The sequence below is a fragment of the Harpia harpyja genome, chromosome 1 (assembly GCF_026419915.1).
Source record: "Harpia harpyja isolate bHarHar1 chromosome 1, bHarHar1 primary haplotype, whole genome shotgun sequence".
Lineage (NCBI taxonomy): Eukaryota > Metazoa > Chordata > Aves > Accipitriformes > Accipitridae > Harpia > Harpia harpyja.
The window spans coordinates 66,979,597-67,556,312 of NC_068940.1; the positions used below are offsets into that span (position 1 = coordinate 66,979,597).

The 576,716-nt window shown below is 38.1% G+C and overlaps 1 protein-coding gene across 4 annotated transcripts; it reads left to right on the forward strand.

The window, feature by feature from the left end:
* The first annotated feature begins 20,429 nt into the window (after positions 1 to 20,429).
* On the forward strand, positions 20,430 to 477,132 carry ZNF385D (zinc finger protein 385D). Of its 4 annotated transcripts, none has more exons than XM_052798287.1 (9): positions 20,430 to 20,683; positions 109,514 to 109,792; positions 328,488 to 328,630; positions 368,594 to 368,704; positions 401,926 to 402,088; positions 465,853 to 466,086; positions 468,036 to 468,214; positions 469,570 to 469,671; positions 473,820 to 477,132. In XM_052798287.1, the coding sequence occupies exons 1-9, from the start codon at positions 20,512 to 20,514 to the stop codon at positions 474,051 to 474,053; spliced, it is 1,617 nt and encodes a 538-aa protein (XP_052654247.1). In that variant the 5' UTR covers positions 20,430 to 20,511; the 3' UTR covers positions 474,054 to 477,132. The 4 variants fall into 4 exon arrangements, with proteins under 4 accessions (XP_052654247.1, XP_052654258.1, XP_052654280.1 ...); XM_052798298.1 differs by lacking the exon at positions 20,430 to 20,683 and adding an exon at positions 20,988 to 21,132; XM_052798320.1 differs by lacking the exons at positions 20,430 to 20,683; positions 109,514 to 109,792 and adding an exon at positions 204,044 to 204,325.
* The last annotated feature ends 99,584 nt before the right edge of the window (positions 477,133 to 576,716 follow it).

A 576,716-nucleotide genomic window follows, 5' to 3' on the forward strand; every position in this document is an offset into this window, starting at 1 on the left:
GGGGTTTAGTATGTCAGGCCGCTGCTATGGATTAACTTCAGATTATAGATGTCTTGATTCAGTCTCCTAAATATAGACATCTGGTGCTGTCCTGGTTTCAGCTGGGATAGAGTTAATTGTCTTCCTAGTAGCTGGTACAGTGCTATGTTTTGAGTTCAGTATGCAAAGAATGTTGATAACACACTGATGTTTTCAGTTGTTGCTAAGTAGTGTTTAGACTAAAGTCAAGGATTTTTCAGTTTCTCAAGCCCAGCCAGTGAGAAAGCTGGAGGGGCACAAGAAGTTGGCACAGGACACAGCCAGGGCACCTGACCCAAACTGGCCGAAGGGGTATTCCATACCATGTGATGTCACATCTAGTTTATAAACTGGGGGGAGTGGGGGCGGGGGATCACCACTCAGGGACTAAATGGACATCAATCAGCGGGTGCTGAGCAATTGCACTGTGCATCATTTGTACATTCCAATCCTTTTATTATTACTGTTGTTATTTTATTAGTGTTATCATTATCATTATTAGTTTCTTCTTTTCTGTTCTATTAAACCGTTCTTATTTCAACCCGCGAGTTTTACGTCTTTTCCCGATTTTTTTCCCCATCCCACTGGGTGGGGGGGGTAGTGAGTGAGCAGCTGCGTGGTGCTTAGTTGCTGGCTGGGGTTAAACCATGACAGGTGCCATTTGATATGCTTTGCAGTGTCCCTGGTCCTCCAGCTTGTCCTGGGAGTGTGGCCTCCCATTGGCCTTGATTCATCTTTGCCATCACTGTGCAGATGTCTTTGATAACAGAGGTCTCAAATGGAGCTAGCTTGTGTAGGCAACTGAACTGATGCAAAAATCTCTTCAATCTTAGAAATACAGCCATGCTGGCCATCTAATAAATTTATCATCACTGGAACGTTACAGACTTTTGATGTTTCTGTTACCCTCTGGTTTCTCGGTGCATGTATGTCTACCTGGCAGTAAATTCTGGATTTTTAAATAGCCTTCTTTATATTCTTGATGATCAATCCGGGAGGATACTTTCTTCTTCTTCTGCTTTTCATCCAAATTAGTTTTGAGCATGATAAAGACATAGGACTCTTGGAGGTGGATGCGGATTTACTGGAAGGTGAAGAGGCTACAGCCTTCCCTCTCTTGGGGTGCCACTTGATACAACACACCTTAGCCTTTATGTGAGGGCTTCTTTGCAGCTCCCAAATCCAAACTGCAGTTGAATCCTCAACTTTACTTATGTTTAACTACCTGACACCTTCTGATCCCCAAAGTGCTGTCAGACACCTAGAGCTTGCTATTTATTTATTTTATTTATTTATTTATTTTGGTTTACAGTAATTGCACAAGCAAATATAGTTCTCATGTAAGGGCTTTTGCTAATTACAAATCCTGCTTACTCACACAAAGGTAATTTACTGCCTGCAGGGCAGGACTCAAGTATACCGGTGCTTCCTGGGTAGCTAAATGGATCATTCCATTCCAGTGCTCATTCACTTGCTGGCCTCTCTCAGACTGCTTGCAAAAGCACTTACCCTGCAAATGCTTACTCATGTAAGTAATAATACTCTAATTAGAAAGTAAGTGGGGTTTGGAGACATTAGGGGTTTTTTTAAGTGAGTAAGCACTTGCAGGGCAAAACCCAAGGGCACCAGAAATGATGATAATTTTCTGCATAGTACATTGTCTATTTTTATCTTGAAGTCTGGATCTTTACATAACTTTCTATTAAACTGTTTGAGATCTTCCCTTCCTAGACCAGTCTGGAAACCCAATGGGCAGACATTCTTATGCTTCAAAGCATTTTCTAATGACTCCCTTTTAAAATGAAATGAAACATTAGCCTGAATTATAGCTGTGATCTGCTTCTAAGTTCCTTTTTAAGCACTAAATTATATCCTTCCAGTGACTGTGTCCTTTCTTCTGTCCCTCTGAATCTCACTTCGAGCTTATCAAATAACTGCTTTAACAGAAGTTGGCGTTCAGGTTCATTACTTGTCCTTTTAAAATGAGATTGTTTACAAATGTCTCCCAACACCTAACAACTTACATGAGAGTGTGCTTTTTCATCTGCAAAGGTGAAGAAGACAATGAAGATGTCTCCATGCAGGGGCAGCTTTGCCACAAAGACTGAAAGATAGTCGTCAAAGCAAAAAATTCACTAATTCGGTGAGTGGAGGACTGTGAGCTACACAAGCAGACATCAACTGGTATGTATATGCTTGACTTGCTGCTGCTTCTGTTACCACTCTTTTCAATAGTACTCTGAGTGCCTTTAAAAACAAGTCCCTTGTAAGAATGCTTTCATATCTCAAACAGTTCTTGTGATTTTACTCTTCAGCTATTTTCTTCTTTCAACAGTTTATAAAGACTGTTTGACTCAAACTCCAGAAACATTAAAGCAACGGGTGATGTTTTGCCAAGCCATATGTTCTTAAATGGCGTATTTTATGCAGTTGATAATAAATACTTTAAGGCATAGTAGCTAAAAAAAAATTCCAACCTAATGTAAGCAGGCATGCTTCCAGTGATTTCAGCACTTACATTACTTACAGGGATGAATTTAACTGTCTGTTTTCACTCAGGACTGGGCATAGTGTTCAAACTGTGTAGGTTTCATTGACATTAGGTGTTTGGCTGGGATCTAGAATAAAATTGCTTTTTTCTAGTCTACTCAAGTTAAGAATTACTTCACTCTATTTCCAGCTTTATTGCTTTGCAGAAGTATTAAAACACTGATATAAAATGTTCACTAGGTGTAAATAACTTGCCTACTATTTCATCATTTTCCTACCTCAACAGCTTTTTAAAGACATCATTCACCTGCAAACATTTTAATCCTCTTTTACATGAATAAAAAACTTAAACCTCTAATACATGCACTATTCTACATAAAAATACCAACTGTAGGCCATAAAATGTCTGTTCAATTGAATCATAAATTGCAATGCGAGAGTTAATCTCCAAGCAAACAAAGCTTTTAGTCCTGCTTTCTTGGTATGCCAGGGAAACATAGATTACCTTACACAGTTAAAGTAGCACTGTTTCCTTTATACTTGTAGACGTACACTGCACAGGTGTTGCTTATCTAAGGTTTGGTGAGAAGAGAACAGACATCTTGGAGTGCCAGGCTGACAGTTGGGCTCAATGTGTTGACACTCACTTTTTCTCCATCTAGAAAGGCTTTTCTGGGGGCTTCTTCTGCCTTCTCTTTTCTTAGATGTGAAACAAGAAGGGTTTTAATATTGGTGGATCCTAAGTTCAAAATTTTCTTTTGTTCTTATTCCTTCATTGTACATCTCTAATTCCTCTCTCTCCTGCCTAGATTATATTCTGTCCTGTGCTCTGCTGCTTTAAATAGATATCCAAAGTGTGAGGTGATGACATGGGGGTAAAGCACACCCTTACAGCTTAAATAGTCTTTTCACATTATTTGAAAATTGTTAAATTGGAATTACAATAAAAATCTCCTTATGCCAGGAAACTATAATCTCATCATAGTAGTCAGAATTGAGAGGGTATCATGGCATCTTTCTAACTTTGTTTTTGGTCTTCCGATAACCAGAAGTTCCTATGTGAATTGTAAACTTTAAGAAAAGGTTTTAAAATCCTTGTAAAACTTAAAATTTTAATTTCTATTCTTCCTAAAGAATGTCAACATGAAACAATGAAAATGTAAGGAAATGGCTATTACGGGTATTTTGCTCTTTAAAAGAATGCTGTATTAAATGGAGTAATGTGTTAAAATGCCATAAGCAGACAAACCTAACTCATTGATCAAAGGATGCATATTAATGAGTGGAGAAGAATTTACAGCATACCTGTCATTTTAACAGCATAAAGAAAGTTTCAGGAACATGAAATCCTTAAGTGATTTCTCTTAAAAAAAGAAAAACAGACAAAAAAACCCCCAAACCTAATTTTTTCCCCCAGATTCTTAAAAAAGAGACAGATTCTAAACATGCCACGCACTTACTAATGAATCATCAAATGTTAAACTTTGATCATCCTCCCATGACTATATAATGCTTTGGTTTCTTGTCCCATTACTGAATGTACTTCCATGTGTTAGTCTATGCCAAGTCATTTCATGATACTATGGATTTTAATAGTGGAATTACGTTAGGTTTTTGGGAAGCAGAGATTGGCCTCAATATTACAACTGTATCTTTATTTTTCTCTAACACCTATTGAGGGATCCTTAGAAAATAGTTTTGGTCTAATTTTATCACTGGTGTAGAAATGAACAAGATATTAAGGAAATAGCCTACTGATATCTATGGACAGAAAGTACCTACAGAGGAGCTAAGAATTATAAATATTGCTTATCACAGTAGCTAACTACTACTTCCTTAAATAATCAAAAGCATTAGTGAATTCTCACATCATTTTGACTTATTTAAATAATGTCCTAATTTCATTTTGTCCTCTGAACAGTGAAATACAGAGAGTTTTTCTCAAAGTCATTCAGTTCTTAAATCCCCTGAACTATAAGCCTATCCATGTTCCCTGTGTGACTCCAAAATCACACTGCTAGGAGTGAGAGGGGTTGAGAAAAGAAGCTGTGTTATAAAAGAGACCAGAAAAGGTTTAGAGGGAAAAATAAATACAGAAAAATTACATTAAAATGAATTGTAGTAACACTCGCCGATAGCAAAATTTTTAAGAGTAAGAAAAGAATTCTGAAAAATGTCAGTTGCAATCAGTGCCAGCAATATCCATCCATCCAGGAAGAAAAAGAGACAGTAATTACTTGGCTTTAGTTTTGCTGATGTAAGAAATGCAATCTTGGTCCTCACTTGGTGAGTGGCAAAAGTCCTGTTGACACTGATAAGGCTGACATTTTGCTCAATGTCTTTGATGCAAGCCTGATATAAAACCCAACCAACTCACACTGCACCCAGTAGGAGTTTTGCCACTGACTTCACTGGCAACAGTGCTGGACCTTTTGCCTTTGGGCCGTGAGGCTGAAATCAATGAGATTTCTGCTTTAAATTAGGTCATGGATTCCAAACCCAGTCCTGCAGCGGATTTTCTGTTTCATAGCCTTTTTGTTTTGTTTTGTTTTGTTATGACTACATCAGGGTCAGATCCATAATCTGGCACAGAAGTGGAACAATCAGTTTTCAGTGTACACATTAAGGTGTGCATAGATGTTGTGTTGTGTTACAGATTCAATCAATCTGAGCTCAATTCAGCTGTGGTGTAATTTCCATTGGTCTCAGTGAAACAGAAGTAGAAATAAATGTGGCCCATTTTTTCTATATCAGAGCAAAAAAAGGATTTTGTAAATTAAAAGATAAAAAAGAATGTTTGCTTGATGCCACTTTTCAAATTTGCTTTGAAATAGTTTAACTAATGCAGATTAGTAATCTGTAGCCAAAACTGTTAAAGTTGAACATCTTGTTTGCTGCTTAAATATTGAAATAAAAATGCTAGAAGCTAGTGACCATCTTGTAATAATGTGTAATTTATATGAGCGTATCAGTTTTGTTTAGAAGTGAAAACTTTGATGTAATAGAACTTCTTTTCAAAGGAAAATATAGCCTAAAGCGTATGCATCATACTTCATTTCAAAAGCCCTAGGAGAACTTCTCACTGAGATTCGTACAAATTATGCTAATTTTTTTGAATGCATCTATGGAAATGTACTAAGAAGTTGGAATGTAAGAAAAATGTCAGCATTTCTAATTGTTATTCTTCCGTGCCTGTGTATGTGTACACAGACTCTGTGATGTCCCATAGCATATTTTTGCATAATGGAAATTCTATATATATTCATTTGTGCAGTTGCTAGTTGAGCATTCTTTATAGAAATAGGTAGCATTTTTTTATTACTGCTTTACTTTCAGCACAATAATTGTCATTGCCATGTTATTTGAAGATACATAGTATACATTATCAAGTACTTAAGTGGTGTAATTTGGCATTGTACGTTAAGAGGATAATATTTAGTCCAATTGGATAATGATGGGGAAAAAAAAAAACAAACAGTGAACAGTAAACATCTAACTTGCAAGCAAAGACCCACTGGGAAAAGGTAGACTAGATGTGGATTTTCACACAAAACTTTAAAAAAATTGCTTATTACATTTATTTAGTTTGATTAGTTTATTTATTGTGATTAAACAGAGAGTGCTTGTAGATTGTTCTCCATTAGCAGGTGTAATTTTCATTTTTCTCTCTCTGCTCAACCCATTTTGCTCTAGTCCTATGTTTTGAACTGCATGTATATGACCGCTTTCACTTTATTTTACAAGAGATTAAATTATCTCTATGTTCTGTAAGGGTATGTCAACTCTGAGCACTGGAGCCTTGTGCAGATCTCCTTGAGTCAGTGTGGATTTGAATAGATAAAGACGTACAGTGCAGCATTTTACCAGCATACTTACTGGCACAAAAGCCGTTTGCACAGCACTGCTGTACCACTTCCAGCCTTGATCCAGCTTGCTGTGCTGCTGGGCTGGGTCTCACATTCCTTACTGCAGCTGGCTAGTGTATGTGAAGCCAGCTCAGCTCAGCTGTAGCTCATCTACCTACACAGAATATATGTAAAAAGTAGGAAGCTACCAAAACTATATAAATCTTGTTTCTGTTGAACGAAACTATCTCCAACATACATATTCTATATTCTACAGCAAAATTATCTTTGCAGAACACCCGTACTAACTTCACTGTGCAGCTAGGGACATATAGGCCTTACATAAGCCTATGAACACGTTTAACCAGAGAGATTCCTCTAAATCTATTCATAAAAAGATTCTCTGTCTCCACCAGTGTATCATAGAGGAGGCTTCTCTTTGCTGAAAAACATGGTTTGGCTTGAAGAGAATGGCAAAGAGTGAAGCTAGCTGAGTCAAGGCTCACTAGTATTACCCATTTTAAGAATATTCCAAAAGAGCTGGGTAAGTTGTTGTTCGGATGGATGTGTCTGTACTTGCTGCTCAGCTACACAACATGGTACCCACTGAGGATTTTGGATGGAAATTTCACATCCTACAGGTGAGGGTTTCTTGAATGCCTGATAAGGAAAAGACCTTCCCTGGGATCTTGGACAAAACACACTCCCAGGTGACTCAGTATTAAGTCAATGCAAAAAATGACTGATATTTGTGAAGTAAGGGAAGTGACCCAGGCCATGCTTAGATTGTGGAAAGCGAAGAGTAGTCTGATGCAAAAGGGAATCCCAATTACTTGGCAAAAGGCATGCAGAGCTCCAGTCTGGGTCACAGAACAGTGCATTAAGCTATATACACTGTGGAAAACTGTACAAGGTAAGATAAAAGCTAGCATAAGGGAAAGGAAAAAGGTATTGCAATGGATAATATCACTGTGCAGGAATTTTAAAGATTTGCTTGATACACATCATCAACCAAGAGGATGGCAAAATCCCTAGCTCTGGGGCATAATCCCCAGAAATAATGGGGCTAATGTTGAAATTTCTGTTTGGACTAACCACCTGAAGGCAAAAGGTGCACAAGTCAGCTTTGCAACCAAAAAGTTATGTGAGAGGCACCGTGTGAAAGTAGCCTCAGTTCCACTTTGCAATGAATGTGTGCGCTTCAGTGGAATAAAACAGTACAGGATTTCTGAAAATGCGCAACAGTAGAGAGGAATTCATAAATTATTAATTTTATCTAGATTCTTTCACCAGCTCTCTGAGGATGCTGCCACAGGAATCCCAAGTGACACTGCATGCAAATTAGAGAAAGACTTTGGGAATTGAAAGGGCTAGTAAAAGTCTGCAGTTATGAAGTACTGTGACAATGCAGAAAATGTGCACTGCTGGGTGTCTTTTGCATATTCCACATAAACGTATATATTGCAAGGACACTACTCTTATATAGGTCTTGACTGTGCATGGACATGACAAATGAAGAAGCAGAATATATTTGTACCATACAGCTGATAAGATGAAGCATTCATTTATTCAGCTAAGGAGGGAGTTTGTTCCCTCCATAGGGATGTCAAAGGATAATGTTTTTTGCAACCACATATCAATGGACACGAGAGGATGAGGGAAAACTTGTTTTCTTACAGGAAGCTGTAGGAATTGCTATTTCCCTGGCTGGAAAGTGCACAGTTAATGACAGGTTGGGTCTAAGACAACAAGTGCAGTAAAAAAGCCTTATGTGCCCAAGGGAAATTTATGGGGAAATGTGTTAATGTAGTAATGAGATTCATCTGTAGTTGACATATCAAAGATAAATGTCAACTTATCTATTTGTTAATGGATCTATTAAAAGCTTTGTTTATACTTTCTGTCTATTTTTTTTTTCTCAAGCACTTACACACAGATGGATTGTGCAAACAAATACTTCATTAAATGTAGGACTCGGAGCCAAGTGAACACTTTTGAGTCCAGAATCATGTCAATTAACCCAATTTAGTTGCTTTCTTGATCCACCCTCCCTTTTTAAACATTCCTTTTTAGGTTTTTTGGATAAGACAAGAGGGGCACTGACTAATTCTATATTACTGAATGACTCTATACTTCCTATTTCATTAATAAAAATACAATCTGTGCTCTCAAAATGGCACAGTACCATGGAACAGAAAACCAACACAGACACCAAAATCCAAAAAGCTTAGTTAGAATGAGTCACTGAAGCAAAATTGGCAGGAACAGCCTAAGATTCCCAAGCTCAAGTGAGCTGGTGAGGGGAGGCAAATCCTATTTAAATGTAACAACCATTTTGTTTAAAATGAGTTCTAAGATGTATTTTTCCTACTGCTAAACAGCTACTTTGTCAGTATCAATAGTTCAAAGAAATCTGGCTTTAAGTTGCACTAATGATTTGTCATATGTCTAGTTGCAACATATACACCTAGGTTGGTCACTTGGACACATAAAATGTTTTGATTGGTGAGAGTTCTAGAGCATATAATAAGAAATGGAGTTTTATCTGCAGCTGGCTGTATAACACAGAAGGGACTATTTTGTAATTAAATGTAACGTGCAGTACAAATGAACAGCTTTGGTTTTTGGGGAAAACAAAAATTTACTTCCTTTGACCAGGAACCAATCTTCTGAAAACTGACAGCAACTGGCTCTTTTGTTATTTCTTAATGACTAAGAATAACAATATGAATTTTCAATTTGCTCTTGGATGGTCTTTTCAATAAATGAAAGACCAGGTGGGTTAAAGAGATGCATTTCATCCTAGATTTTTGAAAGCTCTATCATTAGCATATGGTCAAATGTAGGACTTCTGAGTGAAATTCTGTACAATAATTCCAAAAATTACAAGCTGGTACAATGTATAAATTTATATACATATATGTATATGTAGTATTTTCTCTTCTATTATACCTTTTCACTGGTATACATCTCATTACCTTTGGCAGGCATACGTGATATTTCTAAGTAATTAGATGAAGGACTTTTGCTACACACGGGTTTTTGGGATGCGGTAGAGGATTGATCATGTGATGCCATATTCCTTTGCAAATGGATAACTGATATTTTTTTTTTCCTAATGTAAAAAAAAAAGCAGCCAAACTTTAAATAATAGTTACTGAATATCAGTTACTGAATCTATGAAAATTTTATGACAACAAACATTTTTAACCATCCTTTCGGTTGTTCAAATTCTCCCAAATAACAAAGAGGATTTTTAATACTAAAAAATGAAATGTGAAGTTGTTCATATGTCAACACATAGCTTTTTCAAATTTCAACTTTCTCAGACCCTCCACAGCTTCCTATAAATCCATGTCACTTGAGCAATTCTAATATCTGTGAAAATACAGAATTTGCAATTAAGCAAACAGAATCCTCTGCTGAAAAAACCCATGTGATTGAGCACAATATCTTCAATGTATCTCTCCAAAGAAACATTTGATTGTTCAGTCCTTCTGAACAATGTTAAAATAATAACTTAAACTCTTATTTGGTTTTCTCATTATGCTCACTGAAGTTAATGGGACTATATGCATGCTTAAGCATATACTCTAGAGATTTCTTTATAGGTTGTAGGTCAGAACGGTAGGGGGATAATATTTAATCAAGGAAGAAAGTTTTAGTTCAAACTTCCACCGCACTGTTATGTCTAATAGTGAAGGAAATAATTTAAAAACTGCTGGCACTAAGTCTGTATTCAGCATGATTTCAAAACCACAGAATGGTCTATTAAATTTTTCTGGCAAGTGAAACTTGGAACCTGAAATGTTAAGGGACTGTTCCCACAAATCCCTTGCTTGCAAGAATAAGTACTTACAGGGCTGAGCTGAAAATCCTGAAGTTCTTTCTGAGTTTTCACTGGAAGCTAGGCAAAATCAGGGACTTAGAGTGCAGGCACCCAGCTTGGCACCTGGCTCATATCTAAGCTCAGTCAGGAGCTGGATCCAGTCAGTATGTCTGCTTAAAAAACCCTGAGAAAAACAATTTAGTGGGAACTCTTCGGAGCATGCCTAATGAGTAACAGAGGTGGCTGCCCCACAAATGTAGCTTGGGCCACTATTTTAAATTTAATTTCAAATTAAAATATGGCCGAAAAAGGAAATCTCCTTTTTAGTCAATAGCCTAGTAGCTGAAAAACTTATTTAGAAAGTGACAAATTATAGTTCAAATCCCTTTTCTGCCATTTCAGAATTAAATCTACATCTCTTTTAGGAGTGGACATTAGCCATTGGCCCTAAAGACTCTACCAAGGAAGGAGCATGTTTTCAGTGTTTCAGCTGATTGTGGCTCATAATTATTATAAGATACATAAATTCTTATATGATAAATAATTGACATACGTCATAGAAGGAACAAGAGTCCGCATCACTTTGTTAGGAAGACTTGTGGGAATTTTTTCTTCTGCTCCCTGAAGTATTTCTGTATTTTACTTTCAGCAGTCTCTAAATAGTTTTGTGAACTGCCAGTTTTACAATTCTCTATAGAGTTCCCTTTGAATCCACCTCTGAGGCAGGTCTTCCCATAGACACATAGCACAACATTACTGATTTTCTTTTGGGAGTGAAATATTTATAATTTAGACAGTGTATTCCCTACTTTTAGGTGACTGTGCTATGTGTTAGATATGTGCTATGTAGTAGATTGCATCCTTTGTCTTTACTGAGGCAAATTTCCCATTGACAGACCCAGGAATAGAAATTAAATAAGGTAAGCTGAGCTTTGACTGAAACTGAGTTTCTCTTCCTTTGATACTTTAATATAGAAAATATTAACCTGTTCCAAAGCATGGGAACACTACCTAATATTTCATGTGCCTTGGGTTTATCAGATTTTACTAGGCTTTTTACGTTTATTGTACCTATAATTTCAACCACATGTGATTTAGAAAAGATAATTATAGTATACATTGTAGGAAAGTTCTGTTCTCTGAAACATCATTGACTTTTATTCCAGTGTTTGTAGATCAATTTGATGAAATTCCATCTTATCAGAATAAATAGTACTTCTAACTATGTATTATTCAATATCTGTATATGCTTGATCCTGCAGTTCACACAGGAAGATTTACTAAAATTAGTAACATTATTTAGGATGAAATTTTTACAGAATCAGACCAGTATTTTTTGAGACTTTCATCTAACGCTGACCTAACCTCATGTCGTGGTTTAACTCTAGCCAGCAACTAAGCACCATGCAGCTGCTTGCTCACTTCCCCCCCACCCAGTGAGATGGGGGAGAAATTGGAAGGAAAAAGGTAAAACTCGTGGGTTGAGACAAAGACATCTTAACAGGTTAAGCAAAAGCCGCACGCGCAAGCAAAGCAAAACAAGGAATTCGTTCACCACTTCCCATCGGCAGGCAGGTGTTCAGCCATCTCCAGGAAAGCAGGGCTCCATCACGCCTAATGGTTACTTGGGAAGACAAACGCCATCACTCCGAACATCCCCCCCTTCCTTCTTCTTCCACCCAGTTGTATATGCTGAGCATGACGTCACATGGTATGGAATACCCCTCTGGCCAGTTTGGGTCAGGTGCCCTGGCTGTGTCCTGTGCCAGCTTCTTGTGCCCCTCCAGCCTTCTTGCTGGCTGGGCATGAGAAGCTGAAAAATCCTTGACTTAGTATAAACACTACTTAGCAAAAACTAAAAACTTCAATGTGTTATCAACATTCTTCTTGTACTAAATCCAAAACATAACACTATACCAGCTATGAGGAAAAAAATTAACTCTATCCCAGCTGAAACCAGGGCACCTCAGTATTATGTTGTCCAAAATATTTTTGAAAATTCTGGGTAAAGTCCCAAGCCCTTTGAAGTCAATCGACTTTATCAGGTATAGAGGTTCACGTATCTTCTTTTCTCTGTTGCAAATTAGGTAATTGTAGAGTAAATTATGATACCTTTTAGAAAATGTTTCCTTCTGTGTAAATGAATACTTAATATTGCTGCTTAAGTGTGAGTGGAAGGACTGACTGTAGTGCCAGATGCACCTAAGTCTAAGAGGGTGTTGCATTGTTCTGTTGAACTGCTGTGGCTTTTAATATTCAGGCTTTTTGTCTCTGGTCTCTTAGAGCAGTGCTGTGCAGAGTGCTTCTAGAAGTGAAGAGGGACTCTAGGTATGTAGACTTGAATTATCAGTATTTCCTTTTTTGTGTGCAGCTGTGCTGAAATTTGTATTGAGTTTGAGTTCTGAAAACAAATGTTATAGCCTTGTATTCAGAAATAAAGCCTAGCGTATGTGCTTTACATCTTTGGTTTTGGTAAACCTAGCTTTTTATTCCTGTGTTGTGTTTTGAAGACTGGAGTGACCTAGAATGATCTTTTGTGCCATTAAACCAAACTCATGCCACAGTTGTCCCATGGGATAGACATACCACATTAAGAACAACTGTCTTAGGAGTTTTAACTTTCTGATTACTGATAGGAATCATTGCTTGTTTTATACTAGTATAAGCCAATGAATGACTGAAATGGAGATGAACTACTAACTATTTAAGAAACAAGTAAGTTACACATAACGTATATAACTGTTTCTATGTAGAGAATGCCTCTGAGAGGTATAGGGTTATGAAATCCTGAAAGATCCAATGTATTCATGTTGAAAAATATGAGATGGAAATAGATATAGCAGAGGCAGATTTGAAGCAGTTTTATGTGTGTAATGCTTTTTAGTTTTACTGTAGCCAGACAGAAAAAATAAAGACACGCATCATTATTAACAACATTATTTGTGGTTTGTCAGTTTTTAAAAGTCAGGTGGTTCCGTGGTGTGTATCTGGTATATGTCATGTATTTCCATATCCCTTATGTCTTGCGGCTCTTAAAGCTCAACTTGAAAAAATGTATTGGAAACTCAAGAAGTGTCACTTATTAAATTGCATTTTTATCTCTAGTCCATAGGAAAGGCAGAGTCTGGTTGTGGCAGGCGGAAGCAACCCTGGAGAGGAATGCTGCTTTCCTGTGGTCAGCAATACAGCACAGGCTTCTGGGAGCTGTGTGTTATACAGCTCAGCTGTGCACTGGGTAAAATAGAAGCTGCTTCTTTTCTCCCATCCCCATTTCCTACATAGGACACAAATGCTGTTTTCTTTTTCTCTATTCACGCAGTACTGTGGAAATGTTTATTTTGACCAAGACTGAAAGATCACATAGGTAAGGCCAAAATGCATCTGTCAGAACTGTGCCTGGTGGTAGAGCCCCTGCTGCTGCAGATGCAGCGGTGAAGAAGTGCTGACAACAACGCCCATCTCACATTTCACACAGTTCTGGTCTCTGCCAGCTGTGAGATGTGCCAACCAACTAGAGAGCACATGACCTGACGTGCGTCATAATTGTGAGCATTACCAGCATCTGCTTCTCACTCCAGGATGAGGTTATTTTTCTGCTATGTGTATGAAGAGCAAAGTTTTCACCGGGAAAAAGGACACATTGGTTAGGCTCCTCCTGATGGTCTAAATGTCACCCTTCCACTTCTGAACCCTTTCCTCCGCAGGCCAAAAGAGGAAAATTGCAAAAATTCTATTATTCAGGGCAAATAGGTTTCAAAGAGGTTAAGTAGTGTGTGCCATTGCATTGTGATAGTTCTCTTCATAGCACATCAAAGAAAGAGGAAGCGGTGAGACAGAGGTGTCACGCAGAAATACTGCAATAACCTTGGAACCTGTCAGCATGTTCTGCTGGACGGTCAGGTCATCAGTGTCAATGCCCTGGAATTCAGCTGCTAAATGTGACAGATCTGTGGCCGTACCCTCGACTCTGAATGATCCCTTAACACTGCATAGGTTCAAAATTAAAAGGAATAGAGAATAAACCCTGAACAGAAATGGTTCCATTAGGGGCCAGTGAAAGCACCAAAAAAAGTTGAGGAAGGATGAAGGCAATTGGGAATTTACAGAAATGTTGTTATACGGTGACTAGTGGGGAACCAGCCAAAGGAAAAAGAACTAATGCTAGTAATCATGGATCTCCTGTACACCTAATTCCAAGGGAATTCCCTTATTTTGATTCCATATTCTTCATTGATGTTACATAGAAACACACAGAATTCTTTCTTAATGTTATATCGGAAAGGTTGTTAGACATCTATTTATACTTACTTTAAATATTAATGTAGTAGTTCTTTCAATAATTAGGTGGTTATTGAAGTAGGGGGAAACACAGACCAAATTATGTAATTTTGAGATACGTGTTTAAAAGTTGCAAATCTGTCTTACTCCATGTGGCTTCACACTAGTGCATTCTCTTTACCAAAAACACCTAAAGTAACAGTTTTTGACTAAAAGCCAGGGAAAAGCCATATAATGTAGTTGTAGTGGTTTTTAATGGGTGATTAGACCTCCATAACTGTATGAGTTTAGTTACATTAACATGCTACTCAGTAAGGATGTAGCCTAGTCTGTTTGATGTGCTTTTAGCCACTGCAGTGAGGGTCCAACCCCAGATGCTATATTCAAGCATAACTCCGGTGAAATACAGAGTGAAACCCTGAATTATAGTCACAGAAACAAAGAACAAACAAACCATTCACAGTCGCTTGTACCATAAAACCTGCGTGAGGTTTTCTGCAAGCTCCTGCAACCTACTGTATGCCGGAGGGATGCTACAGATGTTGTGGCTGTTGGCGGGGAGACGCACAGCCAGGAGAGGTAATGTTTCATTCAGTACGTTCCTCTCGCAGCCCCTGGCAATAGGTTTTCTGCAGTTTCCTACAGAGCTGCAAATAGAAACTAAGGCTGTGTCTGACTCACTGAACCTTTAAGAAGGTGACAGGTGAAAAAGAGCCAGCCCTTTTTTTTTTTTTTTTGCAGGATGAGTTTCTACTGCAGGGCACTGGCTTTATTCTAGTTAGAGTATGAAATGTACATTTCTGCTCACATCTGTAAGGACTAAATTCTTAGTCCAGATTCTATTGTTAGTTATATTATGTTAAACCGAATTAAATTTATATTACTACTACTTTTTTAAAGTAAAGCATAGCAAATATGTTTCTGACACAGTGACAGGGAAACACATATATAACAGAGACCAAGTTGAACGCTGAGAAAGACTGATAACCAACATAGGAAATAACGTAGGAGTTGCAGATCACACAAAATGTGTGTCAAAAAGGAAGAAATGGCAATTTTCTCTCAAACTGCTAAATTTGTTTGCTAAGGAATTCAGAAAATTCTGGGAAAATTTATTTTCTTTTGGAAAGAAGTAGAAAGGAAGATCTCTTTAAACTTTCTTACCACAGCTATTTCTTAAATTCTGTGACTGGGGTAACTATAAGCTGAATTTATCCTTTTATGACTGACCTCCTAATTCTTCTCTCAAAGATCCCTGGGTGTACTTTTGCTCTATATTTATCTAAAATCCCATTCCTCAGGGTATCCAGAGCAGAAGCGCTAGTAAATACCTGAGAGCAGTGTGCCCTCTTGGGATCCTGTCTCTTGCACATCCTAAAGGTTATCTGTCTTCTGATCCAGCTCTTGAGTAGCATTTCCATTTCATTAGCTAATATGAGGGACCAAGAGGCACCCCTGCAATAATTCCATAGCTTTGAAAACAGAAATTTCTTTTACGTGAGTTTTGTTTTTCAGTCACCAAAACTTGACTGACCTGAAAGAGCAGTAAACATTCAGTTTTTCTTTATACTTGCTTTTACAACTATTATTTCATTCAGAAACCTCCGCGTTTATTTGTGAGCTTGGAAATACATACTTATATCTCCCTAAATGTTTGCTCATGGGTTATTGATGTACATGCAGTTTCCTCAGCCTCCTCCAAGTTACATGGTGAAGTATTGGAATATCTTCCACATCAATACTAGGATAAATGAACCTGAGCTTACAAATCTTGTAGTTCTTCAGTATGTTGGATGAAAAGACAAAAATGTGCAGACAGCTGTGTCCCACAACAATATCTGAGAGGCAGGATTGTGACTCAAGTAGCTCCCTCTGGTCAGATTTGAGTAAAAGTTTGAGTAAAATGGACTTTTGGCAGGACATTCAACATGTAATAGCATCATTTAAAATTTGTGCTTCTAGAATAGTAACTGAAGTGCTCTAAGGTCAAAGCTGTACCCTGTGGGCTTTCTAAATTTCCGTATTTATCACCTCTGGTGCATCCGCCCAGCATTGCCGACTCTTTGGGCAGACCCTCAATTGCTTTTTACAGTCAACTGGATCAAACTCTGTGTGGCACGAAAAGGGCAGGCGCAGTTTATGAATTGTGTCTTCTGTCCTACCCATTGGAAATGCATCGCTTCACTTCCACTAGCTGGAAAACAAGTTTTCTGCTGTTAGGCTAATAACCGAGGGAACAGAGGTGCATTGAAAGAAACACAGGCAAGGGCATAGAGAACAGAAATGTTGCTTTCCAGCGTGATATTGTTTCACAGTTACCTACTCTTTACCCTAGTTTCTAGGAGTAGGAGAGACAATATTACGCTTAAAAGAAAGATTTTGGGAAGTCAAGTATACCTTGAATTTTGCGAATTCGTAACCTGAAAATTAAACTTTGTAGATAAAAAGATTAAGTCACTATATTTGTTTTATTCAACATAAAATTATAGCGGCTGTCTTTTTTGTCAGACTTTCAGTACTGAGATCTGACTCCATTGCACATTCCTTTTTATGATGAATATCTAGTCCTCTAAACCTACCCCAAGGTCTGTGAAACAATTAAGAGCACAGGAAGCAAAGAAAATGACTTGTTTAAGGCTGGCCTTGAAGTTTTCCTCAAACAGCCTCGGCCAGCAATTGCTCTCATGATTTTGAGCTGGTGGGGATCCCCACTGCCCACCACGCAGGTGCAGCATCTTTGCTGGATATGGTGCCAGGGTGTGCATAGCTGCTCCTAGCACATGAAAGAAAGAAGACTCAGAAAGATTATCCTGAGGATTATAAGGTTGTGGTGGGGGTGGATGCTGCTATTGCCAAGGTAAGAGCCACCACAGCCTAATTCCTGCCCTGTGCCTTTTCTTGTACCAAAGCCACCCTGTTGTTTTTCCGATTCCTCCAGCACAGGGAAGCATAAGAGGAGCATAGACAGGCTGGCCCAAAGCAGTGCATGAAGGTTGCTGTGAAAGGGCAAGCTGGGGTTCCAGGTAGGTGCTAGTTTAGCTGCTTTGTCACAGCTTTGCACCTGCACAAAGCAGAGGAGGGCAGCTGCAGACAGGTAAGTTAGCCCAGAAAAAAGATGCTTGTGGTTATTCTGCTTTTGTCTGCTTTGTACAAAATCGCTTGCGCATTTACATAATGCATTATAACCTGGAGGCACCTTCTGAAGGGGCACAGATTCCCGTGTGGAACATGAAGCGGTGCTCTGCAAGCAATCAGTGTCATTTTGTGAACTGCTTTTCCACGCTGTCTAGGTTTCCTCTGTTTGGCCAGGTTAGGAGAAGGTGGGTATCTTCAGTACCAAAAGACACTAAGAGAAAATTCTTGTCGGTGGTAAATTACAAGGATGTCGCCAGCAAGTTTTGGACTAGAAGGTGAGAAGGGGCAGAACTGCCTTGGGGCTTCTAGATTAGAGCTGGATTGCTACCATGGACTGAGCTGAAGCCTTACAAATTTGAGGTCGTGTCCTCAAATGGACTGACAAGGCAGAAGATACTGTGTATTCCCTTTTCTAAAGGAAGCAAGTATAATTTCAGCACTGAGAAATGGTACTATTGGAAATTCTTCCATATTATTCTTAGGTAAAACAACAGATGCCTAAGCAAAAAACAAGTATGGCAATGTTCCTATTTGTGAAGGTCTGAATAAGTCAGTTCAGTATAAGCAAAATTTAGAACACGTATTCAAATCACCAGTCTGTTTAATGTGTCTATGCAAAGAACATGTTAAACAGAGAGATATGACATCCAAATAGTCCTTCGGCAGTGGAAAACCAGCCCCAAGTTAATACACGAAAACAGTTGTACATCTTCAACATTAAATGAGCAGGAAACATAAACAAGAAGAAACAAAAATTAGCCTGCAACTTATGATGGTACAGTAAGGGAATGACAGTATGATATATAGAGGTATCGTATAACAATTCAGTATTATCTTTTTATGATATTTGTACCTTTTCAACAGAGGCTGCTGATATTCTCCATTACACCTTTTGTCGGCATCTGATGAATAAGTGAGATGGTCCTTTAAATCACAGGTACTACACTGTACAATAATATTTAAGAAGACCCTTGTGTCTTTCACTCCTCTAAAAAAAAAAAAAAAGGAAAGTTATTAAATGTTGATCATGGAAAAATCAATCTTTCAAGAAGGAGTTGCAAATATATTTTTTCAGCTGTGGAAGTTTCTGCAAAAATACCTTTTTGCACAAAGAAAAATTTAAGTATGTAAGGTTGGTATAGGTCTTTTTTGCCTTTTCTTATTTATTAAACCTCTTCTGGAATATTAATTCTACATACAACTATGGCAGACTTTTCCTTCTCCTCACTAATTCCTTGTTTTATGTGCTATATATTTTTTATATAATTTAAAAATGTTGCTCTCTACAAAAGTTTTTTATACCCTGTTCTTAATTTGCACTCCAGCTAATTGTTGTAGGAGTTTCATATTCTTTGCAAAAAGAGGTATATCTCCAGTTGTATTTTCTTTTGTTTTTCTTTCTTCCTCCTCCCCTGTGTAAATACTACTATAGAAGTGCATTTAATAAAAGACTATTCACTATAAAAAACATCCTCATGTAGAACAGCAGTGACATGATACACCACACACCCACTTGTGTAGTCTTTATCAATAACAACAGAAATGGGATCAAGTGACAGAAATATATGTGATTTAAATCAGTCATTTTGGGAGTGTATTTATTCAAGATCCTTCAAGCGGAGATGAATAGCAGGTTTCTAAAAGTGATATTATGAGGGTAAGCAAATGAGTCATTATTTGTATTATAGCGCAATAGAGTTGGGCAAGAACACCACTACAAGAGGGAATAAGCAGTCATATCTAACTGTTTATTCTATTACATTCATCACCACGGGGTGTATCTGCACATGTCGGGTCAAGGTCAGTGATCCTTGTTCACATGAATCATTCTCCGTGCTAATGAAAACCACCCCTGATGGAGCATGTTCAAGTACCAACAGCTTCGGCAGACGACAATGTCGGACTGACTCACTTCTGCGAGCCAGAATTCACAGGTGAGGCAGAACGGCTGGCGGGAATTCAGGGTTTAGGATGGATAACGGATTAGCAGAGGCTGTTGGAAGAGATCAGCGTTGAAAAAAAGGTGGATAATTCTTAACTCCAGGACAAAACAGTGCTGTTGCATTGTAGGCTACGGCTCCTTTACACCTTGGCTGTTTGAGTTTCAAAGCCAAACAGTCTCTCTAAAACAAAAATTAATTAAAAGAATGCAACTTGGTTCTGAGTTGGTTTCCAAACAATAAGCTTTATGATAACAATGAATCCTAATTATCTTTGTCCACAAGCTGCTTGAAGTCAAGGAAACAGAGATAGAATATAGTGGCACAGGAAGGAGGTTTCATCTCCCCCCCCCCCCCCCGATCAGTGCAAATTCTGCATACATTTTCTCTGTATTTCAAAGTGTCCAGATAGAAAGAAGGATACGCCTGGTGGGAATGCTGATGACATATAGATATATATGTGTATGAAAAATGAAAAATCAACTGTGGAATACCTTTTCAGGGCTGTTGCAGTGATTGCTATAATTTGACACGCAGGTGGATTTATTATCAAGATTACAAATGAAAGTTATGCGCATTGTTTGTGCCTAGGAAACATACTGCTCTGTCAAATCCTCAGGACTACAACTGCATTTCAAACTATTTTTTTTTGCCTGAAAACTGCTGCTATTCCCTCTCTCTGTGCCTGTAACTTTTTAATCCCTGAGTCTGATTTTAAGAAGACAACAAATTTCAGAGAATATCACGTTTCTTTCACTGCAATGATCTTTTTACAGAGATTTTGGCGGCCCCATGCCAAAGCAAGGGGAGGAACGCGGCGGCGGGGGGGAGTCCCCGGGACTCTGGCAAGGAAGAGGGTGCTCCGCGGAGGTGAGGGAGGGAGGGAGGCAGCTGTCTCACCACACATGGGCTTGTGGGAAGTGGGAATCTCAGGTTGAGTTACTCATCGTTATGGAGTCAGGAGTGTGCAGAGCCAATGATTTTGATGGCAGGAGGTAACGTACACATGTTTTTCAGTGGAGGTGCCGTAGGAGGACTTGCCGGCGGGCAGGAGGAGGTTTATGCTGAGGACTGTCATTTCCCAAGTGTGGAAGCCTTCTGGTCCCGGGAGCCCACCACCGCCGCCTCTGACGTTCTCCCTCCCCACGGTACGAAGAGGGGGCTGCCGCCGCTCTGCCCCCCCCGCCCCGCAGACGGCGGCGGCGGCGCACGGACCCGAGCGGGCAGGGCGGGGGGCAAGCGCCGTCCCCCGGCGCTCCGCACGCCGCCCCGGCTGAGCCGGGCGGGGGGGGGGGCGCGGGGCGGCGCTGCCCGGGGCTCCGCGCTGATTGACACCGGGCCGGGCGGGGGCGGGCCCGCCGGGACCGCGCTGCTCCCGCCCGCCGCCGCCGCCGCTGCCGCCGCCGGGCAGCGGGAGCCGCGCTCCATCGGCGCCCCCGCGCTCTGTCCGCGGGGCTCGGCGCGGCGGTGCGCGGGGCCGCCCCCGCCCGCGGCATGGCCGGCTCGCTGGGCAGGGGGGCGGCGTGCTGGCGGATGCGGAGCGCGGCGGGCGGCAGGAAGGAGAAGCCGCCGGGCGGCAAGCCCCAGCCGCGGCACGGTAAGGGGGCGGCCGCGGCGGGGTGGGACGGGGAGCCCCGAGGTCCGTGCGGGGAAACCCCCGAGGCCAACTTGCCTGTGACTTGTTTTACCCGCTGGGCTCCTTAGGGGCGGGGGGAGCCTCTTCTCCTTTTCCCTTCAGCGGGTGCGAAGGGAGGGAGGGGAGCTCCCCGAGCCCGAACTCCGCCGAGCCGCGCCTCGCCTCATCTCATGCCTTTTATTTACGGCGTACCGAAGCTAGGGGAGAGGAATACAGGGTCCGCGTGCGTTTTGGCATCTGGCTTTGACAGCGGCTTCTCTGATTGTTGCAGGAAGCGTTTGCAACCTGGCAAACGCCAGTGAATCTGGGAAGAGTCCTCGAAATCTTTTTTGGCTTGCATCTGTCTGGTCTTAATGCCCGGGAAGCACTGTTAAAAATACTTGCCCTGTGCTCTGTCCCCACCTGACTTAGTTCGGGGAGATCTAGCTGCTCTCTTCCAAGGCTAAGCAGCACGCAAACAGTTCTTCCAAAATCAGATCCCGACTTTGAAAACACAGAAGGGAATGGTGTTGCACGAACTATTGAAAACAAGCGTTCAGGTTCCTGACCCGGGGTGTGCTGAACGGTGAGTGCGGTTACCCAGAGCCAAATCGGTCATGTATGGTTTCCTTACTGTACCACTTGGCTGTCGCCGTTGTCTGCTTTGATGAACAAACCCAAGTGCTTGTGGATACGGTCGCAGTGTCTGGAGATCTCACTAGAATTTGTTCTAGCTATGCATTCCTCGTAGGTTTTAAACCCGCTGTTTGGGCAAGTGGGTTTGCAGAAGCCTCTGACCTAACCCCTGAACGATAAAGTAACAGTTTAAGTTGCGTTTGAGCTCTGCTTTAATTTGTGCTTGTTTGTTGGTCGATAGGTTAGTCCCCAAGTAACTTTGTGCCTTTTCCACAGAAAATAAAGTGGCTGAAGGAGTAGTTTGTACTCTGCACAAGTATACAGAGCGCTGTAGCGCGCACACAGTAATTTTGATGACGGAGATGTTGGGATGGTGGGGAGCCTGGCGTCTTAGGCGATGGCATTCTGAAGAAGGTGCTTGCTATCAAAGTAATACCGCCAAGTAGAGGTCTGAAATGAGAGGAAAGTAGAAGTTGCTTCCCCCACCGACTGTCACCTGGGTATTTCTGAGCTAGAGTGCTTTTGCAGCCACCCCTCCTTTTCTCTTTTGCTTGTTTGTGCCTCTTTCACAAGGCAAAGAGGAAACAGACTAAAAGTCTGAGTGAAGGTCTTGTCAGTGGATATCAAAAACCCTCTAAAGTAAATGACTGTGCAGAAAAGGAAGTGTTATCCAGTTAGAGACTAAGTGTCTGTTTAAAAATAGTTGTAAATATTTATCCTATTAATTCTGAGTGTAATGCTGGTAGTGGGGAATAACTCACATGAAAAAGAGAGTTGGTGGCATCCCTTTAAGTTATATACCTGTTATTCATGGGTGTTATACAGTAGCTAGGCACGTAGACCAAAATCCTAGACGCAGTGAAGTCAGTGGGAATTTTGCCACTGACCTGAGAAGCACCAGAATTGAACCCACAGACTGGTGTAAAGTGTTGGGCCAAACTGAAAACCTTTGACTGATACAGCTATGCAATCATGACAAGGTTTATAATACTGCAGTATGCTGCTGTGATTAAAATATTATCAGAATAGCTCTACCGTAAATTAGTTAATTTAGGGAGATATTTTATAACTTGGTTCTAATTTAGCTTAACAAAGAAGGTGTGGTGTGCTTCAGTCTATCAGAGTTGCTTCTTATAAATGTTTTGTAAAGTATCGTATGATGCTAAATTCTCATTTAAGCAATTGCTGTAACAACACGGAACACTAAATTATGCTGCAGCACATATGGTTTGCATCCCAATTAGTTTGCAACTGTACTTTAAGGATAATCACTCTTTCTGCTGTACTGTCTTTGCAAGATGCACTGGACTTATTTACCAGGTCATTTACTATCCTTTAACAGCTCCAAATGTAAGGTAAAAACAAAATTAGACCTGATTTGTATGTCCCTAATACTGATTGTGTGCTACAGAGAGATTTTTTGGGGGAGGAAAAAAAGCGTAGTATTACTTTAGTATTCTTCTTCAATTTTCAAAGTTATAGAAACACTCTGTTTTCAAAGAATGGACTCTTAAGTAAATTTTTTCTTTTGTAGACAGTATTGACCACTTCATGCCGGAATGGAAAATCTACTTAAAATGTTCAAGCTAAAGCATTAGAGGGGTTATAAGATAGACCTAAAAGTAAAACTGTGGTATGTGAGCTGTCAGCAATTTTTTGACTGGCAAACAGACTTACAGGTTTGACTTATTCATACATGCAGTTATCAAAGTGAAGTGAGAACTGCTCACAAGAGAACTAGGAATTATTGAAAGTATGGAATACTTTCAGTTTTGGTTAGTAATGTTGTTCTTTCCTATTCTCTTTTTGCTGCAAAACCATTTCAAAGGGCCACCAGCCTGTGTTGGTAAACAGTGTCATAGCTCTGTGGATCTCAGTGGCACTGTTATGATTGATACCAGCTGAAGACCAAGCACAATATTTCCGTGTGTGTTTGGATTAAGATACGTTTCTTCGGGCATCACTTAAGGGTCTAAACTGTCAGGGTGCTTATTGAGTTGTGAACACCTGAGCAAACCTGCCATTTAACTGAGTCAAGTTACAAGTATTTGCCAGCTTTCACATTCTTCTCACCTTTTATATGAGCAATTATGGAGACTTTTCTATACTTTTCAAATATTTTAAAACACAAATATGAAATTTTCCCTATGATGTCATGTGCAAAAGTTCTTGTTTTACACTTTTTGCAGTTTCATACCATGTAAAGCAATGTAAAGTAGAACTAGCATTTCCACCCATTGTGGTCTAGACAGTAAACGAAGTCTTTGTCAAGACTCCAGCAAAAAGCTTGAGATCTGTTAAGATGATGAATATTAATGGTCTTGTAAAAAGCCTATTTTTAAATGATTTGATGTTGGGTTAGCATTGGCACCTTACCTGTAAAATCTTCCAAGAGCTTGAAAACCTAGAAGGATGGCTACAGCCAGAATTCTATTACAGATACTCTCTAAGCAGAAGATGTTAAGGAGTAGCATAATGGAAACCACAGTGTAAATCAAATAGTATTTTACTGTATTGCTTAAGAAACCTTTGAAATACTTGTATGAAAAAATCTCCTCCCTTGAGGAATAGATATGGAAAGTTTGTGACTAGATGTTGTGAAACAGAAAGATGTTTTAAGTTACTTGACACCACCAAAAATAACTTATGGAGAGAAAGCAATATTTTATATCCCTTTTTAAAGCTATGTGAAAGTTTTGTAGTGAAAAAGTTGTTCTGCATCCTTAGTATAAAAACAATTACCAGGGGAAAATAGCACAAGTGAATAGTGCTGGATGTACGTGTAAGAGTGTGTGTGTATACATAGGTGATATTTTAGACAGAAAATTATTACTTCTTAATTTATTTTATTTATTTTTTTTTTTTAACTGCTCACAAAATGTGCCAAATGTAGGCTCGGGAGTGGAAGTCCTCTGTGCTTCAGCCAGCACAATGAAATCAGTTGGTATTGTGCCAATATGTTGGATCATGCCCAGGTAGGCTGGATAAATAAATGTGAGCTGTAGCAACACAGACCTCTTTTTCACCTGGACCTGCTGACTAATTTTAGACTTCACCTGTCTAGAGCTGTCACACAACAAGACAAAAACTGTTGTCTCCATTTCTGTTTGGTGTTTATTCCATCTGAGTGTAACGGAAAGGTTGTAGCGTGGTAAGAATAGGAGTCAGCATGTTATTGCTCCACAGAAATGGACTCCTCTAACTGTGGTAAACTGATGGAATAATGGGGAGAGAGGGGAAAAAAAAACTACAAACCTGTCCATTTTTTTCCTCTTGTATAAGTTTAGATGCATGCACATATATATGCTAACGACTTCTGGTTGCTACTGGACTGGACTAATTCTACAGTTGATGGTAGGGAAATGAAGTTGTGCTTGAGCTTTCCAGTTTCAGATGTTCTCATCTTTGCACATTTCTTCTTGAAATATTCAAGAATGTGCTTCAGTATTTTCTGTCAGCTTGTTCATTTTTTCCCTCTCTGTCTCCTGGGAAATAATGTTCTTGGTCATATTGAGGTAGTCATAACCAAATCTTCTGTTTTGCTGGAGGCATAGTTCTCTACACCTCACTTTTTACGTGTGGCTTACTGTAGTATTTGTAAAGGTAAATGTCTGAAATTCATGTAGGTGTTTTTATATATATTTTTATATATATAAATCTGCTTAATATAACAGAATAGAAGTTCTCTTCTTGAAGCAAGTAAACCTGTTTTCTGTGATCTGCTGGAATAATCCGCAGGTAGACTTCAAATCTCAAAATATTTTTCTAGCCTACACATTCAGAAAGTGTGAACGTCGATGTTATTTCTACTTAGGTCTACTAACACTTTGATGCCTCAGCAACTTTTTCGGTCTCACTAGTCAGTGAATGTGTGTTTGCTGTGTGTAATGCAGACCTTGCCGTGAAGGCATGGCTTTCAAAACAAATGGATGGGTAAAGGGTTTGACCTGGAGAGCAAGAAGGGTTGGTTTGCCAAACAGATTTTAACTTGCTTAGCCTTTTCCTTGATGTAAGCGCCAGCTAATACCTCTTTACTTAGCTTACTCAGACTATATACATAATCGGTACAACTTCTTTAAGAACTTGTGTGATTTAGGAGTTAAGTTCCATTCTGTGTATGTTTTGTGGTTTTTTGGTTTTTTTTTTGTGTTTGGTTTTTTGTTTGTTTGTTTGTTTTGTTTTTCAAATTAGTTCACGATGATGTTACTTCAAAAAAGGTAACAACCCTTCATGGCCAGAAATGTGCACGATAAAACCAGTAGATACCTGTCACATGGCTGTACCTATGCCTTTTCCCCCCTAGTTCACGGAAGGGGTTATTTACGATACTGAAAAAACCTAGCATTACAACTTGCAACATTAGAAGTAAGTAATCAGAGCTACAAATCCATGGATTATTCTAAATCAGAATTTACAATAGAATGACAAACCCACCATCTACATCTTAGAACCAGACTCCAAATACAGTTTTATGATATTCATTTAAATCTAATTTTGGCACAGAAATGTAGTTAAGAAACCAAAGACTTCCCCTCCATTCCATAACCAGATTTATTTTTCTGACCTTTTTTTTTACAGAAGATTTGGAGACTTTTAATCAGATAGAGGTCACAAATCACTTTGCTGGGAAATGGAAGGTGTCCTTTAAACGGGAAAAAAAAAAATCACTTTCCTAATCATTTGGCTCTTGCTGTTTAAAATTGTGAAGCTAGGTGAAATGATTACTCTGACAGAACTATAGAAACTATCTCATTTTCGTACATTCTGAAGTACTTTATATTTTGAGTAACCCTGGCTCAGGGGCATTTTATACTCACATCTGGAAGTTTCCAGTCTTAGTATTCAGTTTAGTGTCTCTGCCTTTGTCTTTCCATTTAGCCTTGCCATGTTATAACAATGAATCATCTTGTCCATTAACTAAGGTTGGAATGTCTGTTTATGCACTGAATTTCTTTCATCACGTCGCCATAATAATTGATTGGAACCGTGGCAACTCTGACTGCTTTCCCATATGTATTTGGGCTGGACTTTACCCAGTGCTGTTCTGAGCAGCAGAAGGAGAAGCCATCCCAAAACCTGGAATGTCTTTATCCTCTTAAGATTCAACCTCTCTTCCTCATGAAACTGCAGGGTAGCATTTTGCTATTCTGTCTCCATGTATATGAAACAGGGTAGAGGCTGTAGTATTTCCAATCATACGACATCATAGTGGAGTTGCAATACACATGTATGTGTAACAGTTAAACAAGGAATGTTGTTATTGTGGGTTCACTTTGATATGTTCTGTTTTGTTGATGGATTTTAAATTAGTGCTGATTAAAATATTGAACCATTAAATAAAAAGTGAAACAAAACTATAGTGGCATTCTTTGATTAATTTAATAATGTTAATAGAGCAGACAAGTGACATGGTGCAAATGAACAGGCCACGTGGCAGGGAGGCTCTGCCAGCAAATGCAAATTGACATCTCTTGCTATGTGAGTGGGCTTGCAGATAGCACTCTGGTTGCTATTTAAGCAGAGTGTTTTGCAAATAAATGTCCTTTTGTTAAAAAGGTATTACACTGGCTGTACCTCGATTCATTTAATAGCATTTAGCCTTAACTTACTTTGTGGTAGTATCATTGAAATAATTTCCTTTATTTCCACAAAAAAAAACCAACTTTGTTGCATTTGGAAGGTAAATACTGAAGGATCTGCTGAACAAATAAAACTGAAATGTTGTGTAAAACACATATGTAGTTTTTTTTAAGATGGCTTTGTGATCTTGTCTTGTGCACTGTGAAGTCTAAGAATATTTTTGTGTGCTCTCTATGACCAATTTTCATTAAGAGTTGTTGATGCCACATTCCTGTGGAAATACCGAAAAGTAGAAATGAGGAGTAGGAATTAGTGGGTAGAACCTTCTCCTGAAGGCAGATTAAAGTAGAACTGTTCATTTGTGATAACAAACCCAAGAGCCTGTGGAAAGAAGTGAGAAAAAAAGACTTGTTATTGTCAATGACTGCATTGAGCTTTGCTGGATGAACCATTCCAGTATTTTGTTCAATACTTACCACTCTAAATCTCTGAAACTACAGAGCTGTCTAAATTGCTGGCATTTGTAGTGAGGGGGAGGAATGGGAAGTTGAGAAGAGATACTCTTTCTCCGGAAGTTGGATTGAGTAAATATGTGTAGTATAACCAGGTGTTCTCACCAGTTTGATCTTTCTGGCTGATAGTCACTGTGGTTTCATGTGGGAGGTCATGGTTGCTGCTAGACAAGAAGTAGGTGTGAGTAAAAATTTTCAGGAGGTAAGTGAGAGGAGGTTCTGTAATGAGAAGCTGTATGCAGAAAGATCAAGGGACCCTTGCAATGCATTCATATGAGCCAGGATCACAAAACAGGTGAGATGCTGTATTCTGTGCTGGGCAGAATGTCTCTGGGCTTCTGCATCATTTTTAAATATAAGACATCCTGATAATCAAGTCTTGACATCATTAATATATGGCTTATAATGTTCAAGCTTGAATTAGAGGGATTGGGAACGCAATCTTCAATTTTTATTTAAGCTAGAGGTGTGAATTTTTGGCTGTGTAGCTATTTGGAATTCCAAGAGATATTCAGGTCTGCAAATCCCTTTAAAAACTGGAGGAAAGTGGTCTTTAGAACACAAAAAATGCTTTTAGGGAAACACGGTCTTTTCCAGCCTGGATGATGTTGGACTTCTGTAGATTCTCTATGGCAGGCTGTTCCCAGTCCAGGTATTGATTTCAGTTAACATTGAAGTAGCCTGAGGGATGGTCAGTTGTTTGTGTTAATGGTACAGCTGGGTGCAGCCTAAATTGCTTCAAGCCTTTGGCCTACCAAGGCAAGTTCTAATGAAGCAAAAAAGAACTTATCACTGGTTTTATTCATTGTGCAACAGGAGGACATCTTGTTATTTTTCACTGAGAAGTGGTAATGGTCTGATCAGAATAGGAGCATATTTTGGATTTTTTTTGTGTGTGTAGTGTTTGTTTTCTTAACGTCCAGGCTGAGAAGCTAGTCCCAGCTCGATTACTTTAATTTTTGAGAGAGGGCTATATTACAAATATAAAGGTGGGAAAAGGATCGCCTTGCAGAAACAGCAGTGACCGGAGTGAGATTCTGATCTTGTAATGACTTGATCTTGTGGGACGTAGCCGCTTGCTGTATGCACCATATCAGTCGGTGAGCTTGTTTTCTAGGCTTTGTGAATTCTTCTGTTTTACCACTTGTTCCAGGGATTGAAGCAGACAAATGATCTCACAGAAGTGATGACTAAGTGACATTCTGAGAGTTTTTCAGAGTTCTTAATAGCTTTGAGCAGTTGCTCCATTGCAGGGAGGGTAAATCTGAAGATGCATCCTGGATCATGGCTAGCTTTTTTGCTGTATCTTATTCCTGTAGCACCGTGATGCCAATTTGATGGTAGAAGGATATTTTTAGCAATGGCTTTTGTATTCTGCAAACTGAAACTCTATTTTACTACTTTCTTAGTGTAAAAAGAGGAAAGTCGCAAAATTCTTTATTGCAACAATAAAGACAATGGTATATGACTTTTTTTTTAAATCAAGTTAAAATATTTAGATCCATTAAGTTCTGATCATATTCAGCATATCTAGTGGAAACCTAGGAATGCATAGGATAATTCAGGTTGGAAGGGTCCTAAGGAAGTTCTCTAGTCCAGTCTCCTGCTCTGTGTCAGCTGTGAGAGCAGATCAGGTTGCTCAGGGCTTTCTTCAGTCCAGTGTTGAAAACATCCAAGGAAGGAGAATGCACAAAATCTGGCAACTGGTTACTTTTTCACAAGTCAAAATTAAAAATCAAGCCTGAAAACTTTGGAGAAGTGGGAGTCCTAGATAATGGCCCCATCTTCCTAGAAATCAGACCAAGAGTAAGTGGTGCTAAAATGGTACCAATGATGATCTGAAGCATCACTTGCAAAACATAGTACAAACTGCCTAATTTTAGGATGTTCTAGAACAGATACCGTGGAAAGCTAATCATTTGCTTATATGCACGGCTCTCTGAATAAAAAGAATGATAACTATTCCTAGGCTTGCAATCCCTTATCAGAGTGCACCTAGAAACATAGTAACTTTTTGAGAAATACAGAAGAATGTGCCAGGTATCTGGCCCTGCAACTATCCGTTGCATAAATCAAAAGTACAGGTGAGATTTTGTGACAAGAAGGGTCTTGGCAACTTGAGTAATTGAAATGTTGCGGTGTAATTATAGCACAGAGGTGTCTGGTCATTATGGAAAGAGTCTAAAAGATAATGCTTTGCTGTTTGTTTTATTTATTTGTTTTTTACAGGGCTGAGGGCTTCAGTCTTCAGACCACTCTGTTTTGCTTTGCCTGTTCCTTAAATAATGCTGAACTTGCATCCTGTATGCATCGGACTTGACTTACAAGTCCAGACTCAATATGCGTTTCTACCTTTTACTCTCTTCTAGAGTAAGACCACCAGTCTCTGGTGTACCTCTCTTCAACAGTGTTGAAGGAAGAGAACTAGTGTTGGATCTAGTTAAGTGTTGTCTGCCTGGATTCCTGCACTGTGCTCTGTAGCAGAGGCCATTTCACTAGGTTCCGTTAGTAGAAAGCTTGTGTGCCTCTTGGCCCTGGACTTGCTGGGTGGTTGCCCACATATCTGTAGAATTAAATACAAGCTCAGTCTATTCCTATGTGAGTCATCCATTCCTCCAGTCCAAATCAAATTTAAAAAAAAAAAAAAGAAAAAAAAAGAAAAAAAATTAAAATTGTCAATGAACCAAAGATTCTTCATTTCAGTGAACTCTAACTGCACTTCTTGAACTCTGCAGCCCAGAGCAAGGAAGCCATAACCAAACTGCAGCCGTGTAGCTACAGGCCTGATGTTCACTGAACACATTTGTGAACATCAGGAGCCTTTCACAAACTTTCTGGGGTCTGTCTCTGGCTTCTTTGGCAAGGAGTCTGGAACCTTCATGATCCTGTTGGATCTGGGCTCCCAGCACTCTTTGGGTCCCAGCTTTGGGGTAGTAGCATGGCTGCCTGCTCTGAGGCTCCACATGCCACCTTGTCAGCAGGGTGGGTGGGTTTCACTGGCTGTCCCCTGTGTCTGGCTTGAGGAATCTGCTGCAGAAGCTGCAGCTCCATTTCATCTTTATGTCCTGCTATCTTCCTGTGTACAAGCCTATTGGTGAATTTCACTGTTTTCCAATGATGTTCCTGTGTAAGAAATTGTCACGCAACACAGCCTGCATGCAGTAGTAGATCCTTGCTGGTAATGTATTTTCCTGGTATAGAAGAGTACCGTTTTTCTTTCCAAGTAAGCACTTTAGAATTTTTGGTATTAACAGCCATTGTCTCGCATATCCTAATAAATTCAGGTATTTAGTATAATTGATTTGTTAATGCTTCTGCAACCATGTAATAGGATACATTGGGCCGTGGGCACTCTCAAGGCACTCGTTAAAAGATTGTTTAGAAAATCACTTTCTTTGCTTAGTAATCTTTTACTAAGATCTTTCATTGAGTTCTGTGGCCATTAAAGTCTCAGCTTTGAAGTTTTTCTCTTGCTTGTGTTGTCCCCAACTGTTGTGTTTTTGTTTTGTTTTTTTTTTTAAATCTGATATCTGATTTTATCGTTGTCCCACTGCTCTTTGCAGGTTTTGCTTTTAACTACTAGATGGGTAAGCATTTCTGTCAGTACAGGTCTGATTGAGAAATCTTTGTTCAATGGTTTTCCTTGGGCCTTATGCTCCTAGTAATACTGCAGGTGTCAAAATTAGGGGCAACAGATGATTTAGAAACTAATTCAGTTAATTTAAGTCATTAAAGTCCCTAATGTAGGGAAAAATTAAGGACTGTCTCTGCTACCAAAGTTGTGAAACTTTGGCAGTGGCTGACTTTGTGATGCAAAGAGGCAAGACAGATTTCTCCTGTTCATAATCTTTAACATGTTTCTTGAGAATTAGCACCCGAACTTCAACAGTTGTATTTTTAAATGTGTCTATGTGTGAGAATGTGTACATGGAACCAATCCGTGCATCAGAAGGAATTATAACGAACTAATAGCTTTTTCAGGAATCTGCGTTCTCTGGTTGTAACTTACTAAGTCTTGAATCTGGTGTAAGGAAATGTGCTGTATGAAGGGTGACAATGAAGTACTTTCATTGTCAGAGCAGCACTGTGTAGCGCGTGTCTGTGTTACCATGTTTTGTTTGTATGTTTTTGCTACAGCAGAAGATAGCAATCACAGCAGGCCCTACTGAGAAGCGTGGCTAGGAACGCTACTGCCATCTGTGTAAGCGCTGTCTGTTCATGTTGTGTGCTTGTTTCCATATGTATAGTTTAGCACTTAGTCTCTACAGCCATTGGAGTAACGTATCTGAAAACAGTTGTGATAATAAAAGTTGATAGCAAACAGTCATTTAAGAAGTTAATTTACCTGTTTTCAATATATGTGCTCTGTTTTTTTTTTTTCCTTTTTTTTTTTTTTATTCTTCTACTACTTTAGACAGATTTCATGAGATACAGCTGCTCATTCCAAATTTGAACTCATCACTTTTGGCTTTGTACATCGTAATAACCTCCACAGCAACCACTGTGATGCCATAAACAGAGGGTTTGACTTCAGGTGAAGAATGTAGGCAGTAAAAGCTGAAAAACCCATAAAGGAAAATGTGGGAGGATGGAGAGGACAGGGAAAGTGATTATTCTGGCTTTCTGTATAGCAATTATTTTTTTTTTCCCCAAACTTTTTTTTTATCTTTACTGATAGCTGAAGGAAAATAAATTCTTTTAAAATGTCAGAGTGGAACTTCCATTTTAGACAGTATAACTGAAAGAATGTATAAGCAGTGGGGTTTTATTCTGCATAGGATTTCTTTTTCTCTCGTTCCATTCATTTTTAAAAAAAATCACTTTAGTAAATCCACCGTGGGAGGATAGTTTTGCTGCTGTACTTTTCCCAGGATGCAGCAAGACAAATTGCATTTGCAGTTCACAGAGAATGGAACTAAACTTCCTCTGTCCTGATGATCCACTACTCCTACACCCAGTACATTTCTGGGAGAGACTCTTGCATGCTATAGGAGGCAGTGCCCTGAACGTGCTTGCACCTGCTCTTGTGCATGAAGGAACAGGCATGGATTTGGGCCCCCATAGCTCTCAAATTAGAATTAGGTACTGTGTGGAGTGCCTCCGTGTGTGTCTGCCTCCTCTCTGAGGTGTCGCTCTTGGAAGGGGAGACTTCAAATGTGTCAGTTTGCTTATAGAGGTTGAGACTACTTGCTGTTCTGTAATATATTTATACATGCTCAGAAAGATCATGGTTTTAGAGAGCATCAGGCAATTGAAGGATACCCATTTTCAACTTGCATTGTCTCATGTTCAAAACATAGTTGGGTGCTAAACTGTAAAATCAGTAAAAAGTAATTGGCAAATGCAAATCACATAGTGGCAACTGAAGGAGCAGACTGTCATTTATTTGTTTAGTTGGGTGGCAGTGGGAAAGGCAACTTACTCCCCTGCCCCCGTCCTTTTTCTTCTGGAGCAGTAAAATCTTGCTCTTTAATCCATCAACCATCCATCCAATAGAGATTATGTACATAAACTTCTATTTCTAGGCTTTCGTACTGCTCTTACAGGTGGTCCGTTCTTTCTTTTGGGCTGTGGCTTCTCTAAAGCAGCTTCAGGTAGATAAATGCTAAAATGACCTTAGTGCTCATGTAGCACCTTAAGTACGTGCTTAACAGATCACACAGCAATAAGTACTTCCTTTTCTTACAGAATAGAAATTGAATGCATATAAAGCCTATGGAGAAAAAATTCTCCAATAAGAACAGAGAAAGCCCAAGGATCAGCAAGGATCTCCATTTAATGTAACGCTGATCCTGTGCTCCACAAAGCTTGTTAACGTGAGGAGACTCCCACGATATATCTAAAAAAAGTTAGCACTTTGTTTGACAATTCCAGCAGTTTTCATTTACATTTTAAAGTCAGAGAGAGACTGTGAGCACTCATACCTGTAATTCCAATAGTCCCTCTGTCTGGATGACTTTTTCTTTAGAACTGACACAGTATGGGCAGTTTTCATCAATTTCATTTGTTCCATCTTCTCAGATGAGCCTTTGATCTCCTCCTTGCTGATCCCTGGTTTATAATCAGATTTGACAGAGATAGGAAGGTAGTAAATATCTTGAAGTGAAGGTCTATAACAAGATAGAATGGTTGTTTCCTCACTTTTCTGGTGAAGTAAAATTTTATTTGTGAAGTGTGAATAACTTTGAAGCTTAAAGCTGCCTGGTTTCAGGCCATTTTCAGGTGCACCTATTTACAAGGAAACCTCCCCCCTCCCCCCGCTCTGGAAAAGGCAAGAAAAAGGCTTATTTGTTGACTTGCTTCTGAATGTTTTGGAAAGCAATTTCATGTCAACTTGATTAATTATTCTGTTTTCCCAGAGGTTGATAACATGCTGATTTCAAGTAAGACCTGAAATAATAGATATTTGACATATGCATAATCATTTTGATTCCTGAATAAAGCCATTCCTGAATGGCTTTAATGCTGTCAATAAAAACCTTACAGTTAAGTGAATGAAAATATGTTTAATAGCTATTTTGTATACATGTTAGGCGTACAACTTCTGCATTGATTTTTGCTTCCCATCAAAATGGGAATTGCTTTTTAAGCCATCCTCTGCATAATCTTAAAGCTCAAGTTTTGCCATAAATTGATATAGTAAGAATATTCAAAGTATAGAAGGTTAGGGACATACACAAAGTTAAACATATACCCGGGTTATGTTAAGTGTAACCTGTGCCTATGGTATAAAACAGTTTTGTCCAAACTGTAAGATGTTATCAGTCCTTTTCCATTTTAATAAAGTTTTTTTTTCTTGAATATTTTTACCTGTTTGTGTCTCCCCTTTACTTTTTATATTCTTATTTATAATTCTGGCATTACCCCATTGTAGCCTGTCTGCCATGAATCTTTCTGTTACCAGTCTTGGGAGGAAAAAGGCTCTAAATACACTACCATATTTTCTTTCTCTCACTCTTCTTTTCATGATACACTAATTTCCATGTCTTTGCTGTTCCAGAAATTCCTCTCTGCTTTATTTAGTCCCTATAACCTCAGTTAAATCCGAGCTTCACCGTCAAAGGCAAGAATTTAAATGTGGTTCCCCTCCTGCTTAACCTCTTGCCTTTCATTTTTATGATTTGGTGTTCCTGCCACCTGCCTATTCGAATTTCCATCTGGCACACTACAGACTCTTCTATTAGATAAATATAAATTATCTGCTGCTAAGATACAGCACTTAATTTGATTTTCCTTAACAAAATTTGTGAGGTTTTTCATGTGTGTGAAATTTTTCAGGTTTTTTTCTTCACAGTTTTAACGAGAGTCAAAATTGTCAGCCCAGTGAGCCCTGAGTTCCATAGCTCCACATGCTTACCTATGTTATAGCACTGTAATTTTCATTTATGTTTTCTCTGCTTCCTGTTTGTTTTATGCCAATAACTCCAGGAAGATCAAACCTAGTAAACTTTCTAGGTATAACTTTACAGATAGAACAGAATTCTTCTGAGTAAAACATGCTCCTAACTATGCTTATCAAAACCAAACTCAAATCACGAGATGTACAGACAAGTGCTAGTGATGATTGTCCTCTTTGGAAGCTGCTGTTTTCGCTGATGTGGCTGTGGGAAAATGTCTGTTGGTTGTTTTGAGTACATGTGACTTACAGGACTCTGTGGAAATTGCTGATAGAAAGGGAGGATCTGATTTGGGAGGTGCCTGTAGACTGTGCAGGGGGAGTGAAGGATTGCATTACTGTTTGTTACTGGCAAATAGTAAAAATCCTTTTTTGTTGGGTCAGTGTTTCTGACTGTTTCATCCACCTGCCATTTGGGTTCTCAGTGGATATGCTATTACAGGACTTTGAGAAAGATACTGAAAAGTTGTATGTAGTGAATGAGCATTACAATTTCCGTATTAATGCTACTCTTCCTTTTGGCAAGCTTTTCAACTTCAGAGAGTGTATTTCATCTCCTGCACTTAGAATTAATTTTGTATGCCTTGACAGCCAAGTTATTTGAAGTAGGTGCAAAACACTGCATATGGCAGTCATTGCTTGTGAATACTTGGACTGAGCTGGTCCTACCAGCATACGATAGTGTCCAACTGACCAGGAGCCAGGAGAGAACCTTCTGGTAGGAGGGAATTGCAATGTGTGTGGACAAAGACAAAGTTGATGTGGAGTTCAACAAATGGGAATGAATTGCAAATAATTCAACATTCAGGCAAAAGTGATAACCATCATTGTTTGTGCCAGTGTGTGAGTTGGCCTTTAATTAGCTCACAATTATAAAGTTTGTAACTTTAGGTGAAAGATGGTAAAGATTGTGTCAACTGAAAGTGAATTGCCTGAGATTTTTTGAGGGATTATTACTGAAAACTATACCATTCCTATCAAAACATGAATTCTATATAATATATAATTTATTTATATTTAACATATGTTATATCAATGTATAAATTATATATTGATATGTAACAATAGAATGCCTGTTGTGGAAAAGAATATGCAAAACTCCACATGAGAGGACACATCTTTGCCTGACTCTTTAAACCGGTTATAGGTGGCTTCCTGGCCGTGAGTGAGGAGCTGTATTTAATGACTTGAACATATAGGGGCGTATAGGCAATGTCTGCACAGTGGCTATTTGCATTTGGGAAATGGGAACAGGTATCCAAGAAATTTACTAAGGCAATTTAGTAGGTTTTTGAGTGTGGAGAAAGATGCATGTACTGGGGAAAGCTAGCATCTGGCCAAATCTGCATGCACAGAGCTTGAATGTTGTTGGCACTTTGCAAAATTGCTCATCAATAGCTTCTTGAGTAAACAATTTAATTTTACACAATTTAATTTTACAAGTGTGGAATATTTTTGCATGATGAAATATGAAATATTATAGCAGTGATAAGGAGGACAAAGAGCAAAGAGTATGATTAAGAAGGACACAAAACAGTTGAAGTAAGACGGCAAAGCCTCACACAGAAGGTTTTATTTCCAGATAAAGGGCATTCTACAGCTGAGCTTGCATGAAGGTGAGTATGGTGGATTTAAAGGGAGATGTGGAGAAGATGAAGTATTTAACTGGTTAAAGAAAGCAAAGAGGAGTATGATATATGGTGGTCAGCAATAAAGTTCAACAGTTGAAAAGCGTATTTGACAAATGTCCTAATCACAAACAGAATAAAACAGTAGAGATGCTGTTTTAATTTTCTCTTAACTGAAGCCAGGAAGCAAACGAGAATCCTGAACTGAAAGTCTTCTGGTATCTATGCTCTGCCTATGGAAACCTACAGTTGTCCAAGTAGAAATACAACGATTTGTGAGGTATGTAATTCATACAGTGAAACTGTTGCAGGTTTGTATGTCTGTGGAACTTACCTGATTTCTATTTATCTGGAGGAAAACAGTGAAGGCAGCTCTCCCACATAAAGATCAAATCACTAGATGATGTATTAGAATAACTAGATGAGCTACTTGTTTTAGTAATGTCTATAAGAGGACAGAAAATCTTGGAAGACCTGCATCTTTCAATAAACCAGTTAACACAGAGCTAGTAATGAATAATAGTGACTCCCAGTTCTCATCAAAGACCAAGGATATAGCAACTGACCAGTCCAGGCTGAAAGGGCTGTGTGGGGGGGTGTTGGTTTTTTTTTTTTTTCCTTTTCTTTTCTCTTTTTCCCCTGTGAGTCCAGAAATGTGATTCCAGCACACAGATAGTTGGGCTGCACCTAGAACTTTTTGTTATCAGTCAGAAGATACCACTAAATATGAATGTGTTTTGGAGTTAGCCTGGCATTTGGGATGTTTCAGAGGAAATAGAAACAGGCACTTGGGGAACTCTTAGATGTTGAAATTGTTGCCGGTAATGTTCTTGTTGCAAGGAAAGGAAAAGTCAGGGAAGAGGCAGTAGAATACTGTGATACTGGATTGTAGCAACTCTTTGGGGCATGCCAGGCAGTGCTTGTGCCTAAATTAAAGGATGAAAGGGAAGGTAGCATTTGTGGGAAGCCAAAGGAAGACTGAAGGAAATCCTAAGGGTGTCAGTGATTCTAAAACTTTGTGGAAACAGAGCAATGTCAACTACACTCTGATACTTCTGGAAATTCCCCAAAACAGGTGCTGGTGTAAACACTGCACACCATGGTGTTTGCTGGCAGAGTCTTTAGAGACACAGGAAGCTACAGCACAGTAAAATTGGTAGCAGAGCTACCTAAGAGACCGATGGTCAAGGTTAAAATGGCAGATCCCTAGCTGACAGTGTGTGACTACCCGTATTACTTGAAAGCTAGATAGTAGTACAGTAGAGGGACTGGCAGTGGGTTAGAGGAACTGGATCCTTTATTGACTGCAGTAGCCTTTTGCAGTCCATGCCACTACAATACAACTGGCAACACACGGAAGTAATTCATTCCAATCATTTATGCCTATGTCTCAGCCTCTTAGTTCTGCTTTTACTGATTCCTAGTTCCAATTTCCTTCTCCAGACAGTCCCAGGCTCCTTAACACTCTCAGTTGCCCCCTGTATTTTCTTAGCCCTCTCTCTGTCTTCTAAGCCATTCACATCCAGTGATCTTTTCCAGATTTATGGGCAAAGAATGTGTTTCCCTAGCCTAATTTTCCCAAAAAGTCTTTAGCCATGTTCCCCCCCAAATTCCATCTGGGACAGACATGGAACAATAAAAAGAACTCCTTGCAATTAAAGTTTGGCAAAGTTCTAAGCAACTGAAAAATGAAGTCTTCCTGATAGCAAATGATGGCAGTGTTAATGTGCAGTGCTATTGGTTCTCCCTGTAATTACAAATTTTCACATATATATTTCCAAAAAAGAATTGTCAAAAGTTTCAAGGAACAAATTATGCCTAGCACTCACACCTCAGATTAATAGGAGGCATTTGAAAGAAAGGGACTCATGAAGATAGATGGAAATTAAAAATACAATTCTGTCTGACACTGTTGCCTAATGTTCTTAGATGTAGCAGTGAAGGGTACTATGACTAAAGGAGCAAATGGATTATTTTTTGTCTTTGATGTATTGTGTGTTTGACAGTGCTTTGTGGGATTTGTGTAGATCTTGTGCAGTACTAATTTTTAAAAATTAAATTACCACATTGTGTAATTTGACAAAAGAATGCAGATACAACACATGTACATGCATTGAATTTCTTTTTTGACCTTGAGTAAATTTAATTGCAGAGAAATTCAGCAGTGAATTGAAGAAGCTGTATTTTAGGGTTCTATTTGGACCTCTCTCTTTAACTGAATGAACTAGATTTTCTTAAGACCTTCTTTAAAAAACAGCATTTTCTCTGAATAACTTTTCCTTTTAGTGTATAAGGTATTTCAATTCCATACACAATTGGACTTGAAATACATATATATATATTTATTACATTTGCCTTTTTATTTCAAACTAATCCAGCCTGGGAGTAGAATAGCTATCTTCTAGAAATAGTTCCTATTATCAGTGGAAAATTTGTATCCACAAAAACTCTCCTACTTCAGGCAGTCTTGCTCTTCTCCCAGACTGAGATAGGTTTACACCTGAATTGGTTTGTGTGCATGCCCTTTATTTCTCCTGATGTCATTTGCCATGTCAGTGCTGGTACACAGCCAGTTTTGCACCCTTGCTGTTATAATTCATATGAAGTTAATGCAGCTGAAATCACATAGTTTTTAAATCGCCATGCTTTGTTAGTTCTGTGTTACCCAGGTTTACATTTACAGTAGCCCAGGGGTTCTAGACTCTTTAGAGTGAGGAGATATGTTGCAGCAATGTGAATGCTGAAATGCAAAATTCCTGGCATATCTGGAAGCATGAATGGAGAAATGCAGAAAAGGACCAGGGCTTCTTCAAAACAAGCAAGGGAGCAAGCAAAGAAAGTGTCTTGGGAGGACTATAGAAATACAAGCTGCCTCAGTGCCTATGCTGTTTGATGAAGCGTAGGGCTGAAAGCAGGCCGATGTGATGAATGTGCCATGCACCCACATTGCCCTGAAACATCTGTGTGTCAGATGCAGCACGTCCATTGTGTTCTAAAGGCAGATTTAGGTCAAGCATCTCTTCCCATTGCCTGGTGCTAGATGTGCCCCTGGAAGGAGCTCAAACTTGCCAGTTATGCGTAGTCTCTGGCACTGTTGTAAGGCATTCCCATAAAGATGGTGGGGTGAGTGGGTGTCCCTAGTCCCCAGGTGTGGAGGAGAGCAAGCTTGTTCCCTGTTATTTTGTTCCCTGCACTTGCATTAAAAAGTGGAGTGAAGTTTTCCAGGGATGACTGAAACAATAGCCTGGGCTGGGATAATTTACAAAGTTTGGAGCAAGTGGGAACAAAACTGAAAACGGGCACCAAGATGAGCTTGGCCAGTACTGTGACCACCCTGGCACTGGAGAACTTTCACAAAGGCTGAGTGGAGAATAGCTGAAATTGCAGATGAAGATGCTCTCATTGGAAGTAAGGTGTCCTGTTTTTCCGCTGGTCTGGCAGGATGAAATGGTTCATGCCATGGTCACATGTGTGTCGCAGAGGGAATGGGAGTGCATGGTTGAGAAGAAAATGCAGGACTGGCATCCAGCAGTTCAACTTACTTGGGCTGCTTCAAGTGTACAACATTAGGTGACAAATCACTCTTCTGTAGCTGCAAACAGGGCAACAGCACTAGGCAGTGTTTATGCCATGTTTTCCTTCCCCCGTCACCATATCACTTTTTTTACTCCATTGCAATTTTAGCCTCTTGAAGGCATGCCTCAGGGCAACATGCTGATAGTCTGTGGAGTTGTATGTTGTATTACTGACTCTGTTGCTCACTCTTCTAATCCAGAACGAGTCAGTACAAGGTCTCTGTATGAAAAAGGCTTTATGATCACCTAAGTGCTAGTAAGATAAGACAGGAATGTTGTTCTGGTACCAAAAGGGAGGAAGAATACCTGCAGAATTTATTGATGTTGTTATGGAGACTTGTACTGAAACAGTAGTTTTGTGTAGAGTGTCTTTAACAGAGTTCGGGATAGCATAGCCATTATGGAGAAAAGTCTTAAATAGCTGCTGAGGATCCGAGACATCTCTGTAAGGAGTGAAAGAGGGCAGAGATGATGTGATTTTGATCTCTAGAGTAAATGGAGAGAGGAGAAGGCCAAGAAAGCAGATTAGCTGAGGGAAGCACCTGGAAAAGGCAAGGTCATGCAGGGAGGGCATCTGGACAAACACAGAAACAAACAGCTCTTCAGGAGACTGTACTGTTGGTAATGAACATCCCTAGAAAACCAAGCACTGTGCGCTATGATGAGGACAGAAGGCCAGTTAGAGACCACTGAACTATCACGTCTGTCCTGCAGCATTTTACCACTTAGGAAGGGCAGAATTTACCTTCATGATTTATAACCTATTGACACTAATATATGAACAGTCAGAACTTCAGGCACGTTCTGCTACAGCTCTGTTGTGGTTTTACATTTTGTTGTTTATATTCAATTAATAAACAATTTTTATTGTGAAAAACATGGTAAAACCAACTCTCTGAAATGCAGCTTCCTCCTAATAACATAAATTCCTAATAACTTTTTTATGCAAAGACAGAGAATTCATTTTCTTTCTTACACTACGGAATCATTTTTCCTGCCTTCTACCCTCTAGATTTCAACTGGGAGCATATCATGCAGCTCTGACCGAGATTCACCTGCCATCTGGGCTACCTTTTAGAAACACCCTTTTTCATTGTATCATCCATAAAAGCTCTTTACCTTTGCCCCCCAATCCATTAGGGAGATGTCAGATATAACTGCACAGATGATGAGCAAAACACAGCAGACATGTATGACAGAAACAGCTATTGCTCACAAGCATCCAGGCTTGTCACCTCTAGTTTACTTTCAGTCTTACACATTACTAGTTACTTCAGTCTTACAAGTAACTAGTTCTCTTCCATTGGACTAAGCAGAGCTGAGTTTCCAAAGAGTCTGGCCTAAATGAGCTCACTGCTCTCTTCTTCCATGTTAATACATGGTATTTAGCCAGGCTGTGAAGTGCCCTGGGGAAGACCAAGAGCTCATTTCTCTTGTTGGCCTCAGAAGTTCATGGAGCAGACTGATGAATGCTGTTAGTGTTCAAGCAAAACTGGAAATCTCAAGCAGGTGGCTGTTGCCTCTGTGAGATTGGCTATGTGAATTCACCTACCAGAACAAAACTAGTTAGCTGCATATTAATAGGAATTGAAGTGGTGAATTTCCAGATGGCAACGACCAAACTTAGCACAAAGTTAAGAAACAGCTCTCATGTTGATAGAGTAGCACTGAAAATCATTTCAGATGAAGACATTTTTCCCAGGAGGTTTTGTTTTAAGTTATTTTACCATGGACAGTCACAGCTTTAGAATGTTAATTTGACCAACAAACCCTTTCTAGCTGATCAAGCCTCAAAGTATTGATGGCTGATGAAGCTGGTCTAGGAAAACTTTTGGAAAATACACTTTTTGATTCTTACCTCTCATGGAGTTCCTTCTTGTTCTGATAACCATTTCCTAGTTCATAAAACACAATGCAACTGCATAACAGTGAAGAACAGGAACTGATTTACTGCCTTAATGATGGTCAACATTGGGAGGTACGTTGGAATGGTATTGCTTTGCAAAACATTGAGATTATTAGTTGAGTACCATGCTAAAATCTTCAGTTTCATCCCAAGTGTCAGAACTTCAGTTGAGCACCATGCTGCTGAGTGGAAAAGGCTTTCATTTGGTATAGGCTATCTTGAAAGTTGGTGTATAGTAATCTGCTGATTTTGAAGAAATCTGTGTGGTAAGAAGAAACTAAGTCTTTTACAGACATCTGATGTATAACCTGTGTCACTGAATGTCTTAACACAAATTACTTATCTTATGCTCCTTTTGTATTTTGTATTTTGCCATGCACCTGAAATATGTATGTATGTAACTTTTAAAGTAAAATTATTCCTCTAAATTTTAAATGAACATGTGGTAACTGTCTGCTTGCTTTTTAGAAAAACTAGTGCATAGGTTTACTGTCATGAATTGTCAGAAAATTAGCACCTTTGAGTAAAAATTAGATAAAATTGAGAGGAAAATAATTTGAAATTGTAACCTTGCATATTTGCGCATTACAGCTGACTTTGCTAGTTGTAATCCTTTAGTTATGTGTCTGATTAAGACCAGCATGGCTGGAATTATGAATTCAAGAACAAGTATTTTCCTTACAGAGTCCATAATGCAAGAATTTTTTTGGACTTTTTGTTGGTTTTGTTTGTCTGTTTGTTTTCAAAACTTCAAAATAAAAAAGCCTAATGAATGTAGTAATGTCCTTGTGGCAAAACTTGAAAATAGAAAAAAGCTAAATGACTAAACTCTTTCAGATTGTTTGACCTATTTAGGAAACTAAGAACTGCAGCCTTTTGGACTTAATTCTATCAGTATTTGGTATCTACGAAGGAGTGTGCTCATTATTACCAATAAATATGAAACATCTACGAACTAGAATGCTATTGAACAGAAACCAAAGACTTACGGATTCAGTTCACTGTCAGTTGAAACATGATTTGAACCTTAAAGTAAATCTCCCACTATTGGCCATTGCCAGGGCTTTTCAGGATCATGAGGTAGAAATCACTGTTTGCTTTCCTGTTGTAAATGACACGATTCACACATTCATGACACAATCTAACTGAGAGGAAAACAAAGTTAACATCTGAGACTGTGAAATGAAATAATGTTGTGATTTGTGCCAGATGGGTGCCTGAAGCAATTACAATGTCAGTGCTTCCTAAGTAGGGTAACAATAGGGACCTAATTCTGGTCAGTCCGGAGAAATCTATTTTGATGAACTTTCTTTCAACTCTATTTAGCTCAGACATATGTCGAAAGATAACCTAACGGGATGTTACTGCAATCTGTTTGTATTTCCCTGAGCTATTGAATACACTACTGCCATAATTATACCAATGATGGTCTGTACAAGTACTGAGACAAAAAGGCTAAAGCCTACTATTTTTCTACTTAGTGTGAAGCGTAAGGAAATAATCTCTGTGAGCTTGGTATTGTGGTTTGTGATGAGCAAAGCGGTCTTGACTTGGGAATCTTTGTTGAATTTAATTTTTTACCCGTTAACAGAAACTTCTGATCATGGATTTGGGTATTGAGGGGGGAACAAAAAGGAAAGAACATAAACAATTAAACAAGTCAACTCCTTTCCTTCCCCTTCCCCAGGCTCAGCTTAATCTAAACGCCTATCCTAACCCCTTCCTAGTCTCAGCTTCCCTTATTTTCACTACAGGTTAGGTTCAGTGTGCCCCAGCTCCTTCAGTGAGGTGAAGTGCAGGAGATGGGTTCGTGTGCCATAATGGCATATTTGTGCCCTTTCTTTTAGTGTTTTTCCTGCCATTCTCTTTCTTAACGTCCCTGCTCTAGAGTGACATCCACAGGTGAAAGTCCCCTTGGGGGTGTCCCTTCCCTGGTGTGGGTTCCCCACAGTGGCAGTCCCTTGGGCGTGTTGCTGCCCCAGCATGGGCCACCCGTGGCCGCAGTCTCTCAGGGGTGACCCTGCTCCTGGCTGGGTCACCCATGGCCGCAGTCCTTCAGGATGCCTCCATTTGGCATGGAGCACCTCCTGCCAGGAGCGTGTCTTCAGCTGCGTTTCCAGTGCTGTGCCTCCCACCTCTCGCGGCTGCCAGTGGCTCTCTTAAACCTGCCTGAGGTTTTGGGGAGCAATGGGCTGTTTTTGCTGGTTTCAGAGCTGGCTGGAACCGGCTATGACCGGCTCAGGGCTGCCTCCCACGTAGGGCACTGCTGCAGCCCCCTGCTACCGAAACCCTGCCGCTCATGCCCCGTATGCAGCTGTAGTGGAGATTTTTCCAATCTTGTTTTAAAATTTTATGCTGCAAAAAAGGGTGCACAGACAGACTTGAATCTGCAGTGCTGAATTTTGTAAGGATTTGGAGGAAATGGTTAACTTCAGGGAAGGGCTGTTTGATGAATAGCAGATAAAGAAACAAGACTTTGTAAACAATTGTTTCTAAATCTTGGTTGTGTGTCTTAGTTCTTGTGTTTCATTGATATCGGACTCATCTTTCACCTTAAATAACAAGAGACAGCTGTATTTCCTCATGGACTCCGTCAAGATTACTTCTAAGAGGTAAACAGCATGCTCATTTACTTTAAGCTGCAGCATGCTTCATGCCCTTATTCTTCCTTTGCTGCGTTTTAATATATTATTCGCCATATTGCTGAAACAGTCATTTAGCTCACTGGGATGAAATAATTTTTCAGTGAGCAGAGGCAACAGAAAGCCTGAGCGCCTGGGAGCGGGTGCTCTCTTGCGTGTGCGCTCACACCCCCAGCAGCTGACGGTCATGTCAGCTGTAGTCTGGGATTTCAGCAAGGGTACGTGTCCAGTTTGCTGACTCTGGATACACAGCTCTTCCTTTGTTTCCCACCTAAATCTTGACAGACGTATCACAGCCGTGTCATTTAAAGTGCTCAGGACTCAACTAGCTGATGCTGGGTTTTTTAGTGTATCTTTGTGAGCTCAGTAGTGTTGATTCAAGTTGCTATCTGAAGGCCGAGAAGTGGAATGCCCTCTTGGTTAACACTTCACACAGGTTTGAAAAGCTTTTTGAGTTTGTTTGCTAAGCGGTCGTATTCTAAAACTTATCTTCACTTTTGTTTTGGGTTTGTGTGGTGGGGTTTTGGTGGCAGGGGAGAGGCTGCAGGGGTGGCTCCTGTGAGAAGCTGCTGGAAGCTTCCCTGGCTCCAAGTCGGACCCACCTCTGGCCAAGGCCGAGCCCATCAGCGATGGTGGTAGCACCTCTGGGAGAACAGATTTAAGAAGGGAAACCTGCAGCGGGGGAGGAGATTGGAATGTGAGAGAAACCCCTGTGCAGATACCGAGGCCAGTGAAGAAGGAGGGGAGGAGGAGCGGGGGAGGAGGGGATGGCCCTGGAGCCCATGGTGAGATGGCAGGCTGTCCCCCCCCCCAGCCCATGGAGGGGAGCGGGGGAGCAGAGGCCCACCTGCAGCCCGGGGAGGACCCCACGCTGGAGCAGGGGGATGCCCCCAAAGATGGCCGTGACTCCGTGGGAAAGCCTGTGCTGGAGCAGTCTGTTCCTGAAGGACTGCAGCCCTTGGGAAGGACCCATGCTGGAGAAGTTCATGAAGGACTGCAACCCTGTGGGAGGGACCCCACACTGCAGCAGAGGAAGAGTGAGGAGTCCTCCCCCTGAGGAGGTGGGAGCGGCAGAGACAACGTGTGATGAACTGACCCCAACCCCCATTCCCCATCCCCCTGTGCCGCTGGGGGGAGCAGGTAGAGAAAATCGGGAGTGGAGTTGAGCTGGGAAGGAAGGGGGTTGGGGGGGAAGGTGTTTTAAGATTTGGTTTTACTTCTCATTACCCTTGTTTTGATTTGATTGGTAATAAATTAAATTGATTTTGTTTTTTCCCCAAGCTGAGTCTGTCTTCTTTTCGTGACCATAAGTGGTGAGTGATCCCTCCCTGTCCTTGTCTTGCCCTATGAGTGTTTCTTTATATTTTCTCCTCCTCATCCCACAGGGGCTGGTGGGGAGAGGAGTGAATGAGTGGCTTCATGGGGCTTTGTTGCTGGCTGGGCTTAAACCACGACAACTTTAAAGAGGAAAACTGGGATTTGCTGGGATTTGAATGTCTGTTTGGATCCCACATACTGAGTCGAATGCTTCTAGACTGCAGGTCTTCTGACGGACATATCCTATTCATCTGAACAGAGCAGCCTATTATATAAATTGTCCAAGGCCTATTTTATTCAAAATGAGCTATCATTCTGGCTTTACATAAGCTGAAGAAAATATCTTTTTGCAAAGCTGACTGAAAGTCAGTAGACCAAATTGTGTAAAAAGAGTTTGGTATTTCAATTTAAAATTATATTGAGGATGGAGGAGAAAAGGAGAGACCTTTTTGTGCTGAAAGTTATGATTAGCACAAAAATAATTCTAGCACAGTGGTCTCCCTTTGGAAAATGGTGTTTCATTAAAATCAGCCTTCAGCTGAGTCTATCAGAGCTGTCAGTCACAAGAAGAGGCCATTAGGCATGAAACTCTACAGAAAGATTGTAGGTGCACAGCCTGTCTGAGTATATCTTCCATGCAATAAATACCACCACACTTTTTGATTTGAGAAATACGAGAATAGTTTATTTAGTTGGAAATGCTGAAGCAATGAATTTCAGAGTTAAGATTCTTGCGGGGTGGGAAGTGTGCTACTTTATTCTGAATCCTGTGAAGAGCTTAGATATTATAATTTTTCTACCCTGTGACTTATCTGTAGTGTTGAGTTTGGTTTTGGATGTGACGTATACGTGTGACATTGGACATTGTATAGTATTTATGTGTTTTGGAGAATCTATGACTTGGCAAGACATTTGCTCTGATGAGGTGAGGAGGTTAGCTGCATGTTCTACTCCAAGAGTTTCTCAGCAATGGAACAGTGGGGTCATCTTCATGAAAATAATTACAAAGAACTGCCAAAACACTAGTATCTATTATTGGAGTAGTATATATCCCAAGGTGATACTTTAAAAAGAGAAATATCTTTCATATTTGTAATATTTTTGACATTAATTGAAGGACTTTATAGCACTAATTGAAAATGCCAGAAATCTAAATGATGCTATTAATGTACAATAATTATTTTTGGTGTTTTACTACTATTTCTAAATTGCTGGCTATTGTAATCATACCTTTCTGAATGAAATGTTACTGAAATTGCAATTCCTATATAGAGGCAGAAAAAAAATACTAGCTCAGAATATTTTTGTTGTCTGTGATGTATGCTCGACATCCAACATTTTTTGGTATATACAAATAGATGGCAATTGCCACTTACCTATCTGATTTTACGTGATGTGCTATCAAACTTGTTCTGGCTGCATTTAGCATAACTTCCACAGAATGTGATGATACCTTTTGGATTTATCTTTGAGGGCTTTTGTCTCAGTTGCATTTTCTGATTTATTATAGTACACATATTCAAGCCATGAGAAAGCTAAGGCTCTCAAACTTATCTATATGTGATCTGAAGAGACATAACTCACCAGTCTAAGGATGGCCTTCAGCAAACAAAGGCTCTTTCTTCAAAAGAGTGATGTGACCAGTATATGTACTCTGGTTACAAGAAAGAAGCAATCCAGTATGAGCAGTTGTTCTCTGTCGGTTTTTGTTTGTTTTTTTCTTTTCCCAGACATTGTTATATGCTGTATTGCACACAAAATATATCCTAGGCTACTTGGTCTTCTACTAAGATTGTTTCTTAAAAGAAGTTTCCCAACTTCCTTTCCTCGCTTTCCCTCACTTTTATTTCCATCAGTCTTCAGTCAGCTTCCTGTTCCCTAACATCTGCAAACTCATCCTAAGATGAAAACTTTTTTTGGACTAACAGCCATAAGACATCTCTGCATCTGCAGTCTTGCATGGAATTCTTGGTTTTTGACAATTATATATGCGCAAATTTCAGCATATGGTATGCTTTATCCAGTGCATTGAGTGCTGTTGGAGTGGGCAAAATCAAATAGTACTATATAAACCAGAATAAACTTACACAGGCAATGAGTAATGGACAAAATAACTGAGAAAAGGAACACTTTCTTACAAAAAAAAAAAACAACAAACCTCCCTGATTTCATAGTCTTGATCTTCAAGAGAAACTGCAAAAAAACTTTAGAAATGAATGTCAGTGCTAAGAGTAAAATCTCATTAGATACTAAGTGCAATGGAGACATTGGTTTTATGGCAGATTATCATTTTTCCTGAGTAGCACCTCCTAACTCCCAGCTGTTCTCTAGGTGCTAAGTATTTATTCCTCATGCTCGGGAAACATGAGTTACTGCTTCTAGCCCTGCCAAAAGTTTTTTCTGCGCTCTAGCTCCCCTTTTCTAAAGATTGTCTAATTGTTCTGGAACAAAGATATAAACCAAGTGTTTTCAAATTTTCACTTAGCTTGATGTTTGCTCTATTTTTCAAGTCTGATAAAGGCTTTGAGTGTCAAAAAGCTTTAGTTTCCTTCAATATCTCTTTATCTGCTGATGTAAGAAAAAGATAGTATCTGCAAATGCTACTTCAGCTGTTCCTAACACACTCTTATTGCTTGTCCTTGTCTCACCTGGTCAGTAGTTGGAGGTTGTAAAGGTTTTTGAAGGTTGTAAAGACAGATGAGTTAGGGAGAGATTAATTTCATCCACCCTTGACACAGTTAAAACTTCAGCATGTGGGTCAAACTAGCCAGCTAGGCTTCTTCTGCAGTAGAGGAAAATAGACAAGAGCAAAAAGATAATTATGTTCTTTCATTACTTAGCCTCTTGTAGGAAAAGAGGAACAAAATGGGGGAAGAAAAACAAAGCTTTAACCCTGTCAAAATCCATCTAGTTCCCATTCCCACTTTTCCCTTCAAAAATGACTGATTTTGGAGCAGTGTTTATGCCCAGATCTCCCTGTTACAGTCAGGACCTGATGGCTTAACAAAACCAAAATGGAGGGAAGGCCCACTGATTTCTATGATAATGTTCAGGTGAGTAAATTTAAGTATTGGAAAGAGGTGACTAGAGAACTAATTACTCTCAGGGATTTAGGATTAGGATGCTGATATTTGATAATCTGTACGCAGAACAAAATGCCATTAAAATAGCAATTTTACTGTCTGAATTAGTTGCACGTTGTATCTGACTCTTTAATACTCTATTACAGTGGACTTCATATACCAATATTGTTTGCTTTATGTGGCTGGCATATAATTTTGAGTGAAAAATGGTGCACTTAACCTCCCATTGTTAATCTTTTGAGACTTTTGTATGCTTTCCAAAACTGAATTACATTTGAATTTCTGTAGTGGAGTGTTTTAACTAACCTCTTCTTGGCCTGACATTTAAATGTGGCAGTTCTCTTTTTCCCTCTCTTTTTAAAAAAGACCACAACTTTTGATACTAACATAAAAATGAAGCTCAAAGAACTTTTACACAACTTGTAATGTATTTTGTATTATTGTGATAGACAGATTTTTTCAAATGCAGTACTCCAGGGTATCTCCAGTTTCTAAACTTGATTAAATGAACTAAAGCTCTGTTTTAATAGTTTTCAAAGAGAGACCTGTTCAATCCTCCCTGCATATGATGTTTTTACCTGGAGCTTCAAGATGACACTTGTGGAGATTAAAATTTGGATAAATTAATTTTCAAAGGGAAAGAAAGAATATACTAAAATACATGTGTTAAGATTTACTAATGGTTGCTGAACTTTATATACTGTGTATTAACATCCGTTTGCAAATGCTGTGCATTTAAGCTGTGCATTGTTGTGGAAAAAAATGTGCCTGTTTTCCTGGTTATTGTTGGAATGTACTTTCTTGTAATAACAAAGCAAAAACTAAAGATGTGGTAGGTAAGTGCCATCACAGAAGGAGAGAAAGACGGGCAAGCACTAAATTGAACTAAATATTATGTACTTTTGGAAATGTTGCAGAGATTTGAGATATTTTAGTTATAAATTATTCCATTTTTAGGCTTGCTTTCCTAATAATGCAAGTTCATCCACAGAGCAGTAGAAAGAGGCAGTAGCAAGAAGCAGTAGCAATTATAAGTATTTTTAGCGAATAAGTATTAGAAGCTCTAAGAGTGCCATAAAACTGTTATACCTTTTCTAAACATTATATCTGAGCTACATACAATTATTAAATTGTTTTTAATACCTTTAAGTTCATATACTTTTCAAGTATAGAAATTAAATGTTTTGGCCTCCAAACTCACATCCCATTTGTGTATGCACTGTGCAATTTGTACATAGTATGGACCTGATTAATGCTATAAGTTGATGTGCAAATTTAGTCCCAAACAGAAATCTCTGTAATTTAGAGAGAAAGTTGCAAATTTTCTTGTATCCTTGGTAAGAGGTAGAAAAGATTTAACTGATAAATTTGTGTATATGCTGTTAACTTTTTGGAAACTTCGGAGGTTTAATCTGCCAGAGCTATTGTATTTGGAAGTTGACGGAATGCAAGATCAAAAATTCTATTTCCTGTGACTCTACGATTTAATATAGGGTTATTAACGCTGTCTGGGTTCAGCATATTTTTTTTCTCTGATTTACAGTAATGTATTATTTTGTACTTGCATATTTGTCTTGGAAAACTGTTGGTTTTCATTTTATATCTGATTTGGGAGATAGGAACATCTTGTCACAAAAATGCTTGTTTATCTACTTCTCTTATATGCCAGTGTAATAGGTGTTACAGTTTGAATTACTGCTATTTTATAGAAATTCTTGGGAGGGAAGGATTTAGATCTTATGGTCTCATATTCACTTTTTCACTGAAATAAAAAGTAAATGGTTTAGAAAAGTAAATGGTTTAGATGGTCTATTACTAGTCATAATATTTAGATTAAATGAACTAGAAAATAATGATGCTTGAGAGGCAGTGTCCATAGACAGCATAGTGTGTCATTCCTTGAAACTGTCCTTCCATTTATGTTTGTCATTTATTCACCTCCTCCAGGAAGGTCAAGCAAGATGAACTATCTTTGAGTTGGTAAACACACTGAGAAGGTAAACGCACAGTGCCTCTCTGTTCAACATAGCTGAGTTTAATTTTATTAAAATTCCACACCCTGCATAAAAGCATTTCATGGTTGGCCATGGATTTGTTTTGAAATTCAGTTAGTTCTGCATTGACTAAGGATGCACTCAAAGATCCACAGGTAAGATTTTGCATGTGTGTTCCTTGGCAGTTGGTTAGCAAAGTGAAGATAACCTAGTCCATCAGGACAACTTAAAGGCCCATGAAACTTATGGTTAAAGGCCAAGCCATTTTTTGGGCTGCACAAGTTGTTGCTTTCATTACCTCTTTGTGAGCAGGGGTTTTGTTCATTATATTTGTAAATTATTATTGTCTCCCTCCGTTCTGTGAAAATAATAATTGCAAATAGCTGTATAATGATAGGATGTTAATAAATGATTAGAGAAATGATTTTCTGATTGATTGATTGATTGCAGAAAATTAATTAAAGATGACTTGTTGGCACTGAAGTCAAGAAAAGTCAAATGATCTCTGTAGTCTTTTGATTGTGTGTGACTGAGCAGTGAAAAGTAACCAGATATAAAGATCACTGAAGTCAAAAGAAAAGTTCCCTTTGTATAATGGGCTTTGGATGAGCGCTAAATAGAGAAACCTGGAAGTAATACAGTACTTGCTCACCTCTCTTGAAATGTTTTCCAAGTCACTTAGCAGGGCAACTTGTGCTGCCCCCAATTCCAGTGTCGTGTGATGTTCTGTTGTACTCTATTTTCTATTTGCATTTTGTTAGCATTCGTGGGAAGCACAAAAATGGAAACATTTAGATAAGCACTCAAATCCATTTCACAGTTTAGATTAATTACACTCACTTACGTAATGTGGCCTTGAATTAATAAGCCAGGCTTTATTTGGGCTATTAAATCAGAGGCTTTCTTATAAAACACTTGCAAGTTTTAAAAGTTTTTTTCAAATGACGTGCAAGCTGGATGAATAATTAAGGTTGCTAATGTCCCTGTGGCAATACGATGGGCCGCAGAAGAGGAGAGAGAGATTTTCATTTCATGTTCATGCACAGAGAAAATTGCATACCTGCCACATTTCTACTGTAGGTGGTTGTGGACCAAATGTTTACGTACAGGCTCACACACACACATACAGAGTGTTGCCTCTCTGTGGCACATGGCCCACCACGAGTGTGTGACATGAACATCTCACGCTGCTTATTTTCTGTTGGCATAGCACTACTCTGGTCTCACCACGTTCCGTGTTATTTCAAAGGGATAAAGAGGTTTGCCTGGTGCCGTTTCATTTTTCATAACTAGTAATTTAATCTCTTCATTTTCTCTTTGAACAGTGAATGTTTTTCCCAATTTTATTTTAATATACAAAGATTTCAGAGCGTGTTCTCCTTTCTCTTCTGTATTTTGTTCTCATTCTGTCTCTCATCTCAGACCGGTTTAACCGGCAGCCTGCTGCAGTATAGTGATGCTGCACCATGGGTTTCCAGCTGATGCTAGCTGAGATCTTTGGAAAGTTCCAGCTCTCTGAGGCTGTCACATAGCTCTTTGTGCTACTGTGGCCTGTAGGCTTTTGCTTCTGGATGAGCTCCCAGTGTGTGGTGATGCCAGTGCGCACACGGACATCCTCTGCTACTTGGTGTCTGTTAGTGTGTGAAAGCGTACTCTACCAGAAGGTTTTGGCAGTACCATCACTCGTCAGATTGCATGAATGTATCGATGCCATTTGGGCATGACAGTTACTTTGGGAAGAAGAAAATAATAACATCTTTCCTTCTCAGATGCTTTTTTAAAATTAATAACAACTTAATAAACTTTATTTTATTCATTAGCTTGAAAACAACCAAACAAATTTCAGTAAACTTGTAGTGAAGCAGATAAACAACAAAATCTAACCATTCTCTTGGGTAATGCAAGGTGAGACCTTCACTCTCCAATTAAAACTTTAAGCTCTGTGAACAAGGCTACACTTGCAATCATGCCCAGGTGATATGCAAATCTTTCATTTACCCAAGACTTGCAGATTTCAGTGATCTTTAGAAAACATGATGAAAAATAGATTTTTAAGTAAATATTAAATATTGCAGAACTTGTGGTGGAGTCAGAATTTTCATAATTCACAGCAGTTCCATTTCCCTTGAATGGACAGACTGATGTCTACTGTATCTTTATTTTAGAGTGTGGGGGGTTTTTTTTGTTTTTGTTTTGTAGTTTTGGTGTTTGTTTGTGGTGGTTTTTTTTTTGTTTGTGGGGTTTTTTTTTAGTTTGAGTTAATTGAATACAATAAAAAGGAATGGGGATTCTTTATGACTTATTTTTAGTCAGATACAGTTAATTTTATTTTGTGTCCAATTTGACGTTTTCCTTTTCTCTTGGCATTGTTGAAGCTCATTGATAAATGGTCAGATTCAAACCTGAAATAAAGCTGGTAGATGAACAAGGGGTAGCTGCAGTTTATTCTCCCTCTGCAGTCATTTGAGCCTTTCCTCTTCCTTACTGTCTTTTCTCTCAGCCCACTGGGCTTTGGGATGAATTATTACATTCACTGTGTGCCAGTCTGGGGCTAATCACACGAAGAGACTACTTGAGCTTTCTCAGTCATGAACATTGTAGTTTCAAGCTGAGTGACACTTAAGACACAATTTGAAGTTTTTTCAGTGCCAGAAAATGGTAGGTAGGTATATTTACAATTATGCTGGTGATAAACAGGGATATATGGACATAGAGAAGTACTACTATAACTTCTGTTGGGAGGCTTAGGAGATAAATCCTTAGGCAGATTTTGTAGTATGAGAAAATACTAATAAAACCTTAATTAGGTGTGGAGTCCGCTGTTACTCCTGTAAACACACAAATAAAGCCATATTTCTGTTCCGTAGTGTATCTGTGATAATAACATATGGCCTCCAAGCTTTCAAGATTTTTTTTCTGGAAACATTTATGCATCATTAATACTCAGCCCTTCTGGTAGGGAATAAAACAGCATTTAGGAGCATTCCTTTACCCATTGCCTTTTCTCTCTGTCTCAGCATGTAGGCATGTTGTTGGTCGAGGTGGGATGAAAAGCGAGCCAGAGCTATTTAGAACACCCGTTTCAAATGCTGGGCATCCACCCTATTATGCATTTTTCCTAAGATAAAATGTCACTTGTAATTCAGAGGGTTTTATGATATTGTGATACACAGTAAATGTATGAGTTTGCAAGTTACCCCAGTGCAGTGATCTTGATGTATCAATATGATTCTTTGGTATTGAACAGGGTCTGCATTTTGGAATCCTGATGCATCTAAACACATGTGTATCTGTACCTAGAGGAAAAGATACATTGTTTGAATGTGTGTAATTTTATATCTTGCACTTGCAAAAGTAGTATGCTTTAGAAGAAATATTTTTCCTTAGAAACGCTTTGCTTGCACAGATAATTAAGGGAAAAAAAGCACAACTATTTTCTGTATCTTATTTTTTTGTCTAAAAAAGGGCTTCTTTAATCTCTGATTTTATGGCTGCAGAAACTGTGGAATAATTTATATTTGTTCTCAGACATTCTTTTGTATTTGAGAGTCTCATTTGCTAGGCTTAACTTCACCCTGGGGAAGGGGTGTGGGTGGGTGAGGGTCTTGAGGGCAATTACTGCCTATGCAGGTGCATTTGGGGTTCTGGCAGTCACACCAGTAAGAGCAGAGAATAGTTGACATCAGTCTGCAACATTTCATTCAGTGGAAACTCCAATTAGATCTCTCTCTTCTATCCAGGTATTAATTTTCTTGTTAAATTATACTAAAAATAAACATTTGTTTTGGTAATTCAGTTCATGTGGTGTAGCTGAAATTTTATGAAGGGGAGCAATCTGGATCTAAGGTACATGGCAAAATTTGGTTGTGCAGCATATTGTTTGGCAGAGTGAAAATTCTGTTGCGGCAGCTTTATTTATTTATTTTTAATTGTAGGCTTTTAATTAAAGAAGCAAAATGAGAATAAAGCCAGACATTAATGCTGTTACCTATTTTGATATAGAGTCCTATTTTGTGTTCCCCATTCGTTTTGAGGCTTTGAGGTGTTGAAGGTTTTTCTGTTGACAATACCTGAGTGCATCCTAGATACTAACAGGAGTAAACTGGAAGCTTTTGGAAGAAAACAGTAGGGGTTTCTGCAACATAGGAAGTTTTGGAAACAGTTTGGGAGTATTAGAATAAGCCTATTAGCTGGATGTTTCTGCAGAAATAATAGGCAGTTAAAGTTAACAGTGCTGACATTTACATTGTTATCTTTAGATGTTAGACTTTATAAGATACTGAAATGGCTGAAGCAATTTATGCCACGTTGCAGGCTGTCCCAATGTTCTGAAGACTGTGTTGCCCTGTGTTGCAGTGGTTTTGCTTCCAAGCATGGGGGTTAGAAACCTAGCTCTGTTTTTCTAGGAAATAAATAAATGAATGAATAAAAAGGCAGCAGAGCAGTGAGGACTGGGTAGCAAAGCAAAATCCAGCTCTGAAGGAGTGACGAGAATGATTATGGGAATGACACCTGCTTGTGTTTCTCTGAATGAAGTGAATTTCAGAGGGCAGGTTGTGCAAAGAGTTAATGCTGTTTTAATCAACTTTGTTTTTTTTTTTTCTTTGTGTCACCTGCACCTCTTCATTAAATATTTAGGAAGATGATTTGAGGTTGTGTGGCCCATCAGAAATGTACCCTGGGGCTTGTAGGGGTGTGTCCTGTAAGCTCCAGGAGGTATCCAGACTGGCTGTTCGAACTGTTGTTAAGTTTAACAACTTTTGTTTATTAGAGGAGAAAAATGAGGCCACATCTTCTCCCCACAGGTGTGTTGCTCTCTCCATTGGCAAGGAGAAAGTGGGGGAAAACAATGGTATCTTACTTAAAAAACGTGGTGTTCAAGATTACCAGGCTGAAGCTCTACAAAGTTCAAATTGCTATCAAGAGGCATGTTGATTGTCTTCTATTCTCCTATTGAAATGTTCTTATGGTAGCATAGAATAACATAAACCAAGGCTCCTGAAAGACTTTAAAATGTGTAGTAGTAATTGTTTAAACTCTGAAAAAACAGGGGGAGAGTACAGCAAAACCTTGCTTTTTATAACACAGTTGGATACCAAGGCTTTACTTTTAGAAGCCTGCTCTTGTCTTTCAACTTATTCATAGAGTTAAGGTACTTGCACAGCTGTGAAATAATTTTGAGGTGTATTTATTTAAAATCTTCTCTAAGGAGTAGCCTCCTGAGGTGGGAAACTTGTTTTCTTGAGAGCCCCAATGGGATACCAGCCATCCAGTGTTCCTTGAGCATCCTTCATCTCAACACAGTGCAGGCTGTATAATACACTGAAGTCTGTTCAACAGCAAAAAAAGACACAGTTTTAAATGGGAACCACATTTGGGCTACTTTACACAGCAGGGGCAGCTGGTTTAAGGATGCTGAAGTTCACAGTTTTTAACAGGACATCTGGGAGGCACTGCATCAAAGCCAGGCCAAGTACATTGGGGAAGTATCAGTAAGTGTCTAACCTGCTGTGGACCCTCTTAGAGAGTGCAACATGTTTTCTGCTCTGCGGCACTAAGTGGAGATGTCCTTGTGTTTTAGGAGTTCAGATACTGAAATTCTATTTGACTGTTGTATAATAGCACAAGATGGAGAAATCTTGCATTTGCTGCTTCCTGTGAACTTTTTTAATGCCTCCAGTCAATTTGAGTTGCAATATCTCACCAACTGTTCCACTTTGCTTCAGAATTGTTATGTGCAGCACTCCCACAGCATTTTGCTTTAGGAGTGAAACAGATGCAGGGAAATTTTGGAAGCCAAAATGCAAAAGCTGCTACAGCCTGGTTATATACCATAGCAATATTTCTGATAATAACCATATTTGAAGAGTTCCAGATTTGTATCCCTGTGTAACAGTGTATTTTCTATGACACATACATTAATTACACATACGCATTCTTGTTCTTCACTAGTGGGTGATGAGCTATTTATTCTGTCCTAGTAGTAAAGACTTCTGTATTTTGGTACTGAAAACTGGATTTTTTTCCTTGAGTCACTGCTCAGGCTATGTATAGCTAGCTATAGATTTTGATATCACATATGTAACATTCAAAAACTGATAGACACCATTTGGATGGCACTGTGCCCTTTTTTCTCCCCCCCCCGCAGGCTTCCAAACTTCTGTTTCTCTTTCGAAAGCAAAATGTAATAATTTGGTGTCTAGAGAAACACCCAAAGACTATATAGAGGTTTGCTTTTCTGATAATTTGACAGTGATCTTGACTGAGATGTTTCATTTTCTTCATGTGTAAAATTGTGCATGAAACATAATTCCCAACCTTGTATATTATAGCATTTGCAAGTGTCCTGGTTTCAGCTGGGATAGAGTTAATTTCCTTCCTAGTAGCTGGTATAGTGTTATGTTTTGGGTTCAGTAGAGAAGAATGTTGATAACACACTGATGTTTTCAGTTGTTGCTAAGTAGTGTTTATACTAAGTCAAGGATTTTTCAGCTTCTCATGCCCAGCCAGCAAGAAGGCTGGAGGGGCACAAGAAGTTGGGAGGGGACACAGCCAGGACAGCTGACCCAAACTGGCCAAAGGGATATTCCATACCATGTGACATCATGCCCAGTATATAAACTGGGGGGAGTTGGCCTGGTGGGGGGGCTCAGGAAGTAACTGGGCATCAGTTGGTGAGTGGTGAGGAATTGCATTGTGCACCACTTGTTTTGTATATTCCAATTCTTTTATTATTATTATTATTGTAATTTAATTATTGTTATTATCACCATTATTAGTTTCTTCCTTTCTGTTCTATTAAACTGCTCTTATCTCAACCCATGAGTTTTACCTTTTTCCTTCCGATTCTTTCCCCCATCCCACTGGGTGGGGGAGAAGTGAGTGAGTGGCTGTGTGGTGCTTAGTTGCTGGCTGGGGTTAAACCACGACAGCAAGTCAACAGATTTGTGTTCAGTTATTGATGTTATTGTCACAGTTGAATACAAATATGGTGATTTTTTTTCTGGTATTAGCTGAACACTTCCTAGTGGGGTGTTTTTTTTTTTTTTTTTGGCCATTCAAGATGGAAGGGATTGTACCACCCCGTGTAATATAGTCTAGTCAAGATACATTTTATAAAAATTTTCATGGTAATGCTTTGAGCCATTCAGAAACAAATGCACTTAACAACAGTATGGGAAAATTCATGAGTGATCCCATTTTAATGGTTGTGGGTTTTCCTAGCATAAAGAGAGAAGAAAGAATAGAGAGAAATTGGAAAAGAAAAGGGTGTAATGGCACAGATTTTAATATTGATGGTAACTGAAGGACAAGTTGGAGGACTAACATTTGTTTTCTTGGATAGCTCAGCTCTTTAAGTGGGACCTAAATGGATTCGTTTGGATCTCTGGCAGGAGAGATACAGCAGTTGGGCAATGGCTAATGTATTTTATCCAATACCTGATGCAGGGAATGATAAAGCTGGTTGAAATATATTTGCAGGCTGTAGGCAGAGAAGAATTAATTAAGATTTTTAATTCTCATCTGAATGAGAATTTATACCTTGAAATTTATAGCATGGTTAAAGTTAACTATAATTTTCTTTGAAAAATCATGTGACAAGCAGGAAACCATTAGAGTATGCTTACTTGGAAGCATTTAAGAAACAAAACCCCAAAGTCTTTGTTTATAGTTTTCAGAACATTGATAGAATAAAAATACTGAAGAAATACAGAGGTTTAAGGTAGACAGATACTTCTCAAGTTTAAGTTAAAAAAACCCTCAAAAACAACTAGGCATACACAGTCTAGCCCTGCATTGGGATCACTCTGGATAGAATTTATTTTAAGTTTGGTATTGATAAATCTAACTTGTAAACCAGCTTGAAGTAATTCCCGGTGACTGTGATGACTCTTTAATTATGAGGGCACAGCTAATCAACTGAAAGCTGTCCTCTTGCTGAGTTCTGCCAAGAAATTGTCTTGACACTAGCAGATGCTTTTTTTCCCCTTTTAATTTTTTTAAATATATATTTTAAGCCACTGAAAACCTTATGAACCATCTTCTGTGGAACACACTTGGTGTTGGTACGACAGCGTGAGTGACTTGTTTACACCAATACCAGTAAAGCAGTCGGCAGCTGTTGGAATGGAATTTTGTAGTAGTAGGTCATCTTACAAAAGAGGGTATTAGCTAGCTGGAGGAGCAGTGAGAGAACAGTCTTTATTGAGCACAAATGTATCAGGCCTGCTTTGTTAAATACAGCATGTATTTTCAAAGATTTATTGTATAATTACCTTGATTAGATGAGAAAAAAGTGCCTGGAACTAATCAAAGAGCTACAATTCATTGGTTTTACTAATCGTTATTTTTCCCCTTGTGAAATGCAGGTGCTTCGTTTGAGTGTGAGCATGGTGGTGCTTATCTTCCACAAGCTTTGATTAATATCTAATTCTTTGCATGATGGAAGGAGCTAATCAGATGTTCAGTTTGCTAATCAGCTTCTCAATTTGATTAGTAATATACTAATCACTTAAGAAAATCAAATGTGACATATGTTTAAGGTTTTTGACTTAAAGTTACAACCATTTTTGAGGGTGGGGAGGTAGAATGATCTGCTTACTGCTACTAGTTTGATGCAGTGTTAAGTCTGAGGCAGCTGCAGCCTCTCCAAGAGTGCCAGGGAGGAGAAAAAGCTCAGAAGCAGGTGCTGCAGCACTTGCTGTTACAGGCTGCACTTGAACTTGTGTCCCTGGTGCCTGCTGCTTTTCCTAGTCAAGAGTGAAAGTGAGAAAGCAATGTCCCCACTGGTCAGCTGATTACTTCTGTTCTCACTCTTGGGATTTCAGTGGAATTTCTCTTTTGTAGTTTTGTTTTTTTTTTTTTTTATTTTAAACATATCCTGACTATGGAAAATCTTATTTTTAGTATTCAGTTTTGCTTCATGATGGGTGTCACTGAGAAGGTGGCAATATGTGAAATATAGTCACCGGTGGTGCAGGGCTTTTTCTTTGCATTGTTTACAGGCACTGCTACTTGAAACAATGGGACTGTTTCTCTTGTCTTCACAGGAGAAGCCTTTACTGGCTATCTTGCATTTCCTTTTTCTGTTGATTGTAAAATGCTCTCTCCTAATGAAGTTGTCAAAACTTGCTTCCTTTGTTGTTTTTTCTCTTCTGGTTTGTCTTTTTCCTGATGAGAAGTGGACAGTGCTTTGCCACTGCTTTTGTTGTACATAAGTTGTTTCGTTTATGTTTGCTCATTTGCTAATGCTTGAGGTGCTTTACTGAGCCTGGACTCTATTAAAATGGATGGCAAGAGGAGATGTACTTGGGCCCTTGTAAACATATTAAAAATTAGAGTTACGTCTTATATGTAGCTTTATTCATTAGTAAGGCTTTCTGTGTGTTACAAATCTGTAGGGATATCTCTGCTAGGCCATGATGCTCTGTGTTTAAATCCAGAAAGGGAAATAAACTAGGGAGTAAGCTATGCTGTCTATATGCTTCCCAGTTATAATGTATACATTAATGAAACCAAAGTCAGGTGAGATGTCTGCTGAGGACATGAGAGCTGCATGCATTTGTCAGAGAACTTGTTAAAATAGGGAATTTAATGGACTTCATTATATTAATTGATTTTTGGTTCAACTTTAAAAACTTAAAATAGCATTTTAATTATTATTTAAGCAATGTTTAATTTCCACTTAAATAATTTTGTGCCTTCAGCTCTTAGATGGCTCCATCTCTTCACTTGTCCATTGCCTGGCAATATTTGCAGTGGTGACTGGCTGAATATTGTTCCAAATAAGAATAAGGCATTCGTAGTGGGAGGCTGGAGGCATAATTGGGATGGCAACAATATCCAGGCCTGTGAATGTGTTCCCTTTGTATATCTTTATATAATGAGTAAGAGAATGGACGTATCCCCATCTGCTTCAAGTAGATTTATTATCAGTAGCAGCAAAAAATGTGCTTTTAATCTGTATTTGACTAAAACTCAACACATGCTGACCACGTATTTATCAAAATAGTAAAAGCCTGGGAGCTGAATGATTGTGATTATTGGTCTTTGTATGCCACCTTCTAAAAGCCAGTATGAGTTTAGCCTGTGGATGATGGAAAAATGTCATTTTAAAGTGGAGGAACATCAGTTCTGAAGTAGTGGTAGTCTTCAGCTGCCTCTACCTAAAGTAGTTCAAGTTAGATATTACAGTTTGCAGACCTTATCTAAGGAATGGGCATGCAGAATACAAGGGTACACTTTAATATTTGGCGATCACTGAACAGCCCTCAGTTTTTTCCTACCTTTTGATAGTATGTGTCTAGAAGGGTGAGTCTAAATCTTACCCTGAACTGAGATGCAAGAAGTCTGGGAGAATTTGTATTTCATTCTCTGTTTTAGTGTCAGGTGACCCTCCTAAGTTGAATAGGGCAGAGGTAGAAAGGCATGACAGAGCTATTAATGAAATTTCCAGAAGGAACCTGATCTTGTTCTGCTCTGCAACTGAGGAAGACTTTGCTAAGATGGTGTTCAGATTCGTGAACTTTGATTATTTTTTGCCTCATTGTCCATAAAGGATTACATTCTTACATTAGAGCAAAGTTTGGATGCTTTGGTTTTATGACAGTTAGGCCAAAGGGTTTTTGGGATCAGTCTGTGTCAAGACAAACCTATGGAAAGAGGGGAGGGAGACTCTGGCTAAGCCAAGGCTGCATCAAGGGCTGGCTGAGTGGTGTTTTGCTTGTGGAAAAAGTATATTGCCAAGCACTGAAAGCAAACACCCCTTTGCTATGAATCTATGAGAGGATATTCTTCTGGGAGTATTTGTTTGACTTCATGAATATTTAGTCTGCAATGCGTTTTGAATGCATTGTTACAGTATTTCCATCTTATATACCGCCATTAACAAAGAAAAAAACAGAGGATGGCATCAGTTAAGACAGAGACAGGGGAGTGTGTGTCTTTATATATGCTCAGTTAGCCTTAGAAACTGCTAATTTATGGCCACATTGTGGCACTAATACTCACAAAAGGAGTAGGATATTGTGGAAAGATTCTGCCCAAATGTCTGAGGCTGCAGGCGTTTTCTCCTTGGAAGGAAAGATGTGGAGAGGATATTCCTGGTGTGATTTGGTAGTGCCTGCAGTGTGGCAAGTCCTGTACCTTTTAACTGCAGTATTGTTAACCATGAAAAACAAACAATCCTGTGGTTCAGTCCTGATACTTCTTCAGCCTATTCTGCCTGTCAGTAGGAGTGTAGGGTGCTGATGCTTCTGGTATCTTTCCAAAGAGCATAACAGCTGGGATTCAGACTTGTGCAGTCTCTTGTTACTCTTTCATTGGTGTTTCTGGGGGGAAAAAAAAAAAAAAAAGAATTAAAAAAAACGACAACCCTTAACACCAGATCTGGGCATGTGTCACTTGGCTCTCTGGCAAGCGCTCAAAAGAGTATTCTGCTTTGTGGCATTTCCCTCACAGTAAATATGCACAGTTGCCTACTGGTGCTCAAATAGTATGTGATAATGAATTTTCCCATAGAAATAGGAATGTCGTAGCAACCTTCTTAATAAAGGGATAGCTTCTAATAATACTAATATACTCCTGGTTATCTAGAATAAGAAAGATATTTCCTATGGTGTCATGCTCAAAGAAATGTGACACTTTCACTAGGTTGTAAATAAATCTGCCTGCTCCTTCTAAAGAGCCAGAGACTGTGATAATGGCATTCAAAATGATGCTGACATCAGCCCAGTGGTTCTTGCCACCACTGAAAGAGCAAATAGTTGCCGTTTAATTCTAATGCAGCGAGATAGCCTGGAGCTAAATAATACATTTTTGTTAGTAATTATTTAGCACAATCCCAAACTGCAAAATAAATTTACATATGACTTGTCCCTTGTTGAGTATCTTACTTAGAGGGTATATGGGAACACAGGAAGGAAAATGACTCCAAGAGTATGGTCTGTTTGCATTATTTCAACTGTTAATGTTATCAGAAGCCTTTAAATAAAAATGAAATCTAAATAAGTTACCGGTTTTAAACATTAAGGACTCCTGCATGCAATATTTAACAATATTCCATCAAAGATATTACCTTTTTATGTGAAAAGGAATGTATGAATACGAAAACACTTTCCTGGGTCCTTTGGTATGGAACTCCTGTGGTTGTTTTTATTAATGCTCAAATAATTGAACATATATGGTGAAGGCTGTGTGAAATTCCTCCTCTTCTCATTCAGTAAATTGAAAAAAATCAATTAATTACTTATAAATCTTCGTGGATCGATTTTTACATAGCTTTAAAATGCAGCGTTCGTTGTGTTGAACTGAAGGTAAGATACGGCGAAGTTTTGTTTGTAGGCGGTGACGTGAGCCCTGCTCTTTGTGCTTAGCTGTGATCTTTGAACCTGTGTGCTTCTGAATGAGCTGGACATGACTGGCAGGGCTCCTAGGGGCTATGAGAAACCTGGCCTTATTGGGACACCCTCCTTCCTCACCTGTCCCTTTCTGGGCTGTTGAGAGCACTCCAGCCACCTTATCATCCAGTGGAAACATGCTGGAGAGCTGTTATGCAGTGTGGCTCCAGCAAATCCTGAAAATTACTGTACTGATGAGTAAAGGATAACGTTTATCTTTAACAAACTCCCTCAGTGGAAAGCGCTGGTCCTAATTTACACCGTATTGCTCTCTTTTATTTTGTTTTTACATCTCTGTGGTTTGGTTCCTCTGAGCTGGTACTGGTCGCACCGGAATCACAGAGCTTCTTCTGTTGTCCCAGTATCACAGTCCTGCATTGTCAAACATTGATGCCACAGTATGTATTAAACAGGATAGTACAAGGTCACTTTTTCTGGGCACCCTTCTTGGACACAGGGTGTTTTACTGGCTGACAAGCATCTGTCCTATGAGGGAAGTCTGGGAGCTGGGACCGTTCTGCTTGGAGAAGAGAAGGCTCGAGGAGGATCTTACCAATGCATAAAGATACCTAAAGGGTGTAAAGAAGATGGAGCCAGGCTCTTTTCAGTGGTACCCAGTGACAGGACAAGAGGCAAAAGGCACACATTGAAACACAGGAGGTTCCCTTTGAACATCAGGAAACACTTTTTTGCTGTGAGGGTGACCAAGCACTGGCACAGGTTGCACAGGGTGGTTGTGGAGTCTCCATCCTTGCAGGTATTCAAAAGCCATCTGGACATGGTCCTGGGCAGCTGGTTGTAGGTGGCCCTGCTTGAGCAGGGGGATTGGACCAGATGACCTCCAGAGGCCCCTGCCAACCTCAACTATTCTGTGATTCTGTGAAATCCTCGATCTCGTGTGTTACGGCTTTTGCTTTATAGTCATTTTTCATTTGTGTTTGACTTCCAGGCAAAAAAGAGAAGAAAAAAAAAAAAAAAGCAGCATTAAAACAAACTTAGCAGGCCTTGTATAAACAGATGGCTTGAAAAAGAAGGGAAACACAGTCCTTAGATCTACAGCTGCAGCTAACCCATAGTCCTCCGAGGGCAGGGAAGAAGTTAAAGCCAGGGCTCCCAAATCAGCTCATGGCCTAGTTTGTCTGGTCTAGGCATACCCAGCAGTCACTGGGTGGTACTGGGGAGGCTGCACAGGGACCTCGGAGTGGGAATACGCCCTGCCTGATTGGGACCGAGAACTGCTGAAGCTGCTGCCCTTCCTGGGCATGTAGACTGACTATAGATAAACCGGGGGACTAATTATGTTTTTGTAGAGAGGAGGAACAGAACAAAAAAAAAGGCTAAGATGGTTCATCAGTGAAGAAAGATATATGTGGAAAAATCTGCTAAAAATGCCCCTCTCTTTCTGATACTTCAGGTTTCAGTGATTACTGGTGTTTGCAGGGTGGGATAGAAGCAGCAGGATGCTGCATACTCATATAAGTCCTCTCAGACTAATAGATAGGTAGCGGGGGCTCTTATTGATTTGTAAAGTGCATCTTCGACAGAGCTGCTTGAACGTCTGGGAGTTTATTACCCAGCCCAGTCTAAAGCTGCAGCAGTTTGTGCCTGAAGCAGCTGCCAGGGATAATTTCTCTCCGGATCAAGTCCCTTCTATTTAAACAGGAATCAGACTGATAGTGGCTTTTCTGAGATGAATTAACATGATCTTTATGGTAGTGTTACATAGGCTACACCGTGTCCACTCAGAGTGTAGGCCCCACCACCTCCTTCCTCACCTGCAGCCCGGCTGTCTGTTGTGGCTGAGTGGATAACTTGAATTTGAAGCAAGGTCTATGTGAATGTTTTGTACGCTGCTTAGTTCTAGTGCAAATGAGCTTTTTTTAAAGAGACCTTTTTTGTTCTTGGGTGCCTTAATATGCAGCATTGGTTGCTCCATTTTCCTTTGGGAGAGGTGATGAGGATGCTTTTATCTTTCCGAGGCAATCCAATGTAAAACAGATGAGAAGAATGACAGCAGTTATAAATGCTTCCTTTGATAACTATTATTTTTATTGTTGATGCTTAAAATTTACACACGCAATAATGTTGCTGTGATTTTGTGTTAAGACTTTCAAAGTTGAGTTTCGTTCATAGGAGAATGGGGAGAAGAGCTTTTAATGTGCATTTGCTAATTTTTAACAAACTGAACTGCAGCATTAAAATATTCTCTTTACAGTGACAAGTGAGTGCAAATCAGGTTGTAAAGGTTGCCAAGCTGAATGTTTTGGTTTTAAATATTAATTTGGAGTGGCTCATTCTGAGGCAAGTGCATATGAGGGAGATGGTAGATTCAACCACAATTTGAATCTAGCCCTGAACTGTGATTCACAGTAATCAGATTATTAACATTTCCTATTAAAATATGTACAACTGTATTCAGCTGTGTTCATCCTTAAGATGGCCCATTAGCAAGCAGGCAGACCTCAGAAGGCTCCTGGGGGTTTCTGAAAAGAGATGGCATTTTATTGTAATGCAGAGGAAAGGGGAAGCACAGCACGGTTCAGGCACCTGTATCATCATGGCAATTGAAGCTTTCTTTTAATTGGCTAGCCTGGGATTGACTTGCTTTTCAAGAGAGTCACATTTGGGGAATAAGGGAGCTAGATCATCCTCAGATTGTGACCCTCAGCATAGAGCGAAGACCTGGAGCTGTTCTCCACTTCATGGGGACAAGGCAGCCATGTAGGGAAAAACTGGGAGAGGGTGAGGTCTGTCTCACTGTTGCTTCACCAGTCAGCCACAGTACTTGCTAGGTGTGGGGCAAGGGAATTACTTTTTTTTTTTTTTCCCCACTAAAAACCCTAGACAACTTAATCTTCCTACAGCATAAAGATGAGAAACAATTCACTCTGGTTTGGTCCCCTGTAGTGAGGCTGCATGTTATCGCTGACTTGGAAGTGTGGACTTGCTGATGGTGTGCAATCACAGGATTGAAATATTTTGGCCTCATCAGTCTGATCTTTAGCAAAAGCCAGGAACATCTGAAAATGGTTGTTCTTTGTCATGGCTAAATTATACACTGATAAACATTTCCTTGCACAGAATACCTAGAATTTATTGCTTTAGATATTTCAACTTCCTGAGTTGTAACCATTTAACACCCTGAATCTGTGTTTTTTCTGAGGTAGGCTTTAATTCACGGACTAATAAACTTTTCTTTTTTAAATGGCATGTTACTGGGTTACCATCTAAGGTGTGCTTCTCAAGTCCATTATTTATGGAGAAATATGTTGTTTCTAATCGATTACATGCCTTTCTGCATGCTAGTAATGACTTCATAATTAGAGCAAATAAAGCGCATTACATTTCAACATGTAGTGAATAGTGCTATAGCATTAATGTTGACTTACACCAAAGGTGTTAAACCCCTCAAAGGAAGTGGAATAAGGAGCTAAATTACTGAGATCTTGAGTGGCATCTAGTAACCTGAGAAACCAAATTCTGAAAATAGACCTAAGTGACAAATAGAAATATGAATTTTATCCCTGATACTCTGCTAAAAGCCAAGGAGCTATCAAAAAAATTGACTTCTGTATAGTGGCCTTCTTTCAAGCTTTTCCTTTCAGTAGCTTTGGTGAGCTTTCTGTGCCTAGGCTGAAGCGGAAACTAACTATATGGAAGCCCTCAGCAGCTCACACTCACCTCTAAAGGTACAGAAAGACGGCATCATTTATCACAGGCTGTACCATGGGTAATGGCTATATTGTATGAAGTGGTGACCAGTTGCCTTCTCTGGCTGGAGAGTATCATCTCTTAAATGTATCTGCGTGGCATACCGCACGGAGCTAGGATCATCAAATTATATGCAGGTAGATTGATTTTTTCAGTTACTTGACTACTAGGAAAAAACTGAAACACTGGAGTTGAGATAAATGACAGAAAGGAGATGTTACTACAAATATTAAAAGTAACCTTGCTTTTTTATACATACTGCCAAATAGTAGAAGCATGTAGAAATAGACATGTGTTTATGCCTCTTGTAAACTTCTGCTGTTCTGCATTTCTGTGCTGTCATCATTTGAAGGCTGGTGCTAAAAGATGAGGGGAATAAAATTATTTCTTGGGCTAATTTTTCTTGAACTTTTCCCCCTCTCCCAAATCTACATCAAGTTTTAGCTATTGGTGTTTTGAGATAGCGCAACTGGAACCACGTCAAGACAGCATTCTTAACGTGCATGTCAAAACTCTCAACCTACCACAAGATGGAATCCTTCAAACTTCTAGGTCCAGGTTTCAGGTGATGTCAGAGTAATTAGGGATATTTATATGGATTTGTATCACTGATAAATGCAGTGGATATATTTGCAATGTATTTGCAAGTAATTGCATTGGAAAATTCTGGCACTTCCAGGTATTTGTCTGGAAGCTCTCTTTTCTTGCCTGTGCCTATGTGAAAATATGATCATGGTTACATGGTAGATTTACTGTTGTTTATTTAGTTCTAACTGGAAAAAATAAATGCATAGGCCTGCTACAGGGCTTTCTCCCTGTGGGATGGTGTTTTCTGGCTGTGCAGCTTGCTCATGCCAAGGGATCCAGAGATGTCCAGGGCAGCACACAAGATGATTTTGCCAATGCAGTGTCATTCTTATCTTAGCTGTGTCAGACTGGGTGAGATAAGAGCTTGGAAATACAGCAACAGACCTGTCCAGTTATGTCCATGTGGGGGGACTGAACGGCTTTTATCTCTTGCCGGGCACTGCAGTGTCCCCTTTGGAGACCCATATCAACCTGGGGAGAGGCTGAGGGAGGTGGGTGATGCTGAAGGTTTGCAATGAGCTGCTGCCCACTTTCATGGCCATTCAGCTATCATGTACCCTCTCATATGCGCCTTCAGCCTATTGCCTACTGTGTTCCACTGCGGTAGGTTGTTGCAGGAGGTACATTTTAAGAAGTCAGATGAAAACTGGAGACTGAAGATGAGAAGTGACAGATGACGTCTTCCAGAGTACCTTCTCTAGTTGTTGCTTGGGAATGGGAGAGTATTGCTCAAATAATGTGTTTCCTCTTGGCTGTTCAAGGGCACCCTAAAAAGGGAAGGCTGTGAGTGTTCTTGAACTATGGCTTGAAGCAGAATTATTGTGGTAAAGATTTACTCTCTTTCAATATTTCAGCTGTTTCCTGCTCCAACACCGTCTCTGGGCAGCTGAGATTTCAGTCATTTTTAAGTACATTTCACCAAGATGCCTTTGGGATTCCTGAGATTTCCTGGTAATTTCATTAAATAACTCTGCTGTTAGTTATCCCTAAATTTCATTTTGATTGACTTTATTAAATGGGCTTTGACTTTCTTGATATTTGAGTAGAAGCAGCTTCTTCTGGCATTTGCAAATGTTCAGGTTTTTTTTTTTTTTAAGTTTGTAATTAAGTTTTATGACAAGACTTGCAGTTGTTTCTCTGCTATTTGAGTACATCTGCCTAGAACTGCTGTCAGTGTTTTCCTTTTTAGCCCCATTATGTTTGTTTCCATACTTAAAATTCTCTGAAAGTTTTCTCAGACATCTTGAATGCAGCTGTTTTAAGAGACTCTTTGGTTCATTTGGTAAAACTGAATTATTTTTAAAGTGCATGTATGGATTTGGATAATCAGCTCTCTGGAAGGTGTCTAATCTTTAGTGTTGTTCCTGAACAGCACCTCATACAATTTTGCCTTCAATTCTGATTTGGGGCTTTTAGGCAAATAATTTAAATATCGGATTTACAATTATAAATTGTAAAAGTTAAGAAAATGTAAATTTTATGTGCCTGACAACAAACATGACATTTTTGAACTCCATGTTCTCAGCAAATCCCAAATTTAGTGAGCAGCTGTGGTGAAAGTGACAAGCCATTACTAATTAAATTAAGAAAAAAATTAGCATGCTTCAGGCAAACTGATTATGTGGGCTATTTTAATGGCTATTTGATAGTAGTTATGTATTTTATTTTCCTGGCAAAATGTTGCGTGTTATAATGGAGCCTGAAGTGTCTTTGAGTTTTACCCCCCAAAAATTGACTTATGTAGGAAAAATAAAATTAAGGTAGGTAAATATAAAGATACATAAATTTAAGAAGTCTATACCTAGACAACAAGGTAGAATTTTAATTACTTTTGACGGCATATCAAATAGTAGAGAAATGTTTTTGAAATGAATCGGTTGGTTACTAGTCAGACCTTTTAATCTGGAGACATTAATTTTGTTTGGGCAGCAAGCAAAATAATATATGTATGTTTTCCCCCTCTTCTCTTAGGTATTACAATATGACCTGCTTTCCCCAGGACTGTTCCTATTCAATAAATTTTTTGTTATCTTTTTCAGTGCTACAGTCAGGAAAAATACTAGGTATTAAATTAGATAAAAGGTGAGACAGTATTTTTGTCTTTGTATTTATTTATTAAATATAAATATCTTAATTCCATGAATAAAAGCTAGAATTGAGAATGACGCCAGAAATTTGGAGAAGGATAGCAGTGATGAGAACAGCAGTCTAGAAATAAAATTTGTTTTAGGAAGTAGGTTTGACTGTCCATAACATAGAGCTGAGCCTATATTGATTATAGGAACTTGGCACTTTTGGGTTCCTACATGGCACGGTACCACCTTGGAGTCCCTTTGTTGTCTACCCATTGTTTTGAAGTGCTGTTGTGTTAAAACCTTGCTCTGCTGTCATCCTTACCCCATTTTTCTGTTCTTCACCCTTCTGCTGAAACATTCCTCTGTGTAGTACTAATTTAACTGTTGAGAATACAGATACAGTAAGCAACAGTGCAATATTTTTAGTATTTCAGTACTATATTATTTATATATCGCTGACACAAGTAGCGCATGGAACTCCCTTATTGACAGCTATGCAGCAGCATCCCTTCAGTCTTTTTACATGCATGCTTCTGGGATATTGCATGTTTAGGTAGTGTTATTGGGATGTGAATCAGAGAGATTTTATGTTGCAATGCATTGTCCCTATGTATTTAAACTGCATGTATTTTTTGAGTCTCTGTCTGCATATGCCCTTCCCCCCCCTTTAATTCTTACAGGAAAATGTCTTCATTATCTGTCAAATCATTAACCATTACACTTTTCAAGAAAGCATCTTTGGGGTATTCTTGTATTATCTTTATACAAAACACCTCCTATAATCTGTTCATTAGTGGTATTTACTGCATTATTCCATGAAACTCTGCCAATAAAAAGAAATTCTGCATGTCTTGATTGCAAATATCATCATAAAATTAACCAAGATTATTCATATGAATAAGAAAATGGAATATTTGACCTGTGTTACTCCATAAGAAAGTGACAAACAATCAGCTGTCAAATTTTAGTATCTTTCTCCAGAACCATGAAGGTACATTCCTGTGGTGTTCTCTAGAGCTGCAAAGTATCGTGTCCTTTTGGAGCTGAATGGCCAGTATTGTTTTTTTAAAAAAGCCGATGCAATGTTAGGCATTATTAAGAAGTAGAAGAAAACGGAACGGAACATCGTTATGACACTGAGTGATTTCATGGTGTGCCTGTGTGTTCAGTATTCAGGCCAATTCTGGTCTCCATCTCTCAAAAAACATGTAGTAGAAATGGGGTAGATTCTAAAAAGGGCAGCAAGTATGATCAATGGTATGCAATGACTTCTGTGCAAGGAGGGACTAAATTGGCTAGGACTCTTTATCCTGAAAAAAGGGAGCTTATTTTAGAACGCTATAAAATTGTAAGTGGCATGGAGAAAATGAATAAGGAAGAAATGTTCACTGTCTCATCTAAGAAAAGAACAAGAGGAAATAAATGAAACCAGCAAGATCTAGCTTAAAGCAAACAAAAAGAACTACAGTTCAGTGCATGAACTCCTTGGTGCAGGAAGCTGTAGATAATAAAAGTTGATATGGGCTTAAGGTATGATTGGAGAGTTTCAAAGAAACAAAATCCATGAAGCACTCTTTTAAAACAAAAACAAAGCCCCTACAAAACCCCCAAACAATGAAGCAAACAACCCCCTCCAAACCACCCTCCAGCACATCAGTGTTGGAAATCCACATACTGTTAGAGACAGGTTATTCTAGGTGTACATGATAGATAATTGTGCTGTTTTGAAACTCTTCCATACCTCCAATTAACTTTTGTAGTTGTAGATGTGCTAGATGGACTTGTGTTATCTCTTATATTCCTGTGGTCTACGAGCAAATTAACAGATAGAAGAAAGTTATTTTTCCATATGTTTTATTTTAAAATAATACTTTGTGAAGTGTTTGTGTACATACATATCTAAAGATACCTAAAAATATGTCCATCACAACCAAGTGTTATTCAGTGCAGTTCAGTTTAAAGTAGTATGCCAGGATAGGAAGCTGGTTTCCCAAATTCTGCACTTGCAGCAGTGATAAAATTCTTGCTACTCATATGAAAATATGCAGAAATCTCTTTGGGGCTTTATGGCATTTGTTTTAAGGCTTTATGGTTTAATTTTGTGTATATATATTTTGGAGTAAAAACTATAATTTTTATGGTACATAGCAAACACATTTCAAAGAGGGTTTTTTTTTTTTTTGAGAACACAAGTTGTTCCACCTATTCCATTTGTATAACCCCTGCTTTTAAGTAACACTTGGTGGAAGAGTTTAATAGTGTCATTTTTTTTCTTTTTCTGGCATGCTCTGTCACTTTATATACTAAAGAAATCTCTTTAGTAACATTTATATTGTTAGTGGGAAAAAGAAAGCCTTGTCTTTCAGTTTCTCCCAGCAAAGTCATACAGGCACGTAGCAAGGAAGCCCTAAAGATCTCATGGATGTTTTCTTAAGGGAGATGCTTAGAAAACCATTTTGGCAGTGCTGCAAATGTGCGGGTATGAGCAACACAGCTCATGGTGTTGTTGAAACTGGCCTCTTTGCAGAGCTTCAGTGCAAGGACTATTTATCTGGTAGGCAGCCCAGCAGATTGTGCAAAAGACACAATCTCCCAGTCACCTTCTAGTGATAATAAAAGGACATGAAGGCATTGTGTACTTTACCTGTGAAAAGCATTAGGATACTGGATATTTACTGAAACAGTTTATCTAAATCATCACTGCAAATTTTAAAAAAAGAACAGATTTTCGATTTATTTTGAGATGAAAACTTGTCAGTGGGTCCTGCTTTTCTGTTTTAGTTATTTATAGATTCCGACTGAGTGTCTTGAGCTATGCACATAGAAATCATCTTTGCTGTAAAAAGGACCAACAAATTCCTTCCCAAGAGGCTTTTGCATGGTACAAAGCAAAAAAAAAAAAAAAAAAAAAAAAAGTTTTCACTTATAGTGCACATCTGTGATATTGTGTAACTTAAATTTCTCCTGCTGCTTGACATTTACTTACCCAGAATGTATCTCAGAGAATGGTTTGTCATTGTGGTGACTTTTTTTTTTCCCCCAATAAACATTAGTGTTAAATGCAAATAACTACGTTAATGTGACATTATTGCTGAAATTTACACACGTAAAGTCAGGAGATTCAGCATAATGATTCCCACAACTATCATGACTTGTCCCTTTTATTATGGAAGGTGTGCTATCTTCTGTTACCCTCCGTAAGCACTTGTGTCTTGTTAAACACTGAATGTTGTTTCTCTGGTTGGACCACTGCCTTTCTCATATACAGCTTTGGATTTTGCTAAGGTTGTAATTGTGTCATAATTTCCTCAGCAGTAGCTTAATGTCAGTGAACTAAATATGGTGAGAAACGAATACCCTTCAGTCTGAAATCTCTCTTTCCTCAAAGATTATTTTAATCTGAATGGGGACAGTGTCAGGGACTGAAATTGTGCAGGACTGCTGGCTAAGGGAGGGCCAGTCGTCAGACCTTCAGTGCAAACCAAGCAGAATGAAGCAATTGTGTTTGTTTTTCTTACCCTCAGGGCATGTTTTGACTTGACATAGTTCACCTTTATATAATTATAAAATGTTTCTGCTATAGGTATTCTGTGGCTCCACAGTGTTAGGCTGTTGCAGCATATTCCAGTAATGGGTTTTCAGTTGGCACAGTGACATTATTTTCTTAGGTGAGATCAATTAACACAACATGCAAATGCTCTAGAGTTAATTTAGCTGAATCTAAATGAACATTTACGCCAGATTATCTATGTTGGCAAGAGGGTATGAATCTTTTCCTGAGAAAAGCTGTATCAGAAATCTTTTCAGCCAGCATTACTACAAAATCTTGGAAATAACAGTTTGAGTCTATACTTAGCTTGCTTGAGAGAGAACTGCAGGTTTGGGAAGATAGGTATCAGCATATCCAAAACTTTGTTCTAAGAAAATGTGCACTCTTTGGAAATAGGATCTAATCAGCACAAAGTGAGTGAGTGCAGGAACAGCATCTTCTTTTGTTTAAGTGTAATATTTGTTTTTACTTACTTGGCTGAAGTAAAACCAAAAATGCATTAAATGCAAGAAACGCGGTGTATTTGGACTCTTGGAGCTTTGTTTGCTTTATTTAATAAATAAACATCCTTCTAATTGGAAAAGGACACAGTGTGGCTCCGTAATAAGAATGTCGTTTTAAGGGCAGGCCCTACAAGACAAAAAATCCTTTAGTGCTATTATTAGCAAGTCTTTTAGCCAGTAGCAGAGGGCAGGATTGTCAGGCAGTCAGCAGATGTCTGCAGGTGAATTGTTACAGTGGATACTCACAAACCTGGCATCAATTGTATAGTTTAGCCCTACACCCTGCAGTATTTAGGCTGGTGTTCCCCTTCAAGGTGGCATCTCCACGGGCTTCTCTGCAGGTCAGCTGGCGAAGAAATGTTTTGGTTTCCTATTTGAAACTAGGCATTCCTCATTGTTCTGCTTTTTGCCCCCCCCCCCCCCCCTTTTTTTTTTTAAATATCTATAGATACTGTAGGTTTACGTGTATGCGCTTGAAGACAAAGTTTGCTCAATTAATCAAATGTTTTGCAAATAGGCCTGGTATTCAGTTTGGCTGAGAGCTAGCCAAAACCATTATAAAGCTTCTTGTTTCACCGTGTGTTTTTGGAGTTATCTGTGTACATAGCTTTGTAAAAAATAATCTAGTGCATGGCGAATAATGCTCTATAATGCATTTCAGATATGTCAGAAACAAACAAAAGGAGCTTTATCAAGTGTTCTCCAAGTAAATTCAGTCTTGAGCTAAGACATTTTATACTAAGAGTGATTTTCTTTTAATAATTTACTGAAGTGACTCATTTGAAAGTTCTTTCACCTTAATGACTTCTGTTGGTGGCACAAAGCTCCAGTGTCATCAGCATTCTGCGCCTAAACCTGCCATCTGCTGAGGAGCTGCCAGGTACATTAACTCTTGTCAACTTAACAGAGATTTGTTGTAAGAGAAGCTGCCTTCTTCATAAGAAGTTCAGACTCAGCCTTGACACTTAATCTGAATACTGAAGCTACAGGGATTTTCCTGGAGGTAATTTTGAGTGATTATTAGTTGATTAAAGTAGTTCTCTGTGTCAGTTTCAATCATGAATTGGCCTTATATGTGTCGGAGTCAGAGTTTATCATGCTGATGGATATTGGTGTGCAACTGAATGTTTTTCACGTAAATTGGAAAGAACAGTTTGGTAATCCCCTTTTACAAGCTGTAACAAAATCCCTCAGAGTAGCTCTGCAAACATGTCCATCTAATGCAGTTGCACTAAGCAGCTAAAAGTTAAATACCCTTTTCACCTTCTGTTTTTATAAGGTAGACTGTCATGTGTGTCAAATCTGTTGTGTGCGACACAAGCTCATTTAAATATAAATAGGCATTCTCAGATAATGAAATTTTAAATGTGTCAAAAATGTAATATGACTGAGTATAATATTCATCCTGTTGACTATAAACAGAAGAGTTGCTTGTAGCAAATACTAAGTTATTTTGAATTTACTGTACTGTTATCAGAAGTGTATTTCATTTTTAAACCTGTAATCACAGCAATAATGAGGTCCTGTGCCATGCTCCAAGTACATTGTGCTTGGATTCGTAGCAAAAGACGGGTCTGGCTATTGCTGTCTGCCAGCTTTGCCTCTTCTTGCTGTAAGCTCTTCCACTAGATCATCTGTATGGTTTACCCTGAAAGATCAGGCTTCAACCTTTCACCAAATTTGAGTGTCCTTTCTGAAAAGATAATCTATTTAACTGGGATCAAAATAGATATTTCACTATTTTAATACAGAACTAGAAAGAGGGTTTACTAGTTTGATATGAGTGCAGGAAGGTGTATTCAGTTCAGAAGTAAATAAAAATTAGTTTTTTGTCCTCACTGTACTTTTGTAAAATTAGTAACATTATGATGAATAATTAATTTAAATAAAAGAAGAATCTCATTTGCAAATCATGTATGAAAATTGGTTTTAAGTTTCAGGACTTAGCATAGAGTAGGAATTCTAATTTCCAGGTGTTTCTCTTCAGGTTTCTTTTGTGAGCCATTGCCCTTAATTTAAAATCTGGAAAAGTGACCATGTAGTAATCACCCTTCCATTTGCATTAACTTTATCAACATGCTTAACTGCCAGTTCTTGTTCAGTTAGATTTATTGAGAGTTTCATATAGTTTGGTGTGGTTTAGCTAACACATAATTTGGATAATTCACGAGTTTGCCTCCTTTTAATCTTGGCTGGTAATTGGAAGGGCATGTCAGAGAAGATTTCTTTAGTATATAACTGCATGGATCTGCAACTCACAAAAACATTAAGTGAGGAGACTGCTGGGGCTGTGTGACATCACTAGGAGATCTGGCATAGGAGGGTGTCTTGTCCATCAATCCCTGCATGAGGAAGGAGAGCCAGCAGGGCTTCCTGAGGCCAACCATCTGGCATGTTGTCCTGGTTTCAGCTGGAATAGAGTTAATTGTCTTCCTAGTAGCTGGTACAGTGCTATGTTTTGGATTCAGTATGAGAAGAACGTCGATAACACACTGATGTTTTCAGTTGTTGCCAAGTAGTGTTTAGACTATGTCAAGGATTTTTCAGCTTCTCATGCCCAGCCAGCAAGAAGGCTGGAGGGGCACAAGAAGTTGGGAGGGGACACAGCCGGGGCAGCTGACCCAAACTGGCCAAAGGGATATTCCATACCATGTGATGTCACGCCCAGTATATAAACTGGGGGGAGTTGGCCTGCGGGGGGGATGGCTGCTTGGGAACTAACTGGGCGTCAGTTGGCGGGTGGTGAGCAATTGCATTCTGCATCACTTGGTTTGTATATTCCAATTCTTTTATTATTATTATTATTATTGTCATTTTATTATTGTTATCATTATCACTATTAGTTTCTTCCTTTCTGTTCTGTTAGACTGTTCTTATCTCAACCCATGAGTTTTACCTTTTTCATTCTGATTCTCTCCCCCATCCCACTGGGTGGGGGGGAAGTGAGTGAGTGAGTGGCTGCGTGGTGCTTAGTTGCTGGCTGGGGTTAAACCACGACATGTGTTGACCTGGGCCTCCAGGAAAACCATTGCTGGCTATTGCCTCCTGGAATTTCCCATTTTTTGGCTCTTTTGGGGTTGCAGTGTATGTTCTGTATTATCAGAGTTGTGTGCAAGGTCTGATGTGTAGCATATAGAATCAGGAAAGGTAGGCATCCATCCTATGCATAGTGGCCTTCATCAGGGAAGTGTTGATTTCTTTTTTCTTTTTTTTTTTTTTCTATTTAATACATCAACATTAATGCAGCTTTTCTATGCCCCTGTTTTTCTGTAAATTCCAGGTAACTGCAATGGTAACTCCAGACATACCTGATCAAGATTCTGCTTATCATATAAGAATAGAAAATAAAACCATTGAGTTCTTCCACTGTTCTTGTTGAGTAATGCAGAATTCTTTATTTTTGTAGTGTGTTAAATGTTGCATTAATTCTGTCTTTACTTCTTATTTTTTCTGTTTCTCTCCTCTGTACATTTTGTCATTTGTATTGTCTGTAGCTCTTATGATTTTTTTACCCTGAATTTCTGTAGGAGTCACTAGCAGGAAGGTGATTCAGGTTTTTACGCTAGTGTCAGCTGAATATTGGATATTCAGTAAATTTTGATTTTCCATTTTCATACTTTCCATTTTATTTGTTTATACATAAATGATTTTGCCAATTTTGATAGAAGGAAAGGAAAGGTTGGAACTCTTCTGCTCAAAGTTTCAGAACTAACACTCCTGGTTTTAGATTTAAAGCTCTTCCCGTGTTTCCGAGCTATTATCAAGAAGCACTAGATAGGAAGTTGATGGGGGGAGGGAGAATCTTAAGAAGGTATAAAGCCTTTTATCAGGCATTTATAACTTTTGATAGATTTTGGTACATTGCTTAGTAAAAACTGGCAAACCAGAGTCATGGTGTTCATGAAGGTTCTCTGTATTTCTGTGCTGTTTGTCCTCCAGCTTGTATTGTAGACCTGAATCTTCTACTGACTAAAATTTTTAATAGTTGTAACTTGTTCAGTGAATATTGGGGAAAATTGAGATTTCTGGATGCATTGATTTATAGATATCCACACAGTGAATTTCCAAAGATTAATTTCCTTTAAAGGAGAGTTAAATATTCTGTCCTTTCTGAAATTAAGGTATTGCAACACTAGCTACCTTAGAAAATCATCATCTTCTGTATATAATAGACAATACATGGTTTAGACAAAGGAAGGAGATGTGGGGCTCAGAGACAGGTTTACTAGTTAAAATGCATAGTCGTTAAAACTGAAATATTCATGTATATACACTCACACTCTTGTTTTCTGCTTCTTCCCCTCCTCTCCCCTGCGCAATCCCTGTGCTGTGAGTTTGAATACAGTGCTGTAGAGCAATACTGTTGTGTGGTTTTGGTTTCTTTTTTTTTTTTCTTTTTTTTTAAAATGAATGGTGTTTATATATAAGAAAGCAAGTATTCCTTTGCAAGTATTGGCCTTCTTTATTGTCAAATAAAGCAAGTGATGGAGACATGTATATAGCCGTATTTTAGGGGAGACTGATCTAAGGAGGTGCCTTTGAAGCAGCTGTACTTTACATCTGTGCCTGTTCAGCTTCGTGCCAGCTTTGGGGTCACTGACCACTGAAGGATGCCATAGTCATTCTGAATCTTCGAACTCATGATTATTTGAAATAGGATTAGGAAGAGAAGGGTCAAATGGAAAACTGCATCAATTTCTGTAGCTTGGTTCTTAAAATAAGATAAATGAAGCATGAGAAGCATGAGATTATGTTGTGTGCAGGAGTGATATTTATCTCTTTCTGCTCTTCTGTTCTGGTGTGTTTTCCTCTCAGAGTGGTAATTTGCAGCCATTGCATGACCACACTTGGTGGTTTCTTGTGGAGAAGAGAACTGGATACAGCCCTCTGCTCAGGCATAAAGGGGATTTCAAAATTGCCTTGAAAATTCAACCAAATTGAATAAGTGATTGTATTGCTTAGATAATAGTGAAGCTGCTTTAATAAACTGGCTCTTTTTTATCTTCTCCCCGCCCCGCCCCGATATCTTTTAGGATAAAGAGAGTAAGTGCCATTCAGTTTGTCTGGAACGGTTACAGTTGTGAGATAATATAGTTGGCTCTACAGTTTGATTGCTAAGTAAGGGAGTATTGCACTTGGAGATGTGCTTTACCTACCTGTATCCATCAAGTGGTGTGTGAATGAAGAGGGAGGTAATTGATTTAGCAAGGATGCACTTTCAAATACAGCTATATATTTTTCATTAACAATAAATAAATGGAAAAGGAAATTACTTTTATTTTGTATTGTATCATTCTCTTTAGCATTATAAGCTTAGTTTCAGGTGTTCTTTATTTCTGAGTGTGCAGATTTTTGCAGCAAAACAATCTATTGGGAAGTTACTCAATTCAGATGTAACTCTAGGAAACAGGTGTTTGAGACTATTTTAAAATAAAACTTTAATGATTTTTCACCAAGATGTTAAAAGATTTGATGTGATTCAGTTTTATTTACTAGACTTATGTTTAGATGTTCTTCTCATTGTTTGCATTCTGAAACTATAGTAGTTTATCACAAAAATCTGTCTTGGTGTTCTCAACACAAGGTAATCTTCCCAGTTGATCTCCTGACTTGCCAATATATGTGCAGTTTGAAAATATTTCCGTTCAGAATATCTGCTGCTATTGATATTTTGTAAGACAGAAAGTTTGAGTTGTTCACCAGAGAAAGAGTAAATGCCTAACACATACTATTCTTGCAAGATTTTGCTGTGACCACCTTTCTGTACTTCCCCCCTTCCCACCCCGCAAGCCCTGAAGAAATGTGCAGAAATAATTACAAAGATTAACCCTTCAAAGACTGGGCCCAATTCTTGATATACTAATGCACCTTGTTAGAATTTAATTGGTTTATTTTTGTGTGAACATAATATTAGAACAGTGTACCCTGAACATGGACAAATCTCTTGTAGAGATTATGACATTTGTCTACCAAACTGATGGGATTTGCTTATTCTTTTTTTTTTTTTTGAAAAGGAAAAAAACCCTAACCCCCCAAACCAACCAAACTCCAAATACATTGATTTTTCTTATCTCTTTATGTATACTACTTAGACTTGTAGATCTCGGGGAATTCATAAATAATTTGGCCTTTTTACTTTACTCATTGTTTCAACTTAAGATGTGTAAAACAGGATGATACCATGCATACTAATTTGGTTTTTAGCATAAATCTGTGAAGACAGAGTAACTATTTCTTCTTAGCTCTTCTGCTATTCTAATTGTGGAGATCTTTTCCAAAACCAATAGTTTATCATTCTCACTGTAGAACATCTGTCTGCCTTAAATCTGCTGAACTTGCCTGTGAAAATGTCCTTGCAAATGGATTCTTGTTAATGGCTAGGGTACCTGTAATTGCTGAATCTAGCTTTAATATAAATGCTTTATGTATTTCATGTGTCTTGTGCAAAGTAGTGTGATTTATTAAAATATACCAGTGTCTAAAAGCAGGTATAAAAGTACATTTTACTCTAGTTCAAAAAATATCCTATTTCCTAGTTGTCTTTAGAGTCATTTCTCTGTGGTAAGTCCTTCATAAAAACACAGTGGGAGCAGAATCAAATAGTTTTGAAACACTGCATGGGTTTCAGTTATATTGATTTAAATCCTGATAATCGAATATACTACTATTTACCTGCAAACTGTTCTGCAGTTCACAGAATCACAGAATGCCTGAGGCTGGAAGGCTCCCCCCACTCCACTTGGGTATTTATACAAATTGATGAGATCCCCCCTGAGCCTTCTAAGTTTACTTTGTGTTCCCCTATTTGTTCATTTGTGGCCACTTTTCTTACAGTTACATTTTGGTACTTTACAGTGGTATGTGGAGATCTCAAGGGATGTTTTTGGAAACTTTCTTATGGGTTATATCATGTAAATCTAAATCCTGAATTGACAGGTAACAACATGTTCAGTTTCCTTTAAGCATAGGTTGATGAATAGTGACAACATGGGTAAAAATGCTGAAATTGTTCTAACTGAAAAAAAAAAATTTGAAGGAGCTGTCTAGCTGTCAGAGGTTGAGCTTTAATCCTGTAAGTCACTTCAAGAACACTAACTGTGTTTCTGGTGTATTTATATGAATGATGCTGAATGAGCCATATGATGGGGTCCCTTTAAATTACCAGATCAATGGTAGCCCTGTCCATTTCCCATTGAGGTCCATTAAATCAATAAGTGAATTAAAAAAGGTTGAAGCGAAAAAATATGATCAATGCCTAAGAGAAAGATTTCTTACTAGTTATTTTTGAGATGATCAAATGCAATTCAGGTTTGTACTACCTCTTCATCAGAAGCCCATTCTCCCAAACTTAGGACTCATCCATGCAGAAAGCAAAAGCAATAATAAAATGGGCATTTATTTCTTGCATGCAAAGGATGCGTATCTGCCTCCATTGCCAAGAGCACCAGGAGTAGTTTCAAGGACCCGTCTTTGAAAATACTGGCAAATGTTGGAGAGTGAGGGAGGAAAAAGGAAAGGCATGGTACATGATGTTGTTAAAAAAGGAGTAGCAAAAGCTAATGAGTAGGAGCTCTGTAGTGCCAGAGTTGTTATTTTTGCTTCTGTTTCAGTTTCATTGGAGCTTGGTTGGAAGAGACTTCAACCTTCACCCAGTGTGCTCAAGCATGATGAGTCCTCAGCTTTTTTGCAGGCATTGTAGTTAGTCCTGCAGAAATGTATGAATAGAGTTCTTGCCTTAGAGAATCTGTCAGCAACCAAAATTGTAATTGTAACTGCATACTATAGCAAGTACATTATGAATGTCTAGGTAAAGCAAAATACATAATAACTCATATTTTAAGTTCATGCACTGCTTTAGTACTGCTTCCTTACAGAAATTGATAAGACATATATACCTGCCAAGTATAATAATTTTTTCCAATGGTCTGTATTTTTTTTTTTTCCAAATAAATTTTCTCTCCATCAGTTGACCATTTGTCGAGGGATGCTTGTACATCACATAGCTGATCAGAGTTGTTGCTGTGTAGAGAAACTCAACATGAAATACCTGTAAGAGCTGGCTTTACATGTCATCTAAGTTGAGTCCTGCTCATTGGATTCACTGCCCTGATGAGGAGTAGGTGATTTATTCATGTGCTGTCAGATTTCCTCTGCACTCACTGTTCTGCTGTGCAACATGTGCAAGTCCAATGCAATGTCAGTTCATAGAATTTACAGCATAGGTGCTGCAGGGTTGATGCATTAAAGCGTCTATATAATCTAGCAGGCATGTGTATTGTACGCCAGACTCTTACTAATTAATTCCTGTGAAATGCGTTTCATTTATTTTTGTATAGCTTTCCTTCTCAGATTCAGAATGTGAAATAATATTTTGAAATCTCATTTTTTTTTAATGGGTTGGAAATTCCATTAGAAATCTGGTCTTGGGTAAACCAAAACCCAAACTACCTTTAGTTTCCAAATTTTCTATCTTTCATGTTAACTGTATTTACAGCATTAAACCTTCTGGGCAAGTATACACATGGATATGGCCCAGAAAATCTACAAGTATGTAAAAAAAAAAAAGTGTTAAATTTTAAAACAATAAACCAATAACTTAGCTGTCAATTTAAATTTAACCATAATCACCAGTTCTTACTTTCATGTCCTTTTGTATAGTTCAAACATGGTGCTTCTTGCACAGAGTACTGTAAAGCAGAGTGGAGAAAAGGGAGTTCTCCATGGCTGATGTGCACCAGCCCACAGTACCTGTCACTCTCACATTTTGCAATGATTTTTTTCATTCATTCTTTTCTCCTCTGTTTTTCATCCCATCCTGCTGCTGGAGTTGTCATGCTGAGACTTTATGCTTTCCAATACCTTTGTCACTGCTGAATGCCTGTGTATAATTTTTGTACCCAGCTGTGGTGAAAGCATGTGCTCTTAAGATACAGAAGAAAGGTGAGGCTTCCTTGCTGGGACAAACCCTTGAAAAAACAGAAACATTATACAAAAAGAAATACCTTTTTGTAGTCATTAACAACATTTAAGTGGGTGGGGAGTTTTGTAGGTTTTTTTTTTGTTTGTTTGTTTTGGTTTGGTTTTTTGACCTTTACTGTCAAATTTATCTTCCTACAGGAACCTGTTTCAGTGTCACAGTCCTAAGTTGGATGTAAGTGTTGGGAGAGATTTTAGTTCCATACACTCTGTGAATGAGTTCTTGTTTTCAAAATTCTGTCTGTTTTCAGTGCAATGCTAAGCTCATTTTTCACAGAAACGGAACAAGGAAATACAAAGGATTTTCAGATAGACGATGTATATTTGTTGAGTGACTGTATGCCAAGATAAAAGGGAGGTAAATCTGTTACGCAAATCTCAAGAATGAATGCACTGTTCTAACAGTATGGCAGGAAGCATTTATAAAACCATATGTATTCAAGATACAGCCCATAATACAGCCTAGTTCTAGTGATCTCTCACAGAAGGATAGTGAAAGGACAGTTAAGTGATCCTGAGCTGGAGCAGAAATAGAAGAAAAAGCTTTTAACAGTGTGATGTGAGGAATTCCTACAAATATACTCTCTGTCTCCAGAGAAGGGCAAAAAATACTTTCTTTGCAGATAAAAAAAAAAAAAAAAAAAGGTTTTTTACTTGGCTATGGTTTAGCCTTTCATCTTAGAACGATAGTTTTTCAGAGAATACCAGTCATTTGGCGTGCTCATTACGTGTTCGGCTTGTGCTCTATTCTAACGTTAATATTCTCTACTCTAAAACTTCAGCCTAACCAGTTTTTCCCCGTCTTGTATTTGTGTGGGTGATGATTTCCATTCCTGTCTTACAGGATCTTCTTAACAGGGCTTTTCTCCACCTTGTCAATTCAATTTTGAGTTTAATCTTTGCCTCTGATGTGCTTTCCATCCCTTCATGCTTGATGTGATCTGCCAGTTTAATAAGTATATACTGCATTCTATCATCCAGTTGTTAATGAAACTAATGAATAATATTGGACAGAGAACACATCCTGGCAGAGCCTGTTAATAAATTTATTTCTCATTTGGAGAAATCATTGACAGTTACAACTTGGTTACTGTATTCTCATAACTTTAGCCTTAATCTCATAGAACTTGCATTTAGAGTATTTTTTTCAAAATTTACCAGGGAAAAATAATGGAAAATGGCATCAAATTACTTTAAGTCAAGAGTTAGTGTCTGCTTTTCCTCACTTTGTAAAGCCTTTTACACTGCCAGAAGAGGAGTTCAGGTGTTTTTACATGATTGTTTTTGACACTTTCATGTTACTCAGGTTCTTGATACTTCTTACTTAAAAAGTTTGATAATTTGGTTTTTTTCTGCACATTGAAATTAAACTAGATTGTCTGTAACTACTTAGTTTGCCATCTTTTCCTCCCTCCTAGCTTTTATAGACAGACTCTGTATTTGCCTTTTTTAGGTTTCGGACACTTTGTCTGTCCTCTTTGAATACTCAAAGAAAACTAACAACTCTTTTTTGTTGTTGTTTGTTTGTTTTAACTGTTCCAGAGCTTCCTTGTCAGCAGACAATAGTCTCACAGCATTTCTACCGTAATAGTGTTGTATATTGGTTGAATTTAGCATGACTCCCGATATTTTTTTCCCCACTGTTATTGATGGACATAATAGTGAAGAATTGAAATGAAACTGCAGACATTTATTTCCTTGTAACTGTTAAAGGAACTAGCAGTGGCAATAGAGTTAATTGAATATAGGTAAGTTTGTTTATTGGAAGAGCTCAGCCTCTGACAATTCTTTCCTAGCTGTTCAGTGAGCGAAGGAGCATTTTGTTGTGCTTTTGCTAACAGGGAGTTCTCAAATCAAGGAACAGACACTAGATTGTTGTAGTGTTATGAACGTTACTAATTATATTTTCACTGTATAAATATTCTCTCCATCCAGACTGAGGCTGATTAAAGCTTATGTGAGCCTCCTATGTGATGGCAATGCAAATCACTATGGAGAACTCCCCACAGGCCTATTTATTTCCTTTCAAGCCTGCCTTGGTTGTTGGTGCAAGGATGTGCTGAAGATCCTCCAGGGCAAAGTGGTGGCTTGGCTCAGCTCCACAATCCTTTCTGAGCATTGAGGGCTCAGAGCAAGTGACACGAGTGTTATGAACAGGCTAGTATCAGCATGTAAACTGATCTGAGCACCTCTGCACTGCATACCTGTAAGTTTTTACTGTGCTTGGACTGGCTTTCTTAGCTGGAAATGAGTCCTTGCTTCAGACAAGAACCTGTTTCACAAAGCCCTGTGCCATAATAGGCTTCCTAGTCGGCTGACTGTATGCCCTGGAAACAAGCTCTACTGTTTCCAAAGTCCTTGTTAGAATGTCCCACCGTAGAAAGTCCCACGTGAAATTCAGGTTGCAAAGCGTGTTAGGTTATTCCTTTCTTTCCAGTTGTTAATTTTTTTATGTGAATTAGGTCAATTATTAAAGCAAATGAGCAGAGTGCTTTTTTAACTGGAGAGATTTGTTCAGTGTCTAGTACCATAACTCCTTGCTTCCTTTCTTGCTGTTTCTCTTTTTCAATACTGTTTTTATTAGTTTCTGCAAAAGACAGTATATGTTTATGCTTGGTATTTAAATTTTTCCTTGCCAAGCAAGTTCACAAGAGGCAGTTCAGTTTCTTGTGAGATATTAAGGTGATTCAAAACTCCATGATTGGTGCAATTTGTTAGGTAAACTGCACAAATTGCATGAGTGCAGGAACGCACCATTGGGTAAGGCTATGGAGAAGTGTGGGCCACAGCAGCAAGCATGTGAGCGTTCTCTACTCCAAATATTAGCTGAATTTATGAATAGTCTGCTGAAACAGGTGCACTACATTGCTACCTGTACATAGTGACAGGTTGCATGTTGTTTATGCTGTTGAAAGTCTCCTTTGAACACCTCGCTTGTCTAAAAAATACATGTATGAATGCAGTAGATCTGTAGATTACTGAAAACTCCTTTTTAATGATCAAAAAGAAACAGAATACATTAAAATCTGCCTTGTTAGAAGTTTTGTCCAAAATTATGCATTTATATGTAGTTCCTTCAAAGAAAATGGTAGACATTGAAATCACCATTATGTATCCTAAATATCCACTTTCTTCTATTGGATATAATCTTTGTGATCCATTTCTTAGTAACACAAAATAACAAACCCCAGTAATGACAAAACCTTTATTATGATCATGCCTTTCATTTCCTTGTTGACAAGTGGCATGTGTGAGATTGTGTATATGATGATAACTGTTTTGTGTAAAGATGTGGACGTAACTTTTCTTTTTCTTCCTATCTTAAACCATTTATGCTGCAAAGATTAAAAAAGGATCGAGATACTGCATGAAATCTGATGTGTAAGCTGATTAGATTATAATATATTATGAAGTGTAGAAAGCTACTCCCAGACACCTGCCTGTATTTTAATACAGGCAACCACATTTTGCCTATGTAACTTCCTCTTGCAGCTTTGTTTAGAGACCGTCCACTTTCTTATTTGCATGCGGAAGTTCTTGACTTTCCTTTCTATATCTCAATGGATGTGAAAATTTCTCACTGAGCTGCTTTCATTGGAATGATGACAGGGCTGCACGCTGCATGTTGAGAAATCCTTCTCCACAAATTGAAATGAAGGAAACTATGAAATTGTGGTAAATTATAATCACTTTACAATTAAGAACAGGGCTGAAAAAGAAGCTTCTTTTGCTGTTGCAGGATCAACTAACTACCCCTTAGAGACATGAAGTTATTAACGTGCTAATGTGTTTGTTTTTGTTTTTGGTTTTTTTTTATTCTGACCAAGTTGTAGCCAGCACGAAAATTGCCAGCAGTTGACATTCAAAAGTGTTTTTGAATTACTAAGTGGAAAATTGAAGAGAAATTGTTGTTTTACGGTAGAGTGGATCTTTGAATGTTACATGCAATCACTGGTTTTACCAAAAAGGTATGGAGTGTAACACACTTCAGAAGGTATTGTGCTAGTACAAACTTCATACGCCTCATGTGAATGTGTTTTTGGGAACATGGCTAATATTGTACTCTCTGGGTCACTGCTGCCACTTTAATATCTCTTCAGATTCTCTCAAAAAGATGAAGAGCAATAAATAGTTGCCAGAAGGAGGAACAATGCAACCCAGACCTATGTCTCAAGTGACTGCATTATTTTCGGTAGAATAAGAAGGAATTTGAGGAATGAAACAACCAACCAAATTCTTGGATGCAGGAGAACTTATATCACATCTGTATCTGCAGGATTATACTGCAATGTACTGTTAAATATACCTAAAGCTTAGTAATTTTCTCTTATTTTTATAGCTTTCTTTTGTCACAGATCTAATATGGTCATCTGAATTTATGATCTGGGGGAAGAACACTTCTTAGTTTTTTGATCGGTTGGTAAATAATTAGTGGAAATGATTTCTGAAAAGGCAGAAAAGGGCCTCTTGCTCTTTGGGATGTTTTAATCTATAATGCCAAGGCAGAGGATGAAATGCCTGTCCTTGAAACTTCCTGCTAGAATACTCTGTGTGTTCAGTCAGATGCATAAACCAAATGTGATGATTGCTGTTAAGTGCTGACATTGGAAAAACTGATGTTTACTGGGATATATTCAATGTCTCTAAAATTTGAATAATATTACTTAAATTTCTCTTGATCCTTTTTGTCAGCCTCTAGTGTGGATTTAATGTATTTTAAATCAAATTGCTGCATTCAGAGCAAGCTCTTTAAAGATTTTTATAATGAAATGCTAGAGCAGTTGAGCTGTGTTTCAATATGAAACAAGCCAAGCCCAAGTTCACCAAGGTTTGTGAACCTGGACTGAATTTAATATACTCTCCCTTTATTCTTTTTTATGTTTTTGATTTGGAAAGAATTCCTAAATCAAATAAAAATTCTGAAGACATGAAACCACAGAAATTAAAGCTAAGTGTATGCTGAAGCCCAAACTCCTGAGTTTCAGTTTCTGAAGAGGGTTGGTGTTCACCAGTTCTGGGGTTTTCCCCACTGATTTGGAGACTTCCACATATTCAGTAAAATTTTATTACTGAATTCTAGGTGAAGAACCAAATAAACTTTTGGAGAGAGCGAGCTGTTAGAATAGTGCTCTTCCACCTCAGTCCTTGTCTCTGACCTGTATTTCTGGTACAAAAAAGCAGGAGTTAGGAAGCTGGCGTGTCAGATTATTTATAGAATCATAGAATCATTTTGGTTGGAAAAGACCTTCAAGATCATCGAGTCCAACCATTAACCATGCCCCCTAAACCATGCCCTGGAGTACCCTGTCCACTCGCTTTTTGAGTATCTCCAGGGATGGTGACTCAACCACTTCCCTGGGCAGCCCACTCCAATGTTTGACAACCCTCTCAGTAAAAAAATTTTTCCTAACATCTAACCTAAATCTCCCTTGCCTCAACTTGAGGCCATTTCCTCTTGTCCTATCTCCAGCCACCTGACAGAAGAGACCAGCACCCACCTCACTACAACCCCCTTTCAGGTACTTGTAGAGAGCGATAAGGTCTCCCCTCAGCCTCCTCTTTTCTAGACTGAACAACCCCAGATCCCTCAGCTGCTCCTCATAAGACTTGTGCTCAAGGCCCCTCACCAACTTGGTTGCTCTCCTCTGGACATGCTCCAGCAGCTCAGTGTCTTTCCTGTAGTGAGGGGCCCAAAACTGAACACAGTACTCGAGGTGCAGCCTCACCAGTGCCGAGTACAGGGGAACAATCACCTCCCTGTTCCTGCTGGCCACACTGTTCCTGATACAGGCCAGGATGCGATTGGCCTTCTTGGCCACCTGGGCACACTGCTGGCTCATATTCAGCCGGCTGTCAACCAGCACGCCCAGGTCTTTCTCTGCCGGGCAGCTTTCCAGGCACTCTTCCCCAAGCCTGTAGCGCTGCATGGGGTTGCTGTGACCCAAGTGCAGGACCCGGCACTTGGCCTTGTTGAACTTCATACGATTGGCCTCAGCCCATCGATCCAGCCTGTCCAGGCCTCTCTATAGAGCCTCCCTACCCTCAAGCAGATCGACCCTGCCTCCCAACTTGGTGTTGTCTGCAAACTTGCTGAGGGTGCACTCAATCCCCTCATCCAAATCATCAATAAAGATATTAAACAGAACAGGGCCCAACCGAGCCCTGGGGAACACCACTTGTGACCCGCCGCCAACTGGATTTAACTCCATTCACCACTACCCTCTGGGCTCGTCCATCCAGCCAGTTTTTCACCCAGTGACTAGTGCACTTATCCAGGCCATGAGACGCCAGCTTCTCAAGGAGTATGCCATGAGAGACAGTGTCAAAGGCCTTGCTGAAGTCTAGGAAAATAACATCGACAGCCTTTCCCTCATCCACTAGGCGGGTCACCTGGTCATAGAAGGAGATCAGGTTGGTCAAGCAGGACCTGCCTTTCGTAAACCCATGCTGACTGGGCCTGATCCCCCTCTTATCCTGGAGTTGCCAGGATTTGCTCCTGATGTCACTCCATGTTTCTCTCTTCTCACCCTTCCCCAGGAGATTTGGACTTTATGTCTGTGTTGGGAAACCTGCACATCACCCTCTTTGTCAAGTAACCATATTTGAAACAGTCTTTCTAGAAGCAAGCAGAGTTGCTATTTTGTAGAAGACGATGCTAAGCGCAATGGTGGTATTGATTTATGCAGAGTTCAGACAACACACACTGGAAATACTGCACACGGATGCAATTAAGATGTGCCTAATTCAAATTCTTCACTAGAGTAGAAACAATAAACAATCATTTATAAAAATAACTTTATTTCTATTGAAGGCCTAATGTAATTCAGACTGGGGGAACTCCCGATTGTGGTGTTACTAGGAGGAGGGTTGTTTGCTCTATGTATGTGTGGGGGTGTGTGTTGGTCTTTGGTAGATGATATTGACAACATTGTGAGTGGAGTTTAGCATACGATGGAAATGACTAAGAGGAGGTCAGGGAATGATTCATCTGCCAACCCATCCGCTCTTAGCTGCCCGCCCTGGGGCAGCGTGGTGCATGGCGGGTAAGGAGTGAAATGCGTGAGCACCGTAGATTGCGAGTCCTTTGGTGCGGCTAGTCACCTCTTTGTTCCAGCAGCAGTCCGTGCGTGTGTTGGTTTCAGTTTTCAAATGTTCTCTTCATAGGACTGCCTGAGCCTACAAAATCCTGATCTTAACTCTGGTCCATGTAAAGGCCACTTGGGTTTTCTACATTTTCTGTGCTTGCACAAGAAGGGTATAGTCGTCCCTCAGTTGGGTTGAAGCATGTTGTAAGAATTCAAAATAGGGTCAAGTCCATTCAAAACAGCTGATACGATATTTTTCTGAATTTAACCAGTGAAACAAAATCCAATGAAACAGTGTAGAAGAAACAAATAGATTAGCTTTCTAAGTTTTCAGATTTTGGCCAATAATTCTCATGGAAAAATATTTCCTGTCAAGTACCTATACTCTCTCTACTCACCTACAACTAACTTCTCAGTCATTGGATAATCCTTAAATGTCTGAAAAGACGCATCTGCCTGTGGTCTACAAAAGTCTGCCCCACACTGTTTTGGTAACAGCACTCAGCTCTGCTGGCGAACGTTACATGTTCAAAGCACTCAACAAATATTAGCTAATTAATTGATTAAATCAAAGAACAAAGTATTCTTCCAGCAATGCAGAAGAATGTGCTAAGCACACATTACAGTACCAATAAATGGATTCCAAATCTCTTTAGCAGATTTAGGAGACACACTGTACTGTTGACTGGTGAATACATTTGGATAAGTGTCTTAATCCGATAATGTCACGTTTATAGTGACTCAAAACTTTATGCCACAAAATGGCCAAATACAACATAATTTTTTTTTTAAATCTATGTGACTACAAAGAAGTATTTGCATGTTTCCCTCATGTAATGAAGTTTTTATGATTAAATAGTTTTTTAATTATTATACAGTGATTGCTTTTTAAGAAATTGGAGAAATACCCATATAAATGTCGTGGTTTAACCCCAGCCAGCAACTAAGCACCACGCAGCTGCTCACTCACTCCCCCCACACACCCAGTGGGATGGGGGAGAAAATTGGGAAAAGAAGTAAAACTCGTGGGTTGAGATAAGAATGGTTTAATAGAACAGAAAAGAAGAAACTAATAACAATAATGTTAACACTAATAAAATAACAGCAGTAATAATAAAAGGATTGGAATATACAAATGATGCACAGTGCAATTGCTCACCACCCGCTGATCGATGTCCAGTTAGTCCCCGAGCAGCGATTCCCCCCACTCCCCTTCCCCCCAGTTTCTATACTAGATGTGACATCACATGGTATGGAATACCCCTTCGGCCAGTTTGGGTCAGGTGCCCTGGCTGTGTCCTGTGCCAACTTCTTGTGCCCCTCCAGCTTTCTCGCTGGTTGGGGATGAGAAGCTGAAAAATCCTTGACTTTAGACTAAACACTACTTAGCAACAACTGAAAACATCAGTGTGTTATCAACATTCTTTGCATACTGAACTCAAAACATAGCACTGTACCAGCTAGTAGGAAGATAATTAACTCTATCCCAGCTGAAACCAGGACAATAAGTTAGACTAAAACAATCAACAGAGCATACTAATTGCAGGCTTTTTCATTTGTTTCAGTTTTAGGCTCAGTTTGGGTGTCATTTTGAAAATCTTATCCCTTAAGAAGAGATAGTACAAAAAAATACAACTATCCTGTCAAAGCTTTATTAATGGTCTAAAAAATTTCATTTCAGCAAATATGGATGCTGCACTGAATAATACTAGTCATAGCAATTATTCAGCAGTTTCTTGGGGAAGACCACTGAAATTGAGGAATAAATAATCTTTTCAGGTAGAAGAGTTTCCTCCCGTGGCGTACATTCAGTTTCTAAAATATGATATCCAAAATTCAAACATTAACCTTTATCTAAACATAATGCCTTTGTGTTTGGTGCATTCCTAGGATTTGTTGTTCTTCCTAGATAGAAAGCACTAGACTACAGTGATCATGAACTTACCTGCCATTTATCTGGGATATTTGTGGTATTTTTTCCTACTGAATTCCCAAGTGCCAGAAAATTAAATAGCCTTCTAATGTATTCTCTCTTTAAATAGCAAACAACAGGGAACAGGAGGCTATGAAACACACTGCTGAACTTCCCTCCGTGCTAGGCATAGTATTGTGCTAACAAAAAATACTCTGACATTCAAATGAAGTTATTTGTCAGTTTTCCTTAAAAGCACAGTAATCTCTGAAAAATAAAGTTGGGTAAAAAAGGAAGAGAAGCAGAGCAGAGAAGGGGGTTGGAAGGAAAGAAAAGAAATTGTCAGTTAGCGTTAGAAACTGCACTAAGTTAGGAGCTTAGAAAGCATGAATTCAAGTTTCACCTCCTACTGCACTTGGCAATTGCATGATTGACTGAAGTGTTTTCGTCTGGATGCAGACAGGAATTGTACAAGATTTACAGATATGGTAAAAGGCTTTCAACAAGGTCACTGCTGGCAGCACTGTGTTGTTCTGTAAGGTATTTTCTTCAAGCTCCTCCAGGTAATGAAGAAAATAGAATAGTGCATGTATCTAATCTTCCCAACTTTGCTACTATCTCCAGGGCTAAAATATTATAGTACTTCATAACATTATCTGCATCTTGGTCTTATATTCCAATTACGCATTTAATTTAAAGACACTTCTGCTATATTTGTGAGTTCAGAAAGGTTTTCTCTTTGTTGTGTCTCTATAGGCACTCTCTCCAACCCATTTTCTTTTTTTAAATGGCGCATGTTTCCTTCATTATACTTTAAGAAAATAATACCTTTTGCAATGGCTATGACCGTTCTTCAGGCTTCACAATAATGCAATTCTAGATTGCGTGTTCTTTTTTCTGCTTCTAAACTGTGCCTTTCATGCTGATACTAGATTTAAAAAGTTATGAATAAGGTCCGCCTTATGGTGCTCTCCTTTCTGTGTGTTCCTTGGCATAATCCTGAAGTGCAGGTCTAAGATCTGACTGTCCCACAATTTACAGAGTTACTGTAATTAAAATGGACACCAAACCTTACCAAGGTGATATCTACAATAGCAAAGTGAATTTTCTCTAGTTGCATTTCTTTATATATATACACACACACACACATACATACATCCACCTCCCCCTTTTTTTTTCTTTGCCTTCACTGATGAACTGTTAGTAGAGTGGGTTCTTGTTCCATATGGTGAACACAGAAAGTCCTTGCATGCAGGCTCAGAAATGTGACTGGTTATGGAGGTAGGTAACATTATCACGTAGCCTCTGCTTCTTTCCTTACTCCTGCAAATTGGTGGAGCCCCAAAGTTCAGATCTGAAGGATGAACTCTGCAAAGTCAGTGTGAGAGGAAAGGTCATGGATGGAATAGCTTGGTTTCTTTATGTTGTTTTATGCCAGAATTTACCATGTTTGACTGTACATTTTGTCAAGGTTGCTGGTTTTTATCTTTAGGGTGAGCGGAAGACTTCTGCAGGCAGAAGTAAAAGGATCTTGGGTCATAATTTGTCAGTGCTAATCCCTTTGTTCACAAAGTGCTCTCTCAGGAGTAGAAAATCCTGTGCTATGTTCACAGGAGTGACAAAATACTGTGCCACTGTGAAACTTACTCATATCTAGGCTGTTGGCTGCTTTCTTTCATTTCGTACTTTGCCACTGGGGCACTCGTGCTTCTGGTAGGCTTGCTCTCAGAGAAAATACACTCACCTTCCGATACCACTTTTAATGCTTGAGATGGTGACAGCAGGAAGAGTGGTAGCTGCTTCATCTCCTGCCTTAAACCCGTAACAGTGTTGAACACCTGCTAGTAGGTGACTGTGGTACTGGCTGTACTAATTAGCTGTAATATGAGTACATTCTTGTACAGAACAAAATTTGAAACATAGTGACTTAGTGTTGCTAGGGCTAGAGGACCCAGAAGCTTTTGCTCCTTTCTCATTAAAATTTAAGTTTGGGCAAGGAAAGTTGAAAAAACATTGTCACCTTGTTTGTGTGAAAAATGTTGGTTTTGGCTAAGTTCCTTGAAAGAAAATCTCCAGTGGTTTTGACCCCAAATGATTTTCTCAAATGACCCTTTTGAGACCTCTTTCAAAAGCGTCAGAGATGTATATCTGATATATATGCATTATTTATATATACGTAAGTACATGGTAATAAATGAAACTTTCCTGTCCTTCTTGAAGTTATTTATCCCATACAAAGGTTGAAGTTAGTTGGCAGGACAGAAAGAAGTGTGCTTTGTGGCAGAGGAAGTTTCAAAAAAAGTCCTTGTAACCTCCCACGTGGTTGGTGGCCATTCAGAACAATTGCCTTCCTAAAGCCATGTGGCTAGTTACTTGTGTGTTATAGATCTTTGAATTCTTCAATACCTAAGAAATGAGTCTCTTATAAAATAGTAAAGATATAAATCATAGTGCGCTAGAAGGGGAAAAGCAGCCCCTCTTGCAGCTTACTTCTAGGTAGAGACTTTGCAACTGTAATGAACAAATTATTCTTTTCTTAAATAAATGCAGATAGCTGCAAAAAGTCTTGATATAGTAAGAAGTATCCAGGGTGAAGGATCACTGCCTTGGTTTGTGTGTGAATTCTCCTTGCAATAGAAGTTTTGGAATTTGCTGAAGCAGCAGGAGAGCAGCAATGTGGAATGAGGTTCAGTCAGTGAAGAGCAGTAAGTGTAGTGATCAATAATCAAGTGATTTGTGAAAAGCAGTTGATGACTGTGTGTGTTGGTTCCAGATGTGTATGTGCTGTAGGAGCAAGGCATGCTGAAGTGGATTACACTGCTATACTGCAAGGTAAGCCATTCCCATTTGCTTCCTGGCAGTGAGTGTTGATTGCAAATGACATTATTGGACCGGATTTAAATAATGCTAAGTAAAAGAATGATGATTTTGTCTAAAATAGGGAAACGAGAGGTAGGATGAAGTAGTCTCTTGTGTGCAGTGGCTTAGGGGAAGGTCACTTGTTCAGTTGTTTGGTTTTAGGCTGTGTTTTTGATGGCTTTGCTTGCATGCAGTGTTTACTCTTCATATGCCTCTATGACAAACAAAATGAAAATGTGACAAAGATTTCAAATGGATTGCCATCAAAATGAAACAAAAGCAAATGAATGTGTATTGAGAGGTGTATTTTTTATCTCGGTTGCCCATAGTTCAACAATTTTTCTTCTATTAAAGAAGAAATTTTTCAGGGAAGAAACAAACCTGACAATATTAAGGTTTAAAGTAGAAGTAGTAATTTGACATCGTTTGGATTTTTATTACCTTACAGATCTTCTCAGGAAACTAAAACCAGCTGATTGGTCAGATATTCATTAAATTAATAGTGAATGTATTGCAGCCTTGTGAGTCCTACAGTCAACAGTGAAGTTTTAGCTATAGTAATCTTTATACTTTTTCATTATTAAAGGTTTCCCTTTTTTGATTAGAAAAGCTTTGCAGTCCTTCAAAGCTTTTGTCATATAAGTTCTTACTCATGCAGGTAATCCCATTAAAATTCCCTGAGACTGCTAGTGTGAATAGTCTGGTAGTCTGGGTCTAAATTAATAAAGGAGTCTCATTTCTATTCTTCTAGAGCAGAGGTATATCAAACACTGAAAGTGCTTTAAGTGTTCTTTAACCCAAGCTGTAAAAGATACCATAAATTTAAAAAGTGACAGTTTCTATAATGCATAGCAGGAACAGCAGAAATTATGGTGGCTGCTGAGATGCTGAAATCACCAGTGACTGCTGAGATGCTGAAATCACTGTATGAATTTCTAGGTAGAAGGAAAATGGGGATCTGATTCTGCTTTTCTTGCACCATTTTAATGCCAGTGTAATGCCGCTGCCTTCAGTGGCTGTCATCCTGACTTGCACCTGGATAGGAATATGTTTATCTTGCCATTTCAGGAAAATGGATTCAGACAGATGTCTATTTTTTAGTGGAAGGAGCACCATATTGCAAAGGTCTGTCAGTAGCTGAGGTTCATTACTACCCTTGTATTTAACACTTCTCTAACTCCTCCGAAAAAGTTCATTTAGATTTAAGTCTTGTACATGTCCAGCGAGGTGCAATGTTTTAGATGATGAGGTTAATTAGAGAAGGTAATTCTGAGATAAAAAGCCTTGAAATATTGGGCCATTTAATATTTTGTGAAGTCTTCTAAGCTTTTGTCATAAAATCATGTTTCAAAATGAGTTAATTCTGAAAACTTCTTATATATTTTATTCAGTAGTCTTACATGACCGTCAGTGCTAACGAATATTTTAATGCAAAGTTGAGCTGTATTCTGAAAAATTAAGTAGCTGGACAAGTCCCAGGGATTTTATAAACTTGTCCTGCGTTTAATAGAGTTTATAAGCTGCTTCATCTGAATCAGCATGGCTGAAGAAAGAAACTTCATAGGTCTTACAGAGCTTTAAATTCTACCGTGCATGACTTCTCAGAGGTTTTCAACAGCTTCAGCCTACCCCGACAGGTCGAGAGAGATTGCACATGGCTGGCAGAAATATTTTACAGACTCAGCAGCAGTAGTTTTGCAGATCACAGTGGCGGAGCAAAGTGCTCAGGCTTCCCAAGAGCAGCAGTTCTGGGTCTGCACTATAAGCATTTGCCACGAAGTGCAGTAGGAGAAGTACTGCTGTGAAGGTCTCCCAGAGAAGGCTGGAAAGCATCAGCTATTCTGCTTTCTCTGTGTGTGTGGTGTTATTCCCACACTTTACATGACTCTTTTTCAGAAATACATTTTTTTTTAGGACAAAAAATTACTTCCAATCTGCGAGGGTGTTTCAGAAATAAGCACTGCTGCCTTTTAATTATTAGCAACCCATGCTATATAAAGCCTAACAAAAAAATAAAATGGTGGTGGAATCCTGAAGGTGGTGGTCCAAGACAACTTTGCACAGAAAAAATATATAAATGTATATATATTTCTGCAAAACTGAGAAACCTTTCCTATATTAGAAGTCTATTTTGTATCTTAACAATAGTAAGGCACTGTCATTGATTAATGTGTCCAGTAAGCTCCTGGGCCTCTCTGGTAATTTTCTAGATTCTGGAATATATTACTTTAATATCTTGTAAAATCAGCAATTTCAAACAGGGGCTGATTTTTACAACCAAAGTGAAGCAACAGTCCTTGTGCTGGAGGGGAGGTATGGGCTTAAAGTCTCTAGTTTGTCCATGTTTTCCTGTATTTCCATATTTTTATTATTGAGCTGTATATGTCCAAATTGTAAATAGGTAACATATTTCAGAGATCTTGGAGCAATAAAAACTTACAGAAATAATTTCAAACCCTCCCCTTGTACTTACCCTAAAACCTATTTTCATGTGTGTAACTTATAAAAAAAATAAGCAAATTCTCCCCAATGTCCCCTACCCTCATTTTCCACACATGATTCAACAGAGGAGTGAATTACACTTGTGGAAAAGTAATGCAAGGAAAAAGTTACTGCAATAAATATCTCATTGCCCAGTAGGTCCTCTTAGGTCCTGATATTCTGTGATACATTTTCCTGGATGTACACTGGGACATACACTGACCCTATGGGATTATAGCAATCATACCTTGAAAATACATTTGCATTCACTAACAGTGAATCACCTGCATTTAGCCCAAATAAAAAATAAATCATTCCAGTTTCTCTTTTCAGTAATTAGATTCCTTTTGCACATTTTTATTTTTGATGCATAAGCATTTCTATAAATGCATTACATCTGGGTACTGTGATGAAAAGGTTGTTATAAATGTGACACAGACACATAGGCTTTGTGTTAAAATAATTCCACAGCTGCATAAGCGAAGCCCTATTTTGGCCTTGTGTGACTGTAACAAAAGACTTTAGCTGCTGCTGTAGGACACTGTGTCATCCTGGGGAAACATGAAAAGGTCCAGATCTCCCAATTTGTCTTTCAGATTTTTTACCAATACATGTCAAGGATAGCCTGGTTTGCTAGACATTTATCTCTAAATCCCTAATATTGATGAAGAGATTGAGGTAAATGTGTAGTTGTCATGAAAGAACATTATATCAGCCTTAGCTACAATAACAAAGACATTGGCTGTCAAGACATGACAGAGAATATACTTTTTAAGTTATATACAATGTGTTTATACTTCTCAACTAAAACTGCACAGTCTACCCCCAAAAACATATGCTGTAAACTAGCAGAAATTATGTTCCTATTGCCATGAATGAAGTACTAAATGCATCCTCTTTGTTAAAAAGAATGCAATCCAAAGGTGCAAAAATAAGATAAATGACAATAACTTGCACATGCCCTTGCAAAAACATCTGCTAACCTTTCCAAACACAACAGACTTTTACCTTGATATGTTTGCATTGCTTGGAAAATGATCTGCTCTCCATTAAATTCAACATTAAATGGCCCAGTGGGTGTAATGAAGCAATAAAATAATAATAATAATAATAATGATGATGATGATGATGATGATGATGATACCCTACACTTGTAAATGCTGCCAGAGCTACCTTAATATTTTATAATGAGTAGATAATCTGAAAAAATGATTACTTCTGTGAAAGTACAAATGGTAATATTCAAATATAAGCCCTAATTCCTCAAGCTTTTTTTTAACACTGGTGTTTGTAAAAGTGCATTTACAAGGAGACAAAATGTACAATATTTCGTTTTATCTGCAGATCGCTTCCAAAGGGTAACTGATTGAAGCACTAAAATTGCTCTTTTGCTCTTCTATGGTTCTTATTGTTTTAAAGTCCTTTTGTTTAAAAAATATCCACATAGCAACTCCCTAAAACAAAAGAGGGGGGAGATTGACTTCTAACTTTTTGATGTTTCTAGATATGGTAAACATTGCTGTTTCTTAGGGCCTGAGAGGGTGTGAGAATTCAAATCATAGAACTTCGGCAATCTTGAGAAATTATGTTGCAAACTACAAGAAAAGAATAATTTCCGAAATTGCTTATATGAGAAAAAAGAAGTACAAAGCACAAAATTCTGACATTCCTCCTGAATTGAAAGGAAAAAAATAATTCTGAATTTTAGTAATCCCTTGCTTGTGACCTTTAATTTCCTCTTTTCTACCATGACTACATTTGTTGCTGGTTTATTTTATTCAGTGTCTGATGTCTGCATTTTATATGCATAACAAATATTGTAGGGGATGAACTATCTGTCTCAAAATTACTATTCTTTATTCAGCAGTGTTTTTGGGAGGGGGTGGGTGGGTGGGTGGGTGGGTTTTTTTTTTAAGCAGAATTCCCACAGAGCTCATTCATGTGACTTGTCTTTTAATTATTTTTCTGTTTCATTTTGTAGATGTATTTTCATCAGCATATTACCGAAATACTTAACCACAAAAGGAAGAAAAAAAAAAAAAAGTGTTTCTAAAGAGATAACCTGTCAACAAACACTAACTGAAACTTAATTTTAAAAATTACCTACTTGGATACAGTGGTAGATAGTGGTTGTATTGGAGTGTTAAGAACAGAACTTACTCGTCTGCAAAAATTAGTTGCTCGTTATGCCCAAATGATTGTTCATGCTCTCATTTTCTGCTAAATATAGATTTGTCTGGATATTTAGGTACTAGGAAAACTAAAGATCTTTAAGGTGTAATACGGCACTTACAGGATATCTGCATGACACGTTGTAGGCTGTTTTCACATCAGGGGGTTGATTCAGAGAGGCTGAAAGAGGTGATTTTTATCTATGAAGTGAAAATATATAATATTCTTGTATCAGAAATAGTGTGGCCAGCAGGACTAGGGAAGTGATCATCCCCCTGTACTCGGCGCTGGTGAGGCCACACCTCGAATACCGTGTTCAGTTTTGGGCTCCTCACTATAGGAAAGACATTGAGGTGCTGGAGTGTCTCCAAAGAAGAGCAACGAAGCCGATGAAGGATCTAGAGAACAAGTCTTATGAGAAGCAGCTGAGGGAACTGGGGTTGTTCAGCCTGGGGAAAAGGAAGGTCAGGGGAGACCTTATCGCTCTCAACCACTACCTGAAAGGGGGTTGTAGTGAGGTGGGTGCTGGTCTCTTCTGTCAGGTGGCTGGTGATAGGGCAAGAGGAAATGGCCTCAAGTTGCAGCAGGGGAGGTTTAGATTGGATATTAGGAAAAATTTCTTCACCAAAAGCGTTATCAAGCATTGGAGTGGGCTGCCCAGGGAATTGGTTGAATCACCATCCCTGGAGGTATTTAAAAGACATGTAGGATGTGTAGATGTGGTGCTTAGGGACACGGTTTAGTGGTGGACTTGGTAGTGTTAGGTTAATCGTTGGACTTGATGATTTTAAAGGTCTTTTCCAACGTGAATGATTCTATGATTCTAATTCCAATACCTACAAAATTTCAGTAGTTCTGTAGAAAAAGGTCAATTGTCATCTTTGCCCTTCACAGATTCTTTTTTCTTTACACCTGTCTCTGGACCCTGCTAAATGGTCTAATTTATATGTCGCTCAGAGTTAATAACTTGAAAAATCTGCAGTTTTTTTCCTGACCTTTAAAACCTGTACTGACTGCTTACCTTCTTAGAAATAATGCTGAAACCAAGGTTTTGTCCAGTAGAGGCAATCTGAATTGTGATCAGACACTTCTGTCCCTTCTTTTTGAGCTCAGCCAACTTGGAGTGCTGCTGACACGAGTTTCGAGGCTGTGAGTGGAATTCCCAAATGTGGAAATCAAGAATATGGGAAAAATTATACACTTCAGGGAGCATGGCAACAACAAATTTTCTTGGTAGGCAGAGCCTTCATAGCTTTGCAGCTTTGCTAGCCATTCCTTTTGCCATTTTAACTATTGCCTTCTGTACAAGGTCTGTACCACAAAATACTGGTGGTGGAGAGGGAGGTGAGGCAATGCAAACAGCTTGCTTTACCTGCATGGGGAGAGCATCCCTCAGGGCCTGGGTACCAGACACATAGCTGATCCTGTGTCTTTATTTGGCCATGGTACAGGCAGAAATCTTTGTCTTCACAAGGACCATCTCTGAAAATGGATTGAATAAAAAGCAAGTGAGGGAGTTTTCATGGCTTGGCTCTGGCTGTAAGTCACCACAGTAGTGCTTCTCAGATTTTAGAAGCTGATGTTTGCAAATTAATTACTTGGCCTTTAAATAGTTCCAAACCACCCAAAGTGCTCCATTATGTTAGCACAGGCTTGAGAAATAGATATGTATTACTAGCTAATTGAATAACATATGGTGTTGATTAGTGCTTAGCTCTTTTTATAGAACTCAATTAAAAAAATGACTGCAGTATATTTTGAGACTATGAGATGTCTGTTGGTTGCTTCTGGCACGAGGGAACTGCTGAAGCAAGAAATGATGAACTTTTTCTGTGTAGTTCATCTCTAAGTTCCTTTAGGAACTTGTGGTGCATGTGGCTGTGGCGGGAGATAGGCTGGAGTCTGTTCATTTGCTGCAGTATTGAAATGCAGCCTTTTCCTGAAAGATTTAAGTGCTCTCCTGGCAAAACAAAACAAAAACCCAGGCTTTTATTTTCTGTGCTATTGCTCAAGGTATACGACTATACAATGAACCTATTTCAAAGGGATAAAAATCTACTCTTACAGGGTCCAGTTTGCAGAGATGCATTTCTTGGGAGGAGTCCCAGTACATAGACATTAAGTTATAAATCCCTCCAACCCCAGATAACCTCGGTCTCCTTCCGCCTCATGCCTGCCCCCACCCCAAGCAATAAACAAGTGGGGAAAACCTGCCGTTATTTCTTTCACTTGATGCAATTTTTGCTCAAGAGATTATTTGCCTCTTAAACTTCACAAAAATCACCTGAGATGATGATGATTATGATTTTCTTATTATTCACATGGATGATTGAAGTTGTGTAACAGCTAGCAGCAGTGATCAGACTGGGAGGAGCTGGAAGGATTCGGAGAAACAATAAACAGGAAAAAAAGATGTTTTTCTACCTGAGTTATCTTTTTTTTTTTTTTTCTCCTAAGCTGCCTCTTCTACTGTATTTTGTGTGGATTTTTTGAAGAGAAAATTTGGTAAATAGCGGCTTCAAATGTGATGTGATGTGCGCTGTATGAGACAGACAGCAACAAGAAATACTGACTTCTATCTGCAGTTTTATCACTGACTAGTAATTTAGCTCTTGGGTGTATGACCTGACAAACTCTTCTTGCTTTTTAGAAGTAAGTGATGGTTATTCTTGCAGTCCTAAAACTCTTAGCAGAAAAGCCTACCAACAGTGTAAAATTACTTAATGCATGTATTTTCCAGATTTTCACATCAGCTTTTATTGTATTATATACTATTTGGTATTTAATTTTCATCTGAAAGACAGCAAAATCTGAAAGACTCAGAACAAAGGAGGTCCTGAAAAATCAATTATTTTAAAAGAAGCCTTTCCAATCCCAGTAGGTTCCCATTCCCCAGTAGCTCTTCCACTGAAATGATGTTCATTCATCCATCCAGAGAAAACAGATGAGTCCTGCAGCGTATCCTGAAGGTTACTCAGGTCATTTGGGAGGGAGCTGCATTTCAGAGATGCAGTGCTTTCACCATGAGTGCCCTTTCACCGTTTTCCCATTGTTCATCCTTCTCATTGTATGTTTGTAACTGCCACAGCAGGAATGTGTAAAATAGACCATTCATGACCTAAATCGCTCTGGGCTCAAAATCAGGAGCAGGTGCAACCCTGATCAAAACTGGAAGGCTACAGTGTTGGGACCGCATCATCCAGTGATAAGGGGGGTGGAAGGAGCAAAAGCTATTTTATTTTTGTATTCCTAATTCTTCCCCCAGGCTGTCCTGCCCCCTCCATCCATGTATAAAATAGATGGCAGTATGTTCATTTTCAGCTTCTCCCAGGAACAAATTTCTAGAGCCAACATTTTATTCAGTGAGGCCAGTCTAGAAGTTGCAAAGGCAAGTTAGCTGTCACTGGCTTCTTGGTAAAGGCATCACAAGTACCTGATGCAGCAGGGATTTTTGAGTAAAATAATAGGTAAATAGGAAGACCTTAGCATACAGATACCAGTTTTGGAAAGGGTCCTGTCACATATATTGGCTCACAGTGTGGAAGAGATTCTTAAAAGGCTGACACAAAGGTCACACTGCTACCATGATGGTCATCAACCAGTAATGTCCTATCACCTGAAACATATAGCATCAAATTTATGATGTTTGAAAAGATTTGAAGGTTCCAGTTTTTACCAGAGGGTTTTTTGTGTAGCATGCTGGTAACATTCCCCTAAGATGTGAAAACTGACAAGGTGATAATTAAAAATAGGATCTTGATAAGTGGTCGATCTTTCTTAACAGTTTCTTTGAAAGCAGCTGGTATCTGTTGATATCCGTGGTTATCTGTTGATATCTGAAACCTGGGTTTTATTATTACCTGCAAAAGTTCAGTCTTTTTAACATTGGAAGAGGCTATTATGGCAGGCAGAGCGAGATTCATCCCATCCCATCTAGCAAAGACATCTGTAAAAGAAGAGGAATACATGTTTCTAAGAAAAAAAACACCTGAGTTTATAATTTTAGCCTATTTCACAGTAAGATGACTCTTTCCATAGGCCCTGTTGGTGAGATTTACAGTGACTGCAGAGTCTAGGGGTGACTGAGATGCAAGCACCTGCATCTTTGATGATTGCCACTTAAATGTCTTTCACAGTTTTGTTAGAAATGTTAGAAATCCCTGAATATTGTTATTAGTGGACTTTTGTCCTTAATGCCCTGTCTGTATTTTCTATCCTTCGGCTATTACAGGAAGGTATTTGTTGTAGCGACCTGTTGGGAAGAAGACAGGGAGATATTCTTTAAGATATATTGTGTCATTCATCAGGGGCAAGTAGTCTGTATTGAATAGAACTGATTTACCTGCATAGCGGTCTCTTACTCTGGGATTCGTATACTCTGTTGACATCTTAAATGTACGTGGCATACTTGACTATTATGTACACAGGGTCAAAGTCACAGTGACTGGGATAGTTCTATGCTGACAAGACAGTCTGGAAATAAAACAATTAGTTGTAATACAAATGAGCATAGTTTCCTTTTAATATCCTTGAATAGAAAGCATGCTATTGTCTTGCAGTTAAGAAGGTAAGGATTGTTTCACAGGAAAGATGTAATTTCTAATCCCTTACATTGAAGCACATTTCAGAATAGAAATCCCCAGGCAGTAGCTATGTTAGCTAAGCCAGCAAACACCACAAATTGTAGTTGTGCTGGTTTTCCACATGGGACAGTTTTCTACTTCACAAAGCTGTAATGTCATGCAAAGTTCATTTTACTGGTAAGCATCATTGAGCCAAAATTGAGTTCAGAGCTCCAGGGAAAATAAATGTAAGCATTTATCCACAGTGCTATTTAAATTGGCTTGAAATTTTGAGTTCCTGGTTGCCTTGCTCATTCATTTCTTGTTCACTGCAGTCTTCATTAGGGCTCCTAAAGGTTGAGAAGCTAGCTTTCTTTTAGCGGGGGGAAAAGTTATCTGCAAAACTGATGACTTTATAAGATATGTAACCAGTACAGTCAAGAAGAACCCTATAATATGATGGCAGGGAAAGAGGGTTTTCATTTAATGCCCATCCATTTCCACATAGGATCAGCAGTTCAAACCAATAAGACACTGACAGCAATTAAAAATTGCTTTTAAAATTAAGATTATGTTTTCTTCTAACCATATTCTGTGTAATTTCCCAATAGAATAAACTAAGCATTCTTATCCTTTCCCCCACCAATCAAAATTGCTGCCTAAACATTTCACTCTAGAAAGTAGAAGTATGCAATGATGCAGGCATGAACTGAAAGTCTGCTGCTTTGCAAGAATTAGTCTGATCTGTGTTAGTTTAAACATTGGTGGACCGTTATAAGATTTCAAAAACTTGATTTTTTTTTTTCTTTTCTTTTAAAATACTAGTTGGAGTAGTAAATTGTATTTTAAAAGTATCTCAGCAAGTTATACTCAGTTGGATATCTCCTCCTTCTTTATCCTTTGCTATCTTTATTTCCTTGTCCTTTAAGGAATATTGAGCAAGGACTCAGAATGTTTTAATCCTAAAATGCTTATGTTTTTCAAAAATTTCTTGTCTTCATGTTTGGGATTTTTTTTTCTCAAACCATTTGTGTCCAATCAACAGTACTGCTGTGTAATGCTGGCTTACAGCATCAGCTCAAGTGGTTTGCACAGGTGTGTAATATTTCACCTTAGTCCTTCAGTAGTGCCATTACATATTCAGAAGTCACTGTGTATCTGTAAATGAAATGGTGGCAGACTGTAGTGTAATATGTATTCCTGAAACTTCTGGTTTCCTAATTGTCTTAAATTATCCCCTTCTTCCTCCAGATTTAAGAGAGATGTGGCAGTAGGCAAAAATGTACTGCAGCTCTAATGCCATCACAGCTTTCTAATGAAAGCACAAATCAAATGGTAGATGCTTGAATCATTTATTTCCAAGGTGGAATTTCCCTTATTATTTTACTGTGCCTTTATCTGGTGTGCATTTTAGAATTTCTTTTTCTGGAATGAGATTAGACTGCAAGACAGAAGTATTCTATATGCCAAAAATAAGACTCTCATAGATTAGGCTGTGTTGACTGGAATGTTAGAGGGATGTAATAACATGCTAATATACTTATTAGTGTAAATGTTTGAAAAGGAATTAGACGTGTACACATAGTGCACAATGTTTGTTTAATTTACTAGATTATATTTGCTTACAAAGTTTTACATCTTGGTTAGAAGATCTGTTTTATTATAGTAATCTCATGCCTATATGACTAACACTATAGGTCTAGAGATATATTGTAATTTTAAATTGATACTGCTCTCTAGTGGGGAATGCTTTCAATGCAAAAGATTATATATATTAATGCACAGCATCTATATAAACTGGGATTTCTGAAAAGTTACTGTCATCTAGAGCAATTCAGTGAAACTAGTGCTATCATGTTAGCATTGTAATCCTTGTAACGCTTTGATTAAAGACTGACTTTCTTAATTTAAAAATATTTTAGATAAATATAACTCTCTTTGGAGTGAACAATAATTCCAGCAAAGTCCAGAAGGCTGAGAGGTTGATGGATTGCTGCTGCTTCCTCAGGAGAAACTTCTTCCTTCCATTAAGAGAAATATGCTATACATCTGCTGTAGAAAAACCTCAGGTTTTCTCCTAAGCTTCCACAGTGTCATAATGTCTTATGGGATGGTTGTGATTTGTCTATAAAAAGTTCCTATCATCACTGTTGGTATAATAGGATTGATTTTAATAAATAACTAGTTTTATGCTGCTTCTTTTTCTCTTTAATTTTGCGTTGGAATGAATTGTTTAGCCTGCTTTCTCATCTTTTGCTTTAGACAGCTAAAATCGTAGATAAGAGCTGACTATACACAAAAGCAGAAATAATAATACTGACTGAACTGGTTGAGTGAGGTTTTAATCTGCAGCAAGTGAAGAGATCCTCTCAGAACTCGGTCTGTACTTTCTTAAATGAAATAGGGTTTACTTAGCATAAAAGAACACAATACTAATTAGACAGCAAGCAAATCTGAAAACTGAGACTGAAACTTTTGAATATTGATAGGTTTTAGATTTGCATTTTTAGATAAATTTGTCTTTATGATTTGATTGGAAAGCAGTAAATATGTTTAAATCCTTGGGAGGGGTGGCAAAATGTTTAGCTGATGAAATTTACAATATTTGAAGCTTTCTCAAGAATGATTTGCAGTATTTTGGTGTAATCAGACCCAAATCTGAAGGCTTGTTTAGATTTATTTTTAGATACTGAACCTTGCCTGGATCTAGGATTAAAAGCATCTGTAGCCTATTTTCTTGTGTTCCTGCAATCATCTTTTTTGTCTCTAGGTTGACTGATTTGTCATGTCAGTTAGAGATCAAATAGTACCATTGTATTTAAGGCTGCTGTAATTTTGTCACTCGAAGTACAGATTAGATTCTTTGGCTAGACCTTCATTTATTCACTAAGTCTGGGAGAACAAGCAGTTTAAAGATTTGTATGCTATATAAAGGTCTCATCAAGATGCTAAGTTGGTATAACATTTTGCACTCCGTGAACAGTAAATTAGGTTTGCAGCGCACAGAGCACTTCTTCACTTGTGCCATTTCTGCTCACCTTTAATCACAGAAGCTCATGTTTACATTGGTTTCACTTGAAGTGCTGCAGATGGGATTAACTTCTCATTTCTGTAGTTGTTACATGTTAGTATTAGCTGAATCTAAGTTAACTATCCTTGAATTATAATCCTTGGAGGTTAAGATAAGAAACTAATAGAACGTGTTTATTATTTGTCTTTGAACTATTTTGAAGCAGACAAGTTATGAAATGATTAGACTTGGGCTTGAAAGCATTCACAGGAAGTGGAAAGGGGATGACTAGGGGTTGCTAAATACCCAATTAATGAACTCAGGAGTGAGGTCTATGCATTTAAGCTTGCCTGACTAAAATATAGGGTGTTTCTTTTTTCTTCTATTAATTGCAACACATCAAAATATATAAATATGGGCAACAGAGACTAACTCTCTCCCCGTCTTTTTTTTTTCCCTACTTGAAAAATGCATCTTGCATTTCTAAGTGCTAAAACAGCTACATATTTGTAGCGATTAGTCAAGTGCGGTATTTGAAAGTAGGAATGTATGTAATGGAACATAACAATAGGTTGTCGTCCACGTAGGGTTTAACTGACCTATTTATTCTACAGTTTATATGAAAAAATCAAAATGTGATACTTATCATAGAGAGGATTATAAAATATTTCTGCTGTAATAACTATTTGTATTTCTGTGGTGGATTGGCCTTGGCTGGCTGCCAGACCCCTACCCAGCCGCTCTCTCACTCCCTTTCCACACCAGGGCAGGGAGGAGGAAACAAGATGGAAAAGCTCAGGGGTTGAGGTAAAGTCAGGGAGAGCACTTACCCATTACCGTCATGGGCAAAAGAGATTCGACTTGGGGAAAATTAATTTAATTTATTGCCAATTAAAGTAGAGTTGAATGGTGAGAAACAAAGACAAAACACTAAACCATTTTGCCCCTCTGCCCCCATCTTCTTCCTGGGCTTAACTTCACTCCTGACTCTTCTACACTACTCCCCCACCCTCGAATGGTGCAGAGGGACGGGGATTCAGGGTTGTGGTCAGTCTGTATCACTTCATCTCTGCTATACCTTCCTCCTCACATTGTTCCCCTGCTCCAGTGTGGGGTCCCTCCCACGGGAGACAGTCCTTCAGGAACTGCTCCAGTGGGGGTCCTTCCCATGGGCTGCAATGCTTGAAAAACCGGTCCAGCATGGGTCGTTTCTATGGGGTACTGTCCTTCAGGAAAGGACTGCTTCAGCGAGGGTCCCCCACGGGGTCACAGGTCTTGCCAGAAAACTTGCTCCTGTGTGGGCTCCTCTCCATGGACTGCAGACCCTGCTGGAAGCCTGTTCCTACATGGGCTCTCCATGGGCTGCAGCTTCCATCAGGGCATGTCCACTTGCTCTGGCGTGGGGTCCTCCAGGGGCTGCATGTGGATATCTGCTCCACCATGGACCTCCATGGGCTGCAGGGGGACAGCCTGCCTCACCACGGTCTTTTCCCCACGGGCTGCAGGGGAATCTCTGCTCCGGCGCCTGGAGCACCTCCTCCCCCTTCTTTTCCACTGTCTACATGGCTGTTTCTCTCACATTTTTTCAGCTGCTGCACAGTGTTTTTACCCTTTCTTAAATATGTTATCACAGAGGTGCCACACCTGTGGCTGATGGGCTCAGCTTTGGGCACTGGTGGGTCAGTTTTGCAGCTGCCTGGAACTGGCTGTCCCCAGCATGGGACAGTCCCTGGCCTCCTCTCAGAGAGGCCATCCTCCAGCCCCCACTGCCAACACTTGCACCCAATACAGTTTCCCACTGAAGATGACATTTAAGGTGTCTTCGCTGAGATTTCCAACTTGGCATTTGTAAGGTTGCTTTGCATAGGATAATTCTTAAATATTTAAACTAACCAAGGGATAAGATAGAAATAATTTAAAAATAAAATAGAAAAAATCCCTGTGACAGGTTGGCTCCAGTGATAGATCTAATTGTACCCCTGAACATTTAAAGATGTTCACCTGAGTGGCTGTGAAGTTACTCGAGTTACACAGCAGAACTAAAAAACATGAACAGAAAGCAAAATACATGAGCGGAAATGTAGTGTTAAAATATGAAAATGCAAACAATGATTTTCTGCCTTTTACTGGTTTGCAGATATAGAAACCTTGTGTACGTTATTTTGTATTACTCATCAAGTTTCCTGCTTATGTTTTTTTCCCCCTCCCCCAGAAAATATGAAGAAGCCCTGGAGCCCTGATTTGCCAGTTGATAACCACTCATACAGTTCAGATTTCGCATCCGTCCCGGACAGGGAAGGTGAGAAAGAATTAGCACCTGATGGCACTGAAGAAAAGAAGGAGAGAGAAAAGAAACACACCAATTTCACTTTGTGTAATGTTTGTAACATTCAGCTGAACTCTGCTGCTCAGGCACAAATCCACTACAATGGTAAATCCCATCAGAAGAGATTAAAACAGCTCAGCAATGGAAATCTCAAAAGTGATAATGGTAAGCATTAAAATATGTATACCTTTTGCCTTTGACGTGAGAATTGCAGCAATGTCCAGTAATGTCAATATACATGAGTCTAAGCATTTTTTTTTTATTCAGCCAACAAATTCTTTGAAGTTAAGGCAAAGGCTCTTGGTGACTTCAGAATGCTTGGGGTCATCCCTAGCATGAACATCTGGCAAATAGCTAAAGGTATACCATCTGTGTTGTTACAAGTGTTTTCATTTTACATTTTGTTTACATGATGATGCTGATTAAGATTCTTTCTCATTCCATTTGCATTTTGACGGTTTTCAGCATAATTGGTGATATTCCATATTTCACAGTCTACTAGAGAGGTTACACTTGTTAGGGGTATGTTTGCTTTTAATGTATGTAAGGCAGTTGCAAAATAAATTGAAACGAATACGTTACACACAAGAAATACATTCCCAAACTCATTTCACTTTAGTTTGCTTATTCAGGATTCAACCCATAGCTAGCAGAAGTCTGTTTAAAGATCATGACCGAGGTCAAACAGAGATGGAAAAAAGATTATTTTGATTTTAATTTATTTCATTGACAGCTTTGGGAAAGGCATTTTGTAATAGGTGGCATGTTTTCCTATCATCAGAATGAATTGTATGCCTCAAAGAAAAACACGTTTGTGGCTTTATGTACAAAAGTAGATAGATAATAGAGGCAAACGATGGTCCCCTGACAAGAAAAAACAGATTACTATGTTATAATTTTCTCAATTTCGTAACAGGTAGTACTCAACTTCGCTGTACTATGGGTAGAGTTGTACTGCATCGTTCTATCTGCTTCTATGCACCATGTTGCAGAAGTGATGGTCTTAATATGATCTACTTAGGACTTTCAGACTTTCTTCAGACCACACACATCGCTTAATATTTTGTGCCATGAGCTGCTTCCTGCCCTGCCTGCAGAAGGGTATGCAGAACACTAATCCTTAGATAGGACTAAAGAGGTATTTTAATAATCTGTGCTTTGTCCTGTCTTTAAGAGTTGGGAATAATATGGATATGTTGCTGAAGTATGTTGGATGTGAGTGCTTTGCTATGTATGAGGTGTTGCTCATTTCCTTAAAACAAAGCAAAACAGTAATACAAACAAAAAGACCCCATACACTGAACAACACAAATCATTTTGTCTTTAAGTGGCAGGACTACAGCATTTGGCACTGTTCAAAGTTCAGGCTTGGGAAGAATACCACTACCATTAGTCGGAGCTGTGAAAATGCATAAAGAAAGATTGATTTCCTAATTGACTAAGGGTCCAATATGGTTATCCACAAATGTATTCTTTCTAAAACCAAATAAACACAGTCTAATGTTATTGCTATCTTCAGTTAAGGTAAAATTGTGTTCTAGTTATTATTAGCACAACAATTTTGCTAATGATAGAAAGTGTTTTTCTGCAGTTCATTTTTCTGCTTTAATCCACGGTAATGAAAGAATTAGTAATTAAGCAATGCTGAAATTAGTGTCAAAGGGTCTCAGTCATGCTTCAACATTTATATTCTAGAGAGGATCAAAGTAGTAGTACAATGGCATGTTTCTTATTTCTTCCTTAAAAGTATCCCTATGTCATGTGTAGTTGCATCCATTTGTAGTCAGAAAATAGTCAATCAGCTATCTAGCTCTTTGTTTCAAAGTGCAGTTATTTTGGGGAGGGGGTGTGTGTGCCTGAAATTTCAGGCTTTTCAAATCTTGCAGATCTTTGAGTATCATCAAAAGTGGCACTCCACTGAGAGAATAACATAGGGAAGAACATAAGGAAGTGATTTTCCCATGTCACCAAACTTTGAGATGGCAGGTTTTTTAAACTGAAGATTATGAATCAAATAAAGACCAATATTAAATGTTTTTTGCTATAAGTTAGAACTGAATTAGAACTGAATGTTTGAGTAACCATCCTCCCTGTGCTTTGAACAGAGACCCTGTCTGAGATCCCTTTTCTAAGTCAAGTAGAAATAGGAACCTGACAGACCTTCCACAATAATAGGTTTTCTCAAAACTAGTATATCTGAAATATGGGCAATGTTTTTTGGACGAATAATTGTTTTGTTGATGAGATCCCAGCAAGCTCAAGTGACATATGACCATGACTAAAAAAATTATGACTTGACCCTTTCAGTTTATCATGTGCACACAAATGACGCTTTTTGAAGGTCACTGATGTAACTGAAGTAACAGTTAAACATGCACACTACTATTTATTTCATGTATGTCAGTAGTTTGCTTTATTTATGAGAATGGTATTTCTTGTGTAGAAGTCTTATTGTCACAGAAGACAGCGGTTATGCTCAATGTCCAGGTTAATGGTCTAATCGTTCTTGAGACTAAATTCTGCTGTAAATTAAAAGTAGGTAAAGGCTCTGCTTTGTGAGATTGTCTTCTAAGGCTTCGTCATCAGTAGTTATTCATTGTATCTCATGTTGAATGAGTGAAGTGCTTGCACTATGCACAAGAAAACCCCATTTCCAAATACAGCGATTCATGGACTGTACTATGGGTTATATATGCCTTTGTAAAGCTGTGTGCTCACTTGGAACTAACGTATGTGGAAAGGTTGGGAAAAATAATGGAATTATGACTTCTCCTTGTTTTGTTTCATCTCTGAATTATTCCCATGTAGCAGGACAGGTTTGTGTGTTTTATGTCACGAGAGGTAATAGAAATGGAGGATTGATTTATATGAAGCAGCAGCCCATGTCTTGTTCCCAAATAATTTGCAATGGACAGCTGAACAAAGGTAGGGTTCAGCTGTATTAGCGTTTGACTGTCTAATTAAAGCTGTCACGCTATAGTCATCATCTTCAAACTGTGTGAAGTATTACTTATGTCCAGCAGATAAAAGCTAAAGCATGTTACTATACTTGAATATCTCTGTGTAATTTCGTAAGGTAAGTTGCTTAAAAGCAGCATTTCTTTGCTGCTGTATTGGTATCTGTACTGAATTTGGACACCTCATCAGATTTATTCTAAAAAGTTTTGCTAGTTGCTTATCTGTCAGCTTGGCAGCTTTACTGTGTGATACCCACTTGGTTCCTTCCTGGGGCAGAGCAGCCTCTGAACAGCACACTGTGCAGAGTCACAAAAATGATGTGAACCCATTGTTTCTTGTGTCATTACTTGGTACAGTGATTTGTGATGACTTAACAGGACATAGTCAGACATCAGCACTTCTGCTGCTGAACTGTATGTGCTTGGGAGTAACACAATTTTCTGTGTTCCTTCCTCCTAATAATTGCCTTTTATGTCACTTAAAAAGACTTCTCACACTTTCCTCATTACACCCTATAATATATTCTTCTTGCTGGTGATTTTTTTTGCCTTTCTGCTCTCATACATGCAGTAGCAAGGTGACAAACAAGCCAGTGGAGATTTTGAGTAAGTTTTGGGATTAAAAGAGGGCAAAATGCATTTCCTATCTTGTCAGCCAACATCGCACCACTTCTCACAAAACCAGCCTGGATGCTGTGGGAAGAGGTGACCTCTTGTGGGAAATAGCTTATTCTGACTAGCAGTAGTAAGACTCACGTTTCTACTGACAGAATGGAAAAATAACCGTGGATGCAAATGTATAGCAGTACCAGTGAGAAAGCTGATATTTCTAGGATTTTATGTAAACCAGAATTTCCCCTGTGCTTCCTTTTGTGTAAATTGCTGAATCATCATAAGTGAATGAGGCATGGTTAGGACAAAAACTAAAACTGCTTTCCTCTGCAATACTTTCTACAATACATTAGATTACAAGTGGAAAAATAATGAAGGAGATGAGAAATGCCACAAAACTCATAGAACTCCTTTAGCTTTAAAAATTGATTTCTGAAACATTATTCTGTTGAAACACAGGAGCCAGTGAGGCATTTGGCAGTAGTTTCTTTATCTAGCTCTCTGAATTCATAACCCAGACAAAAGCCTATTCAGTTTAGCAAGTTTCATTTACTTTTGTTTAAACTAAAGCTGCCTACAACTTTTTTTCCAGTGAAATTCCATGTTAGTAAAATTTTATTGTACTCTGAACAAGGACAGTGAGTGCATGGAAGAAAGAAAGGGAGACGATCAGAATTAAATATCCTTTTTTTTTTTAATCCCTTGCTAATTGCAAAAAGCAAATTTCTTAATTCAGCACTAGATATTACTTAAGAATGAATAACAGTTTGATTGTTACAGTTATACTGAAATATACAGTAAAATATGAGCAAATTTTTTCACACATTTTTTTTCAACGATGTTTTGTGATTGAATGTAGTTTCCCACAACTCCTGAGATGACAATTCCATATCTATGCAGTAAACTTTTGCACACTGATCAGAGAAAATATTTAATATTTTACAACTTTTTTTTTTTTTAATCTAAATCCTGACACTTTTCAATCCTGCAAGTAGGAAATCCAGAAGCTTCACCTAAACCACTTGCAGAGTCTCCTTCCTTGCACTTTTCTGTGGTCAGGTCTTTTCTAGTTCTATGCCGCTGCTACACTTTGCACCTCTGCTGTCATGTTTTTTGATCATGAAAACTGGCAGCTTTGGGGCAGACAGAATGTTACTTTAAGGTGGCAAACTACCAAGCTACAGCTTTCAGGGAAATGGTGTCACCTGCTCTTTTCATTGCATTAGTCCTCCTTTCAGAGAAAGAGGTTTGGATAGGGCATTGAGGAATGGAAGAAATCTTCAGACGAAGTATATTCCCCTTCAGAGGAGGGATTTTCCATTAGTTTCCTGGGAAACAACTGTTGTCAGATCAGCTTGAGATGTCTCTGGAAGTCAAGTCTCTTGCAAATGTTTTCTTTTTTTAATGTCATGTTCTGATGCAGAGCCTCACGGCCAGTTAACAGTAAATCCAGTATGAATTATCCTCTGGTTTTAAGCCTCTAGTTTGTGGGTCATACATGCCAGTATTTTGTAAAGAAGCACAGCAGGTTCCTTCTGGGTATTCTGTAATACCTCCCAAATGTCAAAGCTGGAGATCTCTGGACAAGTAGGACTGGCTGAGGGCAGTGTGTTGTCACTGTCACTGCTCTCAGATGTAAATCTTTCTTATTCCAAAGTGCTTGTCTGTTTTCATCATGTTCCTATTCCAGTTAGTGAACTATTAACATAGTTTGTGCTTTTAAGAGGACTTTTGCAAGCAAGATATGCTTTTAAAGCACTACTTGTGTTTGCAGATTTTTTTTTTAATTATATTTGGAAATGTAATATCCACCATATATGACATCATAGTTCAGCACGAAGTTTTATCGGAAGGTAACATGTATCACTGAGTGAATTGAGCTTAAGAAAGTGAGCTCACACCAGCCACATGCATGATATTTGTATTTCCCCTAATAAGCATAGTAGGATCCACTTGGCTTTGTGAGTATACAAAAAATGATGGATGGATGTTAATTGTGAACAAACCCTTTACATGTGTGCAAATATCCATTGTAGACTTGCTATAGTTAGCTAACTGCTACCTATTGCAAATAAATACAAAGGGACATTGCTAAATTTTAATACAGACCAATCACAGGTAAACCCCAGCATTGTAACAAGTTGTGGGGAGGCTGGGGCAAAAGTTTAATGAGTGCACCTGGAATAACTTAAAAAATGCCAAGCAGTCACAAAGGTGACATATTTTAGCAATCCTCAAAATATCCTTTTGGATTTGGGGGGGGGGAGAAATTCATAGTAGTTAAACAATTTTTCATGTAGTATATCTGGTAATTGGTCCACCGAATAGCATGACAATGAAAAAAAAAATCATAGGAGCCGAGAAAACTGTTTATTAATTATGATTAATTCTTCAGAAGCTGGGGGATAAGTAGAAATTTATGGCTAAATATGCTTAAAGTATTTTTTGAAGTTCCTTATTGCTCATCAAGTGTACTTAAGAACGTGCTTATGTCCTTTGTTGAAGTATGGTCTTGCTCTCAACTGGCAAATTCCTTTCTTTTCTACCATCTTAGGTGACAATGGAATAAAACCTGCTGTGGCAGTTTATTATGAATCAAACCGTTTAAGGTATATGAAGAGTCTCAACCATCAAGAATATCTGCCCAGGGTCTAAACAAGCCTCTAACTGCAGGTTGAAAAAGTTACAAAGGATTTGGTTTGTTCTAGTTTTCTGCCTGAATATAAGACTGCACAGGTTCTCTTTTAATATCCCCAGCTATACAGAGTACCCTCCTTCTGGGTACCATCTCCAAAGTGAGGCGCCTGAATATAGGACTGCACAGGATCTCTTCTAATACCCCCAGCTGTACAGAGTGCCCTCCTTCTGGGTACCATCTCCAAAGCAAGATGCTTAGCGAGTTGTCTTCGTCCAAAGCACATAGATGTTTGTCCATGAGAAATTCTACAACAGTGTTGGACAGCTGAAACAAGTTCAGAAATGGGTCCTTACTTTGCTGCCTTCTAGCAAACCTGGATAGGGTTTCTGACTGGTATGCAAAGGTAGTGGGGGCTGAGGTACTTAAAGGTGTCTTCAACAGCACACAAAGGCTGCTGTCATATGCAGGTTAGAGGGTGAAAATCTTCACCCATCGTGTGCCTGCTTGCTACGTTTAATCCTCTTCCATGCTCACAGTTCCAAACATTCTCACAGTTCACTTGTCCTTTTTAGACATTTATGGCGTCATGTCTTCAGGACTTTATGTTGCTTCTAGGTGTTCAACACTTTTTCTTCTATGTTGAAAAATAACCGCCCTTTTAGTCCTTAATCTGGGCTTAAAATATGCTTGTGAAAAGCGGGAAAACTAACTGTCATCCTGCTCTCTTTGCACCTCTGCTTAACATCAACATAGCCTCTTTTTAATCACACGCCCCCCCCCCCCCCCCCCCCCCCCCCCCCCCCCCCCCCCGCCCCCCCCGCCCCCGGTATGGCTTCAGGCTAGAGCCTGCCGTACACCCTGTTTATCTGAACTGGTTTGTCTTTACATTTTAAAGTTAATACTGTTTTAGGTAAGTGTGGTCTTAATGTTTTATGCTGTAGCAGGAATATCAATAATCAATACTAAATTAGCTGTATAAGGTTCAGTTACTCTGGGAGCAATCTGTGTCCATCTGTGTTGTTTCTGAACTGTGCTGAGATAGATGTTGGTCTGCCATTGTTTGCTTCTCCCTGAGTGTGGCACCAGTCTCATTTCTGAGAACGCTGGCATTTGATCTCTACTTGCATGTACAGCTAACAAACTGTTGAAACCTGTTTTGCAGGATCTCCATTTAGTTCTGCTTATATCACTAGGTCCAATATAGATTATGACGACCATGGCTTCTTTCCAGACCTTCTCAGTAACTTGTCTTCTTTTAATATGATGGGGTTTTTTTTGTCTGCACCGGCATCTGGTAGGCAACAAATCTTCTATGAGTCATGACAACATACTAAGTTTATCAACATTTCCCGGTATTAATTTCCCGAGAGCTAGCTTTTCCCATATTCAGTTATTTTTCTTACTTCAAATATAGGTCTATATTCCTCAATGAGGCTGCAAAAGGATAATTTTTTACTCTCATGTGGCATTAATTCTTTTAATTTTTAGGATATCACAGATTTTAAGCAAAATTTTTGAGCTATATCTGAGTAGAAGAAAATAAAGCAGATATCATCAAATGTGACACACGTCAGTAATGCTGACTTTTTCTTGTTTATGGCTTTTTGTTCCTCTGTTCAAAATATACTGTCTTCCTGATAGTCATGTCACTGAAATCCTACTAATTTTTTTATCTTCTGACATGTTTCACAGCAGGGGGAAATAGATCTCAAGATCAGAGTTTTAAGACCATCTCCAATGAAATTAATTACAAACTCCTGTTGATTTCAAGAGAAGGAGGCAAGTTCCTTACTTTATTGAGGAACTTAATGTTAGCACACATTTATGCCAGTTCAGTTTACATCATCGAGGAAGCACCAATTCTAATCTACAGCTCACGCTGCTACTGTGGGACTGAGTTTATCTGTATGATGTCTTCCCTTTGTTTCTCACATTAATGCTTACAGGTTAGCCTGGCTGGAGTCCCCATGCAGACAGCGTTGTAGATATATAGACATAATCAAGATTCCCCCCTAGTTTTTTCCATATATATGAAATTAGACACCTGGAAAGAGACACTAATTGTAAGCAAAGCAGCTCACTTACTAAACTAATTCTTTGTTCTGTAATCAAAATTAAGATTCTTAAAATTCTTCTCTAGACACTTTACATCAGGGTAATATGTCTTTAAATGCAAGCCTCCCTAGTGGGGATGGTATATAATTTATTATATGGAATATAACATCTGTATGACTTTCTGACTATGAAAGTAATATTGCATGTTTCTTTTTACAGGCTTTAGCAGCATAATGACTATTAGACTAGAACCAAAACCAAGACATAGTCTCCTTCTGTGCTGGATCCTACAATGTTATAGAAGAAAAAAGAAAGTTAATGAAGAATAATTTTGTGATCAAACATTTTGCAAGCTTTAAGCAATTTCATTCATAGCTAGGCACAGTGAAAGTAAAACTGGAAATGCCAAAATTACTCACTTTGGTATTTATGAGTGCAGTTTGTTAGCAATTTTGTCAAGGATTATTCAGAAATGGAGTATTATTAATTTTCTTCTTTTGAACCTGTTCCATTTGTAATTATTCTTGGAACACTTAACAACTCTTCTGTCCCTTTTTTGCCAGGAGAGCCCCATCTCTACCTTTGAGTAATTCTCATTCCATCCCAATAGAAATAGCAATATTATTAAACAGTGTATAAAAACTTCCTCCTTTCACTTCCATTCCTGTCCTCAAATTCAATAGAGGTTTGAACCTTGACAGCTTGCATTGTGAATAGATAATTTTTCCACTGGGGAGACACAGTAGGATTTTGTCTTTTTCTTGGTCCTCACTTTAACTATTCTGATAATATGTCCTAGTTTTTCCTAGGGTGTTGTTTGGGTGTTTGTTTGTTTGTTTTTTTTACTATGTTTTTTTATTTGATCATCAAACTGAAGAAAACCAATGATTACATGGCCATAGTTCTGGCTGCACTTAGCTCCATTTTCCTCACTTTTGATTCAGTCATGTTACTAGTCATAACACTTTTGTATAGTAAAACAGAGATGGATGCATACGCATAGCTGGTCGTTCTCAGTAAACTTCCAATTTCAATGCTGCCTTTTTCTCCTTTTGCTGTTGAAAAAATATTATCTTTAGTGTTTCTTTTTTTCCTAGAAGAGGTAGAAGAACTCTACTGATAAAGTGACAGCATTCTTCTTACCAAAGGTAGTTGAGACAAGGACCGTAGACAAATGTAGTCGAGTTCAAACTGAAATACTACCAGGGATGTCCCTCAGCTCAGTAGTGATATCTGATACTCTGAAGTGTCTTTGCTATGTGATGTGTTAAAAATTAGAAGTCTTTAAAAGAAGCAGTTTACCTTTTTGGAGTAGTCTCTGACCTCGCTCCCATAGGGCATTAGGGTCAAGCCTGTAGGAGTTTTTCTTGTGGAATTGTATACTGGAAAAGTCTTCAGTGGCAAGCAGGATAGTATATTTTAAAGGGATCTATGTGGGAGGAATATAAAACAGTGATGCCTGGACAGAGGTAAATGTTACTCCCATCTTCAGAAAAGGCAAGAACTAGAAGCCAGGCAGTCAATTATCAGTGGCCAGGAAGTTTATGGAGCAAGTCTTTATGAAAGCCATTTGCAGGCACATGAAGTAGAGGAAGGTGATTGGGAACAGCCAGCACAGATTTACGTGCAGACTTTGTAAGACCAACCTGATTACCTTCTGTGGTGAAATGACTGGCTCTGTGAACATGGGGATATAATCTTCTGGCTTAAGAAAGGCTTTCATCATGGTCTCCCGTAGGATTGTTGTAGCCAAATTGGTGAGGGAAGGGACTGGATGAGTGGAGTACAAGGTAGATTAGAAGCTGCCCAAACTATCAGGTTCGAAGTGTAATGATCAACCTTTCACAGTCTAACAGGCAGGTGACTGGTTATGGCACTCCCCAAGTATTGATAGTGAGGCCAATGCTGTTTAACATCTTCATTAGTGACCCTGGTGATGGGATGGAGTACACACTTACCAAATCTGCAGATGATGCTAAACACAGTGAAATCATTAGTGTGATGGAGTACAAAGCTACCATTCATAGGAACCTCAACAAGCTGCAGGAGTGCCCCAGCAGTAACCTCATGAAGTTCAACAGATGCAGAAACATGAAGTCCTGCACCTGGAACATACACAAGTACAGGCTGGGGACTGACTGGCTGGAGAGCAGCTTTGTGAAAAAGGACCTGGGTGTCCCTGTGTGCAACAAGTTGAACATGATTCATCACCTTTTGTAGAGGTGAAGGCTTAACTGCACTCTGGGCTGCCTTTGCAAAGGGATTAGTAGTAGTTTGAGGGAAGTGATTACTATCCACTCTGTGCTTTTGAGATCATATGTGGAGTGATGTGCCCAGTTTTGGGCCTCCAGTACAAGAGAGACATCAACAAAAGGGAGTGAATCTGGAGGAGCATCACTAAGATGGTCAGATTGCTAGAGCACATGACTCATTAAGAGAAGTTGACAAAGATGGTTTCGTTTACTGTGAAGAAAGGCTAATGGGGGATCCTGTTGCAGTCTTCAACTTCCTAGAGGGATTTCAGAGAGAAGATGGATGTGTACAGTGAAAGGGCAAGAGGGGATAGTCACAAGTTGCAGCAGGGGAAAGTTTGATTAGGTGTATGGAAAAAAGCATTCAGAACTTCATTATAAAAACAGGTAAGCACTGGAAGAAGTTGCCCAGAGAGGCTGTGGGAATTATTCTCTGGAGATTTTAAGAACTTAACCTGATGTAACCTCAAAGTTAATTCTGCTTTCAGTAGGAGGTTGGGTAAAGTGAATTCCAGAGATCCTTTTCCACCTGAATTATTCTAAGTTTCTGTAGAAAATACACTGGGAAAACTTCAGTTTCAAAGATTCGGGGGCCTACTTGCTTAATTTACATCAGGAGCAAGATATATACAGCCAAAGGCTTGGATTTTTCTTCATAGCTGTGTGTTTAAAAAGAAAAAAAACACTAAGAAAACTCCACTCTGAATGTCAAGTTGCTGATGTTATTTGACAGAAGCAAACCAAATACCGTAAAATCTGTATTCTTAGAATGAGAGATGTAAAACAAAGTGTCGAAGCCTTTTTTTTAGTATTTTTATTTTTTTATCAAATTGCCTGTAGCATATAGTCAGAACTGCTGTTGATGCATGTTACTGTCTATCTAGTTAAAGATTGTCAAAATAAAATTCTTGTCCTCTAAAAGTGGAAATCTAGGAACAAAGTTACTAGTATACATGGATCTTGTTTTTAGACCTTTCTTCTGTCGTTAGTGGTGGTAGAAGAAGAGATGGTGCAGGATGCAGTAGGTAATGACAGAACCATGTAGTTCAATCATGTATTAAGACAGACTTGGTCTTCATGGCAGGCAAATATTAATAGCCATTCAAACTTATTTTTCTTAAAATACGTTAACTTTTAATGTAAACCATTGAAGATGTCAACAGTAGACTCTGCCATATAAACACTGGAGTGATCAAAGAGCTAATTTAAAAAAATATCCAATAATTGATATTGAATTTGTTCAGTTTTTGTTTTGTGTGTGTGGTGTTTTTTACTCACAGATCACATCTCATCATGAAATTAACATGAAATTAAATTATGATTAATTAAAAAGTAATTTTTGCATGTTGAGGAAAACATGTATCTCTAGATTTGTCACTGCAATCTGGTATCAAAAGTACCACACATCAGTAACAGAGTGTTCCCAATGTTTTAAAATCTTGAAATGTTTAAGAAAAAAACATTGGCAATAATAACTCACTGTATTTTATTTGATTTTGTCACTGACTCTTTTGATGTCAGTGACCCTTGTCACAAATAGATGAAATATGCTTGAGAAAGCCAAAGAAAAGATCCTGGAACTTCCAAGCTTTGAAAAATATATATTACTCAGAATTGCAGCATTGGCATTTAAAGACTTACTACTGTGAAATAAATTGTTTCAAGAACAGTGGCAAGCCCTCTGGTCGTACAAACACTCCAAATTAAAAGACTGTGGAAACAAACAATGCTATAGCTAAAGAAAGAACAATTAAATAAGTTTATACCTGGCATAGAAGTCTCAGTACTATTCAACAAGGAAACATTTTAATTTTACCAACACCTTGTTTTTTGCGAGCCAGAAGAATTTATTTCAACAGATTGACTCTTAATTTTATCTCTGTGAGATTGGATGTATGTGTAAATAGTTAAAAATTACTTTATGTCTTTTGATACAGGCTGAAAATTTGGACTGTAGGTTAGTTTAATCTGTTATATACCTGTAAATCTGCTGTAGGGAAAATAATTTGATGCTTTTGTGATTCCTTTGATACCACACACAGCCCATCCTTCAAAATCCATTGACCACATTAATAGAGTACTGGAGGGTCAGGTTAAATTTGAATATGTGTGCTTCTGAGTACAGCGATTACATATTCATACACACTTGTACGCACACACACAAAAATCATGGCACAGTTTATTTTAAGTCTGCAGAGAGATATGTTATCTCTAGGGCTAGCTTGGAAGAAAATTCCAGTGCCGTGCTTTATAGGGAGCGTGCTTGTGCACCATGTCCCTATTTACTCAGTCAGTCGTGTATGCTAGTCAGCAGCTAGTTAGTGTTTAATCTTTGAAAATTGTGGTGGATGTTTTTTTCCTGAAGAGCTGCAATAATTTCTTTTAGAAGGGAATTTTCCAAACAGTATGTGTTTATTTTGTCAAATCAGAAGTCATATTGATGATGTTTTCAAATGAACATCAGTAGGAATAAAGCTTCCCAATCCTTAATGGCTCTGGAAAGCTGAGTTGCGTTTCTTCTAATTCAGTTTTATTCACTGATGCTGCAAATTTTATAGTCCAAAGAACCAGCTCTTACACAGTATTATATAGGGGTTTTTTCCTTTCTTAAATCTTTATATTTTTTCTATTCAGTACACTTAAGAAAGCCTCTCCTCTTGCACTTCAGTATTCATATTCCGTTATGACTGATGTAAACCAATACTTAACAAGAATAGGTGTTAATTACTTTTGACAGATCTCTGGGAGTATGTTACTTCTTGGTAGGATTACTGAAGCATCATATCTTTATGCAAGAATTTCTTTTTCCACTGGGAATATGAAGTGATATAGTTTCTGTTCAGTGCTATCAAGATATTCCTGGTATATTTTGGTAAAAACATGCATCCCTTCCTATATCCATTCTTTCTTAATTTCTTTGGAGAATGATCTTCATAATGTTAGTTTCTTCTTTTGCCAACTAACTGTGGATATTTTATTAAGTGTCCTCATAGAAAGCTTGAGTAATCAAGCTTAGCTGATCCCCAAAGTTACCCAGAAAGAGAGTTGTCATCATGACTTACTGTTTGTGGATACTCAAAGGATTTCTGGTTAATATGTTCGGACAGACCTTTCCATGCTCTGCGGTTCACCTGCTATAGATGTGATGCTATTAAAATGTAGTGGCTGAGGCAGCATGTGCAAACACAAAATGGCAGGACTGGTGAGTTTGTAGTGCAGTTTCTGAAGACACAGCGGGGAAAAAAATCAAATGATATCTGCTTCATCCTTTATATTCCTTTGATAATAAAGCATTGCACAACATTCCTGAGTGCAAAGCAGACAGGAATATGTACACAAAGCACAGCATGGATTTTGAAATGTGCTCAACTTGTTTATTTTGTGTGCAAAGTGAGGTGCCTAAGGCTCCTTTTCTCTTGACATTGTGTAAGGTCGAAAACCACCCACTGTGACCCAAAGAAGCCCTACGGGAAAGGCAGGATATTACCCATACTGACGGCAGTAATCAGGCCAACAGCAGCTTCTTACTGGACCATTTTACTGTGACAATATGTGAGGTTAGACTCATACTGTTTAATCTCATGGAAAACTTTAGAAGGCCTTGGTTCCCATGGAGAAGTGCTCTCTCTGGTAGTAAAATGCCCTTTGCAACCCCCTGTGAACAGTGGCATGAACCCCTGAACAAACTTACTTTTATGCAGGATAAAAGGGGATCAATGCTGCGGCATGAGGAGACTGACTAATGAGGGGATAGTCAGATTCAGATGGGGCTAGGTCAGTGCTTTTTCATGATTTGGTGGGAAAATCAGGTATAAAAATTCATTTTTTTAGGATGGGATTAACTTAGAGGTAAATACATGTAGAAATGTAGAAATTCATTAGAATGAATAAATGAATGACTGTGGGGAAGACTACGGGATAGGGGAGGGAACTGTTTGTCTTGTATGTCAAAATAATTGAAAACCTGACAGAACATAAAATATTTTTTGCTTCCTGACCATCTTGAAGTCATTAAGAAAATTACCATAAATTTTCAGAGAATTTATATTTCACATTCACTTGAATGCCTGGTGCATATATTTCCTACTCAGATGGTAGGCTGCTTCTGCCAGGCACCAGCAGGTTGGTGTAAATTACCGAGCAGAAGTTAGAATGTTCTTTCATTGCAAGCTGACAAAGTGAAAGACGTATGCAAAAAACCAATACTCTCCCCAGCCCTGCCACCTTGTCATTTCTTCCTCCTCTCTTCTTCAAGGAACCCTAGGAAAGGAATTCATAGTCTTTATCTGAGGAAAACTTAAGTGAAATTCTTGTCTGAGAACTGCTTGATTTTGAGCAGGGAAAAGACTTCAAAGTTAAACTGTGGCATTTCTCAATTTTTTGAATCTACATGATACTTTGATTTTCTGCTTTGTTTTTAATCTAGACTTTAAAAATAATGTTTCCATGCTACACAACTTAAAAACAAAAATAAAGTTCTTAGTAATTGGAATTATGTTTCAAGAAAATCCAGTTCTGCATTGTATTTTTTACAATAAATATAATATAAATACTAGCAAGAAGATACAATGCAAAAAACCCTTTCTGTCTGGCTCAGCAGAAGAAGGATTTATTCCAATTTAGGTAACATATTATTTGAACACTGAGGTACTGAGCAATGAATCACACATTTCCTCTGAGGAATCCAGGTTTCCTTGCACGTAAAGTTGCGTGAGCCTTGGAACTTTTCTCATAGAATTATAAAACATACCTAACTCTGTACTCTTCTAAAAGAAAACTCTTTTAGAGTATGAAAAGACCCGTAGCATATTTATCATGTTGCAGTGTCATCAGTTGTTCTTCTATCACTAGTTTAATTAGATCATGATACCTGTGGAATTATTTAATACCAGATGGTAATATTATATCTGCTATGTTGGCGGACTTCAGGATGGGGATTCTGTTACCCTTATCACTATGTAAGGCAGAAAGAATGTGAAGACTCTAGAGTAATACTATGAATAGCTCAAAATATTGGTGGCATTAAAATGAAGGTTTGCTGGGGTTTTTTTGGCCTAAATTCACTTTGGCAGTGTGGAAAGGTGTTGTCTGGAGAAGAAAAAAATAAAAAGGACTGAGGAAAAGAATTATTAATTTCATTTTGTGGAAGTTAATTTAGTGCTTCATGGGAATGGCCTTGGCTTTCTCTCCCTCCTTTTCTGAAGACTGTTATGTGGAGTTCCCTATGCTCTGGCTGTCTTTACCACGGAAGTGTCTGGGTTTTAGCAATACTGCTGAGTATGCAGTATGGTAGTGTTAAGGCTTTATTTAGGGGAATCTTTCTGTGGCATTAGTAAAAAAACAGGCAGGTTCTTGGTGGTTTTTTTATTCTTCCAAAAGCAGTAATTGAACTGTGAAGTGCTCATATATCTTTTGGGGATTTTAACCCATGTCTCTAAAACATCTTACTGTTTTAAACCCAAATATTAAATAGTTGCCCTGGAATGAAGAAGTGTATCAAACTTTCCTTTTTGCCTGTACAGAGGGCATGCTGCAAGTGAAAGTACACTTATATTCCGACTCTGTTCTTCCATAAACAAATAGCAATATTGTTAACTTCACTGTGTACAAAAACAATATTATGAAGGAATAAAAAATACTTATTACTTGTAGTATGCAGCCATTTTTCCTCCTTGCTTTTCTTTATTGGTGGTACTTTCCATCCAGACGTTATTTTCTAAAAAATTAAATTGCGAGAAATAGTTTCCTCAGAAGCTCCCTTTTAGCTTCATTCCTAACTACACCTATTAATGCTGAAAGTGTTGGCAGCCACATTTTCATGATATTTACAGAATTGCTCAGAAGTTTACAGCTTCTTTTTGGTTTTGTTTTTTTTTTTTTTCTTCTTTGTGAAGATCCTAACACCCTTGGCTTTTTACAATTGGGGGGAAAAAAAAAAAACCCTTGGTGGATATTTAATTTATCTGGCAATTTCTTGGTGTCTGAAGCCACAACTGCCAGACTCTGGAAGAGTTTGTACTGAATAAATGTTCAGGGACTTTATCTGTCAGTTTTTTTAAATGCCTTTGGGAGGTGAGATCAGATGTGTAAGAACGTGATTGTGTTTATTTTTTACATGAATCTCACTGGTAGAATCCTTAGGGATTTGCTGTATCAAAGATATTTATGAGAGTATTGCCCTCGGCTACAGTTTGAAAGGGAGCAGCGTAGGCCAGGGACAGATGAAGGGTAGGCAAACTGGTGACTCTGGTCAGAGAATGGTGAGAGTCTCCTAGATCTGGATACCCTTTCTGATACATAGCACTCAAGCAAATTAGGTGAATGTGCAAAAATCTGCAGTCATGTTTCCACTTCAAAGGTTTGCTTGTGTATTACAGTTCCTGAATGTTCATAATTTCAGAAACAACAAAGCATGAGCAGGATTAATCACGCAACGGATGAACTCAGTATATGCTGTTGTCCGTACGTGGCGTGGGCTTATTTGGAGAGCGAGATCTTCAGGCATGTGACTACTGTATTTGGCCTTTGGTGTGAAACAGATGTTTGCTGTTTGTACATGTGAATACTTATGTGTTCTTGCAATCTTCCTGCTTTAAAGGGAAGAATTGGGCAAGACGACGGTAAGTAAAATCTGGCAGGTTTGTCATAGCAGTTCCTCAGCATGTCTAGGTTTACATTTCCCATGAGTAATAGGTAGTAAAAACGATGAAGCAAGCAGAAAAAGAGGAGAGTTACCAAATCAAGTTGTATATGAAGTTTCTTTTACTGAGGCTGTATTGTTTTAGTAAGAAGGAGCTATTTGCCCTCAGTTCAGTAAGAGATCTCAAGCAATACAGAGAACTGTTGGACTTGATCTTAAAGGTCTTTTCCAACCTAAATGATTCTATGATTCTATGAACTAGCTGAAGTGCCATTTAAAAAAATTAAGACATCTAACATTTATATTAATTTTGCTGACCAGAATAGTTGCATAATCTATTAGTAATATACATCATCTGATTTACAAAAATAAGTATATGTATGCACATGTGCATAGACAGAGAGGGCTTTTAATTAATAAGATAATGTATAAATCTCTGCCCCTTTAAATTTGCCAATTGAAAAATGAAGAATTCCTGCCCTTTAAATGTTCAGCTTTCACAGACGTTACAGTAAATCTCTTAATCTCCCAAGCACTTATTCTCCTCTGGGTTTTTCACAGGCATTTATCCACAGGACATTCATTTCCAATCTGTATTTAAATCCAGCAATAACTATGTGGGCTTTGAGCTATCTGCTTTCATGCACTCCTAATGGGCTCTACCACAGGAACTCTGGATGAGCTGAAAAAAAACATAGATTCAAGCCCAGACATATTTGGCTTCCATTTCAGCTTAAACTGCATCTCTATTTATTCTTGGTGAAGAAAGCATTAAAGAAAGCAATTATTTGGGGGTGAGAGGGAAGGACAGGAAGGATCCACAATAAAGGATTTATTCTGGCTTTATAGAGAACACCAGCGTATCAGATTTTCAGGCTTATAATGGGACATAGTTGAACATATCTGCAGAATGGGTGTGAGAATTTGAAACATATTCTGGATTTTTGTCAAATGCTTTCAGCACTTTTTTTAATTGTTCCTTACAGAAACTGTGGACCAGATTCTTAGATGTACATGGTCATAACTTCACATTGTCCCGTAAATACACAGTAACTCACAGCTTTCTCATTATTTAGTAGATGCTTTGCAATTAATATCCTAAATGGCCTGTTTTTGTAAGAGAAACTTAGTATTAACTTAATATTATGGTGTGAAAGAAAATGCAGAAATACAGTGTCCTTTTATGTAATTACAGTGAAGCTGCATCTTGACCTTCTGGCATTTTATGTCATGTGCATCAAAGAATTCATTTCAGTTTCATTAAGAGTGTACTTAGGGAAGGTAAGTGAAGGAGATTGAAAGAAACTGTACTGAGGAGACTTTTAGGTCTGTATTTCCAGCTGTAGTGGTTTAACCCCAGCCAGCAACTAAGCACCATGCAGCCGCTTGCTTACTCCCCCCCACCCAGTGGGATGGGGGAGAGAATCGGGGAAAAAAAAACAGTAAAACTCCTGGGCTGAGATAAAAACAGTTTAATAGGACAGAAAGGAAGACAATAATAATGATAATGATAATAATAATAATAATAATAGTAAAAGAATTGGAATATACAAAACAAGTGATGTACAATGCAATTGCTCACCACTTGCTGACCGATGCCCAGTTAGTTTCCGAGCAGTGATCTGCCCCCACTGTCCAACTCTCCCCCAGTTTATATACTGGACGTGACATCACGTGGTATGGAATACTCCTTTGGCCAGTTTGGGTCAGCTGTCCTGGCTGTGTCCCCTCCCAACTTGTGCCCCTCCAGCCTTCTTGCTGAAAAATCCTTGACTTAGTCTAAACACTACTTAGCAACAACTGCAAACATCAGTGTGTTATCAATATTATTCTCATACTAAATTGAAACCATAACACTATACCAGCTACTAGAAAGAAAATCAACCCATCCCAGCCAAAACCAGGACACCAGGCTATGTAAAATAACCTGGATTTGAAAACAATCTTAAATTGTATCCAGAAAAATGTGTGTTATTACCAATGAACATAAATCCTTTAAACAATATATTTTTTCATTATTTTCTGTTGTTTTCTTCCCATCTTATTTTCCTCTCTGGCATCATTCTCTTCATTATTATTGCTCTTCTCTGTCTCCGTTCTGTGAGCCTCTCCCCAGAGTACAAATTCTTCCACTTTCTGTGCACTGTATTTTCTGACTGTTTAGTTTGCTAATTCAGCTTTGCTTTGCTGTTTTGGTCTTATAATGGTAGTACTTTATCAAAGCCAACTAAATAGCCTTCTGTCAATAATAGCAAGATGCACTACTTCTTTCCTACTTATAATATTAGATATACTATAAATACTAGTAGTATAAAGATTTGGAACAAAGTTCATTATTTTCTGGGAAATGTGCTTAACGTGAGATTTTACGTTTGAAAATATTCTTATAAGGGAGCATACAGAGTGAGGATGAATTTGTTCAGTAGAAGATAGATTTTTGTGTTTCTTTCTAAATTGCATGTCTTGATCTCATGTGGAGCTATAAGTAAAAATAAATGGGCTAATTAAACTGTGATGCTTATTAAACTCTTGGCAAATTGGTTAGACCCTCTTTCCTGGTGCTGGAAAAGTCTAACTCAGATCATTATTCATAGCATGAGTAAACTTCTGAATAGATGGAAATTAGGAAGAAAATTCAGGTCAAATCTTGTGAGATGCTGCTTGCTTCTTTCAGTTTAGATTAAAGAGCTCAGGCCAAGGAGTACCTTGAGGGGAAGTGATGGACTTACACCAGTGTCTTGGCCTCTCACGGTAGCAGAAAAAAGGGAATTGGAAAGGAGTTGCTGACTTGTACCAGCTTGAGGTTTGACTTCTTAATTTACTGATAAGCATAACCTAAAGAACAGATCATAATATGATCTAATTATGTGTTATCCAGCTATTTAGTAAATGTTTGGCTGAGCAAATTTACTTAAAACCCTCTGGTGCTAGGAAGAGAATAGCAATGAGCCTGAAACTTGCTTTTTATTTATGTATTTATTCTTCCTTCTTAAGGGATCAAAGCTCTGGTCAACAGTTCTAAATGTGTCTCTGACTCAGTAAATTTATACGTCGTGGGTTGTCTAACTCTGTTTTCTTACCAAGTTAAGCAAAGACTTATAAGAGAATGCACAATCTTTCTGTAACCAGGAAAGTATTACTTAAGATCAGTACACTTATTAGATTAGTTAAACAAGAAGCCGTTATATTGGCCTGTGTGCAACAACTTATCCTTGCACTGCAGATTCCTAGCTAAAATTAAAAAATACAAACGTTCAAGGTGAAATAAAGAGGAAGCCTGAAAAACTAATTTAAAAATTGGATAAGTTTGAAGTGGGAGTTTTCTAAATCTGGAAGTCTGTTCTTTAATAAATTAGTGTTCAATGACTTCTTTTCAAAAACAATGAGTTGTTTGGTCACCCAAAGTTCTTGTTTGCTATGGATTGCTTCACATTGCTGATGAATATGCATGCTTCTTAGCAGTAACATTTCCTAGCAGAGTTGACCATAGCAATAAAGAGAAATTGTCTGTGAAAGAAACTTATTTGAAATAGCATTTAATTTGCAAGTCATAGAGGTTTATGCTGACTGATGGCACCTTTAATGATCATGATCACGTGGACCAGAGTCCAGAGAATTCTCCTCAACTTACTGAATTTTTCTTAGTTTCTTAGGACCCTGGATGTTACAGCCTTTCCTTTATTTTTTTATTTTTGCAAAGTAAATTTAAGCAAGTGAAGTATAGCCATGCTCTTCAGGATTTGAAACCTTCTAAAAAACTGAATTCTGTCTCTCTTGTTGAAAAGCTTATAGATTGAAACACAAGTTTGTCACTTAGAGATTTAAATTTTAATATTTGGCATTTGAGCTTAATTAATTTTCCCAACGTTTAATAACTGCATTTAAATGAGGCCTGTCTTGGTGGTTAATTACTGGGAATTTATGGCTGTCTTGACATTTCTAATACACTGATGATTACAGTGAAATAATTTACAAACTTACAGACATTTTAAGTTGTTTGCTTATGAACTGTTTATTCATCCCCTTTCATGGGAAAGCACTATAGCAGGAGGGACTGCAGGTACTCAGTGTGCTGCTGTATGAATTAGTTTACATCAGCTTCTCATCTGGCAAATTATCTGATAGTCCAGCAGACATTTTCACCTACTTGTAATAACGATAGGGAAATTCAGTAGCTAAATAACATTTCTCAGCCAGCCCAGATGCAGGTGTGGAATATGAGACATGGATGTTTCCTGACTTGCTCAAACTCTTGCAGTGAGTTTCTGGCAGCCAGAACTAGAATGAAGGACATCTGATTCATGTTCCAGTTTTCATGGCTTGCCTTTCTTCTGACATTTACAGTCCAAATCTGACAGGTAATTCACTTACCAGTCTTTGTATTTCCATCAAAAACTGTGGTACATATCTTTCTTTATCTACAGCTTCCTGACCAGAATCAAATACATATTTAATTTCATCTTTTTAAAAGCAAAATTGCAAAACTTATTTTGGTTCAAGGATTTTTATCCTTTAATAAGTTCCCTCTGATAATAGTTTCTGATTCTTTGGCTTGTAATACATTGTAAACTTTGCCTTCTTTGCAGACCTGCTGTCATCAAATTCTGAAGAGAGCTATGCTTATATTGATATATTTCTAGGAGTGCAAATGGAATATTCAGCTATGTTTCTTTCCCCAAACCTTGACATAGGAATGGTTTGTGAGAATACCTGCATGTCTGCTGGAGCTTATTTTTCTGTGAATTTTAGTCTGAGAATTTTCTTATCCATTTGTAATATCTACCCCCCCCCCCCCCCAAAAAAAAACCCCTCACCAAAAAAATCCAAACACAAAAAACCCAAACAAACCCCAAACTAAACTTCAGGACATTTGTTAGCTGGGAAAAATGAATCATTTCAATCCTCTTAGGACATCAGAATAACTTATGGCATAAATGTTAGTTTATGCTATGTACATTGTGTTAAGCATAATAACATAAAATAACAAGTAGCTCCACAGAGAACAAGAATGGAAATTTGCAACTACACCATTTCTCATAATGCGTAATTTATAAGATGTAAAGATGTGGTTAGGAACTGGAAGTTACACAAGTTTTCAATACCAGCCAAATTCATAAATTATTTTATTCCTCTGAAATATAGTTGAACTCATCAGACACTGAGGCGTACATGCCAAGAAAATATGGTCAAATACTCAGGCTCATGCCTGTGAGCTGCAGTTCCATTTGCTTCCATCAGCCACACGGAGCTTTTCTCTCTGAGGATCTTCTGATGTTGCACATAGGCTTCTGTGACTGTCAGTATCTTTTTGTTTGCTCATATCGTCACTTTTTCATAGCCCATTTAACTGTAATGGATGGATGGATTTAAAAACCATCTGCAGCTACTATTAATATCATTCTTCAATGTGTGTATTTCCACAAGCATTTGGTAACAGCTGTTTGAGCAAAACACTTTTTGATTTACTTCCTTTGTATCTAATTTTACAGTGCCGTTTCATTTTTTGTTTGTTTTAGGTAATATTTGTTGATCAGAAAATGTCAGTGACAAAATTTTAAGAAAGTCATTTCCAAATGCCCGTGAGGTATTTGGACTTAAAAAGAAAGTATTAGTATACATTCCTTGTCAGTAATTTAAAATCAACACAGTTTATTTTAGTGGTATTTCTGGGAATAGCTTGTCAGGAGTTTGAGTGTTACTATACACTTGTTTTACTTTAATTATTTGTAAGTGTGTTCTTCTGGCAAATCAATGAAATTATTTACTGTGAAAGTTGTACTCAGCCTATATTTATTGAAAGATTTAAAAATACTGTTGTATTTTAATGACTTCCTTCAATGGTCATATAGTGTGCTTACTCCTTGGTTACTGCTTGATGTGCAATATTTATATCTAGGTAGTAGAAAAGCTTTCTAATTAAATAAAAGATTATACAAGCTTAAAACATCTATAGCTTTTAATGATTAGAGATTATTGCTGCAGATTATACATCCATAGAGAAGAAGAGGAAATATTTTGCCTGACATGAATTCCTTTTCTGTTTTGCAGGAAATACCTTAAGTTAATGTTGTTAGAACTTGGGATGTGGAGGAAAAATCAGTGACCTCTTTAAAAACAGTGGACTGAAAATAATGGTGCTACTTGATGCTTCTTACGTTTCAAGCAGTAAAACATATTTGCCCTTTTACATTCTAGAATGATGACTGGTAATTTTCTTTGAAATTACTGATTTTCCAGACATTTGTGGTACAGTGGTGTCAATGAGCTTTTAACCAGAGGTAGGAGTCCACAAGAGAAAAAATAGGTTTCATTGTAGTCTTCAGAACCATAGGACACAAGGAAAGGAAACGACTCTGGAAGTTAAAATCTTTCCAGCAGCTATTTTGGTTCCACAAGCATCATTCGTGGTGTTTGACTGAAACAGGATTCCCATGCTCTAGTAGATATAAAAGTGCTTGGTTACCATTATGAGCAAGTGACAAAGATGTTTTATATTCTCTTTTACCAGTTTATATTTTTAGATCGTTTAATCAATGCATTTTCTACTTATACTGTAGTAAGGAATAATACAAAAGTTTCACTTAAAAACCTTTCATCATTTGGTGATGATTACGCAACGTAAATTAGTCCTTGGTGTTACAAAGCAAACTGATGGTGAGCGAAGCATTTAGTAATAGGAAATAAAGTGAATCCTGTCTTTTTCTCGGCTCTGTAAGGAGGTTTGGCAGGTCTGCCAATAGGGTTATTGATCCTTCTTCCTTTGTGTCTCACCACTTGGTCAGGCTATTATTTACAGATTGTCTGACGTTCATAGTATTTTTCTTTTGGCATGCAGGAATTTATAAATAGTCCACTGCTTTGAAAAGTCTTCCTCTGGAAAGGCAAGAAATGTGGCAAGATCACTTTCTGAATAGGCTTTACAAGCATGTCTTTAGTGTAGGACTGTGCATCTTCTAGCCTGCGATCTAAGGTAAACCACGTATTTTGGGGTAAACCCTCTTTTAAGTATATGATACTTTTAATGGAGGTTCTGTTTTGAGAGCAGAATATAACACTGAGTGTGTGTTCTTTAAAAATGTATGTGATGATGGCATTGCGGGGATCATTTCCCATTATAGGCTTCTATATTATCTTGGCAGCTGGATTTTTCTTCTGCTACCTTCAGCGTGCTCACTGTGTAAGATTAATTCTATATCAATCTTAGTGATTTAGGTGTACAAATCCAAAAAACCCTCCAAACAAATAGGACATTTCTGTGACAAGTCAGGTCAGTTATTTCCAAAATTAATACTCTGGGCTGTACATTCTGGCAAGTAACTGGTTTAAATGGCAGCACTACAAACAGAGTTTGTGGAGGAAGAGAACGCTGTGTTTTACAGCCAATTTTTGCAGGATACAGCCATGAGACTGATAGGCATTGTACTGCTTCAGCTGAGGAAACTGCCCCTGCTGCTTTTTCCATTGCCATTGGTAATAAAGCTGTTGGATTTAGTACTTAATTTTTTTTTTTTTTTAATACTAGTCAAAAGACAAAAGAATGCAAGTCCTTCCTCTGAAGCCATATTGTCTGTTTTCACTGTGGGAGAGCTTGTTATGTCCCTGAAAACCAAACTGCTATTGTGGTAGGATACCTTGTTGAATGTGCTATCAGATGTTGCCACCTTTCTTGCCATAATAATCATAGCTACAGCTACTGAACACCACCACTGAAGCAAGAGTTGATTGTTTTACTAACTGTGACTTTATAGCATTGCTTGTATTAGAAGCTAACTTGTAGTGCTGCTTCTAGCCTGACCTGAATTTCTTGGGGATTTACAGAGGCATTATATTAAGGTACCAGCCAGACTACATTAAAATGAAGTACAAGTCTAGCTTTTTTCTGACAGGTGAAGTGCTTAACAGTTCTATTTTCTAGTCCTATCATTTGAAAGGATCAAAAGAAGCTTGATAGTCTGAAATTTAGCACTATGTTGCTTTGAGGATAAAAAGTCATCTGTTTTCATGTCACCTAAAACCAACTAATCTATGACAAAACAAGAGAGAATAAGTCCTTTTTTTTTTATGTAGAATGTACAGAAAGGAAGAAGGATTGTCAAAATGTTATTTGAATTGAAATGTGCTTAAGTAATTGATAGCTGTTTATCAATATATATTAAACAAACAAAAAGAGAATGTATTTGCTCTAATACTTGTAGCAACAGTCTAATTGTAGAAGAGGAGATGCATTTCTGGAGTAAAAGATAACAGCTTGAAAATGCTGTCTTGGCTAGCTTTGACTTTAGGTAGCTAAAATGCTAAGCCTCTCCAATGACAACCTTTGATGACCCATATGCTAATACTTTCTGGCCAGCATTACTCCTGATTACAAAGGAATCTAATAACCTTCCTTAGCAGAGATTGCCATCTTCTCATGTCACCAGTGATCTCTACCAGCAGTTCTGAGCGGGTGGGTTCATGGAAGTCCCATGCATTTTTGCAGTGTTCCGCAAAGATCTGCCCTGCGTGGTTTCATTCGGAGTGTGTTTTTGTGAATATGACATTGTTACTTGCCTCACCAAGTTTCAAGGATGACATAAGACTAAATATTGCAGTTGAAGTGTTTTATTTTGTTCACTAGCAGTGACTTTTGTGTGACAACTGCTCTAAGCGTTGTGGAAATGGCTGCATAGACACATATGAGAATTTCTCTTTCTGTAGTCATACTTTAATCTTCTGGCAGGATTCATTCACAGTTTATAGTTTGTTGTTCCTGCTATACGCCTATAACCTCTTGTTAACATTTGTGTGTCATTGCTGTTTTAAGAAAAGGCTTTTCTGAAATGCAGGCTACATTTATGTTTTTGCTTTGCAGTGATATCCCCACTAATACATTTGGGATCTACCTTCTCAAAAGTATGCATTCAAGAACTACTTTTTTTGTGTGTAGCTAACAGAATTGTGAATGTCAATATTCCCACAGGCAGCACTTAGTTTAAAAAACAAAACCAAAAAAACCACCCCCTGAAACCAACAAAAGCTCCTTATTTGGGGAATTTAAACTAGTTATCTGCAAACATTTCCAGAATATTTCTTCATCTACCACAGCAATCCATTCAAGACACATTACAGAAAAAGGAGCAGGCTAAAGAGTTGAACTCGGAGTTTGATTTTGAAAGGTAAGAGGAACTCCCTGCTGAACTGGCTTGCCTGGTTTGTTTTTCAGAGCATTTTCAGTATAAAGAACATGTGAAGGCTAGGTCATGGTTTAGGAGAAGTCACTCGATACTTTCTTTCCATGGAACACTTGAAAGGTTTTGCCAGAGTATCGCTCGCTCTGTGTACTTGAAGGTGTTTTCAAAGTTAGTCTTTATGCCACAGCATAACATTTACCTTGAGTGCTTCCAGTAGGTGACGAAGATGTTAATTTGGGGGGAATATGATTTTCTATGAAATTCAGTTTTGAAGGAACATCAAGGAGACATTAAGGAAATCTGTATTAAATCTGGAAAGTTGTACAAATTGTTTGCAGTCTCCTGATGAGACTACTAGATATAATTTTTTGTGACCTAGAATCAAAGTCCATTTCTGTTTCTTAACTACGTTTCACACTTAATAAGTGCAGATTGACCAGCATTTGACATAAATGTTACCATTCTCTTTAGCTTCATCTCCAAATTTAATTAAATGCAGGTGCAAGACTGAGCAATAACTTTAGCACTCTGTTCCCACGCAACGAACCCACATGTCACTCATAAGACATTTGATGTCTGATGATGCGGTTTCCTGTCTGTTTGTGGGAAATGTTTTCCTTACGAATTAGCATCTTAGGGAGAACCAGCTGAGCTCCAATATCTGCTGTAGGTTACAATCTGTTATCCAGCGCTAGAAATCTGATCTCTCTGTAAGTGCCACTTCTGGGTAAATACTTTAAGTGGCAGATTCTTAAAGAGCAGAATTCATACCTACTCGGGCTATAATACATTCTTTACTCTTTCCCTTTCATAATTTTCTAGCTGTTCCCCCATAATCTGCGATCTTTCAAATCTGATAGGGTTCCTCTTGCAATTCATTGGGACTTCCTGGAATTATTTTTGAAGAGCAAATTAAAGATCCTCAGATCAAATGAATGAAAGCTCAGATAGGTACTGAGTTTTTATGTATGTGGAAATTAATTTAACCTACAGTGCTTTACATAATTTCATATGAACATTTGCTATTTTTGGTATACGAATGGGAAATCTTTGCCTAGTGTGTTTTGTCTTGGATGCATGTGTATGGCAGAGAATTGTCTTAATATTAGAAATGTGTCTACTAAACCTGGCTACCCTTAGCATACTTTTCACTAGACTAAAAAGATTTATTTGTCCTATGTGAACTTTTGCCACATTCTCTGAAGCTGTTTCCAAGAATGGTTCATTTTCATGCAAGCTAGAAAGAGAGCTTGTAATTGCAGTTGACGAGTCTGGTTTTGGCTCCTGAATATAGAATTAAATGAAAGTCTCATTTTAACTTCTTCCCTACCTTTTACTTATTTTATATTTAACTGCCTGCTGTACATTTTTTGCATCTGAATGTAGAAAACAGAAACAGCGCATAGAAATATTTCAAAAAATAGTCACGCCTGAGCATTAGTTGTACTTTCCCCACCTTCACTTTGAGACAAGAAATTCTTTACTAACATTAAAATTATTTTCTTTAGTATAGTAATACTTCAGATTGTTGCACAGCACACTTTTTAATATGAACTCTTTACTAGAAAGTCATAGTTCTATTTCCCTCTCTCTGATGAACTTGCAGACTGTATCTTGAAAGGAAACATAACATCAAGAGCTTCTTGTCTGTGAGAAAACAGGTTTAGAGGTGAGATTTACCTCCATGTTATTAACTGATTCTAGGAATGAAGACAATTGACCTTTTGGTCCAAACTGTGAATGTTGTATTCCTGGTTTTGACAAATTTTGCTAAATGTTGCAATATTTCACACTTTATATGCATGTACACACACACGTATATATGCATACATATATGTATAAACAGAATACATTTGTATATATGTGTTGCTATAACTGTATAATATGCCAGAACAGAACATGGAACTTAGCACATTGAATAACTGTACCTGAATTTACATGTTTGCATGTGCAGTAGTCTAAGTTGTGATCAAAATATCCTGTACCTTTGCAGCTGTTTGTCATTTCACAGCCTGCTCAAATGGCTTAAAATTAAGTCACTCCAATCCCAGATGTTCTGTCTTTAACCAGTGGAGTAATTAGATCTATTTCTGTTATCATGTCAGAAACTTTTAATTTCCAAAAAAACCCAAAACAGTTTAAAAAATATTTCCCATTCTGTGTATATGAGAGTTGCTTTAAATATTTTGCATTGCAAATATGATCCAAATAATTGACTTGTAATTGAACAGCATTCCCTTTGTTTTGCTAAATGCTTCAGTACTTTTAAGCTTTTTGTAACTAAATTTAGTTTTTTGTAGAGAGTGAGTACTTCCAAACTCCTGTGCTCCTATTCCAAACTCTTAACAAAACTGTTATTGCATCATAGCCAAAACTGCAATTAAACACTTTTAGTTGATGTTTATAAAAGGTGACCCCATTCTGTCGATATCCTGGTGGTTTGTGACAGGTACAATGTATGCAGTCTAAGGAAGGGGCCAAACCAGGGTATGTCTGCTACTTCAAGTTTACAAGCTTTTATAGAAGTACAGCTTTGTTGTGTTCTAGACCTACTATTAAACCTTAAATTTTATTTAAAGGCATTAGCCTTTTACATGAATGTTTTGTCTGTGTTTCGTCATTTGTAGATTATTGCTTATTTTTCTCAAACACAGATCTAAAAAATTCTACTTAATAGATTTTCCTCTCTGGATAAAATAGTATTTATGCAGCTGGATCTGTTGCTTGTCCATTGTAATTGTTTGCACAGTTTTGATAAATATAATCTGTTTTCTTACTGTTATTCCTTTTAATACTTTGAGAAGCTGAATTTTAAAAAGAGAAACTTGTTTATTTCTCCAAAGTAATTGTAGCTATATAACTTGTTGCTGGAAGAGTTACTGTAGTGTCTCCCAGCAAAGAACACGGCCTGGATGTGCTGTGTTGTGTTACGCTACCTTTGAGTATGAAATGAAGGAGACTGTGGAATAGCTGGGACTTGATTTGAAGACACTCCTGGAAGAGGGTAGAATAGCTTGAGAAAGCTGTGCTGATGAATTTGATACTGAAATATCGGAGGGGAAGAGCTGGTTTTGGATCTCTGCCCCAGAACGGTTTTCAAACCTTTACCTAAAGTCCTGTGGGTTCAGTAATGACTGTGGATGCAAAATTGAACACTCATGGTAATGAATGATCTCAGTTAGCAGTCAGCTGCTTTTATGAAATCTTCCCGTGTCGTGGCTTTTTAACTAACCTGTTAGGTCTTGGATGAAATGATGTGATCGCACAGGTTTGGTAGTCACTCTTTCTCCTGTTAGGTGTTCAGTATCCATGAGAGGGCACTGTAGCATGCATTACAGATGTGGAGAAGAGAGGCGGGGAGAGGCTAAGAGAAGCAGCACGTCTTTAAAGACAAAGGTGAAGATAAATCTGCTAAGTATCTTATGCTATTAAATTCCCAAACCAAGGCAAACTACTTTTATTTCTTTAGAAATATGAACAAATGTAAGTATGCAGAGACTTCACAGTAATTTAATATTAATACACACTGCACAACAATTAATAAAAGAAGATAATACAGGTTTGTAATATTGCCTGTGTTGTATTGCTGGACACTGAAATTATTTAGGCACATATATTTAGTTTATCTTAACATGTCAAGATAAGGAGTGGTTTACATTTATTGGGATGAAAGTGAAATGAATGCATCAAATCCCCCCCCCCCCTTTTTTTTTTGCTTAGCTCACTGACAGGCAGAACAAAATAGTGATTTTCACTTTCCCTTGTTCTTTATGAATCCAGGCAAACAGTGTTAAAATGTAAAAGTTAAAAGTCTGAGACTGTAAGTTTAAATTATAGCAGCAGCTGCAGAACTAGTTTTTCTACATAGGCAAATTAAACCTAATAACATGCCCCCAACCCCTGAGGGGCTGCCATAGCAGCACCAGGCACAAGCAGTTTCCATACTGTGGAGCTTGAAAGAGTTCTGCTGAGGTGCAATTGAAGCCAGTACCAGGATTTTTTCCTGGTGATTTCCTATATCAGCTATCCAGAGAGTATGTTAAAGTGCTGAAGCTTAAAGGCATCCATGTTTTCGAGAGTTGGGAGGCTGTCTAACATCAGAGTGTTACTTGTGCACCAACTCAACTGTTTCAATTACCAATTTATCGCTGGGGAGCAGTAATGGATTTTTAAAGTTTGAAGATAGATCTGAGCTCTTACTGTCTAAAAGAAAATTCATGATTCCATTAGGAAGATAGTGTAGATGCTGAATGGTTGCAGGATTTAACCCTACTGTTTTGTGTAGCATTTATTACTGTGCTTTTATAAATCCTATTAGAGCTGCAATATTACCCATCCTGCTCTACACTGCAGTATGAAACTGAAATCTGTGTAAGAATACTGGAAATTGTGTTATTACTCCAATTAGTTTAATATAATAAAATTACCTTATCCCTACCCTCAGACTCACAGTCCTTTGGCAGACTTAGTAAGCTGTCATGAAAGCCCAAGAATCACATTATCGTCTCTCAAGAGGTGAAACACAGTATCTGCATTTGCAGTGCACAGTGCCCCTCTTGCCCTGTTCCACAATGCGCCTAGACAGCCAGTGAATTTTCTGCATGTGCTTATATTAATTTGGGAAGAGCAGGAAGTATTTAAGGTAATTGTCTGAAAAATCTGAAATATTATGTTACTGCATATCAGTGTAATGGGATATTATTTTGGTATTTCTTTTGGTAAAATAGCTAATTTGTATTAACTGCAATTAGGAAATGTATTCTTCTAGAGCTGTTTTTCTGACCCCGAGAACTACAAGCTCACAGCCTCTTTCGGAGGCATCTATAATATGCCAGTCAGAGGAGTTTCATGCATTGTTTCAAAACTGGAATTTTATAATCCCATATGGAGTGATCAGGGCCAGATAGTTGTGTTTACACCTGGCACAGCGCGCATCTCACAGCTGGGACCACCCCCCCCTCCACCCCTCACCCCAGGCTGGGGGGGGGTGCCCAGAAGGGTGTGAGGCAGCTTCCAGGTTTCCCCTGCATGGGTGACTGGGGACCACGGCGGGAGCGGTTGGAGGAGCACAGCATAGGTAACGCCTGCCTTTCAGCGTAGGCACGCTCAGGGGTTTGTTCAGTCACCTTCTGGTAGGTTTGAACTTCTTTTTGTTTCTTCTTTCTTAATTCTAGGTGTAGTTTAGTGAGGGTTGGAGAGGTGGGTTTTCATTTATTTTGTGGGGTTTTGTTTTTGTTTTTGTTTCCTGCAAATAGAGTCCCCATGTCAGTTTTCCTTTTGATTTCTGTGGACTGTTATTACATTGGGAATACGGAGGAACAGCTGACCGTGACTGGCTTGCTGTAAGAGCTGGATTTCTGTATAGCCTGCCATATAACTCTGCTGAGGAGGGATACCCAAGAGGTGTTTTGTTAGTGCTGCTGCAGGGCTTTTTAAATTATACGGCAGTGTTCTCAGGAATGCTGATGAATTTCAGTGACAACTTCAGTAAATCAGACAAGACATTTTCAGCTGTTCTTTTAAGGTTGATGCTGTATTCTTTGTGGGGTTTGGCCATGCAAAGGACTCTTTTAAAGGGAAAGATGTGACTGCAGTTCCACAATTCACAACATTAAAAAAAAATTTTGAAGGCTTTGTATCGCTGCTTAATACATTTTAAGAAAGTACATTAGAATGGTTTATGAAGCTATTAATTCCAGCATGTCAGTAATTAAGGGAAGGGAAGTAGGATGAAATCTTCCATACGTCTCTAGTACTCATCATGGATCACTTTGTCTAGCGTGCCATCCAGAACTTCAGCTTCAGAACGGCCTGTTGACAGCAGTTCATGTGTAGAGACGTGTGGCTTAGCAGTACTTGCCAGAGAGGGGGGAAAAAAAAAAGGTGAAGGATATTTTGTGTTTGTTTATTTTCATTTTAAGCATGAAGGGATTTAATGTCATAACTGCTTTATTCTGGTTAAAAGAAAATGGAGTGAGTGCCCCTAATGGGACATTGGGAATTTATGGCATGGTGTTGAAACCAAGATCGTGACAGGCAGCACTTCACACCATGTCTGTGGAAGCAGTTATGTTTTCAAAAAGGATGTTATGCGGAAGGTCACATCTTTGCCTCCCATCAAGATTCTTGTACAATGCAGAGTGTCATTTGTATTTTTAAAATTTGTATAAACTGTTGACTGTCCTTAGAGTGTGATGGCTGCTTTAAAAATTATTACTTCAGTTCCTATTTTAGAAACAATTTTGTCCATAGTTGCAGACTCCCTGAATCATACCGCACAGATATCAAATAGTTTATGTGTATACTTCCAGCTGGTTGAGCTGGAAATATTTCATAATACTATACAACAGGTTTATTTCACACAAATAATCTTGTTTACCTGTCGTGGTCTGCTGTGTTTGTCCTCGTTGCAGCTGACGGTTAGGAGATATTGGTAAAATAATTTCCTGGATTCAGTATCATATCCAGTCAGTTATGCTATATAATGAAATCACTCATTTCCCCCACTTAAAGGGCTTCATAAAAATTTTGATGAAAATGAAAACAAAAAAACCCTGGGGATGAAATCATGTCTCCATTAACCAAAATTTCACTCTTGTTATTCAAGTTTGATTTCCTACACCCATGTCTAGACTGGATAAGTAATTTATTTTTACAGAGGCCAGATAAACCCCTTTGTTCTCATTGGTTTTGAGGGAGACATATAAATTCTTTGCATCTTCAAACAATAGTCCAGTTTGATTTCTATTTGTGTGAGTGTGTGGCAGAAAGGCTTTGATTCAGTGGATAAGTTTCTTGCTGTCAGAAGGCTATGGAGAGCTTTCGCTTCCTGAGTCTGAATTCAGGAGACACTTTCCAACTATGACGTAATTTAGACCTACTCACTTATACCACTGATATGGGTTATGTAATGGACTCTGTATTACTGGAAAATTAAATGTAGCGTGGGATAGTTCTGTCCACCTTATTCACCCTTTCCTGTCCTATATGATCCTCATAATTTCTACTTTAATGTACTGCAATATATTTATGTGTGGTAACAGTTCTGTTTCTATGTTAGATATGTAGATTCTATATTTAGAGAAGTCTTTCAGGGTGCCTACAGCACATCTGCAGTTTACGTGTAGTAAACCAGCTTTTCTGAGATAACCATTTAATTAAGCTTAGGAATTTCTTAGTACAACTGAGAAATATATGCACCTTTCCCTGCCTTTGTATTCTAGCAAATGATTGAGAAAATTTTCCCACAAAAATGCTATAGAATAATTTGGTACAGGTTTCCCCATCTTTCCCTTGTCAAATTTCGTGATTTCTTAAATGTGAGGAATAATTACATGCTTATGCTAAGTATCAAAAGCCCTTTTTATTCAAGTGAAAAAAATTTCCTTTTCACTTCTGCTAGAAAGTGGAAGGTAGTTAAGTTGACAGTGGTCACCATGCACTCTGACTTTATGTGTAGTTCTGTATTATGATTTGAGATTAACGTGTTGATTCAGTGTGATTATAGAGTGGTGTAGGTATTTCTTGAATTTGGCTATTCCTCTATATGCCAAGACAGTTTCATTTTTTGTTTGATCCAGTTATAGGCTATTGGATATCGTAAGATCTCTGGTTCGGTATTCTGCTAGTTGTAACTATGGTCTGCTTTTTGCTTTGCCACCTGATTTTATTCTGCATCCATTGCCGTGGTACTGTTGTGCTTCTGTTGTTCTGTGATATATGATGTGCTGGGGTGCTTATCTGAGATCACTGTTATCCCTTAGGTTTAGCACAACACCATTATTTTCTTTAAAAAAAAAAAAAAAAGAGAAAGGAAAGAAAACAACCTCAGCAACTGAAGATGAGGTGAAATGGATTTTCAACAGAAATACTCCATGTCTATCAACATATTTGAGGGCATTTTTCCTAGGTGTTCCTAGGCTCTGCATTAGTGCAGACGGTCCTACAGGGCCCTGGGATTTAGCAGCAACAGCAAGTTGAAACTGCTGTGTATGGGCTAGCAGAAGTGAAGCCATGAGACTGCCAGTGAAGTGCGATGTGCTGTGAGTTCACAGGTCCTGCCATCGCCCAGTGGTGAGTCCAACAGCTGAAGTGATACAGAGGACAAAAGCATTACATCTCCTTGCTGTGAGAGGGTAGCTGAATTGACTTGGGTATGTTCCCAGCAGTTAACTCTTTAAAGAAAACTCCAGAGAGTGAACATAACAACCCCAAAACCTCAAGCAAACCTTGATACAGGAGAAGACTCTGTTTACTGGCTTTTTTTTTTTTTAAGAGAATAAAACCAAAATATTCCTTAACTGATTTTCAAGGATATAATCGCTGGTGTATTTATTTATTTATTTATTTAATACTTGGTTCTTTCTGAGTTATTTGAATCTGTTTCATGGTCTTTGCATTAACATTTGCCAAGTAGAATACAGCTGGGACGGACTGTTGAAACCAAATATCTGAGAAATAAGAATCATTTAGAGTGGAACCAAACCCTGAATTCTTATCTGTAGGCAGAAAATATTCATTCCCTTTTAATCTGGCGATAAGGGAATCTACTCTTGAGTGGGAAGGATAATACCCTGAAAAAGGGTATCTCAGTGTTTGCTTCTCTTATTGGCTTGAATGGATGAATATGAAGGATCTGTATTTTTTTTCCAGTTTGTTTGTTATATGTAAGTTTCTTACTTTGAAGCCTGCTTTTATTGCTTATAATGACATGTCAGAGTGTAACTAGCTCTCCACTTAACTGTAATACCAGAAATAATGATCAGCTTAAGTCAGACATAAATTCTGTGAGAGAAGTCTAATTTTACATTTGGTTCTAGTGTTTCTTTTTAACTCAATGTATGTCCGCCCATAAACACTAATTTCAGCTTACTAATGATGTAAAAACTTATGGAGTCAATCAATAAACACGGGGAGTTAATCGATATAAAACCATGGCAGTTGATTTGTTCTAAAAATATCTCTACAGTTATCGCTTATACCTGAATTTGTGTGGGGTTTTTTTTGTTTGTTTGGTTGGTTTTTTCCTAGGCTAGCAGTAAAGCAGAGAAAAGGGTAGCTTATAACCAGTGCTGCAACAGTAGTAATAGCTCACTTGTACAATGAGTCTCTGTGTAGAAAAGGTACATAGATTTGGTCAAAAGAACCAAATGTGAGCGTATGCAAGATGGATAGGAAAGCCACAGGCATTCTCCAGAGTGGCTCATGCTGTTGTAGCAAGAAGTACTTGGCACTCTTTAAAGCTCTGTTTCTAGGGCTTTGACGTGCTGTAAGAGAATAGATTTGTAACATGTATGAGCTCCTAGGTCAGCCTTAGAAGTTCATAAAAGCCAGCTGCTGACAACTTGTACCTTGTGCTTGTGCCTCATTGTCATGTGTTGTATGACACTAACTCTTAATTTCATGAGCCAGTGTTTTGTTTTGTTCTGTTTTTCTACAGGACCTTTGCCTTGTTCAGTGTGTTAGGATAAACAGTGCTCAGACTTAAAAAGGAACTAAAAACTCTTACTATTTTTTGCCCTTTTTACATGAAAGTATTTTAAAATTAACATGCTTAGCAGTGTAGATCAGACATTTTTAAAGTCCAAACTTAATGACAATATCAAGATCAAAACACATCTGGTTTTTACCTTTAGCTGGTTTCAACATGTACCATAATATATTTTGTTGCATCTGGGAGTTTACAGTAGAAATGAAGAAATTATGAATTATGGGCTCTGATCATTGCATTGGCTTCTGAAAGATAAATTGCATTTCACTGTGGTCAATTTGCAGTGTAAAAACATTAAATGGATCTTCGATGCAATGATTTTTTAGCTCTTAGCACAACAAAACTATTTTAGGGTTAACTCAGACCCAGATCTAGCTTAGAAATTAAAGATGTCATGAGGAGGGCATAATGGGCTTGACTGGGTACCGGATACCCGTCTGTTGGTTTCTGTAAGCTTTGTTGCAATTTCTGCTTGCAGTTGATAAGGCAAGAGGTGATTTATGGCTGATTTTTCTTGAGGAGCAGATGGAAGGTACCAGCCATAATCAGAACGGTTTGAGCAGAGAACATTTACACTCTCACAGTACCTCATACTGCATTTCTGTGTGGCTGTAGAGGTGGTCATAAGACCTAGAGGCTTTGACAGCTTATTCCTTCCCACATGTTTACAGCGAAGAAACCACAAGAAGCTGCTGAGAGCTGCTGCTCTTCCATGGAGAGCTGAGGACAGCTGAGGAGGTTCCAGGCATGTTTGTGTCCATTACTTGTCTCTACTGACCTCCTAGTTTGGATGCTACTTTGGTCTACCCTCCTGCATTGATTGGCTTCAATTTCCCATGCTATTAATAGGAAACGGCCCTCTATTAGTAAACTGCAATAATCTTAAAGAAGAGGTGGCATCTTAGGGGGCATAAAGTACATTGTATTTTGGAGTTGTTAACCTCTCCTTTGTTTCTGTTCCCTGCTGTCCTCCTCTGTCTTGTATCCCCACGTTTTCCTTAAAGCATGACCCTTCTGCTTTGTGATGCAGAAATAAGAGAAACAGACAGAAAAGAGATCAAAAATGTTAAAATCCACTGCAATATAGTTGAGGGGTTTTAAAAAATAAATCTGAAGAATTTGCAAAGAAATTAATGCTTATGTTAATTCCCATAGCTTACGTTTTCCACTTGTAAAGGAACGTGAAAAATAAATGTAATCTGTAGAATTAGACTGGCAGTAGTATAGTATAATAGACTGCACTTTAGGCCTGATTGTTCATGTGTCCGTAAGGTTGTTCTCATTTGGAGCTTAAGGGTTAAAATTGTAGTTTCATAACCAGCTATCTGATAACAGCTTAGCATGTGAACAACAGGAGCCAAAAATCTGGATGATTGATTTAGTACCTGATCACATTACATTTGTTACAACTTTCCTAAAAAATAAATTCCATGCTGGCAAGAGGTGCCAGATAGACAGCTCTGGAATGTTATTTATCTACCAAAAGAGAACATTTCTGACAGCAGGAGTTTGAAATCTCTCTTACTGCCCCAAAACTCAGCCTAGTAGGATTCAGTGCAGAATATAAGGATGCAATTTTGTCCTCAAACCATTTAAGACTGGTTTCTCTGCAGAGGTTAGCGAGCTCTTGCACCACACAGGGAAGGCACAGCTCCATGAAAGGTGTTGAAGTCGTGTGACAGAAGAGCCCCAGATTATTATTGTGCACGTGGCCGCTGACTGCGGAGCAGAGTAAGAGACCGTCCAGGAGCCGTGCCTGCATCCCGACCCATGCTGCCTTCCCCAGTCCATGCAGAAATGGACCGTTCGGCTTCTCGTTTGCAGAGGATTCCCCAGGCGGTATTGTCGGGCTTTGGGGAGGGTGGGGGAGGACAGGCGGGGAACAGAATAAAGGAGATGAGTCGCCTAGCCTTTTCCTGTGCTCTCTGACACTCTTGTGCTTTTATTAGTCTAGAGAAGAGGGCCAAATCCTCCTGTAGATGGCTCACTGCAACCTTTCCTGGGCTTGCCTTGGTTTTACAAATAAGCATTTGTATTCTTCTGTGTAGGCGTGAGAGAGCGTGTGTAACCTCTTTCTTAAGCTGGTGTATTTTTAGCTTCATAGTTTCTTTAATGACGGAAAAGCGTTAGCAATTTTGGCCTAGAATCTTTGGCTTCGTTTTATGTCTTCTAGTGGCTTACTTCAGCGTTATGGTTTTTACTCAGACTCTTGAACTTCAGTTTTGTGTGGTACGCTGTAAATATGAATTGTGGCAGTGCAGTCTTTGATATAGGTAGCTTCTGATCCATCAGCATTATTGTAGATGAAGATTGTTTTCAAAGAGTGCTAAGAGATTGTCTTGACTTGATGGGTGTCCGTGGAGCACCCAGGAGTCGTGCTTTGAGCAGCCTGTGCCTCTGCATAGTCTGCTGCTGTACTTTTGGAGCTGAGGAGTGGCTTTGAGTTTTATATCCCATGCAAGCAGGATAATACAGAAAAGTGAAGAAAGGAAATAACCTTTCCACCGGTGATTTTCTCTGAGCAGCTAAAGTTTGAAAGAAGTTCAGAAGAGCCTTTAAGATTATACTTCTAACAGTGAATGACTGAGATGTGCAGATAATGTGGACTTCAGATAAAGCTCAGATGGACTGAAATGTATTTAGTTCTGTGATAGTGCTAGAGGAAATTGGTGGAAAATACTGTTTAGAACAGGATTAGATAAAACTCTGGAAAATATATTAAAGCATTAATCTTGAATTGGCAGAATGGAATAGATGGCTACTGGTGATAAGTTATTACTTATTGGATCTACATATCTAATATGTTAAGAAAGTTTTATAAAATTTAGTTTTGCATTTTCTCAGTTGGATTTTAAATGAATGCTAGTTTCTACTGGAACAGAGTCTCATCAAGCACATCCCAGCATCCTTGGCATTTCAACCTAAGCTTTAATAGCATTGCAGCAGTGCCCAAGGTTGTCTGTATTAATAACTTGGTGTTTGAGTGAATGGATAAGAACCAGCAGATTTAAATCAGAAATTAGTTTTGTAATTTGGCTCCAATCAAGAAAAAATAATCCTTTTTTTTTGTTTTTCTGAAATGCTGGCTTTTCTATAAAGACCGTCTGTTTCTCCCAGAGCTATAGCAACTTCAAAGGGTTTGTCAGCATTAGCACAACTTGGGTAGAAACAGCCAACAGGATGTGGAATATTTGTGCAGCCTTTCTAATTCCACAAAGGACTAAACACATTTGCTGTTTTATATGCAAATACAAGAGATGATGATATAAAATGAAAAGAAAGGATAACACAAATTACATTCTTCATGTGCTTTGCACTGAATATGTCAAAGCATTGCTAGTCATAATTGAATGTAAGTGCAAGACTGAATACAAGATTATTAGTTAAATTCAAAATTGAATGGAAGCCAATCAGACTGTGTTTTCAACTGTTTTTTGTAGTTATTTTTAGTTTTACGTCATAATGCAGTATGCTGTGCTGTCATAATGTAATACAGAAATTGTTAAAGATTAGTATTGCTTATATTGTATTAGAATTCTGTATACATAAATTTCAGGTTGAAATTTGTCTTGTTCACTGTCTTCCTGAGGAAGAATTTCTGAGCAATTCTGGGAACAAACCAGCAGAGAAAAATAACTGTTGAGATTTTAATGGCTCTATGGTAGCAGCATTGGGGAGTGCAAAAGTAAATTTTTCAGAGAAAGTGTCCTTGCTAAGGAGAAGCAATCTGAAGTGGTTCAATGTAGTTTTTTCATCACATTCCACTGTTAAATTGGAACAATTCTCCTTCACTGTTAACACGGTGCAACTCTCAGCACAGCACTAGCTCTTGCAGTTTCACTTTGCTATACGGAACTTTGCTTTTCCGTGAATTCTGCAAATACTTGGGAAATTCTATGAGGAAAAAAAATGGTGCAAGCATAGTGGCAGTGGAGAGTACCTCGAACTACCAGCATAATCTTTAGAAAGCAAAGAAATGGCAGTTACTTTGGGGTGGTACTGGTTTGCCTAAACACTTTTCTACCCTTGTGCCAAGGGTTTATCTGCTAGTTTCAATGCATTTAAAGAGGAACTCACTGCTCCAGGTTAAAACCATGAGCATCTCTAGATACTCACGCAGTTTACATTGGAAAAGGCTGTTGCACTGGAGAAGCCTGGACATTAACATTTTGCTTAGAGAAGGAAATCTGAGCTCCACATGAAACTGGAACAGTAATAAGCAAAATGGAGTTCAGAAAACTCTGTAATTTTTCTCTCCCTCTTTCAGAAATAGTGGAGGAAAATTTAGTTTGTATAGCATGAGGTCAAGAGTAAGATCATTCAGTGTCTGAACAAAAAACCCCAGTGTAGTCTTAACAGTTTCTTAAATAGTTTTTTGAAAGGGGGAATACCATAGCAAGAGTTTGTATATATTTTTTTACTGAATTCTGCTAAAGCTCATTATAACTGGTATCCTTCTCAAATTTATGAACAGGGAAAAAAAATGAATCACTTTTCCAAAGCAAAAAAGGGAAAGTGATTACCTTCTCCCCCCCCCCCCCCCCCGCCATTTTAAAGGGGATACCTTCACTGTGCAAAAATCTGTTGTTCGTACCAAGTAAATGTTTGAGCACTGAGTTGTTTCATTTTGGGCCAGCATTGTTAAATATTGTTTGGCTATGCTTAGGAGTGGTTTGTGTGATTTCTCCCTAAATAATGTTTTCTCTATTTGTTGAGTGTGTGAAAGGAGAGAGATCTGGTTCAGCACATTAACTACTTTGTTGGGATTATCTGATGTAGTGCATCTGAGCTCCTTGCAGTCCATAAATATTCAAACTTGCAGCATGCGAGTGAGGTAGGAAAGTGGTATCTCCTCCTTTTTACAGGTAGGGGAGTGAGGCACACAGAAATCGAGAGCTAGCTCCTCAAAGGGATCCCATTACCCAGATCCCACTGATTTCACAGGGAGATAAGTACTTAAATCTTTCTGAAACTGGCCATCTGGCTTACGGAGGAACTCACAAGAGGTCCCTGGTAGACTACTGTTACAAACTTCAGTCTTCTGATTCTTGACCTATTTCCCTGATTGCTGCCTTGCCTTTCTTCTAGGGAAGTTTTAATGTTTTTCTTTTGTCTCATCTTTCTCAGAGACAAAGATAAAAGGAAGGCTTTAGTGGTGTGTCTAGCACAAGTAGTTTAAGGGGGGATATGGGGGAAGCAGGGGGAAAGAAGCTCTTTCATATTCCCCATTTAAGTTTATTTTAATTCTGACACAGTAATCAGACTGATAGTTTTCTGCTAAAGTGTATGCCTGAATACTGCAGACCCATCTTTGATAGAGTTCATTTGACTTAAGCAACAGGGCAGTGCTTTGCCAGTGGTTAATATACTTAGTATTTCTGTGACCATGAAGCAACCTTCTATAAATATGTTACAGCAGTTGTACATGGCTGTCTGAAGAAGTCTGTCTCTAAAGATTTATTTGCAAATGTCCTTTTACACTTTTTTTAACAAGCAGCTTTCAAAGGCTGTTTATATTTTTGGCAGAGCTGTGAGCTTTCTCTCAGGGCTACTCACATTTCGAAGAACAGGTGACTTGCATACTTTTTGTTTATAAATTACAAGCCAACTACATTGTCAGTCCAATGTATATTTAGAGCAACCATAGTTGAACATATTGCTAATAATTTCCAATTCTTTTTAATGTGCTTTGAATTTCTGGTTGCTGTTTGTGGTTTTGTTTGTTTGTTTGGGGGTTTTTTGTTTGTTTTGTTTTTTGGGGATGTTGTTCTTCTCCCCACCCCTCACCCCCCCATTTGAAGACCTCAAGAGTAACCTTGGTATGTTTAAAATGTTGTTTTCAAACAAAGCTTCTCTCTTTTTGCACTCGGTTGTATTTCATATGTATTCCCTGAAGGGGATAATTCTCCTATATTCACTTAAAATAATGATTGCTAATTATTCCCCATTAGTAAAGGAAAACACTCAAAGATTTCTAACAAACAATACATGCAGGAACACACAGGAAATCACAAAGCATCTTAGCAGTCTGAGAAAATGAACTCCTCATCTCTCAACTGATTGAACACTGAAGAACTGATTATTTTTTGTTTTAAATTCTGAATTAGTTGGATAGAAACTTTTGGGAACCAGCGTAATGATCTGTACTGTTTTGTGGCTCAGTGACAGAAAGAACTTGCCTTGTGGTGCCCATGGCTTAATTCCTTGTTGGAATCATCTGCTTGACTTTGTTGAAATTATGCCAGTGGATTGGCCCCAGGTATTCCAGGAAACAGAAAAATGGATGCTGAAACCTGCTAATATCACTGGACTGTAACCAAATATCCCTTACTATGGGGGTGGGGGACAACAACATTTTTTTAGGGATTAATGTGTCTAGCTCCAAGGTCAGCCAAACTGTGTCTTTTTATATTTGTGTACCAGTCAAAACTTATTTCATGAAAGAATTAAGGTTATTTGAGCACTGTGTCATTTCTATAACAGCAAGTATTAGAAATCAGAAAGCTGAACAACACAATTAAATAGAAATAAAAGAGAAGGTGCTAACACTAGAACAAACTTGAAAAATGACACCTCATACAGTCACCTGAGAATTCAGATGCTTGCTGCAGTGTCCTCCAGCTCCAGAACTCTTGCTTTCCCCTTTTGTTGTCCAGCCGTACATTGGTTTTCTTCCTTGCTCAGCCACTGACCTCTCAGATGGTATTGGATCCTTTCCATACTGTGATTAACTGCACTGCTTTTGATCTGATTACACACAAGTCACGTTCTACCCAGGAAATGTGGCAACATCTGTGGGGAAAATGCTGTCTCTGTGCATGGCATGGGCGTCTAGGAGAAAGCCCTCTATAATCCCTTCCTCTTTCCAGTTATTGGGAACCCCAGGCCTGGCACGGTGGGATTCCTCATCTCCCTTACCCTTTATTGTGACAGTAACAAGAGAAGCCAAAATAGGCAGGAGCAGTCCAGGAGCCTTGGCAGTTTCTTCTCTGGATGGCAGTGATCCTTCTCAGCAGATGCCTCTGCCCGAGAGGTTTCAGTCAACTCTCAAGCCTGTTTTATAGCTCTTCCCCCTTTCTATGGTTTCAGAGGATGAGAAGCAGTGAGAACACAAACTGTGTCTGAGAGTGTCACAAGGGCATAGGGTGCTCAGGCCATATAGCAGCATTCAGAAATATAATCTTAAAGCAGAAACACAGATTGGTTCTGTGTACGCTAATACTAGCTGTGTTACAGTCTTGAGAGATCAGTATCGCAGAGATCCCTGGACTCTCAGTTTGTTCAGAATTGCTTTTGTTTCCTGTTCAGAGCTAGACTGCCTTATACCATGAAGATAAAAATTGTTATCCTGCTATTTACACCATAGCTGAGATACCAATGCCTAATGGAAAACAGCATGCTGGCAGCAATAGATTTTAAGATGACTGTAAAGGAAGTTATCGATGCCTTCAGAAACATGGTAGGGAAAAACCACAATTCATTCTATTAAGAAAACTTTTCATTTGTAGACTATCAAAATACCCCAAATAGCGTCAGCATTTTCAGTATTCAAGTTTAGACTACGCGTAGCAAACATATTGACGAGTGTTAGTAATACATAAAGAGTCCCTAAGTAGCCACTGACACTGTACATCATAATGGTTTGGGTGTTTTATAATTGCATTTCTCAATAGCACACAAATGCGTATGGTAGAAAGGAATTGCCCTCAAGGGCTTTATACAGAGAAGAATGTGTTCTTAAAAGTGTGCAAATAGTGTATGGCCTGAAAATATAAACCACAGCGATGGAAAAAGTAATTTTCAAATAACTCTGGGCACAGTCTGCTCACAATAAATAAATAAATGCATCAAACTGGTTAATAGGTAACAAATCCCAGTGCTGGTAGACAAATCCAGGTGTCACCAAATTCTGTTTAGAACTTAGTTTTCACATGAGCGGGTCAGAGAGTTACTCATAGATACCTGCATGAACAGATTTAGAGCAAATCAGTCAGGCTCATGTTTTGTTCTATCCCCCAAGCACATATGCACCTGGTTCCTTCTGTGCATTAACCTTGGAATATGCTGTCCAAGTCCCTTTGCAAGTGCTTTGCCTTTGTCTCATTGAGATTACATCCAATACTTGATTGGTGAGCAAGTGCAAAACAAGGTGTGACATCCCTTCCTGACATCATAAGCAAATCTTGCATTTCTTACATCCATGTACCCTCATAGGATTATGGGGCTCCTCACATTATCTTGAGTCTGTAACTTATCTCCTATTTTTTCTTGCTGTCTGTCACATCTTTACAGATGTTAGATGTTGTCTGTTAGGTCAGTCATTTAGACTGTCAGTTCCTTGAAGCATACTCCACCATATTTTGTTGCGTGTGTATGTATTTTTAGTGCAAAGGCACCTTGATCCAGCTGTGATCTGTAGTCTAGGTAGCTATTATGCAAATTTTAGCCTTCAATATCCTTGAAGAATTGCTTTTCAGTAATATTGATTGGCAGTAGTAATTTGTGATATAGCAGGTTTGCATCCTGAGAAAAGGAGGAGAGTAACACTTGAGACAAATCCTTGAAAGCGACCTTTTGATTTGTGGAATACATACAAACAGCAATCCAGCATATTGCTGAAATGCAGCAACAAACATATGCAACTTCTTTGGATGGCTTGCCATGCCTGCCCTGCTGTTTGCTTGGCCAGGGCTGGAGTTCTGAAGTGCCCTGAAGTTTGTGTGGTTATTGTAATAGGCCTTATTTTAGCCTGTAGTGTATTTATATCTTAAATGGAAGTAAAATAATGTTAAAGTTTTGGCGAAGAGATCTCAAAATCTAGAAGGAAGGATCTAAGTTTAACTGGAAACTAAATATCTCTTGATTTACACAGTGCACTTCAAATCCTATAAAAGTATGTTTTCCCCTTGTACTTACTAGAGTCATCTTGCCCTGGCTGGTGCTGAGCTCTGTTACGCCACTGTGCAGCTTTATATTTCAATTCTTTTTTCAAGGCTTACGTGCTGTATGACTGAGCTGTTGAAAAGAACAGAAGTGTTCTGAAACTGTTCAGGAGGTGAATCCAGACTGTGCCACTTCCCAGTGACTGCTTAGTTCAGCACAGTGTTTAACTTAGCGTCCAAGAGTTCCCCTGAGCCTCAAATCAGCATCAAACTGAAAAGCAGCATGGTCAGGATAGCACACTGTTTCCCACAGCTTCAGAACACTTATTTTCTTTTCAACTTATCCTCCACGCAATTGAGTCTCTAAATTGGCATCACACTAGGTGACATGCTTTGGAGGGTACATCACTAATAGCACTAAATTGCTGATTTCTCTTAAAAGAAATACAAAATAAAAAGGAACTAGACAAAAATACAAAAGTTTTCTGATGTTAATGGAGCCTACAGATGAGAATTGTGGAAATAACTGCTTGTACCATCATTATAAGCTTTGGCTTTCTTTCAACTATCACACTTCTTTGGAAGCAGTTAAAGCTTGCGGCTTCTTGACAAATTATTTATATTTTGTGGAAGCAAAAGGATAGAAATGGTCAGGTTGAGAGCCATTTAATGTGGTACTCCTGAACAATGCTATGAGATTCGGTTTCAGCCCCTCTCATGGCTGTAGTTTCTCATAGACACCTCAGTCCAGCAGCAGAGGTGGACACAAGATCTTCTTTCAGAACTGTTACACGCAGAGACTGCCCTGGTCCAGATCCCAGGGACCCTATTTCATTTTCTTTTATAGAAGTGTCCAGTAGTTTAAGATTAGGATGTCATACTTTATTTTGGTGTATCCTCTAATCTCTCTGTTTACCTCCATTTCACCCACAGGGTCTTATTTCCCAGTTCTCTTTGCCGTTCTTGTCTTCCTGTAGGAAACAGCTTGAGGATTGGTCTCAGCTGCACTTTGGGTGTGACAAGGATAATCTAGCATTGAAAGCTGAAATGAGGAACTTTCTTCTTCTTAGAGGGTTTTTGCAAAGTGGTGGAAGAGGAATTTTAACTCACTGGAGATGGATTAAACTTGCTTGAGATAGTGTTCTTTGAAAAGAAAATTTGTCTGAAAGATAGAATACAAGAAAATTTGTTTAAATAACTTAGAAACAATGGTGACTTAATAGTGATTAAAAAATATTTCTGAAACAACTTTTTTTTCCCCATTAGTTTTAGTGGGCTTTAGAACAGCATCCAGATGAATTAGGACCTCAGAAATTTTGGGTTCTTCTACACATTTGTTCCTCATACATGTGAATCTCAACTTTTAAGAATACTCCTACTAAAACAGATATAAAATATATTTACATGTGGTCATTGTGTACTTCTGTATTATTTTTGTCAATTTTTTGTGTACTTGCCAATATCTTCTTGAGAATTACAGAACTACAAGTCTATCTGTTCAGCCTCCCGTTGTGTTCCTCTATTAGATGTACACATTTTTCAGTACAGTAAAATCTTTCTGACTTTTATTTTGCTATTTTACAAATGTGATAATTTCCGCTAGTTGCAGCAGTTTTTGTTGAAGTCCCTTGAGTTTCAAAATGCAAGTAGCATTCATGGGAAAGTAGCAAAATACAAGTAGCAGTTTCACGGGGAAGGCCCCACAAAAAGACTAATATAATCCCAGCTGACCTTTGCAACCTGAAAATCTATTACTTTTATGCTAATGTATATGTATCTGAATCATCATTAAAATCAAACTAAAGCTGTCAAAATGAGTCATCCAAATTATGTTTTAGTATCCTTTCCTTGATTTCAGGGTTGGTTTTGTTGTGGTTTTTTTCAGTGATATCTTTCATGGTTTTGGAAAATAGTTGTACAAAGGGTTTTGTATTGGTATGGGTTGATAGGATTCTGCAGCATTTTCCTGATATTCCTCTTTTTTTTTTTTTTTTCTAATGCTCCTCTTTTTATCAGTTACTTTGCTTATTTGTGTGCTGTCACAGTAAAGGTACTCCTTGTATTTTGAGACACAACAGAAGATGCCCTGTGTGCAGACAGCTGCTTGTACTTTTGTAAACTCGATTGCAAGCATTTCACACTGTTTTTTCCTGCTGTGTCCATTGCTGGCAATGAATTCAGTGCTGAGATAATCTAACTTCAATTGCCAAAGTGCTTAATTTTTTCTGGTATCCTAATTTTCAGTGTGTTTATTGCAGCCATGCCAAGAAATGGATGTGACAGCGCTTGGATTTGTCCAAATAATAAAAAGAGTCCATAAACATTTTTATTTAGCATATAGAAATAGAACTTTAAAAGAGAAGATGAATTGTGCTGAGCAAAAAAGATTCTTAATGTATGTTAGGTATTTTGTTAATGACTTTGTACAGGAATATAGGAGTTGCTTTGGTACATGGGACTGAAGTATTCTTTGTCTGAATGAAAACAAATGCATAGGAAAACGTAGCAAGCGTATGTACTCTTCCATCCTCTAACACTTTGCAACTCAGGGACTGTTGGAGCCAGAGGTGGTTTCTGGGTGTTTAGCACCTTTCAGAGGATTATTTTTTTCCTGTTCGTCTGTTCAGTTTCCCTTTGAACCCATGTAATCCTTAAGCATCCACAACACTTCTAGGCCAGGAATTTCAACAGCTTAACTGCACGTTGTATATGGAACCATTTTCTTTCATTCAGTCTTGCTGCTTGCTTCCTTTGAAATGTCCTAGTACTTGTTTTGGAAGAAGCAGTGAACAGTCAGACTTCTAGCACACTATTTTAGGAAGGACAAGCTTTCCTCAAACTGTATCATATGTTGCACCTTGGATACTTGGGATGGCAAAAGAGCTAAATATCCTAATCCTTTATAATTATAGATGTCCTTGCAATATCTCTATGAATTAGGATGCTGTTAAGTAGAAGCACAGAGAGACTGTGTCTCAGCTTTTAAGATGCCTAGAGATACAGATAATAATGCAATAGGACTTCCAAAAGCACACGATTGTCTAATTCTATCATCTTCTCATTTTGGTATTCTAAATACCGTCTGTCTTAATTAGCCATAAAGTATCTTGCTGCAAGTTGAACAGGTATTTTGTACTGCAGCAGAAAGTGAATACCCACCTCTAGGATGTAGGAGTAGCACCCACAATAGTGGATCATCCTCTGTCCTGGATATAGAAACAGATTTTTGTTGAATTCTGTAGGAACAACACGGATCCAATTCCAGCTGGACACAGAGTCCTGCATTTGTAGCCCTCAGGACTGCTTTCTCAGGGTACCTCCGGCATACCTGAAGCAACATCTGTACCCTGCAATAGATAAGGAGCACTCAGACACAATACTTTATTGCACTTCTCTCTGCTCTTCCTCATTTGAACCATGACTTGCTCTGCACTCCCACGCAAGATGTCCTGCTGGCCACTGTGAGCATGAAATAGCAAGAGGAGGAGCTGGAGATGCCCAGGCGCTCTTGGCAAGGGAGGGAGGAACATGCAGTGCGTGTTCTGGGGAAAGTACCTTGGCATTACTGCAGGGCCAGGGCATCACCTGACGTCTGGGGCAACAGACTGCCTATTCCTTGCTAGTTGTTCAGTGCAATGCCATTAGGCAGGGAGCAGTAACAGTTGGGGAACAGCAACTGGGCCACATGCTCCTGAGACAGTTATCCTTTTCAAACTTCAAATCCCCACAAATGCACAGTGGGGAGTGGGTGTGCATATGTCATTTTCCTTCTGTCCCTGATAGGTGAGGAAGCTGCTGTTGCTGTAGTTTGATGCATCCAATTACTATAAGAATCTGTAATAAAAGGGCTATTTCCTGGTATAAGCCTGTGGCATCAAATAAAATAACACCAGGGTGAGTCAGATCTAAGCTATTGTAATCAAAAAACTTCTGTACTTAAGTTTAAATAAGATTCAATCTGGTATATGTTTTGCAGTCCCTGTGAGTTTGTTTTAAAATGACAGGTCTGTCAGTCCTTTGAAGAGTTTCATTAAGAACCTGCCCAATTCTTATAGTGGTGATAACATTTTATTGCTTTAAATGAAACCAGAAAAATCTAACCCTGCGTATTACAGTGAGGCTAAAGATACCCTCTTTCTAATAGATAAAATGCTAATATATAATTGATATTCTTTTAATCTGAACCATATTCTGTGTTTAGCTCATCTTTTCCACTACTTCCATAGGGACATCTCATTTTTTAAAATACTTTTAAAATGTCCAGGTATCTGTCCTATTTCTTAGGTAATCTGATCACTAAACGTAATTATATGCTTGTAGACCTTTTTTCCTAAGTTCACAAGGACTTAGACTCCTAAGTTACTTATGAGGCATAGAAGATACAATCATTATACATTCAGGTCTCTTTATTCAAAATCGTGTTTAAGCAGAAGCAACAGTAACTGCTGTAGTTAACATTGAATGATAGTTTTAGTTGTTTTACAGCTGCTTTTAGCTGTCTACTCCCCTTGCAGTCTGAATAGTTCTGAGTTTTGTTTCTGAAGAAAGTATTTTAAATGTTAAGTGGCTCAACTGCTTTCTATTTTGAGCAGAAAAGCAATAGGCTGTTTTAAAAATTCTTTCACTTTTATGGGAGTTCTAGCAGAAGCCACTGTATTTTTGACATATTAAGTTTTTATGAGGTCAAAATAGCACTTACTGAAGATACTGTCTTTGAGTGGTCTTGCCTGAATACTGGCTGTTGTATAAATGTTTTGAAAATCATGTTGTACTAAAGAAGTTTCACACGTAAGAGGCATAAAAAACTTGTTTGCGATTGCATAGGTAAATGGCTACTCGAGGTAGAATGAATCCAGGCTTAACTTGCTCGTGCATGCAAGAACACCCTTGTCATAGAAAGGAAGAGGTACACTAAGAATTCACAAGGAAGGAATAATTAGGAAATGATCTACCGGGGTGGTGGGTCATATACGGAGCCTAAATTTCCTAGATTCTTAATTTTGGTACCTTAGTAAAATGCTAAATTATGTCTTCAACTTGGGTGTTTTGGTTAGGTGCTAGCTGCAAATGGATTGATTCAGACCATCCTATCCAATAGAGCAGTAACTAAGAGAAAGATTTCATGGGCTAGAATGGAGAAAAGTGTTTACAAAGCACACAGAGTTCCTTAGTAGTACAGTCTGGGGAAGCACACTGAAATTGTACCAAATATGCAGAAAGGACCTTTCTTCTTATGCTCTATTCTTCTTTCTGCAGAAGCTGTCAAATGGAAAAATGAGGGTTATGCTGGGTTAAAAGAGCAGTTCCAAGAGGGGAGGCTGGAAGACAGTGCAATGTGAGACTTAAAGAAGGAATAGTATTTGGGGCTGTTACAATTGTTAGGTAGAGTAGGCTCATCTAGAAGTTTCATTAAGATGAACTTATAGTTTTCTTTTTAAAACTGCCTACCATTATATTATCAGTAACATTTTTAAATGGTACTGAATTTTCAGAAGTCTGTTCTATGTTTCTGCATCACTGCTGGTCACCGACTCCTTAAAAGAAAAACTGCAAATACATTTCCATTTCAGTCCATTGTGAAAGGACAGGCAGTACAATACACACTGCAGTATACTTGAAGCCGAGCTCTGAAAGTAAAGGAATTTCAGTATTTATCTCCCCAAAGCTTACACTACAGTTTTAAGGATTGGTGAAGGGTTTTGGTATGAATTTTCTAAGATTAGAAGAGACGTCTCTAACTGAGAGATTAGAGGAAGAATATAGTAACCGGCCCTGCAGCTACAATCCACAGCAATTTAAATTTGTAGAACAAGCACTTCCTCATGCATGCAAGGATACTCATGACATAGAAATGAAAATGTTCATGAAGAATTCCAGAGAGGGGAATAATTAGGAAATAGTCAGAGTTAATTCTTCTTAGTATATATTTTTGTGAAGAGAACAGTCACCATTTCTAATAAATGCTAAACCATTGAGAGGGACACTATTTAGCTCGATTTGAACTGTTTTAATTCTCTGTGTGTGGGGGTAGCATTAGATATTTGATCGTGTCCTTGGTCTTGGGCAGTCTAAAGCCATAAAAATCAGGAGATAGTTTTCTCTGACAACTATACCATGAACACTTTTCTTCTCTCCCTCCAAGGCATTTCAGCCTCGGTGACTGGTCTTTCAAACTCAGTTTCTGTAATTTGTTGGAGTACGCTGCTGAAAGAAAACGTCAAGCACATTCTCTGTTGAGGTTCATGACTGTCATATAATATTAATTTTTCAACGGGACACTACGCTTAAATTTTAGGGATGATCATTTCAATATAACATCTTTCTGCTGTAGCCAACAAATCTTAACATGTAGAAGGTCTTTTTTTCTTTCATGGGAACAAGAAATGACAACGGCTTTCTCTGGTGAACTACCACATTAAATGCAGTAGAGGTGTGGGGCAGTATATTGTGTTCTAAAAGCAACTTTTGCTTTTCATAGAATCATAGAATCATTTAGGTTGGAAAAGACCTTTAAGATCATCAAGTCCAACCGTAAACCTAACACTGCCAAGTCCACTGCTAAACCATATTCCTAAGTGTCACATTGTATTGGGTTTGTATGGCAAGGTTTTGGTAGCAGGGGGGATACAGGGGTGGCTTCTGTGAGAAGCTGCTAGAAGGTTCCCCTGTGTGTCCAACAGTGCCAATGCCAGCCAGCTCCAAGACGGACCCGCTGCTGGCCAAGGCTGAGCTGGTAGTGCCTCTGTGATAACATATTTAAGACAGGGGAAAAAAAAATGATGCTCAACAGCAGCCGGAGGGAGAGGAGTGAGAATATGTGACACATTACTTTGAGTTTAGATGGTTCAGCCCAAACCTTTGTTCATTCCTTGAACAAAACATGAATGAGAGCTTTCAGCAGGTTTGCTAAAGTTCTGTTCATTTGAAGTTTTTTCGTTTTTAAGATTCAGCAGCTTTCCAGACAGGACTACAGAACATAACACAATGTTGGCTCCTCAGGGCAAATCTTTCAACTGAAGCCTGTAACACAGTGCTTCCACTTTCAAATCCCCTAGTAAACACCTGATTAGACCTAAATCATGATTAACCTTCTCTATGGAAGGCACAAGAAAGGGTCAGGCAACTTGTGACATCCACTGAACAGCTCTTCAGCCAATCAAAACTAGTTTTGAAGGATATCTTACCTTGCCCATGTAATACACTGCACTATGTGCTGTGTACTCTATCAAATCAGGGTGATTCTCAGTTGTACAGAGATGCTTTTGCTGGCAAGCATGTTAAGTACCCATCATTTCACTGTCTTTGCTAGTGTGCTTTCTGGGTGTTGGATATACACGATTCAGACAAGGTTAATTGGAGATACTTGAGCCCCGTGCTTTTTCTCATGTTCCTATGCATAGCACTAGCACACAATGTTATACTGGCAGTCTTTAAAGTCCTTTGAAAAGCTGAAATACATATTAATGGTGAAGCCTGTTTTTTAATTTAAAACCAATTTACTAAACTTATAAGGCTTGTTTGAGCTTCATATATGCATATAAGGAGAAGAAAAAGACAGTTTGGTCTTGTAAAGTCTTAGAAGAAGATATGAAAACCAACTTTGATAGTGTTACAAATTCTAAAACTGTGACTAAGGAGATAGAGAATGGTATTAGCTGTCCCATACCATTGCTCAGATGAGCTAAAATAAACTGTCGTATTACGTGACCTATAAGTGGTATTAGGCATTTTATTACCTTCTTGCTATCCACTTGAGCTCTAGACCTTTATTAAAGATTGTTCACAGAAGTTATTGAATGCCACTGGTTTTATTTTTAAAGCACTGACAGGATGGCATTAATGTCCCTAAACATAAAAGGAAGGAATGAGATAAATTTTAAGATCATGATCTAAGTGCAAGAGGATGTAAGATAAATATAAACCAAACTTGTACATTCTTCCTTGCCAGGAGGCTCTTTATATGCCAACACATCTGCCATTACTTTAACAGCTTCTATCAGAGTAAACTGGAAAGGAAAAACATTAAAAGAGTAATTCACTGCACAAAAATGCTTCTTTAGAGTCACATTAGGCACAGCCTCTGAATATGATCTTTGCTTTCATAATGTATTTACTGCTTTGATGGATGTTAAGGTTATAAGGACGCTAAACAGGGATGGAACATTTTTGATTATGGGCATCATCAATCTCGATGAAACACTGTACGTATGACTTGGGTTTAGTGATGCAGCCCATGTTTTTGATTTCCTTGTATTGATAGCTCCTTTGTCTTCAGGGCTTCTGATTTGTCCCCTGCTCTGCTGTTAATATGAATGTGGTGACTTCCCATGAGCTACTTCACTCCCCTAAAACCTTTTTCATTACAGATTTTGAAAGGTATGTGTAAATGAGAAACAATCTTAGTAAGCAGGAAAGGTCAGAAGCACAGAAATCTCTTTCATTTTTTTAATGGTCATTAAGAATTCATGCAGCTTGAAAGAAATACTTGGATCCATGGCCCGTGTGTAACTTTGAAACCAACAATCTCTGTTTTCATCAGACAAATTGAAATTAAGGTGTATATCCTGGCTACTGGCTATTTGTGACCTGAATGAATTTGAGATTACCCATTTAACAATGTCTAGCGTTAGGTTGGTCAATTTGTAACACCATTCCTCATTGGTGAATAAAAGTAAATACTGATTTTGGTACACTTTTTGATAGGGGAGATGGGTTTGAAAGTTGTTCTTACCCATTTCAAAACGGTCCAGCTAAAAACCACATGGGATTAACAAGTGGTCCATACTCTGTCTCACCTCAAATAAATTATTGACTATACCTAGAGTGATACAAGAATAGTTTTTTAATTATAAATTCTCCTAAGATTACTGTTAACAACAGATTTTAGTCTGTTGCTAAACTGATAGGTTTTTGTTTTGTTTTGTTTCATAACAGCTTCAGATAATGTGCTTCCTTGAAATTTAGTTTACTACTAGGTCATTGATTTCCTCCAAACTCCTGCAAATTAGGATATTTTTGTGTGACTTGAAGACTCTTTTAGTCCGCCTGTTGTACAGCTGCTATGAAAATACTTGCTTAATCAAAAGATTTCTGTGCCCTTGGGTACAATATGTCATGAGTTGTGTTTCATTACTAATGTATGCAGTTTCTGCTGCTGGAACATCTGCTGCTTGTTTGGAAAGGTGTAGAAAAATTCACTATACAGTAATTGGGTAATAAAGCTATTGAGCTTGAGATAATTGCTTGTGCTAAACTCTAAATTTCTTTTGCTGCAGGCCAAATCCTCATTCAGATCCTTGACCCATCTTTCTGATGAATTAAATCAATTTGATTTTTACCAGCACTGTTGGATGTAGTAACTGTTGCTATTTGTTGATAATTTTCTGATAGCTGATGGTTTGTGTTGGCCCTATTTGTTGCTATTGTTTGCTACTAAAATATAAATCTAACTATACTTAAGTTTGTTACAAATAGCCAGTACTTACACACTTTCAGTGCATAAAGTAGTTCTGTTTGGTCTTCAGCAGTTTTCCTTCATGAATTTTGCACAGATAGATGCTAATTCTATTTATTGTTCATTAAAAATTCAGTAAATTTTCAGGACAAAGAATGTGAAATTAGGTTTTATTAGTAAGCTGTTTACTTTCCCTCTACATGTAAGTAAAAAATCATTTTATTGGTCTTCTGCCAACTGAAACACTTTTGGAATAAAAAATAAAATTATTTAGAATCGGTGATAAAATTCGTAGTTATTAATGCTTTGGACTTCCTGGATATTTTCAGGAATACCAAGCAACATTATGACTGATTGTGACTGAAGAATATCGTAAACCCCTGTAGAGCAAATTCAGTTCAACAGATTGATTTTGGAGGAGGGTTTGTTAATTTTTCACTAAATGGTCTGCACTGACAATGAATATTGTAGTAATAGAAAGTTTGCAAGATCAGAGTTTGTTTTAAAAAGACCTCAGTGTTGATTCCTGCAGGGCTTCTGAGAAGAGGAGAAAGCGAGAGCAGAGCAATCCTGTGGGGAAGAAAAAATGTTCATTATAAAAAAGTAAGCTTTGTTAGAAAAGGACTCCTTGTAGCCCACAGCAATATTACCCATGACTTTGTTCACTGGAATATTGAATTGTTATGAGTATTTTTGTCTGTTTCTTCCCCAGGGTATCTAACTGACTTTTGTGTTTTCATCAGGATTGTCCATCCCTATACGCTGCAACAGTTTCACTGATGGTGACTCACTGACCCTGCTACAGATTTCCCTGCTTTATCTGCCAAGGCTGATAATTATTTTAGTAACAAGTGCTAGCTCAATAATGTTTAGTCACTCAAGCCTCCTTCCTCATTATTTTTCTTCCCTGGGGGCAACTGATCTGAAAACTATCTCTGTTCTCACCTGGGGTTTAAAGATATGAAAATTCATTCAGATCACAGTTATCTTTCCTGCTATCTTCCTTGATTAACAGTATGGTGAGCTGAACTGAAGTTTGCAAGAGCAGTTGGTATAAATGGCTTGCCCGCTCACAGCCTACTTTGAATCCAGCTTGTTATCCCAGTTGCATGAGGCAAACAGAAAAATTGAGCAGGAGTTTTAATTTCATGTACACTTCAATATCATTTTCTAACTATTGCTAGTAGCTTCATTGCTTACCTTATTCTAAGGAACGTGCTGCCAGAACTGCTCACTTCTGTCTTTTCTCAGCTCTCAGCAGGAGGCTTTCAAGCTGAGCCCAGGAGCCCTGGCGTGTAGAGGATATTCCCAGTTAGTGTTTATTACTGTCGTAGCCATATGGGACCATAGCTATGGACTACATTAGCCTTTGCCCCAAGAAACTTATGGAAAAGTGGTGAAGTTCCCTTAGAGAAGCTCATTATTAACTAAAAGCTCAAATAGGGAAAAGACCAGACTTCTCAAGATCTGCACTGTCACTCCTTGGGTAAACTAAATGGGCTGTTGTTCAACCATCATTCAGGGTAAAGCAGTCTGATCAGTTAGACATCGCAGAGACCCACAGTACATAACATAGCTGATTTCAGTGGCTTATGAGGGGGACATTTTCTAATATAATTTTATAAATTAGTATTGTTATGTTTGAATGGAAAAACAGAATTTGAACAGCACTTCAACACCCCATTCTCTGGTGTGTAGCAGATCTCTCTTGAAGTATTAGCGTCGGCAGCAGCAATATTGATACTGGATTTAGATAACTATTGTAATGAAGTGTAGTAGATCCCACAAATAATGCATTGGACAGGAGGGAAGAATCTGTTCTGTCTGTCTCTGAAATGACAAATCCCCAGGGATAGTTTTGGTAGTACTAGCTCATGGCAGGGGGGTTGGACTCGATTACCTTTAAAGGCCCCTTCCAAACCAAATTATTCTATGATTCTAAGAAGAAAGTGTCAGAAGATGAATGGGAGTGCTATTGGTGTCAATCTGTAGTTTAACAAAGTATGCAGGTCTGAGACTGCCTATTTTTTCTATAGTCATCTTAATATTTTGATAGCATTTCCTAGGAGTCCTTTAGGGTGAGAAAAATGGGTGCCTTTGAAAAAATATCTAAAAGTCTACTTCAGTGCACACCATTTAAACCTATACCTACTAAGGAATGACTCACTGCTGGAAACTGTTGTGTCAGGTATATGTGATGAGATTGTCCTGGCTAGATATACAGTGAAGAAATCTGTCCTTGAGCTCCATTCTCCTTTTGAAGGTGGAGCCCTGATCAGTACAGTCAGTAGAGACAAAGGTGTAATTCACCTCTTTCAAGAGACAGTGTCTAAAATGAATCATATTAATGAGCTATGTAGATCATCCATTGGTTATGGAAGGGACCCATGGTGACAGTCATATATATACCTTTCAGATGTCTAAAGTTAATGAAACCTGTGTGTCCTGGGTTCAGCTGGGATAGAGTTAATTTTTTCAGGAACCTGGGAGGTGGGGGGGGGGCATAGCCAGGGCAGCCGACCTGAACTAGCCAAGGAGCTATTCCATACCATGTGACATCATGCTCAGTATATAAATGGGGAGCGGGCCGGGGGGAGGGCTCTCGACTTTCGGTGGCGGAGCGTCGGGTTCCGGGTGGTGAGCAGTTGCACTGTGCATCACTCTTTTTTTTTGTATATTCTTTCATTAGTACCGTTGTTGTTGTTGTAACCTTTTTTTTGTGTTGTCCCAGTAAACTGCCCTTATCTCAACCCTCGAGGTTCCAGTTTTTTTCTTTTCTCTCCTCCGTCTCCTCCCTATCCCACCGGAGAGGGGCGGGAGGAGTGAGCGAGCGGCTGCGTGGTCCTTTGTTACCGGCTGGGCTGAAACCACGACAGTCCTTTTTGGTGCCCAACGTGGGGCAGGAAGGGTTGAGATAATGACAGATCTGGCCAGAACGTGTTGAAACAAATTTGTCATACGCATTTCTTATATTAGATAAATAGATGTTAGTCACAATGTTGATTCATTTGTTTACATGGTGGCGTTTTGTAAGTTCTTATGTGCTCTATGTATTGCCTGTAGTCACGTTTCTCACCTCTGGGAGAGTGATTGGGATTATCATTTTGCTGTACTGGGCAATGTCGACTTGTGAAATGATTACATCACTGGTCATGAGGTTAAGCTGGTATCTGTATGAGGCAGTGATATCATTTCCATACTTCGGGCACCTTCTATCGGATTTTATTGGTAATTACACTCACTCCATGGGGAAGTTGGGGGGGGATACTTCCCCCCGTCCGTTCGCCTCCCTTCTCTCCTTCCGACTAATTACAACAGCTTTTGAGAATTTTGAATATCCTTGGGATGCGCAAGCCAGTGTGCTGTTAGTGCTATGCCTCCTGAATATGTTTAGGGCTACAAAAAGGCTCTTTAAGAGTACCACCTAGAGATCTGCCCCAAAGCTGGATATTCATGGGTGGCACGGCATGTGGGAGGATATGGGCAGGTATCTAGAGAACTTCTCACCTCCAGTGGCTTGGAAGTTCACTCCTGAACAACTACAGAACCTTCATGAAGTGGGAGAATATTTGAAAGAAAAATGCTGTGGCTATTCCAAAGACGTACAACTCGCTGCGCTGTGCTGGGCCCTGGCCAGTATCTACCAAACACTGCTTGATATTAGGCGGCACCCTCAGGGGGAAAAGGGGGAAAAGATGAAAAACAGGACAACAGGCACCGTGGCTACCCCTACCCCGTCAACAGGCAGTGTGGCTACCCCAACCCCGGAGACAGATACTGCAGCTAAACCAGAGAACCAACCTATGCCAGTATCAGTCGCCCCTGTACAGAAAAAGAAACACACAAAGAAATCAGTTCGCTTAGTGAGAGATGAAGATGAACCAGGGTCATCGCGAGAACAGGAGGAAGAGGCAGAACCTGAAATAATTACCCGATCTCTATCCCTGAGTGAGTTGCGTGACATGTGAAAAGATTTTAGCCGCCACCCAGGTGAGCACATTGTTAGCTGGCTGCTCCGATGCTGGGATAATGGGGCTAGTAGTGTGGAATTAGAGGGTAAGGAAGCCAAGCAGTTGGGATCTCTGTCTAGGGAAGGGGGCATCGACAAGGCGATTGGGAGAAAAACACAAGTCCTCAGCCTCTGGAGGCAACTTCTGTTAGGTGTAAAGGAAAGATACCCCTTCAAGGATGAAGTTACATGTCACCAAGGCAAGCGGACCACCATGGAGAGAGGTATCCAGTACCTGAGGGAATTAGCTGTGCTGGAGGTGATTTATAATGATCCAGAAAATGCGCAGTCACCCACAGATCCAGATGAAGTCCAATGCACACAACCGATGTGGCGGAAGTTTCTACGAAGTACACCACCAACCTATGCCAACTCATTGGCAGTAATGTCCTGGAAAGAAGGCTATGGACAAACGGTGGATGAATTGGCTGTCCAACTCCGGCAATACGAAGGAAGTCTCTCTTCCTCCCTACGGGCCTGTGTCTCAGCTGTAGAGGAATTGTCCCGAGAGTTCCAGCAATTCAAAGTGGATATGTCCTCCTCCCCACCTGTACAGGCCCGCATCGCAGCTATTGGGAGTAAGCACTCCTCTGCCCAAGAGAGAGGAGAGAGAAAGTACACACGACGGGCTAACCTGTGGTTTTACCTGCGTGACCATGGAGAGGACATGAGGAAGTGGGATGGAAAACCTACCTCAGTCCTGGATGCACAGGTACAGAAGTTGCGAGAAAAAGCAACCAGAAAAGAGGATTCTTCTTGGAAAGCTGCTGCTCCAGTTTCCCGTGAGCAGTCCCCCAGATGCAGTAGATGGGCTGATGCCATTTCTGATCCTCTTGAAGGGACTTCTGATTCATGTGTGCAAAAAGTGAGTAACGGACATTCTAACCAGGATTAGAGGGGCCCTGCCTCCAGCCAGGTGGAGGAGAGGGACAACCGAGTCTACTGGACAGTGTGGATTCGATGGCCTGGCACGTCCGACCCACAGGAATATAAGGCTCTAGTAGACACTGGTGCACAGTGCACCCTAATGCCATCAAGTTATAAAGGGGCAGAACCCATCTGTATCTCTGGTGTGACAGGGGGATCTCAAGAGCTAACCGTATTGGAAGCTGAAATGAGTCTAACCGGGAATGAGTGGCATAAACACCCCATTGCAACTGGCCCAGAGGCCCCGTGCATCCTTGGTATAGATTATCTCAGGAGGGGGTATTTCAAGGACCCAAAAGGGTACTGTTGGGCCTTTGGTATAGCTGCATTGGAGACGGAGGAGATTGAACAGCTGTCTACCCTGCCTGGTCTCTCTCAAGACCCTTTGGTTGTGGGGTTGCTGAAGGTTGAAGAACAACACGTGCCAATTGCTACCACGACGGTGCACCGGCGGCAATATCGCACCAACCGAGACTCCCTGATCCCCATTCATAAGCTGATTTGCCAATTGGAGAGCCAAGGAGTGATCAGCAAGACTCACTCACCTTTTAATAGTCCCATATGGCCCGTGCGGAAATCTAGTGGGGAATGGAGACTAACAGTAGATTATCGTGGGCTGAATGAAGTCACGCCACCGCTGAGCGCTGCTGTGCCAGATATGTTAGAGCTTCAATATGAACTGGAATCAAAGGCAGCTAAGTGGTATGCCACAATTGACATTGCTAATGCATTTTTCTCCATTCCTTTGGCAGCGGAGTGCAGGCCACAATTTGCTTTCACTTGGAGGGGCGTCTAGTACACCTGGAATCGACTGCCCCAGGGGTGGAAACACAGCCCCACTATTTGCCATGGACTGATCCAGGCTGCACTGGAAAAAGGTGAAGCTCCAGAACACCTGCAATACATTGATGACATCATTGTATGGGGCAACATGGCAGAAGAAGTTTTTGAGAAAGGGAAGAAAATAATCCAAATCCTTTTGAAGGCGGGTTTTGCCATAAAAGAAAGTAAGGTCAAGGGACCTGCACAGGAGATCCAGTTCTTAGGAGTAAAGTGGCAAGACGGGCGTTGTCACATTCCTATGGATGTGATCAACAAAATAGCAGCTATGTCCCCACCGACTAATAAAAAGGAAACACAGGCTTTCTTAGGTGTTGTGGGTTTTTGGAGAATGCATATTCCAAATTACAGTCAAATTGTAAGTCCTCTCTACCAAGTTACCCGGAAGAAGAATGATTTTAAATGGGGGCCTGAGCAACGACAAGCCTTTGAACAAATTAAGCGGGAGATTGTTCATGCAGTAGCTCTTGGACCAGTCCGGGCAGGACAAGATGTTAAAAATGTGCTCTATAGTGCAGCTGGGGAAAATGGCCCTACCTGGAGCCTCTGGCAGAAAGCACCTGGGGAGACCCGAGGCCAACCCCTGGGGTTTTGGAGTCGGGGATACAGAGGATCCGAGGCTCGCTATACTCCAACTGAAAAAGAGATATTGGCAGCATATGAAGGAGTTTGAGCCGCCTCAGAAGTGGTTGGTACTGAAGCACAGCTCCTCTTAGCACCCCGACTGCCAGTGCTGGGCTGGATGTTCAAAGGGAAAGTCTCCTCTACACATCATGCAACTGATGCCACGTGGAGTAAGCGGGCCGCACTGATCACACAACGAGCTCGCACAGGAAACCCCAGTCGCCCAGGAATTGTGGAAGTGATCACGGACTGGCCAGAAGGCAAAGATTTTGGAATGTCGCCAGAGGAGGAGGTGACACGGGCTGAAGAGGCCCCGCTGTATAATAAACTGCCAGAAAATGAGAGGCAATATGCCCTGTTCACTGATGGGTCCTGTCGCATTGTGGGAAAGCATCGGAGGTGGAAGGCTGCTGTATGGAGTCCTACACGACTAGTCGCAGAAACTGCTGAAGGAGAAGGTGAATCGAGTCAGTTTGCAGAAGTGAAAGCCATCCAGCTAGCGTTAGACATTGCTGAAAGAGAGAAGTGGCCAGTGCTCTATCTCTATCCTGACTCATGGATGGTGGCAAATGCCCTGTGGGGGTGGCTACAGCAATGGAAGAAGAGCAACTGGCAGCGCAGAGGTAAACCCATCTGGGCGGCCGCACTGTGGCAAGATATTGCTGTTCGGATAGAGAAGCTAGTGGTAAAAGTACGTCACGTAGATGCTCATGTACCCAAGAGTCGGGCCAGTGAAGAACATCAAAACAACCAGCAGGCAGATCAGGCCGCCAAGATTGAAGTGTCTCAGGTGGACCTGGACTGGCAACATAGGGGTGAGCTATTTATGGCTCAGTGGGCCCATGATACCTCGGGCCATCAGGGAAGAGATGCAACATATAGATGGGCTCGTGATAGAGGGGTGGACTTGACCATGGACACTATTGCGCAGGTTATCCATGAATGTGAAACATGTGCTGCAATTAAGCAAGCTAAGCGGTTAAAACCCCTGTCGTGTGGAGGGCGATGGCTGAAATATAAACAGTGGGAGGCCTGGCAGATTGACTATATCACACTCCCGCGAACCCGCCAAGGCAAGTGCCATGTGCTTACAATGGTGGAAGCAACCACTGGATGGCTGGAAACATATCCTGTGTCCCACGCCACTGGCCAGAACACTATCCTGGGCCTTGAAGAGAAAGTTTTATGGCAACACGGCACCCCAGAAAGAATCGAGTCGGACAATGGGACTCACTTCCGAAACAACCTCATAGACGCCTGGGCCAAAGAGCATGGCATTGAGTGGGTATATCACATCCCTTATCACGCACCAGCCTCCGGAAAAATCGAACGATACAATGGACTGCTGAAAACTACGTTGAGAGCAATGGGGGGTGGAACTTTCAAACATTGGGATACACATTTAACAAAAGCCACCTGGTTAGTTAATACTAGAGGATCTGCCAATCGGGCTGGCCCTGCCCAATCAAGACTTCCACATACTGTAGAAGGGGATAAAGTCGCTGTAGTGCGCATGAGAAGTATGTTAGGAAAGACAGTCTGGGTTAGTCCCCCCTCAAGCAGAGACAAACCCATCCAAGGGGTTGTTTTTGCTCAGGGATCTGGGTACACCTGGTGGGTGATGCAGAAGGATGGGGAAGTTCGATGTGTACCTCAGGGAGATTTAATTTTGGGAGAGAATAGCCAGTGAATTAGGCTGTATGATATTTAACTGCTAAATAACCTGCCAATGTATGTCATTGTATCTATAGTGTCTATATGCTATATCAAGGGTATTACTGTAAGAATTACCCAAATGACTGAAGGATGGACTTCGAAACTGAGCCAAGTACAACAGTGATAGAACTTGAACTGGTGCCCAGCAATTTCCTTGAGATCAGCCTCTTCGACCTGCAGGCCAAGGGTGTGGGTTGCACCAAATGTACCAGCCACAAGTTCCAGAGGCAGCGTACAACAACCTAACACCTCACACCATCTCTCTTATCCTGAAGAACTGTTACAACAGATGGAGCCCCAAAGTCATGGACTAAATAAAATTGATGGACACATTGGAGAGATAGCCCATCGACTAAGGGAATACTATTTGTGTGTGTGTGTGTGGGGGGGGGTGTCTATATACATATATATATATAAGACAAGGAAAGTGGTAGTAGTTGATTGGAAAATGTAAGATCTGGGCATGATGTAGATGGTATAGAATAAGGGGTGGATAATGTCCTGGGTTCAGCTGGGATAGAGTTAATTTTTTCAGGAACCTGGGAGGTGGGGGGGGGGGGGCATAGCCAGGGCAGCCGACCTGAACTAGCCAAGGAGCTATTCCATACCATGTGACATCATGCTCAGTATATAAATGGGGAGCGGGCCGGGGGGAGGGCTCTCGACTTTTGGTGGCGGAGCGTCGGGTTCCGAGTGGTGAGCAGTTGCACTGTGCATCACTCTTTTTTTTGTATATTCTTTCATTAGTACCGTTGTTGTTGTAACCTTTTTTTTGTGTTGTCCCAGTAAACTGCCCTTATCTCAACCCTCGAGGTTCCAGTTTTTTTTTCTTTTCCTCTCCTCCGTCTCCTCCCTATCCCACCGGAGGGGGGCGGGAGGAGTGAGCGAGCGGCTGCGTGGTCCTTTGTTACCGGCTGGGCTGAAACCACGACACTGTGCAAAATTAATAGTGAAAGAAAATTGTTTTCTATCCTGCTGTTTAGTAAGACAACCTTAAATCAGGGAAGAAGTAGGAAGTTAAGTAGGAAACTACAGAAATCAAACTTGCCTATTTTGCCTCAGACATCTTTTTTTTTTTTTTTTTTTATGTCGTATCATTAGCATAAACTCTTTTACTTAGCATTTGGAAGATAAAAAGGTTTCTGTTGTCAAAGGAAATGAGTGGCAGAAATATTGCTTGTCAGACCCCAGTTGGCTATGGCAGTTGAGTCATACTTGGTTTTAGCTGACCTGGGCTTCCCTATAAATAAAGATATGAGACTTCAGTGGGTTTGAAAAGAACAAAACTGTTTCCTTTATATAAGCATATTGACATGAAGTTTTTGTGGGCGCCTGTTCTGTATGAAACACTGCTCCCTAGGTTTGGCAAAGATTTTGTAAGAGGTGCCAAAAGTTTCCCAGGAAATGTTGGGTTTGGGTTTTTTTGTTTGGTTTTTTTTTGCGGGGGGGGGTGGTGGTGGTGGTGTTAGTGCTTACTGTTATAGTATTGAAGACTGTGAACTTGAGGCTGCTTGGATATCTCTTCATAATATTGTATTAAAAATGCTTTCTTTGTGAGCGAAAGTAAACTTGTGTCTGTATGCTTTTGCCATTGCAGAGAACTTTCATATTCCTGATTTTCTTTTGCTGCTGTTCTCAGTCTTGCTGTAATCTACCTCTACCTTATTGTTATAATGTCTTTCTCAGGTTGAGCTCTCTCACTCAGAATTCACCTCTTTATGTGTAGTTTTATCAGCATCTCTGATTCTTTTCAGAGGTCCCTAAATGTACGGCTGCACCCTTCTAATGTCTTTTCCTAGTCGAAGTGTCTTTAGACCTTAAATATCTTTAGGCCTTAAACTCGTACAACCTCAGAAAAGTCTCTTGGGTTATTTTTGGCCCCAAAGTGACCATGAAAAAAATATTTTCTTCCTGTTAGAGTAGAATATATAATAATGCAAGGTTTATTTTTCTAGCCGTGCAAGCCAGAAACCACAGATTGCAATTTTCTAAAAAAAATGATGCATCAGCCTTCTCCCCAAAGGTGTGTGTCTTGGTAGGTGGTGAAAAATGTCCAACTTTTATTATTTGGTCAGTCTTTCTACACCTCTACAGAAGTGAAAGGTTCTATATTTTCCCACTGTCACTGTACCTCACATATGTTGCTGTTGTTTTATGAAATCTAGAGAAATGAACATAACTTCCTGTTCTTCTCTAGTTTCGTATATGGTAGGACTTGGGGCTGTCAGCTCTGTTCTGAACTAGGGACTTAATTTTGGACAAAATTGAGGCAGCACTTGTTGTGGGTTGAAAGCTGTAGAAGGAGACAGGACTCTAATTAAGACAGAAAACCCAGGTATTATAAGATTATCTCTGGGTTCTTCCTCAGAGGTTTTGCTCCTTCTCTCTGATATGATATGATTTCATATGCTTTGCCTAAAAAAGGGAGACTTGCTCTCTCTGACAAGTTATGTCTTTATATTTGGTTATTTATCCACATACTTGGTTCACCTATGCCTTTATTGGGGAAAAATTTCAATTTGCCCTTTACTACCTAAAACTTTCCTTTTTTAATATTGCTGTTTACAGCATTACATTGATTCAGATATCTATGACCAAAATAAATATGAGTGCTCATTTGCTTCTAGGTTGATACCTGTCATCACAGTATTTTTCATTGTTCCTATGAAGAATTTGTTTGAGCATATGGTGGTGGTGTCATCGTTTGTCCATAGTTTCTTAGCAGTGGATATAGTTAATTTGAGTTTTTATCTCTTTTTCAAAATGTTAGGAATTGTTTTGGCTGGTCTAATTTTCCACAGCATGAGCAACTTCACTGAGTACCTGTCCTGTGGATCACAACTTTTAAGTTCGAGGTGACCTTTTTGCCCATCTTCCCTTTCAAGAAGTATTTTGGCCTTTCTATCTGTCCTTCTCACTTCCGTATCACAGCACGGTCTACTTTCTGGTACTGGATGTTTAGTGTGGGCTATTTGACCTTCTTTGATGAGCTCTAATGACTACTTCTGGGTCTTTCGGTGATCTTTTTCTGATGTTCTATCCTTGGTATCAGTCACCATTTAGTCTATAATTAGGAACTCAGGTATGAAAAATTGCAGAATTGGATTTTCCATCATAGGTCAGGCAAAGACTAGTCTGTTTCACCTTCTTTTTTTGATTTTCACTTCAAACATGTCATTTTAACACTTTTTTCATTTTTATGTGATTTTAGTGCTTCTGCATTCAAAGTACATTCTTATATTTGAGTTCACACTTAGGTTCCTATGTCTGAGTTAGTGAAAAACTATTTAAAACATCATTTCAAAACTAGCTGTTTGAAAACAAGACTACCTCTGGCTGGCTCCCACTGTTTGCCAGTGTAGAGTAAATTTTGTTTCAAGTTTCTTTACTTGTCCTCCACTTCTTTGGAGCTGAGGCAATGATGGAAATTATAACAGTTTTATACATATATATGCTCTCAACTGTGTGTATGTGTATATATATATTTAACGAAGAAAATATTCAATGTTAATTTTGAATCTTGTGTAGTACACCAGAGCATTCTGATCAAAAACATTGGACAAAAAGCAGCTGTTTTCAGCCTTCAAGTTCTGACTACCTCCACGGCCAGAGTAAGAAGGGGTCTCAGTGCACCACAGCTGGGCCCAGGGAACTCCCCCAGGACCCTCTTAACAGCATGCTACTCTACAAGCTGAGGAACAAAGGGAACATCACTAGAAAATGACACAGAATCCTCCTCATAAGATAAATTTAAGGATCAGTTTGTGGCTCAGCAGGCGAGCATCCTGCCTATGATCAAGTCATTTCCAATTTTAGGTATTAAAACAGAGTTCAAGTAGGAATTTGAAAGGTGAGCATATTAGGTCTGACAAAGGTGCAGGTTTCTAGTTTAAAGCAGTAGATGAAGGAAACAGGCATCACTTGGTGATGAGGAACAGGTGTTTACCTTCCAGCATTAAATGGGAAATGGACACATATGAAGAGCCATGAAGGTAAAGAAAGAAAAAGAAGTTAGCTTTTAATGTGATAGAAGAAAGGGACAAAAGAAAGGTAGATAGTGGGTCTCTGATGATCAAAAACCAGACTAAGAACTGATCTTTATGATTGTAAGAGGTAACAGCAAGGCTGCTGGAGGAAACATTGCTGCACTAATCAAGACTAGGGCTGACTACTTCATTTTTTAAACAAATAGTTTAGTTACCAAAAGATACTGTTTCAGGTTAACTAAGTATGTTTATGAATTTGCGTGGAATTTGGCATATACCTCTAGCTGAAAAACAGTGAACGGTTCTGTTTTGTGATTTTAAATAGTGTTATTGAAGCTGTAAGAGAGGACTATTTAATCAGGAAAAGAAAGCTTCCCCCCATCCCCTAAATTTAGTTACCTGAATGGAAGAGAAAAAAAAAGTTAGAATGTTTTGGTTTTGAATTGGATGAGGCATTTAATACAACCTGAAACAATTTTATGTCAACTCTTAATTTCATCCAAAAAATTGCCTATTGTACACTAACTCAGAGCAAACGTTTTTTTCCTCCTGATTTTTCAGTTCAGTCTTTTGCCAACTTAACAGTAATAGATAGGTGACTTTGAAAAGCAGATTTTGCTGTAAGGCTTTAAAGGATGTCTTACAGAGAAAATCTTCAATATTTAGACATTGCTTGTTTGGGAGGGGTGTGATGGATCTTAATGTTCAAGCTGGTGGCTAATTTTCAGCCCTGAATTATAGAAATAATCCCAACATTGGCCAGAAACTCACGAGAGCAAAAAAAAAATTATTCCCGTCTCTCTGAAAAGATGTTTATTACCTTCCTGGATCTGGACCTTGAATTCTTATTCTTTCCCTGCGATAATGGTACAACGCATTTGAGTTTGATCCATCCCATGTCCCAGCAAAGCAGTTCTAGACCTGTGTTTGGTTTTTTTGCGTAAATGAATACATATGCTTTTTCTTCTGTCTGCCACATAATGAGCATGTTACTTTGTAAGTCTTTTATAATGACTTGACTTACACTATTTTTGTTACTAACAGATTGCTGCTATGTTGAAACAGGATCCACAATAAATTAAAACTACTAATCTTATTTAACTTCTGTTTGAGGTCTCAAGCATAAATTTCAGAAGTGTTTATGTTTATTAAAAATCAGGACCCAACAGTAGAAAAATGAATTGTTGGATATCAGCCAGTTAAAATGCACAAAGTCATAAATCAGGTATCTCCACCTAACTCCAGAGGCTGCGCAGCCTTGTTCTGCACAGATTTCTGTCTTTCAGGAGTTGAGTAGTTTTGTGGAATGGAGTGCTGAGTTCTTGTGCATTGGGTATGGGCAGACAAGCCAGATTTTTTATGGCCTGAGCAGTTTTCAATTGAGTTCTAACCAGGAACATGCTTATTTTACTCAGATTTAGGTTGAACTTGACAGACATTACAAAGAATGAAAACAAATGCTCTTAACTTCTGTATAGGGGAAGAAGGGTCTTTACATGTGAAAATGACTGGCCAGGATGTAAGCATTAGAATCCAAATTGAATTGATAGCTGCACTATTTTCATATATTGAAAGATGAATATATGAATTCATTTTCATATATTTAATACATTAATTCATAATCCTATAAATGAATATATGAATTCATATTCATATGCACGTATGAATATATAAGTTTCTCAGGGTTCAATTCTAGAGCCAGTTCTGTTCAATATATTTATCAACAACCTAGATGCAGGAGTTGAATGTTCCATTAGCAAGTTTTCTGATGATACCAAACTGGAAGGTGCTGTTGACTCTCTTGAGGGACAAGATGCCTTGCAGAGGAATCTAGATAGACTGTAGCACTGGGCAATGATTAATGGGCTGAAATTTAACAAGTCAAAATGCCAGATTCTGCACGTGGGACAGAGTAACAGCCGGCGCAAGTACAGATTGGGAGAGGAGTGTCTGGGGAGGAGCCCTGCAGAAAGGGATCTGGGGGTGCTGGTCGACAGCAGGCTCAATGTGAGTCAGCAGTGCGCCCTGGCAGCCCAGAGGGCAAACCACGTCCTGGGGGGCATCAAGCACAGCGTCAAAACAGGTGATTATCCCGCTGTACACAGCGTTGGTGCAGCCTCACCTGGAGTACTGTGTGCAGTTCTGGGCCCCACAGTTTAAGAAGGATGTGGAGGTCCCTGAGCGTGTCCAGAGGAGGGCAACAAAGCTGGTGAAGGGGCTGGAAGGCATGTCCTGTGAGGAGCGGCTGAGGACACCGGGTTTGTCTAGTTTGGAGAGAAGGAGGCTGAGGGGCGACCTCATTGCTCTCTACAGCTTCCTGAGGAGGGGAAGCGGAGAAGGAGGTGCTGATCTCTTCTCCCTGGGAGATGGGAGATTCACTCATGGGAATGGTTTAAAGCTGTGCCAGGGGAGGTTTAGACTGGAAATTAGGAAGCATTTCTTTACTGAGAGTGTGGTCAAACACTGGAACAGGCTTCCTGGAGAGGTGGTTGATGGCCCAAGCCTGTCCTTTGTTTTCTTTGTTTTCTTCGTTTCCTTTCCTTATATATGCTGGCTGTCATGTCTTTTTATTTAATTTTTAAATGCAATAATAAGCTCAGAAGCACAGTGTTATATAGCAGGTACCTCTACAAGTAAAGACCTTCAGGTTTGAAACAAATGGTTGTCAGGATTTTGGTTTCTTGGCTGAATGATGTGTTAGATGTCAAGTCATAAGTTGTTTTATTGACTTTCCCAGCAGGGAAATAAATCAGCAAGGTTTTTATAGCATTTGCAATGATTGAACTTGAGTGGCTTTCAGCAGAAGAAAATAGCAAGCAGATTGTAGAAGGATTAAGATAACCTGAAATGTTTTGATTGGACTGTTTGTAATACAGTACCACTGGGATCTCAGCAATCTACTTTACAATGCAGAAAACTTGTTGGATTTACTTTGGACGTAGTTGGATCAGACACAAGCAACTAAGTAAATGTTTTCTTAGTATAAAAATAATTTGTATACTGTACTATGTATATTGTGTAATTACACACACAAAAACATTTGTTTCACTGTGGATTTTATATAAGACTATATAAAAGATACATATAACACAATGAGAACATGCTTGTCCAAGTCCAGAGCCCTGAGGAGGACACCTGCTCCGAGGTACCCTGCTTCATTGTGGTATTCAAAGATTTTTGTGATTATGACAATGCATTGGTTTATTTTATAAATCATTTGAAGCTTCATGTATTTGAAAAGATGAATCATGCCAGCAGTGTGAATAAATAAATTTTCATTTTGTCAGATCTCTGGAAATACGGTTGCTATAGTGCATTGATTTTATTTCAGTCCTTCTTGACTATTGAATATAACGTCTTTGGAAGTGTAATCTATGCGTTGCTTTTGCATTACGGCTTGTGCCATCTTTGGCATGCAATGTATCAGTGACTTGATAGAGAAATGATTGAAAATTGAGTCATAGACATGCATGTACATAATTATTTGCAATTCTATTTCTTAACAAGTTTTTGTTAATCTTTTTACTTAAAAAGGAACTGGAATAAAAGTTGCCTATTGTCATTCTCTTCAAGCTAGCAGCCAATGAAAAATACTGGCAAAAGGCTATACAAAGCAGTTTTCAAAGTATCTGACACAAATCCTATGACCCACTTAAAACAGGTAGGTTTTTGTTGTGGCATGAGAAAAAGCTACCTAAAATAAAAGTGTGTGATCCTTTCATAGCTCTCCATTGAGGAATGGTAAAATGTGATATACAGCGGTGGTCTATTTTTCTTCTGTTGCTCCAGAGACCACACTTCCAATTGAGGCAGAACAGCTTTAACTGGAGAAATTGAGAGCAACCTGCCTTATATCTTTTCGCAGAGGAGGAGGAGATGGTTTGTCTTTCTTCTAGCAGTAATGTGAATTTACTCCTCTATTTCCTTTGCTCTTAATACAGGTGTCCAGTATGAAATGTTACATTCCAGGTCAAATAAGTAATCTGATGTGAAACACTTTTTTTCTTGCCAAAATGAAAGTAGGAAGGACTTGTGTTTTAGTTTGACATAAACTGAAGCTTTCTTATTTTTGCCAGATAACTTAAAACCCCCATGCATTCTTGTCAACTCGTTATATAACAACAAACGCAATTAAGGGTGCTTTTTTCCCTCATTTAGGTTAATTATTGGACTGTAATAGCACAGTGTTATCATGGTGCTGAATAAATGTATAGCAGTGCACTTGATTCTAGCTGGCCAGTGCTTACTCTGTTGTTCTGGTATGTTCTCTGTCCTGGATCACCCTATCCATTTGGAGGGTTAATGAATGAATCTTCTCCTGGGTCCTCCACTTGTTGATTTTTTTTATCTTGTTATTAGTGTTGTGCTTGATTTAGTCCTTTTGTTATGCCACAGGTTTCTATCATAAAATAGAAAGAAAACCAAAAAGGCTTTGATAGCAGAAATCACTCGGCTATTCAGCAATGGTATTCCTCAGTCTGAGTTCAGATGTATTGTTGTAAGATTATAATGAATGTTTCTGAAATGTTTGCTCCAAATCAGTTCTTCCAAATAAAAGGGATATGATGAATCTCACTCCCCCACCTCCCCCCCAAGCAAAGACTTATTTGTTTCTAAAGTAGAAATACTGGTGTATTCTAGATAACTTTTCTGTGTAGGACTTTTGAAGATACTCCTTGTAAAATTCCTGCTAATAGGTCACTTACTCTAAGTTCTTGGGAAAGGACAGGAGAAAGCTGACACCACGGGAAATCTTGTGTGTCTATTTGCATAATTTCTTGTTGAAAATGTGCTGTATGACAGTGCTTCAGAGGTGGTTTTATTTTCAGTGTCATAAAGTATAGCTGAACTGAAATTGTGATTAAAATCCTAAAAGCAAAGTTAAAAATCATCAATGAAAAATTCTTGCTTATAATAAAACAGATTATGATAATTTAAATACATGCCAATGAATTTGAAAGACACAAGTAGGTGTGTGAGTCTATGTCTTTCCCCTGACAACATTGTCAATGATCATCTGGTACAGTATCAAAAGAAAATAAATTCTAAAAAGTACAATGGAACAGGTGGAAATATAAAGTGCAACTTGTCATCTATATACGCTTTTGAAAAATACTTCTTTAGATTTTTTATGTTTTATTTATAATCAGAAGCAACATCTTTGTTTGACAAGGTACTTTCTAATGACAAAAAAAAGGCATCGGGAAGGAATGGCATATTCCATACAGCCTAACTGTTTGCTTGTGGTGGGATCTCTAATCCCAGTCTTCAACATCACTAACTGATTGTACAGTGCTTGTTATAGTCTGTCAGGTTCTCTGGCAATGTATGTGTCAAGATGAACAGTTGAATATTAAAACCCTTTTCCTTTCTGTTCTTTTATATATGAAACATTTTAAAATATTATTTCTTTTTCAGTAAGAGAGGTACTCTGTGTGTATACAAAGTACATATCTATATTTAATGTGTGTGTGTATACGTACTTATATATGTACAAATGAGAGCCATCCCTTATTTACAGGAGCTAGGAAAATCTTACCCATTTTTTTATGTGTTTTTCCAAATATGAACCCCATACAATGAATTTGCTGTTCTCGTGATGTTTTTCTCTTACGCAGATGGAGATAGTTTTTATGACTCTTTTCTGCAGACTGTCAGAAAAGCTGGTTTTAAAAACCAGTCTCTCTTTCCTGAATGCCTGTTTTCCACACCAATTAGCCAAGTGAATGTTATTGTCAGAAAACGTTTTTTAATTTCTTCCAGTGAAGTTGAGGAAAGAGGCAAAAGCATTGCTATCTCCTTATCTGAATTGGAGCTGACATCTATACCTGTATATCAGGTGGAGGTTCTGATCTAGCCTTTATCCTCTTGAAAATCAAAGACCATTTCTTTGCTTTAAAGTTTAAAAAAAGTGAACTTGTAGGACTGCTTTCCTTGTAGGGCTTCATCTGTGAGCCATCACTGATCCACAGGATACAATGAAAAAACAGTGCTCAGACCACTGAAGACAGAGTAGGTTATCTCCCTCTGGCCTAGTGAAATCTGAGTAATTTTACAGGAGTGAAGGCAGAAAGAGGCTAAATCAATTCCAAAATGTTTCAAACTTTAAATCATGGACTTGTATCCCAGATGATTTTCCTTTTCTGACTGTCCTATTTCTCTCATCTGTCTTTCTTCTGAGATCATTGTTCCATAATGATGCAGGACACAAAGAAATGCCAAGGTTTGAACATAACCTTTCTTGATTTCTTGCTTTCTGGATGGCCGATACTCAGGAAAGAAGGTGTGGAAAAATGTCTTTCATCCATTAAAATTTCTTTTCCTACACTGGAGGAAGGTTTCTGTGCAGGGGACTGTCCCCTTCTTCCCCACCCCCTTGGCACTGGAACAGTAGCCAGCTGCTTTGAGCAGCTTAGGGTTGGACATTGGGCTAACTGCAGTTTTGGATGAGGAGCTTTTGCCTTCATTGACAGATCAGCTTGTGCACTTGGATTTGTTCCTCACCTTTTCTCTGCAGCCCAGGGACCTGGTGGAGAGGTTACATCCCCTGCTGTTTTTCTTCCATGTTTTGGTGCTGCTTTCAAGGCCTTGTTCAGTTGGTTGTTCAATACCCTAGTAAGACAGAACTGAAAGTGAACTGGCAGATGGCATTTCCTGGAGGATGTTGGAAAGAGTCTTGTATAGTAAGTAGATAACTATCCTATCCTTTGGCCATTAGCCAGGGAAAGCACTGTGCTTTTAAAGGTGTGGAACAGGCATTTGCCTAAACTCTGTGTTGATTATTAGCATTGTGTTAGCAGGTGGAATAGAGAGAGGTGGATGTAGATGGCAACCTGTGCCGTAGTGATCATGGCACTGTCAAGTAGTACAGATTACAAAAGAAGGGTGAGCTGCGCAGGGTGAATTGCTGTCAGACAGCTTCTGTTTCAGTCATGTGTGAAGGTGTGCTTTCACATGTGCAAGTCACATGAAGATATGACACATGATGTTGAGGTAGAGACTTAATGCATTCATGCATTGGCAGAATAAAGACGATTAATCTATATGGGGCATGAGAATGATTATACTCCTTTCATCTGAAGTTTTGTCTTGCTTTCTGTATTTCCTATCTCCCTATCCATCTGCCTGATTTAAGGAAAATACTTTAAATGGAGATGTTATTTAAGATTATTCTAGTTTTCCTTTGGTAACTACTGCATTAAGGACCTCTTGTCCCACCCCATGTTGACTGACAAACTCAGTGTGTATGTGCCTTCTGCTGTGAATTGGTATTTACTCCCTTATTTGCAGCTAGTGGTTTGACTGTATTTCCCAATAAATTTTAATGTATTTCAAGATTGGTTCTAAACCAGACCATGAAATTCCTCTTTTCTAAGTCTTCCTAAAGTCATTTTATACACACATATATTATAATATTCAGGAAAAGAACATTGGGGAAATACAATTGCATGTAATTTATTGAATAGATCATAGTGAAATTCTTAATTCAGACTATTACCCAGGGTGATATTGAGACTCTATAGGATACCGACCTGTAGGATACCTGACAAACTGTGATGAAAATATGTAATTTTAATAGACATCATTCAGGAATGTATGAGTTTGCCATCTGTTAGGATATTTACAGTATTTTTGTAGTAATTCAGGGCGTTAAACTAATAAAATGCAGATTTAAGAAGCAGCAGACTGTCTTCTTTTATTTTAGAAACTAAAATCTGTGCAACATTCTTTTGTTGAGAGACATTGACTCAAATTGTTTCCTCACTAGGCTGCTCAGTGTCAAAGCTGAGCATCACTACTGTCAAGTGATTTCTCTGAGCTTCCTTATTGTTACAAACATTCAGCATCAAAGCAGTCTTATTCATAGCCAAATTAAAATCTACGCAAAAAAAAGTTTTAATTAGGTCAGCTGAAGGAACAGAAGTATAGGAGCCTAGACAAAGATGAACAATAGTTGTCTTTTAGAACTGAAGGATCACAGCTGTCACAAACCCTGGCTTTTCTCATTTGACTTTTGTCAGAAATGAAAAATTGAATTATCTGGGTAGTGCAGAGCTACAATAGCTCAACGAGGAACCTCCTCTTTTAAAGCTGGAGAGAGCTCAACCCTGTAACTTGCAATTCCTCTGCAATGCTCACTTCAGGCTTCATTGTTTTAAAAGATTCAGTGAATCATCTACATGAAAGCAGGCAAATCTTAAAAGTGATGGGTCCTGAAAGGATGGTATTTCTGCTGTAGTCTTTCTTGCACTGCCGTTACTATTTTCTTGCTTATCTTTTACCATTGTAAACCAATTGTCAGAATTTCAGTGTTCCCACATCTGCTGCTTTTGGAGATTTCCACTACCATAAATACCAATCACTGTATTTGTAGGTATGTTAGAAAAATCGATCACAAACCCTTCTCACCAAAATAATTTTTCAGTTGTTGTAATTATCCAGCTGTATTGGTTATTATGGTAACATTATTTTTATGCCACTTATTAATGTCATTTGCTGCAGCACAGCAGGATTAAAGTAGGGAGCACCTTGTCATGATAAAACCATATCTCTCATTCCCAGGATATAGCAGTGTGTTTTGATAATTGGTTCAAGAGAGTAAGATATTTGGGGTCTGCAAGCTCCCAGAGGATAACCAGAACAGGACACAGCTCTTTTTACTGATGCCTTGTTTGAAGCAATTCGGGCTTTCAAGTTGAAGAACATTTCCACTAGCTGGTGTCACTATGACAGTAAGACAAAAATGGAGTTGAATAGTAACTGTAATACTTACATATCTGTTTTTCTTCTTGTAATATTGTTTCATCCATACCTTCACAAAGTTTAGCCATTATAAAATAACTGCCTCTTCCAAATAGTTTTCCCACTGTGATGCTCTGTCTGGTTAGACGTTTTCTGCTTACATGTGCTTGTTTTATAAGCATGGATAGACAAAATGGAATCTATCATAAATTATAGCAGTTACCAGTGAGAATAAATCAAATCTTGAAAAATAATTCAGTGTGCTCCTGGGAACAATTTGGATGTGATTCACTGCTGAAACCTGTGGAAAACAAAGTATCATGACTGCACTGTTGATTAAATCTTTCTTAGTATGAGTTGGGACCAGAAATATTCTATTTAACATGTTTCTGCGTCTTTTTATCTTTTATAGAGAGTTCCCCTCACCCCCCACAGATGAGTGTTTTCCTCTTTAAAAAAAAAAAAAAAAGGCCTGATTCATTGGAAATAGATGCCATATGTTAAAAACCAAGTTATTCATCTGTGGATGTCTACCTTGTTTGTATTGCATCCAGGGAACAAGTTTTTAACTTGCCCCTCCTGTGCTTGGCTGTTAATCCCACTGGGACTAGAAAGTCTTAAAGTCTTAATGCAGTTTCTAACCCCCAAAGACAAAAGGTCAGATCTGGGCTGGTACATATCAATCTACCTCTCTTGGAATCAGGGGAATTAAGACAATTTGCAACTGTGCGGGATTTGGCATAAAGGATACGACACGCTCATATCTATAATGAAAGAGCAGTATTGAGGTTGTGAAATGAAGCACTCAAAAGACTAGGAAATGACTGAATTAAATGGCTTTGATGCTACTGGAACGATGTTTGAATTCTTGCTTTAAGCTAAGGGATGTGTTTAAGTATGTTCCTGAATAGAAAACCTTTTATCCAATTGTGAGCTTTGTATTCCTCTTCTAGAGCTAGACACTAGGAAAACGTCATTAGCTGCAATTCAGAATGGTACATATGCATGTTCTTAGTGCTAAGCAGCCAGTAGTACTGGAGCAGGCATTCTCAGGAAACAAAGAAAACAAGCTAGAATATAGAGTTATGCCACTGAGGGTACTTCTCATGGGTAAAAAACATGATAGGAAAGAGATGGAAGATATTTTTCCTCCACGCTATTAATTAATGTTCATACTGGTACTTTGGGATTCATATTTTTACCATTATGCCTACATTAGTCAGGGCTTGTACTGAAGTATCCATAGATATTAGTTTATTTCAGCTTTGTTTTTAATAAAGTTCCTGTGATTTTTCTACAAAAGTCTAAAGCAAAACGCAAACAAGTATTCCTGGGTTAAAAATTTTACTACTTTAGAACAATTACTATATTCTAGAAGTTTACTTTCCTGTTTTGCTGATACTACCTCATAGAGGCTTTCACAGTGGTGCAGAGATAGTTGTAGATGCCCAATATAGATACACAAAGCGTCAAAAGAGTAACTCTTTCTATAGGGCACTCTGTGTTTCTCTGGATCATATTGCTACATACATTTTAGATGTCTAACAACTAAATATATACATATAGTAACTACTAAATATCTACTTATAGTAACTACTATATGTAAATGTGTTGTGTTTGCTATAATCTTTTAATGTACTGGTGGCCCATAATAAGTGTGGTATAAATGTGGATGTCAGTACTTTATTTAAAATCTATATAATAAGATGTATGTAACATACCATATTTCTTTGCATATGCATGTGTCTTTATGTTTACATGCATGTACACATCCCATGTTTTATGTACATATTTTGTAATGAAAAACTTGAAACTTTGTTCCTGTAACATGTAATAAGGACTATTGCGATTATATTTCCAAGTTTAAAAAAAAACCACAAGCACCTATGTGCACTGGTTACTATGACAACCTCTTAAAAATACCTTTACTGTTTTAAAAAAGGACAAAGCAGTCTCCAAAAAATGAAATTATAGTATATGATTGATGTTTTAATAAAAATGTGTTGTTTTAAATAAGGAATTGTTTGCATTATAATGACATGTCAAAATTATATGTATTTGACATGCAGGAAGCATGAGAGCCCTTGATAAGCATAACATGGAGTTTTACTTGTGAGCAGTCAGGCAGGCTCATGAGAAAAAGCTCAGTGAGGTATTTGGTGAAGTTGAATGTGCACCACAGCAGCATGATGCTGTGGGATACAGTGCAGTCTGTGGGAGAAGGGAGGCAAAAAATACAACTGGTCCTGTGCCAGACATCTTCCTACTCTTTAACTGAGCTTAGTTTTCTGTCCAGATCTTGTAAATAATCAAGGATTGTCAGTAAATAAATGTGAAAACTATCAATGAGCCATGAAAGGTAGCAAGGTATTTGGTCTGAAAGCCGCGAGTGATCCATGTTTAAGCAAAGCCCGAGTCTTGCTCTGGAAGTCAGTGTATTTTTGCACTGAGTTGACAGTTGGACACTTTTGGAAGGTTTTTCATAACTTTTCACAGATGTGAAACACTAGGGCTGTTTCCAAAAGACATGGAGCAGTGGGTGGAGTTGAATGAATGATTCAAAGACTCAGGATAACTCGCATTAATCAAACTGATTTGCTGTTTGTCAAAATTGGTGTTGCTTAATAACATGATCACAAATCGTGGGAAAATAATTTGCTCTGTGGCTGCTGAGGTCACTGTTAGGCTTTTTTATAAGTCATATTCTACCTATAAACATGATTCAGAAAAGGTTAAGAAGACATTTTCAGGAGAAATCAATAAATTGGTATTTGAAGGTACACCTATTGGAGCACATTAGGAAGTGATAAAAAATAAGCTCTCGCAGAAGGTAAAGACTGTAGTTTTATCCATGATGAGAAAAGATCTGAACATCCATGTTAACACGTTGCAGAAATTTTGGCCATAGCTTTACTTCGGTTTTTCAGGTGTGTGCAATAGCATACCTTCTGATAGCTGAGCTGGGTGAGCCACAAAAGCCGTACCGAGGAGCTGGATGGAGTTCTGCTTGTGGCTAGTGAATGACTTTTAAGATGAAATGATTTTATAGGAATAACTGGGTGCTTTGTTTGCCAAAATTATTTTCTAAACTGGCTGAAATTCAGGAGTAATACTTTTTCACAGTAATTTAGAGATCATTTGTTTTCTTCCTTATACAATTTAAAATGCATAAAATAAGATTACTGTCATTATAATTCACACCAACTAAAGGATCTTTTCTTATCATCAAATTACCACACAATTACTGTATCTCTGTACTGATTAGGAAGTGGAATACATGCCATTTGCTTTTTAAGGTGCATAACTTAAAAAAACCCCAAACCCCAGCTATGTGATGGAAGGGGAGAAATGAGTTGAGACAGTGAAGTAAATGCATTATTTATTTTTAGAAACAGTCTGAAAGAGATCCTAATTTGTCATCATGGTGTGATAAAACTCTGAAAAATGTTCAACATTTCTTTAAGCTGGTGTGCTTTTCACCTGCTTTAAGGAGAATATCACATGCTATTTTTTTGCTCTGCCTCTTTGTTCAAGAGGTTGTGGTCTAATCTCATTAAAATTTACAGCCCGGGTTTAGAAAATAAGGGGAAAATGTAGAAGGAAAATAGAACAAGAAGAAAACTAGAGATGAGAAATCCTTGGGAATTTCTTGTTCAGAGAGGGCTTTAGACATGAGAGAATGATTATCTGGCAAGGCTGAGACAGTTTTGTTTAGCTCTGAAAAGTTACAACCTACCAAATATACAAAAGTTAAAGTAAGGCTTTCTTGTAATCATTTCCACTTTAATATACTCAGAATTGCAAATTATTTTGCATGCAATTCTTTTGAGAGGAAAATTAGTAATACAAATACATTTTTAGTAAACAAGACAGATCAGGAGTCACAATCAGCATAGTTAGGAGAATATTCCAAGAGAAAAAAGCCTCACAGAGATATGGGAAATCTACAGATTAGATTGCATCAAACAAAAGAAGTTTAAAACCACTCAGTGACATGGGCTAATGTTGTTTCACTCATGAATGCTGACAGTTTCAGATCTTATGGCAGTATAGTATTACGATGGTCATGATGACAATTACATTGTAAAGGCAAACCTAAGTATTTCCACTAAAATTATTACAGCCGTTTTTACTGTCATTTTGTGGTGGGTGAAAAATAATATTTATTGTAACTAGAATGACAGATTTAATCATCTACAAAAATCAATAGTTAATATATGCAGCAGTTTACGTCTTTCAAAGAGTGGGAAATAATTTCTTAGAAAAATAGGGTTGATATATAATGTTCTTTGAAATATTTTTAAAAATTATATTGATGTTGAAGCCTTGTACAACCTCAAATCATACAGTCCATTTGAGTAATGGAAGGCAAAGGAGGTCCCCTTATGCGATCATAAAAAGAAATGCATGGTGTTGTTCCTTAAAAAAAAAAAAAAAAAATTAGGTACAAAGCAGCTGATAATTTAAAACCTTAAGAAGCCCATACTCAGAAATGAAATAAAATATCTGTCAGTAGGGAAAAAAAGGGGGATTTTTTTTTTGTCAGATAAACTGCATGTTAATGCAAAAAGAAAGTAAAATTATATGACGCAGTATTTCCTCAGAAGAACTTCACTATTTTTTCCTGTTTAAACTGCCTGCCTTCTTTAGTGCCTCTGGTGTAACTTACTTGAATTTTCCCCTTTCTGTTTCATATTATACTAGACATATTTTCCTGATCTCTTTTATTTTTACACTTTGTGCAGAGTAACAAATTTTGGTACTATCAAAAGTGGAAGATGCTTTGTTTTGCTATTGTAAAGAAATGAATCAGTCTTATCAAATGTGCCATATAAGTGGATCTAAATTTGGGGCATTTTAATTTTTCTTCCAATGACAATTTATTATAATTTAAGTATTACCTAAACCAAGATATTTCAGCTGCAGAACGAAGTGTTCCATGATTTTCTGTTTGTTCTGCTGTCCACCAACTACCTTGAATGAATGAGGAGGCAGTGCAAAATAGCCCATTAGTATGATACTATTTATAGCACAGTAATTGGGAATCTATGTATAAACACTCTTTCGCAAATAATTGAGTCATCCTTACAGCTGCAAGTAAGTACAAGTTTGCCAAAAAACCCCACTGAAATTCAAGAACGGCTTTTTGAAAATTTAGCCTCCTCTTTAAATAGTTTGTGCAAAGGCTGATAATTCAAACTGTAAAGGAAGCAGCTGAAATTTATGTACTGATACATGTTTTTAAAATAGTCACAGGCTAGAGACATTAATATCTTCATCCAACATAAATGACACTTGAGGATTTAATTGTAACCACAATGGTAAAAATTAAGGATGGTTAAGTCTGACTTGTGCAATGAACCACATGGAACAATTTACAGTTGTATTTAATGTCCTTTTTATATAATTATATTTATTTGCCATAGTCTTTGCCAAAACTCAGCGCTGTCACTTACAGAAGGCTGGAATCCTACATCCTACAATGTTTAATGATTTTCTTACAACTACATGAGCTCTAATAAACAGTGCACTCTCTCTCTCTAAACTTTTATTTGCCAAATAAACTTATATGGAAAAGTCCATATCTACCCTGGACACATGTGCATAAAGCACTGAAGGAGAAGACAGTGAATCTTAGTATACTAACTTATAATATAGCATGTGCTTACGTTTTCATAATTACTCAGGCTTCTTTTGCACTGAACATTTTATATTTTTAATTGAAAATTGTAATAATATAGCACTAGTGGTGTTTTAATAATTTTTGTCTGTCTCATAACTCTTGACCGTCAAATCTTTTACTGTCTACCTGCTGGCCTAGACTGAGTAATTAATATACTAAACTCAGTCCACCAAATGAAACTATTTGTTAGATGGTTTCATGTTATTGGGTATGACATACTGCTTTGAAAGGGAGGCTCAGGATTTATCTTGTATTTCTTTAAGTAAGTGGACTATTTTTCCATGGTGAAAGTTGATAAATCTCAGCTTCCTTTCTAAGCTGAGGTCACAAATATTTTAAAAATATAAACATGCACCACCCAGGAGGAGACAGATCTAAATTAATATTAAAAACAAATAGTGTTGCAGTGAGATAGAGATACTAATTGGCCTAAAAGTTACGAAGTTCTTGTTGAAAGCAAAACTTATGATAGTCAGATTAGATGCTTGGAATTTTATTATTTGCGTATGATAGTGTCCACAGTGGTCTAGCACTGCATGGTGTGAAAAAGTATTCACCTTATTACAAAAACATTGCACATCCAAAAGGGGATATAGAAGATAAAGACTCTAAATCTGGTGCCCTATAAGCCCTCTGGTCCAGGGCTTTTATTGTCTCCTGAGACATTGCAGTAATGATTCATCAAGTCGGATCAGCAGAAAGGGAGCTTGGAGAGAGCTGGGAGACAAGCTCCTTTGCAGTAAGTATCCTGGGAGAAATTAGAGTCCTATGCCAAAGGCGTTGCATCCTAGGGTTGCTTAAATAAAGATAACACTGGTACGTTTCAGGCACAAGTTAAATATGAAATTATGACATAATTCATAAATTCATTAAAGATACATTGAATTTTTGTCCTTTTATGCTCCTTTACACTAACTTGAGCCTAAATCGTCTCTCCAATTGAACTGCACAGTGAGAACCTACACGCTGCTTGGAAGCCTCTTTTTTCCCCCCAGTCATTCACTATACTACTTGCCTGTTTACCATGTATTCTTTGAGACTATTCATCTATATGGTTTCTGACTCTATAAAGATTCTAACTCCTGGCCTTTATTTCTGTCCCTACACGTGTTCCTTATTATATTCTGATTTAGTATTGTAACCCTTTCATCGCCAGTTACAAATATTAATGCCCCTCCCTTCAACTGATGCATGTCTTCCTCTATTTTAATCATGAAACTGCTTTCCTGTTCTCATTCCTGTTCAAGCTTTTCAACTTCATTATGGAGTTTTTTAATAATTAGATATGGTTATTCTGTATCTGCTCTTGTCTGTTATTTGCCTATTAATTTGCATAAGTTCTATTTGCCTTGCATGCCTCTATCCATTTTAGACTTACATCTGTATGTTATTACATGAAGTGCTTCAGCTTGAAGTGTCATCTCAGAGTTACAACATTTACTCTGTCCTCCTCCATCTCTCTCCTCAACGCCTTCTGGTGTTCTGAAAGAAGTCAACTACCAAGGCGAGGTCTAAATTGAACAGCCTATTGGAGATAGGCAGGCTTGTTTATAAGAAGTTTTTTTAAAAAAGAACAGTTGAACATTCAAACAGTTGTAAGCCATCAAAATGCACATCTGTCTGTCACTATGCCATCTGAACAGAGTTAGTTTGGTTCTTACCGCTCCCATGCTATCATACAGGTCCCCCTCCCTGTCTTGTTGATGCTGTGTGTCAAATTATAGCATATGTTATTCAGGACAGTGACCGTCTTTATTTACACTCACTCCCAAGAGACCCACAGCCTTGATTAAAGACATTGGATGGTACAACAATATAGATAATAATTGCAGTTAAAGCGAAGGTCCTAAAACAGCTTCTTAGAGGAAAGAATCTACTGTACAGCCAAGTCTTTTGTACTTTTCCTTTCTGCCACATTACAGATTCAATCCTGCAAGGGTATGAGCTTTCTGCAGCCTATTGGACTCCCGACTGCACCTTGCAGAACTCTTCACTGCAACAGAGGAGAGAGGAGACTTGTTTTTATTTTCCTTTTCAGATAAACTTGCAAGTTTGAAAATCATATTCTAATAGACTTGCCATGTTGAAATAGGAGTGATTTTTGCATAAGAGGTGTTAGAATCTTTGTAGCACTGATGGAGGGGAGAATAATGCTTACCTTTAAAAAAAAAAAATACTCTGAGAGTAATTTTTAGATGGCATATGTGCAGAGAGAGTTACAGCACCGTGCAGAGCGGTAGATTACAGTGCATCTTGTTAACGTTTCAGTATTTAACCTCTAGGAATCATTTTAAATTAGAACTGAAAATGAAAAGGTAAAATTCTGCAGATACTTTCATCAGGTACCTGAAAGGTCATTTGTGATGTTCTAATTAAACCATCAAACACTTTTCCTGGTATCGGTGGCAGCAAAAGGAAAAACACCTTCCTGCTTAATGGTTTGACAGATCTCATCACAAGAAGTGACAAGAGCTGAGCCAGAAAAGGGAGAAGCACTCGTTATTTAAGCAATAACAGTGAAGGCAATGTAGCATAGCTAAAACAAGGAAAGCACTTTAATTTACAATAAATTTCCAACACTAACTTCATGTCATGTTTTTGCCATGTTGGCAGAGAACATTAGACTCTCTTTTTGAAGGAAAAAATCCTCAATACTTTTGTTTCTTAAATGTTCTGTGGGATAGAATAGTTTTAAAATCTAGTAAGGCTTTGTGTTCTGACACAGCCACAGGATTTTCGTTTTGTCTAAATAGGATTTGCATAATCATAGCAACATAAAAACATAGAAAATATGAAATTACACCTTTTATAAATAAGCACATCTGGTGGAGGAGATAAAAATACAAGATGGCTTAATATTTCTATTAGCTTATCAAGTGCCAGAATGCAGCTAGTGTTACTGACAAAATTCATAGTTTGTTTAAAATCCAAGTCCTAGAGAGTACCTGTTCTCCAGAATACGTACACTTTTCCATTTACGTTAAAAACACAAAAGTAATTTTACATGCTGTGAACTCAAGTTCACATTGAATCTGGCTGGAGGGTGCAATGAGATGAATTAGATAGACTGCCGTTAACCTTATGGACCAGATGAGGTTATGAAACAGTGCAGATGACCACAGATAATATAATGGAAAGGACCTCTGATGTAATTCTATGTATTGTCATTGCCAGAACAGGAGGTCACCTCCTCTGCCTTGTTCCTCGTGCTTTAAAAGGAACAAAATTGACTTCAACCATTTACTGGGGAAAAGATGAATTTTCCATACCCTACTTAGTTTTATTTGCCTTTGGCCTAAATGTTACTTGTATTCTTGTATTATGTGCTATCATATATTCTGCCTTGTAAATCGGAAACTTGCCCACCTGCAGTGATTGAAAGGAAAACCCTTCTATGCACTTAGATACAGAAATAAAGGTATCACTCACCACTGGCAAAGTTGTCATGTACCATATAGCTAGGGCATGCATTACAAAGAGTTTTACTTTTGTTTGTAAGCACCACAGAATGTAGTTTTTCATGAGTATCAGAAAAGGCCACATAAAAGTAATTGACCAGTCTAAATTTTTTTTGCTTTATGCACAGTGTATGCACTGCAGTGTGATTCATATGCTGGTGCTGCCTTATTTTCTCTCCTTCTGTGTAGTTACAACAGCAAGTCGTAAGATTTTGCCCAGAAAGATTTCAAAACTGTGAAACTTTCTCACTTCTTCCTTCTTTAAAGTGTTAATATCATCTTTACAAACAGATTTTGTCTTGTTTAAGGGTTTTAAAATGTACTAGTGTGGCTCTTTAATATTTGAAACTATTTTAACTGTGATATTACTCAGTCTCTGACCCTATATGCCAAATGGAAGTCTAACCAAACATATAAATCCTTCTTTTTCTAAGTAGTAAAGCTCAAAATTATTACTGAGAGATTATTCCTTATGTAATATGATATGTGTAGGATATCTAGTGAAAACTGGTTTGAGAGATTGGAAACATTTTCTTCTGTTTCTGCTGAACGTCAGGCAGTGTTTGCTAAATCATATTTTCATGAGAAAACTGGATGAAGCTTAAGACATAAAGTCACCACCAGCAGGTTTCTTTATACTTGGAACTTAATATGGGTTGTTGCCTTGCTGAAATTTGCTACAATTAGAACCCTGGAGCAATTATGCTACTAATATAGGTAACTTATGCCATTTCAGAGGTGCCTTAGTTAGCTGAGATATCATCGCAGAGCTACCAGATGTGGCACAGGACCTACAGGAGACCTGTGTCCCTGTGATGCAGCAAATGGTACACTGGTGCAAAAAAATTATTCTACATGCCTATGTGTTCATTTAAAATAATTCCTTGTCGTTGCAGGGAGAGACTTGAAAGTGTGACATGCCTGTATTCTACAATCCCTAAAATAAAAAATTATGAAGGTTACTCCAAAAGAGTTGACAGTTCATATTTTCAATTTGGAAACTTTTCTAGAAAGTTTGTAACAGAAGTATTTGGGCAGAATGTTATAGTTAAATGTAGTAGATAACTCAGGCTTGGACAACATTTTTTTATTCGAGTCCCATCTCACATTTTTTCTCCATATATTTGTAAAAAGTTTTCCCTTGCTTTTTGGTTGGTTTTTTTTTCTGTTTTTTTGTTTGGTTTTTTTTGCCATTTGTAGTCTGTATAACTTCTATCTGCATAAACAGAAGATCTTTGTGTCTGAAATGATTTCATTTTCAGGTAGAGGGTGTTTATACCAGGACACTGGTGGTACAAGCAAAATGACACTTACTGTGCCCAAGTGTGTAAAGGCTGTGTTGTATCTTGTAGAAACTCTGCAAAAGTGGTGTTTTAAGCATAAATAACCAGCATGGTAAATAGTTCCTTTTTTAAGAATGAGTTTGTTAGAGAAACTTAAATTATAACTGCAGCTGGTGTATAGTGAAGATGCTAAATAGATTTCCTGTAAAAAAAAAAAAAATTATAAAAATAACTTTTTTTTTCATTTTTAACCTCAGTAAGTACTTGATTATTTCAGCAAGTTAAAAATGTGAGTACTTAAATGACATGACTGCCAGTTTAACTTGACTTTCAGACTCATCACTCTTCTGTAACGAACAGCGTTATTCTGGACAATCCCCAAGACAAGCAGAACCATGCGAGAGCTGGATGAAGAACACAAATGCTGTTTCATAAAAAAAATTAGAATGTAAAGTTTTTGCTTCAAATTAGAATGAAATTAGAGTCCAAAATACATTCCATAGAAAATCAATGAGCATTACGACTCCCCTGTCATCATGAGCTTTATTAATGCTTCAGCTGGAGAAGAGATACTCACCTGTGAAATGAACGCAAATAACTTTTGAATGTTCTAGCATTTCTTTTGATGGTTCTACTCTGCACATAGGTCAGAACCTTCTGCCTTCCATTTCAGTGGATGGTAGGGTATGGGGTGGTTATTAAATGCTATTAATGACCTCCTTTCAAACCTGCTAAAGCTTCTTCCAAATGAAAACATCTGTAAAGTGTTGCTTTGGAATAATCAACCTATCTACATACTGATCTATCATAACGTGCTGCTGGGCCTATCTCCCTCTTCTCCCGAGACAACATGTATTTTGGTTGAGATGTAATTTCTAGCTCTGCATTCATAATCAGAAAACTTTGAATTTAAGCTTAGCCCTTTCCTCCTCAACTTAGACAAGGCTGAGGGTTCTTGTTGGTATTTAACCTGGACTTAATGCTCACCATGAGTGTAAGCGGACATACTTTTTGCTGCTAGGATAGAAGTACCTGTGTATTGTGACATTAAGCTCAAAACCTCTTGCCACTTGTCAGTGTTCATGGCTCTGGGGAATAATAGATTGTGCTTGTTCTTAGTTCTGAAAGCAGAGTATCTCATAAAACTGGGAATATGCTTTTCATTAGTTTTGTCTTAAGAGTAGTATTTTTTATATCACTCTTCAGTTTGGAAGTTCTCCCTGTGAAATAACATGGTTACCATGTGTTTGGAAACAATTACTACAGTACTCTAGCTTGCCACACAGTTTCAACTGTTAATGTTGTGTTCGTCACTGTATATACTAGGAACTAGTTGTAAAACTCCCAGGAGGTCTGGAGTTGTTAATCCGGATGTCTTATCAGCTTATTCTCTGTCTACATCAGCACTGGTATTAATATTCAGGGTTGCCCATCTATTTCTTCCATCATTATCTCAAACAACCTGTCTAATAGTTTAAATGTATGTTTAGGATAATGCCAAATTAAACACACTATATAAATATGTGATGTTATTTATGCTTCAATAAATTATTTGCACTCAAGATAATTTGAGATTTTTGTCACATTCATATAGTCACCCAATACCAAAATAACATTGCTTTTAACTTCCAGTCGGTATCCACGTTCATGACAATAACTGGCAGCGACTGACTGAACAGCATTAGAGATATTCTTTCTACTAGATAAAAATAACAAGTAAATCGGTACCACACAGTCTTATATATTCTGCTAAACAAGTATAGTAAGTCAACATAATTCGATGGTTGCTTTGGGCCAGTTAGGTAGCTGATTTGCAGAGAGTAAAGGAAGTGAAAGAAAAGACATAATCCTCTTTCTGTTAAAGTCATTGGCAAAGCCTACACACTTTTTGGACCTGAAGGGTACCTCAGATGTTTTAAAAGTATGTTTGTCTATGAACAGAGATTTTAGAATGGCATTTTCTTATTCATTAGATATGCTCCATTTGAATGTTAAGGACTATCTTTTGGTAACAGACATGATTTAATTAATTTTTTGTTGTTGCTGTTAAGAGAGTCAGCATTAGGAAGGGTTAAGCTATGTTCTGTTCACTCATGCACTAGTGGCTGTTGTGCAGGCATCATGGTTGTTATCCTTTGTAACCTGGAGCCTGATCTTGTCCATAGATTTGTCTAATATTTTAGCCTGGAAACCCTCTTTTTATAAGTTGTTTGGGTTTTTTTTTTCCTGTTTATTTTCCCATTTTTCTTCTTCTAGACTTTTTACATTTTTGAGGAATAAGAAAGTTTGGATGCCGCCATGGGTAACAACTTTAAAATTCTGAGCAACAGGTCCAATCAGAGCCTTAGGAATATGTTTGTGAAATTTGCATAGTGGAGGAAAATTACATATTCACAGAGTAGTTACTGAAAAGTACCACAGAGTCATTATGCAGATCCTTGCTCTTTGATTGGCTGATGATAGGTTTCAGGCAATCACAGTAAAGGGAATGGCACATTATGCAGTTATTTCAAAATTAACTTGTGCAAATCAGACATCTATAGTCAATCAGAATGCAAGGAAGTAGATAAATTTTAAGGAAAGAAATAGTAGAATTATTTCAGCAAAGTAACAACCCTTGTGATCAGAAGTGATTGATGTGTCTTTTCTGAAACTTTAAAAAAAATCATCTTCCAAGAATGAGAAATCATGGAGAATATCAGTGTAAAGGTTAGGCCAAACTATACAAAGGAGTTTTGGGGATTTAGAAAAAGATACGCCATATTTGCAAGTTCTACCTACATGGCCATTTAAACAAGAACAGGTTTTAGTTTTGCTGTTAATTCGGAGTATAAGATATACACTTAAAGGCTTGGAGATTGCATTTTGTGGTGGGATGTTCTCATGATGAAGAAACCATTTCCCTTTGTCTCTCTGTTTCTTTGCCTGGACACCCTTTGAATTTATTTTTCCTGAAATTGTAACAACTGGGACAAAAAGTCCAACTAGCAACTTGAGCAGCTAGGCAATATGCAAATATTTTAAAGGTTAATTTGATATTGCTACTTTTGTTCATTGGCCTTGTGTGGATAAGATCAAGGAAATTGTGTGCCCTAACAGCTGCTTTAGAATAGTTTCAGGTTGCTAAAAACTGTGAGGACTTCATTATCTAGTTTATTGCTAGAAGGCTGTTTTTCTCAAAATCTTATAGATGAAAAAAGTTCGATTAGGAAATGGATTCCAAGAAACATATAGCAAATTTATGTAATTTGAAGGTTAATACCCAGAAAGGAATTAAGTAGAAACTGTTTTTATTCATATTGTGTTTGTCACATAGAAGGTGATTTAAAATTGCAAAAGGATGTAATTTGTTACTTCCTTGAAAATCTTCACTGGAGAACCAAGGTTGGATTTATCCCCAGACCTTTCTCTCTCATTTTCTTGTTAAAACTCTTCCTTAATTTTCTTAAATAAATACTGAAAATGAAAATACTGACTGTTCTATGCATACAAGTGCATTTGTTTAATTCATCCCCTATAAGGTTGATCTTGGAAAACAGTCTTCCAGCTCTACTTGCTAGTAAATTATTTGTATTTTTTAAGCAGGAGAGGTCTGCTTTTAAAGTCCCATCAATTCCTATTTAGTGGTGCTGGCTATGAAGGGATTTTTGTGTTACTTTGGATAAATGGGCTCAAAAAAGAGAATAGCAGCTTTGCTGATTCGATACTCTCCACCTATTTGAATCAATTGAACATCTGGCCCTGTTTGGCTTTCCATTTGATGATTTTGTTTAACTTTTTGTTTTTGAGATATAGGTCTACCAGAAAATTCAGCCCAAATCTGAATATATATGTAATGGGTGAATAATGGAGACCTGCTGGTATGTAGAACAAAGACATTGTTTCTCACCATGTTATTAAATGCATTATTCCAAGTATGGTTTTGTCCTGGTTTAAGCCCAGCTGGCAACAAAGCACCATGAGGCCGCTCACTCACTCCTGCCCCCTGGTGGGATGATGAAGAGAAAATAAAGAAATGCTTGTGGGGTGAGACAGGGACAGGGAGGGATCACTCACCACTTATGCTCATGGGCAAAAACCAGACTTGACTTGGGGAAAAAACAAAATAAATTCAATTTGTCACCAGTCAAATCAAAACAGGATAATGAGAAGTAAAACCAAGCCTTAAAACACCTCCCCCCCCCCCCCCCCCCCCGCCTCCTTCCTGGCTCAACTCCTCTCCCAGTTTCTCTACTCCCTCCCACCAGCAGCACAGGAGGACAGGGAATGGGCGTTCGGGTCAGTTCATCACACATTGTCTCTGCTGCTCCTTCCTCCTCAGGGGGAGGACTCCTCACTCTTCACCTGCTCCACCATGGGGTCCCTCCCACGGGAGACAGTCCTCGACAAACTTCTCTAATGTGAGTCCTTCCCATGGGCTGGAGTCCCTCATGAACTTCCCCAGCATGGGTCCTTTCTGCGGGCTGCAGTCTTTCAGGCACAGACTGCTCCAGCGCGGGCATTCCCATGGAGTCACAGCCATCTTGGGGGGCACCCCTCTGCTCCGGCGTGGGGTACTCCCTGGGCTGCAGGTGGGCATCTGCTCCCCTCCTCCCCTCCACGGGCTGGGGGGGGACAGTCTGCCGTCTCACCACGGGCTGCAGGGGCATCCCCTCCTCCCCCTCCTTCCTCACTGACCTTGCTGTCTGCACAAGGGTTTCTCTCGCATCCCACTCCCCTTTCTGCTGCAGGTTTCCCTTCTTAAATCTGTTCTCCCAGAAGCACTACCACCGTTGCTGATGGGCTCGGCCTGGGCCAGAGGCGGGTCTGACTTGGAGCTGGGGAAGCTTCGAGCAGCTTCTCACAGGAGCCACCCCTGCAGCCCTTCCCCTGCTACCAAAACCCTGCCACACAAACCCAAAACAGGTTTGTACTGTGCCAAATGTAGCTGCTGACCTGATATCCTTCCAGAGTCTTGTGTAGGACAAGACTGCTTCAATGTTTAGGCTCCAGAAACATGATTCCAATTTTAAATGTAATGCTTAAGTAAGTTGTGTTCCTCGTTAGTGTTACAGAGAGTCTATGCACTAATTATATAACTAGTCTGAAAGTTCAAAGATCTGAAAAGTAAATCTAAACATGTGGTATCATCCTTTGGCTAGAAGAATGTATTTTCCATATATGGATTTAAGGGAAATAAGTTCTGCATGTTTATACTAAAATAATGTTCATAGATGTGCAAATAAAAATTACAGGTAATGGCTAATTACCTGTAAGCCATTACCTTCACTATACTACAGACATCTTGCAAAATGTCGTGGTTTAACCCCAGCCGGCAACTAAGCACCATGCAGCCATTCACTCACTCCCCCCTCAGTGGGATGGGGGAGAGAATCAGAAGGGTAAAAGTGAGAACATTACATGGGCTGAGATAAAGACAGTTTAATAGGTAAAGCAAAAGCTGCGCACGCAAGCGAAGCAAAACAAGGAATTCCTTCACCACTTCCCATGGGCAGGCAGGTGTTCAGCCATCTCCTGGAAAGCAGGGCTCCATCACGCCTAACGGTTACTTGGGAAGACAAAGGCCATCCCTCCGAACGTCCCCCCCCTTCCTTCTTCTTCCCCCAGCTTTATATGCTGAGCATGATGTTGTATGGTCCGGAATATCCCTGTGGTCAGTTGGGGTCAGCTGTCCCAGCTGTGTTCTCTCCCAACTTCTTGTGCCCCCCCAGCCTCCTCGGTGGTGGGGTGGGGTGAGGAGCAGAAAAGGCCTTGGCTCTGTGTAAGCCCTGCTCAGCAACAATGAAAACATCCCTGTGTTATCAACACTGTTTTCAGCACAAATCTAAAACATAGCCCCATACTAGCTACTGTGAAGAAAATTAACTCTATCCCAGCCAAAACCAGCACAGAAAATAAGGATTCTAGATATATTGAGAATTCAGCACTGAATTTGTTGGCACAATATTTGGCACTCCAACAGAATCAGCACACATCAAGTACAGAAGACTAGTGTCTTTTCAATACTGCTTTTCACTATCTCATCATTTTGTTGTGAGTCTCACAAAGTGTACTATGTTTGTTAAGCTCCAGCTGCTGAACTCTGGGAATGTAACCTTTGAACGACAGCTAAAATAGTTCTAGAAAAGTGAATTATAGGTCTCCAGTGTGCGAAGAAAAAGTTTAAAAGATTAATACAATTTGCCAAGAAGACAAATGGAGAACACTAACTGTTTTCTACTATTTCTTGTTCTTGTATTTTTTTCCTTTTTTTTTTTTTTCTTCCCCCCAGGGTCCCCATGGGTCCTTTCCCAAACAGCAGAACTGTTGGAGTTTAGCACTGACGTTAACAGAAGGTTCTAAAACTTCCTGTTGCAACAAAAAAAAAAGTAGCATGAGTGCTAGGCACACGGAGCTCTAGATTTGGAAGAATCTTTATTGGAGTGTCACTGTACTACTTTTGGGAAGTGAGCAGCCAGAATGAATTAGCTACAGGATGACTGCACAGAAAAGCTGTATGAATTAGTTTATCCTTTCATCAGGCTGTCTTCAGGACTGTGTTAGGAAACCTGTAATTCATAGCGCTTTTTTTTTTTTTTTTAAGTCCTAGTAAAAACATCCTCATTTTTCTTTCAAGCCCTGTTCCATCAGGTGGAATATTCTCAGAAGGACTCCACCGATATGTCTCATACAGCTGTTGGTTGCACTAAAAGGAAAGATTAAGATCTGAAACTTCCTTCATTTCCAAACCCAAACTGCATCCAGATTAAGTCCAGTTCAGTGGCATAAATTGGTGGCAGAACTTGTATTTTTAAATATTCTTTCTCTATATTTTAGATTGATGTTTTATTCACTTATAAACATTTGGAGTGCAATATGTTGTAGATTTAATTACATTTAGAATATCAGGCTAGCATGATTGACTTCTTCTCTATGTTCCCTTCAACGTTTTTATTAGCGCATGTCTCCAGTGAATACACGTTCTGTAGATTGTTCACTACGAGAAGAAATGTAGAAAGTAACACAAAGGGCAAATTGTGTTATTGCTGAGCCACAGAAATGACTTGCTTTGAAGGGCTTAAGTGACTGAGAGAGATAGCTTAGAGTAAATTGCTGTTTTAAGAGTGCAAAGGTGCTGAAATCTGCTCCCTAATATGTGATGCTGTAGTACAGCATAGTTCAACTTCCTTTGCAATGAGCTCTGCCACTCATTCTCTGCTATGAAGACAGTAAACAATGACTGAAACTTAATTACTGTTTGACTAGCATTCAAATGGCTGTGGTTTATGATGGAAGGTTTTCCTATTTGTAGTCCATCAGTTGTCATCATAAAATATTCTTGCACTACTTGGTATTTTGACCAATATTTGGGTAAGTATTACTGCTATTACTTGCCACAGAATTCCTGTGGGTCAGACTGGTAGTCCCCTTTTTCACCTTGGCTGGCAATTAGGTAATGCCATTGCCCTTGTGTGCTGTAGAAACTCATTCCTCTCTATTTCTGAGTTTTGTCATATGTAACATAATTTACTAAAAATGAATAATTCAGGAATGACATCAAAATTTTGCAAGATGATACTTATTGTAAAGAACCCTACAGAGAGATCAGTGCTAAATTAGAAAAAAGTCCTCGCATGACCCAATTTCTGCTCCTGCTCCTTCTCTAAATATTAACCATGGTAAGACAGTGTGGCAGGTAAAGGCACAGGCCTGTTTTGTAGAAATGGCAAAGAACGAACAGAAATGGAAATTGTGAATAGTGCCATGAATATTTGCACAGACGAATTCAATTAGTATCAACAGAAAGGAATGTCAGTGTTACGGGAATAGCTGAGAGTCATGCACAGCAGGAGAAGGGAGCATGGGTAGGAAGAGTGCGAGTCTAACACTAGGAGACTTTTTCGGTGTATTTTATGGTAAGTTGAGGGGGAAAAAATGGACTATTGTTGTCAGTATCATCTATGGTTCAGATCACATCATGTTAGGAAAATTTCTGTATGCTCTGCTTACCCTGCCAGTACAAAATTGTTTGGACTAGAAAGGTTACAAATCTTTGTTGGTAAAGGATGGGTTCAGAAGTTGGAATACAATCAAAATAGAAGTACTTTTGGAAAAAAAAAGAGAGTGAGTGAGTAGAATGGGATTTATTTTTAACAAGTTGAGACTTGTTAATAATACAGAGGCTGTACATTATTTCATTTTCATAGTTATTCATGCTTACTTTGTTTTTTGAGTACACAGAGCCTTTATTTCAATGAATAGTAAGTAAAGTCCTGTTATTCATAAAGGAAGTCCTCATGTATTGCGGCTAATATTTAAGCTTTTAAAAGAAGTTGTCATTGTGTAGTTCAAGAGAACATAAAATGCTCAATATTTCTAGGCAGTAAAATGCCAAAGATAAATGTCAATTCCACATATCAGGTTATTTTTCATCAGCTATCTACAGTGAATACAAGATTATGGAAAAAAATAATAAAAGAAATACAGATTTTTACCACCATTTTTCTTGCTTATCTCCTAAAGTAGCCATTAAAATTGAATGTTGCCTAGTTATTGTCAGGTTCTCCTCCTACTGTTTGTGATAGCTTTAGAAGAAAATCCTCTATGTTTTATCATTTAAAGTTCCTTTATATGTAAGTTTACCTACAACAAAGGCAGGAGAGTAATTTTAATCAAATGTGGAATATTAGATGCCAATTGCAGCTCATAATAAAGCTTGAGAAAAAAACCCACCATTTACCACATGGTTTTCTAGATGCTAAACGTGCATTTTAATGAGAAAGAGAAGAGCGCTTTCCTGTTCTTCAGTGACACTAAACCCAGGGGCTCTAGTATGCCGCAGCCGAACGCCTCATAGAACGCAACGTGAAAAGCTGCAGATTAACTGTATTTATATGCACTGGTTTGATATAACATCAGCTTGCTTGAATTAATGTCCTGTGACAAGCCCTCCCTTGCAAACGTTTAGAAGCAAACTGTTTCTTTGTCTACAGTTTTAAGCTTGGCTACAGCCTCTGGTAGATTCTGCATTGTTTCTCACATACTGTTTTTTGGACAAAGTCGAATCATCATCTATGAAGGACTAACTACCCAAAGGGTATAAACCCAATTGCTAGTGGTTTATTCAGCTTTGACACTTCTCAGTGTGATCCTTACTGCCTTTTGTAAAATAAGCAGGCAAAGGAAAGGCTCCAGAGACTTTCTTCTATTCATTTCTGTAATAGTTTTCTTGCCACGGGAGGCTTAAGAAGATTTGTACTGCCTGCTTTCTTTTCATTAGCAGTGAGTGCAATGCTGTTGGGTAAGTTAATGTGTGAGACTATAAAAAGCAAAGCACAGGAATTTGAAGAAAAGGTGTATTTTCTCATTAATCCATTTTTAATGTTATTTTTCTTGATTTATTCTGTATAGGATGCAGAGAAAAATAAAGTAACATGTAACAGTTGAGATATTTTCAGTTGTTCTCAGCCAGACGGAGAATTAGAATCTAGCTGTAGTCTGTTTCTTGAATGCAATACTATGCTTCACTGTTTTTTTGGCAGCAGCATGTTAAAATTCTTCTTATTAGACTGACAAAGAAACCTGATAGAATTTTCAACACAATCATACTTCCTGTCATGAAATGTAATAATATTTAATGATTTATTTGTATTTCTGTATGCAACAAAATCTTTGACCACTGTATTGCACTAACCTTCTATGCTTAAATTACCATTAAATGATTTACTCTGTATTTCATTCTGAAGGTTTACTTTAATGAAAACTGAGCATGCTTGTTGAGTAAACCCCAAAGTTTGGCAAATGGATTTATACTTTCCTTAGTACAGTAGCTATTTGCATCAGATTAAAATTTGACTCTGTACGGAAGCACTTCAACAGTCAGTTTTGTGTGTTGTGACAGTTAATGTGTAAATCTATGCTATGTATACACAGGATAACATTTTTTAAAAATTAATACCATACCATCATCATTGTTATAATTTTCCCAAAATAATCATAAAATTTTCTCATAAAATTTGCTATGAACAATGCAGAATGGGTAATGAATATAAATTAACCTTAGAGAATAATCCTTTTAGAGGGCAAGTAATGCAGTTTAGAATTGTATCTGATGGACTGATGGATGATAACTCATGCAGGATATGTATGTGTTAAGAAGAATGAACCTGATGATAAATGTTAATAGTCATTAAAGGATTACTGGATGCTACATCTCTGAACTTTTTAATCATGCTGCTCATCAGCAACAAATGTAATCTCCTTTAATATTTTTGTTGTCTGGTGTATTATGCATGCTTGTTGTCTTTTCCTTTGTCCCTCAGCACACACTTAAACTTCTCTTCTGGGATATAAGGAATACAGTAATGACTTAGGAAAAATGCTGGTAACTCAGCTGCAACAATTCTGTAGGATTTATCTTCCTTTTTTTTTTTTTTTTTTTTTATTTTTTTTAAGAGGGTAAGAACAACAACTGTTCTCTGCCTGGTAGACTAGTAGTTCAAGATCTATAAAGCAATTCTTAGTGAAATGTATACAGATAGTGTGGTTTTTTTAAATGCCAAGTTTAATTGTTTTTTTTCCAGACAGTTACTAGTATAGTCTTTGACATTTTGAAATATTCAAGCAGAGGTAACTGTTGATAGATATAACTCAGCACTATTTCATATTTATAGAAATCACATTACCTCTAGCCATACTTGTCAGCAGCTCTGCTCTTTTGATTCCCAGTTGCCCAAGAACTGTAGCTTGAAGCATTGTCAGTATGTGATATCATTAATCAAGAAACCAGTTATACTCTCTTTTATTTTTATTTGCATGCACATGACTACAAATTACCAGTCACAGTTATTCAGCCCTCAGAAGACTGTAGACACTACCTGATGGTTTACCTGTATTCTATTTGTGTTGTTTTAATAAGACAGAGACATGATTGACTGGAAGCTAGCATAGATCATAGCCTAAAAATGGCCCTTATTCATAAGAAGTAGTATAGGGAAGTAAAGCTCATTTCTTAGAGAAGCATTTGGCTCTCAGATGGAATTTATTATAATTTTGTAAGATGCAGTTCTTTATTTTTTTGTCCAGAAAGTATGCCTTTTCCCATAGTTGACCTTACTCGTATTTTTGTTACCTATAATAGGTCAGTAATGATTTGGAAAAGAGAGCTTCTTGACAAATGTGAAAGTCTGCTCAGTCGTGGTGCAGGAGCAGTTACAGTTTGCTGACCAAATTCTGTCAGATAACTCCAAGATCTTGTTCCCTGGCATAATAATCAGAACATCTCTGGATAGCATGTGTGAGCAAACATACATAGAAGCAACACGTGAACACATTTTTTGAAATTTAATATGATTAATCTGTTGCCTTCCTTATGAAATGTGCATTAGGGCTGTCACAGCTATTGACTTTTTTTAATATTATTATTTCCTTCCATTCCGTGCATTGATTTATCTTCATTAAAAGTTTTATCCCATGGTAAGCATGGAATAAAATTATTGCATCACTGAAGTCAATATCAACATTTAGCACCTGAATAGAGTCAGTTTATCACCATATTATCTTTATGCAGTACTCCAACTGCAGTGTGGAAGGCAGAGGAAGAAGGGAGAATTGCTACAGTGATCCAAGCTTGAAGTTTTGGAGCCATACCCTATAGAAGTGGGCAGTGACATAGAGGTGCTTATACTCAAAAAGAATTCAGCATAATTCTGATTCACTCCATCTTCCTCTACCTTTCAAATATTTTGGAAAGCATTTAACTTAAAAAATGCAATGTAGTACCTTGAGAATGCCATTTGTAAACTAATAAATATGATAGGTGTATTTCTGCTGCTGCAAGCAATTATGTGGGCTTTTCTTTTTTCCTTTTAAAGGTCCTTGCTACATGCAGTTTTTTATAAGACATTTTATAATTATAGAAAAAAATCTTTTGCATAGCCTTTCAGCAGAATATAACCTGTAATAATTTTTTATAGGGACTATTTTTAACAGTCTCCAAGGACTCTGATCAGCATTCTTTATTCACTCAAACTCCCATTGAGTTCAATAGGCGTTTTCATGATTAAAAGAACCAGTAAGGAATGGTGAATAGAGTTAGCTTATTCAAATGCAAGAAAATCTTTTAGGCTATATTTTCATAGGGGAATTAACAATCTAGTTATTACACACAGAAGAAGCCTAAGCTCTCATGTGGTATTTGGGTGCCAAAAAGATGGCATCTACTTTTTTAGAGCTATTTGTTATTTTGACAGTGTGGCTCCAGGCTACATTGCACTGGATAAACCCTTAATTTTACATAACAAATAATGAAATATTGCTGCTTCGCTGCCTCTCTTCACATGATTAAAAGAGATTAACTTTGCTTAACATCACTTTATATTAATTCCTGATGCTATACCTGCTTTTGAATCCTACTGTCGATTTTTGAAATATGTGTATGGGATTTTTCTTCTTCCTATAACACGGTCCTTGTTATAGCACAACGAACTAAGAGCTAGTCATTTTGTCATGTGGTATGACACATTTTAAGGGAAAGAATGATCAAGAAATTGTCAAGTAGCTTGGGGAAGAGTTCCTAATGTTCCTTGTGTTAATCAGGTGACTCCCATGGGGACAGGGGGTCCGGAGAGGACAGTTAGAGGGCCACAGAAACTCCCAGAAAGGGAATGAGGAAACCTGCATTTACCACAGTATGTCTTAAGAGAGAAGGCTGAACAATTTTGAACAATGACAGAGCAGTATGGGAGACTGAAGGATACTTTGTGGGCTGGGAAGCTTGCCTGAATCCTGGCAGACATTGAAGATGGGTTGTGGAGTCCATTAATAAAAAGGAAAAGCATGTAAGATTATAGCCCAAAGGAGGAGATGACATATGAGAAAAGCTTTCTAGAGATATGAAATGGGTCTCCCAGAGGTAAAAGGTGGCTCAAAAGGAGCTGGAGTGGAGCTAGGAATCCAAATACATTGGAGGAGAAAGAGTTTGGGTCCACTTTATAAAATCCCCAAGAAGATGTTTTGTACTGTGATTTGAAAATTCCTTGGTAAACCATAGCATCAGCTGAAGGCACAGAAGGCATCTGTGGGACCATCTGTGCCATTAGAGAATATTGCAGGGTACAAGGATGCAGATGGATTCCAGTTCTTTCTGCTCTCTAGGCTAACCAGAAGTGAGTTATCTTTAGTCTGAAAGTGGTGTGCCTATGTTTGTGTGTGCTGTCACCAACTAACTTTTTTGTGTCATGCCATGACAAATTGGCTACACAGGTTCTGGACTGGAGCTCTTTTGATACCAGCCAGGTTGGAGAAAAAGCAGCGGGGTAGTCCTTCCTTATATTATCCAGGACATCCCCAGAGCACGCCCCTGTGCAGTGTGATGTTTCTTTGAAACAACTGCAGACAAAACTGTCTAGATTGCTGAAGTATGCAAGAGAAGCAGTCTATTAGTGCTTTCAAAGGAGGTTCAATAAGCTTTTTTTACATAAGTGTTTAGATAAATTCTGTTTATGTAGAGAAGATATTATCAAATGAAAGTGGGATTTTCAATTTCATATCAACACTTATCTATTGTAGGAGGAAATCGTATTTGTCTTCTATTAAAGTAAGTGGTTCACAATTAAAACAGGGACTTTAAATTTTCAACTACAACATGAGCATGCTTAGATTTCAAATCTACTTCTATCAAGAGCTGTCTATCCATCTATTGGATACTCTTGCAAGAGCTGCCTTTCTTGACTTGCATGATTTAATTAGGGAATTGTCTTGTAAGGAAGAGAAGATGATAAATAGTGATCAGATGATTGCTCTGTTATAAGGAGACAATATGGGTTGCTGAAAGGTATGTAGATAGGATGCTGAGGAGGAATGCTAGTTAAGGGTACAATTTATTTGCATTGTTCAAAAACAAAATTTGCTAGGTTAAGAAAACTTGAAAAACAGAGTTTTTAATGAATGTGATAAGATTTGTTTTTCATTGCCTTTGGAGGTGTCAAATATATGAATGGAATTTTCTATATAAAGAGAAATTTCATCGAGGAATAAATTTTCCACACCATATGAGAGAGATACAGTGGAAGCCTCTATAATTAAAGGTATTACATCTGTGATGCTTGTTGAGTTGTACAGTATCAGTATTGAAAAGAGTTCTTTCAGATGTATTAATTTACTTTGAGGCCTTTTGCCCTGTTGTGATGAGAAGAGAATTCTGCAAAAAGTTAAATTACTCCAGCTTATTATTGGGATACTAACTTCATCTTTGAGAATAAGAAAGTTCTTTGTACAACTCCTTTTTATGTAACTTCAGCTCTTCCCAATAATGGCATAATCAGCTCTTGATTTTCACTGAGACTTCTGTTTCAGAGCTCCTCCTGGCCTCCTCCTAACAGTAGTTTAAGACAAAGAATGTTTATTGCTTTTATGAACAAGCCAATGCTTTCCAGGATTTATTTTGAAGTCCAGCTGGAGACTACTCTTTCTACGTATATTCTGCTTATCTCTTTCTGTTTCTCTATCCTTCTTTCTTGATGCTTCCTCAAACATTTATTCTCCAGCCAGTTGCTCCTGTCATCTTCTGCTTCCTCTAGAGCTGCATGTAAGAGCAGTTGCTGTTGCACATTCTCCTCCTGTACTGCCATGTGCTGTGGATAGCATAAATAACTTACATAGTTTATAGACTTAACATTTGAGATCAACCTCTTCTTATATTTGCTCTGCACATGACAGAAACAGTGCAAATAAAAATGGGAATGAAAAGGATTAATATGTGGTTCAGAAAAAGGAAATGCTAACCAGCACCAAAATCAAAGCTGAAATGCATCTGTCTCATGAACCTGAGTCCTTTACATGCGATGAAAAGATGATATATATGTGTGTGTGTGTATATCTCATGTAAAGTATATATATATCTCATAAGTTTTAGGTACGTACAAAACAGGAACAATTCCTGGCTAAGAGTAACTGTTCTCACATGGATAAAGTTCCATAGAGAACTTTTCTTTGTAGAAAACCAATACAGGTAGGTCTGACAGGTCCTGATAATTGGTTTCATGGGAACTGTTGAGAACTTTAATTCAAAGCAATATTATGTTGAGCTGCATTACAGCTCTAGCTGCATTCCCAGATCGACACTTCTCTCACAGGCTTACTTGAAAGATTTTAGCAAGGTGTTTATCTGTGATAAGTCTTTATTGCTCCTGATACAGGAGGCCCTTGGTGACCAGCCAGAGAATCTTTATCTAAGTCATTTGTCCTATTCAAGCGTCTTTCACAACTGCTCTGTTGAACTCAGCAGATTTATATTGTTCAGGCTTGATAAGTCGTTCATTGATAAGTTTTCTTTCTATGAAGAGAGAATGCAGTAGAATAGTATAATCTATGCTGCTTTTACTTATGCTGACTGAGCGTAATGCAACGTAATGCACCTATTTTTTTGTGATGTTTCCACAGGCTAGCCCTGAAGGGGTACATTTTACGGTCCATTTGGCATGCTTTGTATATCTGTTCATACTAGAACTGATATCCTTTTTATCAAAGTCCATCTTTCAAGTCATTATGTAGAGTTTTATTTTATGGTTTTTGTAAAGCAGAGAACTGGAATGGTATCCATTAACACAAAAGTCACTTCAGTCTCCCTGTCATTAGACTGACTTGGTTCAGCACCTCTTCGATGAAACAGCTGTATAAATCTTTAACCTCTGTAGAAGTACCCTTTAAATCAATAAGAACAAATGAAGAAGGATTAATGTGCTGGAATCACTTGAGAATGCTTCTGTTTGTGAGGTTGGCAAGTGTCTGTGACCAGTCAAGCAGTTAACAAACATCTGTGGCAATTCACGTCTTTAATATACATTTACTTGGTTTTAACTAGTCTCTCTTCATTGACTTTTCAACACAAAAAGAATAAATGTTTCACCTGCTCCATGAGGTAGCACAAATTTGTTGTATTATGGTAGGTTGGTCTTTTAAAAGCCAGGTAGCTGTACCTGATCTGAAAAAGTCTATAAGGTATGGGAGATGATCGAAATTACTAGCATTCTTATGGCTTACTTAGTTATTGCTGAGCTTTAGTAAATGGTGGTGCGCATGTTCTTGCTTAAACTGTACACTAAAATTTAGCATCTTAAATAGCATTTGTAAATTTGGACAAGGGTGAAAGGGGATTTTTTTGTATCTGCCACCTTAAGCACCTATCTTCCCATACAGCAGGATCTGGATTCCAGGTCAGCGTCAAGTACCTGAATCCTCTTACAGTTTACTTCTTGGCTTTAAACAGTGGCCTGTGCTAGGAAAGAATCACTTGGTTTCTGTCAAACAATTTCACTGTGTAAGATCCTTGGGGCTACAGAGGATAAGGCTGGTAAGTTGTAGGGAAGGCTGTTACCTTCTCACAGTTCTGGAATAGATAAAGCTCAAAAATATCATGCAGCTGTAACAAAGGAGACCAGAAGAATTTCTTTGGATGTTCTGATATTTCTTTTAAGTTTTTCTTTGAAGAATAAAACAGTCCCCTGAAAAACTTCTATGAGAACTTTCTTGGCTGGGAGAAGAGAAGGATGACCTTTTTATATGAGCAAGTGGTGGGCTCACTGGGGGTGGGAATGGCAGCTGGAGAATCTGCTCTGAAGAAAACTAAGACAGCAGCTAGCTTGCCATCAGGACAGGTTTCTGGCACTGTTACCACTCTTGAATGAATCTGGTTTTATTAGCTATTAGGTATATTAATTAACATTCATATATTCTTTGATCAAGCCATTTTCTTCTTGATATATCAGAAGTATTTTTACTACATAGACATCTTGTTATAGTCTCCTAGCAACAGAAACTCTTCTTGAGCTGACATTTGCTGTCTCAAGAGTTCTGTGTCCAAATTACTTTGAATAGCCTTAATTGTCCACAGAGTTTCTAAAATTTAATCAATCTCATCTTTTGTTAGTTTGCTTTTCTAACAAAAGCATCTAATTAAGTTATTTCCTGAGCCTTGGTTACAGCATCATCCCAAATGTGTGTATTTCAGGTCATGGCAGAAAAAAAAAATATTTCAACCCATTCTGCCTATATCTTGAATGGGATATGTTACTAAGATATATTGTTTCTCAAGCATCCTCAGAATCAGTGATCTTGAAGAAAACTTCTTCAGTTATTCTTTTAACTGATACAGAGGCTCTGCAGTCACTGTTAGTCAAAGCCATTGATCATCGTTAACAAAGTTTGTACCAGATGGTCTCACTGCCTGACATTTGGAAGTGGCAATGGAAGGAAAGTTGAAATGTCTGTTTGCACACCTCTGAAAACTCTCTGTGGTCGTAAGGGTGCTCTGCTTCACATCTAAAGAGATGGAAATAGAGGGAAAATGTGGGAGCAGAAAAGAAAAGTCACAAAGTGTTTATGCAAACCCAATGCATATCAGTGGAGAATGGCAACAGTTACTCATCCAGATCATAAATGGGGAGACCTCTGGGTATATTGCATCAAGTGGTCCGCTAAATACTCTGCAGACATATTGCCAGCTTTATTGCTCTGAGACTTGCTCCCACATACCTGCCTGGGATTACCTGAAAGTGTTGGCATCATCATTAATGTGTATGCAGCAAGTACACTGTAGGAGTCGGTCAGAAAATCAGCATTGTCTCAACACTGTCATCAGGAGCATGAACAGTATGTTTCCTGACAACGGCCTGTTTGGAGCGCAGTGGCCGATCCCAAGAACGGAACGCGCGGTACAAGGCTCCTGGAAGGTACCTGGCTAGAGCCATTAGACTGTCAAAAAGGATGGATTGCAACTGTTGCCATAACATCGATGAAGAAATCATGAACTTCAGATGAACTTTCTTTCATTATAATACCAAAACACACCTCCTGGTCGAAGGCTACCTGCCTCCAAGACTTACCACGCCTCGGACACTGACCCTGCGCCTGCGTGATAGCCTCACTCGAGAAGGGCGGAGACTCCTGAGGCAGAGGTGGAGCAAGGTGTGTTACTAAGCATAAAAGATGACTTCTGAACAACGGAAGTTTGAAGCTTCCCCACCAAGGACCACGACGATCGACGACGCAGCATTAGCTGGACCCGGGACCGTTAGGACGTCTTGAGATCAGTGGTGGTAGCTATAACTTCTCTTTCTCCTCTCTCTAAACTTAACTTTACTCTTTTCTCCTTTCTTTCACCCATCTCTAACTATCGCGTGCCTCTTCACAGGCAATACAATAAAGTTTTACTGTGTGATTATTGCTATCCCCTTTGGTGTTGGTCACCTTAATTTTGCACTTTCAAGATAATAGCAAACGAACCATCACGAGTCCACCGAGTGGACCATGACATACACATACAGTATATACAACAGAGTTGTCCTGCACCCTAAGGTCCTAGTCATGTGTGCTGTGATCATGTCCAAGACTGTCATGCAGTAGCCAGATTGCAGCATCAGTTTTTCAAGGATACCTGATGTTTGGAAATTATGGACAAATGTGTATTTTCAAAGTATTCTAGGGTCAGTATTTCAGGAAGAAAAGAGCTTGAGTATAGGAAAATGTAGATGCATGCTGGCCATTGGACAGAACATCCTCATGCTGATCTCTGAGTTCACCTCAATTCATTGTGATCAGTGCAGCCATTGAATGGCTGAACTTGTACTTACGTTGCTTGTTTCTGTCTGGCCTCTAACGGTCTTTTTGCAGTTGTAAACCTTCAATTATTTCTACAAGATTTCTGGTGTGCTTACCTCTGGAACTGCCTGTGTGTTACCGAGGAGTATGTACTCCCAAAGTGCAGACTCATTAGTTCCTGTCTATCACTTTATACACATATATAAACAAGAATTTAATGTAGTACTGGATACGAAGGGGTTGTACATCTGTAAATAGGTCCATAGGTTTTCATACATTTTGTTTACCATGGTGTAGACAGGACGGATATTTTCCCCATCCCTTGTTAAATTTCTAACTCCTCAATAAACAACAAATCATTCAATTCCTGGCTCTTGAAAATTTTATCAGGAAGCAGTTGCTGGCAGTAAATTATGTATTTCCTCCTCATGGATTTGTACAAACGGTACAGGTATTTTCAGGAAGGTGTGTGCATGTAATGCATGGATTAATATGACAGTATTGGTTTTTTTCTAGACATTCTACCTGCTTGATGTCTGGTTTGTCCTTATTTTTAATCCAAGTGCCATATGGTCTACTGCTTCCCTGGGATTCTGACACCACTTTGGGACTGCCTAGTCCTGGTTATAATCCATGCAGCTCAGTTTATTTTATTTTAAGACATACTGCAATCACAGTAACAGTCTCTTAGTTATATATGTTGCATAAATACCATTTCTTTATGTATGAAAATGCATGATGTTCTGCATGTAATAGGGTTGTGGTAATGTTTTGTGGCTTTCTGAATCAAAGTGTTTTGAAGTAAATTAGGAGCCAGCTATCTGTGCAGATGGGAACTTGGGAGCAACCTGGTTCTGGGAGACTCTACAGTTACTAGCTTGGGGACACTCCTCACAAGCCTTGCACTGGGTCACTACGGAAGCATGCAAAGGAGTAAGTAATTCTATAAGAAGCCAGATGGATATCCAGTACTAATATTGTAGATGATTTTGACGCTTTTTTTTGTGGAACAATTTCATTTTAACAAATTGGAATTTACTGATCATAAGAGATTTCTATTTTAGCATCCCTTGACTTTGCCGGTCATTCTCCTGAGACTACATCAACATGACGTTTTAATTTTTGGTTTTGGCTTTATGTGCTTTAAATCATTTAACATTTATTTCTGCCTTTGTAAGGGCTGATACTTTTTGCTGGTATCTCTTTGGGATAGAGTTAGAATCACATAGGGTTTAAGTGCAGTTACTGACATGTGGGAAAGCCTGCACAATTTATGTGTTCTTCTTAAGTCCTGCATTTTATAACCTTCTTGGAAGAAAAGGAGTAGAAATGGGCTGTTGCAGACCTTATTTCTCCATGGGAGAAAGTGTCAGGAAGGAAAGGAAATGAGTGAAGTTCGCACTCCTGTAGAGATCAGAAGCTCCAAGTTCTTGGCACGTTCTTCTGTAGTTCAGAAGGTGTAGTTCTGTGATGCTGAAACCAGAAAGCCCTGCTTAATAAATAAGTGTTTAATAAGAAGGTGGCTACTACAGATGAAAATGAAGTATTACAGCAGTTTGATCCATGAACCAACTCCCTCAGGCTTGCTCCTCACTCACAGCCTTTCATTTGTCATGGTTGCCTGCAGCACCTCATCTCTCAAAAGCTTCTTTCTCTCTGACCAAATGACTAATACACTGCTAATTCCTTTTGAGAGAATAGCCTTAGGTTCCATCCCCATACTTACCTAGGTCCTCTTAGGACAAACTGGATCCCTGACAACTGTTTCAAATGTGTACAGGAGACTTACAGGTCATGCCTGTAGTACATAAGAGAGTAGTCCATGCTTCTGAAGCCAAATTCCTTGCCTTTCCTGACTGTGGTGCCTTTATATTGTTAAATCATGGGGCTATGACCACAATATCCTCAAGACATGCCCAGTCATCATCAGACCTCCACTTGACGTATACCTCTTCAAAAATTCCTTGGCATAAGCAGGATGCTCAGTACTCATATACATGATTGCCCTGCAAAAATGCTAGACTCGCCTTGGAAAGGGCAACATTTGCTGCCACAGCAAGATCCAGAGTCTTCCCTGTTCCGAGGGTGATGAACAGAGAGCTGCACCACTGGATGAACTAATACATTATAGTACTTGTAGTCTTGTTGTGGATGTTCAATTTTCAGAGGCCCCATGATATAGCCTCTGGAACTCTTCCTCTGGCTTTACTGGCCAAAACCACACCTGCCTAGCTGAGATTAACATTTTCCAGTCTCTGTGTCTTATCTTTACCTGCACTACACATCTACATAAGCCCAACTGCATTTTGCCTCTTGGTAGGTGTAAAAAAAAATATATTATGCTTGCCTCTCCCGCTAGCCAGTACAGGCAGACTTAGTGACTTGTCTTTTTTGAGAAGGCATGAGTTTAGCCCAAAGCCAGTTGTCATGAATGTCCAAGCTTCTCAGCAGAAGAAAACCAAAGTGTCCTTACGATGGCTGGAAACCTTCCTGGTTTTCTGGATAGAGACACCGCTGTTAAAGCTGATTGGGTCAGGTCTCAGGAATGATCTAACAGACTAGTGGGGACTGTATGCATTGAGAATCTCTTCAAATCTGATCCTCTCCACCTCAGAGACAGAGCTCTTCAGGTTAGAAGAATTTTTTCCCCTGAAAGTCCTGGGTTTTTTTTCTGAAGATAATGTTATGTATGCTCTCCAACAGTGTGAAAACATATTTCAATCTTTGTTTAAGGGGGGACAAACAAGCAAACACATCCTTAGCATAAACAGTTTAGGTAGCTTTCATCCTATTCTGCTTTCAGGTAAAATAGACTTCCATTCATTTCAAAATTGAAGGTTTTTCTACGTCCTCAGACATCATTTGTGTGACTATTTTGTGCCAGCATAAGTCTTGATTAAAAAAAAATCAAAAGAGGATGAAAAATAATACAAATATCACTTTATACTGAGAGATCTGCCATCATTTATGGTGCTTTATGCTGTCAATGACTTCGGTGATCTTTCACCTAATGGATTAGATCTGGGAATGACAGTGTCTACTCAAGTTTAAAAAAATCAGAAAAACACCTCAAGCTTGTAACACAAACAAGTCTTTAGTATTATGTCAAATAGATTCATAGGTCAACTCAATTGCAGTGGCACAATGGAACAAGTAAATACCTGTAGTATCTTTTTGTATTGGCTTTGTGTGGCAAGGTTTTGGTAGCGGGGGGGGGCAGTTACAGCGGTGGCTTTTGTAAGAAGCTGCTGGAAGCTTCCCCTGTGTTCGAGAGAGCCCATACCAGCCGGCTCTAAGACAGACCCGCCGCCGGCCAAGGCCGAGCCAATCAGCGACAGTGGTAACACCTCTGTGATAACATTTTTAAGAATGAAAAAAAGTTGCAGGACACATAGAAAACGGCAGCCGGAGAGAGGAGTGAGAACATGTAAGAGAAACAACCCTGCGGACACCAAGGTCAGTGAAGAAGGAGGGGGAGGAGATGCTCCAGGCGCCAGAGCAGAGATTCCCCTGCAGCCCGTGGTGAAGACCATGGTGAGGCAGGCTGTCCCCCTGCAGTCCATGGAGGTCCACGGTGGAGCAGATATCCACCTGCAGCCCGTGGAGGACCCCATGCCGGAGCAGGTGGGTTCCCGAAGGAGGCTGTGACCCAGTGGGAACCCCGCGCTGGAGCAGGCTCCTGGCAGGACCTGCGGATCTGTGGAGAGAGGAGCCCACGCTGGAGCAAGTTTTCTGGCAGGACTTGTGACCCCGTGGGGGGCCCACGCTGGAGCAGTCTGTGCCTGAAGGACTGCACACCGTGGAAAGGACCCATGCTGGAGCAGTTCATGAAGAACTGCAGCCCGTGGGAAGGACCCACGTTGGAGAAGTTCGTGGAGGACTGTGTCCCATGGGTGGGACCCCACGCTGGAGCAGGGGAAGTGTGTGATGAGTCCTCCCCCTGAGGAGGATGAAGCGGCAGAAAATAACATGTGATGAACTGACCATAAACCCCATCCCCGTCCCCCTGTGCCGCTGGGGGTTGGTAGAGAATCCGGGAGTGAAGTTGTGCCCGGGAAGAAGGGAGGGGTGGAGGGAAGGTGTTCTGAGATTTGGTTTTATTTCTCATTACCCTACTCTGGTTGATTTGTAATAAATTGAGTTAATTTTCCCCAAACTGAGTCTGTTTTGCCCGTGACGGTAATTGGTGAGTGATCTCTCCTGTCCTTATCTCGACCCACAAGCTCTTTGTTATATTTTCTCTCCCCTGTCCAGCTGAGAAGGAGGGGGAGTGATAGAACAGCTTTGGTGGGCACATGGCGTCCAGCCAGGGTTAACCCATCACACTTTTGAATATCAAACAGCACCAAAATGGAGAATATTAAGAACCGGTGACAGGAGACTGTAATTGAAGATGTTCTACATCATAGATACTTGATGCATCTTGATTTTTCTAAAGTCTTTAACTCCAATTTTTGTCATCATTAATATACATACTACATTGTATTTTGAGGACTAGTTTTTCAATGTAAAGTCATGTGAAACATACCAAAGCCAATAGTCTAGTGTATCAGGGCAGGTGAAAAATATTTGAGGTCTCACAAAACATTTTTAGTTACATTACTTGCAAGATACATGAATGTCCTTAGCTTCTGCTATGCACAGGGGTCAACATGTGGCTTCCCTCAGTAATTCTCCAGATGCTCCTAACATTTAGAATTTATTAAATCTTCATCTCTGGGGTTGATAGGTTTCTTTTTTTGTATTAATTACAGAGAATCCAGCAATACTAATTTGACCATTTTTCATATGGAAAAATGATCTTTATATTATAAAACTTTAAGGTCCGTGCCTGTAGAAGTATGAGAAAAGACACAAATGGTGCTTCTATAAATTCAGGAAAAAACAGTTACCGAAGTATTGACTTGTATTTAGATACTTATTTTTCCATTTTGCTGTAGAAAATAAATTAGATTGGGTTCTGATCCAGATGTGTGTTTTCTTTCTGTCTTTCTTTCTGAAGGTACACTGTATATCTTGAGTTATCCTAAGACTAGGAATTCACAAAGGGCTCTTATCATCTATGTGAGGAATAATAATGTAGTCTGAGGAGAACTCTCGTTATACCCTTGCAAAGATTAGTAATTAATTTATTGAAAGATAATCTTTCTCTTGGAAATGAAGCCGTGACAAACTTATCTGATGAAATCACCCATAAGTTCCTGAAATATATGGTTATCTCTTTGTGCGTGACTTCTGTTTTTGCCATGATACCTTATTTACTTTTGAAGCCACAGAAAGAAAGAAAAAAAACCAAATTTATTTGACTTTTTTTCGAGAAGCCTAGTCTTTTTTATTATGGATACAGCTTTAAAATATGTTTTTCTGTCTCTTTTTTTCCATGCATAGTGATAATACATCTTAGCAGTTTAAGTGTTGTTTTGGCCACAAGTATCTTCCTGTTGTTCAGTTCCAAACAGAACACTTGGCTTTATATACCTGATCTGTTATTTACACCAGAAACTAGCTGTGAGATGGTGCTGTCAATCTGAACCTGCCTTTAGAAGTCATGGGATTCAGTCAAATCCATGATTAGTAACTGACTCTCTTTTTAAGTACTCACCCTAATTACTATTTGCAGTTGATATAGATTACAGATAACAATGAACTCTTAGATCATTATTTAATTATTGTTGATCTTTCTAATGATAATGGACCATACAATAAAGTGATTTAAGGCATGGCAGTTTAATACTACTGATAATAACTAGAATCATCATTTCAGGTAATTTAAAACAGGCTTGACAATTGCAAATAGTATTTGTGATGTTGCTTTTTATATTAAAGTTGATTATAATTAATTTTCTGTGATGTGTTTAGAAGCACTGCTTTAAGCTAGAGTTTTAAGAACTCTAGCTTAAAGATACAAATCAGAACTCCCCCTCATCCAATATTTAAAAATTAAGGTTCTAATCCAGCAAAGATATAAAATGAGCAGTAACTATTACTTTTGTGAGTAATCCCACTTGTTTCAACAGGATGTTTCTTATAAATAAGCATATGTGTTTAAAATAAGCCCATATATAAGGCATGTATCCCTATATAGCATGTGGGGTAAAGTAATATTTGAATCACTCTCAGTGATAAACTCTCCTAATGTTAATTGTGAGACATTATTTGGAATTCTTGAAAGCATGGACAGAATTGTGACTGTACACAAAGCATTTTAAAAAATAGTGTCACTGTTTGGTTTCTGAGTGATGCAGGAGCTCACATGCCTTAAATCTTAATTTTGATAAATTGTTTTACTTAGGCTGTTAGAAGATTTTTTACTTTGGTTGGGGGGGAAGTTAATCTGTTCAGTGTGGCAGAATGTGGTATTGGTTTAAACTCTTCATAGTGTGCTTAAAAGGCATATTTTTATTCCTGAAGTAAATTCTCACGCAAACACCAAAGAGTGTGACTGGTTTTGATTGATTCAGGCTTGGCACAGTCAGGGAAGCAGTAAAATGTCTTATGAAATATACCTTCTTCACAGAGTTGTTGACTGCATTCTGTGGTGCAAATTATAAAACTGTGGAAAGCAGTGACATACTTTGTTCATTTAGGACATGACATTATCAGATGCTGTTGATGAAAAGTAGCAGCCCTGATATCCTTCTTTTCACAATACTGTAATTGATTATCAACTTGCCAAAACATGGGTAAGGCTGCTCTGAATAAGTAAAATATCACTATCTTCTGAATAAAATATTTAAAAATTGAAATCCCCTTTTTGTAGCTACAGTAAGGACACTCAGACCTGGAACAGCTGTGATTTTTTTTCTTTGAAAGTGAATCACTGATTCTTATATCACTTTTTGAGTTGATCTGCTTATGTGGCCCTTTATATTAAGATCATGGCTTTCAGCTTGTAGATATTATCCTATTACTCTATTTGAGAAAAAAGGTAAAAACCTGTAAATCTTAAAAATGCCAAGGACCAGTCATAATTAAAGTTACAGAAGCTTAGGAAAATCCTCCCAAGAAACAGACGGGTGGTGTTTTTTTGTTTTGGTTTGGTTTTTGTTTCAAATCTGTAGTTTCTTCTCTTGACTAGAAGAGCTCTGTTCAAACTTACTATGAAGAATGCCATGCCATCAAATCTTCGGTTTCTCTGGAACATGACATGAAGTGTGGACATTTCCCTGTATCTTTTCATGAATGCATGTCGAGTCAATCACTTTGTTATTTCCTCTACTATAAAAGTATCATTGTAATTCATAATGAAGATTATACTGGTGGAACTGTTTGTACAGTTCTTGTACCTCTGAATTTCACATCTTTAAAAAAATTAATTCACGTAAAACTTCATGTCAACTTTATGAAACTGATCAACATTTGTGGAAGAAAAAATATTTCTAGTTCAGAGGAGGTTTTGTTAAAAAAAAAAATAGATTCTCAAAATCAAACTTCTTTACTGTGTTTTGTAAAATAGGATTTTATTGGTGCCTTAGCACTCCTAGTATTTATATCTGTAGAAACATTCTTCATGAGAGTATCACCAAAAAAGGTCAGTTTATGTACTAGAAAATTGTCTGTCTTTTAATGGAAAAAAATGCATTGTGCTTCCATATTTTTATTTCATATTTGACATATGTGGTTAATATTTCTGTTGTTATTAATGGTAGGTATATATTTTGCCAATGAAATAAAAGTGTTCCTTTTACTCTTGTGATAACATAAAAAACTTAAATAACTTTTCAAATTTGAAAGCATATGATTTGCTTTAATTTGGTTCCCTGAATTTTGTGTTCTGCTGGTTAAGCAACAGACCTACAATTATCTGACAGAGGCTGCCTTCTTGACATTTTCCAGCTTATTTTTTATCCTCAAGTAGGGCTGTGTATTTTGCATAAGCTTTAGATAATCATGTAAACTAGTTGCATCACTGAAGTATTTTTATTTCAAATTCAAATACATTGAGGATTGCATACATGAGCTTAAAATAGTTTTTGCACATCTTCTCATCTAATGTCTATCTTCATCTGATTTAAATTGTTCTTGAATCTCTTTCCCTCATCTTCCCTATCAAGGCAAAATCTATTTAAATTTAAATATACAAAATTATGTGAGCCACTTAGAATACATCTGCAGGAATTTAAGTATTGATATAGTGTATGATATTTAACCATACTTTCTTTTCTTACCTTTACCATACATACTGCATCCTCACTCCCATGTTACGTTCAGCATTAGGTGGAAATATTGTGAACAGTTCTGCTAGGGCAAAGCAATGGGGCTCTTCCAAACAGTTACTTATTTAACTGTTTAAGTGTTTAATAACACTTATTATTGTAATGTTGAGAGGTTTGATGTCCTTGGTGATTAGAGCTTCTGGTACAGTTTTGTCTGAAAATGACAAGTGCACTCTAAAATGACTTACAATCCTTCCTAAGGGTTAATGTTAACCACTAGTGAATAACCCTTTTTCTTAAGATCCTGGTGAACAGCAAAACTGCTCTCAGTTTTCTTATAGGACCGAAATACAGATTTACTGAACTGTCAGGTACAATAAATGCTAGCTGTAGATCATACTTAATTCATCTCAGGCCAAAGCATTTGACGTATAATATAGTGCCATAGGTTGTGCATGCACAGAACATTTTACAGACGAGTATTTGTCTCTCTCCTTCAGCTGTCAGCCCAGATACATCATCATATATCATTATCACTTCTAGCAATGGCACTGGAATGTCTTGAGAAGCAGTATACTTACTGTGAACATATAAATATAATACATGGTAGTTACCTCCCTATGGAGTGTTCCAAAGGCATAGCCACCTCATTTAAGGATTAAAATAGCTTACTTCCTTCTTAAATCATAAATAATCCAAGTTTGTATTGGTGCTTAGCTTGTTCAACCCATGTACTTTCCCTGTTGTGAGAGTACAAAGATGTCCTTACACTGCATTGAGAGCTTAAGGTATCCTTTGCACGTAAATATCCTTTAGAAAAGGCAATGCTAAATTAGCAATAGGGGAAACGTACCCAGGGAATTTAAATTCTCAGATTAGGTCAATTTCATATCTTGCAAGCTGAGGAAAAGAAAAAAAAAAAAAACAGTATTTTCTGGTTTTCTAAATTGCACACTTCTTAATTTTCTGTAAGAGTACCAGGCACTGAAACCCAGGTTTTGGAAGGTATTTGGATTCCCAAAGATCCAAACAGCTACCTTTAGGTTACAAAGGACACCTAGCTGCTTTAACAGGTACAGAAGAACGAGTTGCCTTTCAGTTTCTGTTAGGCATCTAATTTAGCTCCTTTTGTTAATTACGCAAATCATTTGTCTGCATTTTGGAGCACCTATTAAAATTAAAATGCATTTTTTAAATTTTGCTTTCAGCACCTATTAAAATTAAAATGCATTTTTAAAATTTTGCTTTCAATCTCCCAATATGAAACCCCTGTCTGACCTGCTAATATGTCCGAAAATCTGGTCCCTGTTACAGTCATTGAACTGTCAGGAAAATTGTATTCCATTTGCTGCAGACTCTTAAGTGTACTCCAGCATACTCGGAGTGTGGTGTTCTCTGCATTTGAGCTGTCTTTGTGCATATGGAGGTTTGAATGAATTTTATGATTTTGAAACGATCAGTGCTAATTGTTGATACTGCAGGAGAAAGATTTTTGTAGAGCAGATAAAGCTGTCACTAGAGGTGTGAACTATTCCGTACTCATCTCTTAATTGTTCCCAGTTACTGCTAGCTACAGGGGGTTGTGTGATTTGGTTTAGAGATAATGTGGTTGCTTGTCCAATGGATACCTAAATAAAAACCATCAAATTAATTTCCTATGAAATACTGAGCAGTGGTTAAATAGCAAAACTTTGTAATGCTAATAGTCTGTCCAACAGACTACTGTAATAGTAATTGTCATTAGTAACAAAATTACATGTAAAAATTTAGTCATATGAAATTCATGTATGTTATTTGTAGCTATTCAAATATTGATAAACGGCTGTAATCTTAATTCCTAGGTTTTTTCCATGACTGAATAAAACTTAAGTTGACAATCTGTGAACATTTTAGAAACCAGAAATTTTATAATTTCTAGTAAAAGATATGCTTATTTTTCCATAATATCCTTTATTATCCATATAAAAGTTCCTAAGGACTACGAGATCAGCTGAACAGGAGAGAATGAAGAGAGAAGTGCACCTTATTGGTGTGAAAATGTAGTTCCTTAGGTCTTTGTCTGTGTTTGTTCAGTGAAAGAATAAAGAATAGAACCAGTAAATTAGCTTTGCAAGTGTAGTTGGAAATAAAAGAAGAAAGAAGGTAAAGAAGAAATATTTGGCTTTTAAGATAGCATAGACATTACATATATTTTATATGCTTATATATAAGCATAGTAACTCTTAAAATATAATTTATTAGAAATCTAATTTCTCAGGGATTTTGTAAAAACTTTAATTGACCTTCTGAAAACTCAGAAGGATGAAATCTTTTCCCTGCTATGATGGTGGATTTTCACACCTGCATTAAATAATGCAAAGTAATTGTGCAGGCTCAGGAAAAAAATGAGTCAATTCTTTCAATTGTTCTCCTAAAATTATTTTTCTGATGTTGTAGTGCTCAGACTGACAAACTGATATAAATCCTGTTCTTCATCTGTTGATATTCCTGGGGGAAGTATGCCACATCTTTGCAAACAAAAGGGGGGAATAAACCTTTATAGAACTAAATGAAGTGAAAAGCACCAGAACGCATGTTACGCATAATAAACTGAAGATTTAGATATTTTATTTGTTTTGACCATTGAAAATTCATCTAATTGCCTTAAAGACTGAGTAAAGCTTGAGAATTTAGGGAAAAACAGTTTATTTGATGGAGCCTTGAAACAGAATCAGTAAAAATGAAGATCAAAGAAAATGCTGAGGCAATGTTTTAACAATAACATCTGTTTGTTAGGTTCTCTTCCCATAGATCTATTTCAGATCCAAGGAAGACGGGAAAGGAAAATAAATACAAGTTTTGGAAAAGGAAGCTGAACAACTCCATCTTTTCATTGAAATAATTTGAAACCCCAGCTCTGCAAAGACAAAGATAAGATAGGACTGTTAACCAGGTGTTAGCTCAAGCAGGCATCAGCAACTGTTGCACTTGCAAAGTGAAAGCAGTTAATCAGCTGTTATATGGAGATCTCTGCCCTCAGTTAGCTATTGAGTTACAAATCTGATTGATTGAAATAATTTTATTATAAATAAGTAATTTTAATTATAAATCCAAATCTGAATCAGCTAACCTTTTCGTGGAAGATAGTATCCTTGGGAGAAGGATATGTTTTCTGTACTATTTAACAGATATAAAGGTCAGAGATTAAAGCTCAGCTGAATGACATCTATGTGTCCATTTTTGAAAATAAAATTCAACTTTTTGCTTTGAAATCCCTGGCGCTCTCCTAATTCAAGTTTTTAAGCAGTATAAAAGGGAGACTAAAACTAAGATTAAATGTTTTAAGTGGTTGAAATAATACTCATGTTGGCCTACTTCGAAAGGCATTTTGGTGGCTTTACTTCATTTGGTCTTTGCCTGAATAAATGCAGCAGAGTAAACTGGTAAATAACAATCTAGTACAAACAATATCCAGCTGATCTCAGAACGCTAAGTAATGCTGCAAGGCAGCTGTACTGCAGATTGCAAGGAAATTAATCAAGAATAGGATGGAGAGCTTTATTTACTTTTCTGTGTGAGTTCTTGCTTATGGTGTGTATACCTGGCCTTACTGTTATTTTGCCATGGCCACCTTGTATTTCACTGAATCCTAATGTTTAGAGACAGAAAGTGTACTCATTTTAAGCTGTGAGAATTTCAGGACGGATGGATGAATAGAGAACATCACTGCCTTGCATTCTTTGAATACATCTGGTTAGCAAATACTAGCAGGATAGAAGGAACATGTGTTGCTTAGCTGGCCCTGTCTCTTGCCAGGAAACACATTAGACTGGCGTGGTCCGAGGATACATACATCCAGTGTTGCAGGAACGGTGAAGATCTCCATAGGTGTGAGATTCTCACTGATCGTGAAGGCAGCTATAGGAAGATTTAAAAGTCCTGCTGAAATCCTAAGCAGTTGTTGATCTCTGAAGCTGATGTATGTGGGACATGCAGAGTATGACTTCTGAATTCATCTTGCCAACACTGAGTGCATCCAGACTCTTATTTAACTAACTTAAGGTCAATTATTTTTCTGGATTTGAAGTAGGAAGAAGGCTCTGTCTGGATTGGTAGAAGAAAAAACATGGGTTAGATGGTGTAAGGCAAACTTTGTTCTAGGCTACTGCTGCCCTCCGCATCAGGGAGTCTCATTCCCTGACAAATTGCAAATGAAAATAAACAGAGAAACATGTCCCTGCAGGGAGTGAAGGATGAAGCCGGTGCTCCTACTGCCCAGTTCATTCCCTGCGTTTCCCCATCCTCTTAAACCTTTTTCCAAGGGTCAAATCAGCGCAGACGCAGTGCAGCCCCCATGCATCTGGGTGCCAGCGGCTGCCCAGCCTCATGCCGCAACACAGGCACGACCCACTGACCTACACTGATAGCACAAAGGTGGTGAAATTGCCCTCTCTACCCACTGACCTGTAAATTCATGCCCAAAGGTGAACAAGTCTTAGCAAGGGTGTACACAGAGGGTTAGCGAGAGACTAATGCCAACCTTCACTAGGCACATTAGATTACAAAGGAAAGATGTGTCAGGTCAGCTCAAGCCAGCTATTTCATAAGAGTGTGATTTGATTAAGGCTGGGCTATGGCTTAGCTAGATGGGGCAAAAGATGGTCTGGACAGTTTTGCCATTAATTTAAGCGGGAGCACAATCTTCTGCCAGCCTGTAATCTTTATCATTTATAGTTTGTGATTTCATTATTAAAGTGAGCTGCTTGCTGAAGCTCAGAGGCAGAAATTCTATCGATTATTATATAGCTAGTACTTTATCTTGGCTCCTTGTTTAAATATAAGCTTGTTTATTAGCTGTTAAGCAGCCATGCACTCAAGTATATAAATAGCATTAGGAAAAAATGCAATTTAACTTTTAAAAATCTAAATTCACTTCCTATGTGAAAATAAATTTGCTTTGAAGGTTGTTAGTATTCAGCAGATTAAGCTGTTTCATTTTTGTCAGGCTTTCACTTTACTACCTTTTTAACAGCAAGATAAAATATCCATTGAAAGTACAATCATAATGAAATGGCACAATATAAATAGATGACTTTCATCATAATGCACTGTTTTTAGAAATGTTCATAATTTAAACAATTATGTTCCTTTACTTCTTGCCAATTAAGCTTAGTCATCTAGGGACTGTGAATTTTAATGAGAAAGCTGAATGGTCTTTTGCAGATATGATCTGTTGGCAGGAACACAATCAAACAAGGAAAGGTTTAATGTCTTCTTTTCCCCTTATTTCTTTAAGTATCATAAAAAAGATAAGAGAAAACATTTAAGTGGCAGAAGAGACAAAACTGCCGTACAGAAAATGCTTTATAGCTTTATGTAGATTGAATATATTAAAAAATCTTTGCTTACTACTCCTTGAAATCAGTGTGATAGGCTTAAAAGATACAAGAGATGTTAAACATACCCATGAGAAAATTAAAATTAGAAGCAAACTGTAGCTGTTACACTCTGATTATTCAGACAGTTCTAATGAACATTTTCACAAAAAATTTGGATCTGGAATAATAAAAAAGAAAAAAAAACGAAATAGGAGTGACATAAGATACTTCAGATGGTAAACTGTGGTCCGTGCATCTACCTTTCAATGGACAAACCAGAACCCCCCTGGGGATTAGAATTAGATTAGCTAAATGCCTAACAGCTGTCTCACAGGCATGAGACTAGATAAAGCAACCAAGCTGTAAATCTGTGCAAACTGCATGAAAGGCTACATAATGCAAATTGATTAGTTTAGGACTTGCATTAATGTGGTTGTGAATAAAAATAACTCACCAACAAATCCTCTCCTAATTTTAACAGCTACTGAAGAGAAAAAACTTAACAGATGGATCTTATAAGGTGTGAGTCTACAATGAATTTACATTGTGATCAAAGAAAAAACCTGAATTACTAATTCCCGTGAAGTAAGAGTTCTAATCTCTGTACAGAAAGGCAAATATTTGAGGTTTTAACTTGGAATGATAGGCAGCTTTCATGGAATACCAATGCCCTTTGCATTTTATAAAATGAAAAATATGAACACCTATTGATTTACATTCAAGATGGAATATGTGATGTGGGACACCTAAGTAGATAGATCATAAACTATTGAAATGTAACCTATGGTAACTATTAGGACTGATCAGTTTTCTGCAGTTTCAAGATTATAACGTTTGAAATTAAGAATGGTAGAAGCATTTACTTAATTATTTGAATTTCTTAAATGTACAGAAGCTGATGTTAAATCTGTTTCATAATATTTCTCATCTACTCAAAATTGCATGTCTTTTACGCAGTTGAATTTTATCACAGAAAAATAAACACCATTTAATGAGTGCTCAATTTGTAAGACATTTGTGAGCTGTAAAATTTTATGTCATAACTAGTCAAGAGATAATATGACATGATAAAAACACAGTAAGATCAGTGACCCATATTCTTTCTTTAAACGCTATCCCTTCATATCGTCTTACTCTTTATTTATGGACTGCTACATTAATATTCATGTGGATTCGTTCTGTGCCATATACTGAAAGAAAGTAGTTTCATCACATTGTCAGGCTGTTGGCTGCAGTGAGACTAAAAGCAACTTCCTTGTATGAAGCGCTGAGTTCTCAAAGCTTTGGGCACCGAGTAGTATGCCTCTGTGATGTTTTTGAACGCAGAGAGAAAAAATTGTTCTGCCTGTTTTCAGAGTCAGCTGGAAGTCACATTGCCATAGTTTGCATAAAAGTAAAGCCCAAGGTAATAAGCGAGGTGTACTGAATCAGGTGCTAATGCGGCCACATATCTTCTGGCTGGGTAGAACACAAGCAGAATAAATTAATGTACACGGTTTTTCTACACTGTTCCCTAAGTGCCCACAGCCACAGAGCACGTAGATACTTATCTCACCTACATGCACTGAGAATTCACCGTCTAAGAGTTTCTCTGCTTTTACCCCTGCGGGGCCTGGTATGATGTTTTATCTCTTTTTGGTACAGGGCACTATTGTAATAGAGCGCCTGTAATCCCAGTTCTAAAGCCAATCCACCATGTATATGATACTTAAATGCTCATTTGCCTCGAATCAGATTTCCCTCAGTGATAACAGTAATCACTGGTCTATAGAGAGCCCTGGTCTCTCTGATCCAGCAGGTACTGTATTAATACAATATTTCAGTTGTTTTAATGTGAAGAAGTACAAAATTGTATTTCAACTTTCAAAATTTTACTTGCACAACCAAAAATCAATATAGTTTGCAATACTTTGGATTTCTTTCAGTGCTTCTGTGACATAGGAATAAGTTGTTAATTTTGTATTGTAGCTCATGAATGAAAAAATTTACAACCTCAGTAATCCTTACTGAAGATGACAGTTAACATTACTGTACACCGAACCTTATTCTAACCTGTTGGTTTGAGTATTTGTGTACTGTACTCCTGTTGAGGAGAAAATATAGTCTTCTGCTTCTTAGAGGAGTGCTTAAACCATCAGTATGCTAGGTAACAGCTGGATATCTGAGTTCTTGTTCACTGTATTTTGGGGAGTAACTGAAGCAATTCAAGAATTCAATACAAATTAATGAACATACTTCATACAGATAAAACTGAATTTTGGCACAGGTTGGCATTCATTGCAAAAAAACCCCCAAACTCAAAGAAGAAAAAACCAAAATAATACAGGATTTGTGCAAATGAAATAATGTATTTTGTTCTGAAGCATAGATTGTGCATTTATTACGTTATTTCAGCACATACAGCAAATAATGTTAGAAGCCATAAAGTGCTGTAGCATTTAAAATTTTACATTACTCGACTCACTGGTTTTCTGTAGCAGTGAATTACACAGGTAGATATAAACTATTTTTTCCCCCACCTTTCCTAAGTCAGTGATTTTTTTTTTTTTTTTTTTTTTCAGCTCACAGGAACTCACCGTTTGCTACAGCTGTATATCATCACTGTTTTCTTCCTGGTTAAGCTTTCTGATCAAGCTACAGGAAAGTAATAGAAAATTACAGGAAACATAATCCCATTGCAGCACTCCCATGTCCTGAACCCATAAAGCACTAAGCATTCAGGCCATGTTACAAAGAAATTGAAAGTGGACTTACAGAAAGTTATTTCCTAAATACAACTCCCCTTTACACCAGTCCTTCTTTCAAGGCCATGTTAATGGAGTCCCAGCAACAGACTGAGATTTAAAGTGATGGGTGATATCTCACCCCTAGCAAAGGAAGCTAAGGAAACGGGGAAAACTCTAATGTTATCACCAAGTATTTCAGAGCTGAATTAATGCATTTGTGCTCTTATTAAATCTTTTATTGCACTGAAGTTTAGTGTGATTTGGTATTGGGAAATCAATCAATGTATCGTGTGGGAAGGCTGGAGCAAAATACAGACATGCGTATGCACTGCTTTTTAAATTTCTTATTTACATAACTCAATATTATAGCAAAAAGAGTCCTTTAATGATGACCATAGAGCTGCAGTGACAAAGTGTGGTAAATGGCAAATGAAAAAGTAGAATATGTCCTCTGCAGAAGGTGAGGGAGGACATGCACAGATAAATCAAGCATGGTGTTTTTACTGGAGGAGATAAGGTGGGAGCCATTCCTTCCTTTCTGTTCTGCTTTGTTCTTATTCTTGTACAGTCTGTGACAGTCTTATACCTTCTTGTTACTTTCACAGTGTGCGGGATATTTTACATATGTCATATACAAATTCTTTGTTCTTTCAGTGATCCATAGCGGACCATTTGTGATTTGTAGCCTAGGGGCCTCTGGTATCATCCTGTGCCTTTATTCTCCAGGCTTCTGCCACTGTCTTGTGCTTGGTCTCTTGAGGGCCCTTCCTACACTTTAATCTCCCGTGCCTTGTCCATGATATGCAGGGAGAACATAACTGTGTATCTTCTGTTCCTAGTATCAGATTTTTTCTCCCAAGGCTTGCAGAAGCTTCCACCTGCTTGTTGTTCTAAGGAAAGGTGGAAAACAACCTAAGCTCCTGATAGCTTATCTCAGTCAAACTCTCAAAGTTTCTGAGGACCTTCATCATTCTACTTGATTGTGCATCACGCAGCTGGTAACTTGGAGCATTCTGTTAAAACCATTTTGAACTCTGACTTTGTATGGGAAGGGATTATTCAGCCATTATATTTGCCACTGTTGGTGTCTGGGGTCAGCTCTGCCTTTGTGACAAAGTTTGAGAGGATGGTCCAATAAACGCCAGCTCTCGTATCTGTCTCCTTTCTTGTTAAAGTCAGTGATATTCTAGCATTGACTTCAAAGGGTGATGAGCTAGTTACTGGACATACCCTGCTGGGCAAAGGCCAAGAAGAAATCCTAATGAAAGAGGGGGGCATAAAAGGGTTTCCTGCTGGTTGCTTGCTACATTCATTCAATACATGTGGGTAGCTTAAAACAGCTGTTTCTGTGCCTCATGCCTGTTAGCAAACTGCTAACACTCCCAAGTCACACATACCAATTTAAGGTCAATGAAACAGTGGTTACAGGGCCTTTGAGATCCCTCCCATCCATGCATGGTTTTGTGTTCTCTGTTAGGATGACCATTAATTCGTCTCTATGACTCATCTTCTATATCTGAGTATTAAAGTAGAGAAACTTTTTGGGAGTGACACTGAAGGTATGAAAAGTATGGTCTTGTGAAAGTAACTGATAGGAATTGGGGGTTGTGAATAAATGAGCAGTTCTGTTCGACGTCAAAACATGCATCATATGCTGATAGATCAGAGAAATTGATGTTTTAGGTTGTTTTGAAATATGACAGAATTTACATTGTTTCCTTGTGCGTACCTATTTATAAAATTGGGGCAACTGCACAGATGAAATGCACAATGCTTGAATTTATGATTCCTTAGATTTCAGCCAGATTAGCTCTACTTGTATCTTGCTTTACTTGCCTGTATTTAGTTTATTCTCTTCTTACTAATCTCTTCTACAGATATTGCATGATGGCAATATGCCCATGATTATTTTTTTTCCCCAAGCTGGTGGTTTGATGGGGAGAGGAGAAATTGCCTTTTATTTATTTATTAATTTTTTGCAGAACAGAAGTTAAAAAAAAATGTTACTGATTGTTTTTACAGGTAAAAAAAACAAACCAAAACTGTGATTAAATATAATTGCTTCTTCCACTGGGTCATTTCAGGTCTTTTTATCTTCAATGCTGATACCTGAATCAGCATTTTGCTTCATAGTAGGCATAGTATAGACTATAAACTTAAAGATAAGTTGTGTGTTCAAGCTTCCCATTTCCTTGTGTAAAAAGTAAAACCTCCACATGAGGTTCTCTTGAAGGAGAGAACTACCTGGAGAGCCAACGTAATTGTGACAGGCTAACATTACTTTTTAATGTCTTAATGATTTCACTTACATTGGAGTCTTACCATGAGTTTCAATGACTATCTGTTCCAGTCCTTTATTTTTATAATCATGGAATCATAGAATAGTCTGGGTAGGAAGGGACCTTTAAAGGTTATCTAGTCCAACCCCTGATAATGAGGATGAAAATCTAGTATTTCTTTTGCGCAGAGGTTATCTTCAAGCAAAAAAAGTAGTTCCACAAAAGCACACTAAATGATGTGTTTAAAATTAAGTATACATATAAGTGATTTGCTAGTTTGTGGCTTAACTGCTTTGTGGTTCTAAGCAGTCAGACGTCCACCAAGATGGCTTATCTCAGTCACTCTCTTTGCTAGGTGTGCAACATGGTGTAGTATAGAGAGAACAGTAAGCAGTGTAGAATAAAATGGAAAGCAAAATGTAGGCGTGCTGCAGCGAAGCTTGTAAGCAGAAGTATTTCATAGTGAGCAAATCAGGAGGTAAAAGCAGCCATAATAAAATTAGCAGCTTTCTTGTAAGCTGCATTGTCTCTGGAATTAGACAAAGCCAAGAACACTCATGTAAATTAATCACAGTATCTTGAATTGATACGGCTCTAAGAATGAAAGCATATCTTGCTTTCTGGGGTGGGCAGGAACAGAGCAAATCTGTGCCAAAATTGGAAGATATGTCTTCCTTTTCCCTAAATAATTAATTTTATGAATTTGTAATGCACCCTCCTGAGGTGCTAATCACACTCTGTAGGCTTTGACACTATGTAGGATTTTTTTAAAAAAATGTAACTGCTGAAATATAGGGTGCATATGTTTCCCAAATAATGTGTTTTCTTCTTACAAAGATCTAGCTTGACTTAAAAAAATAAGGTCTTTGGAGGGAATAGTTTGTTTTGAAACTTAAAATGTTTAAATGTTTCATTTGGAACCTGTAGGTTTTGTGTGGCCTTTAATAAAGTGATTAAAGATGCTGTCTATCTCTGATATAATTGGAAAGAAAAAAAAAGTATAAATAAAAATCCCATCCCCAAAAGGATTTGAACTCCCAGCCTTCAGTGTGTGTGGCTGTTATTTTGTTTATTAGGCTATACAATTAAGCACATAAGCATGTGTGATGATTTTTTAATGTTAATTTTACCACTGGAGGGAGCCCATATTCCATAAATGCTGTAGAAAAAAAGGATTATAATTTTAAAAGGGGAAAAAAGTGCACTTTTAAGATATAATACATTTTTCCTGGTGCTGACTTCGCCAGTATGCAGAATTTCTGATATACTTACTGTACTGTTCATTTTTATTCCTTCCACATAATGTGGAAGTTAAAGATCAGAAGTCAGAAAAGGAGAGTTGCCTGCTTGGGATATAGCTTTTTCCAAAAATAGATACTTTGTAAAAAAATAATTATTACCTTAGTTTTAACGTTGGAGTAAATAGGTATACCACTAGACAGCTAGATGAGTGTAGTTCCAGAGTTTGCAGTCTTCAACTTACTTGTTTTTTAAGTCTTTGACTATCATTAAGTTTCATTTTTCATAACAGTAATAATCTTCTAATCTGGGCGGAATTCCTAGTATGATTTTTCATCTTTTGAGACCTCTGACTTTTTAAATATGATCTCGAGTTAATCTGTTCTAAAGCACAGTTCAAATGTCTAGAAAAGTTACCAGCGTAATGGTGTTTGTCATCATCTTATAATAACCAGTCGACAGGCAAGAAGCTATTAAAGCTTTCTTCTCCCTTGTGGGTTATTTGATTTGTCATCCTCCATTTTTTGCAGCTTGTGTACTCAAACCAATTTGTGATAACACAACCAGAAAGCTAAATTCAGTAAAGAGTTCATGCTGACATTGTTATTCCACACAAGAGGCCCAGCAGGGAGAGAGAATGCTATAATTCAGATAGCATGATGAAATGAGATCTTCTATCACAAAGACTTTGGTGGATGAAGAAACATAAACATCTCCTCTTTTTATATAAATTAGAAGATGTGGGGTCATACTGAAGTTGCATGTGCTATTTTTATTTAACTTTTTTACATACAATTCAGCTGAACTGAGGCTTAGGGAGATGGTTGAATTACAAGATGTCCACTCAACACATACTTTAAGAATTTAGATTTCCTTTGGCAGGTAGTTTTTAGTTTGAATATTTGAAGCAGGTCAGAAGAAAAACGTGCAATGAGCTGTATTTATCACAGCAGATACTTTAAAAATAAATTGCATAAGCCTGAAACAGTTTTAAGTTACCATAATTAAATTAAAATATTCACCAAATCAATATCAAAGAATCATTTTTTGAGAACATGGGGCAGCCCAGAATATCCTTGCTTTTAGCAGTGAGACCACAGACAGTAACAGTAGTTTATAGTGGAAAAGCTCATTTCCTACCTATTTTTTCAGCATTTTAGTTCAAACATTTTGCATTTTCAATTAATTACATGCCATTTCTCATCTTGATATTTGAAATGGAATATTCCCACTCAGTTTGTTCTTATGCTTATGTAAATGCAACGTAACCTTGCTAGAATTAGGGTTTGTGGTTTTGCATGTGTGTATTGCACACTGGTAACTGAATTTAGCTTGCATGTTGCATTTTTCTGAATGTGCTTTAAGAAAACCTGTATTTACATGAAAGATAATGTAGCAAAGCAAATTCAATGAAAATGAAGGTAGAATTTAGTGTATTGAAGAGATTAAAGAGGAATTATTATCTTGTAAAGCCATATTGAACTGAGGTCAGAGAGGTATGTGTTTTAGAAATTATCATTCTGAACTGTCAAATCTGAGGATTTTTTTCTTGAAAAGTTTATTCTGACAAGTCATAGGAAAAATAATTTCATTCATTCTTGCTAGTTTGCTCTGAAAAACATGTAATGAGATCAATACCTGCAAATTTTGATGAAGAAAATTGGCAAAACAGCAGATAAAGAAAAATAAACTGTACCTTAACTAAAACCAAATTAACTTAGTATTGACATGGAGAGTTTCTGAATGTTCCGTTTGTTTCGAGATAAACAATGGTTTCAGAGTGTTTATTTTTTGTTTGCACAGTTAGAAGCTTTGCTGCCTGCAATGTGGTATTAAACATGAAGGAATTCCATTTTCAAACAGTTTTCCAACCTGTTCTTACTATCAGGTACATTTATCCTCAGAACAGCTCTTCAATGAAATTTAAAGTGAAGTAAATAGAGTATCTGGCTTCTGTAGAGTTCTTTTGATGTAGACATTTCAAATAGTTCAACCAAAGAGTTTCTTTTCATTTGGACCAGGTAGAGAAACTAAGCTGTAAAGCTGAAGAAAGGCCAAATCAAAAGTAGTATTTCCAGAATACTGGTCCAGCTTAATTCATTAGCCTGCATAGCTTGGTCACCATCTCTGCATCCTCACATAGTGTGGAAAATCACAGGTTAAACCTGCTTAATGCTGCTAGTGCTTTATATCTCTAAAAACTGATTTCTTTTATTAAAGCAAATCTGTGTTACTCCTCCATCTCAATTATGTTGTTGGTCTTCCTTCCTTAGTGGATGTATAGCAAATCAGTATTGGCAGTGTTTTCAATATTGTTTATATCTTTGCTTTACAAGTATTTTATCAAAAAATCTGTTTCAAATAAAAAAAATGGATAAGATCTGAAAAAGGAGACAGTGTACCAGAAACTGTCATTTTTCAGGCAGGAGATACAGGAGAGGGCTCTGTGACCTTGACCCTAAACTAGGTGTTCCAGGGGGTTTTCCTGATTGAGCTAATGATGGTCTCCAGAAATTTGATACAAAAATTTTTCTGTTTTCTAGAACAACTTTTGGGACGGAGGAAGGAAAAGAATTGCCCATGACATTTTAAAAGAAAGCTCATACCAAAAGTCTATTTCTAATGCATGGGGTATTAAAAAAACAAAACAAACCCAACCAAAAAAACCCCAAACCCCAAATCAAAATCCTTGCTCAACTCTTCATGTGATGCAAAAATGAGCTTTCATTGTCTGAGCAGAAGGAGGAGAAAAGCTAAAAAAAAAAAAAAAAAAGGAGGAAAATCGGATTGAATTGAAGAAACTTTCCCTAGCAGGGGAATGGGAAAGCTGTATGGGGGGACTGTATAACCCAATACCATGAAATCACAGTAGATACCTGCTAATTAATTAAGTCACTTGAACAGACTCTATCCAAATTTCTGTCCTATCCCAAAGGAACAAATTCACTTCCATATTTGTCTTTACAGTTGATACATCCTTGAGAAATTGTGATCTCTTACATATTGCAAAGGACCAAAGAGTTTTCTTCAACGGGTTTTTATCTATCAACTATTAGTGCTTTGTTCTAGGCCCAGACATTTTTTGAAGATAAAGGTCTAAACCAGAAAGATATCCTTCCCCTGTGCTCAAGATAGTTCTGTGTTTCATTTTTGTTTCTGTTGTCTCTAGTTTGCAAGGATACTTAGAGCATTCAAAAAACCAAAGTGCTGGACACTTATAATTAGAAACATGGGAAACTTATTTGTAGCCACAGATGTTGTTAAATAGATTAGATTAAAAAAATTACAAAGCCACCCAGATTCTCGTATTAAAACTAAGAATTTATGCATGTATCATAACAATCCATTCATTTGCACTTGGGTACAGATTAAGCAAAGTTGAGTTTGGCTGCACAAGGGAAGAGCTAAGAATGCTTTATTCAAGATTCACCCACTATTTGTGTTGCAGTGACTTTATGAACCCTAGTCATCTGCAAGGTCTAACGGTCTCCATTGCTGAGATGCAAGATGCTTCTTTTTTTTCTCATAAGATGTTGTGCCTGACACAAGATTAACAGTATACATGAACGCTTTTGGTTCATTGTGAATTGCAACACTTTTTATGTGACATAAAATTCAGACTTAAAGCCAGTATGTTTTGGGGAGTTTTTAAATATTTAGAAGAGCTAGTTACAGAAAAAGTATAAATTAATTGTCCTAACTTGAACATAATGTGTATTTTAAAAAATTTGTTTAGGTCCTATACTAAGTGATGTGCTATGGCAAGCAGATCTCAAAGGGAAATTTGAAAAAGAAGAGAATGCAGCGGTTTGTTTGGGGGGACATCTGAGTGGCCTGAGATTGTTAAGTAGACCATGTAAGTGGCAGAAAATTTTCTTGAAATCATGATGAAAAGATTCTTTAGGTTTGTTGCTGGCTGTATCAGTGAGTCATAAACGGGCAAGTCATGGCCTCTTTGTGTCTGAGTTTTGTAAAATTATTATAAATATCTATCTAATTCACAGATTGAGCTAAATTAGTATTTGGAAATGTACTGAAGTATTTTAACTGAGCTGTTTCCAAAAATATAAACCATTAAATTATGTGAAAATGTAGCTGTTTAAAATAGTGTTGAGAATGCGTTGATTTGTTTTTTAAATTGCAAGAGGGGAAAAAAGTAAACAAATTAAAGGTTATGTAACAAAAGAACAAAATGGAAACCCAAATTATGCAGCCATCTGCAGAACATATTTTAATGACTATCACTGAACTATTTTTATGGATTTTGAATCCTTTAGAAAGCCAACTGTTATTTACAAGCTGGCCTTATTAAGTGGCAAGGAATGGCTGGGGCTTTGGTATCTAGATGATTAAACAAAACAAAACAAAGTTGATGTTGATTAGAGATTTAGGAAGTTATATGAGCTATCCTTCGTGACAATGAAGTAAGTATTGTATAAAGGAAATGAGTACAGCTTTCTATTTTAAAGAAAGCAAGCAAATTAAAGAGTGAAATTAAGGTGTTAGATATCTAACTTAATGGAAATAAGCCTACTTCAAAATAGCAATAAGATAATAGAACCTTTTAAGCACATGGGTCTTTAAAAGGACTGTGGTTTCAATGACAGCTGTAAGGCTTGCTTATTAGCAGACTAACAGAGTCTTTCCCTTCCTTCACAAATTATCTGTTTATTCATATCTTTGACACTGTAACTCAGATTCTTTTAAATAAAAAAAAAATTCTGTTTCCTGAGGTCTTTGTAAAAAGCACCAAAGACCACTAAAGAAACACTGAAGCCAAAGAGGGGTTTTAGTTGTCACTGAATAGCCCTGTCTCTTAGTGGTTGGGGGCACCATCTCATCCTTTCACCCACACGGGGCAGTTCTGCAGCTTGCTGTAACCTGTGCCCTACAGAAGTGATACAGAAGGATAGGGGCAGAAGTCAGTCCCAGACTTTTGTCCACAGACTCCCTCAAAATATAATTTTCATCTTAATAGCGCTTAGCTAGGTTTTAGGAATATTTCATTAGAGAGTAGAAATATGTTTGTGGCTAGAAAGTGGTGATATTGCTAATTTAGGGTGCGTGATTTAATTATGTGGCTACTATAAAGCATTTATCGTATCATACAAGGATACCAAGGATTTGGTTTTATGACATTTTTAGAATGTCTACTCAGTTTGGAAACTTCATTTATATCACTGCATTTGCTGATCTGGGTCCCACTAGACTGTGTCCATTACACAGAGTGTGGCAAATAGTATAAGAAATAATTCTGCTATGGACAGAAATGGTCCCACCTTCCTTTTGCTTATTTATTCCCAGTAGCTGTTGTATACTAACATAAAGTTTTGTGTAGTCCTGTGGTAAGCTGAATTAGGGAACTGATTTGGTAGAAAATGAACAGATTTTTTTAAAATTTCCAGTTTTATAAATTCACTAATCCATCTTGGTGATAGATGTGATGAATGCGAGCACCAGAGCAAGGGAGGCAGTAGGAGGTTAGTACTGAGCGGGGAGGTTAAGAAATGGGGAAGTGAGAATGCCTCATTTTACAGAAATGCGGGGTTTTGTTGGATTAAAGTGGCTGCTTTGCCTAGAACCAGAGCAGAGAGGGTAAGTATAGAAAGTTAAAGAAAGCATGCAGAGTTTCTATGTGGAAAAACTGTTTGTTTGTTGTTTTTTTCTGAGCATTTATTTAAAAGAACTAAAGCAGTTGGTGGTAAAGTGGGTTTACTTTCACTGCAATAATGGTCCATTTTTAGCAAAATTGAAAAAAGTTTCACCAAAACTGAAACAACATTAAAACACACACATTTGAGCTTTTTTCAGTGTGAACAGTTCAAAGTGCCTTGCTTCTAAGAGTCACGTGATTTATTCTGCTGGAAGGAGCAACATTGTTTTCGGTAGTTTCTCTGTATTTTTGGAGTGTCCACATGGTTAAACTTTGGTGGCTTTCCTCAGAGTAAGGGTTCTTTCTTGAAATGTCCATTACTCCTTCAAACCTTCACTATTAAAAATAAATGATGGAAAGTTGGAGTGTTTTCAGCCAGCAGTATAGTAGCTCTGAGGTCCTTTGCCACCTGCTATAGGCAGGAGTTCATAGTTCCTATGCTCCTATGTGGGGTGGTGTTGGTACTGGAGTAGTTGAACCAACAGCAGCAACAATAAGAAATCTTTGAGAAAAGTCCTACTGTGTCATAGCCAGTGATTCTTGAGATATCAAGAGAATGCGTTTGCTGACACATTTGGTCTCGTAGCAACACAATGAAGAAATATTACAAATGTGAGAAGAAAGAATGAAACCACAAAATATGTCATTTTTTAAAATGAAAAAAAATCTGTCTGTATTAAGAAGCATCAGAGGATTTAAAGGTAATTTAATATCTTTTCCCATAGCCCAGTCTTTGCAGTGTCATGTTGTTAAGCAATAAATAATGGAATTTTTGCAGGAAAGCCATCTTATACTTTCAAATCAGTGACATAAATCTAACCATATGGATTAGGAAGTCATCCTTATCTACTTACAGTCTAATCTGCTGAAGATGCATAGTGTGTTCTGTTGTCATTTCTTTAATATGGTAGGAGATGAAGAACCCATCAGTCATTTTCAGATTACCTTCAATAAGGTTTTCAGAATGCTCTTTTAATGATGATAATTTTTAATAGAAAATTGTGTACAACTGCCTGACACAAATGACGAAAGTCCAATGAAGAAAAAAACCAAAGGCAACTATTGTAACAAGAGCCTACTTGCTATCTATGACTCCAGTCTTATTCCTCACGTCTAGTCCTTAGTCTTCACATGCCAGAAAAATCCATGTCTGGAATTTCTGCAGATCAATGGAAGCACACACATCTGAACAATAAAGAGTTATTGACAGTGGATTCAAATCTCAAATATAGGCAAATGTTCATAATAATGTATTTGAAAAATATGACTGCTTAAATGGCTTACAAGTATGACTTGTTGGCAATAAAAGCTGATAATTTGTGAATAACTTTTGGCCTTGTACAATTTCCTTTTTTATATTTTAAAGTACTTAATGCATCACATGTTGTGTGATGCCCCTTGATGTTCCTGCAGCAGTTGATTTTACACTGGTTTTTACATCTTGAACATTTTCATTGCACCACTGCCATACAGTACTTTTTTAACAGAGTGAGTCAATAGTACAATATATTTGGGGAATCACTCCTTTATTACAGCTCTGAATATTATGAAAACAGACTAGAGAGATGATCCGAAGAGGAAGAGGTTGTGTTCCTTTCAGTAATTCTTTTCATTCGTCACCTTTGCAGGTAAAGAATATTGAGCTTGTGAAATCCTGTTTTACCTGAGGAGTTGCATGAAGTAACAGTCTCTTATCAGGATTAAACACTGATCATGTCAAGGAATGGTTTATTAGGTTTGGTACTTTTTAGCAGTTGGTGTGGTTGTCACGAAGTTACTTATATAAAACAAAACTTGACAAAATAGATAAGGTTTTCTTATATAAAGATGGCCTTTTAAAATTAAAGCAGTGCTGCATTACAGTCATAGCTACTGAAGTATTTTTCAACTTAAAAGGTAAAATCTGGGAGTTTTTTATATAGCCAATAAATCCTATATAATGACTACATAACATTAACTCATTTATGTAATAGTGTTGTGACTAACTAGTCAAGATTCTTGAGTATTAAATAAGAATAAAAAGCAGCCCCCTCCTTTTCAACTTCGTACTATGTTGCTACATGGTTTTCAATGCAAAACAGCTATATTAACTGTGAAGACAGCAGCAGCTGCAAAGGTAGCAGAAAGCTAGCAATATAATCACATAGCAATAAATTGATCCCTTGTGTTTTCTCATGAGTATACATTCTGTCACTTAGATAACTCTACATTCAGTCAGGTATAATTTATGAAAATAAACTATTCAGTGTCAAGAGGACTGTATCCATTGAAGTGATAGGGCTTGGCAGACAGCAAAATGGGTTTTTTTTAATATCTCTGTGATGCTTTTTTTTTTAATCTGGTAAGGAGCAAATTATCTCATCAGATGATTGATTTGTTAGTGTCACTTTTGATGAGCCAAATGTGAAGGTTTTGACATGTTTTAAAACTCTGATATATTTGTATGTAAAAGGAAAGAAAGCGGGGGGGGGGGGGGGAAGAAGCATCTCCCAGACAGAATGAAAAACTGGCACCCCAAATTTCAGAGTATATTGATGGCATATCTAAATGCAATTGGGAGTGATACTAGAAATGACTGCGCAGAGGCTAACTATTTTCTTCACTTTTTATATTTAAAGGGAGACAGACAAAAGCTAGCATTTTTTGACATTGTGAGATTGGGTTTTGTGCTGTGTTTTGAAGAGTATGATGGTTACCTTGTTATACACAGTATAACATGGTTTACTGTGTATTATAATATTTCCTTTTTTTCCTAAAAAAATTAAATATAAAAATGTAGTAGGTGATTGGAAATATCCGGATCTACACATCATTGAATAGTTCTCTCTTATTTTTTATGTTGCTTTGGAAAGACAGAAAGATGCTCACACATAGTTATATCAATAAAATCTGCATCCTAGGCATATCACTTCTTTCGTTTGTGTCTATTCATCTTCTGTATGTTTACATTCATAAAAATAAATAAGTATTGGCAAAATATAAAAAGTTTGCTAAGAGTTAGTTTCATTATTCATAATGAGCACATCTATGAATAGTGTTAGCCAGCTATAGAACCTGTATGGTCTTACTGGAAACTACTTTCTAGTGTATGTGTGTCTGATGCAATAAAAGAACCTCAGGAATTTAGCTAACCTCAAGCATGTGTCAGAAGTCTGTTTTCCAGGCTGGCCTGCAGTACTGAGAGTCCAGATTTGGAATTGACATGGGGATCATTTAGCTTAACCCCTTGCACTCAGGCTGAAGGAAGTATAATGAGACCATCTGTCTCCGGAGCTCACTGCACTGTTCTTAAGAACCTACGGTTGAGTAGATTCCTGTAGTTTGCCATCTTCCAGTGTTTGATTACCATAACTTTTTGCCACAGACTAAAATGATGTTTCTTCTCCTGCTTCCATAGACTGACATGGGGAAACAGCTCTGACATGGGGAAAGAGCTGATGACATTTCTCTTAAGATTTTATGAGAAGGAGAAAAATGGCCATGTCTTTCCAAAATAATTTGTTTGTTTGCAGACTATAAAAATCTTAATTCCTTGAACTTTTCCTAGGAGATCTAGTTGTAGATCCTTTTTTGGATGAAGAAGCCCATCAGTAGCAAGCAATGTTGACAGATTTCATTCCAGTTGTCATGAATTGCACACCTGTTAATAAATCTAAGAATAAGGTTTGCCTTTTTTGGAGCAGCATTGCATTAATGATTTGGATGCAGATATTGCTCACAGCAAAACTGCAGTGACTAGTGAGTTTTTCCCACTTGGTACTTGTGCATTTTTCTTCTCCAGAATCATTGCTCTCCTCAGCCAAACTTTTTCTAAATGCTTTCTTGATTTCAGGACATGTCTTCAACTTGCCAAAATCATTTGGAATTTTGACCTTATTCTCCAGATACCTATCCTGCAGGAGAGGTTGCAGTTTCTCCTGATTTGAAGCTGTCAACATTGTGAATGTACCTATTTCCTTATTCCCTTGGTGAAGTTTCCCAGTGGGAGCTGTTTTGAGACACCTTTTGTATATGACTGTCGGACACTGGTAATTAGCCTTTTGGTGCAATTTCATTTTTCAGCTTTTGCCCTTATCTCATATAAGTAGCCTGTGAACTTAATTTCCTTAGTTTGAGTATGCTTATGGTGGAGGATACTGAAGACTCACTGAAGTTTCTGATCAAATGCCACAGTACACATTCAGCTGTTAGCTATTAGAGGCAGAGAAGGTGGTTTTCCCAAACTAATGCTGATCAAAGCCATTCAGTACCACTGTCTCTACCTCCCTTGTACATATCATATGTAATCTTTAGCACATCTTGCTGATGCAGTTGTCAGGCATTCTGCTGTCATGGCAGTGCTAAATGGTATTTTCACTGAATTAACATCTCACAGATCAAAGCTTTAATATTAGCAGAGGTTCTCCATAATGGGCTGCAATCACTTTATACCATCAGTAAGACATCTTGAGCTCTCTCAGGGTTTGCCTTGCACCTTTGGGTTATGAATCACATCTCACTTTCAGATGGAGTTTTTTCTTTGGTGGTCAGAGTGATGGCTAGCATGCTCGTGTCCTGCAATTTGCTTTTGGCATTGGTACGATAATTTATTGCATAAGAACTCTTTTAAGGATTCATTATAAACCTGGAGAACTAATTTTAATAGGGATCTACATGCAACTTTTATTATTTTTGTTGTCTGAGGAAGGAGCAATGACATTTAGTTAACAGTTTAAGGAAAGTTGTTGACTTGAACCATAGCAGTAGTTTTCATCGTGTTAGTGCCCTGAAAACATTTACTGAATTGTTGAAGTGGAACTAATGTTCCTTTTGATAGCACAATAAAGGGACCAGATTTATACATAGTTTGATATATTGGGGGTCAAGACTCAAAAGGCAGAAAAAATAATGCTGACATTTGCCAAGTTGCATTCATTGGGAAGTTTTTTTAATTAAAGTAGTAGAAAGACAAAAAGTTTGAACACCATCTTGGAAGACATGTCAGAATGTTGTTGGTAATCATAAGTGAATGAGATTAGGATTTACTTACTTTATTCTCTGCAGGTTTCTTTGAGCAAGGGACCGCAATGAAAGATGTGTTCACTCAATATTGAAAGAGAGATATTTATTAGTTTTGCTCAAGTATTGTATATTAAGTTCTAGAATTTTTACAGTATTGAGGTATCCACAACATAGGGCAAATATTGAATCTGGATTTTTTGTTTGTTTTGCTTTTTCTTTGCTTCTCCTTTTGGCATGTAAACATTTTTTCCCCAATATTTACTGGTTGAGGGAAAAGCTACACTGCAGTACTTTTTCATTGAAATTGCAGGAAAATGGTTTCAGCAGCTCTCTCCCTGATCCCCTGCCAGCTGGAGGCAGGCAGCTGCCAGTTCCCCACCCCTCCAGCTGCCTGTAGAGCTGCGCTGGATTTAGGAGAGGTGTGGTGCCGTGGTTGAGAGAGGCCTTGAGGATGGTTTTGCAAACGCCTTCTGCGGTTTTGGAAAGCTGCACAAGAACAGTCCTTTCCAACACTAGCTTTTACACCTGGAAATATTCTGACTAAAAGAGAATGTTCAGCTATTATATGTTCTTTGTTATATTTATTCCTATGTTATGAATCTCATTACAAAGCTGTGTATGATATTCAGGATGCAGGAGGGAGTGTAATATTAATTAAGAGTAGAGATGGCTCTGCTGCAAACAAACCTGGAGCTTTCTAAATGAGCATTTTCTGTACATAAACAACTATAAAAGGCAATCAGATCTGCAGTTGGAAGGATTGTTGGCCTTGAGGGATTACGTATTCTTTAGCAGAGAACACATATTTGGTTCTTGAGCATTTTTCTTTTCAATGGAGGTAATGACAAGCTCTATTAAAAAGGATTGCATGCCTTGTACCTTGACTGGGACTAGAAATGAGGATGTGGGATCAGCTCAAAGGTACTTGTGTGAAAGTGGTTCAGAAAATGGGAAGGTGGAAACTAAGGGTAGTTATTCGGATGTGATTTTGGTGGGGGTGGCTCTCATTTTGAAACTGGGAGTTAGCTGAGGAGCCACAGAGTTTGCTAAATGTGTCGGTGGAAGTGTTAGGCGAAGGAGAGTAAGGAAGTCAAGACTGGCATGGATTTTGCTGTTTAAGTTTGGATAATGCCTTTTTTTTTTTCTGTAGGCTGTTCTTTGTAGTTTTATTATTATAATGTCACTGTCCCTCCAATGTATCTTCTTCCTTCTGCTGCCTTCCTGGCTGTGATACAGCAGCTGCACTCCATTCCTGCATTGCTTAGGTTGCCATACTGCTATTGAATAGATCTGTTCTGTGATTTTTCCAAATCTCCCTTTACCAGCAGAAAGCTCATTGTCTGGAAAAATCCAGTCTACTGTAGCTACCTGTGCTTCTCCCACATGCCTCTTCCTTCATCACCATCTTCCATTCACAGTCCCTCATTCACCTCATCTTTCCAACATCTCCTGATACAACATTAAATGTGGAAATAAGCAAAGTCTGTAATGGATAGAAAAGCTCTAATTAGGAAGAAAAAACTGGCAGCAGGAGATGGGTGAGAAGAAGCAGTGATTGCAGGGAATCTTCCCACAGCTCTGCTCCTTAGCAGCTTTCACCCCAGCATCTTTTTAATATTCCTTTGCTGGTTCATCTGGAGAAGCACTGCTGAGATCTGGGTAAGCAGAGGACAAAAAAGCATCTAAGGTCAAAAACCACTGGCATAAGAGGTTTGAAGTTAAGAAGGCAGCATCAAATGATGGAAATAATTGGGTAGTTTCTTCAGCTTCTCTTTAGAAGATGAAGCCTTTCTCTGTGTTTAAAATTTCCAAGAGCCCTCTGCCTGAAAATATTTGTCTGGCTGTCTGGAATTTGTAGACTGTGGTTCATTAACTATTGAGACAGATAAACACTGACATTTTAGTGAAAATGTTTTAAAAGGTATATTTGATTTTAATGCATTTCCTAAGCATGAAAGGAAACACCTTAATAAGCAAATATTATAGAAGATCAATCTGCGTTCTGAATGTATCGTGTTAAATATTAAAACAAAATTCAGTCTTCAGAGTTTGAAAAAGAAATATATAGGCCTGAACGTGACCTTAAATATGACACTGCCATCAGTGCCTTTATGATAAACTGCCAAAAGCAATAATCTGTATCTGTAATCAGATATGGCCACAGTATCTGTGGAGTCAGATTTCTGCTTATGCAGAGGGCTCCATTCAGTTAATCAAAAAAGTGGATTTAAAAGCAGAATGCAATCTGTTAAGACGCAAGACCTGGCAAGTTTTGTGTTTCTTCAGTAGTATAAAATCTGAACTGCTTTAGTTGATAGAATTAAACTTTTCCCTAGATTTCTGTGATATTACTGACTTTTTCAAGAGGCACCGAAAGCTGGCAAATGGATAAAAGAGGAAAATGTTTTTAAATACTTTGCTTTAAAGTACAAAGGGGGAGTGTGTGTGTGTGTTTGTGTTTGTGTGTGTTAAATGGATGCCTGCATATTGTTAGCTACTGGAATTGGCAAGCACTCATCTCTGTAAGTTTCATGTTTTTAACCAGGTTTTTAAGCTTATGAATTAGTTATGGAAGGAAAGAACGAGAATCTGCAGATGAAGCTTCAGAGCTGTCTCTGTCTCAGTCTGGAGAGAAACCTGGGAGACATGGTTGCACCCAAGAATATTTTTGTTTGTCTAAGGAAGAAGCTGAGACAAACAGCCTGCTAAATAAATAAATACATAGTCATTGGGATGGTAAGGAGAGCAGATTTGCTATATGAATCTGGTAGAGAGTGGGATGGTTGTAAAGGTGAGTCAGGCAGGGCTGGTGAGATTTCTGGAGGTCACCCCGGCAGATCTGTTATGTGGGACCAGACAAACAAGAAGAAGGGTCAGCTCGAAATCTAAAAATATACATGTTTTTAATCATATGTTTCAATTTCCACTGAAGTTGGTAAAGAGACTAATTTTCTCCTGATGTCCTTGACTGAGACAACAACTTTGCATCAGCTCCCTTAAAATGCATTAGGTCTCTCCTATACCAGATCTCTGATCTGCTTTTCTTTTACTTACTTTTTAAGAAGAAGTCATACTTATTGCTGCTTTGATTTGTAACAGGAACCTAATAATGGTTTGATTTTGAAGGTTTTGAACAAGTTTGTCTCAGATCACACAACACTTCAGAATCTGGATTTAGTTTTTCTTAATTGCGTGTTGTACAGAAAAAATATCTTTTAAAATCTTTTCAAAAAAAGGAGTGCTCTTTTCTGTTCAGCCTAATACTTAATATTATTAATTAATTTATGAAGTACAGACTGGCACAAATCCTTATTTTTCTTTAGTTTTAACAGTACCCATGATGGATAATAAAATAAACCTGTATGGCTGTTGAGCATTTTAAATGCTTCATTAAAAAAGTAGTTATCTTCCTGTTTTGAAATGGCACCATGTTTATTTTAACAATATTGATTAATTAGGTTTCAGTTGAATGATACATATGCAAGGTGGAGGATATCTAGCTGTGTACAGTACAAAGCACTCATCAAAGTCAGGCTCGAGTTGAGTGCAGCAGATCCCTGCCTATACAGCTTGAACGTGTATTTAAATCCCTGCAAGTTCAGAGCCTCATAGACAAAACACAGGTGGGATATGGGAAATTTTTGGTGTTTTGCATGTGGAGAAATGAGAGAAAGATGGCTTTTTTAGAGGCAGGAATCATTATTTAAAAAACCAGCACCACCAAAACCCAAAGCCGACAGAAATGAGTTAGGGTAGGTGTGTGAGATTGCTTTGAGCTTCTTGTAACTAATTCTGTCTAATTCAAGAATTACTTCACGTTTTCTAAAGAAATTTGGCAAACTGTCTGAATTGGCTATCATGAACTGTAAATGATCTGCTTCTTGGGAACGTGTGCCTACCTATTATACATATGTTAAAGCAATTTAGGATTTCATGGTGTGTGAAAGCATTTGTAGGAGGACCTTGCAGATAAGAAACCATGATATTCAAAAGCTATTTTGTGGTTGATATGTTTTAAATTGTTGGAACTTGTTTTAGAACAGGGCTGATGAAGGCTATCTGAAGATATCTGTGTGCATTACTATTTTTTGGACTGACCCTAGTCCCTGTAGAAATAGACTTACCCACAAACAGTGGTAGGTCTTTAAATTAAATGGGATAATCTCTTTCTGTTGCCTTAATCTTGGCCTTATGAGTTTGTATAAATTTGCTTCCTTCATTGTTATGCATCACACAAAAGGTACTAAAAATAACTGTTTAATTTTTTTTAGTGCATACTGAAACAGAGATAAAAAGATAAAGTACATTTTGTTTTTATGTAACTCCTGCTGGGCTGATATTACTCCTTTTTAATGTCATTTTGTGTCAACATACCCAGTGAAAGCTGTAGGACCTTAAATACCACCCACACAAATAGTCTCTGATTCCTGTAAGAAGTCATTTTCCGTAAGTATCTATCCAACAGATGGATCACATTTTCCTTCTATGGCAGAAACAGTTAAAGTAGGATGGAGCCACAGGAACATCATATTACAATGTAGTTTCAATTCATTTTACTTGCTATCTCCCTGTTACTTGCAATAGCATCTTGAGACATTAATGATCTTCCCTTTTTAGTAGCCGTAAAAATTTTCATACTGTGTGGTGTTTTCCTTTGTTTTAAAACTCTTGCCTGGCTTGGAAATTTAATATGAAGGATTTTGGTCTGACCAGCCATTCTTAAGTTCAGATAAGAATGGGAAAGAGTTCTGTTGCTGGGCTGAATCATTCTTTTGGCAAAAAGTTCATGGAAAAACAGTCATACAAGCTTCAGCTTTTAAATACATGCAAGATGCTATGATAATATTTCATGGAAAAATGGAGAAGAGAGTTACTGCTCTGTAACTTTGCTAGGTACATGCCTGAATAGTTATTATGACATTTTTACAGAACTTTGTTGAATAAAATTATGTTGTTTTTTTTCCCTGTCAGGATACCATATATGCAGGCTGCCTGGACTTGCTGCATTCACTTCTCTTTTTAGCCGGCAGAACTGCAAAGACCTGATGTTGAGAATGGGTAGTGTGGTCTTAAAGACTAGATTGTGAAATAGTCTTTTCATGGGAGGTGGGAACAAAGCTGAGGTGACAAGGATTGCATAGTAAATGAAAAGGAAGTCTTGCTTTTTAACCTGTCTCATGGCTCTGTAACTCCTCTGTTTTCTTGCCAAAATTAATTTTCTACTACTTTAACTCTTCAAAGATCTTTGCAAGCTTTGGATTTTAATTTTTTTTTCTTTTTGACAAGCAAATTCCCCCCAACTTTTTGATTGCGATTACTGCCTTTGATGGATTGACAGTGTACATTCCTGCAGCTGCTTTGGGTATTTTTAATACATTTCGAGATTAGCAGCATGGAAGCAGTATACTTTAGTTTCTAATCCTGCACCATGTGTTAACTCTGTACTGTTGAAACTGGTATTAGTTAAACATAAATTAGTCTACAGCCTGCCACTGTGGGTCTTGTAAGCTAACATTTAATATACATGCTAGTTAAATAGACAGCGATTTTCCCAAGACAGAAAGACTCTTTGTGACTAAGTAATTGCCAGGACCTGATGCTTACATTATAGAATGATAGAATCATAGAACGGTTTGGGTTGGAAGGGAGCTTAAAGATCACCTAGTTCCAACTCCCCCTGCCATGGGCAGGGTCACCTTCCACTAGACCAGGTTGCTCAAAGCCCCATCCAGCCTGGCCTTGAACACTTCCAGGGATGGGGCATCCATAACTTCTCTGAGCAACCTATTCCAGTGCCTCATCATCCTCACAGTAAAGAACTTCTTCCTTACATTTAATCTAAATCTACCATCATTCAGTTTAAAGCCATCACCCCTTGCCCTATCGCTACACACCCTTGTAAAAAATCCCTCTCCAGCTTTCCTGTAGGTCCCCTTTAGGTACTGGAAGGCTGCTATAGGGTCTCCCTGGAACCTTCTCTTCTCCAGGCTGAACAACCCCAACTCTCTCAGCCTGTTTTCACAGGGGAAATGCTCCAGCGCCCTGATCATCTTTGTGGCTCTCCTCTAGACCCGCTCAAGCAGGTCCATGTCCTTCTTACGTTGGGGACCCCAGAGCTGAACCCAGTACTCCAGGTGGGGTCTCACCAGAGTGGAGTAGAGGGGGAGAATCACATCCCTCAACCTGCTGGTCATGCTTCTTCTGATGCAGCCCAGGATACAGTTGGCTTTCTAGGTTGCAAGCACACATTGCTGCGTTGTGGTGAGCCTCTCATTAACCATATATACACTGTTGCTCCTTGAGAGATAGGCCCAAGTTCAGATCTCATTCCAGTGCGATCCAGTGATGGTACTAGTAACGTCATCTGGTGAAAATGAGAGGAGATCTGAACTCTTGGTCCTTGATATATAAAGGAGGGCAAATGACGTATTGGAGCATGCTCACCTTGTGGGGGGAAGATACAAAGGGCGGGAATGAAGTGCTTAATGACGAGTTGCATGGGATCAGAGCTGGGGCATGGCTACCTGGAGAAAAGAAAGAAAGAGGAGTGGAGAAGAAAGTGAGAAAGCTCTGAAACGCAACCATGCAGCAATAAGAATGTGGGGAAAGACTATAGCGGAGAACAATCAAATGGTGGGTTAAATATTGTGCCATGTAACTATGTATTAATCAAAAGAGATGGAAGATCTGGAGCATGGATACCTGGGGCACACTGGGGGGTGGAATCATTGCACACTAATGAGGGATTAAGTACTGCTCCACAGTCATCTGAGGGGGGGGGCGGGGGGACAACAATACTGAGAGGTGGTATTTCTATCATCTTGGTATTTCTATCATCTTAGTATTTCAAGTAAGAATAGGAGATCTGATTTTTTTGCTTTTTTTTTCCCCAAAGCTTTTAAATCTGTGAAAACATCTGGACTTCAGTGCAATTAACAGTATCCATTTCCTATAGAAACATAGGAGAGACCATAATAACTCTGTTGCCACACTCTTTTCATTTTCAGTAATGCTTGAGGCAATATTTCCACCCCATGAGGCTTTTTTGGAAATGTCTTTTCAATACATTTTACCTGGAAATAAGTTTGTGGAAGGAAAAAAATGTAAAGAGGAACTACTTCAGGATATGGCAAATTCATCTTCGGGAATATAATATCTTCACTTGATGTTCTTTGAAGACTAGAGAACTAGATTGAAAATCTCTTTGGTTTGTAAACATCTCCCTATCATTGGCACTGGGACACCCTAGAGCCCGTTTCTTAGTGACAAAGTATAGTCATCATGTTTTTTCTTTACTCCTTGAAAGCTCCTTGGGGTCTAGATCTGCTGTTGTGAGGTGTTGGCTGGCCACCACTGATGTTTATAATGTGCATTTAACCTATTTTGCACTACCACCATCTCATTTTCTTTTATTATTAGCTCCTCAATTTCCCTTGGGGAAAGGCGAAAGAAGATGCAGATAAATGGAAGGTACAGATGGATTAACTGTCATTTACAAATGTCTTTCTAGAAAAAGTGTGTTTGCTTTTCTGTTCTGCAACACTAGATGGAATTATTCTCCCATCTTGCTAGCACATGAAGTGTGACTATGCAGTGTCCCACTGTAGTAGCCATGCATAATGCATGAGTTTTGCCTTAAAAAGTTCCCTTGCATTAGAAACAATACACAATTACACACTGCTTCAAATGGTTTAACAGGGGAATGAGGGCAAAGAAAAGAATCTATTTGGAATAACTTTGTTTCCTAAAATATTTGTTTACAGTATGAATTTCAATAATTAATGTACGGATTAAAATATTTTGCTTATCTTCTTCTTCCAGCAGTAGGGTCAGCACCTATAGCTACACAGAAGGAAGCCAGAAAAGCTTCCAGACGCAAAGCTGACAAGTACAGTGCTTCAGCTGCAGCCTCAGCATATGCTGCAAAACTCCATACATTACTGTACTAATGGGAATGTGGTTGTTTTTTCTGGCCAGATCACCGGTGTGCTGTTAGGCTATCTTTTTCTCCTGAATGTCATTTTTTCCTTTTGGTATTACAGAATGTGTATGCCAAAGCCTTTATGTAGCTTTTAATGTAATAATAGGAATTGTTCCTGTTTCCTTTCCTGTTACAAAGCTTGTTTACCTTCAGGAGTCAGCTAAACCATTTGTGAACTAAAATCTCCTTGTTTCTCTGTAGCAAATTCCTTAGTAGCTCTGTTGTATATGTTGGTGTTGCAGTATATTAACTCGAAAACTGTGAGCTTTTAAGGCTAGAGACCTGATAGTGCTGTTGGGCTATTTTTATTGTTTACACAAATATAAGTAGAAGTTGCAGGTAGGCACAATTTTCTCTTAAAAATGTTTTTCTTAAGCCCTAGATTTTGAAAACTTTTAAATGCATGACATTTTTTCATCTTCTAGAGCAGTAAAATAGGATAAGATTCTTAGATTAACGTCTTTTATAGGTTATTGACAGGAAGAATAAAATCCAGTGCCTGTTAATGCAAGGGAAATACTCTTCATATGGATGAATCTTCTAAAATTTTGAATACACACAAAAAAGCAAGCAAATGCTTTGCAAGTATGGCCGTTTTAAATTTATATTACTTTGTCCTGCCTTATGTACATTAATTTAAACATAAGATCATGGCAGATTTGCCATAAGTAGACTCTATCAATTTTATTTGTATGACTAAACACTGAAGTGGAGTGAAAACTGCTTGGAGAAATGCAAGAAGATGATGATTAGAATAATCTATTCCCCAAGAGGAAAACATGAAAAATATTTGTGCTAAAACAGAAAGGTCTAAAGATAATTGTGGTGATGGGGAAGAATGTCATTATCTCGGAGGCACCTACTCCTAAGAGAAAGATGGTTGAGAACTACCAATACTTTCAAAATTTATGAGGGCACAAAAAACATGAGCCCCAAACCCCTGTTTCTGGAAACGTAGAGATAAAAACCAATTAACATGTAAGATCCACATAGTAAAGCAGAGAAATTGCACACTGCCTTGCTGTGTTGTAACTGAACCATGGTATTGGATTTATACCTGGAATTACTCAACTTCACTTGGAGCATCCCAATTTTCATTGGTACAAGGATTAACAAATAGGAGAGAGAAATGAGAAATTCAGAAATAGATGAGAGACTCATTCATTATAAAGTATAGTTAAAACACATAAATATAGATTTGGTGGAAATCTGATAAATTATTAAGATGAAAATATGATAAATCCAAAAGCATGTAAGTAATTGAGACCCAATCTACTTATTCTGTCTCAGTTGAAAGGAAATTTTTTATGTTTGTGAACAGCAAGCATGTTTTTGAAAAACTACATTTAAGTGAATAGTCTTATGTCATTATTTGCGTGAACTACTGATGTGTGTATAGGCTTCTAAGATCAAGCTGTTAGTTTGGCTATGCTAATTAAATAAAGACTCATGAAACATACAGGTAAGCTGTATCTGTATCTAGATAATAATAATAATAATCTGTAGTTTAGATATGGCCTCTGATATGGCTCAGTCAGTAAAGATACTTCCTAGTCAGAATTGCATTGTTACCCCCATTTTCTCCCCTAACGTAGAAGCCCTGAAATGGCACGGGGAATGAGAAAACTATGTTTGCAAGAAGCACAATTTAATGCCTGCCAAATTTGTATTCTATCCTGTAGGTTTGTGCTCTTTCTGGAGGCTTAGATTTAAGTATCTCTTTAGTATGTCTGAATATTTTTATGTATTTGTACGTCTTGAGACAGGAAAAGGAAGAGTTTTGCAATGCTAACAATAGAATATTGCCTTTACCCAAAGAGGCATAACAGATCAAAAGATGTGTATTTCTTGCATCTGATAGACCAGCTCTTGCATCCGATTACTTAAATGTATGCCTGTGCAAATGCGACCACTAACACAATGTACACACAACACTTCTTAACAAAACTTTGGTGTATACAGATAGTCTAGAATTGGATAATTTATGCAAAAAATATTCTAGGCAACTGGCTTGCTTTGATTCTCTCTAGCATTTCCAAGGGATTATCTTCACTTTGGTAATGTTGTTTTCTCTTGAGGAATGCTTTTATGTCTTTCAAGCAGACATAAACTGAAATGATAATGCTTATGTTTCATTTAGGAAATTGTTTGCTGTCAGGATCTGATGTGGCTTTTACTTGTGCCATAATTTCACGAATTCATTACAAGATTGTGAAATCAACAGAATTTTTGAGATTCTTAGTGTCTTGGGGCAGAGAGATGTTTGGATATACCCAGAACGAGAAATGTTCAACGAGTTTTGTATTTAGACCATACTAAACCATATTGAAATGTGGCTGGATAAAAAAATATCTATGCACATTGCACCTTCCAGAGGTCAAATATGCTACATTTCTGGTTTTAATTTTGATCTCTAAAATAAAGCTTGGGTTTTCTTTGTTTGCTAGAGGGTTTAAAGTGTGTGTGGTTATTGTTATTTTGGGGAGTTTTATCATCATTGTCCTCAGCATCAAATATATCATATAAAGATGACAATGAAATTTGTATACTAGCTACAATGTACTGTAATGTTAGAGGATTGCTTTCTTTCTTTCTTTCATTACTGTTATACATTATATTTACAGACTTCTATAGGTTTATTGAAATATACTTTCTGGACGGGAAAAAACTGTCAGCCTACTGAAGCTGAGCAATTTTCAGGTGAACAGTTAAATCAGTGCATGTTTGCAGGGATAATTAGTAGTTGCAGTTGCCACTTGCACTCAGTAGAGATTTTAAGCATTAGAATAATTTAAAACACTGACTAATTAATCCCTGCCACGCTGCTATGAGGCAGATAATAAATGCCATACTGTACAACCATGGTAGAGATGATAAACTGAGGCACAAATCTGCTAAGTTTGTATTTAAGCCATGATTATCACCCAGTAGACCTGAATCCTAGTCAGTCGTGTGCTTTAACCACTAACACTCATCTGAACTAGAAGAATTTGCAAAAAGTTCACATCTCAGAAAAGAAGAAAAACCCTCCTTATTATCAGAGATTTTCACATTTTTCCTGTTCAGTAACTTGATATGAGCAGAGTGTTCTGTGGCTCATGTCATTCACCTATCTTTTTAATGCATATATATGCATCAAAAGGCAGTTAGAGATAGACATAAAACTCCGATGTGGCACATGTAGTTTTGTTCATTTCATTTTATTACAATGTGATCCCAATACCGTACAAACTTACATTTGCTTAGTAAGGACCCTATCCATTAGGCAGCAGGTTTTTGAGCTGAAAGAACCGTTTTTAAAACAAAAAAGAATAAAATAATAGCCCTAGTGTTAGATACACTGTATTTGCAGCTTTTATGTCTGAGTTCATGACACATCAGAACAGTTACGCTTATTATCGTCCATTACACAAGAAGTAGTATCTTTGTGTAAAGAGTCTGTCAGGCACAGCTTAAATCTCTGCACACTTATTTTTCATCACAGACAGCTAAATTCTATTTCAGCTAGAAACTTTTCCAGTCAAAGAAACCCAATACCTAGAAATTCCCCAAAGTTAACGAAACAGTAAGTGTGTAGCTGTGTTTTATTGTTCAGATCACTGTATAGGTTGCATGTGAGTAACCTTCCTGGATTAGAGATGATTATATGCTAAGGCAAAATATTAACAAGTATAAAGAAAGATCAGAAGATATTTGATACACTTTAAGATAAATTTTATTAAAAGATCATATCTTATTTAACAATTAGAGCCTTTAGGTAGGTAGTAGTTAAAACTTTTCAGGCTTTGAACAGTCAGTTCCATGGTTATTTCAGGATAATTATGTAATCTTTCGAAGTAAAATTACAAAAAAGAATGCAACTTTTGTTGCAAAAAGTGAATGTCTAAAGGGAAGGTTTGGGATTTCTGCCTCGATATCCTCATATATAATGTATTAAAATGGAGTTATAGAAGTCACCACAGAGTTCTGCCATGGCTTTGAAAAAAAGAAATCCTCTTTCCAACAAGGAAAATGACGCTGAAGTAAGTAAGCTATTACAACTTGAAAGAGAAGACTTTATGATATTATTTTTTCTATGTACTTAATATTGGCAAAATGTACTAGCAATCAATATGCTGAACCGGTAGTGAACCTTAGTCCTGACTAGGAGTTTGATCTTCATAGTCGAGGAAAAGAGTTTAGCTTTCAGAGCAATATAGTACTTTATTTTCCTCTGAAATTACCAACTGGTCTGGCAATTTTCATGATACATTTTTGAGGAGTTATGTGGCCACTAATACGATATATGTCCAAGGATGAATGGACCTGAGAGTATCACTGGTCTCACATGATCTCTCTCTTCATTGTGAAAAATTATAAGGAATCCATATCTTGGAGTAAGATTCTTCTTACTTGTAGGACGTCAAATTAAATCATACTTTATAGTTATGGAATTTGTAGGGCACAATGCCTCAGATTGTGCAACTGAAACATAATTTTTTGTTACTTGCTTTTCTGCCCATTGTTTTTGGTATATAGATTAGAATCAATATTTAACCAATATACAGTGTTCCTACCCACAGAATTTTTAGTGTAATACAAATAGTAGCAGTTGCTGACTTTCTTACATCTCATTGAAGTATTTTGAAAATATTTTGAGATTTTTACCTCTGTACCAATCTATAGTTGTACCACTTCTATTTTTTTAAATAGTCAGCTTGGACTTGTCTAACTGCAATAACTGGAATTTTTACTTAGGATCTTTTTATTCAACTTATGAACAAATCTTTACCATTTTGTATGATAATATAAATCTTTGTGACTGACACGAGTGGTCAACAGCTGCTTGGTGGTACAGTAACAATCTTCTTTTGTGTGTGTGTGCATGCAAAAATACATACAATACATACAGGCACATCCATAGATACATATATAGAGATCATTCTGAACAGTGGTCAGGATATCACAGGGAAATGTTTTGGTATCTAATAAAGCCTACAGGTGTTCTAGTATTAAAATACTCTAACACATAAATCACTTAAACATGGGCGTACTGTCAAACGATTTCATGGCCATGTGAATACTTGGTTGTATCCTTCCATTAAGCTTGCAAGGGATACTTCATTTTAGATGGGGATCAGAGTGATGTTAAGAAAAATGTGTGAGTGATGATCAATGTTACTTCTTGGCTGGAAAAGTAATCATATTTCTCTCACATTTACATTGGAAAAGGACCCTATTCCACCTTCACCCAAAGGTGAAGGGAAAGAATTCATGCTGGGCTTGGAAAGGACTATGGTTTTTTATCCTAGCTACTTAAAACAGTAATTATGTGAAAGTCTCCATGGGAAGTGCCAGCAACTGGAAAGCTTTTCCCTTAAGCATGTCCACAGTCTTGTCAAGCCAGCTATTTCCCACTCTTGTTAGCAAATTTAATCAGTCAGGTTTTGTTTCCTCTTTGAATATTAAATTTCAGATAGGGTTTCTATTCTATTGATTTTATATGTACACACACACATAAAATATCTATATGTGTGTTTAGGGACATGTATTTAGAAAAAATTATGGGCCACAAAATATGATGTGCTGCAGTATGCATAATAATGTAGTAATGTTTGCACTTCTCAAAATTGTTTTTAGAAAGACATAAGAAGACGCTGTGCTGAAAAGTGGAAAAGTGATTTAATGTTCCCGTTTACCTGCATCATTAAGCTCATTTGTGTATGATGTTTGATATTTTAGTTCTTGTTACTCTTAAGTCCTTACTCCATGTCCTGCCTAGTAGGACTCTCCTGGTTGGACTAAACCGGTCTTCATTTTGAAAGTTATATGTTTGAAGATCTGTAATTTCCTTAGCAGTAAGCTGCCTTTTGTTGCATTGGGAACACGACTGGGAGCCTCTGCTTCTCTGTCTGGAGAGCATATTTGGGGAATAAGAGGAAATAAAATCCCAGCACTAGTATAAGACCTCACCTGTAGTAACATCCAGAGCAACACACACTGAGTCCTTCCTAATGCATGTGTTTTCCTGGGAAATCTTGATAGCAGGCCAGCAGAAAAAACTCTCAAAGCTGTGAAGAAAACCCAGCTTTACTATAGTGTGCATAAGAGATTTCCTAATGAAGCTGGAGAAATTATATCTTGCTGTTGTCCAGATCACTGTTCAAAGAAGAGACTTCAGCTTAAAATAAGTTTCTTAGCTGTTCAATTTCCTTTACTTTCTATAAAGGTCCAGTTAAATTTTCTCCACACACATTTTATTTACTTCTTACTAAAGAAAGCAAACAAACAAACAGAAGTCAGGTTCTAGCTTTTTATTTGGACAAGGAAAAAGTTCTCTTAAAATGTTTTTTTATTTAAAAAACAGTTTATGTAAATGAGCTTATATTTTTGGAAAGTGCTTTCCCTGTGTTCAGTATTGCATGCTGCAATTCAGTCAAAATGGAATCGTTAAAAAGATTCAATTTTCTGCACTCTCTGCTGCTTTTTCTTTATTTTTTTTTTCTCCTGAATATGTTCTGTTAGAAAGACATAAAGACACTGCTTTGAATATTGTCATGCATAAACATAATGGGTGATCTGGACCAGTTTTCTGCACAATAAAGAAAAAAAGCCCCAAACCCTAGCATTAATTTCACAAATATTAAATATTGATATAGTCAACTATTTCTGAAGAATGACATTTCTGCTGTTCATTACTGTATTTTTTCAAATATGGCTTTAAAAAAAGCAGAAAACCATCCCAATATTTCATGCCCACTTGAATTTTTTTCTTTGAAACTATACAAACTTGTTTGTATCATCAGAGTTAATCTAAGGGGACTTAACTTTGCTTAGTTATTATTTTATTAATCTGTAATACTAATCTGTAGTTAGTTAAATAAGATTTATGAGTTATTGAGGAGTTTTTATATTAAAGGTATATTTGCTGCAGATCCTTTAAAAGTAAATGTGGATATTTTTATAACTAGCTTAGAGGGAACACAGACTTTCTTTGAAGCCTGAAAGCAGAAATCCCAGAAAAGTCTTTAGAGGGGTGAGGAGGGTAGGGTAGGAGAGGAAATACCTTCATAAAATCTGAAAAGCACATTCCTGTTCTGTGATAATAGATGCCATACCACAATGTTTGCCAGATTTTAACTAAGCTGATAAGAACAGTGGAGTGGGAAAAAAAAAAAGTTAGAAACTCAGGCAAATACTGACTATTAATGATTTGACTAGCACATTTATAAATGAGGAATTTTACATGTGTGAGTGAAATTCAAACAATAAAAACTAGTGAATTTTGTCTAAAAGTGGTGTAATGGCAGATCAACATAGCTGACCTGAAGGTCATTTCAACATTTGTATAGCTAATATTTTCCACTCAGGAAGGCCAGACATTTAATCCGTGACAAGAACAGTGCAGATTTTGTGTGAGAAAGTGATTGCAGCACTGATTTCCAGCATTTTTCCAAGAAAATCTATTGAAAATAAATTCGGCTTTTTTACTTAATAAAGTATACAGATTAACAGATGCAAACTATATTATCAGAAACAGGGAAAGAATCCTCTAGACAGATATCACAGGCTTCTAGAGAACAAAAAAAGATATATAAATATATGCATATCTGTACATAAATATAACATCAGTACGTACATACACACACACAATTAGATGTGATTGCCTGTGCCTGGTGCATAACTAGTAATTGGCTAATCAAAAAGATTTCTAAGTTTCCAGTTCAGTAAAGATTACCTGGATAATAATTACCATTTATTCTTTTCTTGCTTTGAACAATTTAGTTTTAAATCCAAGGGAAAAAAAGGATTATTTTTTTCATGAAATTTCCAACACTTCTTAATTTAGCTAGTATATATCTTTCTCTGTCGTTAACAGGTCTGGATATAGGAGAAAGGAATTAGGAAAAAAAATAGTACTTTAAAAGATAAAAACTAAAAGAACACTTAGGTACTGTGAAGATCATATTTAGGGCAGAATACCTAAAGAATTCCTAGTTTTATTTAAACCAGTTTTCTAATCCCCTGCTAGGCCAATTCGTACATAAATGGTAAAAGGACATGGGTTCTATTTTTGCATCTGCAATCATATTTTAAATGAATCATATTATTCCCCTGTCTCATTTTCCACATTTCTAAATAGGGATAATAAGATTTATCTGCCTTGGCGGTACATTAAAGACAGTATAAAGCTCCAAATTATTAATTCTTATTAACACATGCACATGGACACCTAAGCAAAGGCGATCACATTCTGCTGATGAACCTAAAGTAGGATACTGGCCAAGTATCACAGAACTAAAATCTTAATCTTTGTGGAGAAAATTTTAAAAGCATGGATTTGCACATATTTGCAATGTATTTGAAAGAGAGAAATTAATTTATTTTGAGGCAGTGTTCTGACATACTGAGGAAGCAGAACACAAAGAGGGTAGTAGCATGGTCATGGAAACCCTTACATGGCAAAGCTGACGTTTTAAGCAGCCGTGTTACATGATGAGTCCAGCTGGGAAGACCTAGAAGTGCTTCCAGCTCTGTGGGCAGCAGCTGTGTCCCGACTCCTCATTTACTGTAACATGGACACACATTAGTGTCCCCTCTATGTGCTGTGGTTCCCATGAGAAGGAAATCCAAGTATCTTACCCAGAGAGGTGCTCCAGGCGTGGGCCCAATCTCAATGGTCCAGGAGCACGAGCATTTACGCTTGCCAGCAGTTAACAGACAGCCCAGGAAAGTACTACTTGGGTTACAATCATTTCCCATGTTTATCATAGCGTTGAGTATAACAACTAACAGAAACAATATAATGCTGTAATATGATTATTGACAAAGAAGTATTTACAATATTAAGCAGAATAAAGTTTTAGACTTACTTTAATTTTTTTTTTTTAAATCGTAAAAGCTTACAGAAATAAGATAGAGGGATTACTTTAAATTGCATGCATTTTTATAGTGTTTTGTAACTCAAGCATTTATATATTGTGCGAATATATGGAAACTGGAAAATGAAAGGGAGCAAAGCCATTAATCAGCTTGCTAGTGTGTTTTCCTTATCAGGCTGAAAGAAATGCTAAGAACAAGCAGGTAGCATACATTATGAAAAAGAGATGGAGTGTCAGATACAGCTTTGTGAAGTAAATCTGTGCAGTGGGAGAGACATAACTTTTCCCGTAATATAAAATTCCCAATTCTATAAATAACATAATAAGAAAATACTCGTGTGTATAATGACCTGGTATACATTTCTGAATCTAATGCATGTTTCCCAGGTGACATTAGGCAGGTAACTCAAATCTCCTGTATCATCAGTATGTGTGTACCTCAGCAGTAACCTATAATCTGTTCCCTTCTCAGCCAGTTCATTACCCGTATAAAAAATAGAGTATTTATCCTCCTTTGATGTGTCATATCATCTGCTTCCAAACAATTGCTGCCGCTTGCTGTAAACTTCCAGGCAATTTTTAAAGCGATCCTGAACCTTGGCACTGTGGAATCTAGTATGAGGAACCCATTCTCTTTGTGTTTTAACCACTACCTAGTCTTGTGTGGTGTCTTCAAACGCTGCTGTAACAGAAATAACAAGAATTGTATTGGTAAAACTTGACCTTTTTATTGTAATTCCTAATGTGACCATTCTTTAGGTCAATTTAATGTTAACAGCTACTTAACTTTGATAGTTGTATAGTTTTGGGAAATGATTTTGCATCTTGTCGTCTTAAGCCTTAATTTGGAGTGCAGATAAACCTCAAGGGCCAGAAGGGAATTCTGTCCCAATATAATAACATAGCTGTGATTTAACTAGTCACCTTTTATCATTGACTTTCCACGTTATGATTTGCACAGCTGTACTGTGAGAGTAGAAAAGACACCATTTGATGATGACTGGGATGCAATACATACAGTGAATGCTCAGCTAAAACTGCGGGGTTTTTTGTGCCATGCATCATTAGGTATTGAATTAATTAACGATTGCACAATAGAATGACAAGTTCGCTCCAGGTTTGATGTACAGCTCTCTTCAGTCTATTTGCATAATTTGACTTTCAGTGAATGACAGCAGCAGTGTCCCACAGGGGACTGATGAGACTCATTTCTGTTGCAACTTTGGGCCACATAGTGAGATAATCTGCTTTAGATCATATATAGGTATTATTTGCTTCATCTGCATTTTGCAGCATACTCTTTGGAAAGAAGCCATCTGTGGATCTGGAGCTTTCTGTTGTGATACTGTTATTGAATTTGGTTTCACATGTAGAGTCTTCTGGTTCACCTCTGGGATATTGTTATTGACTGTGCAAACTGATCTCCTTGAGCCAGAAAATTCATCTTTATACAGCAATGCTTGAACTGATCTCCAGAGAAGGCCTCTTGCAAAAGCAAGTGAATGAAATCAAAGTGCATACTGACAAACTCAACATACAAAATACAGGAATGGAGCCGGAGAATTTATTATAACATGTATCTTTCTTTCTCTAGTTTGTTTACATTTTAGAAATGATTAAAAATTGTATTTATGTTTCCTGTTATGTTAGTTTTAATCATCTTTACATAGAGATGGTTCTACAACAGACTTCTAGATTCCATGGACTGTGAGGCCATTGTAATTGATTGTGATGGACAGACTGTCTTCTAGAATACCCATCTGACATGTAGGATATGTATGTTCTTGTATCTTATTTACCTGAAAAACATATAAATTAAAGGGATGTTCTATTAAATTAAAAAAAAAGAGTTTATTAATGAGTTCCCAAGTAAGATTTAGTTCCATCAAAAGTAATAAATTAAAAGAGAGCATATAGTAAGTACCTCAAACTGGCTTGAATAAATCTGATTCAGTACTTATCTTGAATTCCTAAAAGTCCTTTAATTTCTTTCAAAGAAAACATATATATGAATACACGAAAGGTCTGCATAGAGAACCCAAATCATTGCCACTCTGTTGGAAACCATAACTGTATTAATAATTGCCTGTATAATATGAATAACCTGTATAATCATTTTAATTTTAGTGCTGTAGAAGAATTTGCTAGTCACCTTTGTTGATGCAAAAAGAGAGATACTACTTATTTTACACTGTGAGATAACCTTTGCTGGTTTGTTAGAAACAGCAAACACAGTGATGATATGAAGCTCTTTGGAGATGTGAGTGTCCTTGAGCCAAATGTTTAAACTGCCCAAAGCATCAGATACGCTTGCATAAGTACCCAACTATTTCATTAAAACCCTGACATGAGAATTTCAAATTATTTGCAATCTGCAGCTAATTTCAAGGTGATATCTTGTGAAGAGCTGGTGAAATAATAGCATTAATTACTGAATAGTATAATGGAAATCAGAATATGTAATGAATGTTATTCTTACTTGTGCCCTACATCTACCAGGAACTGTTGGCAAGGATGCAGGGGAGGAACAGGTTAAAGGTATTGATTTCTTTTACCTCATATAGTTCAGAGCACACTCAGGAATGCCTTAAACTGCATTGGCTAGGTGTGGTTCCTTGGTGCTTGGCACCTGCCGTGCAGAAGAAATATGCGAGTGAATCGTAATCTGCTGGGTGCCGTTGTGGGCTGGTGGTGGGAGGAGGAACTCTGTCAGCCTTTCATGCCTGAGGAATTTCCACTTTGCTGTTGCCAAAGCTATTGATGTTATGGTTGGTGCCTTCAGCTAGAGCAAAGTAACTGTAGGCATGGGGAAAAACTTGGTCCAGTGTCCAAGCAAACAATTAGTTACAATCTCCACTCTTGAGTGCAAGCCAGGACAAGATGGTGAAGGCATGCAAGAAACGAGTCTCAGAGCTTATCCCAAGTAAGCACATGGCAGTAAGCTTCCAGGCTCCCACTGATATTAACAGCTGAGCTATAAAAATGACTTTCAGTTTAAATCCAGGCTCCCCTATTGATTTCCAGCTTGATTTTTATATGAAAGTCATATCTCTCTCTTATCAGCTTCATGCAGCTCTGGCTGGTTTGGCACTTTGTGATGTTCTTGACATTGTTCAGAGAGATGTTAAGTTAAAGATGAACAGCTTCCTTGACCTGAAATTTAAACAAGAATGTGACAGTCCTGGAATTTTACTTAAGACTCGGAAACATGTCTTCAAAAGTACCTGAAAACTGCCTTTTAAGAAGCACTTCAGACAAGCCCATTGCTAGCAGTAACTATTTAATAATTTGGGAACAAATATTAACTGCTCAGTATTTTGATAGACACTGTTCAACTAGAGAACAAAAATGATTTAGGAAGGAGAGTCTTATGCTAATCTGAAGTCTGTGGGAAGCCTTTCCTCCCCTGCCCCACCCCAGAAGGTTTTTTCTTTTCACAGAAATACATGAGTTGATGTTGGTGCCTTTTACACATGATGGAATGAATAAACCTGTGGGTTTCACAGTCATTCTGTCTGGATTAGCATCAGCTGTGTGTTTTTGCAGTTGTTAAAAGAAACAGTGGTGATGAGGTTAGAAGAAATACTGGATGATGAAAGTATAGTGTGGTCCCATCAAGGAAAAAGAAGGTACGTTAAGGCAAGATTATCTCCCAGAAATTTCTGGGCAGAGGTTTTATATGGGGACTGGTAATGGTTGGGGATGTTACAAAGAACAGAGAATGAATGATAAACCTATTAGTTTTAGTCATAATTGAAGTGCTTTGCTCCAGCAAGTCACTATCCAAAGCCTGCAGTCACTATTATGAGTTTGTATCCCCATTTTGTAAAGGGTTATTGCTTGTTGTCCAACTGACAGCTAAAATTGGCCAGGAACTGAAAACTAAAAATAGGAAAATATATCAAGAAAAAGAACACATAAGCTTTTAAGACCTTTGAAATGGCAACATAAGGGAGTTTTCTGAGGAATGGGCTGGGGAAGTGACTGTAAATTGGAAAGAACTGGCTTGTGTGGTAATGTCTCCTTTCTCTGTGATTATTGTTTTGAGGTGGTACTTGAATCCAGGGCTCAAAGGAGTCTATAGACTCCTTTCTGGTCCTTTACTTCACAGTAACTTTGCTAGCTGGGACTTTACTGTTAGGAGAATATAAAGAGCCTTCATTGATCTACTTTCAGGTGTTGTAAATTATTGCCTTGTGATCATATTTCCTACTGAACAGGGCAGAAGGCTTTCCTATTCATGGTTGGAAGGTGTCAAATCAGATGAAGATGTATAGTAAATTTCATGGATTGTACACAATGCTTTACGTATATGCAAAGACAAAAATCTCTTCTGACCTCAATGGTGATGAACAATATTTGATTTTTTTTTTCTTTTTTTTTTTTTCCAGTATTTCCCTTGGAATTTAAAAGTAGATTGCTGGGACGTGCAAAGAGGAGACAGGAATTATACACCTGAATTAAATACATGGAGAATCTGGAAAAAAAAAACTTATCTTGCTTTGATGAGCTAATTACTCTTAATTGGTTTGCAGAGAGCTTTTGGGGGAAGGGAGTAAGGTGTGGATAAAAATGATGTAAGGATTTCATAACTGATTACAGCAATTTCACACCTTGCTGTAATCAAATACTGACTGATACCAAGAAGTCTCATGCCCTGTTGCAATATTGCATAATTTAAAAGAAAGTCTATGAGAGAGCTATGTGCAAATGAAGTGAACTTATCACATGAAATAAATGCAAACAAATTACTGCCTGTGGAAAACAACATAATACTTCAGGGGATACAAAATGAAAGTGGTAAGGTGTTTTTTTATTATTATTTGGCTTGGATTTTTTTGTTGTTGTTGTTTGTAGTTGATAATATGACCTCATCAACATATAGGTGTGTGTCAGTGCCCACATAGTGGCTAATACTTCATAATAAAAATGTTGTATTTTCTTTCTGTAGTAGAAGCAGTTCATAGTTATACTTTGGAGATTTTTGTTTGTATCTGTTTGTTTGTTGATTTATAGATGGGCATCTTTTGTGTATATAGATAAAGTACATAATGAAGGTTAATTCAAATAACACTGGGTTTAGGTGGTAGTGAGTTCTTAAGTAGCTTTTATGTCTTGTGAAAAAATTGCACGGGTCCAGCTCTTGTGGCAGTTACAGTCTCCGGGGAGTCTTTGCACAAATAAGCAGACAGAATTCTTAATTCAGTAGAGAGCAAGCACAGCAAGAGAAGCACTTGGATGATCCAGTTCATTGTATCCCTGTTGCTAAGCAGACAGGCTTTTGTACCAGTTGGAACATTTTCAGGCTCTGTGGCTGCATTCCTAGATGAGCTGCAATAATTAAATGTGAAAGCAGTGATTTCCAGCATTTGCTTGCCAATTCCAGCTTTATAAAAAGGGGCAAAACCATCTGATCAGCCCTAGACAGAAACAGAAATTTGTTTGACCTATAATTATGTGCCAAACCAATAGCGGTGTGAGTTTAAAGAAACAAAACCATAAAAATCCTCCTAAGCTATGGATTGTCCTGCTATTCTGAGAGGAGATATACCTTTTTGGTAGGCAATACCCTGGAGGAGGAAATTCTCTTTAAGTGACTCTTTCTGCTGGTAACAGCTTTTTTTTTTTTTTTTTACCTATTTCAAGACTCCTTGAACTCCTGATTTTTCTAGGCATTGAGTAAATTCTTTTTCTGTAATGGATAAAGCTAGGTATTATCTCTAATCTGCTGGTTTTCAAGTTTGTGTTGTCTCATCAGCTTTTTCAGCCATCTCTGCTAGGGACTGAATAACAAATGAGAGAGAACTGAACTTCTTGCTGCTTCTCAGTTGACAGCTGCAGGGGCGGAGAAGTGGCAATAATAAACCTCTGGGTTTCATGTGAGTGAAAAGACCTATACAGTCATTTTCCATCCATTTGGATGGACTCTGTGGAAGCAACACAGGGCTGTTGGTGACTCTTGTTGCTAAATGCTGTAGAAAGATCTGATAATATGAGTATTGGTACCACTCAGAGAATGAAACCAGCTCTGTTAAAAATGTGGAGAGTTTGTTTGTTTTTTTTTTTCTTTTGGAAATTTATCAAAAAAGGACAAATATGTTTCTCCAAAATAAAAAGATTATTAAAAAAAAAAATCAAGAATTAAAATGGACTTTTTTGGCTTACCAGGTTGGTACTAGAATTTTTATGTATTTTTAAGTTTTCGACATCTGACAGTTTCTGTATAATTTGTCCGATCTTCTGACCTGCACATAAGCTTGTTTTACATGCAGTAGAAGACCAAGTGAGAAGAGAGGTGGGACAACCAGCCTTCTTATTGACTCCTGCCTCAGTTAGAGCTCCTTTTAACTTGCCTACAAGAGCAGATGTATTGAATTTTTTTTGCAGGCTGTACAACTACTACATTGATACGAGCCTCCTATCTGGGTAGGAAGTAGTTGGAATTTAAGTTTCTCCCACCATGAAATGAGACTTGTCTTTCTGAAAATGGTGGCTTTGCAGAAATGGCTTTTTTCCCACTGGAAAATAAGTTTGCATTAAAACTTCCAGACAGCTTTTGTGACTATAGATACATTTTCTTCTCCTACGGATAAGACAGAAAAGATCAGAGTTCAAGCTATAATTCAGTACTGGGGCTGGAGGCTTGCCTTGAAAGATTAAAAATTCTCAGTATGGAAACCATGCTTTGCTCTGTGCTTTCAGAAGAAGCTATATAAATGTAATTTGTGAGGTCTCTAATATCCAGTAATCATTTTCCTTTGTACAGGTCAGGCTATTTTAAGTTTTAGGGCAAATACAAAATCGTGAAGTAAGTCTAAAGTTGTCCTTTTAATTTTATTTTTAGTTTTACTAGTTGTATAGTTAATATCATAAGGCTCTGTCAGTTTGTCAAACTGAGTCAAGTAAAAATTGGAAGGACTTGCACCAGGCATGGTAGTCAGGGAGCAGACATTAAAACAACATGAAGTAGCTTTGATGGACGTTATAGAAAAATGTCCTACCTATTCTTCCTTTGGTTGCAAAGAAAACTTCAGCTGCTACTTTGAATTTACCAACAGTGTTAAGTTATTTCTTCCTAATAGCTAGTTAATTTTTCACCTGATTGATTTTTTTGCTGAACCATTACCCTTCACTGATAGCTGTCATTGCCACAAATTTGGCTTGTTTTAATTATGGCTTATACCAAGATTTACTTTTGTGTCTTAGTTCAAGCTGAAAGTCACATTTTATCACGTAAACAAAACAATTAAAAATGTATGGAGAGGAATAGCTGTGAATAATGTACACATATAAATGGCTTACACAAGACAGAATGATATATGCTTATGGCACAAATGTGTTGTCTCCCATCTTGCTGCTATTGTATTACTTCATTGTAGATTAAATGTATAACGTGACATTAATTATTTATTTTCCTGTGTTGCTGGGTTAGCATTTCACTGTGCAATAGCTCCCCTTTTCTTCATAAAAGCTTGAATTTTTGCTCTTGGGTGAGCAGATATGAAATCCCCTTAGCATTTCAGCTGCCATATAATTATCTAACTATTAAACCAAACTCCATGAAGAATCAGAATACATTTAACGGGTGTCAAGGAATGCAAAGTGATCAGTGCTAACCAGGAAGGATGAAAGACCAGAGTATTTCTACGAACAGATCTAAAATGCTCTGTGCTTGATGGTTCCTTAAAGGAGGGTGTTTGATCATTTATCCATTGAACCTATCCCAAGACTTTTGCTGGTCACGGTTATTATTTTGAGTAGAATATCACTACTTTTTATGGAGAAGACTCCAGGTAATGCACCCCCATGTGAGGATGTGGACCAAGGTCTTGCTTTGTTGAACTTCCTGACTTGTTATATTCAAGGCTGAATTAATAAATCAACAGCCACCTGCCTGAGCTGGAAGGAGCTGCATCTCAGCTCTGTTGGATTGCTTAAGCATCTAGCCTTTTACCTGCACTTTGGGCCTTGGCTGTTTGACTTTGCAGTGCAAACATATGCACAGTTGTGCATACTCAGGTATGCTGAGAGGCTCTTTACCTCAGGTGCAGGAGGGCACTGGGTGTCACTGGGGAGGCTGCACCTCCCGGGGCATTTTGCTCTCAGGGTCCACCGGAGGAGTTGATTACAGTGGGAGAGAGGAGTGCTTGGGGAGCGCACAAGTTAGCACTGATGCTTAGACAGGAGGAAGGGCCTTGTGAAACTTCGGAGATATACTCTGAGGGTGCCTGCCCAGTACTGCTGCTTTAAAAGTGGGCAAACATTAAGCTGCAGACAGGCATCCTGCATGTGGGACAGTGTTGGTGCAAAAGAGTTACTATGTGCTGAAAGGAATAACAGTATTTTGCAATAGCTCCTCTACCAAGGCAGGTCCTGCTACTGCCTTAAGAAGCAGTGCGATACAAACAAGTCTTGAATTGGAGATATTGCACAACTTTGGGGGGGGGGGGGGGGCGGGTTGAAACTCACCTTGGGAAACAAATATTTGTGAATAGTCACTTCATAAATACATTCATGATGAATATTCATCTGCTGTACGGAGGAGTTTCTGACAGGGATTTGGCTTGCATGCACGTACTAGGACAAATTTTCTACCACAGACAATTAGAATAATTTAAAGCAAGACCTGATGAGAATAGAGAGTAGAAAGAGCAGTTGTAGTTGCTTTAATGATTCTGTTTCATCTAAAAAATGGTTCATTTCATTTCCAGGAACATCTGCCACATTCATTTTTATTTTCTGATTTCAAGATAAATAATATAGAAGGTGATTATATTTGATTGAAAAAAAACCCCAAATGTTATTCATTTTTAAGGATAATTCAGGTTGGAAGGGATCTCAGGAGCTCTCTAGTCCAACCTCTGGCTGAAAGCAGGGTCAGCTGTGAGATCTGACTGGGTTGCTCAGAGCTTTATTCCTTGAGAACCTCCAAGGATGGACACTGCATATTTGTTTTTCTCAACTAAGGAAAACATCCAATTTTGTACTGAAACTGAATGACACATTGAAGTTATTGTGGGATGAATCTGAATGAGTTTTCAGGAGCAGGACAGTAACTTCCAGCATGTGGTTTCGCCCTGGTGTTAAGTGGGAAGCAGACTAAGTCCTAATAGAAGGGAAGTGCTCCCTTGCTGCTAATGCAGGCAAAAGTGTGAATTGTGGGCACCTGCCATCAAAAAGTAACTCATGTTGACCATAGTCTACATTATTAAGATTTGGTTGTATTTTTGTACCACTTCTCACTGGAATCTATCCTCCTACTGTCAGTAGGAGTTAAGCAGTTGAAACATACTCCAATTGTTCATCTCAATTCAAATCTAAGTGAATTTTGATCATTCTGGTACTTCCACAAAGTGAGATAGTGATTTCTATGCAGATTTGTGGTAGTTTCTGTTGAGGCTTCCCATTATGGCAACGTGCCTTTGACCTGATTGGTCTCACCATTGTGACGATAAAAGGTTACTGAGGATAGATAGCTACTTAGGCCAGAATCGTGCCAAAGCTTTGCAGGAAATAGATTTGATTAGATTAGACTTTGTGTTCTTTTTCCATCCCAGCTGCGCTTCCAGAGAAGTAATTACCCTGTTCAACTATGACATGAACGTCAGCAAAGTGAAAAGGCATTTTTTTCTGCCTTTAGCAAAACTGTAGCATAGAGTTTGCATTAACTCTCGCTTTCCTCACTTAATATTAACAGAACTATAATTAACTTCCTCAAAGTCATGCCCTGTGGTGTGATTCCAGTTGTACAAAGTGGCTGTTCTGATCATCTGGTCTTACATCCACACCATAGTCACACTTAGACGCTGGGAAAGCTACAGTTGTGGGAAATGCACTTACTCTCCCTCTGCTTCCATTCCTACACAGGCATATTCTTCCCTAATTTAATTAAATGTCAGGGGAAACTCTGATCTGTGATATCCACAGGGACCATTTTGAGCCTCACAAGGATTAGAAATGTAGGAAGAAAAAGAGGCTATAAGCAAATGAATTGTTACTCTTTTTCACTTTTGAATTATGGAGCAAGAAATCTAAATTTAAATGTGTCATCCTGCATGCATAAGTTTTGTTGACTCAACTGAATTTGTGTATTGTCTAGAGAAAATTGGAACTTATGCCTCCTGGGCAATTAGCAAGGTGTTATGCCACCTTTTACTGCACATACATTTTTGATCTTGAATAATTCACATGCTACTTACAGTTCTAGTCTGTCACACTGTTGCTCACTGGTTACTAGTCAAGGCTTACTTCTGCTTTTATTTTTCATTCCACATTTCAGTCACATAGATTAAAAAAGAGCAAACTGTATTGGATCTAATAGGATACACATTAATGTGACATGAATTGGCCACAGGCAAAAAACCTTTGCGGTTAGATACTACTTTTTTTACTCATCAATTTAAAATTATTAAACTGTGAGTAATACTAAATAAAATGTTAGAATATTATCTACAATGGCATGAATCTCCAGCCTGTATGATATTACTTGTATTATTTCATCCTCCTGTATTTGCAGATGCATTATGAACAAAAGCATACAAGATTGAAGGCACAAGTGAGTTTTAAAAAGAGCTTACCTATAGTATTTGCAGGCAAGAAGATGCTAGAAGTGTGGGGTTTCCACATTGATTGTATAGCCTGCCTCTCTGTCAGGATAGCGTGTGAAGTACTAGTCAAACAGGTTCTGCTGTATTTTCTCAAAAGGGACTAAGCTTCTGTTGGTAATCACTGCAATACCTGAAAGTTACAACAACAGCTTTACTATAAAAGTGGTGTTTATACCATGTTTTGGTTCAATTTAGAGAGATCTTGAGATTTGACTAAGAGAGCAGTCTTGAGAGAGGCAGTGATATCAGCTTAACTAATCATCACCATAAGGTTAACTAATTCAACGTTGGCTTTATTTTGCCTTCATTGTTTAATGAGGTATAGAATGTAACTACCAAAGCAATAAATATTTCAAAATATTATGTTTATTTCCATAAGAATAACTTTCATGAGGCATGACTGTAATTCCTTGTGTGCTTTATTTTTCTGTACTGCATATGAAGTCGAATATGTTCGCTGAGTCAAGCCAGACAGGATATATAAACAGTACGTTGTCTCTGCCAACTACACTGGTAGCTTTGAGTGCTTTGCATTATTTATTTGAAAGTGTCTGTTGCTTAAACATTGCCTTTGACTGCATGCTTTTTAAGTGACAGGAAGTCTACCAGTTTGGATCCATTTAGTGAAAAGCAAAAGCTCCTTCCCATAAATTTTGAACTGCAACAATAGGAAACGGTGTCAGAAATGGTAGTGAATCAAGTTCTGTATGGAAGTGGTAATTGAATCTTCTAAACAAATGGTTGCATTGCTGTCTGTGCTTTGACTTTCATTTCTCACCGCTGCCATTTATACAGTGAGCGTGTAACATGATTACACCATCCTCGGTTGTTCAGGCAATCTAAAAGACTCATAAGAAAAGGATTGACAGCTCATATTCATAGTTTAAACCACAAGATTCTCTATTCTGGATACAATAGTCTTGAACATCTAGTATAGGTTATTCTACGTGTCATTTAATGTGAGGCTCCAGCAGACCAACTGAGATCCAGATTTCAAAAGCCTTGAAGATCCTACAAGTTCATTTTAGTGGGATTTATACTTAGTATTAAATTTCCTAAGGAACCCTGCCAGGATGCTGAGAACTGCAGAGACACAAGAAGTCTTCAGGCAGTTCCTCTCTGACTCCTGCACTGAGTTCTCCTGATAGTAAGGGGAGTGTCTGGTGGTGGTTCCTGATTCTGCAAATCCTGCATACGGACTGCCATTCAAGCTCTACGTTAATTGGGCAATAGTTGACAGAGCCGCTACCCTAGAGTAGGAAATGTGAAATACTCCCAACAGAGGTTCACTAAAATTCCTACAGTCTGGGCTTTACTGAAATTTCATGGAGGTCGATACAAGCATAGAGTGTAAGCATACTTTTCCTCCCAATAAGTAAAATTTTTTACAATGGTCTCAATATTTCACTGAGGCCATTTCAGAAGAAAAGTCACGATCATACAAGATATGGACTGGGGAACCTACAAGAAAACTGGAACACATTGTCTCTTCTAGAGGAATTTCTTAGTATTAGTTTGAATCAGTAAAACAGAAAATAATGATAGGCTGAGAAAGTTAATTTAGAAGAATTGTCTTTAAAAATCCTTGGAAAGCCTTTCTAGTTGTTTCGTAATGGAAAGGCTAAATATTTTGTTTTGAATGTTTCAGAATGTTTTTTAACTCAAGAGTAGTAATATATTTTGATGTTTTTAAACCTATTTGCAGTGCTCATAAAAAGTTTGGTTTGTTTTTTTTTAATGTCATTTTGAAATGGTTTCTGTCATTCAGAAGTCATACTGTCTAGGAACTAAACTCTTAATCTTAGCAAAAGAAATAAATCATTATGCTCTAGAAATAAGATTACTTCTTCCAAAGCAGAATATTAAAAAAGGACAAGCCTTTCAAATTGTACAAGTCTTTAGCTTTCTATATTTATTTTATGTGAGTCTATGGGATAAATATGGTTCTTCATAAAATACAACAGAATACTTCTTTATTGATACTTGTTTAAATAAAAATTAACACATGTACAAGATAAAGATAGCAATTTCAGAGTATTTCTTTATCACTTAATTGAATGGCTTTTTAATAAATAAATATAGTAAACCAAACTTTCTAGTAATGCCAAGCTGATCACAGATGTGGGGGTGGAAGGGAAGGTGTAGGAAAAAACAATAGTATGGTAATTTAGGAGTAAATAATTTTTGAGTGCAGTATTGTTGGAAATGCTGTCATAGGAGTAGTAAAGCCTGAGAATGGATGAGGATGCATATCTGAGCAGGATTAAAAGTTTAGAAACTCTTTTCTCTTTAAGGTTGCCCATTTGTTTTAAGTACTGTAATGTCAACCAAAGAAATCCTTATTACAGGCTTTGTACTGGAAGACTTCATTGTTATGAGAGTGCTGACCTTAGATTGCTGGCAGCGTTTCCTTGGATAAGCAATCTAAGTAATGATTCGGCAATTATACTAGCTATATTTCAAATATTATTTTATCTGCAACTTGGAAATAGGATAATGAAGATACTGTGTTCCAAATCCATGGTTTAGCATAATTCAAGTCCAGTAAGCTTTTCACGACTTTTTAAAACCAAGTTTCATAGTGTAAACATAATGTGGTTACAAAATGCAGGTGGAAAAAGATGTCATTGGGATGAATCACTGTTGGGAGTGGAGATTTTATTTTGGTTACATTTTGAGACATAAGTCCATTCACTTTTGCATTAATAACACTTTTGCTTGGTTTCTTATCTTCAATATATGTGCGTATGATATGTAATACTATTTGAAAACATACTATGTATATTTTACTACAAAAAAGGAAGACTTCACATTGACTCAATATAGAAAACACATAGAATTTAGAATCCTCCCTGGGGTCCTGTCCTATTCCCGTTTAGACTGACGGGTACCTTCCTGTCATTCTCTGTTAAAATAGGCTCAGGGTCACAGTATAAATTTGAGAGTATTAAAGTGTTTTTTCTTCTCTTTAAAATTACTTCCACAGCACCTTAAAATGTCCTTGATGTTTTAGTGGTTCTTTCCTACAGATGATGGTTGCTGCTCCTAATAGCTGATAGTTTGATAGAGAAGAGCAAGTTACAGTTTTATTACAACACACCAAATATAGGCAGACTTTTTTTTCTATTTTTAACATTAAGAAAAATTCCATAGATGTCCAAAGGCAGGTGACAAGTTAAGGAAAGAGGAGGAATCAAATGGAAAGAAAGCTATAAACAACCTTTGGAATCTAATTAACTGTCAGGCTCCCAAACCACACACACTGATGACTATTTTATGGCCTAAATAAAAAAAAACAAAACAAAACACAATTTTCCTCCCAACTGGCTAGTATAGGGAGTAATTTATGTAAGACTTGTTATTATATCTCCTTGTTGATTTTTCTTTCTTCATTTTACTTAATGATACTTAGAGCCCTAGGGATGCTTTGAGTATTGTGTGGAAATACTGTCTCCAGCTAGTATTAAAGAAATGCACATTTAAAACTCTGCACTCCTAGGATTAACCTAAATGAAGCTCAGACCAGGTGGTTGTCATGTTAGTTGATTCAGTGCATAAACTAAAAAAATGTCCTCATACAAACCAAATGATCAGACATGAAAATAATGAGTAGTAGCAAGATTTAAATGTCCTTTGGCCTTTTGTGAAGATGGGAATTTAAAAAAAAAAAAAAAAACAAAAAACAAATCTCATTTGACCTACTGAAAGTCAGCTTCTACCTTCTCAGTGCTGCTGTCTGGAAGTACAAATTTCTCCTCTATGAAGTGGCTAGCTGCAAACCTGAAAATGAGATGGTGTATTGGGTTTGCATGGCAAGGTTTTGGTAGCAGGGGAGCTACAGGGGTGGCTTCTGTGAGAAGCTGCTGGATGCTTCCCCCATGTCTGACAAAGCCAATGCCAGCCGGCTCCAAGATGGACCCACTGCTGGCCAAGGCCGAGCCCATCAGCAACAGTGGTAGTGTCTCTGGGATAACAGATTTAAGAAGGGGGAAAAACTGCTGTGAAAAGAGCAGCCAGAAAGAGGAGTGAGATTATGTGAGAGAAACAGCCCTGCAGACACCCAGGTCAGTGAAGAAGGAGGGCGAGAAGGTGCTGCAGGCACCAGCGCAGAGATTCCCCTGCAGCCCGTGGGGAAGACCATGGTGAGGCAGGTTGCCCACCTGCAGCCCGTGGAGGTCCATGGTGGAGCAGATGCCCACCTGCAGCCCATGGAGGACCCCACGCCGGAGCAGGTGGATGCCCCACAAGATGGCCGTGACTCTGTGGGAAAGCCCGTGCTGAAGCAGTCTCTACCTGAAGGACCGCAGCCCATGGAAGGGACCCACGCTAGAGCAGTTCATGAAGAACTGCAGCCCCTGGGAAGGACTCACGTTGGGGAAGTTTGTGGAGGACTGTCTCCTTTGGGAGGGACCCCACACTGGAGTAGAGGAAGAGTGAGGAGTCCTCCCCCTGAGGAGGAAGGAGTGGCAGAGATGAAATGTGATGAACTGATCGTAACCCCCATTCACCCCCGCAGCAGCACAGGGGGACGGGGAAGTAGTGAATTTGGGAGTGAAGCTGTGCCCAGGAAGGAGGGAGGGGTGGGGGGAAGGTGTTTTAAGATTTGGTTTTATTTCTCATTATCCTGCTCTGATTAGATTGGTAATAAATTAAATTAATTTCCCCAAGTTGAGTCTGTTTTGCCCGTGATGGTAATTGGTTGAGTGATCTCTCCCTGTCCTTATCTCAACCCACGAGCCTTTCGTTATATTTTCTCTCCCCTGTCCAGTTGAGGAGGGGGAGTGATAGAGCAACTTTGGTGGGTACCTGGCATCCAGCCAGGGTCAACCCACCAGAGAGGGTAAGTCAAGTCCCTGTCGTCATGCCTTGAATCATTGTAAGTTTTTTCTGCACTCATCAAAGCTAGAGGTAGAGTCAATGCACAGCACATCCAGTGTGTTATCTCTAACATACAGTTTAGGGAAGAGCAACAGGGGACATAAGGAGAGGTTAGCTGGGACAAGAAATACAGTATATTTATATTTGAGAAGGAACTGTAGCAAATCCTGTATCTCTTCCCTCCTGAGCAAAGAAAGTAAAGTAACTGTTACAGGTCCTCTCACTGCAAGTTTTTTTATGTGGCATGTCTGGTTCGTCTCATTTTAAAGTTATCAAAGGCACAGAGCTACACCTAGTAGGGGAGACTTTCCTCAGGGCTTGATAAATCCATCCTCAGACTAATTCTTGCAGCTTGATGGGAAGCATATGGCAGTTCCTGAGACTTTCAGACTCATTTGCAGGCTCTTGTGGGTTTGTCTGTCCACAGCACTCTGCTTCTCTGGAAACAGTGGACCCAGTTAATGTGTCATGTATTTATCAGCTGACCAGCATTTGTTTTTCACACTAATCAAGTTTTATAGGTTAAAAAAGCATATACTGTGAATTCAGGGGAAGCAGAAGTTTATAGTCATGATTGCCAAATTTAGAAAAAAGCTGTAACATGAGGAAGTAAAATAATCTGTGTAGCCTTAGGGTTTATCGGAGGTGAAATAATTTCCTTTGCGTTGCTTAGGACTGTTGAGGTAAATCTTGGCCTTAGGCCAAGGGAGGGCAATTCAGCTGGTAGACACCCCTTTGTGGGATGCTAAACCTCCCAGTGGGAGCCTGAAGCCAGTTGTGTAAGGGAGGTGCTCACCTTGTTCCAGGCTGTGCTGAGCAGCGGTCATAGTGAGAATTGCCTGTCAGTTTATCAGGGATGGGAGTCCCCCTGCCCTCACCTTTTGGCACTTGTAACCTGTCTCGTGCTGCTTATCAGAGGATGCACGGCTCTTCCCTTTCGCTGACTTCTCTCAGATTATTGCTGTGCCTCATTAGTCCATTTCTCAGGCTTCAGTGGCTTCCCCCTTGTCAGCTTTCCAAGACTGCTATCAGTCTTCTAAAATCAATAAGAGCATTGATTGTACAACTGTTCTCTTAATTTTACAGTCTTTACCATGTCCATAGCTTTTCATAGAAATCATGCAGGGTATGAATAATCCAGGCAGCAAACTTGGCATTAACTATAATTTTTAACACCGCAACTTTTGTTAGTTGCATACTTGTATACATCCATATGAAACACTGATGTTTCTAACCTAAGGGGCCAGTTTCTGATGCCATTACTCACCTTGCCTTGTGTCTTTTTAATCGTGAGCACTAACACACAGTAGGTCTGTTCACATAGTTCAAATCTGAGTAACATGGCAGAATTTAGTTTTTTTTTTTAAAAAAAAAAAAAATATATATAGAAGTGAGAAAATCGTCAACTTTCAGTTTTCGTAAGTGATAACATCTAAAGAAAACTCCTCCTGAATGTCTGGAATGCCACAGTTTCAAGTGCACCTCAGGCAGTCACAACAACAACTTACCACATCTGGTGATCTGAGGATCAAAATATTCAAAATAATATTTTTCTTCAAGCTGACTCTTTCATATAGGTAGAATCCTTTAACAATTAATTTGTTATGTATTTTCTCTCTGTTCATACGTGAAATATCTGCTCTAGTGGAGGATGGGTTGTGATCCATGTGTGCTATATTTTCCTGTTTTATTAAGTGTATTAAACTCATTTCTGATGCTCTTCAAGCATTGAGGTATTTTGCTGCTTTGGGCCTGTTGCTAAATGCCAGGTAGCTTGGAAAGGTAGAAGTCAAGAAAGAAACTTGTCCAAATGCTGGAGATCATAATATTTGTTATTTGAACTTAATGAACGTTTGGGTCATAGCCTGTATGTATTTGCTGAGAATAACCACTTTTTTTTTCTCTTTAAAAAGTAATAAATGCAGAACTCAGTTAAAAGTTTTGCTTGTTGTATGTTCATGGGTAATGGTACATGGAGTTTAATTTACATTTTACAGTTGCTCTTAGCTTTAGGTTTTAAAATATAACTGAGTAAACAAAACTTCATCTGGAAAAAAAGACAAATGAGACTATTTTCTGATAATGAAAGTCAGCAAAGTATAGCCTGATTCCTTGTGATAGGGATAAATATATTTGCACTAATGTTCTTAAAACGCAACTATTAGTTTTTAATGAATGTAAGAGATTTACTTTTTTAGCAGAGCTACTAAAATAATAATCATACATAAAGGAGTACTTCACACAAACTCAGGAAATTATATTCAGAGATTTAGCTAGGGAATTTGGTTCTGGTTTGAAAGATAACGTTCATTTATATATACAAAAAATTGTTTAGTTCATTAGCATACTTTTATTCTGCAGACGCTGAAAAGCTTTAATGCCCCCCAAATTACTTAGATGTAACTTAGTTTTATGAGTTATCAAGCACTAAAGATATAAATAGCCTTATTATTCTGTTGCAGCTAGTGCAGTACTGTTCCAGCACACTGCTATTGCAAAATAGGAGGCATTTTAAAGGGTGGGGTTTTTTTCCCCCCACTATTGTACCAGATTAGCTTGATTCTGAGATAATATACTGACAGAAAGTGGACGTATGATTTTAAGACATCTGGTGAAGTGCAGACTTCCACATTAAAGCAGTAAAATGTGTCTAATGGGCAGACACTATGTTTTTTGAATTGAGACTTTTGATTCATAATCTAATGCAGCATCAATGAAAGATTAGTCAAGTGATTTTAATGAATAAGAAAAGTGGTCAGACCAAAATGTGCTACCTTCATGCTGGAGACAATTTTTACTTGCTCACATCTATGAATAGATGTGTATATATACCTATATGAAAGTGTAGTGCCATTGGTGATGGAAACCAATGGAGTTGCAATTATGAAAAACTGGAATAAAGCAGCAGACATTTGGGCTCTTACCTTAATTTGTAAGAATTCAGCTGGGTGTCACCACTAGGTATCAATAGGAGTCATCTGGCTACAAGATGCATTGAACTTGAATTTCTCATTAATTGAAATTAATCTCTCCCTGTTCTCCAAAGAAGCTCATGACGTGCTGTATAGAGATTAGTATCAGACAGCAGAGATAAATATCAATATATCAGCAGCAGCATTGATTATTAATGACTCCACAAGGAAATGCTTAAACTTGGCTGAATTACACACTAAGAAATCCACTGTTAACTTTGTTTTAGCTCTGCCTGTCTGTTGCTTGAAACTTTATATTAATCCCTGTAAGTGTATTGGAAAAAAAGCAGAAACTGGAGAAACAGTGTTGAAAATAATTGCCATTCTCTGGAAAATTGATTCAAGGGAACTTAGTGGCAACTTTATAGTTGAGAAATTTGCGCTATAAGTGATACTTTTTGTCTTTACTTAAAATAATAAAAAAACCCCAAACCAAGCTGATACTAGAAAAATATACTCTGAAGAGCTGCTAGCTGTTAATACCCAAACTGTACTAAGTGATAATATTCTTATGCCAGACTGATAAGCACCTGCACAAAAAAATATAGATTGCCAGCTAAATTAGTCTGGTAATCCTGATAAGTCCATAGTGAGGTCTATAATGTCTGCTAGGGGCAAAAATGTATTCTGTAAGACTTGCCTACAATCTATATTTTCAGTCTATGCATGTCAATCAAATTATTTCAGGAAGGGCTTTAGCTTCTCAGATAGAGAAAATGGCCTTGAAAATTTCCTTCAAATCCATGTCCCCAAATCTAACATTCAGCAGGGTGAAAGATGATGCTTCCTAGGTTAAGGCTTTAAAGCTGGCTGGGGCTTTCACGGTGGCCTTAGATTGGAAGTGAAATTTAAAAAGTGTTTGATCTAATTCTTCTTTTTCTTATTTTTTTATTTCTACTGTTTCCTTCTAAAGAAAGAGCATGTTTAAAACTAATGGTGGTTGTATATAAGCAGCAACAGAGGAGTTGCCAGAAATTACTGTGGCTTGTAATGCAGCAGCCACTTTGGATTATATTCTTTAATCATTATCACATGGTTAAGATACATTCCTAAGGCTGCTCTAAAATGGTTTGCATAGTCTGGCTCGACAACATCACATGGGAATTCAAAGGTGAATTTTAAATTCAAGATGGGTTACAGATGGCTTAGACTTACACACAAACTGTATTTGTATTGAATTCTTGCATGGTTTTATGAATAGAAGTAAGAGCATTACATATAAAGCTAATGAACTCTTAATGTGCGGTCATGTAGGCAGAATACAAGTGATTATATACTTACATGAGAAATTCCAGCATAGGGAAAAATTATTTCTTTTGATGGCCACATATTTTATCCTCAGTAACTTGTTCCATCTGAAGAATATGCATTAAATCTTGTTTAAGAATGTATGAGGTAGTTTATGTGTATGAGGCATCAAATGAATCTGTCAGAGAGCTGACTGTTGATAAGGTATGGCAACCAATGGCTTGGCAACTCTCTACTCGCAAACTTCGTTGCAATCAATACTGTATTAATCATTTAGTCTCTGCCAATTTAAAATGGATATTCTTCCAGGGACTGCATCCAGCACAGTGAAATGTGATGTAGCATCAGCATTACTGTTGCCCTGGGAATGGGAAGTAGAACCAGGAAATTTTAAATTGGCCTCCTAGAGCGAGTGTGGCATTTGTCTATCTGAGTGCCATTTATGAACAGTAAACTAAACATACAGGAATATTTTGTGAGACACTTTTCCTGGGAGAAACCTTCCCTCAGGCAGAAGGCTAAAGGCCAGAAAAAAAAAATCATACCAATAGCAGCAAATGGCCAGTGCAGTCCTGACTGGATCCTTTGAAATAGCTTGCTATGGGAGGCAAGCATAACAGAAAGAGGCTGTTCAGTTTTCCTGTACAGTATTTCACTTGCTTGTCCCCAGGCATTTAGTTTGTGGGGTTTTGTTTTTTGGCTTTTTTTTTTTTTTTCACATGAACAGAAACCAAAAATTCACATAAATTAAATAGGTGAAGGAACAATGGTTACTGACCTGAAAGAGGGGAGAACAAGAATGCACTTTTCCAGTATGATTCATGTTAACAGAGCATAATTTGGGAACTGAAGTCCATTGCTTTGCAGTGTATTATAAGATAAATTATTTTATCATAGAAATGGAGGAGAGCCTTTAGGATGACAAATGTTTTCTTGTGCGTGACCTTCTCCCACATCCTTTTCTTCAAAGTTTGAAAGGCAAGAAGGTGCCAGTAGAGGTAATAATTATTATAAATCTGGTCTCTGGAGGCTCTCTCCTATGTGCTTGTATTTAATAAATCGTTGTCTTCTCTGCCTCTTCCAAAACAATATTAAAAGTGTTTTGTGGGGGCTGCTTTTTCTTTATTTTTTTTCCTTTGATCCTATTGCGAGGCAGATCTCTGGATTGCTCTGTTGGCTCCCCACATTCTGCACGAGAACAGAAGACTGTGATGGATGTTAATCCCACTCTGTGCCCACATCAGAACAGACATGCATTGTAATTGTTGGTTTCACTGTTTGCTTTCAAGTACACTATGTTTGGATTCATATTGCACAGCTTATCACTGTAAACTTTTCTGTATCTTTTGCACAAGTAACTTGCTGGTGCTAACAGCAATTTTGTAGCTACTTGATATGTGTACTACTATACTATGCTCAAGTTAATCAACTTCGTATTTGTAGAGAATCGGGATAAAAGCCGCCTATGTGAGCCTTCCTGACTTCTTTGAGCAATTACTTCTGAGAACTTTTTGACTATAGGTTATGCTCCATTCTGTTCTTTGCTACATACCTTAAGTAATTTTTTTATACCATGCTTTTGGAGAGTGCTTGTGAAGTAGAGGCAGAGATCATGCAGTGGCATGGCTTCAGCTGTTCTGGAAATTTAAAAGGCCAGCAGGCCTGCCATTTCTCTCTTCACCATTGGGAGCACAATAAAAATGTATAATGATCTGCTGTTTTTTAGAGAACCTATACATCCAGTGACAGAGATGATGAATAATCTTTGTGGTTGTGGTTCCCCTTTTGGTAGAGGATGGCAAAAATGTTTGTCCACAGAGAGAGCTAGAGGGGGCAGAAAAAAAAATCCCCTAGCAGTTGTCATAATCTGTGCATTTAAGCAAGCTTATGTGAAGGGCTTGTTTGTGTAAGTTTGGCTTGAAGTCTGATTTTCATGCACTGGTCCAATATTCACAAGGAGGGGAGAGATGATTTCTAAGGAAATTTAGGCTTCTACATTTCAGAAGCACGCCCAACCTAATTGTTTGTTCTTTCTTTAACATAGGAGGGGGAACAAAATCAGACTAGACACTTCCAAGGAATGATTCATCACAGGCTGAGCTGATGGAGTTGTAGGAGTGCCTATTGTTTCTATTGGCAATAAGGGAAGTCTAGAGGGCTAGCTCAGATGCAGATGAGTACCTAAGGCTGGCCATTGGTATTCTAACGTACTCTCTGGAGTTCATGGAACCTGCAGATGTAGGCTTTCCTATGTTCACATGTAAGGTATGCTTCAGGTAGATGAAATGATTACGTTGCTTTGAAAGCAAGCTACGGGGACTCTCAACAACTGTGTCTATCCATTTTGTGGACTATTGTTTTACAGGTAACATTGAATAACAAAATAGGTATTACTGTATGAGGTGTTTGTTCCAAGTTTGGCAACTATTTTTTTTTTTATTACTTTCCTCTGGAGAATTCCCTTTTAGTTCAAAGGAGTTTGTCAGAAGCTTTTTTTTTTTTTTTTTCATATCCTCATTGGAGCTAATGCAGTCCACATGTCAGCCTGAGTCACCACTGTGATGGTGAGTTGTAGTACCTGACATGAGATGATTCAACAGAGGCAGCAGATGTTCTTCAGAAGGTTTTGTTTCTGATCCAGATTTATAAAGAATATTTTGCTAAAGTTATAGGAACCATACTCACATACAGAGAGTCTGGTCATGGCTGAAAATCTGTAACTCAGTGCCATGACTAGTTTCCAAATATGTGAGAAATTAAACAGAAACATGTAATTTAGATGTTACATGTCATCTTATGTTTGCCATCAGCTCCCTCTCTGTACAGATTATAAGTAAGGACTGAGGCCAACACTGCCAAAGAATTTTATGGTTATTTAGATGGCAACTATCTAGGTGCAAAGAGAGTTGCTCAGCTGATATAAGCCACCTGGGCATTTTTTGTGGCTGTTAACAAAAATTAAGTGGTCAAGTTCCTGAAGAAAGAGGGAGCTAGAGTCTTTCATGCCTTCATGTGCGCTTACATGTTATGTACTCTTAAAATTATATACCCCTGCTTACTGTTGGGAGCACTTTTAGACAGACAGTTGCCCAAAATCAAGCATGTGGCATATTTCTTTATAGCATATTCTGACAGCAAACGATGAAATTCTTCTGTCTTTTTCAAAGAATAGCTATTCCTGTTGCTTACTCTGTTGCATGTCTTCTGTAAGATGACCTAATACAGGAAGAAAAAAAAAACCAAAAAACAAAAAACAGAAAAACCCCATTACAAGTACAAAACTTAAAAAAAACCAAACCAAAACAAAAAAAAACCCCTAACCCCCCCCAAAACCAAACAATGCCAAGTTTATATTCATTTTTTTGAAATTGTTTTGCATGACTTTTTTTTTTTTTTTATGGTGTGGAAACTGAAGACAGTGGTAAGACGTCCAGTTTTCCTTTAAATTGGTTGAAACACTTCATGAAAGAACTCAAATCCCAAAAGCATATAGAATACTTGAATATCAATATTTGCAATGGGATCTGTTTATAAACATACTGATATGTTTGCTCATCTGTATACTCCACATCTGAGAAAGCTTCCAAAACTGTCTGGCCTATACTTTAACTGTTGAAAATGTAGTAGAATCCAAAATTGTGTAAAAAGTGCCGGTTTTGGCCAAACCTATATGCCTTTTTGGACACATTTGTGCCAGAGCAGATGTGGTGTGCAGCTGAACACTATTTACTGCATGGGAACATCTAGCTAATCAAAATTTCCACGCTGTGGCTGCAATAATCCTTCATTTCTGTTGTTTATCTGAGATCCACCCTACCAGTGAATCTGATAGGGAGATTTAGCGTAGGTATTGAAGAGGAGATGTATTATCTTTAGAAAAATAGCTAAGATATTAGCAGGATGCTATTACTTGCAATAATACACTTTTGAGCCAGACCTTGATTAGTGGTGGTGTTATTAATGAAGACTTTTCATGGCGATGTTTTTGCTTAGATTCGCTGGAAGTTTGCAGAATGGTTGGCCATGGATATTGAATGCTGGAAACACTGTCTTACTCATTTGCTAACATCAAGCTGTGATACGAGATTTTTCACATACTGATCTGGTTTCCTAGAGTTTAAGAATTAGAAAGGATGTGAAAATCTGCACACCTTTGTTAGATGTATATATTTTTTTCATTAGATAGATGATAAAACTCCATGTAATATTTGCTTACGATCCTCCTAATTAGAATTGGTCTTCCGTGCATTTCAAGAGCTTCATTCAATTGCAGGTGGAAGGCAGACTTGGCTTGATTGACTGTAAAATGCTTCCACATTTAGATGTGTTCTGTGAAATAAATATGAAAGAAAATAATATCCTTTGATTGTGTCTGAAAATGCAGTTATCACTGCCATAAGTGTGAGTGTGAGAGAGAAGGGAGAAAGATGGGAGGGGAGAAGATTTGGAAGAAGAGAGAGACATCATGAGATAAGGGACAAAAGAAAGGTCCAGAAAATACTTTTAAAAACCCTACAAAACAAACAAAACAATCCCACAAGAACAAAACATATGCTGAATGAGTCAAATTAAGTAGTAAACGAGTCATAATATAGAAAGAAAAAAACTTCCATACACAGATAGCATGCCACATAACTGTATTTCTGCTGTGAAGAATTTTAACTAAGGTAATATTGTTATATTCTGGGCTGTATGCTAAAGTACTGGGTCCAGAGGAAAAAAAATACATGGGGGTGCATTTCCCTATCTTATAATTGCTATAAAACAAAATATTGATGCTCTCAAAGACCTGTTCATTTATTTTTTCCTTAAATGCTGTGTAAGAATATGCTCCAGTCGAGGGTTTACGGAAAATAAATACAATGCACTATATTGAAAATAGATTCCTAAGAAAGATCAATAAATGCTGTATGCAGCAGAATGAAGTTATCAAAATGCAAATATTTTAAACAAAACAGAATTTAACAATTGCCAAGATAAGCTGTTCCCTCAAAGCACACTGAAGACATTTTCTAGTTTACATAATGTAATTAAATTCAAGCCTGAAGAATTCAAATTCATCCCAAAGACGTTATTGGCAATGTGATTTAATGTGGTGATAAGGATGAAAATGTAGCATGTTTGAAGGCCACAAGAGTATTATAAAATTACGTTTGAAAGCTGACAACAATTGTTTGCCAGCTTTTTTTTGAAAACTACTCAATAGTGACATAATGAACAGAAGACCTTTTCCGTTATTAGCAGGACAACCTCCTCCTGACACAATTTGGGTCAAGTTCACTGCAATGTAACTTCCATAGTCTCACTGAAGCTATACCAGGAGAAAATGACTCTTTTTTGTCTTGTGGGGAAAAAAAACCTCAAACCCAAAACCCCAAATGTGTAAGTGAACACAGTGTAAGCAATATGTGAGTCAGTGCTTTCTTACAACATAGTAAACCATTTTGTTTATATTCTTTCAGCAGTATGAGAGATGAGTACAGGTTTTATGTACACTGCTTTCTCACAGTTGGTTTTATTGTTTACATGATGGGGGACAGTGTGAGCTGGACGCTGCCCTAGAGTCAAGAGCTCCAGGGGTTCAGCCTTTTTACTGTCTCTAACTAATCTCTCTAAGTATATTTTAAAGCCACAATCCATCTGCAAAACAGGGATATACTGTTTCCCATCTTGTAAGATCAGCTAGTTGAAAATGCAACAGCTCTTGCAAAAATATTAATGTTGTATAATAAATGTTGATGTCCTTTGATCCTTTTGTATTACAAGTGCCTCAAGTCTGGTAAATTAGGACTTCATCAGTCAGGGTACAGAAAGATTATTTCTGTGAAGCATATCTTGGCACTGGTGGAGGGACATCTCAAAAGGTGCCAATGTTTTGCTGTTGATGAGCGAGGTTCATTTAGCTTGGTGAGTTGAAAGGGTCTTTAACTAGAATTAGAAAGGGAGAGAACTATTTGGATAGCAATGCTTCCTACTGGAGAATCTTTACAGTCAAACTGCCCCTCTTGAAAGGATTTATTTGTTCCTTAACAACTTCATGGTGTGACCCCTGATTGACAGTGAATTGGTATTTATAGTATTTATCCAGCCATCAGAAATGACTAATTATGCCTCCCTTGGAATGTATGTGCTTTGACTCATGTAATATGCTCTCATTATCTCACAATTTAGTATCTCTGATATGTTTAAAAGTATGTACATATGTATAGTAGTGGTGTTTAACATCTGCCTTTCTTAAAGTTCCATAAATTAAATATTTTGTGATTTTTAGGTAAAAACAGTTGCACCTCCTGTTGTGTCCCCTTTCAACGTAATAGGTGTTTCTTGTTCAGTCAGTCATTCTTGCATTTGTCATTTTACAAAATCTTCTAGCAGGCTTGAATGTACGTAAGTCAAGGAAAAAGATCAAAGGCTAATCCATTAGTAGCCTCTCAGATCTGACCTTCTCTTAGAAAATATTCTATGGAAAGTTTAAAATTACTCTTTACAAAAGGCCAAAAGACTGTAGCAGAAAAACTGTGAAATACATAGTATGTGCAACAACAGGACTAAACCAGTGGTTTATCTGCTTCTCAACTGGAAAATCAGATTACATAGTCACATAATATGTAAAGAACAATCTGTTTAAGTCTGTTATTTGTATATTGCTAGGTATTACTTATATATAACTTTCTTCTAAAGAAACCCTGAAAGTACTTATCATAAAATACTACCTGAAAGCCTCTAAACTGTGCTCTTCTGTGATTATTGTTGCTTTAGGCTTATCTGAATCTCTTTAATTTTCTGTTTAAATTAAAAATTATCTAACTCCAGTGAAAAGTCAATAAATAAATACTATTTAAAAAAAAAAAGTATTTTGCCTCCCTCCATTGTGCCCAGCCTGGCACCTAACATTTTATTATTTATCAAAAAAATGTCTATTAGCAGGCATCTATCCACCAATTTTTTGGTAAAGTTTCTGAGTCAGGAATTGTATTTTAACATGTGCTTGCATTTTTATCAAAGGAAAAAAACCACAGTAGCCTAATAAGTAGGTTAGCTGGATGTTGGGGACAGTTTTAATTACTTGTTTGTCCTGATTCAGACCAAGGCATTTCCCTTCGATCTTCCCTATCCTTGGTGACCCATTGACACAAGAGAGCTATCCTGAAGGTGGTCTTTTATCATTTGTCCTAGTGGAGTCCTTATTTGTAGATCTAAACATTCATAGCATCAGACAGAAGTTGATAATATCACAAGCTTATTAAAGCACTCGCCAAGTGTCTAGGAGACAGTAGTCCAAATTCTTGTAATGAATGGATGAAGACGGGTGATAGGAGGTAGAGCATGTACTATGGAACCGTGGATATTAATCCTTGCATAAGGCAGATGAGCCTTGGGTAGCCTGCAGGATTGCTGGTTAAACTCCAGCTGGGACTAACATGCTTATCCTTCAGGTGGCTCCAATGGACTTCTACCCAGTGGAAGACCCTCTCCAAGGACCTTGACTAAAACCGTTGTTCTTTCTTATTCATCCCCTATGCATTGGTTGGGATATTCAAGAAAGATAGGGAAAAAAGTTTTCTAACCTGACTAGAACAGTTATGAGGCCCAGAAGACAGAGGTGTAACCACTTATGACAAGTTTTTAAGCCCCGCAGCAATGAGCGGGAACCCACTAGGACTTTACTAAGGACAATTCCTAACACTAATCATACTGTAACCTGCTAAAATTTTGACCATAAATGTCTCACAGAGAAAGCAGAGGATCTGCAGGTGAAGTGAGCATAGCAGTCCAGCATACCATCATGCATCTTCATGAAAAACTCATCTTCTGTTTTGCTATTTGCAGACCATTCCTCAGTGCTGGGCAGAGATACAGACCCCTACAACTCTACAGCCAGCTTTTCCTCCTCTAACACCCCCACGCTGAGATGGTGTTGGCATAACATGGTCGTTCTGTCCAAGATGAGTTCCTAGATAGTCAGTATGCTTGGAACAGTTGTCTTGTATCTACAGGGTCCAGAGAGATATGGCCGTGGCTTTCAAACCTAGCTGAAATTCTTTCAGTTGTTAATGCTTTGTAGGAGTATGAAGTTAACCTATAGTGTACACCTTCATCTGTGGTATACTGTTCGTCTATATAGTGCAGAGAAGAAAAAATTCTGTGAGGTAAGGACTTAGTCCAGTATTTTACATCCATATTTAGGCACCTGGAGTAACTAGGCTTTTTAGAGGTACTGAGTGGCAAACTGACTAAAAATCAAGTCACTGAATTATCTAAAAATAGCAACAGTACTCTATTTACGCTATCATGTTTCAAAAATATTAATTTCCTAATTATTTTGGCATAAATACAATTGCAAAGTATTTGTATTGAGGTGGACTCTGAAAAGTGCATATTGAAGAGAGAGCTTGGCTTTGGGATACAGTCCTATTGTTCAGCTGTGGGAAACAGTCAGAATTACTTATAGGCTGCTGTTATGGCAGGGTTTTTTCAAACCAGATAATTAAATTCAGAGGTATGGCAGATCAAAAGGAAACCGTACAGGAAAAAGATGTAACAAGAAAGTCAGGAACAGATACAGACAGGAGTTTTTTGCTGTACATGTCGTTCTGAATTGGAATGGCAGGAGACTCTGTCAATAAGATCAAAAGGCGGGAACAGAGATGAAAACTCTCCTTTTGCTGTTAATTATTATAAACCAGGTAGGAATGTATTTGAACACTATTGGCAGAGTGCTAAAAAAGCAGTAACTTTCCACTACCACCCCCCGCTTCCTCTGGGAGAAGAGTACTGGAGCATTTGAAATTTAAAAGAAATCAATTGTTTCTGGGTGATTTCAACATTTTTTTATTTTCACTATTTACACTAAATGGCTATATCATCTAACACTCACTTTGTGACATGGTCCCATTTTTTTCTTAAAGGTAAGCATGATTAGCATAAATTAATCCACAGGGATTTTAGTGGAACATGGCTATTGTAGGATGCCAGCTTGGTCATTCAGGAGTAGTACTTTCCTCTGTGCCAGACATTTCTGAGACATTTTTGACGTTTGTTTTTTTGCATAGGGTGAAATATGGAGGCACTGCGTGATCATTTAACAGCCCAAGAAATTTTCTCAAGCACTGGGGAAGCTAATGTTATAGTTAATTCCTTAGGAGATAATTCAATTCTTTTTGTATAAATGTCATGCTGGTTTCACTTGCAGGTGTTCTTCATGTTCTGTTCTAAATTGCTGCACAGTGTTGCTGAGCACAGTTGGTAGTTGCTGTGATGATCCCAGATGGAGCTGAATTTCAATGGGTATGAGTGATCTGCAGGGGTCCCAGATCTTTTAAGAGGTTTGGAAGCCTTGGCTGGGATTCAGCTCGCGTTTCTCAGAGTATGTATATTTAAGTGTGTGTGTATAGCTATCTACGAGTGAATTAGGTGTCTAAGTTCCGCTTTTGATCAGTGAAATTCTAGTCAGTATAGTTAATGGAGCTTGGAGAGCTACTTGGCCAACCGAAGTTGGTGTCCACTTCCAGATGTGACAAAGAACTCTTCCAACTTTCTTGACTGTGTTGGGAAATTAGACATCCAGCTCACAGGTAGGCACACACATATACACATAAAAACTTAGGAGTCAGTCTCCGAGTCAAATCCTACCTACAGTGAGATCTACTGTGGAAAAAATAAATATCACTGATATTTTCACTTCATGATGATTCATTTCTTACACTCTGTTGTGAAGCTTGCATGTGTGGAGCTGTAAAATGTTTACACGTGGACATGCGAATCAAATTCAGCACTAGAGTGAATAAAAACAATTTTTCCTCATAAAAAGTTGAACACTATGCTGTAACTTGCATCTTTTTATACATTCAGATTAGTGCCTTGTCTCCTGCCATTTTGTCCTCCTCCCCTTTTTGCATGGCCGTTTCTGATGGATTGCAGCTTACTCACCTTTGACTATCATTTCCTTTGATAGCAACGTGTTGGCCAAAATAGTTTTTCCTTGAATATTAAAAAGGAATTCAAACACATCATGTATGTTTTCTATGAGATTAGTTAAACTGTTTTATAGTCATTGGAGATGAAATTTCTCCTGCCTAACTGTAACTGGCCGAAAGTTCATCATCTAACCTAAGTTAAATGTTGATAACCCTCTCCGAGTCAGTGGAATGAGAAAAGTACCTGCAGAGAGGGACTGCTCTACTTCCTCTCCGTTAACAATTTACCATGGGATGAGTTGCCCCTGGAGGCACCTGTAGCACTGGCTAGTTTAGTTGAGATGCCTCCTTTTTAGGTAGTTAAAGCTGGATGTGCCCTAAGCTCCTGCCTGTTCTTAGTTCCAAATGCGGTGCTGGCACCTTGCAGACACTTTGCAGCAGCACCTGAAGCATCTCAGCTGTCCGAAGCAGGAGAGAAGTTGTAGTGCTGTGCAGCTGGCAGTGTTTGTGTCCCTCCCTGGCTGTAGGACTACACTGCAGCCTTGCTCCCTTTGATTGACCCAGTACAAAACCCAAGCTGCTCTGCACCCACTCACGTTGGGACTGCATCTGCTGGCATTTTCCTCTTGCAGTTATATATCGAAATCACAGCTCAGTGCCTTCATAATCACTGGGAAACCTAAAATCATACTGCATTGCTACTTTTTTTTTTCTTTTCATTTTTGAGCAGCTCTGTACAGCATCAAGAAAATGAAGGAGTGTTGTCTCATGCCCGTATCTTGAAATTTTTCCATTTAGGGACATAAGAGTGTGGAAATTGATTTGATTATATTCTATAGGAGCGAACAGAATACAGATAAAATCTTTTATGTATTTTGTGTTTCAAGATGTTTTATTTCTTAAAGGAAAATTAAGAGCAGAACTGTTTTGGAAGAAAAAGATAGAAAGGCTTGGAAAGAAAATTGACACTTCCTTAAATAACTAGAGTTCACCAGGTGACTAAAAAAAGTAATTTCATGTTCAGAAAATGGAAAACTTTGGCTAAAAGTCTGTTCTAATTCAGCCACAAATTAAGGACAGCAACTAGAAATTAAAAAGCAGCTTGGATGAAAATGATAAAAGAGGAAGTGGATACTAATCAATATAAATGAGAAGTAAGAAGTATGGAAAATCTATAGGGAAAGCAAAAAAAAGGAAATGAAAAATCTGTGGTTGGCAAGGCAAAGGACAATAAAAAGTTTTTAGTGGATTAAGAACAAAAATCCTAATAGTATAAGCCACTAGGTGGAGATAGTAAGATTGTTACGAGTGATTTGAAAGAGCCATGAGTGTTAAATAAATATTTTTATTCTGTATTTTGAAAAATGCTTGATACTGTCCTCATGTCATGAGTGTGCTGAGGCACTTTCCAAAATGCCTGAAAGAAAGAAAGGAAGATGTCAAGCAGCAGCTACTTGGACTAAAGACTATTTAAAATCAGTAGGCCTGGATAACTTTTTCACAAGAGTTCTAAAAGATTTGTTGAGAAGATCCCCATTTCATTGACGTACCTTTTTGAAGGAAAAAAACCCCACAAAACCAAAACCAAATGGAAAACAAACAAAACAAAAAAAAACCTCAAACAAAAACCCTCCTCCCCCCTCCAAAAAAAACCCCAACCCAAACCACCCACGTGAAATCATAGGGGAGTACAGGAGTGCTAATGATTTGCTGGTGTTGAAATGTAACTGATACCTATGCAATAATTGCATTGCTATCATTTCTGAGCAAAATGAAAAGGTGTCTAATTAATAATGCATTAAAATTTAGTTATTTTAGTTTAACTGAATATAAACAGGCAGTTAAAACAGGTAATATGAACAGACCATTTCACTATGTAATATCTGGTTTTGTTACTTGAGACTTGTCATTTGATTGATAAAGATGATTTTAGAAATAACAGATATGCATAGTTTTGGCCACTGTTTTCTTTTAAACAAACGTACTATACAGCAGAAGGCATGTACACATCTGTTTAAGAAGGGGTTAATAGGCAGATCCTCTACATACCAAATTTAGCCAATTCATGGTACATTTCTGACATTACAATCAGAAATGCAAAATGCAGGTTGGACTTATGAATGTATTGCATCCTGTAAATGGGGGGGGGGCAGATCTAGAGTGCAAAAGCTGTATAGAATTTGTCAGTGCAACATCTGGATTTATAAATTTAAATTTATGTATTACAAATTTATAAATTGTGAGAATACAATGCCTAGATTTGGCAATGAATCTTAAAAGTTATGTTGCAAAATTGTAGAGAGTGTTGAAAAGATGGACAAAAAAAGTGAAATGCTGACTAGTTTTTTCACCTCACCAAGGGTAGTGATGGATTGTCTACATGTGATATACTCAAACCCCATGTTAGTTAGGCAAATTTTACTGAATGCAGTACAGAAATAAAATTACAAGGGAAAGAGAGAGAAAGGAAGGACTATGCATGTTGGAGTTGATGTTACCACCAGTTCCAGTTTTCATTCTTTGACTGAAAAAATTAATAGATTTTGTGTGTGTGTGCGTGCAAAAAATATCTTTGACGTGGACTCAGACAAGCTTCTCAGTCTTGTCATCTGCTTTTAAGACCATCTTTCACTTTAAAATTACCAATATACATAGGCCATGAAGCTTCTGCACCAGCAGTGTATTCATTCACATTCATTATCTTAAATCTTGTCACATGCTTAGGAGCAAAAGATGACAGGAGTGGGCATTTAGTAAAACAAAAAGCAGCAATAGTGCTTAAAATGTCAGTTTGGTTTTATGTTGGCAGCATTCTGTTTGTTTGTTTAATAACTATCCATATCCATGGGAAGGAAATTCAGAAAAATATGACCTTTCAATTGCCACATGTCATCTGTGTTCAAACTATCAAATACTAGAAGTACTAGCTTTAAGCTTACAAAACCACATATTGTTGCTATTTATATTTCTTAAGCCTCGTATGTAGAAAATCCCAGTTGCTTAAAAAGAACAGTGCAAGTACTGTTATTGAACTGATAAAGTCTGTATGGCAAAGATTTGTAAAGGCTCTCAGAATCAAAGGTGAGTCTTTGTCTACCTCTTGAAAACACTTTTATAGGAGGTTCTGGTTAGCCATTTCCAATGGTGAATGGAGCAGTTGATCAGATAGCAGCTAAACTAATGAAAAGCATCATGGAAGTGACAGGAAGATTAATTAAGTTCCTCCAGTTGTATTCATGTGTGGCGGTACAGAGTTCCTTTGGGTACTGCTGCAGTTAAATGGTATTCATGGTGACAAATATTGCAGATTTCCAGAAGTGACACTTCGAAGTCAAGGGTAGAAAACACATTTGGTAGTTTTAGCCAGTGGAGAATGTGCAAAACAAAAGATGAGCTTCTATGTCTAGTTAAAATATACGGACGTAACTTGCTCCTTCCCTTCTTATCCTTTAGCGTAACCTCAAGAGATTAGTAATGAATCACAAAATCTGCATTATTGTGTAGTATGTCTTAAACTACTCCAGATGGCTTAAAAACAAAAACAAACCAAATTTCTGGCCAATGTATTTAGTATATTTGACTTAAGGCACAAAAATATGTGCATGTGGAAACACTTTCAATTCATTTTGGAACCATACGAAACTGCGGCTTGTTTGCTGGTTTTTATTCCTGCACTGTGGTTACTGTAGTACTAATAGGAATGAAATATCTGCAATAGATAAATTTTCAAATTATGTAGAAGTTCTAGCCCTACTTTACCTTCAAGAGTCTTCTAGTTTTGGGGTGCTTTTGGTGAATTAGTAGGTCAAGTGTGATTTGGATTGCTTCTCCCACTTTATTTTCAGAAATGAATACAATAACAATACATTTTTATTCTTAATAGCTGTCTCTGTACAGTAGATAAAATTTATTTTAGGAAAATCTGGAAACTTTTCAAGTCTGTGAGATCTTTTAACCTACTACACATGATGCATAAACTTGAAATGTTGTGTCACTAGTGTGTTTTGTTGCCTACTATTACACTTCTGCCAGCGAAGAGTCCCTCGATATGCTTCTGCGTTTGCAAGAAAAGGTTTGTGGTCAGCCTCACTAATTGAAATTCATCAAAGCCAACTGGTAGGAGTCTGGGTATAAATCTAATATTAGTTGTCTCCTGGGAGAGTTCAAGACTGGAAGAGAGTTTTCCAGGAATCCTAGGGAATTAACTGGGTGCATTAGTATTAAATATTAATTGGTCTCTGCAACAGACATGCCTGCAAGTGGTTTTAATACTTACTATGGAGGCATTGTGTAAATTGGTGTATAGATAAAAATCAGTAGAAAGCATAGATAGCGCAGCTAGTTCACGAAGTGGCCTTCTGGCTCTAGACCAAGTCAGGCGTGGGGGGTAACCTGTAGCTTTCCCAGCTCTGGAGAAATGTAAGGTATGTGCTGTACTTCTGGGACGTGTACTCTCAGCTTGCTTTTTGTTTATTCTAAGGAGGTAACGTCTTGTGGGGTAGTCTGTGTTTTGAAAATCTGCCCTTTTTGGCAAACCCTTTACCAAAGTGGGATTGTCAAGGTGAGGAAGGGCAGAAGAAATCAAGGTGGAGATGCTGTTTGGAAAAAAAAGCAGCAGGTTGTTCAGAAAGAGGATTTCAGGGAGTAGAAGCTACTTCTAGTATTAGAAATAAGGGTGTAGGGTAGCTGTTTTAGCAGAAGGTGCTTTTTTCGTGTTGTGTTTATGCTATCGCTGAATCACGAGGGTTCTGGGGGTTTGTTTTTATAGGTGAACCATGCATGAAAATATGATAATTTTGCAGTTGACCTGCATCTGTAGCAAAGCTAAATGCTGGTTAGCCTGTGCTGGCTTGTTGATGATTGGGAGTTTGCACCATGGGCTGACATCATGGGCTAATTTGCTCATTCATTCTGCATGATCCTGCATGCCCAGACTGGGTCTACTCAAATCTCCAGATGCACAGAAGTCTTTGCTGCTCCTGACTGTGCTTCCCCACAGTTGTGTTCAGCAGACTCCTCAGTGCTTGAGTTAAACACCAGCAATTTGGGATTGCAATTACTAAACTAATCCTTGCTTTCACTAACAGTGACAATATCCCACTCCGGGAATAAAATTCATTCTTTCTCCCTTGCGTTGAACTCTACTTCTTTTTGCAGTATATTAATGTTGTATGTGTGTAAATGAAAGCGGAGTTTGGCATGGAGTACGTGAATTTGGGCTGTGAAAGCTTTCCAGGAGAGACCACCAGTGACTTTCCCTCCTACCTTGCATTTGTTCCATAGTTGAAAAGCAAAGAAATTAAAGAAAACTTCTTGTCTTAGTTTCTCTTTGACTACTTTGTTTGTATGCTAATTGTAAGAATACAAATAAGATGCAATAAGATGGTCCTGATTGTTTTGTATCCTAAACGGCAAAACAAAATTGGAGGTAACATTCTGAACCAAGTAGTGAAGAATATGTCGGTCTATGTGGTGCTTTGCTGTTTATGCTTCCTGAGGAGCTGACCTGCCATCGGGCTCCACCAAATTTGCATCATAACAGAGCAGCCAGCTCAAGAGGGGATGTTTAAAGGCAGCATGGTTGCTGCCTGACCCTTAATGGTGCTTCTACACAGACATGAGTCGTCTGTACCCCCGGTTCTTGGCTGGCCAGCTGATGGCACAAATCAGCAAAGCGTATCAGCTGGGAGGAATGTCAAGAGTAGAGGTAGCCTACATCTCGCAGGGTCTGACTCCTGGCAGAATGATCCTGAGCTTTTCTGTGATAAGGTAAACGCAGCCTAATAGGCAAATGCTGGGCTTGGATGCAGACTGTCCTAAAGGACATCACGCAGCGTCTCTGCAAAAGCACTTTGGAGCTAGCAAAGGAGCTGAAGGATTTCACAGCAAATTGATTCTCTGAGCTTTTACCCTTGGTGAAGGGAGGGGAGGGAATGCTTGTGCTGCAGAAGGCTCTCATAGTAGCTTATACCTACTGCTCAGAGTGGCTCAGCTGAGGTATCTTAAACCAGCCTTTTAGGGCAGTATTTGCTATAGTGAGGTGTCCTTCCTTGTACAGTAGAAGTGGATGAGCATTGTAATGATGAAGTAGAGGAAAGGAATGTGCCATGAATACCCTCTGCTACTTGTTGTCCAAACCCTCTAGTTCAAATACAGGCCATGGTTTGTAGATAGCTTCTGTTTATTCCCCAGGGGTTTCTAGATGGTTTTTCTTCACTTTGATTTAGGATTTGTTCAACTTTAAGTTGCTGTTGGTCAGTTTGAACCACACAAGAAGTCTTGGTCTTCCTCACACACTATGGCCTCAAAGCATGCTCCTGCACTATGTGCTTTTTAGTTGTGAAGCAAAGGTTATTTTGGAGTTTATCTGTGTACTAGGTATCTCTCATTTCAGGCATGCCTCTTCCTAGGGGCAGTTGGAACAAGAAAGGGCACTGAGAAGAACGTAGAACTGTGGGACTGCCAGTGAGGGGCAGGACGGGACAGGACTTAAATTCATGCCTCAGTTCCCCCCGGCAGCGTTTAATCTCAGTGACTTGCATACAGGTAGCATGAAACCTTGTGAGAGCAATGCTGCGTAGGGCTCGTGCTGAGAGATGTGTAGCAGTGATGCACACCAGGGCTATTAACTCTTCTGCTGCAATTGGAGCATTCCTTGGCTGCTGTGCTGGTGGGATAATTTTGCCCTAAGTGATTGGACCTCATCACTTTTTGAAGTAGAAAAGTGTGGAGCTTTTACAAATAAGTGGCGCTTTAAATGAATTATACCTGTCATCCTCTTTCCTGTAGAATGAAAACATTCATCCCATTAGATCCTATTAGAAAGAAACAAACACTTCAGCATACTGCCCATTATTTTTTACCTTTATTTAGTTTATTATCAGTGATACATGCCAAACTGACAGCAAGAAACCGATACTCTCTATTGATTCATAGAACAGACATAATACATGCACAAATACAGACTGCATAGTCTTCGCCATGCTGCCACACCAGTGTGTGTCAGATCCATGCGAAGGTACTACCTGTATGTGGTGGAGAGTATTTCAATATTTCTTTGGTCTGTCTTCCTCTGAAGTTGCTACTAGTTTGTATAGCAGCAGGGACTGTGTGGGGACCTATTTACAACAAACTTAGGGCCACTCCATTTGTCACGGAACAATAAAATAGCTACCAGCTGCTAATGACTTATCAACCTGGGCCAGAAAGGAACCGGAGACCTGGAGGGTGAAAGGTTGTAAATTCCATTACAAATCCTCACTGTCATATATCTCCCATCCTAGCGGTTTGTTATTCATGCAAAGAAAACGCAGTTTAAAAAATCAGTTCAGCTCTAGTGAAATTGAACTACCTATTTGTCAGTTGCTTTTTAAAAATAGAAACAGACTGGGATTTATCCAACATTCGGATTAAAATAATTTATTGAAATGGAAGTATTGATTTAAAAAAAAAAAAAAAAGAAAAGTTGTAGGGGGACATGGTCTTGCAAAGTGCCAAGCATTCTTTGTCGTCTACTGAAGTTGGGGAATCAGGGCACTCGGGGCTTCTCCTGGAGCCTGCCCTTCAAAGAAAAATACACTAACAATATACGCTTTGTCTTTCTCATTGATTATGTAATTGAGCACGTTATGTCACTGAATGCGTTTGCTGCCAAAAAAAAAAAAAATAGAAAAGAAAAAAAATATGTACAATTTTAGAAGGGCTTTTTTTTTTTTTTTTTTTTCCCAAGCCGGAGTTAGGTTAACCAGCATATTAGAGCACGTCGTTGCGAGCCCGTTAAAGAAAAGATCTGTTTGTAGTACTCTTAGTCCTGATGTCACAGGCACAGCAAGGACATCAGAAGGAGGAGTCAGATTACAGTAAGAATGGGCAGTGCAGCATGCAGCCGGAGTAAACGCTAAATCAGACAGGAATTGTATCGGGGATAAGACTGCCTGCAAAACGCTCATCCTGAGGAGGCACACTGCTCACTCACGCTTCTTGTGCTGGGAAATTTCCACATAATGTAGAATGAAAGAGCTCTGTTTTACATGTCAGCCCTGTGCGGGAGCTAATGCTGAATACACAGCGGTGGGATCCTGGCTGCATGATTAATGAGAAACATAATGTATTTTGGTAAGTGTTAACTGTGATGTAATTCTGCTTCTGCTCACATTATCAATAGGAGTGATTATTATATATTTCGGATTCAAGAACATTTCGTGCTGGCACGCACCTAAACCTGACAACTGGGGAATCCTGTCGGCTGTGCAGTTTGAAAGGATTCCATTGTCTGGGAAATTTTCTCTTTGAGTGGGCTACCGCGTAGTTTTAGCAGCTTGAAAAATAAGCTAGATAGGATGAACTCACCCTAGGTTTGTTTTAAATGAAGTTGCGTTTCATCTGCCGAGAGGGGATGAGAAATGGTTGTGAGGCATGGGAAGTTTTAGATGAACTTAATGTAATGGATGAGCTGCTACTGCACTGTCTTGTGGTGGGGAGGCACAGTAAGCCTTAGTATTTCATTCAGCTTTTAGTTTGAAGAATTCAAAGATACAAAGGCAAAACAATGCTTTATTTGCAGTGGTGTGTTTGCCAAGTACTCTGCATTATGCAGATCACCAGTGTGGGGTTGGCTCCTAGCATACCACAAAATGCATATTATTTTAAGCCTTTAGAGGTCTCGGAGCCGTTAAATATTTGTGCAGAGTTTAGTTTTGTTGCTTGATGGAAATCTTCCTTAGGCTTACAGCTGAGCTGGCTGCATACCCTAAAAACATGCTGGAGCATAGAGCTGTGTCTGAGCAATGTAGTGCTGCAGTACTGGTCTGGGATGTACAATTGCAATATAATGCTGCAAGTTAGTGCTGCTAAATAGCAAAAAAATAAACAGAAAATTTGGTGGTGTGATGGAAAAATACTATTCTTGGCTACTTGAAATCTCATCTAGCCTCAGTGTTAATTTATAGCTGCATAATACTTAGAATGAACTCAGAGCGGAGAGTTGGAGGATTTCTGGGACATTCAGCAGCTTTCTCAGTTTCATTAAATATTGAATCAGGAGTTCACTTCAAGCTTTAAGAGAAGAACTTTTGTAATATTTTGAGCCCTGTCACAAAAGCACTGTGCTTTATGACATGCTAAGCATTATTTTCTTATTTTCATAAAACTAAAAATATTGGGAGGGTTGTTGTCTTTAACAGTGAAACCCATCAATTATGAAAGCAGATTGATTTTGATGTAAACTGTCCTAACAGGAAAAATATAAATTGGCTGAGTTGTCAGAACTGTTCAGAGTCCCTTTCAAAGATAAATTTGCAATGTTTTCTCTTTACTACATTTTCCAAAGACTGAGGAAGAATAGGCAAGCATTATGGTTTTAGGTTTGAGTAATTTGGATTAAGTCCCGTCACCATTAAAAATGTGGCATTAAGTTAAATTTTTGCTCATTTCTTTTTGGTTATTTGTCTACCTTTAATATCATTGCAAGTGCAAGATGGGTTTTCTTTTTTCGCAATCAGTTTTGCAACAATTGCCCGTGTGACTAGGATTAGAAGTTATGGTTTCCTGAAGTTATATGGGTTAGGGTACTAGGTATATTTTAGCTGTATGGTACCTAATTTTATAATTTTTTTCTGTCTATAATTTTCAGAAACATGTAATGGCGATCAAACTTATTTTGGTGTTACTTCTTTGAAAAAATACGAACCGCTGTTTCGCATGCTTATTTGTTTTCTGGTGCAACACAAGTTTTTAATTGGAACAAACTAGATTGTGCTTTCTCTCTGCTTTGTAGGAAATTTCACTTCTGAGAGCAGAGCTGAAAGTTTCTGCTAGGCACGTTCTCGGTCTGTTTTGTTCAGTCTGAAACTTCCTTTAATTTTAAGTTCTAAATGAATGTTCTTGTTTCTGTTTTTTGCATAACAAAGCATGAGCTAATGGGGATAATGTTTACCTGTTTGGGTGGGGAGTTCTGGGTGTTTTCCTCCTCTGTCTGTGAGAAGCCAGAACGCTTGTAATCTCACCTGTCCCTGTTGTAACACTTACTGCACAAGGCAGTATTGCACAGAGCCAGATGAAAGCTTGGCTGTGCACATCACGCGCCTACTTTGACTTAAAATTGCTATAGCCATCACGTAGACAATATCGGAATTTTATATTTTCTGAGGAAAAAAAAATAATTTCCTTTTAATATTAGTAAAGAATTCTGTGGTATTTTTTTTCTCTGTGCATGCTACTATTGGGCCACCGAAAGAATAGGAAGGAAAGAAAAAGAAAGCATTTCTGTATGTTTGTAAGCATCTTGCCTGTTTTTCTGGGCTTTCTTGTCTAATTGCTGCTGATGTAAAGTGGCATAGTGGGAACACGTGTACAGCATTAAGGTTGAAATAAATACTGAAATAATTACTGTGGAAAGTAAGACCTAACCCTTTGAAAGTATTCTTTTTATAGAGCAAGTATTAATGGGTTAAGTGAGTTTCTTAACCATCAGAGAGAAAAGTTGCTAAATTCAGGAATTGGTCATAGCGTTTCTTGCTCTCTTTAAAGCTGTAGCCTCCAAGAAGATTTGGGCTGAGATATTCTACTATTCTGCTACATTCTACTATGTAAATGCTACTATTTGAGCTGAGCCTTCAAATAATTAAACTTATTGTGACCCTTCTAATTGCATGAGCCTTTCTTTTACTTTGCACCAGAATTTTGGTGGAGTGGTTTCAATAACTGCTAATTTTTGCTCACCATGCTGTGCTTTAGAGTTTGTTGTTTGGCCACCGTGGATACATTTGTTACTTACTGTATTGGTTTTGCATTCATCATGTTGAGTTGAACAGAAATATGGAATTGTAATAATAATAATAAAAATCCTACAAAATGATGTAGTATGTTTATAGAGTAAGCCAAAAGCCAATGAAAATAATAAATTTCTGTTAAGTGTTTTAATAGGTAGGTAGATATTTTGCACTTGAAAACATACATACCTACCTACCCCAAAGCAACTTTTGCTTGCGTTTATCTTCGAGTTCATAATTTAGTGTAAGAAGAAAGTCAGTTGGCAACCGTTCTCAGCAGCTTGAGAGGAGGAGAAATGGTGGGTGGCTGTCAGTGCCACAGTGCTGATGTTGCATGCTGATTACAGGGGACCTCCTCTAGTCCTGCTCAACGCGAGGGCTCTCCCGTGGCTGATGGTCATAGCTGGATGACGCCGCCTTGACCTTAAAAGGTCCCACCAGCCGCTGCTGCCTTGGCTCAGCCACCTTGCCAATGTCGCGCCTTCCTCGGCCTGGCAGCGCGGGTGGCTCGCGGGAGCTGGCTCGTCCTTGCGAGCGCGGTGGCCCCTGTGGCCACCCCTCGGGCTGGGCGGACGGTCTGTTCGGGTCAGGTGGAAAGCGCTCTTCGCTGTTTGGGAGGGGAAGGGGGAGAGCTTTTGGTGTGTGCTGTGCACCGGGGGCGTACGCGACGGTCGTTGAACCAGACGAAATACTGCAGTGATATTGCAGTTATGGGACAGTGAGCACTGGTCCTGAGGGCTCAGTAAACCCTGACTGGAATTAAGAGGGAAGCCAGTCGTCCACCTCCACTGCCAAAAAATCACTCCCCTGCACGCCCCCATATGTTGCCCTTACTGAACAAGCATGACCAAAAAAAGAGCTAAAATTAAAATTTACAAAGAAAAGGGAAAAAAAAAAAAAAAAAGAGAACCCTGTACCTTTCCATTTTTTTTTCTTTTTTTTTTTTCCTTCCCCCCCTGTCCCCTGTGAAGTTTTAAGTAACTTCTGTTCTCAATGTTTCCTTTTACATAATACAGGAAATCTAATATATTGGGGTGGAAATGAATATCCTATGGGATAAATAATAGAACTGTTAAGGGGGAAAAAACAAAGAATTTTTGCCTGAAAATGCCATCAGGTTTCTGTTTGCATGTTGGTTGTTTTCATTTTTGGTGGGTTTTTTTCAGTCCCTGTTGTAGAGTGTAGTAATTCATCTGCATACACACTACTATTCTGAGTATCACTTTTTATAACAGGAATGCTTTCTTGTAGAAGAGATTCATGCTGGATGAGTCATGGAAGAAAAAAATACCCCCCCGCCCCCCAAATCTCACCACCTCTTTAAAGAAAACACACATTGTACCAACCAACCAACCAAAAAAACCTGTTTCAGCAGTTTCAGTGAAAATATTTAGTTGTCACCAGTTTGGTTTTAGGAGGTTATATTTTCTTCTAGGTTAGACACTGCGGAGGCCTTTCATAGCATTTCTGTTCATTTAAGGCAGGATGAATTGGTGATGATTAGGCTGTGCTTTTAAAATGTTTTGAGAAACACAAATACTGGATTGTTAACTGTTTTATCACCAGCCATCTGCAATAAGAAAGTGTAGTTAATATATAATGGATGCTGTATGTGACAGAAGAATTCAGCTGAGCAAGCCAATGTATAGGATCTTGAAATCTGCGGGAGCCTGATGTTTATACTTGGAACATTACAGCCTCCTGGGCAGTGAAGTTCATATCTTGAAGCACTGAATAATCATTAATGCATGTATACATAATAATAAAAAAAGAATCCTGTTTGAACTCACAGAAACTGCTCTGTGCTAGATTGTACCCTTTTAAATTCTGTTACAGAAACTGTTCATTTAAAATACCTTTAAATATATCCAGTATGTTGCCATAAATAAAGGGTGATTTCACCATTTCACACACACAAAAAGTCATTCCCAGTGTTACCCTTCTTGTGGGTGGCAGAATTGCTCCAACACCAAAATCAGAATTAATGGTTTCTTGCTTCATTAGAGAAGATTAGATCACAGTTGCTTCAGCTGAAGGTCCTTTAACAGAACGTGTGTGTGTGCACACATGCGTGCATGTGAATGTGTGTCTGTACATATTTTAATTGGGATGACTCTGGAATCTAATCCTGCATCCCTTCTTAACAAACGCCTTGCTTCTGTTAAGAAATGAAATGTTAAGTAGAAACCAGATTTTTAAAATTTTCATTATGATGTCATGCCTCTGTGCTTTTTCATTTTTTTTTCCTAAAACACAATTCAAATAAATTATTTTTATAAAATATTTTAAAATAATGAGAGCCTTTGAGTGCAGAATTATCTCAGGGTCATATGGCTTCTACCTCTCTGTGCCTGTGTGCAAATATCCTTCTGTATTATTTTGATTTTGTTTTATAACCTGGTGGCAGTTCTAGAAATTCTTGCAATTACAAAAATGTTAATCAGGTTACAGGAATCCTTTCAAAGCTTTTGCCTCTCATTGCACTAAAGAAGATGGTGGCACTTGAAAAAGAAGAAATATATTTGGGCTTGATAAAGAAAATATTTCAATTTGGTATTAGATCATGAAAAATTCTTGAAATACAGTAGAGGTCATACAGGCTTCAGTTTTAAAAAGGGGTTATTACATGTAATATACTGCAAAGATTAGTTTTGCGGCTGAAATTGTGTAGATGATTGGTAACATTCGGAGAAAATGCAGCAAAAGAGGTTGGCTAGAAATACGAAAGCCTGAAGTGTCTGAGACTCTACTTGAATCAAATTGCTGAGGTTGAAAGTGGGAAGAAGCTTTGCTCTGTTGTAGGGCTAAGTCATTATATGGCAAAGCCGTGTTCTGTCAGTCAGCCTGTATTCTCAGTGATTTTTAGCAACACATTTCACCCCTAAGTAGACTTTGCAGAAAAACCTAATACATGAAGCTGCATTATTGGCATGCTTATATGTTTAGACCTCCTTGCCCACTTTGTTGACCACTTCTTTCAGTTCACCAGTCTGATGCTCATGAACGTGTTCCCCTCAGACAAATTTTTTTGTTGTTGTTTTGTACATATGCACCATAAAGAGTTACTCCAATCATAAGCATGGTATGACAGCTTAAAGAAGTTGGCAAGGGTCTGGATCAAATGTGAAACAAGAAAATGCAACAGTAATTTGAAATTGGAATTGTAAGGGAGGCTTTTATGAAAGTTCAATTGCTATACACCCTTGTCTCTTGTTAACATCTGTGATAATACAGTTCTGTCTCTTTTGATGCTTAAAATTATATCCGTTTAAAACGTCTTTATGTTTGAAGAAAAGGTAAGACATCTTGAGTCCTTATCATTTAGAGCATTTAAACAAAAGCACTTGTCCTCTCCCTAGTTTTTTTTTTTTTATTTTTTTAATTTTTTTTCCCTGTTGCTGCTTTGGCAAAGGTCACAACTGTTTCAAAAGTTGGGGTTAGATCAATCTATTTCTTTTTTTAATACCTCAGCTAGCTGGCTGAACCAGTTGTTTGGAAATCATGGGAAATTTTTTCATCACTATGGGATCAGGTCCTGGCTCTATTACCCAGCCAACTAATTTACTCTGCTTTATAGTCCCTGCAGATTTCAAAATTTAAAACCATAATGTACCACTTGCTTTTCAAGTAAAGCTTGAAAAGCTCCTGGGGTTTGGTAATGTATAGTATCTTCATCTCTGAAGCAGTTACAGGAGATACAAAAATGAGATTGACTGGGAGTGTCTGCTAACTCTGGGTGTATGGCTGTTTGAAATTTTAGCATATACTTAGGATCTCAAAGGGCTTTGGCTCACATTGGTAATTTTTATACTGTGCATTGTTTACATGTTCTGTTTATTACAATGCAAACTGGCAGTCTCTTCCCCAGTTCTCTCCTTCAGAAAACAAGATAGACCCTAAAAAGTGGGTTTATGTTAGAAAACCATCTCCGAATATTAAAACTGCTTTCTTAAGAACAAAGGAAAAAAGCTAAGCTTAGTTTACGCTTTGATTATTACCTCACAGTGGTTCTCTTATTTATTTACTTTTATGCTCTAATTGAAAAAGCAGATGGACAGTAGAGTTCATTCAAATGAAAGCCATGAAAATTTTCTCAGCTTCTTTTGTTCTTGTTGACCTTGTTTATTCAGTTTGTTTACTATGGAGTGTAGTAAGTTATGAAGACGGAGGGAGATAATGGCTGTGTTTTCCAATACTGTTACCCCTAGTTGCGCTACGGATCAATATTGAATGCAAGAAAAAAAAAACAAGAAAAAAAGTCAAAAAACACAGAACCTTGGCAAGATCTGCAATTGTGAATGCACAAGGAAGGAGTAGGTGGGGAGGAAGCCAGTCTTCGCACCGCAAGCAATATCAGTGCTCTTCTTGCTAAGCCAAGTCATTTTTCAGGAGCAACCTGAGGGTCTACTGTCTCTGTAGTGCAATGTTTAGCAAATTAGTTTTTGTTTGCTGGTATTTACCTGTTATAGCAAATCCACTCACCTCCTGTCAAAATCAGCCATGTATCAGGAGCATTGAGTTTGCCAGATATGTGACAATTATATAGCAAGCACACCGCTCCTTTGTTTTTCTATTAATACTGGTAAATTGTGCTGCTGTGAGCAGCAAATTTTTCAACAGTGGAAGTTGTGTGAGCTTGTCTGCTTTTAGGTAGCACAGAAAAAACTAATACCTTTGCTTCAACCCTTCATGCAGCATCTGTTATTTTTGGTAGCCATTTTTATTTCTTTAAGAAGGAAAACCAAACAGGCATACATAAAACTTTACCTAATCTTCTATTCAACTTTGCAATTCCTGTGTTTGTAAAGGATAAATTCTAGCAAGTCAAACAGGCTATAAATGTTGTGTATGCGTATGTAAAAATACATTTAAATCCTTTCCCTTTTTGTCTCCCTCTCTGACTGAGGGCATGGCAGCCACATGAATATGGGTGCTGTAAAGCCTTTGTAGTGCCTTATTTCTAGTATCCTTACATGCTTTTAGTGCTCAAGACATGATCTAATCATTTACAAACATTTGTCTCGCCAATCCTGACCACAGTCTGTCTACCTTGTAAAACTGGTTGTTTAGTCCTCCTCTCCACATGCAGTGCTAGGGCAGTTGCACTAACCTCCTAATAACACATTTAGTTTCTGTTGGCTTAAAGCTTAGTAGCACTGGGTACTTGGAAATTGCATTGGTCTGCATGGTATGATTTTTCTCTCCCCTTTCTTTCTTTACTAAGAAAGCTTCCAAATCAGCTCTTTTTCTTTTGGGTTGAAGTAAAAATGTTTAATAAATTTATAGATTCCCAGTGGTTTTCCCTTTTTTCTTTCTTTCTTTTTCTTTTTTTTTTTTTAAATCCTTTGCAGTATTTTTATAGAACATAAAAGATACCTTCTTACACAGGTCCAGCTGACAAACCTACTCAATGCTAATTAGCAGCCCACCATTTGGGTTCTTATGGGTTCAGTAGCAGCTGGACATCTGACATATCTTTGGATATGCTGTATAGAAAGTACAGTGCCTTGCAGAAATACATATCTGTGGTCAGATCCATGTATATGAGGTGAGTATCCTTCATATTAGCATTTAGCTCTACACACTCTAACAGTGCATACAATAGATTACCTTCCCAATACATGCCGGTTTTCAAGGTAAAAAGGATCAGTGGCCTTAAAGAGGGATATTGCTACACATAAATAGCCAACACAGATATGCTCCTTTGCATGAATGAACTTACAGAATGTAATAAACAAACACCGAAAGGCTGAAAACATATTAAAAAAAAAAAAAGCAACACTTGAAATCTCTCTAACAATATAGATACAAACAAAATGTGATTGTGGAAAGTCTTAGGGTGTGTGAAATGTATATAAACTCTGTTGGCAGAGAAAGGCAGGCAGACAGCAGGTAAAGTGCTGTGGCATGCTGGTGCTGCAGCAAAATGGTACTGGCAGCACCACCCTGCACAAGCACCCCAAGATGACCGAACAAAACTGCTCTGTTTTTGCCCATAGTGACTAACTGGAGGCAAATTTGTCATCACATGCTATCATCAGCACACAGGGAAGAAAATTTATTTGAATAGCCTGAAATTAACCTTGTGAAGGCAATGAACAATGATGCTACACATCACTGTGGGCACCCAGACAACTCTACAGATTTTAGGAGGATAATACAGATGTGTAGAACATTAATTTATTTTTATTGCTTGTTCTTCTATGCCTTGATTATTTTTTTTTTGTAAGTTAAATATATCCAAAAAAATTAATGCAGTGAGGAAAAGCAGCACAGAACTATCTCAGGTAGACAGTCTTTGATGATACTTAGCATTGAAAGAACTTTAGCAATTAATACCCCTAAAATATCTCTCAGTTTATTCTAGCAATGTTCATGTAATTTGTATAAGCTTTTTGTGCATTTCTAGTAGGAAGATTTCTTCATGGGAATATTCACAAAGATAACAATTGCATGATACTTTATTGTAATTTATTAAAGGAGTTCTTATGTTAAAAGCTATGCCAGCACATTTTCAGCAACACAAAGCTCACTTTAGATTCATCTGGAAACAGTAATAGTGCGATCTGACCTCAGTATATAATCAAATGAATTGTGAATGTTTTATATCAAATATCTGTTTGAGAGACCCCAGCTGAGCTAATATCTTCCCAATCACAAAGATAACAAGAAATAATGTTCATTCTGAATTCTTATCCCTTTCTAGGAAGCTCACAGTAATAGATGGCTAATGTTGTTAGAGAATGTTTAAAATAATAGATAAGAAATCTTTCCAAGGTGCCTGTGATAGGCAGATCCCCAGTTTTGTAGGTTCTTCTATCTATATAGCCAACTTCAGTTCTAGTAAATAATGTAGGGAGCTGATTTTGATAGTATGTTGGTTGAGGTAATACTGACAGTTTGTCTGAAAGACGTTGGGCAGGTTTTGAAATCTGTTGATATAATGTATGTATGGCAACTGCTAGCAGGTACAAAAAAAAAAAACTCTTGCAAGTTCAAGAATCTTTCAGCAAAAATTGAGCTTTCCGCACCAATATTGTTTTTACTGAGTCAGATCTGTTCTTCATAGGGAAGGAGGAAGTTTTCAGAACGTAATTATTATTTGTAATGAACTGTGGAAAGTGTTGGGCTGTGTTAATAGATTTACTTGAACTCAATTTCATTTACTGGACCTAACATGCTGAGAAACTTCCATGGCCCCCAGTAAAGTAAGAGTTTCAACTGTGCTGGAAATATTAAATCAGACCTAGTCTAATTAAGGTAACTGTCAAATAATTTGTAACAGTTGTGTTTAATATCTCCAATAATTTCAAATGTGAATTACATGCTCTTTAAAATCTTAAATTGATCATCATCAGCATAATCAAACTTTGGCAGCCACTTGGGCAGCAGGTCTGGTGGTGGAGGACGCCGGCATGCCCAGCAGCATGGCCACCATGCATTTGCTTCTTCCTCACCCACCACCAGCCTGGAAGTACAGGAAGGAGGATTTATCTGTTTGGGTTGTGGTTCCTGCTCAAACAGTTGTTCCCTGTCTCTTTGCCAGAAGAGGCACTGAATGTGATGGAAACATGAGCTTGGGCAGTTGGATAACTTGAATTGCATTGGCCTTGCGTGTGGAGCCCCACTTATGGGAAGATGCACCTGCCAGAGGGAACATGCTGCTAGAGTAGCTCTGCAGAACCTGTGGAGACTCCATCAGTTCCCTTGTCCACCTGAGCTTTGATGGTTTCCATAGAAAGGCTCAGGAATTAACAGGCAATGAAAACTATGCTGATTTTTTGTTTTTCAGGAAGTGGTTTAAAACCACCAACCTCTTTTCCAGAAGCTAGCAAACAGCTCTCAGCTGCAAACAAAATATAATCATTATTGCTTTTATTAATTTCCATTACCAAGTCATCAATGCCAATAATGATAATATGAAATTCTTAAGTCAACTGAACTTTTTGGTTCTATACATCCCTAAGTTCGTATCAATTCCTATTCTTATTTTTTGAAAAAAACCAAAACCAACCCCCCCCAAAACCCACCAAAAAACTTAAAGCTACCGTGACTGTCCTTTTTAGGTTTACATTTGCAAGTTCATCTGTGTGGATAGGATGGGGGCTTGCAAACTTCCCTGATTATGTACAAGTTATGTAGAGTATCTCTTAATTCACATTAGTCCTATTTCAATTCTATTCGGTTTCAAGGGGGCAACCTCTCAAGTGATTTGTTGAACTGGCATGCCTTTTTTGTCTCATTAAGGCACGTTATTGGCAATATCATTAAAGAGATCAGGACAATTCAATGAATAGTTTAGTAGTCTATGGTGATTCTCCTCCAGTTAACAGACTCTACAATAGTTAAGCAGAACAGCAGTGGTAAGGAAAAGCTGAGGTTCATTCTCTACAGACACCCCCAAGCAGAGGAGGCTTAACATTTTTCTTAGAGCATCATCTCATACAGCTCTCTTGAAGTTTATGACCACAAATGATACCAAGCTATCATTTCTGTGGGTTTGTAGCTCAGCCAGAAAAAGCTGCATGTGGGAGAAGCTCATTTCTAGTCTGGAAGTTTTTAACATTTGCAGTTGTGTGCCTGGAGCTGCTGAACGGACATGTATTAAAATTGTATATGGGTAAGAATTTCTAGTGACAAGGAAACTTTAATTTGTAATTAGAATGTCAGTTTGACTTTTGAATGTGCCATTTTGGAAAGGCCAAATAACATTATACTGTTATAATAAATAGCAAATTTGAAATTTATAGTGAATTTTAGGGAGAAAGAGATAAAATCTTGTACTAAATCATGTCTAGTAAGAGGTCATTGCCCATGCAGTTAAAGCAAGAACAATAACTTAAGAAAATATTCTCAAAAATAGATTTCCATGGAGAAAATATTGAAAGGTTTCTAGTCCCCTCAGGTGTGTATGTGAATCCACTGCCTTACGTGGTTTTTTCAGTGTCCGGTAGCCCTCTGAAAAACAGCTCATGCCACCTTTTCCTAGCTTTCAATGAGGAGAAAGAATCCTGAAATCATGTGAGGTGCCAACTTAAGACCAAGGGGCTTTCTAGTAGTAGTCTTTGGGGCTTTTTTTTTTTTTTTTTAAATTGGGCTAAAACCAGCTTGCTTACATCTGCAGAGGAAGTTCGAGGGAAACACTGAAGGCTCTTATTGATGCAAGGAAGATGTTCTGGTGGGAACCAAATTCTCAGCTTATACTTGCAAAAGCAAGTGGCCTATTCTCTTCAAACTATCAGACACTGAATTAGACCGACTTTCTCGGTCTCTTTTCACTGTTCTTGGGTCTCCACCAGTCTTGGTAGTCTGCGTCTACCAATTTAGTAGCATGACCAGACTTGGCTTTGGTAATGCTCTACAAAAATCAGTGTCAAACAGTCCACAGTGCGGCAACCTAAACATGAACTCTGCATTGCTTTCTTTTGTGTCTCTGCTGCAATGTTATTCTACATGCAACTTTAAGAACTTCATAAAAGTTCTGTTAATATGATTGATGCTTGACCTCAGACACAGAGATCCATTTTACTTTTACCACTTTTGGAACTGCAAATACTCATGTAGCTGAACACCTGAGTCATTTAATGCTTTCTGTGAACTTAAATGGTAGGTTAAGTGAGAAATAAAATGTGGATTTTTTTTCATATGTGGTAACAACAGAATCTACATAGCAACACCAAAGAGCTGTGTGTGTTCTAGATCTTCTTAACCCATTTTAAGTATAATTTAGTTGTCTGAAGAGTGTAACAAAGAAGTCCTAACACTCCCTATTTAAATTCTATCTTTATCCGGACAAGATTACCACATATACTCCCAAGTCCAAGTGAAACAGCATAGCCAGAAATACAGGTTTACAGAGTCTTTTCTCAGATGCTAAATCAAATCTTTCTGTAATGCAGAAACGAAGGCAACAGATCTATGAAGCTACGGACACCCAGTGTCTGAGATAGAAGAGCAGGAAGTGTAAGGTCCCAGCCTAATGTAAATACTTAGACACAAGAACTGTGCCAGCATTGGTGGTTTGGGGCTGAAGAAGGGTGTGCAAATCTTAACTTAAATTTTGTCATGGCTTGGCCTATATCTGCTGAAATTTTCTCAGTGTTCCAGGTTAACACACCCAAAACACTTTGCTGTGAATCAGGTGATTTATGTTTAGTTGCAACTCCAGATCTGTAAAACTGGCTTGAGTGTAGGCTTTGGAATGCAACCCTTATACAGGCAAGCTGTGTTTGGTTTCAGGTTTCTTAGGGGCTTGCATGCAAAATTGCCTCATCGCTTGAATTGATACCTCTAATTAAACAGATTGAGTGTGCTGCAATAGTTGTCCTTTAGTATTACAGCTCAAACTAATACCCAGTGTAATTCTCCTTAAGTCACTGGAATTATAGAGAGATGGGAGAGATAGGCCTCTCTTTCTCAACACGCTGTCTTTTTCAGTAAGTTTATGGGGTTTTTTTAATGCCATTTCTAGATGCAAGAATTATGTTCTTGTCTCTGGGATAATCCTATTCTTTTTTAAACGTGATGTCAGAAAAGATGGAAATCTTAGTGAGTCTTTGGCAGTATGCTTAGAGTTTCATCTAATGTTTACAGTTTCATGATGCATTTCTCTTCTTATGTGGTGCATCTTGGTGTTTTGTGGGTTTGTTTTGTTTTCAAAGAAAGTAGTGCCAAATTCTGGATTATGCAAACAAATTCTCTCCTGTATATGGTGATGCAGGTCAAGTATTCAGGGTTTTGATTCATCCTTCAAATTGAGCACCCTTGGTAAAATTTTAATTCCTTTTTAGTAGAATAGCAATTCTCTTTGTTTAAAACTCATTGTTATGGAACATTTTGAATGTTTAGTCGGATGGAGTCATGCAAATAAGAGATAGACCTTACTTCTGCATGCATGAATTAAAAAAGAATTAACTTTTCTGATGTCATTCCACTGATGGGAAGGATTGGAATAGTTAAATATATGCAGAAGTATTTGCAGGATTGAGGTTTGTCTGTGGCTTAGCAAATCCTTGCATTTCTATATCAGTCTGACAATTGGTTGGCTCACTTCACTGGTTTAATATAATTTCATTTGCTTGGAAACATATTGTAAGATTACCTCCTATGGAAAGCAAAGATGATTAGAGTATGTGAGGCTTCCTCCACTCCTTAGCAGTAGAGTGGGAGGATAGGGAGAGGGATCCAACTTGTCAACACACGGTTCCATTGAAGTCTCTTAATGCTTGCCCTATGCTCTTAGCTTCCCAGATATTGTAAGGTTTTTCTGATCAGATTAATATACCAGATTTATTGAAATTCAAAGGTGGTAATGTTTTGAGGGGAGTGACTTGTTCATCTCCAGTGATAAAAACATATTGAGAAATCATTTGGAGTATTTGATATACAATTCAATTAAATAAATATGTTGCCTAAATTGAGTGGATTACTTTTCTATTTTAATGCGAAAAAGTAATAAAAGTATTAGGAACATGTAAAATGATGTGATGCAAAGAAGTCAAATGATGATTATAACTTCACTCCAAATAGTCAAAGTAAAGCAATGCAATGACTTAAAAGGATCAGAGCAAATACCTCCTTCTTTAACATAATAACATCTGGAATTATAATAGCTAGACTTAACTTTATGAAGCTGCATGATTCTGATCCTTCAGATCTACATGGATTATCAGAAAATTCTGCACAAGAATTTTTCTCTTCTTGATACTGTATTCTATTTTATCATGGTTGCAAGGCCTGGTAGCAATGCCTTTCAAAAACCACATTTGCTTTAGTATCTCTCAAATAACTGTGTTACGTAGCAGAACCAAAATTAATTCTTCTGTTTTGTTTTGTCTTTCTAGCAGAGAGACGCTTAAAAATAAAATAAAACATGTCAACTGAGACTTGTTTGTTTGGGGTTTTTTTGCTGTGGAGTGACAGTTTCAGTGTGTTATGCCCAAGGCTTGATTTTTTTTCAAGCACCTTAGTAACAAGGTAGATGAAAGATAGTCTTTGAATGGAATGAACTAAAATGTTTGAGGTGGGTTGTTTTTATACTAGGCCTGTTTCTAGATGTATTTACAGTTCAAGAAATGCTGACTCCTAGACCATGAATAACTGTGAAGGCAAAATTGGTGAATGTCTAACCTGAGTTTGTGATGCACACAAAGTGAAATTTGAATAGCTGTGTAGGTCTATAAGTAAATATTCTGAGCAGGGTGATTGCATGAGCAAGAAGGGAGCTCCCTAAAAAGTTATTTATATGTTTTATATTTCTCTCCTATGTTTAGTTCCTGGAACAGGGACTATAACATTTTAAGATGCCTTGACAGAGGACCAGAACATACCTAGGCTGACTGAAGAGCAGGCCAGGAAAGGTATTATTACTTGAGCTCTTACCATATTCCTTTTTCTTTAAAAGTTTCAGTAGCTAGCAGTGAAATCTGCACATGGGTATGCAGACCATTCCTTGCCACCTTTTATAGCACTGCGTTTTTCTTTTTTTTTTCCTTCTCTCTTTTTCCTTCTTTGTTCCTTCTTTTATTTTTCTTTTATTTTCTTCTTTTATTTTCTTCTTTTAGAAACTCACCCGTATAACATGGTAACTAAAGATACACAACATACTGTCATGCAGCCTTTTGTTTACAGCTACAAGCCGTGTGGTCGACTCGTGAAACCTTATGACAAAATCTATGTTGGAACCTATAAAAATGTCTTCGCTTTTTGGGTGAGGAAGAAGTTCTGAATGGAGTGAATAATAACATGTGATTTATCATGGAGTAATTTTATGCTATGCGATAGTAAAATGCTCTTAAGAAACATCTGGATAGGGTACAGAAAAGCTAAAAAATAATAACTAATTTCATATAGCTTAAAGAAATATGAACATATTGTTGGATTAGGTTTGTATTTTTTGGCCAATAGTTTATGCTACTTTACTCAAAACTCTTATGTGTACATGTGTAAATGTAACTGGATTGTAATCAATAGAATTACCCACCAAAAGCACAATTTATATTAGCCAGGGGCAGGGATTCCCATTCATTAAATCTGTGGAGGACATGCCTTTATCTATTTCCGTGGATGAAGCCTGGAGCACCCAACATGTCATAGATTAGATAAATTGGGCCTGACATGCCTATGTTTCTGGAAAATAGGACAACATTTTTTTTTTGTCCTTTGTGTCTTGTCTGCAAAAGCAGCAGTACTTTCCCCCCCACCTATAGAGAATGACAGGAGATAATTTTCCTTGCTTGAAAAACTTTTTGAAAATTATAGGCATGTTTTACCTACAGATATAAAAAATGGACCTGCCAGCATTTTCATAAGCATCAAGAGAAGGACAGTCAACCTAATAACTGCCACGTATTCCAGCTCTCAAAGCATTTGCCTAAATCAGCTCCATCAGGTATAGGCTTGCCAAAATTGAAGTTTCCATAGCCCTTCTTTATAAATAGCCATTTTGTTAGAACTTCTCCACTGAAAAAGAATGTCCCAGAAAGACACTAGTCCTGTGGTCAAGGGATTTTTGTGGGCTGCTGGAAACCCAAGCTAAATTCTTTCATGAAGTGAATACACATTTACACAAATCTAAACCACCCCCAAAAAAGATTATTGTGCAAGTATCCCCAGTTAGTCAACAATCCAACTACTGGGACATTTCCCTGAGGCACTGGGGACTTACAGAGCAGGCTTCAATATGAGCCTTTGATTAAAATACGGGCCTTAATTTCTTTCAATTTTTGAAACTTTTGTAAGGGTTTGCTTCCATGAGAGTATTACTTATGTATAGATCTGTAGAGAAGACACATTCTGTCAGAACTTTACAACACAGAAAAAAGTTAAGTTTTACAGTTTTCTCTCCCTCTGCTATTCACAAGCAATGGCATCTTGAAGCAAAGCATCAGCCAGAATGCCATAGAAGAATAGTTATAATTAGCTATCTGTAACTTTGTGATTGCAGGGGCATGTGCAACACCAAAGCCCGATTCAAGGGAGGTGCGATTCTTATTTCTTATTGGCATAAAACATGGTTTCAAACTGGTTCTCTATGACAGAGAACAAAAAGACAGCTTTATAAAAATGAATTAAAGATAGTCTGATTTGTCATGTTTTTCTCTGCTGCAGAAGGGTCGTGGCTGGGTTCCGTTGGTGAGAATGAAGGTAGCCTGCTTGTGCAGTGGAGCATTTAGGTGTTCAAAGGGTTAGTCAAACTCTGCTATTTCAAGCCCTCGTGCCTTTGGAATTTGTACTCCCCCCCACCCCTTTTTTTTTTTTGGCAGCTCAAAGTGTTACTCAAATGTAAATTTTCATGGAGTCTCACCAAGAACCAGATTTTGATGGCTCTGAGCTCTGATGCTTGTGTCTGCCACCATAGGCACCGGGAGGAACTCATTGTGGCATAAAACATTTACAGGACCACCTTTCATTGTCATCTTTAACAGTCTTCCCTGCTCTGATTTGTAGGTAGTTGGATTCAACTCTGACTCCACAGCATTAGTATATATGGGCTGATGCTCTTACAGAACGCTATATAAAATATGTTCATGTGATCTTTGTCATAGATAGGAAAACCAATGTTTTCTTCACTAGTCCTAATAAACTTTCTCATACATTTTATCTGTTATATTGCATCATGATGTGTTTTTTTGCTTACGCTTATTTAATATGGAGACTTACCGGTTTATGGAGTAGCTATTTTCTTGATTGTAGCAGTCTCTATGGAAGCACAATCCCACAGTTTTTGGAAGGAATTAAAAACATTTATTCATCAGGATATATTGTGAATTAAAACCCAGGAACTGTTTTCCAGCATATCGTATGACATATTTATCTCTGTTTAAAAAGAAAAAAAAAAAAGAGAGAGAGAAAAATAATTTGACTTGCTCAAGAGCAGTGTGTGATTGCAATAAATAGTTTTTGGCAAGGATGTTAGTATTTTCTAGATACAATACAGTTACACAACTATTACTTTTTAAGTATGTTATAACATGTCCTATTTAAACTTTATTAAAACTAAATCCATGACTGAATATAGAATTTCTATAAAACATCTGTTTAATTGATTCTGGCCAAGGTTCAAATTTCTCCCATTGATTTCCAACATCCCATTCTTTTATTTCCGTTCTTGTTCTGCCTGCTCCCTTCTTACTTCCCCTTTGCTTCCCTTTCTTTCCTTTCCACTTCTCCCCCCTCCCAAACTTAATGCAAACTCCTTGCCCTTAACATTATCTTGAGGATTTTATGCTTTATCAGCACCTGCTGTCCTTTCATGGTTGACCCCTTGCTGAACTCAAAACTCTGTACTGCAGTCCAGAACTGCTAATCATTCACATCCCTAGTCTTTGCCAGATAAATGCAGAATGGCCGATGTGTTGATCGGGATAGCAAAGCAAAGGTTCTAAGGAAGTTGGTGACAATCTGCAAATTTCTGGTGAATTAAATGACTCATGTCTTCATGCTGGAAGGCTGCTATCTTGTTAGTGTGCATGCTTTTGTCTTGTGTGCGTGCCCAACTTGCTATATTGCAGTCACTGTAGTTAACCTTCAATTTTGGGCAGTGGGGCAACAAAGCAACATCTGATTTCACATCTCCGTAAAACAGTCTGATGTAAGCTGACCTCAACTCCTTAATGCTGAATGGAATGATTCTAATCTGAACTTCAAGCATTCAGGTGGTACTTAACAGGAGATAGGAAGATTTTTTTTTTTCTCCCCCGAGTGCAATCAGCCTTTTTTTTTTTTTGCCTTTTTTTTTTCTTGTTTAATTGCCTGCTGATGAAAATCTAGAGATTAGAGAGATTAGTCATTGCTAGACACAGTGCATGTGGGCTTTGAGGTGGCATAAAATTCTGTTCTAGTAAGGCTCAAACTTAACTAAATGTTTTATCCCTCTCTTCCCCTGTCTCTGTGGGGACAGCAGACTGTCAAGAACTGCCTGTTTTTTCTTTGCTTCTCAATACAAAGCATGGGTGGCCTGCTAGGATAACTTCAATTTTTCATCAGCTCCTTTTTCCAGAAAGTCATGGTCACAGATAGAGCCTCAGGCTCTTGGGTTTTTGCACAAACAGCTCTATCTCCTGAGGGCTGAACTGGTTTAGTTTCATTAAAGTGTAGTAGAAGTTTTATGAAAAGTAATGGGTTGGGGTTTAGAGGCAATCAGGCCACGTGATCTAATCGTTTTTCCTGGTTTTACATCCTGAGAAAGAATAGTATGAAAGATATTCATATTTGCTGGTTTGATTTACTTTTCTTTAAGAACTTCAGATATTTCATTCAGAGTGAGAAATCCGGTATTTCATTGGTGGAAAAAGTTCCTGAGTCAAATAACTTGAAGTACCTTTAATTTAGAAATGCATATAGGAAAAATGATGATATGACGTACAATTTATCTTAACCAGTATCTTTCAAGCCACAATGAACTGAAAAGTGCTTTATGTCTAGGAGCCTGTCCTTTAAAACTCACTTCTGTCTAATGTGTCTGTGGCTGCTCTCATTATCCATTTGTAAATCCGGTGCTTTTGGTTCCACTCTGCTTTTTTCTCCCCATTAATGTTCAATAAGAAATGATACCACTTACTCTTTTGCCTACCTATGAAAGATCATAAACCTAGTATTTTTAAACATATATGTGAATGGGGTTTTGTGAATCAAAATTCTGAGACTGTAATAGTTTCTGATTTATTGTGTAAGCATTTATGTCTTTATGCATGGGAAAGAAAAATGAAAAATATTGTTTTATTTGAAAAAGTATGCATTTTTGTTATGCACATATGCATAAGCTCTCCTGTGTATGCAAAAACTGTGAGGTTAATTCAGGGGGGAGTCTTGCCCCAGTCTATGCAACACTGGCGTACCTTCATGGAGGTATTTTCATGTGCATTGTTGCGTGCTACCTGTAAGACCAAGAGCCAAGTGGATCTACATAACCATAGACTTTCCATCTCTCTTTTCGCTATGCACCTCTCTCCATCCTTCCCTTCCTCTCTCTCTCTGGAGCCAGCTTTGACCTGGGCAGACTTTGCTCTTTTGACTTGGATTCTGCCACCCTTCTAACTCGCTCACTTCCCAAGTCAATCTACCTGCTATTCAGTAAAACAGCAGAGGTTTGACAGCTAGCAGAAGAGCGAAATGATGCTCTGGAAACATGCAATAACTCTTGGCATTAAGTTCCACTTACTCTTGCACTATGCAGTTAAAAATGTGTAAAAAATATTTCCAGTGCATTATTAATAAAACTTGGTGAAGTTGAGCTTTCCCAGTGCTAAATGGAAGAGGCATTGCTGCACAGCACTATCCTCATAGAGTTTACTAGTGGAGTGTGTCCATTTCATGGTATTAGTTATATATTTGTCTCAGTTGTATGCTTGTTTCATTTAAAGTAAAGACATCAGAAGTTAATCGTTAGTTCTTTCCCAAGCATGCTTTTGAAAAATGGCACTTTTAAAATTGCTAATACATTCATCATAAAAATGAAAAATTCTTTGAAAATCTGTTTGCAATACAGTGTTGTTCTTATTAATAACCCTTGGAAATCTGTGTTCATTATACCATAAACATGACCTTTATAAAAACATCAGAAAAATCCAACTGCATAATATGCCAGGTCAAAGATTTTTTTTAAATGTCAAAAAGTGTAAAGCTTTAAAATTAATGTGATTTTTATAATACTTGGCTGATGCTTGTATTTTTGCTTTATTTATTTATGGTGGGGTTTTTTTAAGTCTTTGTGGTTAGGATCCTTTGGGAGACTGTGATCCCAGGGGAGCACTTTTGGGGATAATTCTTCATGCCTTTTAGCAGCTTCCTCCCTGTCATTCAATACTTAGATCCACTTAGTTTGTAACAACATTTTTGCTGGGCCTGTAGCGGGTTAGATCTGGTAAAGTCTGGTTGCTCTCTAGTAGAGGGTACTAACCACATACTTTGACCTGCTGGTTAGGACACATACATGATGCACTAGTCAATAATGGTGCAGTCTAGCACTGTCAGAAAATTTCTTTATCTGCTGGAAGGTGTAGAGAAACACTGTACATGCAGTTTTGGGGAAATCTACATTTGTAACACTGTGCCCTTCCTCTGACTTCATCAGATTGCAGTGTTCCTCTGAAAACACCCATGCTTCCCACATAGCTCACCATGCACTTTAGCTTTAGTCTGGATGTAAATCTTTCAGATGCACGCTGGAAATCATACTGCGGGTAGCTGCTTTATGTGGGAATAGCTAGTCAAGATGAAGACCTTATGGTCATGAGAAGAGAAGAGAAAGCTGTTTTTCCTTTGATATCTGGACAAAATTTTCCAGCCTGGCATTGCTGCTTGGTGGTAGGAATGTCAGGATACTACTATATATTTCTATCTCACTCTAGGCAAGGCAGGCTTTTCACTTCCTTGGTTCACTTTCTTACTAAAGAAAGCAGAAAGTTGTATAAAACATGAGCAGCAGGGGAAGGAACTGCAGAATAGGGCTGGGAATACATAGTTTAGCAAAGTAAAGAGAATTATTAGTGCAGATGTGGACTCATCGGTCCACTCATCTTCCCTCTAGCATTTATGGCTGGGAAGCAAGAACAGGTTTTGACATTGTCTTTGCTGTCACGAGATCACTAAAGTCTGAGTGAAAGTGCCTTCAGTTCACTACTAGACTAAAACCAGGGAAGGATGTTGCAGTGCTTAGAGTACTACGTTTAGTGACCTAGGGCTCAATTCCTTGACCTGCCACAGATTCCTGTGTGAGCTGTGAGCAGGTGACTTATGCTGCCTGCCCTAGGTTCCTGGCTGAAAAATGGGGATAATCTCTTGACATGTAGAAATGTCCTGAGAATTAATACCAGAATTGCATGGAGAAAAATAAGGCTGCTGGGTATTTAACATTTGATTTTGTTTTGTAAGGCAAATGGAAATGAAAAGCTTCTCCATTCTCAGGAGAGAGGAGAGCTAAGGTTCATGGGCATTTTGCTTGTTTGTCTTCTCTGAAGCCATGACGCTGGCAGTCTTGGGCTTTCTGATTCTCTGGTAGCTGGCAAGGCTCATACGGCTGATACTTGGTATGGACAGCTGGTAATAAGCAAGGTGGCCAAATCGGAAAATTTCTTGTTGTTTCCTTCTACTAGAAACAGCCAGAACTTCACAGAAAGTGGAATATTCATTTTGGATCATTTAATTTTCAGTGATCCAACAGCTTCCAATAGGGAAAAAAAATAATCCAAATTTGTCTAACCAACTGGAATAAAACCTCAAAGGATTCCGAAGAGCTCAATTAGGTAGGTCATGTTGCTAAAATAAAAAGCTTAGTTGCTGCCCTTGTGCAGTTTATAATCCATAGAAGTTGTTGCCCATAGTGAGTTAGTGGAATTCATTGCTAGACAGTGTTAAGTACTGAAGTTCTGATCGTGGTTTTTCAGTAGATTTTATTTAATAAAAAAAAAATATTTTAATTGGTAAAGTGTTTCCTGTGGGCCATGGCATATTCTAGATATGGGGGGAAAGGGGTGATACTTTCAGGCTCTGACATTAGTGTCCTTGTGGCCTGAGGTGGGTAAGGTCTGCACAGTGCTGTGCACTTTGATCCTATTCAGACAAACTGGACTTTACTGTCTGTAACCTGGGCCCACCTGTCTGTTAATGCAGATGGACAATGACAGAGGAACAAGAGGAATGAAGGTAGGAAAAAGCGAGCAGGAACCTGAGCTTGTTTACTAAAAGTAAGGACAATAATGAGATGATGGATATCAGAGTACTCATGCAAATTTGTCTCTGCATTTTCCTAGTCCAGCATCATAATAGTAGTTTCACAGGATTCTACACAACGAAAAGAGAAATATATTCCTTTAGGTGTACAGAGGGGTACATTTTTCAATCAAAATTCTTGTATCAGGGTATATGATTTTTTGTTTTTCAAAATGCTTGTAAGTGTGAAAGAAAGACTTTAAAAAAACCCAGTATGATGCATAGCTGCAGGCTTCTAAAAGTAATAATGATAATAAAAAGAATTATTTTTCTAAACTAGCTCACTTTGCAGGAATTACAGAATAAATATTGTCTCTAGACAAAATAATACTTTGAATAGCAGTAAGTGACCAGAGCTGATTCAGACTTTCCAGGTGAATAGTGTATGTGCTGAAAAATGCACTCAATGAATAAATAGTGCGTACTGATTTGTGCCAGAGTGGAAGAGTTTTACCTTTTTTTAAAAAAAGGAAGGGAGGAAAAGAGGGAAAGAGATTAGAAAATATTTGAAAATATTTTTGTAATGAGTAGTTTTGAATTGTTTGGGTTTGGGTGTTTGAAATTTGCCAATATTTAAATAATAAAAATGGTTAAGTATCCAAGTACAAACTATAGAATTTCATTTAGGGTTGAAGAAATGTTTCCGCTGACACAACAATTTTTTTTTTCCCCCTAATTGTCTTTATTTTTTGGTTTGGCCAGTGAACTGAAAAATCAATTACTTGCAGATCTCCACAGCTGAGACAGTGTTGCATTCATCCTCTTCAAAGTGACTAGCCACTGTTAACATCACTAACAGCAAAACCTATGAAAGGAAAGCTTGTACTGCCACACAGTGTACTTGGTCCTCAAGCTGTCTCAGGAGAGTCAGCGCGATAGAGGCTCGTGTGGTTGGAGTCCCGTTTTGAGGGTTCTTCTTTTCTAGTGAATGTCAAATATTTAATACAGTTGGTATTTTCCTTTCTTTTCTGAAACTAAGAGGGATTATATGAAACCATATTGTGTTTAAATGTGGATATCCTCATTTTTAAAATATTTTTGAGATTATTATATAAAGAAAGCACTCTCCAAAAAAAGTCTGTTAACAATGCAGGAGTCAAAAGCACTTTGTTTTAAGGTCCTTATTTTCCCTGCTAAAAAAAAAAAAGAAAGAAAGAAACAAACCACACACACACAAAACAACAACCAAAAAACCGTTACAAGGAGCTGAGTTCTAACATTATAAATGGTCAGAAGATAGATTTTCTGAGCAATAAATTCTCAACAGGCATCACATTACTTGTTCACACATAACCTCCTTTCAGGCCATATGGAATAATATGTAGCCTGTTAAATATTTAAAATCAAAAGTGTATCCATTTATGCATATAAAAGGTACAGGTTGCATGTTAACTAACTTTCTGTATGCTGAGTTCATATTTTAGTCACTTAAGTAGTAGAATAACTACTAATAAGTAGTTTGGTGATTAGGTGAAGCCTGTTTTGCCATGTCAGGTTAGATCACTGGTACTACTTATTATGGAACTGAACTTACCTTTAAAGTGACAATCCAGCAGTTTTTAAGAAAAGTATTTGTTCCAAAAATGAAGACTATCATACAGTGAGAAAAGGGAGTACCCTTGTGACTATAGGTCATGACAAATTGCTTTAAGGTAACACCTAAAAGCCAGATCTACAATTCACATCGCACTGTCTCTGTTATATCCCAGAGGTTATTCTTTTGTCTTTGGACATATTTAAATTTCCCATTTTACCAGATTCTCTGAAGACCTAAATGTGATACCTAACATTTTAGATAAAGGAAGTTCATTATTAATCATGGCTAGCCTACTGTTACTAATTGCTTATGTCTTTACTGTCTTTTTGAAGAAAATCATTTCAAATACACCTTTTCTTTGGCCCACTGGCAAGCTAAATTCATAATGAATTAAAAGTTCTAGCTGATATTGAGTTATCCAGATGTAAGTTTCTTAGCATTTGGAAGATATAACATGAGCTCCCCACATATCCCTTCACTTTTATACTTTAAAATAGCCTGAGTTAGTTTTCTTGAAAATTTCCTAGGAAAAAAAATCCTCTTTTGGCTCAGGCTCTCTAGGATCTATTGAAAGCTTAGTGCGTGTGAACTGTCAGATATTAGGATCCTAAATGAAAAATATTAATGATACTTTTTGAAGTTACCTTGTTAAGTTACCTAGAAGTTAACTTTTAAGTTGGAAACCATTGGCGCATTCCCAGCTACTCCACTGAGTCATACCAGCTGAAAGGTTCTCTGAGGTTCTGCCAAGGCAGAATGGGTGTATTGTTTTGACCTTAAATAAGCTGTCATGGAAATATTGGGCGAGGCATGAGATGGGGTGGAAAACTTGCGAATATCCCTATCTTGGAGAAACCAAACTATGATACTGAAACCAAACTCAGACTCCAGGATGGAAGGGAAGTTGAACATTAGGGCATCTCTGATGTATTGAAAATGGCTGTACACATGGCCAGAAGGAAAAAACTGCATAGTAATGAAGGAATGAAAATGGTATTCTGCAGAGATTTGCTTCTTCACTTGGTGTTTATGGTGGTAATAGCTAGTGATGGAAGAACTGCAAAAGATTTAGATTAATGGGGTATTAGTTTAGAGTTCCTGCCCAGCTTACATACCTCCAAGTTCCAAATGCATTGCAAAAATTTATCTACATTATTTGTGTCTGCAAAATTTGGGCTTGATATCTCCTTAAGAGAGGTTATTTGATATAGATCTGGTGATTCTTTTTCTGGAAACTAAACCTGCAGTTCAGTTTAAAGGATTGGGAATGAGAGAGTGCATGAGGAAAGGCTATGCAGGGGAAGCTGTAGCATAGCTTTCTCTATAACCAAGTCACAAAATATAGCACTATGCAGTTGCCAAATTGTTGAGCTGTTTTTTAGGGGACCTGAGGGACAGGATCTTGACCTCCTCCAGAAACGTTAAGGAAACTTGTTATTTTTCATCCTGTATATAGAAAACACCCTGCTCTATCACGTCTGTTTACTCTAAGACTATTTTCTTTTGTTTCCTTTGTGCATATTTAGTCTTTGTGCTTCTCTTAATCCAGATTTTAGGGACAGTACTTACAGCTGTTTATACTCTTTACCTAGCACTGATCTGAGGGATATTTGAGGTGAACTGGGCACAAAAACTTGCATGGGAGATGTTCTTATCCGAAAATGCTATTTCATTGAAAGCAAAAATTTCCCCCAGAAGTTGTTAAATTTTTTGTAAAGAATTGTGACAAAAAATGTCTTTAAGAAAAGGTCAAAACTTTAGTATTTTTAAAGAAATCTAGTTTCTTCTTTTTGGAATGACTTCTCATTTTAAAATCTATTTTCAATTCGGTAGTGAAACATGGTCTCTAAAGTCAAAACTGGGGAGGGGGGGGAAACAGTATTCACATTCCAACTCAAAACAAATAAAATATGACAATGCCTTTTGGAATGGACAGTTTGTGGTTGAACGTGCAGGAATCATCTCTTCGTCTGTTGTCTTCCCATACAGGCAAGAAAGGTGTTGTAGTGATGAAGTTCATATCACCAGTGTTTTCTGAAGGAGAACCGCTTGAGTAGGCTATGCCACAAAGAGCATGAACCTCATGTTGCACACGCAGCTTTGTACCACTTAGGCTGGCTGTGTTCAGAGCATAATGCTGTATCGCAAAACAGATTACCTAGTGGTAGGGCAAAATGTCCCAACTGGAGACGTGAAAGTGCATCCCTGTATAAAAATGCACAGTTTGATTGATAGTGGGGGAGTTCTCAAAAACCATCTCAATCAGATATAGGAAGGGGCAAAAGTTTGTGGCAAGCTTTTCTTCAAATTTGTTTGCTCACGCTTACCTTGGATGTATGACTAGTGCCTCTGGCTGAGAGATTATCTTGTCTATGTTTTAAGTTGCCTGAAAATTGAAGAAACAAATGATTACTTCAATCTTGGTTAAAATGCTGAGCTAATTAAGCTTCTAAGTTGTATAAATCCTGTGCTTCCTACAAAGAAAATTGAGGTAAAAACACTGACATGAATTTCCCAAATGCCTGGAACATTTGTCTCCCATTTAGGATCTGAATGGGCTGGAAAGACTCCTGCTCTTTAGAAAGACATTAGACTATAACATCACTAACTTGTAACACTGGAATTAGTAAATACATTAGCATCCTCCTATTTTAAGAAATTGTAGCACGCTACTTATAAAATGTGACTTTAGACCTGTACTGCCTTACATGTTGGGGGGACTGTTATGTCTCTTAAGTCAGGCCATGCATGCACCTAGTTTTTGGCAAGGATGTCTATGTGAACTTCAGGTAATAATACAGACCATCAAGCACAGGCTATGGACAAAGCCTGTCAGTGGTGTGGGATGTTATCCTAGCTTTATTGGTCAAAGTGAAACTCCAAAACTTGCTGGTAGGAAGTCTGTAAAAAGGTTGACATTGAGCCTTCCTTGTGTGTTGATCAGCAGTGTTGTATCTGCACAGGGAAAGCTATGGAGGTCTTCCTGTAGAAGCTTATCATACAGAACACCAAAACAGTCATAAGCAATCTTTATGGTTCTTCACCTTGATCCAGTGTTCGGTGACAACGGATAACTAAAAAGGACCTATACCTCACTCTAATCATTTTCTAAGTGTGCTGTTGTCACACATATCACCACTTACATACAAAGTAAATTCTACTTTATGAGTTTTAGTGCACCTCTTTCTTTACCTTCAGTTTGGCTTTCTTAGTTCTCATGCTTTTCTTCTGTCATCATTTCTGCCCTTGATATTGCCTTCTTTACAGTAAGAATGTATCTACATGTACTCTTCAAGAACTCTTCCCAGTGGGCTTCTACCCCTCTGCATCCCTCTGATAATGGATTATATGGGAAATGGTTAACATTGACATTCCCAAATGTTGTCCAAAGGTTTTTCAGTTAAGCTGAGTCACAAAAATTGCCATTGTTTCAGGTTTTCTGTTGCTGATTCTGGAGTACAACTCCGTGCATGTTAAATGGAAAGAGAAGCTAATGTTTGCAGCCATAAACATTACAGAATTTCTTTCAAGCAAAAGCTCAAATTTCATAATACCTATCACATGCTCCATCATTAAGGGACATGTCTGACACTATTGCAAAACCAGACAGCAGCTGTGCTCCTGAACATACTCATTTTCTGTGCCACTGTAGCCAGGACTGTGGTAGATTTTAAACTCTGTTCCAGAAGCTCTGAGTCCCAGCCAAGGTCCTGCAGAGCTGGCTGAATTTTTCCTTTTAAAGCATGTTCTTGTCCCCAGATGTCTTTATGCAGCACTGTCTGGAAGCGGCAGGTGGGTGACTGCCTAGTCATGCCACAGGGAAGGATCACAATAGAAATATTTCATCCTTCGTTGCATGGTATCCTAGAAGAATATGGGATAGCAACGCTGTTGTTCTAGGTAATCCGAACCTGCGAGGCTGTCCTCCATAGCACTGAGATAATACACTCAATGAGCTGGGTCCCCAAGCATAGGTGATATTTCTCAGTCCAGTTTGCATTTGCATCTGTGAGTTGTAGGATGTTTAATCAGCTCAAATTCTTTGCTATTGCCAGGCAAATGCTCACCTTGGCCTTTCTGCGTGATTCTGTGCAATCTCAGTTGCAACGTGGAGACTTCTTAGTATGGTTTTTATTGGTAGGAGTGACTTCTTCCCTTCATGGTCTGTGAAAGCTTTAAGTGAGAAAAATTAAGTATTTCCAGCATCTAAAAAAATATCTTTATGGGTCTTTCCTATTCAGAGGGGGTAAGATTGGCCTGTTCAACACTACCTTATTGTCATTCTGACCTGTTAAATTTATTTTTACACTGTTTTTGTAATAATGCCATGAGAATGTAGCAATTGCCAAGCCAATGGCAATCATGAAATACTTGATGATTCTATGCTGATGAGTTATGGAAAGCAAAGGCTGCTTGCCTTCTGCTTTTCTGTTGCTCATATCCTTAGCTGCTGCATTCAAAGAGTGATTTGGTACACACTTACATTGAGGTAAATGTAGAAAATACTCCAAAAATGGCAGTTAATCTAGGGCAAAAACTAGCATGAGATTGGAGTGAACCCTAATCCAGTGCCTTTGGTTTACTAGTGGGTAATGTTTTCCTTTCAATGATTCTTAGTGAAATGTTTCACAGAGAAGCTGAAAGTTGGCAAAATAATACTGTCTTTGAAAATTTGGCTCCAGCTGATTTTATACCTAGAAGCAGAACTGTAGATGATCACCTACAACTGGTTAATTAAATCCTATGCTGTTAGCCCTCAATTAGACACATGAAATTGCAAACCTTGTTAGCAGATTTGCTGGCCAAATATGGAGAGATTCTGTATATCATTCTGACTACTTTATATTTGGGCTCTTAAAGAATGTATGCAGCTTGTCTAATGAAGTGCCTGTATGTATGAGAGGAAAAAAAGAAACAGATTTCAGATCTCTCCCCCTGTTGGTCTGTCTGCCTGTGTCTCTGTTCAATGAGTGGGGTAAAACTCCCCTTATGGGTTTATTTAATATTTCTTGGACTCTTACCAGCAAGTTTTGACAGTCTGTTGCCTGCCTCTCAGATTAGAAGAACACTGGCATATTTTAACAGTTTCGTAGGATCCAAATAGTCTTTAATTAAGAGGGAATTGACATTTTGGAGTGCAACCAAAACATGGGAGACATTGGAAGCAGTGATCGGGCTTGGATCCTTCCAGCTTTTAGCTGGCTGTGGCAAGGGGCAAACAAATAAGTAAAATAGGGTCCGCTGCAAACAGGTAGTGACTTATTGGTATGCAAGGAGATTTCTTCATTTGCATTATGTTTCCACAGAGCTGGTGGTTGGTAGTGTTAGCCGGGAGGAGCTTTCTGCTGCACAGAGTCTGAATCAGCTCCACCCCTTGCAGGAGCAGAAAGTATTTGTCAGTACCTTCCCATGAACAGAATTTCGGTGGCTGCTGAAACTTCTTAATTTAGATTTGTATTGATCAACTGTTGAGGCAGCAAGGTACGTTGTGTTTGCAAGGTTTAGGTTGATTCTGAAGCCCTAAGCTCCACAACTGAGCATTTAATTACAAAATCAAAAGTCTTCAAATGACATAACTTTTGCTGAGCCGAACATCTAGTTGTTGTTCTTTTTCTTCTGGAGCAGTTTGCCTTTGGAGGGTTGAGCAATAGGGTTGGGATGAAACACTGAAATTATAGCAGAATGAGACTAGCTGAAGTTCTAAAGGGAAGTCAGACATATGCTGAACTACTGTTCCAGATAATCCAGGGAGAGAAATGGTTTATTAGCTAATTTTAAATGCTACATTGATACCTGAAGCAATTACTTGCAAAGAATTATAACCAACAGTCACTGAGTCAGCTGTGCTTTTTTTCACTAATGCAGTAGTTTGTGGACAAATAAAAATATATTTGTTTAATCCAGTATTTGCTTTTCATTGTTGCTTTTTTGTGTAGTACTTGCTGAATGCCTTCTGGTTTTTTTTCTACACCTAGGTGGTACATGCCAGAGCCCTGCTCTTCCAGCGCTAGTGCGTCCTCCTGCTCCACCTTTGCAGCCGTCGCTGGATATTAAACCATTTCTTCCGTTTCCTCTGGACACTGCCGCAGCAGTCAATCTCTTCCCCAACTTCAATGCAGTAAGTGCACTCCTAACAGTTACTGTCCACCGCAGTGAGCCACACTTTCCATGGAAGACTCAAGAGGGCACAAAGTAGAATTTTATGTACTCAATTAAACCTGGAATATCTTCTCCCATATTGAGGGCCAAATAGCTCTTTCAGACACACTGGTAGGCCATAAATTAAAGCCTAGCTGAGTGTTAGTCAGAAGTAATGTAGAAGGAAAAAATGATATGATCCCAAGTGACATGCAATAAAATTGCAGGCCATATTCAGTCCCAGGGCTTGTGAGTTTCCCACTCTAATTTAAGACGTGCAGAGTTTCACTAACTTACAGCTCACTGCAACTCTCAGAGAGTGAAACTCTTAGACTGATGGTGTTCTACATCCCATCTCCAACAAGCTTCTTGAGAAATACTTAAAATTTACAAATTGGAGGGACTACAAAAGATAAAACTGTCAAGGCAATTAGAGTAAGAATGAGAACAGCATTAGCTGGTATATGAGCTATTCACTGGCAAACAATGCAGTGTATTTTTTTCAGGTTACGATATGTTACTGCTCATGCCTTAGGTTAAAACAAGGTTAGATGTCTCTTTAATAATTTTTTTACTTAGTCATACTATCCACTATTATAGAAAACTTATTCCTCCTTAAGTATTTTCATTATTTTACTGACGTATGTCATGAATGTTTCAATTTTGCTGTTTCTGGCTGAGATATTTCATGCTCTAAGAGGAAAATAAAAAAAGTCTAAATTGGTTTAATGTTGATTTTGACTTTATAGAATTATGCCCCTTTTTAATTTGAACATACTCTGGGAAGTTCTTTTCCTTATTTACATATACTAGATATAGGAAAAAACCCCTAAGAATGTATGTGCTTACCTACTTTGAGAGACACCGGGAGGGCTGGAATTTGCCATGCCAAAACAATTCTAATTAACATGCAAAAATCTTAATTACAGTAATTAAGAGTAGTAAAAGAACTTGCCCATTCTAGAAGCAATTTATAGTAATCAATAGCAAATTTCCATAATTAAATGTTCATTTATTTACCTTTTATGGATTTTCATTTTGCTTTAAAGTAATTAAAATGAACTAATTGTCAAAAATATTTATTTATGCAGTCTTAAATTCGAGCAATTCACAGCATTAATAGAGATCGGAGAAACTATAAGCTGCAAGTCTTAAAATGCTCAGAAACAGTATGTCAAGGAATTATTATTACAAAGAAACTTTTTATTACAAAGAAAGTTTTTCAAATTTTAAAATGTATATAGGTATGCAGCAAAGTTTTTAAAAGTGCTGGTTTTAACTAAGTTACTGATAACTCATCATGAAATGGATAAACTATTAGACTTGTTTAGTATGCTTTAGTTGTGGGGTTTTTTACCAGTTTTGCTTGTGATCACTGTTTGTATTTAATACAATAGGCCAGCTGAATTTTTAGAAATTGTCTCTTAGAATTTCTGGTTTTTTCAGGATTTTCCATAGTTCAGAGTCTTCAGATTGTTTTGCTAATTGTTTAACTCTGCATAATTCAAATACAATTTTAATGATGGATTTTAATAAATAATTGTTAATCTTGTGTTGTTCCATAAATTTGCAGTTTCTTTCTTTCTTACAAAGACTGATTTTATACTATAACTATTGTGGGGCGGGGGAAGATGTGCTCACATTCCTTTGGAAGTAAGGAAGTAAAAATAGACTCCTATCAAAACCCTGTTATTCCTGAACATCATCTTAGTAGTATATCATTTGGTATAAGCACTGTAGTTGGACTTTACAGACTCCTCGTCTCTTCAATTTTTCAGTAAACTGAGCCTAGGTTTCAAGAGTGAGACTAGCAGCCCTTTCTAACAGCACTCTGAAGTTCATTCCCATGCACAGTACTACTTCCTGTGATGTGTGGCCATCTGCCAAGTCCACCTTTGCCAAATATGTCAGTCCTGAGTGTGAGGATGCTGTCATCAGAGCTGCTGTCACCTGCCTTGCTGCTCATCATTTTTGCCGTGCAACGTGACCTTTGCCTTTTCATCATGTGTGCTGACATGCAGCATCATCCTCAGTGTTCACAATTTCATTCTGAACAGTACATTATTGAACGCTGCTATGTTTAGCTCATATGCCAGAGCTGGTTAACGGCATCCTCCAAACATGTAGGCTAGCTGAGAAGTTCTGCATATTTCCAGAAATTCTTTCCAAGCTGATGAATCTTTTGCGGACACATCAGCTGCTGCTGAGCATTATCAGCCTAAGGAGAAGGTAACCCCCATGTCATATTAGACTTTAAACAGGACGTCTGACAAAGGCTTTAAGTATGTGACTGTGAGGCAGAAAACAAGTGTTTAACCAAAAAATGATCTTCGTAAATATGCATGCTCATGAACAATTGTAGCTATCGATAATGCTTTATATTCATTGGCTTCATTGACAATCCTACACAGTGTCAGTGGAGAAACATTTGTGTTCTGTGGCTAAACCAAGGTCAAGCGGGTGGTCAGTAAAAGGACACCTGAACTGGACGTTCTCTCTCATGTTGTCAATAAATTAGTTTTACCCTTGATTGAGATGTCAGGGTCATAGATTGTGTCTTAGGAAATGGATTTCTAAAGACCTCTTGACCCTCACACAATTCCATAGGAACTAATGAGTTTGGCAGCATGTCCGAGCTACTTCCCAAGAGGCTAGAAGGAAGTCCAGAGTTTTGGCCATTTACTGGCCACTTTTCAGCAGCCTTCACTGGAGAAGAGCATGATCAAGGAGAAACTTGAGTAAAAATTTAGTTGCGTTTCAGAGAAAAGAAGTGGTCTCTGGTTGTGGCAATCCTAACTCAACTTGAGAGCTTGGTTGTGATAGGCATAGGCATCTGAGCTAATCAGCCTAAGCTTCTTCACAAAAGATAATGGAGAAAAATGAGCAGTTTCTCCAATTTTTTAAGTGGAGAAAAATACACAAAGGTAGGTTGCAATGCAAGCACCCTATATGTCTACTTTAGTATGAGGTGAAGTGAACCCTGAAAGTTCTCATTCATCTCTGCTGACTATAAAGAGGGACTGGCTCAGCTGCATCTATGTTTAGTTAGATGAATCCCACATTATGGCACAGGTCATAAACTATTCACAGCTGATATGTTAAATTCCACTCAGAAATCAGATGACAGAAGTGCTGACATTGTATTGTATGTTTACAGAGGAATGCTCCCACTTATCAGTTATGCTTCTAATTTTATCTAAAGACAATCTTAAGGTAATTTGAGGATTCAGATGAACTGGACAGAAATATTAGAAGAGGTGAAAGCAAAAGTAACTTACCAATGGAGAATCTCAGGCATGTACACAAGAACTAACAAAACCAAATACTGATCTTAAGTATCACAAATAATAATAGTAAGGTGTTGTATTTTATAATATTTTTTCACTCTATTTCAGTTTATTACAAACGTAAGATTACTTTCTTTGTTACTGATGATTTTGCTCTAAAGCTAGCTCAGTTTTTGCTGACTGCCTCTGAAGAAAACATTCAGCACTGATTTCTACAAAGCCAAAAGCTTTCATTGGAGCAGAGAATAGAAGAGATAACATGAGGTGTGCAAACATTTATCAGTAATATCTCTGGACACTGAGGAGAGGGAAAAGTAAAAAGTGAGCAACCTGAGAAATGCAGGGAAGACAACATGTGAAACTTTGAACCATTTGGTTTCAGGAGGAACATTTTCTATTTATACAAGAAAGCGTAAAGCAAACATACCGATTAACAGTATGGTTAGCTGAACATTTGTAGGTGCTATGCTCTTAATTGTGAAGCAAATGGGTACCCTCAAGTTATATGTAACAAGAAATTTTAAGAACACAGCTGTTTAAACTGAAAACAGCCCACTAGTGCACACCCTGAAGAATCACAAGTTCAGTGTAAGTTTATCTGATATAAAAAGATGAATCAAGTGTGTGGCATTTAAATGGCTAGATTTTATGAAAGGAAGAAACTACAACTATAAATAATGCTTACATAGCTTTTTAAAATTGATTTGAAGATTGTCAGAGGAATAGGAAAAAAATAAATTGTCTATTCTGAAAAATGTTTGAGATCATTTAGCAAACATTTGGTATAGTTCTACATTTTCATCTGCAGAGTGAGAAGCTTTAAGTCTGTGTGCTTCTAAGAACTAGTTCTTAGACACAAAGCTTTAGCAGTTGTATTGAATATGTGCTGGTCTGTGAGGGCATGTGAATGTGCGTATGGGGTGTTTCTGTTCATGAGCCAATGGCTGGTTGCAAAGAAATTTCACAAAGCACCAAAGTCTAGAAGTTAATTGTAGGAAAATATTGATATGAGTCCCTGGACTAAGAAGAAATGCTGCATTTTGCTAGACATCAGCATCAGCCCTAAGTAACCCTCACACAGAAAAAAAATCAGATCTTTTTTATAGTCTCCAAAGCCCATCATCCTCAAAGCACAGATGCATCAGAAACCAGGTTTTGCTTATATCTGAAGCTCTCAGAATTATATATTTCAGCCTCCTGAGAGACAGAATTTAAAGTTTACAAATCCAGGACATTTGCCATTACTAGGTGGAAAATCAGGCAATGCATTGCACTCCTTGTTTGTTTATTCTTCGAAGGATATGTAACCATCTCTCTGAAAAATTTCCAAAAAAAATTATATCACGCTTTGCAGACTGTAGTATGAGCATAATCTGTAGTGGAAGAGGTCCACAACGTAGAGGATCTGAGTAAATGCTTGTAAACAGAAATAGGGATGTTGCTTGAAAAGCTGCATCCTAACTCCAAATTAAAGCCTGATCTCCCCTTGTTGCCAGTGGAAAGTTTCCCAAAGAAGCATTCTTTGGAAAGAAACATGATTACAGTTTTGACTAGAAACGTATGACTTGGAAGAGCAGTGGCAATGGCAGAACTGTACTAAACGTGGATGGAAAATGAACTATTACTCTACAGACACCTCTTTCTCATGATCCGTCTGTAGTAATCTTTGTTCAGTCCCCAGATTTTTCCTGTTCGCTTGTTCTATGCCAATAGCCCCAGGTGCAATATTAAGGGCTTCATGTTTCACCTTCCCCTGGTAGAGATTTGCCATATGGGAAAGGAGGAGGAGGTAGCAGTGGCCATTGCCCATAGGTTAGGGCTCCAGCAGCAGCTTGGGTTAACCGGGTGCCAATGTAGTGCTCCTTGCTTCCTGAAAACCAGCCTATGCCACATCCTAGCAGCTTCCAGGGCAGCACAAAGGCTGCGCTCTCTATTTTATAGAGGTGAAGCCTGTGTTCATAGGTATTGGTAGCGGGCAATTATGGCTGGCTTGTTTCACTGGGAGCTGCTTTTCTCCCCACTCCGGTCTTGCTGTTGGGCTCTGCCTGGCCTGCTGATAACCACTGAGTTAGCTTGTACAGAGCGTAGCTTCGTGGTTGTTTCGGAAATGCAGTCTCCTCCTATTGTGTCCAGTCAACTGATAGAAACGGACAATGTAGAAAACCTGCTTGCTGACAAGTATTTCTGGGAAGGGTTATGCCAGGAAATGTGAAGAAAACCTGTCAAAAAGCTGCCAGAAGACATTTCAAAAAACTTTTCCTTAGGCTCTTGTCCTGGATAGTTTTTTATCTAGGAGAGAGATATGTGCTGCAGAAATGATATGCCAATTTTCTGGATGTTATGAACAAGATGTAGCTTTTGATAGTGAAGAGTGGAGGAGGAAACTGAAATACATGTTAGTTTTTCTAAACATTAGCAGCCTGAAATTTACAGAATAAACCCAGGGGTTTTTGTATGTCTTTACATAATGGTTTCATTTTATGTTTTCTGACTTAATTGAGCAGAGGAGCATAACAAGACTATTTTTTCTCAACATATAAAACCCTTTAAAGTTCAGTAGTGATGACATGCTGTCAGAATGCTTTGTTTCCAGAAGAGGATAGTCAGGGGACAATGCAATGGCCCCAGTTTCATGTGAATCAAAATGGAATACCACCTATATAGAAGAACTTGGCAGTAAAAATATAGTCTGTGTTGGTTTTTAATGTTATTTCCATGAGAAGAACCTTTATCAGGTGGACAACTATACTGCAGCAAATTGTTAATTTGTCAGACAAACAGAGGGGATTATTGCTTCTGAGGATATTCCTTGCATGGCTGCTCATTTACAGGTGTCTAGAAACAGGGTCTGACTTGCTCTTTTCCTTTCTGTAGCACTGCAGTTGAGCTGTAAGATAGCTATACTCTTCTTTATGGTCTGTATCTCTATTGCTGTTTAGCTGAATATTTTTCAAATAGGGAAGATCGCAAAAATAATGTTTGGGTTCAGGAATTATTTATTATGATAACATTTTCATCACTGGTCAGGACACTTATTTAAGAAGTCTGCAGGGGAAGAAGAGGGATTAGGGAATGAGCAAACACAAGAAAATCCTGGCAATTCAGATGTTTTTATTTGGTGCTTGCAGAACAGGAATGAATCAACATCAGTATGAAATATTCAATTATTTGAATTGGCCAGATTTATTTGCTGTACATTTAAATCCTTAATCTACACCCTGGGCTCTGAAATAACAGTAAAGCTCTGATTCTCTGATGCAGAGGAAATGTTCACAGCTCAGGAGACATAGTGAAATTAAGCTCTTGTCTTTTTCCAGTTTTGAGTCAGTATAGGGTGGATCCAGATCTCCAGGAATACTCTGTCCGCCTGTTCTTATGTATGGTCTATGTTCTATGTCACAGCCAAGGAACAGCTCATATTCTGACTTTGTATAAATGAGTGTTTCTGCAACCCTCAAGTAACCTTCCCATGGTTGCCTGTGATTGCATGGCTGTTACTTTCCTTTGCACTGCCGAGCGGCTGGGGAGTAGTGTCTCAGCTCCCTAGCAGTTGTCTACAGAATGATTGCTATTATTTTCTTTGGACTTGATGCATTGTTGAGGAGCATCCTACTAAATCTAGCCTTAATCCTCTTGCAAACTCCTTTAAAAAGTTTTGGCCTGTGCTTGCAACTTATAGCTCCTGAAAGTTTCAACCCAGGCATCAACAAAAGTTTCCTTGTTATCTTTCTCTTTGCATTACCTTACGGTTTAGCAGCACTCCAGGCCCTGTTTTTGGAATCGCTTTCATTGGGCCCATGTGAACCTCATGAAGTTCAACAAGGCCAAGCGTAAGGTCCTACACCTGAATCAGGGCAATCCCCAATATCAGTACAGACTGGGTGATGAATGGATTGGGAGCAGCCCAGTAGAGAAGGACTTTGCGGGTACTGGTGGATGAAAAATTGGACATGAACCGACACTGTGCGCTTGCAGCCCTGAAAACCAGTCATATCCTGGGCTGTGTAAAAAGAAGCATGGCCAACAGGTTGAGGGAGGTGATTCTCCCCCTCTGCTCTCACAAGATACCACCTGGAGTATGGCATCCAGTTCTGGGGTCCCCAATAAAAGAAAGACATGGACCTGTTGGAGCAGGTCCAGAGGAGGGCCATGAAAATGATCAGAGGGGTGGAACACCTCTCCTATGAAGAAAGGCTGAGAGAGTTGGCATTGTTCAGCCTGGAGAAGAGAAGGCTCTGGGAGGATCTTGTTGTGGCCATTCAATACTTAAAGGGGGCTTATAAGAAAGATAGAGATATATTTTTTTTTACTGGGGCCTGTAGTGACAGGAGAAGGGGCAATGTTTTTAAAATGAAAGAGGGTGGGTTTAGATTGGAAGAAAGAAATTTTTTATTATGGGGTTGGTGAGAACCTGGAATAGGTTGTCCAGAGAAGTTGTGGATGCCCCATAATTGAAAGCGTTTCAAGGTCAGGTTGGATGGAGCTTTGAGCAACCTGATCTGGTGGAAGGGGTCCCTGCCCATGGCAGGGGGATTGGACTTGATGATCTTTAAAGGTCCCTTCCAAACCAACCCATTCTCTGATTCCTCACAACTTATTTGAACAGCTTTAGGATTATGTTCCAACTAGGGAATTAGCAGTCTCCTATGCTTATGATGAGCTGTCACCTCTTGCCACATAGAATACAGCAGTCTTGAGGGCTTAGAGGAGTTTGCTCATGGGTACGAATGGGTAGATACCATTAAAAAAAAATCCATTACAAAGTTTTATTTTTATTTAAATTAAGTTCGTATCAAGGGTGCTCCAACCTTCTGTGATTGCTTTCAGTAGAAATTCAGGTTTCTAGAATGTGCATTCTCCTGGGGAAGCAAGTGTTAAGATTGTCTCAAAATAGCCTAAGTTTGTGTCATTTCACCTTGCTGAACATTATAATACCTATCCTTGAATTCATCTCTAACTGTAATGTGGATGTGAATTGTCCAACCATACCTGTTTCCTGGTTACTGTCCACTTCTTGGAGTGTGATGTCTGCCTTTGGTAAATCTGTTTTGATTTATCTGGAAGACTTATATCCAGTATGTGTGTAACACCATCACCTGTGGTTGGCCTTTTCCAGCTACCATCTCTGTTCACATTCAGCTCTCTGGCCTCATTCAAGGTTCTTACAGATGTCTCAATGTTTGTGGTCATTTGGCAATTGCTGCCTGCAGATTGTATTTACTTCATGGGTGCAGGTACAATGTTGTTCTTCGTGCAGGCTGAGCATATAGCACGTACACTTCCACCATCTGTTTGATAGCTCACAGTTTCTTCAGGATTTTTCTGGCAGTATATCACTCTCTAGTCACTCAGCACCTTTTGGCGGAAGAACAGATGTTTGTGCTGCTCCTTTTTGCCACGTGAGAATGACTGGACTTCTAACTAGTCTCCACCAATTCTCATGTCCGTAACTAACTGAAAGGGTCTGAGGCAGAAACGCCATTTGTATAAGCTTATGACTACACTATTAGATAAATGTCCATACAGTAGGTTATGGAGTATAAACTTGAAGGCATTTTCATGAACAGTGTTGTAGGCTGGAAATGATCTCTGGACAAAGGGTTCCACGTACCTAAAAGGGGCACACAGCAAGCTTTGTTTTCTGTGTATTTTTTCATTTACTTAAGTGGTTTCTTCTTATTCTTAAAACAATCAATAGGATCTAAATATCTCACATGCTTGTTTGCTTAAATGATGATTAGTAATAGCAAAAGAATAGACTTTCTGAGTTATCTCCTCCTGCCTTACACATTTGCTGGAGGGCACTGCACAGTGTGCTGACAGATAACTTGCTGTTGGAAAGTCATAGTATCCAAGGCAAAGGCAATAGCACAGCCTTTATTGGGGACTGAGGGTCCCTCAGGCTTTTGCTTTGCATGCAAAACATTCTTGTAAAGGAAATTAAATGAAGTACTCTTCAGATTTGTCAAGCCTTGATGAGTGGAATTACTTAAAACTAAATTTTATAAAGCATTTTGTAAAGCATTTTAAATAATATTTTAATCAGTTGATGTTTACACCCTTTGTCTTAATAGCACTCAGATGAAAAAGATCAATGATTATTTTTTCTACCAAGACTATAAAACTTTAATGGGTTGCATAATAAGTATAACTCATAAAATCTACAGTTTAAATATGGATGGTTATTAACCTGTTTTTAAAAAGCTGCAATTAAAGTGAAAAGGAATTACTTAAAGCAATAATTTGATTACTGTAGTCTGAGGAGGAAAAAGAGTGATAAAATTCTAAAATCAGTATTATTTCTGTTGATGAGACAGACATTTGGAAAGATTTAAAATAAGGCATGAATCTTTCCTAGCCTTAGGCATGTTTGTGTTGCTAACGTAGCTGAATAGCTATTTACTGAATTTTTTTGTAGAACCTGCAGTTTGTTCTTCTTAGGAATTTCAAAGATATCTGCTGAAAAAAGCATGAGTTTGCATGACAGGTAATTTTACACACAGTAAATACATTCCTAAGCACAATTACCTCGTTAATTGCTTATTCATAGCATGCAGTAACAGTGCTGCTGTTATTCAAGAGCTTGTCCTAAAACACACTCACTTTTATCGTTTATGATAATGAAAAGATTTGGGGCTCGCTCTTTCCCACTCTTCTTAGTCACGGTAGTTTGGGCTGGTAAATGGCACATGCTGAAGAACTTGTTTATCTGGAGTCATTGTACAATGCATTCTCTCATGGAATATTTCTGTAATGTCCATGTCCTGTCTAATTTATTTCATCCTAACTTTTTTTGATAAGGGAAGAAAATCCCCAAAGGTTATATGTTGGACTTGTACAGTAGAATTGGATATAGAACTCCAGATTCTCATGCAACTACTGTTTTTCCTGGCACCTTTCCTTTGGCTCTACTGAATGCTTAAAGTAATACTGTGTAAATATCCATACAGATTAAATTAGTAATCAAAATAATTCATAAAAAATAGTACAAAAACTTGTATCTCTGGAAATCAGTGTTTCTTTTTAAAATACATTGGTTTATATAAAATAGATGAGTATCAAATTCTTATGATTTAAACAAATACAAATCAATGGTTTTCTGTCAAACATTATATTTTGTCCAGAATCAAATGCTTTGTGATGTCACGAGTAAAAATTTTAGATGACATATTACACTTACATATTATTTTTTATCAGAAAGAATAAAAAAATTTAAATAAATTGTGTAGTTTCCTTACATAACAAAAGCAATCATGTTTAGAATGAAATGTAAAAGCTGTCTTAACAATTCACAACACAAGGCTGAATAGTCTATAACTGAATAAAAATCGCAGATAAAAAATAAAAAGATTTATAGGAAAGAGACATTTTTAATTACAATTAGAGGTGGTGTAAAGCCTGCTGGAAAGCTGACCAGTAGAAGTTTCTTTCAGTAGTTTGCTACTGTGAAGTTGCCAGGATGTTTGAATGGCAGAGAGTGCAATCCTAACAAATGGAGGCCATGGCAAGAGTTCCTGCAATTGAACAAAATAATCCTGTGAAGGGTATATTTGAAGAAAATTTTAGGGGACTGGTATTACTTTAAGTTATTCCTGGGACATCTGTCAAGAAGCCAGAAAAGGTGTAAACCTGCAGCCTTTACTTCCTTTATTCTGGCACAATTGTCACTAGCCTTGTCTGTAGCCCATTGCATCCATGCTTTGTTAAAAATCCAGGGAACTATGTCCACCTTACAAAGATATCAGTTTGGGATCCTGAAAATAGTATAGGCCAGTTATCAGGGGTTTTTTTATTCTTGGGCTAATCAGCCCTCCACTGTCAGAAAAGTCAAGTAGCTGATCTGATATACCTATGCAACTTTAGTTTCAATAGGTAGGGCAGCTATGGTACCTGAGGGTGGTGCAGTGGGATTATAACAAGGTAACAAAAGCGAGGACTGGGCCAAAGCATCATCTGTTTCTATAGCCTTTCCCTGACAACTTAAAGAAGAGCAGAATAGTAAAGAACACATATAGCAACACTTGCCAGACAATGCCTCCAGTGAGGTATGTTTTAGGAAGTTCTTGATCCAAATGTGTTGTCTTGGCATGTGATAGCCCTCCATGAAGTAACATGCTGAACTGGATGGAATCAGCAGGAGAGTTTATTTTAACTACTAATGAGGTAATTTGAGTTTTCCTTCTCCAGATGGTGCCTAATATGTCCAGGCAGGGAGATACATAGGAAAGTTTCCTTGGGCAACCTAAGTAGTAGGAAGAAACGTGAGTATATGAACTATGACTTGCTATAAACAGTAGAAGTCTAAGGACAATTTTGAAGGTGCTATGCCTGTGTGGGCTGGAAGTGGATGAAGAAATCCTCATCTCCTTACTCATATTTTGTGTTTGAAATGTACTGATTTGCTAATGGATCCAACCCATTACATTATTGGTGTTGATAGGACTCAGATGATGAAGATAAATCACAGGGGTGGTGCCAGAGTTAATTATATCAGTGCCCTCCCAAACAGTACTATCAGCTCTGGGAAGAAGCAAAAGCTATTGTTGGCATTAAGAAGTAACATGAGAGAGTGGTGTCTGGGAGAGGAGTGGCAGTGGAGAGACTGCCAGTGAAAACATTGGAAAATACTGGATATATGGTGTTGGGCTTGGAAGAGAGGTGGGAGGAAGAGCAGAAGGTTCTCAAGAAGAGAGAAATATCTCAGAACAGGTATTTGAAAGATGCATATGCTTCACACACATGCACGTAAAAAAGTAATGGTGGAAACATTGCAAAGCAAGTTAAAGTATCTGGTTTCCACTTAAAGAGTCCCTATGTCTTTGTTCCTGGCAGGAACAGTTCCTTTCCTTTTTAGTTACATACTTTTCCTAGGAAATTAGTATCTCCTGAAACTTTTTGAAGCAAGTTTGTTCTCTCTAAATCGATCTTATTTATTTTCATTTTACGGGAGCTATATCTGCTTGAAACCTAATTATGTTTTTAATACTAAATTTGAAAGAAAAGAGAGAAATTACCTCGGCACTTACTGAAAATATGTCTCAAACTGAACTAAAACAAGCACGAAATTAAAAAGAGTCTGTGCTGCTGAAGTCAGAGAAAAACCTTTTTTAAGAACAAACCCTCAGATACTATAAAATGTCATAGCTCCACAGCTGTTCACTCTCTGTTTCTCAGTAAGGATTCCCTGATGAACGGGAATTGTTCTTAAATTTCTGTGCACGAAGAGAATAGCATGTATTTTTGGTCTTAAGTGCCTCTCTTTTCCATTAAGCAAAGCAATAAATAAAGTCTACCTTAGCAAATATGGTGTATGCATGTCTCCTCTGTAGCGTCATAAAAAAAAAAAAACCAAACAAAAAACCTCCTATCTCTTCAAACAGGCTGAATTTCTAGAATGTGAAGAAATGTCTGTTTCAAATGACACCAAATTGCACTAGAACTATGGATCTGAAGATTAGTTTTTATTTTCTTTTATTTCCCAACAGTCAGTTGATTGGAAAAGTTGTATTTCATTTAGAATTATTTCCTTTAGCTGTTTCTTTACAAACCACTGCAAGTTTTTCAAAAGTCCTTCAATTTCTTTTTTAGAAGCTGCTGTGATACGACAAGAGATTTGGTGCATAAATTGATGCTGACCTGGAGGGTAAATAGTTCTCTCTGTGAGATGCTAAATTTAGTGTCCCTTGAGTAGCTCAGGTGAAAGTACAAACAAGCAAAATTCTGTAGGTAGTGGAAATTGTACTAATACGAGGAAATTATTAACTTTGTAAACAAGTAAGAGAAAGAAGTGTTAATTTTGGTAAGATTAAGACTTTCTTTTCTTCTAGTTTAATGAGAAAAAGGCAGAACCTAACCAACTCAAAACTCCAAAATACAGAACAGACAATGTATAAAATGTGTTAGGATTCTCATACTTACTTACTCATTTCTGTGATTTGATTAATATCTCTGCTTCATACTAGTTGGACTCACAGTAAGACACTGCAAAATTTTATTTATGTTTCTTAAAACAGCATTTCTGTGGACCAAAACACACCAGGAGAAAGGTTGTGAAGAACAATTTCAAGTTCAGTAATTAAACATCTTAAACATTTGTTAAGCTTTTCAGTAAGACACAAGATTAAACAGTAAAACAAAAAGCCACTTAATAGTGCAATACTGTATTATTTAGTATATACCTTCTCTTAAAGAAGAGGAGGATTAACAATTATCTGCTTTGGTCTTTAGCTATCATTAACAATGTTTAAGTCTTCAACCTACACAGTGATTTAAGATGACTATATAATCAGCAGATTTTTTTTTTTTTTTAGATGGCTACAGGTTGTGATAAGCATGCATTATTCCAGGCTTCCGAACTATGCTAAGAAATTATTGTCTTGCTAGCCTTTTGTCACATAATAGTATAAAAAATCGTTGACTTCAGTTAGTTGTTCCTGTTTGTTCATAGTACAGAATGAGAGAGAAAGCCAAAGTCTTTAACAAAATTGAGTTGAAGAAGGACATTCTAGCTGATAGAGATGACTCTTAAAGGGATTGGCAATTTTATTGGATAGAAGTCGCCAATCTTACAGATAGCACCTTTCAGGTAGTTTTTGAACTTAGGGAAGTTCTGTATGGTAACAGGAGCTTGTGGGTCTCATTGCAAGCATGGGAATTAATTTGGATGCTGTTTGTGGCCGGCCCAAAACTCTAGATGATAAGCTAGCTGTGCATTGTTTTAGTTTTTTCTCCTCATGTTGTCTGAGTCTGAAGTAGCCTCTTTCGCATATTTTTTCCTCAAGCTAGTAATACTGAAGCACATTGAACAAAAGGAAATCTGTTCAAGTTAGTCTAATGAGTTTGAACCTCAAAGGTTCAAGTTGAAATTATAGCCTTTTGAAACACATCCTTAGGCGTTATTTTATTTCATCTCATTTATCCATCGTTAATTTTACACAAGAGATGTCAATTCTGAGTAACTTTAATTTGGCTTTACCATCCATCTGTTTTGTTGCAATGTAATCACTACCAGTCCTTCTTTCACTTCTGCTCATTCGAATGACTGCTAGCTGGAGCTTCCTTTTAAACCTCCATGAAGAATTATATAAAATAAATACTGCTAAAATATCAGTAGGGTTAGCTTCCATTCAAATAGTTAAATGGCAACATGAGACAGTATGCTTAGACCGCAGTTGTGATGCAGTAACCTCTTAAATTGTAATTCCAAACAGATTACTGACCAGGTCTGTGGCTTTTGGTGATTTGTTTAATTTTCAGTTGAGTCCCTTGTTTGGAGCATGTCCAGCATTCTTCTGCACTCTTTGGCATGGACAACGTAAGCAGGTTGGTAGAGATCAGTAACTTCAGCAAAATGGGTCTTGACTAGTTCTGCAGATTGCTCATCCCCATTAGCTAATGACAACTCCCAGGGCCTAGTCAAGTTTCTTCTGACTTTGGGAAAGTAATTTCTCCCTTTTAGTGCTTTGATTTACTTTCCATTTCTGTAACAGGGAGTGATAGTGCATTCATGCCCTCCAAGGCTCTGTTTTCATACTCTGGTTGGTGTTCTGAAAACAAGACTAATATTCACAGAAAGCTTGGAAAATGTAACGTGCCTGAAGAGTCCTACAAGGTAAAGGTTTACAGATATCTGCCCTATGAAAGTTTTTGTGCTTCTATCATATGCACTTTTGAGTTACAACCCACTGATCCCTTCCCCCACCAAACTCAACAAAATGTTTTATCAGTTTTGGGTTATCAGGGTTTGTCAGTGATGACTGGTTGATACGATCACCTAATTTCTGTTTTCATGTGAGTATCTTATCACAGCTATGCTTAAGGCAAAATTATGCCTTTAATTCCTAAAGCATTTCTTTTATTGCTCCATCCAAATTAAAACCAAATATGATTAGAGATAAGTCTTACTGTTATTGTTTAACCTGTACTGGGACTACCTCACTGGTCCATCTCTAGATAAGCACATGAAAATACTGCATAAAAGGAAACATTTTTAGGTTGTTGAAAAGTTTGTCTGGGATGATTTACTGCAGCAATCTACAGGTCTTTCTAGTAACATTGAATATTTCTCCCCCCTTCATATACCTTTCACCTCTGTAACATACTGTAGTGTGTTCCTCAGAACCTTATGTCTCTAACTACTGAGCTTTTCCTAACTTAGTATTCACATCTGATTTTTATTGCCATCACTGTCTGCTGGGTCTTCCTTAGGTAGACAGTTAATTAAAGGAACTATTTTGAATATATTCAGATTTGGCCTTCTAATCAATCTTAAAGAACTGATTCAAACAAAGAATGCAAATGAGTGTATTTGATCTATGAAGACAAATGGCTTAATCCAATTGTGTATTAGACCTCAAATTCATATTCATGTAATAATTTAAAAGGGAAGGTGGTAGACCTCCATAAACTTAATGGTAGAAATAACAAGCAATTAGACTGCCATAGACTTTTCTGGCTTTTACTTGGAAAAAACAGAGTTTTGGTACAGAGTGCGGAAAATAAATGTTGAAACAAATTACCAATTTTTTTTTTTCTTTAAGTTAGGAATTTATAGTCATCAGATAAACTTATTTGTAGTAATGGTAATGTCAGTTAAAGGATCAGTGCTGAAGATTAATTTATTTAAATATATTAGTAAGATCTGAGATATTTAACTTGAGGCCACTGCAATATAAAGAAAAAAAAAAAAAAGTCTGGCTTTTGATTCTCTCACCTCTACATGCTTGACAGTTCAAGCATGTGTCAAAGTATGCCCCTAAACCTCCGGTGTAGAAGGATATAACCAAATCGTATTATGACCTTTCTTGCAGAAATTTAAGTTAGAGTGGATGAGATTTATCTGACCTAAATTGATGTCTAAAAGCAAAGTGTCCTATTGGAACCAACCATTCAGCCCCTTCCAGAGTCAATGCAGAAAGATGGGTAGCCACAGAAGCAATTTATCCCATCTGAGACACTTACCTGGGATGGCATTAACCATCTGCAGGAGGTACTTATCTCCAATAAATCCTATACTGACTGTGCTGTCTTGAAATGCTATACCTGAGGTAGCCAGCTGACACAGGAAATTCCAGCCATATATTAGGAACAATTTTTTTCACAGTGAGCGTGGTCAAACACCATACTGGTTTTCCCAGGGAAGCTGTGGACTCTCCATCCTAGGAGATACTCAAAACTTCACTGGGCAAAACCCTGTGTGAGGGCCTGGACAAGGCTGCCAGTTAGTGCTGCATTCAGAACTAGGGAGCTGGAGCAGATGACATCCAGAAGCATTTTCTCAAACTAAATCATTCTGTGAATTCTAAAGGCCTACAGCAAAGCAGAGAGACTAAGGCTATTGTGTTTAGAGGAGATAAGAAACCATGAAGGGGAGGTAGGTGGTGAAGAAACAAAGCAGGAGGGATTCTGTCCAGCCTAAAATGCTGCTGAATGTTGCAGTTCAAGCAATGCAAAATTGATAGGGAGAAGTAATATATTGTGTCAGATCAACAAGCTAGCCTCAAGTGCATAGCTTCTTTTTTTTTTCTTTTTTTTTTTTTCCCCCCTTCAGCTCTTGCTGGAATACAGGAGTCAAACAGAAAAAGTAAAGGATGAGATTAGAAGCAGAGAAGGTATATGAAAGATATTATGTGATGTTATAAGATAGATCTCTGGTTAAGACATGCTTTTCCTAAGTTTGTGATCATTGCATTATTGCTATTTTACTCTGGAGAGCTAAACTAAGATTTCCAAGTGCTCATGGTCTTGGTGGATCTCTGGCTAACTGTTTATAAATGAATGTGGGAGGTTAGGGAGCAGGGGTAAAGAAAGATATCAGACATAGGGGTTGAACTGTGACAGACTATACTACCTCCTGTCCAAAGGATGACTCTCTAAATAAAGTTGTGAATCTTAGGACTGAGATCTAGAAACAGTGACTAGATTCTGTGCACAACTGAGTGCATGTGTGGCTTAGTAACAGAGAATATTCAAAACCTGTTGGTATCTCTGTATGGTGATAGAACAAGAGAGCAATGAAGTACGGATGGAAATTGGTGTTTTTTATTAAACTGTGACATCATTCCCTACTGGCTATTCACAAATTGTCTTTTCATCAAGAGGAGGCCACTTCTTAGTAATTGAAGTTACATTTCAGCATTAAATTAAGGAATAGTAATTTCCAGGTGTTTGGTGCCTTGAAAGCAAAAGAAGTTAATACTGCTTATATACAATATTTCAAACTTCACACAGTTGCTTGAGCAGAACATATGCTGGTTGAGTGGTTCAATTAGAGATTGAGATGTTCGGTTTGGAAAATTCACACTGTGAGGGAGAAGCTCACAATTAGAGCTTAGAGTTTGGTCTGCATTCTGCTTGCCAAAACATCTGCTGCAAAACGATGTCTTCTTTTGACATTGCATGAAATTAAATTCCTTTGATTAACTTTTTCCTGCAGTTTAATAACATTACTATTGAAATTCAGGAGGTTTGGCTTGTATGTATTTTTTGGGTTATGCATTCTTATTTTCCTTCAGCAGTAAAATCAGGATGTGGTGTTCTGATCAGTGATAGACTATTTCCATTTGACAATGTTACCTATCATTGTAAAGGGCTGCCGTGTTTGTAATGTGCTAACCCTAGCATTCCTCTTAGTACCCAGCACTGGATTGCTTAAAGACTAATGCACAAGGGTAGGGAGTAGAAGCCACTGCAGTAGGCACCGCATAGACCCTTCTTTTTCAGATATCCATACACATAGAAAATTTAAATTTATCATGGTGTGAGTTTGGCATGGCCGTATAAATTCAAGCAACAAACTGTGTTCACTCGTTCAATAGATTTGCAGTTGAGAAATTTACTCTTCTTTCTATTCCTAATTACGATGACAGCTAGAAATAGCCAAGGACTCCAGGACAATCACATTCTTGTAATACTATGTTCTGCAAAAAGATGGGGATAAACTTTTCCATGCAGGTCTTCAAAACCAACTTGTTGCAAGCAAGAGTAGATCCTCATTTCTGAACATCTCAGTCTTCAATGATTTTATCCTTCAGCAACCTGTGTACCTAATTTTCTCTTTTGTGGGTTAACTGAGGTGCAAAGACACTGGTATTTACTTCAGGTCCTACATGAGATAAGTGGATGAACAAGAGAATCACCTGAATTCTTCTAAGCTGTGTAGTAGCTACTGTAGTAGCAGACTTGTCTCTGCAATGGGATGAGGTAGCTGCTATTTCCTTTCATGCACAAGACTGTGATATAAAGTGGAGATCTGAAAATAGGCCATTGTCAGACCCTCAAATGCAACACCTATTATTTTAAGATGATTTAAGCTGGTTATCTCCATTGCTCAGAGATAGCAAATTTTCTTACGTAGTTTGGAAATGACTTAATGGTTTAGATACATGAGCTATGTCTTTCCGAGTCATTTCCAAATAGTAATGTTGGCTGTAACTAATTAGATTCTGCTTGATGTATTTTTAGTTTTAAAAGATTAGCAGAATCTTTTAACGAATAATATATTTTTGAGTACTCTTGTGGGGAGGGGACTAAAGGAGGGCATGATACCATATTTCACTGCACATATTTGCTTTAATCTGTATTGGTTATAACATTATAGGATTTTACATGTGTCCATTATAGCTTCTTTGTATTGCTGCAGCCTCAAATAGAATTCATGTGTCTTTTCTAAAACAAGGCTTTGTTAAATGCTGTTAATGGTTATGTCAAGCAAGGATAGTTTAAAATGAAAACAATCAAATTGCTTATCAATCCATTTTTCTCCCAGAGTTAGCAAATGAATTCTGTAAGAACTAGTTCACTTTTCCCACTCCAAAATATTACTGGATTTTTAAGTTTAGGGTATCATCACTTAGGCAGACATTCTAGCTGAGTCTTAAACTAAATTCTTTTGATAAAACACACTTATTACAAGAAAATTATTTCATTACTAGTATAAAAAAGTAATAAAAGAGGTATTTTAACTTTGTATTGTTCTGAAGTGGGACCTTCAGCAAACTATTTTGCATTTGAACTACCATTATGCGTCTGATGTAGCATGCTGCTCCTTGAGGCAAGTATCACATCATCTTCTTTGTAATGTGAAATGGCTGAATACATCTACTGTTCTTGGAGAACATGAGTTGGAACATAAGCCCATCAGACCCAAAATGTTTGATCGGTTCCTGTCCTTAACTCATATTGTCCTGCAACTCATACAGAATGAATTCTGACCTAAGGTTTATGTAGCTTGATTTATTTTATATCCATTTTCCTTTTATTTTAAAAAATTTCCTCAAATCCCTCTGTATGCAAATAAATGCAGGCATTGCTGGATGACGGAACAACATGTGAATTATGTTATCAATGAAGTTTCCCCTTCCTAATCAGGTGAGCTAAGTGAGAAAGGATGGAGTAATGTGTATGTCCTAAAATTTTAATGAGGAGTAAACTAGACAAGGTGATTGTGATGAAAGTGTTTCGAAAAGGAGTACATTGCAAGACCTGTACAGAGAACAGCAGACAGAAGAATGAAGAACCAGACAGTTCTGAGCCTAAGGCAATTTTTCACTTCCTCCAAGAACATTAAAAGTAAAACCTTAAGTGTCTTCTGTCAACCTGTGCATTTGTTACTGTGCATACGAGGTACCGTACCTCTGAGTTACTGGTTTCCCCACGTTTTTGCATAGTAGTTTATAAGCTCTAGTATTATGCCTTCCTGCTTATGAATCTCACAGGAGAATGCCCATTTTCCTTCTTACTAATTGTATGAATATGTCATCATACGCCATCATTCAGTTCCTCATCTTCAAGATGAGTCCCTCATCTTCAAGGTCTTCTTCAAGACTCCTCCTCACCAGTGCCAATGATGTGACAGTGCCACCGTCCCACTCCCCATGTAATTAAAACTCTGTATGTGCTAGGGACAAGTTCAGGATGTGTAAAGCCCCCTGAATTCTGGCTGATTTTGGTTGACAAACAGGAGGAAGAGAGAAGAATCCTAAGAATGAAGTTCAAGTTATTACAGGTGGGGAGTCAGAAGGGTTAGGGAGAACTCCACATCTCTCAAAATTGTTTTGTGTGTTTGTACTGACATATCCTGGACCTCTCCAGTCATGTTTTTCCTGTAAATCTATGGCCTAAAGTGCTACCTGTTGCTGAAGAATAGAAGCTCTTGCTTCAATTTTTTTGTAGGAATGATTGGTCTCCCATGGTAGCAAAACTGGACTTCTGTCATTCAGCAGTGTAAACATGGGATGGCAAAAAAGAGCAACTGTCAACAGGAAATGTGACTGTTTAAAACAGATTTTAAACACAGTGGACAGTATGTTGTTGCCACTTCGTTCTAAGTAACCCTTCACTGATATAGTAGCATTGGTAAATTAAGTTTGATCTGTTGTCACTTAAACATGGTTATGAACTATTCCCCGTTTATGAAAAAATGCTTAAAAAAAAAAAAAAAGGAGGAAGAAGAAAAGGCACCACCAGAAATCAATCACAAATGCTTTGGAACAAGTATTTTTATATATGGCTGTGGAGAAGCTATGGGGTTTTGTATGAATATTATATTTGCATAAGATTACCTGCTTGGTACTATTCTGGCTCAATAATGAAATCAAACAAGGCTTCAAGGGAGGAATAGGTATTGAAGAAAACAATGAAGGATATACACCTTATCTCTAGAAAGTATATTGAGGCTCCTTACAGAAAAAATGATGAGCTTGTCACCAGAAAATATTGATGTTGCTGTTGCCATCTCAGTTAACAAGCTTATGTTTTGCAGGCCAGAGTCTAAGAGCAAAACAATATTTAAGCCATTAGAAATTCCTGCATAGAGTGAAAAAGTGAGTGAAAGGAGAGCGAATACTTAGACACATTGACTGGGAAAGTGTAGGAGGAAAAGTGTAGAAGGAAGGCTCTTCTCTTCTGGCTCACATTTAGATATTGCTTCCAAACAGGTGACTGAGTTGTCCGAGTAGCACCTAGAAAAATCTAAAAGCCAAATCTGCAGACCTTGGGTAGGCTTAATATTTCTCTTTACTTGTGTGCACCTTCTGGCAAAAGGTGTCCCTCTCTGCCTGTGAGGAACTGTTTGAGGCCCCTTATCAGCTTCTGTCATGGGCACCTGAAAGCACTTTGTAGAGCTGGTGAACTCCCATAGGTGTAGTGTAACAGCAACAGCAGCAATGAGATTCAGTTTGTTCGGTTGGGCCATTGGCACCCACCTAGAGAAAAGTACAAAACGAGACACTTGTAACCTCACAGGTGGATTTATGGAGAGGGGTAATTGTAACTGTCCCTGGGGAATGAGTGAGAACAGTGGGTGTTGTAGCAGGTCTAAGGTGGAGCGAACTGCAGGAAACGGGAGTCTTGTCTCCTGTGAAAATTGCTTACTAAGAGACTGGGGGGATAGGGCAGAGGCATGCCCTTGTGCCACTGCATTGGCTGTTAATGCATATGTTGTGGAAATACTTTTTTAGACTGCTTTTCAGAGGCAAACTTACAGGAGAAGCTTCATAACGTAAACAGCTTCTCTGGTTCTGTAACAGGAACAACTGAGGCAAAGATGGATAAATGGATAAGCAGTAGGTCCAAGATTAAACGTCTTTTTGTATCACCTGAGGAGCTACTTCCTTTACAACACTTTGTTTGGACTTGTTGACCGTAGGGAGTCCTTTCACCCATCTGTTCCAGTACTTAGCTTCCACAGCCTTGAGTTACCAGCCTAACATAATAAAGTTGTTTATTCAGCAGATTCATTATTGAATTATGAAATCAGAATTAGTGGAATCTTGCAGCTTCTGCAATTACATCTATATTTTTGTACCATCATACAACGAACCTCGTTCATTTATTTTGACAAATGCATGTTAGCTGTAAAACAGCAGTCTATCACAGCATATTCAAATTGGTAATGCCTTACTTAAGATTAATAAGTTTAAAAATCAGGTGTTTATGACAACATCTGTAGGACCATGAAACCTTTGAAAGTGCAGTACTCTGTTTCATGTTGGTTGAAAAGTGGCTTACAAACTAGATAAAAGGAATAGGAGGTATTTTTAAGCAGAATAATACGGCAACAAACACATAAGTAAGAATGACGAAGACTGCTTTTAGCATATCAACTACCTAAAAACTTGCTTTTCACACTGAACGTATTACAGAATCAACACCACCTTGTCCAGCTCTTGGTAGAGTTCTCTGTAAGAGCATTCAGATAAAGCACCAAAGGATAGGATGTTATATTGGTGTGAATCCAGTATGGACTTCAGGCCCTAACTCTTCAAAGCATTTAAGCATGAATTTGCACATCAAAGGTATGCACAATGACCTGCTACCCAGCAACTTCTGGTGAATTAACACACTGCATTATAGATGACTAAAAGGCAGAACTCCACTGTGCAGAATGGTCAGTCCAGCTCTCTTGCTAACATAATGTTCATTATTAAAAGCAAATAACCAAAGAGATCGAACCATATTATCACGTAATTGTCTTACTTATCTTCCTTTTGCATTACAAAAATATTTGTCTTTAACATGGTGTTTGAAGATACCTTTATGTGGTGTTTCCATTTGCTTTTGATTTTAGGTCTATAAATACCCTCCCTAGAAAAGAACTTATTTTTCTTTCTGTAAAGTTCAGAGCAAAAGCATATCGTTCAAGATGTTTATAAATTCCTAAACAGAGAGGTTATGGTGGGGAAGCCTGCCAGAACGTTCAGTATAGAAGCACAACTAGGCCCTGCAATAACGTGTCTTATGCTCTAGCATACAGAGCACCAGAGAAAAGCTCCAAAATGTGTTGTGTCTTTTTCAACTGAATATGCTTTGTAATCAGAAGCATTAAAAATAATTTTTGTAAAAAGCATTGATTTGAATAGAAATTATATGTGGTAGTTTTTAGTTATATTGCAAATATGCCAGACTGTATAATGGAAATATTGGACACTTACTTCAGCATTTACTGCATTGCAGTCAGATCCATCCTGACAGGGTTTATCTGTTATCTCATTGAATTCCCTCAGAAAAATGAAATTATGTATTTCTCTTTGTGCTCTCGAGGCAGCAAATTCAGTAGGTCTGTTGTATCTTTTGATACTGGGTTTATAGACTTCTTTTCTCTGCAAGCTTATCAACATTTGTAAATCAGTATTTATTTCTAACAAACTTCTCTCGTCCTACTGCTTAAAATTCTACAATCCAGACAGGTAATTCTGAATGTGACTGTATTTTCTTTTGGGAGGTCATGGTGAAGTGACAAAGGGAGGAGATGATATTCATAGTACAGCATGTTAGAATACTTAGTGCTTATTCCTATAGCACTAGAATGGAATTCTTACCAATGTACAACGTATTTTTATAGCAGTATAATTAATTTTCTCAAGGGGTTAGGGACTTTTTTCCCTATGTGGTAAATTATGCTAAGTCTTTGTGAGTTAATTAAAAATCTTATCTGTTAATTATCTACAGTGTGTGCAAAATAGCTGTTCATGTAAGTTCTAAAGTTAGGATTTTTTTTTTGTCACTGGCATCTTACTGGCTAAGTTAGAAAAAACGTGCAAATATCCTAAATGTTGCTTTACAACTTTAATTGGAAAGCATTAAATTGTGATTAGTGTCAATCGTCATGTCTATATTATAAACTTAAAATTCATTGTGACTGACGTAGGGAGTAAGTATGTAACATAGAAAATGCCATTATTATTTAATGAATCTCACTTGTATAAATACCAGTAATATTATTATTACCATTTTTGGTAGTAATATAGTGTGTTGTAGTTATATACCATTTTTGGCCAGGGTCTGGGAAGATTAAAATCATCCTAATTCTATGATGTTTACTTGTAATAATACCATTACTAGTGATTTGAACGATTAACTCTAAGCTGGATTTTTTAAGTATAATTTCAGAATTATTAACATTTTTGATCTCATGGTGTAAGTAAACCTAAATATCTTGATATTGGTTTAAAACCACTAACTGCTACTGCCTTTAGTGAGGGGAATATTTTTCAAATGCAACAGTCACCATTTGATAATGATTCATGCCAAAACTCATTTGTGTGTGTGTCTGTTCCTAGGAGACATAGGTCTCAGGAGAGTGTTTTGAGGGAGTTGGGGTGGGGTTTTTTGGTTTGTTGGGGTTTTTTGTTTTGTTTTGTTTTCCAAAAAGAAGTGAGACATTTAATAGCCTCTGAAGCTGTGGTGTTCATTGTAAGATTTATTCTCTGTTATTAGTTCCTGGTATGTGAAGTGATGGTGCATAGGTTCACAGGCAAGAAAATAAGGAGGATTTCAAAAAGGATTCTAAAGAATTATGCAGCGCTTTTTATGTCATAAAGCCAAAAACAAAAGAGCCAAATTAAGATTGTGGTAAAGATTTGGTGGGAACACTTTTAAAACTAATGCGAGTACTGAATGCATAAAATCAGTAATCAAGTTGGGAGTCATATGTTGGGAGCAGCAAATGTGCTACATTATCTACAAAGATAACACACAGTGTTCATTTTTCTTAGTAGCTAATTTAACTACCAGGTTTTTATTGCTGCTTCTGCTTAGTCCTTCCATTATTAGCTGAAGTTGACATTTCCTACAAAAGTTCATTCTTGGTAGTAATAATTTGCTGCCATATAAAATAAATGACTTAACATAAAAGATTTTACTGATTGCAGTGCCAGTTGGCACTTTCTTGTTCTCCGTTGAAATGAGCGCAACACATTGTCTATTACAGCTGCACGACTACCCTGTGACCGCAGTGTGTTGCAAGTTTTAACATTATTGCTTCTGTATGTATTTTTCCCCCATAAATTATTCTTTGCAGAAGAATGTTAATTAGTAACTGATAGATATAAAGATTGCCAGGGACAGCCCATTAATTCCATTTACCTTAATGGCACTTAGATCTTAGCTTGCAGTACAGCTGTATTCAGACTGGATTATAAATGTAATTTTTTGCATCATTAACTACCCTGATTAATCTTAGACAGCAAAAGCATAATTATAGAAACATAGGACTTACCATGTGCCAGTTTAAAGTTTTAGCTTTGCTCTTTTATATTTACATCATTGTAAACAACATAGGTTTTGAAAATTTAGTCTGGGAAAACAGTTTTTCTCCCTTTGCTAATAATTAACTGGTACCTTGTAGTAGTCATTTCTCATTTCTGCTTTTACTTATTTTGGCGGGGGGGGGAATAGGTTTTATTTTGTTTGTGGTTTGTTGGGGTTTTTAAGTGCCTTTTGTAACATGTTTTGCTTTTGACCAGTGCAGTTACCGGATATCTGCATAGTAATTGACCACCATTAGCAAAGCGTTCATTCTGCTTAAAGAGTATTAAGGAAAGCACATGTAGCCTGTGTCTGATTTCTGTGGAGGCTCCACGGAGGAGAAACGCACTGTCAGAAGATGTCATTGTGATTTTCACATTACAGGCGTCATGAATGCCTTGGTTAGAAGTCTGACAAACACTGTGTTGGGCCAAACGAGTACAAATTCAGATACCAACTGCAGACAGGAGCAGATTTGATGAGGTGCTGGTCTTCCAGAGAGCAGCCAGGAAATGGCATGTTCTATGTGAGTTCATGTTTCATGTTAACAGTTGGGAAACCTGACCTGCCTGGTATCATAAAAGCTTTTGGTACGTGGGTTTTTTGGCTTCTTTTTCTTCGGGTTTGGTCAGCAAGAGGCGGTGTAACTCTACATTGATTGTGTGCCTTTGGTGTAGTATTGTGTTATCAATATAAAACCAATGTGACAAATCCCCACCCTGTTAATTGTATAATGCTACTTAAAGTGTTCAACTTCCAGTTGGAGTTAATAATGAGAAGGACAAGAAGTGACAGAAAGAAAGAGAATTTGCACTGGTAATGCCATTTCAATAATCATAAATCTGAAAGGAACACTAAAAGCAGTTACTTGAATGACAATGTTTCAGAAATGCCATTTGTAAACAGTTAATGGATGGTTCTCAAAACCATATTGGATTTTTTAGGATCAGTCAACACTGCTGCATGCTGCGAATGTGCTGTGTGGGTCCTCACATAGAGCGTGAACTGCAGATCTTTTGAAGGGGCAAAGAAGAAGAAAAACTTTCCAATGATAAATTCAAATCAGTGATTGCACAGATGCCTTTTTTTTAGTAACATGGATTTCTCATGTATGGAAGGGTCTGAGCAGATACAAGTCCATTTCAATATAACGAACTACACTGTTGTGTTTAATTTTGTCTTTGAGTCTCCTGGCTTCCTCTTCTTTCAAGCTGTAGGCACAACCATTGCAGAGGCAATCTCCTACAGAAATTACAGAAGATTACCATAAGTACAGTTTTCTCAGTAGTGCCTGAAAAGGCATCAGCACTTTTAAGAAGATACAGGAAAAGAAGAAGGGTAGAGGTTTGGAGCACTGAAGTTTGCAGCTGCTCCTGAAGGAAAAGTATTTTTTTACTTATCCTATCCCATAGCAGAACTGTTTGTGCCTGCAGCTGCTCCTGAGAGCTGCCAGGGTAAAAGCTTCCCTGCCACTGGGTCAGGCTGTCTTTCGAAACAAGAACCAAGAGCCACGTGAAGTGTGGTGAGAGCTTGCCCAAGGGCACTGCTCTGAGCTAGGAAGAAGGGGTTGGTGGAGGAAACGGTGGATTCAACTCCGCATTCAGGCACAGACCTCCGCAGTAACCTTGAACTATTACTTACTCTCAGTTCCAATCTGTAAGATGAGGATAATATTTCCTGGCCTTTTAAGTATGTCACAAAGATCCTGGTCACTAATGATTAATGCTGGTACATGAATGTGTGCAGTTACGTAAGTATTAAAGTCTGGACATAATTGTCAAAGCCGAGATCCAAGGTCAAGTCTTGGTTTGAACTTGTTCATCAGAGTGTCAGAATAAGCAGGAATAAGTTCTGGTAGATAGGGTTCATCTCATATAACTACAGTATAAAGCTAAAAGAGCTTTATAGTAGCAGGAGGAATGTCATTTTCATTGGTGATGTTATTGTTATAATCACAGATAATTAAATGGGTAGAAAATAAAACCAGTCTTAGGGCTGAGAGACCTACAGGCCTCTAAGAAGATAGAAGCAAACCCTCTGGGGTTTGCACTGCACTTCTGGTGTCGTCTTCATTTTTTCAGAATTCTTTCATTAGTTGCTGCCATTTCATCAGGTCCCTTTTACCTATTCTGTGTTGTAGATATCTCTGGGGCAGAGCTTTTACTATAAAAGCAGAGGCAATGCACCCATACGGTATCCATAGGCATCAAATTATACACTAGAAAATGAATCCTTCAAAATAACCAGAACTGGGCTATTTGTGGAGTTTCTTTTCTGAAAAGATATGCTAGCAGTGCAGATGTCTTTAAGTACTTGACTTGCAGGCAACAACTAGACAGTTCACAGGCAATAAAATTGCCTGTCTTCACATCCATAGGTACTTGTGTGAGGTACTCCAGACATAGATGATTTTGAATCAATTATGCCTGTGCTATCTAGTGCTAAGGCATAAGGCTGTGAATAAGAACAAGTGGATTTGCCAAAAGTTCTAGTACAGCTCAGTTTTCATATGTTAATTACCTGCTTGTAAGTGGTCATCATAAAGCACTGTGAAATACTCAGATGAGACTTCCTATTGTGTTTAAGTTCATAATATACATGAAATTATTTTCAACCTGATTAATTCAAAATGCTCAATGGCACCCTAGCTTCCCTGAATGTTAAAGTGATACTGCCCTTCTGGCTGGGGGTCGGCTGAGGAGATGGAGGAACTCTCAAGGCCACTGACCAGCAGTAGCTCAGTGTTTGCCTGCTTCATCCCTTCCTTTTTGCCCAAATTCTGGTTCCCATCTGCATGTATTAGTTCATTTGGGGTTCCACCCTGGAGGAAAACACAGAGCATCCCTTCTTATGCACTGGACTACAGCCTGCACCACAGTCCTCACATGGTCAATGAACCTCTGACTAACTTGTGTGTGTCAGGATCTGTACATCACCAATATAGTCAGAACTGAGTTGGGATAAGGGCATCCAGTTTGAGTTTACTTGACCTAAAATCAGGTAGAGACCAAAATCAACATGAAGTAACTTTAAACAATCAGAGAATTCAAGAAAAGAAGTGAACTAGGTCCAAGCCAAATCACTAATAGAAAGAAACCGTGTCACAGTTGGCCATGATGGTGAAGGAGTGTATGAATTCCCCCTTCTCATACTGTCCTTTCACAACAGAAAAACCAGAAGTAACTAAAGTAGTCCTGGAAACTGAAGGCCCCTACTACCTCCATGTTTGTGACTTTGTAGGTATATTAGCGTTTATTTATGGTAGTGGACTCCTGGAAGGAGTGGAAATTGCTGTTTTAAGACTGTTTTGAGATATCTTGAATTTTTAGGCTATTATTTCTGTATGCACACAAGTAACAACAGGTTTTCTTTCCTTCCTTTGTTTCATTTTGTTCTGGTTTGAACTACAAAAAGCTCAGAAGTCAGGGTCAGGATGGTACTTCCCTGGCAATACTTTTTTCTAAATTTTAAATTTGACATATCATTCACATAAAACTTCAAAGGTGAAATTGCACAGAAAACATACGCTGTTAACTTTTAATCTTTTTCCAAATGATATAAAAACATGCTGAGAATTATTTAATGCATTACATTTCAGAGACAGGTAGGAAGGGATTAAAGCACTTAAAGTAGTGAATGAGCCATAACTATATTCTCCACAGCTGTTCAGTGCACTCAGGATCGCACTAATGATTCAGTCACTAAGACTGACAGGAGACTTGGAATGAACCTCAGTGGCAATCTGTAGAAAATTACTCAAAAAGTACAGTCACAATGTGGGTACCCAGTGCAGGTATAAGTGTGTTCTCTTCATCAAAAGGGAATATAATTTTGGTTTTGTACCATGAAGAAAATGTGAGATGTTTCAACTGGTGGGGAGTTGGGTTGCTAAAGTAATAATCTCCATTTGTTCTAAATTATTTCTTTTCTGTCTTTTTCTACTCTGTTTTCTTGAGGATTCTGAAGCAGAAATCGGGTTGATCTTAATTTTGCAGTTACAAATACCTTATTAAAATGCAAGCCACCTTCTGACCACCTATTTCTCTCATCTTCCTGGGATCTTGCTCAGCTTAGTACCAAATTCTAATGTTGTTTATGCATACCTAGTGTCCTGGTTTCAGCTGGGATAGAGTTAACTGTCTTCCTAGTAGCTGGTACAGTGCTATGTTTTGAGTTCAGTATGCGAAGAATGTTGATAACACTGATGTTTTCAGTTGGTGCTAAGTAGTGTTTACACTAAAGTCAAGGATTTTTCAGCTTCTCATGCCCAGCCAGCAAGAAGGCTGGAGGGGCGCAAGAAGTTGGCACAGGACACAGCCAGGGCACCTGACCCAAACTGGCCAACGGGGTATTCCATACCATGGGACGTCCCATCTAGTATAGTAACTGGGAAGTGGGGGCGGGAAATCGCCGCTTGGGGACTGGCTGGGTGTCGGTCGGCGGGTGGTGAGCAATTGCACTGGGCATCATTTGTACATTCCAATCCTTTTATTATTGCTGTTGTCATTTTATTAGTGTTATTATTATCATTATTAGTTTCTTCTTTTCTGTTCTATTAAACCATTCTTATCTCAAACCACGAGTTTTGCTGCTTTTTTCCCGATTTTCTCCCCCATCCCACTGGGTGGGGGCAAGTGAGTGAGCGGCTGCGTGGTGCTTAGTTGCTGGCTGGGGTTAAACCATGACACCTAGTTACTAAGCACAACAAGGTTTATTTTCATTATTATGTAAGCTCTCAAACTATATCAAGAGAATTTACTACATTTCTTTTCCATTTTCCAATTTCATATTTATATCTCTCTTAGTGGAAGTGAGTTTCCTGAACACACAGTCTCATCCTGGTTCAAAAATTCAGGCAGTTTTTAGAGCTAATAATGTTATGGAGGATGTAAGCAGGTTAATGACTTCTCCTATGGACCATAATCTATGAGCTGAGCAAAGTTAAAATATTTTTCACATGCAAGGAGATCTAATGCTCTTAGTTAGCTGTATGAGGACTATGAATATAGCTGTGCACATTATTTACCCTCATACTTAATCATTACCTATTCTAAGGGTATATTCAGCTGCATGTGCAAACCATAGCATTTCAGTTCCCATATGTGAAGAGTCTGGCGAACATTATTTTTCTGTGTTGACTGCTGGTGATGAAATCAATTTATATAAAATTGTCTTGAATCTCAAGATGTGAGGCAATATGATGACAGCTGGTCACATAGTTTTGTATCCTTGGATTTTCTTAAGAAGGACAGTAGAACATTTCTTCTGAGAAAAGGGAATGGAAATGTTTTATGTGCTTTTTTTTCAGTGCTGACCTAAAAAAAGAGAGAGAAAAAAGTGCCTGTAGTCAAATAATTATACCAGCAAATGACATCTACACTTGCACCTGAAGTGAAATGCTTCTACCAGATTCTGAAGACAGACAGACATCTGTTTAAGAACTGGGAGAGAAATTAAAAAATTTTCTAATTACTCTTGTGAAGGGTTGTCAGAGACCTAGTGGCTAAACAAGCAGAGCAGCTTTGGTAAATGTTTCAACTGAAATGTTGAAGTGTTTTATTCTGAAACAGTTACAAAATGAGAATCTGAAAAATTCCCATCTCTCCAGGATTCAACTGTTGTATTTTAGCCTTTGGTTTATGAAAATATTTGCGCACTCACACCCTCCCCACCAAAACCTGGGATAAAAATATATGTCCCCATAACATTTTTTTTTCCTTTCATGGTGTGAGGTATGGATTAAATGATGTCTTTGGGTCCCTTTTAGTCTCTTATTCTCTGGTTCTACGAGTATGGCTTAAGAATTGTAACTTCTCCCAGTGTTAAAACTGAACTCACTAAGACAGATTTTGAAATGTGTTGAAATGTTATAAAAGTATAGATTTGATAGAGTATTTTAATAATGTCTGAAGCATCCTTTGGACTTTTTCAGGTAAGAATGTACATTTTTTAAACAGTCTATTTATATTCTACACCTTAGTTCTTAATGGTTTCTTTGGAGTCACCAGAATAAAAATGCTAAATAAAAAGAATTTTTAAAATAGACTAAAAAAAGCATAGCAGCTTGATCAGGAAGGGTTGCATTGCAGAATTATTTTCCCACTCCTTAAACACATATATACGCAGTCACTTCTCTGAAAAGTGTGTAGTAGTTTGCAGAGACCACTTTGGACTCTCATACTTGTGAGTAATTCACTTGTAAGAGTGAATCAAGTGCCTGTCTGCCAGTTCTTTGTCCGGCACACATCCTGCTTTTGTTATTGTTGTGATTAGAAAGACCCACTATTATTAAATACCAGTTATAACATTTGGTCCAGTTTTCTGAAATTCATTCACATATGAATGATGCTATTGGGAATTTGTTGCGTAACCCTCATTATGCCTGCCAACCTTTTGTTCCAAGCTCTTTTCTTAAGTCACAAAACATGAAAATGCCCTTAGCTTTTTTTTTAATGTGTTCTTTTTCTCATGAGTTTATTTTTGCTTTGTTCTTGGTTGAAGCTAAGAAAACAAATGGCATTTGTGAACCTTAGGTTTTTATCTTTATTGGTATCTTTAGAGAGATCTTTAGAGAGACTATAACATTTATCTCTTTTTGTTTTAAGCAATTGTTTTGGGTTTAATCATATTTTACTGTCTGCCACTGCTCATTTAAGTGAGCAGCTGAAAAGAAACAATCCACCCCTTCTTTCCACACCACTTTGGTAATGCCTACTGGAAGTGGAGTGAGTAATTCTCCCACTTTCAAGGTGGTTTGTTTCATGTTAGTCTCTTCTTATGCTACAGTTGTTGTATTGAGCATTGGCCACTGGATAATTGAGCAATATGACAAACATGGTACATTTGGTTGCCTTTCATCTTCTCTCCTTCGGGAGAATCTTTTAGGTCTGGTAGAATTTTATGTGTCCTTTGGATCAGCATTGGGGAGCAATCATGGTTTTGTAATTCGAAAGATTATTATCCGTGGTATTCTTGCTCTGTTTGTTGAAGAAACTGGAAAACATGTTTTGAATAAGATGGGACTGAAGAAAAAGAAAGGCCATCCCATTCCACAAAACCAGTTGATTACCACCCTGGAGAGTTTTTCCAAGAGATGCGAGGCAAGTCACTTAACCCAAAGTTTTCTCAGACAATTTAATGGATTGTGAGTCCAACTTGCAGTTGTAAGGCTGCACTGAGTCTGTGTAGCACCTTCACAGATGAATCTGAAGTCAGGAGCTGTGTGGTGAATATATGAAAGGCAATATAATAGTATTATGAGGTATCTTAAATTGGATAATGAACTAGTTTACACTTTTATTCTTCATTTCTGAGAAAATACCATCTTTTCTCTAACAAAGAAGTTTTGAAAATAAGTTAATTATACTTGTAGATACTCACATCCTGTGTTGAAGACAGTAGGAGAGCCAATGAATAGGCTGATAATTCCCATTGGGGGTGAGGTTTCAGCTTTATACAGTAAATGAGGTGTGGGGCTATTCATTGAACCCCTTGGACAAAACACAACATTGAACAGTTGCTCATTAAGTGAACATTGTCCATCTTCTGAACAGAAAAAAGAATCTTTCAGGAAAAATATGCAAACATACTTAAAAAAATGTAAATTCATAAAGGTGTTAAATTAAGGCTTATAGGCATTTCATGTTTTTAAGGGCTTGATCTGCAACCTTAATGTTCTTTTAGGACTCTGTGTTTCTGCATTTAGCATACATACACATACATACACAGATTTGTTCCAGTTTGACAGTCCTTCACGTGTTGTTTAGTGTGTTTGATTAGCATAATCACTGTGTGATTATTTCTCACTAGCCTTAGCATATGCAAATTCTTGTCTTTTGACTGACAACCATTATTAGACAATCAGAGTATAAGGATTTGCGTAATCTCTGTGGTTACAGTATGTGTGTGTAATGCCACTGTGAATGCAAATCCTTTTGCTCTGACTGGTTTCTGTATATTCAAGCAGTTTGCCAGAAATACTGCTGCTGCCTCAGCATCTCATTGCCAAGTGGAAAAATCTACAAGAAAAAAAATAACAAAAAAGAAAGCAAGAGAGAAATACTAGAGTTACATCAGAAAGGTGACTAGACAACTGCTACAATTAAATAGCTCCATTAAAAAAAAAAAAAGGAAAAAAAAGACAAATCCTTACACTCTTGTAAGATTTCAACAAGAGAATAAAAAGTTTACTTTGGGAATTCATTCTGAAGTACTATTCAAGTTACATAAACCAGTTACATTGTTTGGGAAGTGACTACAGTTTTCTTTTTGATAGATACCACTTTTTAAAAGAAAAGTAATTCTGTAAATATTGCACTTTATTGTAGTTGTTGCAAGTATATTAATTATTTTATATTTAACTAGGTTAAGTAATATTTCTGTTTTATGTACATGAAAAGCATCAGGTTAGTTCTACCCTGTTTCATTGATAAGAGCAGAAACGGTAGACACTAAGAAAAGATGTGTAATGCTGAGTTCAATTCACTGCGTAATTATTCATCATACTTACTAGGGCAATACTGAATAAATTAGCTGTAAAAGGATAAACCATGCATGGTAGCACATCTAGAACATATATTTTAACCATTTGACATCATATTGTTCTACTTGCACATGAAACCAAAATATTGTTGAACATTCTTTTTTTGTGTGTTTAGTTATGCTTACTAAGCTCTTTCCCTCATTCCTTTTGAATTGTATTCTTTGGTTAGTTTGTAAGATTCTTATTCACAGATTAATGTGATGTTGTAACAAAAACCTGGACTGCTAGCCCTAACAGTGGAGCATATTTCTTATGGAAATACAGAATGTCAAATATACGTAGCATCAAATCACTGAGCTGCTGTTGAACTGTTCTGCTTCTGACCTGGACACCACTATATTAAGAATGTGTCAGGTAGATTGTAAATAATAGGTCTGACACTTCTGGAAAGCATCAGACCTACTACACATGCTGCACAGATTTTTTTTTTTTTTTTTTAACATGCACAGTTAATAAATACTTTCAAGAGGTTTAAGATGGATGTGCACACACAGAAATGAACTGCAATGTGTGACACCTAGTAGGTCCAATACTTCCTGGAAGTTTTAGACTTGTTGCACATGTTTTGTCCAGCTTGAATGTGCAGCTGCAGTAGATGCCAAGTGTCTCCTGGAGAAGAAGGAGCTACCACTCAGCTGAACAATGTCCATAATATGGGCATTCTATACGAGCAATATAAGGCTGAACGTCCAGCAGTTCTCCAAAACATCAGAGTTTCTGCCTAAGTAAAAATATAACAACATAATAGAATGGAATAGAATATTGCTGCATCTGTACAATTGACCAACAGGATTGCAGGGGAAATGATTGTGAATTCTTGCTACTACTGAGATCAGAGAGGAACTGCTCAATTCTCAATTGGAAATAGTCAAATTATGCCCTGAGAAAATTTCTGGTTCAAAAAGTCCCCCAGCTATAAATGACAGTGTCTTTACATGATTGAGGAGCTTTCCTGTAGCTTTAGTAACCGCTCTTCTGTGTTTCTACTAGTATGTCACAATTATAATGCAGTACGCAGTTTTATGTTTGAACTGTTCAGTATTAAAACTGCATGATGGATCCATCATGCAGTTTTAAAAATGGATTAAGCCACCAGTGAGTATAAACTGTGGAGGATATGATAATATTTTGTTCTTTTTTGCTTGGTAGGGCATTGTGTATGTGGTTGGTACAGGATTTACACTGTTTCCGATGCTCTTATTAGTTTCACCATTTGTTGGAACATAAGAGAATGAATGAAAGGAGCCCCCACTGATGAGCTATCTTTATTTCTTATCAATTTACAGTGAAGATGTTCAAATAAGTCTCAACTCATATGTGGAAATATTAATACCTTGCCTGCAAATATAATAAAATTACAGTGTGCTTGTTTGACTTAATTTTTGTACTTACAATTAAATATGCAGGCATGTGATAAGAAACCGTACTCAAAATATCATTCCTCTGATGTTATTTTCATTGTAACATTGCATTGTGTTAGCATCTGGATTTTAAGAAGTTCTGAGGGGTGTTGGTAGCTGTGTCACTGAATTCACTTACCTACTCGAGTAATGGAGGTCAGTCTTTGGTGGGTAATTTTTCTGTAAATTACCACTAAAATGGTCTACAGCAATTTTTTCCTGAGAGCTTCAATGACCTGACGTGTTTTTCTGCTCACTTAGTATAGGACCCTAGTGATCTGAGTCAATCTTTTGCAGCTAATTTCTTTGGCTTTGAGGTAAAAGTACTTTCTTTCTTATGTGATTGTTTTAGGCCCACCATATGTTCTGAACAAGCTCTGGTCATCCACATTATCTTCATCCTTTGACCTGGATGCTTTTATTTATAGACATTAGCGCAATTCCATTAGTTTACTGCCAACCTCAAGCATTTGAAATGCTCATGTCACGCCCCCTGGTTTTAATACACAATTAAAAAAAAAACCAAAAACTCCTTTGCTTTGTATTCTTTTGTGATTTGAGCCTTTATGGATCAAACTTGCGTGTTTTCCTTTGCTATCAGTTAGTTGTTGTTTTTAAATTGGGCATGCTCTTACACCTCTGGGATAAGAAGTCACATGAAAAGGACTAATAAAAGTTATATATATTTAAAATTACATATATTAAAAATCTGTTGAAATTCTGGAGGACCTATGTGTTTGAATTTCAGTTTCAGCATAAAAAAAGTCTTAAAAAAAAAAAAAAAACCAAACCAACAACACTTAGTAATTACTTGTGGAAATTATCTAAAATTTACGTTTCCAAAGGATCAAATGTCTGTGTAGGTAAAATTTACCAGCCCGGGTTCTGCCTTTTTCAGATATTTAATGGCATTTAATAAGGTGCAGACTTGGCTACAGAAGGCCTTCAAGGATAGTGGTTATGGTGAATCTGGAATAGTTGCCCAGGCAGGTAGGATAACATGGGATCTCCTGGGTCAAATTCTTGGTGATTTTGCGGTAGATCTTTCATCCAGAAAGTTCATGCAACAGCTACTGCTTTCATCTGCAGTCCCCAAAATAAAAAGCTCTTTCATGCTCTATGGAAAGCACAAGAACAAAGAGCAACGTGGCTAAGGTCATTGGTCTGACAAGGTTGAATCTGAAACGAGCATGCAAAACCAAATGAGAGCGGTAAGGTCAAAGCTAAGAAAATGGAGTAAGGGGCCAACTTCTGCCATGCCCTCGGTTTAAGCCTGGATTTTGCTGAAGTATGGTAAGCCCCTGAAGATCTTGGGAAGGGAGTACAGTATTTGATCAAAGAAAGTAAATAATATCATGCTGCCACAAATTTCAGCTTGAATAATTAAAACATAGGTGATATTATTGCTGTGCATTTTATCTATTGAAAACAAAAATTAACTGAATGAAATATGAAACCTTTCATATTTATCTTCATTGCCCAAACTAACAGTTACCCTGTCGTTTGCAGTGAACCTTTAGCAACATGCTATCCCTAGACTGACCACAAGGAAAAAGTGTGACACAGCCTGCTTTACATAGTAAGAGATACCTAGTGCTGGATAGTATAAAACCAAAAGGTAGTGAACAAGTCAAACACAGGGCAGCTCACCCTCTTTGTGTTGTAACTTACAGCACAAATACATTGGTGAGAGGAAGTAAGGGCACATCTTGCAAACCTTTGCAGCTGAATCAATCTTTCATGTGAATTGCAAACCTCTCTGTCCTTCACTGTAAATGGGAGTAAATTAAATCAGTTGCATCTAAGAAATAAAATAAAAACCCAGCAATTGTAATATAGGACTAGTAATGAGTAAATAGCAGATTTTATCAAAGTTTATTGTGATAACTTTTATTTTGGAAGCAAATACCACTTACATAAGTTGAAATTTATATGTGTAATTAGTAACACTCAGTGAGTCTAGAAGTGCTTGGAGATTCTGTTAAGTATCTCACCACTTGCTGATTATCTCAGCTATGTGATATTATTTCCCTTTTTATACTTCCCTGCAATCCTCGCTCTCTATTTTTCTGGCAATCAGCTGCTGCTCTTTGTTCCTTTGACTCTCAGCAGGGCTCGTCTCTGTCTTCCAGCGTCTGTGAGATCTGAGTGCTTATCATGCTGCACCTAAGTATCCTGTTACCTCTCTCAAATTTCCTGCATAAAACTTCTGGAGGCTTATCTGGTGCTTTTGAATGTTTATTTGAAATGTATGGATTGGTGGTGTTTCCCCAAATGAAACCTCCAGGAAAAAATAATAATGTCAAATACACTCCAGCATTCTGCCCCAACTTTATTAGAATCTGGGGCTAAGTTTTGAAGTTTAATTCTCCTATGCAGTATCAAAGAGCAATTGGCAGAGAAGGGATTCTTACTTTGAAGCAGCTTTTCTTAATCAACTTGGAGGCTATCCAGAACATTTCTTCATTTAGAGCCACAAACACAAATCACCCAGTTCACAATAAGGCCATGTAGCTATATATCTAGAAGTCTGCATCTTTAGAAAGAGAAAGGGAAGTGTGCAGATGGATTTCTGTATCAGCAGATAAACAGGAGAAAATCTGTGGAGTGATTAGGAAAGAAACTCCACATTTTTCCATGAGACCAAAATAAAATTAAATACAAAGTAGACCAACTATTCCACACATTCATGATTTTTCTCAATTCTGAAAAATTATTTGTCTCATTCTCAATATGTGAGCATCATAGAAATCCAACCACATTTGGAGCTAGAATTCTTACTGTGAAGATAGGTAAATCCAACTCAAAAAATTAGTTGTTCCATCTTACGAACCATGGTGGAAGCTTTCATATAACCTTTAGTGAGCTGCTTTGCTGGCTTTCTTAGCTTATGGCACTTGTGAGATATAGCATGAAAGAGTTTAACGTGTTAACACTGAAGGCTAAACTAATAGTATGTCACAACTGTTGTTAATATGAGGGCAAATGTTTACATTGGATCAAAGAATGCACAATTTCTTGTTACCTTGTGCTGACTTATTCATATATCTGAGCTTGAGGTTTCCCTGAGTATTTTAGACCTGCAGTGGCAAAAGAAACAGTGCCTACGTTTCTTTAGAAATTTAGGCTAAATTTCTCCAAACTTCAGCAGCAGTGAAGCAGTATGCTCTACACAGCATGCTGTAGTGTTTCAGAGCTTGATATACTCTGACCTTAGCCATCAGTGTTATTCTGGGGTTATGTTACAGTGAAATCCCTAGTTTCTAAGTAGGATTGGTGGTTTTTTTATGCTGGTGGTCGCACATATGTATGAGGCATTTCACTTTCACATCAAATTGAAGGGGATGTTCAAACTGAGCATTTCTTCCAAACCTTTATCTAAAGCTCTGGCATTTTCCTTGTTCCTTTTTTTTTTTTTTACTAATCTGAATTTCTTTTCAAGAGGAATTAGTTTAATGACCTATTTCATATCTGACACTGAACAGCTGTCAGGTGATGCAAAATTTCTGTAGTGATCTGTTGTGGATTCACTGCAATAGAGGCCATGACTGTCTACCATTACAGCTTCCATGAATAATTGATTAAGGAAAAGCTCTGATTATTGATCAAATAACCCTTTGCTAACAGACTAGAAAAAAAGTGAATCATGGGGGCATAAGCATAGAAGAATTTTTTTTTTCTCAAGACACATACAAATTATGCTGCTTGAATACTGGTTATCATCAGAGTTAGGCAATTAGTTATATTTGCATCAGCGAAATCTATGAATTTTTAACAATACAATTTAATGATAAAAACTGTCAGTGGCTTTACCAAGTTGCTGTAAAGCTATTACTAGATTTTAAAAATAGCTATCAAATGCTTCTTGTGAAAAAGAAATATAAATAATTTTGACCAATGAATTTGGGGAAGTTGATTTCAATCCTCCATGTAAAAAGTCTCGAGTAGCTTTTGTAAAATTCTCTGCCAAAATGGTATATTTTTTTATGGGATCCTGACTTACAGACACTGCCAGATCAGCATTCTGGTAGAGGTTAGGTCAGAATGATGCTTTTCATGAAAGTCAAAATTCATCCTTAAAGTAGGGTTTATTCAAAATAGTTTTTTCTAAATGGCTGTGAAAATAATCTTTGGAGGATTTTGATTTTTCATAGGTTGTGTAGAAGTTGTTTTATGGAAAAGATTAATTTATTGGTTCCTGGGAAATTATTATTTTTTTCATAATACTGAGCTATTGTGTGTTACCCTGGAATTATTTGTATATAATATTCCTTCACATTTCTGTTGATCCTTTTCTTAGTAATTTTATTTAAAATATTCTTGTTTCATTTAGTGAGCTAGCTTTATGATATAAAAAACATAAATTGGTGTTTTGATAGGTAAACTTGTTCAGCATTTACAGCTTTTAGCTTTCTTCAGTAAAGGGAGATTTGTGCATATAGAATTGAACTGAGGATATGTACTTCAAGATAGCTAATGACTAATGACACTTTTCTTTGTTCCTGTCTGTATTACCTCTTTGTAAAACTGCATGAAGAAGAAATATTCATTTTCAAGGAAAAGTAATAGTTTTCTGTAGTGTGGGGTATGGTATCACATGATGCAGAATCTGTTTTGAGACTATAGATAATATAGCATACAGTGGAACAGCAGAAACTTTTATTTTCCTTTTTCTTCTCTCTTTACAGATGGACCCAATTCAAAAAGCTGTAATAAATCATACATTTGGGGTTCCTCTTCCTCATCGAAGAAAGCAAATCATATCTTGCAACATTTGCCAGCTGAGATTTAATTCTGATGTAAGTCGATCATTTTGTATCATTTAGAAATATGTACTTATTTTCTAGGATGTGCCATAATTTGCATAAATTGAACCTAAATGAAGCGTTGTGATTTCAGTTTGTGGCTCAGCAGATGAAAAGGCAGTAGGATGCTTCAAACACACACAATTATTTGGCAGTGTTTATACACCCGGCCAGATTTTCCCTGCGGATGTATCCCTGCAAGCTCATCAACTTCAGTTGTGCTGCACAGAGTGTAAATAGGAAAATGGACTGATCCACTACTGCTAATAAGGCTGAAGTATTTGCAGGGTCCTAATTCTTCTACCAGTCTTGGTTATGTTTGTGTTCCTTTTCATCCTGTAAATGTTAGAAGTTATTCAGATATACTTAGAGTCCTTGTGGATCTACCTTCTTTTTTCTACCCTTACAACAATATCTCTGTCTAGCCAGAATTGTATTTTAATGTTCCTGTCCTGTAGAGCTTTTAAAAAAAACAAACAAAAAAAAACCCACGTGATTTTTTTGTCTGCTGGCTCCTACCTTATGTCCTCTCACTTCTTCAGCAATGAAGTAGAAAAAGCTGAACTGGAGATGGTCTTTAATATACAGAGGAAACCTGTCCCACATAACTACCCAAGGAAGCTGTGCTGTGGTGCTCCTTGCCAAGGAATACCTGTTCTGTCACAGAAAAGCCTCTTAGAATTTAACTCCTTTATATCCTTCTCCAGGATCATTGTGTGTGCAGACAAAACCTGAAATAGTACAATATATTTTCTTCTGCTATTCTAGTCTTTCCAGGAAGTTTCTTGACATGGGTATCGCTGGTGGAAACTTATCTTTCCCTACCAAATGTCTTTCCTTTACTACCTGTTGTACTAATTTAAATATGGAAGTTGCTTCTGTCAGAATAAAAATATTTGAATTTAGAGTGAGGTCTAACCCAAAAACGTCCATGAGGTTCCTTCCTCATGTTAGTCATATGAAGAAGTGAAATAATTCTTGTGTGCTGCTGCTTCTTTGTAGGCAGCTATTTATGTACAGTTTGTACCTATTTTTGGTTTATCAATTATTTATCAAAACCATGAACTTGTCAAAAGCTTAAATTGAACCTTGAAGCCTTCTTTTAAGGATTGGCCACCTAGAGATGAAAATAATGCCGCTCTCTTGGTTCCCCTCACCTTTTTATTCCTTAGAAATAATTTTAACAAAATCTCAGTCACAATTTCCAGACCAGTCAGCATCATGTACTTACTTTCACTGATGACTCCAGGTTTTCTAGTTCATGGACCGTATGGACATCTTCTTCTAACACTGATGTCATTCCCAAACAGTGGTGTGAGGAAGGGTAATACATTGTCTGGAGCTGTCGTGTCCCTCAGAGATAAAAATAAAAGAGTCAAATTAGGCTCTTCCAACTAGAAGCCAGATGCTAGAATTAGGACTGTGGATACTGAGCCATTCATGGGGAGGGGACGATGGAGACCTCTGGGCCACAGTGGATCCCAGTGACTGAATAGCCCAGCTCATCACTCACAATTTTCAGCTTTCTCTTAGGAAAAACCATGTCACGCTGAATCATATGTAATATATAGCTGCAAGAGACATCAAACTCTTCAGTGTTACATACCAAAGTGAAACACCTCCTTTCAAAGAGGGTATACCTTTTGTTAGTCTGCAAAAACATCCAGACAAAAGAGAGGATGAACACATCGTTAAAATGACTTAGTCATTAGCAGATACACAACTTGGATTGATGCATCGACTGGAAAATTTTTCAGCGGACAGGAGCTAGGCATTTTCCAGAACAAAATGTTTGAAATAAAAATTCTTCCACACAGAAGCAAACAAGACATCAGTGGATACTGATACTTCCTATTCAGAGGACTAGTATGTTCCCATACTGTTCCTTTTCTGCTGCTCTTAGAAAGGATTCCAAAGGAGAGAGGGGGAAGAAGCAGTGGCCATTTTCAGAGTCATCTAGTGTCCAAAAAATGTGTTTCGGAAGAAAGCAATTCATTTAGACTGTTCACAGCAAACTTGGAAGAAAAGCTGTTAAGCTTCACACCTTCAAGTGATAGAGGCTTGAACTCTAATTTGCCAACACTGTTCAGGAGAAGGTTGTTCTAATGCTCCCCTCTCTCAAAGTAAATCAATATCATTAACTTTATGGAATGGGGAGGCCTTCTTGCTGAGTATCTTTCACTTTCCACTTTTAATATTCACCTACTTATTAAAGCAACCCCAGTGCTGCTGATTGATGGAGAGATTACGATCCAAAAGCTGCCCATTGATTAACCTGGGACGATATCTTTCCCCATTTTCCCTACCACACAGAAGAGATTTGTGGATATCTTTATGATGGTCTCTTCTCATTCCAGTGCATATAGTTATTACTGCTGAAAATCACAAAGTGCTCTGCTGCGGCTTTTCAAGAAATAATAAGTAGTCAGAGTTCCACTGCAGTTTAGAAATGCTTTTCTGCAATGTGAGGGGCATAGGTAGAGCTAAGTTCCTCTGTTGCTTGGGCAATTCTGAATGTCCACCAGTTTTTGAAGCAAAAATGTGCCAAACTAAAGATTTAATGTTGAGACTTAAAGGAAAGATTGCTTTGCAGAAAAAGACCTATTAGCTATCATTTTTTGATAACTCTACTATATGAATGGCAGGCACACACATTGTAATTTTTTCTATTATTATTATGAAAAAGTTTTCATTTACTGAATATTCTTACCTTTCATTTTCATCATATTTTGTTGAACAAGATTTAAAACCATAACAACAATAAATAGCTATTCTGTTCACAAACCTAGGGCTTTGTGGCTGTTCTACCAATATGTCTTTATTTTTAGATGCTAGAGATAGGATTTATCAGAGAGTAATGAATAGAAATTCCATTTACCTACTGCACGACAGTATTATGAAAATGTTTACAATAAAACTGGTCTGTGAGATTTTTCATTTTTGCGGAGAATACAGAATTTTCTCCTCTGATACAGATTTCTTTCAGAGCAGAAGAGCTTTTTTTCTGGTTACTGGTATCAAAATTACATTTCAAAGACAAATGAGAAAAGGCAGTACAATAGTCTAAAATCGTTTAGCTTCTTTCTGAAGGAGTTATCTATAAATCTTCATGACAGCTGTGTGTTCAGTATTTCTTTTTAAAATAAATCTCCTCATACAAGGGAAGGGAGGAATGAGCAAGTAACCAAAGACTCTCCATGCTGAGAAAAAACATTAGAACAGCAGAGGTAGGTTCTGTGGAGTCCGTTTCAAGCAGTGATTTATTTTTTTCTTTTGCATTGAGCGAGATCTATATATAACATTTGCATTCACGTTGTGCATCCAATACAGGGCAAAACATTTAAGTATGTGCCTAGCTGCAAGTGTGTGTGTTGCCATTTAGATTTTGGCAGCTGCTGAGAGCTATTGCACCAGTTCAGAAGAACTGTTAAATGCATGCTTTGTAGTAAACATTAAACATCTGCTAAAAGCACCCTGTAAAATGAAGTCCAGCTGACTTCAGTAGGACAACTCATGGGCTTACAGGTAGTTGCAGGAGTAAATTCTCTGCTAACATGAGCAATCACTAGAAAACAAACAAACAAACCCCCACCCCCCAAATGACCCTATGGCTTGGAAGAAAAGAGCGTACTAAATTTTCCTCATTTTTTGATCACCTGTCTTGACTATATGATCTTCGTTTGCCCACATTTCTAATTTCATCATTTGATCAAGGTATGGACAGTGTCTGTTAACAAAGTCAATTCTTGCAAAGGGAGTCTCTCTTTCTCTTCCCTCTTGTTTAATGCAGGTGGCTGAGTGATAATCCAGCTTGCCTTTAGAGAAAGATTGGGCAGTGTTTCTATGTACTCACAGGACTTGAATTCCATTATGATACACTGTAAAAATATTTCCAAATATGTTAGCCAGAAATTATTGTTTGACTTAAATAGCAACAGTAGTAATATTCTCCTGAAAATCATGAGCTGAATGCTCATCATAGAGTCCTTATTTGTTGGGGTTTTACCTTGTTTTTCTTCATCTCTATAAAGCGAAGGTACCACTGAATCGATATATAGTTCAACTGTATGAAGTTGTCAGGGTTCAAAAAGTGCTGTTCTGGTAAAAGAATAGTGAACGTTTTTTTGGAGGTTAAGGATGCAATATAGCTCCACAGTATTTACTATGGTTTTAACTTTCATGGGGAAAAAAGCAGGACCAGAGGACTTATATGCTATTTAGTTTATGCTTGGTATCTAGAACAAATGATGAAAGTATCAATTTGTAAGCACCTAGGGGATAATAAGGTGATAAGAAACAGCCAACATGAATTTGTCAAGAAGAAATCATGTCAAACCAATCTAATTTTCTCCTTTGACAGGGCAATTGGTCTAATGGATAATAGGGAATAAATAGATGTGATATATTTTGGCTTTAATAGGGGCTGATACCATCCTATGTAACAGTCTTTTAAAGTAAGTAGGGGAATATGGTCTGGGTGAAATTGTTAAAAGTTGGTTGCTCAACAGATTGAAAAACTGTACTGAGAGTAGTTGCTGATGGTTTCCTGTCAAAACAAAAGATCACTACAAGTCACGATCTGCAGGAGTCTGTTCTGTGCTTGCTGCTACTCTAAATTTTCATTAGCAATGTGCCTGACAGAATAGAGAATACATATACCAGGTTTGTGGATGACACCTAGATGGAGGGTGGCAGGCACTTGATGGAAGGTGGCAAGTTCAGGACTGCAGTCCAAAATTATCTTCAGCAGTTGGAGAAAATAGTCTGGAATTCTGACAAGTGCAGTAAATAAAAGCACAAACTATTGTGCTTGGACTGGAAAAATTAAATGCACAAGTAGTAAAATAAATGTCTGGCTTAATGAGCAAAAAGGAATTATAGTGAATCACAATACAAACATACATTAACAATTGCTAATGGGGAAAAAAAAACCAACCAACTAATCCTCTGGTAAACTTTTTTCCCCCAAAAGTGTTACATTTATCAATAGAGAGGTAAGTATTCCACAGTATTTGAAATTGGCAATGCCTCAGGCGAAGAATCATTTACAGAAGTGGTCATCACACTTTAACAAAAGTATAATTAGTTGCAGAATTTAGAAGTCATCCACTAGTATGACACGATATGAAAAAACTTCATTCAGCTAGGGAAAGTAGAAAGAACTGGATAGATGTACAATGGAAAAGACAAGGAAAATATAGTAGGTTTTCAGTATATGAAAGGGGGTCAGTAACAGAACAGTGACCAACTGATCTTTGTGTTCCTTGGTTTTAATAGAAGAATAAATTTGACTAATTCTTCAGCTTAATTTGATTCAAGAAATTTTTTGTTGGTGTATTTGGTGAAACAATTCTAGCTATAATGGTAGTGAAGTTCTGGAAGGAAACACGCAGGGACAGCTGTGGGTTCCCTGTCGGCAGAAGGTCTTAACAAATTAGACACCTGTTTCTGAGGATGGACCAGAAACGCTGAATGTAGTCCCAGAGCTGAGAGACAGATTATATGACCTCCTGCTCGACTAACTTATAAACCTGTTTCTATGGTTTGAAAGAGGGAATAGAGATTTCATTTCTTGTCCATGCCAAGTGATGGTCACACCTGGCCTGCAGCCTCTGTTTGCAAAGACAGAGGAACTTTCAAAAGCTGTTCCATTAAGAACCAGAAAAGGCTGATACAGCTAACTGCTTGAAGTTATTTAACATTCCACCCTTCTGATTTCAAACCTGTTATTTTTTCAACTTTCAGAGATATGCTTAAATGGTATTTGAAGCCATGTGTACCGTTTGCCTCAGTCACTGTTCTGTGTGTGGCTATAACCACATGTTCTTATTCTTTGCATGTTTTGTTGTGCCTCCAGTTACGGGTTAGATTTAGATATAGATTTCCAATTAACCTTTAGATTTAGAACCCTGCTTTGGTATAAAACCGACAATTTCTGCTTGAATTGTAATGCACAGTTTTCTTAATCAAAGTCACTTGTTGCAGGTATTGCCAGCCATCAAGCACATTTATCTATTATCTCAGGGCAATTTTACTTCTGGTCTTTCCAAAGCAATGCATCTGCATTCTGTGAAGTCATCAGCCTGATTATTTAAGAAGATTCTCTTGTGCAAACATTTACAGGTGCTCAACATCCCTTTAAAGTCAGTGTTACTCTATGAGGGTATAGTATTAATTGCAGCACTTGTACCTCACCAAGAACAAAACTTTGTCCAGAATTAACTTATTTTTATATATATATATAAAAATTATTTTTATGTGTATAATTTCTATAGTTATATAACTCCATATATATATATATTTATATATATGCACTACTTCTTTCTAATAATGCACCATCTTTCCTGTACTACGGAGTTCAGTGTAAGGAGAAACAAATGCAGATTTCACTTGTGGAATTGCACATGCCATTCATTTGAGATCAGAATGTGAGTCAGAATGGAAATACGCTCATAGGTTGACACTTTTCCAGAGATACTGGTTTATAGTATTCACTTGGAAGAAGTAGCAAGTAATCACAGAAAGTGATTAGTGCAGAGATTTCTGTGGGATATCTGGCATTTGTATAAACACATTATGGAAATCCTAAAGAATTGCTAAAAAAATAATTAAAGATATGTGATTTTTTGGCATTCCAAAAGTCTAAGCAAATAGCACAGAATATTTTGCACTTACATTGCATACATGACAAATTTGAAAACAACCTAGTATTTTTTTTTTCCCAGTTGGATATTCAGTGGAGTCTGTTTTTATAGGCCTAGCCTGCACATTTTAGAAACATTACCTCCTCTTTCCTAGACCACAGTTCTAAAGGCTGCAATATGAATTGCAGTCAGGTCTTGTGCAGGTCTGGTCTTTCCCATACTAGAGAATTAAAAATTTTCTTTTTGACTGTGTGTTGTATTTTGAAAGAAAATAATTTTTTATTTCAATTCTGTCTTCCATTAGATGTTGTTTCATTCTGAGGTAGTTGTAAGTAACCTTTTTTCATGTAGGAAATAAGTAACTTAATTTATAAATTACGAAATCCAGAATACTCTGTTGAGCAATAGTCACAAATTTTCACATAACCTGTAGTTTCTTACAGCATATCTAAAATGCTTAATAGAAAGTATAAATAATTTTCTTTTGTTGTATAAAGTATTTTTCCATAATTTTCACCCTCTATACAGTACCTATGCAGCCTAGAAGCAGAAATGATTCATATGTGACACAGCACCTTGTTGTTTAGCTTCCGAGTACTTTTGGAGGTGTTGAACTGAGTCTCTTGACTGATAGCCTAAGGATGTGGATGTTTCCTTGCCTCTTAAGCATTGCCTACAAACTAAATATTTTGGGTGATCATCAGTAACTGCTGTAAGTGGTCTCTCAGTGCTCTGCAAGCTATGGAGCTCTCTGCATGAGCTCTTCACTAATCCTTGTACCTATCTCCTCTCTTGTAGTAAAAATAATCTATTCTGTCTAGAAAATCTGTAGTGTTGCGGAACATGGACCAGCCCAGAGGTATCAGACTCACAGAGGCATTGCCTGAGGACAAGAAAGCAGTAGGAAAGATGGAGGGTTTTAAATTATTGATCTTTAAGAAAGCATGCTCTTAATGTCAGCTGGTTACTCAGTCTGTTGCTGGCGGGGAGAGATGGAGTGCCTTGGTGTCCACTGTATTTATACCACAAGACTTACACTTTCCTCTCAAAGTTCACTCTCCACCCACATTCAGCAGTGGTAGCTAAAGAGAGAGTATCTAAATCAAGCATTGGAACAGGCTGCCCAGGGAAGTGGTTGAGTCATCATCCCTGGCCGTATTTAAAAGATGTATAGACGTGGCCCTTAGGGACATGGTTAGTGGTGGACTTGGTAGTGTTAGGTTAATGCTTGGACTTGACGATCTTAAGGGTCTTTTCCAACCTAAATGATTCTATTCTGTAAGTCCAGGAGAAAGCAAAGTCTAATGCTTCCAGCTACCTGGTCCCTGCAGAAGCAGAGGTTATGGAGAAATGTCCAATGTCTATGTCAACTGAACATGGGAGTCAGTACAGGAACATGATGCTGGAGAGATTAAAACATTCAGATGATCAGCAGCTGTTGCTGTGTTAGGATTTAAAGATTATGTAAAAGTTAGACTTTTTTTATTCACCTTTGTCAACTCTTGCTTCTTACCTCTGCTCATCCTACCAGGTTATTTCATTTTCAAAGCACTCTTTTTGGTAAAACAAGTCAATTGTTCAGAAGGTTTGCCGTCTCTGGAAAATTACTTGAGATTGCTAGAAATTATCTGTGAATAGGCAATGGCTCTGTCTGATAGTCCTGTTCATAATTTGCAAAAGATTAATGACCAGTATTCTGACTGTGGAATATGGAGACAAGTTGGTTTAAAAGGTTTCTGCTTCTGGCACTGAAGTGAATGGTTGCAGTATTTGCCCTTTTGGGGCCAACTTTTAACTTCTGCTTGGGTGTAGATGATCTCAGAACTGCAAAGAGCAGAAGAAGGAGAGAAAGGCAGAGGTGAGAGTAGTTAATAAGAGAGAAAGTCTGAAATAAAAGCAACCTGCCTCCTGTGTTTGAACACATCCGTGCTTGTTACTGTCAGGAATTTTCCTTCTCTCAGAAATTATTAAATTAGAATATAAGAATGTAGCAGAAAACATGATATTGGGGTGGGAAGCAGATCTGATTGGCCCTAGATTTTCCAAAATCTGTTTTCAGTGTCAGGAGAGTACTTAATGTGGATTACCTGTCACTCACTAAAAAGACTTCCAGGCAAATTACATACGTATTTCCAGTGGTTTTAATGAATTGGGTCCTGTAGCTACATTCTTTGGGTTACAATAGTGTCAGAAAGATTTCATGCCTGGAGAAGGGTGGAGGAACATGAGAATGAAATTCAAATGCTAAAGCTGGGCAGGTAGTGGCTAACTGGAGTTTTTTTGAAGTCTTTGGCTGGAATTGTGGGAATGAAGACAATGCTTAGTATTTTTGAACTGTACATTGAGAAATACCATTTTATACATGAGGGAATTGGTATAGAGAGGGAAAAATATAGACTTTATAAAAGGCATAGACAGTTTAAAAGGTGGGAAAAGAAGTCTCTCTTCCAATTCTCTCATGTTCCATTCATTGAAAAGACTGCCCATTTCAACTGCAAGGAGAGAAACCTCTGCTTTATCATTTCTTGCCATACACTTATTTGTATCTGAGGCATTTTTTCCTGTCAGCTTCCTCAGTCAACATGGGAAGTAAATCAGTCAACTCCAATAAACAATTGAAATTTATGAACAATTCTGATGGGGACTCTTTACAGAAACTGCTTTCCATAAGCAAGTCATCACCGAAAAAGAAAGATAAATTGTAAACCCTGTTGTGCAATCTTCATGTAGCTTTGTTTGGTCTTGTCCTGGTTTCAGCTGGGATAGAGTTAATTCTCTTTTAGTAGCCGGTATAGTGCTATGTCTTGGATTCAGGATGAGAAGAATGTTGATAACACACTGATGTTTTCAGTTGTTGCTAAGTAGTGTTTAGACTAAGTCAAGGATTTTTCAGCTTCTCATCCCCAGCCAGCAAGAAGGCTGGAGGGGCACAAGAAGTTGAGAGGGGACACAGCCAGGACAGCTGACCCAAACTGGCCAAAGGGGTATGCCATACCTTGTGATGTCATGCCCAGTATATATACTGGGGGGAGTTGGCCTGGGCAGAGATCGCTGCTCAGGAACTGACTCGGCATTGGTCAGTGGGTGGTGAGCAATTGCATTGTGCATCACATGTTTTGTATATTCCAATCCTTTTATTATTATTATTATTGTAATTTTATTATTGTTGTTATTATCATTATTAGTTTCTTCCTTTCTGTTCTATTAACCTGTTCTTATCTCAACCCACAAGTTTTACCTTTTTCCTTCCGATTCTCTCCCCCATCCCACTGGGTTGGGGGGAAGTGAGTGAGCAGCTGCGTGGTGCTTAGCTGCTGGCTGGGGTTAAACCATGACAGGTCTGTTGTAACTTCTTCCTTACAGACTTATTTAAAAAAATAAGATTTTATACAGTACAGAATCTGAGGTTCTGGATTATTAATAATACGTGCAGATAACAAATTTCCCTATAAAAATGGCAAAACATTGTCTGCTTTCAGTCACCAATCAGTAAGTGCTTCTGGCTCATTTTCTTTGGCACTGATAAGGACATAAAGAAGAACTGGGAGAAGAGGAACAGGCAGGGCTATATGTCAAAGTCTGGTCCACAGAAAGGGCACATAGTGAGGAAAATGTGCAGTTATGTGTGATGTAGAAGGTTCTCCATCAAAATGAGTTAAATTAAGTAAATTGTATTTTTTTCTCACAAAAATTTCCTAATTTCTAAAAATGCAGTAAAAATAAAGTTGCTCTTTGACTTGGCTTTTGTTGATGATAATTTATTCCAACAGCCATAAAATCTTTTCAAATAATCTTACACTAACTCTGGACACTTTTTTTTTCCTCCCCTCTTTATGGTCAGTAAAATTGCATTCCTTGGGGTACTGGTGATATATTCTTCTTCACTGTATCTGTGCAGCCACCTCTTGTAACAAACATAATGTTTCCTTTTGTGAGAATTACTATTAAACATAACTACCCCTGATGTAAACAAATTCCACTTCAGAACCTCCAGGCATGACTTTTTCAGCTGCTTGGTTCTTTTATCACTCCTGACGTGTCTTTTACAGTCTCTGGAGATATTGCTGCTCTGTACTTACATCGCAGCCAACAGCTGGGAGTCTGATCCTCTGAAGGAGTGGAAGTGCAACCCAATATCTGCTTTTAAAAGCTTTATATTGGAATAAAAAAAGCACGTATTTGAACTATACCTGTGAGAGTGTATTGCCCCCACTCGTGCATTTTTTTAATCTCAATTGAAAATGAAGTCTTTAAAGGTTTAAAATGGCCAAAGGGGACAGACTTCTTTTCAGGAAAGAATCCAATATGGCACTTAGACCTAACTCCCCCACGGCCTTTAAAAGCTTGATTATGAATTCAAAACATGTATTCAAACTGAGGCAATGTTCTACTGGTAGGCCACACAGGTACTTTCATATATATAATTGTTTGATGAGTTGATCTCAAACTGTGATTTTAAAAATACAAGGGTTTATTCTGTTTGGGGTTTACATAGGTCTCATTTTATCGTGGTGAAATAACTGTAGATACAGATGCATAGTAAATGTACTGAATTCATTTATGTTGGCTCTTTTTGGATGGGCATAAATGTTTCTCTCTATTCTTTAGAAAGGAGATTTTAGAAGGTAGCCTCTGAACAGGTTTTATCCTTTCCCCAGCATAGCCTATTTTCTCTGCATCAGTGGACTTGTCATGATAATCAACTTTTTTGTCCCAACCATCAATCACTCCTGATTACAGCTGGGGAAAAGTTCTGTTCTGTTGATCAGCCCATCAGTGCACATAATGTTACACCTGGAGGCAAGTGAAAATCATCCCTCGATGGGAGCATCACTTGCCTTGAAGCCTTTTGTCTGAAGTATTTTAATTTACATTTAGAGTCTTGTTGCGATTGTCAGTGCTTGCTTTGATTTTATTATTTCTTTGACAAAAATAATAAGTTCAGTTGATCTTTCCCTACATGATTAGAAGAATGCTTTTCTATTTCAAATAACATCTTATGTTGTAACTTTTTCACTTCATTGTACAAATATTGCAATAATTATCACTATATAAATTAAAAATTAAATGGTTATGTGGTGTACTTCACTAGGAGAAACCTAGTATATGCTAGCCTAGAATTTTTGCAAAAGCTATTTTGTTGGCTTTTAATCATATACTTGGCTAGGGTAATATTTATCTTTAGTATTCAATTTATATGAAGTGGCTGTGTAGCAAACTTCATAGCACTGAAATAATTAAAAATTAAAGACATCTTTCCTTTTTTTAAAGGAAATATGGATTATATTGTGATCATTACTGAGTTAACACACTTCTGAAAATAAGGGCATTCTATGTATCTAAAGCCAAGCATTTTTCCTTCCTTGTAATAAAGGTGTTTTTCAGTTGTCACAAAAATGATGAAACTTCAGCTTGAGTAAATACCTTATATTAACTTAAGTATGACTTTTAATTAGCTATCAGAATAACCAGATGTAGTTTAATTGTACCATTCTTTTTCCTCCCACAGTCACTTTTTTATTTTAGGTATCTTTTTAAATTATCATTGTGACAATTTTATCCTTTCAGAATATCAAAAGCCCACAGCATATAAGACGACTGTAAACCTGATACTTCAAGGGCTACAGGATGAAGTGTAAATGAAGAAGAAAGTAGAATGTGAGAGTATGGGGTAATAAAGATTTGATTAGCAATCATGTTTTTACATAAAAGGTTTAATTAGCAGTAGCGCATTTTCCTATTCCTGCTGGCCATTTTCAGGACAGTGATATATTGCTTTTTTGCAGTGAGCCATGCCACCAAATAGAAGGTGTTATGTTTTCATTAGATTCAGACACTTCAGCATTATTATCTCTCACCTCAGTCTACACAGCAATACAAAACGTGTCCAAATGTTGTAATTTAATAGGCCAATGATAGATACAGTAATTTAAAAACTATGGGATATTCGCTCATATGCTTTGTTTTGTTTCTTCTTAAATTGATGATAAAAGCACTAAATTGCAAATCAAATAATCACTCAAACAGGCTCACGCCTTATGTTCTGTCTGCTTGAATACTTGTTTGCCAAATACAGAATTTCATCACTTGTATAGAAGTTGTTCTTCCAAAGTGAAAAACTGTTTATTTTTATGGTTTAGTAATTAATGTGAGTATATTGCATAATTTTTATTTTACAGGGTACATCAATCTGCATTACCTTTCCAAAGACTCTCACCACTTCTTATTGTAATGACATAACAGAAAATTTCCTTTTGTTATTCAATAGAGATATTTGATGGTTCTTCACTCATACAATTCTAGTCAAATAGCCTACCACAAGGTACCCGTCATTGCTTGTCAATTTATTCTCTAACATGATTTTCATACCAGAATCTTATGTAGTGATAAACAGTTACGTTAAAGTCAATTTCTAAGGTAAATACATTCTGAGAAGCAGCAATAAGTGAGTAACAATGGCTGAAGATGTCAGAAAACATGGAGTATTTGGAAATAATTAAGACCTTGGACACTGGAGGAATGAAGATTTTTACTGCATTTAACAGTATTCTATTGTATATAATTCCCAGTGGCTAACAATTTTTTTTTTCTAAAATTATTTTGCATGACTAATTTGTATCTCTTTAGTGCTTGAAAAGGCTGTAAGAATGAAAATTCCTTCATGGAAGAGCTAAGAAAATGTACATCGTGTAGTTACAAGATGGAAAAATTTTTAATAAAATGCACTAAAAATGGTGCAGCGCCATTTCGGCTATTCTTCTAGAGTCTGAGCCCCATGCCTCACTTGGTGACACAGGCCTTACTAGCAAGGCAAGCCAACAGGGCATGAGATGCAGAGATAAGCCTGCAATCTTTGTAGGCTTATTAGCTTGTCCTCTGCTAAGTTAGTGTTGTTGGAGGTGGTGCTGCCACCAAAACAATTGGCAAGAAGTAAGGAGAGAACAGATATTCAGGAGAAGAAAGGAGGACATGCAATGACATTCAGCAGCAGGGATCAAAAGGAGTGGGGACTGCAGCGAGAAAAAAAGGGTTCTGGACTCTTGACTGAAATATATTGGGTTGTATTAATGGTCACCACTTAGTCATTTCTCTTTTGTAGGGTTGATTGCATTTGCCCAAGCAGGGATTCAGTAGTTAAGACGTTTCAACCCAAGTCACAAGTTCTGTCATCCTTCCAAGAAGGATCTAATTTTTTATTATGCATGTTCTACACTAATAGAAGGAATTGTAAAGGAAGAGGAATTCCTATGGACTGGAAGATGTTCAACTCACACTTGAGAGAAGTTTGTTACAACATTGTCTAGGCTAATAAGATGAGAAAGATGATTTCTTGGACTCACATCATGAGTGAAAACCAATGCAGAGTTTTCACTGGCGTATGTGACCATGTCTGGTGTTTAGAGGTGGAACAGAAGTGTAGTTTCTGGTGGTGGGAAGCTGAATTTTGTGTGAATTTTACAGGTGCTGCACAGCTTTTGAATTGCCAGCACTGGCAGCCTAATGATCAAAAGCAAAATTCCTTGTTGAAAAGGATCTTGCCTAAACTACAAAAGCAAATTCTGAATTGGTTTATTCCCTCTCCAAATCCCATGGAAAATGAGTTAAATTAATCAAGGGTAAATTGATTTTTTCAAGAAGTTAGCACAAGAAAAAGGAGGCGTAGTCTTTGATGACTCTTATTAACTGATTTTTGTATCACTTGTAACCATTTTGAAGATGAATAGTCAGTTGTGGCTGTGATGACTGTTTAGTTGCAGACATCAGTTCACACTACTTCAGTCAGAACCAGAGGCAAGGTCCAAAGAGAAAATGAGCTCAGCATTTTTGTCCTTTTTCTTGCTGAGTGTCCATTGATATAGATAAACAACCATTAATCACAAGATATACTGGAAATCATTTCTCAGGAAACATGTTATTGGTATGGTCTGAATTATTCTGCGGTAATGATCTTAAAAATAGTAGAGGTACTATTTAACTGGTAATTTATTTAGAACCTGGAGTATACCATGACATATTTATACAAGGAGCCTACAGCTAAATATCTGTGCAGTATACAGTACTTTACAGATGTGTAAGATGAGATCTTTTCCCTAGAGAGCTTATTTTCTAATAAGTCAGAAATGAAACAAGAATATAAGGTAGGGAGAGCAGCAGGGGATTGGCAAATGGATTAATGGAAAAATACTTTCTGAAACCCATTTTTAAGTTGTCTTGAAAGAGACAGGGTTTGACAACCAGTAGGAATATGATTCAACTTACTAGATAACATGTTAGAAGAGTTGAAGTCAAGCCTGTAAAACATGTTTGAGGGTAAATAAGAATAAATGTATTTTCAGAATTTGTAGTTTATGGAATAAATCATTGGAGTAGGTGTGTTGTTCTAAGGCATGCAAGAGGGAGAAGGAGCTATGTAAGAGAACAGACAAATAAACAGTACTGAGTAACAGGTGTGATGATGCAGACTAGGATATCAATATGTGGAAAGAAAGGAGTCTGTCATAATTCATGGTTAATATTTGGGATATAGTGACGGAAAAGAGGTGATTTGAGAAATGGAAAATTTCGGGTGGCAGAGTAAACATTAGGAGAAAAATTAGAGCCATCCAGGAGCTATTCATGCTGAATGATCATAAAGATATTGGTTGAAAGCAAAGGAGAAGTCATCCCAAAGAGAGTCTGTCCAAGTCCAGAGAGTAGAAAGGCTTGAAGACAGAATCCTGAAATACATTAGTCTGGCCAGTGCAAGACTTGTTTTCAACTGGGAAGAGGTTTATCATCCAGACATTCTCCACCTGGGGTTACTTAGGATTCAGATCTTCTCTAAAGTCAGCCTTAATGAATATTTCCCCCCCCCCCCCCCCACTCCTTAAGTCTATATAAAAGTTAAGATGGCTGAAGTCTATCAGTAAGCTCTTTTCTGGTATTTGCAGTAAGGAATAATGACAGAAGCACTTCTAGAATAGTTTAAATGGGTAGCTGCTTTAAATCTGGATTTTTAAAATTAACAGAGATTACATGTTACCGCTCTCAGAAGATCTACTTATATCCCAAAGATGCTAATTTCTGTATTCCCTGAATGAGAAAATGAAGGCCAAAAATATTTTTGTACTTTTCCCCTCAATGTGCTGCCCTCCACCCCCACCAATGTCCTCATGAAATCAGCTCTAGTTAGTTATTATGGCTGCTCCTGACATGAAACAGGTAATGGAGTAGTAAGAGATTGATTCATAGTGAGGAGATATAGCCACTTACAGTAATTGGACTATGAATTTTAATTCAAGTCTTGAAATTGTTGTTGCAATCACAAGAACCTGTCTGTTTTGCAGGCATGAGTCCTTTTTTCTATAACAAGAGGTCCCACCAATACTAAATCTGCATTTTTAATTGAGCACTTATATTCATAATGAACAGATGGGTTTGAACTGCAGCTAAGAAGCCAGGATTTTGCTTGGTTGGGGGGCTAACAGAGGCTCATTGCGTTTCAGTATGCTGTTTACGGAAACATGAATTGCATTTAGGACAAGACGAGGGCCTTTAGTATTTCACTGCAGGCTGTTCTGGTGTGTGCAATGGTGCATTTTCAAACTGATAAGTGATGGGTTGGCCCTTGAGGTCTTTTGGCTGGGGAGAAGCATGAGTCTCATAATTCTTTTTTATCAGCACCACAAAAGATAAATCAATAGGACGATGATCTTATACTTAACATCAACTCTCGAGTCACTTCTTGAAATCCTTGCACTGTAAATAACCACATATTGAGGCCTGCATATTAAAGCTGCCAATTTTGTGTGATAAGGTCATCCTTAATTTCTGTTTGTTTAATGAACAGTAGTGGACTCCACCTCTTTTTGGAGATGTGACTGGTTTAAATAGGGAGAAGGAGAGGGGACTGTACAGCCATGTGGAGCAAAGGTTCATGTAGACAATAAATTCTGTCGCTGGGTCCTGTGGTAATCAGCTGTGCAGCCAAAACACCACCAGGGCTATGATGTGGTCTGTCTGATCAGGTAAAGAAGGTAACGCCTCTCTCCTATAAAACATCAGGGGGTTTTAGACCTGTATTCCTGAACATGCAGAAGTCATAGACTTAGATTTGACTGACTGAAAGGCATGTTTGCACTCGACTGAATAAACGGTACAGCTATAGATTTAATACGTCATTAGCAGACAACCGCTTGTCCTCCTACCATATTTGGACTAGTAAACCCTTTGGCTTGGCCTGAAAGCTCCCAGTTATATTCCTGGCCAGTTGTCTGCCTGAGACAACCTGTTAGATTTACCATGTGTAAGCCTGAAGGTGCTAATACATCTTAAAACTCTCAGCTGGAAGTATACACCTGGTTTGTATTTGGAATGCATTAAAATGTATTTTTTAGGAGACTGAAGGGCAAAAACATTGAAGCTGAAACTGTATCAGTAAGGTGAAACTGAAGAAGCGCCGAATTAAAGATTAAAGCCTCAGCCCTCTATAAAGAGAAAGTATTAGAAGTTACATCATGTCCAGACTTTGTACTTGGACTCTGGGTGCTAAAGCCGGTTGTCCTGAGCTTGGGCTAGTTGTCCTATTTCTCTGTAAATGGCTTTGCAACATTCCTGCAAGCTGTCAGATGTCACACACCACACGTGACGTTTGTGCATCTGTCCTGACAGCCCTTGTGATCTCGTTTGGAGAGTGTGACTTCTTGAAGTTCACTGTCATCAGTAGGGCTCTGGATAGTACCTGAGCTCCTACTCTCTACCCTTTCTTTGAGGAACAGTCACAGTGCTGTACAGTTCAAAATTCTTATTACTTGGTAAATGTGTGCATCATTAAGTGGTGATCATTTATCTGGTTTATGATTTGGCTAGCAGAGAAGGTGGCTCACAGGGGTACTTCAGCCAGAGCTGGGAGTGGAGGGCCTCATGAGGCTCTGAGGAGAATGGCATGTATGGGCACAGGAGCGACATGGTTCCAGCCAGTAAGGCCACCATGAGCTCTGCAAGCTAAGAAAACGCCCTGGGAGAGTTAACGGTTCTTCTCAGGAAGACTTACGTGACTTACTGGCAATATATATCATAATCTTGATAAATCATAGCAACCTACAACTGCAAGTACTTGCTTTCACAATTATGACTTTTGCTGTCTGCTATTATCCTTCCTTATCCATTGTTTGAACTTGCACCCTTAATGTTCTTTTAAGGTAGGGTCCTTGGGTTTTTGGTCTGTCTAAGGTTCATTCATGTTGGAATAACTGTCATTATTGAAATGGTTTCTAGTGTAAAGCACTGTATTTGGGAGATAAATTGAGTTATTCTATTTATTATTAAATTTTGGTTGTATTTTTATTATGGGATGGACTTGGATTTGGCTCCAGGATCAAAAATAGGAAATTACTCTAAAATGGAAAGATAGTCACACAGATTCAGTTGAGACTGAGAGTTCTAAGGGTTATCTGCCACCTTCTGACATTTTATTCCCTAGATATCATTATGTAGTGTTTCTCATATATGCTGTGGCTTTATATCTGTCCATAAACTGCTGCACAGATTATTTGCAACCCAGTAAAAAAAGCAGGACAATGGATTATATCTCTCTGACAAAAATGTGAGAGTCTTTGTTAGCTTTATAGCTGGATGTCTGCTGGATATTTATATCAAATGTACTCAACACTGGACACCTTTCCATCTAATATAATATTTCTGGTGAGATGGCAGGTTGCCTGTGGTGTGTAGCCATATATATATATATATACACACACACACACACCTTTCACAAACAGGTTCGCTGTAGTATAAAAAAAACAGGAAAATATTCCTGTGCAGATCACTCAAATGGTATGGTTGTTTCTAGCAGTGTTCAGTAGAAACTAGTAAAGAAAGAGCAGAAAAACAAACCAAGTCATTTCCATTTGCATGAAATTGTTCTGGGTGTTCTCAATTTTCATTTTGTCAGTATTTTGTAGAGTGTATGTATATATGACATACTCAGCAGCAGCTGAGTATGAGTACATAGCACCAACCAAGATGATGTAGGGTTACCCAAACAAATGCTATAGCGAGGATAGACAAGTAGCATATTCCAAGTTGCATATAACACATTTTTGTGGTGAAAGCATGGCTTTTTTTGCTCAACTGATGTATTTCTGTGATGCTGTACATTTTGTTTTGTTGCCTCAGTCAAAGGCTGTCCATCCATCTTTAAATTGTTTCCACTGGGTCCAGGTGGAGCATTGCACTTGCTTTCAATCACCAGTCCAGGGTGAAATAAATGTCAACATTTCTGTTGACTTAAGTGGCTCCAGGATTTCACCCACACAATCTAAACTTAACATGCTTGCTCTCTTTTTTTTCTCTCAGCAAGGAGGTCCTTGCAATTACAAAAGGGGAATGAAAAGAGCATGGTTCGTTTTTTCTAGATTTTGGTGTATATTGAATTCATAGGAGTGAATATTGAAATAGTTGTAAAGCTCCTGCCAAAATGTAATTTCTTTACGAGAAAAGTAATGAAGCATATTAGCTACGCTCAAAAAATAACTTCCAAATCAATATGCAAGAAGTTGATCAATATTATGTGTGTTAGGAAGGTAGCAGAACACATTCAGGATTTGAAAAGTGAACAAAAGAAAGTTCTATTGCAATGGGTCTTCTAGAATAATTTGCTAACTTCCTATCATGGGTGTTTTCAACATGGATTTCAATGGAGCTTGGACTATTGAAGCAAATAGCTCATTCTTGAAGATCTTTTGTTGTTTTTAACACATTGAATTAGCTCATTACTGCTGAATATGTAGTGGAAAATGGCATCTGTTTACAGTGCAATAATATAAAAATTACTTACCAGTAACAGAATAAGGAGCAATTTGCAAAAGCTAATCATATTTGTGCACTTGTCTGCAAAAAGTAAATTGTTAAAACATACCCAAGGGAAAAAGCACTTACTGGTTTATGCAACTTAATAGTAGTGTTAAGCATAATATATTAAAGAAAATTTTTTTTAGGATTCGGTTTTAAAAGTCATAAGGATATGAACATAAAAAGCATAGCTGTCCCATATTGCTGCTTCACCTGTACTTAGTGATGATTGAATTCCAGAAAGCATCCCAAAATCTCATTGTGTCCAAATCAGTGTCAAACTGTCCGTACACCCCAAACGTACAACACCAACTTAGAAACCTACTAGATTTCCTTAGTGAGAGTTCTGTCTTTATTTAGCTAGAAGTTTTCAGTAGGATGTCCTCCATCATGTAAGTTTGGGGTGCTGCAAAGCATTCTGAGGCATAGTAACAATTATCACAGCAGTGAGAGGTTGTAGGTGTAAACTGAGAGCTTTCCACAATTTCAGTTCATCATTGGAGATGAAATTAAAGATTCTTATGTTCATATTATTCAAAGAGCATTCAGAAATCTCTACAACTTCTTACAGAAACCAGATTTCCAGAAGTATTTTGTAGGGACCAGAGTAGACCTGTTGACTTTTCCTTAGCCCTGCTTGGTCTCGTTGTGCCGTATTTGTATATCCCATGTGCAGACTTTTTCAGGAGTTCTTCTTTACCACGAATGCTATGTGCAAACTTGCCATGTTTCTCCCCTAACATTTTCTTTTTCTTCAGAAGTCTAGAGAGGAATGCTTTGTTCTGAACTTGCATCTCAATACAAAACTTTGAAAGGGGCTTCAGTCTGTTGTTTAAGAACAGTATACTTTTATACATCTGCTTGTGGAAATGGCAACTGTTAAATGAATTATTTTTAAAAGATAGAAGGAAGAGAAATCTTGAATATTCTTCATTATTTATTGAGGTATTTTAATACCTCATTAGTTCTGATAATATAATCTCTTCTTGGTTAGTGATGTCATCAAGTATCCATGGCTAAAATTTTATAAAAAGGAAACAAAAAGTCTTTATTTCTCACAAGCATTGTGTCAATTAAGTCAGCATTTCTTCAGGTGTTAAGGTCATGCCTGCAAGATTAAATTAACCTTCTCTTATTAAACTACAGTGCTTCTTAACCACTTCAGGAGCATTCCAAAGTTTGGTGGACATGGATGGAAAACTGTTAAATATTACTGACTTAATTGTACTAATTTGACTTAATTGTACATGTATGTCCTGGTTTCAGCTGGGATAGAGTTAATTTTCTTTCTAGTACCTGATATAGTGTTATGTCTTGGATTTAGGATGAGAATAATGTTGATAACACACTGATGTTTTCAGTTGTTGCTAAGTAGTGTTTAGACTAAGTCAAGGATTTTTCAGCTTCTCATCCCCAGCCAGCAAGAAGGCTGGAGGGGCACAAGAAGCTGGGAGGGGGACACAGCCAGGGCAGCTGACCCAAACTGGCCAAAGGGGTATTCCATACCATGTGATGTCATGTCTAGTATATAAACAGGGGGGAGTTAGCCTGGGGGGGGGCGGAACGCTGCTCAGGAACTGACTTGGCATCGGTCGGCGAGTGGTGAGCAATTGCATTGTGCATCATTGTTTTGTGTATTCCAATTATTTTATATTCTTCTTCTTCTTCTTCTTCTTCTTCTTCTTATTATTATTATTATTATTTATTTTCTTCCTTTCTCTCCTATTAAACTGTCTTTATCTCAACCCATGAGTTTTACTTCCCCCCCCCCCCCCCGATTCTCTCTCCCATCCCACTGGATGGGGGGAGTGAGCGAGCTGCTGCATGGTGCTTAGTTGCTGGCTGGGGTTAAACATGACATGATATGACAATATATCACATCTGTGATAACTGATAATGGCAACTGTGATAATGATAACTGTGGATGTTATCTTCCTTGACTTCAGCAAGGTCTTTGACACTGTCTCTCATGGCATACTCCTTGAGAAGCTGGCGTCTCATGGCTTGGATAAGCGTACTCTTCGCTGGGTGAAAAACTGGCTGGATGGACGAGCCCAGAGGGTAGTGGTGAATGGGGTGAAATCCAGTTGGCGGCGGGTCACAAGTGGTGTTCCTCAGGGCTCGGTGTTGGGCCCTGTTCTGTTTAATATCTTTATTGATGATTTGGATGAGGGGATTGAGTGCACCCTCAGCAAGTTTGCAGACGACACCAAGTTGGGAGGCAGGGTTGATCTGCTTGAGGGTAGGGAGGCTCTACAAAGAGATCTGGACAGGCTGGATCGATGGGCTGAGGCCAATCGCATGAAGTTCAACAAAGCCAAGTGCCGGGTCCTGCACTTCGGTCACAGCAACCCCATGCAGCGCTACAGGCTTGGGGAAGAGTGCCTGGAAAGCTGCCCGGCAGAGAAAGACCTGGGCGTGCTGGTTGACAGCCGGCTGAATATGAGCCAGCAGTGTGCCCAGGTGGCCAAGAAGGCCAACGGCATCCTGGCCTGTATCAGAAACAGTGTGGCCAGCAGGAGCAGGGAGGTGATTGTTCCCTAGTACTCGGCACTGGTGAGGCTGCACCTCGAGTACTGTGTTCAGTTTTGGGCCCCTCACTACAGGAAAGACATTGAGTTGCTGGAGCGTGTCCAGAGAAGGGCAACCAAGTCGGTGAGGGGCCTGGAGCATAAGTCTTATGAGGAGCGGCTGAGGGATCTGGGGCTGTTTAGTCTAGAGAAGAGGAGGCTGAGGGGAGACCTTATAGCTCTCTACAACTACCTGAAAGGAGGTTGTAGTGAGGTGGGTGTCAGTCTCTTCTGCCAGGTGGCTGGAGATAGGACGAGAGGAAATGGCCTCAAGTTGAGGCAAGGGAGATTTAGGTTAGATATTAGGAAAAATTTTTTTACTGAGAGAGTTGTCAGACATTGGAATAGGCTGCCCAGGGAAGTGGTTGAGTCACCATCCCTGGAGGTATTCAAAAAGCGAGTAGACAAGGCACTTCAGGACATGGTTTAGTGGGCATGGATGATGGTTGGACTCGATGATCTTGAAGGTCTTTTCCAACCTAAATGATTCTATGATTCTATGATCTCTGTAATTCTTAATTCTGATGTGTGAGAAGTTTGGGGTTTTTTTCCTTTCATTTCAGTTATTGTTACTGTAGATTGATGGGAAACAGCACTGAGCAATAACAAAAAGAAGAACAGCATAAAAACAATAAAGAGCAATAAATAAGTATAAATATGTTAATAAATATTGTGAATAGGTATGAAGGGATTTTCCTGCTCCAAAGATTTTGGAGTCTCAGCATTAAATTTCAGCACCATTTGGAAATTTCTCTCTTTCAATAATCTCTGCCCAAACAAATCTAAAACATGAAATGGTATCTTAGGTTTTAAAATCAGAAAGGGCTCTTATACCTGTCTAGTTTGACCTTTTTCATATTACACACCATACAATTTCATATAGCTGTTCCAGGTTTGAACCTGATAACCTGTGCTTGACTAAAGGAGATGAGAAACGTAAAAGCTAATGTGACTGAACATGAAATATAGACCATCTCTTAGGCACCTGTCCTATAACACTTCAGCATATAAAATGTGTTGATTTCAGAGAGGCTACTCTTACCCAGTAAGGTCTGCAGAATTGCAACTAGTTTCTTGTAGCTTCAGTAAGTATTTGGTTTTTGTCAATAGAAAAAAACCCCAGATTTTCAGGTTTCAGTGTAATGTGAGGTGGAGGCAATGAAGGTTTGTAGGAAGGAGACAAAATATAACTGCAGTGTAAATAGTAAGTAATGTCAGAACATTCTCATTAGGTTTTGTGTACTGCTTTGTATCATTAACCATGGCTTCTTACATAGAACCTAACAGATAGCTTAAAGGAGTGAAAGATGCTGACCTGTCAGCTTTGTACTGGAAGATATTGTTGCCTGTTCTGTATTGATGATAGTACAACCACCTACTTGTGTTAGTAAATAAACCCCATTTTTCAGTTTGTAAAACTTTTGGAACAACTTAATCTAGCCACACATATGTATTACTTTAAGAACAAACAATTGATTTTATAACTAACTTGCATTGCAAGTAGTCTGTGTACACGATGTATATCTAAAAGAGGTTACTCAGAGCACTAAGGGTTCGACCCTACAATGGTCGATAGAACTTGTGTGCTGGCAAACCTTGTAGGTATACCCAGCATCTTGGCTCTGAATGTGTTCACAGAGTCACCCAAGAATGACTGAAAGCAAGGCAAAAGGAACAAAATTATGTAAAGGAATAAATATAACTGTATTGTAGACTGATCTTCAAGTTGTCCTATGCCTCACAAACCATTGGTCCTTCTGGATTTTTTCATTGTTTTTCTCAGAATATTTTCTTCTTGGCCAATCATTTAGATAAAACTAGTTCTTAATGCAAATTTGCTTCCGTGGTATGCCACTAGTTTTTATCACCATTTAGGTATTTGTTTTCTATTAATATTCATTCCTAATATAAAACATAATTATTTTTTTAAAGTAGGAAATAGTGTTTATTCATTTTACTTTGTTTCTCCCTCTGTCTTTTTCATGTAACATATATTTCCTCCCAAAAAGAGAAGTCCTGTGGGTAAACCTACAGTAGGACTTTTTAAGCAAACCACTGGCACAGGACTTGTTTAGAGATACAAAATTTGCCTAAATGAGCCGGGAACTAGTGGGCTGAGGGTTCTTTTATTCCAAGAAAACACATTGCCTCTCCATGGATGTTTCTGCACCTGGAAGACTTGGATTCCTCTTGGAATATGAGGAGAATGAATGAATCTGTAAACTCTTCCATCTTTGTCCTAGCCTTAAATTATCAATCTTTGTGCAGCTGTGAAAACTTTTCACAGTGGAAAAGTTCATGTAATATTTTACATATACTTACAGCCTTCTACAGGAAGGCTGGAGATTTAACCTTGAAAGCACCTAACTACAGCCAAGTCCACATAAAACAGAGCTGGAATCAGGAAATGTGAGCATTTGTGTTTCTTATTTGTGGGTTTTGAATTTCTACTTATGGCTAGGAGCTGATCTATAGGACACAGGAAAGATTTATATTAAAATAAATATTGAAATATAAATTGAAAATCCAAAATGAAGAATTTGAAATTTGTGTAACTGTACATTCGAGTAAAAGAATCAGAAAGCTGAATCAACATTTTTCTGAAGACAAACTTGAAATTTTGAAAACTTCTAATAAATATAGTATTAAAAACAGTAATTCCAATAAAAGTATTAAGTCTGTGCTTAAGAGCACAGTGAAAATATCTCCATGGACTCTCTTTTGTGGTTTTGTACATACAAGTTGTATTAACTTGTTTGTAATTTCAAAAATAATGTTCAAATAGTACTGAATTAATAGGAATTTAAATATGCACTCTTCCTGTTTTCTGTAAAATTTCTTGTAGTATCTTTGTGTCTCACTTATTGCTATTCTGCCCTGATGCTTTGATTCAGTCAAAAAAAATCTGAAGCTAAGAATTCAATGAGATTGCTATTATGAATGTAAACAGACAGAAATGGTTTCCTTGGCAACAGAAACTAGGTGAAAACACTCAGATGAGCTACGCTAAACCCACCCACTCAACTTTCTTTAGCTATCAGTTCACAAGCTGGATGCAGAGGGAATCAAGTGCTTTATGATCAGTCAGTGTAAAGTTTCTAAATTAACTGAGGCCCTGGGCAGGTAAGTGTATGTGTACACCCTTGACTCCCATTAGTTGTTGTGAACTGCGACATACTGAGATTCAAAAAGGTGTTGGCTACATATCCACCACTGTCATTCCTTTTCAGATGACACCAGAAAAGACTGAACTTTCCAACACTATTCAGGAAATTACTGTCTTTAAAGCAGTTATTTTAAATTCAACAGCATCTGTTGTTTTTAAGTAAACATTGTTTGTGTATAACCTGAACATTGAATTACATTTACTTATTAAACTCATTATTAAGTAAATCACAACCATATTGAGCTTATTTTCTTTGTTGTTTCATGGATAGATTGTATGTCAGCTTCCACTCCTAGGATTGCCATTCTTGACATATTATTCAAAAGGTGTTAATTAACACAATGAATAAAAGATGTGTGGGTGTGTCTACTGCTAGTGGAGGGAAGCTGGGGTACATTTCTACAAAATGATAATGGCATATATCATTTGCTCAAGTTCTCAGTTCCAAATATGTCAGTTCTAAATTCAAAACTGGAAGCATATATGTTATATTTACTAAGCTGAATTAATACATAGTTTATTTTATGACATGCATAGCACATAGCAGTGTGTATAGATTAACCACCTTCTGTCTCATTCTAAGATTAATCTGAGATTAATCACTTGGTTAATCTGAATGAAAAAACCCAAACGAGTTTAATATTCTCTTGAAACTCTAACTACAATAAGATTTACCATGGGGAAAATAAATGATGCTGCCAATTAATACAGTAAAGATGAGATTAAATGTTAATTTCATTGATTATACCAGTTTTCAAAAGAGCATATTTCACCTCCCCATCAAAAGAGCTCCCCCAAACCCAACCATTATTACTATGGCAGTTGGTGTGGAAAAACTTCCAGAGACCAGAACTTGATAACCTTGTCAAAAGGAGTTTAAAACTGATCCACCTTAACAATAAAAAGGATAAAATAGATGGTAAAGCAAATATAGTCTGTTTATTGAATTTAAACATGCAATGAACTTTTGTTGTGCTCCATGAAGTACTGGTGTCCTTAAAAGAAAAATGCCAGGGATGGGAAGAGATTGATTACTTGAGCTATCTTCCCTTCAGTATATATATTTTGATGCTGTGTATGTCTACTCGGAACGCAGTGTGAAATGTGTTATATCTAGGCAGTTTTTTGTATCTTGCTTAGATAGTTTCAGGTAATGCCACACTCAATGGCAGCCTACAGTGCAAGCAAATGCATGGTCATGAAGATACTGTGTTATGGGACAAGCGATATTAAATAAGAAATTTTGACCTTCTGCATCTGATCAAGATAAAATAGCTTTTCCTTTCCATAATGAAAATATTTGATTTTACTATAGGATGGATGGTTTTACCATAAGAATGGGGTCAATGCCAATCTCTCACAATGTGATACAGACTCTTGCCAGGTGAAGTCTCTCACCATTATATAAACAGCTCTGGAAGGAGCCCAGGCACAGGGAGTGGGATGGAGCAGCTTTGTTAATGCAAAGGAGCTAGTGAGCTCAGAAAGCACCCATTCGCTGTGATCCTTGAGTCTCAGAGTACATTCATCTTTATTGAATAAATGCTTTGTGAGGCAGAAGAGAGAACAGGAAGTTTTTCTTTCCATGGAAAGAAAAAATTAAATAACTGGGAATTAACGTGCTGGGGCATTTATTTTATTCTGCCATAATAATGGAGAAATACTTTCTTTTCTACAGAAAGGTCCTTTTTGGTACTTGCTCTTTTATTGTGTATTTGGCTCTAGGGAAAGGGGCAAATTGATCAGTCATAGTTTAGGGGTCAAAAGCCTTCTCTCAGAGCATATCTGAAAGAAGTCATGTTACACATGTCCTTGGTGTTTTATACCACAGTTACATCTGAGTGCATAATGTAATTAGATCTCTGGCTGTGTATTACAGAGTGGTGTTGATGATAAAGTGCACAAAAAATTGAAATGACACAATTCAGAAGATAAAGGTAAGCTTAGCAGAAGGAAGAAATAACAACAGGAAACATTTATCTGCACTATAATTGACTGCAGATTGAGTTTGTATGTATCAGGCAGAAATCAGGATACTCTTCTTGTTCAATGTGAAACATGTCATCGTGTTGACATCACCTTTAAAAATTACTTCATATGTCTTCACTTAATCTCGTATTCCGCAAAGGCTTGCACAGGTACTTAGCTTGTTTGTCTCTTGTACTGTGAGTCTGTGAAGCTCTGCTGAAGTCCATGGAGTTCCTCTGTTTTCTAGAAAGTAAGCGTAGGACTTGTGAGTAGTCCTGAATTTCCTGCATATACTCACTGGGCAAACAAAACAGTAGGCCTTGTAAGAAATTATTTTTGAAAATTTAAAGTAGCTTCAAATAAAAACTTACCTACTAAATACAGTAAATACATCTCAGTGCAAAAGACTGTACAATCCTCTTCTCGTTTTTTCAGGTGTGGCTCACAGTAAAAGCCCTGTCCTAGGCAGAACCAACTGTTGGGCATCTCAACGCTGTTAGACTTTCTCTCTGCAAACTTCTCCAGTTTACTTACTGAAGAAGTTCTGTAGAGATCAGCTCAGGTTATGTAAATAGCACATACCTGGTAGTATACAGATGTCTCAGCTGCATACTGCAACCTTCCCTGAGCAGTGCTGTCATCACTGACTGGCCAGGCTTTGGAGTCATTAGAAAAAAATATGATGCTTGTTCCAAAAATAAAAAGGTCTTTTGATTTTTATCACTTTCTTCTGTGCTTAGAACATCTGTGAAATTATATTTGAAGTACTTATTGACAGCCCAGCTTTAGGAAAATATTCTGTACTCAGAGATTAAGACAATGTGTAGCATAGGCATCTCATAAACAATTTCCCTCACTTCACCAAGCACAGAAGCCCTCTTGGCTTATGCAGTTGTGTATTATTGCTTTCCATGTGTGTCCAGCTCACTGACAGTATTAGTTTGAACCAGGAAACTCATTTTTTGTTTTTAGAGCTTTTTACTCTGGAGGATCCTGACATGGGTTGCTGATGGATTAGCCAAAATGGCTACTGTTGTACTGGGAATAACAGCAGAGGCGATGGTATCATCCAGTAGCTGGTAAAAACAAAGACATGACATGATCTACTGAAATCTCAGATGGGCAAAAAGGACTTTTCAGCACTCTCGGCCCTTGTTTGGGGCTTTCTAATGGTGCAGACAGACTGCAGCCTTGCTACTAATTGTCCAGATGAGAGCATGGAGCAGAGCACTGTCCACAATGGACATCTTTCAAAATGCATTGTGAAATGAGAAAGACATAATGCAGGATAGTTGGATTGATTTTTTGTGAGGAAGAATCAGTGGAACATAGTCACTACACTTCTTTTAAAAAGTTCTTTTCTTTGAGCTGGCTTTTATTATGAAAGTGTTGCCTAGAAGGAGTGACTGAGGCAGGAAAACAATCTGTAAGATTGGTAATATGATGTGGAGTAGGAGGGATATGAAAAGGGTAGAAGATGCAGTGCTGCTAAGTTGAAAACTTTCTGAGAATAGGAGGAGACCCTTTTTTGTCTCAATGCACAAAATTAAGCATGATGTTTTTGTTGGACCAATGCCTAAAGAACATAAGTGAGAAAACATATGATTCACACAAGTACATTAGTCAGGCAGACAAACTTATTTTGAAGACTTCCATGTAGATATGATGACTGTAATTGTAAGACAATACTGTCTGGATTGTTTAAAATAATACATCTTTCTCATCGTATTTTACACATTGCAATTTGCTTGGTAATATGATGTCCTTATGGTAATTGTGGTACAATATTGCACTTAAGCAAAGAAAATACAGCTGAGTTTTGACACTATGGCTGTTCTTTCTAACTGCTTACACCTGCATATAGAATTTTTTATTCTTTTATGGTATGTGTATGTCTGTGTGTTTATAACATATATACACACACAATAAATATTTGTATAGATGAATAATTTTTTTATATTCTAACAATTTGGGAAGGTTACAAAATGTAAGGTTTAGAAAGGTTCCTAATTATTCAAGACAGATATATGAAACCAGAGGAAATTATCTGTTGTGCAAAAGAGATGCTTAAACTGACTTGTACTGCTCAAATAGGCAGGACTTCATTACAAATAAGCTTGAAAAGTGATTTGCTATTCAGACATCTTGCCATTTCCTTGAAGTAATTCCCATAGACCAAAGTTTGTCTACATGTAATTTGCAGGATCAGAGTCCTCAAAATTTAGTCAAGGATCCTAGAGTTTTCAACTTCAGATACGAAGTAATAATCTACCTTTTACTTTCTCGTTAGACATCTTTTCTATGAATGGATATAGTATGTTAAAATTCAATGTAATGTTGCACCAGCAATATTTGACATATTTCGCATGCTTCATTGCTGACTGGGTCACTTGTTAGCTGACAGTGACCTGTCATCGCAGTGCTAGGGTTAATTCTGTGTAATCAAACATGGAAACTATGATGTGAGAAACGAACTTGGAAACCATGATGAAAGAAGAAAGTAAGCTCTTTTTTAAGGTATTCTTCTAATGTGTTCTTTTATAATCCTAAAAAGAAACAGAATTTAATATTAGAGGGTTTTTAGGATAGCTGATGGACTATGATTATGAAGTGTTCTGTAGTAATAGGGAATTTTTCCTTTAGGATTGTCCTGAATCTCTTTCATTTGAGAGAACACCTGATTTTAGATCAAACAGTTGTATCTCAAAGGGGACTGGAGTCCATCAAGATGAGCAGTTATAAATGTCAGTACCCTTTTACAAAACATGGAAAGGGAAATCCTCCCTCGATTCCCATTGGCTTCTGTAGATGCAGGGTTTCACCTGTAACCTCTGCTCGTAATTTGTCTGAGCACAACTTCTAGCACAACTTGGTAAGGTAATATATAAACGTGTATATATTATCTTCTTGGTTTTTGCAACTGTTGAACTCTGAAGTGTTCCAGAAGGAGACCCCTTCTCACCTTTCTGAAGGGGTATAGTCTCTTCACTCACTTAAGCATCATGGTTGGCACCAAAAAGTAGAACTAACTTGTCTTTAACTCTTCTGCTCTCTCTCAGTATTTCTTAATTCTGCATGAAAGTTGGGAATAATTACGTTTTATGATCTATCTTATTTTTGCATTTAACCTACGAGTAAATACCATTTAAGTAACCAGTTTTGTAGGCTACAAGTAAATGCCATTTAAGCAGTGAGGGTTATTTTAGTTCTCTTATGGCTGCAAGAAATGATTCAGTGAGGTACCATGTTTAAAGTTTCTGTGCTGAAAAAGATATTTATATCTTTTTCCATTTCCTACATCTTATTTTTGCAGGGAAAGATAATGACAAACTTTTTTTTTTAAGGGTTCCAGTTCAGTTGTAAAGGTTCAGCATAAGCTAATTTGGAGCTGGTTAAATGCTTAGGAGCGATCTGTCTGCTCTCACATAGAAATACCATTAATGTGCCAGCTACAGTTATATTGAAACAAGCTCTGATAGCTTCATGTCCCCACAGAGGATGGAGATTTAAACTTGGAAATAAAAAGGCATAAAGATCTTCTTTAAGTAGAGGCTGGGTAAACTGGCAGCGCTCTGTGGGAAGTGATTAATGGACAACTCTGTGTAGCAGCCATCATACTTGTAAATTTGAGCAATGTGTTTCTACTTCGGAGCAATTTCATTCATATATTTCAGAACACTGAAAAGGTCACCAATTTCTACATAGGCCCTCGTATATTCCTTATGCATCCAACACTCTGCTTGAGTTGAGGTTTGTGGAGCTGTAGCTGTGAGAATTTGGACGGAAGAGAACTATGAATGCAGGAGACATAAACCTGGGTTGCTCCACCAACAATTCTGTGAAGAAAGTTGATCTATGTATCAAACTAGTATCAACATTCATAATTCAGTATTAAGGACCATGTTCTGACTACAATTCTGATATATGAAGAATGACACTATTAGTTAGGGAGAACAAGTGCAGTCAGAATCTGGAGCTGACTGATAATTAAATTTTACTAGAAACTGTAAAAATATTTGACATGATAGCAACATGAGGATGTACTGTAAAATGTAATTTTTAATGCATCATCATAACTTGACACTGGTCTTTCAGTTTAACAATAATTAACATCTCTTGACTGTTTGTATTTGGCTTACAGTATGTCTCAATGTTATGTGTTGGGAATTGTAAAAGGTGCATGATTGTGCTGTTTCTGTTCAAGGTGTTTCTAATTAATAACTTCACTGTCCAGTGTTCTTTCAATAAGGGTACCTAATACAATATTTACATTATTTTAGGTACAGAGAAACTGGCTTTTCAACCAAACTGAATGATGCATCTCAATATACAACAAAAGCATATGCATGTGTGTATATCTATGCATGTATAGACATACATATATATGCGTTTATTGGTTTAGACAAGGTCTCTCACTTCTTTCCTACTCACCTTGAGCTTCTCACATCTCAGGCATCTGGAGGGAATCATGACTTTTCATGAAAGCTGAAAGTCATAAATCTCACGATTAATTAATATACGTTCTTATTGTGATATTCACTAGAACTTCCTCTCTCCATTTACTTGTAGCTTATAAAAATTCATCTCCCCAAAATTCAGCACATTAAATAACATTAAATAAAGGTCTAATGACTAAGAGATGCCAGATAATGCAGGATTCTTCTACCTGCATGAGTGGCTTAGTGAGTCAAATGACCGTGTCTTTTTGTCCCTTTGATCCTTTGAGTTTGTAGCCACTAAATTACATAGGTGTTTTTTAATTCTTCTGATTCCACAATGGAAAGCCTTTACCTTTCTTTTATATTCTAAGTATCTGCTGTTGTTTCATGCCAGAAACAAAATACTGACCTTTGTGGGTCCTTGGGCTGACCCAGCATAGTTGCTTTTTATTTGTTCAATTCTGTAGTAGCTAAATTTTGACTATTTTTCTAGACCCTTAATAATTTCTCTTTCAAGTAAGAAAGGAGCTGCTCTCAATAAAATCTGAAGTTCAGCAATAAAAATATAAGGAGTTTTTCAGGTTGTTAACTTATTAACTGGAAGACTATCTTTTATAGGAGTTTAAATAATTACAGAAGAAATAAACTCTGAATATTCACACTAATTCCAGTGGGTTTTGTATAAGGTTTTATCCTACACTTCAAATGCTATTCTTGAAATATACTTGCAACATGAATTAAATGAAGAAAAGTTGGTATTTACTCTTAGAATAATAAAGATACTTCCAGTGTAATACATAAGTCTTAATAGTAATGCATATACAAGTCTATTTTAGCTTAATGATATCAAGTAGCCAAAATATATTTGGGACTGTGGCAAGATTTGTGTGAGCTTTCTCCTTTGAAAGGATGCTCTTGACTTTGAATTTCAAACGCTACCTTTTGTAGAAGGTAGACAAAAGTAATCCTTTTTTTTTTTTTTTTTTTTAAGAAAGCCAGCTAATTGCATGTCTGCCTCACATTCAGTTAAATCTTTGGTGATGGGCTTTGAAGAGGTTGTTTTATGTTTTGCTTTCTTTTGTTTGGGCTTTGGTTTTGGTTTGGGGTTTTTTGGTTTATTTTTTACTGTCAGTCTTTGCTGAGAAGTTCCTGATACCACTGTTAATACTAAACTGTTCTTTGAAGGAAGCTTTGACAAAATCTCTAGTTGGAAATAGAAACTGGAAAAGTGCAAAGCTACTGGGAGGAGAGTGCCTTCCTCCCTGTTGCCTGAGAATTATTTTTTTTTTAATGCAAAAGCAAAAAAAGTCTTGATAGAAAAACTAATGGTAGCATGGTAGACTAAAACAATCTTATTTTGGTCTGAAAGTAATATACTGTTATACAGTAATATACTGTATTTATCAAATTGGGGTTGCTTGAGTATTTTTTCCATTGTTTTCCAAGCATCATTCTAAATGTAATTTTCTGTTTGGTCACTACTTGGATAATGTGAATGGTACCCATTATTGAAAGGTAGTCTGTATTTGTACTAATACAGAGAATGCCAGTTTAGAAATGAGCCTGATTGCATGGTTCATTTTGTTCTCCTTTGTAGAGCCAGGCTGCGGCCCACTACAAAGGCACTAAACATGCCAAGAAGCTCAAAGCACTGGAAGCCATGAAAAATAAGCAGAAATCTGTTACTACCAAGGACAGCGCAAAGACTACCTTCACTTCCATCACTACCAATACCATCAATACCAGCTCTGACAAAACAGGTTAAGCGACAATCTTTGTTGGTTTTGTTTGGTTTTTTGGTTTGGGGTTTTTTTTCTTGTTTAATTCCATGTCTGTTTGGTTATGTGCTTGCCACATTGATTCATGCTCGATCCATCTTTCTGTGTGATACTAGTTTCTTTTAGTCTGTTCAATAGGCTGGTGAGAGTATGATAGTCATGTCACCGAATTCTCTTAGTGAAAAGAGGCTTGTCATTCTTTTAGGACAGAATGCAATACTCATGACTTGATTAATTTTTATAGTGGCTAAACTATTACATATCAACTGATCTAAAGATCCTAGTCTATTTGCAGTACCTCTCTATAAATAATTACATACGGCACATTTCTTTTAACCACAAACAGTGTAGCAAATCGCGCTACTTGTGTCTAGAAGCCTCTTACAAAAGCTTTGTTAGTAAAAACCCAATTTTCATAAATTTCAAACATTGCATTATTTTTTTTAAAATGGCTATTGCATGGTTTTGAGCTGGAAAATAGCTGTATAACCTCTATTCCACACAATCAGGTAAGTGCTATTGATGCCAATTATTCTGCTTAAATGAGCCTTCAGACTGAAATAATATCCTTTAAATTATCGTGTTGGTAAAAGGTACTCCTTTGCAAATAAACTATGTGAGTATCTGGTAAAGTCAACAGGATTTGATTAAGCTTGCATTTTAAATATGTGACTATTGTACTGGAAGTTTCGAAGGAAGGTTGAAAGTTCACTGAAGGGTACTCTAGTATCTCACAAGGCATGACTGCTCTTCTGTATGAAGGGATATAGTTTGCGTATTTAGTCATAATCAATCCCCCTTCCCCAAACAAGCCAAAAAGAGCCACAGCAAAAAAGCCAAGGCTGTGAAACAACGGAGACCTTTCTACTGATGCTGAAAACTACTCATTTGGAACAATTCCAATGCAGTAAGTTTAGAATTGTAAATGGATGTGCGCTAACCAATTATAGTATAACAAATAAGTACCTTGCAGACATGTTTAGTACTTTCCTTAAGATACATCCTTGCTATATTTGTTATAGACAGATACCTCTATGTCTCTCCCTCTATATATCTTTGTTACAGCCCTTTATTATAGACAGCATATGTTTTTATGGAGATTTATATCCTAATTATAATGTGATTGCTTTAAAAAACAATGCTTACATTATTTTCATGTTTGTTACCCCCCCCCCCAAAAAAAAAAAAGAAAGAAAGAAAATATTCTGAGTACTTTTGTTTCTATGATGAAAGAAATGAAGCATGGGAGAACAGGAACAACGTCAAAAGTTATTTATGAAAATATATGTGTTTCTAAACATACCAATAACATTTAAAAGTTTTTCCTGCTGTTACCTGTTGGCATGTTCAGAACAGAAAGGGGGATATCGTATGGAAAGAGTGACTTATTGTTTACAAAATATGATCCAGTGATTGAAAAAAAACCTGAAGAAAAAAGAGATCTTTTTAAGCTTTAAAATGTATTATTCAAAAGTTTTTATCTTATGCTGTGTAAGTTTGAAGGATTTTCCAAGGTGCCTTAAATCCAGTCTGAGTCTTTCCATCAGGCTTTGAATTAGATCCCTGACGAGCTATATGAACTGTCTTGTATCGAAGGTCAGTAGTACAAATCAGTTTTTATATTGGCATAAGAAAACATCAGAAATCCAGTTGCACACAAAAACAGTGGCCTATGCAGGAGTTTCCTCAGCTTTACACGTGGTTTGTGACTTCCTGGTTAATTTCACAGAATGTGTATATACATATATGTATGTATATTTGTACATGTATGTATTCTATGTTAGAAGTACTGACCTTAATGGAATTCTGAAAGACACATATTGATGTTAATTGACAAACAGCCCAAAATCTGACAACTTCACAAAAGACTGAGAGCCATATTCAACTGCTGGCAAAAGCCCTATTCAACCAGTGGCATTCAAAGAAAGGTGGCCAGTTCTATCCAAATGCAAATACAGTTATTACAGGTCAGCATTGATGTAACTGGCAGTAGAATAGCATCCTTGGTGTAAATCATCCTTTGTAGAATCAAGCACGTATGCATAGTGGGAGAAAAAAAAGGCGAAAAAAAAGAAAATTTTGGGTAGCCAAAAGGATGAAATTTTCTGTTAAACATGACAAGTTAAAAATTTCATAAATCAGATTTTCTTTTCTTTCCTTTCCAGTTGTTCTGTGTCTTATATTTGCTTGATAGAACTTTTATGGGCAAAATGATTTCTGAAAGCCGGAATAACATCAGATTATACTACACTAAATGTGTAAGTTTGCACATTTGTAAATGATGGTTGTAAAAGTAAAATATTCTGATAGTAATATGCAGTTCTGAGGGAATAGCTGTCCTTATGAACAGAATTTATTAATTAATCTTTCTTAACTAGAAATAAGGTCTGTTACTAAGTTTGTGCACTTGTGATCATTCGGATCAAAAGCTTTTTCTACAGTATTTTAAAGCTCTCTGCTGAAGATTAATACTTGATCCCAAATACACTGAGGATAGGGTCATGTTCCTATCGCCTCCAATATATCAGGTACAGCAGTGGTTAAATGGTGAATTACACGTTAGTCACAGCACATTGGTCAGGACTTGAGTTCAGTGGTTCTGCGTACCCTTAGCAGCTCCAGCAAACAAAATGTCATCAGGAAATCTGCAGTGCTATGCAATAAAGATTATGAAAAAGACCACACAGTATACAAACTGATTCAAGAGCTAAAGCAGCAATTTATTATGTTGCTTATTCTGGAACTATTTTGTTAGATGTGGTGCCAGCATGTGTTATTGCCATAAATAATGGAGACTGTGCAACCCACAATGTAAATGGACTCCTTAAAACCTTTCATAAATGATTCCTGGTGGTTAAACTATGTGTTAAGGAGAAAACATTAAATATGGAGTCATTTTGCTCATTCTGTGAAAGTCACTACTTTTTTTTACCCCTTTAAGCAAACTTTTAGAATTATTAGAAGGCTTGAACTTGAGAAATCATTGGGGCAATGAAATATGAAGAGTTATGTTGGCAGTCACATAATGGACAATGCCAGTCTCAACATTTGGGAACTCTGTTACCAGTTCTATTATTTAACGTCCTTCTTTCATCTGTATTTACCATTTATTATGTGATACATGTAGTCACTCAGGACAGAAAAACAGAAAGTGTCACTATTCCAAAGACAAGCCCACTTTATGGTAGTATACAAGCAAGATTTCAGTATTTCTTGATTCTCCAATTCAAGGGGTGACAATAAAAATTCATGTTTTCACCATATATTAACAACCATGCACACATATTCACTGACATAAAGTTGTTAAACGTCCTCGATAGCTTTACAAATCGACCCTCCTTTCTGTCAAGGTATATTTTCCTCATAAAAATACTTCACACCTTCACTTTGGCTGTAAGGACAGATACTTTAGGAACACCTTTCAGACTATATTTAGATAGACTGTTCTATCATTCTAACTATATGTCCCATCCAGTAAAGTCATTATCCCACACTTCAATTTTTTTGAACCTAGAGTGAGTGTCCAAGATTATATCCATGTAAAATGATATCCCTGTAGTTGTTGCATATGTCTAAATATTGATCTTTTCCAAAGCTATTTGAAGTTAAAAAGGACTCTCCATGACCACATTATCACGAATTAGGTCTTGAAGATTTGGGCTATTTTTATTTATTTAATTATTCAGCAGAGAATTCAGCATGAGTTTGATCATTTGTTATCAATGGAGAAGAAGGACCAGACCTTTCCAAGGGGGGGGAAACCTGTCATTGGGAGGCCATCACTATGGCAAAGTCTTTAATGTTGCTTTTGAATGTTATACACTATGTCTTACATCTTGTGCACTTAAATGCAGGGAACAGGTCTTAAAAACAGAGAAAAATGTGATGAACAGAAAGAGTGTGTACCTGGGCCAAGGCACGGACAAGATCATCCATCATTAGTACAGTCTTAAGAGCTAAGAGACTCCTGTGCTGTCAGAGAACAAAATACTGGCATCTGTCCTAAAGAGCTTACAGTCTACACATAAGATGAGAGACAACTTAGGGGGATAGACACTGTTAATGTAATAGGCAGGTGTTTTAAAAAAGTGGTAACATAAACATGTTCAAGTGATAAAGGCATCACAAGAAATGAGAACACTGAAGGATAGATTAGAAGGAAAAGGAGGAAAGTTTTTTCCAGATACTGAATGTACGTGTGGGTAACAGCATGGGGGAAAGCATAAATTCTCTTATTTTCCTTTCACTGGCACATATGAAAATTCTTCTCTGTGGGAAAATTTTAATTGAGCTACCCCTTTTCAGTCCTTTTGTTTTTTCTTTTTATCTAAGAAGTGATAGGATATTTCTGGTCAGCAGATGAAACTCGCTCGTGAAATAACAATTGCAGCCCAGCTGGGATAATTCTGAAATGGAGAGCAGGTGGAGTAGGAGAGAGCAGCCAGTCTGGCAAGGTCTTGGGCATAAAAAAGGAAGGCAAGAAAGAGAAAGAAATCAGAAATGATGTGGTAAGTCAGGGTAAACTTTGAAGGAGGAAGAAAGGAAGATGGCATGAAATTGAGAGATTCAGGAAAATATGCTGGAGGGTGGCAGCCACAAATACCACAGAATCACAGAAATTTTGAGGTTCTGTGAAGAGACCTCAAAAGGGACATCGGGAAATCAACCAGATCACCCCTATGGGTCAGAGCAGGGTCAGGTAGAGCAGGTTGCTCAGTATCTTCTCCAGTTGGGTTTTGAGTATCTTCACAGCCTTGCTGGGCAACCTGTTCTACTGTTTGACCCCCCTCAGAGTAAAGAAGTTTTTTCTTGTATTTAAGTCCAATCTCCTGTATTTCAGTTTGTGCCTGTTGTGTCTTGTCCTGTCACTGGGTACCACTGAAAACAGTTTCTGGCTCTGTCTTTTTTACTGCCTGCCCCTGACCGCATTGGGTATTTATACACATTGATAGGACCCCCCTGAGCCTTCTCTGCTCCAGGCTGAACAGTCCCAGCTCTCTCAGCCTCTCCTCGTACAACAGATGCTCCAGTCCCTTAATCACCTTTGTGGCCCTTTTCTGGACTTGCTCCAGTATGTCCATGTCTCTCATGTACTGGGGAGCCCAGAACTGGACCCAGCACTGCAGTTGTCTTACCAGTGCTGAGTAGATGGGAAGGATCACCTTCCTCGACCTGCTGACAACAGTCTTGCTAATGCAGCCCAGGATGCCATTGGCCTTCTTTGCTGCAAGGGCACACTGCTGGCTTACACTTAAAGTGGTATCCACCAGGACCCCAGGTCCTTCTCCACAAAGCTGCTTCCAGACGGTCAGCCCCCTGCCCAGACTGGTGCGTGGGGTTATTGTTGCCCATTTGTGGGACTTTGCATTTCCCTTTATTGAACTTCAAGGGACTCCTGTTGTCCCATTTCTCCAGCCAGTCCAGGTCCCTCTGAATGGCAACACACCCGTCTGGTGTACCAAGAATTCCTCCCAGTTTCTTAGCATCAGCAAACTTGCTGAGGGTGCACTCTGTCCCATCGCCTGGGTCCTCAATGATGACTTTAAACAATATTGGCACCAATATCAGTTCCTGGAGGACTCCACTAGTGACTAGCCTCCAACTTTGTGCTGCTGACCACAACGTTTTGAGCCTGGCAGTTCATCCAGTGTTTTTTCTATTATCCTTTATGTCCTTTTGTAAAAATGAGAACTAAGAAACTGTAAGAAAAAAATAAGAGTAAGCTCAAAGAAAAGAACTAAAATGGAAATGAGTAAGACTTATCCAAATCTCTAAATGCTACTAATGCATGCCTTTAATAGGTTTGCACGAGTTTCCCATCAGGCAAATCACACTGAATTTATGTAATATGCATTACTGTTATAAAATGTATTTTACATGCAATTAAAATAAAAAAAAAGATCATTGATGGGACCTGATTGCAGTGCAAAGCTCTCTTGCATTTTAAATTGTTTCTTTATGTCTTTCTGTTGAAATACGTGACAAATTCAGTTTTTATTTTCAGAGCTGTTTTCTTCTTTGTAAGTGTACTTCATGCCCTGTTATATACTGTGTTGTCTTGGTGTATTGTGCCTTTTCTAATAACTCCATAGTGCATTTTGGCACCCTTGCAACCTTGAACTGTGCTTCTGTGGAATGACTCAACAGTCTACAGATACTGAGAGTAAAAGCTAACACAGATCTGTTGCCTTAACATCAGCTTACACTGGAGCTGCAGTTGGTCTGTAGATGTGTAGGGAGTGGCTATAATGTGTTGCACAGTGTGCAGGATGTCTTATGCCATTACTGAGATGGAGAACTCAGCTTCAAATGCAAGGAGTGTTTTAACAGAACAAAATCTACTGAACTGCTTAGACTGTTCATCTGTACTTCTGGTTTTATTGAATATATGAAGGAGAGAAGGGCAGAGGTTATTAAACATAATATTCATTGAGAGCCTAGGTGGAATTTCTTTGACCAGCTATAGACATACATATTGACGCTAATTGCACTGGCTTCTCCTTAGTGTGGGAGGAAATCATGTCAATGAAGTCTGGGGCAGAATTCATCTTATGCTAAAGTAAATATCTATAATAAATCAGATGAATGGTGAAGACCTGAGAAAAAGTATAAAAAACACCTGTGCTGACTAGGTCAGATGTAAACTGCTACGCTGATACCTAAAGTTAGCTGAGACAAATTCCAACCTCAATGACCAAATTGCCCATTCCTTCAATGTGCCTAATTTTTTTTCCACAGATTTTGATTCTTTTTAACTGAATCATTAATTGCTCTGTAAGAATTTGATGCTCAATGCTCAAAATCTGAGTTCTGTTATTTAATTCTGAATGATCATGTAATAAATGACACTGTTTGTCAAGTGGAAATTTTAATATCCTTTTGAATAGCTTTTAGATTTCCCACTGACAAGAAGAGTGTTTCTTGATTTATTTTTGTTTGTTTGTTTGTTTTTAAAAAAACATGAACCTTTTTCTCATCTAAGTTTTTAGGCATTGAAATAAAAGTATTGCCTAATAAAGGTAGATTGCTGGAATATGTAAGGTTTAGTATTAAAATATTAACTTCATCTTTCTCATATTACATTCAACCATAGGTGTCCTAGTAAACATGTCCTATTAGAATGTTGTGTCTCTTTCAGGTCTCTAGTAAGGAGCCAAGGGATTCCCTGCTATTAGTATGTGCTGCTTTATTTAAGATTCAAAACTTTTGGTCTAAATTGTAGAAAAAAGTTTTCAAATGTAGTGCTGAAATGAAATCTTGGTCGTTATGAATATTTATAGAAGGACAACATATAATTGACTAGTACTACAACAGTTTCATTTAAAAATATGAAGAAATATTCTTTGGATATATTTATATGAATATGTTCTGCATGTTTGTTTGGCAATAGTTGCCTTTCTCTGTTCAAGAAAGGTAATTAACAGTTTCCTCCAATATCATGGATTAGCACACCTTGCTTGCTTTCTTTCATCACTCAGATAGCCAAAACCATGTGTACCTTAGCTCTGTACGTAGATTTATTTGTGCGGGTCCTGGTTCAGCTCCAGAACCTGTAATGGAAACGAACTCCCACTTGAAAAGGAAAATCATCTTATTTCTGCTTTCATTTTATCTCCCTTACATTCGACTTTTGAGCTTATTTTCTTTTTTATTATAAACATATGTTTTGGTAATGGCTAGGCTATAAGGTTTATGAGGGCTTCCAAATATTAAGAATTATTGGATTGTTTCTGGTGTTGCTTGGTATAGCTACCCTATTTTATCATTTACTCTTCAAGTTATTTTTTTAATCCTTTGTTCTTAATGGCACGCTACCCTAAATTTTCCTTTCTCAAGGAAAGCTGAGGAAGACATACTGCTGTATTTATGACATTGACATATATTTAAAGTGCCACTGCCTATTTATTAGCATTTTTGTAGACAGCAGATTTTCTTGTAATCTTTTGTAACTAAACTAAATTCTATTTCTAATAATGGTACAAAAGTCAACTGTATTTAAAATTCAAAATAATATTTAATACTATTCAAAATCTGCTGGTGGATGCAGAAACAATTTACTGTATGATCCCAGTGTGCAATTTGCTGGTACAGCTTAGGCTGCGGATATCATTGTATGTGTAATTATTATATTAAGGATGTTTTATCTAAGAAGGCAATTCAGTGCAGTCTGTTTGTATAACTTAGCTGTTGTTTTGTTCCCATATGCTTTATTATATCATAAAGTGTGCTTTTGTTTTGGCAAGTGATTTCTTCAGATCATTTCAGCATTGCTTAGGGCACAGCAGAATTAACAGGCTAACTCTGGGTTTAGGCTTGTGAGATCCTGGACATAAATTGATTTCCTTTACAAGTCAATGTTTTAGTACACATCAAAACAGAACAATGGCCTTGAAGCTTGAATTTCTAAGGATTTTTACTTCATATTAACTTGTTTGAGATATTTTGGGTGGAACATTCTAAAGCTGCAAGTGTGAAATAATAAATGAGGAGTAATTGCTTGGTGATTAGCACAACACAGATGGGTTCAGAGCCAGCTATCGGACTTCATGGCCCACTTCCCAATGACCCAGTTCTGAACGTTCAAGTTTTCTTTTTAAATTTTACTTGAATGAAAAATCATTGAAAGAAACTATAGTCTGAAAGAGATGTTCTTATTTTCCGATTCTCTTGTAATTTGCTTGGAAATTAGAGATTACTGAGTCACAGCTATCAGTTCTCTTAATCACATGCCTGGAAAATTCAGCCCAAACCAGTAAAATTTAACCATGCTACATCTTTCACTTTAAATCACCTACACTTTGACTTTTTCATACTTCAGACAATCTGTAGCTAACTGCAGCACAAAATGTTATCAGCATTCCACAGACTGTTGTACCAATTTTGCATTAGAGCTCAATGGTAATTTGGAAGACAATAGCGTCTCTTTTGATCTCTATGTAGAACTAGCGCTTTTTCTTTCTTTCAGAGTGTAGCTAAACGGCGATATAAAAATTACAGTAATATATGCGTGCCGCAGTTGATCATGAATGTGCAATAAAATCCTTCTTTGCTTGCATCTACGTATGCTGAGGGCTTCGTCATATGAACACCATGTGTTTTCTGTGGACCCAGCTGCTTTTGACTGGGATTGCCTTGACAACAATTTTATGCTTGAATAATCCTGCAGATAGAAACTGCTGTCAGTCACAACATCTGTATCAGCCTATTGAATCAGTATGAGAGTCCAGTACTAACAATGGTATTGTTCATAGGTCTGAAAAGCATTTTCTATTGAAATATTAAATAGGGTCTTTCATAGCATCTCAGGGAAGTGTCAGCTTGGTTTCTGCATGCCCATAGCTGTAACTACTAGAATCTTGGGAGTAACCTTCTGTTTATCAGATATTCATCAGTATTGCTCTAAAAACCAGATCAAGCACTGTAGCATGTATCTGCTTAATGACTCATTCTTCATGGTATGTTTTGTTTTTATGTTGGAAATGGCATTGACACTAGCTAGTGGGATTGGTCTGAAGACTCCACACTTCTAGCCATTGGGATTTAAAAAAAATATGGTATTGCAGTCCTAGATCCTCTTTCAAGTTTTTATTGTAAAGCATCAGATTCACAAGCCTGTTACTATTGCGTAATTGTTTATTTTGTCAGCTTATGGGCTAATTTGAATGGAGCAGAAGCTTCTTGATCCAGCGCTCTCAGATACGTGGTCAGTTTTTGCCAGTCTGGAATTTTTCAAATGAGAAGGGTCTCCTTTGAGGGCAACAGAAGAGTAGGCAGGTCTTCATTTAAGTGATCCATGTTTTTTCAAGCTGATATTGTATTGGCTGGACAACGTAGAAAGAGGAAGTAGTTGCTTGTTATCTGTTTGAATACTGGTTTTGTTTTGTGGGGGACATTTCTAAGGCAGAGGCCACCTCATCTCCAAAGATGCTTTAGAGCTTGCTTAGATTATTTTCTTTTGTTGTTCATGTCATATTCTTTCCATGCCTAAATCAAGAAGGGAGGAGAGTGAGGTTAAGAATATGAGTAAATGTACTGTGCTAAATGTTTGGAGCCATTGCTATACGATGCCCTTATAGCACCATTCAGAGTGATCTAAAGACAACCAGAACTGGAACAGTTTTATTAATAAACATAGGGGAATCTGCCTTACCCAGTCCATTTCATTGGCCATTCATGTTAACAGAACTCAGCACAGCAGAAATCATTATTTCTAGAAGCAGACTATCCTATATACATATAGTAGGCATTTTCAGAAATAGGCCAAAACTAAGTACTATTCAAAACTACTGTAAGAATGTTAAGAACAATTTTATTTTGCAACAATGATATTTATTCTGTCTTCCATTTGGTATTCCACATCTTTCAATAATGTATTTAAAGTATTAGCAGATCAGTGATTTCTTTCCTCAGCTGGAGAAGTCTCACAGGTGAAATTCTTCTGTACTATGTCATTGCTTTGCTAAAATTTACCTTCCACTTACTGTATTAATGGAGTTAGACTTTGCAAATATTCATTTTATATTTGGTCCCAGTCAAACAAAGCTAAACCAAACTAAAATATCAGACAGGACCAAATACTTTCACAGTTCCTGCCATTGTCCCCCTTCCTTACCCCCAAAAAATAAATTAAAAAAAAAACCAGAAATTTATTGTGTTTTGAATTATTGAATGTATGGCAAAATAAAAAAATTCAGCTAACATCTAGTTGTTTTAAGGTTTGCTCACACTGGAATTGTAAATCATGTAAGTAAGCCTAAGCTAAGCTTAAGCTTAGTAAGTTATCTTCAGCACCAGCAAACATCAAGTTATCTCAAGGCAAAGCATAGCTGTGACAGCAGTATCTGTTTGAGGAGGAAAGTGAACATGCGGTTGGTCTTCATGCACCTGAACTCTGTGCTTCTTAGACTTAATGTAGTTTTCCATGGAGTAAATGTCTTGCTTATAGGTAATTCAGGCAGGCCACACCTATAACTTCAGAATACGTGTGTTGAGTCTCTTATTCTCAAAATCCATGTAGTGTTTCAACAATCTTGAAGAATTATTGTGTATTTCTCATTTCATCATTGTGCATTCTGTACTCCACTGTGATACATTGTCCTGGTTTCAGTTGGGATAGAGTTAATTTTCTTTCTAGTGGCTGGTATAGGGTTGTGTTTTGGGTTCAGTATGAGAAGAATGTTGATAACACACTGATGTTTTCAGCTGTTGCTAAGTAGTGTTTAGACTAAGTCAAGGATTTTTCAGCTTCTCATCCCCAGCCAGCAAGAAGGCTGGAGGGGCACAAGAAGTTGGGAGGGGACACAGCCGGGGCAGCTGACCCAAACTGGCCAAAGGGGTATTCAATACCATGTGATGTCATGCCCAGTATATATACTGGGGGGAGTTGGCCTGGGGGGCGCTCAGGAAGTAACTGGGCATCAGTCGACGAGTGGTGAGCAATTGCATTGTGCACCACTTGTTTTGTATATTTCAATTATTTTAGTATTATTGTTATTGTCATTTTATTATTGTTGTTATTATCATTATTAGTTTCTTCCTTTCTGTTCTACTAAACTGTTCTTATCTCAACCCACGAGTTTTACTCTTTTTCCCGCAATTTTCTTCCCCATCCCACTGGGTGGGGGAGGAGTGAGTGAGCAGTTGCATGGTGCTTAGTTACCAGCTGGGGTTAAACCATGACATACATCAAATAGCATCCTCCCAGTATTAAAAGTCTTGTTTTATGGCATGTCCGTAGTGGAGTTAGTATCAAAGGAGCTAGAACAATTTCTGTAGATGAGAAAATAAGAACTACAGAATATTATTATTGGAAAAAAAATGATGCAATTATAAATATGGGCTCATTAAGGGAAATAAAAAGATGCTTTTAAGAGTAACAGGGACCAAGGAACTGTGTCTGATAGATTTGATTTGAGAAGGGAAAAAACCAGCTTACTTATGTAAACTTGATGATAATGTTGATGTTTAAATGCTTTCCATGCTAATGGTAAAATTAAGTGTATTTAACCACATGTACTAAATTAAATAACAGATCAGGAAAAGTTGCAAATGGAAGTTTTAAAAGAAGCAGATACAAAGAGCTTCCTGGATAAACTGTTGTTTTTCTGTATATTGTAGATACTGTAGAATATCCAGGGGACTAGAAGAAAGTTAATGTTGTGTCAGTATTCACAAAAGGTAAACAGGATGAATCAAGTATTTATAGGTCTATCAGCCTGATGCCAATCTTGGGAAAAATACAGCAACAGCTGACAGGGGACTTGAGTACTGAAGTAAATGAGATTCATTATATAATGACAATGAATATGAATTGATAGAAAGTTAGACTTTCCTACCTAAAATTGTTTTTATGAGATTACATATTTGATTGATGAAGGATAAGTGTGCTGATGCTTTGTGTTTGCACAGCTCTAGAAAGTGCAGAGGTTAAAAATTATCTAAGATACTGGAATGATATAGAATGAATATGGAACATATTAAGTGGATTTAAGCCTGCTAATTATAGGCCTTGGAATGCAATCATGAGGTACAAGTTCGTGTAGAAATTCCAGTGAAATCCTTTTGGAATAGGGTCTTAACTCCAGTCTAATCTTACATCATCAGTTACCTGAAAGGAATTATAAAGTCTTTACAAATGGCACAAAACCTAGAATTCTGGGCAAGTAATCAAGATGAGCTGGAGATTCAGTGATTCAAATGCTTTTAATACTACAAAATATATTGTTCTCAAGAAAGAACAATAAAGAATTTATTGAAAAGTTGGGGGGCTTCATGTAAACATGAAGATGACTTGGGAGTACATGGTTAAATATCAGCTACACAGAAACCACTGGTGTAGTGATGTTTCCAGAAAGCCTTGTGAAGAAGCCTTTTTTTGAGGATAATGGAGGAATGTAAAATTTTTGTTTCTTTTACTACTGTAAATGAACTATATTATCTATTTTTTTTCAAAGAATATCAACACTTGAGAGGTATCTTAGGGAAGATCTAACATAATTATTTAAGAATGTTTAATAGTGAAAGACCTAGTTAGATAGATGCATTCAACTTCAGTATTTATCAAAGAGATTGTAAGCAGTATTTTGCTTACAGTCTATAAAAATTTGCATGAAAACAACAATCTAATAGTAAAACAACTCCTGGTAGTGGGGAGATGTGGCAATATCCAAAGACTGCAAATGGAAAATAGTTAGCTTCATTCCACAATCAAGACAAAACTTTTTTAACGCTGAGAAGGATTATAACATATACAGAATCTCATTGGGATTCTCATAATCATTTGACCAAAGCTATTAGGTTTGACTCAGAAATTAATAATGGAAGTCCTCTGGGCAATATTCTGTTGTATGTCGAACTATGGACATACGTATTTTTTTCTGGCTTCAAATATATAATTTGTCTTCCTGACTCCTCCTAGAAAAAAAAGTCTGCTGCCTGGAGACTGCAGATCTTGTGTATTATACATTTGAGGTGTTCTCTAATGAAGTCCTCTATGTGGCAAGTTTAATAGTGCTTAAATTTAAACATGAGACTAATTCATTTGACTTCAGTCAAACAACACGCGTTTTCAAAGCTCAATAACTGATTCTTTAAGTATGTCCTACCTAGGTCATAATATTTTATCTTTCTGTGTTTTGTACAGGACTGGACAAGTGAATAGTGCTTGATTAAATAAAACCCTAGAAAATTATAATTGCTGGCATAGATTTATCTGGATAGACAAAGGCTTTATGGTACAAAGCTGCCTGTACCCTCTCTCAGTGTCCTTAATTATGTCACAAAATTGACTCCAGATAACTAAAGATGTTTTATTTCTCTGGAAGACTAATTTCTTTCTATTATTATACTTGCTTTAGTATTTTCTTTTTCTGTCATTACTAGAATTTGAATTAAGTGAGAATTAAAATTCATGTTTTAATTCCCAAACTGTATACTTTCAAGCATTATTCCTACCTTTTTAATTGGAATTTAGTACTGTTTACACTTCCTTGTTCCACCTCTAATTAGTTTTAAGCCCTATAATAAGCATTTTAGGAGATTCAGAAGATCTGCTTATTTAATCCAGTAGATCTGCACTGATCAAAGCATAGGTAGTAGCATTACTTTTAGTAACCCATGTTTCCAGGTAAGTATTAGAGAATGCAAATTTAAAAAATCAGACTTTTTTATCACACTTTTCAAATTATCTCATTTCTGCTTGCAAATAGCCATTTTCTTACATTAGAGCACTTGAATGAGCTCTTTAGTTCATTCACCTTATCAGAGGAGTCCTGAGACAGCTGCCATGCAGTTTCAATCCCTTCCTTTGCTACATTTTACTTTTTACTATTTCTGGTTCATTTTCTGCTCTGTTGGTTTAATAGCTGCAAGTTTCTAGCATTATCTTAGCAGATCCATCTGAAAGTTGCATCAACAGATTACCCACTTCAGCCATCTAGTCAAATTTGCTTGCAGTAGTGGCCCTTAGTAAACCAACATTTCCCAGTAGTGAAAGATGCATACTTTTTTTCCTGCTTTCAAGTATAAGGAAATAACAGCAGCCATTGATGGCAATACATAAGGAGCTTGAAATACATAGCAGATCTTGCCAACCAACCTTGTGTGGTGGTTTAACACCAGCCGGCAACCACTCGCTCACTCCCCCCACCCAGTGGGATGGGGGACAGGATCAGAAAAAAAGTGAAACTTGTGGGTTGCGATAAGAACAGTTTAATAGGAGAGAAAGGAAGAAAATAATAATGATTATAATAACAATAATAAAAATAAAAAGATTGGAATATACAAAACAAGTGGTGCACAATGCAATTGCTCACCACTTGCCAACTGATGCCCAGTTAGTTCCCGAGCAGCGATCCCTCCCAGCTCCACTCCCCCCAGTTTCTATACTAGACATGACATCACATGGTATTGAATACCCCTTTGGCCGGTTTGGGTCAGCTGCCCCGGCTGTGTCCCCTCCCAACTTCTTGTGCCCCTCCAGCCTTCTTGCTGGCTGGGGATGAGAAGCTGAAAAATCCTGGATTTAGTCTAAACACTACTTAGCACCAACTGAAAACATCAGTGTGTTATCAACATTATTCTCATCCTAAATCCCAGACATAACACTATATCAGGTACTAGAAAGAAAATTAACTCTATCCCAACTGAAACCAGGACACCTTGTAATGCTTTTCCTGCATGTGCTTCCTAGTTGCTATTTCCTTGTTACACCACCAGATGCAGGACAAGGGCAGTGGTTTGGAGAAGGGTTAGTGCAGTTATCTCCCTTACAGACTATGACTAGTTTAAGTGAACTTCAGCAGCACAATTTAATAGACCATTAGTGGGGACACCTCTATTGTGTGTGTGCACAGGAGTGACAGTGCTCACAGCCCCTGGGAGCATGCTACTTGGGGAAGGCTTCTGTACAAAATCAGTAGCATGTATGGCAGTATCTCATAATGTGAATCAGCTCTTTTATTTCAAACTGCTAAGATTTGGGAACTTTTAAACCAATAACAATTGCTTTTTTGGTAATAAGCTTATGACTGACACGTCCCTCATGAAAATCCACACATACTAATTCATCTACAAGAATTGTTTTCTGGAAGCACAAGTCAGGTAGCTGTTTTTGTTTAAATGTAGATAAATTTGTGCATGTTACCTGCATACCTGGATGGTCAGATACTGATTTACCAAGATGAAGAGGGGAACTGAAAGGGCTTTCATTTCTCCTGCTGTTTTCTCACTGTAGCTTGCCAGCCTGAGGTACATGTTGTGTCATGGGTCCTGCAGCTCCTGCTGCAGGTATCCACAGCGAGCATGGTAACCTCACTACTAGGCGGAGAAGGTGAATTATGCCTGTGATGAACAGAAGTACAACATGGAAACTAATGGAGTAGATGTAAAGTTCATAATGACAAAACTGCTGCCCTGTCAGATTTGGAGGGCCAACGTCCACTTGCACAGGGGCTGCATCTCCTTTTCATGTTTTTAGCAGATACCTGAATGCCTTCTTGAGTCAAAGTCAGGGCACTCTTTTAAGGTCATTGAATTGTTTAAAAGGCAAATAACAATCTGTCTGAATATTCAGACTACATGATGGTACTTAACTAGTGTGTTTGGGTAAATTTAAAGGAAAATTACCTAGCCTGCTACTGCAAATTTAAACCTTTAATTGTCACTTTGTTGTTGTTGAGAATTTTTCACATTTGTTTCACTGCGCAAAAATTTGAGATTCTCATTTATAGTTTTGTTTTTCCTACACCAGGGGATTCTTCAAGCTGTCCACTGTGATGGCTGTTCACAAATGCTGAGTTTTTACTGGGCTGCCTTTTAATTATCCAATAGTTTGTCTAGTTCCAAGTCAAGGTCTCTGGTTGTTCTTTATCACAGCTCTGAAGCCTGCTTCATGACTATCTCCTACTGTCATTTTGTTTTAAGCTTTTAATAATTCCTAGCTAACTTTAAACAAAGGAAGAGAATTAATGGAATTTTGAATTAGCCCACTCCTACAGAATAGCATTAGCAGCGTGGTTGTCAACACTGTAGCACTTTGTGCCACATTTTTGTCAATCAGTAATTGTCTAGAAGAACCATCTGTGACTGGAAATTTGTCTCATTGTTTCCTTCAGGTAATAGTCTTTCTAGTACTTTAAAGAGATTTTAAAAAATGCAAAATTTTCCTGGACAAGTAAACCTCTGAATTGAGAATGCTGAGGGGAAAAACAATGATGCAGAGGGGAAAAAAAAATAATAATCCAAGCGTTGTGGATACTAGTCTGGTTCATCCAGAACAGGTCATTATATTTTGTATTACCTTGGACCTCTGCCTGTATTATTTTTATTCAGTTTGTTACCAGCTGCTGTTTATGCAAAAAAAAATCCCAACCCACAAACGAACAAACAGGAAAACCCCCAAACCAAACTCAACCCCAAAACCCAAACCAGAAAGTTGGAAAAAACAGTTTCTCTCTTTTCTGTTCTCACACAGAGCTGTGCTACTTTAAACTTCGTGTTTTTCTCTTCCTCAGATACTGCGGACACTGTATCTAATCAAGATGGCTGTCATTATGGAACTCATGAGATATATTGCTGACATTTCCAGCCTTACATATTTGGGAGTGCATTTGTCTTCCTTTGGTAGTGTGTCATCATGCTCTGAGCAATGGCTATTGTGTGCACACTTGCTTTACGGTTGGCAGGGAGTGCTTTCCAGTGGCTGAGCCCACTCTACTGAGTCTTTTAGTACCAGTTTGAAGAATATGCTTATCTTTTTCAAGGTCATTACTACATACCTGGGCAGTCTCTGAATCGAGAGACAAGATTTGATGTTTTACCAAAGTAAGGAGGTTCTGTGGTACCTTCAATGTGTTTTTTTAATAGTTTGTTGTTGTTGTTTTCTTTTTTAAAATACATTTTTAAAATACATCTCTGATTATGTGAACTGAGCAAAAACATATATATATATATATTTTCAGTATTCAGAGTTATCCTAATATATTGCTAATTGCTTCAAGTCATAGTTTGAAGAATTCGTTATTATTTATGTTTTTTAAATGGATTTTTTTTGCCATCTAACCTGAATATCTGAAGTACTGAAGTATAATATCTGAAGTATTGGCAATAAAGTTCATAAATTGACTAGAAGAAGCCTTAGGAGACTTAAATATTTGCTCATTTCACAGCCAGTTTAAGACATTTCTTAATTTAATTTAACTTCAGGTGTGATCATCACCCAAGAGGCCATGCTTCCAGAAACTGAATTTGGTTTGAAGGTGTACGGAGTAGATGTGGAAAGAAGATGCATCTCCCTGGTACCAAATGGTTGACCGATGTCAGAACAATGAAACTGATACCCCAAATCATTCTTTCATATATGAGAAAATGTGCTCTTGTAAAAGAGCTGTGCTTTGGCAACCTATTTTCTTTTTTACTCAGAAGGAAATTTTCACATAAGAAATAACTACTGAGGCAACAGTGCAATCTGTACAAGATTCCTTTTTTGGGTCTCTAAAGAAATGAATGATTCTGATAGAGAAGCACAGGACTTTATTAGCAGTACAGTCATGTACAGCTTCTTTTATTGTTTTCCCACCTTAATTATGGCAAAAACTTGTCTGTTTTCTGGATCAGACATACTTATGGATGTCAGACACATAGTTTCCAGCTTTAAAAAAAGTGCTGAAACTCACCGTATGATAGTACCATTATTTATAGACTGTGAAGTTCTGTAAATATACAGATCATGTACCCTGAAGAAGAATCCTTAAAGACTTATTACTGAAATTTATTTCACCTGGAGCTTCTGAATGGTTAATATGTGTTTAACTGCATCTAAAGGTCTGGATTATCATTGGTAGAATTTTGCAACCAACCAGGGAGAGGTTTAAAGAGATTTTTCCCCAGTGCCTATTTTATAAATTTATATTTACCATATACCACTGGTTGATATAGTGTTCTGAGTTGAATAAATAGAATAGTTCGAGGCTCAAAGAAGGGGTTATCCAATTTCCATTCAAATGAATCATGTTACTGTTATTTTGATTGGCACTTGAATTATCAAAGGAGAAAAAAATCCCAGAAACCTGAAACAGATTTACATATAGAAAATTGGGAATAAAACCCAGTGGAACTGAGGGAGGAATTTCTGAAGCTCCAGCTATGTGTTAGAGGTCCATGCTAGATGCAGCATTGCATATTTGGTAGCTATGTTGCCCAGAGCATCAGAAGCCACCAAACAAAAACAACAAAAAAACCCCCAAAACAAACAAAAAAAGAGCTTCAAGGTTTGGCTAGAGTACTGTAACTGCCTGTCTGTCTGGTATTTATATTTCTCTGTTTTGCATATTCCTCAACAAGTTCTAGTCCAAAATGGATCTGGGGCACTTGTTTTGTGCCATACGCTCTGCCAAGCAAGCCATGGGTGTTTCTGTCTCCATAGAGGAAGGGACTGTTGCCTTCCTGGGGAGGAGAACTTACCAGCCCTCACAGATCCTGACACTAGCAACTTTGATACAAGTCAAAAATAACTGATGTAGCACAATATAGCAAGGTGAATTATCTGCTTTAAAATGATGCTAACAAAATATGCTTGTTTCCCTCTATTTGGTCTATACATGTAAGTTTGCATGAGGCTATGAACATGCTTTGCTATGCACTGCGAACATATTACTCCTACAATAGTAATAACTTCTGTGAAACAAGGGGAGCGTCATCTGCATTTCAAACATTTGACTATAGGTAGTTAAATAGATTTATTGTTTAAATTAAATACCTGTTTGCCATTGATATCAGGAACGAGAAATCCTTTCCCTGAATATTTGTTGTGAAGATGACTTGGGGCCTGGCTTTCTAGAAAGTAGAGTCTAGACTATGCCTGGTTTTTATGTATGAGCATGAAAAACATTTATCTGGAGAACTTTGGCATCTCACAGACTATTAAAATATATCATATTAATGTCTTAGGAAACACAAGAGATTGAGACAGTTGATTACAGTGTGCTTGGTGTTAAATTTTTAGCAACTCTTTGCCTGAGGAAAAGATAGACTCATAGCTATTATAGCAAAAACACTGGTAGCACCTATTTTACAGCAACTTGTTTTTCAGTGTTTTGTTCTGAGTGACTTAATTAACATATTTATGAAGCTGAACTGATTATGATATAATTGTTGATAAATGCTGAGTCGTGGATTCTACCCTGTGTACATCAGGGTTATGTAAATATTTTTTTTTATAATAGCTCCTTGCCCATAGTTCTCTTTGCACTATTACCATACAGACTAATTTTATTGTCTCTTTATATTGCAAAATTTGAATGTAATTTGTGGTAGTACCTTACTTATGTATCCTCTGAAATTTCAGACCCTATTTCTCTAGGTGAGTCTTATTACAACTGTGTAGAGCTGTAGTAAACCTGGTAGCCAGGTTTATTGTACTTTATGCTTGTAAAAATTCTGACTGTGATCTCAGATTACATATGGATAAGGAACTTTCATAAACAAGTCATCTCCTAAGGAGGAAGAATATGTTTACTATAACAGAAAATAGAGATCACAGCTAAGGAAAGTGACTTCTACTTAAAACATCCTTCCCCAAACCAAAGCATCATAACAATTTTTGTATCTTAAAATTTCTGAAAGGACTGAATTGGTTCAGTTTTTCATGTGGTTTAGCAAGCCAAGCTGAGCTTAGGAATTATTCTGATGTATAGTTATCAAAACTTTTATTGGTGAAGGGCTGGAAGAAGAGAGGAAAGGGTAAATTCAAATAAAAAAGAAAATCTTTGTATTTAAGTAACAGCAATTATCAGAGGTTCTGCTTGTATTAATATTGTCTGAGCACATTATAAAGCATTTGTCATAGCTAATGCATTCCTGTCAAATCAAGCAATATTAGAAGAGGACTTTTATAATGAATATTAATATAAGAGACAGCCGTAAGTGAAGTAAATTATAGAGGCATGTAAATGTAGTATTAACTGCTACAGCAAAGTAGTCTTCCACTGTAAATCAATTTCTTCCTATAATGTTAATAAAAAATTAGGCCACTTGGTAGTCGTCTGCAAGCTGCTGAGCATTGATATGGGTTTTCAAGTACTTTGCTCCTGTGTCTAGCTCTAAATTAAAAGTCATATTCATGAAAACGAGTTTACAGTCTGTGCACTCAACTTATCGACTGTGCTATAGATTCTGCACAGTTCTCAAATTCATGTTCACACATCAGAACACCTATCTTCCATTCAGCCATCTATGACAATTTAGGCAAGTTAAGGAATAAGTACAAGAATTATCCTTCTGCAACAGAAATAAAATGCATGAATTCAAATTTTGGTTGTCCATTTTGATCCAGTTTTTGAAAATGCCAGTGAGGTTTTTTTGTTTGTTGTTTGTTTGGGTGTTTTTAATTCGAGGTGGTTCTTTGCTTTGGCCTTTCATTGTGAAAATATGCATCTGGATTTGTGTTTAGATTTTTGTATTGATCTCAATTTTGATGTGTGCTGTTTTGGATTAGGAAGTGAAAGTAGGACTTTGGCATGTTAAGGATTATGTGCATGAAGTTAGGCCTCATAGTTTTACCAATATATTGGGTTTGGTTGTTTTGGGTTTTTTTGGTTTTTGTTTTTGTTTGGGGGGGTTTTTTGTTTGTTTTTTGTTAGCATTAGCTACTAACATCCAAGCCATACCCTTACAGGAAAATTCTTTTGCAGGGAAATTGTGATTGTTATATGTGGTTATTATTTGGAACTTCTTTCCCTAATGCCAAAAACTGATTCAGAATCTTAATTATTACATGATGACGACAAAGACCGTTTCAAGTAAGGTGTGATGAAGCTAAAATCTCATTCCTTATTTGTAGTGTTTTATGTTGAAAAACAAAGGTATTTTTCTTATTTACTTTTGATAGGTGATCAGAATCACACTCTCAGAGTTTTGAGATCAATTGCCACATGTTATTTTCATTGTTGTCGTCATTATTGTGCTTTGATGGCTAATGATTCATCTTCTATAATAAAAAGAAAAATTCGCAAATCTCTATTTAAGATAAATGTTATTAGTTGTTTTGAAATGGCAGTGCAAGTTTGATTCTATATAGTGCAATGTCTGAGGAGCACTGAATAGAAACAAGTCTGTAAACTGTTTTCTGAATGAGCAAGTGTGGAGCAAAGGTACCGTGGAATTTGATAACGTAATGAATTTCGGGTCTTAGACGTTTGAAGTGTGGAATTTCAGCATTTAAGTCTGAACTTAACCATCCTTAAAGCTTTTGCTCATCTTTTATCACATCTCCATTTTTAGCATTTGATTTCCCCATGTTGACATGCTCAGAATCACTCCTTCTCTTTCTCTTGTGTCACAGAATTAAGCAATTAAGGATTCATCAAACCTCTTATAATTAACGTTGATATATTCTTTTTATATTGCATCTGATATATAGCTTATGTAATAATCAGTGTGTAACAGTCAAATAGCCTGCTTGGAAATAAGTTAACAACTGCTTAAGACTGTGCAGCTGTTTCAATTTATCTGCACATTATAATCCCAGTAAAGATTTTTAGGTTACTCACTTTTCAAGATTACCTTGGTCCATATACTATTACCTTTCAAATGTGAATATGTATTTGAAAGCTAAGCAAAGCTGAAAAATAGAATATTTTTACAATGAGCTGTTTGCATTTTTCAATCCTTCATCAACATATAGATCTTCAACATAATCAGGGACACAAAGAGGATTTTTTTTTTAAGGAAATAGCTATAAGTGAGGTGAAGAACCTATAAGCACGGTTTACATTTTACATACAGGAAGTCATGCTCTATATGCGAACACCTATATCTGAAGATAATTATTTATCAGAACAATATGTTAATTTCATAATATCTATATTAAACAAGCTGAAAACATTCAGAAAAAAATCTTATTTCTGTAGAAATTCTTACTGATTTCAGTGAAGTCAAGATTTCATGTTTTTTACTGTGTTTTCCTCAGATTTTTACATTTTTCAATTTTAAAGGGAAGTTAATAGAAGGTTGAGAATTCAGACTTCTAAGTATGTAGTTATGGTTGTTGGAAATGCTGCTTTTGAATAATTTTCAAAGGTTTTTATAGACTAGAACATAAAAGAGGGAGAATAGATATGTCAAGATTTAAAAAGTGTAGGTGTGCATCTGCCATCTTTCTTATTGCTCTGAGGAATGCTAAGCAAAAAGTTTTGAAAAAGTAGTCCAGAACTTCCTGGGTAAGATTCCACTCTTTCTCGACTTTTAATTAGCTAACACTATTTAAGAGCAAACCTAACTCTTATTAACAGCAAATCCATGAGTTTCACTAGCAACGTAGGAAAGCATTGTCACATTTTCTAGATGGTTTTGGACTATGGTATATTACATGGGCCATATTTGTTCTGTGAAGCAATTAATTTCTGTTAAACTGCTCTTTGCCCAGCATGTCACCAAGTACTCAGTGAATTTTCACTGAAAGTGAGTTTACTAGGCCTTTAAATCAAAAAAGTTGATAATGCTGTTTGTGTCTGAACAGAGTTTACAGTTAGAGAGAGAGTTGGTTGGAGGTGGGAGGACTGAAGGGCAAACATTGGTCATGACAGTGGTTGATGTGCTGGTCAGCTAAGGTCCATTGAAGTTAAAACTTAAATTTTTAATGCTCTCTTCAATCTATGTAGCAATTCAATTATCTACTTTTCCAAAACAAATGAAGGAGGAAAAAAAAAATGCGCAAATAAGTCAAGTGAGTCTCATATTTGGGCTTGAATTCATCTCACCTAGCATTAGGCAATTCAAGTTTCTTTTATGGAAAGATATCTTTTTACAGTCAATGGAATGAAATCAGCTCTTCTAGAGACCATTTGATCTCACTCCCATACAGTTCTCCAAAAGAGATCATGTCAATCTTCCATCTCTTTCCAGAGCCTGGGGGGGGCGGGGTTGCTCAGGTGTAGACATCTGGAGATGGACTAGATGTGTCTCCACTAAATACCCAGTTGTAGGTTTTATTTTGTTCTGTTTTTTAACTTCAAGGAACATTAATGACATTGAAACACTCTTCTGTCTGTTAGTTTAAATCAAACCTACACTATTACTGTGGCTTTAGTAACCAGGTTACTTTATGCTGAGGTACGAATGAGAACCAAATTTGAGCTTCTGTCTTTATGATTCCCACCTTTTCCTTATTCCTGAAATACGTAATTCATTTCAGATATCTACACTCTCTACCTGTCACTAGCTTTTGTGAAGAGAACACGCTGCTCAGAATAGAAGTGCCAGTCAAGACACCGGGTTCTGGCTTCCCTATGTCTCTCATTCTTCACAGCTGCTATAGGCCATTGCCACCTTGCTACACAGTACGCATTGCTGTAAGATGCTTTCTAAACATGTTTTATTAACACAGGGTTTGCTAATGTTTGCCCTAAGTGAATCTCCAAACAAGGTAGTCCTTAACTGGCCTCTGTTTCCTTCAGACTAGAGATAGTAAACGTAATATAATGCCCACGTTTTAATAGTGTATTCCCCATCTGCACTCTCAGTGCTTCACAGAGGCCAATTTAAAGCATCTGTTTCCCTCCCAAGTTACTCGTATACTTATGCAACATTTTCATCTGTTATCTTTAGCTTGACATAAGAAGCACGGGGAACTCAGCTAAGGCAAAAGCAACAGTTTTTCTTACAGACTCTGTAGAAGAGTAATCTTTGAATAGCTGCAGGAACTTTCAGGCTCTTAATCTTACTCATACTGTTCCTGTTTACCATTTGGTGGCTTAAAATGTTAAAAGTAGAAAGCTATAATTGTTTTCGTATTTGGTAAGTACTTTGAGGAAAGTGCTCAGGGCCAAGAAGTTGTTTATGAATTTCATTATATATATATTTTTATGGGAAAAAAGATCACAGAAGAATGAGAGAGAAACATGTAGGCAGAACGTACAGCTTTGTTTTAATTCTCTGTATCTCCTGTGTGTCTTTTGAGTGTGGACACATACAAGTGGAGGTGGCTGTTTCCTGAGAACTCATATTAACTTCATTGTCTTACTGAAAAGTTATCTGTGCATTAGTTTTACTTACTCATATGCTATGGAAATTATTACAGCTGCTGTCACTCTTCACAGCATAATTTTGTTGATTACAGGAGAAAAGAGGTTACTTTAATACGTCGTTCAACAATAGAAAGTAATTTTTTACTGTGACATATATAGATAATGACTCCTGGACTTCCTCTCCTTTTTTTCCCCTCTCCTTTTTTTCTCTTGGAGTGGTTCCATGGGAACTATGATTGTCTTAACACTTCTATATTAAAGACATTCCCTTCAGTTCTTGGTCATTTTTATGTACACTTATTTCCTAGTTATTGTTGATATTGATTTTCATTTTCTTGGTTATGAGTATCCTTAACTTATTTTAACAATGAATTCTATGTTCTTGTGTTCCTTGACTGCTTTTGATTGCATATTTCAAGAAAAATAACCATGAAAATGATCCATCTGACAAAGGGAGTTTAAGTCTTCTTTTTTTTTTTTTTTTTTCCATCAGGAAATAAAGAATTTACTTCAGTGAACGTGAAACTAATCTTAACAAAATGCTTTCAGGGGAATGGAAGTGAATTTCATTCAGATGAGTGTTGCTTCCTTACAAACTGCAATTAAATGAGAAACCTCTAAACGTGTTGGCTTCTGTCTTCCTGTCTGTGTACAATTAGTTAGTCCACTCAGGTCCAAGATTTGGGGCTTTTGCTGTTACAAATGTATTCATCAGCACTGCCCTAATTACATCTTACAGGGTTGATATCTCATTACCTGAATCGGTTTGCTGTTGTTTCTGAGTATTATCAGTGTATTCTTAATGAGCACGTTTATTTTCCCATGTATAGGTTTTCAAGACCATAAGCTGTTCCGTGTTTCACCAAAGTAATTCCAGAAACCAGGGTGTGCCATTTAAGTATTCTTCTGTAATCCAATACAGCAAACAAAACTATTTTAGAAAATACCAAGAGAAATCAAAGAAATAGAAAATTATGCAAGTTCCTTGAAAATGAAAATGTTGATGCAGTGTTTAATTTTCACTGTATTGACATAAAACTGTGTTCCATGGTGTAGTAACTGAGATGTCATGTTTACATTTTATCCTAACAGAGTGAGACCACAGGATCTCACACAGTCCTCCATGCCAGCTCCCATCAAATATTGACTTTTCTATAGGTCATTACCAGAAATGATCAAAGTTTTATTTAAGATGTTCAACAGGCTTAAGTTGTGTGGGCTAAGAACAACAACAAACCGTTGTTTCTTAACATATACGTGAAATTAACTCCGCTTTCTGTCACATTTCTATTTTGTTCCTTTTGCAGAGGAGTGTTTTGGCTGTGATTTCCTCAGCTAAGAAACCCCACCTTCTGAATATCTCTTCTTCACTTAAATTCAGAAATCATTCTGTGTTTGTGTGCTCAAATCCATGGAGGCTGCCATTAATATTCATTCAGATGTATAATTTATATACACAGTCAGTGTAAAGGAATGAGGAAAATGAAACAAAGATTGAAATATGAATTTATCCATTTCAGATCTCCTCTGTCTAAAGACATACAGAAATAGGAATGTTGACATTTGAACAGATACACTTCTTACTCCAATATTCTTGTTCTAGAGTCCTCTAAATGAAAGAAAAATACCTACCATTGACCTGTAGCTTTTTTTGGTTTGTTTTTCTCCTCAAGATGCATTAACACGATATCTTTTCCATTCCATTTGGAATTTATTTCATGTAACTATGTATATTGGCTTTAACATTCTAAAGTATTAATGCTCATTCAAAGAACAGCACAATTCAAAATGTCATCAGTAATGGGTAGTTTTGACATTGATAATGATTTTTTCCTAAAATGGACAAAAATGACTTGGAAAATTGAATACATTCTCTCTGTGCATTTGCATTTGGTAAATATAGCATTTAGAATATGGTCAAATAATGATTCAACTTGATCTCCTAGCCAAGGGGCAAAGAGCATTCCTAGCAAGTAGTAATTGATTATTCCTCTGTCTCTATGATTTTCATGCTGAAAGTTTCCTGGCAGACCATGTAAATATTGCCAAGGATAAGTTATTTAACTAATTCTACCAGGACTAAGGAGTCTGAGGGGAAATTTAGCCATGTAGATTTTAGGCCACAGGAGGAAAATTCTTCTAATATTAATTAAAGCTCTTGATATTTAAACTTGTATGGTGAAAAAAGAACAAACAAAAACTAACAGCAGTTCCTGGGAGGTCTCTAGTCATTTAGAAGATTATGCATTAAAGATCAATAGAGAGTATGAAAATACATTTTTTTTTTTTGTATAGACGTTATCCAGGGAAGTTCTAATGACCCACCACCTGGAGAGGAAAAAAAACCAACAAAAACCAACCACAACAAACCAAACAAACCCAAGGCAGCTGTACTAGGAATAAGATATAGCATAGTCTTTCATCAAAGGGTTATTATTGGGGCACAATAAAAGACATTTAACTTCCAATTGCAGTTTGCTGTTTCACATATTTTAAGCCTCTCACTTGTATAATCTCTGCCTAAGGTGAGAATGAGATTCCTTGACAAAAAAATCCATGTTATTTTTCTCTTTAATTAAATATTCACAAAGAGAACCTGTATATTCCTGCTTTTCTCCTAAGAACCACAGAGAAATAAATCAGTGCATTCTGAAGTTGAATCTGCACACAAAAAATAAAGTCTTTGTCAGAGATGTACCTTGTAAAACTAAATTCTAGACTCTGCCTCTTTTGTTGTAGTAAATGTTTGGCTCTAGAGGTCAGAATTCTGGACCATATTTTACACTATATTTTTCAATACTGTATTCACTGTTGTCTCCTAAGGTAGCTGGTTTAAAAATTAATATTTATTTCACTGGTACACCAGGAACGCCAGACCTTGTTAGGTTTTTTTTAGTGAAAGCATGCATTGACAGCATGACATCTCTTAAATTAGCAAGACACTGGAGGGCAAAGGTCCTAGAGAGTAAAATCTGATGTCCTTTGTAATTCTCCATCAAGTAATTTGAATAGAAGGAATTAAGTCATCTTAATGTGACTACGTACCACACATGGTATGGAGCCCAAAGGGCAAGTCAACAGGTCCTAGTAATTAGTTTTGAAAGAGAGCAAATGATTAAAAAGGGGTAGTGTGGTTTCCTATAATTTATCAGCAGCTGAAGGAAGTAATCCTGCAACAAAAGAGAAACATTTCATTCAGGACCATATTTTAGTCTCTTCTTTGACCAGCAGTGGGTCTGGGGTACAGAGAGAATGCAAAGGGTGCTCAGATCTTCCTGCTCTTCCAGTGTCTCTTCTCCCTTTTATCTGGACATGTGGTATTGCTTATGGTCTCCTACGCATCATGGTAACTTTGTTAGCTATCACTGGACTATTGAAAATCCTTTCTGGAGAAGGATATTAATGATGATAGCTGTGGATCCATTGGTCTCAGCTATCACACTTAACAAAAGGGCAGTGAACATTGCTGCTGTCTCATACTTTTAAAGGTTATTTTGGGCAGAGGTGTCAAAAAAAGGCTACATTTCTATCAGAGCTTTTGTTCATTGTGCTCTCATGCATCTATGTTACATCCTATCCCCCTTTTGCATTCTCTGCTGCAGCTCTTATTGCTGCCATGCCCTATTCTTGTCCTCAATCTGTCAGTCAGAGACAGATGTCTTCAGACTGTAACACAATATTACCTCTGTATAGTTAGAAATGAAATTTAAAAAAAATAAGTATAGAAAATATGAAAAATTACTTTTAAGGTACAAATCAAAATCTACTACAGTATTCCATAAACCTCTAGAAACCTGTATCCAGATAGAAAATTACAGTTATATCTTTTTATAAACTGTCTTTTATTCTATATGTGTGTTACTAGTTTTGACTTCTTCTGGTTTCATATTTATGTTTCTTAGAAAATCAAAATAAGAATGCAATTATCTACATTTATAGTTATGAAGAAGGAAGTAATTGTATCCATGCAAGAGGAATGGCTTACTAAATGTAATATACCTTTTCAATAAATAAGTTCTATGGTTCTGTGATTTACTCTGTGCTTTCATGAAAAAATGGGTACATTTTTCAGCCTGACATGAGGCAATATTTGTCATTCATGATATTTTCAACTCTTGTGTTTAAACTAAATAATTAGAATGAAGTTTTGTATCATAAAATGCATTTATTCTAATGCGCATCACTAGTGTCTTGCACAACAGCCTTTTCAGTACCAGAACTTTAATTCCTCAAACAAAATAGGCCTATTTATGTTCCAAATGTCATTGTCACCAAAATTAAACCCCATAGCAGCTTTGAAAACTAATCTCCAGTCATTTCTATGTCCCTTCTCTGCCTTTTTAAGTGCAAAATTACATAATTAGTTATACATTTGGAAAAAAATAACACTTTTTCTCTGAGCCTTCATTGTATCGATTGCATCTCATTGCATCTATGTTTGCCCAAATCTTAGGTCACTTACATAGCCTAAAATAATTTTTAGCAGCATGAGTGAATGAATCAGTTACCTGCTCTATGAAGATGTTAGTTTAGTTGTGCACCAAAATAATAACTCTTTGATTTGTACCATCACATAATGTGCAAGTAAAACAAACCAGGTAGTTATGGACAGCCCTATAACATCAAAGACAGACTTCCTTTTATTTAAAAAGAATTTATGTATATCAGGCATTTAATATAGAAGAATGAAATTTAATTTTGAAGAATCATTTGATTATGAAACTGTAGTCGGCAAATTTAATGTGTGTCTTCAAGCAGATCATTGTGAAACAGTGGAGCAGTAGATTTAGAATAGCCAGGATATACACCAACATCCACATCCTGTCAAACACAGGTGAGGAGTAATATCTGCATGTGACAGTAGACAATCAAGGAATCACACTCAGTATTACACTTAAGTGAAGATAAAAAAGCAAACAGAATATGGTTAGTGTTAAAGAGGAGGATAGAGTGCAGGGAAAATTATTTTAATGCTCCAAGGGGCTTTTAAGATTGTGTTTGGACAGCTGTATGCAATTTTGAGCACATGTATACTCTGAGACCTTAAAAAGACAGAGCGATTTAAAAGGTTCACAAAAAGCCAAACTAAAATGAGTCCTGTTCAGAGGGCTTGCATATGCAGAAAGCCTGGCAAAACTGAGACTAAACTAAGAAAGCTGTTTAGGCAAATTTATTTTTCAGGTTTCTAAGATGCTGTAGATAGTGAGGTCTAAGGCACATTAAATCTTGTCATAGGGTTGTGGTAAAAGAGCTAAAGACCAGATGATGAATGTTAAAATGTAATGCCTGGTCAGCTTGTACCATCAGAATATTATAGATAGTGGTAAATATGGCTTGACTTGGTTTCCAAGTTATTTCATGCAGAATGTTTCAACTATAAACCTGCATGAATTATTTTCCTTTCTGTTTTGGGTGAGAAAAATGGTCTGAAAATATAAAACACCTCAGAAATTGTACAAATTTTTGTATATGTGTGTATGCATATAAATATTTTCTTATTTATGTTTTCCATAAGAAGCTAAAGACTGGTTGAGATGATCATCATTGTTCAGTGGGTTAAGCACTGGCTAGTCACACAGTCAGACAGAGTCACCGTTGTGAAAAGGTTATAGAAAATACCAGTCTGCATTGCTAATTTATGCAGGTACAGCAGTACATTTAACAGATGTGTATGTGAGACAACGTTGAGTTGATGTAGTTACTTTCATTCAGGAAACATGTATCATGACTAGGGACCTGTGCTGATACCCCCAAAGGGACTTAGAGATGGGAGCCTCTCATACTAGCTGGGGCACTGAAAGGAAGTGACCATTTTCAGCTGCGCTGTTGGTGTGTGTGAGGCCTGCTCTGAGCACGTGCCTCTGAACAGACTCTCAGAATGAGTATTTTGAGATGGAAATGACAAATTCAAGAATTCCAAGAGGCTGTAAGAGGAGAATGGACTCGCCACAATAGCAGGCAACCCCGCTTGGCATGTGTAATACCAGAACTTCCTTCTCCTAAATAGTTTTAGCAATCAAATTTAAGTCTATCAGGAAAAGTTGTGATTTTTTTTGTTTGCTTGCTTTGATGCCCAAACTGCAGCTGAATTGTAATTTCAGTGGTCAGGCCCCATTAGAGTGTAATTCTATAGTGAATATTTTCACCATTTCACAAGGACCATCCTCAGTGTAAAATCAGGGCATGCACACAGAGCCAGGTACTCAAGGAACTCATCCGTTCTGGGATTAGAAGAGTTGGACATCCAGTGACACTCTGTTATTATTCAGTCTTTACAATCCAATGGTTTTTACTAAGTTGATGGAAAATACTCTTACATTAGGATGCAATGGAACATAACAGCAATAGCTGAAATAAGATGTAAGGGAATAAGCAGTAAATGCAGGGAAGAATTCTTTGATCATTGGTTAGTATTTGGTTACTATTTTGATGTACAAAGAGAATTTCCCATTCCAGACAGGGTCATTCTTGTTTCTGTTTGTTTACAACACTTATCCCTCCTTGCTCCTTGCAAGTTCTCCATCCCTCCCTAGTATCCTGAAATGATAGCACTCTGCCAACTCCTCATTTCTCATTGGTGTCAGACAGGTTAAAAAATCACACTACTTCTGGAGGCTGCCCTGTTTAATGGCCCTTTGTTGTCTTGCTAGTGATATCAGATAGGATTACTTGCTCTATTTTCTGTTTGTGGTCCTGAACAGAAACCCTGTGTTAAAGACTGTAAAACAATTTCTGTCCTGCTCTGACTAGTTTAGAGCTACAGTCTTGAGTTTGGGTTGTTGGGTTTTTTTCATTTGAACAACATTTTTGAGTATTTATGCAGACAAATCTTTTTCTTTATAGAACTGGCTGTACTTCAGGGCACGAGGGAGGAAAAGTAATAGTGTTGCTAGACGTAAGACTTGTTTGAAAGAGCTTTAAGTAGTACAGGTTTGATGTTTTAAAAACTGTTTGTCTAAGAGTTTAGCTAGTTTCAAAGCAAAAGCTGTGTCTCCTTTTGTACAGCTTTGGACATAAGCCAGCTTCTAGGCACAATATCATGATCTTCTCTAGGGATACTCCTTACTCAAATTGTGGTGGTTTGGGATTTTTTTTTTTTGGGGGGGGGGGGGGGGGTTGTTGGGGGTGGGTTGGTTGGTTTGTTTGTTTTGATTTGTTTGTTTTTTTTTTTAATCTGGCTTTCCTTTCAAGCTGATAGTGTCAGCTACTGTTGGAGACAGAATATTGGCCTAGGTGGACCACTGGTTCCTTTCAAGTGGTATAAAATTCCTGTTTATACCACAGCAGTGATGCAAGGATCTTAAATGCATTATTACTTGACTGTCCTGCATTTTAGACTGGGTATTTTTCTGGAGAAATTTTGTTATTCCACATTTGAGAGAATGGAAGTAGATATCTCTGGCTGCGGTTCTTTGGGGATTTTTTTGACAAACCATTGCTCTTTGAAGATCTGAAGAGATTTGAATGGTACACAGATTTGGGTGAGAGAGATAAGCAGACAGAGAAAGGGATGAGGTGATCAAAAGTGCATGATAAATGCCTGGGTTTTAAATTTATTACATGTGCCCCAGTCATGTAATGGTCTTTATCTTGTCTGGAAAACCAGCATAATGCTTAAATTACAGGACTATCCTTCCTCTGCAAACTCTATTGCAATTAGCTTAAAAGTTTTCTCATAACCCATTTCCTGTTTATTTCAGAGTGAGTATATGTGTTTCTTAGTATGAGGTTCATATGAGTTGTGGGATTTTTAATTTCAATATTGATCTAATTGAGAATGTGTAGAACAGCCCAGTTCTCAATTCCTCGTTCCTGAATTCCAGGAAAGGTATTTGGAAACTCAGTCATACATTTAAAATTGGTGAGGGTTTAAAAGGCTGTTGTAACACTAATGGAGCTGCATTTATAGGCATCTGTAATTGGAAGCTTTACTATGTCCTTTGGTTAATTTGATTTCCTCTGCAATTCCTGTCAAGTAGGCATACCATTTTCTGACTGTAGGTTTTTGTGCAACTACTTGTGGGGAAGCAGTCCCCTTTAGGATTGCTTGTAGCACATTAAATGGTCTTGTGGTTTGTGCAGGCTGTCCCTGGTGTATTCTCTCAACTTGTTTCACTGCTCGGATTAAAGACAAAAGTCCCTTTTCCATGAGGAGTATCTCTGTTCTGTCTCTTTAAATGCAGCCAGGCTGAATAATAAAGGTTTCTTCAGTCTGTCAGGGCCAGTTTGGAACAGGTTACAGTAAGTGCCATGTTCAGCAAATCCCCATTCGACTATAATAGAGTCACGAGGGTGTACTGGTCCCAATAACTGGTATGTTTTTAATTCTTCAATCAGAGTTTTTATCGCCTCCTGATGGTCTAATTTCCACCCCCAGGGTTTGCCCTTCCATAAAAGTGAATATAATGGACGAGCAATGATAGAAAATCCAGGTACATGCTTTCTCCAATATCTTAAAGTTCCCATTAACTGTTGTAACTCTTTCTTAGATTGGGGCATTTGCAGCTGTTTGATTTTTCTTAAGGTATGTGGAGGAATGACTGCACTGCCCACTATCCACCAAGTACCTGAAAACTTTACTTCTCTACTTGGTGCCTGATATTTCTCAGGTGGGATCTTCACTTCTGCTTTACATAGTGCTTGCCACACTGCTGCTGCCGCTTCCCCACCTTTTCAGGTGAAGTTCCTCTGATTCGAATATCATCTATATATTGGTACAATTTCACATCTTGAGGGAGTGAGACCGTCTGTAAAAGTTCAGTAAGTGCAGCATGAGCAATTGTGGGTGAATGTTTATATCCCTGTGGGAGTCTGTTAAAGGTGTATTGTATCCCCTCCCAAGTAAAAGCAAATTTCTCTCTATCTTATTCCTGTAAGGGGACCATAAAGAACGTATCTTTCACATTTAGCACTGCCATCCATGGGTATGCGGCTGCTTGTAGCGTGGCTGTTGAAGTTGCAATATTGGGTACTGCAGCCATTAGTGGGGATGCGTTGGTATTTAAGTGCCGATAATCAATTGTTAGACGCCATCTCCTGTCCAGTTTTTGGACTGGCCAGACTGGTGAATTGTATGAGGAGTGGGTTCCAGAAATAATGTGCCATTTTTCCAAGTCTGCTATTACCTCAGAAATTCCATTTTGTGCCACAGCAGAAATCCAGTATTGCAGTACCTTAGTAATCTTTGAATCAGGGAGTACAGGGGCCGCATGGAGTACACGCGCTGTAGCCTCCTGATTTCTATCAGGGTTAGGGTCGACATTTGAACCGAAGGACCACACACTGCTGTCCAGCAGGCGCCAGGTTCGGCCGTTCAAAACAGCGAAACCCAAAATATTTTCATTGTGATCTTTAACTGAAAAGTGAGTAGATGACATGCGCTTCTCACCCAGGAGCCGTAAATTAACTTTCGCAGTTTGGCATGTAGCACTTGCTCTGTTCATTCCGGTAATTTTGCTGTCAAGGTCGTACACCCAGCATCTCGGCATCCTGTTGTGTTAATATTGAAATTTGCGCTCCTCTATCTATTAGGAATTTTACCAATTGTTGAGGACCAACTGGAATCAAAATATATGGGCTGTTTTTATTTATCCATTGATAGGATTCCACTTGCCGGACAGGCAGGCCCAGTTGCCTTCCTGGCATCACTCATTTTTTGGCCTCATGCTTTGCAATCAATCCCTAAGGGGGAGGAAAGGGTTATCAGTCTTTCTTAGAGCTGGCGATGGCACTGGATATTTGGAGTACGCTCTCTTCTTTCACCATCATCGCATTTCTGAAACGCTTGAATTAGACTCAGGATAATGCCAGTAGGGTGTCCCTGAATCACAGCTCTGGGAATGCCTAGTGCCAACGCTTTCCTCCACAGTTCATTTCTCCACTCCCGAGACTCTGCTCATGGGTCTTTAGGCGTACTTTCCCTTGGTCTATTTCCTGTTCCCTGTGGGGGTGTTTGTTTTACTGGTCGCACTTGATGATCTGCTCGGGGTCTTGGGTCCGATCTTTCGGCTAACTGATCATCCTACCCCATTTCACAGGCATGGTTTACAATGTCGTGTATTAATTCTTTCCAGGTAGGGAGTTGGTTGCAGGGATCGTTATTACCTAATCTCTTATTGTGTTCTGTGTCTCTTTTAATTTCATCTCGGTTTGCAATTAAGTAGCATTTAAGAACTGCTGGGGCTTCTCTAAGTAGTGGTTTTAGCATCGCATAATCAGTCGTAGCAGATATTGGGATATCATAGGATTCATGTTTATGCACGGCTTGTGTGCAGGCAGCTTTTGTGATGGCTGTAGAGAGCTCGTTAAGAGATCTTATGGGGATTGTGGAGGGTTCACCTCACTCTGTGGCATCTATTCTCCCAGCCCAATAAGCTACCCTGCTGGTGATAGAATGGGATCCATTTGCTGGGTCAGGTCCTAAAGTTAAGAGAATTCCCGGACCCCAAAAGCTGTTTGTTTCATCTTCACTCAGCCTTATTCGGTCACTGCCACTTACGCAGACTCGACACAAATACTCTGTTTCAGCTTCACCCGGCTTTCTGCCGTATTTTTCTTGTAAATTTGCCAGTTGTAATGGATCCCAGGGAGTGATTCCCACAGTGTATCATGGAGGACCACCCTGAGGTCCTTCAGACTGTTCTGTTTTAAAGGTGGGTCTGGCTTCATATTCAGGGGGATCTGAGGGAAACAAAGAATCATATTCCCCTGGTTTGCTATTGTCAGGGTCACCCCATATGTTCCCATCTCATTCTTCAGGGGATACTATTAATTTCCTAATCTGTACAATGTCAGGGGGAGGGGGGACCTGCATAAACATCACCTCAACCTTTTCTTCCAACTTTTGGTTGTCCTCCTTTTCTTCCTATACCTGTTTCTGTAGCTGCTCAGTTATCAAATACAGTATTAATTCAGCTTCCTTTCTGCCTTCTATTTCTTCTTTTAGGTTCTGTTCACTTTTATTGTTATTCTTCCTATCTTGATAAGCAGCTTCTAAACAGGTACTTAGCCTTTTGCAAATAATTCCTTTCCCTTTTCCATCCTTTATATGCCCCCTGGCCACCTTTAGCTGTTTTTCCACAGCTTCCCAATCATACCAATTATCATGAGCCCATTCTTCTGAGAAGTTGGAACTCTGGTTTATTCCATGCCTCCATAAATAATTGATGATATTACTTGCCATCCTGCCGACTACGCCAATTTGTTGTGGATGAGTGGCACCTCACTCAGGAGAGAGAAGCAGCAATGTTTTATTGAGGTAAAAAAATAATTTAACAGAGTTCAATAAATTTGATGGAATTTAACAAAGTTTAACAGTGGTTTACGAAGGTTCAATAAGTTTGATGGCAAGGTTCACCTTATGAATTACTGCATGGAAGAAACATACGAAGGAAAATTGAGTTAGAATGATTCACACAGAGATCGGAGATGCAAAGGGTAAGGAAGACCCTCCCATTGAGTCACAAGGTTCAGAGTGGACCCCCTTGCTTTCTAAACTCTTTATGGAACCTAGGTGCAGCTAGGTCCAATCTTAGTGTCAGACTTGGACAATGGTTTATGTCTAATGGAATTATCTATACAAAGTTTATAATAATTAATATTGAGTAGCTACATGGATTAGCAATGTTTCATTAGTATTAATTCAGTATGCTGTCAGTCACTTACCGAGGATCTCTCGCGAGTAAGGGATCTCTCCGCCTTGGGCAAGGAAGGATGTCTTAGTCTCAGGTAAGGGATCTCAACCCTTGAGAGGCATCCCTACTCAAGGGGAGATCACCTGGCATGCAGACCAGCTGCAATTGAGGGAGAGCTCAAATTGGGCTCATCCTGATGGTAATATTTATAGAGTGATGTAGCTGGCTGCCAGTCAATAGTATAGACAAGATAGGTGTCTTCGTTTTAGCTCTGGTATCTCGTTCTGTACTTCGGTTATCTTACGTTTTTGGGCTTCGAAATCACCTTTCAAAATATTTTTCTGAGGCACCTTCACTCCCTTGTACGTGACCCAGGAGCTTTCCAGCTCGCAGGTTCACCACAGTGCATGAAGCCTCTTGCCCCTTAGTCAGCCTGAACCAAAGAATGGCTAAGGGTCAAGTGTATCCATCACAACTGCAATTCAAAGTGTTAAAAAGTCTATTTTTATTTCTCTTCTCTAGGACATGACTTTTTTCATCTACTTCATACTCTTGCGCATTTACATACTTGAATTTACATCTTTTAATATCTATTGGGCAAATGTAACTTGCCGTTTCCTCTTATTTTATACAGACGTTTTCTGAGTGTTTTCTGGACATTTCAAATAAATGCCTACATTTAAAAAAAATCATTACCTATCTGTGATGCATCTGATGTTGCTCAGTGTACACTTTTCCTAAGCACATCATTTTATTCAAGTTTTAATCAGAAACTAAAAATCTGTGGAAAAAAACAGACACAAGGAAAGACATAATTATCCAGCAAAAGGTGACTCCACTATAGTTGTTCAATGCTTTCAAAACAATTAAATTATACTAAGATTAGGGAGAGGGGTGGTGTAAATATGTTTCAGCTATACAGTAATTTTTAACCACAGTGCACCAATAAGCATATCAATAAGAAGTTACCAGTAGTGAAGTAATTGTATTAGTGTCTCCAAAAATCCAATGATTTAGCAGTCCGAAATGCTTAAAACACCATTCTTACAGTACCAACATCATGCTTAGAAAATAAGGGGTGGCTCTGAAGAGTTATGAATGGCAAGCTGTGGGTATCAAAACCAAAAAGGAAATGAAAATTGAATGAGTATTTAAGAGATGTCCATTAAGCCTCTCCCCTGTCAAAATGGACATGTTGGGGAGTGCTGTTTCTCTCAGTTGAAAACACTTATGGTGAAATTCTCACTTGCACACTTCAGTGGAACAGCGACGCTCGGCTGCATGGCGTTAGCAGAGGGCTGGTGTTGAGCAGCACTGGCTGCTCTGCGGTGCAGCGGCTGCACTGCGCATGTCCCTTCCTTCGAAAGGGCTCTGCCGTCTGAAGCCTTAATCTTTAGGGGGGCTCTGGCTTTTCTGTCATTTAACAAAATGGCACTCTGAAATTCCTGCTGCGTGGCAGACCTGCTACCTGCTGTAAGCATTTGTATGTTGCTTATGGACAACACTCCAAGAAAGGATTAACTTTTATGTTCATTACCAAATTGTTTAAATGGCCAAAGGACTCGTTTGTCACAGCAAGCTGACTGCTAAATAGTTCAGTCAGTCAAACACCATACAAAAGGAAATTTTGGAAGAGTTGGTCAAGAAAAGGTTTACATGCTGACCACTTTGCCCCCCTCACTCTTTTCTCTCTCTCAATATTGACATTATCTTTCAACTGCACAGTTCAGGTGGAGAGCAAATTTCACATACAGCATTCAGTAAATCTTTAGCAATGTGTAAAGTGAAGGAAGAACATATATCTCAGTTGTTTTAATTTTGTAGGCAATAGGGCTGTTTGCTAGCATAACTGTGGAGTGTGTATCCAGCAAATTAGAATGAATAAAAATATGTCTCCCCCAGAGATGTCTGAAGGCTATCTGAACTTAGAGCAGGTTTTTTGATTGTGGGAAAGAAAGAATATGATAGATGTGATTTTGACAAAATGACAGCTGACTCCACAGCAAAAAGTTCATGGGAATTAATGTGAAGTCTTCCATAAAATCATCTAGTAGAAAAATGAGGTAAAGCATTCTGTTCATTGTGCTCCTTTTATTATTTCGGACTCTGGAACTTCTGATACAGGATTTAATTATCTGTATACGCATATACAGAGAATCATTTTTATTATATTTTAAAATTGGTCTCATTTTCATTTAAATATGTACTTGTAATATGCTCAGTGTAATCCTGCTTTGCAGCAAAATAAAATAAATATTTAAATAATTTTATTTTCATTAAAAATGTGTATTCTTTAACCTTCTTTTTACTTATTTGTATTAGGGCCTATTTCTCACCTCAGACCCCAAACACTTAAGGACCTCATGACAAAAAGCCATGGAGCCTAAATTCCAGGCTAATGCTCCAGCTGTGACACGCGTCCCACTGGGAATATGAGATAACCAGTATCAAGACTGTGTAAATCTTTGGTTGCTTATGAGATATGCTTATCGAGACAGTCTCATTTTAGTCTAGGACAGATATCATAGTCTCTTTACACTGAAGAGATGGTGCTTTGTTTTAAAATTACAGGAACTGTTTGGCAATACAGTATGTATTATTATAGCAACAAGTATAGTATGGACAGGTAATAAAAACAAATACTTCATTCCACAGACTTCTGTAGGAAAGTGCCAGATTTTTCAGAAATGTATTTTTAATAAGAAATTCTCTTGACTCATGGACATCTTTATTTTTATATCTGTTTATATTGTTTTATATCACTTGTATTAACATACTAGAAGAATACATTAACTGTCTTATCTTCTGAGTTTTGGCCTCCTTGGCCATGATTGTCCAATTGCAATCCCTGAAAAAAAATGCAGCCTTGTGAAGGAAAGCAAGTTGTGGACAGTTCTCTCCCAGTCAGTAATTTGTGATTGCTGGAAAGTGCAATGTTCAAACACTTCCAGGCTAAGAATATGGCTACATTATGTGTGCCAGATTAACATTTTAATTCCTACATCCACCATCAAATGCCTGTGCCCAGCAAGCCATTTTTTAACATACGTGCAGGATTTAAATGCATTTTTTATTTTAAATTAATTTTATTTTAAATTTGATTTTAGACCCACTGGCAGTGTAATATCTGACCACTCTTTCTCTCTCAAAAGTGCACAGACTTAATTAATGTCTTTTCCTCTCTGTGAGTGATTGAAATACCCATGTGTGGGTAATGTAGGCCAAGTAACATCACATGCAATGCTGAGATTAGACGAGAGTGAGTTTTTAATGTTAGGGTTAGCTTGGTCACTTCAGTCAATCAGTAATGCAGATAGGTTGAAACTGTAATGAAATGTTTTTAGTTGCTTCTGAAGTTAAAATCATTTTGCCAGGAGATGAAAGTAACTGGCAAATCCTTCTAGTATAAAAGAAGAGTTGCTGCCCTCGTCAACCCCTATTGCCTCTAGTAAAAGCATGTTCTCCAAGTATGTATTAGGCATGTTCTTTATTATTAGCATGCTCTAAATCTCCTTGAACACTGATTAGTTTATGTTCTCTTGTTCAGACATTTGTAAGACCGTAATGAATCTCAAAGTATGATTTATGTAAATGCATTGGATTGAAAAGGCTACTGTTCATAGGCCTTTTGAATATATTCAATAAGAAGCAAGTCAGCATGTGCGAGTCGTTATTGATAGTGTTCTCAAATGATCCATGAAATCCCTTCACTGGGTCTGGAGGAGAAGCACACTCACTGTCTTGAGAGTCACACTTGTAGAGAAGAGCTTGACATCTGTTATCTGTTAAGCTGGAAGTGGAGAGGGCATCTGGGGCTGCATGCATGATAAGAGGTAAAGATTTCAGTTGGACAGCACTCTTACCAAAAGATATTGGAATATCTGCCTCAAAGGGGCTGGAGTTTGGGGGATGTGATTAATGCTGTATTATTAGGCCATCCTTCTGGAAAAAAAAAACCCAAACCAAACAAAAAAGCAACCATGAAATTTTTAAGCCATCTAGGTAAAAAAGGAACCAAGTTATTAATTTTCCTGTTGTGAGAGACAGTAATCTTTTGGCAGATTAAAGCAGAGAAAACTGAAAAAAAAACCCCAAACCCCAAACCAGCTTTGCATTAATAAAGAGATTTGTTTAAAAACTTCTTGTGCATTTTTTCTTGCTTTCTACTTCCTTTTTAAAGGTCTAGTGACACCTACATGTCACATGAGTGTGACAAAAGTCATGCTCTGAGGCAAGAAAAAAATAAGTTATGAAAGATCATATGTAATGTAAATATACAGTTCTATATTTGTTGATTTTAATTGGAATTTTATTTTGGGGGATTCTAATCACCCTAGAATAACTCTTAGTGTTTCCTTTCCCAAGATAAACATAACTTATTTGCTAAATTAAAAGACCTGCTGAATTGCCTTGTCAGAAAGATACTTTGAGTCTTACTCAAACATATGTCTTTTCCGTTTACTGAAATACTATTGCAGTATTTTGATAATCCTTGCTTAGGTAAATTCCCTGTACTCCTTGTACTTGAGTGGATTTGATTTTCACCTACTTTCAAAATCGAATAGCTTAAATAAAAGGATAGCCCATTTCTCTGGATTACCAAATTCTATTCGTGTGATTAAATTAACAAAATTTGTCAGCAGTTTTCACTTGTTAAAATATCTATGAATTGCAATTATGTGAATAATTTAATCTTTGCAATTTTTTGCAATTAAGATACTATTTAAATATTTTGGATCTCATTCCAAAAGGTTTTAAATTTTCTTTTTGGCTAATCAAGGAGTAAAATTTTCTGTTTCAGTGCATTAAATCTGTGTCACCAAGTCGACTAGGTTGCTTCTTGGGTAACAAAGGAGTAAGTTTTCCCCTGTTCTAAACAGAGGAAAATCAGTGCTTGAGATGAGAGCTGGTAATTAAGCCAAATTTGCTGTCTAGATAGAGTAATTGATGTATTCAGTGAGGAAGAATTGTAATCTCGAGGAAAATTGTTTCAGGCGGTTGCTACCATCAAAGAACTTCTGGTTTTTTAATGATCCATTAATGACTGGTTTTTATTCTACTTTCAGACACCTGAGAAATATATTTATAGACCATTAATCCCCTTCTGGCTTTTGTTTTTTTCAGTACTGTTGCAGGACAGAAGTTTCTAAAACTGTGATAGACTAATTCCAAATTCACTTTACAGCATTTGCTATCTCACAGAAAATGTTTTGCTCAGTTATTGCTTGAAACACCTGTTATTTTGTCTTTATAAGCCATTTAAATTATCATCTGAGAGCTTAATTTAAAAAGAAAAAAAAAAGGTGTTCCAAAATGGTAGGCAAATTTCTGTGTGAATTTGCAAATAAGTGTGCCTGATCTTTGGATTGTGAAAGCAAATTATCATGCTGTACCTGATATTCAATATCAAATACTTACTAACTTCTTTATAATATCCATAAAAATTCTTTATAGAAAAATGTCTGTATATTCATAGCTGAAGGTTGTTAGTGGTATTGATATCTTCTCGGTCAGACAAATCATTCTGGCACTACATGAAACACATGTCAATATAGAATCATGCAAGAATATAGTCAGTACTGTGTCTGCGTACTGCTCAAAAGGAAGTGAAAAAGTGACTTATGATACCTTCTATGTTTGAAACTCATGAACATAGAGGAAAGGATTGGGAGAGGGTTTTTATTTTTTAAGTTAATGGCAGTGTTAATGTTTTTTCAAAATGGAGTTCTTGTATTTTACAATTGTCAGTGGACACAATAGTGAGCAGCATTTTCTGCTCTGCCACTGTGTGATATTCCTTCCCTGAAGAGTGAAGATAAACATGTGACGCAAACATCTGTCATAAAAATGTATGTATTTTTTAAGTCTGTGATCAAAAGCTTTCCATCAAAAATAGAAAATTGTTCTTTAGTCTTTGTTTCCTTGCCTCGCAGCCCTGGGCTTCTGTGCAGATTGCTTTCTAGGAGATTCCTTTGTCTCGTTCCATGCTGGTTTGGTGTCTGCTTTTTTATTTAACTTCTATTCTTGGAACAGCTGTCTCTTCACATGTGCTAGATAACCCCCATATCCTTTGCTTCTTAAAATCTCTCTATAAAGCCTCCTTCTCTTTAAAAGCCTTCCAGATTTTTTCCTCTATACTCCCACAGCACACCTACTTCCACATTTTCTTAATATTCTCAGGTGACAGCATAAGTTCTACAAAGACTGGTACACAAGCTTGGTAGTATAAACTAGGTTGTGTGAATTCAGGTCTAAACCTGTTAGAACAATGGTTTCTTTTCCATGATGCTGCAGACATACAGGTATGTGAAGTATTAGTTTTTTAATCATTCTGATTGTATCATGTATACATGCTAAGAAAGTGTATGAGTAAAAAAGCTGTCTTTTCTTAGCCTTAGAAGTGTTTATTCAGGCTTCATACTATTTAGGTGTAGGTACAGCGGCAGAACCCAGACATTGTACTTCACCCATGAGAAACCCTCATTGCCCACCAACTCTCAACAACAAAACCAAAAAAAGAAAACCTTACAGAAAGTAGGCTTGACACATTTCTGTCAAGAAGCTCAGAGTTCAGTGAGTATGTCCCTTAAAATGAGCAAGGACATCCCTCTGTGACCAAGCGCTGAAGTGGCTCACCACCTCTGGAGCACTGGGAAAAAAAAAAATCAAACCACTTTCTTCAACACATGGTACAGAAGGAGGCTGATGTTCCAAACTGCACCATACCTGTGCGCTGTTTTTTTTGAAACAGTGGTTTACAATATCATGGTCAATACTTCAGTCTGAAAAGTGAGGAAATAAATACTGTAGGTATTACTACTACGGCTGTTAGGGCAGTTTGAAACTTTGTCTTAAACTTGGTTAAAAGGTCAGAGGTATTCAAATATAGAAGGGTTAACTCTTGCTGTCATGTATGTGGACAGGAGTGCTTGAAGTAAAACAGAGAGGAAAACAGGCAAGCTGATCCATTAATGTAAAACCAGACAAAAAATGTAGTTATTTAAAACAACAACAAATGGTTTTTTCTTCATACAGGTAAACAATTTAATATTTCACACAGTAGGCAGTGAGGTGTGTCCTTGACAGATGGATTCACAAATGGAGCTGCTGTATACTACTTACTATCACATTTTATTACAAAGGTTTTAGCATCAACATGGTACATATTCAAAATGCTAAAAGTGTACCTTAACAGGAGGTGAAAATCACTGTCAGTGGCTGAAAACTGTCTTTCTTGCACAACAAACTGCACTGGGGAGGCAGTAAAGATTCTTTTGCAATACTAAAGCATCATGGTTTGTGTGCATGCGTGTGTGTATGTTTAACTGTGTGTAAAATAATGCAGCATCCTAGACCGTGCAGCTGGAGTGGGCATTCTTAAAACAAATGACTCGATGCTAAGGACCTATAGAGCTCTTGGTGATAGGGATTTACTAAAGTGAAATTGTAGCTAATCAATTTTTCTGTGAACTTCTCTGTAAGATTTATGTTTGGAACTCATAGTAGTAATTATAGACCAAACCTGGGGCTTTTCACCTTGAATTTCTTTGAATTTATTTGGTCTGGCAGATCTGGATTTCAATCCAGCCACATTTGCAGGGAGGGGGAGAAAGAACTGAGGAAACGCTGAAGGGGTTCCAGTCCCCCGTTAGTGCCATGGCATCCAAGAAGAACATTCTTGGTTATGTGATATAGGAGTGATAATGCAGTTCTTCTCTTCTTATCATCTGGATGAAAAATCCTCTGACCCAAAGCATCCCCTATGTCCCTATACCTCTATTATTGTACAGGTCTGTCATGGTTTAACCCCAGCCAGCAACTAAGCACCACGCAGCTGCTCACTCACTCCCCCCCACCCAGTGGGATGGGGGAGAAAATCAGGAAAAGAATTAAAACTCCTGGGTTGAGAAAAGAACAGTTTAATAGAACAGAAAAGAAGAAACTAATAATGATAATGATAACACTAATAAAATGACAACAGCAATAATAAAAGTATTGGAATGTACAAATGATGCGCAGTGCAATTGCTCACCACCTGCCGATTGACACCCAGCTAGTCCCCGAGCGGCGATCCCCCCGCCCCCACTCCCCCCCAGTTCCTATACTAGATGTGACATCACATGGTATGGAATACCCCGTTGGCCAGTTTGGGTCAGGTGCCCTGGCTGTGTCCTGTGCCAACTTCTTGTGCCCCTCCAGCTTTCTCGCTGGCTGGGGATGAGAAGCTGAAAAATCCTTGACTTTAGACTAAGCACTACTTAGCAACAACTGAAAACATCAGTGTGTTATCAACATTCTTTGCATACTGAACTCAAAACATAGCACTGTACCAGCTACTAGGAAGACAATTAACTCTATCCCAGCTGAAACCAGGACAAGGTCTGTTCCAAAATTGTAAGAGACCTCATTTAACTGCCATAACTGATGAGAATAGTTTTCATAAGATCTCACTGACTCTTTAGACGTATTGGTCTGGAGTAGGTGTTGCATTAAAGACCATCATTTTGGGCTGAAATTTTGTAAGCACAATTCACAAGATATTATTCTCATTATCTGATCTACACTGATGAATGAGTTTTCATAGAAATTGGCATATTGCACATGCAAGCCAATTTATGTTCCACATATGCAAAGTGGTAAAATTGTTTCCAAAACAGAGAAGTATATTGCACAGTAATTAATGAATTTGTAAGATATCTGCACAATAGGTTGGACTGTTGGCTTTCCAGTTAGATATTCCAGATGCAAAGCTGTCTACTTCATACACGAATCAATGGTTCATGCAACCTAGTACATAAAACATCAGCCTACATTTGAATTTTGCTCTGTTCTCCATTTCCTAGTGGAGAGGCAGTTGGTATTAAAGCATCATCTGTGCATGAAGCTCAAGCTAGTCATCCATTGGTCCCAGCAGAACCCTTGTGTAAACAACATGAACAGAAACATGGACAAAAAAGTGCAAGTCTGACATTCAGGGTAAATTGACTGAGAATTTTGCAAATTTGACAGGTGATTTAACAGCAGCTGCTGATACTGGTGATACAAGCCAGTGCAGTGCAAGACTTTGGTCATAAGGCAGAAGCCTGTGAATTACTGAGCTGTTAGGCTGGGGAAAAAGTAGAGAATCTGAAAGGAAAAAGCATTAAAGGCCTTAAAGTTCAAAGGGAAAAAAAGCAATATATATATAGAAAAGATTAAGGGAAATTTTTTGAAGGCTGAGTAGATAAACTTTTGAGCTAAATATATGTTTCCAGTTTATAAGAACATTGCTGAGATATTTTTCATAATTTCCAAACTCATTTTATTTACTGTTGCTGATGCAAACATTACCTCTTAGAAGCTTGAAAGAACAAAAAAATATGTACCATTTGTTCCCCTCCATCGTGCATGCAGATTGGTTTTTTATTGTATGGATGCTGGCATTATTTATTTTCTTTTTTTAGAAAAAACATCATTGAAGCATTTGTTTTGGAAAAAACACATATAAAGAACTACATGGACTTTGCTAACAGGTACGAGAAATTATATTTAAGAAAAGGTAGGTCACAATTTAGGCCTAAAGGTATTGTCATCCTCCCTTAAATTCAACTGGTTAATTCCAGTAATTATAATCCGATGTACAAGAATATGTGGAAAGACAAAAACACACTATTTTTGTGGAAGGGATCTATTGGAAAATCCAATTTTTGAGACTTTTTCATAGACTTTGCTGTTGCAAGAACACTTTGTCTTGTTCCATTTTTGGTGCTACATATAGAAGAATTCTGATTTGTGGTCTCAACCTGCATTTGAACAAACAAGCAGAGTAACCAGGGCTCTGGTGCTGTAAATTCAGCCCATAGTGATAGGGGAGTGCAATCACTCCTAGTGATTGCTTTGGGGAGGACTTGATTGTGTCATATCTTAAACCAGTATTACCAGTGGCAAACTTAGCAGAATCACTGCAGTAACCTATCATACTAAATCAGCAAAAGTGAGATCATACAAAGTATTTCTCTAGTTTTAGTGATTACTGTTGATAAGAATTAAGGAATGTTTTAGGTCATGAAATGCATTCAGAGAATAACTTGGCAGTCAGAGATATGATGTAATCGGCTCGCGAGAGACTTTCACCTATGTGCAATGGAATGAGAAGCCTGTGTTTTTTATTTATAAACTATATCTTTGAGGGAAATATGCTATATGGGTGTGCTCTATAAAACCCAGCAGGATTGATTTTGAAGATACTTTTTAAAAAACACTAATTATCCTAATATTTTGCTAAAACCTGCTTTTCCTGGGATGTCAATTGTTATGTGGCATTTTTTCCAGTATCCCTGTAGAGCAAAAAAGAGATCTTTATCGGACTCATCTCATTTGGCACTGTGGCAGCTGCACATTTGGACTGATTAAAAGTATTAATAAATTTAGATAAAAGAATTGATAATCAGCTATCCATCTGCAGATTTCTTGGCATTAGGCACAGATAGGTTAGATCTGCAATTCCCCTGTCCACATTGTCTATCCTTTTTAATTCTGACCTATCTGCTGACATTTGAAACAGCTGTTACAGCCTGAAGTCACAAGAAAAAAGATGTTACCAAGCATGAATGCTTTCCAGTCCAATCATATTTGGTTTTGTAGAATTAGTGAAAAACTTAAGTCTGCAGAGAGATACATTGATCAGTTGACTAAGTCGTGATTAACGCGTTAGAAAAACCTGCTTGCTAAGTTCTCAAGTTCATGCACTGAATGATTTAAACCTATGACTGAGGGAAAAGAGGGAAAAGATCCATTCACAAACCTTGCTTATGTGCTTGCAATGAACCTAGAAATGTAAACTGTGATGCAAACTATGCCATAGAAGAAATTGGAAGGTCGAAATCAGTATACACAGTTTTTCCATAGCTGGGCAAGGTCTCTGAGATTCTGCCTAAGATAACATGTTAGAAGAAATCCCATGTGCTGTCACAATCTTGCCTAAAATGGGGCTGGAATGTCAGTTATTGTGGACTATGTCTTTAGATCCCGAAAGAGCAAAGACTAGAAGGCATTTTAATCCAGATCATCTTTTCTGGAATCGCTAAACCCTGTTGTCAATGAAGTGTAAGAGGTTACAGCCTGATGAAGACAATGATGATGATTACATATTGAAATGGACAGTAAGTGGATTTTAAGTGGTTTCTTGCTTGCTTATTATATAAGGGTTTTTATTGGCTTTTCCCATAAGTAGAAAAGTAAACAGACAAGACATAAAAGGTCACACAAAAATATATAACAAAAGTTATGGGAAAGAAACCCCAACCACTAGAATTTATTTCCCTTAAAAAAAAAAAAAAAAATCCAGTTGGAAGGAAAAGTAAATAGGAACCCTTGCTGGTTGCTTGCTTTCAAGATTTCCGTTTTGACTTTTCTACCCTTACTTGATTTCAAGCTGCCTTTGTAAGTGCTATGGATGGTTAGCAACTTAATATTTAAAATATAGCCCTAAAAGGTGAAGGGCTTAAGAGGCAGTTATATCTTTGAGGTCTGCTTATATTAAAAAAACACTCAATGCTTTTCTTTCATAACTAATGGTGGCTCCACTCTACCTCAATGAATTTTTAGCCTCACCATGTAAAATTGGGAAGTCTATTCTTCTTTGTACTATATTTCTAAGAGTTCTTTTATCATCTCAAAGCTGCATCATCTACTGCATGTTGTAGCATTTGAAGTGTTGGAATATCACCTCAACTATACTTTACTAACAAGTATAGACTAAGGTTAGAAGGAGTGAAGGTTTTTGTTTTGATGTGGATTGTGTTTAGATTATTACACTGCTTACCTGCTGGAACTTGACCTTAATTTCTTATAAAATTGTCTGAAAGCTTTAAGAACAAGTTTATAAAAACATAGTTTTGGAGCACTGCTTGTCATCTCTGAGTTGTGATGTTTATGACTGACTTATGGACTCTCCATTCCTGCAGAATTTTACTGATGATGCAAAGTACACTTTCCAGATTGAATGAGTTCAGTCATGTCTACCCTGATTTTCAGCTATCTTTTATCACCACAATTTTGAGGAGAAGTAGATATTCAAGTGTTTATCCAGTGTGATTTCCTGTTATGGAAATGAAAGATGGAACTGTCTTCTGTTCTATGTATGTGTGAACAATGCACAGCCATTACAAATCTTTCTTTCACTTTTACCTGGACATGCAAGAGATCAGGTATCTGTGTGCTATACAGTAAATAGACTTGTGAAGCACAGTACAGTAGCTTTCTGGGAAAACTAGTGGAAGGCTTATTTTGAAGCCAAATGCTTCAAAACCCTTCCATTTCCCAAATTACTTGTAAACCATTTGTTTTAATGTTGTATATTGTAAATATGATATATTTGGGTTGGACTAGTATAATTATTTCATACTAATTTCACATTTTTTAATTTCTGAAGGAGGGGAGACAATGTGTAGCTTTTTGAAGAGGAGGAAGGCAGCAAGGTTTTTGCAAATGGTTTTGCGATAGCAGAAGCCTGGATTTGTTGCTTTGGGCATTTTTCCCACCTTGTTTTCCATGTTACCAAAAAATCTTACAGTTGTACAAGTGTATGCATTTTTCTCATGGTCATGGTTCAAGACATCTGATGATCTATAGATGCACTTAATCTACAGTTCAGAGGCTTAGAGAGGGGGGAACTAGTATTCTCTTTTCTGGTCAATTTACAGTTTTTTGCTCCCACTCACCAAAAAAAAAAAATTAAAAATCTCTATAGATATATCTCCTAAGACTGTAGCTAAAGTACCATTATAATCAATTGGCTTACAAGGTCACAACTGATGCAGGTTTTCTGAAGGAGAGCTAAGCAAGCTCTCTACCTGCCTGCCAAAAGGCTAATGCATAAATGTTACGTAAGGAAACTCTTTGTGCAAGTGTTGGCCAAATTCTTTACATTGTGAATTAATCATTTCTAGTTTTCATAAATGAAAACACTGAAATTATCTAAAAGGCCAAAACCTGCATTTCATAGTGTGCATTGCCATTTCAGGGACTGGCATATTTGAAGTTTTGTTTCAGAATGTTCTTGTCCTGGATGCTGCAGAAGATGAAGGGTGTTCACATATTTGTTGTTGCAGCTGCTGCTATTCTGCTATTGCAGTCATACTACAACTGCTTTCCAAGATTTCTGAAAGCTAACACAAAGAATTAGGCTCTTCATTCCATATTTTTCATCTAATAACTTTTTTTTTAAAAAGTGCAGCAGTTTTCCCCTGAAAAATTTTAAAACTTAATGTTATTATTTGCTAGATATTAAGGAGGAGTAAGCAAGAGGAGGTAAAATACTCTCTACATCATAGAAAACCCCAGCCCTCCAGCAATCCCCCAGACTTTAGACAGAATTATTCTGGATTATTGGTTTTAATTGTGTGCTGTAGCTGCTACTGTTTTTCCCTGTTCTCTGTGTATTCTGCTTCTCAATAGGTCTTTGAACAGGAATTGAGATAAGATCTGATGGCATTATAGAAGTGCTAAAAATATTACTTTTTATGAAGCAAAAGTGGATTTTAAAGAAAAGTCACTGATGCTAAGCTGAGTGAAGGTGTGGCTGTGGAATGGTGATCTGATCATTGCAGATGTGTGATACTTCAAACCTGCATGTTCATGAACAAATAATTATATGGCTGAAAGGCTCTTGAGGCAGGCAAATTGCACCTATTCACCTAGACACTGTGTAAACATGAATATGAAAAATACATTCAGTTATTCATAAAATAGCTGCAAATGAGGGCAACTTTCAAATATCTGGGCTTGTATTGTTGCTTTCATGGACTCTTATTCATATATTTTTCTCTGTTACAGTGTACATGGGAGAGAGATATGACACAATGAAAACTAAGGAACCAGCAGTATAGTATATGACACTCCTAAAGAGAACTTTTATTTTCTCCCTTTCTCTTTTCTAAGAGCTAATGCCAAGTCTGAATGATGTCAGATCTACTGACGCCCAAATAACTGTCATGTACAAGAAAGGAAAAAAATTTAACAGAGGGAGCTAGGGTATGATCTTGTAAGTGGTGTAGTATTTGCAGCCGCATTTAGAAGGGAAGCTGAAACCACTTTTGTTGCTACTGTGTTATGTTGTTAGGGAAAGAACTGCATACAAAGGAAAATGTGGCACATGTAGAGAATGACAATTTGGGTTTACGAAAGAAATTAATAAAAAACTGTAATTATGCTCATTAATATCCTCCCCTATGGGAAAACAAAATGTGAAAAGACTGACCATTACAGAAATAACATAAACAGTTTGCAATTATTAGCAGCCCTGCTCCTGTTGCATAGGGCTGTTTTCTTCAAACATCCCTCCATGACATTTCTTCTGAACAGATTGTAGCTCTCACTTCGCCTATGACTAATTGCCTAAGAATCACACCACTTACAACCTAGCTACCTTCACTCAACATGACAGAACTTTTGTCTTTGCAAGTATTGGACAAAAGCTTCCAACAAATTAACTATGTCACTATGAGTATTAATGTATGTCGCTTTTAGTTTTCCAGATAACATATGCCTTTAATATCAGCCTTAGAAGAGAATGTATAAGAAAAGGCCAAAGCATAGCAAGAATTAAATGCCTCATCCGAGATCCTGCAAATGTTTGCTAAAGCTAGTCTTGTGCTGCCATTTTGATGCTAATTTTCATTAATATGCAGCTGCTCTCTTCTTCTGTCACTGCAAACTAAGAGCAGTCATTTCCGTATTAAGGTCTATTCTGCTAGCTTTGTGTCCTAAAATACAAAACCATAATTGTTTTATGTGTATATTATGTGTATCGAATAATATATTTGATTCTATAAGCTTTGAAACTAGGAGTGATATCTGTGAATGGTGCCATTATGAAATACATTTGTGACTTTCACTGTTCCCTTGTGTGCAGAATACTTTATATAATTTACCAGAACAGCTTTGGGCTAGGAAAGCATCACTTCCATTTTGCTTCTGTAGAGAGCTTGCCTGATAAAATTATGATATTGACTAGATAAACATCCCAAACAGCAAAGCACTGATAACCTCTCTGCTGGGTATGTGTGGATGGTGCCACAAAGTGCCACTGGAAGAGACGAAGAGTTGTTTCAGACTCTCCTGACAAAGAGAAAATTTGATGAGAGGGAACTCACTAAATTACTGAAGTAGACAGGTTTCTCTTGCTCTTTGCTTAATTCCAGGACCTTCCAGCCAACCTCACTGTAGTTTACTTAACATGTTTCTTCTGCCAGCTACTGTAATTAGACTAATAGTTCAGTTGTGTCGTGGTTTAACCCCAGCCAGCAACTAAACACCACGCAGCCGCTCACTCACTCCCCCCCCACCCAGTGGGATGGGGGAGAAAATTGGGAAAAGAAGCAAAACCCGTGGGTTGAGATAAGAACGGTTTAATAGAACAGAAAAGAAGAAACTAATAATGATAATGATAACACTAATAAAATGACAACAGCAATAATGAAAGGATTGGAATGTACAAATGATACGCAGTGCAATTGCTCACCACCCGCCGACCGACACCCAGCCAGTCCCCCGAGCGGCGAATCCCTGCCCCCCACTTCCCCGTTTCTGTACTGGATGGGACGTCACATGGTATGGAATACCCCGTTGGCCAGTTTGGGTCAGGTGCCCTGGCTGTGTCCTGTGCCAACTCCTTGTGCCCCTCCAGCTTTCTCACTGGCTGGGCATGAGAAGCTGAAAAATCCTTGACATTAGTCTAAACACTACTGAGCAACAACTGAAAACATCAGTGTTATCAACATTCTTCGCTCTGAACTCAAAACATAGCACTGTACCAGCTACTAGGAAGACAGTTAACTCTATCCCAGCTGAAACCAGGACAGTATCCACCCCTTATTCTATACCATTGACGTCATGCACAGTTCCCATACCTTTAGTTACATTCTGATCAATCATCACCTTTCCTTCACACTTGACAGGAGTCGCCTCCAGAGGCTGATGGCTTGTGTCCCTCTTCCAATTGCCTTGTCAATGCCACCTTCCCTGGCAAGCGATCCCAGCTGCTTGGCTTCCCTACCTTCTAATTCCAAGCTATTAGCCCCATTGTCCCAGCATCGGAGGAGCCAGGTGATAATATGCTCACCTATACGGCGGCCAAAATCTTTTCGCATATCCCGCAGCTCACTCAAGGATAGGGACCGGGTTATTACCTCTGGTTCTGCCTCTTCCTCCTGTTCCCGTGATGACCCTGGTTCGCCTTCATCCTTCGCTAAGCGAACTGATTTTTTTGTATATTTCTTTTTCTGTACGGGGGCAACTGATACTGGTGCAGGTTGGTCCGCTGGTTCAGTTGCAGTACCGCTCGCCGGGTCTTGGATAACCGCAGTGTCTGTTGCCAAGGTTTGGGTAGCTGCTGTGCTCGTTGCTGGGGCTGGAGGGACCTCAGTGCCCGTTGCCGAGGTTTGGGTAGCTGCCGTGCTCATTGCCGAGGCTGGAGGGGCTGCAGTGCCTGTCGCTGAGGTTTGGATAGCCACAGTGCTCATCGTTTTGTTGTTAGGTCCAGAGACCTTCTCTTCCCCTTGAGGGTACTGAGTGGTGTCGAACAGGGCTCGATAGGCATGGGCCAGGCCCCAGCACGTTGCAGTAATTTGTATCTCTCTGGAGCTGCCGGGGTGACAGCATACCTTTTCCAAATATTTTACTAGTTCTTCTGGATTCTGCACTTGTTCAGGGGTGAATTTCCAAAACACTGGAGGTGCCCACTTTTCTAGGTACTTGCCCATACTACCCCACACACCCTGCCACTCATAATTATCCAGCCTTGGGGCAGATCTCTGGGTGATTTTCTTAAATAGTTGTTTAACCTTAAATGAGAGCTGAACCACATTCAGAAGCATGCTAATTCCTAGCAGTAGGGCTAGGACCGTGCTGGTCCCAACATCCCAAGAGTATTCAAATTTTTCAAAATTCTCAAACACCATTGTAACTGGACTGAAGGAGAAAGGAGAGGGGAAGAAAGGTATCCCACCCATAGACTGGTTTTCCAAGGAGGAAAGGTAAATGGTATAATTATTAATAGTTTCCCACAGATGGCTTCCACAGTATAAAGGTGACAATGCTGGGTGCAAGTACCGGATTAATCCCACAGCCGACGACTTTATCATACCATAAACCAGTGTTATACAATACATCAAAGCGAAAACCTTAATCCACCTCCCACGGATGATAAGCAGCAGAAGAGGGACTACATACAGCAAGCGAGGTGATACATAACAGAACTTTAAAAACCAGAGCAACAACTCTAAGAACACATAAATCAACATAATGACCAGCAACTATTAGACCGCTATAATGAATGCTTATAACAAATTTGTTTTAACAAGCTCTGGTCAGGTTTGTCGTTATCTCAACCCTTCGTGCCCCACGTTGGGCGCCAAAAAGGACTGTCGTGGTTTAACCCCAGCCAGCAACTAAACACCACGCAGCCGCTCACTCACTCCCCCCCCACCCAGTGGGATGGGGGAGAAAATTGGGAAAAGAAGCAAAACCCGTGGGTTGAGATAAGAACGGTTTAATAGAACAGAAAAGAAGAAACTAATAATGATAATGATAACACTAATAAAATGACAACAGCAATAATGAAAGGATTGGAATGTACAAATGATACGCAGTGCAATTGCTCACCACCCGCCGACCGACACCCAGCCAGTCCCCCGAGCGGCGAATCCCTGCCCCCCACTTCCCCGTTTCTGTACTGGATGGGACGTCACATGGTATGGAATACCCCGTTGGCCAGTTTGGGTCAGGTGCCCTGGCTGTGTCCTGTGCCAACTCCTTGTGCCCCTCCAGCTTTCTCACTGGCTGGGCATGAGAAGCTGAAAAATCCTTGACATTAGTCTAAACACTACTGAGCAACAACTGAAAACATCAGTGTTATCAACATTCTTCGCTCTGAACTCAAAACATAGCACTGTACCAGCTACTAGGAAGACAGTTAACTCTATCCCAGCTGAAACCAGGACAAGTTGATAGCAGGCTGCCTGAAGGTAAAGACTGACACGTGACAGCCAATGCAGACTGCTGGTGTTGCACAAAATAATTGTTTTATTTAAAAAAGTAAGAAAAATCAAAACAAAACCTGTAAATCATTCCAAAAAAATATGATGACAGCAAGCTATTTAGAAATTGGTTGGTCTGGATTATCTGTGCAACTCTCTGTAAACCTCATTCAATGTCTTTAAGTGTAATGATGACACAGGGTGTTTCATAAGCCTGTTGTTCCAGTCCTAGCCCAGAAGCGACCCGCAGTGGGTTGGAGAGGGGAAGGAGTAGAAGGCATGCAGGCAATAGTAGGAAGATTTAGATGATGGAACCTGCTGGAGATGTAAGAGCAAGTTAAATAGATGGTCATAGTAACTGCAGCTGTGAGTAGTAAAAGATCCTTTCACAGACTCTCTGGAAATTGCAAGAGATTTCCTCTCCCTGGCACTCAATTGGATGCTACTCTTGGGATGCACCTGTCAATTTATGAAACGTTACCAACAGTATGTGATCAGCCAAAGGAAAAATTCCTTGTAAAAGCATTGGACTGAAGAGGAGTGCTAACAATCTAAATGGGATAGCAGAAAAGTCAAAACACTTATTTAGTCTAAAGATTAAGAATAATAACACTATCATCTCCCGTTCTGTTCTCTCATCAATTCCTTGTGAAATTTGTTCCTCCAAAATTTGGGTGTTTGGTATCTCAACTACTTATGGAAGAGCAGGTGGTTGTAAGAAAGCCATTGCTGATCAGTCCACAGAACACATCTGCTACAGGCTCTACTTATGGTACACTCCAAGACAGATGTCTGAAAGAATACGTCTTCTCACTGCTTTCCCTGACTTCACTCCACTGAATAAAAGTTATACAGTTACAACAGATGCTTGTACATCTTCTGACAATTCCTATATTAGACACAACATTAGTTTATTGCCAAAACCAGATTTACTAGCTCAATGCTCTCCAGTTAAGGAAGTAAGCTGCTGTAAAGGGAATAGCTTTAATTATTCCTGGTTTCAAGACAGGAGAATGCCATGAAGTATTACACATATGAGGGCAGTCAGAAGTCAGAGTTCTCAGAAATTCTGAGTTGGATTCCAGTTATTTTAATTTACTTCTAGGTTCTAGGACTATAAATCTGATTTGAAACTTAAAGTTTAGGTGGAGGTTTTAAAGAGGACATTCAACTTGCTTAAAATGCAAAAAAAAAATTGACTCCCTGCTTAAAATGGAGAGCGATCCTGTGCAATCTGCACTGCAGTGCACTCATTCTTTCCTTGTTCCATTTGATTAATGAAAGCAATGCATTTTCTCTCCTTCTGCCAGTGATTAATACTTCTCCACGCTTCTTTGTGTTTGGTGGCAGATTGCTGGGGGGAGAAATTCCACAGTAAATTGTTTTTGATATCAAGTTTTAAATAGGCTTTGCCAGCCTGCTTGTTTTGTGAAAAATACTTCTCGGTCTCCAGTAGCGTATAGCCTGGACTGTGTCTGCTCTATGTTTCTGTTAAAGAGAAGGGGAGTTTAGGAGACCCCTTTCAAAGCTCACTTCCATCACTACAGCTGATAGTGTAAGGTGAAAGAGAACAGCTTGGCTGCTGCTTCCTTCCCCATGTCTGCAGGGCGGGCATGTGGGGGCAGCAGGAGTAGCAGGCAGAGACTGAATCATAGTTATGTACTGGCCTCAGTAACAGCAATTTGTTCTTCCAGGTACATGAAAACTTGAGTCTTTAACTTGAGTTAAAGCCCTGATGGGTGTTTGGGTGGGGGAGGGTAGTATTTTGAAGCCATTGCTGTTAGTGACACAGACAAAAGTTGCTCCCTGAATTCGCCTTGGGGAAGTACTGCCTCCAGTACTGACTAGGTATAATTCATATCACCTAGACCTTGGTAGTGAGGCAGGGCCTATTTTTAAATAGTATTTTGGACTACTGTCTACAGTAGTGATTCACACGGTGCCAGGGGTGTTCCTGGACATGGGAATGCAACCATCCATTCATTTCCACTGCTATAGCTGTCTCTGGATGACTTCTGGCCAAAGCTGAATCTCCCAGATATCCCTGGGCAGAGTCTCTAGTTCAATACGAGCCAAGGAGCAACAGGCAGTTCATGTGCAGCTGACCTGTTTCAGAGGATAAGAGGGTTTAATAATATGGATGGGGACTGCTGTGCACATGTTGGCCTCCACACTGCAGAAAGATACATTCAAGGCAAATTCATTTTACTGTAGTATATCTTACAGAACTTTTTTCTTTAGTGGGCTTTTAGCTTTTAAGGGATTGTTTTCAATTCCTTGTTTTTTACTAGTGGTAAACTCAACTGATGCTCAATTTTTGCTCATGCATTAAGATTAACTACAAATATATTTTTGATTGTGTTTGCTTTTAGTTAGAAGTTGGGAAATGCATACTGAAGCATGTGCTTCAGTAAAGATGTAAAACTAGTGGCAGTTTGCCAGCATAGCCTTTGATGTTGCCAAGCATGAGAGACCTATGTATAGGATAATACAGGTTTCCTGCTATATATGAGATCAAACCACCACGTGCACATTTTATTCCATATCTTAAAAGCAATGTTTTACAGTGCAGCCTCCAAAATAAAAATGTAACTATCGAACTGAAATCTAGCACCCTGCCTTATGTATAACCTTCAAGTTAGAGCCGAAATAGAAAACGTGTTACTTTAGTAGGGCCCCTGAGACTACAACCTGCAAAAATCCTCTTTGCACTTGACTGTGAGTTCCACTCTTTAAACAAACACTTTGTCCTGGTTTCAAATTGAATTTTTCACTACACAAATCTCATTAATTAAATGGCAAGAGCAGCTTCAGCCAGCGACCTGTTCTTCCCCCTGCAGCTCTGTGTGCAGGGACCCTTTCACTCGTAGCTGGTGAAAGCTTTTTGTCTTCTGCCTGGCTGAGGAGAAATCTATAGCATAGAACGGACGGCTCAGCACCCAAACCCTGTCGTCACCAAGAGTTGCTTAAAATAACTTGAAAAATAAATGGTTTCTTCTCATCGTCTCCTTTCCTCCAGTCATGTTTTTGTCAGCTACATTTGCCTGAGAACCCAAAACTCGGACATAGCGTGACATTTCCCTACCTTCCTCCTTCCCTTTCCACAGGCCTTTTACCCCCAGCTGTTGCCGTTGCTGCCAGCTCTGTTCAATTAGCCTCAACAGGAATGCAGTCATCCCTCTGTGGTTAATCCTGTTCAAGATTAATGAACTGTGCTTTAAACCAAGGGAACTGCTAGTAAAAATGAGGTATAATTTCATTAGAAAATTGTGTACTGCTAATTAATGAAGAAGGTCATTTTAGGACTTAGCAGAATTGAGTTTAACTGGAGGAAAAAAATCCACAGAGCAAATATGTGAAGTTTCCTACTTTCTCTTCAATCTCGCTTTCTCTGTGGACACCTTGTGTCACCAAACGTCCTGTTTTCTGTCTCCCTCCCATCAGGCCACCACCAAGGCATGTCATCAGGAAGCATGGAGTAGAGGCAGCAGTAAAATGAGGCCACTTTTTGTGGAGCCATTTGTTTCTTCATCTTTTGCTTCTGAGTGATGAACACTGTGTATAATGTGATTTATTTAAGTGTTAAAAACCAGGGACTCGTCAAAATACTAAGGTCATTGCGTCTCCAGTTACAAACCAAGAAAATTCCTGGTATTTGGCTTTCATGCTGGTCCTGGGAAAGTTTCTCTGTAGTGCTTGTTCTGTACATTTGAGCAAAGGCTTGGGCGATACCTTAGATACATTCAGCCTTTCACTTTCTGGATATCAAAAGCAATCACAATGGACATCTAGACAAAACAAAGTAACAAGGAACTTTAGCAAAAAAGTGGCTGACAAGCCAGGGCAGTGACAGGGGAAGGGAGACAAAACAGGTGAATAGCTGGTGTTTAAAAAACAAGATCAGAAAAGGCAGCTCATCAAAAATTTTCAAATTCTGTTCCTGTTTGGTCATACACAGCTTTGTTTATTACTTCGGAGCTCCTGACTCTTCCATTATGGCATATTAATTAGTATCCGTGCTGTAAAAGATCAGGTAAATGTCATGATTTCCAATATTTAATGTCGCTTCACTGAAGGAGGTCTTATCATACAGTAATGATTTACACAACTGTCAATTCAGATGTTTTGATCCTTTATACCAAAAACCCCTGTGATGTACAGTACTTAACTCTCTAAACCATGCTGTTGTAATTAGTTTTTTCTTACAAAAAAATAACATGGGTTCTTCTAAGTTCAAAAATATACTTCTGACTCTCTAAGAAAAAGATACCCATTCTGGGAAGGATATATCTATAAAAAATTGATTGAATCCAGGGTTTGAATGTAAAACTAAGTCTAATGACTGGAATTTTCATAATATGATACCAAAAGAATTTTCTGTACAATATATAGTAATAGGCCAAATATCCACCAACCACAAAATATGCAAGTTTGTATTCTGCACATATAAAGGAGGAGGAGTCAATACATTTGAGTCAAAGTTCGTCAAAGTGTTTTCTTTAAGTGCCAGAGCCAGCCAATGTGCTAGCACACATGCTTATGTTTTAGCATATGAGTACAGAAAGTCCGCCAGGCATGAAAAAAAGTCAGTCACAGTTATTTTTGGGATGGTGCTTTGTTTTTGATATACTCCACTGTTACATTTATAGATTCAAAAGAAATTACATCTTTTCTTCAAATGTAATTACCACAGAGGACATGGAACATGGGATTTTCAAAGCAGCCCAAGGAAACTGAGGACCCAGTTCTTAGTAGGCAGGAAAATAATATGCCGAGAATCTTTTGAACATGCCAGTATCAAGCCCCTGTACGGGAGCATTCTGTTACTTGATGTGGGTTTGCTATAAGTGGGCCAGCTGACAATGTTTTTGCAATACTAAGAGGTCTTATAGTATAGGGAAATATTTCATATCAAGTTCTGTTTGTCATGAGAAAGAATGTGCTTTCTAGTTTTGGGGGTGGGACGGGGGTGGGGGGCAGGCATTGTTTGGGTTGGTTTTGTTTTTCCTGGACAGCATTATGGGCCAAATGCTCAATCCTTTTATGTCAAAGGCAAAGGTTGATTTAAATGAGACCAGCATGCATGGGTATGTGCTAAATCAGATATTTTTAAATGCATGCCACTTGAAATTGTGGAAGAAAAAACATGCTCATAAATAGTTGTGATTTGTTTGAAGTCAGAGCACTTTTCTCTCTGTGGGTCTATTTATAGTTTCAGGATAAGAAATTCTTATGCTTAGTAGCAGGAACTGATGAGTGAGACTTTCACATACTCAGAAGAAAAACATGAGTTGTAATTTTCTGTTTCTTCAGCCTGAAGAAAATTCATGAGTCTTGTAGCTGGGATATAAAATTAATCCTGCTTAGTTAGGAGGACCTTAATCATACACTTGCAGTTTTCCACTTGAACTATGGTATCTGTAGTACCCAAAGGAGCCAATTCTCACAGAATGTTTTTCATCTGGCTTTGTCTTCTTGTTAAAATAAATCTTTGATTTTGCTGGTGACCGATATTAGATTTTAATGTAAGTTTTCTGTATTTTTAATTTTTATTCTGTTGCTATATTAAGACCAGGAACACAAATGGATTATTGTGAATCCTGAAGTGTTCCCTTTTTTTGCTGCTGGAGTCCAGTTCCATACAATATTAGCAATCAGCTTCTATGCCAAAGCCAAGCAGTGACAGTTGCAATAATGAATATTTGCTGCAGGCCACTGGTATGAAAATAGCACAGTGCTGCAAGCCTGCGTCACCAGAAACAAATCTTCCATTTGACTGTGACTGAATTTCCAGCTCGATTTTAGATCATTTATTATTGAAATAGTTCTTAAAGCACTGTCATAATATAATGTTAAGAAATGCTGATTCAGTCTTCAAGGCATCAGTTCAAATGCCTTCCTACTCCTCTCTGATCGTTTGGGTTTTTTAATCCCTTATACCTTTAATGCTGTGGCCTGTATTTAGGGCACTGAACTGTCTACAGGCAGCAACACTGTAATATATTCAAAGAGACACATGCTCGTTAGGTTAGAAGTTCTGGTGAGAAGGGGATTTGAATTCCCTCTTTGTAAGCTTACCTGACAGCTTTTAGAATGTTTTCCCCTTAATTCCTGCAGATAATTTTAAAGTTTATATGAGGAGGAGCAGCAGCTTTGCATCTTTAAATGTGTTACAGCTTTTAGATGGTGAACTTGGATGGTTTTCTTGTATATGTTTTGATGTCATTAATGCATTTGCATTAGTGGAATATATAACGTATTAATATAGGGCAACTTTTGAAAGGTATATGAGCAGAATATATGCTCTGAACTTTGATATTTTTGTTAGTTGAAGAATATGCTGGTGACATTTACTGGTTTTAGTTTAATTTTTATATACAATGCTGCTTTCACACATGCATCTCAAAATACCCTCAAAAGGACTAGGGTTTTCTTTTCACTTTAAAATGATTACGTGGTGAAATAGTAGATCAGCATAGATATAGGAGGTCAGATATTTGAAGCAGAATAAAATCTGCAATTATTTAAGTGGGTTTTTTGTTCATTGCTTCAGGTTTTCCTATGGAAAATAAAGAAATTGTGATCTATATTTTGCTTATGGCAAAATACTGACCCTTGCACTGCAAAGCTGGTAATGGTGATTGATGTACATATCTAATTTCCTGCAAGATTAGAATGAGTGCCAACCTTGCCATCAATCCTTAGAGAATGTTAATGTCTTCTTTCTCTTTTCCTTCCCTCTCGCTGGTGCTGTCTGCCCTCTGCCTTCCTTTTCACCAGGAAAGTACATTGGCCAGACCTACTACTCCTACTACTGTACAGTAGTCCCAGGGTGGAGAAACTGAAGTTTTAAAAGCAGTGTTGTGTACTGCTGGGAGTGGGCTTTTGATGAAAATAATTTCACTGCAGCAACTTTCAATTTAAGGAAAGCCAACAGTGACACAGATTTTCTGGGAAAGGAATGACTAGTTAAATGTATAATTTTGTGGACAGATCTACAAAGGCTTCATTTGCTCATTGGTTTCCCAACAAAAGGCTTAATATTTCAAAACAGTATTTTTCTTTTGAAACATTATTGTTGGTCTGTAAAAAATAATAAATAAGAACAGAATGCTCAGCAAGGTAACACCATTCCTTCTGCACCAGTATTTGACATCCTCAGTACCTCAGCACCCTCCAGACTCACTCTCAGGGAAAAAAAACCTTTGAGTAGACCTGGAGTGGGACCTTATTTTTGCTATACGCCACTTTAATGTCTGGCAGTATGTAGAATATTCACATCACAAACTCTGCTTTCTTGGTTTTATGAATGATAATTTTTAAAAACCCTTTGAGAGAATATATGGAAACATTAAAAAATACACAATGTATAGAAGTTGATAGGACTTCAAATGTTCTATTCCACTGACTGAAAGGGGATCATACCTGGGTTGCTCCTGCAGATATTTGTTCAGCCAGTTCCAAGTCCTCCAGCAGGCAACATTTCCAGATCTCTGCAGGTAGGCTATTCTCAGGCTTTACAAGCTTTAATATTAGAAAGAATTTCCTGATATCTAATCTAAGTCTCTCTTGATGTAATCCAGTAGTCCTTGTCCTATTAGGAGGGATCAGGGAGGAGAGTTTATTTTCTTCTTTTTAGCTCCCTTCTACGGGCACGGAAAATGTTGTTGGTGTTTACCCTTCATCTTCCATATTCACAGTCCATGTTTTCAAAACCTCTAATTTGTTTTGGCTTCCTCCCTCGCAACCCCTCTCTTGTTGGTTTGCATTTGTATTGCTGCTGGATTAACAACAAAGCAAGTAATTGTTAATTTTTGACGTTGCAGTCTCCAGACTGGACATTGGGCCTCTAGTGCTGATTAGAGGAGAAAAAGATACTTCATGAATCTTTCACTTTGCATTTTCAATATGGCAGGGACTTTTTTCATAACACAATGGTATGAGAGATCTGTGTTCATCTTGTTATCTGCTACTGAAAGCTTTTTCTGAAAAACAAGCAAACAAACAAACAAACAAAGACAACACAAAATCAATCAAACAAAAAAACTCTCCCCCAAAAGCAGTACTGGGGCTGTTGTTCTTCATCCTGTTTTAATAGATCAGATTAATCCTCCTGAGTGTGGATTCATGCAATTGCCTTTACTGAAAAGCATCTAATTTTCTAGACTGTTTCTCCAATGCATTAAAACTGTTTTGAATCATGTCTCTCAGTGTGTTTGTGCTTGCTCCCAGTTTGCTGTTGTCTGCAAAGTTAATAGGTGTGTTCTTCATTAATGAAGTTGTTGAACAGTATTAGTCTGAAACACACCTCTGCGGCATCAGTTAGTTGTGTCCCTCCTGCACCACAGCACATACTGAGGTCTGTAAGCCAAAGAATTGTTATTTTGCCTATTCTAATAGATGGCAATGAATAAAGCATAGTACAGGTAGAGCACCACTAACACGAAGGGATGTATGAAGCCAAAATGAGCTGTGTTGGAAAATACCCAATTCCAGGAGTATCCCAGTAAAGTAACTAAGATTTTTTACAGGGGAAGCTGCTATTCAGTAGGCTTAATAGGACAATATACAACACTGCAAAGGCAGAACAGGCCCTGTCCCTTCTCTCCATTTCCTGTCCCTTACTTGCCAGCTTCTCCACTGGCTCCTTGCTGGATCTTACTGTCTTCTATCCTGCTAAGTACTTAACTACCAAATGATACTGCCATATCCGAATGTCATGTATATATTATTCAAACCACAATATCCTTGTGTATTTTCTCTCTCTTGGATTTGAAAACTACAGAAAAAGCACAAGTTCTTTGATGCAAGCACTAGGTTTCCAAATAGATTTAGGTATATAACATGTTTGCAGTTTTTCCAAACATACCACTGATACACAGATCAGAAATCTTGTTTGTGTAGGTCTCAGATATAGAATGTTGTATATTTAATTACTATTATTAGTATGTATTGTTAGTATGCAATAATGGATAATAATAATGCATGGATAAATGTATACTGTGTATTAATAATTACCTTCATTCATTTAATATTAGTTTTGGTTAATATCAAGTGAAGTATCAATTTAACATTTTATTTTATCAGATATCAAGAATATACAATTATTTTCATTTTAGTTTTATTAGTACAGAATGTTAAAACTTTAGCTTGGCTACTCAATCAGTGTAATATTATGCAGTACTATGGCAGTTTATGCATCTGAAGTGCTGCATATAATTTTTAACTGCCTATTGTACTGGTAATTTACATTGCCTCTTTTAGTGGATTATCTTTCAGTTGTACAGTACAGTCTTAATGACCTGTCTTTTCGGTTTATGAATTCTGTACTTACTGGGTGTTAGCAGACTGCAGGAGACAGAATCCATGGCATTTCCATACATGGGAGTACTGTATTTTGTAACCACACAAAATACAAAGAATAAGGTCAGGTTTAGTTCATTACCATTAGTCAAACCATCATCAGCATGATCTGGCTCTCTGTGTGGTTAAGGCATTAGGATGCAAACAAGCAAATGCCAAAGGTCACAACCTTTTTTTTTTTGTTTCCTGCCATCTCCTCTCTTTGCCCACAGACGTTACCACAGGGACACCAGCAATATCAACGATGACAACCGTGGAAATCCGGAAGAGCAGTGTTATGACAACTGAGATCACCTCTAAAGTGGAGAAAATCCCCACGACAGCCACTAGCAGCACCACATGCCCTTCCGTTGAGACTGAGGAAGAAAAAGCAAAAAGACTGCTGTACTGTTCACTATGCAAAGTTGCTGTCAACTCTGCCTCGCAGCTGGAGGCGCACAACAGTGGTGAGATGGAGCAGTGCTTGCTTTCTTCCTTTTTTTCCTTCTGTCTCAAGAGCTCTGCAATTATCTTCCCCTGAATAGATTAGATCTCTTGCAGCAGGGGACAAGGAGGTGGCAGAAAACTGGCAATTACATGGAATTCATTAACTATTAAAGAATAAAAATGACAGGCAAAGAGGCTTTCATAAAGGGGGAAGAAAGGAATTTTATTGCATGCAAGTTACCAATTTTCTTACATTTTAGCTTTTGCAGCTTCCAAACCTTATAGAGCTAAATGACAGCTCATGCTTCGTTACCTTTGGTGTTCAGAGTTTGCATAGTTTTGTTTGTGCCAGCTAGCAGACTAAGTATGAATGCCATTAGTTTTGTTTGAAATCTAACAAATTAAGGCTGAAAGAGGGAGCGTCAGTCAGAGTTCAATGATGAGAGTTAGAATTCTTAGCTCCTTATTGTCTGTTAATAACTTGTTAAAATTATGTATATTTTTCCTTTGTTTTCATCAACTTATAGCAACTGCTGCATGCGAGTTGAATGGGTAATGGCTTACCTCCATCTTTCTTAATTTTTAAACCTTTTCTTTTTATTAGAGCTAGTAGCATTGATAAGTTCCAGTAGTAGAGAGCCATCATTCACAGTCACTATATTAAGCATCTTATTGGTTGGCTTTGTGGTGAGCAGGGTTGAAAGATCTTGGGATTTAATATGGTGGCAATGAACACCTATAACTGTTCTACAGAAAAACTGCTGATTTTGGATGTCAGGGGTTACCTGCCAGCAGGGTAAACAGAGTTAAGAGACAGACAGAGAACCTTAGGTTTGAAACATAGAGTCGGTGATGATATACCTGCAGCAAAATGATCAATGGTTTTATGATGTAATAAAAAAAGGAATAACTTTGGAATGTCTATAGAATCCACTTAAATTAAAAAGGAAATTATAATTTGTTGGTATTCAGGAGAAACAAAGCCTAATCAGTTTTGAATGCTGTGTTTGCTGCATGCCAGATCTTCGACTGGTGAAAATTCAAGTTCATAAAGCTGTACCCATTTAACCTATTTAACTTCATATGAGGATTAGACTCTAAACATTTTTCTGATCAAGACGAGAGACAAAACGTTATTCTGAATATTTAAACACAACCCTCCAAGTTTTTGCTGCCTATGCTGATAAACTGTGTGTGTGCTCACACACCTGCATGCTTGTAAAAGTGTATATGTGGATGCATGCAACAATTATCAGTGGAACACTAATTCTATACATGGTAGTAGTCCATTATCATCACACACTACCTGCATGGAAGTCAACAGTGTAAGAAATTGTTTGGTCTGAATAAAGGTAAAGCAACAGGGCACTATTGTTTTCTATCCAATCTTTATTTTAATGAAAAACGCAAGTGCATTTTTCTCACATGTTTACTTCTCACAGATTTTGGTTTCTGTCCAGGCCGTTAAGGATCCATAGGTTGCTGCCAGGAAACTCTGCCCCTTTTTGATTTGGAGACTAATTAGTTAATTGCAGATTTAAGTGTAAGCTACCTAATACATACTGTTTATCAATCCATTCAGGAGGACTACAAATCAAAGCCAACTACATCTTTAATAGCTAAATTACTCTTCCTTTGCATCTACAATTCAGGTCTTATTAGCAGCAGGAGTTAATGAGAAAAGTCACACCCATTTAACTTCACATCAGGATAACTGATTGTGCCACTACTTACTGGTGTGCCTGCTTTGTTCTAGTGCATTACCTACAGATATGTAATTTAATAATTAAATATCAGATGTGAAATACTGTTACATTGGTATGAATCTGATACAAACACAGGCATATTCCAAGGATAGCACGTGGCACCAAGCTGCGGTTCATATGATTTACTTTTAAAAAGAAAATAAAACAATGAATGCAACCAAATTGCCAAAGTTGTTTCTGTTTCCCATTTCTAATGTCTCCAGGGACTAAGCACAAAACTATGCTGGAAGCTCGGAATGGAAGTGGAACCATAAAAGCCTTTCCCCGGGCAGGCGTAAAAGGCAAAGGACCTGTGAATAAAGGAAACACAGGCCTTCAGAACAAAACATTTCACTGTGAAATATGTGATGTGCACGTAAACTCTGAGACACAACTGAAACAGGTACTCAGCTAGCTTGCAGTGTGAATCCTTGGCTGTTCTTTGTTTCATGGTGATAAAGTACCAACACAATCAGCATGTGTCAGTCTAACATTTTGCATCCAAATGGAGCTTACAGATTTTGCCTGTTGTACTTGGCTGCCACACTGTATGTTTTGTTTTGGATATGATTTTCCCTTGCATGGAATATGTTGTCTCAAAAGCTCTTGATTATATATATTTCTTAAAGAGTTATAGAAGCTGTGAGCTGCAACATATTACAACTGTCTTTAGACTACTATAATTGTCACGAGCTAATAAACCCTGCCATTTAGTGTACTGCATGATATTTGCCTTGACAAAGATGTGGAGGTGGATGCAGCCAGTACTTTCACAGAACGCTGAATAACCTGCTTAGAAATGTGGGATGGAGAGGATTTGTAATATATTTTATCAGTGTTACTCTGTAACTGAGAAGCATGACCTCTAAATTGCAATTACACTAAGTTATGTTCAGTCATTCTTCAGATGAACATAGCCTTTGTTCTGAAAAACACTTACTTTAATTCCATATGCCTTTTGGAATTAAATAGTTGTTAAGGAACTTCACAAGAATGAAGATAAATTCACTAATGGACAATAGCAATACTTGTCTTGCTGCTTTCAGGAAAAAAAATGTCCAGTTCTTTGTCTTTTTTTGTGAGAACTTGCTTGAGAATGAAAATCAAAGTAAAAATATAGTTCTGAAAAATGTCCCTTACGTCTAATACTGCAATAAAGTCTGCATAGAAGGATTCTTGTAAAATCTCATAGATTGTATGAAGAAGATAATGGATTTTGTGGTTTTTTTTCACTGTCACTTAGTTTGATATGTAACCATCTTTCAGCTGAAATCTTAAAAGGATCTCCAGGCTTCTTAGGGATTTAAACAATTTTGTGACCTTTCTCCTTCCCCCCAGAATAGGGGATGCTCTACTATCTAATATTCTTCCAAAACTTTTTATCAGCAGTGGATTGAATTTGATGGGTGCTTTATAGAGATAGGGAGGAATTTTTCAAAGGCTTCTGTCTTTGACATGATTCAAGTCCTGTTGAAGTTAACAAAGGTGAGAAAATCATTGACTACAGTGGAAGCAGAGTTGAACTGAGCACTGTGGAAAATCACAGTCCCAATATGTGATGCACAAAGGATCGTTCAAATTGGAACAGACCCTATTCCCATTTGTTATTGAATTAGTCAAAGTAATGCTGTTGTGGAGAGCAGGAGCCTTAAGTATTGGAGCACCCTTGTGTAAAGCAGAACCTGAAATGATCTATTAAGGAACTATCACTCTTTTTTTTTTTTTCTTTTTTTTTTTCCCCCAAATGTATTTTAACAGCACATAAGCAGTAGAAGGCACAAAGACAGAGCTGCTGGGAAGCCGCCTAAACCTAAATACAGCCCATACAACAAACTCCAAAAAGGAACACATCCTCTAGGGGTAAGCCAATCAGCTTTTTATTTTGCTTTTATTTTAACCCTGATGAATAGGGGTTTTAGAAAATGTAAGTGGAAAAATGTTTAAAATGAGAGGAATAGTATAAGCAATGGGAGTATACAAGTGTCTGAATAAGCCTGTGGAAGCCCACAAGGGACTTTTTATATACTTTGGTGGGTGCTGACTACAACCTGTGGGTCCTTGTTTTTGTAGCTACTCTGAATAACCTCAGAAAAGAAGTTTGTTTCAAAGGTCATTAGAGAGCAAGAGATGAAAGAAACATCCAGCTGTCAAACAGGATTTTTCCAGTTTTCACCAAGTACAATAGTGATGAAATGACTAAATAAAACTCTATAAAACATAAAACCTTTATTCTGTCCTTTTTTAGAAAATTATTCAGATAACAGTTGAAACAATTAAAAAAATCCTTCTCTCCTTTCATTCCGCTCAGTTTCAGGATGGTTCTGGTCACATTTCCAACTGCCAGGATAAACTATCAGAAACACAGTTCTTAGTAGCTTCAAAAGCTGAGAAAAAAGGTTTACTTTTTAATAAAAAACTCTCTGGGATCCTGCCATTACTTAAGAGACAGCTTATATTGTGTGTGGGATAGTGAAACTTCTGACATTTTTCTCCATCAGATAAACTGCATGATTGTTTTATGTGCCATGGTGTTTTGTAAGGGTTTATAGATGGTTTTGGCAGAGGGAGGGTGTTGATTCACTGGCCTCATAGAGTTTAGCCCCTTATGCCTTGACCATTTTCTCTAATGCATGCAGAATATGGAGCTTTTTTCTGTGAAAACACAATTCTCTTTAAGTTGAGTTAAATCTCTTTTCTTGGCAACAGAAAGTGTGTCCTTGTTGGGGCACCTCTCATGAGTGGTATATTCATGCATGATTCCGTTGCGTAGGAGCTTTCCTAGACGTTGTAGCATAATGCAGTGCACCATTCTTGTAGATCCACTAGTAAGGAAATAACCCCATAGGGTTTTTTAGTAATCCACCAGGAAGACCAAGGTCTCCAATACATATAAGCTATACTGAAAGGAATAGAAAATACGTAATGAGGTAAGTAGGATATGGAATCACTAAAACCACCCTGACAGCATTATTATTCCTTTAGGAAATTCGTTGTTTCCCAGGGGATGAAAATAACTATTACATTAGTGTTGCTATTGTGTACAGTTCTCTATTTACCAATTTACGTAATGGTGATTTCTGAGACTCCAGCCAAGGATCAAGGCCATTTAGTTGCTGCATAGACAAATAAAGGCAACGTGTCCTTTTCCTGCTCCCTCACTCCCAATTGCTCACAATATACAAGTCAGGCCAGAGGTGAGCAAAGAGGCAAAGGGAATTTAAGGAGGAGAGAATGAGTTAGCAATAATTGAACAGATATGTGTAGTAGAATGGAGGCTGCACTGAGAAAGGATGAGAGCAGTTCTCCATTCAGTCTTTTTGGTTTTGAACAGAAAAATACCAAAACTGCTCTCACTTGAAATGCAGAACAGCACAGCAACAAGCCAAAGACATGCTAATTTTACTTTGAATGTAAAAGTTTTTGATGAGCTCTAGACTTTTTGTTTATTCCCCATTAATTTTTCAAGTAATTTACTGTCCCTTAGTTTACTTCATTGGAAATGAAACGAATAATGGCTACTTTACTCTTAACGTTGACCTATGTGTTAATTAGTACTTGCAGAGAGGTTTGAAATGAAGGTGCAAGGTACTGTATATGCTAAATACTACTAGTTTTGCAGCTATCTTGAAATCAGAACCATGTTGATAAATTAACTGAAAAGCTATCTAACTTCATTAAAAGTTCCTGATTCCTCCAAGAATGGCAAGATAGTCCTATCCTTTTAATATAAACAGTCACATAAGGTCTCTGTTCTTTGTGACAAAAAATGTATGAGCATCACCAAATTTGTTTTAAACAGAAGTTAGAAAAAGGACATACTACATTTTCATAGCTTTTCTAGACCAAAAACTTTTCAATGCCATGTTTATAATATAATTTGTACTGCTTTGTCTAGTCTAGTTTTGCCTGCTTCAGAGAAAGAAGCTTTATGAGTTCCCACAGTACTATCTCAGAGTTTAAGAAATCTTGTAATGTTGGGACTTACTTGATATTTCTTCAAGCCACAAATGTCCAGCATGTATAAAATACTATAGTGGAGAGAAAGAGGTTTTCAGGCATTTGATAGTCCAAACTTCCTGCAATAAAATAGCTCTTATGAAAAACATCCTTCACTGGGAATTCTAGACCACAGTCAGAGCCCTGTTGTTTTGGACTGGGTTTTTTTTGTACTTTGTACTCAGGAATTATTTTTTATTATTAATATTATTATTTTGAGGGGTGGGGGTGTTCTTGTCTGTTCTAAATAAGGCTGAAAAAAGGTATTTACTAAATGTAAAGAAGGAGGAAAAAGTCAAATGGTCAGCAAGGGAAGAAGACAGCTTGGATCAGTGGGTGTAACACTGATCAAGGAAAAGATCAGATCATTGCTTTTCATAGGCACCATGAGGAATTTCATATCTAGCATCCATTATGTCCTCTATTAAGAGAATTACAGAATCTGGTCCCCTCTGAGTATCTCTCCCAGAGCTTTAAAGGACCTTGAAGCCAGCAGAGTTGCCAATGAGCATTAGGAAAAGTAAAAATCCTGTATCCATCTGGCTGGCAAAGAACCAACAGATTTTTTGGAATATGGTGATAGTGTAATGACGAAACTCACTGGTGGTTCATGCCAGAGCACTCCTGTCCTTACTTTCTGACTATTCACTCACCAAGGTGCAGTGGAGTTGAAAATATCAGACTGATATAGTGCAAGTTAATTATTTGAAAACCCCTTTCAATTCAAGCATGAGAAATTGTGTTTCCCTGTGAGTGAGAAGTGTCCATACTTACACTGAGATGTACCACGGCATGGTACATGTATTCATATTCTGTATATTCAATACCACATATTCAAGTTTATGTTCTTTGCAAAGGGCCTCAGGTCATGCCAGGACACAGACTCACCGACAGTCCATTGGAGCCAATGGGAACTTTTCTTTGTCAGTGGATGAGCTTTCTATTCTTATCTCAGACTTATAAAACCAGAACAACAAAGGTATTCAGGCTCCTAGCATCTCATTAGAGACTTGAAATCCCACTGAAATCTACAGAAATCTATATAGACTACTCCGATGTTCATTTTATGCATACCAGATGTAAATTCTCTTAAATCATAATGGACCTCTGTGAGTATTTTCAATTAGCCTCGGAAAAGCTTCAGGTGTTTTTTTTTTCTTTTTGGAAATTCTAAATGAGGAGTTTTCTAAATTGTATTTGGTAGTGCACAAGACGTTTTTAAAGCAGAAGCCTCAGTGACGGTAACAAGAATACCATGGTTTGGCACCATACTAAGTGATATAGGCAAGATTTTTTTCATGACAACGTTTTAAAATATCTGCCACTTTTTCACAGTCCTTATAAGAATGAACAGTAGCGTAGTCAAAAACACTGGAAAACACAGCAAGATGACATAGGGCAGCACCCATAGAATTTATCACCTATTTGAACATGTGAAACATAGGAGATTTTCATAACTGGTGCAAGATAAGCTTTGTTTATTTGCTTGTTATTAGAGGCAGGAGCTAATAAAGAGGAGCTAGCTGGAGATCTTAAGTAGAACTTGCATCCTAATGATAAACACAAAAGTACCTTCTTAGTCAGACCAGTGAATAGGATATGTTTTCATTTTGCTCTGGTCTCTATCATAAAGCTGTCCAGATGGAGGTCTTTTAATTGATGGCTAATTCTTCCGTATTTAATTCTTGCAGGGTACATGCAGCTTTACTTTGGTGCAGATTGCTCAGCCCCTTTTTAGGTTTGCTTTAATTTCTAATCTCATGTTAAATATAAGTCTTGGTGATAAGGCGTGAACATTGAAACTCTTTGTCCCCTACCAAATCCTGCTCACCCTTGTCCAATGCACGAGATCGTATCTCCTGTCACAAGCCTGCAGCTCATAGAGTCAGTAGCCACTATGAGGCCTCTGTTGCTTCATTTTGCACTTATGATCTTAAGTCAAGCTGCCTGTCGTGTAGCTAATATGAACAAATTATGTCTCTCTGTTTGTTTGTTTTCTCTCTTCCCCACAGGTAAAATTAGTATTTTCAAAGGAACCTTCAAAGCCGATGGCTCCACGAATCTTACCAAACCCGCTAGCAGCTGCAGCAGCAGCTGCTGCTGTGGCTGTGAATTCCCCCTTCAGTCTTCGCACAGCCCCAGCAGCCACCCTTTTCCAGACTTCAGCACTTCCTCCAGCGCTCCTACGACCAGCTCCAGGGCCTATACGGACCACCCATACTCCCGTGCTGTTTGCTCCTTACTGAACTCCAAACAGGAATTAATTGTACTGCAATAATTTTTCAAATCAAATCAAAACAAAAAAAAAGAAAATCAAGAACATTGAACTATGCAGTGTTTATTTATAGTTTAAAGTATATATGAAGAGCCAGGACTTTTGATAGAGAACTGAACAAATTCTAAAAGGGGGAATGGGCAGTATTTTCTCCAGATGAGAACATTCCTCTTGAGTATTGATCGTTTTAGAACTGATCTCCAGCATTGACTTGTAGTGACATATAAAACTTATGAAGCCTTTTGACTGTGCTTTTTGGCACATATTTCCCTGCAATGTCTTTCCTGCTTTATGAAACAACTTACAAATTTGTCTAAAGGGCATTAACTGGTTCCAATGTACATAAAATACTTTATTCTGTAGATTAAAGAAGAAGGAAAAAAAAGAAACACTGTGAATAGTAGTACCCTTACCAATCCTCCTGCCAAATCAGCAGTTACTGGGTATTTATCTGAGCAAAAGTAGATACAATAGATGTCTTGTAAAACAGTAGTATTGTGTCTCTATCTATGCCACTAGGTTTCTAACTGAGTTGCAAAAGATAAAATGAACAAATTATGTCACTTTGGTAAGTAGTCGAAAATGATGACAATAATGTGGAGCTGTTCCTGGTGAGCAAAAATTGTTTTCCTCACCTGTAGAAGAATGGGCGTGAAGATAATCTATGGTTAGGGCAAAGTAAATGATGCAGAAGATTGTAGCGGGGGACAAAAAATCCAGATGCTGTACACAGAATAGGTCAAACTTTTATTTAACTGGGAACGTATGTGTACAGTGTGTGTATATTCAAAAGGTATAATACATACAGGATAGATCAATGTCTAAGGCATGCCAGTGGACAGCAAAAAATACACTGTTGTCATGAAAAAGGCCTGACACTGTAGTGTTGAGCAGAAGGAAGACACAAAAGGGTTACGCATAGTCGTAAGTAGCAAATGAAAAGCAGGAGAGAAATCCTGGCCTCATTTAAGTCAGTATAAACTTCCTCCTGACGGCAATGTAGCTAGAATTTCATCCCAAGAATGGCACATATTCTTTTTATATCACACCAGTGGGAGTGTCTGTAGATACAGGTAACATTTTTTGCAGTAGGCTTAGTCTTAGAAACAGATTTATTCTCTTGTTTTATTTCCTACTGATGTGATATAAAATGTCTTAATATACCTATAAAATGTAAACAGCAACACATGAGATACATATTACGAGATAACTGCACATCGTGGGTTTGGAACAAATACAACCTTTAGGATCTGAAGGGACCCTTGAATTCTGTAGCTGACCTTTCTGTATGGACAGCTTAAAGCCTTATGTATTTACTGTGAGGCTTAAAGGGGTTGACTGTGTCCCTTTAAAGTAAGATTTATCAGGGGTATATATAGATATATTGTATATATGTTAGAGTAAGAAAATAACTTATAAACAGAAAATCTACTATATAAAATAATTATATAACCATTGAGTTTCACATGTGGGTCATTAAGTGGTAAGTAACAAACAGCAGAGAAAAAAAATAGACTTCTTGAATCTGATTCTTGCTGCCTGCTTTTCCCCATAGGGAGCTGAAAAGTATCTATTAATATTATGGAGTGCGCTGCTGAGTCACATGCGACCACTCTGATGTGTAGCTAAGTGAAATGCCTACCATACATTTAGGAGGAATAAAATTTAAAAACATAATTTAAGTTTAGATGGAGAAATGATTTGAAAGATTTTATTAAAAGGTAGTAACGCAAAATATTGACCATGTGGTTGCTATATAATACTGCCTGTGGTTAATATGGACAGTTGGGAGTTATAGAGGATGGGAATATACAGCACTTTTGACTTGCAGTTCATCAGTGAGCCTTCCATATACATTGGTATTTGCCATTTTTTAAACCTCTCTGCATTTAGATTTTATAAAAAAAATATATAAAAAGAGAGAAAGAAGAGGTTCCATGGATGTCTGTGTCCAAAGAATTCCAAAGAGATGCATTTATTTATCTAGAAGTATTGAAATAAGTTCTATATTATGTATTTGTATTTCATCCAGTTTATTTGCAAACATTTGTGCCTTGAAATGAAATGGGCTTTTGTTTATATTTAATTCACTCCTATGTAGCCATGAAAAAGATACAATGGTGATTTCAGGGCTGTTACTAGCTGGATTGCTTTGGCCCAATTTCCAAACAAGAAGAGTATGAGTAAGTTCCTGAAGCCAAGTTTAGGCACCTAAATAACTAGGGGCTGACATTTAAAAGGGCTCCCTACTCTACAGCTCCCAGTAAAGAGGCAGTAAACAGGCCAGCCTTCAAAACCTGCGCCTAACACTCAATTTAGAAAATGTTTCCTTTTATTTGGGCACATAAATATAGTGTAGTAAGGTTCAACTCCTCCTTGCAAAATCTTGGCCTCTGTCTTTTAAGCCTGCTTTCAACCTTCCATCTTTTTGCAGAAGTTGTAGTGCCATTGCCAACTGTGTTCACCTTCCTCCTTGAAAGGGGCACCACTTTTCAAGCTGTGCTCCATGAACCACCGTTTATCTCCAGAGCCTTTTGTAACAGCCTGTGTAAGTAAGAGCTGGCTAAAAGAGCAGAGGAGGACTGGCGTTTTTGGAAGGGAGAAGGTCTGGGCAGGCGATCTTTTCCCCATGAAAAAACATGTAGATGGGAAAAGGGGAGACCCACAAATATCCTGTAGGCTCTTATGCACGGCCTTCTGGTGCATGGACACCTGCTATATATCCTGCCATGTTGTTGTGATGCCATCAAAATCAACAGGCTGATCCTTGCCAAAATGTGGCCTGTGGCATGTATGGAGGCACAGTACTAAGGGCAGAGTTAATACACGTTTTGCTAGAAATAAAGAGAGTGTCATTCCAACTATTTACATCAGCTAATTTGCAATGACACCTTCAGTTTTCTTGGACCTCTTTTGTCACAGTGCTCTATGGAACAAGTTTTTGTTCACACAAGTCTCTTTTAAATTTCAGCTGTAAACAACAAACTCAATTCTTTTTATGTCTCTTACTCACTACCTAATAAAGGATAAAGCCTAAATGTTAGAATGTATAGTGGATTTTCTGTGCCTTGCTGTTCCACCCCACCTTGGTCAGTAACAAGTCAACGTACCCGGGATGTCAGCACAACAGTTTTGTATTATATATATGTCAAGGAAAATACTGGCACAGCAATCTGATTGGGCAAGGGGAGCTTCCAGTCAAGGGCATGTCCACAGCAGCTGACAAAGGAGCTAGCAAACAGAAGACACTTTACACCTACTTGTCTATACATCCAACATGGAGAGCCCTATAAAAGAAAAATGTGTCATCATATTTCATATTACAGTAACAGCCCAGGGCCAAGAGGAAGCCTAAAGCACAAGGAAACAGATCATTTCATCGAAGACACAGTCACTCACTGGAATAACAGTGTGAAATCAGCCTGCAGGGATATGGCTGGGTATGAACTTGGAAAAACTAATAGGTTCAGGGATGTTTTCTTAAATTCTATACAAAGTGTTAAAGAATGACTATTCTGTTCTGACACGAAGAGGTGGTATTTTTGTGGGAGGGATATATATTTATATTTTTATGCTATCTGCATTTTTCCAACTATCTCTGGTTTCAAACCTTTGTTCTGAAGGATCATCATTGCTCTGAACCATGAAATCAGTTACCTTCTTGAAAGCTGCTGTAAAAGCTGATGTGAGAGGTCAGTAAACAAATGATACAAATATGATGATCTAAAATGAACTGGAAGAAAAAAAAATGAACTGGCCATGTCAAGGAATATTGTATTTGAAAGGTATACATCTTTATTTTAAGATAAATTAAAGTTATATAAAACTAAGAATAGCTAAATAAAGTTAATATAACTAGAAGAATTACATCTGTCATTTTAGTACTGGAATGTTACAATTGGCTCTGTATTTTAAAAGATGAAAAGGCTTTTTAGATGCTAAATCAATGCACGGATGCTATGGGTGAATTTAATGTCTCACACTCATTATCTTCCAGTTATACCAGGAATACCATAACTGAATGGACCTACCCTTAGTCACTTCCATTCTAATCCCCAAAGATACAGTAGAGTATTGGCCCAATATTCCCTAAAAGCTGAAATCATGCTTCCTAGGACCCCCTGCTTCTGCCTTCTGCTCCCAGTAAACACATAGTTTTTAGACTCTCTTCAAAGCATCTTGGAGAATTTCTATCTTAGTATCTCTAATTTTTTGCAAAAATAAATGTCATTTTATGAACATAAGACCAACACTGAGGAGCAAGACCTGAAAAGGTTTCTTCATGATAACAACATTCTTGTGGCTAAATATGAAGCACAGATACGCAAATTGTTTGGCTGCACAAATCTCTTTGAAAACATGTGAAGTTGGAAGCCTAAACCGCTTTATAAGGAATCTCTTCTTTTTATTAGCATAGGTGTCTGAATTTCCATTTTTAAAATTGACTTCAGCATAGTTCAGGCTTCAGGGCTCTAAGCACCAAAAGCTCACAAGAAAATAACCATGGGGTTCCTATTTACCTAGATGCACGTGAAAGTGTAAGCCTATGCTATGTAAAATATTATGGATTTTTTTTTTTACATCACATCTTCCCCTGTTCTCATTGTTTATCTGTAAGTGCCATTATTACTTCAGTGCCAGTGAACCATACAGAAGTTTCTGTGCTGGGATTCAGTGCATGTTTGAAAGAAATAGTAATACTGATAAATCCTATCTTAAACTAGTTGAAATCTCAAACACACAGTTAAGGGTTTAGCCAAGGACAAGAGCTTTATGCCCTCTCACACCTACAGGTTTATTAAAATTCAGGACCATTTAGGAGTAAATGTAACTATCTGGAGGATGGTTATTACATAGCCTGATCTGAAATGTCAGGGGCTGAAAGAGTCTGCGCTTCAGACTGATATTAAGAGTACTATGAAAACCATAATGCTCTTAACCCTGGGACTTCTGAAAGCAGTTGCAAAGATCTTTGACTTCAGTAGAGGCAATTTTTTGCCTTGAGTGCCTGAGGCTTTTTGCAGTCATGCTGTGTACTGGAATTAGGTGTCATTCAACTCTGACTCAGTATTGATATATTGATAAAGAAACTTGGCTGAGCCTGAAGCATGATTAGTGGCTGCCTAGTTCCTGTGATCAGCTTCATGCTGGGATGCTGCTTGGGTGGTGAAGTAAGAAGAGTCAAAAGAGTCAATGTAAAGAAACCGGTAAACTAATTTGATCCCTTTTCCCTGTTTAATGTTCTTATATGGAACTTGTGAGGCATTAACAAGCTGGAACATTCGAGAGTTCCTGGATAAAACATAGGGACCTTGAAGGTCATGAGATCTTAATCTTAAAAATAATTTTGATGAGAAAGAACCTAGAAGACTTTCTTTGGCTTAGGTAATTCAGTGACTTTGTATCAATGGTCTTCACACCAGCCACACTGTCAGCACGCTGATATTTGTTCTGTTCACAACAGAAATTGAATATTTGACACCCATAATTAGATACAAGTATAGTTATTAATATTCATTGCATAGTTATTGGGCACTCAATTACAGGATACAAGAATTTTCCTTGGAAATCCATGCATTCATGTCTGTTCATACCAGCCAAGATACCACTGCATCTCATCAACACCTGAGTCTCCAGAAAGGATGTCCATATTTTTTATTTGTTTTCATTACTATTTGATTTTTCTTCGGTGTTTCTTTATGTATAGTTTCATCTCTCGTATGAACAAACAGAATCCATAAGTTTAAATATGCACTTAAGAAGTAGGTATTCATCAGGCCCCCACTTGGATCATTTGATCAGAGTCAATAAATTGAATAAAAAATTTACAGCAGCAGTGCCATAGTAATAGTAATATATTATGAATAGAGACCATATGGATACTACAGTGCTCTTTACCTAAGCTAGTCAGAGTTTTATGACACAGATAGCTTTTTAGACTTTCAGAGTTTCCTGAAATGTTCATCTTTTGGGATTCTTCAAAGGTTTAATTAAATGTAATTGTTATTTCTTATGTTCAGTAACAATAGCTATGTTTTTCTGAGTGCAAAGGCAATAGAAAAAAGGATAAAAACCATAAACCATTTTCTCACTACAAATGCCTGCAGCATTTGTTAACAACTTCAGCCCTTTTTCTGCTTGTGGCTGATGGCTGGCATTTGCCATGGGAACAGTTCTCATTGACACGTGTATCAGGTGAAAATTGTCTGCTCAAAACACAGCCTGCCAAGTGCAGACATTCTTTGAGGCATAGCAGTGGGAGATGATAGCATATGGGCAAAGCTATGCCTTTATAACAGCCTAACTTGCTCAAAACTGCCTTGTGGCTCGATGGGGAGAAGCAGCACCCCCACAGGTTCCTAATGTGGTCATTCTGTCATATTTATAACATAGAGGATGTCAATCTGAAAAAAATCCTGATTTGAGGGTTTTTTACAAGTGTTTCAGTTTGGTGGATGATGCCCCCCCACCCCAAAGTGTAATCTTTCTTTCAGACATATTTTCAATGTAGTCTTGTCCATGACATTATTGTCAGTCAAACCTCTGCCTGAATCTGTTTTGTCCATCAGAATAAAACCACAAGGTAAGTTTTGGTACCCAGAAGGAACACCCGAGAACAAAAAATAAAAATGTAATGATCCTCATGTTGGGTCACATTGTTTTTTACTTCCTGCAGTTGCCTAAGTCCTACCAGCTTGCTGAAATGTAGGTGTTAATCAGAGAGGTCTATTTCTTTCTTCTACTGTTTTTATAGTTTTAGAAAGGAGATGGAAACAGCTGTAGCTCTTTATCCAATGTTTCACACACTAAAACCACCATGTAGTCGATCAGACAAATGTCTGCACACGTATTGCCTCCCTGTACACACACAGCAATCATTTCCCTCCCATCCCTCCCCTGAATCACATGTTTTGTGACTCCCTCAGCAGGATGGGACACTGCAAGGAGAATTTAAAAGGAAAAAAAACCCACCCCACTCACTTATGGGGTGTATAGTATGGTACATCAGCATATGGATGTATAATATGGGTATATAATATAGTATCCCTTTATTCCTTTCAGTGGTGTAATCTAACCAAGCTTGTGGCTGGAGTTTTGCACTGAGCGCCTCATTACAGTATTGGCTGCTTTAAACGGTGACCACTGAAACCAATCTTGTTGGCTGTGCTACAGTTAAGCCTTCCTCCTGTCTGTGTAAAATTCTCTGTTCTTGTCTGGGGTATTTTGCATAGCAAGTGAATCCTTGGAAGAAAAGCTAGAGCTATTTTCATCTCCTTTACAAAGCTATGAAAAGCAGTGGGAAAAAAAAAGAAACTGGCCTTTCATATTTTATTGATATCTACATTCCAGCTAACTGTCAGGAACTTTGCAGCTGCAGTAAATACTTTAGAAGCTCTTCAGTTCTGCTCCATGAGGCAGGATGTGATGGATCACTATTCCATACAACAGATGTTTAATCCAGAGCAGTGTGCAAATCATCTACACTATGCCACCAACTCACTAAAAACCTTAAACTTCAGTAAAAAAGCCTCAAAACCTACCAGGGCCCACTGAAAGCACTGGAGATGAGGAGCACAGGTTACATGATGTGGCATCAAAGAACTGCCAGGAGGACATCCAGGTGAGTCCAACAGCTGCATTACATTAAAGCAAGAGAGGATAATGGTTCAGGCAATTTAATGTAGGGAAGTTCCTTCTGAACCCAAATGTGAGAACAATTTTAATTCTGATGAGTGCATTGCAACAATCCGGACCTGGAGAAGTTTGTAGGTATCATTGAACAATATATTTCCAGCTATGGACAATCTCCAGCATTGCAGTAGAAGACCTCAAACCTGAGACTAAGTTATTTATCAGGATAATGAAATATTCTTCCTAGACCTGACAGATAACCACTATAAGCCCTTCATTTAGTGATACAATGCACATTTAAATTAGTGGGTACTAGGAGTACTGAAGGCTTCACAAAAACTGGCCCTGATCCATTCACACTTCAGAAACACTGTAAATTTAGATGACATTTTTATAAGTCCAAGAGTAAAATTTCATGGTCTGGTAGTTTGTAATAGTAGTTTTGACTGATAAATAGTCAATATAATGTCTATAATTAAAAAAGGGTGGAGGGAGGTGACTGGGGCAATTATACCTTGCTATTTAAAACCCTGATACCTGCCTGAGGGCTTTTTAAAAGTCAGCATTATCAATCACATGGAAAAGGCAGTGGGCTAGAAAACAACTGTGTCTTCTCATAGGTAAGTTAGGCGAGGCAAAATTATCAATATTTTGGTAATTTATTAGATAAGGGTACATTAATTGCTTCTGATTAATTAAGTATTTGAGACAGTGACCCATAAAAATGATTACATTGATACTACGAGGATTCAGACAACAATTTTGAAAGAAACTAAGTGAAGTGAAGGCTGCATGGATTATAGTGTAAGGAGAATTATTAAGGTGGGGAGAGAAGGTAGAAGGCTGTTCCTCAGGATAAATTTTAGGTTGTATCTGGTTTCACTGGTGATTTGCCACACAGAAAAAAGCATGTCCTCTTGAAATTCCTTGATAACATGTTAGGAGCTATCATCAATATAGAGAGGAACATGATATTTTCTAGAAAGAACAGAATGACCTTGAGGACTGGTATAATAGAAAGGAGCTGAAACTCAATAGAAAAGAAAGGGATAATCATGTATTTAGAATCTCATAACAAGTAGCTCTAAGAACTCAGCAGTTGGAAATAGCTGAAGAAGAGCATAACCCAGAGGTATTGCCATTGGTGACAATGAGTTACAAATTTGATACAGCTGTTTAAAAAAAAAAGAGCAAAAATGTTCATTGAGGTATATTCTACATTATTCCACCACAGAATAAAAACTTTATATTTTGATAACTTCAGTGAGTCATGATCAAGAACAATTAAGACTTTTTAGAAAAGAGTTGAGGGTAAGTAGAGAACCTAGTAGATGAGAAAATAATATAATAACACCTATATGCTTAGAATAAGGAGTGGAAGGTTGAGGAAGAGAGGGATCCAATAGCTCCGTACACATCCTGGAATGGAAACAGTGGTAGCCATCAGGAAAAGAAGAAAGCTATTCAAGCTAAGATGGTGTTCAAGCATAAGCATGTGAATAAATGTCTATAAACTCACCAGTGAAAATTGGCTGGAAATTAGAAGAGGTTTCTAAGTGTTAGAACACAGAAAAGGTGTCAAAAAGGTGCTAAGCAGGCAAAAACTGAGCTGCTCCTCAGGTGGCCTCTGTCCTAGTTACAAATGGGGTTCTGTGCTGCGTTTGCTGTGGCAGTAGCTAACTGGTCACAATGAACCAGTCAGCAAGTCTGTGTTGTTTTCTCTCTGTGTGCATACTTAGTGTGTCGCTCTGAAAGATGTTAGTGACTTGACTTCATTACTTGACGAGTCAGGGAAAGAAATGTAAGAAATATGGGGGTTGGTATTTCATAGGAAAAAGACTTCTGAATCTCCCAGGATCTATCTCACGTATCTATTCACAAAACGATAGCCAGTCAGAAAATTAAGCGTTCCAAACCTGAGTGTAGGTAGGTATGTTTGGTGGTGGCTTTCTGGACACTGTATGTCAGTTGGAACAGTCTGTCACATTCTTGCCGAAATAGGATTCAGTACAGTTTTCTTAGACAATCTCATGTCAAAATATACCTATCATGATCAGTTGCTAAGCATAGTTCATGCTTTTAAAAATTCAGACAGATGAGTGAAAATATTTAACAGTACTGAAAGCAAAAAAAGATGTCTCTAGTTCACTGAATTCATGAAAATACACAGAGTTCAGCAACCACACTTTAATGCAGTTAAACCTCTTAAGAGTTGCTTGTCTTTTATCTTGGCCAAGGACTTACTAGGGACTTTACAGCTGAGTATCCCAAAGGGAGACAGAGACCTGTGGCAGAGTCTTTGCAACAAAATAAGAGGCTGAAGTTCAAGTGCAAGGCCTCTTAGCTCCTCTCTTATTTCAGACTCCTCACTGAGGCTGCTGAATCCTGTGAATTGTGTTCTTCAGTGTAGAAATGCCTATATGTTGTATGACTATGCCAGTTGGTTAAGGAGCCATTCAGCTAATCTGTGGAGTTCCTAAAGTTCAGCAATAAAATACAGGCCTTTTTGCAGTTACTGGACTGGTTACTGGGTGTCTGAGTCATAGCACTTAGCATTCAGTTCAGGCTTTAGGGAATAATTAGGTAAATAAATTCCCACTTGACATCTGCCTGTCTTCAATTTTTTTAAATATTCTCCTTCCAGAAGTCATGGATTTACCCCATTCAGGGGGGACTGGATATATACCTCATGCTTTGGCACACTGCATCTACATTCCTATTCTCCATTCAATGCCATATTTTGCTATCAACCAAAAGGGGAAAAAAAACCCAACACGCCAACCAAATAACCTCTGGCCCAAAAAGCAAACCCCAATATCCAAAACCTATGAGTCAAATCTCAGCGATACATTCAGTATGTTATTAGTTGGTTTGGAATAGTCTTCCATATGAAGTGTGTTCCAAAACATTTTACGGTATCAAAAGCTTTGTGTCACTACAGCACAAAAACATAATCCAAAATGTTTTGGCTAAAAAAGGAAGCCTTCTGTTTTCCTTGCAACTGAGGCCAAAACAATTTTAATTTCTGGCTTCTTAATTAATGTTAAATACAGTTTAGACTGAGTTTCTCATCAAACAAATATTGCAACATTTGTAGATTTGCAGTTTAGTCCATTGTTTTATCTTCGATTTGAGCATCCTGAGTATGAGAGCAGTTAAATTCAAAGTCTTCATAGATTATGCCATCTGTTAATGGAAATCTGTATTTTGGAGCTATGCAGAATGTGGTTGATAATTTTGTCATTTCACTACAGCTTGGCCATTTATTATTTATTTTTGCTGTATTGGTGCCTAAAGACTCTGATTGTGATCATAAAATGAGAATTTCATTTTATGACAAAATAGAGGTCTTAAAAGTTGTTTTTGTTACACCCCAGCATAGACTAAGAAGCTTTTCAATTTTTCATGAGAAAAGAAAAAGACTGGCAGTCTGGGATATGAGATTCAAGTTCATCTGTTTGTTCTGATTCTGGAGACCTGAACTTGTGTTAGGACCTAGGTAAGGCTCCTAGGTGCTAAAGGAGTTCCCCCACCACCCACTTATCAGTTGAGTTGTACGATTCCTTCATTACTGTCCGCAGTAGTGTAGATGTCCACACCTCCACAATTACCTTTTGCTAAATGCAGATTTAGGGACTTGATACAGCTGCCCTTTATTAAAAGTCCACTGTAGGATGAGATGACTTGTGCCCTGGAAGTGCTTATTTTCTCCACAGATTGCAAAGGAAGCATTGGATGATAGATGAGAGGTAGACATCTGTGCTGTATGTGTCTGAAATTGATGGAAAAGTTAGGCAAATATTAGATGTCAAAAATTAATCCAATCCAAGCAAGTTGCACTTTAATTCAGGATGTGGGACAGCCAAGGTGAAATCAAGCATGTGGTAGAGCATGCTCACAAAACTGAGCCTCCCATATGCAAAATGAGTCTTTAAAAAAAAAAATAAAACCCCTTGTTAGTAATTTTGGTTTCAATCTTAGAAGTGAAGAATTTTTTTGAGGGAAGGTTTTACTACCTCAAGCATATTAATTGTAACAGTTTTGAATTAGGGGTTTTTTTGTGGGGTTTTGTGTTGGTTTTTTTTAAGCAAAAATTAACATGTTGGAAGCTCTTGAGGAACCCACTATGCTTTTCAGAGAGCACCAGTTCTCAGCTGTTCCACAGGGCCAGGGGAGCTGTAAGGCAAGGGTGGAAGCAAGGTGAGCAGAGCAGGTCCAGCGACAGTGACCAGGTAAGTTAAGGGTCCAGGTCTATCCAGACCAGTCTGCATTGACGAGGCAGGTATTATGTCAGCGTTAGCACGACTGCGTCAGGATGAGCAAGGTGCAGTGCCAGGCACGGGCAGACCTACAGAGTAGCTCAGGCATCCTCCAAGGGAAGAACCTGAGTTTAAATGCAACTCCCAAGCCAAGGGGCAGAGGTCCTGGACAAGGTGTCTCTTGGCTCCTTCTCTCACCTTAGCTGTTCTCCAGCAGTCTGATCCCAGGTTACGTGGCCATGCCCTGTCAGAGCTGGCCTTCAGCCCAGGCAGCTGGACCCCCGGGAGAAGGAGGAGGCTGCAGAGCCTGTGGGTGTGCACAGGGCCCTGGCAATATTACCACATACTTTGTAAAGAGTAGAAGAGATGATTTTGCCTCTGGAAATTGCAGAGTCAAAGAGCAGGAAAGGGAATGGAAGCACTGAGCTTTACACTTGACCACAAAGGACAGACCAAAGGCAGTTGAGACCTTCTCCCCCTGACCAGCGGTTCAGTGAAACACCAGTATTCACAGTGTGGGATCATCATGCTAAATCAAAGCAGCTGAATTCTGCAGCAAATGCAAAAGTTCATTGAGGACAGCAGGAATAAATCTCCTTAAGTGTAAATAATATTGGGCATATAAAAGTTTTCTGAGACCAGTGATATGCCTTGCTTATTTCCAGCATAACTCAATCCACTCTAGGGAATGTAGTTCACCCTATTTGTTAGCCGCTTAAAAAAATTCCCGAGCTGAGAAACCAGAATTGTTTAGCACTTGATCAGAAGTCAGGTGTTTGCTTTCACTGCACAGAGCTGTTTGTTGGATGGAAATATGAAGTTTTAATTTTATACAGGGGTGTTCCTTCTATAAAGCCTGAGGCTGTTTGATTTGAAAGTTCAGAGCTAGCTGCTTACCTGGTCTAAATCAGCATAGGCTCATTGTTTTTCTAGGCCTATAGCAATTTTTGGTGGCTCAGATCTGGCACATAGTTTGGAAAAGAAGTGTTATTGTCAAACCATAATCAGGGAGATGATCTCTGTTAAAAATGGTTATATTCCACAGTAAATATCTGCTGTCTTACCAAAGAGACCACAGCTGTGAAAATTTTCCATGAGAACTGCTATTTCCACTTGTTCTCTTCTTTAATGTTAAGCTACTATAGATTAAATACTTCAGTCATGCAAAACCCCTCTTATTTCCTAAGCAATTTAACTGTTGACAGTTGCATGTTATTCTGACAGAAACTGTAAATAGCTTACTGCTATTTTATAGGATCAAAATGTACTGATTGTCTCACGGTTTTTCTCGGCTGAGGTGTGGTTGACGGAAGCTTCCCCATCCAGAGCCACCTGGACAGTAACTGCCTAAATATTTTCATGCGGCCAAAGCACAAACTTGCATGTCCCAGGACTGCTGAGCAAGAAACTATTCTGGTAGCATAAACATCCTCTTGTAGCCATTGAAGGGCTGAAGTGCTACGTCTGTGTGCTCTTCACCTTGCTCCAATCTCTGTTACGCCTCATGGTATGTTATGGGTTAACACAGACAATAGGGTTTGGTGGAGAAATCAGTGGTAAAGAAACAGAGCTGAAATTGAAGAAATGGACCTCTTGCAAAAGTATTGGGTTTTGGTTGGGGTGGTTTTGGGGGTTTGGAGGGTTTTTTTGCGGTCTAGTAAAGGCAGCTGGGAGATTGCTTTGTATGCTGGCCATTCCTGGTGTTGGGCAATTATTCAAGAGAGACATCTGCTACTGAACATGGATTCTGAGGAAGTGCTGTGTTTGGTTACATGAGAATGAGGTCTGGTCTAAGATTCTATCTAGTGTTTGAACTGTCATGAAACTGGTGAGTAACCACCAGTTACTGGGTTTAAATAATACACTGAGCAGTAAGCTCAGCCCAATATAAATGGTAGTATTGCTGAAATACTATTCCCCATAAAATTACATGGGAAGAAAATGTTTACATTCATAATCACCCATCTCCCTGTCCACTGAAGAATTTATCCCAATCTTTTGACTGCTCCTACAACTTCCCACCAGCTTCCTAAGCCAGATTTCCTAGTCTTGTTTCCCTGGCTTCCTCTACCCTCTCCCAAAATCACAGAGCTAAAGAATCTGCGCTGGTGACAACACTGCTTGGGATAAATTTCTTTGCTGGTATTGTCCTTGGTCTGGGGAAAGATGCAAGTCGGTAGGAGGGAAAGATTTCGTTGTAGGACAGACAATGTTTAATTAAGAGCCTGCCTAGAGAAAAGTGGCTAAAAATGCATTCTCTCTGCTCCCAGCAAGAAGATGTCATTTGGGATACACTTGCGGATTCCCAAGACAGACGCTAGGCTTTAAAATTTAGATGTTGTAACACCCATGTTGTAGACATGTGGCTTGCATCAGAGGTCAATTCCCTGTGCAAAACACCCTTCTTGTCATCCAGTAGACAGGCAGGTCAGCAGCTGACCAGGCTGCTGAGCAAGAAGCACCTAGCATGTATGTGAAAAATTAGGAGGTGTCATGGGGGTTAGTTAACGGAGTGTACGGATACAGTTTCTTCCTGCTCTGACTTAGGTATTTTATACTATATTGAGCCTATATTCCTTTAAATTGGCATTCTGAAATCTGGAAAAGCATTAGGATTATGTGTCAATGTTGTCAATACCTGTGTTATGGGGCATGACACTTTACAGGAGGGAAATGCAGGCACTTGTATGATTCAAGTATTTCCTGAGCTAGAGAGAAGGAATTTTGTGGATCAAAATGTTCAATTAAGGGTTGCCAAAATTCTGCTCAAATCTCATGTTAAATTTTTAGCTCCTTTTTTGGATCCCACTGTTACACCCTCGCTGCTAAAATCTCCAGAGGCTTCAACAGTGGTACACATTGTGCTCTTCATGTACTATTAGAGAGCAGAGGGGGTGACCACAGTGTAAGAGATCACAGACCTTCTTCCCAAGGGTGTTCAAAAATGCGCCTAGAGGGGCTGGCATGTGTGGATGCGTAATTCATCTCTGCCACTGCAAGTGTGTGCAGGGGCAGAGGAAAGATCGGAGAACTCTTGCTTTTATCCCACTTGGCTCACAAATCACTTAACTGTTAGCAATGTGCAGATTTAAAACAAAGATAAGCAAGACAGCAAATGATTTAATACAGGTGAAACAAACTCAAGGAAGTATATGTATAGTAGCTGAGGAAAGTTAGCCTTGCTGTTTCCCCATTTATTTAAAAGAATGTGTTTCTGCCCAATACTGACCTGTCCTACCCACATCAAACATTGGTGGTGGTCTCCCTGGAATTAATGTATTTCCTTAGTTTCCTTTCCTCATTTATTTTTCGCTTTTCATTCTATGTTCCCTGGTTTAGCTGCACTGCCAGAAGCTTGTCTAGTTCCACTTGTTTTAGCAAAATAGAGTTGGTCCATCGCTAAGAACAGGTCATTGCTGCCCTGCCTTAGTGAAATCCCACAGTAGAGAAAGCTATTTGGATCTTTGGTGAGGTATTTGGTCTGTAGACCAGTCATGTTTTTCTGATTTCAAATGGTGGTGTGTGATTTGTAAGTTGTAAGGGTACTTTACAGATAAATATGTAGTAACTACTTAGAGAGATTAGAGCCTGCTATGGTCCTCATCATAGTTACAGGTACCTCAGGCTACTGCAGTTGTTTTCACAGCAGACTTAAAAGGCAGCGCAACTGCTGTTATCCCATAAGGATTCGGAAACTGAAACATAGCTCCAAACTGGGACTTCGGGCAGAACATAATTATACTTTTTCCCCATAAACATAACCACTGCAATCTTAAATCCCTATTCAGTTGCCAGTTAACTCTAAAGATGCCAAAAGCCTGTCTATGCTGCAGTTGCTAATATTCAATCATCAAATCATAGAATAATTTAGGTTGGATCATGGGAGGTCATCAAGCCCAAACTCAAAGCAGGGTTACCCTCAAAGTTAGTTCAGGTTGTTCAGGGCTTTGTCAAGCAGGTTTTAAAAATCTCTAAAGTTGGAAAGTCCACAGCATCTCTAGGCAGCCTGGTTCAGAGCTTAACCATTGTGAGATATTTTTTTTTTCCTTATGTCTAATTAAAATCTCTTACTGCAAGAATATATTGCCTCTCGACCTTATACTGTGCACCTCTGGGAAGAGTCCTGCTCTACCTTGTCTCGTAGTTGGACAGCAGTTAGATCACCCCTTATCCTTTTCTCTAGGCAAACACATTCCCTTGTATGTTGTGTGCTCTATATGCCTAACCAGATGGCCCTACACTGAACTTGTTCTGGTGTGTCCATGTTTCTCTCATAGTGGGGACCCAAACTGGATGCAGTATTCTAGGTATGGTCACACAAGTGCCAAATAAAGGAGAAAAAACACTTCCCTTGATCCATTGGCTATTCTCTTGTCAGTGGCTGGCCCTTGTTGTTGCAATGGTGTGCTGCTGACTCATTTAATTTGACATTCACTGGGACCCCGAGTACTTCCACAAAGCTCTTTTCTAGCCAATTTCATCTCAACCTGTACTGGTGCAGGGCATATTATACCTTCATATATGCATGACTTTGCATTTGGTTTTGCTGAACTTCTCAAGGTACCTGTCAGCCAATTTCTCTCATCTCTCAAAATCCTTCTGTGGGACAGCCTTGCCCTCCAGCTTATCAGTCGTTGCCCCTTCCACTGCTCAATGTTCAGGAGATTGCTTTAAGTGCAATTTTCCACGTCACTGATGAAGGTTGTAAACTGTATTGGTGTCAGTATCAACCCCTAAGGAACAACACTTCTAACAAGCTGTTGGTTAGATTTTTGGAACAGTGACTTAGGGCATGGCTGTCCAGACAATTTTTCACCTACCTTGTAGTCCACCTCCAAACTCTACTACTGGGCTAGGAGATTTGCAAGGCATGAAGGCAGATTGTACAAAGCAGTCATAAAGTACCTCAAGCTTTTCCATGTCTTCTGTCACTTTCTTATGTCCCTTGTCACTTTCAGCAGTGGACCAACATTTTCCCTAGTCTTTTTTTTTTTTTTTTTTTTTTTTTCCGGTTGATATACTTACAGAAACATCTCATGTTGTCCTTCACATCTCTTTCCAGTTTCAGCTCAAACTTTGGCCTTCCTGATTTCACACCCTCAGGCTCAGGCAATGCCTTTGTAATCCCGGGAAATCCACCCTTGCTTCCAGCTCCTTCACAGCTCTTTTTTTCTTTTTAACCTTCCCCTCCACACACAAAACCCTGCTGAACTTTATTTACCGTACATCATGCAGACAGCTCCTGGAAATCTGTTTTCAAACTCTGGAAATCACTGGCCAGTTATCTTCTCCCAAACTGAGATGACACTCCTTTTGTTCTCTTTATTCCTGGTTTGGAAACTCTGGTGGTTCTTTGGTTGGTTGGTTTGGGTTTTTAATATCACTCCCTTGAAAAGAAACCATGTCAGAAAAGTGTAGAGACATTGGTGAACTTGTTGCCAGACTTTGGGAATACATCTAATGTCAGCATGTAAAGATTTCGTCTTTGTTGACACAATGTATACAACTAAAATGAATCAGAATAATATTTCTCTAATTAGTAGCATCACTCTAGGAAGAGCTGCCATCATTTAATTGTGCGATTTTATTAGTATATAAAATGACTGCTTTTAAATGTTTAGTCTGGAGTTAATTTCAGAGTGGGTGCTGGAAGGTGCTTCACATACTACTGCATGTCACAACCATGCTATGAAATAAAAGTATGCAATGGTGAGCAGCATGAATCTGAGACTATAGTTAGTATGTCACTAATGTGGCCATTAAGTTTTCATGTTAAGATTTATTATGCTGTCATTACAGCACTTTTCTTTTTGATGTGTCAAACCACTACTACAGTACATATTTGTTGACATCTCATCTGTTTTAGGAAGGCAAATGATTACAAGTTACCAAGGAAACTAATAAGCAGTATGCAAGGAATGGGCTGCACAATTCGTTTTGCTAGATAGCAAGTCACTGCTGTTCTAATTTCAATTAAATTACACCTACTACTCACGTTGATAACATAAAAACAAACCATGTACCATTTCAAAAAGAATTCGCGTAGCTATATTCATTTAGTAAATGGAAATGAGCATTGTTTTGTAGCTTATACAGATGGAACATATAGAGGGATGTAATTTGTTGAAGGTTTTGTGTACTTTATATATGAAGTGCTGTATTTTATGAGTTTGTAGAAAACCTTCTGTTCCACTAAGTCCACAAGACTACACAACCGCAGACCTTAGCATCTGAAGGAGTTTTCAAAACTGGGATATTTAAATTTGTTTTCTTACTTTGAATTCCCTGTGCAGTTTGATACAAAAACTCTCATTCAGAGCTGCTGCTGTTGTGCTGTTCTGTAGAAAGAGAAGTTTTGGGTAAAGCACATCAGTGGGGCTGAAATTGATTTAGACTATAGACTTAGCTAAAACAGGTCACCCACCCCACCTCCTGAGCAGATTACACTGATGAGCCGCACAATGCCATGAGTGAAAATCAAAGTTTAATTTTTCTTGAAAGCAAGAGGAGATCCTCAGGGGACTGTACCTTTTGAAGCCATAATAGCTGCTGTTAGGAATTGTTGTGGGTATTTACTGTGGAGGAAAAAATTAGGGACCATCTGTAGCCCTAGAGTATTTGTTCAGGGGACTGACCTTTGGGCAAAGGACCATTAATTTTTAAAGTAATGTTGAATATTCTTTGTTATTCTTTTCCGCCCTGTTCTCCTGAGCCTGACGTATTCTGGATGGTTTGGTTTATTGAGTTGTGCCACATTCCCTGACCTTTCCCATGTTTGTAAGTTTCCACTCTCCATTAGTCCACCAAAATATCTGCAAGGCAGCTGGAGAAAAAAGCAAATGCTGCTGCTGCCTATTCACTGCTTAAATTGACATGGTGGGCTGGGAGGACATGGTTAGGTGAGCCCCGGGGGAGACAGGGAGCTGAGCAGGACATGCCTACAGTTGATGGAATGGAAGGTGGGAAAAAAAGCCAGGGATCTGAAGAGATGATATTGTGGGGCATTGTTACCACGATGATTTGTTAGGTGGAATTTTTTTTCTCACCTGTTGGATTTGCTCTCAGTGGTAGTAGGACTGCCTTCACTGTAACATTTGCTCATTACAGCTTAAGCAGAACAGATACATGTGTGCTATAACTAAGACCAGACCATACCACATTGTTTTCTTTGTGTATGCCATAAAAGGCCTATTCTTAACTCCTCATATCAGTAAGGCTGAAATGAAAGTAAACATGAGTGTCACTTGATACTGATAACCTTCAAAAACTTCATATTAGCTGGGTAGTGTATCTTAACGCCTGTGATAGGAAGGTCAGACGAGATGGTCTGACTGTCCCTTTAGCTTTAAAATCCCTGAAACCATGGGAGATGTGAGGGGATCTGCTGAAAGCCTTTTTAGCTTCTTTCTCTGTTTGGATAACATTTCTGCAAAAGTATTTTTGTCAGTGGGGTTGGGGGGGTTGACCAGTTCTGTAATGAAATCCAATAATTGCCTGTGGCAAAATTAGATCAACAAGCTGTATAAACTGCTGGTGGAAATGATGAGTTATCCACCCCTTATCAGAAGCTATTGAATTTTCAGTGTACTAATTGTTGATAGAAATACACCATGATAATCTAGAGTACTGCTTTCAGTTAATGGTGTGGTTCCCTGCCCCCCCGCTCCATCTTTCTAGTGGTATGCTGATACGAGCTCCTGGTGATCATACTGCAAGCAGCACAATAACAATTGCACAAGCAAGTGCATCCTCTGAGCCCCCATCCGGGCAAGGGACCCAAGCTGTGAGCCAGAACATGAATGTAGGGAGCCATGGAGCCAGTGTAAATGTAGTTTTGTAAGCCAAAGCAGTAACTGAAAGGCAGGGTAACATTGAAATGTTACCTTTGGAACAAGGATGTTGGAAAAAATGCTTTCACAGGTTCCAAAATTTATTTTACATATAAATATGTAAATGTATATGTAAACAGGTTCATATATGTTTGTGGAAAATTTGCTATGATACTGCAAACCTCTTGTGCTGGTATGAGTGAGGCAGTGTGCATGAATAGCAGGGGATACCTAGCTAAGCAGTGGATGAAGTGGATAAGAATGGATGGGTGGAAATAAAAAGGTAGGAATGATATATAGAAAATCAGACTAATCCAATTCTTTCTTGGTTTTCTGAACTCCAGTTCTACCTTTCCAAACCATATGATGACAGTAATGTTTTAATTAATCCTGTCTGTAGTCCTTATTTCCCACAGGCTTGACTTGAATACCCGGGTCTGGTTTTGCAAAAATCCTCAAAGCTTCATGGGAAATAGTGGGGAGAAAGCTTCATGGGTATTTTTTCTAACATACTTCCACAAAGAGGTGTAAACCTGCTGAAAATTGTCTGCACAGAAAAATTAGAAAATAACTTTGTGAAGTATCAGATACAACAATAAATATTTTACTGGTGGTGTATACAACCACAAACCCCTCTTTTTTTTTTTTTTTGCCACATTTGCAAAGACTGAAAATTCAAATATATAATGAGATTATTTATCAAATATTCTATAAAACTGGAAGGTAGATTACAGCCACACTTACCAGTTTTGTGTGCTAGTTAATAAAGTATGCAAATGGACTAGTAATGTGAAAGTACCCACTGCATGATTTACAAAGATGGAATAAATGTTAAATTCAGCGAAGTATTTCCTGCAGAGGAAAATGCGTCATCAGAAATGAGAATTTTTTGCAACAAATACAACTGTTGAGTGTTTAAGAAATTAGAAATGAAGTTGAAGTGAATGAGACTGTGAACAAAAAATCATTCTGTAGCATCTTGTAAAAAGTAACCAGAATTAAAATTATCACAGATAGTGTATTCAGAAAACAATTATGAAAAGACAAAATGGAAAAACATTCTCTAAAAGTATTAATCAAAGACAATAGTTACAGGATGATTTTATGCCAGTCAATCAAACTTCAGACAAAGGAAGAAAGCGGTGTTAAGTTTAGATTCAAATTAAGGAATTAAATTATATATTAACTCAGACAACTATTTCTGGATTTGTATAAGTAGAAGCCAGTCCATAATTTTCCCCTGTGGAGTAAAGAAGAGAATTTCAAAGGATTTCTCCTGGCTAAATGCATTTTACGTAAGTGCATAATGCAAAAATATAAGCTGCAGGGAGAAACATTCTGGTTATATACAAAGTTAATATTATGTGGCATTTAAAGTACAGCTCATAATATGCATATATGGAACACAATGTGTTTATTTCTTGGACTCAGATCAACAACAAATTGTTTTCATGGCAGCTGCTTTCACAGAAATGCCTTAAGGGTCAAGGGGTTTGGGTTAGGAAGGGGGTCTGCCCTGGTGGAAATGAACTGTTCTCTAGCTGTCAAAAACACAAGCCAGTCAATTAAAGAGCGGAGGGGGGAAAAAAACTAACCAAACAAAAAAACCAAACCAAAACAAAACATACAGGGACAACTGAATGAAAATGGAAATTGTGATTGGAGGCATGAAACTCTTCAGTATGCAAAGAGAAAGGGAATGATATTCATTAAGATCTTATATTAAGTGGCTGGATTGGACAGTACTTGGAGCAGAACTGGTGTGAGCTTTCACATGAGTTTCTACTGCACTTTCAGAAAAGTGATAAGGGCATGCTGAGGAAAAGAAATGAAATATTCATCTTTTCCTAATGAGCATCAAGGGTCCCTCTATTTTCTGTTTGATATTATTCTGTCCAGGCTACTTGAAATTAAATCACAGGTGGGAAAGCCACAGGGAATAACACAATGGTGATGATAAGGTGATATCAGAGTCTGGCAGGAGCCTGTGGGAAACAGCAGGGAAGCTATGGACTGGCAGACTAGCTACTAGCAGCATACCATATTTACTCATGGATGGATGTTTACTTGTTCCAGACTGGAGCATCGGATCAAAAGGGATTCTAAAATTTGAAAATTTCTTGTCTAGGGGAAGGCCTGAGGGGATTTTAGCAATTGCTGGCATGGTGCTGGGAGATGGCATAATTGGAGATGCTAAAGGATGAAGCAGAAGAAACGGCAAAAAGGCAGTCTGCATCTCATTCATGAAGTAGGGGTAACTTCATCTCATAGAAAACACTAACATTCAGGAAAATAAATATTACTTTAGACACTTAGTGCTGAACCTTTAAAAGGTGCAGCTACACTGAACTGTAAAATTCCCTGGTGGCCTCGCAAACCCTCCTTTGAGTCAACGGAGTCTCACGTGAAGTACTCCAGGCTCCTGAAACAATGCCCATCCTGCACATGGCTTTGCATCTGCCTGAGAGGTGGAAGGGCAAGAGCAAAGGCCCTCTAAAGCCAAGGAAGTAAAGCCCTCATCCCACTGCCCTAGGCAGATGGTTGTTGCATATACCTGCTATTATTTCTCTGAATGTGCAAGAGACGAGACCTGTGAAAATGTCTGTTAAACCACAATGCAAGTGCTAAGGTTATTTATTTAGGCAAGGCAAGGTAAGGGAGGATAGTCTGCTCTGTGATTCTGCTTTAGGCAAATGCACTGAGGCAGTTTCTACACTGTAATTCAGTTCAGGTGTGGGATATTTGTCAGAAAGAGAACTGCTTTCCTGTCATGCTCTTGAGCAGTCACTAACCTGCCTAGACACACAAACGGTCTCTGGCTTTAGCCCTTTGAATAATAAACCTTGCTGGGCACCTTCTAGTTTTGGAACATGTAATAAGGAATCACAAAGGAGTCTTGATCAGCCATTTTGCATTTGCTTTCAAGGGAAGAAGCATACTATGAGCCTCCAAACTTGGTTAATAAAAAACAGTATGTGAAGTGGAATTTTGCAGTCTAATCTGGGAATGGCAAGATCACATTTTATGCAGAGGTCAAGAATTCACCCCCCACCTCCCCAACCCCTGTTAAGGCAGATTTAACAGGGTTAGTAATACAAATACATGTTGCATTACAAGTGAACTAAATAAGGAGAAGGTGGCAGGAAAATTAAATTGTTGGATGGCATGGGAAGCAAAGAATAAACCCAAAAGCTACTTTCAAGAAATACTAGGCAATAGCTATGGTCTGCTACTCTGACTTGGAAGAAAAGAGTAGAGTGAATCTTGAAAAGCACTTTGGTAAGCTCTATAAGGGTAGACGCAACCAATTTTTTAATAGTCTTTCCTAGTAGCCCGCTATTTATATAAAGCAAGAAACACTTGCACAATTAAAAATATGTATGGAAACAATGATCCTACAGAGCACCAACTGCTGCTCTGTAGTACAAATGACTAGAACAAAATCCCTTAAGAAATATTATCCTGTCATAAAGTTACCGTTTACTTCCTTGAAGTAGTGCTAGTTGTACATGCTGTCTTATAGATTCAAGTCTTGCAGCAAAATTCATTGACAAGTATTTGGGTGGCAACCTATTTTTAAATAATGAAAGACTAGAGATAAATCACTGCCATTAGTGCAAAAGGCAAGGTCTGTTGTGGGACCATGCACTTGATCCACGCTCAGTACAAAGTTAATAATGTCTCTTAAAGTTTTCTATACTCAGCTTCATTAATCTAGACAAGGTCTAGATACAGCAGTGGCAGAATGAATAATTTGAATTCAAATCCCTGAAACTGAAGGAAAAGGATCAGTACACTAGCTGGCTCTCATTCGCCCTTGCAGAAATATATTCTTTTAAAAATATACTTTGGTTTGAATTTCAGTGCTTGTAAAAGGTTGAGATATACAGATTGAGACACTGACCTTTCCTTTTCCTCCTTAGGTGAAATAGAACACAAGCAATGTCTATGCAATCATCCAGAGACACGAAAAAAAAGGTGAAGCATACAAGTGTTTTAGTTATGTAAGGATAAAAGTCAGTCTTGCAATTCTCTGAGAGGAGAAGAGGTCATGTTTGGGACTTCGGTCAAACCACCCTGGGAGTTTTCTAAAAGACCCTGAATTATTATTTTTGACACAGCGATTAAAATATGAAAAGCAGAGGAAGTCACCCAGTACATGCTGAAATTTATAAGAGAATGGAAGGCACTTTGACCCTGTCAATATGATTGAGAACCGAGCAAAATCCTCCCAAAAGGACCTGCAGCAGAAAGGATGGCAGAGTTCAAAACAGCATTTAATGAGGCACTTCCAATACGGAGCAGCTCAAGTCCAGTGTTTGGACTTCAAGTTGCAATTGCAGTGCTGGCATCATGAGTAAAACCTCGGGTCATCCCTCCAAGCTTTCTGCTCTGCTCACAATACCAATGACGCCTTTTTCTGTCCCACTTAGTCTTGCACCAAGGGAGCAAGGAAGGCCTCTGGCCTGTTGACTTAAGTATTTAGGTGACAGGTTTGCACCTCATTAGTCTTTGGATCTGCCTTCCCTCTTCTGCCTAGCGCAGAAGGGTAAGCTATTATAAAAGAGCTGAGTGGTAAGAAATTGTAACCCAGGTGTGTTTTACCAGATCATCGCTATCTCTATCTTTACTGGGATTATGTTTGATTATGACAGCATGCATTAAGTGTCACCTGAAAATGTTTCCTGGGCCAAGCCCCTGGGGTACTAGGCAGAACAACCACTGGGTTCTAGATCCTGACTAAGCTTGTGAGGGGTGAGCAACTGCAAGCTGCTTGGAGGGAGGCTGCACACAGCCAGAAACAGCTCTGGCTCTGGAGAGCCTCTAGAGCAGGTCGAGATGCCTCTGCAGAAAAAGGACAGCCGAATGCCGACTGTTTAGGGATCACAGCACACGTGTTGGACTGCACACGTATTAATTTTGCCCAAGTCCAGTTTCAGCACAGCTGAATAGCTGATGTAGATGACCTAATATCTTTTTAATAGACCTAGGTCTATGTGCCGAATTATGACCTTCTCAGTCATAATTGGTTATGACCAGCCAAGCACTTCCAGTGCTTATTCACATGGCACCTTTAAGACCCAAGGACATATGGGGTTACAATGATGTTCACGAAAATTATGCACACATATTGGTGGGTGATTTTATCACCAAAACTATATGCGTATAAAATGTGTTCTCACTAGTCCCATAAATAACAGTATGCAGCATTTATTAGCAGACCAATAGAGAGATGTCTCACTCACTTTTGGCCAGCAGCAAAGCATTCAGTGTATTAGGTGCTGTTAATTACTTTGTTTGTTTTAAGTATGTTATAATATATAAAGCTTCTGCAATTTCCCTTCTCTTTTCTCCTGTGCTTTTTTGCGTCTCTGCGCTGAGGACAGCTGTCCGGGAGCAGCAGGGCAGACTGCTCTGCCAGGGGAGGGGAGTGGGACCCAAGCGCAGTCATGCAGCTGGTAGGGCAGGGGCCCAATCCTGCAGGCCTGGGGGTGGCCACCAGGCTCAGCTGAAAGCCCACATTGCAGTGACAAGGCAGGTCTGAGGCTAGGCTGGGAAGCTGGTCTGCGGGTCAAAGTCCAGGTCTAGACTGCCGCGTTGCAGCCCAGTTGAGATGCTGTTGCACCATAGCTCAGGCAGGGACTGAGGGTGAGAACCTTCGCTTACAAGTGGCCCCAAGAAAGTTGTAGGGGGGCATCCTTTGCTGGGGCTACCTCTAGCTTTCCTCATGACAGCTTTCTTTAAGACCTCCAGCTGTGCAGTTTGGATGCTGGCCCCAAGCCCAGGCAGCTGAAGCCCTGGGTGTGGGGGATGGCTGGTGTCCTGCTCACATCCCCACTGCCGCAAAAGCAGATGGGAGGAGGTTCCTGCCCATGCACTCTATTTTTATTCACATGAGGGAGGACCTCTGCCCCACAGCTCTTTGCAAACTTGAGAAGCATAATTTGTTGATTCCTCTCTCTTCTCTTGTCTCTCTTCTCTCTTCTCTGAAAAATATGCCTCCTCTGCTGCTGTTGAGCACAATCAGTGCTTCAGGAGGAAATGCAGTCTGATTGCACATGCAGGACAGATTACATGGCTGGAGAGTTATATAGCAAAAAATGGATAGTTAGACTGGGAACAGCTGACTTCGGAGCTCTCAGAGGGCTGCCAAGTGCTAAATGGCCAGACCCACCCAGTTATGTATGAGCACTGATTGCTATATGGACACCACGAGCTCTGTGGTGTCCCAGGCTCAGGGTCCTCAAGGTGGGTGCAAACAAGGAGGGTGGCTCAGTGCTGCAGCCCTTCAGGGCCACCTTTTGGGTCCTTTGGGATCTGTGCAATAAGGTATGAAGCACCAATGATTCCTGTTAAGTTGAGGCACTTCTGTACATTATTAATCTGGTTTTTGGACTGTCCATGGGAAAGCACTGTATAAATTTAAGTAGTGACCACTATGAAAGCCAATATGATTAGATGAAGTCACTCAGTGTCAGTAAACCTGATAGTGTATCTGAAATGAACATTTTTATTCAGGGATTTAGCTGGCTTGTAATGGGACAGGCACGACCGGGATAGATTTAGATACATGTGCTGACCTGTCCCATAATTACATAGAGAAGTTTTTGCAAATGCTTTTTTTCCCCGTTTGGTTTGGTAAGTAGTATAAATCCAGAGATGAATGAGGTACTGCCATTGGTCAACAGAATTGGATCTATCTTTGTACTAATAGACTTCTTAGAGTTGTAGAGATTTGTGGTCCTCTTGACAGCCAGCAAGAGAATGTGCAGGTTTAGTTTTGAGACTGTCCTGACAAGGGTTTTCCTGACAAATGATTCTCTCATGAGACTTTTGATATGTAATTCAAACCATCCCTACAGCATGTATACTGCACCCTGATGTACTGTATCCTGGTGAGCAGGTTTGGAAAAAGAGACAGCTGCTGGAAGAAGAGCAGGTGTCATTCCCACAGCAGGGATAAAAATGAATAAAAGAGAAATCTGAATGACCGATGAGGTATAACAGCTTACGTACTTTGATTAAAGAGGGAGGATGAGAATTCTGCTTAAGTCAGTCACATGGAAGTACTTGGCTCAAAAAGGAAAAAAGCTCTTTAAGCTACAGCTTAGGTTGAAAGTCTTCAGTGTGTGAGCAAGAAAGACTGTTTTTATGGGGTTTGAAAAGAATTCTGATTACTGAACAAAGAGTGTGGCAATCACTTATTTGAGAGAGGGATGCTATGAGGGTCTAAATATGGTCCTGAGTACTGTTGCTTATCATGTCTGAGTGTTGCTATGCTGTACGCTGGGGGAATTAGACTGAGCCTCTAACTCTGAGTGTTACAGAAGTATATGTTTAAGAGGCTCTGATTCACATCAGTTAGGACCAGCCTGTGTTTTATTCAGTGCTTTAAGGCAGATAAAACCCAGACACTGAAACAGACCTCTGTTGGATGCTCTGAGTGACTCTGAATAACCCAGGAGCTGGCCAAGGAGTGTATAAATGTCTCCCTTTTCTGCAAATTACTTCCTCAATAATGCATATATCACAGTAATCTTTTCCTTGGGATTCTCCCCCAAACTAAAAAGCTTAACAGCTCATCCACCCTAGAAAGTTACGGAAATAAAACGACAAGGGGAGGAGACAGGGATTTACTTAACTTATATGTTCCAAGTAGTTCCTAGTGTGGCTTAAATAAGTTTTGTATAGCAGGAAGGCCTTTCACATGTTATATATGCATTAAAAACCCTAGCATGGCTAAAACTCATTAAAGACACACAAGTGTGTTAATTCAGGGCATGTCATGGTGCCTTAATCAAAAAAAATAAATCTGAGCACAGGGAGTAGTGATAAACATACATCAGGAACCAAACTAGTCACATCTTGAATACTTGCCTTTGGCGTGTTTCTAGAAATGCACTCTACTTGTTTGTAATGACTTGCTATGCTGAGTCCTGCCCACAGACCTTGTTCTGGCCTTCACCTAGCAATTCCTGTATTCGTACACTTAGCCTACAAGCAAATGGCCTCAAGAGTTGTGTAAAAAGTCCTAGTAAGGCTGCACATCCTCAGACTATGCTCTTTGAGTATTCTTTAGCTTCTCAGCAGGAGCTGCTGGCCTTTCTATATTTTTGTCTAAAGTACAGTTTGTCATCTCTTTACTTATTTACTTTTTTTTTTTTTGGAGTCATTAGGTAAGAATTTTTTCTATTAGGACAGTTGTAGAAAAGGTGGGGAGCTGAGCAGTAAGCACAGACTGGAGCCAGAAACTGAGGAGAACTGAGTGCACGGACTTGCCAAGTTTCCTGCTTCCCCACTGGGAAGAACTGCACTTCCCAAGTCTCAGGCATCCAGAGGGGAATTTTCTGGCTCTTCAGAGCAAGTATAATGATGAATGATACAATGCCTTTTTTCCTCATTTCTCCTTCATCTAAACTGTAAATGTCAGTGACACAAGGAAGACTAGGGAAAATGTAGGCCCTCTGTGGAAGGAAATGGGAAACCTGGTTACCTGGGACATGGAGAAAGCTGAGGTACTCAGTGACTTTTTTTGCCTCAGTCTTCACTGGCAAGTGCTCCAGTCACGTTGCCCAAGTCACAGAAGGCAAAGGCAGGGACTGGGAGAATGAAGAACTGCCCACTGTAGAAGGAGATCAGGTTAGAGACCATCTAAGGAACCTGAAGGTGCACAAGTCCATGGGACCTAATGAGATGTATCCGCGGGTCCTGAGGGAACTGGTGGATGAAGTGGATAAACCACTATCCATCATATTTGAGAAGTCGTGGCAGTCCCAGGAAGTTCCCACTGATGGGAAAATGGGAAACGTAACCCCTATTTTTAAAAACGGAAAAAGGGAAGACCTGGGGAACTACGGGATAGTCAGTCTCACCTCTGTGCCTGGCAAGATCATGGAGCAGATCCTCCTGGAAACTATGCTAGTGTATTGGGTCTGCGTGGCAAGGTTTTGGTAGCAGGGGAGCTATAGGGGTGGCTTCTGTGAGAAGCGGCTAGAAGCTTCCCCTGTGTCTGACAGAGCTAATGGCAGCTGGCTCCAAGTCGGACCTGCCGCTGGCCAAGGCCGAGCCCATCAGTGACGGTGGTAGTGCCTCTGGGAGAACAGATTTAAGAAGGGAAAAAAAAGTCACTGTGGCACAGAAATTGCAGCCGGAGAGAGGAGTGAGAACATGTAAGAGAAACAACCCTGCAGACACCCAGGTCAGTGAAGAAGGAGGGGGAGGAGATGCTCCAGGCGCCGGAGCAGAGATTCCCCTGCAGCCTGTGGGGAAGACCATGGTGAGGCAGGCTGTCCCCCTGCAGCCCATGGACATCCACGGTGGAGCAGATATCCACCTGCAGCCCGTGGAGGACCCCACACTGGAGCAGGTGGATACCTGAAGGAGGCTGTGACCCCATGGGAAGCCCGCTCTAAAGCAGGTTCCTGGCAGGATCTGTGGACTTGTGGAGAGAGGAGCTCACATCAGAGCAGGTTTTCTGGCAGGACTAGTGACCCCATGGGGGACCAATGCTGGAGCAGTGTGCTCCTGAAGGACTGCACCCCGTGGAAGGGACCCACACTGGAGCAGTTTGTGAAGAACTGCAGCCCATGGGAAGGACCCACACTGGAGAAGTTCATGGAGGACTGTCTCCTGTGGGAGGGACCCCACGCTGGAGCAGAGGAAGAGTGTGAGGAGTCCTGCCCCTGAAGAGGATGGAGCAGCAGAGACAACATGTGATGAACTGATCATAACCCCCATTCCCCATCCCCCTGTGCCGCTTGGTTACCCTACTCTGGTTTGATTGGCAATAAATTAAGTTAATTATCCCCAAGTCGAGTCTGTTTTGCCCATTACAGTAATTGGTTGAGTGATCTCTCCCTGTCCTTATCTCGACCCATGAGCCCTTTTTTATATTTTCTCTCCCCTGTCCAGCTGAGGAGGGGATGTGATAGAGTGGCTTTGGTGGGCACCTGGCATCCAGCCAGGGTCAACCCACCACATAAGCTAGGGCACATGGAAAATAAGGAGGTGATTGGTGACAGCCAACATGACTTCAATAAGGGAAAATTGTGCTTGACAGATTTGGTGGCCTCCTACCATGGGGTTACAGTGTTGCTAGATAAGGGAAGAGCAATGGATGTCATCTACCTGGATGTGTGCAAAGTGTTTGACACTGTCCCACATGATGTCCTTGTCTCTAAATTGGAGAGACATGGATGTGATGGATGGGCCACTCAGTGGATAAGGAATTGGCTGGATGGTCACACTCCAAGAGTTGTGGTCAATGGTTTGATGTCCAAGTGGAGAGCAGTGATGAGTGACATTCCTCAGGGGTCTGTTTTGGGACTGGCACCGTTTAACATCTTTGTTGGTGACATGGACAGTGGGATTGAGTGTACCCTCAGCAAGTTTGCCAATGACACCAAGCTGTGTGGTGCGGTTGACATGCTGGAGGGAGGAGATGCCATCCAGAGGGACCTTGACAGGCTTGAGGGGTGGGCCCGTGCAAACCTCATGAAGTTCAACAAGGCCAAGTGCAAGGTCCTGCACATGGGTCAGGGCTATCCCAAACACAAATACAGGCTGGGTGATGAGTGGATTGAGAGCAGCCCTGCAGAGAAGGACTTGAAGGTATTAGTAGATGAAAAACTGAGTATCAGCCAGCAAAGTGCACTCACAGCCCAATCTCATTCTGGGCTGCATCAAAAAAAGTGTGGCTAGCAGATTGAGGGAGGTGATTCTCCCCCTCTACTCCACTCTGGTGAGACCCCACCCTGGACTACTGCATTCAGATCTGGGGCCCCAACATAAGAAGGACATAGACCTGCTCGAGCGGGTCTAGAGGAGGACCACAAAGATGATCAGGGCGCTGGAACACCTCTCCTATGAAGACAGCCTGAGAGAGTTGAGGTTGCTTAGCCTGGAGAAGAGAAGGCTCCAGGGAGACCTTATAGCAGCCTTCCAGTACTTAAAGGAGTCCTACAGGAAAGATGGGGAGGGACTTTTTAACAGGGAGTGTAGTGATAGGAGGAGGGGTAACAGTTTTAAACTGAAAAAGGGTAGATTTAGCTTAGATATTAGGAAAAAATTCTTTACTGTGAGGGTGGTGAGACACTGGAACAGGTTGCCCAGAGAAGTTATAGATACCCCATCCCTGGAAGTGTTCAAGACCAATTTGGATGGGGCTTTGAGCAACCTGGTCTAGTGGAAGGTGTCCCTGCCCATGGCAGGGGGGGTTGGAACTAGGTGATCTTTAAGGTCCCTTCCAACCCAAACCTTTCTATGAAATCAGACTCTGCCTTTCTCTGAAACTGTAAGATTGTATTAAAAAGGCAGACAAGAAGTTTGTAGAATTTAGAGGAAACCTATGCAAAAGAAATATCAGTGATTGCAAAGCAGCAACCTGAACAAGAAAACAAAGCTTCTTTAACTGCATCCTACAGCTCTGAACATCTTTTACTGGAAAAGAAAGGTTTGAAGAACCCTAAACCCTATGAGATTGTCATGCATTGCCTAGTTTACTTCTATCTCCAGATATGCACCTGAATCATTGTGAAGTTCATTCTTTTCCAAAACTTCATAGTTTTTTGTAGGCATTTGGTATTTCCTGTCAGATAAATCAATTCCTTAGGTTGATAACGTGGTGGAAGTTATCCTGCTCTTTTGCGTTTCACTGAACTCCATTAATAACAAATGTCAAGCACTGCTCATGTTGGTTCCATTCAAGAGAAGAATTCAAGAAAAGCTAGCAAAAAATTGTGCATCTGATCAAATGTTTGAGAATCCCCGAAGACTGAATTATGAAGCGTTGTAGTGAAAGGTATCAGCTGAGTGAGGGATAATGGAAAATCATCCATCCCTTTGAGCATGTCATGCGAAGGACCTTGGGGAGCACTATAGAGCAAAACACAACTGATAGTCCAATCCATGGATTTTTCTAATAGATTCTTATGGAATTTATTTTTATGGTTATTGACTTTGGTGTGTGTATTGTTCATAGCGATTAATCTGAATTATATATTTGAATTTATATAGTAGGAAATGAGTCTGAGTTCCTGGTCTGATCTTTGCATGTTGAGCTGAGCTGATGAGAACAGTGTCGCTGAAAACTCTGTTAGGAGACAGGTCTGTTTGTTAGTTTTATCTATCTCATGTGGGACTTCAGTTCTGCGATGTCTCAGCAGGGGCACTACAAGCATCAGTTACTTCCTCCCTAGCTGTAGCTAACTGGAGCAATAGTGTTGCAAGAAGGAGCTTCAGCAGTCTACAGAGTGCTAACTAAAATGCAGCAAAATTATAAGCTTTTGATATCAAGGGTTTCTTTTCTCTACATGTTGCCATTGGAGTGGGAGGAGAGGAAAGACATGCTGTGGTAGTTTGGAAAGTAAGAAAGCTGCTGACTCTCCAGATTAGGTCCATGCTGAAAATGCAGAAAACAGCGGTGCTGAAGAGAGTATGTGCTGAGGATGAATTGCAGGAGAAATTATATTACGTGTATATACAAAAGGATGGATTTGCATTCTCTGGCACAGTTTATAGAAGAAACAGAGAAAGTTGCACTGCATTCTGCAGCAGAGACATTACAAGGGACATGTGACAGCTTGTGGTATGTGAGCTGTTTTCGCATGGGCTTTATTCTCACAGATGCTCACCGGCAGAAGGATGAAAGAGGTAGTATCCCTGAAGCAAACTTTATTAATGTCTCATCTCACAAATCATTGCAAAACAAAGCTGGATGAATGGCAAAAGCCAGTATATTATTTCAGTACAAACTTCCATGAAAAGCTTTTTCAAGAAGGAATCATATAATAAAGCAAACAGTCAGTGGTCACCGTAACTTGGAAACTGGAGGTAAATTAGGAGGGGAAACTTAGATAAACCCAAAGTCATAAAAAATTGTTTGGAAAAATTACACTGACTGTGGATTTTATTAATTGCATTCTGTGACGATGTTGAAAATGGAAGTGAGGGAAACACTAACAGTCACATCAGCAAATATTTAGACCCACCCACAGAGCACAAAAAAACCCCCCCAAAACAGATTAAAACCAGTGTTGGCATAATGGCTGCATGATGAAACAGATGTTCTCACAAGTAAAAGCAGCAGACTTTTTCAATGTTTGGAAAACTGAAACACAGGGAAAAGATCTGCAATGTGCCCTGATGTTGTTGTTAGACAGGAATTAGAATTTTAGGAATTAGAATTTTAGATGACATATTGGGAATTGTGGCGTTTTCATGGAAATACAGTAATACTGTATACTGTGAATTGTCAGTTTGTTACCAAAAGCAAAACCTGATTATTAGAAATAACTATTAACTATTGAGTAGTAACTACTGAGAAAATAAAAAAGATTTCAGATGGGAAGGAGGCCTTGATAAATCTAAATTAAAAGTAAAACCAAATTTAAAAAAAAGAAAAAAAGGTTTTCCTGCAGATGTCAGGCAGGCAAAGTTCCCCTTGAATGGATGAGAAATAACAGGCTTGGGTCCAAAATGACCCCCCCATTCATACCTTCAGACAGTTTTAGACATGAAAAGAGCTTGTTCACATGATCAGAACTCAGAATTTGCAAGGATAAAAAAAACCATTGCCACCTTAGATCAAGTTAGGTTTGGACCTGGCTACTGTCTGAATATGCACCATACACTTCATGATGGACCTGTCTCCCAGACCAGATACTGTAGAACAGGTTTCACACCATTTAAAGATAGAATTTAATGCCGTTCCTTAGTTCTAACCATCATCAGTGATTCCAAAAATACGTCTCTTCAGATGATAGATATTCTGTCTCCAGATATCATCTTTAGAACCTGGCATAAATAAATAGATATTTTTAAAAGCTAACAGACTTTAGCAAGTTTTGCCCCAAGCCACAGAAACAAATCTGTAGTAAGTTCTTCATAAACATCAAATAAAAGAAAGAGAGTCACTGCTTTGTTCACAGTGAACTTACAGTCTAAATATCAGCTAGAGATAGCTGTAGTATATAGATAGTGAAAAGAACAAAAGAATCAATATTTTCTTCTTTTGATAAGTAGTGGCTCAGGCTGCTAATTGCTAAATTTAACAGTCATCAATATTTGTGTAAAGGGGAGGGGGGCATTTTTAAACACTGAAAGGAGAAATTTTCAGAAGTACATACAGATAGTTCCTCCTGCAGCTAAGGGGAAGCCTTGGAGTAGCATGAAACTGCTACTGTGGAAATTCAGTAAGCAGAACGGGTGGGTCAATGGAGGAGTGGAAACAGAGGTTGATATTTCATGGTGACTGGGACAAAATAGGCATGAGGTTTGGTGGAATGGAAGAGAGGCATGTGGAAAAACACAAAGGGAGAATGACATCGTCCAGCCACAGTTTGTATACATCCGAATTTATCTCTTGCCGTTCAGTCAAAACATTTGCAGGGCACGCATTTAGACTTTGGATCTCCTGGATCCTACAGAATTGGTATAGTTAGTGAGATGCTTCCAATTCACAATATCCCCTATGGTCAGAGTACTCAACCAGAATGGCAGAGGGCCAGTTTGAAGGCCTGTAAGAGCAGGAAACTGATGTTTCAGGCATCATTTTGAACAAGTATGGGCAGAGTAAAGTTGAAGGGAAGCAGATGTTTCAGCTATGAGATAAGAGCTTTAATATGGAAAGAGAGACAAAAAGACCCAGTATCTTGGAGACGATTGGTAGAAAAATATCCTTCTGGATGTGAGAACCTAGGAAAAAATCTGACTTGGAGGTATTGTCCATGCTATAGGCCTGTAGGAATGAGTAGGAAGGTGAAGTTGTTGGCACCAACCAGGAAAGAAAAAGAACAAACAAACCAAAAGCAGGGCAAGAGAAAAGTTGAGAGTAGAGTTGGTGATGAAAAAAAAAAAAAATGCAAGGAAAATCTCAAGAGAACTTGGCAACTCATTGTCTTACGAGAAGAGTTCATCTTTGTAGAACTTGCTCTGGAATGCAGCCAGGGCTCCAGTACTTCCCAGTAAGCTCCAGGCAAGAAATCTTTATGATTTCTGTCAATTTGCCCTCCCAATTTTGGTGTGGTGGGCCAGTGAACAAAATCAGCCTGTGAGGTGGAAGCCACTGTGTATATTGGACATTATTTGGATTCGCAAATATTTTATTTATCTGCTCCATTGTATTTTTGTAAAACAAGAAGAAATTAATTATGAACAAAGGAACATACTATTCCAACTGTGTTGGAGGAGGTAAGAGTAAGGAGGGAATTAGATAAATATAAATGTTTATAAAACATTCTTCAGCAATATTAGCTGGCAAGATTTCTTTGAAATCTGTGACAAACCTGGGAATAGGATAGCAAGACCAAAGATAAAGTTCAGCTTTAAATATTTCCTCTGATATTTTTTCAGGGGTTTTTTGGTTTTGTTTTTTCCTTAATACCTTGTACTGCTTTTAATTGAGACCTCAAGGGAAGGAAGTATATTATAATTTATGGTAATGAGTTTCAGTCCCTGGCCTTGTTTTCTGTCTTCTGGTGTCATAGTAGCAAGACTTATTTTGCTAGGTTATGAAGAAGGGGAAAAGATCTACTAAAACTGCTGTGCCAGGAAGAAACAACAACAACAACAAAAAGGAATAAAAAATTTTGCAGGTAAAGTGCATTGTAAGATGCATGATGAGATAGTCAATGGTTTTTCTGCGCCTCAGGCCTTTGCAACATTTCAAACAATGCCTATTAGAGGAACCAGGACTCTTCAAAGAATCTGAAAGTGAGGGTTATGGGTGGACCACAAGGTGGGAATTCCCTGCAACATGTCCCCTAGTCCTGCTCTGCCAAGGAGCTGGTGCATGGGTGTCCACATGTGACCAGATCCCATTCCAGTGCATGTTTAGGACACAGATGTGCACCCAGATGTGGGAATTTGTGTTGCATGGGAATGTTCTTCCAGCTGGAAAACCTCAGGGATCACAGTCCTGGCCTTGAATAATGGAAGCACAGGTTCAAAGCAAGTGCAGAGGTCAGGCTTGACCCCTTGACATAATGCAAGTTGGGGGAGGTCCCAGTCTCTCTCTTTTTTTGACCAGAAATATTACTGAGGAATTAGGAAGTCTTTCCTGACACAGGTATTGCTGAACTGGATTTAGTTCCTGAAGCAAAGGGGCAGCTGGACTTGATGGAATGTCATTTGTGAATGTTTTATTAATTGAAAAAATGCCTTTATTTCCCTTCACACTTGGGGATTTGAAGGTATATTTATGTAGATTTTGTCATCTTAATCTGGCTACAGTGATAATGTGAAATTATTTTAATTCCTAGTGCTCTGTATTCAACAGTGGTTTTCAGTCTGCAGCTCACATAGCCTTGAGTGTCCACAGCCTAGTTCTGAGTGTGCTGTGAAAGGTAAATTAAGAACAACAAAACAATTTTCAGAATTATAGTAATTTTATATTCACTATGTAAATTCTGTCCCCTCCTAGAATCTTTTAAAGTGTCCACTAACAAAAAAAAAAAGTTGAAAATAGCTTCTCGGGAGAAGAGCAAGAGTGAATGTTAGTTCAGGTTTGTTGGCTTTTAATTTTTCTTGCTTTACAACTTTAACATCATACAGAAAGAGAACAATAACGTATTGCTAGACAGTGATGTATCATAATACTTCAAGATTAAAACTTTCTGGCTTATAAAACAAAAGTATGCATGCTATTACAAGCATTACAACCAAGTGTTGCAGTCTTGGGACAAAAGCTATAACAAGAATGAGAAAAAAGATTATGCTGATCTTTCATTTATGTAAAAATATTATGAATTTCTTGTGGGTGTAGTTTCCATAAAATATTTTTTTACTTTTCTTCTGACCCTTTCTAGAAAATCATTTTGAGCTTTCTACATATCAAACAAATATGTCAATAACAGACTAACATGACTTTCCTGGTCAAATTAAAGTGTGTGTTAACACTCAGTATCCTAGTTAGGATTCAGTTCTGAAAATAAACTCACGGCATGTGCAACCAGTTACAGAGGTAAAGACTTTATCTGCTAAAATACATTTAGTGCAGGGACTGTCTTATGTTCTGTATAGGCCTGAGTTCATGGTCAGTGCTATATAAATACAAATTTAGAAGTCTTTGTTTGTGACTTTAAATATGTTTAATTCAGTTCTTTAATACAGCCAAGTCGGGAGTTTATTCACTTTGATGATTAAGGGGAAATGTGTTTCTACCTTTTTAATTCTGATTTTTATTGAATTCATAACAGTTTCCTTTGCCCAGTACCACTTACAAAGATGTGGTCTTGATCTGATTTGTATGGTGCTTTTTGTTCTCATATTCCAGAGCCATAAAATTCATTTTAATATTTAATTAAAAAACCCTGTTAAGTCAACTGATTATTAAGTAGATGTGCTTGTACTAGTAACAGTATTGAATATATTATGCCATTGATCTGCTATAATTATGTCTTCTCCTTTTATCAGACCTAAGCAGTGAAGTTGAGTGAGTTACCTCAGATCTGGCTATGGCTGATGAAAATTACATAGCTACAAGAAGATTATTTTTTGTGAAGAAGACACAATAAGAACAAATGGTGGATACCTGATTTGCTGCCTTACGTTCATTGCTGTTGTCTACAAAGAAGAGACAAATTTGAATCATTGATTGGTTTTAAATAAATACATATGAAAGCTTACAATATCACACGAAGTTATTTGTATAAGTATTTAATATAAATCTCTCTCTTGTAACTTGTTTGCTTCCAGCTATTGACTCCACTACCATTGTGACTTGCACTTTTGTCATTTTCAGGCAGTGGTATTTAAGCTCACTGTAGGGAAGGAAACATCAGAGCCAGGATCCACAGAGTTGTTTCCCGGCCTCTCACAGCACGACCCAGCCCTGCTGGGTGCACTGGCAGCCGTATAACTACCCAAGGAAGTCTAAGGTTTGATGTTTGCGCTGTAAAGCCCTACACACCCTTAGCAGTTGCAGTCAGTCCTCTGGGAAGCCCAGAGTGCCTGGAGAGAACAGAATTTGCTTTTTTATTTTTTTTTTTTTTTGGCAGGACTTGGGTCTGGCAGTTTTTGAGAGAGCTATTTGGTTGACATCATGGTCCATGGCTAATGTAGGTCTCACAAAATCTGCATGAAGTGTTGGGTGGGTGCTTCTTGAAAATGTACTTGAAACAGTGAAAATCCAATTTCTGTAAATAATTCTAGGGTATTATCAAAGCTGTAATGGCTGAAATAACTTGAGTTCCTATAGTTAGTTTAAGACTAGAAGGTAAAATCTTTCTGGATTAGGTGCTCAGGAGCAGAGGGATTTGCTAATTAGTTTTAATTGTGTCAGCCTGCAGTGCCTGATAAAATTCAAATGAAATACCTTGTTGGCATGATGAGCTATGTAAAGCAGTGTCAAATTGTAAAAAAAAGAAACAGATCCTCAGATCCAGATCTGGCTGGAGGTACTGCCTGGCCAGTGTTAGCCTACCTTGTGACTGGGGATTTTATTCTTTGTCTCCATTTACCTCTATTGTTACATCCTCATTTGACTCCAAGTTTCTTCACAGCCGAGTGCTGTTGCTGCTTTGTGTGCCTATCTCAAAGAGGGCAACTGTTCCTACAAGGAACAATGTCCCTGGCTGTACGTGGTTGGAATCAGATAAATGAAAGATCCTGGGGCTGGAGAGAGACTGTGACAGGAGAAATGTGCCTGAAGCAGGCAGGCATTTGAGCTGGAGAGGGCAGATACTAAGGACTGTTAGGAACAGAAGTGATTTTTTTTTTTTTTTGGCAGTTAAAAAAAAAAATAGGTTGATAGTTAAGATTGCCTCAGGCAGAGAAAACAGTTTTCAGTAGAGAGGAAGCACAGAAGCTGGTAACAAGAAGGCGGCAGTCTGGAGTGATGAAGTGAACTGTTGGTGAAATGGAAGGTATTCTGCATAGTCGGTGCCTCTTACAAAACACCAGCATTGCAGCATAACATTGCTGGATATCAGTCTGCTGGAGAGAGGTGAGGTAATGCAAGGAGTCCGAGGGATGTCAAATTACCTGTCTGACAAAGTATATGAGCATGGTGTTCATGAATATTCTAGTGTATTACCAAAGCAGGTGCTAAGCTGTGTCTGCTTGAGAAGGAGGATGAATCCTCTCTTTCCCTGACCTGATTTCCTACCTAGAAAATTATGCTGGCCTCTGTGCTGAGATACAGATCTATTAATTATCAGTGTCTCCCTCATATGAGCTCTGTCTGTACCAAGTCCCGAGCCAGGATACTGGGGAGCTGGGATGTACCTCTGACTCTGCCACAAATGTACAACTTGGCTTTGGGCACTTCACTGGTCTGTGCTTCTTTCTCCCTTCCTCAGTCTCTTCTGAAAATACCCGAGGGCACAGGTGATGCTCTCTTGTTTCTAGGGACTGGCACAATGTGCAATGAACTAGGGCTTTGAAGCTCTACTATACTCCACATATGTTACTTTATTATTTTTTACCAGGTTTTGGTTGAGAAGTCATGGGATTTTGGATTAAGGCATGTATTTGACATATCTTTCCCATCCCTTTAAGAATACAAAGAAGCAGTTGGGCACACCCCTGTAAGAGTATATGTAGGAAATAGGAAAGATGCAGAGAAGACCTGGAGATGGATGGCTCTGACAATCTGAGTTACTGTGACTTAACCAGATCCATCGTGTCATAGTGACTGACTGTGTACATGTCCCTGCCTACCAGGGACAGACAGCAAGACAAAACTTTTTAGCTTCAACCCTTTTCCAGCATGGTAATGCTGTTGTGTGTCTAAGCCACTTGCTGTTTTTCAATTATACCTTTGCTTTTTTCTCCTCCTTTAGAAGAAAAAAAAAAAAAAATATCACAGAGTTTCCTGCTGGCCTGCATATTCTATAAATGAACCACCCTTTCCACTGCCCTGCTCGTTACTGGAATTACTCTCAGCAAAAATATTTAGTATTTATGTGTTGGCAAGCTGTGTATTAGGGAGAGATGTGAAAGGGATCATCGTTAAGATGAGAAAAGAGAGGAAATCTGAGGAGGTAAGAGGAATACCCTGTGAAGGAGAGAGTTAGAAGTGAGACTGCTAATACCTGAAAGAAATACATGTTCGGAAAGAGGACAAGGTGGTAGAAATCTGAGAGCAAGTAAACTGCAAGGAAAAGAGACTGAGAGAGTCTGAAGGACTTTGTAGAGAAAGGAGACCAAGGCTGTAGAATGAAAAACAAAATTATCCATGTGCTGTGGTAAGGTTAAAACTGATTTTCACACTGGTTTTCCAATAACATAAAGCAGCAATGTGGAGAGCACAGTGCAGGCTAGTATCAGTAGAAGAAGGGACCCCAGTTCCAAGGTGTGATGCTCATAGCAGACTACCTATAATTTTTAGCAGCAGTTAAGGGATAGCCCTAGTCTCATGTACTAAATAACAATTAAAAACTTTTAAATAACAATTAAAAACAATTAAATAACAAATTAATCATGGCCCCAAACTTTTCTAGGCTTCTTTGCAAAACCTGCACTCCATAGTGCTGTAGCTAGATAGCTATTAATGCTTGAGCTGGCTAATGGAAAGCTGCCTCACTATTGTGAAAGCAAGTTAGACATACTGCTGGCTTTCATGGAATTTATTATATGCCCACTTCTTTTTCAGAAAATGTATGTAAACTTCTAAGTCATTTAAGTGCTTTGAAAAACCTACTCTTAATCTCAGTGCTGTGAAACTATGAGTGGGAAGATGCTTATGAGGTTACATTGGGTAAAGCCTTTGGCACTGTTCACTGGAGCAGTAAAAATTCAATGAGGAAGTGTTGAAATTGTGTCAGAGGAAATTGTTCCAGCAGGGAACACGAGACTATAAAAATAAATATATATTGCTGCCTTGTGAAATGTTAATAGACAATTTGAAAAAAAGACCCTGGGCCTTGTGGTCCAGATGTTGAAAAAAAATTGCAAAATGTCATTTAAACTGTTTTCCTTGTGATGCACTCAAGGGTGGGGCAGAAATCTTGGCATCCGTTCAGTCTCACTAACCTTGAAATGACTGGAATATATCTCTGTGTAGCAGGACAGAGTTCACTCATGAAGTCCCCTTTTTGGCTTAGTAGAAATATAAAGACAATACAATATGGAAGGGAGACCATAAGAAATTCTTACACATAGTACACTCGGGAAAGCAGTGCTAAAGTGGGCTCATGTACTTATTCTACATTACAACCTAAAATATTAGGAAAAAAAGTTATATGTGATATAGCAGAAGACACTGTAAAATCCAGTGGCAAGTTCACTCAAATTAAACCCGTTGGCCGGGCCTTGCAAAAATAAGTGTTCTTTACACAACAGAGAGTTGCTCTAGGAACCAGTTATCAGTGTTTTTCAAGCAGTGTCTCACAAGTGTGCTGAAAAACACAGAAAAAGTGAAGCATAGCCTAATATAAATGTTTCCTTTTGCTTGGCTCATTTTGATGTTAATTGTGCAGACCTGCAGCTCTCTTTCGGTGAAATTTCTCTCTCTGCAAAGCAGAAACACTTATGTTACAATTAAAACCCTATTTTCAGTGCTCAAGTGGGACTTCCATGGTGCATAGACCCTGTGTTGTAGTAATTTCCGTGTTATTACTTTTTCAATACTTTATGTCTGCAGTAGGTTGTACCATGTTCTCAGCAAGTATTTATGTGAGGAACATGGCTTAAGGCAGCATATAATTTTCAAAATAGACAGAGGGTAGAAGAAAGGATACAGAGATTTTCATGTGGCTATTGTTACTGTTCACCCTTGCTATTTAGTTCTCTGTGACATGGCAGTTGCACAAAACACATTCTACTAATGAAAACCACATTTTAAAAAAAAAAATATATTTTTTTGTTAAAGTCTGACCTTCTTCCAAGTCAGAGCAAGGGCAGTATAGTGAGTTTTAATGCATTAGAAGGGTTAATCTGGAATTGTTTCTTCTGGATAATCTTTTGTGCTTCCTGCTGTTTTCTTTAAATACTTCCAGCTGCATAACTACTGTAATAGCTATCCTAATTTTCAGCCAATGGCCAAGACAACATGAAACTTCACTCTGGGCCAGTTTGATTCTTAGTTTTGCATTTGACTTCAGGGGAAGCCAAAGCACATGTTTAAAATTCTAGTAGAATACAAAGGTTCCTAATAACTACAGTGGTGTTAATTTATAATGCCTACTAAAATTTTCTGTCCTTTTCTGGTAAGCCCCACAAATTAACATAATGTTTCTTACAAATTATTTTGGTGTTTGCGTGTATGACAAGAGAGAACAGAAAAGACAGCCTTTTGAAATAATGCTGTAATTTGGTATGCAAGATCATGTCGCAGTTGCTGACAAGCTGAACATCACATATTTGATTCAGGAAGTGCATCCATGTTGAAATGAAGTTTATATTCTTAGTCATTATGGGAGAGGATGAAAAGGAAACCACCTCACTGTTTTTTAGTGAGGGTGATATAATGGCTACATCAGAATCAATTGTACTGAAAGTAATGGAGTGAGGCTGCCCACATCATTACTCTGCAGACATTCCTTTTGCCCGCTCCTCCCACTGCTCGCAGGATCTGATTGTGGTGGTTCATTCCTTGTGTCACTTCTTCAGAAAAACGATTTTGCAAAGATACATTTTCCCTTCAGGCATGCTGTTGTGAGGTTTCTTTTCAAGGAGATGGAGGGTACCAGTGAAAATTAGCAGCTCAGAAAAAAAAAAAAAATCTAAAGCGTTATTATTTTTTTTTTTTTAATACCGGGCTAAAATAAGAGTGACAGCAGTGTTTAATGGCTTAGGAGTTGGGCACCCCAAACTCTGTTCCTAGCTCTAACAAGGCTCTGATCATGCTTCTTTTTCTTTCCCTACCTTCTGGCCATTGTGTTTACTTGGACTCTAAATCTCCTGTGCACTAAGTGTTTGTGCAATGCATGGTGCGCACAGTGCAAAGAGGTCATCAGTCTACCTGGTACTTTGAAGTCCTAAGGTCGGAGGCTATAGTGATGACTTAATGTCACCTGCATGAGCAAAAGCCTGCATCTCGTGATGCTACACCTAGGCTAATAACTATGGATTCTAGAAAAAAAAATAAAAATCCAGTCTTTCACTGCTGACAGTCTGAGGTATAATGACTGCAGGGGGCAAAAAGAAAAGGAGAAGGGAATGAATAGCATTGGAGATTACTAAGTTATGGGCTTACGTTCTCTCTGGGGGTTCAGCTAAGCACCTACATACAGTAACCTGACTCTCTCCAGAGTATGTCATCTACCTTTACATTCGCCCATTTAGGCTGCAATGGATTCCCTGAGCTACTCTTCCAGGTAGTTAGGACTGTGGAAAGGGTCTGTCAATATCAGCTGCTTTGGCAGATGTTACGAGTTTTATGGTACAGAAAAGGCTTTGTAACAGTGCCTGCGTCCTGATAGTGCATAGTCTGATTGTAGACTATATTTGTACTGTTAAATGCCTTGGGAACTGCAGTCCAATTTTCATCCCTTATCATAAGTGGGGAGGGAGATTGTGTCTATTAGAAAACCCCAGAACAGGCACAAAGAAGTATTTGGAACAAATGAATGTCAAAGGACATCTCTGACTTGCGCAATACAGCCAGAGTGGGTATTCCAAAGCGGCCAATTCAGCCCAAAATAGCTACACTGGTTGCATGGGAATTATTGAATTCAATTATTTTCAGGGTTTTTCCTTTAACTAAAATATTGATCTTAAACTAATTACCTATTACTAAAGGTGACTGTAAATCCAAAGTTATGCATTTGGGAAAGGGACTTAAACATGGCCAGGGCTTCATGCCTTATAATTGAGGCTTAATTAGAAACAGAATAAGGATGCCACAGGTCTAAAACTTTAAATGTGCTGTTACTGTCAGAAGTCTTTAATATTGTAAATAAAGAAAATGAAATTGTTTTAAATTCAGATAACCACTCAAGTGAAAATATATGTTTTACCGAAGAAATTAAATTCCAAAGGGGCAGACAGTCAAATTGCCTTTTTGGTTTCTGTTACTTTCAGTGGTATGTGGATTCCAGATTATGTATTTGATATTGATAATTAATAAAAATTGGTGAGAAAGGAAGAGCAGCCTCTGCTTGCATGTACATCTCTGTCATAGGCCCTACATAGTTTTTTGCTTCTGTTTTATTGTCTCATGAAGTACATGATGCAGTCCATGATGCCAGGAGAAAAACATGATGCCAGAAAGAGCATAGCAGGACTCTATTAAAGACCCAAAAGGTCTTTAGCTAAAGAGCAAAGTGCACTGCCAGAGCCCAGTGCAGAACTGTGCCCAGTTCTCCTCATAGAACAAACAAAACTCAACTACCCCAGTTCTCCTCACAGAACAAACAAAACTCAACTACAATAAATAATTAGTCATATTGGGCTTTTTGTTTTATAAAACTGCATCTGCCTTAGTTAGTGGCAGTGGTAACTAATAACAAAGCGACAGACTTTCTAGTTTAGTAGTTATTCTCTAGTTAAAAGAAGTGGCAAGGGATGAATTTATTGCGTACAGGGCATCAGGAAGCCACGCTGATGAACTCTGTATCTGTGCTGGCTGCATGGGGGAGGATGAAGAGGGTAATAGTCCTAGAAATGCTAGTATGTAATGTTCCAGTTTTCTCAATGCTCAATCCAAGGAGGCTGGGTGCCACACAACCTGAATTTTGCATTCATCTTTTACGATAGCAAGACAGCTCTTACCCACTAGAACCATGCATTTGGGATAAGTGGGATACTGGGTTCTGACTGCAATGCTATGGTCCACCAAAGCTTCTTACACAGCAGCACAGAAGAGATTTTTGGAAAAGCTGGACAGATTAAGACCTCCTAGGGAAGCATTTCTCTCCTTGTGCCTAGGCTGGAGGTGTGCAGCAGCAGCAGCAGCTGAAAGAGGCCCAATCCACAGTAAGCTGAAATTACCATAAAACCATTGAAGCCATGATGTCTCACACTAGATAGCCAAGGCTTTTCAGTTATATTAATTTATATCAATTCCCTGCAATAACTGACAAACTAACTTAAAGCTGAATAGGTATAATGATTAATAGGATTGTTGCAGGCACTTTGAACTAAAAAAAACCCCTATAAAATGCTAATAATGATGTATAAGGACTGTCAGGTGCTACATGAGGCTCAGAAAAGATGTGGGTAGATGATAAGGAAGGTCACTGTGGATAGTTCCAGCTGGAGGGAACCTCAAGTTATGTCACTGTCCCTGGGATCTGTGGCAGAGGATTGTTCTTGGAGGTACATGTCTTTAGCACCATTGTCACAGCCGTAAGATCCACAACCTTCGCTGTGTAAGATCTAAATTTGTAAAGACTGACAGTGCCTTTGAACTGTGTATGGGAGGGAACAGACTCAGAGAGTTCCCAGTACTGTCTTCTTTCTAACAACCTGCCCTGAGAGGCTGAATTTCTGTTCACAGTCTTCAGGTGGGCTCAAAACAAGGGCAATCTGTATTAATGAAGCCAGTAAAGCCTTTCTGTATTTTTGTTAGCAGCAAGTTGTTTTGGAGCTTTCTGGCTCCTGTGCCATCAATCATCAAAGCAACTCAAACTGTTTAGTCTGCTTCTGGACCTTTTCTTGAACTATCCATCAGGGGGGCTTTGGGAGTAGAAGGGCAGTGATTCATAACGGAAGAACAGAAAATGGAGCAGCAATAAGGAAAGCTAAGCCAACTTCTTTGTTTGATTTCTTTTGTAAAATGAGACAAAAGAAAGAAAGAGAAAAAGATATTGAGCAATCTAGGCTAGGAGAGTGAATAGTCTGACACACTATGCATTTTTCAATTCATTTCAGTGGAAAAGAGGCTCTTTGCTGCTACCATTTTTCCTGTTTTGTGAAATATCCTTATACTGTTTGACATCAGTTTGGAATGCTCTTCTGTTTACCCCTTTTGACCATGATGCACAGTATGAAATGGGCTAAAGAAATATAAGAACCCACACGCTATGAACTGAGTTACTTCTGCCTCCTCTCTTGTTCCTGCAGCTCTGTTGCTTAAGTTTCTTATTTCCCTTCATCTTCAGATTTCCAGAATCTCTTAACTTTCTTTTCTCTCTGCCAGCTCTTACAGCAGATGGAGAAATATGTAGCACAGAATGATATTCATTAGATAGATAAACTTCATAGTTAGAGAAATGAGAAAAAGGAGAGTCGAGCAAAGAGGTAACTTTATGGAGACTTGTGTTCCAGTCTCCGCTTTGTTAGAGACTTCATGGATCTCCTGCATTTAGATTACCTGTATCTGAGTTTTATGGAAATAGAGATGAAGAGTATGCCTCTACGTTTCAGAGATCTTATGAGGCTAAACAAGAGCACATGGTGTTCCGTACTTTGAGAACAGGAGTTATATAAGTGCTTTGGATAGGTGTATTAATCATGTATCTCTGATTGTGTCTCCTGAACAACCTATCTCACCAGGACTACCCTGATATCAAGCAGCTTTTAACATCCACCACAGCAAATACAAAACCCAAGCACTACAGATATGTTTTCTTTGAGATATTTTTAAGAAACCGAGGTTATGTGACCCAAGTTTATGGTCAAAATGTAGTATTTTATTGCCCACAAAAATTGGATGGGCCCAATGCAGGTCTTGATACTGCAATAATAAATGTTAGCATTCTACAACTCACAGATCCAAATGTGAGAAATGACAATGCTTTATGATCTAATCAGGCAAGTGGATACAAAATTTATTATTGAGCTCCATGGACTACTATAGGCATAAGGTTCTATTGATTGTCCCTGTTTATTGTGGCATGCAGTCCATGGCAAAGGGTGTCTATACGATTAGATCCAAGCAAGACGGATTTGAGAACAATTTCCTATGTTTAATGCAGAAAGGTCAGCAAAGCATGCATTCTGCATTCAAAAAGCACTGTCTTACTTTAATCTAACAGGTTGCCTGTTTAGGTCCTATCACCATTATTTCTGACACTTTATGTTACGAGGTGGGCTTAGTGCTATATTCAATTTAGTGAGTGCTGCACTATCAAACAGTTTTGTTTGACTTTTAAAAATAGTCTTGTAATTTCTTTTCATTTGCATCCTATTGTACACAAGCACAGATGCAGTGTACACAATGCACTATAATTAACAGAGAAAATTCTGAGGAAGGCTGAACACATTCTTGTTACCTAAATCCATCCTGACTACCTCTGAAGTGAAATGTGGGTAGTGCTATGCCCTTTGGGAAAAACTTTTCTTTGATTAGCCTTATTGGTCACTGAAGGTCGTTTTTTATTCTAATGAAATACAGCTTCAGGTGCCTTTTATCTGTATATAAATAAGAAGCTTGTGAATGCTGAAAACTCCTGAGGGACTGGTTTGTGTGTTCAGTGTTTCTCTTTGATACCTAAAGCAATGGTAAATAATTATTTATGCCCTATGTGCAGGAACAGGACAGAATGTCTGCACTCATTGAATATATCCGACATAAATTTCCATGCTGAAAATGTCTCTTTTGCATCTATTTCCTTAATATGGACTAGTTAAATTCATGAGCCAAACTTTGACTTTTTAAAAGCCTTGTTGTGTAATGTAAGTCCCTGTGGTATTCTTCCAGAAGTTTCTCATGCAAATCAGGGGCACTCAGTTTTGAACTGCTGACTAAATATTACAGTGTGCTTTTGGAGGAATACACTTAAGTCTTCAGATTCAGTTACTGGAAATAACCACTTCACCTGTAACTACTTTTATGCCCTTTATCTCCAACAAAACTAAGTTGATTAATTTGAAATTTTAGATGTTGTTTTTTAATATAGCACTAGAATTTTTCCAAAGAGTTTCAGGAAAAAAGTGTAAGATATTAATGGATAGAGTGAATTTAACCCTTTTCTCTTTTGTAAGATTTACCTAGTGCTTTTCTGGCTCATATTTCCACAGTGAACTCCAACTTAACAGAACTGGCCATTACAGGTTTTGAGCAAGTAGATAAACATAATAGAATTGTAGTTGTTATGCAGCAATACAAGAACATCTATACTGTTTCAAAACATTATGTTCGCATAATCATAAATGCATTTTGCAGTATATATATATGCAGTATATATATAAACTGGTTAAATATTTTCCAAACTATCAGATATTGCTTATAACTAGAAAGAACTTTGCTACATCCATTACTCAGTAGATAATTCAGTCATACCATGTTCTGAAACTCTTTTAAGCAGGCATATACAAAAGTTAAAATGCAGTGATTTCATATGCTATTTCAAAACTGTAACAACTAGATAATTGGCACTGCCGTGTATGTAGCTTCAGATTATTCAAATAAATGGGAAAATATTATTTCATTCTATATGGGTTAAGACTTATTATTTCTGTAAACCAATACTGTTAATTTTTATTCCCTGCACTTTATAGACTCATAAACTGGGATTATCTGCTGTAGTCAGCAAAGATATTACTTCATAAATTTTATTGCAGAAGTTAAGGAAAAAGAAATTATGATTAATTGGAGGAAATGCTATCATAAGTAAAGTTGCAAATTTTTCCACTGAAAACCCTTTTTATTCAGGATTTGTAAAAGTCTTAAAACTGTAACTTTCCATAGGAAAACCTCAGTTTCAACAAAAATGAGAAGACACAAAGAAAGACTCTATTGTAGTAGACAGAGGACACCAACCTGGACGTGGAAGACATTCTTAAATTTCCTGAGATGAATCACGAGGGAATTAAACTACGTTGTTCAAGATGTTCAGTTAAGCACTATGTCTGACAGCCTTTTACTATTCTCCTTACTATTCTTTGTCATTTAAGTGAAGAACTCTGAATGAAATGGTTTTCTTCCTCTTGAAGGGGAATAGACACCTGATAAATCTGGAAGTGTTACAAACCAAAAATATAAGCAACTACTTTTATTTTACTTCAGTGGCTTGAAGAAAATATAGGCAAAATATTTTCAAATATTGTTTCATTACTAAATGCAATTGATTCTATACCTTTCTTTGGGCTAAAAGGGAATTCTGGGGGAGAAGATTTGGTATAAGTACATAAAATCAGGTAATACTGAATTCTTTTCCTAAAACCACACTATAACTTTTCTAATCAGGTGTGAATAGAGTTGTTGGATGAGCAAGGGAAAGATCATAGGGATCATTGTTTCACAGTCTTCTAAACTGACCAGATCATGTGAATCACTGTGCTTTGTACTCCTTACCAAACAGCCCTGCTTGCCCACTTGACTGGCCCTATATGAAGCAGCAGCTATTACATTTCTAATTTTAACTGTGCCTTGAGTTCTGTCTATTTCAATGACAATCAAGCATGTTTCTGACATTCCACTTGTCCACAACTAGTTTCCTGAACTAAGGCCTAAGGTTATTTCATAAGAAATAGCGTGTATGTGGGCAAACCCACAAAAAGCAAAATTGTTCTCTTTGCCCTGCGTTTTCTGATTTAGTGTCTTTGAAGCTAACTAAAACCAATAAAGGTGTCACTTCAACACCAGCTATATCTCTATGCCTAAGAAGGTAATTGAAAATGTCTTGGACAAGTTGAACTTCATCAGCTGAAAACACTGCCTCCTTCAACGTGGGTCTACTTCGAGAAATGGCTGTTTAAATGGCACTTTCAAATGAACACACTTTTCCTGTGTACTTTCAAGTCATAAGGGACAGCAATAAGTCAACTGCTGTTTATTTCAGTTAGTGTTGCAGAGACAATGCAGCCAAGAAAAGTGAGAGCTGATCCATTTTTCTTCCTGTGCATCGTGAAAAGAATTTTTTATGTTGCTGTGGATAAATGCAACAACAAGAACCTTTCCCCTTCTGGGTGCCAGACACAGCTTAAGGGCTTAATTCAGGCTATGGAGTAATTTCTTTGGCACAAGGGGAGGAAGAGGAATTACCTTACAGCTTTAAAAGTGTTGTAAGTATTATGCTAGGGGTAATCCTCTGTTATAAAAAATGTTGAAGGGCAACAATATGTAGTAATCCTATAGAGGAACAGCACCTTTACAGTATAAATTAAAAATCCTGAGTTTTGGTAAAATACGAACACATGATATAAAGGGGTCTTGTAACAAAAACTCAAATGCGTTATTGTAGCAACAATAACTTTTGAGAAACAACATGTAAAACAGCTTTCTGCAATTGAATCAGATGGGATTATTTCGCCATTCACTGGGGTGTCATACACACAAATATGAAAGCAGGTGTAAAAGTTTGCAGATCTACCCCTTACTTACAAAGCAGAACATGAAACAATTGATTCATCTACTTTTCATGCCTGTTTGTGTGATGGCCAAGGGCATTTTTGCTAGGTTTCCATACAGTTTGTGAGCACTTATATTGGTGATGGCTGAATTTTACAGGCTTAGTTCTATTCAAAAGTTAGTTAGCTCCAATTCTGTAATTAAATAAAACTGAAAAGAAGATAATTTTGTAATTAATAGTTGGAATATTAAAGGCAAGAAGGAAGATACAACTGGCATTCAGGCTAGAAAGACTTCAGCCTTTGAAATACAAACTCTGGCAAGGAGCAGCCACACCACCAGCATTAGCGACAGGATTAATGTTTTAGCCATCTTTTGTTCGTTTGATCTTATTGTATTCTGATTACAAGAGATGATGGGAAATCTGCTTCTTTGTGTGTAGGTCCCTACCTAATTTAAAAGGACATAAAGGAATTTTCTTCTATTTTATTGTGAGAGCTTCCAGTGATTTCCTCAAGGAGAAATCAAATTAAGTCTGCCCATAAAATGAATTCACAAAATAATGATTCCAAAAATACCTGGAGAAACACGAGAGTGAACAGAGCATTTCACGCTGGTTATTTCAGCATGCTCAGCATCCAGATAGTCTCAGGGTATAGAAGGCTACCCTGTGAAGGACTCAGACCAAAATGAAACCTAGAAGAATAGACACCCTCTATGTGCTGACATTTTCAAGGGTTCCAGTTACCACCAATCCTAGCTGAATGCTTTGTTGAGTATTTTTAACCCTGCTAAATACAGTGTTATGCTAAGCCACAATGGGGCTGAGTAAGAACACCGATTTATCCCTTTTGCCCAGTCAAAAAATCCTGGGAGATGCAGGACTGTACAGTGATATACTATGTATTAAAGTCAAGGTATGTAAAGAGTCTAAATTATATTTAGACTGCAGATACTTTCAGGCAGGGCTGATGTTCCGCCTCTTTAAATGCATGGCCTGAAATCTGTGGGATCTTGATATTTATTGCTAAATTTATTTTATGTTATTGAAGGTCTGGCTCTTCTTAACTGAATTACAACAAAGATTCATTCAGGCATCATTTTTTCCATGCTTATGCCATCTTACAATCCATTACAAGCCATTGTGGTTTGGGATTTCAATTTTTGTTTAAAAGCCCGTATGATACTGTATTAAGCAAGGCCCAAATTCAAGAAAATTTTTGTTTGACTTTAAATACAGGCCTAAATCTTACTGACCTTGAGAGCTGAAATGGAGGTTCATGGTACACAGGGAACACAAATGTAGAAGACCTGCTGTGTAACTGAAGTCCAAAGTTAAAAAGAATATGTGACAAAGAGAATGAAAGTATAAAACTAAAGTAAACAATTAAATAATTGTGGAACTGGGTTGCCAAGGTTCATCTATGTGATTTAATAATGTTTTGTGTAGCAACAGCGTGGAAAAGTGCTGCCTAGGAAGCCTTATTTGATTTCTAGAAAGGGCAGAGTGCAGCACTGAACGTTTCAGTATTTTTACATGAAGAAGGTGATTCTAACACTAATCTCAGAAAAACCTTTTGAGAAATATCCTTTTCCTTTTTATATAGTTCCTGGATTTTGGTTGGATGTTAATAGTTTCATAGAAGAAGAAAAAACCACCTATTTCATCCTTCTACTCCAAGGCAGCATCAGCTATACCTGCTCTGTTCTTGATAGATGTTTGCTGAGCCCATTCTTAGTGACCTACAATAATGAAGTTACCACACTTCTCCCAGGCAGTGTGTTTCAGGGTTTCACTATCCCTTACCATTTAGAAAGTCTTTGGTAATGACTAACCTAGACTTTCCTCAGTGCAATTTAAGTCCATTACTTCTTTTTTATCCGTGAAGAAGAGATTATTACCAACTCCTTGCAGGAGCTTTTAAAACATTTGAAGTCTGCTCATCGAGTCTTCTCTTTTCTAAACTGAACACTCTCAATTAAGGAGGCTGAAATGGATTAGTACTAAAATCAACCGTCAAAAATAATAATCCACTGAAAACCTAAAAAACTATTTATAAAGCTACCTCATATCATAAAAAGAACTGATTAGAGGCTATTTAAAATAAATTCTTTTTATGTTTTGCCCAGCATGAGAGCCTGTCAGGAATGTTCAGATTAAATGTCTCTGTCATAGAGAAATATTTATTCTTCAAACTTAAAACTTTTCTTCCAAAACATACCTAGTTTGGACATTTTTGAAAAGGAGGTACAGCCTCAGTGAGAAACTACATGCCATCCATCCCTGAAGAGTGAATGGTATAATATTATTAGCTCGGGTAGTGTTAAGCTGAGGTCAAGGCCCTTGCTGTGAATGATTTGGGACATGAACTTTAGCACCTTGTACTGCAGGCGAGCGTCGTAACCTTTTGCTGGTGTTTCGCCTGGGCTGGGGAAAGATACCCTTTCTTTTGATTTTTAGTTTGGCAGGACTTTGTTTTGTCCTGGTCACCATGTCTGAAATGTTAAATGTTTTCTGGATGAGAACATTCCCTTTTCATTTCAGACTGACAGCTCAACTATACACAGCACAAGGAAGAACCTTTTATGGAGCCATCAAGTGAAATCAGAGAAGAAGAACACAACATAAAATTGTTGTGTGTTTCTGACATTTTGGATTTAATTGAGAGACAGATGTGCAGAGGTATTCAAGTGCTGTAACAGGGGAGTAAGAACTTGCCTAGCTTTTTTAATCTTGCTGGACATGACGGTGCCGCTGAGAATTGCTCCCTTAAGCACAGGCCTGGGAAATGGCAGGGGTGGGCAGATCCTTGGGGGACTGGGAGACTCCTGGACTGGCAGGGCAGGGGCTTTGCCTGTCACAGGCAGGTCCAAGGCCAAGCCAGGAAGCCTGGTCTGTGGTCAGGTCTACATCAGTGAGATACATGGCCTGGCCATAGCGACGTAGCTCGGGTCAAGAACAGAGGGGAAGGCCTGAGCTTAAATGCAGGTCTCAAGTGAAGAGGGACCCTGAAAAGATGCAGTCAGACCACTGTACAGAAAAGCTACAAAAATCTGAGGTTTTGCTTTACTACAGGTGTGAGGAGTGGGTAGCTGCACATAACAAGTCTTTCTCACTTTCTTTACCAAAAACCTGATCTGTTATTAGAGAGCCTTGTTTTGCTGTAAGTGAGATTTCTAGGAAAACATAGACCCAAATAGTAAAACCAAGGAAATAACCATAATATTCACTTGCTTGTTCAAGGACTAGACTCATGGCTCCATTCTCTGACAAGAAATTTCATTGAATACTCAGATTTGCTGAAACACTAAATTAAAATGTCTCTGCCAGAATATCAATCACTCATAGCAATGGAATGAAGAGGCATTAAAGGAGATGAAGGCGGTGAGCTTTTTGTACCAGCTAAACCTTTTCTCCCACTACTGATATGATGCTGCCCTAAAGTGTTTTTCTTTCCTTCTTTTCCTTGTTTTCTTCTTAGTAGACTTTTGTAGTCCCACTCTATTTTCAGACAGGTCTTTTTAAGTAACACTCTTTCTAAAGAATAGCAAGTGTTACATACACATCCTCCACAACAGAAACTTCGCAGGTTTTTTTTGTGACAGAGGAGCTCAAAAACAAACACTTGTGTGTGAATGGCTGATGGATTTACAGTCCTCCTAACTTTTAATTTTGTTTTTAATTTCTGCTTTGTCCAAGAGAAGGTTCTGGTGTTCTTAGGTCTTGTGTCCTGCAACCTTGATACACAGGTAGGCAAAGAATTGATGGCTTGTGCATCTCCTTGCACAGACATAGTCTTTGCAGGAAATCTATTGAATCCCTGACTGATTTGGCCCATGGGAAATCTGAACCCACTGTGTCTTTCGCTGGTCCTCATTTTATTTGTTGTCAACAGGATAAGAGGGAAGAATTCTGAAAGACAGAAATACTAATTTTGTCTTCAGACCGAACAAGATTCCAAACCCATCTCACAGATGAGGAATGTAATGAGACAGGCAGTTTCTATTTTGCCAAAGCTGTGGCAAGATAGGAGTCACCCTATATCCCACATAGCATTTACAAAGTTACTAAAAGGAGGAGTGACACACATTGTTCTGAGTCACTTAATATCTCAATTTTCATTTTGTAGCAAGAACAAGGGCAGCGTTGTGCATTTGCTGAAAATATTTCAGACTTTGCTGAGAAGCCTGGGAGTCCATTAGCAGGAAGAAATACAGAAGGTCTAAGTGCTTGATTAGTTTACCTGGGGATTGAATTGGATACTATGGCAGGTGTTTCCAATAATTTTTTCAAAAATTACCAGGACTGTGATAACTGCCCTTTGAAAGAAGTAGCCAAAGAAGTGTTTCATACAGCCACAGCTTGTTTTTATCGTCCTGTGCATTTTGCTTGCAGGGTGGTAACTTGTGGCTGTATGCAAATACTCATATTTGCATGCCACTCAAGGGCAGCTGAGGCATCATCATTCAAGAATTATCTGTATCATACACACTATCGCCTTCTGGTTAAAAGGTAGTATAATGAGGAGTTTTGAAAAATAACACAGCAGTGATTCAGATGATTAGCTCACTGTCCACAGAGTGTGAGAGTGAGGTGTTTGTTTGTGTACAAGGATTCCTGCTTCAATGCTTGAAGGTGAATAGACACTTCACAGCCAGCCATATTCACAAGCAATTTGTAAGAAGAAAAATTTTCTGAGCCTCTGTTGAAACCATCCTGCTTGAAAGGACAAGATTTTTGAGTCATCTTTTAGTGGTGGCAATTATTTAGTTGCTTTGCCTATGACTGTTTTCTTTCCTTTCTTATGTTATATAATGAAGCTCTGGTGCAAACCAAGCAGTTTTTTTCAAGTAAAAGCAAGCCACTACAAGAAGGGGAGCCATTTATCAATACTTTTGTCACTCTACTCTGAGCCCTAATTAGAATTATTCTCTGTTTCAAGATGACTTTATGATTTAGATTCCCCACACCTTTCATTGCAAGGTAGAAAAGTCTGCTTTGCATTTTAAAAGATATAACATATCCCTCATTTTTCTAATTAATTTGTGGCTGTCACTTATGGTGTGTATATATACATATATAGAAATACACATATAAAAAATCTTGGCACTAAATCAATTGCCATCTGCATTGTAAACTAAAACCTATGTAAAAATAGTACCACAACAAAACAATAATCTTGTATCAAAGTCACAGTTAATATAAACAAGAGAAAACATATAAAGGAGAAGATTCACCTGCCATTTGCCATGACAGAAAAAGAGGGCCATGATTTTTTATGAGATGTTACAAAAAGTAGGCTGTCTGCTCAAAAAATCTGCCTGTTTAGCAAGAGAAAAAATGTTGTTATTCCAAATCACTATTATAAACCAGCTGGTCTGGTATTATACCATGCCTCTGGCAATGACCTGTGTTGTTCTGGAAAAATAAACAAGCAACCTTGTCAATTCTGCAGCATGCTACACACAAGTCCACAAGGATTTTTTCCTGCAAGAACCAGCTGATGCACTACTGCTGGTTGCCACTGTTACTCTGCTGCAGCTTGAGGCCTTCCTCAAGACAGAGCATCATTTTACCAGTTGCCTTGTGCAAATCCTTATGAGAACCTAACCAACCTATTTTATGATTGTTTTAATGTATAGGGTTTTTTTTTGTTTTTGTTTTTGTTTTTTTTTTCCTGAAGGCAGGTTTGTCATCATGTTGAAATACTTGTTTGGGATGGGGTTTTTGGCCTCATAAAGGTGCAGACATCTGATTTGTAATCACTCAGGTTTTGAATAATTCTGTCTTCATCTAAATTATATGAAAATTAAATATTGACTGCATGGGTACTTCATGCTTAAAACTGTATTTTTAACCTTTGTTATGTTGTTTTATGGGAAGGGGAGACAAAGAGAAGAAAGGCTGCAGTTGAAAAACTGACTTAAGGGTCTGGTGCAAAAGCAATCAAAGAGTGAAACAAAATGGTTCACATTTACTGTGGTGGAATTTGGCTCTGCCATACTTTTAGGCTACTTTCTATATATGTTTCCACACATTTTTAAGAGCTGTGTGTTTGTCCCTGAATGTTTGCCCTTGAATGCTGCATTAACTGTACTACTCAAAGTCAATGCAATGAATTTAATAAGAAAAAGAATACAGCAGCTAAAATACCATTTAGGACTCCTTTTTTACTGCATGTGCTTGTTGTTAATTGTAAGTGGAAGACTTCAAAAGTGTCACAAAGAGGGGTTTTCTATTCTTCCTCTAATGGCCCTTCTTCTCTCTAACTGGTGGAAAAAGTTGAGTGCTGGTATATTCCACTGAAAACATAGTCTAAGTGAAAAGAAAGGATTCTTGGAATAGCAGAGCAAAGTTTTCTTTCTTCCTGTCTTTCCATTGGTTTAAAAAGCTAGTGTAAAGCTCAAGCCTCTGTAGATTTCTCTGCATTTGAAGTGAGAGTTGTTGAGTGAAGTTCTGCACTTGACATTGGAACAGTACTAATAATACCCAGTGGAAGAGCAGACTGTAACCATCAGCTGCTTTTTTTTTTTTTTTTCTTTTTCAGAACTTTTATCATGGACTACATGATTTGCCTTTAAAGAGTTGGGTTTTTTTTTCCAAATGAAACCCCATTTCTTTGAAGTGTACAAGACACTTTTTGTAAGTGCATTAATCAACTTTCCAACCATACAACAGATGTATCACTTGGAAATGAAGACCAGAGACCAAGAGGAATAAAGGTTACACATTTCTCTTCACCCTCAAGTTATTGTAAGGTCCCCATTGAAAATGCTGTGCCATGTTATACTTTTTTTTTCCCCCACAATATAAAATGTTAATATCATGATTGAAAGCTTTGCAAATTAATTTTTTGTTGTACAACTTCTTTGTCTTGTGGAAAAGAAGAGGCTTTATGCCAATAGACTTATATGCATTAAGATTAATTTTTTTGTTGGGTCTTACCCTCTATATTCTGACCCTTGCTGAATATAAGCAACAAGTAACAGGCCAAGAAAAATAAATGGTCATATTTAAACAAAATCCTTCAGTGATTTATGGGCCTTGGCTCTGACTTGGAGCTGTCATCACTACAAGTACTTGTGTTAAAAAAAAGGCAATATAAATGGCTGGGTCTGATCAAAGACTTTAAAGCTAATATAAACAGGTTTCTGGGTAGGTTGCCAAACCTGTGGAAATGAACTTTCATTAGATCTTCCAGGGGGGCAAAATGGAAAGGAGACAAGAAAATGATAGTGACTGATGTGTTTGCAGAGATATGGTAGAGGTGAAGCACAAAGAGAAGGGGACTTACTTACTGCGTTTTCATGTTTTGCTTTTCTAAAGATCTCTGAGTACAACTCAAAGAGAACACAGCTGTTTTCTACAGTTGTGACTGAAGGCTTCACCTCATAGGATGTGTGTGTATCATTGTGTTATACAGACCTCCTATTAGAAATAGAACATTCTTTGAGAAAAAATGCAGAGAAACCTGGAATAAGTTCTCAAAGAGGTCAGGGCTTACTTTACGTGGGATGTTTACATCAGACACTGACAGAAATTTATAATTTTTGAGGGACTTCCATGTAATTTCTTTTCCCTCTGCACATACGTGTCTTTGAACACTTATTGAAGACAACAAAATTGCACCCAACTACATCTAAGAACTTGTTCTTTGTATTTAAGAAACAAATGAAAAAGATTTACACTCTCCCCCCCCCCCAAATCATGAATGTTGGAAAGCTTTGGGAAATGAACAGAATATCAATGCTAGGTCTCATAAGATCAGAATTAAGAATTAAATAGTATTAGAATGTAACGGCGTTTCTCAGTTCTGCTCTGAGTTCCCCTCCCGCCCTGCTACATGATCTCTAGTTTGTGCATTGTCCACTGTCCCAGAAAATGATCATGTTTCAAAGTCATAAACAGGTATCTCCATTTGCTCCTTCTCAAGCACACCTAAGCCTTTTTGGCATCCTCCCCCTTCCTTTGCTTTTTGTGGGGAGGATGTATAAAATTTGTTAAAAATTGTATTGCAACACTACTACATGTTTTGTGTAAAATGAGCACTCTTTGACAGCAATTAGTGGAGGATTGATTCTTGCAGACCCCTCATTTGTTTTCAGAAGTCTTGATTTTAACTTCTGCTTAATGGAAGAAAATGCACTCTTACTAGGTGCAATGGTTATGCAGGAACCTGTCAAAAGTTGTTGAAAATGTCTGGCAGTGTTTGCAGAGAGTCTGAAATGATAAGTCTGGGTGCGACCTACCGCAATGGTTCCAAGATACTAGTGATACTGCTTTAAATATTTACACTATTGTGACAAATTCAAAGCTGCATGTAAATATTTTATGAATGCTATGGCTTAACAGGATTGTTGTGGTGTTTACTTCATGAATCTACAGAGCATGTTTGTCAGGAAATTGGCTCTGTAAACAGTGTATATGACAATCCTGATATTCATTTCTTAGAAACATTTCAGAGTATTGCAGCTCCATCAGTCTATAAGTGAACTTGTGACATTCTTGCAGGATGACTCATTTGGTTTAAGCAGGATCAGGAAACAGAGCAGAGAACAGAAAACTTGGGTTAAAATAAAAGGAGAAGCCTTCAATGAAAAAGGCTAAAGGGCAAGTTTGGGGATGTAGACTGGAATCCAGACTCCAGAGATAAGCTAGAGCTGTAACTTGGGATTTATTTAATGTAATGTAGACATTTACAGTGTCAGTATCTATAGCTAAGATAGTCGCCCTTGGCTGCATTTCTTTCCATATAATCAATGGAGAGTTATAGGCAGTTTTGGAGGACAATGCATTTGACAAATCCTAGACTTCTATTTTGATTTGAAACTGTGACCTAGACATCCTGTAATTATAAAAAGATCCTGGATAGATTTCTCAGATGTAAACAATGTGGACATTCACATCTCATTAACCAAATCTCACCTATACACAGTTATAGTTTTGTAAAACTGTCTTTTGCTCTGCCTTCTTCCTACTGTTAAGATCAAACAATATTTTGTTTCAAAGATACTTTTTGGATCCCTGAATCTACCATTACTGACAAGTCCCAAAGGGAAGATCCTCAGATACTAATTATGGTCAGGCTGGCTGAGTGATTAAGGCTTGTAATCAGGCACTTGGAATAAGATTAAGCAGATTGCAACTTTCTTGCTGAGAGAGATGAATACGTCAGAAGCAATATATCGTGATCCAGAGGAATAGATAAGAAAGACAGCAAAGCAACAACTTGCTCTGCAGCTATGACAAGTATTTAACTATTTTATTTCTCACTGACCCCCTGCAGGTGCCTGTACTAAATCATAGAACAAAAATGTAGTTTAGGTGGGAAGGGACTGCTGGGCATCATCTGGTCCAGCCCCTACTGAAAGCAGTGCCAGGTTGGAGCAGGTTACTCAGGGCCTTGTCCAGTTTAATTCTGAATATTTCCAGGGAAGGAGATGCCACATCCTTGCTGGGTAACTGTTGCAATATTTTATCATCCTCATGGTGAAAAAAATGTTCTTATATCTAATCAGAATTTTCCTTTTTGCAGCTGTGTTGTTGCCTTTCGTCCCGTCACTGCCTGGGTCCAGATAGTCCGATTGCTTTCTCAAATTCTTCCATTTCAAGATTCCTCCTTAACCTTCTGCTCTTGAGGCTGAACACACTAGGTTCTCTCAGCTTCTCCTCATATGACACTCCCCAAATCATATTGGTAGCCTGCAGTAGCCTTCCTCCAGTATGTCAAGGTCTTTATTGTGAAGAGATGAAAACTAGACACAGCACCCCAGATGTGTTCTGACAAGTGACATACAGAAGGGGAGAGTCACTTCCCAGGACCTGTTGGCAACAGTCTTGCTAATGTAGCCCAGGATGTGATTGGTCTTTGTTGCTGTGAGGGCATATTGTTGGCTCATGTTCAGCTTGGTGTCCATCAGGACCCCCGAGGTCCTTTTCTGCAGAGCTGCTTTCCAACTGGTCAACCCCCTGCCCATATTGCTTCAGGGAGGTTTTCCATCCCAGGTGCAGGACTTGGAATTTGTTTTTGTTGAACTTTTGTTGAACTTCATGAGATTCTTGTCAGCCCATATCACCAGCCTGTCAAGTCCCTCAGTGGTGCTCTACTCCAGGATACCAACCTCCCCACCTGATTTGGTATTGATCAAAAACTTGCTGAGAGTGCACTCTGTCCTGTTGTGCAGGTCACTAATAAAGACACCAAATATTATGGGCCCCAGTATTGATCCTTGAGGGATGCCACGAGTAACCAGCTTGTGAACTTGGTTTGCCATGGCTGATCATAGCCTTTGTAGCCTAGTGGTCCAGCCACATTTCCACCTAACTTACAGTTCACTTATCTAAACCGTATCTTTCAAGTTTGGCTTGACAATGTTAAGACTTATTAAAGTCAAGCTATGTGTAGCAGGAGCCCACTAAGATGTCACCTGTGTTCGTCTGTCCTCTGATCCTTGCTCATAAATTCGTGTCTGGTGTCTCACAAGTTCCCAGACAAATCTCCCTGCATTCAACCAACTGCTTTGACCAAAATGCATCTTTTCCTCCTTGCCTGTCCTTTCTAAAGAGCTCCTATTTACTCATTGCAGCACTCCTGCTGCACAAACTACCCCACCACATCTGTGTAGTCCAAAGGAGCTCATAGATCTGCAGCTGTGCATGGCTTTCTCATTCTTTCTATTCTTTTCCTTTGCTGTGTGCATTTGGCTACAGGTACTTGAGGGAGTCCTCAGTGAAGCTGCTTTCATGGGGGGAGTGTGAGGGCCTCCTCCATCACGCTGTTCACCAGGCCTTTCTTCACTTCAGCCCATGCATCACTTCTCATCAGGCTTTGGTTAACATCTTGCACTGAACGCTGTTTGAGGACCTCATTGCCGGATTAGCAAGCTTGTTAGCAGAGATGCTCTTTGTGCCACTTCGTCAGATAGATCCTTTCTCTCCAGCTGGACTTACCTTAGTTAAAGAAACATAATTTATGAAGATCCACACTAGATTTTCTGAAGTAACACGTGAAAAACTTCATGCGCAATGGGAAGGACTAGCAATGAGGGGAACTAGAAATGTGACTAGGTTAACATTTCTTAACACATGGCTGGATCTTATTTTCCTGAAATGGTTGGTTGAGTTATTAAAACTTTGAGAGATGTTTGCCTAAGATAAGATCAGTTAGTACTAGGATTTAGTGGTGTCAGAAATCTTGGAGATGCATTTTGTGTTATTCTGTTTTCCATCTTCTGCCACTTTTCATGGTTCACTTTATCTCTTCTTCAAACAGATGTAGTAGACTAACTATATCTAAACCTAATGGGATTTGAAAACTCTCTGGTATGTCTACTTCTGATTCAAAATAAGATCACTACAAGAACATAGAGTGTTTTGTGGTTAAGTGCTATGTGGAAATAGATCAACATACAAGCTTTCTCCCTGTTCTATCCAGTGTCCAACTATCTGGTGACAAAGATTACTTCTGTGGAAAAAAGATTTTTATCCTCTGTATTCAGCACTGGTGAGGCCACAGCTCGAGTACTGTGTTCAGTTTTGGGCCCCTCACTACAGGAAAGACATCGAGTTGCTGGAATGTGTCCAGAGAAGGGCAACCAAGTAGGTGAGGGCCCTGGAGCATAAGTCTTATGAGGAGTGGCTGAGGGAGCTGGGGCTGTTTAGTCTAGAGAAGAGGAGGCTCAGGGGAGACCTTAATAGCTCTCTACAACTACCTGAAAGGAGGTTGTAGAGAGGTGGGTGCTGGTCTCTTCTGCCAGGTGGCTGGTGATAGGATGAGAGGAAATGTCCTCAAGTTGCAGCTAGGGAGATTTAGGTTGGATATTAGGAAAAATTTCTTTACTGAGAGGGTTGTCAGACATTGGAATAGGCTGCCCAGGGAAGTGGTTGAGTCACCATCCCTGGAGGTATTCAAAAAACGAGTAGACGGGGTATTTCAGGACATGGTTTAGTGGGCATGGATGATGGTTGGACTTGATGATCTTGAAGATCTTTTCCAACCTAAATGATTCTATGATTCTGTGATCCTCCATATTGTCAGTCTAGAGCATAGCTGACCAGAAAGACGTTTATATTTCATTCTGTTTTGTGCTCCTTGTGTATCATATGAAACTACTAAATGTCACCACCAAATTAGGCAAAATGGGCAGATCTGTGCCTGGATCGCCTTTCTTCTATGTGTGGATCCATTCCATTGAAACTGATAGGTGTCTGTGACAGGCTTCAGTTTGGGAGAAAACAACATTCTACCGAAAATGTGCTCATCCCCCCTATTAGACAGGGAGGGTAGACATCTCCTCCACAGGAACTGCCATTTCTCCTCTCTCTGTTGACTTTGGGAACGAATCATCAGCAAATGCTGAGATTGGAATTTGGGCAGAATGACTGCAACGTTTTATAAAGTCTGACAGATATTTGGTATTACAGAGACTGGATGATTACTACACGACTTCAGGCAACCAAGGGTTTGTATATGTATATCTCATGAGACAGTTGTTTTCCTGTTCACTTCTTAGAAACAGCATGATAGAAGTGCCAGACCAGTAATGAAAAGACTACCATGTGAAGAAGTAAACCAATCCTACTCAGCTTTGCTTTTTACTCCGAGGCAAGGTCATATCTTTCTGCTTTGCTGCCATGGAGCAGCTGCCAAGTAATTCTAGCTGTGAGCACATCATACAGGAAATAAGTAGAAATGAAGATGAAGAAGCAAGTATGAACTTCTTTTCTATAATCCACTCCTATATATCTAGTATACCCAGCATCTAAGGCAGAAGAGATCAGAACGGTACTGAATCTCACAGTGAGAGGCAGCTGCACCGACATGTCACTGGGACACATGCTAATGACTTGCTCCTAAAATGGCAAGAAATAAAAAGTGCATATGGAAAGAAAATCTCAATGACCAGGTCCTAGTTAGAATTCACAAGCTGTAAAAAAAAAAAGAATCCTTTCACTTTACAGACATATATATCTCTAACGCTTTTCACAAAAATCACAACCCAAATTACATGGCTTAGTAGTGAATCACATTTAACAGGAAGATTGTTCCTAGAAGTTTGCTTGTAATACCTCAAAATAAATGAAATAATAGGAAATGATATACCCATATATCTCTCTCTCATGGAAAACCAGTCCAATTCTTGTCAGTTCAGCCTGATAATATCTGAAGAAAGTATTTAAGCAGTCCTAAACTCTAAAAATGTTTTGAAATTTGTTTTTCTGTATTAACCAGGAACTTTTTGTCCAACTATTTTTTCTTCTCTTCCTTTATTTTGTCCAACTATATTTTTTTACTGCTTTTTTATTTTGTCCAGAATAGATAGATCTAGATACACAAAAACCAGAGGAAATCAACAGTAGTTGAAGAAAAATTTGAATGCTAAGACCAGAGTGAATACAGCTTAAGGATGATCTCCAAAAATCTTTCAGAATGAGTTGGCTAATGGAAATATTGTGTTTCTGTCCCTCTCATCATCTATTATGAATTTGTTGCAGATTGTGAAGAACTTAAGGTGGGGATCACGCAACTTAGACTTTCTGTCCAGCATAATAGACCTGGAATTTGACTGTGTCCTTTGGATGCTACTACAGGACAAGAAATATTGTTGTCCACCTTCTTCATGGTTCTTTGAGCTTAGAAAATAATGACGAGTGTAATAAAAAAAAAATTTTCAATTTTTTTCCAAGAAAATACACGTAATTGCAGAGATGGTTTGATGTAGTCTGTTTTCTGATATGACTTATTCTAGGATTTTTACTTGTATAAATTAAGAATGCAATGACTAGAAGAATGCATTGGGGTTTTTGGGTGGGTTTTTTTTTTTCTTCCCCTGCTGTTTTTCAAATGTCTGCCTAATTGAGCACAGCTGTGCAGTGGCGCAAAACTAACCAGGAAATGAGCATTTTGATAATTTCACATTTCTAAAGCACCTCTTAAACATCTTGTGTGAAAATAGCAGCCGCAATACCTTTAGAGATCAACAACATTGAACCAGATTTATCATACTGAGCTGTCTCCTGCAGGCATTTAAAAAAATCCACTTTCAAGACAAATCAGTAAAGATTCCCTCAACTGTTACTGTCTTGTAACATAAACAAAATGTGTGCGGAATAGAGAAAAACTTTTCCAGGCTGCTCCAAGAATGAATTCTTGTCTTTTCACTAGTTTACTGCCAATGAAGACTTCATATTTTTTATTTCATAACAATCACCTCTACATCAGTTTTCCATTTGGGACTGTGGCCAGTGGAGAAATATATAGACTTATGAAATAATCTGAAGTAATTCATAATGTGTTGCTTTTTGTGAACATCCTGTTTGTGATTTCAGGCTTCATCTTTACATGTTAAAGGGCTGATTCCTCACTGAGCCATATCCTCAGAGGATATAAAATAGTCTGACTAAGTGCACTGATACAAGTCTGTTGAGTCACTCCTTTCTAAAAAAAGGTTCATTTAGAAATTGCTTTTCTTTCTGGGTCGGATTCAAAACTAGAAGAGACGACATCAATTCCTGAACATGAGTTTTAAGCAGGGTCAGAAATCTCACATGAATGGCTTGTGTGGGCCCAAACTTTGTATTCCTGATTCTTGGCTGAACTCTAGCCCTGAGCTGAACCCCAACCGTCTGGTACAGAAACCCCGTTCTTCCTTTGAATTTGATCTTGATGTGAACAGTCTCCTCCAAACATCTCGATTCCCTCTATCTTAATTTTTGTAGTTCAGTAGTGCTTCTCACATGCCACTAATCTTCCAGAGCACTGTCACAGAAAGTAGGCACTGGAATATAAAGACAGCTCTTCTTGGTTTCATCAGGGGTCATATGTGTCCTTTGGAGTTCTGATTTTCTCTTTCTCCTCAAGTATAGTCAGATACCACTTGTAAGGAACTTTGGATGCATTCAGGCTCTCATAACCTGACTTCTGCGGAGATTTAAATCGCAGTATGCCCTTCACTAATCTATTATACTTGCACGTATCTATCTTATTTTCTTTGAGTGAAGTTGTACCAATAAAAATTGGCTTTCTGGACTGATTTTGAGAGTTATAGAGATAAATCAGGCCAAGAGTTCCTTTAGCTACCCACTGACACAACCGTTGCTCTGGGTAGGCCACTAAATGCATTGCTACCTTTTAAATCTGTGTATTCTAGAACAAATACAGCTCTGGAATTTGAAAGTGCTTTTTAGTGTACAACATCTAAGAAACAAGAATCATGTCACTGGTGTGGAAAAGAATGTGCTTTCAGTACAGCATGTTTTAGCTTACATCACTGTATGCCAATCTACAATTGTTTTTCAAATAGTCTTCGTGCTTTATTTGTTTTATTTCTGGTTCAGTGGTCCGAAAGAGATATCTTTTCTTTTATTTTGATTAAGGAAAGTATGATGCCATTATAGGAAGTCTTGATTTTTTGAGCCTTTCAGTTATTCAAACTTGGTTGGCATAGCTCAGTCTGTAACACTATTTTTAAAGTAATATTGAGTCTGGAGATGACTATGAATATCAGCTTCCTGGGATGGCCATGGAGGACACGCATTTATGCTTTTAACCAAAAGTAGAAAGGCTTGGTTAAAAGTAACCTGTGAATGCAAAGTGAACTGTTACAATTGTTTTCCCCATGTAAGACACAGATTTTTATCTTGTGACATCATATCCCAGCAACTGTTAGGAGGTTTGTGACAGTGATTTAGAAATATGATTTATTTTTCTATTAGCCTTTTCCCTCCCTTCTTTTTTTTTTAATTTTTCCTCAGTCTCATTTCTGAGACCCAAACCAAACAAATTACCATTCATAAATAAATAAATAAATAGAACCATGTGAGAATTTTAAAAATAAAAAAATCTTTGCCAATGTTGACGCTTCTCAAGTAAAACAAGTTTCCTTGTTTTTAATGAAACTTATTTTCCTATGAGAAAATTTCAGTTACATATAGTGGCAGCTAAGTATCAAAATATTATAATCTTTCATTACTTTTACAACCTCAAAATGAACATTCCATTTTTCAGTAAAAAAAACCAGTATAAAATTCTTAATCAATACATCTATATTTTACCCAATGGCCCTCCAAACTCACTGAGACCATTAGGCTTTTCATGATGACCATCCTTAGACTCATTTTAGATTGAATTGGGCAATAACTTTCACTGGTGCATGACCTTGTTAGCAGCATTTATTGCCTGAGCAGCAACTGACAGAATCTTTCTCTGGATATTTCAAGACTCTTAAGAAGTTCCAACTTTAATTAACAAATTTAATTAATATATGGCGGTTTGAATTTCTTCTGTTTCCTCTAACCTTGTGCATTGGATATCTTAAAAACTTGTTGCTTGGACATAAGAGAGATCCCCTGCAGAGGGGTTATGGGGCCAGGCAAACAATTATGGTTATGGAAAGTTCTCAGTATTTCTCAAGGCCAAATCCAAATTAATTATTATCTTTTAATACAGTTTGCTTTTCTGCTGTGAATACTTTATAATGCAGACAGTCAGTCATGTCCTGTGATGCCTATACAGTTTAGGGATTAGGAAACATACTTACTCAAGGTTTTGTTTTGGATTTTTTATTGTTGGTTTTTATCACATACATGTTTTTATTAGTCTAGCTATTATTAGCCTTTTTCTTTATACCTAAACCAGCACACACCATCTTCATTTTTTGCCAATTTGAAAGAACACTTTTCCTCTCAAAAATGCCCCTCCTTCATCTACTACACGTTGATCTGAGTGCTACAATAAAGATTTCTCACACTTTAAACTTTGAGATTGCTGTGTATTGTATTGGCCACCAGACTGAAAAAAGGGAGTGGAATAATAAAATGAAATTTTAAAGAAATGTTTTTTATTTTGGAGAATGCAATAAGGAGTTGTGGGATTACAAGATATTTCTTAGAGCAGGAAAGTCAGATTAAGAATTATTTTTAATTATTAGAGGGTTTGTGCTTATGGCTGTGAAATAATTAAACAAGTCAAAGGAGGGGTAGCAGCTGAATTAATACTGTTTAACATTACTATAGCACTTCAAAGCTCTTAAAAAAAATGAATTAATTGAGTTCGGTGTGTAACTCCCAAGCAATTATTTCCTCAGCATGTACAGCCTTTTCTTTCTGCTCTCAGACTATCCACAGACAACTTTTATTTCTCTTAATGCATTTATTGCTCATGTTCTTGTGGTAATTTTTGTACCAATGTACCAATCTATATATCAAATACCCTGTAACAGAAATCAGTGGTGTTGATCATGGGGTGGTGCCTCCATTCTATAACTGATAGCCACAGGCAGACTTTGAAGAAATCATTGCAGCTCTGAATCCATAAGGAAGAATATCAAATAAGCACAGCTAATTTTTTTTTTTTTTTAAATGAGAAGGTTTGATTTCTGGTTTATGTGTTTTCCCTCTAATCCTCCTCTTTCCCTTATCGTGAGTTTTCACAAACGTTAATTCTGATTTGTGTGCTTCTGGGTGACCAGGAGATATGGGGTTTTTAGTCAATTCATACTTAGTTATTTGATGGTGTTTTGAATAGATGGTGCCAAATTAATGCATGGCAGTGTTAATTTACTGTCTGTTTTGGCAGTAGGCATGCTGCTTGGGCTCCCAGGCAGTCCCGTGTCCAGTGCCATGCTCTTTTTTGCTGGTTCAGTCTGAGATAGCAACCACATGACTTTGCAGACACAGCTAGAGTGCTTCCCTGATTTTCATTTTTGAAGTCAGCTACAACAGCCTTATAAAAAGAACTGCTGCTTTGTGCCTCTCCTAGGCCAGCCTGCCATCAGGACTGAAAGAGCATGCAATCACTGTCTCTCCAGGGCAGCCGTGGTGATACAGCAGGATGCACAAGCAGTGAAGCGCCTTCATTAGGACTCCTTGGACTTGGAGGGAATTTGCAGATTCAGCACAAACTCCATAAAGTCAGAAGTAGAACGGGGGGAAAGGGAGGTGAAAAGAAGCTAGTTGCATAGCTTGCAAATCTAAGTGATGAATGAGTCCTCACAATAATTCTTACAGATCTAAGTGAGTGGTCTCTCTGGTGTTGCAAATGTGACAGGATCGCCAACGAACAGGGAAATTAATCACGGGGAAGACAATGTTTATGGAGATCTGTACTAAGAGGCGAAGTCAATAATTATTTAGGTGATTCTTTTTGGCTCACCTGCCTTTAACTCACACTAGTCTCAGTTTGCCTTCCTAATGTAAGGAAGAGTAGAAATGCCAGAATCGGAGCATTCCTGATTAAATGATTGGCCCAAGGTCATACAAAGACTCAAAAGCAAATACATTACTGGAAACATCAGAGGTCTTGGTTCTGCCACACAGGTTAAACAATCATCTAGTTTGTCAGTAAAGAGTATGGCTGCTAAACTAATCCCAGCACTGTTCTCCTTTAAACAGTCCTAGTGCTTGCAGGGGAACAGAGTTAGCAGTTCATGATATAAAGGTTTTCAAAACACTAGTTATGGAAGTGACTGTAACAACCCCAAGATACAACAAAACAGGCCTTAGCATTTGTCACAGAGTTACATGAAGGAGCACCCAGAGGTATTGTGGTGTAAATTCCAAAATAATGGGATGTGGTGATAATAGGAAAATGTGCAGAAAATATCAGAGTTCTGTTTTTCTTAAGGACAGATGAATCAGTCATTTAAGGCATTGCTGTGTGGAGTTCAACCCTTCAATATGGCTTACAAATAAGGCTAAGACCGAAAATTCACTGAATATCTTCCAATAAAACATACCTCTCTCTTATTTTGAAGACTGTGGGTAGTAAAAGTTAATCTCTTAAGAACACACTTCATTTCTTCCTTGATTTCTGACTAATTGCAAATTCTACTTAATCCAGTCACAACAGTAGTAACATTTACAGTCCAAACTACCTAATTTTTAGAGAATAGGAATTGTTAATAATACAGTTAAAATTGTTAGGTACACACATGCATGCTCCCTGTGAGCATATAATCCCTATCCCTTTTTCTGGTGTTATATTCACCCCACCACTGTTCCCCTGCACCCCAAGGTTAATGGAGCCAGTGCACTTTTCCTTGAGATGGAGGAGGAGGAAGGGGGGAGGATTTCTGGGGAGTTGTCAATGTCCTGAGTTCTCTGGGAAGAGTATGATATAGACAGTAAGGATTGTTTCCTCCCCACTCCAGGTCTGCTATTTTTTATACACTAACACACTGCTCTTCTTTCCATTGGTCTTCAAATGGTGTTACAGCTGAATTTACTATCTATAGTGTGTTTTATACGAGTTAGACACTTGTTCTTTATTCTCTTTGTTATGCTTAAAACCAGTTTAACACATTTTCCAAGGTTTCAATCTTTTGGTGATTAATAATTGAGAACTGATTAATTATTTACAGTGCCGCGGCCTCTGAATTTGTCCTGTTCCCCCACTTGCAAGGACTCTGCTATTATCCTATGCCTACACTCTTCTACGACACATCATTATTCTAGGGTCACAGATACTCTTTTGTGCACTGAATAACTGCTGGTTATTACGACCGATTAGTTACAAAAATATATCAGAACTATTATAGCAATAGACATTACAGCATACAATCATAAAAAGCTAAACTAAAGCTAAAAAAATAGGTACGAGTTGCCTAGTAGCTAGAAAACTGCTGTTAGCTAAACAAGCTAAAACAAAGATCCAGACAGGCCAAGACAAATCAAGCCTGACAAGTGCTACTTCTGAGGCTTTGCAGCATTAATACAAAGCCTGTGGCCTGTCACTAGTGATGGTAATAATGTTATTTGGATCATGAGGCTACAACACCCCAACACATACATAAATACACAGACATAAACACACCAACATACATTTGCACCTCAAATTCAGGGAATACATGAAGTCATGAAACATTCTTATAGTCGCTGTTGCCGGTGGACTGCAGTCAGCAAATAAAGCACTAGACTTTTCACCCAGTCAGAATTTTCAGCTGGAGAAAACTACAGAAATTTGGTTTTGTTACATATATTCAGATTGCAATGAAAAAAAATGCCTTTGGATTTGTGGGTCATGGTCTCCTGTGTCTAGCAGGTATTGTGTTGGACTGCAAACCTTAAATCAGCTGCAAGTCTTAAGTTAAACTCAAACTATTTGAGATCTTTTATCAAAAGATCTTTTATCATTTTTACCACACACGAATAAAGTGGTTATTTTCTGGTACATCTAAAACCAAAACGTGTGTCTGATAGTAATGAGGTTGAATAGATATGCAATTATATTGTTTAAGAGGAAGAATTAAACCTCATCTTAAATTTTTAATGTCTGTAGATTACATTGTATATAGCAAAAAATGGTCATAAAGTGAGCTCATCATAAAACAAGTTTTACGATATATGAAAAGGGAATATTTCTCTCTGAAAAAGAACACTTCCAATTAGTTAAGCCAGAGATGAATGGACCCATTAGATGGAAGAGGATGGAGAGGATTTGTAGTCTTCAACCAATGGTAAGAAGAAAAATAATCATCTGCCAAAAGCATCTTCAAAAAACCAAGAGCTAATGTACTTTCTGGCCTGAAAGGACAGTTTATTGTGCATTGCTGGGCTTTTTTCCACCCATCTTAATTTTTATCTGAAGAAATATAAATATAAATCTGATTTTCCTCAGTTTTGCTGGCAAGGTTTAAGAAATGACTGTTAAATCTTTGAACAGCTTAACTACAGTTATAAGTTTGGCTGATAAAAGTAATAGCACAGACACAATATAGCTGGAGTAACCCATGGGCATAATACAAGAGAACATTTTCATTTCAGAAGTAGAAGGACATATAGTCAGCATAGTAGATGGACTGAAAGCTTGTTGTCAGTTTTTAAAATATAGTTAGTTGTAGGTGAGGAATCCCAATGAGATGAGTGTGTTTCTTTTGGAGCATCTTAGATACCAGTCCTGGGCCTTGTCGATTTCATTTCAAAATCAGCAATCTTGAAGAAAATATAGCATAAGTATAAATGAAGTGTATAAATTACACAGATATTGTGGAAGTGGTAAATAATGATAAATAATGGTCTGCTTGGTTTTCTGAACCCAAGTGTAACATTACAGTGAAATGCAAAGTCACACATAGAAATGAGAAACATAAGCTACAACTACAGGAGAGAATTATTCACTTCAAAGCGGGAATGATGCGAAAGATGTAAAGGTGGGGGGGGAGGTGATAGTAGTTCACTAGCTAATCAGAAAAGTCCAATGATGAATTGTAGTCAGTGAGCTGGTGCACTAGGGAATAACGCATAAAGAGGAAATTATATCACCATCCCACAGTGTACAGTCCCGCAGTCTGATGTCTAGAGTGAAAAAAGGGATGGTAAGTTAGAGAAAGATGAAGAAAAAAAGCTGAAGGATTAAAGAGGAGGAAAAACATATGTTAGAGACAGACTTTTCAGGTGCTTCATTGACTTAATAAATCAAAGGAAAGGCTGAGGGGTGACTTCTTCCAAACCTTTAAGTGCCTTGAAGTCTAGGAAATCCGATAACAGAGACTTCTTCCACCTGGCTGGCAGAGATGTGACAAGATTTAATGGCTGGTAGCTGAAACCAGAGAGGTGCAGCAAAAATAAAATGCACATTTCTAACAGTAAAGATAATGAATCCTCAAACCTGCACACTGGGAAGGTGTTATTTTACCCAGGGGCTCAAATTAGATGATCACCATGCTCCATTTTTGGCTATTTATTGTATAAGTGTTCAGAAGTAAAAGAAATGTTAATTCACTTAACAAAAGTTTCCCTTTCAAAGTGTTTATAAATCACCAAAGGTAAACTGCTGCAAAGAAAAGACAAAAAAAGCAAATAATACTTTTGAAACAATCTGAGCGCCTTATGTAAGCAGCTAGCTATAATGTCTTTGTGGTGTGTCAGCTTCATTAGTCTCGATTCATCATGTTCTTTAAGCCACCACTAGATCAGAGGCATAACAACTTCTAGAAGCATCCCTGAACTACTATTTGTGTTCCTTTGTTAGTAAGAGCACCAGTGACTTCAGACACCCTCTGTGAAGTTGGCCCCTGACTGCAATGATGCTATTAGTTTCAAGATATGTCAATACATGCAGTGGTCACATCCAATGGCAAAAATGTAATTCCTAATTTAAAAAAAAAAAGGCAAAAATAATAATATTTTTAAAAATCCTGACAAAGCTTTTCTGATGAATGTCCTATTTAAAGGAACCAGCTTAGCTGGTAGCTGTTTTTCAGCTGCTGAAAACTATTGCTGATCCAACAAAAACTATATGTGAATCTACATTTACTTTGGGAAACAATTCCAGTTGGAAAAATAAAAACATTTGAAACATTTCATTTTCTTCTTGAAAGACAACTTCATTTCTAAAGTGAAGTAGACAGACTACAAATCTTTTTTTAAGGGGTTTGAAAGGCTCCTTTTAAAAAAGGGATTCAAACACTTGGAAATAAAGCAACCTTATGCTTTGTGTTCATAGAAACTCTGCACAAGCCTAAGTGAATTTGTTCCTGTATTTCATTTTGACAAAGAAGCTAAATGTTTTTCTTTATTATTTCTTAAGTTTGGCCATGGACATGAACAAAAGTTTTTATTACTTTATTGTCAATATCTTGTGATAATCTGCCCTGTGGTTAACAGAATTTTGTGATTTACAATTAGTCCCACCCAGTAGGACAAATAGGTGATGATTTAGTTCCATTTAAGAATGTAGTTGCACCAAGAAACTGTATTTGGTGACAGGAAGAATAAACCACCTAAAAGCCTAAGGCTGAGGGGGGATAAACGAATGTCAGAAAGGATTTCCCACATCTGCATTAGGGTCACTAAGCTCAGTGGGAAAGTTTCTGGTTTAGAGTGGGCATAGGACTGGTCTAGTAAAGGTATTCAAAACCAGACTGTTGCAATGGGAGGTTGAACATTATGAATAAAATAAACCCCTAACCTGTTCTGAGGAGGAGTATGGGAAACTTGCTAAAGACACAAATACTAAATGTACTTTTTGACTAAATATGTAAGCATGAACTGAGGAGGTATTGTTTTTGTCCATCCATAACTCTTCAAAATCTTATCCAAGGATTTTACATTTTTAAATAGAAGTAGATTAGAATAGTTTCGATCCCATTGTCTCTCCTAAAATAAATGACCTACTTCTCAGGTCTGAAGCATGTTAACAGCTCTGATCTGTGACTCTTTTCTTGAACAAACAGGAAAATCTTAGTTCACGTTACGTCCCTGAATACTTTTTTTCCAGCTGACAATGGAAAAAACCACTTAGAGGCTGTGTCTGAACTCTGAAAGCTAGCTTTGAGAAGAAGAAGAAAATTTCTTCTATTATAATAAAAATTATGTTTTATTCTTCATCCATTTCCAAATTCCAGTGACAGACACGTATGTCAAAAGGTTCATCGTTTTGCCCAGAGAAGCATCCAAAATCCTTCACAGAGAGGTCACAAGCCTACCCCTCACACTTGGACCCTAACTATACCTTGTTTAAGAAGTTATTGTTTTACATGTTATTGCACATATTCTGTAGTTTAAACAATAAGAATTGTTCAGCATCTGGTACAAACATTGTACCATGTCTTGCCTACAATCTTGTAACAGCATGGTTAATAGGTTCCTACACTTTTCAAAGCACTGAAATATACTCTTCTCATATTTGAGAAGTAGTAGAACTTTAAAAGATAGTATCATGTGAAGCTGACAAAAACCTCAGAATCTCATGAGTTGGAGAGCAAGACATGAAGCCCTATACCTAGAATAAGTAAGGTTGATATGTAAGGCAAAGAATGCTGGTTACATATGAAACATGAAGGACTGTATTTTAAAAAACAGTAAGTAGCTCAGAAAATTGTTTGAAATGGTGAATAATCAATGTAACTTAATACCACGATATATTGCAGAGGCTTAAAGAGAAATTATATGTTTGGGCCAGTAAGAAAAGTAGCATAAGCACTCTTCTGGGAATCCACAGAAATTTTGGATCTATGATCACTTAAAGACAATCAAGATCAAGTAAAATAGCAAGGTTGTTTTCCTTTATTTATATACTGCAGTAACCTTTGCTGGAGTCATATTGATCTAGTGGAAACAAATATAATAAGAAATTGGAGATGATTCAGAAAGCAACTAGACTGATATTAGTATTATGAAAACCATGAACTGTAGACTAAGCAATAAAAAGTTAGAACCCAGACAGTATGATTAAAATAAGTTAGTTTAAGATAGATAAAGATGTAAGCAAAGGTTCTTATTCTCAGTCCTTTTTCTGAAGTCGGAGAGAATTGAGCAATAGCTAAACAGGAGACGCCCTTGCACTACTTCCAGTAATGAGTTGTAAATTTTTTGCAGTGCCAGACTCTTTCCTCTTCTTACTTCCTCTACATCATCAGCTCAAGATACTTACAAACAAAAATAGGTAATTTTGAATGTGATCTAAACCGAACCTCAAAGCCACAAGATCTTCTAACTGAAATACTTGTCCTTACCAGCTTATGAACTTAATGCACTGGCTATACTCTTCCTGACACCAAAGCAGTACACTGACCTGTTACAAAAGAAGACTTGGTTCAAACAATAAATGTTAGATATTTCTGTATGTTTTTAATATACTGCCCTGACATATTCTCCACTGAAATGTCTAAAAATAAAAAGGGTATCTTCCTTCAAAATACATATACTAGCATTTGCACTCTATTGCTTGGGTTCCATTAACTCTGATGTAATTCCTTCAATATCTTTAACTTAACTTTAATTTCAGGCTAAATTTCTGGAAGTTTTCAATAGACATATGCCAGTCAAGACAAATTGGGGTGATGGTACTCCCTTAGTGAGCAGCTTTCTGAGTAAATTTATTCATAGTAAGAGATAATGTCTGGACCAAGGTCAGGAAATCTAAATCTCCACAGGAATAGCTGTGTGCAGACAGCTGAGGAAATAATTATATCTGAATTAAAAAAAAAAAAAAAAAGAAATAGACTAAGGTCAATAATTATTTCAGTTCTTTAACCCTAGAGAATTATTACAGGCCCGGATAATGCTGGAAACTCATTAAAGGCCTAAAAGATTTCACTCCCATCTGAATTCCTGTTTGAAAATAACAACAGTGATGTTGTAGCAAATATGCCCCGGAGTTCACCACTCTGTACATACTAGATCCAAGAATGTTATAACTGTGCGAACAGAAAGGTAAAAAGTGCCAATAACACAGAAATATGGGTGCCAAGCAGCAGGGCTTGCCTAGGAAGCCAAAGGAGATCACGGAGTTGAAACATATGGGTTCAATGGGCACGGAGCATATAATGAATTCATTTTACATATGCACACATACATACACACACAGAGCATTTACGACCTAAGGATTTCTGAATGCTTTGCAAAGGCAGACCTTTCCTGGTCAGCTTGTGCAGAGTCCAGGAGCTGTGGTTACCAGGCTTCCTAAAGAGAGCAGAAGGGCTTTGCAGGACTCCCTGCACTTCCGAGAAAGAGCATCCTTCCGCTGCCTCCGCTGTTGCAAACCAACAAACAAAAACCCAAACCAAAGCCTGGGAGGATTTGGTTTTGAAACTTTTTCAGACCCCTAACTACAAAGAAACTGACATGCAGCCAGTAAAAGTACAGCTCTAATTTGTAAAGGAAGTAATCAGTACAAATGAAGAGAAGATAAAAAGAAATTACCATCATAAGGGAGCAGGCAGAAATGAAGAAATGAAAATTCCTGGAATGTCTCCAGCAGAGTTTGGTTCTCATGTTATTTTACTTATTAGAGACAATTAGGAGAGATTTGTCTGTTGCTATGAGTCCCTTAGATTAGATTAGAAGACTAAAAAGTTTTAATGTGTTGGCCTTGTCCTGCCCTTGGGGAAAAAGGCCCTGTGGAAATGCTAATGATGGGTAGAGTCTCCAAAAGGTTTCAAATTAGCTGTTTGCTCTCTGTCCACTCCCTTCTGCTTTCCCCTTTTCTTTTCTCCAGTATGTTTACATTTGTACCTGTACAATTTCATCTGGGCAACTGGCAGGAAGTCTATGAGAAATCATGAATTCTCGTAAGATGCCATTAACTCCTTGATTTCTGGTACTATTCATACCTCTGTTTGCAACAAGAGGTGGAAGTAGGTAGTTTGTAAAGGAAATAGAAATGAGGCCCTTTTAACAGCAACTAAATCATATTGACTGTCCTATCTGTCACACCCACACATCACTAAGTGCTCTCAAAGGCTGTAATCTGCAATGACAATGACAGAAAATAGACTATTTGCTTGAAGAATTGAAGCAGCCTTGACTTCTTTTGGCAATGTTTTCTTGACAGTGTGTTAAATTAGCAACAGCAAATCAGTATCAAAGATATGGGCAGCTGTCCCACATTTGTTTCACGTAGTAAAATTTCCTGCAGGGACCTTCACTGAAGAGACCAAGGGTTTGTGAACACCCAGGTATTAGCCTTTGCAGAAAATGTTGCCTAAAAGGCAAGTTACCAGTTGTCAGTTATCATTTATCTTGGATATGGAAGCCAGGACTCTGCAACTGGGGGAAAGGAGAGATTTATGGGAAAGGAGGGTCCAAGAATTGTCAGAATTAGATGAAAGGTCTTCCTAACGTAGCAAGAACACCTTGAAACTAATATGAGCTCAGATTAACAACCAGCAGTGTAACAAAGCCAGGTCTGGAGTTATGAGCTGTAGCTATTCAATGCCAGCAGAGACCAGGCAAGGGAATTCTGCATCAGCTGTTTATTGTGCATGCAGAGGTATTAGTGAGAAACGAATCTCTGCAGTAGCTTAGCCAGGACAAAAGGAAGGGATAGCAAGGACCTCTGCATCAGCAGAATTTGATCTTCTCTTACAATGTTACTAAATTTAAGCATGGAGAAGAAGGAGAGAAAAGGTAGCTCCAATGATGTATTAAAACAACCCAGAATCCTAACAATAATGAAATCTTGTCTTCCCCCACTCCAAGTTATTTTACATTTCTTTTGCGATTTCTTGGAGGGTGATTTCTTTTAATGTAAGGCCAATCTGGAAAAGCTGTTTATTGTTTAGCAGCAATATGTTATCTTCATACAGTGAAAATCTGATGGTCGCCAAGGCTCCTGGCCTCACTGCAGCAACAGCTTCACTAGTAGAGCCTAGTGTTTCTGTTGTGACCTGAGCAGCAGGGAGTTGTCCTTCTGAGCCCATCCCATTCCTCAGTGCTGCCCAGCAGAGCTCATCCTGCCCCGCTCAAGGCTGGCTGTACTTCGGCTCTTGGCAGGCCTTCTCCGCAGGCTCCAGAGGTCAGTGAGGCATCAGGTTTGACTGAATCACACAACATCCGAGCAGAGAGACCTTTCTGTGTGCAACCAGCATATTTTCAACAAAACCTGGGTTATATAGGCAAAACATGACCATTTTGTACCCAGCTACAGGTAATCCAGGGTCAGACTTGGCTAGCCATCTGTCAGCCTCTGGAAGTATAAATTCCATCCAACTAACTTACAAAAGCTTTGTGAAATAGCATAGACTGGCATCACTGTGTCTGTCCTTAAGGAGCTCTGCAAGAGCAGGATTTCAGCAAAACAATCAGAAATAGCTTTACATTCTTTCTACTCATCCCTGAAGCTACAGGATCTATTTTTGCTCTTTTGAAAGCATGTAGTAGTTTTGTTCAGCTACCTATAACACCATGCTGATTTTTCCTCTTCTGTTTTTTGTTGGTTTGTTTGTGGATTTTTTTAATAGACGTGGCAAAGTAAGCATCATTGAAAAACTTTTTTAAAGCACACGTTCAAGAGGAAGCTATATATTGTTTGGGATTTAACGCGTCTTCTGGTTCACTCAAAGTCTGCCTTGGTCCTTTCTTCCAGTGAGAATTTTGAGAGCTGCCTGTGGAACTGTTGAGACTCATGCATCTTTCCTGGCTTCCAGTCCGAAATTCTAGCAAAATGATGTTAAAATGGCTTTGTTGTCATTTGATATCAACATACTCATAGGAGGGAGAGATAAAGTATAAGGTAGGAAAAAACCAAAACTGTTTTTTTCAGATGAAGGACTCAGTCCTGGTTCCTATCTTGTCTGTTATGTCCTTGTCTGTTGGCACAAAGCAACAGAGGAAATATCAGAAGATCTAGTTGCCAGGGATATCCCCAATTACAACCTTCAGATGCATTAAGCAGCAATATGTCATACACATTTTCTCAGCCCTCCTCCAAGTCTCGGGCTTTGGCAGCTGGGGTACAATAGCTTCAGCTGCTTCTTCTCTCAGGAGAACTCTTGACAGCTAGTGTCACCTTTATGTGTCATTTCAAATTGAACAAAGTTTTATCTATGTGACAATTTACGCCTTAGTTGCCAACAAGTGAAAAAGTTAAAGGATGGTGACAATCTCACAGGATTAGGTCTCCAATTGCATATGGAGTTTTAATTCCCTCTGCTTTTACTGCATATTTCTGATTCTTCATGAAGTTGCAAAGGAGAGGATGCCAATGCACTTTTTCCTGTCTTTCAGAATCAGTTTTTAGTAACAGAAAAACTGTAGAGGAGAAACATACACTAAGAAACAGCATATATATAAATAAAAATAGATGAAAATACTGTTTTAGCTTCTATGGATTTCACAGTGCATACTGGACAGCTGTGCATACTTCCGTACATAATAGCCAACTGAATCTAATCTAATATAGCAAATAAGTCTAGTTGCAGAACAAATCCTGCTGTCCTAATAACATACAGAGATACTAATAGAGTTTCCACTTGTGAAATTGCTTTTTCAGAAAACATATGGTTCAATTTGGCTCTACAGCTTTTATTCCTTTAAGTGTCAGCAATTTGCTGAAAATATTATTATTAGTTATAATTTATTTATTACCTCCCTCAAAAATTCCTAACAATATTATTTGAACTCTGCCATTACATTTAGAAACACTACTGAGCCTAGCAATTGACAAAAGTGTGTCGTAGTAAGTTGGATGTAAGCTGCCTGTGGTTTTAACATAGCAGCAATGTCATTACTTTGTTTTTCAACTTCAAGGGAAAATTGGCCTCTTTGCTAAATCACAAAGCACATATAGTTATGCAGACAATATGTTTTATGCAATAATACCTATAGAAATTACATTAAAAGAGTGTTCAATTTGCAGTGTCAAATCAGCAAATGTTAGGAGCTGCCAGAATTAAGCTGTCCAAATGAAGCAATGTTTTGGCATGGAAGGTTCCTGTGTCCTGGTCTAATCTGATGCTTACACATCGGAAAGAAAATGATCATTTCTTTTCTTGAAGCTTTCGGCTCTGCTTGCTCTGTACCCTGGACACTTTTCATGATCACATAGTTAAAGACTGAATAATAATTTGAAATTCTGGGAAAGAATTTTGTTCATAACAGAAGTTTTTACTCTAGTAGTTCCAAACTTGTGTGTGCTACTTGCCGAGACTGATTCCTTTTTTCCTTTTTTTATGAAAAAGAGCTTTCTGTGTTAAAATTCTTAGACCCAAAACAGATGTAATGACCACCTGAAATAAAGACTAGTTAATAGTAGTAGGAACTGACTATTTTCTACAAGTGGGTCTCTGTGGACGGGTACAGCATCCTGAGCAATTCCGTTGAGCCTGCAGGCTAACCGAAAGCCAGCTCGCTTTCCTCCAGAAACCCAACATCTGTGTGGGAATACTGCTAAAATCTCTTTTGCTCAGCTATCCAGACCAGTTCAGAAGCTCCCAGCACACCCTGGTGCAATATGTGCCTTGTGGACACCTCCTGACCTCTGGGAACCCATGGAGAGGGAGACGATCTAAATGTCTGGGCAGTGGGGTGCATAACCACAACAGAGCCAGCTGGTGAATTTGGGGAATCAGGCATTTTGTGTTGAATTTTTAGCTTTGAGTGAAGCAATCTGGGAATTTCACAGGCAGCAAATCACATGCATATATGTGCCATGAAGTCTAACTATGGTATAGGGCCATTAATGGAAATGGTAGAATTGTTAACAATGAAGCAGAAAAGTCACTAGTCTCTCATATCTGTGTTTTATATATCCTCTGCATTTGGAACAAGGCAGGCTGATGTGTTTGCACTATAGTAAAAACTTGAAGCTAGGATTCCTGGTCCCTCCTGGCACCCAGATCTCCCAGCACTTTAAGGAGAATGCAGCAAAAGGGGAAACTAACCTTGTCAGCCAAGGAGAAGATTGAGGAGGTGGAAGGGAGCTAGTCCTCGCTGGAACAGCACCAAAACCCCCTTCCTCAATGCCTCACAAACTTAAAGCTCTTGTTATAAAAAGGTAAAGAGTTTTACATCTTTTGCAAATCAATCATAATTATAGTGTGTGAAGAAAACAGAGCTGCTATATGCTGAATCTGATCTCAGTGTGACTGTGAGCTGAGAAAGAGCCCGCTGCAGCTGTTCCACTGCATTAGAGCCATCAGCTTCACCTCATTAGGAGAAGCATTCGCCTTCCTATGAGATCCCTGCTGTATAACCTCCTGCCCTGCCACTGAGACAGACATGGTATGAGCAGTGTCACTTAACCCCTTGTGTTCCCAGCTGCACACAAATGTAGGGAACAGAAAGCCACAGGAACAGCTAGAAGAACAGCTTCTTGGCAGTACTGGTGTCTGGGTGCAAGAAAAATATAACTTTATGTATGAAAATATTCATGATGCCACTGTGTGCCTTACTGACAGACCAGCGTCTAGTGGAGCACCATGTGGTACACCAGCAAACACTGAGCAGTCACTCTGACAGAGACAATGTATTAAGAAAAGAAAGAGAAAATGTAAAACAAAGAACAAATTTAATTGTTCGGTCACCTTAGAGCAATCTAACATAGCCAAATGTTCCTCTCAAACTAAAATCTATTTTGTATTTTGTGAGGGGAACAGGAGAGCATGCAGTGCCTCCTTATATTTAATTAGATACCTTTCTCATCAGTCATATTTGAATTTCTTTATTGTACAGAGATTTTGTTAGCAATTTTCCTTTCCAAAACAAATGTATAAACATAGTATGTGTATAGTATCAACATAAGGTGTATGAATTGCTCTGAACTTTAAAAAATTCTGCCTAAAAATCTTCAAGAATTGCGGTCAGAAACATGTGCACATGCTTATTCATAGAGCTGAGTTCTGATGTATGCCTCAGGACCATTAAAAAACATAAATTGTATTCATACATGTCTGGAGATTGTATGAACTAAGGCTGGATTACAATAAAGGTGAAATCCTATTTCATGGAGTTCAGTGGTTGGGGGGGGGTTCTGGGGTTTTGTGTTATTTTTTTAAAGCAATATTTGGCCTCTTCTATAAACTTTACTAGGCTAGTGTTTATAGACTGGTAGAACTGCCTTTACTCTCAATTACTCTATTATTTTTAGGACTTTTTGTGAAAAAGAGTAATATGATCAGGGCCCGGCTCTCCTTTCATGTTATACAAGCTTTGCTAAGGAAACCCCCCCTGGACTCCAAAGTCACTCTGTTAAGGAAATGAGACTCTTCAAAAGGCTCTGAGCTTCCCTGGCATTCAGTTCATTTTCCGCCTTTGAACATGAACATGTTTCAGCACAACAAACATATGTTTTGGTGTCCCCTCTTCACATAAGGGCAAAGAAGGAAGGTTGTGGAGGAAATCAGATGATGATCTTCTCCAGACTCTTTTATCTCTGAACATGTGCCACCCACGTCAGGTCTGAGAGCAACAAAGGTAGAGCCACGTCCTCTTTCTCCACAGGGCATTACTGGAGCTTTGATCCCTTGCCCATAACTGGCTGGAACTGGGATCTGCACCTCACTAAAACTCTTTGCAGCTGTAAACACAGCAGGAAATCTCTTTCCTGTTGCCAAGCCTTCCCGTCTTAGGGAATGAGGGTGCCATTGGAAAAGGGACTACTGCAGGCTGCAAGAGCGGGTATGTTGCGCTGTTACTGGGCAGCATGGGCCCAAATGGAGCCAGAGCACAGGACTGGGTTTGTCCAGGTGCATAATGCCTACAAGGCATTTTATAAACTTCACAGAAGGGTCAGGTAGTGGTGTGTCTGTGTACTGCTTGTGGGGCGCTGAAAAACAATGTGTATCTCAGTCCATGATTTAGAAGTAAAAGCTAAAGGAAAAGCTGGGACTGTGAGAAAGAAAAGCAGTTTCAAGCAATCTTATCAGTGGGAAAATACTATTATATAAGTTTTGATTTAAGCTCTTGCTATTTTGTGTCTTTTCCTAGTGGTCATAAACTCTGCATACATCCTCTGGTCTGTGCTATCAGAAAGGAACATACTTCCTTCTCACTTATCCCATGAGAATGGACAGGGGAGGGGAGATGGGGTGGGTGCTTGCTCGGATCCCACAGAATAAATTGTGGATGGATTTGCCACAGCCTTCTCTGAGCTCTGAGGCTGGTCCCATTGCCAGTAATCAGCCTGAGAAGATGAGGAGCACAGTCCAGCCTAAACGTGGGGCTGCTCAGTACGGTAACTCGAGCTTTCTAAATGCTTTCTGTTCCTTTCATTTAATGATGTTATGAAAATCAGACAATACCCAAAAGGCAGTTTCCATAGTGAAGCAGAGTCTGGTAAGATGGAGCAAATCAGAACATCCAAGAGAGCCAGTCAAGCGTGAACTTGGGTAATGACAACTACAACTCTGTGCACATTTAGATCTGGAGCACCAGCATAGAAATGCTCCATGTTAATTCCCTTTGCAAACCTGGTTTGGTATGTACTAGATATAGATTCTTTCTAAACCAACCCAAACTGGATGTTCCACTCTGTACTAAATGTTTTCCAACCCTTAACAGGTTACTTAGCTTTCTTAGTATCCAAGCTAAAGGGCATTTGGACAGCTTTGATGAAGCAGGTGGAGGGCTGTTTTTTTCTAGACCAAAATAAAGCCCCAGAACTGCACTGACCAAAAATACAGCAGCCTCAGCACCAACTGATTCATTCTTTTTGGAACAAATTGCTTGCTAATGTGGACACACTGTGAGTGACCCACCAGCAGCCTTCTCTCACTCAGATCTCAGCAGCAGAATTTGAGGTTATTAATGTTTATATCCCCCTTCTTACACACATTTTTCCATGGTGATGGCTAATGAAGTAGACCATTCTTGACAGCAAGAATGCATGTGAACATGTTGGAAAACAGTGTATGCACTTTATGCTACATGAGAGGATACAGAACAAGGTGACATTTTTGGAAACTGAATTTCAAAGGATGTGGGAGTAACACAGACCATCTGTGTAGTCACTTTTTTTTTCTGTTGAAAACATGAAATTTACAAACAGGAAGAAGTTATCTGGCCCAGCATGTCTGCTTTTTTTGGTTTACCTTAATCCCACTTTCCTGTCTTTTCACTCTGTGACTTGACCCCTTTTGTGCTCAAGAAGGAAATCTGAGACTCTCTTGAACTCATTTACACTTCTCAGCCTAAGCCTTCCCCTCGATTATTTATTCCATATGTTCAGAGCCCTTTCAATGAAACAGCTCTTCCTGAGTTTCCTTGGTTTAGTTTATGTTGCCACCAGCTTTTGACTTCTCTATGTGAGTAATTTTGCAGATTAAAAATGCTGGGTTTTGCAAATATAAAGCATTTCATATCAACCAACACCATGAGGATTTTTTGTTATTAAAGCAGGGGAAATAATAACAGTGATAATGTGGAATCTTAACAGTATTTTTAGTTAATTTTTTTTAAAGGAGGGCAGTGAAGAACTAGAAACACAAAGTTCTGACATTTTTACAAATTTCTATCATTTCCTGAATTACCATGTATCAGTGTCATCATGAGGAAATCTAGATTTCTAAAAATCAGATGTCTAAGTCTGGGCTCACCATGGTGAGTTCCCTTGGTTAATGGACAGAACAGTTTATAGGACCCATTGTGGATGTATTTTACTAGGAAATTAATTGCCCTGTAGGTGCTTATGTGCCTCCATTGCTTGCAAAAGAAACCGGCAGAGTCTTATTCATAGTTAGATACCTAATTCTAGAAGACTTAATTACAGCTGATGAATTCCACACCATGTGTCCACTGCTCCACAGTAAATATAAGGTAATTTGAAATAATAGGATTGAGACATGTAGGTTTTCTTTGTGACTCCCCACTCATTACCTTATCCGCTGGACCACTAAGCCAGAAAATGTAACTGCTGTAAAAGCAACAACAACTGAAGAAGCTTCTGGTTCAGTTTCATTAAATATTGCTGAAAAAGTCAGGCGTGTGACTTCTTCCTGCTGGGTAACACAGTGAATCTAAATCTGAAGATGTGCAGCCACTGACTGAGAAATATGGCTGACAAGAAGAACAAGCAGCTGTTAACTTATAAACATTTTGAGGGCACTGCAAAAAGAAGGTATGAGTCCTCAGAAAATTCTGCGACTGCTTGAGGGGCTTAGATGCTGAGTGGGATGAAGGATTTTGTTAGGAATGTCAGATTCAGGGCAAGACATGACTTTCAGCAAAGGATGTGGAAGGCAGGAAAAGCAAAAAGACAGACTGCCCTTCTCTATATGCTGATGTAGCTAGTGACTTGGGGACCCAAAATTACATTACAAAGTAAGAGTTGTTGAAATATCACTCACTTCGTAAAGAGTATTGTCATTGCCCTTTCTCCTGGGTAGGGAAGCCCTAGATGCAGAAGGAGAGTTGGAGGAGAAGCAGCATTTTGCAGGGACAGTAAGAACTGAACACGTCTCAGGTTCATATTCAATACTTTGTTCCAAATATTTCTGCATTTGTCATTTTCTGTCCTTGACATTATTCTGTCAGTCCTACTAATAAGTTTGCTCATTTATATCTGTATTTTGGGAAAAAAACTTGATAAATAAAAAAATCTTACATGACTATTCCCACTGAATCCAATAACTTTGCTTTTGCGAAAGATTTAGGAATGTACTTATTGTGACTCCACACACATATGGATGCATGGAGTATCATATACCTCTGCTATCCCAGAAGAATGATTGATTCATTTGTAATGAGTAGTGGGAGGCTGGAGGTAGGCCAGTTGGTCAGATGATTGTTGCTGGGCTGCTTCTCAGTCATGCTGGCAAAACACCTCAATAGGGCAGGATGGAGCTTTGGCTCAGTCTAATTCTAGTTTTTCATTGCATTTTCCACAGATGCCTTCTGAGAAGAGCTTTGTCCTCTCCTTATGCTTAGCACTGTAAGCTAGAAAGGTCCTAGGAAACCATATCATTCTCATGTGTGTGATCCAGCTGTCCCTTATGCTTTGCAGTGTCATTTAGGTCCAGAATAGACAGAAATTAAACAGTGTTGGAGAAATATTTGCAGGACTGGCTCAAGATTTATGTAACTAATGTACTATAAAATATGTATTTTAATATTTGGTCTATTTACCACTTAGGCCAAGAAACATAAAAAAAAAATTGGCTCACTTAAATACTCGGACTTTGCCAAAATACAGGCCTATTTCATGTGCAAAAGTATGGACACCCTTGGGGAACTAGGTAAATGTGCATAAATCAAAATGAGAGGCCATTATTGCAGAGAAAACAGTGGTGAGAAACACTGTGCATGCAACTGGGACAGTTCTTGGCAGGTATTATATTTAATAACAATGCTTTCAGTCGAGAAATGTATGTTTTAGGCTATTAGCCCTGCACACTACATCTCACATAAGTGATATATTATTAAACTGGATTTCTGTTTTATTGAACTGTAAAGTTTGTTCAGAACACAGTTCAAACTGAGCATGCTTCCTTTCCTTGCTTGTGACTAGCTTTAAGTTCATATGCCAGCACAATCATGAAGGCCAATATTTAATGTGTCATTTTGATACTTTTATAGAGAAGGGAAACTATATGTAATTTACATGAATTCTTAGTTTCTACTTCAAGCTGTAAAAAAAAAAAAAAAAAAAAAGACAAAGTATTATCTTGTGTTGGTTGCGGGTTTTTTTGTATGTTTACCAGATTGTAGCAAGGCATATGTGCTACGGAGGGAAAAACTTCACAGCTTGAAAAAAGGCAGCATCTGAGTAGGTTTTATTTCCCCCTCAAAAGCAAACAGTTTTCACAATTAACCCCACTGCTCTGTTTATACATCAAGCAAAATGTGGAGAGTACACACAGTTGTTCTCATTAATTTTTTATAAGGAATAGCAACTTAAAAAAATTACTCCATGGTTTATGCATTACCAGGTCTTGAATTCAATGGGAAACATATGCAGAAACAGTCTTTCAGTCTTGCTTTATGACAAGAGGTGGGAAGCCATGGAATAAATACGTTCAGGTTTATCTGTTATATCGGAGTTCTTTTCTCTCTTTCTTGGTGTTCCTTGACAGTACAGACCTATAAAACAGATCATGCTTGCAAGCTGCCTCTTCCACTTGATGCTAATCAGCACATATGCTACAAGGTGGAGAAACCCAGCAGGAAAAAACACCCATAAAATATTCCACTGCTACCTCATGACTGTAGAAACAAACAAGCCCTCACAGCATATCTTGGCATTCAATATGTTGTTATAGCTAAGAATTTGCAAACATTAAGGACTTTTCTAGGAAATGCCTTGCCTGCAGCCCCTTGTCAAATATATATGGCTTTAAGTTGAATGTAATTTAATGAACGTAGGCATTTAAATGATTCTTTAACTGGGCATTTGGTATTTTTTGTTTTCATTTCAGAAGGAGAGAGAAACATATCATTTGGCTACTCTGTTTAGGTGATTTTAAGGTATGGAAATTCACAGCTATTTTCTTTTAAAGAAGTGTCACTGATGTCATGAAAAACTATGGGTAATAAGGTAGTGTATAGGTAATAAACTGGAGCCTGGCTATGTAGTGCTGTGCACCTAAAGATAGATGCTCTTAACATCTTTATTTTATTGCTAAATAAGTGAGAAGATTTTCAAAAATAGGACCCTGATGTACTCAGTGGTCATGAAAATCAGACCAATTATTTGTCACTTAGTTGCTCTGAAGCTTCTATTGGGTTACATGTTCCTAAAAATGAGACTAATGGAAAAATTATAAAAGTCACCTGGGAAGTCTGAAGTAGGAAGACTGAAAATTTTATCTAGATATGTGGTGTTCCTGCATGCCCACCACAGGACTGAATTTAGTCGTTTCCAGAACGTCACCACTTAATTTTCATTAGCCTTACAGAAGTGAGGCTTATTTAGCAGTAAATAATGATTTACTAGTCCATTCTGCTCCACCAGTCTTCAAGATATATATACAGTGTTGCCCTGTGCAAAACTGGCATTTGCCAAAAGCTGCCATATGCAGTATCTGGGAAACTATCCAGTTTTTCCTTTCACATTAGCTGAGTCCGAGTAGAAATAATCAAGGTGTGGCAAGTATTGCTAACCCATGTTTTTTCCAAGTATATGCTAGTCTAACAAGCGCTGTCCCTTGACTGTTCTCTTCCCCTCATGCCTGTTAATATAACCTGCCCTCAGTGCAGATCAAGTGTGTGTGTACAATCCTCCCAGGGCATTGCCTTCCAAGGTTTGTACCCTTGGCTCTACTCAGCATCTGCTGATGTGAGTGGCAAAACGGGCTTTGACTGTAATGAGACGATATCAGAATTGAAATTTAACCATTAAATGTTGAGAACAGGGAGATGCATATGGATGAAGAATAGATGGGTGACAAGGTGATACCTTCCCTGCCTTCTCTCGTCTCAAGCAATGCAGTCAAAGTTTCCAGCTAGGAGGGGGCTGCTCCTTACATGAGGCTCTAGCGTGAGCCAGATTGTTCACCTTGCACAGAGCTTGCTTACACCATGCAAAGCTGGAGTGAAGTAGAATTGCAATAGATGGCTTGGCTCTGAGTGATGGCTGTACTAAATGAAGATCAAGTAAATATTTTTAGTTCAACTCTAACAGTTAAGAGCCCCACTGTGACTTAAATTCTCCAGAAACACAAACAGAGGTAAAGACAGCATTAGTTGTAATGATGAAGAAAATTTTCCAGCAAAAAGAAAATTAATCAGAAATGTATTTCTCATAATAGCAGTTTCTGAAGTAATAGAAGTTTTTCATTGTTTTCAGTTAAGCTCAGGCTTAACGACACAATGCAACTATTGCAGACCCTGGGAGAGTACCAAAGACCACACGAAAGCGAAAGATGAATGGTATATTTTAAAACAGACTGCAGGAAGATGTGAATATACAGAAGAGTTACTGGAAAAAAGAAAAAGCATCTTACAGTTTAAGGAACAGAATCTCTGATAAGAGATCTAAGCAGGACCTGAAAACAAAACTTGGATAAAGATTCTTAGAAGAGTAAAAGCTAGACTTTGATGAAGCAATTAACATTTGTTAACATTCATGTCAGCATAGACTGTCTTTAAAATAGGTGGATAGTAATCTGATACACTGCACACAATGGCAAATTCAAAATACCACAATAGGACAGAGGCAGAAAAATCTGAGCAGTTCAAAGACGGCATCCAGAAAATCCTGTCCAAAGAGCTGCATGCACAAACCAAGACAACATTTGACATTTGGGAAAGAATGCAAAATTACATCACTTCGCTGGAACAAGCGAGCGGCCGAGTCAAGACAAAGACATTGGCACCAGCATTGCTACCTCAGAGGAATTACCCATAGAAAAAGCAGGCAGTGTTGCAGTGAGCGATGACTGATCTCTCAACCTGAAACAACTCAGGTATCTGTAACTTTAAGTTGTAGACCATACGCAAGCTAGGACAGTTCACGGAACAGGGCCCTAACATGGTAAGTAAAACAATGGGGAACAAAAAGGAAACTAATTCACCCTAAAAAACCATTTGTTCGGACATATAATGTATTTGAATACTATTTTTTCTGGTGGTTTTTTTTCCCCCCAGATAAAAATGCAACATTTGAAAAGAGAGTTTTGGAAGAGATATAGAGATTTCAGATATGCACTCCAGTGCCTGGACAGTGAAGCAAAGCTGAAAGATAGATTATCAATATCAGTCCAGTAAAAACCTTTTTTGATCTCAGATAAAATCTGGATAATGGTTTCTAGAGGTAAAAAGTTGAATGTCAAACACAATAGAAAACACCTAAAGTGACTAGCCGGAGATGTCAGGGACAGTGCATTCTGAAACCTTATTATCACTGTAAGGGGTTGTTCTCAGAACTAGGTGAGACTTTGTGTAGGAACCCTTCAGGTTTTAATGGAAAATATGTGGAAAAGAGCACATGAGACTTAGATGGAGGTAAAAGAAACGTAAAAGAAGGGCCAGAGATATTTCAGAGTGTCCTTAGAGGAACATTAGGGAAACCTTTACTGCATATGCAAAACTGCAGGTCAAGTCAAGAGAAAAAGCACATTTTAGTAGTAAATTGGGAATAGATTAATTTATTTTGCCTGTGAAAAATTGTCCTGGACAATGATTCTTATTTTTATTACATGACCTTACTAAAAATAACATATCTTAATGCATGCTTATATGTAACATATTAATTTTTCCTGAGGTGACAGACTTTACATAATATTGAAAAATTTTCAGTGGATCTAAGCAGTTTGCAATGGAGTACAAATTTAAAATATTGCAACTTCATAAAATGACTACTGATAAAGCCTTTTGAATCAGAGTCTAATACACCACACAGTTAAAATAAAAATGGCTCTACTGGTGCCCAGATGGCATGTACCCTTGACATTTAGTTTCAGTTTAAAAGTGAAAACAAGAGCTGCTGCACTCCTGGACACTGATGTCAGAATCATCAGGAATATCTGACAGACAAAAAAAAAGCAAAATAAGAAGAAAATCAATGCAATTTGATGTCTCAGATGCTACCATCACCTCTGGAAAATGATGCAATGCCTATCTATGATAGCAAATATGGGTTACAAACAGCAGAGATGTTGCAAGATGTGTCTCCTGCTTATTTTAGGTTCACTCTCCTGGCAGACACAAGTTATGGAGGCATATTCAAGTCTTAGACAATAGGAATATAAAGGTCATTATGTGTGTCATTTGCCCAGGAAGGTCTGAGATGCACAAGAGCTTCAACAGAGACAGATGGTCACCCATCACAACTAGGATAACACCTTCACCGTTTTCTGTTGGCAAAGATGCCTGTATTTCAGGGTAGATGTACCTGACAACAATGCTTCCCTCAGAGTCTAACTGAGCATGTTCAGGCAGTGTTAACATATTAATCATAAATATTTGGAATACCATGTGGGACTAACAGTGTTAATCGTTATGAGTGGCACATGGTGTTCACAGGAAGATATGCAATAGGGAAAAGGATTCTCCCTAAAAACTTTCTGCTAACAGCTTCTGATTTCACAGAGGTACATTGTTGGCCCTAACTTCAGCCATTTGAATTTCACTCTTTGTGATTTTTAATTTAAATAAAACCCAGTCATCTGCTGCCATCTTGTTTATAGTAAGACCTTGCTAAGTGTCTAGATAACAGCTCAGTAAGAGATCCTTCTGTTAAATGTACTTTATATACACATGGGTAGGTCTCCTTCAAGCTCCACAATTTAATTTACTCCACACTACAGTAATTCAATCTGATCCCCATTCAGTTACAGTGCTTATCAGTGTACCATTGACAGTATGTCTGTGTTTGTCAGAAGTCCTGCTAATCTACTCACATAATGCCTCACAGATTTACTGAGGCTGCCTTTTCAATATGACTCGAGTGACTGTACCTATGGGAATGCTTGAAAAAATTATAAACTCTGAACATTTTTCTGTTTAATTCAGACTGGATTTGTGAAGAGTGTTCTTCCTTGATTATTTATCTTAATTCCTAAGGTATTTGGAAAGCAAGGATTTATTTTAGGGTCACAAATCTTTGTTATGATAATGTTGCTACTCTTATTTTACGAAAGCTGTGAAGAATCAGTCAGGCAACCGCTAGAATTGTTCATGTGTTTATCTTTGATCTGTTACTCTATTGGTAAATATTGAGTTGTTTATTAGTACTCAGAAGTCAAAGGACTGCCCATAATTTCTGTTAAAAAATAGAATAGGACCCAGTGGCACCATTAATCTAAACTTTACACCTGTTTTTCAAGGATTTGATATGTCTCAGTTTGTCACTAAGGCAGCATGCATGGATCTTGGAAGTGGATTTCCTTCACCTGTCTTGCCATCTTCATCAGTCCCATAAGCATATTTCCAGCCCAAAACCCACTCTGTTGCAACATTTATACAGCTCTTCAGATTAATGCAATCTATTTTCTGCAACGGTGCATGTAATTAAGAAGTTCAGAGAGTGCACTAGTCTTATTAAAGAAATAACGTTCTTTTAAGCAGTAACAGTGATATCCTTTTGGTAATTTTTTTTTGTGTCAATAGATTACATGTAACATAGAAAACACATGGCTAAACTGTGCTTCCTCCTGGGGCACACGATCACAGAGACAAATTAAAAATGCCACATTAAGCAACACATGTTGTATGTATACTTTTGGAGGAGTTGCATTAATCTTATATTTGAATCAGTGATATGATGTATGTGAAGGAGTGGGAGGGGAACCAAATCAAGGTAAAACTCAACAGCTGTGCCTCTGTCAACTGAGAACAACTGAGTTAGGAAAAAATGGAAATATTATGATCTGGGAATGTTGACACATATGGTAACCACATGGTTAAAGAATATGAGCTAACACGTTTTATCAGGGTTTGCTAAGCAGTTTTTCAGGAGAGTTTGTTCTCTTTCTGAACGCCTCATGGTCCCTGTACCCTCATTTCGGTTGGGAAAGACAATTAGTTCAGTGACTGAATGGAGACATTGGTAGTCAAATTATGGGAAGCAGTTTGTCCATCCTGTGAGAATTTCTGAGATCTGAATATTTTTCATAAAGTCAAAACCTGAAATTTCAAGCTGGGACAATTTAAATGTTTTGTTACAAATAAACATTATAAATTGTATTCTTTTGTTGTAAATCTTTTTTTTACATTTTAAAATAATATGTATTTTGGAACAGCTACCTGAATCCATTGATACCAAACTATAAGACTTTTAAAATCTAGAAATATCAAAACTGGAGCCAATTTAACATTTTTTTAACTTTAACCTTTTTTTCAAATTGAGTTTGGGTTTAGATATCTCATCAGTACACGCTCAGATGATAAGCAAAAAACTATGAATAAGTAAATTACAAAGAAATAGATCATCCAAAATATTGTAAAATTAACATAGCCCCCTACCTAGAAGAAATTAGCAAAGCAATTGAAATCATGAAGAACGCTAAAGCTCCTGGATCCAGCAGAGACATTTAAATTTGGAGACATGAATCATATTTAAATATGGAGTTAATTATACAAATTCTTTAGCAACATATGGAAAACTGAATGGTAATTATAGTTCATTACTATCTACATCAGTAAAGGCAACAATTCAGATTTGGCAGTTACCTCACACATCAGCATGCATGGTGTCAGGCAGCCTAAGCAAACATAAGATTTCATCACTGGCTACAACAACTCCATCAACTGTAAACTATCTCAGTAGTTGTGTGATCTGAGGCATAAATAAAGTATGGCTGATCGACTATTTGTAGTTAACAGTTGCAGAGTAAAACAGCACTGGATTTGTAGTACTGTCCTCAGTACATGGGTGAAACCATTAAGTGTTTTCAGTAGAACTGGAGTCTGGCTATTGCCATCTAATCTGTAATTCCAATCCAATCACTAATCTAATCCAATCATAAATGACATTCATGTGACCAAATATAGATCTCTACGGTGTAGAATCAGTCAATATAGTCATTGGAGGGGAGGGTGATGTCTACCTAACCTGCTATACACATCATCTTGAAGATATGATGAATAATCTTTTGGCTTCATTGACTACGTTTACTAGACAAAATTTTACTGTTAAAAGAACATAAAATGTACTTTTATGTTGTCTATCTTTGGTCATCATACACAGGTTTTTGTATGCTTCTTCTGTTACCTGTGATATGAAACAGAATTGTGTGACAGCTCAGCAGCTATGCCCTATTAATGGGATCCCAACATGGGATCTCAGTTCTGGCATGCAGATACATTTGTAGTTATCTGGAAACCTGATGGACTTAGCAGATGCAACAGAAATCCATGAGGTACGATCTGCTACGTGTTGAGGAATACATTTTAAAGAGCATACCGGGGGGAACGTGCCATTGACTAAGACGGTTAATTTGGAGAACAGATACCCACAAAACCATGATGACAAAAAAGCAAATCAAGGATTCATATGGGAAACTGCAAGAAGAATCAAGAAGTAAAATTGGCAGCACACTATTTGTATTGGGTTTGTATGGTGGCGTTTAGGTGGGGGGGGGGGGCGCTGCAGGGGCGGCTGCTGTGAGAAGCTGCTAGAAGCTTCTCCGGCTCCAAGTCAGACCCGCCTCTGGCCCAGGCCGAGCCCATCAGCGACAGTGGTAGCGCCTCTGGGAGAACAGATTTAAGAAGGGAAACCTGCAGCGGGGGAGGAGATTGGAATGTGAGAGGAACCCCTGTGCAGATACCGAGGTCAGTGAAGAAGGAGGGGAGGAGGAGCGGGGAAGGAGGGGATGCCCCTGCAGCCCATGGTGAGATGGCAGACTGTCCCCCCGCAGCCCATGGAGGGGAGCAGGGGAGCAGATGCCCACCTGCAGCCCGGGGAGGACCCCACGCTGGAGCAGGGGGATGCCCCCCAAGATGGCTGTGACTCCATGGGAAAGCCCGTGCTGGAGCAGTCTGTTCCTGAAGGACTGCAGCCTGCAGAAAGGACCCATGCTGGAGAAGTTCATGAAGGACTGCAGCCCATGGGAAGGACCCATATTGGAGAAGTTCATGAAGGACCGTCTCCTGTGGCAGGGACCCCACGGTGGAGCAGGGGAAGAGTGAGGAGTCCTCCCCCTGAGGAGGAAGGAGCGGCAGAGACAATGTGTGATGAACTGACCCCAACCCCCATTCCCTGTCCTCCTGCACCACTGGTGGGGGGAGGTAGTGAATTTGGGAGTGAAGCTGTGCCCAGGAAGGAGGGAGGGGTGGGGGAAAGGTGTTCTTAAGGTTTGGGTTTATTTCTCATTATCCTACTCTAATTTGATTGGTAACAAATTAAATTGATTTTGGTTTTTTCCCAAGATGAGTCTGTTTTGCTCATGACCGTAATTGGTGAGTGATCCCTCCCTGTCTCTGTCTTGACTCACGAGCTTTTCATTGTATTTTCTCCTCCTCATCCCACCAGGGCAGGGTGGGAGGAGTGAGCAAGCGGCTGCATGGTGCTTAGTTGCTGGCTGGGCCTAAACCACAACACTATTGCAAGCTATATTTTGTATATTGACAGTAAACTTTTGAAAGACACTTATTCATCAAATAGCTGACAGATGGCATTAGCAGAGCTTGCACATCTTTTGGTCATGCATCAGGAAGAGTCTAGAAGCAAATCAGAATCAAACTTCAGACCAGATTAAACACTTCATAAACCTCTTGCTGTCGGAATGCATACAGTAGATTTGCTATCAATAATATATATGGATCCCAGAAAAATTTCATCTGTAGTTTTTGTATTCCCTATTGCATATTAAATGGCAGGATAACTTGGAGAATACAGATATTCTGGAAAACTGAATCCACACTCACTGTAGCAAAGCCATGGTGGGACAGTCATATACATAGAGCGGAAGACACCAAAAATGCCAAAGCCATTGCTGCTTGATTAACTGAGAAACAGAACACAGAACTGAAGGGAACATATGAAGCTCTCTGCTTTATAACACAAGCCTAAACAAAAGTAATATAAAATGGGAGTCAGTACCTGGGAAATGGCAGAAGGTAGACCCCACCAGCACAAAGACGTCAAACTTGAAGGAGCTCATATTGAAAAACACAATTAAGAAGGAGTGGTGAAACTTGTTTTTCAGCTGGTAAGGATCTCAGGAAAAAAAATCACAGTAGATTTTGTGTGTGTTTTTCCTGTGTTCGCATGCTAACTCAAAAGAAGGTTAAAGGATCAGTATAGTAGAAACAAGAATGTTACAGATTAATCATTATTAAGACAATACAAGGTGAGAGGATTTAGTGGTTATATGTTGGATTACAAACAAAATGGCCATTATCTTGTAAAGGATTTTTTAACTTTCCCCAACTCACCCCTTTGGGCTAACCAGTGAAACTCCCACTGCAGGCTGCTGTGAAGGATGCACAAAACCACTTGAACTCTTAACAGGATTTAGGTTGTTAGTCAAAATAAATTATCTACTGAGGCATGTTAGATGTAACAAATTATTACATGTTGTAATGAGTTTATGAGATTTGCAGTTGCATATGTCACACAATCTTTGATGCCTGCATGTTGTCATCAATAGAGAATAACAAAAAAACATTTCAGTAAGGTTTACAAAGTTTTAGTGGGATCGACCCCACAATTGCCAAAATATGAGCTGCCCCTTCCAAGACAAACTGAAGTAAAGAGAGCTTTGAAAAGGGACAAAGGTTTCAGCAGCTTCAGAGGTTCCAGTGTCCTCTGATTACATAGGTAGCTGATGAGGAAAAGACTGGTTTTTATTAATCGGCTATTTTTAGTCATATGTTAAAGTCACAGTAGCCACACTGCCAATGATTGCAGCAAAGAAGGTAAACGGCAAGTTAGGGTTTGAATAAATCCTACTTTTCTAGGGAGGGAGGTACGTATTTGAAAAATTTCTGACCTATTCTGTTTAGTCTAAGCTTTTGTGTTCACGCCATATCTTCCTTGTTCTTCAAGCAAGGTATTTTTCTGCACGTGGACATTCTGTGTTATGGATGGTTATTAATAACAGATCACTAATCTCTGGAGCTCCACAATTATTTCAACCCGGAACATCCACTTTGCCCTTCAAAAGCCATGCTTTCTCCCGGTAATAAACATCCAAAATAACAGCATAATTGAATGAAATGCAAAGGAATTATTTATGTAATGGAGACATCTTGTTCTCATAAATTATTGAATAAGAAATAGCTGAAAACCTGTTGAATTTTCCTAGGGCTGTGCTGACTTTCTCTTTATCAACTTGATATATGATTTATGAAAGCAGAAGCATCAGGGTAAAAATGATAAGAGAACCTGGCTTGCATACTAATAAAGAAACTTCAGTGAAACCAATATTTAGAAGTTATAAATTGGGTCAAACTACTCTGAGTTTTATTATTGCTGTTCATTTTTTTCAGTGTTTCAAACATTAAATTCCAGGTGATTCTTTTCCCCAAGCTAGTAGTAAAAAGAAAAAAAAAAAAAAGAGAGGGAGAGCGAGAGAACTACTGAAAGCCATCCTTTTTCTATATTCATTTGGTGGTTCAAGATGCCAAAGGGTTATGCTGGGCTCCATGCTAATGTTCCCCTTTCACTCCTATTCCTCCTCAATTTCATCTACAGAAATGCTGTCTGTAAGCTATCACAGTACCACCTTTGAGCACAAAGCAATGATCTGATATCAAGTATCAAGTTCCAGGCTAAGCAAAACCAAATGTAGCTCTCAGAATGCATGAGCATTGGGACATAAGCATTTGGAACTGTTCAAATAAAATTTAAAACACTACAGTATTAGAAGAGTGGCAAGACCTTTAAAATTTGATATATTTAATATTTATAAACCCTCTTGCACTTCATTTTTCAGAACACTGTATTTTATCGCATGTGGTAATATTATACCAATATCCTTCCATGTGCTTGCTTATTTGGCTTGGAAGGAAAATTACTGCACTAATGCATGACATAAAAAATTTGTGTTCAGTAATTCATACAACAGAAACCAACAATCTTCATGATTTGAAAGCAAGTTGTAAAGGTATAAACAAAACCTCTCAATTTTAGAAGAATTTTAGAAGACTACAACTTTGTGACTGGTTGTACTGGCTGGTTGTTTTCTGTTGGCAAAAGTAAGTCGGAGGTGAGTGATATTGACCGGCCTTTTCAACAGTTATTCGTATTGCTGGACATTTATCTGGTACTCTGTATTTCTAGATATTATTGCAAATGTACTTTTTAAAAACAGAAGCAATATACAAGGGCAAATATCATCTGTGTATTCAAGATTGCATAGGTGAGAAAACAAAAGAATAAGTAGCTCATCCTATTGTTCCACTTATAGTTGGAGCTGGGTGGCAATGAGATGGCTGAAGTTTAGTGTGGACATAAACCCAGCAAAGTGATGGTGGGCTGGAGGAAACAAGGGCAGATGAAGATGATGGATTTCTTAGAGGCTTTTACTTGAGAAAATCCCTATGATTAATTGCAAAAGTTCACAGCCTAGCTTTGACTACAAACAATCTCTTGCTATTAGATGATAGCAGAAAAGCAGAATATTTTTTCCCGTCCAGGCATGTCCAAGAGGTATCAGTTGTTTCTTTCAGCTGTGAACATTGCCACTTACTGTGATACACTCTGTCAGCAGATTTCAAAAAGCAAATGGGACCCAAAGAAGCTGTAGGGGTTCAGGAGGAAGCGGTTTATTGTCCTGTGCCTCTTGAACAGAGCACCTTGGAGAACAGAGAAAGTATGGATGCAGAATGGCACCGGAGTGCTCAGTTTTGCCTTCCAAGAAAGGCAAGAATCCCTTGGACAACAACCTGTATAAAAGGTGGATTTTCTTACTGGTACTGCAGTATTTAATGGAGGTGTTTGAACTGGACCCATGTCATGTACAAAACCAAGGTTCTGTGAGCAAGCTACTCTCAGTAGAAATTTTTGGACTCTTCAATTTTCTCTGCCTACAGACCTGATGGCTTCCTGAGAGCCACAAATGTTCTGAGGATCCTTAAGCGGAAAAACAGAAGATATGTTTCTAGTTGTTGGTAACATGTCCTCTTTTGAATTTTTTTTTTTATGTGTAGTGGCTTGCTGAGCTTTTAATGTTTCTGGATGGTCTGTCTGTAAGAAATAAAATGAATTGCCAAGGCATGATTCACTACCATTTTTGTGAAAAAACTTTTGGGATAGCTTTTCTGTGTAGAGAAATACAAATAAATAATCGCACATGCTACTTGCAACCTCATATTGGATTTACCACTGAATCATTTTGCACAGGGGTGATAGAGTAAATACTGGGACATTTCAAACTGACTGCATAATTACCCATGTTGTACTAACAGTTGGATGTACTGTGCATAAAAATATATAGCTTGGATAAAAGGACTCCAAGACACTCAGGCTTATTTCATTATTATAATACATTATAATTGTATTATTTTATAATCAGTAAATGTAAAAAATGTTTAAGACTTTGAATACACGTATTTTTATAGAGCAAGATAAACAATTAGCTGAATGAATCAAAGCCCTATACACAATCCAGCAGCAGTGGGGAAAACAGAAATGAGATTCTTCTGCATCAACAAAGGGGAGCCCTCACTTCCCTGTGCACTGGGTGTTCCCTGCATTGCCAGTAACACTGCCAGGTATCTAGAATATTTTGTGAGCTTTAGGGGTGTCTGGAACTTGATAGTGACCTCTTTACCAAGTGATAAGGACAGCATCGCCAAGGAAAAAACTACATTTAATGGCAGCTTTTCACATGGAGCAAGGGGAGGAGCTGTGAAGCCTTACGGCTGGCAAGTGCAGAAACGGTGAAAAAATGAAATGTATGAGAAATTTAACAGAAAAGGGAGGGAAGTCAGTAACTGCCTTTGCATCTTAACAAAAAAAAGCTTATGTGCAAGCTTAAAAAAAAAAAAAAAGTGAAGCAGAGAAAGGAATAGGAACTGATGAGGAACTGATGGCTATGGTTGATTTTGATGGTAGCAGTCCATTGATCTGGAAGAGTTGGAAGGGGAATCTCCTCAGAGGGGCTGGGCACGGTGAGGGTGGTGTATTTTGTTTCTGTCCTTCTGCCTACTTGTGGGAAACTAAGCTATGAAGAGGAGCTACTTATGGTGCTAAAATGTGCAGAAGCTGGGCCAGATCTCAAACACTAAATGAAATGTATCAGTTTCTGTGGCTCAGACTGATTGCTGAACAGGAGTGAAACGGTACCCTGAAGGGAGAAATGGAGCAGTTCAATAACTGACTATTTCAGTCTGAAGTTTATAGAAGGTAAACAACATCCTGACATTGAGGTCATAGTAGGGAACAAAAATGCTACAAGAAATCAAGCTTGCTATAGCAAGGCACATTAAATCAGAGTCCACAAACTGAGAATGAGCTGTGTGGGCTGTGGTTTGCATCACAAGTCAAAACAATGTCAACATTTGGAAAACAGGCTGCAGTGTCTCACCTTGTAAGTTTGCAGTGCCAATCCAGAAAGTCTTGTCAAGAAGGAACCTCTGTTGGGGAAGTCTCAGATTAAAGGAGTTGTAAAAAGGTTTGGCTTCTTCTAAGGAAGCAGGATGGTCCTGCCAGAAGCCAGGGCAGTCAGAAAAGTGCTGGCCTCCTGGATTTACACACCCTGAATGCCGAGCTGGAAAATAAATGAGCAGCTGGGTAGGCCAGTTGGTTTAGAGTTCAGAGTAATAAGCAGAAGAAATACCCAGAGTCTTTGATCAGTTTGATAAAGAAAAGACAGCCTTATGCTTACCTGCAGGTTCATGCTGCTCTCCAGAATTAGGATCCTACTTGACCTAAATCAAAGGATTTTTAGTTTCATGGAGCAAAGTGGACATTCTGAAGGATGCAGCTGCGCTGCTGTAGTTTTCCTAAAGGGAACTGATGCACTTTATTTCAGTGAAGATTTCCTTACTTTCTTGTATCTTTAACAGCTAAGAATTTGGTAAAATAATAGTAAGGATAGCATCTAGTAATTAAGTATATCATCTAGCCATAAATGGGTTCAGTGATGAATGGAAATATCTGCACAACATTTACTGCTGCTGAGCTAAACCCAGCAGCAGTACCAACTGATTGCTTAAAAAGATAGATTAATTGATAGATTAAAAAGAATGGTTTATTTGGTGACTTGTGTCATGGGCCTAATGGAAAAATACCTGTCAGAGCATTATTTCTTGATTTTCTATAGCTCTTGCCTTTGATAATTTAATTTTCTCCTATGAATGAAATGAGAATGTAAAAAGTGCCTTAATATACATATTTGTGTTGTCAGCCACATATTTAAGTTTGCATAGAAAATTCGTATGTTGCACTAAGTGATTGCTAAAGAAAGCCCTTCATGAGATGTAATAAGTTTATAAAAGATAAACTATTTGCAGCATAATTTTTACTATATTAGCAAGAAATGGTTAGTTGCACTTTTCTAGTCCTTTATAGATGCTTTGTTTAATTTACTTGTAAGTCAGAGCTGGTATAAAAGATAGTAAGATAGTGCACTGAAGATATAACATGTTGGTTTTTAATTAATAATCTTATAAAATATGAATTAGCATGGTTAGCAACTCACTTGAAATCTAATTAACTTGCCTTAGCTATCTTGTTAGATGCCTGCAATACTAAAATATTTTTTACAAGGTTAACATTAATAAGATTGTGATTATGCATTTCTGCTCATTTAATTATATTGCAACACTTAGTTTGTCCTTAGATGAGCATTAAACATCAATTCAACAAGCTGTCCTTTAGCAAATCATTTGATTGCTGACATACAAAATCTGATTTAATTCCAAATTCATTATTAAGTACTTTTAGACTTAATGTTCATTTAATATTTTACTGTTACAGTGTATAAAGACGCTTAAGTACCTGTTAGCTGTTTTTAAAGAAAGAGGCAAATGGTTGGTTGAGGAAGAAAGGACATTTGGTTAGCTTGCTTATCTTGGAGTGAAAACTAAGAAATTTGCTGTTCTAGCTCCACATTTTGTGACAACCAGGTCTGCAGCTACAGGTGGAGTCAATCTCTCATTATTAAGGAGGGGCTGGGAGTACTAATCTCTTACTCCAAAAAAGCACATGCAATTACAATTTGTCTTGTTTCTGGAAATCTTTTCCTATAGACTTTGTAAGAACCACTGAGCATAATTGTACTGCGCTTACCAGACAGCTGAAATGGTTTTTAAGACATGAAACATGTTCTTAAGGGAACACCTGAGGTCTTCATATGAGATATGTGACTCTGAAATAGTGAAGCATCATATGTGTGATCTTCGTAAAGTAATTGTCTTAAGGAGTTAAATTAAATAAGCTAGCATTGTACTAAGGTGATTGTTACCTCCTCCTCCTCCTCCCCCTTTGAGACTGATTACAAGGGGTACTCTGCTGTCTCACTGAAACTTAACAGGTTTTATGTAGCTCCAAGATTAGAAATGGTAGACCTCATATACAAAAATTTTACCTTTCTTTGGATTTCCAACACTAGAAGAATTCTCACATTAGAGAGATGTATCTCACAGTAGAAGTACTTCTGACATTTTTGTAATTAGTTATTTCAGGGACATCATAAACATTACTACAGATAAAGCTATGGTCTAGAACTTTTATTCCATAGTCAATCAGTGCACCATTGATTTCAGTGCAGCTATGCCAATTTGTATCATGGAACATTCATTACTAATTTTTCAGATCTCTATTTCCTATGGAGATTTTGCCCCCAGTCACACCTGTAAAATTTACATGTGCAGTTTACATGTGCTGGGGATACATTTACGAATGTATCCCCAGCAAGTGTGTAACTTATAATATGACTATGTATATGAACAAGAAATAAATGAATGAACAAGAAAACTATTCCATAATTTTATTTTTTGCATGCTTACTTTTAGGTTTTCAGTAAGAAACCATGATAAGCTTTTTCTAGTTTAATGAAGGACGTTATTACTTAAATGGTCCCAAAGTAACTATTTAATAAAAATAATCGTTTAAAGCTGAATGAATCTTCCATTAGAAAGGATATATTTTCTGAAACTCCTCATAATGGTTATTTTCTGTTTTCAGAATCAATCTATCTCAAGCATTTCTGTATCTTACAGAGAAAACATATAAACACATAAAGAATAACAGTATTCTCAGATTTTATTTAAGGGCTTGCAAAATTAAAGTGCACAGAAAATTATTGGAGTTTTGTGTGCTTTTATATAAGTGTGAGTTGTGAGGAACAAGATAAAAGTAAGCTCATAAACTATAAATCTTCGATATTACTGCATAGTAGAATTGCTATACATAATTCTTGTGCAGTTTATCTAGAAAACCTGATTAAGATATACTGCTAAATGAAATGGCTGATGCCTAAAAATTTATGGCATGATAGAAGGCCATGTTACCTAAATTCCTCTGTAACACCAATTTCCACACGGAAAGAAATGTGTGCTGGTTGACTGTATCATTGCCACAGTTCTGTGAAGACAAGTCACATGGCTGTATGTTGCAGTTAATATTTGTGTTTGCTTTATATACAAGTACAGGTACTAATTTCGTTAGGAGAAAGGCTTGACCTTTTGAAAAGTACGTTTAGCCCTAAATCAACTAAATTTTAGTAGAAGCCATAGATGAAGATCTGTGTGACAGCCTTAACTGATGACCTGATCCTCCCTATCATCCAAACTCTATGGTGTGGCAATTCAATACAACAGTGACATGCTGATCATATTGATGACCCTAGGGATATTATTTTAGTAGAGACAGATGGATCTTTTCTCCTACACAAGTAAAGACTGTGAACTCTAAGGATTTCTCATTCTGCATTTCAGAACATGGGAACTGAAAGGGCACATCCCCCAGTAAGCAGATCACACTCATGAGTCATACACAACCAGCATGAGTATCCATGTTTCCCTTCCACAGTGGTATATAAATGTCATAAAGATGATGACTGGGTAAGTAAAAAGTGGACATAGAAGCAGCCCAAAATATAGAAAGTCTTAGTCCGAGACAATCTTAATTCAGTCCCCAAAGTGCAGTTTACTTCACATGATCACCTCTGTATTTACAGAGTTTTCTCTATTTCAATGTTTTGCATCTGAAAAGGGAGGGCTACACATATCAAGCAGAGGAAGACATGGAGTGGAGGTGGCTCTAAGTATGAGAAATCATATGGATGCTGTAGAAGGGAATCAAGCCAGG

What these genes read in the sequence shown, in the direction of transcription:
- ZNF385D (XM_052798287.1), top strand. Translation starts at nt 20,512, where the DNA reads ATGATTTTGATGGCAGGAGGTAACGTACACATGTTTTTCAGTGGAGGT. An exon ending in AAATCTCAAAAGTGATAATG is followed by an intron (nt 109,793 to 328,487) that starts GTAAGCATTAAA and finishes TTCTACACCTAG; the next exon opens with GTGGTACATGCCAGAGCCCT. An exon ending in AAGGAACACATCCTCTAGGG is followed by an intron (nt 469,672 to 473,819) that starts GTAAGCCAATCA and finishes TCTTCCCCACAG; the next exon opens with GTAAAATTAGTATTTTCAAA.